Source organism: Atractosteus spatula, chromosome 8, assembly GCF_055471065.1.
Source record: "Atractosteus spatula isolate fAtrSpa1 chromosome 8, fAtrSpa1.hap1, whole genome shotgun sequence".
Classification (NCBI taxonomy): domain Eukaryota; kingdom Metazoa; phylum Chordata; class Actinopteri; order Semionotiformes; family Lepisosteidae; genus Atractosteus; species Atractosteus spatula.
Genome location: NC_142713.1, coordinates 9551390 through 10036210, shown reverse-complemented (window position 1 = coordinate 10036210; position 484821 = coordinate 9551390). Strand labels below are relative to the sequence as shown.

General features: G+C 37.7%; 3 protein-coding genes across 5 annotated transcripts in view; 1 reads left to right on the top strand and 2 right to left on the bottom strand.

Annotated features, from left to right (window-relative positions):
• Window positions 1-22440: 22440 nt before the first annotated feature.
• Window positions 22441-32973, bottom strand: LOC148829172 (uncharacterized). Of its 2 annotated transcripts, none has more exons than XM_088923997.1 (5): window positions 32490-32973; window positions 30139-30375; window positions 29343-29494; window positions 26493-26609; window positions 22441-24481 (listed from the first exon to the last, which is right to left on the bottom strand). In XM_088923997.1, exons 1-5 carry the CDS (start codon window positions 32710-32712, stop codon window positions 24134-24136), a joined length of 1077 nt encoding a protein of 358 aa, XP_088780123.1. In that variant the 5' UTR covers window positions 32713-32973; the 3' UTR covers window positions 22441-24133. The 2 variants fall into 2 exon arrangements, with proteins under 2 accessions (XP_088780123.1, XP_088780124.1); XM_088923998.1 differs by having other exon boundaries at window positions 29343-29491.
• Window positions 32974-53059: 20086 nt separating this feature from the next.
• On the bottom strand, window positions 53060-467450 carry cacna1c (calcium voltage-gated channel subunit alpha1 C). Its single transcript, XM_088922581.1, has 52 exons — window positions 466473-467450; window positions 400835-401153; window positions 396298-396403; window positions 197625-197764; window positions 182553-182692; window positions 178515-178676; window positions 172510-172706; window positions 165419-165522; window positions 163669-163815; window positions 159671-159689; window positions 159208-159227; window positions 141720-141725; window positions 139716-139732; window positions 137754-137772; window positions 123444-123604; window positions 122903-123128; window positions 117493-117700; window positions 116622-116742; window positions 115282-115396; window positions 114417-114537; window positions 112849-112918; window positions 112279-112411; window positions 111810-111939; window positions 110238-110297; window positions 107909-108015; window positions 106620-106707; window positions 105365-105472; window positions 104079-104131; window positions 98636-98782; window positions 97454-97655; window positions 95989-96147; window positions 94761-94871; window positions 87423-87506; window positions 86782-86865; window positions 75820-75957; window positions 74547-74612; window positions 73955-74046; window positions 72051-72207; window positions 69139-69266; window positions 67974-68070; window positions 66021-66146; window positions 65838-65845; window positions 65400-65419; window positions 64918-64955; window positions 64190-64298; window positions 63447-63564; window positions 61906-62056; window positions 60491-60843; window positions 58715-58843; window positions 57982-58164; window positions 54999-55102; window positions 53060-53157 (listed from the first exon to the last, which is right to left on the bottom strand). The coding sequence occupies exons 1-52, from the start codon at window positions 466519-466521 to the stop codon at window positions 53060-53062; spliced, it is 6048 nt and encodes a 2015-aa protein (XP_088778707.1). The 5' UTR covers window positions 466522-467450.
• An 11111-nt stretch (window positions 467451-478561) lies between these two features.
• The window catches only part of dcp1b (decapping mRNA 1B), a 21262-nt gene continuing 15002 nt past the window's right edge, over window positions 478562-484821 (top strand). The window contains exons 1-3 of one of the 2 annotated variants that reach the window (XM_088922915.1): window positions 478562-478949; window positions 481418-481458; window positions 482668-482795. In XM_088922915.1, coding sequence (XP_088779041.1) covers window positions 478788-478949; window positions 481418-481458; window positions 482668-482795 — 331 coding nt within the window. In that variant the 5' untranslated portion in view covers window positions 478562-478787. The remainder of the gene's footprint in view (window positions 478950-481417; window positions 481459-482667; window positions 482796-484821) is intronic. The other variant, XM_088922916.1, reaches the window with a different exon arrangement.

Sequence of the window (484821 nt, the reverse complement as noted above, 5' to 3'; positions counted from 1 at the left end):
ACAATGCAATCAATGTTTGCATGCTGTGTCGTGGCATGAATGCACAAGGAAAACAGACCTGTTTTCACATACAGTACAGCTTAGATATAGATATGGATGTGGATGTAGATACAGTACAAAACATAAAGGTTACTGATAGGCTCACTTAAATGGTAAAGATCCCTTTGGTGGCTGGTTTTATTAATCCATTCCTATTTAGCTACTGTAGCAAGTGTCCCACCCTGAACCATGTTTTCTCCTCCTCTCAGGAGCCAGACAAGGCCGGGTAAATTCTTTGGTGGGAAACATTAAAAGAGGATGCTTATGATCCTGCCAAAAATGAATTGGTTCCTCTCTTAGTCCTGACCTAGAAAATCTAAGCCAATGCGTCAGTATGGTGACAAGTGACGTTGGGCTTGAGGAGTTGCCAGTATTTTGACAGAAACACTAAACAGATGCCTTAACTTCTTGTAGCTCTTTAAGTCTGAGTAAATCCATTGACACATTCTGAAAACTCCTTAAAGATTAATGCACCTCCCAGGCATGCTGAATTCCCCATATAATGTAATTGACTATGTAATTTCTTCACGTCTCCACCTTGTCTGCTGGTTAGTGCTGTAAAATAACTAGTGTGTGCTATTCTGAGAACGCTGCACTTGCTGGGTAAACGAAAAAATAAAACTCAAATGTCGTTTTGGTCCTGCAAGGAGCTTTAAAACAGCAACTGGTTTGAAATAGGGCATTATTTGGTATGTGTCATGTTCGATAATACAATTATTAAATCCATTTTCAACAACATACAGTAATATACATCAAGATATACATTTTAAGGACTTTTTGTTTGTTTTTGTTGCATGTCTTAAAAGATAGACTAGCATTATGATTCCATCCATATACAGTATCTTCATACTGCTTTATTCAATACAGGGTCACAGGTCCATCACAGGGCACACACAGACACACCAGGGCCAACTTTCCCAGAAGCCAATTCAATTCAATTCAATTAGCTACTGTAATCATAATGCTAGTCTATCTTTTAAGACATGTAACAAAAACAAACAAAAAGTCCTTAAAATGTATATCTTGATGTATATTAACCTACCAGTATGTCTTTGAACTGTGGGAGGAAACAGAGCACCTGGACGAAACCCACACAAACACATGAGGAGAGCACACAGGAATTGAACCCAGAGCCCCAGAGCTGTGAGACATCAATGCTTAGCACTGTGCCACCATGCCACCTTTTCATACTTCCAAATATAGCAAAAAATACACATATTTCAAGTTTATTACCCCACATTAATACTTAGTCCTAAGAACTGCTATTTTCCAAATATGTATTTTTTAAAATCCATTTGAAAAAAATGGGACATTATAGTAGTCTTGGTCACCACCACACAATATTTGGTTATGAAAAAACTTTTTTTTTCTTAACAAAGCAGCATAAAACAATTACCTGTGTATTAGAATAGTGATGTTCAATGTCACAATTTCAGCTGCTGAAATGTATAGTATTAATACTCTCTTTCAGTTGTTTGTAGCCATCAAACAATAGTCCTTATTGTTGCATTAATTTTGCAGGATATGTAATGGTACATTTATTGCTGTCCACCTCTCTCTGTAAACTAAAGGGCAATAAACCCCCTGTTGTTGAAACTAGGAGTCCTGTCTCCATCTTGCTCTGTGCTGCCACCCAGCTGCTGAAACCAGGGTGTAGGGCCGTTTGCTCCATTGGTGTGAATGGTTGGATAAGTCCAGCCTCTCTCACCTGGTACCAGGATGGAAAATGTCAGAACACAGCAAGGATTGAGGCAGGACCACTCAACAGGGTTGAAGCTCAGGGACACCAGAATCGTGGCTGTCTATACTGTATATGCTGGATTTGGACAACAGACCCCCCCCCCCTACAGACAGAACATGAGGTAGGACCACTACAGCAGAATTAGACAGAAATTAGACAGCTGTTTGTGTCATCCGAGTTAGGAATAGTACAGACTGGGCATAGAAGTCAGAAATCGGGAAATGACAGGATGCATGGAGTCTCATACTGAGACAGGCTGGGAGCCAGGGAAGCCAAGCGAGATCAACAGCCAGACAGCATTGCTGGTGGTGGCATGTCACACAGGGCAAGGCCTATGGGAGCCATTTAAGAAGAGGTTTTGAGGTGTTTGCTGACCTGAATAGCTGGACGGAAAAGACAGTGCAGCAAGCCATGAGACCCCAAAGTGGTTCGGTTTTACTGGACCTCTGAGTCAAGGATTATGGAGCCATCTTGGTGGCTTTCGGCTGTTGCTGTGGCAGGGCTGACGGCCACTGGTGCTGCGAGAGCAATTAGAGTGCTGAGTGCTACAGCTGGGAGAAAGACGTGGGGTCTATGCCACCGACCTCCGCTATTCTTCATGCATATGTGCTATTCACGGATCCGCGCAGGGTCGTGCCCCCCGCCGCCCGTTCCGGCCCCCACACCTGGGGCAAGAAACCCGGGTCTCCGGCGTAACGCAACAGGGCACTAACCGCATGAGCTAAAGGAGACCTCCCTCAGCCCAGGCAGCTGAGGACCCTGATATGCCCATATGATATGAGGGTGCTGACGTCACCACACTAGCTCAGCTACACATAGCCTATCCGCTCTTCCTGAAACAGGCTCCGGAAGATCTTACCATGCACTGCTCTGTATGCTGCCCCATCCCTGACTGTCTGCCGCACCGGGTCCAGATAGTAGGCCTGGAGACCCTGTAAGGAAGGTGCAGGAGGTGAAGGGAATCTTCTGCAAGTGGACCACACACCCCGCAGAAGTAACCAAACATTTGGTCAAGCAAGGACCATGTACCATGCAAGCAAAGCACCGGGAAACAAATGGGGACACCACTGCCCCCAGGAGCACAATTCTTGAATAAAAAAAAACACCTTAATGTAAATATCTAACAGGGTTTATAGTAACTAATCCAATATCATGTACATGTATAGGCGGTCCCCATTGGCTTAAGCGACCAGAAAGTCATGACAAATACAGTAGCAAAACAATGTATAAAGTGGAATTATTTCCCATGAGAACGTTGTAAACATAGGGGATAAAACATGAACTTTGTTCATGCAATGTAAAGAGGAAGGTTTTTCCTTAAGAATGAACTTGAACTTGAACTTTATTGCCATATGTAACCGGTACTGGTACAATGGAATTCTTACTTACAGAAAGTCTCTCGATTGTAAAACAAGTGTAAAAAACAAGACAAAGTGCAAACAGTGCATCAAGACAATGTACAAACAAACAATAGACAATGTGCAAGTAAACATGTAGACAGTTTGAATGTAAACAATACAGACGTGTAAACAATGACTGGAGATGTGCAATAGATAAGAAATCATAAAGAGGTAGATGGTGATGGTGTAGGTGTGGTCCGAGGGGGATGGCTAAATGTGTTCGCCAGTCTCACTGCTTGTGGATAGACGCTATTGAAGAATCTAGTGGTAAGTGTCCGTATGCTCTTATATCTCTTGCCTGAGGGCAGTGGGGTGAAGAGCTCATGCCCGGGGTGGTGACTGTCCTCTGTGATGGCCAGAATTCTACCACGGCAGCGGTCCTCATAGAGCTGTTTAATCTCGGTGAGACCACAGCCGATGATCTTCTGTGCCATTTTGACCATTCTCTGCAGTGCCTTTCTTTCTCGCGAAGAGGTGTTGCCATACCACACGGTGATCCCGTTGGTGAGGACGCTCTCGATGGTGCAGCGGTAGAAGTTCACCAACACATGTATTGGCATCCCCCATCGCTTGAGGCACCTCAAGAAATAAAGGCGCTGCTGAGCCTTCTTCATGATAGAGTCAGTGTTCACAGTCCAGGTTAGATCTTTAGAGATGTGAATTCCCAAAAACCTAAAGCTGGTGACTGTTTCCACTTCCGTTCCATCAATACTGAGTGGGCTGTGAGTGTATGGCCTGTGTCTCCGAAAGTCCACTATTAGCTCTTTCGTTTTCTTTATGTTCAAGTCCAGGTTATTGCTATGGAATGGAATAGAATCAGTTTAGGGATCATAAATTAGACTTAGTGTATGTTTCATTTGTAGCTAATCAAATACAGTCAAGAGGGCCATTCCAGGTTCACGTTACATACTTAAGAATGTAATTTATAGTGAAATCACTTAGGGAAATTAATAACCATAAGAAATAATCAGCTTTAGTAATTAGCTGTAACTAATAATGAGTACAATGAGGTACATCCTCAACTTACAGTTCTGACATGGGTATACACTTAATGTAATTGGGCTGTCTATACAGTAACCCATAAAAAAAACAATAAATAGAAATATATAACATCACCAACTCCTTTCCCAATTGTGGTCTCGTTAAAACCCACAAAGTCGTTTGCTCCTTCAGCGTAGATTTCTTGTTCCACACACTGTTCATGTATTTAAAGTTAGAGATCTAATCCTAAGCCATTGGTTGAATCAGCGACGTATTGCATGGTAGTAAGAACTGAACTTTAATGCTGGACAAGTGTAACAGCATTGTCCGCAAGAATAAAACATAACCGTAAGATTATGCTCTTCACAATCATTTTTCATTTCCAAAACAAAATAATCCAAGAACCAGTTTATGTTTCTGGGTTTTGGTGCCTTGAAAAATGACGTGGGTTTGGGGGTTTTTACTGTCAGGTTCCTCAATTCATTAATGGCATGAAAGTGTGAAACTGTAATAAACAAGCACTCAAGGAGAGTGCAATGATTTCCTGGCAGGCGCTGGAATCCAGACAAAGACTAGTGCCCAGTCAGCTGAGGCCAAGGTGGAGATCATGCTACAGAATTCAGAATTCAAGGGTTTTCCTAAAGAGGAGTCAGAAAGGTTCGGAGCCAGATAACCTCAGAGTAGACAAAGCCAGGGAGGATCTGGGATCATGGCTTCATGTCTTCATGGTCAGAAGACAAGCAGGAGGCTGATACAGAGTAAGTTGGCAAGGAAGCAAAATGAAAGCAAAGAATTGATTACCAAAATACAGCTAAGCTGGCAGAGCTCTTCAGGGAGAAAACCCACAATAACAGAGGGTTAGAGCAGCGGTAGTCAGGACTTAAATACTATAAATGTTAATAAGACAAGGGTACTGACAAAAGCCCATACCACGTGTGGATAGCCCCAGTGGCTGTATCAGAGCCGACATTCGAATGAGTATTTCAGAAACGACGTGTAGTGTGGCGACTTATAACAGGAATCACCTGTACAGGGGGTGTGAAAAAGTAAGTGAACTCCTAGTTTTATTAGCCCAGTTAAGAAAATAATTAAAATCAGGTGTTAAAGTAATTAGGCTGATCTTTGGGGCTGAGTTTGGAACCTATGTAAAGATCAGAAATCTTGTGTGCTTGGCCTTTACCATACTTTCATACCATATTGGCTTCACCAATCCACTGTCAGACAGCCTACAAATGGAGAAAGTTCAAGACCACAGTCACTCTACCCAGTAACGCTCATCCTATTCAAATCTCCTGGAGAAAAAATCTGAAAATATTCTAGTTACAAAGTGTCATGCCCAGGCAGCTCCGACTCTAGTAACATAGTAGACTCTAGTAACATAACAGTAACATTCCCACATGCTCCCAGCCTATCGCTCAAACTAGACTGGGATGAGATCGTTCAATTAAGACACCCCTTTTTCAATCTCGCTCCCAATCTAGTTCTCAATCTCATTAATTAGAATCCCTAAGTAGTTCCTTCGAACCGCTGTATCGTTGCCCGTGCGAATGGTTGCATTTCTCAATATGAAAGTTTTTCTTTTGCTCCTCTGCTTGCCTGCTTTCCTCTTTTAGTCTTGATCATTTTTTCTTTCCCATTTTTTTCTCCTTTTTCTATTAACTTTATTTTTCCTTTTTTCGATCCATTCTTTTCTGAGTTGGCTCGCCAGCTTCCCTTCTATATTTTTTACCTGGGAGTCTCACTTAATTTTTAGACAGCTCTTCATGAACTAACCAGATTCCAGCCTGCATCATTTCTTACTGAATCTCCTGATATTTTTATTATAATTATTCTTTTATGATCTGAAGCTGAACTTAAACTGGGTCTGGCATCAAGGCAATGAGCCTGTAGATCTACAAACATATTGTGGTGAATCGGTCAGCTCGGAGGGAAGAGGGGGAGAGAATGAGCAGACGGAAGGCGAGTTGCAGCAGCAAGGGGAGGAATTTATTGCCCTTTTCGGTACACAGAGTGCACTAGCCGTGGGCAGGTGGAAGAAGAGCTCACAGTTGCGAGGTAACCCCTAGCATGCCACGAGGGGAGGGAGAGAGATTGCCTGAGGGTTTCTCCTTATATAGCCCTTCTGGAAAGAAAAGGAAACTGTGGCTGGGAAGGGTCAAAGGGCGAAGATCCAGTCCACTGCTGGGGGGAGCGGAACGCTACAATATCTACAGAGAAGAAGAGATTCCAAGTCAAAGTTTGGACCCAAAACCCAGTGAAATATTGTGGCAGGACCTGAAACGTTTGTGCAAGGCTGTCCTCAAATGTCACAGAGTTGAAGAAGTTCTATAAGGAGTAATGGGCCATAATTTCACAAATATGATGTAAGAGCCTGATCATCGGTTACAGGAAATGTTTAGTTTGCGGTCATTGCTGCTCCGGGGGGTACCACCATTAACTGAATCTAAAGTTTCACATACAGTACCTTGGATATTGAATGTTACAAAATCTGATTTGAAGATAAGTGTTGAAAGAGCGTCATGTTCTGTGTCATTTGTTTCCTCGGGTTAACTTTATCTTTCATTCGATTATCCCTCATATTTTAGATTTCAAATATGTGAAATGCGTAAAAAAATAGTAAGGAGTCCACAAATATTTTATTACCCCTGTACAGTAGATCCCACTTGCTTATGTTATGTGTGGCGGCAGGAGACATGCGAGGATGAATTATTTTTATTGGAACATGATGGAGAGGGACATGACTGTGCTTTCTTCAGAGAGCGCTCTGTGGGATTATTTTATGTTGGCTTCGTCTTCCAGTTTTGTGGAATTGGGTTTTTCATTTTTCTTTTGGGGGTCATGTGTACAGTGATAACTTAAGGTGGTTGCAATTACCATAATAGAATAAAAGCTGTAAATGTACTCCAGTGTTTTTGAGATGATCTGTGCGAAAGATGCAATGATTACTGGGGAATTCTGACAGCATGTGCAGGGAGAAGGATCTTAGCACCTTTAAAAGTGGTGTAGTTGTCTGCAGTACCTTTCTTCAGGAAACATTATTTCACACATTTGAAATAATGTGCTATTGGTCAATATTATCTAATGACAATAATCTCAAACAAGTTTAATCTCAAATGAGAAATAAAAACAATTGGTTCGGTTACTGATGCTTTGACCTCCATTTAACCTTGCTGCAAATGTTAGGATATAAAGGGTGAGCTTGAATGAAAAGAGATGAAAGGAATGAAAAGGAACACTTACAGTCTGCTCAGGGGGTATATTTTTAATATTTCAGGTGGGTAGCTGCGTCAGCATGCGTAAGCTGCAAAGGAACAAGTAATAGGTTTATTCCATGCTGAAAAAAAGAAGAAAGAGAACACAACGTTTCGGCCATGGAAACGTTGTGTTTTCTTTCTTCTTTTTTACAGCATGGAATACACCTATTATTACTTGTTCCTTCAGACATACAGTATGTTTATACGTTTGGTAATTCTGGTAAACACTTGTTCAGAAGATTGCTTTTATCAGGCTAGAAATTTCATTTTAATTGACACATAAAATATGTACAGTATCATATATTATATCATATATTACATATGTTCTAAATTGAAACCATCGCCTAATTCTTATTAAGCTTAGTTCTTTTGTTATGCGACTTACAGTATAGTAGTGGAGCCTTCTTCAGGTGTTTTTAATATTGAAATTTTTGGAGTAGAGTGGTTTATTATGTAAAGGATAAGGCTGTCTTCACAGACACTAAAAAGTTTCTTAAAGGTGAAAAAAATAAAAGAAATGGACTGTGTGCCTTTAAATGAAAGAAGTCTCGGCATGTCTACAGCCCTGGTGTTATCTTCTGCAGCCTAGGCCTTTCTGTCACTCATGGTGTCCTGACTCATTCCGCATTGATCTGCAATTTAATCTCACTCGATATTAGCCCCTTGTAAAGACTCCCTTTGTATGTACAGCTAATATACACCTGAAATATTAAACATAATAACAGAAATTTAAGAAATGAACTTATAACCAAAATGAAACCTCAGCCTTTAACTTCTTCAAAAACAGAAGTCAGGAGTTAATGTCTCGGTCTGGGCATGCACGACCACCTTTGGAGCTGGCTCACTTTCCTTTATTATTGATGTCACTAACAATAACAGCAGCAGGATAAAGTAGATCAATTTATAAATAAGGTTCATGGAAACATTTTGTCTGCTTATGCAGAAGAAAAATGTGTCCGTACTGTCAGTAAAATGACCAAGGCTTAGCCTTCAGCTATCCATGTCATAACAATAATTATTTAAAAATACCGTAGAGATTCCCCCATTTTCCCTTTGCGCAGACGGTGGTGTATTAAGAGAAGTGGGAGACTGGAACTGCAGTTCACTGGTTTTATTGCCCTTTCTAGGTACACAGGCGTGCTAGCCACTCAGGAAGCAGAGCAGGTAGAAGACAAAGAGGGGAGAGAGAGGGTAAAAGCTGCAACTGCTCAGTTTGGAGTTTAGGCCTAAAAGAGGGAAAAGGGAGAGGAGCCCTCTATTTATAGAGGAGGGGAGAGGGGAAAAGAGCCTGCAAATCTTGAACAATCTAGGTCAGGTGATCAGGCTCCCAGGTGGACACTGCAATACAGTATGTACTTTAAGAACAGACCTTAAATAAATTTTAAGCGTAAAAGTCAGTAATTGTTTGCATATCCCTTTGAGTTAAGAACTTTATGAAGTTTGCAGCACAGTGAGTTCACCAATATTTTGGGCTGAAATATTTTGAGATTTTAGGTACTTTACCAAGCCTGTGCTGTAACCACTTTGAGTTCTCATTCTTGGGGTGTTCTTGTAAAAAGAATTGGATTTAAATCTGGATATTGATTTCCACTTTTTTTATCCTGAAGAAAGCCTTGGTTACATCAGCAGTGTGCTTTAGTCACGTTGCATAGTGAAATGATGTCTAATATGTACGTAGCAAGCCTGTGTACCTAAAAAGGGCAATAAAACCAGTGAACTGCAGTTCTAGTCTCCCACCTCTCTTAATACACCACCGTCTGCGCAAAGGGAAAATGGGGGAATCTCTATGGTGTTTTTAAATAATTATTGTTATGACATGGATAGCTGAAGGCTACTGCTGCACATTGGTGGTGGTGGAGGGGAGTCCCAATAACCTGGTGGCCAGATGACTCCAGAGATGGCCGAGGAAGGACGGAGCTGGTGAGGAGAAATAGAGGTGGTGAACAGGACTGAGCAAAAGGTGGGCGCAGCTGTCAAGGCAGGAGCTTTCTGGGAGACTGCGCTGCTGTGAGGACACAGCTCACAGGGTGAGCACCCCCTGCAGGTCCCACTAACACCTCTTCCAGCTTTAACCTTAGCTTTTCCCAGGAGCTCTTCTATCCAGGTACTGACCAGATTCACACCTGATTAGCTTCAGTGCGCTGCCAGTTGTGAGTTGCAGGGTGATATAGCTGCTGGCTTATATTATAGTATTATAAGTGTGATGATTGACAGTTTTTCTCAGTTTATCCAAAATGTTTTGAGTTTAAATGATTTAATTATTATAGTTATAAGAACTTAATCTCCAAGTATACTTGTCCATCCATTTTCTAACTACTTCTTCCAATTCAGTGTCTCACTGGAGCCAGAACTTATCCTAGAAAGCAATGGGGGGAGGCAGGGTACACTCTGGACAGGTCGCCAGTCCCTCTCACAAACACACACACATTCACACCGGGGTCAATTTTCCCAGAAGCCAATTAACCTACACATATGCCATTGGTCTGTGGAAGGAAATAGGAGAACCTAAAGGAAACCGATACAAACAAGGGGAGAACATACAAAGTACACACAGATCGCACCACAGGTGCTCGAATTGAACCCATGCCCCAGGGCTGCGAAGCAGCAATGCTACCCAAGTATACTTGTATGGTGATGAAAAATGTTAAAATAACAGCTACTTGTGGCTCAACGTTCGATTTTAAGTTTAAGTTTTTAAGTGTTTTTGTATTGGGCCCTGTTACCACCCAAGCAGTTTGGAACAATTAATAATTCCTGCATGTCTTGACTGCTATTGCTTATGTAAATCTATTGCATGACAGTTTCTTGAACGTATAATTATTCAATACTGAAAATGAATATAAGTAACACACTTAATTTCTGTAATGATTTGGTTGCAAATAAATTCTAAATGCCAGCTCATTACAGTACTTGCTATGATGGTTAATGAAGCCTTAGGAACTGGGAATTGACACAACCGAAGCACAGCAGGCAAAGGCAAAGACAATGAAACAGATTGCTGTGAAACAGAAGAGCATCTGGAAATGTGTTATGTACTATTCAGATACCTGAACGGTAATTAAGTTTTATATTCTTTTTCATTTAAAGGTGCAGGAGATTCCTGCACGTTCCTTGCGTTGAAAAATTCATCTTACATAAGAAGTTACAAACTACAGTAAATTGATTATTATGAAGACAAACCTTTCCTTTTTATTTAGTATGATAAAGGTTTTAATAACACTGGGAATATGATACAAACTGAATTGATGGTTCAGAGTAGTTTTTTAAACATGTGGGGAGAAATTCCAGAGAGGCACCCCACAAATTTATCCGACCAATTCATTTTTTAGTTAAAGCCCCACAGAAATCTGATCACAAATGAAGTTCTTGTCCAAGGTTCAGCTGCCTCACTGTTATTGTGTTCACAGTTTGATTCCTTGCTTTTGCAGCACTCCAGGGGCTAGTGTGTCAGTTTCTTTCTGTTATCAAACACATGGACTCTGCGTGCATTTTATATAAAAAATAAATGATAAAATCTCAGTTTCCCCCCTTTGTGTACGATTCCACAAACAGCGCCAGGTTTACAAGGCAGACAAGGTGAAGTTGAAATGAATGCAGGGCTCAAAAGGTTGAAAGAAAATACTTCTTGTGATATACAGTACATTTAAAGAGCAAGTATACTGTATATTGTTCAATGTTTTACAAACAAAAGGAAAAGCAAATGTGCCTGATTTTTTCTCTTTAATCTTGCACTCTAACATTAGTATACACTACAACATGTACTCTCCATCACCAAAACGTCTTTCTTATGGTGGACTGAGCATTTCCGAAACTTGTAGCACATTGTCTCAAGTAAACAGCTGTGGAAAAACTATACAAAAAGTTAAAACTCTATAAGGTGAAGATTTAGCTCCTGTGAATCTGAATTACCTGCTCTTCAGCCGTCTAGGCCCACTCTTCATTGTTCATTCCATGTTTTTTTCAACCTGTAAGAAAAGAAGAAGGAAGACAAATGGAACTGTGAGATTCCAAAAAAACACAAAAACACCCAGACAAGAAGACCAAACCCACTCTGAAATACTGTAGCTCTCAGAGCCAAAGGAACTGGACTAAAAGGAATGTTTTTTTTAAGTTAAAGATATACAGTATACAGGAAACAGGCTGACACCTGAAGAAGGCTCTACGGCCGAAACGTTGTGTTTTGTTTCTTCTTTTTTTCAGCATGGAATAAACCTATTGCTTGTTCCTTTGCAACCTACACATGCTGACGCAGCCACCCACCTGAACTATTATAGGAAACAGTGCAGAGGCAACCAAATCATAGACAAACAAAGAAGTCAATGGAGAAGAATGAAACGCTCTCAAATCCTAACAAAAGTCTCAGAAAACAGTGAATATATTTTTTAAATACCAGAACAAGATAGAAGAACAAACGATCTCTTTCATACCATACAGTAACTCTGCACAGCAAAATCAGGTGGTCCTGTTAATTAATCAAGATTATTATTTGTTATCTTGGGCACTCTAATTTTACGGAAAAAGGTGAATAGCAACTGCTATTAGACTTCAATGAAGTGCTAAATTGTTATAATCCTATCTGGCTTTTTCAAATGCACTACCTTTGGGAACATGTTTCCTAAGGAAAATGGCTGTGTCTTCAGTCCTGACCTATGAGTGCATTGGAGTTTAACACTATTTATGTTACCTGTGCTACCTTTAAGTATCAGGCTTGCATGCAATGGGTACATCAAGATATAGATCAGATTGAATTTCCTGCATTCTCTTAATCAATACTTGTACCTTCCTTAGGAACCTTTTGTATGTCTCTGCTTCACTGCTTCTTGTCCAAGGAAATCTCATCACTCTCCAGCACCTCTGTCATGGTACCAACTATGTTGGAGATTCCACTTCTGGTCCTGCTCTTCATTGGAACATGTGAAAGCCATATACAGTAGATACTGAACCATTCGCCTGATTCCATGGGAACAATGGATCTGCAAATGTCAAGAATCGCTGAGCTGCTCAAATATTAACACCAGGTTTTGCTTCCACTGCTTCCACAAGTAGGGCCAAAACCCTTGTATCTGTTGCAGTACATCTGCCAAGACCTTTGATCATGCTTGCAGACATCTTGTCCAGGACAGGCCTGCTGGAATTGTGTCTCCATCCTCAAGTGGTGGACCTTGTATGGGCTTGGGTTGAAAAGGCAGACATTGGGGTTTAGGATGGCCTGGGCACATTGATCCCTTAGTGCGGAGGTGGCCAAACACCTTTCTCCAGTAACCTTTATTCTGGCATTTCTTGAGAAAACCAGAAAGGAATGCTGACTGTGCACCTTGCTTCTAGACTTTGTTTCACAAAGCTCTGTGAACATCTGGTGAGCCGGCCTTAGCAGGTTCTGCTCCATGCAGATCAGATGTCACAAATTCATGGCACATGTTGGCCCAGTAACTCTAAAACTCTATATCCGTTACAACCGCTCCACCCCTCAGAGTAAGGAGGGCTGGAACTGGAATGCAGGGGAGGAGTGCAAGGATGGCAGGTCCAAACACCAGGGTCTGGAGCTCTTCTAACCCAGAGTGTAGCGCAGGGCAGAGGGGTCCAGCCTCTGAGGCCAGTCAGGATCCTTGTAGTCTGGATGGTCATATGGAAGGCGTGCAAAGTGCAAAACTGAACGGGATTCGCACTTTTTGGGGGTCTCATGCTGATACCATATTAGTGTGTGCCGTCAGGGGAGACTAGGAAGGCGTGCCACAGATCAGGCCGAGGGATTCATCTACTGAGGTCCGTGTCCGAAGAAGGGTCCCAACCTCTGGTCCACACTCAGCACCCTGAATCCTCTGGACCATACAGCCGCGGACAGAGTTCCCAGCCGGAGTCTAGGCAAAGCAAGGAAACAGGAAGCCAAGAACAGAAGGATTAAGCTGGTAAGCTGTAACATGGTTCAGGAGGTGAAGTGCTCTAAACAGGCTAATCAGGGTTTAAACAGCCTGGACCACCTGGTAGTGTTTGATGTTTCCCTAAGGCCAGGTGCTCTGTGTATCCCATCTCCTTGGTGATCATGGCAAAGCAGAGGTATGTCACTGGCCATTGCAGCTGCAACAAGCAGGGTGCCCAAAGCTGTCACAGCTATGGCTTTGGTCTCTGAACAAAAAGTTCTGAAGTTTTGGCTCCTCGGTTTCTTCCAGGTTCTCTGCATTCTTGCGCAGGAGATGTCTGGTCCTTTACAGGCAACAAACCTTCATTTTGTGCCTATAAAAACTGCATTTTCTTCAGAATCTGTCTGTGGCCATTATATACTGTTGTTAGAGTAGGGTAAGTCTATAATGTGGGCATGTATTAAGAACATGCAAGACTGATCAACATTTTGTTTGTTATGGCTCTAGGGTATTTAGCCAGGTACTGTTAAACAATAACTTTTAAACTGGATTCTTGATGTGATTCCCACTGCTTGGTGGCTTTCTGGGGTACTTTACACAATTCTATTGCAGTTTTACCACTTAGAGTACATGTGGTAGATTCCTACAGAAAATCAGTCGCCACTTCTGTCCATTCAGTTCTGAACTTGAGATAGTTCTCCTAGTGGCACTAGGTGTAGTATGTGTTGGTGTTTACCTTGGTTGACAAATACTCCATGCTCCAGGCTGACATGAAAGGATGCATTAAGTAATCCATGTAACTCTCGGTTAGTTGCCACTCTATTATTCAAGGATCCAAGAATTATATTGAAAACCCAATGGTATGGACGTTTCCTGAAAAAGATTTCCTGCCATCAAATGAGTTAAACTTGTGTCAAAGGTATTTAGTGATTGGCACAAGACAGGTCAGGATAACTTCAGGACATATTTGGTACACCAATGGTAGAAAAAGTAACATATGCTATTATAAAACTACTGCACTGTATATCAACAGGAAAACCAAAGGCAACTATGCGTAAGGGTATGTGCAAAAACCCTTAACTTTTAACTGCTAGTGAGAGAGCAGTTATGATTGAAATTGTTAACAGTGCACCCAAAAGATAAAAAGTCTAATTTATTTTTTGACAGCATCATATTATGAATGTCAATCTATGAAAATACTTGTTTACTCTGCAGCCAAGAAAGTTAACATTAATTATACATGTGAATACCACAAACTGTACCTGTAATTCAAGTTCTCTGTATTAATGTTAAATGTGGGGAACAGAACAGTAATACACTGTTTCCCTCTAGTGTTTATTAGACTACACTACAACATACAGTATTTGACATCACAGGCATGTGAAACTCATGTTCTTCAGGGCTAGAGCAGCTTCTTGTATTTGATTAATCCATTCTCTTGATTGTATTAAATGTTCTTTGTGTTATACTTTACTGTGAAGCAGGACTGGAGTAGTACATTATTGGCATAATCTCTTGTATTAGGTTTCAGGAGTTAATTTAACTGTAATGAAGGAAACTTTAAAAATATTAGATGTTTCTTTATTTTCCCCTGACAGTTAAGATTGTTCTTTTAAAAACTACAAGCTTTGATTGTCTATAGAATATGGCCTCTGGTCACACTCCAGTGATGGTATGGCCACACCATTTAGGGTGCTCTGTGAATCTTTGAAAGTGTTGTCTGAAAGGCTGCATCTTTTACAGCATACGGGGAATTTTGTTCTAGGATGAATCCCCTTGAGGGATGATTAAATATTGGATGTTCAGTATTGGATAATTCCTGTAAAGTCACCCACAACCTCAGCCCCTTTTTGTGTTATTTTTCTTAACCAAGTGGCAAACAAGTCAAGTTTTTGTTTGATAATCTGACATCGAAAAAGAGGAACCATTGATGTATAATGTTAAGGCAGTACATTTTATTTTGTGTAACAAGTGACGTATTCCTAAGTAATAGAAATCTAAGTGTTAAGTGGAACTGAATATTCTCCTATATAATTTAATTTTATGAAAACCAAGTAAAAGTGATTAACTATTTTGACAATACTGTGTCCTGCATCTAGAGAGCTTAAAGAAGATGGGTTACATTACATCCCTAAGAAAAGTTACAAATAATAAGAAGCAATTTTTGTTCAGGTTTGTTAAATAGTTAGTAGCTAATTTATCCTAAGATTTAATCCAGCTGGTTATTTAAAGTAGCCAGAATATCAGCTTTGAACAATGCAGTGTAGCTTGTTCCATGCTCCCGCGATCCTGTACATCCTTAGTAGCATCCGAGTCAATAAATTCACAGGATTAATGCTTTTAGTGGAACAAATACTGTATCACAACCTTGTTATTAAGTAAACACTTGCAAATATTCTGCACATGGCACTGTTTATTAAAGCTTTCAGTGGGTTAATGCTATTTATTCATTTGAAAGTCTCTAAGTACTGTACATGAGTAAGTGGAGTTGTATGTATCTGAATAAAACAAAGCAAAATAAAAATTATTACAAGCATTTGTTGAACAAAATTCTACAGTAGGTGAAAGAAAAGGTGCTGCAGCATAGGAAAGCACACAATACAAACTAGTGTCAGCTACAAAACTAATTTCCACTGTCAGCTCTTGGACAGAATATGCACATTTAAACAGTATAAAGAAATCGTTCTATTCAACTTATATTTCTTTATTTTTTTATTATTATTTGCAATTTTGGTTGACTATGAGAAAAGCCTTTTAAATAAAATAAAACTGATTATTTATTGGATATTTTCATCTGGGATGATGGTGATATGTGAATGCTCTGGTGTCGATGCACTGGTTTTAAAAAAAAATATCTTGTGTGTAACTGAGATCAGAAAATCTATAAAGGGCTCTTAGCCTTGCAATTTGAGAACAGATTTCTTTGCTTTATTGGCTACAATATATTGTTGTGAGCCATGTCGGTGTTTTCTTAAGTTCTATAGTGAAGGGCAGGGCGTCCTTAGTCTACCAATTGGTGCTACTTGTTTTATTTATATTAAAAATGCAGAGAACAACAGTGAAAACCATTTGAAGTGATTTAAAAGGTTTGTTATTCTAGTATTAATATAGTTTACATTTTTATAGCTTGCAGTTTTCATTCATATTATTATTTCACCCAAAAGAATCCCCATAGTTTATACAGTAACTCCGACAGGAAGTCCCCCCTTAGCATGTGCAAAATTAAATTAAGGAGAAAACCTTTTGTGTTAATAATTAAATTTATTAAATCACAGGCTATGAGTCACTTGGACTTCCTGCCAGGGGAAGGTACTGAAGTATTTTTCTTGCATTAAATATAGATACGTGATTGACGAACTTGGGATTTAGTTAATAATTTCCTAAGTAATTTATACCTAGTGCAATTAAAATATAAATGTATGCTCTACAGATTATGTTTGTTTACAAAAAATGATCTCTATTAACATCAGAAATTTAGGAAAGTACTACAATAATATTTTGACATGCATACTGTCTGAATTCAAGAGGATGCCTTGCACAGAGAAAAAAAAACAATTTGTCAATATCTAATTGTCATCATTATCATCTTTTAAAAATTAACTTCAATATTGTGAAGAAAACTACTAAGCTTTCTTGTATTCAATCACTTGCGTAATTCCCTCTGACTATTAACAACAGCAATTTCTTCATTTGTAACTTCAGTCCATTTCTTACTGTTAGTATACTATATGTTACTGCGCTTCTGGGCATACGTTTCTAAGTACTAGGAACTAAGAATAATTGTATTGTATACTGCCGAGCATTAGGGAACCTGCACACACAACTCCTGTCTTGACCAAGTGTGTATCTTTTCTGAGGCATCTGGACCTATTTGTCTTAATTCAGTCTGTATTAACATCTTTAACCTCAACTCATACAGTGGAACTGTCCTGAACCTGGTTGTTTGTGTTTTGGCCAGTCTTGCTTTTACCATTCTTTTTACATGGCAACAACTGAGGCTGCTACTCCGTGAGAGTTTTCCCTGCTGTCAATATCTGTTTTGGCTACAGTACCAGTCAAAAGTTTGAGTACTCCTCCTTGAAACCAAGTTTTTCGTGATGATCTGTGCTTTAAACTGTATAAACTCAGAAATATCGCTAGACTACACCCTATATTATCACTGACTGTGGCCATAAAGCTGATCAACACATTTGTATTTTCCCTAATTGTACTGCTCTTTTGCAGGATATCTAAATTTACATTGAACAAACTGCAGTATGTCCAAAGTTCGGTAGCCAGAATCCTGACCAGGTCCAATGCAAGTGTTCACATTACTTCTATCCTGGAATCCTTGCACTGGCTTCCTGTCAAATTCCGTGTGGACTTTAAAATCCTTATGCTCACCTATAAGGCTCTGCATGGCTTTGCACCTCAGTACCTGTCTGAACTATTACCGCCTTACTGCCCACTTCGCAACCTTTGCTCTTCTAATTCTGGTCTCCTAACTGTTCCTCAAGCCCGTCTACATTGTATGGGTGACAGGCCCTTCTCCTGTTATGCCCCCAAGCTCTGGAACTCCCTCCCCAAGGATACCAGAGAGTCACCTTCTCTAAACTTCTTCAAATCCAGACTCAAAACCTTCTTCTTTAGAAGAGCCTTTACTTAACTGGTTCCATTCTTTACCTGTCTGCTCCTACTATACTTAGTAACACCATCCATGGTCTCCTCTGTTGTGTATTGTAATTGTGTTTTATCTTGTGTATTCTTTTTATTTATTGTTGTTGTTTAATTTAATTTAATGATATGTTACATTAAACCCCCAAAGCTCAAACCTCCAAGACCTTCATTAAATGTCTTAACCATAGGATGTCATAGCATCAGTCATCTCTATTATTTAGAAAAAAAGATGAGGTCTTATGTTCCTCTTAGGTATGAAAATGTACAGTATCAATTATCTCGGCAGGTAATATAATCAATTTGTCTGTAAGTAATAAAGTCATGCAGAAAAAAACAGTAATAAATGCCTTTATTATACTCTGATAATCTTATAAAATACTGTATATTTGAAAGGTAGTAAACTTATTTTTAATACAACATGTCCCTCGATATGATTCTTTCTCAGAAAGAAATGCTTAGTTACAGTCATAAAAAACTGCAGCGAAAATAAGCACATTAATGCCTATACTGTGTATATAGCTGAAAAGGTTTTTCATGATAAGTGTTTGATAAGATAGGCAGCTATAACTGGGCTGTAAAGACAGATAGACGGGGGTTAAAAGTTTAAAAGTTGAAAAGTTTAGCGTCAAGGCAAGAGCACCATTATAAATGCACCTCCACATCCCAATAAAAGAAAAAGTACCGTGGCAGTCTGGGCAACACAGTGACAGCTAAGTATTTTAAAATGAAGAATAATAAACAAAAATCATTAAAATATACTGTATCGTTTTTTTTAAATAAGTTAAAAGATTCTTCCATTTTTATTACCAGAAAAAATGCTCGACAACATATTGTGTACTGTATTAAAATACTATATTAAAAACGTGTGCAATTGGTTGTTATACTCATTTCTTGAGCTTTTAATTCCACTCAGAGGAACACTTTTGATAAAGAAGGCATTTATCTCATACAAGATTTGTGACAACCTTCATATACACTGATTTAAAAACTTTAATATTTAATATCTAAATTTTGTTGGTTTTCACATACAATAAGTACAGTATATACAGTGAGTTTGTACTGCTCTAATCTTTCCTTTTTCCCAGAAGTCCCAAACATGACCCAGATGAAACCATTCTGCAAAGATAACAAGTTGAGATCAGTAATCAATTAAATTAAAGGTAAAATCAATGGAAGAATCTTACAAAGGCCTTTAATAAGATAAGATCACTTTATTGGCCATATACAATTTCTTGTATTAGGAATTTGTCTTTTCGCATACCCCAACTTGCTCTCCATGAGACACACAGACAGGTAGAGAAGTTTGGGGTCAGAGCACAGGGTCAGCCATTTATACGGCACCCCTGGAGCAGTTGGGGTTAAGGGCCTTGCTCAGGGGCCCAACAGAGTAGGATTCCTCTGCCAGCCGTGGAATGCAAACCAGCAACCTTCTAGCCACAGGTGCACTGCCTGTTTAATCTATAGTGAATTAGCCAATGATGAGGATGATGACTACATACAGTATATACTGCTGTAAAGTGAATGTTAGACAATTTAGGCAAAATATACTGTATGTTTATATTACTGTATGTGCAATTTAGTTTGAAATAGTTTTCTACACTGATTTGCTGATACTCATTTGCTGTGTTCCAGTACTCATTTGTTATGTTTTTAATGTCTCTCAATATATTACAACAACTTTGACTGTTGTTAATACTGTTTCTTGGATTTGAATAAACTACATTTGTCATTAAGCAACTTTTAATTCACATTGATCTTCAACTGCTTAAGGTAAATATGTCAACGAGCTGTTTTGTTGCTAATCCACAACACCACGACATTTAAAAATTAATTATCATCATTTGTTTCAATGCACATTCATAAAGATAAAAGGCTACACTTTGCAGATTTACAAATCTGTATGATTTTAAACTAAAAAATGTATAAAATTTATACATTTGTAATAAATGTATACATTTGTATAAATGTAGAATGTAGAACCAGCATACCATGCTGGTATATAGACTAAAACAGCAGTGGATATTCAGTACCAGCATGGACCTGCTCATAATTATGATATTATTTACTAAAATGTATGTCAATACATGAGAAGACACATTTTACTTATTATAAAAAATGGTTTCCTTATATGGTGCCAGTACAACCTACTGTATATTCCAAGCTTGTGTAATGTAGCCTCAGATGATCAGATCAATCCTAATCTTCTCCCAGGATATATTGTAGTGATGTTTACATTGCTACTTTTGCACTTTTGTTGTTTGTATAAAAACATCTCCTCTTTACAGGTCAGCAAAAACATTCCACATTTTCAAGTACAAGGTCAAGCTCATTTTGTCTCTTATTTGCCCCTGTTTTTCTTCTCACACACTGTTAACTCTTGGAACTACAAAATGCATACAATCTTTTCCAAAGTTCAGTTGTCTTCAAAGTACAGTATCCATTCTTGCTGTCTATAACACTAGAGGGGTATTTGAAACATTTTGAAATAACACAACAGAGCAAGCCATCACCTTCGTAAAGAAGACCTACAGTAAGACAGACATGTCTGAGCTGTTTATTTCTTACTTATGCTTTGTGTTTTTCACATCATACAGTTTTTGTGAAGAAAAAAAAACTTGTCGAAATTCACCAGAGACCAGAAAAGACAGGTTCCTGAGAAATCTAACTGTACATTCAGGACAGGAAATAGGAGTTTCTTTTTAACAGAAAAAAGCAGGCTTGTAAATATAAATATAACTGGGTGTATGTGAACAGTTCTTATACAATCATTTTATTCTGTACCATATCTCCAGTGTCTCTGTTTTCAAATAATTCAAACCTCTGTTGGTTTGTAGTTTTTTCTTGTACAGTATATTAACAGCAACAATTTTTACCAAGCATCTTGTTTATTTGGAAACATATTTTTCTTATGAAAAAGCCTTTTTATTAATGTGAATTTCTACATGTTTTGAATTGTTTTGAACAAGTTAGTATTATGTTTTAAATCAAGACACTAAATCCCAAATTAAAAAAAAATGTTTGAGTGGTTTTAACTCAGATGCCAGTTTAGAAAACCACTTACCTCTGATAATATTACAAAGCAGCTCACAAAGGCAGTATGCACTAACTGTATACTGAGCTTCAGTCTGTTTTTTTTTAACTTGCTGACATTTTATTTACATTGTGACCTACCAATGACCCCTTCATTATCAAATAAGGAACAGTCTTATCTGCATAATGCAATAAACTCATTGAGCAATAATTAGAAAGCTCAACACATTACAACATTTATAACTCCAGCTCCCATTTCATATCCCATCTTATCTCAGAAAGGTAGGGATGTTGTCAGCATGGCACATAAACCTTGAGAGAATTTCAGCAAGTAATTCAACTCAATTGAGGAATGCTTGTTGGCGCATTTCCTTCTCTTTTTGTGCTGTGTCCCGTGTGCCTTCCTCAATGTTCCTGCAAGGAGGCTAAATTACAGAATTACTTCTCATATAGCTCTTGCCCATTTCAAAACTTATTTTAAAAAGTGCCCGTTTTCAATTCCTGAAATGACTACTATAAAGTCAGATAACTCGTACATAAAAGAGATCTAAGATCACTTTTACCATTTTATTATTCAAATAATTTTTGAACAACCGGTACCTGATAAAAAGAGAGCCTGCTCTCATGTTTTGAATAATAAAGCTGCATTGTTTTTAGCTTCTGCCCGTGATGTGTGCTATTTTTTGGCTACACCTTGATGCACCTGTGTATCGTTATATTAATGATTACACAGCCAAAGGGACTTGAATATGATCACAATCAGAAACTTGTTTAAGAGTCAGAAATGAAAAGTAAGATGTATTAAAACCAGAAACTTCCATGGAGCTCTTACTCTCTAGGAAAGGATCAAACGTACCATGTACAGTAAATACAAATTAGAGGCATGTCAATTTTCCATGAACAATTCTCCGATAAAGAGATTTGATTAGGCCAGACAACTCGACTAAGCAACTGCTGTATAACAGAGAAAAAATGATTGAAGATTTATGATTATGCCAGAAATATCATAAAAAGCCCTCAGGTTTTGCAATACACGGGCTAGATTTACAAATTTCATGTAAGGATAAACTGTGTAGATTGTTTAATTTATCTTAGCTATATGAATGTGTCAGCATTACAGGGGTTAACCTGTACTGGATAAATATCCCACCCAGTGGGACACTCTTCCCTTAAGACATACTGTACACTAAATTCAATTTGCTTCGTCTTTGCTTTCCCATTGTGACAAATTGACAGAACACAGTTGCTGGGGGCCATGTGATAGAGGATTCACTTTTGAAGCTTGCAACACAGCTGAAACATCAGTTAAAAAACATAACTTTAAAACCCGAGGTGATAAAGGGAAAGTAATTCCATAAAGATACATTTTTAGAAAGCTCAACACATTACAACATTTATAACTCCAGCTCCCATATTCCATAAAGATAAATTTAAAAAAAGGATTTGAAATGTAATTTAAAAAATGAAAAAGACAAAAACGCTGCTTTTTAAATAACTGTTTATTTCAATTAAAGCATATTTTAATTCAAATATTGATTTCCTGTCAGCCAATTTTGACTTAAATAATATAACTTGACTTCAGAAATGTATTAACATTAATTGTTGTGTGAAATTATGTAAAAATGTAGTGCATGTACCTAAACATTACTTTAGCTTCTTCCTTCTTCCAATTCAGGATTGTGAGGGAGCCAGATCTTGTCTCAGCAAGCAATGGACAGAAGGCAGGGCACACCCTGGACAGGACACACCAGTCCATCGCAGGGCAGACAGATACAAACACAGACTCACACTCACTTCCAGCAAGACCAGTTTTCCCAATTTTGTTTTTGTTCAGTTTTCAAAACCGTCTTATCCAAAGCACTGTATTTGCAATTTGTGATTGCCAGGTGGGTTTTAATTTAGTATAGATGCAACTGCAAACAAAAGAAGAATTATGAGTTTATGTTATCATCACATGGATTTTTTTTATTCTGACATCCAGTTGGGTGATCTTTAATCAGTAATCTTTCTTTTAAGCAACATTAAAAAATCCCTGACTAGTGTCATGAGAATAATGAAAATTTTCCTGTCTGTAAATATAAATAATAACAACATCACTTTATTAACCCTTTACAATTTCTTGCATTAGGAATTATCTTTTTACATACCCCAGCTTGCTCTCTATGAGACACACATATAGGGAGAGAGCCTGAGGTGAGAGCACAGGGTCAGCCATTGAACAGTGCCCCTGGAGCAGTTGGGGTTAAGGGGCCTTGCTCAGGAGCCCAACGGAGTAGGATTCCTCTGCCAGCTGCAGGATTTGAAACGGCAACCTTCCAGCCACAGGTGCAGATCCTTAGCCACAGAGCCACCGCTCCACCGCCAAATGAAAGACCATAAGGTTTCAAGCCTGATCTTCAGGAAGTTTGACACACTGGGATATCATGATATGAGTCTTGGTCTTGTTATATGTACAGTAAGTGATTAAATGAAAAATAATCACCCAGTTCAGATTTCCCACCACTGAGTCAAGAAACATAATAATACAAATGTCTTAACCTAACCTCAATATATAAATTCTGAAGTAAGTGTCCTTATCTTTAATTTTGTCCAAAAAATAGCATGTTCAGATGCTGCCATATGCCTTCCTATGTTGCAGAAATCATGATGGCTGTTATTAACCATACTAGACATACAGTACATTCATTTTTGACATGGATTATCCAATAGAGGGTAATTGGTACAGGGAACTTGGTACACTCTGCATGCTACAACAGTCCATCACAGGGCACAAATATACACACACTCACACCAGGCTGTTTCCTAGATGCCAATTAGCCTACTAGCATATCTTTGGACTGTGGCGAGGAAACCGTAGCACCAAGAGGTAGTTGGTGTAAACATGGGAAGAACAATAGATAGCACCCTAGGAATTGAAACAGGGTCTAAAGGAGGGAAAATACTAAATTGAACCTTATACTGTACATTCCTAACTCCTCCCCTTATTAGTCATTTAGTGTAACTATTTACAGGATTTTACTAGATCCACGTCAAAAACCGGAGTTAAGACTGCTGACACACCGAAAAAAGCAAGAAAAGTGCCAGCAATGTGTTTTTTTGTGAAAACATGCAATGTGAAATGACATATACTTTCTGTTTAGTACCAATAAAGTGTACATGATAAGAAACAAGCAACTACATAGAAGTCTTATTTTTCATAAAAATAGTCTGTGCTGCGGAAATACCCTGAGGAGACCGACTTGAGAATAGTTTCACATTTTTAGAGGTCTTCAGAGCTCTGTGGCTTTTTGTCAGCTGAGGGTCTTCCTCAAGTGTTGGGAGGAGATTTGGAAAGATGCAGGGATGTCCCGGAGGCAGGTAACACAAGAGTACATGAGAGAAGGGAGCAGTGAAGGCAGAGGCAGGATGGTAGGGGGTGAAGTGCTGTTGATGTAGCCCAGCAGGCAGGAGCTTTGTGGAAAGTAGTTCGCACCCAGGCAGGAAGGAGATGTCTGTGTGTTCTTGGGGCAGCGTTCCATCACCCTGTGTCCAAGGGAATACAATGAGTGACACGTCTAATCATTTTGCATGTTCAGATAAAATAAAACATCCCAAGTTATTTCTCAAAATTCACAGTGTTAACTTTCCAAACTTCAGTCTTTGTTATTGGTCTTTTTAGTAATGGCAGTAGTAAATATTTCTGAGTAGGTAGCTGCGTCAGCATGCGTAGGCTGCAAAGGAACAAGTAATAGGTTTATTCCATGCTGAAAAGAGAAGAAAAGAAACACAAAATTTCGGCTGTGGAGCCTTCTTCGGGTGTTTCCTTTCTTCTCTCTTCAGCATGGAATAAATTTCGTAAATATTTCTGGGATAATTAGGTTTATTCAATAAATATTTGTGAAACAACCATTGATAAGAAATGACTTACAGAACTGAAATATGCTTGCTTTGAATCAGTTATGCAGACTTACTGTAACAACACCTGTGATATTCAAGTCAGATACGGTTTCAAAGGTATACTGGAACTGAAGTAATATTTACTGACACAACAATTACTAATGTACACCCATCCAAAATCTCACATCTGTATCATCTGTATGGTAATAAGGATCTAAGTAATAAGTAGGGATAGTTAAACATTTAGAAAAGGTTGCTTGAATGTAACTAGTTAAGATTTCTTTGAACAAGCAATTACAGTAATGGATGCAAGAGATATATTTGATTTGGTTATTTGGATCTTTAGAAGGCTTTTGATAAAATACCTGATAAAATATTAATTTTTGACTGTAGACCGCCAGCATTCAAGGTAATGTATGAGTTTGGATTAAGAGTTAACTAATGAACAGGAAGCAGAAACTTTTCCTGATCTGTGCCTTTCCACAACTTTATCCCTGAATTGTTTTGTAAGCTCTTTGGTGTTCATGGTTGAATCTTTGTTTATAATTGAGTACCTGACTGAGGTACCATGTACTGTAGAGACAACCAGTGTTTTTATTCTGAAATGATATAAACTACTATTATTACACACAAAGACCAAAAAGTGTTAAATTAAACAAGTGAAACACAATTTTTTGTCTAAGTCACAAAAAACAGTTAAGATCCTTTTAACATAAACATGTCTAATCCACAAATTGAGTGTTGATGAATTAGTGACAGTTTCTCACAGCTTTAAAGGTAGATAGCCGAGCAGGAAAGAAATATTTAAACCAAATTACTTTATTTTAGATTACTTTCCCTAAATTCTTAAAATGGGAAAATTATATTTTTGCTTAACTGCTTCTGTTTTGTCTAAAAATGTATGTATTAACTAGAATTCTCTGTAACTGATCTACTGGGTTTACAGTCAAATAGCATATTGACCTTCATACAGTACCTCCGACCATAAAAAAGTCTTGCCTATTTATTTTGCTACTGTACCTGTAACAATCACTTTATTTCTTTAGAATCTGAGTTAGTTTCCTAATGAGGAATTAGAGGTGCTGTAAAAACTATTTTGATTTAGTACTGTAAAATAAGTTAACAGAATGAACAGTTTATGCAGGAAATATATTAAAAAATGATTCATCTTGTTTCTGTCTTTGTTCCTTGTAAGTGATCTCTTTTATCAGAGATCAGACTATAGTTGTCAGGATTTCTGAAAGGGGTGAGTTGTTGGGACCCCTGTGCGAAGCCGTGAGGAAGGTAGTACGAGCAAAAGTAAATCCAATATTCTAAATCCAAGTCGTTAGGCAAGAGCAAAGTCAAAAGTAGGAGAACCAGGTCGGTTAGTCAAAGGAGTCAGGTTGAGAATAGTAGCACACACAAGAGAAAGCTGTGGAAGACTTCCTAAATTTAGTGTAGGTAAGCCGGTGAAGAGTGTTTAAATATTGAAAAGAGAGAGAGACGTGGTTGGATAATTAGTTCCTGGATGAGCGTGTGTGGAATTTAGTACTGTATGTGTGGGAACGCCAGTGCGCTTATGGGAGAAGGTACGAGTCATGACACCAGACGTATGTATGAAATACTGCAAGTCTGTCCTGAGCAAAATCCAGAGCGTAAAGCTATTTTAACTCACTCCTGGAGTGGGCCTTGGAGCTGGTACCATGTCCACCTCAGTCATGTACTGCATCTCTCCAAAGTTTCCCAGTTTCTCATGCTTCCTCCATTTGGCTCGGCGATTTTGGAACCAGATCTGTCATAGAGAAAAAACAAAATTCTAATGAATAGGGCGAACAACTAATCAGGCAAACAAAATTCTAGGATATACAGTATAGATAAAAGTATAGCACTCAAATCAAGGGATATTAAAACTATATAATACACTAGTAAGGCCTCATTTAGACTTCTGTCTAAAGACCTGATAAAAGTATTCAAAATTCTCAAATGCTTTATTACAAAGTCAGGCAAGCAGATTTCTTTTGAATGAACAGTGAAAACCAGAAGGCACAAGTGTTTAAAACCAAGAACTGGAGGCACTTCTTTAACCAGTGGTTTGTGGGACTATGGAACAAGCTATCAAACCATGTTGTTGAAACAAAGACTCTGGTTTCTTTCACGAAACAGCTGGATGAGATCCTTGGATCATTTCACTACTGAGTATTAAGATGGATGGGTTGAATAGCCTCCTGTTTATCACTGTTCTCATGTTCCTATGTTTTAAATAAAATACTGTGATTGATAGATGTTTGGAAGGAACACTGTACTTCCAGCAACAGATTTAATTCGAAGTTTAGCTCATACAGTACATCTACAGTACATACAATACATAAAGTTGCCAGCTGGAGAGTATACTTGGATTATGAATATGGATTGTGAAATAGCCGTTTTACAGTCTACAAGGTTCAGGCAGAACAGTACAGAAAACAACAGGAGGCACAGAAATCCATTAAGTCTAGTGGGCCTTGCAGTGACAAAATCCCAGGTCAAAGTAGGGAATGACTGGGAATAGCCCAGTTGGTGTTTGGCCGTTCTTGCGAGACCAGCTTACTATATAAGCAACTCGGGTCTCTCTCTCTCGTGACCCCCTTCCTCCAGAGAAAAACATAAGTACCACTTGCCTGCCGATACACAGCATCAAGATTATTGTTCTTCTTTTCAGGAGTGGAGCATTTTAAGTATTGTTAATCATGGAAAAGAACAAGCCACAGGACCACAGGGACAACAAGAAAAGGGCTGTTATTGTTTTTACGTTTTTGGATAAATGTACATATTTCATTTTTGTCCCCACCACGACTGATTCTCTGGGATGCATTATCTGGTTTAGAGCTATGGGTCTCTTAAATGTATGTCTGTTCTATAGATCAGACCATTCTGTGGACTGTTTTGCTGTTCAGAAATCAGTAACATTCGAACCACATGTGCAGCATACTGTCAAAAGATCTTTTATTCACCTTAGAAATATCGCAAGACTACGCCCTATGCTATCATTAACTGTGGCTGAAAAGCTGATCAACACATTTGTATTCTCTCGAATTGACTACTGTAATGCTCTACTCGCAGGGGTATCAAAATCTACTCTGAACAAACTGCAGTATGTCCAAAATTCAGCAGCCAGAATCCTGACCAGGTCTAGTGCAAGTGTTCACATTACTCCTGTCCTGGAGTCCTTGCACTGGCTTCTGGTCAAATTCCATGTAGACTTTAAAATCCTCATGCTCACCTATAAGGCTCTGCATGGCTTGGCACCTCAGTACCTGTCTGAACTATTATCGCCCTACTCCCCACCTCGCAACCTCCGCTCTTCAAATTCTGAAGAATCCTTACTGTCCCCCAAGCCCGTCTACATTGTATGGGTGGCCTTCTCCTAGTATGCCCCCAAGCTCTGGAAATCTTTGCCCAAGGATATCAGAGAGTCACCCTCTCTAAACTCCTTCAAATCCAGACTCAAAGCCCTCTTCTTCAGAAAAGCCTTTACTTAACTGGTTCCATTCTTCACCCCTCTGCTCTTCTTGGTACCACCATCCACGGTCTCCCCTATATATTGTAATTGTGTCTTATCTTGTGTATTCTCCTTATTTATTGTTATACTCTTCTTATTTATTGTTATTGTCATCCTGTAAAGCGCTTTGAGAAGCCACCTTTAAAGGCACTATATAAAATAAAGTTTATTATTATTATTATCTCTCTCTATTATCTCCCTTTCTTGTTTCTTTAATTTGCAATACTGTATGCTTGGTCCACGTTTCAGGAGTCAAATAAGAGTAGGGTAGTTTTGGACGGCAGGAGGCCTTAGTCTAACTGGCCATCGCCTGCCAATAAATGTTTTTGTACTGGTAACATAGTTGTTCTACACATTTTCATGGTGCTTCAATTTGTTACTAATTATAATCTGCGCCTGTCTTGAATTGTTAATATTTTCTTAAATAAAACAACAACAAAGTAAAAATGGACTTCATAACGCAGCGCCATACTTTGCACAAGCACTGATGTGGGGGCCTTTTTACTCCCCCTGAGGCTAAATGCAGACCAAAGGTGTATGGCTGATGAAAAACTGTATCTCCTGTATATACAGTATAAGTACCTTGTCTACATGAAAAAAAAAACTTCGAGCACGTCAGCAAGTTCTTCTGTATCAGAGCTGATGTGCATCTACCTGTGAAGCAGAAGGTTTTAAAATCCCAGTGAGAACCAACCTGATAAAACTTTACTGCTAAAAATCTATTGCTCTACACCTACAGTAGCATTCAGCTAAAGGATTGCTACTTCCCTGGTGCAGTCTAACAGGAGTGCTCATATTTACTAGATTGGAGATTGGGGATTTAGGAAATATCAGGGCAACCTAATCACCTGTACATGGATGCATGTAAAACTAAGCCTTAAGAACGATTTTAAGGTCAAAGTCAGCCTATCTTTATATTCTTTTATAACTTGAGTGCATATTTGTCAGCTGGAACTGACTGGATATGAGATCTTTGCAAGGTGATACCTGGACTCTGCCTTCAGGGAGTTTGGTTTTACTTGCGAGCTGGTCCCTGGTGTACACATCAGGGTAGTGAGTGATTTGGAAGATCTTTTCCATCTCCTCCAGTTGCTCAGGGGTAAAGGTGGTCCGTATTCTGCGACGTCCCTTCTTGTCTACTGAAGCAGCACAACAAATGAAATTAATAAATGGTGCATAACAATAAAAGAGTCATCTTTCATTCAGCTTGCACCCTAGGTATGGCAGGGGACTGTAATCCTGGAACACTCAGATAAGTGAAATGATTTATAATAATTCCTTATATTTCTATAGCACTTTTCTGGACACTCCACTTACAGTGCTTTACAGGTAATGGGGACTCCCCTCCACCACCACCAATGTGCAGCATCCACCTGGATGATGTGACGGCAGCCATAGTGCACCGGAACGCTCACCATACATCAGCTTCTGCTGTGTTGCGAGTTGCAGGTTTCTACCCTAAGTTTATTTGCTTATTCCACAGACCCAGTAGGTGAAGACATCTATAAAACCTCAGGGACTGGGGTTTATCATAACCAGAGCTGAAAACTGTTCTGCAGGATTGAAATACATCTTCATCAAAGCCTTCAAGTTGAGTACATTAAATTTAAGGAAGCTTTCTGTAGTGCAATAAAGTGCAGAAGCTTGTGCAAGCTATGTGATCCCAAGAGATTATAGCCTGCAGTTCTGCTGCATAAAAATAGATTTACCACCAAAATTGAATACATCGCACTGTTTCATGTGGGTGTGTCACTGCTTGTTCAGATCTTGGGAATTTACTCACCATGCAGGGAATGACACACCAGGTGGTGACCCTGGATCCCACACAACCTGTTCTCTCTCTGATGCTCCTGTCCCTCTCCAGGGGTTGTGGGGAGGAGCATCCATTCTGTTTTCTGTGACAAAGCACTGGGAAGCCTGGTTTGGTCTTGGCCTCTGTTGCTCCTAACTGGGCTAGACACACTCCCTTCACAGAGAGCTTTCTCCAGCTCTTGTGAGGACAGCTGCTGTTCAGTAAGCTCTGCAGGAGACAACATCCATCGTCACCCATTTTCTGAAAAAATAGGGATGCCTGTATAGTACTTCATTTTGCAGACTAGCCTATTTGGTAGTAGCTAAATTATCTTCAGATCTAGCTATTTTCTTGAATACTCCCACAGCTTCTCTGGGTAAAAAACGTGATTCTATTCACAGTTTCAAATTCAATCGCCATGAATAATCAAGTGAAATTTTAAAATATTTTGCCAAAAAGCCCTATTAATTTACTGGATTATTACCTTCATATTGTGTTTTCCAAGTATATGGTTCAATAAAAAATTCTAAAATCCATTTATAGAAATCGGCTAACCTTCCGCTGTAGAAACCCAAAGCCTTTTCTGTCTATACATACAGTAGTACAGAATTTCACAGTTCTGTTCCTGGAAAAAATCCTGCCTATTCAGTTATTGCAGTTGAGCAAGCTGAACAAAGCTTCCCCTTTTAAATTCTATTGTTTAGTCTGTTTGCTGAAGTGCTTGATAAGCATTCTCCTAAAGATGTATGCCTAAAACCAAAGACTCAGTGACTCAGTGTAGAAAATTTATTTTTACAAATTTTCAAAAAAATCTTTTCAGTTAAGCTCAGTAAGCCTAAACAACCAGGAAAAAAAAGAATATTACTAACTGCTTAAGGGGTACAGAAGATTTTATTCTTCCCGTCTAAAGAACCTATCAATAAATTTAAATAGAATCCTAATTATTCTAACAGTAAGGGATACAAACCACCTATCCCACTGTAGGTACAGTAGGTGAAGTGAACTGACCAATAGCTGGTGTACCAGGACTATTTCTATATTTCTTACCAAAACTCTAAAGTGCTTCACATATACTAAAAGGGGGGCCTCCTTATTTGCTGATAAAGATCAGCACCCACCTGAATGAGGTGCAGCATCACATATGTACCAACAGCCTTACTGCACTGCAGATCAGGTAAGACAAATAGGAAATGTTTGCACCTATAGAAGTTTAATCTATAGAAGGGGAGTCTACAGTAATTCATATGATATAAATTACTATTTTTAAAAGTCTTGATAGTTCATCACAATATTGTTATTACTATAATTTAAACCTGGGAAGATCACATATTTTGTCCATGCATATAATATACTGTATATATAATAAAAGGTATATTATTTTAAAAAGCTAATGATTGATGGGGTTTATTAAACGTTCTTACTTTGATCATGAAGTTTAAAAAATACACAACATTAATTTTCGATATTGTGATAATGGGTACATACCTATATCAAAATATATAATGTCTTAATAATATTCATGCCAACTGATATTTTATATTGAATATATACTGTATATTAGCCTAGTTGATACAGTGAATAAATATGAAACTGAAAAGACAATTTTTAGTTTTATTTGAGTTAACTGTACTCGGATCTTTTTTAAATTTCTCACATTAATTGTTCACACATTTACCAAACGAAACAAATATTATAAAGTAACAGTGGCATTGCACAACAACCACCACTGCAGTCAACAAAGTTGTATAAAGAAATGGATATTGGCAGAATATAATACAACGGATTAATTAGTTAGCTTCAAGAATTATTTTTTTTTTATTCCTGTGTTTTTTTTGTTTTGATTTTGCACCCTGGTAATAGTGATCATTCAGTGTACAGTATGTTTACCTAAACTGCCATGTGCAGTGGCAGCTATAAGCTCTTAAATCTAGACAATGTGTGATTACTTTTCAGATTTTGAGTCACTTAATGAGTTCTTGAGGAATATATGTAGTGAGCACTGACAATTTTATACTGTATCTGTTTGAGAAAGGTGTTAAGTATTTTGTAAAATACATAGAGCCCTATCTGAGTGGTATCTGAATATCTACTATAAGTATCTCATTCTCTTTTGTACTTTTTTTTTAGACATAGAACAATCCCATGTCAAATTTGTTACATAACTGTACTGTATGTTCAGCTCTATCTTCCTAATGACATTTACCTATTCGTTTTCATTAGTTCTGGTATGCAGATCTTCATATGCTATTTTTTCTTTTTTTAATTTTGCCTTTGAAGAAATAAAAACAAAAGAACATTTTCTTTAATCTTTAGTGTTATAAAAAAATCCAACTTGTCTTCACCTTTAATGAACTTCGATGGCGTAGCAGCTCCCTCGAAATGTCCCTGTTTTAATTCTGTGGCTCCATGTTGTGATGGTTTTCTCAAAATCTCCTCGATGGAGTGGGAGAGAGTTTTGGAGGCGTCGTCACAAATTTGTGCTACTGCGTTCCCCATTTCCTTGTTCTTTGCCAGTCCCAAGTTCATATGCATCTCCACTGACCCAGTCATCGAAGACAGTGACATTTTCAAGTCTTTGTCACACAATAAAGGGACTACTCACACCTTCAGAAAAACAGGGAAATTTGGCAACCAATTTCTGACATCCCAAAATGTATGAATTGTTTCGTAAAAAGCATACGACATATTCCCAATAAATCTACTGTTTGTTATTCTTATATTTCTAATAGTTAAAGTCTTTGCTAGCATACAAATCCACAAACTCCAATAGCTCAATTTAAAAATATCACTCATTCCTTTGTTCCTGGCTGTGGCCTTGCTCCATCCTTCTTTGGTTGTCTTTGAAGGACTGATATTGACAAGGGTTTGTGTCTCTCCCTCAATGGTATGACATCATATGAATAGGAGGAGCAGGTTTACTGTGTAACTAAAGTGCAATAAAAGTGGGTGCACCTTGATTAGGTATTCGGTTGAGTTGCTGTATTTGTTTGGAGACAATAGTATTGATCACAGGTGTTTTTTAGCCTGCTTTTGTATGGGCATCTATTGAAATGACTTGACAACAATGGTAGAACATGCTGGAACATGGAAAACTCTAGCACAGTCTTACGCATTCTCCAGAAGTTTTGTAAATTGTTTGCATATTTCATTTTTTTTTCTCCAAAGCACCAACATTAAATTGGATAGTTAAATGAAGCTGATATCCTGCCTTTTTTTAAGAAACAACTGGATGAAATCTTGGGATCAATTATCCACTAACTACCAACTACTGTAAGTTAGACAGGCAGAATGGCTTCATTTTTAAAAGTGTTTTTTTTAATTGTTCTGTGTTCTTCTACACATGTTGCTATTTCATAGGCTTTGATTTATTTACTCTTTGGACTAGTTTGTTGTTTCAAGAAGAATCCATTTAACTATTGCCATCTATTCTTTCATTCAATCATATTTTGTTATCCTGCAGTTCCATCCAGGGCTGGCCCTAGGGTTTTGGGCTTCCTAAGCAAGATCTCTGAAAGGGGACTCTCCAGATCACGATTTACACATACAGTACACTACAATTATTAGCTCCTAACAAACCTTATTTTACTATTTAGAATTATATAGCTAAAAAAATGTTTTAACCATCTTTGAAGAATACATGATAAATAAGTTACAAACAAAAGCAAGATGCAAAAATTTCACAAAGATAATAGCATTTTAAAGGGGAACTGCAATGCTGTTTTTTTTAACCACACTAATCCATTTCACCACAATAAAAATATAAAATGTATTGTAACGCATCCGGCCTCCATTGCTTGCGAGAGCTGTCTTACCAGAGTGGTGATGTCACTGCCTTTCCCTGTGGATAGCAGGAACTGTAGCTGCCGGGCTGAAGGGAGATTTCCCTTTGGCTCAAGAGGCTGGGTCTCTGTTGAGTGATGCCGGAGGCCTGGGTTTGAGTCCCTGATGGTGGGGGGCTGACCTGATGTGGCAGCGGTGAGGGTACCCACATGAACCCCAGAGTGTTACAGTATACAGTAACTTGTAAAATCTCCATCTTACATCACAAAATTTCCAGGTATGGATGAAATTTCCAGGTATGTGCAGTGCCATATTTGCTATTCAGAAAGAGGCAATAAAATGTCTGGTGACGTGAAGTGGCTCTGTTATATTGTAAAACAAACAGGCTTGTGAATACATCTCTTTTAATTCAGTAGAAATATTGCTTTCAATTTTGAGACGGTTTTGCCTACAAATACTGCTTACTCTGCATGCAGATCGCGTTGGAACATTTCTGCAGTGAAATGTCTGCTGCTCAAATATGTACTTACTGTATTTGCTCATACATTGCCTTACATTAGTCATTACAGTGACTAGTGAGCAGGAAAGGCCGCATTAAGTTGCAATTTGTGGGAACTCGAATGCAATCTCAGCAAGCAACTGGCCCACCCTGTATGGGGGACACAGACATAGACATGCACACAACCACACCAGATTTGTCCCAAAAAACCTACTAGGATGTCTTTGGACAGTGGGAGGAAACCCACATGAACACTGGGAACATATACAAACTCCACCTAAATAGCGCTCCAGGTCTGGAATTGAACCCAGGAACAGTGTGCAGTAAGAAACTAAGAAAGTGAGAAGTGTGGAATTGGGATTGAATGGAAAACATCAATTATGCGGATACATAATATAGATTTTGTTACATTGCACATATACTTGTGTAAACACTTTTGTGGTTTTCCTGTCCCCAGACTGCGTGACCCTGTCTGGCCTGTAGTTCATTATTTAGTTACCTAATTTAGTTCAGTTCAAGTAAGAAGTCTCTACAAGATGTCCTAAAAAAACTCTCAGTCTTTATCAGCATGCCTTTATCAGTGGTGTTAATAAAAGCTTTGTTGTTAAGAGCACACAGGATGAGAAGTTACAGTATTACAGTATAAATAGTCATTACCTTTGTCTTAATTCCACAATTTACTTATCACCCTCCAGTTAACTCTCCAGCAAACATTTGGTTCCCACTCTAATATTGCTGAATTAGTAGAAAACCAGAGTTCACTCCACAACAACCAAAGCATGCCTTGAGTGTTTTATACAGATTGTAAAGACTATTGGACTCTGATAGTCACTATGGCCTTTATAGGCAGCGGTTCCTTTGTGTAATGGTTAACACTAGACTGTCAATCCAGTGATTAATCTGAGTTCTTCCCTAAAAATATAAGTGTATATAAATCATCAAACAAAAGCATCAAAAGCATCAAACAATGACATCGTTAGTGACTTTGACCAGGGCAGTTTCTGTGCTGTGAAGTTGAAGGAAGCCAGATTAGAGAGTTTGAAAAGGTTATTTGCTACAAGGTGGTTATGTAACAGCACTTTGTAGAATTTTTGTAAGAAAGGGTAAGTTGGAGATGGGGTGAAAATTGTTTAGATAGTCCAGAGCTATGTTAGGCTCTTTTGGCAGGGGGGTAATGGCAGCAGTTTTGAGGACCGTTGGTACAACGCCAGTGCTCAAGGATTCATTTATAATATCGAGGACAAAGGGACAGAGAGAAGAGAAACCGGACTGAAATAAAGTGGTGGGAATGGGATCTAAAATAGATGTGGTGGGTTTCATGTGTGTAACTGGTTTATTGAGGGATGCTGAGTCAAGAAGAGAGAAGTTGGAGAGATGGGAACCAGAAAAGTTGGATAAGGAGGGAGGAGGTATAGAAATGATATGCGTAGTGGAGAGAATGTGATGTCGAGGTTAAGAACGTGTTGCAAAGTTTCGATAAGGCAGGTAATGTGGTGGGGCAGTTTGGCTTTGACAAGATAAGGAGGATAGAACAGATTTTGCAAACCTTGACTGATCAATTGATCGTCAGTTGTGGAAATTTACAGAGCGTGAGGGGGAAGTGTTAGAAACAGGTAATTCTAGGTTAAAAAGAATAGCTAAGTGGTCAGAGAGGTCTAGATCAAGGGAAGAGCAGTGGGAGACAAAAGAGTCATTTGCAATAATTAAATCTAGGGTGTGTCCTTTGTTACAGTATGTGTAGGGGTACAAGCAAACTGAGTAAGATCAAAGCATCCCAATAGAGAAAGGAAGACCTTGAGTCAATGTGTATATTAAAGTCCCCTAGAATAAGGATCCTTTTAGACTTAAGGCATAAAAATGAGAGTAAATCAGCAAACTCACCTAAAAATGGCTTTGCTGGGTTTGGGTGGTCTATAAACTCTGGCAATGATAGTAGATTGGAGGGATAGAGAAACATAAAACAAAGGCACTCCAAAGAAGAGGGAGGAGGTATAGTAGTAGGACTTCAATTGTAAAAAAGCCCCCGCGCCCCCCACTGCAGGTGTGCAGGTGTGTAAAGAGCCTTGTTGTTTATGGAGGGGGTATTGAGTCGCGCTGATCTGGCCAGATCACTATATAAGTGTAAAGATTATTATTATTAGACTCCAATGAGTTTATTCTTAGTACAATCAATTCCGTATCTTTCATTATTCTTCTCTGTAATGCATAGATTCACTAGCGATTCTCAGCGATTAAGAAATAAGTGTATGGCTCCATCTTGTGGTAAGAAAGGATATTATGGATTCTTCATGTAACAAGGGGGAACTGCAATGCTATTTTTATATTTTGGGGTTAGAAAGAATTGGCATTGATGAGTGCATTTCAAACCACAATGAAAGTAAAATGTGACAAGTGACTTGTAAAACCTAATTTACATCACAGAATGGTCTTAATTTCCTGTGATGTGAATACATCTCTTTTAATCCAAAACGAATATTGCTCTCAACTTTGAGATGGTTTTCCTAACAAATGCTACTTCTTAACTCTGCCTGCAGATCATTTCTGTGGTGAAATTATATAATTTTAATTTTACAATATAATTTATAATAATATAATTTTAATAATTATGATATTCGCTTGTACATCATATTACAGTGACTAGTGAGCAGGAAGGAGCACTTCACATCGCAATTCGTGGGAACTTGAATTTGAGTTTGTGACATCATGGCACCATACAACACTTTCACAAAGCTCATGATTTTAATAATATTAATAATAATTGCTTACACTTATATAGCGCTTTTCTGGACACTCCACTCAAAGCACCTTACAGGTAATGGGGACTCCCCTCCACCACCACCAATGTGCAGCATCCACCTGGATAATGCGATGGCAGCCATAGTGTGCCAGAACGCTCACCACACATCAGCTATCAGTGGGAAGGAGAGCAGAGTAATGAAGCCAATTCATAGATGGGGATTATTAGGAGGCCATGATTGGTAAGGGCCAATAGGAAATTTGGCCAGGACGCCAGGGTTAGACCCCTACTCTTTTCAAGAAATGCCCTGGGATTTTTAATGACCACAGAGAGTCAGGACCTCAGTTTTACATCTCATCCGAAGGACAGCACCTGTTCACTATACTGGGGCATTAGGACCCACATAGACATAGACCGCAGGGTGAGTGCCCCCTGCTGGCCCCACTAACACCACTTCTATCAGCAACCTTAGTTTTTCCCAGGAGGTCTCCCATCCAGGTACTGACCAGGCTCACACCTGCTTAGCTTCAGTGGGTTGCCACTTGTGGGTTGCAGGGTCATATGGCTGCTGGCTGCACAAATAATTTTGTGCTTATTTCAAAATTTGTAAATTTTCCTATACTGTCAATGAATTTATTTGGTTTCCAAGATGTAATGACTGGTCTGAGGAACTGGGACTGCAGCTCCCCTTTAGTAAGTGTTGGAGCCCTGACATTGAGAAGTGTAAATAAATAATTAAAACATGCATTGTGACACCCAAAATGTTGTTTCTCTTATTCACTTTTCAGCATGGAATAAACCTTTACTTGTTCCTTTGCAGCCTACGCATGCTGATGCAGCTACCCACTTGAACTAAATTTGACACATCCAAGTTCACGTTTAGTACTTTCGTGCTATAACAACTACTGTATCTACGAGGAATTTGGTTTGGGGAACTCATGCAGTTAAAAGGTACAGGTAATATGGTACAAATATACAACATAAAGCCAATAATTGACAGCATCCACCCAACACATCTTCATATACCATTCTAGACTCACAACAGTAATAAAATAAATATCAGTAAGATCTGATAGAATAACAATGAGCCGTGCACAAATTCCAAAATTCAAGTGCTGCATTCAAGCATCTCACAGCCCCTGGGTAGGTGCTGTTACTGTCACGACCACCAGCCAGCGGAGATCAACTCACAGAAGAACTAACCTGTACCAGCAGCAGGTTAATAATAACAAGTGCCGCTGCACGTGTTAATCCATCAGCACATGCTCTACCGTGCAGCATGCAGCACTATCTTTAAAAAAATGGGGGAGGAGTGGTGGCTCTGTGGCTAAGGAACTTTGGCTGGAAGGTTGCTGGTTTAAATCCCGTGGCATGGCAAAGGAATCCTACTCCATTGGGCCCCTGAGCAAGGCCCTTAACCCCACCTACTCCAGGGGCGCTGTACAATGGCTGACCCTGTGCTCTGACCCCAAAACTTCTCTCCCTGTCTGTGTGTCTGTCTCATGGAGAGCAAGTTGGGGTATGTGAAAAGATAAATTCCTAATGCAAGAAATTGTATATGGCTAATAAAGTGATCTTAAATCTTAACTATTTAAACCATCCTAACCCGCTTCCAGCGGCTCTGTATTGAGTCCTCTCTTTGAGAGCTCTACCTCGCGTTAACTCTGAACCTCGCTTTCTGGATACTGAACTCCCTTTTGCCTGTCGACTTTGGACCTCGCTTTCTGTTTTGGATTGTTTGCTTCTCTGTGAACTTCCTGGTTATTGATCTACTCTTTCGCCTATCGACTACTATCTCGGCTGATGTTCCAGATTGTTCGCCTGTCTCAATATTTACTTGCTCCTGCATCTGCACAGGATTTGCAAACCTTTTCATTGAGGATTTCTGACAGTTACAGAAACTTCTTTCCTTTCTTCTTCGACCTCTTGAATCCACTGCTAAGGCTATTTGTCTGAGTGCAGCCTTAGCTGAGGGACAGTGGAATGGAGCAAGGATCATGTCACTGGTCAGCCTCCAAGACTCGGGTGGGTAGGCCAGGGCTGTTTTTTCTCAGCGACACAGCAACACCTATGGCCATGTGGCATACTGTGCTGTTGGTGAGGGACCAACGTCGACTCGTCCAATCAGTTCTGAACCTCCAGTATGGGATTCTAATGTTTATGTGGGAATGATCAGGGACTTATACGTCCTCATTGTCTCGTGACATGAAAAAACACACAACTGGTTTTTTATAAAGAAAGCTGCCAGTACACTACAAACATGAATGACAGACTGCTTTCCAAGAGCTTTAGAACCTGCTGGAGGTGCAGCCTGACTCTAATTGACATCAGACTCCTGGGAAGTCGCAGGAGGTGTAATTGTGAGAACTGTGAGAGAGCAATCCCAATCCGACCTTTGAAAATGTTATGCCAATTTTGTTCCACTTCTCAGAGATTCATGGTTACAGTCAACTAGTGACATTACCCAGACTTAAACTTGTGGTAACTGGGCAGTAAAGCTCAAACTTCACCCAAAGTGAGAATCATTCATTTTTTAGACAATTAGGAGCTGATATCCAAGGATATAATGTAATTCCCACATATTTTTCCCAGTCCCCTTTCTAGTTTCATGAAAAAATCAGTTTTTTACCAACTTCATGCAAGTGTACCATTTGTGTTGAACCTAAGATCTAATAGCCTTTTCTGAGGCCTCTGCCAGTACTCAAGCTGCACAGCCTATATAATCGGCAGAGTACTCTATTACAGCACTACAACATTACAATGTAAGACCTGAGATCCAGAGTTTTAATAGGACAATGTCAGGGAGAGTTCTTTCCAGACCTTATGCAGTCGACACGATCCAGGGTTGAGTGAGAAAACACGAGGAAAAAAGACATGCAGGATACGGGGATGAAAACAGGGGGGGCGTGTCCACGGAGTGCTGGTGGTCGGGGGAGATGTAGCCGAGGCAAACGATCCAGGGATGAGACAAATGGGAAATCCAAAAACAGGGCTAAAGTCCAAGGCCAGGCGATCCATCCGAGACAGACGATTAAAATCCAGAACCGGGTCGGGACCGGCAGGGGGCACGGGAACGGGAACAAGAAACAGAAACTAAAACCATAACGGGGCCAGGTGTATCCAGGTCCCGGGCTCACATAATGTGGGAACCAATGCAGAGCCCGGGACCTAGATGCGTCTGGCTCCATTATGGTTTAAGTTTCTGTTCCTGTTCCCGTTTCCCATGCCGTTCCTGACCCAGTTCTAGATTTTAATCATCATTCTCGGATGGATCGCCTGGCCTTGGACTTTTTGCGTCATTTTGGATTTCCCGTTTGACTCATCCCTGGATCGTTTGCCTCAGCCGCACCTCCCCCGACCACCAGCACTCCGTGGACACGCCCTCCCTGTTCTCATCCCCGTATCCTGCATGCTTTTTTCCCCGTTTTTTCTCACTTTACCCCGGATTGTGTCGTCTGCATAGGGTCCGGAAAGAACTCTCCCTGACAGACACATAAGCAAAGAACAAGAACAACAGAGAAGACAGATTAAGTCTCCTATGTATTTGCTCTTTAGTATATAGCTGTTCAACAGCCCCGTTTATAGAAAAAGCAAAAGACACAGAAGACATTAGGAAACTCAATTTATTTGCAATTTTTTAATAACATCATTCCTTAGATAAAAATGCAATGTTACAGGAATATACATCAGAGATTAATTTAAAACTTGCTTTCAAGGACCATACAGTCTAAATATATTTTCCTTTTTTTTAAATTTATTTACTTGTAGCGTGCGTTATAAGCAAGACAGACTCTGTCACCAAAGACAGACTGACAGTTACGGATACAAACTGTACATCGCCTATTTACAAATCAACTGTTTGTTTTTTTTAGCATTTTTTAATTTTGTTTTTTGAAAACAAGAGTAGAAAAGTGATTGATTTGTTTGATTTTTTGTTATATCAATGAAAGAATGAGAAACGAAATAAAGAATAAGAAATGCAATACCATCAGAACAGAAAGCAAAGTCAAACTGAACAGCACCTTCTCTTCTCCTCTAGAAAGAGGTGGTGTAGCTGGTGGGCAATTTACTGAGACACATAAACCAGAAATGGATTGAATATACCTCATATTTCTCCCACAACTTGACTTAAACTAATATATTTTAATTACATGGTTTAATTACACAATATTGTGGAAAATGTTATTTTTTAAAGATATATCATTGGCACTTAGCATCTTCCATATTTTAGACAAGTGTTTTTAAGGATTGAGAAAAAAATGAGAAAAAAGGAGTTTAAAACTTTCAGTGTTGTTTTCCTAACAAAATCCTCCGTTTACCATCTTTACGTACACACCCCATTGAAATAAACACTTCAGTGGGAAACAGCTTCATTGGTAAGGAAGGGTAACATCAATAGCCCCAACTTCAGATATTTTCAGAAAAAAAGATGAATTAATAGGAGGATCATACAGCAAACATCAAACTATCACTTTGTCAAGAACTGTTAATAAAGAAACATAAGTTACTTCATACTAAACCATCCATGTACAGTAGCTTACATTGGAAATACCTCAGCAAGAATTTTGACTGCACTCCAGATGGCAATCCAAAAAGAGGTTTTAGATTCAATGTTTATGCCTGAAACATTCATAACTTCAGTTACAGTTCAAAGGATGCATGAAGTATGTAATGACTAGTAATTTTTTTTGGCCTCTTGGTGATCAGAGTTTGATTGGGGATTCATAGTGCTACTTGTGACTCCCTCCAGGTATGACACTATGTGGTACTGTATGTGTAACTTTTCTGTACAATTAAAAGTTGATATTGTTCAAGTTGATCGAGCTGGTTTTGTCAGGAAGGTGCAAGGATTTTATTACACTGAACTAAGAAATCGGTACTAAACAGTCCCACAAATCATTAAAAAAACAACACATAACTTACCACAGAAACAAGAAAAGTAAAAGGGTACATACAGACATTTGCCTGAAAAAGCACTAACTGGCAGTAGACATTTTGTTGAAATATTCTACTAATATTTTTTGCAAGTTTTTTGTGAAAATACACACATCTTCACCCACTCATAAAACATGAAGAATATCATATATGTATGTTTATAGTGCTAAAATTACTTTTAATATTTGTCTTCTTCATCATTAAAAATGATTAATGAAGCATCAGTTCATTTACAGTACCAGCCCAAAAGCAAATGGTCATAAATAACATCTTTTCAGTCAAAATAATTCATTACAGGCATGTAAATTTTATATTAAACATATGCTGACATAATGTTAAATATGAGTTGTTTAAATTTATTCTGTAGTTAAAAAAAGACGTCATATTTAATGGATAACACAGTAATCCATTTCCTGATTAATCCCATGGAGCCGTTCTCTTGTGAAGACTTAAGAATATCTTAGAACAACCTGACTGTTTGGTATCTTGTGCCTTGTATGGTGGTATCTGACCAATGACATAGAGTTAATTCTTTCTTTAAATGAGGATTTTTAAACTTTGGAATAGGACTCTGTAAAAGCTACTACATATTTAAACTTCTTTTTCCCATTTATTCCATAACTAACTTTTCCTCTCTTTACTGTATAATCGGAAATCCTGATGGCAGCATTAACACACAATTGTGTCTGATGTGCAAATGACTATTACAAGCTACTTTGCAAAACTTTAATTTATTGCATCCTACTACATAACTTAACCATTACAAATAATAACAGTCATGTAAGAAAAAATAGAGGGGTGTGATATGACGGAAAAAAATCCCTCTGTGGAATTTGCATGTCCCCATTCACTTCCAAGTCCTTTTAAAATATAGCAAAGGCATTTTAGACAGGTACGTAGACAATATAATCTGCCTAAGATGCCCAAAGATGCCATTCCACTAGACAAAACCTGATTTCAATGGGGCTTACTTTGGAAGTCAGATAGTGCATGCTTTTACAACACCTACTGTATACAGTACATGCAGACATTGTGAACTTCATTCAACAGGCTTTCCCTAACCAGCAGTCAGAACTCTTAAATGAACAAGATTTGACCACTTATGAGTTTTTTAACAATAAAGGAAGTTAATTCTTAAACAAAAACAAAAAAATAATCTAGCCCTGTAAGTATATATAACTAATATACTGTACATAAAAGTGAAAACATACAATTGGCGCCATACAGGCCAGCTTCACTAAAGCCTGTAAACTAAAACCCAAAGTATTCTTGAAAGTTGGGTATTTTCTTTCTTATGTTTCTTACACTATCTGCCCTTTGTAATGGGATCCAGGGAAGACAGGAATTAATAGTCACTGATGACCTCTGACTTCAACATTCCTGGGCCAAGATTCATTGTGTTTCCTTCAGGCTTTTTCAATTCTAGAAAGTGGAAACGTTGTTTCCACCCAAATTAAAAAAAAGTACTACTGTAAGTACTATAGACATAAAAGAGGGAAACAGTGAATTAAACCACCACATTCAAGAAAACTAAGCAAAAAAATAAAGTTTTTCAACATCTGAAAAGGGACTTTGTCAGTTTTGCTACATTTACTTCATTATATGCAACAGCTTCAGTGTCAATTAAGTTACAGCAGCAACACAATCAATACATTTGCCTAAATAAATACCTCAACAGAAGTAAACAGAGCACAAGAATGCATGCCACTTCATTTTGTTTTCTTTTATTTTTGCAATAACACTTATCAGAGTGGCTAAAAATGGCAAGCTATTGCACTTTTTTCTCTTGTTTTATACATGCATGTTTTGCATTTAATTAAAATATGATTGATATAAAACAGAGGAAACCCATAAAAACTGATGAGCTCCTTAATGCAAAATAAGCTTAATTTGCTGCACTTTTCTTTAGGTTAATTAATGGCTTTTAAGAAACTGACATATATATATAAATAAATAGAGGGAATATTTTGGATATCCTTGAACATACAGCATTTTCTCATTTTTGATCCGTTCTTTCACTCTTGTTCATAACTATCACTTAGCTACACACATGCTCAGATTGATGGTTCTTGCACCAAGTCACTTCATCTCTGAAATAAACACTCAGTGCATTAGAAGACAAGTAAGGAAAAATAAGAAAAGTTATATTAATTTGTTAAATTATTTTTAACAGTGCAACCTATTGTACACTTCAATGTAATAGAGACAACAGATTTTAGTATCGAATTCCTTCTAGGGCAGAACATGTTTTAAACTAGAAGGAAGGATCTACTGTATGAAAGAATAAGCTTTGTGCAAAAATGAGTACAATTCAGATTCCTGAAAATGTAAGCTTTGAGACAATAAAACTGTACCTTATGGTACTGTTGTAAGTATTTAACTTTCATAGCTTTACCTGGTTTGGAATTAGTACTGTATCTCAATGTGAATCTCTCACAAGTTCTACTAACAAAGTTTGACAGAACAAGTTTTCTCCAATACCATCAAAAGGCCCTTTGCCTGTCACATATTCCACGTTGTATATTTTACCTTTCTCACTGTTCAGACAGCACATACTGGAAGGACAAAAGCTGAGAAGAATAGTTTTTCCTAAAAATATAGTTTTGTATTTTTCTGCCTATACAGTAATTTTACCCATCAATCAATACCTTCTCCAAGCTACAGTATTAGTGATACCGATCTTATTGTAATGTGTAAAACAATTACACTTTATAAATATAAAGCTAAAAATAAAATCACGAGCTACAAAAGCTGGTGAGAATCCTCCTGATATTAAAACATTTACATTTTTTACAGCCTAGGTAACAATATCCAGGTTCTGATCAATGTTTCTTTGCCAGTCCTTGCAGTTCTCTTTTCAATGCCTTTCATAGCAATATCCCACACAAATTAATATGCACACATCAAATATAGAAACTGAGAAATCTGTTCAAGCTTCTTTTTGGGTTCTAGGTCATTATAATATTACAGTTTGCAAAGTAACATATATATATATATTTAAGAAAACCGAAGATAATCTTTGCTGATTGTCAAGACATTCAACACACCTTCACAGAAACCCTTAATCAATGAAACAATTCTGAATAATGCTAATGTGCGAGGTAGAATAGACACTGAAATGGTGAAATTAACTAAACAAAAGAATTATGTGGATCACATGGTTAAAGTTCACCATTGCAGAACTTGCCTATTCTATTGAAAGCCGCATTCACAAACCAGATCCTGTCACTTTTATAATGTAGTTCTGTATAGATTACAATAAAAGAAGAGAGAATCCCATAAAGAACACATTCAAGCCTACGTACAATTAATGTTAATTCTAGCAAAAAATATAATGTCTCCTCGGTTACAAGATCTTCCAAGGCACTGTACCCCTGATTCATCCTGGTTTGAGAGCCCCTGGCAACAATCTCTTCACAGAAATTTAAAACTATAATTTTTCTTTTGCTGTAGTGATGCCTGAAAAATCTCTTCCCGGATCCAACCCATCATGGTTTTTTTTTCCATTTCTCAGTGACAATCATTAGAAGAGGTCAGTTTGTCACACAATAGTTTTACAAGTGGAGTCAGTAAGATGTGTGCTATTCTGCCAGGTGTCTTTGTATTTAACATCAATAGTTGGAAAACTCCAGCTAGAACATACTGGTAATGATGGAGTAAGCAATACTGAACGTTGCCAATTTGCAAACATTTGTTTAAATTAATGTGATTTCATATATTTAGGTAAATCAAGGCTTCACACACATACACATTTATATATATATATTTGGACTGTATTCAAAAACATTTTTTGCTTTTCTCAAGTTCCACGGTACAAAGTTTACAAGATGATACAGCAAAAAAGCCCCAGCACTGTAGGTGTCACTTATGACTCAGAAGGTACCTTGATTTGCATTCTGTTTAAATGTATTAATTATAGATTTTTTTCAAATTTACTTTTGTGTCATACAAAAGGTACCATGATAGTGATTTTATACTCACCCTATGCAGCATTTAAACCAACATAACACTTTCTCCAAATCTACAGCAAGGAAAGATGCAAAGAGATCTACTGTACAGTATGGAACTTGGTGGAATGACTCTGTAGAGCTGGCTAGAATTAACACCACTCTGGATATAAAGTGGTCTATTAACACAAGGTTAATAGTGTGTTCTGTCTAAAAGTGGTTAAAAGACTTGTTGACATTATGTTATATTTTATTAAGATACTGTACTTTGTAAGTCAAACGAGTATTTATAGATACCAATAAGATTAAAAAATTGACTTTTATCTGAAAGCCTATTCACACCAAGATCATCGAGCACTACATGAACTATCTACGCCTGATCAGAGGTGTAGGAACTTTGAACAGTAAATCAACATCAGTTTTTGCTGGACCAAATTGACCGCATTACTTAAAACATGTATGCTGAATTGTAGAATTCCTATAAAAAAACATGAAATTTTCAAATAAAACCTGCAGGCAGACTGAATCAGGACTCAGGTCTTATCTCTAACTCATCTTTCTCCCAGATCTCAATGAAACTACTTTTACACTGTACCAAATGATAGTAAAGATGGTTATGTTTTTTTAATGTCATAGAAATAGAAAATATATTTTAAGCCGTTGACATTGAAGGCCCAGCTAAAATTCTGCCACATTTATGCATGCACCACTGTACTTTCACTAATGTCAGATTTTCAGATGCTCACAATGAAGGTATAACTGCACAAAAAGGTGTACATGAAATTACTGCTGTTTCACAGGGAATTGCATACATTAACCCCCTAAAGAAAGACTTCTCTTGCTGTGCCCATGGCTTAGGGTCAGAAAACAGAACCAAAGTCTTATTCTCCTAGCCTGTTCAACAATACATTCGACTGTCATGGAGATGGACTGCTAAGGAACAACTTTGGATCCAATCTAGAACTCCAATAAGATACAGACCTCAATAACACAGGATCCTCTATAAACCCCAAATACTAGGATCTATCAGTTACTAGTGTGATTGAGGTGAATAAGGAAACCTGGTTCAGATTGTCTAAGCTAAGTGCAAGCTTGAAAAGGGACTGAGAGGCAGCATATAAACATTTTATTAGTCTACTTCAGAAAAGACATAAAACTCAAGGGGCAGAATAAACAGAGGTCACAAAATAGATGTAAAATGTGGACACAAAGAAAACTGGACACTTCATAGTGAGTTTGTCCATAGCTCACAAGGAGCTCACTTTAGGAAAGTATTGGTGCTTATTGGGTCCTCATTAGTGTATATACAGTAGGCAGAATTTAGAATGTTCTACCATATATATTTGATTGAAAAATGGGGCTGTTTTTTTAAATATTTGCCTTTGTCAAGAGATGTCCACCATCTAAATAATCATTTCTGAATCCTCTTCAAGCACTGCCATTCTGAACTTCATTCATTCTTGACAAACATATCAACACAAACTCCAAAGGTGTACATGCACCACAAATTCTAAACACCTACAATTTGGTATTATAAAATACAGTGAATTATGGCACAACAGGCAGTTCCATCCTGTTGTAATTGTTTTGGCAAGTTACATCTGAATATAAGCACAGATATTTGACAGCAACAAGGAGACATTTATTTTCTGTCCACAACAGGGTCGGTCTTAAGTATCATTTACTTAAAAACCTAGTCTTCGGTAATGATTTTTCTTTAAATTATATTCTCCTTCAAATCGTAATGCTTTTAGACAAATTCTATTTTCTTCTGATGCATCTTCTATGACCCTACTCTACTCCCACTGCTTTTTAAAAGTATTGTTTTGAGTACGAAATGTACCAACTTAAAGTGGATGAACACAAGATATGCAAAATCAGTTTCCATAAAACATGTCCATAGTGTCTTCCAAAGTAGCTAAAATTATGTACAATTTTCTCTTTTTTCTTTCATTTACAAAAAGTATAAAGAGAGAGAAAAACACAAAAAAAAACATTGGCTTGTGTCCCACTTCCTTAGTTAAAAGCACTAAAAAGTTCAAAAGGTATAACTTGGCACACTAAAATACTAAAATGATTCCCATGCAGTAAATATACATCTAGTGAGTTCAATTAATGTGACTATAATAATATTCAGTAATTAGAAGAGAAGAAGAAGGAAAATAATTGCTTGGCACAAGATGTCTTTTTAAATACTGAACTGCACCTGATTTCAAGTATAACAGGTTTCTTCGATTTAAAGATTTGCAACTCAATAAACAATTACTCTGAATATATATTATTTATATATTTCTTCATCCTTTTATACAGCTAATTCTTTGAGACTCATTTACAGTCATGATGTTATTGCATTGTTTTTGCATATCTTGTGGAACGCACACACAACCAGGCACTCCTGGAACCATGATCATTCACATGGACCCACCCTATCCACAACAGGAAATGCATACACTCTTAGAAACATGCAGTGACTTAATAGGCAGACGCCATTTTCCATTAATTGCGGCTGCCACAGACTGTCAAGAGAAAAGCCCAACTGCTTTGACAAACTGAAACATAAAACCAGCTACATAGTGCAGGTGTGCACATTTTGCATTCTTTTGAGAGTGGGGTGGAAAGCTGTCTGTGTAAGCATGTAACCTGTATCGATGAGTGTAGCAAACCTTAGGTATTAGACCTAATGTGAAGTGATCCAGCTAGCATTTTAATTGAAACAATGGTGTTTAGAAAGAAAACATTATTCCCTGCTAGATTCACGCCCTAATTACAAAGACAACCATAAACACACACTAGTGCCAGGAAAGATTTAAAACCCATGAGTGACATGCAAAAACATATTAGCTATACTGAATTACATACTTAAATATCTGACACAGACTGCATTATTCACAGTTCTTCAAAATCAAAACTAAAAAAAAGTATGCTTGCTTAGTAAGAAATGCAGACAATCTAACATTTCAAATAGTTGACAGCATCAACCTGTTTATTAATCAATAAAAATGATAAGTAGTGCATTGCAAGGGTTATCAGGATGCTCTGTTGATATTCAAACCTACCTGTGTGAACATGGCAGGTAGTGTTGCTTAATATCTATGGTTATAACAATTTGAAATAAAAGATCTTATGGCCTAGCCACTAGCTTTGAGAAAACTCAAACAGCAGGTTTCACAAGAGTCCATTCAATGTGAGTACTGTACATGTTCTAATAATTTTGGAGTCTCATAAAAATAACTCTATATTCACAAAGTTGATACTGTCATTGCATCTCCATCTTTATCCCCATAACCCCACAGCCATAGTGATGAAAATAAATGTAATATTGCCCACATCAACTCAAAGTTTTCTAAGTACTGTAGCAGCAAACTCTTATTTTTAGCATTTAATTTGCATAATCCATTCCTTCTTAGTAACTTATTCAGGACACCACTGCTCTCTGGCACTTAGTGTGTGCATATGATGCATGCAGACATACAGTGCTGTACAAAAGTAAGAAGACACCAAACAGTATGGTAACAGTGTTAAATCCACAGCAGTTTTTTGTTAACCCTGTAAATTCCATTTGAGGAACTATAGAGAGAATTGCATGACCATTAGCTGGTATCAAGCATGAGCCTATGCAGCATATGTTCAAATGCCTGTAAGCTTTTCTCCACCTTTCTTTTGAAGGTAAACCTACAAAAGCACTCATAGCTATTTTAGAGAAAAGAAGAGTTGACCTGTTTTTATTTCTGGATGAAGAGCTAAAATAATTAGTGTCGTGAGATAAAACCCAAACCAAACCAGAACGTCAGGCTGTCTTGCACATTGCTTCTTCATTATTCCAGTGGTTAGGGTTTTGGAAATCAAAGCCAGCCTTTTTGGAAACATGCCTATTAATTCTCTGAAAGGTCCAAGTGTCATGTCAATATTGTTAAATTTCAGACTTTTAGGCACATTTTTACAGTAACAAAAATACCCCCCCACCCAGAAAAGTGTAGTTGGGGGGACAAAAAAAGGAAAAACACAAGAGAACGGTTATTATTAAATACAATCCTAAATCCTGCCATTGCAGGGTATTTAACTTCTTAAACTTCTAATAAAACAAGGTTCTTATGTTTATAATATATGTTTATAATCCAATTTGTTAAAAACATTTAAAAATATAGGCTGGTCTCTAGCTTTTGCACAACACTGTATAAATATATAAACTCTAGTTGGTGTTGATGTGTGTCTGGTTGCCTGCACTGTCACTGGCCAGTAAAACCATTACATTCTCCAGTCGCAGAGATCTACAACACGGGATGCAGATCAACTACAAGGCCTGGCTCGACCCTGGCTCTCTTGTTCTTTTCCCACCCCCTCAACCCCATGCCTCGACCTTGCTCCATTTTAGCCAAGGCAGAAGTCGCAAGGCAAGGCTAATTTTACAAACCTAAAACAAACGACGACAAAAAAAGTAAAGAAACGCGAAAAAATAAAAGATATGATGAAACTCGAGGTATATGGCAGCAAACGTCGCTGTCCCTTAGGATTATCGCCTTGGTTGACTCCTTCCCTAAAAAGGGTGGCATTGTCATGCCACACGACAACAGAGAAGGAAAGAGAAAGCGTGAGGACACCTGAGTATAGATTCCGGCGCCTCGCTTCGTCTCCCAAGGACCCCCTTGTTTTGTCTGGTTTTTGAAATGGTGCCCGGGGGGAGGGTCAGAACTGGTCCGTGCTATCTTGCCTTCATCCGTTCATCCATCCGTGATGATTCTGTCGGAGCTCAGAACAAAAAGGATGTCCTTGAACAGAGTGTGCAGCTTCCAGAAGAGGCACTCCAACACCTTAATATCACTTGCCACCTCTCTGAGGGCGAAATGGGGCTCCTGCCCCATGGCCAAGAAACAACCAGGCCATGAAACCAAACGTTCCGCTTTCCATTTTTTTTTCTCAAATCCTCCCCCCTTCCACCTTCAAGAGCACAATAACTGTGAGGCACTTCTGAAACAAACCCAGAACATTTAGAACACACATATTAAAATGGAACAGCCAACATTGGAGAGCCCTGTACTTCTACAAGCTGCTGACGCAAACCATGTCTTCTTGGAGATCCTCCTCCACTAGCCCACAATTCCGTTGCCCTGGAGACCTCTCACCCTCTGTGTCGGCCTCTTCCTCCTCTTCTTCCACCGCTATAACAGGTCCTTCCGGCCTGCTGGACGCCTGAGTTTCATGGTCCCTGCAGTTAATAAAGGGAAGGAGGTTGCCGTTGGGGCTCGGTTGGCTGTTGCCATTCAGGATGTTGTCAGCTGCATTCTCCATCTCCTCTATTGTCATGTCACAGGCATCGGCGATCTCCTGCTTGGTCACCTCGATGAAGGTGGGGTCCTGGGCATAATGGCCCAGGCCTTCGGAAATCAGGACCTGAGGGAACAGTGGAGATCACAGTGAAGAAAACCCTAATCAGACATGGCTTTTTCATCTCTAACTCAAACTAATCTAGAACTGCCATGTTTCAAAGGACATTTGAATAGATTCAAATATTTACTTAAACCAAAATTAGATAGATTCAAATATTTACTTAAACCAAAATTATTTATTAAAAAAATACTATAGGGTGAGGTTGGTTCCTTTAAAAATATATGCTAAATATGGACAATATAGTAATTCAGAAATTACAACTTAAATAATCACTGTTGTATAAGACACATAATAATAATGATAATAATTCCTTATGCTTATATAGTACAATTCTTTACACCCCACTCAAAGCTCTCTACTGGTATTGAGAACTCCTCTCCATCACCACCAATGTGCAGCCTCCACCTGGATGATGCGACGGCAGCCATAGTGCGCCAGAACGCTCACCACACATCAGCTATTAGTGGGGAGGAGAACAGAGTGATGAAGCCAATTCATAGATGGGGATTATTAGGAGGCCATGATTGTAAAGGCAGGTGGGGAATTTGCCTGGACAGTGGGGTGACACCCCTACTCTTTTCGAGAAATGCCCTGGGATTTTTAACAACAACAGAGAGTCAGGACCTCAGTTTTACATCTCATTCAAAGGACTGTGCCTTTTTACAGTATAGTATCCCTGTCAATAGACTGAGGCTTTAGGACCCACACACACTGCAGGTTGAGCACCCCCTACAGGCCCCACTAACACCACTTCCAGCAGCAACCTTTTTCTTAGGAGGTCTCACATCCAAGTACTGACTAGGCTCATACCTTCTTAGCTTCAGTGGGGCTGCCAGTTGTGAGTTGCAGGGTGATATGGCTGCTTGCCATAAGTCAAGCAGATACAATATATATTTATGGACTGCATATAATCACATTAGTAATTATACATAACAATTTCATGCAAACACAGAAAGCACAGGTTAAGGTGTAAAAGGTTGTTCATGCAAACACAATTTCTTGAGCCATTCAATTGTCCATGAATCTTAAAGGGGAGCTGCAGTCCAATTAAATCCTGGTAACAAAATAAATTAATTGACATTATAGAAAATTTTACAAATTCTGGATTAAGCACAAAATTGTGAACTTTTAGAAAGCACTGTATGTCATCTTGTTGTTGCAACCCCCTGGTCTTGCCACAGGCAAGAGCAAGAGTTCCCACAAATTGTCTGTTATGTGCTGTAAATTGGAGGTTTTACAAGTTACTGTGTACATTTTACTTTTATTGTGGTCTGAAAAGCAGTCATCAATGCTGATTCTTTCTAACCCCAAAATATAAAAATAATGTTGCAGCTCCCCTTTAATAACTGTAACAGAAAGATCATTTTTTTTTTGCAAATGGCAGTGCAAAGGAATGACTAGCTTACCGCCTCCACCAGACTTCCTGCACTGCCATGGAACTGCCGCCCTGAGTCTTGGCAATGAGTCGGTACGGTGAGGGAGACTGGCCGCGCCCGCTGGGTGTTGCCGTTAGTGCTGTCCGCGTACCAGGAGCCACAGTTGACAGACGGCAGGCTGCTGTTGAGCTTCTCGTAGGAGCCCGTGCCCTCCAGCTGCAAGGTGGGCACACGCTGGTAGGGGTTCCCCCGGTCACAGGGCGTAGCAGGGGGTGTGGAGCACAGCCGTGTGAAGAGTGTGGGGGAATGACTCCTCCGTAAGAGCGGGCTGAGCCCAGCCACTGCCAGGGCCTGGACAGAGAGGGACACAGAAACACAGTCTATGAAATATTCACCACCATGCAGTACTCACTGCTGTTTGTTCCTAATAGCTTCAGTGGTGAGAAGTGAAGAAGAATCACCCTACCAGGGTTCTAATATACATTAGATATGCTTACTGACAGGAGATGGGGCAGTGTAGCATAGTGGGAATATCTCTAGACTCATAACTGGCGAGTTGTGGGCTCCAGTCCATGCTACAGACCCTACTGTTGTAAAGAGATCCAGAGTGCTTTATTTATAAGAAGGTCCAACTTCATCTACCAGTGAGGGGCAGCATCTATTTGCCTGACATGTGGGTATAATCATGTGCCAGGAGCCCTACTGCACAGAAGATCAGGCAGAGAAAAGAAAAATTCCTTCCTCAATTGAATTAAGAGGAACTTTGGGTAGAGCAGGTTGTGTACATCCATAGTGGAATTTAGTCAGGGCACCAGGGTGAATACACTGTACAATCTATGTTAGTTACTTTCAATGACTGAATAGTCAGTTTAGTATCAGTTTAACATTTGAGTTTAACATCTCATCCAAAAGATGAGCGACATGTCTGATTTAAATAGGAAATTCTGTTTGAGGTGTACAGCAACAGTCCGTTTTTTCCCTAGAGGTCTCCCAATTCCAGTACTGATCGCGACATATTAATCCTCTGGAGTATTTCAGTATTAAGAATGCATGGTGCCAGAAGAACATCCTCAAGAACTTCCCAAAAGACCAACTGATTTTATGTCTAGAAATCAGGTATTGGTTTCTTAAATTGAAAACAGACATAAAGAAAAAAGGGACAAAATGTGATAACATTTGATATTCACAAATATAGTTTTATAACCATCCTTAAAGCAGCACAAGACCCTTAATTCTGCTACATTTAACACTTAGAAAAATGACAGGCATTCTGTAGAATCTTTTGTCACATTGCAATATAATCCATGCAGTCATATTTCCATATTTTCCACACATTACTTACTTCATGCATAATATTAGACACAGGATATAAAGACAAAAACATTAAATTAGAATTAGGCAGAGGAAAATATTTAACTTGACCAATTTATTATACCGTACTGTATATGGCATTCGGAGGAGTAAGGACATAATGCAGGAAAAAAATTATGATAGAATTAAATACAGTATGTTTTACCTTATAACTTTGCATCAACTACTCAAAGTTCATATTTTTAAAAATAAAATGTAATAATAGAGTGATTCATTTTAAATTGACTATGTTCAATGAGCTCTGGACAATTATGTCACGGGAAGGTAATTCTGTAATTACTGTACCCTGAAAATCATCATCTGTAACTTATTCACAACCCTTAAAGACCTGGTTACTGGTCTAATTAAGCACAGTGGTCAGAAATGAAGGGGAAAATCAACCAAACTTGGTAACTTCTATCTAAAAGAATTTCAGATGGTTGATGGGAACTGAATCTTTTCAGCCTGGAATAGAAAGAATTGTGTGAGAATTAGATGTACTGTAGGTGTCCTGAATGTTATTGGAGTAGATACTGTAGATCTGGAGAAAAGCAATTCCTAAGTGTTTCATTAAGAAATTACTTACTACACTAGGATTTTTGTAGCATTAAGCTACTTGCAACCAAGTTTATACAAAAGACCACTTCTCATTTGTAAAACATGTCTGCATGTTCTTAGACCTTATAGGGATTTGGAATTAAAAAAAAACATTTTTGACCCATAAGATGGTTTTATATTTTTATGATCATTTCCATGTTGGGAGTTCTGGAGGAGAACTGCAGAACTGGCACAGTCATCCTTAATGTTTTGTTTTTGTAGAGCAGAGATGGAGAAGATCTTACCTGGTGATGTACTAGGTGAAGGGGCAGTACAGTCTTCTGAGACACATCTGGTGGCTGTTTGGTCTGCCTCTTTAAACACTCTAGGTGGAAGGATGATCGTCGACCTATTTGGAAAAAGAACAAAGGATAGGGAATAACATGAACTCTTATTAAAGTTGTTCGCAGTAGTGCAGGAGGAACACTGTCTGTTGGTTTTCATTCCAGTTCTTTGGTCAGTCCTGAGTGATCAAAACATCCCACTTCAAGGATACTGTTTCCAATAATATTACCATATAGAAATTTACTCAGCCTCTCCTCAACTTGCCTTTATTTCTGACTGAACACCTCTTTCTACTTGATTAATTGTTGATAGATAAGGTGGCAATGGCTCTGTATTAGAGAACTCTCATGGTGACTCCATGTTTATTTCTACTGCAGAGCTCCAGTTGATTATTTTTCATGGAAACACAACTGAAGAGGGCAGTTCTGAAACCCAGAAACTGGCAAAGGATTAATACCAGTTACAAATCACATTTGAGCTTTTAACAGCCTGAAAGTGAAATAACAAATACGCTCCACATAGAAAACACAAATCAATCAGTCTATTAGACCAATAAGAACTGAACAGGATCAAAAACTAAAAGACACTTCCAGGACATGGTTTGCAAAACCACTGATCTAGACTGTTGTGTACAGATTACATCAGAACAGAGGCCAAACAGATCACATAAAAACTGCATTTCTTTGAAAACTCTGGGTTGGTTAAAGTAGCAAAATCACTTTATTTTGTATGCTTTATTAAATGCTTTCTCTTATTTGTAATGAACATGCTTGCTATATTATTTTCAGACATTTTTTATCTGAAATGTACATCATCACAAAATTTCCTTACAGAATACATACTTAAGAAAAAAGGAAAAACTTAAATCCAGCTGAAATTTAGTAAAAAGGTTTTATGAAACACATTATTAGTTTCCTTAAGGGTTGAATAAAATAATAGGTCAGTTGAAACATAGTTCTTAAGAAATAGGGGGTGGTGTTTATATGGCGAAACTATAACTCTTTTCGTAACTCAAATCATAAGAATTGTCAACTGATTTACTGTAACTTATGTGGACTTGTCTTGTGTGAAAGGTAAGAAGCAAATGATGCAGGGTGGATAATTTAGTAAAGGAATTTTGCATTATTCTTCCCAGCATGAGTCTATTATACAGACTTGCTGTTATTGAAATGTCATAACCTTGTATGCTTCCAAGAAACACAGGAAAAGAAAATCAGAAAATTGATTGCAAAAATAAATCAATGCAAAGAAAATTATTATACATATTTGAAATAGGGAAACAATATTTTGTCTAAGTTGGCATTTTGTTTTTCTATTTCGATTAAAACATGACACATTTGCTTAAGTGTCCTATTTTAATATAAATCAATACAGACCAAGCAAAAAAAAAAGTCCTACTTGAGTTTCAATCAATATGCACTCAACTGAAAAGCACAGCATTTGTATTTCATTGGCAGAAGCCATATTGAAAAAGACAACAATTAAAATGGAAACCTTGTACAGAAAAGGGGTTTTAATAATCTGACCTTTTTAAATTGAGCAAATTATTACATTAAGCACAGTACATGACATTTACATTTGTTCACTTCAATGTTCTGTATTCTTTCTTCTCAGACTATGTCCATTATGTGTTCACAGTCTAGTTGATTGGTTAATTACAAAAGTTAAAAAGCAATTTCAGGTAAATATTTTATTAGTCTTAGAGCTACAACAAACTTCTAGTTCACTATAAAGCATTTGCAAACACATTTATCAAGAGCACAGTAAAGAATGAAATTGAATGAAACATCAATTACAGCATTATTGCTTTTCTTTTAAAAAGTAAATATTTTTTTGTTTTTTTCTACCTATTGTCTATTCTATTGCATTTCATCTTCAAACCCTTCTGAGGTTTTCCTTAGTCTTGGACTCTTTCAGGTAACTATGTAATTTAATCACTTATTTGAACCAATTTAACTTTACATAATCCATCCATTTTGTAACCACTTCATCCAGTTCAATTGTGCAGGGGAGCCTGAGCCTATCCCAGCAAGCAATGGGCACAGGGCAGGATACACCCTGAATGGGATACCAGTCCATCAAAGGGAACACACAGACACAAACACTGACTACACCTACGGCCTACTTTCCCAGAAACCTATCAGTCTTTGAACTGGTGGGAGGTGACAGGAGCACCCAGAGGAAACCAATGCAAACACAGGGAGAACATACAAACTCCATGCAGAAAGCAGCCCAGCTCCAGGACCCCGATTCTGTGAGGCAGCAATGCTAACCACAGTCTCTCTGTGCTAACTTAATTTTATAATCAAAAGCAGGTAATCATTGAATAAAGCCAACACAGCCTGCTGGGTTGTCAGTTTCCAAAAAGATGCAATAAAACCCACCATACACTGAACAGAATATTAATAATAATAAAAAAAATTGCTTACACTTATATACTGCTTTTCTAGACAATCCACTCAAAGCGCTTTACAGGTAATGGGGATTCTCCTCCACCATCACCAATGTGCAGCCCTCACCTGGATGATGTGATGGCAGCCATAGTGCACCAGAACACTCACCACACAGAGGTTACACCCCTACACTTTTCGAGAAACACCCTAGGATTACCTGGATGATGTGATGGCAGCCATAGTGCACCAGAACGCTCACCACACAGGGGTTACACCCCTACACTTTTCGAGAAACGCCCTGGGATTTTTAATGACCACAGAGAATCAGGACCTCAGTTTTACATCTCATCTGAAGGACGGCGCCTTTTAACTGTATAGTGTCCCCATCACTATACTGGGGCATTAGGACCCACATAGACCACAGGGTGACCTGCTGGCCCCACTAACATCTCTTCATGCAGCAACCTTAGTTTTTCCCAGGAGTCTCCCATCCAGGTACTGACCAGGTTCACACCTGCTGATCTTCAGTGGGTTGCCAGTTGTGAGTTACAGGGTGACATGGCTGCTGGCAGAAGACAGTCTCAAGCCCACTGTTATGGCTACTGCATTCTTACCTAGTGTTGTTGGGCATAACAAGGCTCGCTTTGGGGACTGCCAGAGCTTCCTCTCTTCATTGTCCTCGCCCTCCTCCATGGGCGTGAGCTGCTTGCTCTCCTCGTCATGGTATCCCAGCCTGCAAACATAGCAGATTTTCATCATCCCAGACACCAACCTCCAACAGAAAGCAAATACAAGCAGAGCTTGTTCAACTGCAACGTTTTATCAGAAATGTAAAGGGCTCATTTTGTGATTTTTTAGATATTAGGGAGATACATGAGGTACCTAGTAAAAGCCATAAACAGCATTGCTACTCAATTTGCACCTTGACCAGTACTTTAATTAGAGCACATTCATCTGTTTGCCTGTGCAACAACTTGTTTAATGTAAAAATCAAAACAAGGAAACAAGTATCTCTTTAAGCATTTTGGATTTTCCAAACCTGGGGGCTTACAATCATTGGTCTTCTATTGAAATCCTTCTCAATAATGTTTTCAGTTAAACCCTGATTTAGAAATAAAGTATATCATTCCTACAGTCTTAGATCCCATAGTCCACTTCAAGAACATACGGTACAAAGTTTAAACATATTGATTCCCTGCTGTGCATTAGAAACATGAATATTAAAACACAATATTCATATCAAACTGGACTGAAAAGGCATAAAGTACATGACAGAACAGTACATTTCAGAGGAGAGCATGCTCTGTTCACTGCAGTACTCCTGCTCGTCGGTGAAATTCTCATCATATGTCTCATCTGGCGACGCCTCCTCTCGACGAATAATGGGCAGGCGGCTATCTCCGGAGTCAGACCTGGGAGACAAATATCATGTTAGTATGTTGAGGAATGACCTAACTTATTTATAATTGAGCACATTCCTAAATAGTAGTGCACAATATCAGAAATAACCATCTGTTTTTTAAACACGTTATCCAACACAGTGGAGCTGGAACAAGGCACAAGGCGGGCGATACACTCTGGGTGGAGCACCAAACCATCGAGGGCACATACAGACACAAACACAAACATGCACACACTGACACCTAAGGCCTATTTTGTCAGAAAGCAATTAACCTACAGTATGCAAACACAGGGAGAATATACAAACTCCACACAGATAACACCTCAAGTCCAGAACTGGACCCAGAGCCCAAATGCAGCAAAGCAGCAATGTTAGTCACTGCGCCACCGTGTTATCATATCAGAAGCAGTGCTTGAGGAATGACTTATTAAAAATGTGCAATCCAGGCTTCACACTCAGAGGTGTTATTGTTAATGTTAAAGGATAAACTTAATAGACAGTAGAGCTTTCCTTCATTTCATGCAGTATCTCTGATTTGGAACTTCCAGCTGCTAACAATTTGGCAACAACCCTTGGTGAGCTCAGAGACATTAAGACAACGTGTAACCCAGTTCTATCCATGCTGAGAGCTTGCATAGTACTTCAGGAATAGTAGAATACAACATAGCAGAACACAGGATGTGTTGGCTGAGGCTGAAGAAGCCCCAAAAACGAACTCCCTAAAGCTAAGGAAATTGGAAAGCCACAAGGATATTTTGTCCAACTACAAATGAAACCATGCAAACTCAGCTGAACTATGCAAATTGTGCATAGCCACAAAAGGGTGTCCTGGTCTTAGTAAGCTGATGATATGGTGGAGATCATAGACCAATCTTTTTCAGACCTGTCCTCTGAATGGAGACCTGATTGTTTAAGAAACTTGCTGAGCGGATGTATTGTATATGTGCTACGCCTTAATCTTAGCATGCCGTGATTGAGAATGTCACCGCTGTGTGAGAGAAACGTACCGCATGAGGGTCTCATAATAACGCGTCCTGGTTGCAGAAACAATTAGAGAATAAAACAGAAGAGAGTTTGTTAAGAATAAAGTCAAAGGCGTAACAAATGGAGAAGAAAGAAAAAAATATAGATTAGCTATATAATCTCCATTATTGAAGATAATGAAGATTTGAATGGTGAATGATTGGTCATTATGATTATATTATTTATTCATATGGTTTTATTATATTTTATTATCATATTGCAATTGATAAGATAAAATGGAATCCTGGTCTAGTTTTATTTAGACAGAGTAGCTACTAAACGCATCTAAGATTTTTACTTAATGTTTCAATATTTCAGTCGTACCTACAGTATATTTTTACAGTCCGTTAGACTACACCTCGTTCCACATATTATTATAGGAATGACCTTAACATCCTTTCTGTTAGTTTTTTATTGTTGTTTTACTTATTTTGGAATTCAATTTCAATATACTAGTAGCTAATAATAACAATGAAATGATGATAAGATGATAAGAAGATGAAGAATAATTCAGAGATCGATATAGTTTACAGTATATTTCTGGGATTTTTTTAAAAAAAAGAGAATTGGACAAAGTGTTAACAACAGGAACTTGACCTCAGCACAGAATAAAAAATGCAGGTGTGTCAATTACCTCTTGGCACTGAGCTGCCAGGCGGCTGCCCGGGGGAGAAGACTGGGGGTGAGTGGATTTCTCTGGCCATCCACTGTACTGATAGTGCTTGGGTAGGTGGCTGGACTGGGGAAGCGGCCTATGGCAGTGTTGTTGGCGTTGTTGATGTTGGCGTTGGAGCCTGATGAAGAGTAGCTGCTGGGTGTGAAAGTGGAGTCCACCAGCTTCTCGTGAGAGGGAGACTCCATGTCCCCAGAGCTGTTCCCTGCTTTGTTAATGTGCAAAGGACGCTGGGTAGTGAAGGACTGTGGGAACGTGTTCCGTCCATCACTTTGGTAGTAGTTGACGTGATTGCCAAACAAACCACCAGCTCTCTGTTGAGGAAAAATGGTTGCACTAGAGATTTTGTCAAATTGACCAACATATCCATTAATGTTATCTGCTTTCAAACAAGAAAAGAAAAATAAAGTGATGTGCCCATCTCAAAATGTAGAATAATGAATTTTAACATTCTAGACATAAAAAACAGAAATATTTGTGTATAAGAGAAGATTTGTATAATACTATGACAAAAAATTAAGTCATATTTTGAAGATTTGCTTTGGAGATGCCAAACACATGCACTCAAAGAACATTCCTAAAATGTATCCATAAAAAGAACATTATTTTGGCAGCAGTGTCAGATAGACCTGTGAGAATAAACACATGCTATTTTTTTAAAATCCCTATTTAGTACATTTTAAACCGACAACAAGGAGAAACCTGTCAGACTTGCTAATTGACATGTCTTTCTACATTTACTGTAATTTCAAGCTACTCGTTGGTTTCAGGACCAGTAATTGACAATGTGGAACAAATAAGATTTGTGTGCACTTTAATCATGTTAATTACCTATCCAGCAACCACAAGAAAAATAATACAAGAAAATAATGTACTGACTTTATTTATTGATTTATTTACTCATAACTGCTCACACCTGCAAACACAGGACAGCTCTCATTTTCTTACAGTGCAATATGTAAGGAGAGTCATTTATATGTTTGATGAACATGTCATGTAAAAGAAAAGGTAGAGGTCAATGGTGAAAAGAAAGTACAAAGGTAAATCACAGAACATGTTAGTTTTATACCCTGCTTTTTCTTTTTACTTTTCAGTGTGGAATTGACTTTAACTTGTTCCTTGGCAGCCCATGTGTTGTCACAACTCCCTGCTCTACAGTATGTCTAGTAAAGGTCAGCAGAAAAATGCTGCTGTACCACACGCTGAGAAATCACATGATTAGAACTGTCTCAGGATACTTTTTGTAAGTGGTGTCTAACAGTTCTTTGCAGAAGTGGGCATCTCCCCAGAAACGTACCAGTCATTAGCAACAGAAATGTAAAATGGTGACTGAATTACCTTTTGAGCATCTTAAAGGAGCAAACCATAATCCTTACCCTGAAGATGTCATCCTCTGAAGCAGCAGAGGCAGTTTCCTTCATGGCTTTCTCCAGCTCCTCCTCCACAGTGAGGTCCCCTGATATGGCCCTCCGAATCTCTGGCCCAATGTCGTGAAGAGTGCGCAGGCCCGCCTGTAACACACACTCCCTGAGCTCAGATGAAGTGACAGAGGTCAACTGAGGGAAGCAGGGCTGGGGTATGAGGAGGCAGAAAATGCTTGTGGCCTGAACAATTCAAAACAACATAGTTTAAAGAAAAATGTATGCCAAAGGCTTGAAAAATTTTGCCCTTTACTTCACTGGCTTATTTTTATGATATATTATGTCAGTATTACATATTGTCTGTGGTTTTTCATTTTATTATTTAAGGCTAGGCACATTATAAAACATATTGCAGCACTCTGACTAGCTTCAAGATGTTAACAGCCTGTACAGCAGATGTCTGCCGTGCTTCCTACATGATGCCACTCAGAGCTGCCAAATCAAAATGCAGTGGAAGCATACGTAGCAGCCGTTTCTACAGAAGCTGATTTCTGACAGACTGCAGCTTTGGAGACACGTGCCTGTACCAAAGAAACATTTTCTGATAAAGGAATTGAAGGAGGCAGAATTAATACTTAAGAAATTTACATCTTTCCAGGATGTGAATAATGCAAAGATAAAACAGGCATGTTACCTGAACTGCTTGAACAGCAGTGAGTTTGATCTATAATATAAAATGTTCCACATATTATGGATCCTGGCTACCTTGGGGCAGTACTGTATATCTGTTGAAAGGTGATCTGACAGTGGAGTTCAAATAAGCAGCTCACAAGAGGAATTAAACTATATAACAGAACTCACTAAGGTGAGGCCAGATTGCTGAACAATCAATGAGTCTGAAATTGGCCTGGAAATTCCCCCCTTACCACCACGTCATCAATGACTGTCTTAAAAAGACATGCGTCAAAGGACAGTTATAGAGTATAAGAGCTTACAGCTGTAGACCAAGAGTGACTAAACAGCAGGCAGTGAGTTACAGATTACAGTCTTTCCAAACTGGGATCCCACATTGGCAAACTCTACTATTAGATACATCTCTTAGTAATAGTTCTTACCAACACGTTTTTATTACATTTTATTTTTCTAAACCTTGTTCCAAAATTGTATGCAATATTCTAAATGAGGCCTTCCTAGTGCATTACACAAGTTTATCATAGCATGCCCTGATTTAAATTCTTTGCTTACTGTACAGTATATCAATTCTTGCATTTTGTTTGCTGTATAGTTTCCCCACATTATTTTGAAAATGCAAATGATCATACGCAGCCTTTTCTACCACAGTGGTATTCATTGCTAGTTTTTGCTACCTGCAAAGCCCAGCACTTGTTATCTACCATGCCAGGTGGTCTCCCAGTCTTGAAGTTCATCTAAATATGTACAGTATTATTTTTCACTTATTAACCTCCTAACTTCAGAAGTGCAAGACCTGCCTTTTAAACCAATATGAAAAATTCAGCATAAACATCAATGTGTGCATCTGGGATACCTGCAACGACAAAGCAGTCTTCTGGGAAGGTTTCCCGACCAGCCCCTGCTCCTTGCGCTTCTTGAACTTTCTGAAGTACTCCTGTATGAGGAAGGTGGCATAGAACTTCCCCACAGTGACCTCATCATCTACAGGACAAGACAAACATTATTACATTACTGTACATGATAATTCATTCAAAATCAGTTGGTATAATTCAGTGCTGACAGACACTGCAGGGTCAAAAACTCAAGTTGGAAAAAAATGACTCTTTACAGCTCAGTTGATCTATGTCTGCACTCCTTAGATGTCACAGTGTATCATGAATACATTGCAGTAACTGTGATTACTCTATGATGTTCTGCAGTATGTAATGGTAAGCACTAGTAACTATGATTAACTGTGATTACTGTGATACCACAGTGTGAAGTGATCCTTTATTTTCCTTGGCCAAGATCTTTAGGGTGATAATGAAAGAGTCATGAAAACGAAGGTTTGTTATTAATGCATTTGCACCTACGTATTTCCCCACAATGTTATATAAAACACAAACGTATAGATCCAAATCTAAAACCATAAATCTCTTCAGTTCAATTTTTAAGTTGTGTAATTCACAACTAACTGGTTTTTAAGAGGTCTGACAGAAGATGAATCATGAAATAAATGTTCACATGGCTTTTACAAAGCCCAGTGATGATCTAAAATAATGAACACCATTATTTTAGGACACTGGAGCTCAGACAGGACACTGTACTGCGGGTTTCCAGGGCTGACCTCCTGCTGGTGGCACAACTTGATCCAGGAGCTTCATGCTGGTTCTTTTCCAAATTTTCTTCACAATTGCCCTGAGCTCTTCGTTTGCCTGCTCCAGGTTGCCTGTGAATCAGAAAAAGCAATATAAATATCAAAAGGCAACCCAGGGTCCCAGGGCTACTAAAAAAAACTATGATAAGGACATTTTCTCTATTGAAATCTAGCTTTCAGACACATCAGGATATGGGTAATATGGGATAGTATGATCTACCTTGAAAAAGTCACATGGAAAATTAAGGCATACAGTACTCTGTTAAACTATGGAGGAACACTGATGTAGAGAAACAAATTGCTGTCACGTTACATTGTCAAAATGTAAGAAATTTCAAATAGTATCTTTATTTTTGTATTAGTATCTTTAAGATTATTTCTTCATGATTTTTTTATTGGTGAGAAATAACATTGGAGAATATTTCTAAATTTGTCTGTATGGGTGAAGAGGCATTGTCCAACCTTTGTTACTGTTGTAATCATCTTTATTTTATATACTGTAGTGCTGTTCACGACAGATCATCATCAATTATATATTTTATCATTGTTATTTTTTAATAAAATAAAAACACACTTCCTGTAGGATGGGAGGGGTTTCAATTTAGCAACTAAACAGAATCCTATAAGTTCAGGTGGGTAGCTGCGTCAGCATGCGTAGGCTGCAAAGGGACAAGTAATAGGTTTATTCCATGCTGAAAAAAAGAAGAAAGAAAATACAACGTTTCGGCCGTTGGGTCTTCTTCAGGTGTGAGAAAGACAGGGCAGTTAGCAAAGGTAATGTAGCGGGAGAACAAAGGCTGGGAGAGAGGAGGAGCAAGAGGCGGGAGCAAGGGACAGAAAGAGAGGCCAATCAAGAGGTGTGAAGTCAGAATAGGTGTAGAGAGGTGTGAAATTAAACCTGCAATGAATAGTGAAAATTTAGAAGAAAAGTAGTCTGTCATTAAGAGAAGGGGGAAGGTGTGATCCTAGCTGCAGGACAATTTTGGTTTCTGTAGTCTTTCTGATGTATGAGTTCGGAAAACCGTCTTTGAGTACAACTTTGTTCTTTGAGCTGTTCTGTTCTTAGAGGATAACACCATAGGGTGTCTTTGAGAACAGCTTATAGAATCCTATAAGCCCTTACTTTGGCAACATCCATCATTCCATTTTAAAACTAAAACTTTATTCAGTACAGGGTCACGGGTGGAGCCTGAGGCGAACCTGACAAGCGATGGATGTAAGGAGGGATACACCCTGTATGGGATCTCAATTCATTGCAAGGCGCACACAGACATGAACATGCACATCCCCCCACCAGGACCAATCTTAAACCAGTTCACCTACCAGCATGTTCTGGACAAACTCATGCAAACAAGGAGATTGTCACACCCTCTGCAGCCAGAGGGCGCTCCTACTCTGTCCTGTCCCTAGTTTCCCGTGCTTTCCTCTCCTTCCGGTGTCTCTCTCTCTGGGGCTATATATTTCCGGGTCACTTATTCTCCTGTGCTCAGCTTGACGTTCGGATGTTCTGAGACCCACCTAGCACCAGGTCGCCCCATATCTGCTGCCTGAGGGCATTGGTTTCTATACGACTCCCGAACTGCTGAGCCCGGGCTAACCCCCCATTCCGCCGCTACACATATGGGTCTTTTTCCGCTCTCGTGCCTCTCCATGGTTCGTCCGTTCCGACATCCGTGACAGGGATCTTACAAACTCTACATACAGTAGATAGCACCCTAGTAATTTAACGCAGGGTCCCAGAGCTGCACGGCAGCAATGCTAATCACTGCACCACTCTGCAGCCTGAAACACCATCACTAACAGAGAAAAAGGAATTCCTTTTACCTTCAGTCTTGATCCGCAAGGCAGTTCTCACCAAAGCAAAGAGAGTGGCATTAAACATGACTGTGCCATCACTGTTGAGAGGCATGTTCATGGATACCAGTCGCTGTAGAGAGAGAAGATCATTTAACCATTGACTGGGAAAATGTAATCAGTCATGAATGGTCCTTAGTTACCAGTGCTTTAGTAATTTGAGACATTCTCTACTAACACTTTCACAGTTAGAATGTCCAAGCCTTTTGATTCAGCCATAATGAGGGCCCATACTCAAATAAATATATAGCACATACTGTATTTACTGTAACTACTGTATAAAAAAAGCTTACAGAGTAACTTAATTTTGGCTACCCTAAATATAGTCACATTGCTTGTGTTTATTCCTCATTTGAACACATTTTGTGACTGCAGAAATTTAAAATATAGCAAAAACAAACATAAAAATACATATTACTAGTGAAATCAAACAGTAAATAGTAAAATCAATTACTGTATTTACTATTCAGTTTTTAAAGTAAAGAACAGCTGGATTGACAGCCAGGTCAGGTTCTCTGGATGCTTATAAAGATTATGCAAAATATTGCAATATGTTTGCCCATGCACTGATGTTTAAATAAACAAATATGAAGTAAATATATAAGAACACTCTAAATAATACAGCAATACTTTATAGTAACAAGTTAACATCCCTCTATTTTTAAAATATCTTCCCTCTTCTTGCATACAAAGGTCATAGCATGCTTGACTGTTACATTGGTAGATCATTAAGTGACACACAGACTAATTTAAAGGGAACTCTGAATACCCCCCCTCCCACACTTGAAACATGTTGCAAATTCATCCATCAATTTTTCCAACTGCTCTAACTGCAAAGCCTCTCCTGGCAAGCAACGGGCAAGCTACTGTAGGATACACCCTGGATGTAATGCCAGCCCCACAGAGACATAAAAAAACAAAAAAGCAAGTTAAGCTACCTGTATGTCTTTGGACTGTGGGAGAAAGTCCACAAGAACATAAGGAGAACGTACCAAGAAGCATCTTATCTGGCATTTGAATCTAAAACCTTCTAGTTAGAAGGTCAGACACCAAACCACTGCTAGCCATAAGGTAGTTACTTATACTGGAGGAAAGGGTTTAATCAGTGATAAGTATGCACTAGAAAGGCTGTCATGCTCAGTAACTATTACTGACAAATGCCTACATGATTTGTTCTTTTTTCCTGGATTATTTTATAAACTGAAATTCTAGATGTCAACAATAAGATCAATAATGCACGCCGTGGAGTAAATCTCAGCACATGCTGAATATGATGCCCCATACTCAATACAGTGAACACTTAGCTGCAAAAATGCACTGTCAAGTTCTAGATTTTGGAAGACACATCACTGATATCGAAACAACAGGCAGGTTGAAAGTACAGCCAAAGGCAGATAATACTGTCTTGCAATTAACATGTTTTTACAGGATTTTTAATAGATATCCAAGATGTTGAGATGTTTTTCAACAGAAAATAATAGGAAGATCCATTAACTCAGCGTGTCTTCTTTGAAGAGTCTCACTGCACTGTTGTACCATTTGACTCACAGAGGAAAAAGTCACAGAAGAGTCTGTCACCTCTGGCATCATGGCAGAGCAGGAGCCGTTTTATAGCATTGCATCAGGAAAGATATTTTTAAAAATATGATAAAATGTGTGAAAATAAAAATACAGGTCAAGTACTTAAACAGGTAAATTGCCAGAGGAACATATAGCTTCCAGTATATACAGTATATCATTTGAAATCTCTCTACTTTTTCTTTAAGACATTTGGCTCTTTTACTCAAATATCAGAACTGTGAACAGGGGATCAAGCCCAGAACAAATTAACTGCTATTTGGAAATGTAACCTTCTTTTTCCACCTAAGGACAAGAGGAGACCCTGGATCTTGAGTGTTACCTTGCAGGCCACACGATGAGGACAGAGCTTTCCGAATCCCAAAGGGGGCTGTATTCTGCGTAGTAGAGTCACCACATCTAAGTGCTTTATCCTTCCCCTGCAAAAGACAGCACAGCAAGATCTCAGCTACTGTAATCACGTAAGGCGTCACTGCTAGACAAAAGTGCGGACATCATTCCTCCTCCTGTCTACATTAACCATAAAGGTTAATTTTAAATGATACTGCATCTTTTGTTATTCAGAATTTTTTTTATGTACCATGTGAATATAAGGCAGTTTAGATACTTTTTTCTCTGATGATTCCTTGTAAAAGCATTCATCCCATTGCAATGATGTAAAACAAAACTTCAAAAACTAAAATATGTCGATTGCTTAGTATTCACCCCCTTTGTCTGTTCTTCCTACAGCAAATCTTTAGAAATTAGATCCAATACACACGATTACCTTGTCCTGTCACACAATTAGTTGAATGGACTCTTTATGTGTCTAATAATAGTAATTATTTATGTTATGTGGATTATTTAAATATTTCTAGCGCCTTGTGTTTCATGCTTCCAACTAGCTTAAACTCAACTACCTAACTGAGGAACCTTACAGAGAAAGACGTATGTATTCTGAAGTCATGTACTGGCACTGAATGAATGGCTGGTGTAAATATTTCAGAGATTGTTGAAGAGTAATCAGGGTCTCCCCTAATAACAGGGGAGGACAGATTCTGAAATGACCTTTACAAGTTTTTCAGCAGTACTGAATTGGGTGAATCATTTTCACAGACAGATATCCCCGTGTTCATGGGAGAAGAATGGAACAAATCCCCACTTTGAGTCAACTGAGGAAAACAAATTAATATCCCAGTCACCAGGTGAGTGGAATACATGTTTTCAAACAAGGTACCTAGGGTGTCCCCAGGAGGAAATGGAAAACTTGTCACTTGTCACTCTTTTTCACTTTGTAATGGACAAACTGACTTTGAAAATGGCACGTTTATGGACTTCACATTCTGATTAATAGTTGGTCATTTATTACATCTTTTATGATATTTTAAGATTATGATTTGCAATTAATGTCTGGTAAAGGTGTTCTCCATTCAGAAATAGCTAAAAACCCACTGGAGACAAATATACTACGAAATATAAAAGAATGTATTTTGAAGGCAGTTACTGACTTGGCTTCAGGGTCGTATTCAGCCCAGATTCTCTTGAACTCATCGAGGTGGTGTGGTCCCAGGATGGACCAGTCTCTGGTCAGGTAGTCAAAATTGTCCATGATAACCGCAACAAAGAGGTTAATGATCTGTGGAGGGAAAGAGTATTCAACATATTCTAGTTTGCACAACTTTCTAAAATGAGTCCTGTAATTATTTTATATGGCATACGAAACACCTTTTCATCTTATTTTCATCTTATTTCAACCTATTAGAAGGAAATAAGAACATAATCTTACATCATAACTTAATAGAATGAAATTTCCTTTTCTATGCAGGTATTTTGGGTAGTACATTGGTATAGGAACCAGAAGAGCTAGGTTTTGAGAGATTTTTCCTTCCTTTTTTTGTGTTTGAAATTGAACACAAGGCTAAGATTAAAGGGAAGAATTATGTAAGTGTAGACACAAAGAAGACAGGAGAAAAACCGTAAGCAGGTAAACCAAGTTACAATATTTCAGCTTAGGGTAAGTTTCACAATAAAGGTTTTAGTGCCAGTTTAGCAGTACAAACAATAGCTTTACTGTCTTTTCTGGAAAAGGGAAGCGCATCAGCTTTTACTGAAGGTAATTGCCCTAGGTCTGAAAAAACTGATGTTGAACTAAATACAGACAGTAATCACAATAATAAAGGAAAGTTCAAAGTGTACCATGATTTATATTTCAGGAGCTCAGTTAGATTCTTTTGAACATGACAAAATATGTATAGAGTTTTTGGCGTTACTTGCCTAGCTGAGGGAATGCTAGTTTAGGCGTGAGGACAGGCTGTGCGAAGCCCACCAAAAAGACCCCCACATGCTTTACGCACAAGCTTTGGGCTGGCTGGACCAGTTCAGAGATACACGTCATACAATTCTGGAGATCATCAATCTACCATTTTGATTATTGAAAATGATATTCTGCTATAAACTGGGAGGTGCTTAGTGATTCTAAAGGAGTGGCCAGAGAAGCAGAGAAGCAGAGTGGTCAAGCCAGTTTAGTTAACTCCCTGGTTTTCATTAACGAAAAGAGAGACGGGTGAGAAATCCGATTGGGGGGAATGAAGAGAATAGTATGCACACAGAGATTCGTGAAGGCTGATGATGGAATTGAGCTTCTAATAACATAGCACACGCTTTGACCTGACTGATTAGTTTTACTTGTATAAAGTGGTCAGTATTGTTATAATGAAATCAGAGAGCAAGCACTGTAGTGATGCATGAGAGTAAAGGTGTAGTGGCCGGTGAATGGGTGGCAGCAGAGCTTGGTATCGGGCAGCCCTGGTAGGTGCTGTAGTTCCCTTGCTGCAGATGGGCCAATGAGCAAACAAGGCTGCTATGGATATTGGTAAAATGTGGAGCCACCAAAGTGAAAGTGAATGGGATGGGAAGTCTGCAATGACAGATGTGGAAGACGTCTTATTCCTAACTTTGGTCAGGAAATAACCAAAGATATGTCTATAATATGAAGGTGTGAGGAATTTGTCAGTGGAGGAGGTTACTAGAGTATTGTCTGCAAGAATCAATAGGCTTTGAGCTGGTTTGAAAATCAGGAACAAGATGCACTGGGGTACGTTATAGGTGTCTGATGACAAGGGATGAGAAAGAAGCATGCGTCTTTTGGAGGAAGCAGTAGCAAGGGCTGTTGCCAGGAGCTGTAGGTTTTGTCTTGGTATTTTAATAGATATAGCAGATGACAACAGTGAGAACATAAAGTGGCTCCTATTTGGGGAGATTCAGCTGATGGTCAGTCGAGAGGGAAAAAAGTGCCAGGAACAGGTGAGCACATGGAAGCGATTGCTATGAGATGCTGGATTCTAAAACAGGATGGAATGCATTACTGAAGTATAGAGTGGTTGACAGTGTAGCAAACAAGGCATGTGGATACACTGGACAAGGAAACACTGGTAGTAAAATATAAACCTCTGAGGCTCCGGGTTTAATGGTAGCCCCCCCTCCAGGCAGTAACGTAAGATAGATTATACTGTAGAGTATGGACACACCACATTTCAACTAAGGCTGGAGTTCGGTGCAGTAACCAGGGAGAAATAGCTTGGTGCTGCCGTTATGGGTGCAAGCAATGCAGAAGTAGCATAACAACCGCTTGCTGATGCTTGCCAATGAGAAGGATGTTATTTTTTTTTGTTTTTCGATGTTTTCATCAATTGCCAGTTGAAATAGTGACAAGAGTAATTTGCCGAAGACTGAGTTCGTCTGTGGGGCAACACACTTGCTGTGATACTGGATTGCTAAACTAAAGTGTTAAACTAGAAACCCTTCAGATCTTCTTTTACACAACTTGATAGAGCTGGTGTAAGTGCGGAGATATTGCATAGGCAGTCGTCTTGAGGATAGACAGTATGCACTAGTCAAGAGTAATTAACAAGTATTCATACTGTAGGTGAGTGGAAGTGCGTGAAATTAGGATCTAACCTTCCTTCCAAACTTCTGTTCTAAACTCCATTCCCTTGAAAGAATTTCATAAAGAAAGGTGTTACTAAATATGTTTTATAAAGGATATCAGCTATAAAAGTACCTAAATAATCCTATACAGTATATAAACGTACAGTTCCTATATACTGTATACACATACAGTATAATGTCTATATAATGGTAGTAAAAATGTGCTTCAGATTGCTCACAGTGGTGTATTCTGTGTCCCCTTTAAAAATTTCAAGATTGATAATTTCTTATAGTTTATGCTTTGTATACTGTAATCACATATATTATATATACAGTACCTTTAGCTGTATGGTATGGAGTGTAACACCTGGAGGTTATAGTGTTTAAAGTATCTTGAGTGGGTCAATATAAAACATACTGTATACTTATTGAAGAAATCAAGATGTGTCTCTAGAAAAAGAAGGAATGAACATTGCCAGACTGTGGGACTCACCAAGAAGGCACAAAGCATGTAGAAGCTGACAAAGTAGAAAACGGCAAAGATGCTGCCACAGTCCTCACTGGCACTTCCTGTCTCAGAGCCCGTTTCACACTTCTTCTGGGGGTAACATGCCAGCATGATTTCTTGCCACGCTTCCCCAGTCGCACACCTGGAATGGACACAATCACAAAAGACGCTCAACTTGTAAAAGAGTAATTTAAACCAAAGTACCAGCAGACATGGAATTATTTAGATTGAACTTTTCTATGTATCTTTGCAGCAGTCAAAGTAACATACAGTGCATGTGACTTTACTTTCCATTGCTAACATCCTGGTATTTTATAATAAAACCCATAGAGACAGAGTGTCTTTATCATCCCCGGGGGGGAGGTCAAGTTATTTTACAGCAGCAGTGCTGGTGTACAGACGGACAGAAGAAGAAAAAAATGACAGGAACAACAATATACATACCATAAGTAAAAATAAAACTTAAACAGATAAACTAAAACACACGAAAAACTGCCGCAGTGCGCAGCGCCCTCCTCCTCCATATTTAATGATTTCAAAAGTGATTTGTGTTGTGCACTGCTTTTAGGAATTAAAACGTGATGTTTCATCTGATTTCATCTGACACTTTGCTAAAGACCGATGATAAGCCAGGGAACAGAAAAATAGATGTTCCTACTTGACATTTATTGAACTGACCTTTTGGAAATTGTTGATGGGCACCTCAAGAGGACCATGCCTCACTTATTGTATCAAAAACAATGTATGAGAGACAGTATCATGCAAACAGGATTAGTAAAAGTCACTTATTGTAAATAACAAGGCATGCTGTTCAGAATAGAAAGAAACATGACAGGAGTATTACTTCAGTAGCAATATAGGCAGCAGTAGTGGTAGCATAGCACTATGTTATTCAGAACCCTGATACTTTCTCTTTGAAGCTACTGTAGTTAACTGATACCCAACAAAAGCCTATCCAGCATTATCCAGTATCCAGTATGTCATCTTCCGTAACAGGCTAAGTCCTAAATAAAGCATATTACATTCATCCCTCTAAACCCATCCTTAGCTTTCACAGCAGTGTCAGCAGCTAATAATTTAATAATAATAATTGCTTACACTTATATAGCGCTTTTCTGGACACTCCACTCAAAGCTCTTTACAGGTAATGGGGACTCCCCTCCACCACCACCAATGTGCAGCCCCACCTGGATGATACGACTGCAGCCATAGTGCGCCAGAATGCTCACCAGTGGGGAGGAGAACAAAGTAATGAAGCCAATTCATAGATGGGGATTATTAGGAGGCCATAATTGGTAAGGGCCAATGGGAAATTTGGCCAGGACGCCGGGGTTGCACCCCTATTCTTTACGAGAAATGCCCTGGGATTTTTAATGACCACAGAGAGTCTGTATACTATACTATACTGTATACTGGGGCATTAGGACCCACATGGACCCCAGGGTGAGCACCTCCTACTGGCCCCACTAACACCTCTTCCAGCAGCAACCTTAGTGTTTCCCAGGAGATCTCACATCCAGGTACTGACCAGGCTCATACCTGCTTAGCTTCAGTGGGTTGCCAAGTACCAGTACCAATGCACCCAATTATTGGTGTGCTGGGGGAGAATTCAACTCTATTCAGTTAGCAAGGGGGTGATGCAATGTGCTATTACTGAAGAACACATTTGTTCACAATAATCAAAGTTAGACTAGAAATCAAAGAGGCCTAGTGTATAAAAGTGCTAAAGGCACTTAGTTAGGAGACTAATGCCATCTAGTATTTTACAGAGGGCTTTATAGGATTACTGCGCATGCAGAGGCCTACGATAAAAAAGATCTTTATAACTTATTTTATATCTTACTTTTATTTTTCAAAAGAAAACATCAATTTCATCTCAGCTCATTTACCTGAAGAGCAGTAGCACTGCCTGCGGGAAGGTTTGAAAGTTGTTGTTTCTGTTGATTTCACTGTTGTCCTTCAGTGCAATCTTACCAAACATCTGTTAAGGACACATTAAAAGACATGAAAGACGTTTTTTTCTTTTTCATTTACCCTAAAGGTACAGTCCTGAATATAGAAAGAACAAAAATAAGAAAACTAATAACAGGGTACACATATTAAGGGTGAAGGTTTAATTTAATTCATCAAAGGGCAAAAGTAAAGGCCAAGTTAGTTTTGGGATATTCAAGGAAGTAATATGCCTGTAAGGAAGCATTGTTCACATAATTAAACTAAAAATCTCCTTCAAGCCAACCAAAGAAAATTCTAGCGTCTAAAAATGGACGCTAATGTTAATGTGCTGGAGTTCTTTTGATGGAAGTAAAAGAAAACTTAACAACATACTTAGTCCACATTGACTGAATTCACCTTTAAGAAGAATCCCCAGAATTAACTGATAGTAATGTGGGTTGGGATGGAATAACTTTGCTTCTTAAGAATGGGCTTTGACAATTTTCTTTGATTGGTGTCCATGAAAGCACAGTCCATGTCAACACTCACCTGCATTCCAATCACAGCATAGATGAAAAACAGCATCACTATAAGAAGGGCAACATATGGCAAAGCCTAAAATCACAACAAAAAAAGAGTTGGAAACATTTTTCCAAATTTTCTAAAAACTTCCAGTGTGATTAAAAGATGAACTGAAAATCATATGGGTGGCATAGCTAAGAATATTTAGACATGAAGCAGTTACAATCTAAAACCCTTTAAGAAAGCCCTACAACATCATAATGAGGTAATTTTAAAAGCCTGTTTTAAGGCATAGCAGGCACAAATATTTTGCTGAAAGATTAAAGTTTAAGGCTTTCAGACATTTTTGTGGAAATGTTAAACTTCCACCTAAGCTTTTGAAGAACCTGATAGACTAATAAGTTCAGAAATGCTATCATTCATTCAGGAATTTCAAAGACTACTAAATAAGAACACTACATTTAAAACATGTTTTGGACTTAAATAGTTGAATACAGAACAAACAGCAACTTCTAAATGTATGAATTTAAAATGGATATGTACTACAACCCTCCAGCCAGACTTAGGATTATACTACTACTACTACTACTACTACTACTACTACTACTAATAACAATAATAATAATAATAATATGCATCAAGACTGAAAATTTGTATCATTCCGGACCTGCACATCAGCATTACCAAACTCACACAACGTACATTTGGGATCAGAAATATTTATGTGCTTGCAGAGAACACATTTTTCATGCTTCCTTTCAATCTGGAGCTAATAGGAGTGGTTATGTCAGAAAACTGTTTAAGGTTTTCTTTGAGATATGAGTTATACACTGTTTTCAGTGAGAGTCATATAATCAGCATATTGACTTTTATTAAGAACCAGATAAAAGTGTACATTTTCCTACAGAAGTCTGTACAAATTCCAAGCAACTAGAGTTCTGCATATATTCTCCTTTTTGCGGTAGCAGTAATACTACTTATGTGTGTTTTTAAAAAACTAAAAAAAATATACAGTACTGTATACACATACCTCTAATACACATAACAAATTAACAATTATATAAAACAATTCAAATATATAATGCATTACACATACACATAATACTGTATTACGCATAACTGAAGCATATAAAAAATAACAATATAAAAAGGCTAAGGCCTGAAACACAGAAAAGGAGGAACTCAACTGAGCAATTGTGTACCACAGTATCTGATCTATTTTGTGTTTGCCTGTTCACCTCTAACGAGACATTATGTTCCTCGTAGCCCCCATCCCTGCTGGGAGCCGAGTGTACCTTACCTGAAAGGACTTGATGAACGTCCATAGCAAGGTCCGTATCCCCTCCCCCCGAGACAGAAGCTTCACAAGCCTCATCACTCGGAAAAGCCGGAAGAAGGTGATGGAGATCCTGGCATTGTCTTCTGTGTTCTGTAGCCCCTTTTTTATATACAGTACACATACATCGGGTTACCAGGCAGAACCTCAAGGCACTGATCACACTCTGACACAACAGCCTGGAGAGAACTGGGCAAGCACGGACATCCTAGTGGCTTTAAAAAAATCATTCACACTGTCTGTTACTAACCTTTCCAGTCAAACATTCTAGTATTACAGAGGAAATGATGGCAGATATCACTAATTTCCTGACTCTTCACTCCGAGTTGTGTTCTTAGGTCTGATCTGTAACTGTCCACAAAAGTAATCATCATACTATTGTCATATGACATTGGAACAAACCTCACTCAGTTTTGCAAACATTAGTTGTCACCTACTGAAGTTTCTTTGGTTTTATGTATACCTATAGGAAGGTCATTAACTTTCAAATGTCATTTAAAATTATTTAATATTCTGACTTCTTGAAGGCTATTGCTCTTTTTTCAGCCAATAATTCATATTATACATTGGGTGTTTCAATTATTATTGAAAAATATTATGGCCCGTACTGAACAATATTGTAGTGTTCTGTCCCCAAAGATGGACTTCTGGGACTGCTCTTTAACCTTTCCCCTTTTCCCCCCCTTACACATAGTTCTATTTTTTCACTTTACCTCCTATAAATGTAGGGAGGTATAAAGTGTCTGTTATATCTGTCTGTTACTAATTCATGGCCTGCTAGGGAATGCTGCACTCATTTTCTTTATTTCTCTACCACTCTCAGTGACAAGTGGGACATTGTTAACTAACAATGTTCTTATAAACACCAAAAAACTACTGTGAGCTTGCAGCTCTGGTGCTCTGCTCTCACTCCTACACTCACCACCTTAGCAGGGAAAAAGGTGGATTGCAATAGGTCTCATAACTTATTGTGAGTTTCAGCTGATACAAAGAAAGGCAATGGGTTCAGGTCAGTTAGTTGTTCAACCGTTCTGAGTCACATAATTGCATTCTAGAGGTTCTAGATATGGTATGCTTGCTACACCCAATGTGGCTAATTGTTTAGAACAATGAGAATAAGACATCCAGCCACTTTTGAGTATGTCTACTAATCAAAAGTTATTACCATTAATACTTTTTCCAAACTTTACAACTTTTGCTCACAAAAAACTAAGCATAATGAAAATGGTGGGTGCAAACTTTAAAACGTCACCTTATATACTTTCATTCCTTTATTTGCAGGACATTTTAACAGAGTACATTGGAATGGTGTAAAACTGGTGTCTCTGCATGTATGCTAGCATAATCTATTATTAAAGGGTAATATACTGTAGTTTCTTTCCTTAATTTTAAAGAATGTATGTCACACAGAATATATCCTAAAGTTGTCCCATAAGAATCCTACCATCTGGTGGATATGTCAATCTCACTTTGTTAAAACATAATGTGATTTGGCACTTTTATACAGAAAAGTATATCTATATCCTTGGCTTTAACAAAAGGGGCAATGCCTTGCCTGAAAATGTTGTCCCCCATACTGTCTCCTGTGATTTCTTCAGCAGTAAATTGCAGTTTGGCCACTTGCTGTTATCTCTGGTCAATGGTTCTTACCTCCCTGATTTAAAGCAGAAATCTGGGGCTCACCTGGCCACATGGAATCAACTCATAATGATAATCCTTTGAAGCAAAATCACACAATTAATTCTTCAGAGACAGAACAGTGCAAAGAGGTCCAGTAGACCATGGATGGTGCTTATTATAGCATTTCATGGCCTAAACCTGCTTAATATCAACTTGCCCATGAATGTCAGGAAATAAACAGAGGTAACCTTGGTCAAATAAGATGGGAAGATATAATTTTCTCTGATGATTCAAGGTTTAATCTGCATTTGTTGATGGAAAACCTTTTGCACAGAACTGGGTCATTGAAAAAGATTGGTTTGGTGGAAAAGGAATGATGGTGTGGTGTGCAATTATTGATAAGTTTGAGAATCTATTTTTAGAAAGGATAGTCTCTTAATGCAGCTTGGACAACATTCTTGCATTTTGCAACCAGTTTTCCTTCCACATTTAGCGCTACGTCACCGACAAAGAAAACTACTTTCCCAGCATCGCAATCCTCCTCCAAACATGACCAGGGCTACACGGGCATTCCTTCATGCAATGTTCCAGTATTGGATTGTCTTTTATGGGGAGGAACACACCTGAACAATTGTGCGATGAATTGGAATGTAGTTTTACAGCCACATCCGCAGCTAAATAGGATCAGATCCTGTCAGATGTGTGATCATTTGATGCCTTCTAGACCTCAGGTAGTGTCAGGACTCAGGGTGGTCTCATCTCTTACTAAGCATTAATGATCTCTTCATTAAATCTGTTATATCAGATCTTATCCAATCCAGTGTGGATAGTAATTGTTTTGAAGCGTTTCTTTTCACTCCAACTGGCATCTTCCCACCTTTGGTTTAAAGTTGGTACGAAGGTATTCATATTTTGGACATCTCTGGACACAATCAACTTTAAGTGATAACTCCATAGTCAATCCCTATAGACCAACTTTTAGGTAAGTTTTGGTCACTTGCGGATTTTTGAATTAATATATTTTGATCAATGACATGTAATGAGTCCAGTTTTTAACAACATTATGTCCTTTTCTTCATTTGGGTAAATAAGCCAGACAACGTTTTATTGAACCAATCAGAGCACTCCTTCTTCCTTTTCTTTAGTTTTCCTTGACATGTTCTTCCATTTCATTGTCTTGTCCAAGGTATTTTATTTTGTCCAAGGCACAAGGCCAGCCATTTAAATGGTAGCATTTTCTTCAGAGCCCATTTTCATTTTTTCAATATGTCTAGTGTCAGACACAGTTACTACAATATTTGAGCTGTCATCTGCAAATCTTGGCAGTGTCCCATCTCTTCTAATTCTAGCCAGATCCAGGTCAGTCAAATCACACTACTGTGCAAACTCTGCCAAAGTTGTGAGCAGGATATCATATCATTGATTTCTTAAGGAGGTAGATTGCAAAGATTACCACTTAGTGATGATAAAGTTTTGCTGCTAGGAAGAATGTATTCTGCGCACATTGTCCCGGCAATTCATCTGGGCTACAATATCACAATTCATTTGTTCATCCACCAGCAACATTAGGTCATATTATACTTTTGCGTTTTTGAAGTTGTAAAAATCCCTCCCACATTGTTAAATAACAAAACTACATCTGTTATCCTAAACTTCTGTGGCTCAAAAAAGGATGGTTTCATAACTCATATTTTTGCATTTCCAGCATAGTTTTTTTTTACTTCTTCTTAGACATGTACTTATCTCACAGAAACCCCATCGTGCTGTTTTTGACTTGACCAGCAAAGTTTGCATTCCATAGTTGGGCTCTCAGTCCTTGCTGATGACAAAGCTGTTGCTGGGTTGTCCCTGACAATGGGTGAATTTCAAAGTTCTCTAGTCCCACTTCATGAAGTAAATTTCAGGACCTTCATAAGAATTGCGTGTGGTCCCTAACAAGCAAGCCAATGAGACTTGGATATGATTATAATCAACCAAAAGCCTCTTTTTAAACCTCTACTGTATTGTATGTTTTTCACTATGACTAGTATAGAATAACTACTTACACTTAAAATTCTGCACATAGCTACAAAACCTCTGGACCTCTGCAAAAACTGAACCTGAACTGCACTTTAATACCATTATGGAAATTAGCTTTATTCAATCAATTATATTTTGAGATGATATTTTAGACATTACTTTTGCACTGAAACACTTACAACAAGAAAGTTTACAAATGAGAGGATGACTTTAGGTTCATCCAGCTAGTTTGCTTCCTAGTAGAAAGAGCCATTACTTGAGTGAGGATAAAGGGTATCAAGTGCACAAACGTGGCAGCGTAGTTTGCTGTAGACTTCCACAAACATTTGTGGAAAAGATGCCTCTGTTCCCAGATTCTTTACTTCATTTTTTGGCTCTCAGGATTCTGAATGCTTGAATAAGGTCCCGTATAATCTTCTCTGTTCATGAGTTGAAACATTCAGTTTTTTAGCGTGTCAGTGTAGGGCATTCCTTTAAGCCTTGGAATGTATTTAGTTGCTCGTCTCTGGACGTAATCCAAAGCAGAAATATATTTTTCTAATGTGGTAACCAAAACTGTACACAGCACTCCAATTGAGGTATTATTAGTGCATTGTGCAATTTTAACCGAACATCCATTGATTTAAAATATTTAATACAGCGGGTGGACAAAACAATGGAAACATCAAGCAATACATGAACATTTATTAACTAATAGGGAGCTGGGCTGCTCTTAGCCATCAGAAATCTTCAATCCTTCGTGCAGTACCTTTATACATGTTTTGAGCTGATTTTAGTGGGATATTGGACCATTCTTCAAGATGGAAAGCCTGTATTTCTTTGAGAGATGAAGGTGGTGGAAATCTACTCCACACTTTACATTCTATAACTTCTCATAAAGGATCACCAATGTTTTGATCTGGAGACTGGGGAGGCCATACAGTAGGAGGTATTTTACCTTCATCCTGGTGTTCATGAATCCACCCTTGTAACCGTTTAGATATGTGATGGGGACATTATTGTCTTCAAATATGGGAACATATTGAGGAAGCAATGTTTCCTGGCCATCTAAAATGGTTTTATATCCCTTGGCCATAATTCTGCCGAGCAGAGTAATAAATGGACAAATGGACCCAATGACTCCTATGAGATGACAGCCTTACTATAACAGATCTACCACCATGTCTAACTGTCGGGACAATGTTGGTGGTTTCCTTTGGGTTTCTCCATACAGAAACCTGTCCATGTACAGTAGCAAAAAGAGATTTATGAGCCCATATTAACTTTCCTGCACTGCTCAGAAGTCCAGGTTTTGTGCTCATTACACCAGGTTATACATTGCAGCGTATTGGCCTTAGTTACAAGAGGCTTCCAAATGGAAGCCCCACCATAAATATCAACATTGTGAAGCTCACAACGTACCTTTGTTTGGACTGGATCACGGAAGGGGAAGATTCAGTTCTGTGGTCATTTTTGAGGCTGTTGTTTTATGATTTTTCACAACTATGTGTCCACCTGTTGGTGAACTTAGACTCATGATCACTGTTCTTCTTTACTAATGTTTTTTTTCTGACGCTCATGGAATATAATCTAACCTTAATGCATTCAAAATAAATACATCAATTCTGAATATGCTAAGTTTTATGTGAGCAACACAAAAATGTAGTAAAAGCAGTAAAACACAGCAGGAAACTGAAAAAGAAATCTAAATCCTAAATCTGATTCACCTCCCTACTCTTGAAAAAAAACATAATAAAAAGCCATATCAAGTGAGATAATGTTTTGTTATCTGAAGTGTTTTTTTTCAGAAAACTCTTTACTTGGGGCGAATTCTGCTCTAAAAATGTCAGTATGAAGGGTTACAGCTAAAGTCCTTCAATTTACTTGAGCAATACAATCATTGTCAATCTTGATCAGAGCAATTTGGTTCTCAACATCCCACGATTTGTTATTGTTATACATATTCAATTTCAGAACTGCGAGCTGTTAGGGACAGGCTTGTAAACACCTCTATTTATGTATTTTTTAAAGCCACTAGTTTCAAACAAGGCGCCCACTTCTCCAATGGAAGACAGTAAAACAAGAGGAAGAGGGGTAACACAGTGCCACAATATGAGCACAGCAAACAAGAGGGCGGCAAGACACATGGGACAGGCACGGTCTGAACAACGCAAGACGCCATCGCAACAAGATCCACCCATGTATGAGTTGGCACGCACAGACAGTCACAGGCAACATGCGGCTCATCTGGAGTGGTGAGGCAGTGGGTGGAGCTAGAGTGAACAGGAGGGGCTTGAGAAAGGTTACCGTCTGTCCGTACCATTTGTCTTACCACGGAGGATTGGGAAGATGAGGCAGAGTCAGCTGGCTTTAAAGAAAGGCAGACAAATAAAAGCTATAATAGGGTAACCTACTGAGGAACAGAAGCATTCCAGCTTGTGGGCCCTGGGTCAAAGGGCAGCTCAGCTGGTGCTGGGGGCTCTTGGGGCAACTGTTTTAGGGCTTCTGCACCTCTATATTTTTAACGACTGGACCAGTGGTGTAAGTATAAGTCTTAGGGACATGAAACTATGAATTTTACAGTAGTAATGTGTGTGAATAAAATTTCCCCAAAACAGTGTTAAGGAAGTGAGTGTGTTTAATCTCTAAAAATAAAGGTAAGCAAAGTTAAATATGAAACTTCAAGGGTATTCTTAGGAAGGCAAAAAAAACAAAAAACTAACATTCAGCAGGAAAATAGAAATGTACATCTTTTATCTATCTCATGTGGGGGTTATGCTTTTTTACATTAGTTTTTTCTAAGTTAGCAGTCCACTCTCAATGAATAAACTGGACTGACTGTATACAGTACATTAAATCCTGTGTTTTAGTTTGCTCCAGGGATGTCAGAAGACAGAATGCATCCTGCAGTTCAGGAATGGAATTCCACATGAGCCTGTTTTATCAGTGGCTGTACATTAGATTAAGATCTGTACATTATTCTCAATGTCAAGAATGAAGGGATATTTTCATCTATCAAAAGTTTGCTTTATCTTGGTGGAAAGAATCCTTTGAGGAAAAATTTAAGGAGGTTTATGGCAAAGCTATTTTTTTCTGTGTTGATAGCCACAATATGAAAACAAGGTGGATTTTATCACCTTGCTGCCATTCATATTGGTCAAGTACAAGAACAAACAAGAACAAACTATTTTATTTGTTTATTTACTTTTTACTTTTACTTTTTAAAAAAGTGGTATGTCTGGTATGACCTTATTATTTGGAGAAAATAAAAGGCTAAGAATCTTATATGAAAATTAGTTTAAAAAGTGGTGATGAAACCAAAATCATACAAAATGACAAAGTATAATGATAACGTGTGCCTCAAAAATATTTTTTCTTAATTTTTCATTCTCCGTGTCATTGAGTTTTTCTGAATATGTTCATTTCAATACCATTGGTCTTTAAAACAGAAGAGGGAGATGAGTTTCCAAAAGTCCCCATCTCAAAGTCAGCTCTGACTCCTTCCCTTTCCTGCAGGTTTTTCAGGGTGCTGGGAGAGACTGGTGTGTGTCTGAGAGGTGCAGCGAGGAGCTGTGTATTTTAGCATGCGACAGTATGTGAATACTGTCTTAATGCTGCAGCCACTGTTCAAACCCACTGCAGTTCTTTAAAAACTACCTAGGCTTACATGGAGTATATTAGAGCTGGAAACCAGATTCCTTAAATAGATATACAGGTAATATATAAATTGGGATGGTGAAAATCTGTGAGCAACTGCCAACATTACCAATAAATTTGCTAGTGTAGCTAGTGAAAGATGTAGGCTATCGGCATGTATTCTCTGAAGCATGCACTGTCTTCATTCTCTTGTTTTCCAACAGCACAGACAACAGAAGTGTCAGACTGAGGACAAATCCAGCTGTCACTGATTATGTGGCTGGCTCAGATCACACAGCCCATCTTAACAGTGCTTGATCTGTCATGAGCCACCACTGGAAGAATCCTAGTTACAGCTTAATTACAAAAACCTCCAGACTACTGGACAAGCTAAATAACAGCCCATCTTTGGATGTTAAGTTTTTCAGTTACACACATTAAATCCCCTCTTCTGCTATGTTTTGCCTTTGTTTTAAAGGGAACATTATGACAACAAGAGGATTTTCATGTACGTCCCTGATATTATTGCAGATGTGGAAAAGGAATTTGTCCTGCAGTGGGTTTTTTTTGCAGTTAGATTTCTATATGCATTTCTATATTGTAATTAGGGAAGAGCAAAGTTCAATCCACTCTTACAGTATTATTAACATCACAAGACGTTAGGACAATCTCAACAGTGCGTAGCTCTCAGACAGTATCATTGAGTACTTAGGGGAGCTAAATATATCTGAATCAACATTAGAACTAAATAAATTTTACAATTTGTTTTCACAACAAACACCACTTTCATGTCTCATTCTCAGCCTTTAGGCAACCCAGGTTCTGACATAGCGATTTACTTCTGAGATGTCTATGGTATGATTTACCTATGCTGTAGGACAATGTAATTGATGATACAGTATAACCCTTATAAAGTAATACAAGGAGGGAATGTCATCTAAAGTCTAGCCAAAAATGCACTGCTTTTACTTGTGCAATAAAACAACATACAGTACATAGAAAATCATAGATATACAATATTTGTATTGAAATGTATATTACTTTATATTCTGTCTTACTTTCAATAGTCCTACTATTTTGTGATATCATATTGTAAAATGTATTGTCTGATCATAATGAAATGGACTCAAGTGTTTTTGAATATGAATATAGCCAGCAGTGCATGGATAGATAACCCTTGAATGACCATTGCACTTCACTGTTTACATTGAATCAACTAGTTGCTGATTACAATTCACTAGCCCTTCATCACTTAAATGATTCTTCCACTGGGTACTACAGTATGTCACAGTAAGTAACAGCTGGCTCAAACACAGATTAGCAAAACAATAGAAGTGCAAATGTCATCTTTGAATCAGGACACAGAAATCCCTATTTTGGTTACACTTTATGAAAGGATGCTGCTTACAAATGATTTAGATTTTATATACTTTGAATAATTAATAAAGAAACAATAAAGTACTCAGAAATTATTACATATGGTTATTAAAATGAAAAAGGAAATATTTTCAATATATTGTGGTATTGAAAGGCCTTTGTAAACATTTACCACATTTTAATAACCTATTTGTAATTCTTTTCTAACACTTTATAGCTTCTTTTTTTAACTATTTAATATACAGTAATATGCCTCTGTTATCAAAAAAATAAGCAGCCCCTTAATATAAAGTGTCTGTTTTTTGTTCTTTCTCCTTCTAAATTGAAAAGTCAGGTCAAGTGGACATTCTGGATAAACCCTGCCTGGGTTACCTGCAGGCATTAACTGAAGACCAGCCCACCCAACAAGACAAAGAGAGGAGACATTCAGAGAGGAGCAGTGCAGCGCACTCAAGTCAGACAGAAAGAAAATAGCATTCAAGGATATGCAGCCGGACATCAGTCAACAAGACACCTGAGCTGGCAATCATTTTCTTTGTTGTTTTTTAAGAAGCATCTGCCGGTTAATTTAATTGTGCTGTGTTTCAGCTTGGCTGTGGGTAGAAAAAAAGGACCAAGCAGGGTCTAAACAGTTATCTATAGGAGAGCAGCAGGAAGTCAGTCACGCCAGCATGTCAGAGCTAGGCGGGCTTTTTTAAAATTATTCCACTGAAGGCTTTTATTTTTCTTTCATTTTTATTAAATGCAGAAGATTTCTTAAAAGGTCATCGGAAATTAAAACACGGGAGGGGCTCTTTGTTTATGTTTTAAAGGAAAAGGAGATCATGCCAAAAAAACCAACAGAAATTTAACTCTCAAACCAAATCAAAGTTAGTGCAGAGAAGAGAGAGAGAGACTGTATAGCAGGAGGACGGCAGACATTCTGATCTTCCATGACTGACAGTGCTCTGGCTATGTGAAAGAAAATCAGATAATCTAAAAAAAAAACCTTTATCACAGCATGGTTAAGTAGAAATCTTTTTACTCTAAAAGAGAAGACATGACCCTCACAATTTCAAAACAAAATACAGTAGCCAGATATCCTGACATGCTGCTGAAGAAAAGAGGTTTGGTCTACCTTTATACCTTTATACCTTTATAAAGCAATAAGGAAGCATGATCTCCTCACTGAAAATCTAAAAAATATCCTTTAATTTGCAAAGGCGCCATTGGACTACCACCTCTTTCCCTTCCTTAAACTAATTTTGGATTTGGAACAACCTTTGAGGTTCAGCTTTAGAAAAAAAACATGAAAATACTTCCCTTTAAATATCATATACAGTAATAATGGCTCATCAGCTCAAGAGGGTCTATTGACACTAATCAAGACTCGTAACTAACTAGAAATACTGTTGGCCACAATTAGTACTGTACCTGAGAGAGCTGGAAAAAAAAGTTATCTAATTTAGGTCTTTTTACTTCAAAAAGGATACTTCTATCACCTTTTAAGATAAATAGTCCTTGTTACAGAATACCATAAAGTGCAATGTTCTGTGAATTGCATCTCATAACAGCCAGAATCTACGCTCAGCTTCTGAGGGACTAGTAGCGTTCAGGCATATGCGACTAGGCAAACATACAGTTGGTCTGTAATGCTCCTAGATGTCCGGAGCTACAAGCTCCACCACAGTGAATGGATCAGTGTGCATCTGTCCTTCTTGAATAACTCTAGAGACATTCTTCGGAGTCAACGTTGTTAAAAACTGTGTGTGTGATTCAGGTATTTTGGAATGGCATCCTTATTAACAGAAACATTTCCTTGCAAACAGACCAGGTGCAATTCTGGCTCAGGAACTAATTTAGTTTAGCATACAGAACAAAGAAACCGAGGTGCAAGTTACTAAGATTACTATGGTTGACAGGAGTCACATACTATACTCCTGATACAGACAACAGATTTACTGCAGCTGTTTCTAACATATTCTGAAACTTTCTTTGAGAAATGTATTTTCTCTGACTACTGCATTCCCACTAAATGTTTGAAGGCATGATGTGTGTTTTTTTAAATGCACCCGATTAGAAGTAAGAAGGTTTAAGTATTTTTGTGTTATGTGGTAAAAATGTCCACTCTCATCCTGCTATACAGTTTCATTCATGCCAGAGGGATATATTGACTTTACCCCCCAAAAACAATTTGAAGGAAAGAGGAAAATAAATTAAAAAGTTGAGGCAATGCAACAGTCGAGATCCTAGCTAGTCTCAGACAGACAGAAAGTGAGGAGCAGGCACGTTCAAGGACAGTGGCTGTCTACTTACGTTCACCTCAGTGATTGCTATATCAACAACGCTACCGACAACAATTAAGGCGTCAAATGTATTCCATGCATCACAAAAATAGTGCTGCATAGGATGAAAGAAAAAAAAACAGAAAGAAAAAAACAAAAGGAGAGAAGAGAAAAGAATAAGAAAAAGGGTTACACATGAACGTTCTTGAAATCATAAAAGTAAAACTGGAAAAAGAAAAAAAAGGACGACCATCATGCTTGTCAGCGATACTCATGAGTCGTAATCCGGGGTTAGTCACGTCGTGTCTCGTTAGTTGCAGTGAAGTTGCAGTAAAATGTACAAGCAAATAAATGAAAGCTTGCTCTCGCGCAAGGTCTATTTTATTCCTACCTTCAACCCTATACCCACACTCATTTTGTGAAAAACCAACCAAAACAAAATACCCCTTTCACCAGCGACCCCTCTCTCTGAGAGGCACAAGCTGTCTTTTTTTGGTGTTGAAACACGTGGACGGCAGGAAACAAACTCTGGGTAAAAAAACAACAACCACAAAAGTACGGAGTACAGTGACGTGGCAAAAAAAAGGGGGAACCACAAAGAGAGAAAACAGAGCGAGAAAGAGAGAGAAACAGGACAGACAGCAGGTGTGGGAAAGGTAGTGGTATACTCACATTGATCTCACTGAGAATGACGTCTATTATGCTGCCAATTACGATGAGGAAGTCAAATACATTCCATGGATCACTAAAGTAACCCTATACAGGATGGAGAGGGCAGGTGAAGGGGGTAGAAAGGCAAGTTAGATAGGCATCATTAAAATGTGAAAGCGTTCTATTTTGTTATTTTTCTTTTGTTCCACTGCTTCCCTGGATTTGATTCAGGGGGCCAATAAAATTCAAAAGGGTCTGTCTCTTTACTGCCAAAAGGTGCACTAATCTGTGCAAGCAAACGCTTTCTCAAATTCTGGCGAAATTACTGGAAACACTTGACTAAAATCAGGCAGGGGACTCGTGGACTAGCCTAGAGTAAATACCCCACTTCAGGGAAAGTAAGGTGTTTTATCATAACCTATTACAATTGTGTGTGTTTTTTGATGGAAGTGGAAAGAATTAGGGCCATAACACAGAATTACAAAATTAAACTAATTTAAATTTAACAAATCGCAATTATTGTGTAATAATCCAGCAGTTTAGGATGAAGGCTAGATACAGTACAGTATGTACATTTAAATGGGAGATGTGTGCTTGCTGTATACTGTATGTAGCAAACAAAAACTGCTTTAAGTCTGGAGGAACATAGTCATTACAAAAAATAAAAAAGATGTATAGTTTGAGCAAATATTTGACCTTCATGTTTTCAGCGGATTCTAATGATCAGTTTGCTATACCCAGTTTCACAGGCAGCGATTTTAACAACTTTTGCCCATGTTTGAGGTTGTGGGGGTGTCTGTAAATTACGAGATTGTGAATTTAATTCTTTTAAATTACTTTGAAAGCCATGCCATCTCAGGAGGCAAAACACACTAGCTATCGAAATCAGGATTGGTAGAACTGATGGTTTTAAAGAGTGGGGAAAAAACTGGTTTTAAAGAGACAGCCCACTTTTATTAATGGTGTTAACATACTGTATGATGAATGAATCCAAGCTATAAATTATTTACAAATATAGTGTAATTTTATGTATATTTGGAGGAACGTTTGTTTTATGAAAATGGACTTACTTGTGTTTTGTGCTATTATTTCTCTCTTTCATTTGAAAATATAATAATAAGTATGGTAACACTTTGCAGAGCTGAGCAATGAGCTCCAAGAAAAGCTCTGAGTAGGTGGATTACTCCAAGGCAGTGCACCGAAGCCAATAAATGGAGTGGTATACTGTAACTCCCACTGTTAACATGAACACGCCTGAGAGATGAAATGGTGACTGGAAATTCAATTTCCTCTGGATAGTGCATTGGGTGACAGGGCATCGGAGAATGTACCAGGTTGCACCAGTGAATATGATGTGTAGTTTTCATTGGTTAAGTACAGGGCGGGGCAGTACTGCAAAGTGACAGGCACTTTGCTCAGAGCGGCATTGGTAAACATTAAGGTGCAAGTTAGCATGGTGGAAGAGCAGATATGATTGTAGCAGTCTTATCGAGACAGCAGGGTGACAGTACTGATAGGATGAATGGACATTGGTTAGTAAGATGGGAGATCTCGTACTGAAAGCTTAGAGTTAGTCCAGCTCTTTAAATGAACAGGCAAAGATAGGTACAGCTTAATGAGCAGTTTTGAAGTGGTGAGATTTGGTGAATCTATGGCATTAAACAGTTATACATTAGAAGCACACTTTTGTTTAAAAAAAAAACAAATAATAAAATAAAAATATTTGCAAACTAAAAAGTCCAGAAGAGGATTCTAAAATATTTTTTCAACTGGCTTCTCTGACTTAGCAACACATTTTCAGACACATTAAATGGAGAGGATAAAAAAGAGAAATACATTGTAATTTCGAAAAAAGGATGTTAATTAAAACAATAACCCAAGCAATAGCATGCAATTCCAAATATCATTAAACGCACTTTACATACTGGGAATAAAATAAACCATTAACCCATGATTTTCAAACATTTCATCATTGTACAGCTTACTAGTATAAAGGATCTGTGGAGCATTAGTAGTAGACTCCAGTAATATTTTCCACCATCCTTGTGGTTATTGTGGTTGACCCAGTTATGTTAAGGTGACAACAGTTAAGGTTATACTGTAAGTGAAGGAAAATGTTAATTATTGCACAACATCCCCAGGTATGACTTAATATAGGCCGTACAGCTGGTGCTTGCATGATAACATTAAATGGGAAAAAATCTGAAAAGAAAAAAAAATTATAATCAACATTAAGTGTGCAGTATGTATTTCAGAGTCCAAAGTGGGGATTTAACACCGGACACAGGCAAATGATGTGCTGCTTGACAGCCTCAAGTTCAGTAACCCAGGAAAAAAAAAACACTGTTTTAATCTGCCAGTTTATAAAGTACTGGATTCTAAACTTTATTAAATAGAGATTTTCACTTACCAACTTTAAATAGTAGTTAGGTACTGAAAAGTTACAGAACAATCAGAGTGAAAGTAGTTCATGTTCTCATTTTGTAGATACTGTAGTTTATGTCATTTCAAAATAGTTCAGTAAACTACAGTACATTACCCATTAGTACAGAAAACTGCAGTTTTTAACACTGCAGCCGCAGGTACAATTTTCAAATTTCCTTTAGCATGTTGTGACACTCATAATCAGAGTGTGCGTTACGAATATCTTGATGGTAAAACTTCACATAAGAGTGCCGTACACTGCTACAGGTTTTTTTTTTCCAGGTCAAAAGAACGACCCCAGCCCCCAAGTGTGATGCCACTGCAGCCAGGAGAGTAAACCCTAAGGAGAGAAACACTTTGCCTTTCATTTCTAATTCACAGCTTTGCAGCATGAAGTACAGAAATGAAGTACAGAAATGCAATAAACATTCCATTGAACACCATCAAGTCTTGGGCATCTCATTTCAACAAACAAATCTGAACTTGGCAAATAAACTTTCAGCAATATTTTCAGAATGAAATTTTGACAGTTCTGTCCTGGTTTACTGTAGCACACTATGTGCCACCTTTTAACTCATGAATAATATAATATAATTATTGTATATACTGTACAACGTACTTTAAAAATGTATTTAAAAATCAGTCACTAAATGCAACATTAAATACGAATGAATGTTCAATCTCCCAATACACCCATATTCATTTTGACAAGTCATGTGCTAGTGGAATTCACGTTCTTCTTAAACACTTTATTTCCTCCTGAATCTCAGTGAAAACAGACAGATATTCAGAGATACAGATTTAAAAGAAAAAAAACTAACTGGTGCACAAATACAATGAAAGCATATGTGAAGATTGATGGGATTGAGAAAGCCTGGTACAGATAGCTAATGAAATCTATGCAAAACTAAAACTAGCATCATCCACAGCCAAACACCTGAACCTGCAGGGTTCTGCTATCTACTAGTAAAGCACTTCAGACCCATATTCCTTATCTACTGTTTCTTATGGAAAGCCTTGGAGTCGCAGCCAGAACAATGTGAGTTTAAGGCTGCTTTACATTAGAGATGTCCAAGTGAGTTCTGGAAAAATTGTGATGTCTTTTGTATTCCATCCCAGATGAGCCTTGTCTTTCTTAGTTGAATTAGTATTAACTGAAAAAAATCTAACACTTGAATCCAAGTATGAACTTTTTTCCACCTTCTGTACAATGTGTCAATGGTCTATTTTAAAAACCCAGCTTTAAAAACCAATAGATATCAGACTGAAGATCCCACAGTGCTCCACGAAGCTAGTCTGAACACAATCCATGATGGTGGGCCAAGACCATGCACTGAGACACTAAACACACAGTTCTTTGATTACTTCAGAAGGGGCAGTACCCATGACATGTGTGATTGAATAGGTTATGGAACCTATTTTAGGCACATAACAGTTGATTTTGACAAGTGGAATTCTGAAATAACAAACTGGTAGGACATGAACACATTGACTATGAACAGTGAACATGAACACATGAACAGTTACAAGATTATATACCAAACACCAGTTGAATCGTTTATACAGTAAATGGGTGCACGGGTGAGGTTAAAAATGTCTTTTCTTGTACTGTATATGGCTTTAGCTTAAAAACATGATTAAATGGCATGATTGAAAAGCTTTCCTATGGTGGTACGCTCTTCAGAGTCACAAGTCAGCTGGGCTTCTGTATTTTTTGATATACCCAACCAATCTGGAGCGTGTAATTGTGTGTATAATGTGATTCACATCTTGGTTTGTAGCTACAAACCTTGTGACTATAGAAAAGGGACAAAGAAGATGTGAAGACAGACTCCTCCAACCTGCCCACCTTTGAGCAGTTCATTTTTTAACTCTATTTTAAGGCTACGTAGCCACATACTGCACATTCAGCACTGATTGGAGGACAGGTGCATACCTCACAGACAGAACTGCATGCCTGTAAGTACTCAGAAGGCTGCAGGGCTTGCTGTATTGTTGAGACCCAGGTGATCCCAGGAAAACTAATTTCACCTTAATCTCAGCTGTGCTCCATCAACTGGACACCACCATTTGGAGGATCTGGTCACTGCTGGCTAGTGACTTGACCAGAACTCTTGGACAAGTGTAATACATTTTCTGGTTGAGCCACTACAATTATATTTTGTATATGATGTTATAGATAACCGGTGACTTATTCCCGGCTTCTAGAATTTGTAAAATTATGCAAGCTTTTAATAGGTTTATGTTTATTACTATTACTGTTATTCTAATTATTTTAAAGTGCACAGTCTTTTTAGTTATTATCCCTGTCAGCACAGGTTCTGTATTAGCAGATGGTGATGAGACTAATATGACCTTGTATATCAAGATAAAAATTCTTTAGTACTTCAAGGCTGTGTTCCTTAATTTAGTCACATGTAATTGAAAATAGAATTTGACAGGGATTTTTTTGCTGCATTACCATCAAAATCTGATATTTATGGAGCCCCTTTCTGATATGAGTAAACCCGTGTTTGTATGTGTGGCACAGGATACAGGATAAGGTATATTTCTCATAATTATCCTCACACTGGATTTGAGAATTCCCTGGTGAAACTGTATATGATAATTTATGGATATGCTAAGTGAAGCAGAAAAGTAGCATTCTTTTTCTGTTGATTTCTAGTTCAGTACAAGCAGTTCCTGGTACTCCCAAATAATGATCAATTTTCTTGACTGTCATCTCCTCAAAGAGACATTATATACCATTTGAATTCCATTGATAACATGTAATGTTGTGAGAGATGATGCGAATTTGATATTTTATAGTTTTTGTATACATCTATAATTTATACAATCTAATATAATTTTATATAAACTACAAGTATAATCTATAAGTAATTTGAGGCTGTGGGTAATGCTAAAAATAGACATGGAAACAGAAACTGACATAGAAAAGAAAATTGGCACAGTTACATCAAGGGAATGAGAACACTGATATGGATATGAATGCAGAGCAAGCTAGCTATTTCTGTAAAATGTCTCTTCCCTAAACATTGCAAGATGTAACCTAAAGATCTGTTCACTAAGAAATAAAGTTAAGGTGTCTTAAGGTTAATGTTTTTGGATGCATGTCTGCAGTGTCCATCTATCTACCCATGAAAATTATCTCCATCTATCTACAGTAAATGAATACATTTCAGTTTGAAATATTATCAAAATACCGTCAATACTGTAAATATGTTTCACCAGTTATCTCCCCCTACCATGCCCAGGTGGAATGGACAATGGTTATTGATAAGGCTTATCCAGGTTACGAACACTATACCCACAGGGCCAGGTAGAAGACAATTGTAATTCACCCATAGAAAAACTGGGTTTTCAAATCAGCCTATGTTTCCAGTTCTAAGTGAAAAGATGCAGGGCTCTCAAACTGACTTAGTTTCCTGCTTTTACTGGGGCTGGGCCGTAACATCCTTCAGTAAATATAGGGTTGTCTGCCAAATGAGATAATATGCACTGGGTAAATGGAAATCTTTAGAAGTACTGAAATGTTATTGTTAAGGGAACTCAGACCTTGCCTCCTTATTTTTCATTTGACTTGTGAGGCCATCTGAATCACAAGCTTCGGTATTCTTATCAGAGGAGCTAGGATGCACAATGAATTTCCTGCATGCGTTTTGATAGCATTTCAAATTGCATTTAGAAGGATGGATAAAAAAGGGAAAATGGGCAGATGGATGGATAAAACAGAAAGGTATTTATTTATCCCTCCAAAAATATGAACATTAAGATGTCTTAATTTTATCTCTTGGTAGATTGTATTGGCAGCAACGTGGAGCAATAAATAGGTTTCTAACTGCAAGGCTGTGGGTTCTAATCCCAGGTGAGACACTGTTTTTGTACACTTGAGAAAGGTATTTCAGCCAAACAGTAAAAGAAAACAGCTGTGTGGATGGGTGCGAATGTACTGTATGTTGCTTAGGATAACAGCTTCAACCAAATAAGTTATTAATATGTCACTGTGTCACACAGCTAAATTTTCCATTAACCTCCCCTCCCCGCCAATTTCAACCTAATATCTGTGTTGTTTATGTTTAGCACTAACTTGTATTGGCTAGCTTTTGTTTTCTATGCAGGAACTGAGATCTTGTTCTTTTAAAAAGTGCAAAAAAATTTCCAGTTCCCAATTCCATCCAAGAAAATACACTTTCTTCATGTCTGCTCTGTATATTGAAAGTACAGTACGCTAACAGGGCTCCAAGTACCCAAGTACTTCCATACCCAAGTAACTGGCCTTTAAAAAAGGGCTAAGTAACACAAGTCGCACTTACTCTCTAACAATGTTATCGTTTTGACATACAGGAAAGGGTGGTTGGCCAAGGATAATTTTCAAGATCATAACGGAAAATCAACGGTAAGCCTTAGAAATGATAACCACATCAACAGTATATGGTCAACAACCCATGCATTCATGCAGTACTGTACAAAGAGGAAGTGTACATGGACGCACAACACACATCTATATTGATACTGAGTTTAAACACACGACTAAAAGTAGTAAGGGAAGGAAAAGTGTTTGTCACTTTGAGATATTAACCCCTTATCTCCTGGCTTCCTTGGAAATCTCAGGACATTTCTTCTGAACAGGTGTCAGTGTGGTTCTCCAGGGTCACACAAAGAGATACACACTAACTATTTTCCCAAGACAAAAGATTGGTGAGCAAATGGGTATTGCATTTCCTGTGGGGGTCTGTGCTGTCTGAAGATCCAATGCCTAGTTCTTATTGACTACAATGGAGAACAACAGAACTCACCTTTAAATACTGTACATAAGCATGGCTGAAAAACAACATTTTCAGTGCTTTCACCAACACAAATTCTACTTCAGAAGACACCAGAACCTCCAGCCCCCTCAAAGTGGCAGCTTCCTGGGTGAGGGAGGTGGCTACTTACCCGTGGCTTGAAGGCGATGAGTTTGAGGATCATTTCCACAGTGAAGAGCCCAGTAAACAGCATGTTCAGTACGTTCATCGCCTTGTTGAAGGACGTTGACTGACCATGATGCTGAGAATGAGCAAACACGGCAAAGATTAGCAAATACCTCTAATGAAATGTCTTATTCCATTTATTTAGCTAATTTTCTAGCATTGCTGATTGTTATTTTAATGTATCCCCTCCCCCCTTCCACAAACCAAAACCCTAATATTAGAAAGTAGAACTGTAGACTACACATAGGAATTTACCTAACAAACACTATCATTAATTCTTGTCCACAAAAGAAAAATATATATATCATTGAAACACACTATGACATTACACTTACACATACTGTAAATTACAATACAGTTAGGTACAATACATTGAAGGCATACAATGAAGTATAACTGTACATAGGAAATGCTGTATGTAAATTAAATGTATTTAATTATTCTCATCATTACGCAGTATAAACTCATTATTATGTTTTTCATGATATGTTTCCTTATATTTATTTTTCCTTATGAGGGTTACTATGCATCACATACGGCTTCCCAACCTTCTCCAGCCTGAGAGTTTACTTACAGTATATTTGCATTTTCACTTATATGTGCAATAAAAGTGGTGGACGGTAAACCCTTCTTTTGTTTAAGAAACATAGCAAAACTGCTGTTTAAGGATACCTCTAAAATCCTGATTTTCAAAGCTATTTATTACAGGCAGTCAATTATCGTGCCGCTTTGTGCTCTCACTCTCAAACAATCCTTTGTATTCCTAAAGCATGAATGGAGTTCACAATCCTTTCTGTTCAGTTGCAGGTTTTGTTTTCTGCCTCTCTTCCTGTTCTCCCTGAGCGTCGGTATTCTTTCTCCCCTGCTCCCTGCTCCTTTGTAACTACCCTGTCTTCTGTTCTTCCACACGCTATTTATGTGCGGGTTTCCATCTTTCCCTCCCGCTCCAGAAGAAGGCTTCACAGCCTCCACAGTCTGTTTTCTTTTCCTTTCGGCATGGACTAAACCTTTACCTGTACCTTTGATTCCTAATGCATGCCCTACTTGCATTGCAAAGAGCAACAGAATATAATGCGGTTTTGCTCTGACAGCAATTATAAAGTAGAGGAGCTTAAAGTCCCTGTTCTCAAGCTTTGTGAACTTTTTGAACTGGTTGAGAACCCTGCTGTGGTGAGACAGTGAAGCAGACTTACCTGCATGGCCAAGCAGATGGTGTTGAGGAGGATGAGGATAAACATCAGGTACTCAAAGTAAGTGGAGTTGACGACATACCACACCTTGTACTGGTAAGGGTTCTTGGGGATGTACCTGCGCAGGGGCCGGGCTTTCAGGGCATACTCCACACACTGACGCTGAAGGCAAGGCAAACATCAGCATGATAAGATCACCTTATATCTTACTAAATATCTAAATATTCTCTGCCTCTTCTGCACCCCTTCCCAGGCCTTTCTAGGCCCACAGTCTCACTGCTCCCTTCAATTTTTTTTACAGTTGTTTCATTCTTGCAGGTAAGTCAGTTGATAATTGATTATTTACAAATTACATTGAAATATAAAAATATCACTCTCTGGCACTTACTGACTCTTTTATAGCTCTCAAGTGCTGCATTCAAACATGAGTGAACGTGTTTTGTATTTTCCTCTGCTGTACTGTAAACTTTAAGTATTTGTCTGTAGTACAAAGATTTTCTACTATCTACATTTCTGCACTCAATTGCTGCATTTTACTACAATTGATGCAAAAGGATTCACACTGTGAATGACTTTGAATGAATAAATAATCTTTATCCTACTCCTTGATTAATTAAACTGATGATTGACCCTGCGAATAAAATGCTAATTAGTGTTTAATTTACTTCTCCTAAACACTGCTATCTAGTATTTCTGGACCACAAAACTATGTTGGGTATGCCTTAAAGTCTTTTGAAAAAAGTTTATTTCTATGACAACTATAAATTATAATTTGGAACATCTACTGAGGCCCCTCTGAGATGATTCATACTGTAAATGCTTCTTTAGATGTTAATTCATGCAGCAACGTGGTTGATCACAATATTTAATTCAAATGCTCTCGGCATGAGATTATCATTTTTGAATCCCCTTTTCCAAACCGCTGCCACCAGCACTCTGAATGAAGTCTCCAGAATAACATCTGAACATTTCCTTGGATAAGACTGAAAATGCACCACCATGAGGCACCATTTCTACCACACAGACAATGTCTTCACACACAGTGGTGAGAGTAACACAGTGTCTCCCAGATAGACAGGCTAATGTGTTAGATCATTCTGCCCCATAATCAATATACAGTATTGTGTAACAGCATTAAAGTTTGTGGTACAGTAGATATTGCTCAGGGTTTGTAAGTATGCCAGGATGCCTTCTCCTCAAATTTATCACTTTCTGGCACCTACTGACTTCTGTATAGCTCTGAATTAATGTGGTTAATTTAGAGGTGCAGTTTTCCTATTTTTTAGTCTCTTTCTCATAGCATGTGATTATCATTCTACAAGTGAGTTCTGTTGTCCCTACAGCCTAAAGTAAATTGAATTGACGTCTGGCTCTCATACTCTTTTGAGGACAGTCTCCTGGAATTTTTGTAGAGTTGTGTGGAGAAATTCTGCAAACTTGTTAGCTTCCAGACAGTTTACTCTCTCACCTGGTTCTTGTCCAGCTCACAGTTCTTGTACTCCTGCTCACCCTGCTCCTGGAAAGTGACGATGACGAAACCCACGAAGATGTTCATCATGAAGAAAGCAATGATGATGATGTAGATGATGAAGAAAATGGAGATCTCTACACGGTAGTTGTAAATGGGTCCCACGTCTTCGGCGTGGGAATCTATAGCCCTGTAAAGCAGACTGGACATTTGGGAGAAAAAAAGAAGGCATTGTTGAAATTGAATTAAAGCAGGCACGTCAGGGTTTGTGAAAACGTACATATTGCAGTGTCTTGTGATTCTGACAATTGTTAATGTAAGAAAAAGAATGAGAACATTATGATCTACAGAAGCCTTTCCCAGTCCTGGAGTACCCTTGTGTCTTCTGGTTTACATTCCTGCTGAAATTTTCTTAATTATATTTATTGAATCTTTACCAGAACATTTCTTAAACAGCTACAACTCTTAAATACAATTTTCCTACTATATCTTGTGCTGGATGCTAGGTTTGAAAATTCCTCTCTTTGTAGGATGGTTCTCTAAAAGTCCTGGTGGAATATAATTTATGAATTTATAAGAATGTCTATCATGTTTACTGGGAATGTTTGACACAGTGTAATTTTCATATTTTTGTACATAAGAAATTGAAAACCGATTAGATGTTAAACAAAGCATTGAAGAGCCATACAGTATACTGTATGCTCGCCATTTTTTTTGGACTTTATTCACATTTCCTCCCCAGAATGAAATTTATCATTCAGGATATGATTTTGAAATTAAGACCTGATTGCAGATAACAAGCAATTGAAGCAACTGGTTTAGTAATTTCATTAATTAAGAGGTAAGAGGGGAAACATATAACAGAAGGCACAGGAGTACTGCAGGACCAGGACTGGGTGAAAAGGATCTACAACCAGCAGGTCTAAGTTACCTAAATTCAGGCTAAGCAGTTGGGATCCATGGGATAGTATACTGTACAGTATATCAGTATTGCAGAGGAAAAAGGTTAATGTATTAACTAGATTTCTGACCACTCATAACTTCATCAAATCATCCATTTTCATTTCTGAACAAAAAACGGTTCTTTGTAGAAATTGTCCCAACACAAAAGCTCTTACTCTTTTCTACAACCATATGTTTAATATGAACGTCTTTCTGAGGCTTCAGGAGCAACTGACTTACTCTGGCCATCCTTCAAAAGTGGACACAGTGAAGAGAGCCATCATCCCATGGAGCACATCATCAAAGTTGAAGTCATTGTTTTCCCATTTGCGCTCTGCCTTCTCGGGTTGATTCACATCCCCATCTTTATAGTGGATAAAGTGCCCTCTGTGGACACAGAAGGACATGTTAAGGGTATGAGGGAAGAGAGCTGTCGGTTCAGACAGGTTTCCAATCTTAATAAAGAATTTATCTTATTCTTTGGATACAGTAGTAACATTTTATGTTGATGTGACTGAAGCCCATTTCTATGTTGAAGGGGTCCAACTGCTTTTTTATGTTTTTTAATCCTTCATTTTAGGGTCTGTTTTTTTCTTTTTGATTTTAGAACTTCACATACATTAATAGAATATTAGATACCTTTACTTGTGAAGATCTCCACATATTTTAACATGATTCATTAAGGATCAGACCCCATCATAGAGCATGACCTTGAGGTGACTGTGACCATGCATTCAATGCCCTTACACCTGAAGAAGGCTCCACAGCCAAACGTTGTGTTTTCTTTCTTCTTTTTTTCAGCATGGAATAAACCTACAGTATTACTTGTTCCTTTGCAGCCTACGCATGCTGACGCAGCTACCCACCTGAACTACTACATGCATTCAATGGTTGAACATTAGAGAAAGCAAGCAAAACCTCTTTATTAATGTGCATCTGATTATGTGGACATATTGCCTCAGTTGTTGTTTTCTTTATTGATCATATTTTGCATAATTAAATTGGCTGCATCTGTACTAGGTACTAGATGTAACAACATCACGCTCACTTTTACATCCTGGAAGAACCAATGATTATATCCTCAGTTTTTAGAGGAACATGATTACATTTAGAATCTTTTTTAAAATCTTACCCCAAAATACACAATTTTGGAAAATGACCAAATACTGTAGATCCAGCCTAATCAGGAAACACCCTGGATGGGAAGCCAATCCATTGCAGAACTCATCCAGACACTCACACATGGGCCAATTTTCCCAGAAGTCAATAACCTACCAGCATGATGGGAAAAAACAGGCGCACCCAGGAGAAACCCATGAAAACTCAGGGCAAACATACAAACTCAATGCAGATATTATCCTACAGTAGGTCTGTAAGTGAACACTGAGCCTCAGAGCTGAGAGGCAGCGATGCTCCACTGCACCCCATGATCAAATCATATTACATCATTTTAGGATCCTGACAAGTAAGAAAAGTATGTATATTATGCTGATAGGTGTTTATCTACCTGTGACAGGCTGTCAGCTGGTGTCTGTTTAAGTACTGTAGCTGCAGCTGTAGGGAACTGAAGAAAAGATTTTGTGTGTGGGTGTATCCACACACTGCACTGGCGGTGCCATATCCAGTGAGTGCCACAGAGGTATATGGAATGTGGCTGTAGATGAGACTATGCAACTTTGTTGCAGTAGAGGATGCTGAGGTTGCAGTCGTCAGGGATGTGGCAGGATTAGACAGTGGACTGGCTACAGGCTGCAGAAGCCTGAGGGTGATTGAATGTGAGATGGGAGACAGGGGGGGAGACAAGGCCTGGATACCAGAGGGCTTTCAATCAGAGACACTCAGGACCTGCTGCTAGCATGCTTGTTTTTGAGAGTTAATGATGTGAAGGAAGACAGCAGGTAGAGCAGACCGGTTCAGGGGTGGGGGGAGTTCCGACAGTGAAGTTCCAAGGGAAATGAGCTTTCGGACTGCAGCAGGTCTTGTGGTCATGCCCAAGTGATAGAATAGTGGTGGTGTGAAAGGAAAGTATCAAACATGAGAGTTTGTTACTGACTGAACTATGCTGGACAACTGGTCAAGGGCTCCCAACTGGGAGGTTATTAAATTTGGAGCTTTGACACTGGAGAGCAAGGGAGTTCTTCAGCCCTGAAGTAAGGAAGGTGAGGTGTGAACTGATATGTTCTTGGCTCTGCCAGTGAGCAGTGGGTTGCATGTGGAGTTGGAAAAACCAGAAAGCAGAAGACTCAGTTGGAATCTGTCATCCCTGGAGGAGGAAGGGTGAGGTACTGATTGTTATGCTTTGGCTTGTACTTTGGGTGAAGACCAGAGAGCAGGAAGTACAGCCGGAAGTACCCTGGCTCTGTGTTGCAAGAGTAACAGAGGTTGCCTGCCAAACCATGGCAATGTGTGACGTCTGGCATGTCTGTACAGCAAGCAAAGAGAAGGATCTTGGCAACATGGCATATTATGAGTTTTGCTTATGTATTTCTGTGAAATAAGAGTGTTAATTGTGTTTGAGGGCTGTTAGCTGTGCACAGTGTGAGAGAAAGAAAAAAAATGATGGATGTGAGTGTTTGTTGGTGAATAAGGTCACGTATAGATGAGCCTGTAACATCTCCTGTGGGAACTGTCTGTTATAGTACCTTTTAAAGAAGAGAATGACCCTGTACCTTGGAATGTATCAGGAATAGATATTTCTTCAGAGGATACAGACTTACAGGCCAGTGGTGAAACATTACACTGCTGTGCTTATTTTACAAGGTACTATAATTAACAATGTGTAAAGGGTGCCCTATATTTTATAAGAGATGTTACATCCGTCTGGTAGTAAAGTATTTTGATAATTTAGAATATAATAATTCTGATGAACTCTCGATCCTCCAACATAATTTCCTGAATTAATTTGTTCCCAGAGTCATGTCAATACTGGGCCTACCATGGAGCATTTGTCAAAAAGAAAATATAGCTACCACAATAAAAAGATGTTACAAGTACCGGTATACTTTTTTACAGTTAGCACCAAAAATGTGAGCACTGACACTGTCAGAGCTTAAATCTTTTGACCTTGATTCATTTTTATTAAATTAACAGAAGCAATATTAATAAGAGTAGGTCACTGCACAGAGATAGATAAAATTATCAAACTTCTCAACCTCAAGGTTCTACATCATTTCTTGAATGTAAGAGGTTTATGTGCAACATGACATACAGAATATAAATTTTACCAAAAAGCTTCACTCTGATGTCTGATGTTTTAAGTATATGTCCATTGATCCAACTTGAATCATCAGAGATGATTAGCCATTACATGTCAGATTCAAGCAACCAAGAAGTAAAGTGTTAGACTGATTGGCTAAACATCCCACCATTTGTTAATAAAGAATAGCTAATCTAACAAATAAGGCAGATTCAACAGTACCAGCTAACTTTAGTAGTGACAATTTCATGGACTTCTTTAACAATAAAATTAACAACATCAGACTTCAAACACAATCAAACAGGCCGCAAAGAAGCCTAGAACAAAAACAGTGTGTGCACCTTTTCAGTGTTTTTCAATTAGTTCATGAACATGAACTAAAGAAATGAATTATAAAGACAAAATCAACCACCTGCCCGCTAGATCCCATCCCCACCCAACTAGTTAAAGATTCCCTCGAAGTACTGGCAGGACTTATAATTAGTATGATGAACACGTCCTTTGCATCAGGCGTTGTACCTGACCAATTTAAGGTAGTGGTTGTTAGATCACCACTTAAGAAACCAAATTTGGATTCAATTAGTTCTTAACAACTACAGACCTATCTCAAATGTTCCATTTTATCTAAAATTCTTGAGAGAATAGTTGTGGCCCAACTTCAGTCTTATCTGGATTGAAATAATATACTTGAGAAATTCCAGTCTGGTTTCCACCAAGGCAACAGCACTGAAGCTGCATTAACAAGAGTTGTAAATGGTATTCTGACAGCAACTGATGCAGGGAATGCAACAGTGCTTCTGCTCCTAGATTTCAGTGCTGCCTTTGACACAGTTGACCATTGTATTTTGTTACACAGTCTTGAGTCTGAGGTTGGCCTATGTGGAACCATCCTTAAGTGGTTTACCTCCTATTTAACTAACCGTTTTCACTATGTTCAAACATCTAACATTTGTACTGCTTTGTCACAGTCACCAGTCAAATTTGGGGTACCACAGGGATCAGTGCTCGGAACAGTATTGTTCTCTCTGTACATGTTGCCGCGAGGTAGGATAATATGAAAGCATAATATGAACTTTCATTCTTATGCTGATGACACTTAAATATACATTTCATTTACATCTAACGATAACTTGTCAATTGTCACTTTAGCTAACTGCATTAATGAAGTAAAGTCTTGTGTGTGTGAAAACTTTTTGTCACTCAACTCTGATAAAACTGAGGGACTGTTGTTTGGAGGCAACAGTGCAGATAGGAGTGCTATAACCTCAGCACTCAACTCTGAGGGTTTAAAATTATGCCTCAAAGATTCGGCACGTAACTTAGGCATCATCTTGAACACAATGCTCTCATTTACAGTAACTCTCATGTTAATGCAATATCAAAGGCGTGCTTCTTACAGTTAAGAAACATTGCAAAACTAAGGTATTTTCTTTCCACTCAAGACACAGAGAAACTAATACATGCTTTTGTATACAGCAGATTAGATTACTGTAATGCCCTACTATCACGGAGTACCTATCGCACCTTCAACACCTTACAGTGAATTCAAAGCGCAGCATCGAGAATTGTTACCAGGAGTAGAAAGTACGACCACATAACACCTATACTTACAGTAGCTGTCTCCATTGGCTTCCTGTTAGGTTCAGGGCAGACTTCAAAATTCTTTAATTAACTTATAAGGCCCTCAGAGGTCAGGCACCTGTCTATTTAATGGCGCTGATTAATGTATACAATCCAAGTTGCCCACTTACATCACAGAATGCAGGATTTCTTCTTATTCCACATATTAATAAAAAAATAGCTGGCGGTAAAGTCTTTAGCTACAGGGCCCCTAGTTTATGGAATAGTCTGCCAGCCTATGTATGGGATGCCGGGTCAATCTCAGGATTTAAGTCCAGACTGAAAAACTATTACCTCAGCCTAGCCTACTCATACCTTACATCATAGCTCGTTGCAACTATGACTGCTGGTGCTGCTTTACGTGCCATTGTATGTCTCAGTGTTGGCCTTCCAGGTAGATACATCTGTTCTGACCAAACTATCTTATTTTCCTCCCCACGTGTCTGGATGGTGACCAAGCTGGGCACTATCTGAGGTGGATGCTGCATCACTGCCATGGATCCAAGAGGGACATCGTGAATACAGCTATTGTTTAGGAGGATTTGCTGGTCTACAGAGATCTGCATGGAGTACTGGCACACAGAAAGACATGATGGAAGACCTAATACTCCACATTTAGTACTTTTTTTAGAATTGTATAATCTTAGCATGCCCAGAGGGGGTTGGGCAGTGAGTTGACCTTGGACCCCTAGAGGTTTTTTTTTCTCCATACAGAGGAGTTTTTGGTTCCTCTCCTCTGTTGTTTTCTGGCTTGTTTTCTGCAATGTCATGTATTGTCACACAGCTTTGTTAAGTGCCTTGGGGCAACCTTGTTGTGAAAGGCACTATATAAAAATAAATTGAAATTGAAATAGCTGATCATCTCACCTGCACTCTGCCTCTGTCTGCTTAGAGCCATCTGTACACTTGAAAAGCTTGCCCTGTGGATTAAAGAGGTGTAGTCAGTATATAACTGTTCTCACAGGGTGTTGAAGCTCTATGTAAAACTAATGGCTTTTCCATTTTCAAGAGCCTATATTAATGTGAATATATTCAAGCTTTATCATCTCCTGGGAAATATTTGTTTTACAGGATATTCAAACACAGTAATTCAACACTTTCATAATGCACTTCTCAAATGCTGTTAGCTTTCTTTAGAACTCTAAGTTTGTCGAGTGCATTGATCTGATTTACCCTAATGATTTTGCTACATACTGTACACACTACACACTATTTTACCCAGCATATTACAATATGCAGAACTGTTGTTATCAAGCCAACAGATAAAACAGTTTGCTAAGACACTTTCAATAGATGATTTGTAGAAAAGGGCTAAAATAGTTCTCCTCTGGCCTTTTTTTAATAAATGGTCTCACAAGACATGTCCCATCTTATACTTTTATCTGTAATCAGACCCAGTTACTTGTAATTATCATCAATTTCTATAGTCTGACCATTTATTTTACTAGCGACTACATTTGTCTTAAAATCAATGATTATTTCATTTTCAAAACATTTTACTCCAAAAAGAACTCATTGAACCATGTAAAAACATAACTAAGAATGGGCTCAGAATAATATCATGAGATCAAGCTGACTGGGGTTGTGTCATCAGCAAACGTTTGTGCTCTAATTGTCTTTATTGTATGAAATGTATAATAAGGGGAATAGAGTATGGTACTATGCTTATCAAAATAAAGTGAAATGTACTGTACCGTATATCAGATACCATTATGACCTGTTGAGACCTGTTTAATAAAAAATCTAACACCTGTCTAATCAAGTTACCATTTCATTTTAAATTCTTGAGAATTTCTGTGCCAATAAGAGTGGTTATAAACAAATACATTTTTAACTGACTTTATGTTAACAACATGCTCCTTGTTCAGGATGTTGAACAACCATGATTAATAAGGTTTTGCATTGTCTGTGTCTAACACATTGCATTGTCTAAGGTATTCCATTATCTATTCCTCTCTTTCCCTGTCCATCCATGTTGTCGATGCTGACTACTTGGGAACTGGGAGATGGATAAGAGTTGGCTGCATTGTTTTCTCCTATTCCAAAAGCCTTATGGGAATCAATTAAGCCTTTGCAAAAGCCCTTTCCTCGGCTCAGAGGTTTCTTTTTCTTGTATCAATCCCTTGCTGTATATTTGCGACTAGAAAACCTACCTTGAATAGCTGGACACCAATGCAGGCAAACATAAACTGCAGCAAAGTGGTGACAATGACAATGTTCCCAATGGTCCTTATCGCCACAAACACACACTGGACCACATGCTGAAAAAGCAGCACAGAATACAGGAGTGATGAATAAATAGTTGAGATGCATAATAGAAGCAAGTCTGTGGAAATAAGAATTTTAAGCCACCAGGCAATTGAAAATGTGTCACATACTGTAAAAGCAGCTTTCTGTGCGCTAAAAACTTACTTGTATTTCTGCCAAAATTAAAGTCCAGTAGTTTTCATATTTAAACATCTGTGTTGAAGATTTGACGTAGCCCAGCATCTAATCATTTTTTACTAAAATTAACTTTTTATCAATTAAGGGTTTTGTATGACTAAGTACCATACAAAGTTTTCATTTTACCAAACTGGAAAGGGCTCTCCAGGTGTAGAAGGCTCCTGGGATTTCTATTTAATATTTGTGAATAATTAAGCTATTAGCAACCAAACTAGCTGATGGGCTGAGTACTGACCTTTCATTTATAATCTTTTATATGTTCTTATGCAGGATAGGATATCAAAATTATCTGATTATTTCCCTTTAAATCTCTCCACTAATTAATCTCATTCTTGGAATGGTTGGGTGTTCCAATACGGTCTTTTAAATTGGATAATTAATATATGTTCTCATTTCAAAGTACAGTACCTATAAATATTTTTTTTCTCAAGCCCAGATGGAAACACAAAATTATTATGATAATGAACAGGCCATTCAAATAGATCAGGGTTTGAGGCACCCTAAACTACTAACTACTAACTAACTACTGCCTATACATCTACTTTATGAGGCCAGGTGGAGACTGGTGTAAGAAGAACAGCTTGATTACATCATTCTGGAGCTCAGATAATGATAGAGTGGTCAGATCCTTTCTCTCGACTTTGATTGGGCACCTTTTCCTCCTTCTTTCTACCTTATGACCTCGTATTTTATGCTTTTTAATACTTGTTTTCAAGATAAATTTAAAAGGGAGAACAGGGGAATTTTGTGTGTTAACCACTTTGGGACTGAATTTGAATCTATTTTTCTAATTCCCTTTTCTGTTTGTTTTAGCAAATTGTGGGTGAATGAACCCCTTAAATAACTTCATGGGTCATGCTCAGTTCTGCGCCTTCTACATTAGCAGAGACAAGGTAGTAAAAACTACCATTCTTACAGTTTGGTGGAGAAGTGTCCAGGCTGACATCATTACACCATACCAACCTTCAGGCCCTTGGCTCGATTAATAGCCCTCAGTGGTCTCAGTACTCTCAGCACCCTCAGAATTTTCACAACATTAATGGCACTTGATCTGCAGACAAAACAAGAAAGCATTGTCTAATGTTCATAAAAACTCTGAGATTTCCACAGATAACAATAATTCTTGCATAGTGTGGCGGGCAAATTTCAGTATTAAGGGACACCATTTTATAAAAAAAATAAGATTTGGTTCTCTGACCATGACTCTGTATTCACTCAGGAGGGACAAGGAAGCAGACCTGCTCCTCTGACACACCCACCTGCAGAACCATCTGTCAGCAGAAATGATTGTTTTATGGAGAAGACCCTAGCTTTGTAATCCCAACCTCTATTCTATTCAATGAATCACAGAGGGGATGTGGGACACACTGACAGCCACCAAGTGGTGCAAAATTAATTGCATACTTCCACTTGGGGAGTCTTTTTGTTGTCTTAATAACACCCTGATTTGTTATTACCTTTAAGGTGGTGGGGCCAGTAAAGACCTAATCGTCTAAAAATAGTCTAAAACTAAAAACACATATTCAACAATTTTGCGAATGAAAATGGGTCTGGAACAACTGCCCAGCTGATACTTTGAGATCTCCCGAGAAGAAGCTGAATGCTGGATCAATAAGATGCTTACTCAAATGAGCAAAATGGTTCAAATGGGCTCACCTCCTCTTACAGTATTTATTACCCTTCTTATGTTCTTATTGCTGGAGGCTTATCTACAAGTCTCCAGCATCTTATCCACAAGTAAAAATGCAAGTATGGCACGTTTTAAATAAAAAGGAAGTTTAAATGTGAGATGTCTATTTTACTGGGGGACTAAGTGTATCAAAAGGCTTTATTTTATTTATTTATTCAGCACCTGAAGTTAATTTGTGAACTTACAGTTTGGGAGTACCCTGCTAACTTAAAAACTGAAATGTTATTATGTAATGAATTTTATTTGAACAAATAATTGTCCTATAATATTATAATTGCACATATTTTAAACAACTCCACATCAGAAAACTTAAAAAATACATATATTTTAAGTATGTAAAAGTGTTTTGTACCAAAAATTAAGCGTGCAGAAAAAACAATACACCACCTGGCTATTTAATTCCTATCATACATTCACAATTGTTTCTACAGTGAATCTCTTTCCTGTTTCATTTTGATTCAATGGCAGCACATTCATTTGGCAGACTAATTTCTCATGAAATTATTATTTTTTTCCTCTGATCTTAACCACATTAAACCTGGATAGTTGAGTAGAGACTCACTGAATTCCAGAGGAGATGAGGGATACGCTGACAACCACCAAGTCCAGGATATTAAAGTAATTCCGACAGAACGACCCCTTGTGAAGGAAGGCTCCATAGGCTGTCATCTGTAAAAAAACATACAAGTTATTACTAAGAAATTAGTCCTTGAATCTAATACAAAACCTCAATATAAAACTGTTTTGGAACAATTGGCTAAAATTGTTCCACTACAAATATCAATGGGCATATTGTGGTTGTGAAAGGACCATGTCATTGAGCAATAAGACAATCTTCATGTTTTCTCATAACTACCATATTTAGACACTTTGCTGTGAAGGTACTCTATAATATTCTACCTTTGCACTCTACAGTAATCTTTAAAACACTGTTACTGAACAGAGTGTTGCTCTCCCATGAAGACTGACCTCCTTACATTATCACCAAGTCCTTTAACATGAATCCTAAAAGCTAATAAAAGGAATTGTTCACATGGGTATCTTTTAACCAAAATACTGTACATACTGTATGGAGAACAGTGTGGGCCAGAGAAGAGCAACCACAAATTTAACTGATAGATTTAAAGAACTGAACCTTTTTAATCTTGAAAATGGTAGACTATTATCCCTGTACAGTATATGCATTGCCTGGGTTAGAAAACACTTGTCTACTGTAAGTAGTAAAATCTAATTAACAATTTACAAATTGTTGTTAATAATTGCACATTAACACGCTGGGAGAGGCTTGCTGCCCAGGAATCACAATAGAGATTCTTGTCTGGATCACATTCCCCAGAATGCTATGGGGAATGAGCTGCTGCCCTCAGTCACCAAAGACAATTGGTCTGGTGACTGAGGGCAGCAGCTCTGGCCGACCAAAGGAACCTATTACCTGCCATCTGGGGACAGATGGCAGAACCATTGCTGCACCAGAAGGGGTGAGGGAAGGAAGCAACAAACTGAACAAGCAAGTGGAACCGAGGAATTATGTTTTGAGAATTTTTAATTTTTTTGACAAGTTTTAAGGGGGAGACTGTGTGGTTTGGATGCTTAGCTGCCCGGCTAAATAGTTAGGCACTGATTTTGTGTGTTGTTTTAGAATTTGGTATCATGTTACGAAGGGGTTTTTTATATTTTTTTTATATAAAGTTTTAAACAACTGTTTATTTCTGATTAGCCACTGTACATTGCACATTGTAGCAGATCCTCCACTGTAGGCAGCGTGATCAGGAGGACCTACGTCCATATAACCATTCCTAATAGAAGACACAGTAATTGGCTGAGGACAGACAAATCGTTTAGTTTTAAACCTTCCCTTCTTGTTTTGATCTTTAACCATAGCTATTCCACTTTCCCTGTTTAGGATGTTTTATTTGACTTGAAACTGGAGGATCGTGTTTGGTCAGGGACAATTATCAGACTCATCACATTAAATGCACTTGACAAAACAACTGTAACCTTTCCCTGTGATATAAACTAATTGACTTTTATTCTCCTTTGGTTGCACACCTTTAACATGTTTGTCTCACTCAAGGCCTGATTGGTCCACTCCTGGAGGTTTAGATAATCTCAGTTGTCCACTGTTCTCTTTTGTAAAGACAAATCATCTTACCCGCAGGTGTAGCTGATTTGCTTAACAATCTCGAGCAGAATGTGTACTTATTCCTTTCTTTAATGTTCATACAGCATAACCCAAGACCAACACTCCAGATCTGTCTGTTTTGTGACAATATTTATAAATATAGTGGTAATACCCATATTTAATATGTATTTAGTGTATTAGAGAATGGAGATGAAAGTAAAACATTGTTTATATGCAATGTAAAGTACTGTTAAAAGTTTATCTTTCTGCTACCTTACGACTTGATCTTTGGAATGACTCAAAGCTTCAGGCAACAGAAAATGAATCGTGGTATAAATATAGAGGCACCTTGTTTAGGAATCAATGGATACAGGATCAATGTACTGTACAGTGGATTATCACTGTATAAAATAGTACAAACATGCTTGGGACTCAAGAGGGAAATCTAACTCATGACTGAGGTGGATATGGCAAATGCAAACATTGTATGCAAACGTGGTCTGGCAAACATAAAGCCTACAGTTCTGGTTCCATGCATGGATAGAAACAGTCAAACCAGGGACGATTTTGTATTTTGAAGAAAACCATGTGAACACAAGGAGAACATACAAATGCCATACTGTACGAATAACACCCCAGGAATCGAACTCAGGGCCGCAGCACTGTGAGGCAGCAATGTGAACCACTGCATCACTGTGCCACCCAGCATTAAAACATTACTTGCTAAAATACAGATAATGAGGTAGATGTATGCATTAGGAGGCTTCACCTTTAAGATGATCTCAATAGTGAACAGTCCAGTGAAGACATAGTCTGCATAGCCCAGGATCTGAGAGAAGTAAAAAAGACCTACGTGAGAAGGTAATGGAATTTTGGTATTGGAGAGAGAGAAGTGATAAATCTGGTATTAGAAATACACTACAAAAAAGGAACACATACTACAGAGGAAAAATGGAAATTATTCTCTAGCTCCTACTGTCTCACTCTTCATATCCAAAACTTTCAGGAGTCTTGCTTTCTTCTTATCCAAATTTATGTCTACAAAGCCTTCAATACATCCATCACCCTCACCACTATCCCCTCTTCTTTTCAAATGGATTCTCCCTATTGTCTGATACCCCAACAATGTAATCCTCTTCCAGTTCTACTCCATTTTTTATTTCCCACTTTTTTCAGACACTGATCTTTACTTTCTGCTCCACAATCACAAACTCAACACATGTACTATTGAGTTCTTCTCCACTCATCAGTCCCAAGAAGCTTTTTCTCCTACTAAGTAGTACTATGACTACTTTTATTTCCTATCTGTTGAACACATATGTTCTCTCTGGTTCTTTTCAATCCGTCTTTAATAAAGCCCACCATCATGAGCATCCTTAAAATACCTACATTACATCCTTCCAAAACTGTCATCCTCTTTCCTTTCTCCTTGTTTTCTCCAAAACTATTGAGTTACCAATTTATTTTGCTGTCTTTTCTTTTATTTTGTCTTTGTTGTTAAAAACTATGATGATAAGGATTGTAAGGAACGACCAAAATAATCCTCTATGCACTTTGCTTTACATTGAAATTAGAGAATTATTAAATCACATTGAATTATACCACTCATTAATCCTACATCATCCATCCATTTTCTGATCGTATTTATCCAATACAGGGTCACTGGGGAGCTGGAGCCTAACCCAGCAAGCAATGGGTTAGCAGTATAGGAGGAAAAGCAGTTTGCAGGAAACATCCTGGACAGGACGTCAGTCCATCAGAGGGCAGAGACACACACACCAGGGTCAATTTTCTCAGATGTCAATTACCCTGCCAGTACTGTATGCCTTTGGACGTAGGGAGGAAACCAGGGCAAGGAGAGGAAACCTACGCGAACTTGGGGAGAACTTACAAAATCCATGTACTATAGACAGCATTTCAGCAATTAAGCCCAGGACACCAGCGCTGCAAGGCAGCAATGATAACCACTGAGTCACTTTGCCGCCTCCTACATCATTAAATCCAAAATACAGTTTATAATGCTAAATATATGTAAAAACAGACATTAGGTAAAATACTTTATCTACTGTACAAAGCACCTGAGTTCTATTCTGCATTTTACTTTTTGTACGTATTATATCAAAGGCAGTTAGAGAGCTGTAAAGAACTAATTATCTAGCCCAGTCACAGAAGCAATTAAATTATTATGGTTGGGAAATATATCATAAGATCTTACTATGGGCATACAACTGTGAAGTCAGGGCTGCTTATTACTCTGCTGCTAAGATTAAAGTGTCATATTGTTATGTTTTCATAATGGGAGTAATATATTCATAAGCATTCATAAAATCAATGCTCTTACCTTGTTTCTAAAGGAATCATTTCGCACTGGGTCTTCTGCAGCTAAAGAGATGCTGCTCAGCAGGATGAAGAAAAGGATGAGGTTCGTGAAGATGTTGTGGTTGACAATCTTGTGGCAGAGGACCCGGAATCTTTAAGATAGAAAACCAAATATGTACGCCCGCTAAAAGATCACTCCGCATTTGCAGATATTTCAACTGACGTGTTAGCAGTCACTGTTATTAGTAAGTGTGAATGGTACCTTCATTCGAATGTTTGGAATAGCCCGTAGACGTTTAGATTTAGTTCAAACCAGGCGGTGGTGGAAGGCAGGGGGCCTACAGGGGTTCTTAATTTCCACAGATTACATCTGTACTGGTACTGGAGTACCAGCTCTATCTCTACATTGCAGAAGCCACAGATTATAAATGTGTCTCGGTGACCAGTGACTGTTGGGATTAATGAGCAAACCAAGCCCATGCGCTCCTCACTTGTTGGTGTGGCTGAAGATGAAGAAGGCGCGGGCCTCGGGCATAGGGACAGCTTTCTCCTTCAGCTGCAGCTCCGACAGCGGGCGAGGGCGAGGACCTACTGGCATCTCAGGTTCCTCGTCTTCATCCTCCCCTGAGGAAGACAGGGTAGGTAAGGTCACCATAAGAAGAAATAAGAGGCAGTAATAATGTAGGGGCAAGGACTGGGACTGCATGCTTTATATTGCAGCTGCGTTGCTTAACTAAGACTAAGATCTTTATTGAAAGCTACTTATAAGATAGGATTTGCTGTGTTCATATAGTTAAACAATTTCACAAGTAAAAGTAAAGGTATATCTTGTGATCATACAATCCATAGCATAGCTCCAATGACAGATCTTAATAATTATGTGATCTGAGTGAATCCAATAAGTCTTGGCAAAAAGAAAAAAGTTTTATACAAAGGTTTATACGGTAATTACATGTTGTAAGTAGTTCATAGCATCATCCATCACTCATTTTGTACTACAACAGGAAGCAAGAGAAGACACTCCAATAGTATTATTTAATTACTGTGTAATAGATCTGCACCTGGGAAGTCATTGGCGGGATAAGGATTTTTCTCTTCGTTCTCATCACCTTGAAACTCGTCAATTGCAATCTGCAAACCAAACACAGTGGACATCTCTAAGAGAAAAACACTTTGAGAGAACAAACACTTTTAGAGAGAGGAACAGTCTAAGAGTTCATAGGAACTTAGTTCAGTTCATACTGTATGCAATTTAATAAATATATTCACTGCTTTCCAAAAATATTGGGACAGCAATGTCAAAACAGTTGTTTTTGCTTTATACGTTGTATATAAGCATGACTTTAATGTGAATGACAAGTACACTATACAAAATATACATTATATTTTTAGTAATTCTATGCACACATTTAATCATATTAGAACAAAACCACACTTGTTGACTTTAAAATGATCATCACCAAGGATTGCTTTACAGGAACATTGCTTAATATAATATGAAGAGCAAGATTAAATGTTACAGTACTGTATATCATCTAAAGATAAGATCACTTTATTAGCCATATACAATTTCTTGCATTAGGAATTAGTCTTTTCGCACACCCCAGCTTGCTCTCCATGAGACACAGACACACAGACAGGGAGAGAAGCTTGGGGTCAGAGCGCAGGGTCAGCCATTGTACAGCGCCCCTGGAGCAGTTGGGGTTAAGGGCCTTGCTCAGGGGTCCAACGGAGTAGGATTCCTCTGCCGGCCGCAGGATTTGCCAGCGAAAGGCGCAGATCCTTAGCCACAGTGCCACTGCCCCAAGATAAGTGCTTATCTTATCTTATAAAGAGTTGGAAGATCTATTGAAATTTATTGTGATTTACATTAGTACTGAAGTTATACAAAGCTCTCATTTAATTTTTTACTTCAATAACTGAAGGCAAAGTAGAAATATCTCCAAATCTACATATTCTCCTAGGTAAGAAATATCATCAAAATATGACCATCAGTAAACATTTTTAAACACAATTGCAGGCAGTTGATTAATTTAAAATCTATTTTTTTGATAACATATGATTTCCACAAATATGATGATGCATGTACAGTATACATTTTCTTTCCTACATTATTTACAGCAACTAGTAAGGCCAATTATAGATCAAAGTTTTATGTATCTAATTTCTCTTTATATTTAGTTAATCCATTTAGGAAATGGAAGCACAGTGGAATAGTGATTAGTACTGTTTTCCTCGAGAATCTTGGGTCCTGGTTTCAATTCAAGTGTGTAGTTCCTTCTGTATGAAGCCTTCAAGCTCTCTCTCTGTGTCTGCAGATGTTTTCTCTGGGAACTCTGTTATGCTTGCAATGTTAACTTACAACTGCAAATTGATTCACTGTGACCCTCAAAGGATAAAGTACTTGTGAAAAATGGATGGATGGAGGGAATTTTGATGTTGAACAGATGCTATTAAATAAAGGTGTACAAGGGCAAAATCATAAAAATATGATCTCATCCCACCCTGTCTGCCTTCTGCTAATATTGTAATTACCCTCTGGCGATAAGACCATAACGAAATGGCAGCAAATGTTAAAAAGTGCAGCCTGTCTCACACTTTCCTGTACTGTATAATTCAGGGGTCTTACCTTGGTTGCAGTTGGAGTCTCTCCATCAGCTGTGATTGATTTCAGCTCAATTTTCTCCTCCTTCTTCTCCTCCTCTATTGGTGGCTTCTCATTTTCAGTGCGCTTTGCTGGGCTGGCAGTCCTTGAAAAGCATAGCAAAGCATAAGATGCCTCATTTAGTCAGTACTCAACGGATTGGACAGGTTAGCATCAGGAGAACACCAATGAAGGCTAATGTGATCTAGAGATAAGACAATATTAATTAATTCTTGTAGTGTCAACAACCAAGAATCACTACAAAAATTTTTTACAACTGACCGATACAGTATCACAGGATATCAAAACACTAAAACACTTACTGTCATCACAATTTTATATGAAGTGAAGTCCAAAACTTAGGTTTTGCTCCAATGTTTATACTTTATTTTTCTTCTTCATTTTTTTGAGCCATGGTAATACTTTCAATTTGGACAAATGAAAATTTGGTTTGGTAATACTTTCCATTCAGCCTTGTAAAGAGTGATGCTGGAGTGGGCCTGTGTATCTAGTTGAAGATTTTACTGTTGCCTGTACTGTGGAAACTCGCTATCAGAGCTTGTCAGTAAGATAAAAAAGTCAACAAGGAAAATTAACCTTAAAAATGCAATTTTGTTTGCTCTGGTTTCCCCCAGGAAATGGTTGTGTTGTATGAGATTCTACTAGCTATTAGCAACCAAATGAATTACAGTAGATGAGCTGACTCTTAGACCCTAGTCAAAACCATTATCGTGTTTAAAAAACAAATTACAAATATTAACAGCAGTATTAAAATTATGTTATCCTGTAGTAAATGGGATTTGCCAATATGCCCTACTATCCACTTTATTGTCTACTACAATCAACTGACCTGGCCAGCTTTTTCCTCTCCTTCTCTTCCTCTTCCTCTTTTTGGGCTGATGTCAAACTCTCAGCATCGGCCAGGTTGTCCACAGCGATGGCCAAGAAGACATTCAGTAGGATGTCTGGTTGAAGGAGCGGTTAAAGAGGAACAAGAAAGGAATTGCAGACCTAAGAATTGAAAAGGGATAAACACTGTGCACATTAAGGTGTAGTGTACTGAGAATAGAAGGAGATGAGTTATGCCTGATATCATGATTTCCCTGATGATCAATATTGAAATACTGTAAAATAATCATTGGGTACTTCTGCGATTAATTCGTCCATTGGTTTTCAAGCTCAAAAACCCTTACCTACAGTACACTCTTTTTGTATCCTTTCCACAGCACAAAGTATTACATACTCTTCAATGATGGCAAATGCCTGTCCTTTCAGATACCCCAGTTAATGTCTCTTTCATACTGTTTCAAATGGACAGGTTAGAAAGAGGAGGCCATTTTGCCTATCTAGCCCTAGTTATTCAATTGATCTAAAAATCTCATGCAGCCTTCATTCAATCTCTTGAACGAAACAAGGATATTGGCTTCAGCATTTTGTGTAGTTTGCTGCAACGCTTAACATGTAATTTACATGTAATTACAACACATTTCACTGTTCATGAATGGCATCATTTACCATAACAAGTCCACAATAAAATATTACTTTAAAAATTAAATTTAGACAGAAAAGCGCAATCACATAGAGCTGATTTCTCTCTTTTCATACCTGCAATTACTTTAAAAATAGTATTATTAAGTAAAGTTTCCCTTTAAGAGAAACACCATAGTTTATCTTTCAGCTTTGTTTCATCCAGACCATAACAGCTGCAAAAGTGTATGTAGTAAAATTTCACATTCACTAAGATTCAGCTTCTCATTTTGAAACCCTTGCTTTTTCTGGCTTAATTTGCCCGAAACAACTGAATCATCACATCTAAACCACGGCTGCCGCCCTGCTTACTGTATTTCATTAAAGACTCCATGACCTACACCTGAGCTCTCACTTTCAGAGGCTTCAGTTACTTCACTTACCAGAGTGCAGCCTGCTTTGAGTGTAGAAATCAGGACTACAGATTCAGGACAGACATTTAAAAACAGACTGAACAGAGAACTGTGTTTAATAAGGATGCTATTGGGTCAGCACTTATCCTATTTCTTATTGTGTTAAGCAGATTCATATTCCAACGTCTTGCCACCATCCTGGGTGGCATGCTTTGCCAATTCACTTCGCAGAAATGCTTTTACTAATGTACTGCACAGATCCAAGAGGACAGAAAGGACCACAGCTCTTTAATAGTGGCTGAGAGGATACAGTTTCCGCAGATGAAGAGGATGATGAAGTAAATGCAAACCAGCATTCCTGGGAAGGAGGGGCCCCCATAGGCCTTTATTCCATCATACATCACAGAATTCCAATCCTCTCCTGTCAAGATCTGTTGTAGAAAAAGAATGAGTGGGTGATTTTGGTTCTCCCCATTAGGACACAGGTCAGGGAAATGTTTTGATTGAGGCCGGTTAAGGCTAACGATTTTGAAAGGACTCTTTACAACAGTTACTGTAAATCACTGTACTTCAGTGGGAGACACAGCCTCCTTATTAATGTATTAATTCCTTTTTTATATGTTGTCCTCCTGAGATTCTGCTTATGTGTTAATTACAAAATTGCTAAATGATAAGTTTAATTTTTTCTTACCCCAAAAAAGCCGTGTTAAAAACAGTCGGGATTGTTAAAACTGTAAAAAAACACTGGTGGAAGCTATGAGTAGAGTTTTCTTGCTCATTACATGCAGTACACATACAGTATTACAATTCCTGAATATGTGAAGACTTTCTTATTCATTACTGTCATTGTGAATTTAGCTGTTATGCTATTTACAATTCACATGACTTACTGTATAATATTGCATAGCAGCAACAACCCACTCCAGTGCTTGAGCTGTTAATGGGTATCACCACAGCTTGGGTGCTTGAACTGACAATTCATTAAACACTTGGTGATAACTCAGGGTAACATATACACGACCTTGCATTTTGTTAAAGAATCTGATAAGCCATAAAGTATCCCAATTACATTCTACCCCCATCCCAGTGAGCTCTCCGCCAATCGCATCATAGCCCCAGCCCCAGTGAGTTCTCTCTCACTTGCACGCTACAGTACCCCCAGCATTGCTGAGACAGTTCACCTGAAAGACAGTCAGCAGGGACTGGGGAAAGTTGTCAAAAGTGCTCCGGCGGGTCTCCATTTCATCGAAGTTGAACTTCCCCCCAAAAAGCTGCATGCCCAGTAGAGAGAAGATGATGATGAAGAGGAAGAGCAGGAGCAGCAGGGAGGCGATGGAGCGCACTGAGTTCAGCAGAGATGCCACCAGGTTACTCAGGGAGTTCCAGTACCTGCCAAGGCAAACAATGAGCTGGAGATGGAACTGGAAACAAATAGCATTCATTTAAAAAGACTGAGGAGATAAACCTTAAATAACAGTAGATGTAAATGTGCACTGCAGAGAGAGGAACGTTACTGTACGGCATTGTTAAGTACTTTAGTAACCACAGAATTACATAAAACAATGCTGTGCCTTGCTTTTGATGCAAACTTGAGGTGTGTTCTTGCTCACTAACGTACAGTACAAGTGCACAAAGTCTCTGTTCACACCTTCATGCACAGTAAGATTAGTGGGCTACAGTATACTGTATGAACATCCTGTGACATACAGTATGCACAAACCTCCCCATTTTATCATACAGTAATCCAAGCAAACATCACTTGGCCCTATAGTACAATAATTCAAGGTATAATGCAAACAATTACATTTCCGTTCATTTCAATGGACTGTATGAAATCTCACACATACTCTAACATCCCTAGATATACCTTTGTTTCATTAATGTATTTACAATTCCAGTTTTGCAAAAGTATTTTTATTGTTCTTCTCATTCATATGCCATAACTAGCATTTGATTTAAAAAATGACCAAATCTAAACTAAACAAAAGTATTGTTTAACTGCTGTTGTAAGACAATGTAAAGTGTAAAGGTATATTTTTATACATGTTATGTGACTCACGATATGTCTTGAATTTGAATTACGGTACCATTCGTGAGATGAGACTTGCCAACAAACTACAAATTGGAGGTGATAGTCAGTACAATGGAAGAGCTTGAAGATACATTTTGAAATCTGTCATTTGTTTTGTCAGTCTGTGTGTCATTAGATATTTATAATTTCTGAGCAATCAAAAAGCCTGTAGGTCACATCGCACCACTGTCAAATCCTGTATGAAGAAATAAGGAATTGACCAGTTCTAGCTGGGATGCATGTGATAAAATATTTAGCTGGAAAAATGTCAGTCGGCAACAGGAAGCTTTCTGACGTAATAATAGACAGAGTTTTCAAGGCCTTCACAGAGAATGGCTAGGCAGTCTGAAATACAACTGCAAGTTTTATGTTTAACGTAATACACACAGCAAACTTCAGTAAAATGCTACCACTGTTGTAAAACTCGTATTTGAAAAGCTTAAATGCTAGTATTTCATTTTTTTGGAAACTTATCAAGGTGGGAAATGTTTTGTGTTCATAGTGCTGGAATGAAAAGAGACATTTACTCCTTGGCACTGCAGCATTCCAATACAATATGGATTTAAAAAAAAAACATTGTTTGATTTTTACTGTTCTGTTCTAGTATTCATGTATAATTGATCAGTGAGATCACTGAGTCACAGTGACCAGACTATGTTATCAGCTACAAATATCTTCTGAGGTTCATATACAGTAAACATTCATACACAGAATTGATGACTTAAAGGTATAAACTGCATTTAGGCACACACACTTGAATATAATATGGAAGTTACTGACTGCGTACTTTTATACTACGTGAACCTCTTGGAAAGCTTAGGTGGTAGTCCCTGCCTGTTTTGCCAATAGCTAAGTGTGACTAAGCCAATGCCAGTGAGACTCTTCTGTTTTCTAAATTACATAATAATGCTCATTCATTATGTTATGATACGTTTCAGGAATGTTTTTTAAAGATGACATCAAGCAATGGCAACCTCATCTTTCTAGAACTAAACCGAAACAAAAATAATTGCTCAAATGTCAGCAATCACGTACTTTTGTGTCAATCATACTGTTCTAAATGATGAATGAATACAACCAAATGAAGAAAATGCCTTTCCTTCTTAATATGAAAGCACAGTAGACCATGAAAATAGCTTAAATTGTAAGAATATTCTACTGACACACACTGCATGCTGACACAGCTCCCTACATGAACCTCATCAGTATATTAAATATATATATTAAATATATACAGTAGTATAGTATTATATATACAGTAGTAAATATACATACAGTATATAATATATAGAGATTGAGAATTTTACAAGGGATATTACATGTCTCAGTCATTTGAGTAATACGTGGATGCAAACCACAAGGAAGTCTAAAAATGAATGAACTATTTATACACAGTATATAAATTCATCCATCTTCTGAACACTTCTTCCAATTCAGGGTTGGAGGGGCCTTTTCTGGCAAGCATTGGGAGCAAGGCAAAGCAGACACACAGACACAAACACAGACATGTACTACACATTACAGTATATAGAATGCATTAATACTCAAGTCCCTTAATATTACATAGTAAGACTAATAGAGGACCAGTGCAGCTCTAGTAATGATACAATTACAGCAAAGATTCCACAAAATATGAAGAGATATCCCTAAAGATAAGGTACCATTAAGCCAGCAATGTAAATCTTTGTGAAATGTACTGTAGGTAGCTCTTCAGCACTGACTGTAAAACCTTGAGAATATCTAAAGTGACACAACAGCATAACTACTGATGCCTTCAGTTATGCATTACAGAGACATGCACTAACAATCTACCCTTTCATATGCTCAGATAAACAAGTCTGTTTTCCTGTAGAAAATCATACTGAGGGAAAGGAATGATTTAATATCCTGTGCATTCCATATAACATTTCAGTACTTTTGAATTGGACAGAATAGGTCACACCTACAGTATGTACAGTAAACGTATACTTGATTGAAATTTGTGACATGTTCAAATGCATAAAATGTATTTTCTTGTATATATTTTTTATCAATTGTTTTAATTGGTTGTTAGTTGCATTATGTACTGTAGAAAAATCCCTTGTTTCACTGGATGGACATGTTCAGCTTCTGAAACACTCATTAATTTACTAGCAGAATGTCAATATATTGCTCAGCTGCAAGCTGGTTTACAGTTTGGATCTGCATGACTGTGATTAATCACAATTTGAACAGAAGAAGGGAAAACAATATTGTAATTGTTTCTGAGCTTACAGGATCAATATTGACATCTTATTACTACTGTATGAACCAGAACAAACAAGATCAATTTACTGTATTATTCTAACACACTTTTGATTTATTTGTGTTTTAATAGTGGCAAGTTAGCTGACAATGGACCGCAGTCCACGTAGTAAAATCAATGCAGTCATGACAACAGGCCAACTTGGCAGGCACACTGAATGAAGCAAGGAAAAAGCTGGAACCAGAAGATGAAAGGGGAGGCCTATTGGAATAGTTTTCTACCTGTTTCACCTGCCAAGCACTTCAGGGTACATGTCACAGCAGGATGAATCAAAGACCGCTCCAGGCAGATAGTGCCCCCATTTTACTTCTGCCAGCCATGATTACCTTGACTTCTTCTAAGCCCTTTCACAGAGATTTAAAACTTGCATGCGAGAAAGACATCAATATCACCTTCATCACTCATCCTTAGAGTGGGATCACACAAGCCCCCAGCACTCAGTGATTGACCAACAGATGTTCTTACCTGAGGTTCAACAATCAAGCCACTTTTGTCCCAGCAGTTCTAAATTGCTGTCATTCCTCACATAGTTTCTCAAGCCTTATATTATAAATGCTTTCTCATTTTTTAATCTCATGTACTCTTCATTCACCAATCTCCACTTTTACGGCTACTGTAATATATTGAAGGGTGGATATGGTTTATAATACCCTGTATAAGTTTGTACACACTGACGGTAGAAACAGGTGCGGCTGTCAGTATAGCATATTAACAGAACTTCTGTCAAAACATTCACAAATAGTAATAAATGCATGGCATTTGATATTTCAGCAATACATATTTTGTGAGCATCTCTTTGCCTTGGATCAGCTTGAGTTGGTTCTCCCTGTAACCTTTTAATGTTCTTAAACTGCTTATAAGAATTATCTGATCACTCCTCCATACAGAACCTCTTTAGCTCTTGCAGGTTGGGTGACTTCATTCTGCCGATGCTTTAAATATCCTCCTTCACACTGTGAAGACCAATCAAAAATAAGTATAGTCTAAATAGCCTATCTTAATCATTTGGTTATCGAGTTTAATACATTGAGGTCCATGTCATCAGTGGGCAAGCCTTAGTTTCTGGACAAAAGGCACCAGGTTTCTGGATAAAATATCCTGGCTGACTTCATCAAAGCCACATCCATCTGTCCCTTTATTTTAAGTAGGTGAACAGGATGAAAGAAAAACAATTATAAAGCAGAACAAACAGATAGATTTCTGTTCTTCTCAGACAGGGTGATGCTTAAACTTTCATGATAACCATATCACTGGTGTCAATTAGCTGTTATATGCAAATTTCATGTCTTTGCCATGGAACTCTACTGCAGACACCACATTCATCATGTCAACCTTGAATGGTAGCCTTATGGACATTGTATGTTAATGATGCCAGAGTATTTTTTAATTTCCCAGTAGCTGTCCTAGGATTATGCGTTATATACCCAAACCATGTTTCTGTTTCTTACGGTCTTGCTGGTGGGATAGCAAGCGTCTTATTAACCTTGAAATTCTTGATTGGACATGCCAGTCAAAACCAACCTTTATAGCTATTTTATTAAAACTGTCACTTTGCAAACTACAAGTTGTTTAAATAAACAACCAAATGAAATGTTTCAATGGCACAATACTGTATGTTCTGAACACCAATTTGTTACAGATTATGTTTTGTTTTGTTACATACCAGATTTTCCCTTTAATGTAACAATATAAAACATTATGAGTAAATCTGAGAGATCAGATTACTTGGAGATTCTATACCGGGTTGTACCTAAGGTTTGTTTTTTCATTGTGAATTGACAGTTGTTGATCTACTCATCTCACTGTTATGACTCACTAACTAGAAGAGGAGACAAAGCATTCAATTATACTCCACTCAGAGTGCAGGTTAAAGATAGGACTAGCTAAGAATCCTGGATCCTTTAAACTGGTTGACCTGTGTTCTCTCAGGTGGAAATGCTCAAGTAATTACCAGCAATGAAGAGGCTTGAAGCTGGTTGTGAAACCTGAAACCTTACAGTGATATCAGTGAGACCTTTGTGAGTTCTCCATTTGATGCTTAACTTTACTATGCTAAGAGATCGCCTTATGTTTAGCTTACTGTACAGTATGTCCAGTGCCATCATTCTATATCATCTGCTGCAGTGAGCAAAGTCAAGTAGTACTTCTTTATCCCATAATAACAAGGGTTTTTAAAAATATCACTCCCTCCCAACAAAAAAAAGAAACAAAGACTATGGTTAAAAGCAGTTTGTACCTTGTGATTTTGAAAATACGGAGCAGTCTGACACAACGCAGCACTGAGATACCCAAAGGGGACATGATCTTGGTCTCCACCAGGATGGTCTCCAGAATACCACCACAGACAATGAAACAGTCAAAGCGGTTGAACAGTGAGACAAAGTAGGCCTGCAGTCCCAGGCTGTACATTTTCAGCAGCATCTCTCCTGTGAACAGGGCCAACAGCACTTTGTTGGCAATGTCTGAAACAGGCAACAAGAGAATCAACATTGGACTTAGTCAAAAGAATTTCATGGTTAGGTAATGAAATGTTCCAAGAAAAGCTAAAATAGTTCTGATTTACAATTATGTCAAACACAATCTGAATCATTGGAAGGTATCTGGCAAGATTTGGCAATATCAGATTTGTATACACTCTTTCCCTGTTTTCTTAATGTCAACCTTCCATTATTTTTCACTGCTGCCTTCCTTTTCTTTTGTTTTTTCTTTCTCCTTCTAGCACATGAACACAGCAGGAATTAAGGGCCTTGTATGCCCAGGTGAAAACAAGAAGGTACCTTGGACTTCGGTGAGCCAGAGGGCCTGATTGTGGTGCTCGGAAGCAATGGTCAGTGTGTTGAGGAATACCAGAAAGATCACCAGCCAGTAGAAGACATTGGATTTCACTCCCGCTCGGCACTTCCGTCGGCAAAACCGGTTCCATCGTCGGGAATACCGACTAGAAGGGACGGTTATGGAGGAGAGAAAAGGGAATCGTGTGGGGAAAAACGATGAAAAAGTATGAGAGTTGCAGTTGCATTCACAGAGCTGGATCTGTTTTAAAATGGTGGCACAATATTTCTATCTAGAAGTTTCTGTAACCCATATAAATTGTATTTCTATAGACAAAACTCTAGGCAAGAGAAAAAAAATAGTGGTCACAAAGTAGAAACAGATTACATAATTAATCAAATAAAATAATATGTAACATCAATGATACCACATTAAAAATCCAAAATATGTTTAACGGAATTAATTATAAGTAAAAATAAGAGCAACGGAGATTAATGATTAATTAAAGGGTAAAGGGTGTAGTGACATGGTATATTATCACTCTAAGAATTAAGTGTTATTAAAGATTTCTAATAATCTTTCTAGAATAACCCTAGACGCTTAGTCCTCTGTCTACAGTACAATGAATGTAGCTCTGATATGCAGCATATCCTGAGTCACTAACGCAACCCAGGACGTGGCAAATGGAGTCCATTTATGCACTTCCCATTGTTGAGCATGCAACATGGTGTCTCTCAGTCTGGAACACACCTAGGGAGACCCCAGGTCAGAGGTGACAGTTAATCAGGGTGGAGAGAAACTACTACACTTGACCACAACTCATCACCAGCCACCATCAGACTTCTTCGCCAACCACTGACTGTAACCATTGTTGTCTGAGACTCAGAACATTAGCCTTTCTCCCAGCCACCAGGTTGAGAGTGGGCTAGTATGCCAACAGAATTATGCCTAAGATTTACTCTACACAAGTGTAATCTTGCAGCTTGCAAACCAATTGTAAAGTTTGCTTCATCAATGGAATTAATATAGTTTGATTTTTTTTATCAACAGCCTATTTATTAGAGTATACAGGTATTTAGTAACAGTGCTACAACCCAGGATGAGCTTAGTTCTTCTCCTCACTTGTCTCACTTGTAGCCAGACCCAAGTCAGTCTCTTCAAAAGCTATATTAAAAAGCCAGGTTCTGCACAGTTCTAACTTCCCTGAGCCAACTTCAGAGCCAAGCTAAGTAACACTCTCTCTTTTCATTCTGGGGCATCATTGGCACACAGCCAGCAAGTGGACAACTCTGACAAACCCAGCCTAGCCTATTTTTTTTACACTACAAGAAACACCTGACCAGCAAGTTTTAAGAAGATTACTTTACTGGCCATATACAATTTCTTGTATTAGGAATTTGTCTTTTCACCCCAACTTGTTCTCCATGAGACACACAGATAGGGAGAGAAGCCTGGGGTCAGAGTGCTGGGTCAGCCATTTATACAGAACCCCTGAAGCAGTTGGGGTTAAGGACCTTGGTCAGGGGCCCACAGAGTAGGATTCCTCTGCCAGTCATGAGATATGAACTGGCAACCTCCCAGCCACACGTGCAGAGCCTTAGCCACAGAGCCACCGCACCGCCCAATGAGTACAGACTACCATTTTATTATATTCATATTATCACCTTGAGATTTAAAGCTGAGCTTAACTTTGATAATGTTTAGTTCATGACACTAAATGAATTTTTGCTTGACTTTGAGAATATGAATGTGATTGATTATGTGACTGATTTAAATTATTAGGAAGACAAAAACAAATGTTATAATTTAGTGTTTGATCTTGATGTTATTAATGTATGCAAAATATTACTCATAAACAGAAGCTGACATTCTATAGTTGCCTGCTATTAATCTCTTTATCTGAAATATGAATTTAACTTCACTGTCCCAGTTCTTACTCTTTTCTTTGTACTGTACATGCTGATATAGGGTATGTTTTTTAAAACAGGGACTATATGTAGAAGAAAGTAAACGTAAGTCTAAAAAGCCATCAGATCAACTAAAGAAATCAGTTAGCATTAGCAATTAAGAACTGAGATGGAACCAGAAATCCAGAAGACACCAGGGTCCACTAAGACTAGAACTCAGTACCACTGCACTAAACCATAGAATCCTGCCAGAGTCTGAATCCAGTATATCCAAGTTGAAGAGTATTGTAAAACATGTAGTATTTATTATAAATTATTGCATTGGCATAGCACTTATTATTCCAAAGGATCCCAAAGAGCTTTGCAAACAGTGAAAGTTAGGTCAATGGAGTTAACATCCCTCATCTTATGAACACTGTCATGGGATCTTTAAGAATGATCTTTAAGATAATTAGGATCTTTAAGTAGATCTTTAAGATGTTTACATAGTCAGGGTCTTTGGTTTAGAATCTCATTCAAAGGAGAGCAACTACTCTTAATTTCACAATACTATTTTTTTTAAATGGAAACTGGTGGCTCAAAAGTTAAATTAGAAAATTATATACTGTGCACAACAGAGTGTTTACTAGTTTCTTAGTTTTTAATGCAAAACAATAACTATTTTTTCACATAAGGGTTGAAATGTTGTATGATCATTTCTAGCAGGTGAAAAATCACCATGGAGATCTCCAGTTTGAGAATTGTATATATTTATATCACGCACAGACAAAACCTGATCAAAGTTGACAAGACATTCTGGTGTTCTGAATCAGTGCACACCCAGTCACACTTTATTGCTCATATAATACACTTTAAAATTTAAACAAGCTTTGGATGGTGAATAACAGACTGTCGAATGATTCAGATGGCTTCCATTGCATAAAAAGTGAAAGGGGATCAAAGAGGGAGAACAAATCAAAGTTCTTATAAAAAGGTGGAAAACATTATTTAAATAACAGGTGACATAGATCACCAGTTTCCAAAGCACTGGTTTCACTGGGAATACAAATCACATTTAGTAGCTGTAAAATATAATGAACATTTTTTACTCAAAATATTTATTCTTTCTAGTTCTTTCTGCTTCCTACAAAAAGTTAAATTCATGGAATAACCTAAGCGGTACAGAAGTTCATAGTTCTTGGGGTCCTGAGGTTGAGTTTGACTGTGACATTACAAACAACATGGGCAAATTAGCTAGCCTTGCCTATTCAATTGCTAAAAGGTTATTCATTAGATATTACTGATTCTGAAAAACACAATAGGTGGATAATATACTCTGGACCCTGGGTGACAGGGTCACAACAGCTGGGCTCTTTCATAGACTTTCGTAGTCTTATAGCCTACAAGAAGCACTTGGATGCAATGGAAACACCTTCAACCTTTGTACAGGTGTGCGATTACTTCAGATTAATTTAAATCAGATTGCAATGGATTTCTTCAGCCTCTCACCAACCAAAACCAGGCAACTGTACTTCCAAATCACAGTCCAACTCTCAATAAATTCTTGCTCAGTACTGTGAATCTGCCTCCAAATGGCCGATGTGCAACTGTGGAAACTAGCACATGCTGATTTTAAAATAATCACCAGACCAATCAGCTTCCTTTGACTGGTCATGTTACTAAGAGCTGCAGGTTATTCCCCACAGCCTGTTGGGGACTGTGGCTCAGGCCTCCTCCTCCTGTCATTGTTCCATATTGAACACATCAAATCAAATCAAAATCAAATCAAAGTTTATTTATCAAATGCACAACAATACAGCGTGCAGCAGTAGTTGCTGGCAAAGAAATATCTTTAGCCATGAGTTACACATGAGCTATAACCTGGGACTTATTGGAGTTCACCACTACAGTATATCAGGTGGGGCTGAGGCCATCAAAGGTAGATTCTAGAGGTCAAAGAGATTCAATGTTTGTATGATTTGAAAGATTTTTTAGTTAACTTTGTGAGCAATTTGGAGAAGATTTGGAATTTTATACCCAGAAGGTAAGATTTTAAGGTTATGCTTCCAGATGCTTTACCTTCGTAGAAACCTTGATTCTGTTTTCTGCAAAAACACTTTTGTTTTGGGACTATGCATTTTTAAGAGGAATCTGAGGTAGAATCTGAGGTAGAATCTGAAAGAGCAGTTTAAGCTTCTTTGTGCTTGTGTTGCGTGGCTTTTCTGCAAAGACAAGTATTGCTTTGATCCATCTCTTCAGTGTCAATCCCCTATACAGTACCTAGCTACTTTGCTCCCATTTGATGCTGTACTAGTCTTTTTGATGTTCCCACTATATCGACTATTTACCATAAATGGAGTAACAAGGTTTTTTGCCTTCTGTGTTCACAAGACAGTTAGGAAGGAAAAAAAACGAGAAGGTTCTACTTACTGCATTTTCAAGCCTCACCTGGTTGCCACAAACTTGTGATCACAATGTGGCACACATGATGTACATCACATAGACACACAGTAGCATTTACACACGGACCAATAGCCACGAGACAGACTGCTGTTGTAAAGAACTGCCGCTGTTACAATGTACTAACCTGAACTTGGATTTGGAGATCCTATTTCTGGAACAAAAAACAGAATGGATTATACATACAACAGGACATTACAGAAGACTGCTTCAGAAAACAAAACAGAAGACAATTGCAGGAACAACAGTAAACAGTGGAGGTCAATCACAGAGGAGTAACATTTGTCTGTACTCATGAAACCTCAGAACTTCAGCTGTGAGTCCTTTCCTAATAGCATGGTAACTCTTGTTGGCCTGAGAGACATTTTGAGAATGTATTTATTTTTTGCTTGTTAAGTGGCCTGCGTCTCCTTATTCAGCTTTCTCACAGAACTATTCACCACTTACAAAGTATTTTCATAACTAATGTTTTTCTTAACGTTAATATATTAATGTATTCAGTGTGGACCAGATGCAGTAGGATGATCATGATCCAAGGAACTGACACAGGTACCAAAGCAGGACACAGTCACTCCTGAGGTAGAAATTGTGTTGCAAAGAACCGATATAATGAGTTGCAATATTTTTCCTCTTGAAACTGGGACATAACGTTATATCATGCATTAATATTGTTTTGACTTTTCTACTGTAGAGTAAAGTCCTCAAATCTGCCTAAGGTCACATTCCAGTTTTAAGGTACAGGTATGACTGAATGCTCATACAGTTTAAAATGTCTTCAGTAACTGAGTTACTTTGTACAAGTGAGAAATCTACAATCTGTTAAACTACTGCAAGAAAACCAACCCATAAAAGAGCCATTGCTTTAGCTTCCCTACATTCTGAGAAAAAAAATAGAGACTGACACGATAACTGAGAGTCCTGGTAACAACCCTCATGTTCTCCTTATATACTATGTATACTATATACTTTTTAAAGCTGTTTTATAATGCAAAGCACAATCTCATACTACTTAAGTGTAAAGGTCCTGTCATAACACATAGATGATTCCTATGGTTTTTATTATGGATTTCCATACTTGAGCCCTTATCTGGTGACCACTGAAATATCATTACTTACTAGGTAAATTATTTATATTTATTATTTTGTTCACCAATGCAAGTCACTTCTGGTCCTCCTATTCTATGACATCTTAGCAGAAAAGACTGTCATTAACAAAGTCTTTGATCTCTGCAATGTTTCCAGGGTACATAAGGACATCTATTTACTATAAGTAAATACAGTACAGTAGATATCCTTTTCGATGTGTATATTTTTGCTGCAATAACAAAAAATCATTAACAATGTATTCACATTTTAAGGGTTGTTTTGGTAATCTAACCCATGACAGAAGAGCTTCTCCAGTTAAAGAAATAACTGTTGATTAATTAGCTTTTCATTTTTTGTGTGAGGAATAATCATGAAGTGAGACATGAGTCTCAAATAACCTAATTGGTTCACAGTGGTTAAGATGGCTTTTCAAACTTTACAATATAGGGGGTTATTGAATGTTCACATTATAAAAAAATATGTTATAAGTTGTTTAAATGGAAAATATTTCCAAAATGCTAAGTGCTCACATATTTTGATAGTTTAAACTTTTTAAAAAAAAACTAGCAAATTATCAAACCTCTTTAGATTTAGGACATATTGCTTTACTGTGATATTTTGTGCACAGCAAAACTATATATGTCTAAAAGTGTCAAGCAAACCTTGGTATGATACTACAGTACATTCTCAGGGAGAAAGTGCTAAGAGCCCACAACCAGGCTTCATGCATGAATAGCAGTTATGGAACTGAGCACATTCATTGTAATAAAGATTGTCACTATTTTGGCTTATTCACAAAGACTCTATTCAAATGTACTGGTTCATGCACAATATAGAACACAAAAGCATACGGTCTGTTTTGAGCACATTTGATTGAAATGTTATGTAATATACAGTATTACAGTACACAGAAACATTAAGTGCATTAACATAATTTCAATGTAGGGAGGGGCGATATCAGTGTTCTGCAGCATATCGACCAAATCCACCTGCAGGGAAAATGTGTAAACTCATTCCCAACAAAGGGACGCTTAATTGCTCTGCCTTGTTTCAGAAAGACTCTTAATTACTCTGTTTCGTTTCAGATGAAATGCCAAAAAGCTATTTCTCCTGCTAGTACCTTTCATCTCCTTGCCTGAAAATGATGATTTTATTATTTGATGGTGGGCCTTTGCTGGGTAGTATTTACAGAAGTACTGTCAAAACTCATTAAACTCATTAGTACGTATGAGAGATGCTTATCCCTGCATGCACTTAGCTCAGGTGCTCACATACAACCACTGTAGGCTGTTTTGTGAGGCACACAGAGGTTGATCAGTGATACTCCTGTATGTCTTTAACTTTTTTCATTTGTTTTTATTACTCATCATACTGTATATCCTCCATACTGTATCTGGAATGATGAATGTTTCAGATAAGAATAATGACCGGCAGATTAATCCTTTGGCAACCATCTATGAGGGCCATTTAGCTTGAAACCCCATTGTGACATTTAGGAGAGTATGGACAAGAGGCATGTTTCCCAGTGTCATCAGTGCATATTGCCAGCAGCCATATCACTCTGCAACTTACAACTGGAAACCCACTGAAGCTATGCAGATGTGAGCCTGGTCTGTACCTGGATGGGAGAACTCCTGGGAAAAACTAAGGTTGCTGCAGGAAGAGGTGTTAGTGGGGCCAGCAGGGGGTGCTCACCCTGTGGTCCATGTGGGTCCTAATGCCTCAGTATAGTGATGGGGACACTATACTATACTATCTCTGTGGTCATTAAAACAAATCCCAGGGTGTTTCTCAAAAAGAGTAGGAGTGTAACCCCGGCGTCCTGGCCAAATTTCCCATTGGCCCTTACCAATCATGGCCTCCTAATAATCCCTATCTATGAATTGGCTTCATTACTCTGCTCTCCTCCCCACTGATAGCTAATGTCAGGTGAGCGTTCTGGTGCAATATGGCTGTCGTCACATCATCCAGGTGGATGCTGCATATTGGTGGTTATGGAGGGGAGTCCCCATTACCTGTAAAGTGCTTTCAGTGGAGTGTCCAGAAAAGCGCTATATAAATTTAAGGAATTATTATTATTGTAGTAGTCATGGCTGCACTGAAAGTCCTTAAGACCTGACCTATAAATGACTTCCCTTTCCCAGTGGCAATCTGCTAATTGTGCACCACAGTCACAGTCAGCTAGTGACATGACCCACACCATTGTTGGAGAACTATATTCACAACATATTTTTTTTTTCTTTCCTTTTGGATGCAATAAGCCTATAGCCCCAGTAAGAGAGATAGAGAAGCAACTACATCTTTCCTGGTTCTGGCCCATATTGCTGTAGGTTCTTTTTGTTGTCCAGGTTAGCTACAGCATGAAGCAGGCTCTATGATACTGTGTCTGTCATAAATTGTTCCATTTAGAAAGCCAAAAATTAGTTTAAGCACAATTTAAACTTTGTAAATTTGTATAAAAATGAATGGTAGTCTTTTGAAATGAGGCATCTATAATTATATTAACTTTACTGTAAAATTGATTATCTCCTGAATACAATATTTTGATGGAGTCTGGTTCTGACCATGGTTAACTGGAAATTGGCAGGGTGTCCTGTGCAGTCTTACTGTACAGTATGTACAGTACAATCCTGATGTAGAGTGTTTAGAAAGCCGAGATCTGCCAAAGCCTGCTGAATCAGACAGCAAAGTCTGAAGGTCTTTAAAAAGAAATGGGATTTGTAAACAAAACAACGAAAAACGATACATACAAGAAGTACAGAGCACAAAATGGGTATCAATACATTTATAGTTGAAATACGGAGGAAAATCGTTTTTCCTTGGCTTGGAAGAGGTCAAGCCTTACAGAGAGCATGGCAAAATTCCTGATTGGGGAAAATCTGTGAGAGGTTGCAGAAAACACTTGAACAGCTGTGGGGCAGAGCGGTTTAAATTTAGAGGCCTTTTCACATTGTTTATGAAGATACTTGGGTTTTTCTATTTCTAATTCATATTACTTTGCCATCAGTCAGCTCACATTGAAATGGTGACTTTCTGAAGACGAGGAGAGATTTTGCACTTTAAAGCATTGTTGTTTAATAATACCGTAGCCTCTGGGAAAAAAATAAGTTTTTAAAATAATCTGTTTAAAAACAAGCTGGTACATCAAAGCAAAGTTGTTCATACTTCCTTTCTCAATGCATCTCCTATATTTTATATACAATATGACATATATTGTAAATGCATTATGTAATTATTACTTTAGCAATGTGCAAAACTGTTAATGTGTTTGGAATATTAAGATAAGATAAGATCACTTTATTGGCCATATACAATTTCTTGTATTAGGAATTTGTCTTTTCTCATACACCAACTTGGTCTCCATGAGACACACAGACAGGGAGAGTAGCTTGGGGTCAGAGTGCAGGGTCAGCCATTTATACGGCAGCCCTGGAGCAATTGGGGTTAAGGGCCTTGCTCGGGGGCCCAACAGAGTAGGATTCCTCTGCCAGCTGCAGGATACGAACCGGCAACCTTCCAGCCACAGGTACAGATCCTTAGCCACAGAGCCACCACACTACAATATTGCCAGTATTGCAGAGTAGCTACTGTACACGTTTCAAGATATATAATTTCACATAAGAGTAATAGGACTGAAGCAGTAATTACAGTATGAATGTACTTTTTCATAACATGTCATTTATTCTATATGTGTAAATTGCATATCTGAAGTTTTAATTAAATAAAGCAGTAAAATTGAATCTGGTGGCACTATTCTGCACATTCTTATTTTAGCCTGGAAAATGTTCATGTTTTGCAGCTCTGATCAGAAAAGATATGGTAGTATCATATACACTTATATGGCCCTAAAGAACATTCATAATTATTTAATAAATTATAATTGCATTTTTGCCTGCTTTTAGCTATAGCTTCCTATGGTTTATCTTCTTTGTGCTTTACTGCACTGGACCACAGGAATGTAATGACATATTATAATATTTGTTTCTAGGGAGTGTCTTATATAGTTTACCATGGTAGGAAAACACTGTGAGGGCATGCTAAGACCGTAGCAAATTATGGAAAAAATCTGGCAGAACTACAATAGAGAGAAAACACATTAATAATCTGAGTATGGTAGACTTTCATAAGGGCGGCTAGAGAAACTCACATACTGTATGTGCTGTATATTATTATTGCCACAAATCAGTAATTCCTAGACCTGTCTGGCTCTTCTACTCAAACATCTAAATACCTAGTGCTGGCTGGATCAACACCCTTGACTGACAGGAGAGAACCAGTACTGGTTTGACTCAAATGATGTCTTCTTTTTCCTTAGAGATTAGAAGCTCTACAAGAAGCTTAGCCCAGCAATCCTCCTCAGTATGTAGGAACTACAACAGGAACGTCCCTCCAACAAAGAAGGAGGAAAATCAGATGACAGCAAGAAATAATGATGACAACACAACTTACGCAAGCCGGGTGCAGCAGTTCTCTCCTTCCATCTCTCCTCCAGGCACGTTGTCCGTGTTCACTGACTCAGTTTCACTCGTGGGCATGCTCACTGTTGGGAGTTGATTAAAAGGGGAGCAGATGATTTACACAGACCAGTCAACATTATGAAAAAAAGCATTATTACAAGCTGGTTATTACCTTGACCTTTGCAGCTCAAATTAATAAACAGTCTTGGGGAAAGAGGTATTCTATCTGATCCCTAATTTTTTGGCAAGAGGAGTAACTTTTCATTTCAATATTAAGAAAAGACCTCAGTTTGACTGTTTTTTGCAGAACTCCCAGTGTGCTGTTGTTTATAAAGAGTTCCATTTACTTGACCATTTAGTTTTTTCATATTGTGACAAATCTGCAAAAATGTGCCATTTGTTCATTGTTGGCCATTTTCAGAGTGCTTTGACTTGGCAGAGTTTGGCTACTTTCTCTCTCTTACAGTGTTCCCAACTTTTACTCTCAAAATAATAAAGAACCCTTGAATCACAAGCTTTAACAAAAGTATTTTTCTCCTAAATCTCCTAAATATACAGGCCTTCTTAAGAGTCCATCAATTTATAGATTGTAGTGCAGTAAATACAATGTTTCCTTAAAGAGATCTGAATAAACTGAAAAACTAATATTTTATACCAGCTTCCAAGACTTTGCACCATGTTGTTCATAGTCCAGTTATCTAAAAGGAGGCCAGTTTCGTCTTTGAAAAGTTTGAAAAATTGGCAACACTGATTGGGCAAAAACAAGCAAGATGAAGAGAAGGAAAAGCAAAACTTTGCCTAGCTGGGACATTTTCTCCTTGAACAAAATGAGACACAGCTTTTTATACCAAAAAACATCAATGAGTTTGACTGTCAAAAAAAGATGAACGCACACTTTTACATATCTCTCCGACCTTTAATAACCTAAAATTAAAATAAAGCTCACTATTCATTGCAAAAGAAACTTATTTAGGCTAATTAAAGACTAAAATTAAATCTCAGCCAACTATAAATCTCTATGGTAGCCAAAGCATGCAATTCCACAGCTAGATGAGAGAACATGCAACAGATAGCACTGAAAAGCTCTGACTTGCTACATACAGTAGTTCTTCATCATGCTGCATCTATCTTATTTTGTTGGTAACATATTGTTTGCAAAACCACATTTCTGTCCGAGTACTGCTGCAGAATTGTACAATTGCAAACTGGAAGGAGATCAGCATACAAGATGACATGAACTGAAATTAGAGAAAAGGGTACTGCAATAGAAAAAGGAAACTACTGGAAAATACTGTAACTAATGGTTAACTTCTTTGTATGGCAACTGAGAAATCTGAAATCTGACAGCTTGGTTAGAGAAATACCAAGACAAACTGGAAAACAAAAATAGAGGAGAATGTGCTCTGATTCCAAAAAAATGGATTGTGGTTGAAATTCATAAATACTGATAGTACAGTCCCCAAAATATCTATCCTGTTGTTAATCCTGAAGACTTTTTAAAACAGTATAACAGAGCCAACTAGTGTCAAAATTCTCAACTGAAGAAAGGAGTTCAGCTGAGCCCCCAAAGTAGGGGTACATTTTAACTAAACCAACTTTGCAAAGTAACTTACGCTGTTTTTCCGTAGCAATTTGAAAACAATTCTACTTGTGTGTGGGACAATGACAGTTTTTCAGTCATTTGGGAATATACAATAAATGTTAATACATATGTTGTAAAATTTTCCATGTGCCCTTCTCCCTGTTAATGCATGAAGTAGATTAAATCAGAGCCTTGACATACTCACAAATCACAAAATAAGCTCTTGATGGCAGCTTTCTGTTTTGTAAATAATCCTTTTACTAGAATACAGAAGTGTTGGAATAGGATCCTGGAATTTACAACTGAATTTTTGGTTGAAGTTCTAAGTTGGTACTAAATGATCTGCTAATATTTGTTACTCGTGTTTTATTAGGTGGATAATTTCACTGCACGGGGTTTAATTCTTATTGTATAAACCATGTCAGTATATCACATACACTTCTGTTTTAAATTCCTATTTTCTGAATTCCCCTTGGTGCTCAAGGGGATGCTAAATAAATATTCAGTACTCTGTTAAGGCACACAGTATTTACAAACATATTCAGTCTGTCAAAACAAAATGATATACTGTAATCTTTTTTACTGCCTGCTAAATTACAGTCTCACAAAATGAAAATTCTAAAACGGTGATTTATTAACATCTGAGCAAAACGCTGTTTAATGGAATGAAAAATAACAAAAAATAGGACTGTAGTTAAGTCCTATAGATCAATTTAAAAGTCTATATTTCTGTTTTTTCATTCTTTGAACTGTCAAAATTTTCGAAGGTGTACTTAAATCAGTAATGAACGTCACAATGACTTTTCAAAATTCAATAAAATTTAATTAACAGGGAAAAGCCTGTTAAACAAATTGAATAGTTGCTCCTTATTTACTCAAATTTGACAATGAGACAGATGTTAATTACTGCAGAACAATTGTAAAAAGGTATAATTCAACAAAGAAATCCAGAATGCTGCAGGTGAGTCAGAGAACATATGCAGTAAACATTCATGGCATTACAGACCAATGAGTATTGACAGCAAATAATTTCATTGCAGGAGCGAAATAACACATCCAGCAAACAAGAACCTTTCTTAACCTTTCTTTCTAAGGCACATTCTGACCTTAAAAGGCTTTATTTTAAAGAGAAGTGGAAATAATGCCAGGGACAACATACTTTTTATTAATCTGAAAATTAATTTAAGTGCTGTAGTATGGAAGGCATTGATCAAGGCCTTATTGACCTTTTTCACAAAGTCTTATTGATCAAGGTTTATCATCTGCTACACATGAGGTATCAGAGTAAACACACAGAAAAAAAGGTCTTGGTTTAACTTTGCACCTTTTGCTCCCAAACCTTGAAGACAGCATCAATTTGAGCAGGGTTATTGCAAAGGCTGTGTCCCAGCTCAATATCCATAATCTCAGAAAATCTTTTCCAAGGGAAATCACAGATCTCACTCAGAGCAAAGGATGAATTAATTTTGTATTTTGAAAAAAAACCTTGCTGTTATCTTTTGGATAATATTCTTTTGGATCATGTGAAGTGGGGCAGAATTTTGCTCCAGGACAAATATGTGTCACTTTTTTATTTGTCAATATTTCAAGACAGTACACTTCACATCAGAGACATTACATAAACATTACTGAATTGAGCGTCTCCGAACTGCCTCAGATAGTGAGCTTGCAGGGAAAATTTTCTCGGTCCAGAGCATTAGCTCTGTTCTGATCTTTGGATTTAAATTGTAAAATGTATTCACATAAATATTGGAAGAAATCAGGTAATTCGTCTTCACCTGTCTAGTGCTAGATGGAAGGTTGCTTGTTGTGATAAGAGCTAATAAAGAAAACGACTAGTAATTTTAAACTATGGGTACATAAAAATATAGCTGGGGGAAATGCTGTACAAAGGTAACTAATTACTGTATACTGTATATAAAAAGGCATTGCATTGTATTGCTCAGGAACTGTTTTCTTTTTAAAAGAGAAAAAGCCACCTGAAAAAAAAAATCATACTGTATTTGGTTTCAATTGTGTTCTACTTGTGTTTTGAAATTCAGATTTTTATTTTAAATTAAACTGAAAACTTTTTTTTTTCTCAGTCAAATTGTAAATGATATTGTATGTGTAAAATCTAAGGGGTCAACTAATCTTTTCCCAAAAGCAATACAACTTTAAGAATCTTAAAGTAGTCTCTCCTCAATTATTGAAAATTAATTATATCCTTTATACAGAAAATGGAATTTCAGAATGTGAATATTCTCCTAAATGTTCACCAGACGCTTTCACTTTAACAGACAGATCACAATTTCACTTCTTTGAAATAGAAGTCTTTGACTTTAACTTTTCAGATTTAGTTGATTATTTTTATCATAAAACATTTTTAAAAAATAAAATTAAAGAATTTTCCTAGTAGGCCTTCTAACAGCGTGTAATGCAGTACAGTAAACAGAATTATAATGGACTATATGCATATCAGGATGATTAAGGCTCTTGACCAAATATGAAAAGGTCAGGTTAAAATCCCCTTAGTAGACATGTACATTGCAATTATGAACAAACTACTTTACCATGCCTGCTTTAGATAACCAATCTTTATTGATTAATGAATAATCTGTATAAATTTAGCTAATACATGGCACACAACCCAGGTAACTCCAATGCAAACCTGGATATCCCCTGATTGTCAGGAGCCATTTAGGAGTGCACACAGATCTCTGCACAATTTGTTTTTTCATTTTCGTTGTCTAAAAATCACACGACAGAACAAAAGGAATGAAGACATAATTCTGTGGAACTTGGATTGCTAGCATCCTGGATAGACAGTTCAAGCAAGAGTTAACCCGTGTTTCTGTGCAGTACAAATGATGTATGATTCTAACTTGATAAAAAATGGTAATCCAGACTACTGCAATGGAATACCAGTGGAGAAAATCAGATTTTGTTCTACTTACCCACAGATAATCTTAGATTTAAAAAATATAAACTTCCAATTAAAATATTTGTAATATGAAAGACATGCATTCACATATTCCAAATATTTTAAGTGGCCTTGCAGCGGTTAAAAAAGTCTCTGGTCTGAATAATATTTTAGAATAGGAGGTTTACATGCACGTCCATATTCAGAATATTAATTCAGGTTCTAAAGCTTACGTTTTACAATGTTTTTTTTATTATTGGAGTCCTGCTAGCAGGCTTTTAACATGGAAAAATAAGATTGCATCGAGTGCAAAGAAATCAAATATGGGAGCAACAAGCTTGAGTTTTTTAATCTTCATATCAAAGAACAGTGATGGCCATGCGCACGCACATGCCTTACGAAGGATAGCTGCTTTTTTCTTCACCGCCCCCCGGATGTACTGTAATCGATGGTGCTTCCCTGAAAACAAAAACGGCCTGCTGAAACTGTCATATTCATATCCACAGCTGATCGACTTACAAGAATGAGCTGTCACCCAACTCATACCTTACCAGACCTGTTCAGAAGTTAACCAGTTTCACAAAGCCCATGGCTTCCCCCAACGTCAGAAAATGGTTCATTTGAAATAGAGGGTATATTGAGGGTATTAAAGCCTTAAGTATGTTAGTGTCATAAGCACAAGAATAATATGCAAGGACATAATGCAAGCAATTACTTTCTATTTAGAACATTAAATTCTCACACAACAACGTCATGCACAAAGACACAAGATAAAATAGCTTGTCGACCAATATTGGTTTCAATGGTTTAGTAGCGTTCCCCCAGAAAGCAAGCTTTGTCATTTTTCAAATTGCATAAAGCAAACGGCAGCCTCAAATGAATATGCATGTGTTACAACACAGTTAATATAATTAATCACTTCCCAGCAGGTACCCAATAGGTACTGATATTGTGATAGAACGCCTAACAAATTCCAGCTGGAATTCCCAGGGAAGAATCATGCATTATGAGTGGCATAGCAACAATACTATACTGTATGTTTCACCTTTTTTGGTTGGATTTGATCGGGCATTCCTTTTTTGTATTGCTAAACAAAATAAGCAAATACATGAAAGAAATAAAATATGTACCTTTTTTGCTGAGCAACAAAATTTGTTTACACCCCAACATGGAAATCACACATAAATGACATAATTCTGGTCCTCCATTATTCTAATAGGTAATTGACTACATCATTAAAATACAGGAGTGATAAATCCTTCCTACAAAATCTTACAAAGTTTTTCAGATATTTTGGCCACATACTGTAACTTTGAAAGGAAGCATCACTGCCCTTTGCAACTGCTGTCAACCCCTCCAAATTTCCACTGAAATAATTTGAAGAAAGACAAGAAAGCAACAATGGATGATTACAGCTTTGTCTCCAAAGCACAATTCATGCCATTGTAAGAATATTCCAATAAACAGATTGTTTGAAAAATGGATCAATCTCAGCTGTGTTTTAAGGAGCAGAATTCCATTTGCTGTGTCGCACAACTGTACATGGGCCTTCAGGAATGTGTTGAGAAGTTGTTAAGCAACAGCGAAGGATACCTCTTGCTGAAATTATCAACAACAGATGAATGTAAAAGGTGCTAAGAAAGGGAGTGTATACAGTAGGAATTCCCAAAGCCAGTAAACAGTCCTTTCCCACATCTACTCAATTAGCCCTGAGGACTACAGGTTAGGGGGAGGTAATAGCCAGCTCAAGTCATATCTTATTGATCAAGGGGGCATAATAAAACACCCACAAAAATAGAAAGCAACACAGACACAACACAAAGTGACCAAAAGCCCAAGACAGTTTACATTTCCACCTGACAATAACCACATATTGAGGACGGCGGCACACAGACACTCTGAACATTTACCATGGGTGTCACTGGAGTGACTAAACCAAGCAAATTTTCCTCTCTTCTTGTCAAGCAAGTCGGCCAGGGTGATTCCTTCCACAAATAAGATGGGCAATGTCATTTGACAGACCTGAGCACTAATGGGTATTAGTGCATACACTCACACATATATAGTATTACCACATACAGTACACGTAACAAAAAATGCACAGGATGGAGTCACCTCTTCAGAATGTGACAGTCAATTTCTTAAAGAGTCCCTGTTCCAAGCAGGGTCTTTAAAGAAAGCCACATTCATACACAGGTCAGGACACAGCAAAAATACATGACTTGATCTCCCAAAACCATCCAAACTTCCCAGGATAAAGTGGGCTGGGGCCCTGGGTTTAATTCCTGGAGTGCAGTCTGTGTGGAGTTTGTATGTTTTCCCTGTGTTTGTGTGGGTTTCCTCTGAGTACTCTGGTTTCCTCCCACAGTCCAAAGACACACTGGTAGGTTAACTGGCTTCTAAGAAAATGGTCCTGGCGTGAGTATGTGTGTGCCCTGTGATGGACTGGTGTCTGGTCCAGGGTGTATCCCAACTTGTGCCTGTAGTGTAATTAAATGTAATTTATGTGAATATATCCCAATATCTCTGTTCACTTGATATCACTACGTTGAACATAGAATATATATTTTTGTTGTAATATGATCAATAAAATTCATGGGTAATTTATATTACACTTAAATATAACCCATAAATAGACTACATGTATTATTCATATTAATCTCAGGAACACATACAGTATAAAAATATTGATTTTTTGATGTTTTGATTTTTCTGTCCCATTACTTTTGGGGGGCACAGACCTTCTTTATCCACCACTGAAGTGGAGCATCTACAATATCTGGATAATAATTGATACCCACACAGAAATTAAAGTGGGAAAAGTGCTTCTTCAATTGAATTTAACGGTATGTATTGGATAGTTCAAATTACAGAGGTTTAGAGTGGAATTTAACAAAGACTAGTAAAATTCTTCTACTCTTTCAAAAAATGGCACACAGTGGGTTCTTTAATAGCTAAGAGGTCATGACCTCAGTTTAACAACTCACCCACAACCTTCCACACCATAGTGTCCCTGGCCACCATACTGAAGTATTGGGATGGTTTTCCTTAGAGATCTTCCATCCCAGATCTAATTAGGCCCACCCTTCTTCTGAAATCTGGATAGATTGTGCTACTGCTTTGTTTGGTTAATAGGACGATGTCTGTGAATTTCTCAAAACCGGTGGTTGTGACTGTTTAAAATTCTCTTCATAAGACTGTCAGTAAGATTAAAAACCTAATATAGAGAATTAAACTTGAAGAGTGTGGTTTTGGCAGAACATGACATATATTAATATGTTCACATACATTTTATACACTAAAAGGGATAAATTAATGCATACATTGCTTACATTTGATATTGAGAATTTTATTGAAAAGCAAAATAGAACCTAATTGCTATATGTAGCATTTATAGTGCTACATTAAAAGTTACTTCAGACAAAAACTTCAAAATGTGACCATATTCCAGATATACTGCATTGCAATTCAAGATACACAAGTATGGCTTTTAAATAAAACTGACTGGAATACTCAAAAATCCTCATGCTCACCTACTGTACTGTATGATGCTCATACCTATGTGATTTATTATTTTCCTATTCCCCACCTCACAACCTTTGTTCATCTGACTCTTGTCTTCTCTAAGCACACTAAGCTTGTTTACACTGTTTATGGGTAACAGGGCATTCTCTTGCTGTGGTCCAACATTCTGGAATTCTGTTCCCAAGGATACCCTACCCTGAGTGCAGAAAGGCTCAGAGAGGCTTTTTTTTTAAATCAGTGTCTGTGCATGCTCTATTTTCTAATGAACATGTATCTTCTGCTATACCTCTAATCACACACATTCCTTATATGCTTATTTTGTGATTTGCTATCTTTTTTGCACCTATTTTAAAGCTGTTTTGAAAAGCCACTTTTAAAAATACTATAAACTTTCTCCTTCTTATCCTTCTTATCGTTGTTGTTAAAAAGCATGCATTTAAATAACAGCTTTTCTGTTTTTAGACTTAGATATGTTTTTGCCTAACCAATTTGCTAAACTAAGTATACAAGTACTGGATTTTGATATTTACAGTAGATATTCAGAAGCCTTTGACAAAGTTTCCAAATAAAGATTAATTCTTAAATTACACTAAGTAGATATTCAATGAACCTATTGGAGGTATGAATTCAGGGTGTGTTTGGACTGAGAATTAGTAAATAAATAGAAAATAAACTATGGAAAAAGGGTAAATCCTCAAGTTAGGGTAAAATAATTAGTGGAGTAGCACAGGGATCTGTACGAGGACCACTATAATTTTATATCAATTATCCAGATTCTAGGAGAGTTAGTAAACTAGCCAAATTTTCAAATTCAAAATTATACCAAATTTAAATGGATGGCAAAAGAAAAAGAGGTAGAAAATGAAATTCAAAAAGATTTAGATAAACCTGGACAAACACCTGCAAAATGACTTTTAACGTAGACAAGTGCAGGGTTTTGCATGCATGTAAGGCCTCAGTTAGAATATTGTGTATAACTCTGGTCACTACGATATAGAAAAGATATTGCTGCTCAGAAATCAGTCCAGCGAAGACTTACAGTATCCAATAAATGAAGATGTTTAAAGGAATATCCTCAGCTGATATGCTAAAGAAACTGAAACAGGTACAGTATTTGATAAAAGTATTCAAAATCCTCAATGGCACTGCTGGCACAGCAAATTTCTTCAGAATAAACAGTGAAATGTGAATCAAAGGACATGAGTGGAAACTAAACAGCAGTTCATTTAAAACTGAGAAGACTTTGCTCAATGGGTTATGCGTGTATGGACCCAGCTACTCAGCAATATTGTTGAAGCAGATTCTTTCAAGAAACAAGTGAATAACATATTTGGATCAATTAACTACTACCTACTGAATGGAGTGGATGGGCCAAATTACTCTTTTCATTCGTAACTTATAGTATGTTTTATTTATCCTGAATTCAATATGATGTATTCTAGCTAAATAAAATAGTACAAAATCAGTCTAACAGAAGTTTATTAAAGCAATATGAGACATTTATGCAGTCTCTGTAGTAATTAGGTTTAAATCCTTCCTTAAACTTCATAACAAAGGCAGCAAACATACAATCAGATTTACAATGCAAGTAAACCTTCAGAAAACTCATACAAGTTGTCAGTTGAGTTAACCTGTAATTTCCCTGAAATCTCTCTAGTACTTCTTCACTTAGGAAAAAAAAAGCTCTGAACAACATCCGTTCGTACAATAATGGGTGCCAAGATAATTTCACGTTTGGAAGATACTGTAGGTGGATCAAACTAAATATGTTTTACTCTATTGCAAAAAGATTTTTTCTTATTATCTTGTGGAAGGTAAACACGGGAATTGAACAATTTCTATATTCTGGACTGTGTTTCTTGTGGAAGAAAATGAAGTAAAAAACATTTGATCACAGTGCTGAGTGTATCGCATTGCCTCATTGGTAATCTGAAGAATGCAAAATAAATGCATTTTATAACATAGTTAAATTCACAGCAGGTTTGGTGGTCCCTAGAAGAATGATTCGTTGCTTGAGATACTGTAAAAGCCCTGCAGATTTATTCATAATGACAATGAAATAGGAACAAAAAATCTCATATAGCAGAATGGGTTACAACCTGGTTATATTCTTATTACCTGGATACATATATTATGCTGTAATCACAATAGCTCTGTAAACAGAACAAAGTTAGTTTATCATAAATACTCAGTCATTCAGTTACGATGAAACAAGCTAATGAACATAAAGGGACATAATACTTAGCGTTAATGTGCCTAGATGATGAAACGACATTAAGGTTCCAAGCATAAACCTCAAAAGAAAAAAAAATATCAACTGTGTTCATTGGTGGAAGCTTGGGGGGCAGAGGGAAAGAGTTGAGGGTCAACACAGCACCAGTTGGATGCTAGCAGTGGGGGGAGCTAAAGGGGGAGCCAGCCCAACTCTGTGGCAGCTTGGATGGGAACCAGAGGGTGGGCACATGAGTAGGTAATCACTATGCAAAAGGAATCATGTTCCACTGCAGACTGATGCCATTGGGGTGAGGGGGAAATTTATGAGGTGAACCATAAAAAATACTGTACTGTACATTTGTTGATACTGTACATTTAATCCTTGATGTGATTCTTATCCTTTTAAATCTGTGAGTGAACAATCAACCATTTGTATCATGGGAGATCAATTCACCCATATATTATTACTCTTGTTGGTTTACTATGCATGTTTTGGTGTTGTATTAATTAATTGCATATTGTGTATTTAGAATATGTGGTGTGTGAGCCTGCCTGTTACTGCATTTGATTGATTCTTGTCAGCACTCAAGATACACTTGTAATTTACTATACCAATTTCAAATCCTTTTAGTAAATTAAAAATATATATATATCGCATTATTATACCATATTGAAGAAGAGTTCTACAAATTCAAGAAATCGTAACTGCTTGTACACAAGGAAGTAATTTCTACCCTTGAATACAGTAATACAACAATTTCATTATATATAATTTAATAATTACAGTTAATCTTTAGAGTGTAGCTACAGTATAAATACTATACTCCACCAACAATCCTGTACAGTAAACAGTTAGAGTAGTATAAGTTTGAATAGATATAATGTATTAGACATTATGCACATTTCATTTTTTATTAAATTAAAAACAATTAAAACATAATGTGATATCTGACTATTTTACTACTTAACGAGAATGGAAAATCTCAGACATGCAATTATTTTCTGCTTGGGAGCCCATGCATCATCTCAGCACTATGGGTTGATGTTCACAGTAGGCACACATTACAGAGCAACTTTTTTTTCCAATTAATAGAAGAAAAAAAAATAAAGCTTTAAAAACACCAAATATACCTTACATAAAAACAAACTGCTACACATACTTTAAAACTTGTATTATTTACCTGAAACACTAAACTACACTAGGCTATTACAGTATGTACACTATATACAGTACAGTACATGCAGTGGGTGCACACTCACACACTGTATGCTGTGAGCTTTGGGATTTATTTCTGTCAGTTTTATTGATAAAGAAAAAAACCCTACAACCTCTACAAACCAGACAGAATTTATTCCAAAGACAATAATTATGATATCCTAGAGAAAAGGGGTTTGCACTGAAAGTTAAGATTCAATTCAACCCTGTGTGTACAGGATACCTAATGGCTTTGTGCATGAAGTAACATTTATATCCAGTATAGAGAAAAGGTCTCTATAACTCATGGCATCTTCACCCCTTGTGAAATATAATAGGTTTTGCTCTCTTGTGGAGATAAATGACATCTCCTTGGCAATCCTATTATGAATCCTTTCCTCCCCCTCTCATGCTCATTTAGGCTCAGCACAGGATAGATGATAGAGAAACATGGGCCTCAGGCCTTTATAAGCCTGTATAAACGCAGCATTAGAGCTGTCTCAATGAACAATAAGAGACAGTGCAGCACTGCAGTGCTGATATACAAATGGTACCCTAAATATCTCCTCATATCATGAAATAACAACATCTGTCTGTGACCGAAAAGTTAATTAACAATACCTTATATCTATACGATGAGTCCTCCTGCTTCAGAGGAGGAAAAAAAGAGTCTTGTATAAATGTGTTATTTTCTTTTAAAAAAAAGGGCTAGAGGTAAATATGTTCTATCTATGTATTTCATTGCTGGGAGTTAAGGTAGACATCCACAAAAAATTAAATTAAATCACCTTTAACTGGTAAAAACGTGAAAAACAAAAAAATGACGCCTATGCCACAACTGAATTCCATTCCGATTTGAATTCCATACCGTGTCATTTATTATTTGCTACTGGAAGGAAATACCAAATACAACAGTGCACAGCCCAAATATTGTACATTAATAATTTGCCTGTTCTTAATAATATCTCTCTTGTTCCATGAGGCAGACTGTGTTAAGTATGAATATCTGTTCTGTGCTTTGGGCCAGCAGAGAGAGAATCCATAATCCCTCTGTCCTGAGCTCAGGGTTAAGTGCTAATTCAATCATAATGTCAGTATCTTCTGTGCTCTACAACATTGCCTGTGCTTTTAAGATCATACTTGTAAAGGACAATTGGCGAATTGTGAAACATAGGCAATTTCTTCTAGGAAACACAGTGAAATCCCCAGGTTACACAGGACACAGAGTAAAGCACGTCTCAGTACTCCATTTTCACTTTTGTCTCAGAAACCCAAAATTACGTCACTCCTCCAAGGTTTACACTTTCTAAATTTTACCCTCATTTAGGTGAAAAGTTTTTGTGCAGACCCGAACTACATGACTCTGACTCACACTATGTAAATTAGGTCATCACAAAGAGAACTGTATAAAAGGAAATCTTTCTATACTAACTTTTTTTTACAAAAAGGGAGTCTTCTTTCATCTTTAAGCAAGATTCAGATTTTAGTAACTTGAAATGCACTACAGTGCACTGTAAGGTGTATTATTTTTTACTTCCATATATAAAGAACAGCCATAACATTCTTTTATGTGTCATTCTGTGTTGTGAATTTCTTTGTGAAAAATGTTGGCATTGTGTAATGGGACCAACTGTCCATGTGGTACCCAAGGATTACTCTAGGTGGGGCTGTTGATCAAAACTACTTTTTTCACACTTGATGGATTTCAAGTTAGACTCCACTGTAACACCACACCTCTTTCTTCCTCTTCAGTCTCCCTGCGTTTTCCCGACACCAGGCCAGAGCAAAATTTGCTTTGTAGTCTAGGGCAAGGCAGTGTAATAAAAGAGTACAGATCAGTTTCAAACTGAAACTCTTGTGACGGAGAACTGTCAAAAGGGAGTTCTAAAGTTTTGCTACTGAAAAGGCTGTATAAACTAAAAATGAAGCAGCTGTAAAACTTAGATGGCCGTGTATTAATACAAGATACTCATATGAAAGCAAGAATCAGGTATTATACTTATACTAATGTTTTAGTACATTATTTACTATAACACTTCAGGAGTCCTGAACGTTGATTCTTACTCTGATGCTGTAAATATGCAGTTTATTACATTATACTGTACCTAAGTTCCACATGTGTGACCTAATGCAGTTTTTTGCTTTGGATAAAGGTATCAGCAAAAGATTATAACAGCAACCTTTGCTGAATTATGTAGCATCAGACTCTGCAGCCATCCCCACATCACCACACAAAGCAACCTTTTCATCCTTTAGAGAGGTCTGTACATTTGGTTTTACAGCCCACAATAACTTAATTATGCTGCAGAAAAATAAATTAAGACGGTCAAAATGATAATAGTTTACATCTCAGTCCCCATTAGTGAAATAATGTCTGTGCTGTACCTAGAAATATCCCTTGTCTGCTTAATAAATGCAGCTTTGATGGGAACAGGAAGTGCTGCAGCTTGTGAGAGCTGGGCAAGACAACAAAATATAGGTGTCTATCCATTAAACAGCCAGCCAGCTTTCTTGATCACTGTAAGAAGATAAAGCAGGCACAGCAGGATTGTGGATTACAGGAAACATCAGGGAGGAGGTCACACACCTACAGTATCTATATCAATGGGACTGCAGTGGAAAGGGTCAGCAGTTTTAAGTTCCTGGGAGTTAACATCACAGAGGACTTAACCTGGTCTCACCATACCAACACCGTCGTCAAAATGGCATGGCAGTGCCTATTCTACTGTATCTCTGCAGGCTAAAGAAGTTTGGCATGCCATCACATATCCAGACCAACTTCTACAGGTGCACTATTGAGAGTATCCTGACTGGCTGAATCACTGCCTGGTATGGAAGGTGCTCCGCTTTGGATTGCAATGTACTGTGGAGGGTGGTGAAGTCAGCACAGCTCATTACCGGTTACCAAACATCCAGGGTATCTACTCAGCTAGATGTCTTAAGAAGGCAAGATCTATTCTCAAGGACCCCAGTCGTCCAAGTCATAAACTGTTTCTACTGTCCGGTAAACGGTATAGAATCATTCAGTCAAAGACCAACAGATTACGTAACAGCTTCTACTTCCAGGCAGTAAGACTGCTAAGCAGCCAAGCTGCAGGCACCTTCAGCAACCACCCTAATGGTCTTTATTAAATGGTCAGGTTACTGTACACGGACATACAGTTTTCCATTGTACTGTATATGGCACACTGCATATTGCATTATTTGGACATAATGTATTGCATACACCCTGGATATGTAGCAGTTTTTTTAATTCAATTTTTATTGCACTATTATTATGTAACTTTATTCTGTAACTTTTAATTTGATTTGTATTTTTATGTCCCCCTGGTGAGCGCTCAGAAAAGACTTTTTTATTGCCAGCAATTACTGCCACATGCTGTATTGTTGTGCATTTGATCAATAATCTGATTGATTGAGCTAGTACAGCAACAGCTGAAAAAGGATCAATGGGCTGCATCTGTCATTGAAGGAGGGCTTATTTTAATGAACAGTGGTCACAAGGGAAGCACACTGTCTCACACAGACAATGAAGGTGTCACGATCGTCATCCCTCCTCTTATGGGCGCTCCAACCCTTTCATATTTTACATTATTATGTGCACCTGCCCCCTGTTTGTCTGTCATTATTTAAGCCTGGCCCTCTCGCTATTCCTGGCTCAGTATTGGAAGATGAACGCCACAAGGCTTGCCTATTCCCCTGGCTCGCAGGTAGTCCGAGGGCAGGCCTTATTCCCCGACATCCTGACCGTCTGAGTCCCGGGCTCAGTAAATCCACTGTAATTAATTCATGGCTGAGCTATTATATCTCACCAATTTATTAAGAAACAAGAGCAGCACAATGGGAATGAATGGGAATGGCTCTTTTTATTTAAAAGAGTATTACCAATTTCATTAGACTAGAAGGTTCAGACATACTTGGCAGTACAAGGAAGGGCAACAGTATGACAAGAACTACAACAAAACAAATTAATGTAAATGCAATTTTTCTTACCAACAAATATAATAATAATTTGCAAAGGGTGCTGTATACTGTATTGGGTGTGAACTTTTACTGAGAATGGAGTACACCAGAAACAAACCATAAAACTACCACCGCCCAAGTGCTTTTATCGTTGTAAAGGAATTTCAAAGTCCTCCAACAAACCAGCATGCTAAAAAGGCTTATGAAAACAGGCATGAAAACAAAAGCACAAAAAACTACTCAGAAGTCCAACTAAACTTCCTTCAACCTATACATTCTCTTCTCCTTACAAAAACTGGAGGGAAAGAAATGCTCACTGACAATATCCATCAATCCAATGTTCTAGTTCAAAAGATTTATTTTTTGCTGTTGCTGTAGTCATTTCTCGGTCTTCAGAAAACCCGCTTGGTTTTGGTACGAAGACCCTGTTGTCACGGATGTCGGAAAGGACGAACCGTGGAATGACAGGAGAGTGAAAAGACACTATGCCTAGCGACGAGACAGGGGTTAGCCCGGGCTCAGCTGTTCAGGGAATGCCATAGAGAAACCAATGCCCTCACGTAGCGGACGTGGGGCGACCTGGTGCTAGGCGGGTTTCAGGACATCCGAACGTCAATGCTGAGCGAAGGCAGAATGAAAGACCCGGAAATATATAGCCCCAGATAGAGAGAAACACCGGAAGGACAGCAGAGAACTGGAAATGAGAGACAGGACAGAGAAGGAGCGCCCTCTGGCTGCAGAGGGCGTGACACCTGTCAAAGAGCAGCAGGTTCAGACAATATGGAAATCCTTGTCTGGACCACATTCCTCAGAATGCTGTGGGGAAAAAGATGCTGCCCTTAGTCACCCTTTTGGCTCCAAACAATTGATCACAATTGTTGACAATTTAAAAGCAGGAAACGAAAGCTTCTGTTGTCAGCTGATCTATCTGTTGTCTAGGATCACAGGGCCTCTGTTATGCAATCTGAACCAGAGGGAGGGAGAGAAGGAAGCTTCTAACTGTCCGAGCAACAGGTGGAACTTTTGTAAGAGATTTAAAGTATCAAAAAAACTTTATTTTGGAGTCAGTAAGTAGCTTGGCCACCCGGCTACTGATAGAGACTGACTGAAGAAGTCAATCAGTAGCTCGAAATGGAGCTAAGACTTTTGTTTTATGTTTAATATTTTTATCTCCATTGCAAACATAAAAGTACTTACTCTTTACCTTATGACTACTTTGTGCTTGTTTCACCCTGACATGCTTTTCAACATTACTATTTAGACCACCCTGTACAACGGTGTTATAGACCTCTCATGCTGGTTTGTCACATTCTTAAATACACTGAGATACACAGCCTGAGAACACAGCCTGAGAACAGGCTTTTGTTGACAACACTTGTGCTCAATTAATTTGGGGAAACCTGTATTTGGCCCTCATGATCCTGTGATCAAATGGGTAACATACAGTAATTCTATTCTTTTTCTAATAGGTCCTTGTAATATGCAAATGATATGGAGAAAGTTAAGCCATTTACTAAGGACACCCACTATAACAGTATCACATATAGTGTTACAGAGTATAACCTGTCCCCAGCTCAGACCCAGAGGGATCTGTGACCCGTGAGCAACCTGTGACCATGCAAAATTGAGTGCAACGTGTTTGTATGGCTAGGGTACTAATAACTACAACCTCTTTCACACCCCTCTTTTCCACTCAATACAGCTGGTTGTTTCTTGTTGTGAAATAGGTATGTCAAGTAACTGTCAATTTCTTTATGTTTTATACTATTGATGTTTACATTGAATCTTACATTATCTACAGTGGTGTAGTGAAGATAAATTATCTCTTAGCTGGTCTGTATCAAAACGTTCATTGGTTAATTCTTTATATTAGGATTCCTGCCGCTGATCACAGATCCTGAAATATGTGAAAACATTTGTCATCTACAACCAAGAGCATGGGCATTTGGAAAGGTCAGGAAGGTCAGATAAAGAGCTGAATATCTGGAATATCGGTCAATCTGAGGAACATATCCTAAATCAGTGAAATTCTGGAGGACTGCCTACAGTTGTCATTCTTCAAAATATGTGTTTGCAATGATTGGCCCTCAAAAATAAAAGATTTTATTGGCTAAATTAAGCTTCTTCAGCTGAGTGCCATGAGGGTGATACTCTGGAATTCAGCCATGTATCAAATATTACCAAGTGAATAGTAATACAGTACCTAAAACCAGCTACAGCTACAGGAGTACATGGAGTACAGAAAGTAAATCATTAATTCAAAGTCCTATATTCAATTCTCAGCTTTTGTTACGTTACGTTTTGCTCATATCTGATATAATTTTATCCAGGATTTTACATATGAAATGTCTTCATTAATCTGTTGAAAAATGAGGGCATTACAATTTACTATTATGATGTTAATAATGGTCAAATCTAAAAACTTGGACTTCACATGAATACAGGGGTGCAAGAGAAGTTGTCATAGCTGTGGCTTTCAAGGGCATAAGGATGGAGAGTCTACAAATCAAATAGGTTGAAGGCATGGGGAACTGACCTAGAAGCATCTGAGGCTTCAGCTTGCACTCTTGTATGTCAATGGGAGTAATGCTGTTATTTTGTCAAGACAGATACGATAAGATCACTTTATTGGATTCCTCTACTGGCCCTAGGATACAAACCGGCAACCTTTCAGCCACAGGTGCAGATCCTTAGCCACAGAGCCACCGCACCGCCAGTGCACCAATACAGTGCGCCAATGTGTTGTATGAATAAACCAACAAACTAACACTAATGTAAAGTCTCATCAAGCACCTCTGCCTAGCAGAGGAGTGATCGGTGACTTGTTCTATACATAAACAGCTGCAATATTGTACAGTGTATGTCATGGGATCATATTGAAAGATGAATGACTAAAACCCAATCATTTTAAAAATGCTACATTGTTCATTTCAAGTAATCAGATACTTTCTATGGTTATGAAGAAAACAATACACAAGATGTTACTACCGTAGTAGTTCAGGTGGGTAGCTGCGTCAGCATGCGTAGGCTGCAAAGGAACAAGTAATAGGTTTATTCCATGCTGAAAAAAAGAAGAAAGAGAACACAACGTTTCGGCCGTGGAGCCTTCTTCAGGTGTGTTACTACTGTAGATGAGGATTCTGATAGAAAATATGGAAGGGGTAGTGTTTCTAGTTTACCAGAAGCAAACAGGCCTGGCCTGGGCCATGAACCCTGTATGATAATGATGTATTAAGGAATACATGTAAACCTCCAACCTCTTCAGAAGAGACTTTGAAAATAGCAGAATGAATGTATGGATTCAAAAATGCACATACTGTAGCTACAGCACACCTGAAGAAGGCTTCACAGCTGAAACGTTGTGTTTTCTCTCTTCTCTTTTCAGCATGGAATAAATCTATTACTTGTTTCATAGCTACAGTATACCTACTGTAGTATAGCTTTCTAATAAACTGATTTTGATCTCTATGTAAATAGATTACAATGAAAACAATGATTTTAAAGTTAAAGGGCAGACCTGACCCTTCATGGGTAGCAACAGCTCAGGTAGAAAGCTATCCAAAAGAACTTTATTTCTAAAACATTAATTCAAAATCTCAGTGAAATGTTTTAAAAAGGCCTCATTCTGAAATAAAGTTAAAATGCTAGAGTTTAGAAAGATTGATTCCTGAAATCAAAATAAATGTATATAGAAATAAAAATATAATCAATATGAGGTGAAACAAAAATACAAATATAGTCAATATGAGGTTCTATTTCCTGTCTACATGAAAATAATCACTATTTACAACAAACATACTCTTGTGCATGACATTTGGAAGCATTCAAAGGCAGATGGAAATAACAGGGACTAGTTAAAGTGGAGTCTAGGATGAAAAGGATGTTGCATTTCCCTAAAATAAAGTAATTACAAGCTCTAAAATAATTAAACACTTTTTCAAAAATTTGAGAAATGTGTAGACACAGAAGTAGACTGACTAGCTGATGGAAGAGCCTGTAATCCTACTTGGGTCCCAAACCATGATGTACAACACAGCCACAATCTAAAGATAATATATTGAATGCAGTCATTTTTGCATCAATTGTGTTAGGTATAACACACAAATGGCTGACCAGAACATAATACCACTCCCACATATACACTGTTTTTGTAACATATCAGATTTTCTGACCAACAGAAGGATAATCTATCAATCAGTATAGTGAACAAGTTTAAAAATACGTAAATGTATGAGGGATATCCCTGAGCACCCTGGAACTGGCACAAATTATTTTTGTACAGTTCAATTTGAATTGTTTCTATATAGGCTAGTAAATGTCTATTTTCTACTGATTTGGTCAGCTGGGAGTTAATCAGTGATAACTTCTCTAAACTCTCTGATGCTGCCTGGAGGAGATCCATCCACTTTCTTACTTCTTCAGTAGATAGCAGAGAAGCTTCCCCAATTGCTGAAGATAAGACTGAGTGGACCCCAGAGTGATACAGACAACTTTAACATGAGCAATGAGATCATTTTTCAGAAAGTCACTGAGGCAATCCACAACAATACCCTTAAGTGAGCGGAGCTGTGTAGAGAGCCATATTAGTTTCGAGGGGTGAGCATCATGGGAAAGTGCCCTGTTTGTACTGTAGGTACAACCGTCAAAGTAAAAAGCTGCTTATTGGCTTACTTCCCCATAGTTTTTTGAAGTGTGTTTGCTTGGTCCAGTACATAAAATTGTGCTTATAAGGAGCCTGCTTACCTAAGGTTACCTTGTTGTTTTTTAAAAAGAAAACAAGCTCTGAACATGGAGACTCTTGATTAAGTAGCAACCTAAGCATGGAGCTCTAGAAATCCAGATGCACTGGGCTACTTATTTTTTTCTGAGGATGAAATACCTTTTTGTAAGATAGTTTAATTAATTTAATATTGTGCTTCAACAAGTATTTTATATATTTATCCTATATACTATACAGTACTAATTTCTTAACTCATTACACATAGAAATACATACAGTACATATTTTAAGGTTCAGCTGTTTTTGGAAGGACATACTGTATACAACACCTTTGTGAAGGTGGAAGAGAGGTATTTGAGGAGCAGCCTCCATTTTACTCTGTGGAAACTATTCCACATACCTAAACAAGCAGTATATCAGCAGATACTGCCATTGCTCTGAACCCTGCCAGACATCTCTGCCCACACTACTAGCAACAGAATGAAAGGTGGGGCTCCCTGGGGAGTCATAAGATCATCAGCTCTGAAAATAATGGGAGTCAAATCAGCCACCTCCAGAATGCAGATCCCAACCCACACAGTACATGATGTGCCAAGCTAAGGATGTGTCATTTTAATGAGCACAGCAATAACACCTTATTTCAGAGCAAGTCGCATGGTGCAAACAAGCACTTTTAATTGTCTTTCCAACAGTGTAATTGATGTCATGCTTTTGTGGCATCCATCCATTTTCTAAACTACTTTATTCCGGTCCAGTGCCGTTGAGATCCTAACCAGGAGCCTAACCTGGCAAGCAGCAGGCATAAGGCAGGATACATCCCGGATGGGACACCAGTTCATCGCAGAGCACACACAGACACAAACAAACACACAGGGGCCAACTTTACATAGGACAATTATCCTATCTGTTTATCCCAGCATCTGTTTGGACTGTGGGAAGAAACCAGAGCACCCAGCAGAAACCCACGTGAACATGTGGGTGAACATACAACTCCATGTAGATAGCACCCTCAGGAATTGAACCCTGGGCCCCAGTGCTGAGAGGCAATAGTGCTCATTGTCAACAATGACATTCAAATAGGTAAATGAGCACATTTTCAAAAATATGACTACAACATTTCAGGAATATACAAATTTTAAAAAAGCCTCAATACAAAACCATAGCCCGTGGAACCTTTGTTTAAGAACACTTAACAATGCAAATCTCTGCAGGCTTGAGCCCAGTTCAGCCATTCAAATTAACATAGTTTTTAATTCTTTGCTCAGGTGGGCAGGCCAGCATCTCCAGAGAACCTTGCTTTATTTATCCCTGCACTCTGGGAGTGGCAGAGTGAAGCAAATCCACAATGAATCACTGTGCTGTGGAAATTACAGGCATTTTCAAAGGGGGATAAGCCAGCTGCTATAGTACACCTTGAGCTTTCCTCTTCTTCTCCTGTCATTTAATGCATTAGAATAAACTAAACATACTGGCAGGGGCCAGCAGACCAACCGAGTAGCTGGACCCGATGCGGTGTTCTTTGTCGTTGAAGACGAGTGGGTGAATAGGAAGAGGAGAAGGTTCAGCAGTCTCTTTTCCGAAAGGGGCTAGACTGTTGACATGGTCTAAGGCGAGATCCGAGGTTCAAATCCGAAAAGACTAGAGAACTTAGACTGGGAAGAGAAGGTGAGGTAAGGAGAGACCAATACCGGGCAAAGTAATGCGGGTTTAAGTATTACAGGAGGTGGAAGGTGCGGTGATTAGTGAAGTGCCGTGGTTGGTTGATTAACCAGAGCAATGTTGTTTGCTAGAAGTGCTCAGAGCAATTAGGGTGAGGACATTTCCACATTGGAATTTGGTTAGTTGTGGGCGTGACACATACACCTCCATTCATTCCTTTCCAAACGAAGTAGAAGACTTAAAACTGGCAACACACCCTAAAATGACTGTACCTTGCACTGGCCCCCTACCATTTCACACTGTGAAGTTTCCTTTGGCATCTAAAGCTTCTGTTTGTTCTAAAAGCCCTCGCTACGGAAGTGAAGGAGTGAATTTCTTTAGATCCAAATTTAGCTCACCGTGACAGTATTCTGATCTTAACTAGGCACCGACAACGCTGCTGTGTGGGAGGAACGTGGTTTCATTGCACTTCAGCACATGTAACAGCCTTGTACGTGATGCATGAAGATGAACATGTAAAATGAGTTTTCTCATAAATAATTATGAGCATTCAGGGCCACAGACTAGAGAAATATATGATTAAAGTCAATGCTGGAATCAAAAATTGCAGTTAATAGAATACTGTACAATAAAAAATACTGAAATAATATAAATAAGAGAAAATATGTGCACATTTGAATTGCAGGTCCAGTATGAAGATGAATAAGGAACTATAACAATCACAAAATGTGTTAATTGCAGAAATACATTTTAAGGCTACTGTTGTTCATTTCCATAAAGCACAAGGACTTTGTCCTTTAGTGCACAGAACAAAAGCATGAACATCTGTTCAGCAGATTGGTATGATTATTCTGTGTTTCTCTACATATAGTAATTGCTTTTCTGGGAATTTTTGAATAATGAAATAAGAAATAAATGTTAGCTTTAATTGGTACACTACTGTATATGCCAATTACATATCATTCATAGTGCTATTACAAATTAAATTGTCCCTCAGATGTTCAGCTAGCCTCTAGATTTTATACTATATAGGGGCTGTATTCAATGTTTCTTCATTAATGAAAACAAAGAGTATGATAAATCCATCCATTCATCCATTGTCAGAAAGTGGTCACAGCAACAAGGAGATTAACCTACTGTAGGAGCACACAGAGCAAGGTGGTACTACACCCTGGATGGGACACTTGTCCATCCAAGAACACGCATGCACGCACACAAGGACAATTTAAAATGAACAACTAACCTAGCCATCAAACCTTTAAAAGGTGGAAAGAAACTAGAGAACTCAAAGAAAGCCCATTAAAGTGACTTAGAGAAGACACTCTAGGCAACAATCAAGACCAGGACCAGGAAGTGCTATATGACTGCAGCACAAACTACCACCCCCATAATGAGCACTAAATAATGCAACATAAACCATAACAGCTATTTCAACTCAATACCAAGAAGTTAGAGACCCCAAGAGGTTTGAGTTGTGATTTGACCAGTCTCAGCTCTAGCTGGCTATACAGTATGCCTTTAAAGCTGTTCAGTATCTTTAGTAAAATGGCATATGTACTGTATACAGTATAAAATATGCATATAGTGAAAAGTGCAAAATGTAAATCAAAGGTGTTAATGTTAACTTCATACAGAACTCTAGTTACTTAAGAATACAGTGTGCAATTCCTTTTACAGCACCAGAAGATTGCTTATCAGCTCTATCAGAATCCTTTCAGGCATTAAAGGAATAAAAAATAGGATGTAAACCAAGATTATATATTATGCAGTCTGTAAGCACCATGTCCTACATTTAGACAAGGCACCAATTCATTTGGATGAATAATTAAAAATAAATATCAAATATAGAGTTAAATGAACAAGTTATCAAATAATTAAACTAATGGTTATTTTTTGCTTATTAACTTTGGCTTAGCTGAACGTTGATGAACAATTCAACTGTTCTATTAGCATAAGTTCTGACACACATGCTAATTATGCCATGTTAACACCAGGATAAGTACAATAAAAACAATGCAAACCAAAAAAGGTGGTTTCCACTCAGGCCTGGTCCTTGGCTTAGGTGAACCAGATGGCTGCCTATGTCTGTTAGTGCCTTTGGCCTTGTGGCCCCCTCAATGTGCAACATACTGTAACATATTTTTGCAATCGGCACATTCAAATGTGGGTCTCCAGTGGCTCTTTCTGTTGGTGCTATGCTAGTCTAGGTCGTTACAGTTTTTTAGTGGTGAATGTACAGTAAGTGTAGTGGTTTATTTCACTGTCTATGCAGTAAATGAGTGCAGTGCAGTTTCAGCTGCTGGTACACTGAATGCTTTTTGCTTCATTTCGGAAAGTAGCAAATGTTGTGATGAGCAATTTTATTAACCTTTAACTACATCTAACATGCAGTGAAACATTACAAGCGACCTTTTGCATGTTGTGCAAATTATGTTGTAATAAGGAAAAATTAAAATCATCTGGTTACAGCTGGTAAACACACAACATCAACTAAAATTGGGCGCTGACAAAAAGGAAGAACAGAAAAAACGAGCAGAATAAGCAATCTCAAAACAGAGGTACACCAAATCAAGTCAATGTAATTATGTATTTGTATTTCCTTTGGTTTTGATTCTGTCAGATCTATGGAAGCCCGTTTCTGCCAGGGAGTAAAAAAAAACGCGCCATAGTATCTCAGAATTCCGACTTAGTAACTCAGAATTGCGACTTAGTAACTCAGAATTGCGACGTAGTAACTCAGAATTCCGACTTAGTAACTCAGAATTCCGACTTAGTATCTCAGAATTGCAACTTAAAAACTCGTAATTGCGACTTTATATCTCACATTTGCGACTTCGAAATAGCCCATATTTCATTGTCTGTCCTTTTGTTATTGTAACGGATTCGAGTTCTAGGGCTTGTACCCTCGCCGCTCCTACCCTACTTCGTGCATCACTGCAATGGCTTGAACCCAAGTCTTGCCAGCTGAGCTAAAGAACATTACCATTACCCCCGTGCCAAAAGAGCCTAACATGGCTCTCGACAATCTTAACAATTTTCGCCCCATCTCCAACTTACCCTTTCTTGCTAAAATTCTAGAAGATGCTGTCACACTTCAGTTACATAACCACCTTATGACAAACAACCTTTTCGAACACCTCCAATCTGGCTTCCGTCAACTTCACAGCACAGAAACTGCCCTGGTCAAAGTCACTAACGATCTTCTAACAGCTTCTGATTCTGGTTGTCCTTCTATACTCATCCTTCTTGATTTCAGTGCTGCTTTTGACACTGTTAACCATAACATCTTACTTTCTCGTCTTGAGACTGTGTTTGGAGTTTCTGACACTGCTCTCAAATGGTTCAAGTCTTACCTCACTGATCACTGTAATTTTGTCTCTCTTAATGGGTACAGGTCTGAAATTGGTCTTGTTAAGTCTGGTGTTCCTCAGGGCTCAATACTGGGCCCCTTGCTCTTCAGCATTTACATGTTTCCACTTGGTCAGCTTTTAAGATCACATGGCCTCAGCTTTCGTTTTTACGCTGACGATACTCAAATATACATCCATACCAAATCTGACAGTGATGTGGCTGTCTCTATTCTATCTAATTGCATCTCTGACATATAAATTTGGATGACTCAACTTCCTTCATCTTAACTGCGACAAGACTGAAGTCATGCTTATTGGCACCCACCATCAACTTCATAAAGCCAGTCCTATAACCCTATCTGTAGATGGTTCTGTACTTTAGTTTCAATCAAAATTGAAAAACCTTGGGACTGTGTTCAATTCTGGCTTAACATCCGACCCACATGTGCAGCATACTGTCAAAACATCTTTTTTTCACCTCAGAAATATCGCTAGACTACGCCCTATGCTATCACAAACTGTGGCTGAAAAGCTGATAAACACATTTGTGTTCTCTCGAATTGACTACTGCAATGCTCTACTCACTGGGGTATCTAAATCTACTCTGAACAAACTGCAGTATGTCCAAAATTCAGCAGCCAGAATCCTGACCAGGTCTAGTGCAAATGATCACATTACTCCTATCCTGGAGTCCTTGCACTGGCTTCTGGTCAAATTCCGTGTGGACTTTAAAATCGTCATACTCACCTATATGGCTTGGCACCTCAGTACCTGTCTGAACTATTATCGCCCTACTCCCCACCTCGCAACCTTCGCTCTTCTAATTCTGCTCTTCTTACTGTCCCCCAAGCCCGTCTACATTGTATGGGTGACAGGGCCTTCTCCTGTTATGCCCCCAAGCTCTGGAACTCTCTCCCCAAGGATATCAGAGAGTCACCTTCTCTAAAATCCTTCAAATCCAGACTCAAAACCCTCTTCTTCAGAAAAGCCTTAATTGGTTCCATTCTTCACCCCTCTGCTTTTCTTAGTACCACCTTCCATGGTCTCCTCTATATATAGTAATTGTGTTTTATCTTGTGTATTCTTCTTATTTCTTGTTCTTGTCATCAAGTAAAGCGCTTTGAGAAGCCAGCTTTAAAGGTGCTATATAAAATAAAGTTTATTATTATTATTATTATTATTATTATTGACTGTGGTTGACCTTAAAAACATTGTCTGAAAGGGCACCAAAGACTATTGTCACTGGTAGGGTGCTTGTAAGCCTGTAGTACTAATATTAAGGGTTATACAGTATAGTACATGTGTTCGTTCTGCATGTTACAGGAGGCTTTTATACTCTCAGTAAAGAAAGACTTCATGCTCTTGACTTGATGGAAGACACTTCAGAGAACATGTGTTTTGTCACTCTTAATCAATTCTGATCAATCAATCTGCTTAAAACAACATTTTCTAAACTTGGCTTCTCATGGTACATCACCTCAAAGATCATTAAATCAAACTAAAAAAAAACATCCTAGCAAAAAAAACAGCAGACAACTGTGATAATATTAAACAGCACATTAGGCTAATATACAAACATGCTTGAGCAGGAGCTGCAGCAATACTCAGCCTGAATGGTGATTGGCTGTTCTACATTGGTTGAAACAGAGAAAAATACATGATGGAGAAAAATACATCCAGAAAATCTCAATAAAATATGTCTGTGTTGAATAATAAGATATGTATATACTGTAAAACCATGCAGTATATGGTAAACAATCCTTCTGTGTAATCATAAATGCAGAACTAACAACTTCATAGACTACAACAGATGCAAACAAATTGTAAACCAGTAGAAAAACACTTTGATAAGGCAAAGGGAGCTATTTGTTAGCAGCTCAATAGGAAAAGCTAAAATAACAACTGGGGAAAGATATCCTACATACAGTAGATATGATGAAAGTCTAGTTTTATCATTAACAATACTAATGAAGCAAAGTAAGGAACAGAAAGCTAGTTTCAGAATTGGTGTTTTCAATTTGCTCACTACGCCAGCATTTTATGACTTGGGCTTGCTTGTGCACATTTACGTGGGTCATCACCTCAAAGTCTCAACAGCATTTCAGCACAGTGAGGGTCTCTCTTTATGATCAGGCAAGCTGGCGACGCCGACACCGCAGGGGAGAGATCTCATTCTTAGAAGCAGCATGTGGCTCCTTACAGCAGGTATTTAATGAGATTGGTGCCAATTACAGCACAATATCACTGCTTGCTATGCATTTCAACTAATTAGGCCGGAATGGACTCAATGTTAGGATAGTCCACTGGTGATAACGATATTGAAGAAAAATTTAAATCCTGGATTACAGTAGGTGAAAAAAAATGTTGACAAATTAAGTGAAATTTTTCTTCAGAATGAATAATGAAATACAAAGAGGGTGGCATGAAGGAAGCAAATATAAAATAGAGAAATTTGTACATCAAGGGTTGTGAGTATACAGTATGTTAGAACAGGCTTCCCAGCCTGAAGCTGACACACTGTTTTTTTTCCAAGAAACAGCTGGATGAGATCCTTGGATCAATTAACATACTAACAAAGCAAATGGGCTTGTTGGGATGAATTTTCTCCTGTCGTTTGTAACCTCTTTTGTTCTAATACACAATTCTCACTCTTTTGTACAGTATCTCAGGGAAATTAGAAACCATGCCAATACATTCATTAGGCCATTCACTGGCCATAAAAGCTGACCCTCACTGATAATGTACTACTACTGTGACAGAACTGAGAAATTCCGTTTACATTACAGATCTACTTTGTAAAAGGTTAAAAATCAAATTTGTCAAAAATTGAGGATAACCAAAATGTCTTAAAACCGATACAAAGAACAGCAGTTAAAAAATCTTCGGTTTTCAAATTGACCTTCAGTGCTTACAGTATACTGTATTGAGAAGATGTTTATAGTTACAAAAAGATTCTCTGGTAAACAATAATTGTGTGCCAGAAAACACTGCGAACAGACATAAAATGCAAACCTTTGGCAGCATTGCTTGCACTAGCAATTATAGCTGATTGGATAGCTGCATTAAAGCTTATCAGGACTGCTGGATCAACACAGGAGAGGCAATAAGAAAGGATATTTCAGGTTTTTCAGGAGCTACTGGATTTGATGTTAAACAGTCATGGATGGGTCTTCCTTTTGATGAATAAAAGAGATGTTGAGTTTCTTGTACATTATCTTTCTAAGCAGTATTTTACAGCATGAGTAACAGGTGTTATGAAATTGTGGAAGCTGTGCAAAATATAAAGTAAATTATTGTAATAACATACATTTAAAGTTCTGTATTGGACCTATCTTACCTTTTGCTGGACCCTGAATCCTGTACTAAAAAGTGCTCATGCAAATATGAATCATACTTTAGCGTGAATTACTGTAATAGACTGGCTATTAGTCTCAAGAAAATTTGCATTATGAACCTTGCTCCTGATGGCATTAATGCTTGTTATACAACTGGATGATCATCATCCCAAGAAAAGAGTTGCCTATTTGCAGCATATATTTACAATAAAAGGTAAATATTTTTTTTTGTTCTAAAATTTAAACGTCTGAGAAACAGAAACCTATTACAGTGCACACTGTATGCTGTATAAAGAATGGCAAGTCACTTCAAGGACTCCACTTTTAAATTCCTCTTTGCTATCTCGCTTGTATGAGATGGAGATTCCTGCACTTGTGAGTTCTTTTGTTGTCGAATAATAAAACCCAGAAAAAGCCGTGGAGTGCTTTGATTCCTTATTCAGTGCTAAGAAAAAACTATTCTTTTTCACCTAGCTTTTATGGGTTCAAGATGGCAATGGCTGCACTGGAGTGGAAACAAAAAGGAAAAGAAAAAAAACTGAACAAATCTGTAATGCTATCCTCAGCGTCTCCCTTTGAAACTAACTGTATATGTACAGTATATACATCAAGTAAATGCTGTATGAAATCGCTACCACTGGATATTTACAGGCTGATGAATATCCTTGTTTTTGGGATTAGTGTTATTAACCAAGCAGTTCTGGGACTATAGAATAAATATAGCACCAACTGGGAGTCAAACCTGGTTTCATTTATAGTTCACCCACAAGGCTGCTTAAAACATTCCCAATGGGCAACTTATTAACAGCCTACAGTACTGTATGTACCCAGGTGTCTTACTTTGAGTTCAGTGGAATCTCTGATTGATTGCTTTGAGACAACTGTATGTACCACAAGGATATGCCTGCTGTGCTGTTGTTTGTTTGTGGTATTTCCTATTCTATTAGCTCTACCTGATATTTTTAAAAGCAGTTGCTCTACCCTGTATGAGTGTAAATACCCTATGAAACACAACTCTAAGGCAGCATTTTTCGGCATTAATTAATACTTTTTAAAATACAGATTTTAAAACGTCTAATTTCATACACCACCGTTATATAAAGACAAAAAACACAGGCATTGCAAAAGGTATTTAAAACTCAACTAAGAATGTACATACAGTACAAATGCAAGTAAGTATAAGAATGCAAGTTTCTATCTGTTTTGAGAAATATGAAATATGCATGAAATACTGTATATATAAAATATTCTTGAATTTAAGAAACTGGAATGGAACACAGGTCACAATTTGAATGATTTTGCAGAAGTATCATACTCAACTGTGTGAGCATGATTATGGATACAGTTCAGACTTTTTTCTTTTTAAATGGATGTCTCTCACAATATGCGTTGAACATCCTAAAAGTCTAAAATCTAGTGCCATGAACATTAGGTTTATAAAAAAAAATATTTACGTTCTTAAGACAATAAAATATACAGTATATACAATATATATTCTTCCATGATTGATTTCAGGAAACAGTGTTAAATACTTCTATGCTTAAAAACATCATCCATGCACACCCTGGCACCATATCAATGTACTGTGTAGCCACAATTTCATTTATTCCTCTGTGTAGCCACAAACATGTAAAGACAGAATGAAGAAATTGTAACTGTAACCATGATGAGGTACTGTATGTGAGTAAGGATTGGTAGTTTGGGCTGCAATAAATCTGTTTACCTAGGTAGGTTGTGGTGGATTTATGGTTATGCAGGAAAACACTGAATACCAGGTCAACCCTACTTTTGGCAATCTGTCCAATGACAATGCAGAACAAAGTGATAACCTCCCCACAACACCCCTGTTCCCCCCCTTGCCCTACACTCACGGTTGCGCGGCTTGTCCTCATCCAGCCCTTCGTCCTCATTCTCAGGGTCGATGTCCTCAGCCTGTGTTATCCAGTCCAGGTATCCCTTCAAATCCTCCTCCAGCTGCTGCTTTTCTCGCAGCTTCTGGAAGTCACCCCTGGCTTTGGCCTTCTCTCGCTCCTTGGAAAACTCTCTGCCGCAGACAAAGAGGAGAGGTGGAGGCAGACAGAGAGAGAGAAAGTGGAAGGGAGTCAGTACAGAGCAGGATGCTACAATATGTTGAACTCAGCCACCAAATCTCTCCAACCAAAGTTGACAAGTAAAACAACCATTATGAAAAAGAAAACATTGGAGATTTTGAAGCGAGTTAGGCCTAGGAAGCATTACAAGGTTAGATTTAAAGAATCAAGCTGAATTATGTTTGAAATACTTTTTCTCTACAAGGGCGAAGTCAAGCATGTGGAGGTTCTCTAGTTTTCTTTTATTCCTGTAATGTAATAAGAAGAGAATGGAGTGCCCGGGGATAGGAAAATTATTTAGAAAAATATATCTGCAGAGCCAAGCAAAGGCTGACTCATACTTTTTCTCTCATGCTCCTTTCTGTGATTTGAATCTGCATTTGCTTGCTTCTTTGAACTGAGTGTACATACGAATAAAGGGGGAGAGAGACTGCTCAGCTCCAGTCATAATGCAAATGACATGAAGCAGCTGTTGTCTTCAATATGTTGCATGTGACAAAAATATAACAATGACGGGGATCACTAGAAATTTCTAAGAAAATGCATTTAAAAAAGCAGTACAGTATAAGCATAGTGCTACAAAAAGCAAATCATATGACACACTACTGAGATAACTGTAATAATGGCATCCAGGACACTATACTGTATGGTCAGAAGGACCAGAAATGTGAGAAGCCATGCAGTGTTTCAAAGGCGCCAGCTGTTTTGATTTGGAGCCAAAATGTCCGAAAGTCCTCTCATACTTTCAGCTTTGGCAGAAGAGTAGAAATAAGAATCACCTCTGAAAAAAAGTTGGATTTAAATACTTTAAAACATCAAGTCTTGGTGTTCCAAAAATATGGAAGTATACACAAGTCTACATTGACGCAATTGCTTAGGGAGTAAGTAGTCTTGAGATGTCGAATTCCATGCACTGCTGTTGGATGCTGTCTTTTGGCCTCTGCCTGCAGCTACAGCAGAAACACCTTTCTCCAAATCCTGGCATGATGAAAGAATTACTAGTTGGCATTTCTCAAGCAGCTGCTGTGATTCCAGACAGACAGCAACCTCCAGGACTGAACATAACTTGACATCTTGAAAGTGAGTTCACTGGATTTATGACTTATGACTATAAAAACCTGCAGCTATAGCAATATATAAAAAATGTGTGAATAAAAAACGTTTGAAAACCAGCAACAGCATGCTACTTTTCTTTAAAGCTCGTTTAGCCAATGATATTAAGCTTTTTATGGTGTTATAAACCACAGCTAATTAGGACACGTAGCACCTTATAAAATAAATCTACCCTTTTAACTCTTCAAGAAATTGATTTTAGAAATATCAGGCCTGTTCATTTCCTGGGCTCAGGGCATTTTGATCCATTTTTAAAGGTGCAGCCAACTGTGTTGTGAACAGTTTGTGTTCATGTTTTTCTGCCAGTTGTTTGTGAGCAGTTCTTGAACTTCGGTTGTCACAAGACTACAGGACATCGATTCAAAACCTTTCAGTCTCATTTGAGACAAATGAGAGGAAAGTCAAAAGCCAAAACAAAGCAATAAAAACCCATTGGTTCCTTACCCGCTCAGCACACCAAGAACCAAGTTAAGAACAAAAAATGACCCTATGATGATAAGTGTAACAAAATAGATCCATGGCCATTCATTTCCTACGGCATCATTGACCTGGAAAAATGGAAGGATAATTAGTAGGCAACACTCGGAGCAAGAAGATTCCATGGGCAAAACAGCCTGTGTTCAAGATCCACTGCAATTCTAAATTTTTAAACTTTTCTCACACGTGTGGGAAGCTAGATTTTTAGTTTGGCAAATAATATCCAAGCTTTCTCAAGGTTTTGCCAATTATCTAGATTGTTTTGCAAAAGGAGAAAAACAATTTCAGTATGAACAATTAGATAGAAAGCATTCATTCTGACTGAACCTCAACATCCTCCTACTTGCACGTAGTATAACAAGCCAAGAATTTATTTTCATCGACTTACTTTATCATTGAATATTAATTGTAGAGTTGCATCTCAGACCTAGTGTCGGTTTCAGCCACTAGAGGGCAGTTTAAGGAAACTCAAAAGTTAAAAAAAATCCAGGGATTTGCACAAGTGATGCAAGAGAGGAATCTAATGCAACAGTTTCTCATTAGTTTTCTCTAATAATAGAGATCACAAGAGAAAATGCCTTGTCTCGAGATGAGACCAGACCCGCCAAGTCTCTTAGAACAGTCTCATGGGTGAGACCAGTGGTTGGGGTTTTTTTAAGAGTCAGGATGAAATGAGCAACTGAGAGAGTTCAGAGCTCACCCATCAAATCTGGATTTATTAACTACAATATGGATATATGGTAATAGTATTTCCCATTGGTTAGGGAAATGGTTATCAGGTTTAGTCAGTACAGGTAAACAAACGCTCTGAGGAGCCATTTTATTTACTCCCTTGGGAGTAAGAAGCTGGGAATTCTCAGGTCGACAGAGTAACTCCAGCAGCTGACTCAGGGTGAAGGAACCCCATTAAGGTTTAGACAAAGGGGGAAACTGAATAGACTTGCAGGTTAGGGACCATTTTTGGATGGGAATGGGAACGGGAATTTATTACACTGGAGTTGGTCTGACTTCATCTGCAGCTCTGAGGTTACTGGTAGTTTACTGTAGGTGGTTAATGTAAGTAGGTGTATGATGGAAGTTAAGAGAGACTTGCAACAACTATATAACGTATTCAGTGTTGTCAACTTACCGCACATTAAACATTGAAATGATAGCTTGTCAATATTACTCTATGCCTTTCCCTTTTGTAATGAACTTGCAAAGACACAGAAATGTTTATTCTGCTACAGTACTCATTCAGTATTCTGCAACGGTTCTTATCAACTGTTGGGTTTTAATTGGATAAACAATCCAATAACCAGCAGAACAGTTTTGTGTATGAAATGTTAATTATTTTTTAGAACTTGCATTGCACAGATTAAAAAGATGTAACAACGTTGAGTAGTTAGTACCTGGTGTGGTATTACGTTTAAAGGGAAACAATACAGTATGACACTGTGGTGTAGTGGTTGACATTGCTACCTTACAGCACTGGGACCCTGGGTTCAAATGCTGGGATGCTATCTGTGTGAAGTTTGTACAGTGTTTCCCACAGTCCAAAAACATGCTGTTAGGACTTGGTGTGAATAAGTGTGTTCGTGTGTGCCCTGAGATCTTGTGCAGGGAGTGTCTTGTCTTGTGCCTGTTGCTTGCCACAATGGGCTCTGGCTCCCCTATGACCCTGTATTGGATAAAGTGGTCAGAAAATGAAAAATTAAGGAAATACAAATTAAGACAGAAACGACTGTATTTCCAAGTCCTGGTGTTTTTTATTGGCCACTCATCTTAACAAGCCCAAAGCCACACTGTACTATACATGAGCTCTTTTATTATTACTGTTATTGCATTTCTCCTTGTAAAAAAAAATCTGAACACAAAAATATCCTATTAAACAATGTACATTTCAAAAGTAGTTTTTGAACGTTCGAATCTGCTGCCAGACTTTTTTTTATTATTGTTAATGTTAGACCTTTGTCCCATGGAATCTTGCTGTCCGGTGACTCACAGCAATCACCAAACAAACCAGTCTTACCCGCTCAACACCCCCAGAACCAGATTTAGAACGAAAAAGGATCCGAAGATGACCAGACTGACAAAATAGACCCAGGGGAGCTCATAACCCATAGCGTCCTGCATCTGGAAGATGGAAGGAAGGTTAAAGGAAAGGGAAAGGTAAACAGAAAAGAGAGAGGCAGAGAAAGAGAATGGAGAAAGACATTTTGAGGGCTTAGGTGAACCAGTTTGCTTGTTTGTTCATGTGCTCTATAGAAATAGGACTGTGATTTTGACCATCATTATTTGGAGCCTATAAGAAACCTTCAGGAACAGGACAAGCTCCAATTCCAACAGATTTCTGGATCTAGAGTAGAAATATGGGTTCTCCAGACCTGTTTTTCCTAGTCGTCCTAGTGCTGATGCAACTCCACCATCCCCCAACTCTACTACCAGTGCAGAAGCTTTTTAGTTCATTGGTCAGAAAGTTTTCTTTCAACTCAAAAGTTTAACACACCAAATTAGACTTATTCTGTAAGTGCATTATTAAGATTTATATGATGTGCATGTTTATACGGTATGATGATAAAAATTGCTCATTTCAAAATCTATCCTTGTTTTATTTTATCATATGTATTAGATGTGAAATTAAACCGCCATCTACAGCTTATGATGTTCTGCAGACACATCATAAACTTTTTATCCATGAGTGGTTTTTGCCATGGTAGTTGCCTGGAACAAACTACACAGGCATTTTTTAAAGCATATTTCAAGGAAACATTTAAGAGAAGCTAAGTTGTGATCTTTGGATCAATAAGCTACTAGCATCCAAATGAAGATGAAAAGCTGAATAGCCTCCTCCCATTTGTCACCTCTTTTCATATTCTTACTTCTTTCTAGGGATCTAGGCAGGGCAATAATAATAATAATAATATTCTCATATGGCTCAATATACAGTATGCACTGTAGTTATTTCATCATTAAATGCACAGTAGGTATAATGAGCAGCACAGTGTCAAGGTGGTGAGTGCTGCTACAGTATATCACTCTCTTTCTGCTATTTCTGCTATATCCATTCTCTCTCTCTTAAAAAAAAAAGAGGAGCGATGGCAATGTGGCTAAGGATCAACTAGAGGTTCACTTATTATTTTTGTACTTGATATACAACTGTTTCAACAGATATTGCATAGCTAAAATATTTGCTTGAAAATACCTGTTTTGATTAAACATGGGTATCATGGTAAGAGATTGTAATTCTCAGAATTATAATGTTCAGTTACACTGCAACTGGTATCAAAATTGTCTCTGTGCCTGAGGCCTGCCAATGCACTGGCATCTGCTCCAGGATTTGATCCTGCCTTGTGCCCTATGCTTTCAGGATAAGTTACTACAACTCCTACCAGAAATAATGAGTTACTCCAACTTCTACCAGCTTTCTGATAGTGTTTGGATGTCCTGTAAGTATACTATTCACATCATTAATGCAAATCATTCATAACACTTCTGTCTATGTTTTCCAAATCACTGATTTTAGTGGTGATGCTAAAACCTTACACACAATCTCATTCTAGGACGAGATCACAGACATGTTCGGTTGTCCTTCAGAAAAATGATAAAACAATACGGCTGATTTTGTTCTTTTATTCCCCTACCAGACATCTGCGTGGCTTTCCACCGACTTTTGTTCTTGGTCTTCTCTGGGAATTTAATTTTTACTAACATCACATATGGCATATGTCGCAGCCAGAGGGAAAATATGTCACTTAAATAAATTTCTTTTGATTACTTCCATCCTTTAACAAACCAGTTTGGCAGTTCAGCATAGGATTCTGTCAAATATTCTGGCAATTTTACATAAATATGTCAATAAAGAGTACATATACATACTGTTTAAAATACTTCTGCTTAACATTCGTAGGCCCTCTTAACCACAACATTGAACATGAGTGAACTGATTAGCTGTTGCTAAATGTTTACATTTTGTACTGTATACAACTACTGGAAATAATTATGGAAGCAGCGCTTTTCTGCTTATTGGTTTCAAAAAGTCTTAATAAACAGGTAAGACCGTGAATCATATCACCCCCTCTCAAAAAAAAAAATAAAAGCACACAATACCTTATGTGTATTTTTAAGTGAATTGTCTTGAGATGTACTCAACACATAATATACTGTAGTTTGACAAAAACAAAGGAAGGCTGTTCCCTCCTGTCAGGCTGTGATAAATGCCACAGTGGTGCATGATGGGAAATCACTGATGTCTTGGATTGCATCTTTCAGGATGGAATTATCAAAAGCTGATGATGATGACATTTGTACTGTACCAAAATCAAACTCATGCTTTTCTATCAAATAATTATGGAAAAATCCAACAAAAAGGCTTGAACAGCGTTAGAATTATTTAAATAAATTATAAGGGTATAACTGTCAACAGTCCAATTTCCCATAACAATTTCAAGTTCCCATAGGTTTGTGATATGAAAAAAATCTATTTATGTATTGTATATTTTACATTAAGCAGCTCTCTTCATGCTTATGCAACACCTGAGTCTGTTCTTCCTTCTTTGTGCCAGCTCTTGCTTTTTCCATCAATATTCATTTAAAAAAAGTAATTGAAATGGTACCCATGTTGCAGCAGAAATAAAATGTTTTAGAAAACACTCATTCAAATTGCTTGTTCATTAGTAAGCTGCTGAATATTCTGTCAGTGTCCAATTCTGACCACTGAGTGAAATCATTAGTGTAGATTACATTACTGAGCTGCTTAACTGACAATGCTTATTGAGCAGCAACTTAACAGGACCTGAATTCGTGCAGGCAAGATCTTCATTGCTGAAGGATTAGGCTCTGAATGTGAGAGCAATTGCATTCAAGAGTTTAATCCAAAACTTTCCAAATTTACCACTAGAGGCTGAACACAAAAACACATGTATAACATGTACAAGTTGCATAACTTAAGCATGAATTGAAGCACAGAAAAATTATGAAACATTCAAAAGACATGGTTGTATGTAGTGCCTTGACAGTGAAGACTCTTCAGACCACAGCACAACGCATTTGTTAAATCATTAAATTATACACATTAAACATTTAAACTCCACTAGAAGTAAGTCACATGTGCCATTTTCTAGCTACATCTTCATATTTTTTCATCATTAAAAATTAAGGTTCCACAGGATATTAAGAAGAACATGAAAATAAATTGGTCAGCATTAATATCACTGATTATTTTCTGATAAAGTGCTCAGTAGCCCTTTAATACCACATTGTATTTTTAAGGACGTATGCAACTGCAGTGTAATTGCTGTGTAAAGACATAGCAGTTCATGAAACAGTGTCAACTCTTGCCAGAAAAAATGTAAACTAAAAAAGGGGCCAGGAAATGTTTCAGAGTCCATTATTATGCTTAAATTTAAAGTTTATATTTCATCACAAATTTATGAAGTGACACTGGTACAGCAGACTTCTAGACCCAAAGCAGCTTTACCACCAAAACAGACAATTTATTAGAGCAGTATAATCTGTAATGGCTCTTTCTTAAGAAAAGAGGGCTCAGAACAGCTCCAAAAAATATTCTTCTCAAATTAATAACCAGTGAAAATATTAATAAAATAAAATCAGACTTTTTTAACCAAAACCTTGTGGTTTTCAGAATGAAAACTAATCTTTACTGTCTCATGAAATCAATTTCACTCACCCTTTCTAAGGGTGATTAAAAAGATGAGCTATTGTTCATTTTCAGTTTCCTTTTAGTTCTAATGCTTTGTGTTACTGAACTACATAGTGGACAGATTTAATAGAATTCACTGTAATGATAGTGTGAATAGCAAGAGGGCCTTTAATCCTATTTTTATAAAAAAAGAGGAAAAGGAAATTTGAAGGTTTAGTGAATATGCTAGACCACCTGCTAGAATAGCCAAAATGAAACTTACCACAGTTAAAGGACATTAAGCAGAATTTTAAGGAGAACACTAAGCTGGAGGGTTAAGGTGAAATGTCTGTTTCATCACTACTGCAAAGTTTGCATGAAAGACACTTTACACCTACTCTCCCACAAAGAGGCATGGCAAGAAATGATGGCAGCTGTTAAGCTATCAACATTTCAAACTCCTGTACCAAGATCAGTGGGTAAAAAAAAGAAGAATCTCACTGAGAGCAGTGTTTTTGGTGTGGGTTTCCAGTCATGAATTTTTAGAGCACATTAAAACAGAAGAAATGTCCTTCAAGCTAAACAACTAGCAATACATATTCTAAAGCTCAGAACGGAAAAAAGGGCATTTTTTAGCTTTCCTGGATGAATATTGGGCCACACCACTGTAGGGTGTGTGATGCAAAGCCGACTGTACCTTAGCCCAATGTGAAAAAAGTGGAGCAGTCAGGGAAGAAAAGCTGAAAGAAGGAGACAGTGCCAGTGCAGTCTCTATGCTCCAATGCTGTGGTATTAAAATAAAGCACATTGCACCAAGTTTCCGAAACCTTTGGGGCTCTGTACCATTATTTTGGGCGCTGAAATCAATACGTGCACAAAAACAGGAACAGTGAAATGTGTTTATTTCTGTTTTTGCTTTCCATGGAAAAAATGTCCGAAAGCAGAACTGAGCAAGCTGTGAGGTTTAACTAATATTTTAATATGAGTGTTTCTGCCCTTTGAGGTTATTTTTATGCTTGGGCATTGAAACAGATAATGTAAAGAAGGAGCTTACATCACCATATAAACGCAGATTAATCTTTTTCGGCTTTCAGAAATTAATTGTGGAGCTCCTGGACAGTGATTTCAAGTTTCTTTTTCATTTATACAGTAGGTATGCTGAATTTCTCAACTACTGAATGTGCATACTGTATGAACAGGAAAGACAATTACACAGGTAAAGAGCCATAACATGAATTAAGAAAGAGCATATTCGAGATGAAGAATCGATGTTATATAGAATTATTATTGTATTGCAGTTAATTAAGTATTTTTTCTTATTCTGTCTTTTTAAATTATTCAGAATCGAAACCAAATGTGAAGAGCCCATAAGTGACAGTGAAAATTGTGTGGAGATTGCGTGAAGGTGAGGGTCAGAAGAGTGGGGAGCCAGACTTACCCAGTATAGTACTTCTGTCCATCCTTCCATGGTGATGCACTGAAAGACTGTAAGCATGGCAAAGGCAAAGTTGTCAAAATTGGTGATGCCTTCATTGGGCCCCACCCAGCCTGGCTCACACTTAGTGCTGTTTTTACAGTGCCTCCCATGAGCTGTGTCAGGGGCACAGGGGGCCGGCTTCTCATCAAGAATTGCCCCTGCAAGAGATCCAGAGAAAGAGAATAGAGTTCAGAATTCTTTACACCATGAGCAGCTCCTGATTGAACTCCTGAGCTGAGAAACACTGAGAGGACAAAAAGAAATGAAAAAAAAGGATACAATTCCAGACTGAGAAGAAATGAGCGAACCAAACCTTTTCTGACTGCAAGAAAATATCACTGTCTCTTCCTTCATTCTTAATCAAGTGTTCTATTCACTAAGCCACTGATGATAGGATACGAATCTCTACATGCATGTTAAATAAGCTACTGTATATAATATCTGCTTATACATGCTTATACAGTATACTGTACAGTACTTTCACTTGTTTTCTTACATTAAACTAGTTAAGTTGATGTTTTGTGGACTATTACATTTTTTTAACCCATTTACTCCAAATCTCCATTTTTATAATATAAAATATTTAGTTTCCTTGATGCTGTCATTCACAATTTTGGATACCCCAAAACTTACACAATTCATATTTTGGTTTATTCATAGAAAAGAGTGATAATTTCCCTGACTGAGATTGTGAAAACAGTTAGGAACAATAAATTGGATTTCCAGAAAACATACAGACCAAAAATCAAACAAAAAAATAAAATGGTGATTTAATGAGGTATTGACAGGTTTCTTCCGGCTTGAACCTCTATTACAATTAAATTTTAAAAATATATATTTATAGGGTTGTGTCTCCAATGTCAAATGAGTACCATGAGTTGCTTCACAGGCCAAAAGTGTTAGCCCTGCAAATAATTCTGAAACTATTTCTTAATATCTATTGTATCCACTTTCAATAATTTGGGAAGTTTGGCACAGGAGCTCACTCAGACACGGCAACCCAGTGCAAAAGTAATGATAAACAACTTATTAATGTCTTTACTAAGTGAAGTCAATGACTGTAGATAGTGCAAGAGATACATATTGTATTTCATATTCAGAAACCATTCAAGACCGTTCTGCAAGAGTAATATGAAGTCTGAAAGCATCTCAATGTACTAACAAAGAATAAAATGATTACATACTGTATATGAATAACATATTTCTCAAAATGTAAAATTTTCCTATAGGGCTGACATAATTGTAACCTTTTTAAGAACAACAATAAAAAACTAAACTCAAAACTCAATAAAAAACTTTGTCCAGCTTATTGTATTGTAGAATACTCAGCTGCCTAGTCACATTAATGCAACTGATATTTTAATTCTAACATTACTGATCTTGCAAAGTATCAGATAAAAACCATCGAGATCTTTTAGTGTAGTTTGAGTTCTAAGTGTGACTGAATACTTGATGTTAAACAGTGAATGATATGTTGAGTCATTAGGTTGCCTTGTTTGCTGCAGGTATTCATAAGTCTACATTTTTTTATTAATATAATTAATGAAAAAATGTGGTAAACATCCTTTTAAATTTTAGTTAAAGCAAATTATTGTTTGAGAGTGGAACTCCTCTCTCAGATAATGGCTCCATTTTGTAAAACAGGCCTGCACTCCCAGGTCGCTATGGCAACCATGTGCATTTTTAGTCAGCCTGAATCATCCACTAGTTCTGTATGAACTCAATATGGCTGATTATCAGTACCTCTTGCCCCTAATTAACACTCACCTTGTTACTCCAGGTATTTAAGTCTGCCTGTACTGTACAAGGCTGAGTCACTGGGTTTGTCTGCTTGGAGTCAAATGCCTTCCTTGCTTGCATCATTGTATTCTGACCCTTGCTCATGTCTTCAGCTTCTTTCCTGGATTCCCCATGATTTGTTCTTCCATGTATCTACCCAGCTTAGGACTTGGTTGGAACTTTTGACTTTGACTACTGGACTTTTCCTTTGCTACAGACTGAGTTCCTTGTACCACTGCTCTCAGTGCTGTGCTTTCCATTTCTTTTCCACCCATCTGCTCGCTGTCTACTCAGAGCCTTGCATGTGCATTAGCCCTTCAGCATGGTGACCTCTGCCCTCTGCAGGTCAGCGTGTACCATCACAGAAGGGCTGAGCCAACAGAACTGTATCCAGCCATTCTCCAGATGTTGGCTTCTCATGAGTCTGCTTTGAGAGCCCAGCTCATCAGCATTGCTGAGCTGAAGGAAGTGTTGCTGATGCAGGAAACATCGACTGCTGTTCATTCTCTAGCTACAGCATCTACCCCCCACTCAAGTTCCAGATTCTGCTTTGGCTTCTGCTCTCTCTCCCACCTTCCTTTAGTTCCAGATGGATCACTGAAAGTTGTAGGGAATTTTTGATGCATTGCAGCATAACATTCTTCCTACAACCCTCCTCTTTTCCCATAGATTTTTTTCTGTTGTCTGGGGGAATCCCTGGTCTGGGTTTGAGGGCTGTAGGAGAGAGGAGGCCCCACCTGCAGCTATTATCTTTTCACGGACACCTTTTGGCAGGTCTTTGACACCCCTGGCAGTGTATCTGAATCTACTCATTTTTAACTGGGTTCAAAGCAGGGCACCCAACTGATTGCCTACTATGCCATTCAATTCAGAACTGCTGTCTTAGAATGGGCGTGGAGAAAGGAGGCCCTCAATGCCCTTTTCAGAGGAGCATAAGAACAAGCTGGCCTGCAGAGACCTTTCTTCAACCTTGGAAACCCTCATCAATCTAATGATCCAGCTGGATGCCCGACTCGGAGAACGATGGCAGGAGAAGCCTCAGAGCGCACCAGCAGAGCCTTCTTTTTGGTCTCTGGCATTCTTCCTCCCTATCCACCACTGACAAGGAGCCCACGTAGATCGGAAGGGCCAGGCTCCCATTGACAGAAAGACTTTGAAGTCATAGTGATGGGTTATGCCTTTATTGTGGGGACCAACCACCCTGATGCTATGACTGTCCTGTGTTGCCAAGAAATGCCCCAACTTAGTAAGTAAAGATCAATGCTTACTGTGCTGAGGAACCACTTCTACTTCACTTCTACACCTATTAACATTGCCTGCCACACTCTCGTGGAAGTTGGCTATCCACCTGGGAATATCTTTGGTCCAATATGCTTTGTTTTCCCCATGTGGAGGTATTGGATGGAAGACCAATGGTCTGCAGCCATGTATAAAAAAATGTATCCATTGAACATAACGATCCTCTGATATCAGAAGAAGGATGGCTCCTTGTGTCATGTATCGAATACCTCATCACACCTCTAGGATTCTGCAAACTTAGCTAACAGTATCTTCAGGGACTAATCATTGTGTACATTGATGACACCCTTATCTACTCCAGCCCCCTCTACAGACATACCCTCCATTTCAGGCAGGTGTTACAATGCTTGCTGCAGCATCACCTTTATGCAAAGTTAGAAAAGTGCGAGTCCCAATAGTAAAGTAACCTTCCTAGTGTACAAAATCATTTGTATTGGCCCACAACTGGATCCTAGCAAGATGATTGCAGTGAAGGACTGACCTACTCACTCCTCCCTTCATGGGGTTCACAAATCACTACTGCTGTTTCATATGGACCTTCAGAGTGGTAATAATGCTAATCACAGCCCTTAGCAAAAAGAGTCCCAAACAGGGCAGGCAGGGACTTTGAGAAGCCGAAATGCCACTTTTATCTGAGCTCTGCTTCTCAGACACTTGTTGAAGAAGTTGAAGTTGGGTCCCGTTTTTCTCCCAGTTCAATTTTTCCATCACCTACCAATCTGGGTTGAAAAATGGAAAGGTCTATTCCCCAGACAAGATTCTCTTGGATCCCTAGATCATAATACTGGCTTCCCACATTTTGGAGGGAAACTGCTGGAAGTGGAAGAGGCAGTTATGGCAGCATTGGCCTGTGATCCCACTATGGCCAGAGCAATACCATATAGAATTTGGCAACAGCTCCAGGCTTGTGGTTCACTCAGGCACCCAACATTCACTGGAATTAATCCACTGGTACATTAGTTGGCGTATAATGAGGTCCAAAACTGAGGGCTTTGTGGCAGCATACCCCTTCTGCAACAGGTGCAAGAACCCAAGAAAAGCTCCAGCTGGTCTTCTGCTCATCCTCTTTCCATTCCTCGGTGCCCGTGGTATTCTATCTTAGTGGAGTTCATCACTGGTCTTCCCCGCTTTCTAGGGTTTTCCATAATCTTTACAGTAGCTGACCGATTCCCCAAGGCTGCATACTTCATCCCCAAAGCCTGCCTACTATCAGCATCTGAAAAGGCTGACATCTTCATCAAGTCGGTAGTCCATCTCCACAGTCCTTCCACCAATATAAGTCCCAACTGTGCCCCTCAGTTGTTTCAAGGTTCTGGAGCACCGTCACCTTCTGGGAATCCAACAATCAGACAGAGTGGGCAACTCAAGATCTAGAGACTTTGTGGTGCCATTTTTTGTTTTTTCAGGATGACTGGATGCATCTGGCGCTGAACTGTCCCAAAATGTCTTGCTTACATCCTCCTCAAGTATGTCTCCCTTACAGTGCCTGTACAGGTACAGCCTCCACTCCTCAGGCTGTCCCCGGATTCCAGAAATGTTCTTGTAAGGGTTTGGCGTTGTGTTCAGGAAAACCTATTGAGGTCTTTGACAGGGCAGTAGCACTCTACCAGCTGCTGCTGGAGCACCACTCCACCTTTGATGCCTGGGCAAATGGTCTGGCTGTCAACGAAGCACCCAAATCTGGCTTCTCGCTTAATCGGACCCTATCGGATCACTGAACGAGTGAATGTCGCCACTTATTGCCTCAATCTTTGCCTGCCAGCTTAGACAATGCACCTTACAGCCTTTCACGTGTCCTTAGTGAAACTCCCATGCCCTATTCCCCTCCTGTTGGGGGATCGGAGCAAAAGCTCTCTACAAAAGATTCTGGGTCTGAAAAGTGATTCTGGGTTCCTGCCAAGGAACTGAACACCCTGCGCCTTATCTATGCTTTCCATGTCAGATACCCAGGAAAACCTAATCTAATGCCCAGAGGTCACCTATTCAGGTGGGGGGATTCTGTAATAGCCATGCAACCGCAAGCTCACACACCCAGGTTGCTACTAGGTTTTTCCACAGGGGTCTTTGTCATCAATGAGTTCCACACAAACTCATTATGGACAGTTTTCACTACCTCCTGCTCCTAATTAACGGGTATTCACCATGTTACTCTTGTACTTAAGTCATGCCTGTACTGTACACTGATGCCCAGGCATGGGGTTTGTTTCCCTGGAGTCAAACGTCTTTCTTGCTACATGCTTCGCTATTCCTTGCTTGCTTCATTATCCCTGCTTACTTGCAGCGATTATACTTGTTCATGCTCTCAACTTCTCTCCCAGATTCTCCCCAAGGCTGGTACTTTTCTGTGTCTACCCAGCTTCAGACCTGGTCTGAGACTTTGAGTTTAAACACCGGCTTTTCCCACTGCTCTTGGTGCTGTGCTTTCCATTTCATTCTCGCCTGTGTGCTTGCTTTCTACTCAGAACCTTGCACGTGGATTCACCCTGTAGCTCAACAACTGCCGCCCTCTCCAAGTAAGTGTGTGTCATTACACTTTTAGAATACATCTTTGCAATCACTCTGTGCTGTATCCAACATGGTTCAGCCTGTGAAAACAACCCAGCAATAAATTTCTGTTTTATATGGATTGCAGTATCTGCTTGATAATTAACCTATGCACCTGTTTACCAAGGTAAATTTACATGTACTACTTACAGCATTTTCCCATATGTCCTCTATGACATAATTTAACTTTGCTATGTCATAGTTTACCAAAGTTTTTATTGCATCTGCCCATACGTTCGCATAATTTCACTATCCTGATTCTGATGCATCTCTTTTTTCACCAAAACAAATAGGACAAAGTCAGTGTTTGTGTATCAGAAGTTACACGTGAGAAAAGCACTCACCTGCGATGCCGTCCTTGACAGGTAAACAAGTGCGGTGCATTTTACCCATGAACAGTTCCAGTCCGATGATGGCGTAAATGATGATTACAAAGAGAACCAACAAGGCAATGTGAAGAAGGGGGACCATGGCTTTGATGATGGAATTTAAAACTACCTGGAGACCTGAAAGCCAACAAAGTTAACATTTAGATACGTTTCAGCACCACTGAAATCCATTCTCCCTCTGTGTTCACCAAAAACATTAAAAAGTGTTGAAGATGATAAAAATATTAAGTTAGTAAAGGTGATCCAAAACTACGTTTCTTTCTTTGTCTTCTTTGTAGTGTACTGTAGCTCTTGTACTGAGATGTTCTCAATACATAAAAAGGAGAAAAGGAGAAATGACATTATACAGTGAATTCACATTTATGCTTAAAATGTATAAAGGTGCTAAAATATATTTCAAACAGTTTCTGTGACCTTATATTTTCTCTTTGGAGAACAAAAGAAGTTTAAGAAGATTTGAAGCACAGTAAGAGATTCAGTGATTCCTGAATTTTGAATAAGGAAAAACTCTAAATTCGCCTGTTGTGTTATTCTCCATGGTTATAGTTAGAAATATTAGAGTTTTTAAAGGCACTGTCAAATTGGTCATTTTTTAAAAACCAAAAATAAGCAAATAATACTCATTAGAAAGTTATATGATAATATAACAGTGAAGAAAAACTCAAAAAGAGAAAGCGTATAACCCCGGTGTCCGGTGTCCTGGCCAAATTCCCTCTGGCCTTTCCCAATCATGGCCTCCTAATAATTACCATCTACTGAATGAATTATCTTTATTCATTCTCTGTTCTCCTCCTTAGTGAGTGTACTGGTGCAGTTTGACTGCCATTGCATCATCCAGGTGGAAGCTGTACATTGCTGGTGGTGGAGGGGAGTCCCCATTATCTGTAAAGTGCTTTGAGTGGAGTGTCCAGAAAAGTGCTATATAAGCACAATAAATTATTATTAATTATTACAAGAGAGAGAAAGAAGAAAGGTGGAGATAAATGTATAAATGCAATCATATTTAACTTGTGGAAAAAGAGTGGTAAAGTCAAAATGATTCTATCTTTTGGTTTGATCAAATGACAGCATGATTGGTGGATGTGTAGTCCAGGGAAAACACAGTACTAGATTAAGCTGTTGATACTAGGAGTTGCAGAGCTATGCATAGTTTTTTTTTCTGAATATCTTCATGTGACTATACCAAGAGGGCTAACAGAGTACTGTGCAAAGGGAGGAACAAAAAATGAAAGATCCTGTAGATATGTCTGCTGGGATTTTTGTGAGCAAACTGGTATGGCTATAACAGGGCGACTGGTGGGCATGAAGAAACCAGCTGCTGGCCAGTGTAGTCTCTTGTGGGCTCTGTAATGCTACAGAGTGCATTGAGGAGTTATGAAGAGGTTGAGAAAATTATGTAGCACAATCATTGACCATGTGGACATACATAACAGGAAAATGTCTATAGGTTTGTAAGTTGTCTCAACTGAGGTTTAAATGATCTGCTACCATGGACATAGACAATGTTTGTGTGACTCAGTTCTTTTTTATAGGTGAGCTTTTTTATTAGCTCACCAGAGGTGTCACTGATTTCTCTGGCAACACCATGAGGAATGTGCACTATTAAGTTTTCCAGTACTGGGAATGATGATTTTTAGCAGTCTGATCTGAGCTCAACACTCCCCCATTCCTCTGCTTCATCACAATATGTAGGAAAGCATAAATGGGGGGGATTAGGATCTGACTCTCTCCCAAATTCCTGTTAATTAACTGCTTAATTTAACACAAATATAAACTTTGTTACATTGAAACTAGGTTAATTCTTATCTTACTGTAATACAGTATACAATAAAATACAGTTTATTCAATCAAAACCTTTGGGCAGAGATTGATATAAGAGAAAGTATATTTAATTTTAAGTATAAAACATTAACCAATTGTATTGGTTTGGTTTTAATTATGAAATTGAAGAAAACAAATGCATTTTAACCCTTTAACAGATTTATTTTGAATCCTAAAGCCAAGATTTTATTAATGTTATTTTTCAGTCTCTGGTTTTATTGCTGACTTCTCCAATACATGAGAGAACAGACGTTAAGGATTTTAGAATCCACTTTCATCTTTTAATGGATTTAGACAAGATGAGGAGCTATTGGACTGTTTTTCACTCCAGTGAAGTCTATGTTTTCCACAGGGTTTAATAAAACTAACGCAAACTCTGCACTATCAATACCCTGCAATAGAAAACCTACTGACGGTAAGCATAAAATTCAAAGATATTGTGGACTACTGTAATACATGTCTCTCAGCTCTGTTAAGTTAAATCCCTTTGGGCAGCTTTACTGGTCATTAAAAGAGTCCTGACTGCAGAAAACTTCAACAACATTTCTGTGAGTGATAAACATCTATTTCTTTGATGTTGTGTTGAATCAAGGACCTGTAACAAATGGAAACAGATAATCTCTAGCAAATTCAGCTAGAGAAATTAATCCCATGTTGGGGGGTGTGTATCTGAATACAGACTAATCTAGAAATGGAAGCAACATGAACATTGAGCTGCAATCAGTTTTTTTTTGCCTGAACCAACAATTTGCTGCCTGCGATGAATCTAAAATATCTCTTTCAGTTGCATTCACCAGAAAGCTTTTGAGTTGTCTGATAATAGTGGAGACTTGAACACACTTATCTTCAATGGAACAGACAAAGCCAGTCCTGGTCCAGACTTCCGCGAGTCCTGTACACCGTTTCAAAGATAACTTTTAAATGACTTTAAAATCTAAATGTCCACAGAATTTGGTCTACTTACATTACTTTGTCCGTGTCTCTTACTGTGAATCCAAAGAACACTCAAGTGGTAAAGCGGAAATTTAAAGAGATGTTAATGAGCCACTGTGTATCATTTACACCATCTAAGAATTTTTTTTTAAATTCAGGTGAGTTAAAAAGGTCTCAGGTGAAAAGAAGATTAAGATTAAGAAAAATGATGGCACTCTACAAACACTTTACAGCCATTGCATCAGTACTCAATATGGTCAATATGGTCAATACTCAATATGGTTTCTGTGTATTTCTTTCACATTGTACAGCACTAAAGGGAGACATTGCACACCAGAAGCAGCTCAAAAGGCATCATGCTATTTTACACTGATAACTTTATGTTTATGACAAAGAAATGCTGCACTCTGGAGATGGGAGACAAGGGTATTCTTTCTTGCTGATGGCTTCAGAAATTATTACATTCTTTTTTTCTGCATTGGGATATTGGTCATCAGTCTACTTTCTTTTGCTAGCTGTGTCAACATCATATTTTTATTCAGACAATAGTGCTGAGCAGCATCAGTACAGCAATGCTCAATGTAAGTTTGATTATTAACCCCATCCACCCAACCTCAGTAACAGTGCAAAGTGCAATTATCAATAAAACTTAAATACTAGAACATATGATCATCCATCCACCCATTCTCTAACGTCTTTATCCAATTCAGGGTCACTGGGAAGCTGGAGCCTATCCCAGCAAGCAATGGGCACAAGGCAGGATTGACCCTGGATTGGATGCCAGTCCATAACAGGACAAACACAGACACACACACTCACACTAGGAAACATTCTCCCAGAAGCCAGTCGATCTTCCAATATGTCTTTGGACTGTGGGAGGCAACAGGACCACCCAGAGGAAATCCACGCAAACACGTGAAGAACACACAAACTCTACCGCAGGTCTGAAATTAAACCCAGGACCCCAGCACTGCAAGGCTGCAATACTAACCACTGTGCCACTGTGCCCACCTTTGATCATACTGTATGTATAGTAACACAAATTGTCTTAAAGAGGGTCTTAGAGATACACAGTATATACCATAGAACTAATCTATGGTATACTGCTTTATTACTTATGAATTAAGTGAAATTTGACTACAAATGAGAATGTGTCAACCATGGTTCTTGAATAAACATTCTTTACAATGTGTCACATCTGGGCAGCTGGCAACGTGCTGCTCATAGATCCATACTCACTGGGCACCCCAGAAACCAGCCGTAGGGGACGCAGCACCCTGAAGGCACGCAACGCTTTCACATCGAACCCCGCTGCCTTCCCACCAATCGGAGTCGCCCCCTCTGCTTTCGTGGCTTGCTCTAAAATAGCACTAAAAAGCCTGGAACGTGAAGAGAAAGAAAATGTATTGATTAATTTTGTACAACTTTTTAGCACATGAGAAAACGATGTACTGTATAATATATTTCATATTGGTTTCAGATTACAAGTCTTACAATAAATCTTTATTCTATTAAAGGAACATGGCAATCATTTCTAAATTTCCATTATTTGCTAACAAGGCTTGGTTATAGAAAAGGATTCAGCCTGTTTCTCTATATATGTTATGTTTTATGCAAAAAATTGTATCCCAAATCCTAATTTTAGAAGGTATTCATCTGTTGTGTAAATTACAATGCAATGTACTTTTCCTGATAAATATCCTGATAAATATCAGAAGACATATTTTCTGTTCTGTCCAGCATTGTCTCAGTGATTGTCATCACAGCAAGACACAACCTAACTATGTAAACCCAAGCAGAGCAGGTGCTCAATTTTTTGAGGAATATTTGCATATTTATAAACACAAAATTACAGACAGCAACCTGAACCTGCAGCACTTTCAAAAATCGATAACAATATATTGGTATAGAAGTTACTGTACAGAAGTGGAAACTGACATACAAGTTTAAATACTGCAACTTTTTTAGACTAGACAGCCATTTCATAATTAATTCAAATTCAGTGCGACACAGGGATTATTGTGCATTTGGATCACAGCATGCAGACAAGAAGGCAAAAAATAAAAGCTCTATTGCAATTGCCAGAGTAGAGCACTATTCTTGATTCATTTTGTACTGTATTCTTCAAGTGCACTATTTTGAGTGCTTTACCTTGTCAATATGGGGACAAAAACATATTTTAATAAAAAATGCCCTTCAGAAGGATGTCGGCTATACTTTAGACACAATGGTTTATCAATTTATATGAATTGGCTATTTCAATTGCCTTTCAATTCAACTCAGCTCTGATAGCATCTCCAGGCAGCACTCTTTATTTCACTTGAGTGCTGACAATGACTAATCAGAGTAGGTAATTAAAAGGTAATTTTACAGGGGACAAATAAAGATGTAAAATGTATGTCATAAGTTGAAATAGTATGGTTGCTGAATTTTAAGTGCGAACACTTAAGAATAAACATTTAATTAATAATATAATAATTTAATAACAGTCGATGAATAAACAGGCAATATAAACAGTTTATATATGAAAGATTCAGCAGGACTACAGCAAAGAACAAAGTAAAAAATATTCAGGTTTGGACACAGAATTAGATTTTAAACCTATACATTTTTTAAAAACAGGACATGATTAACAGAACATTCATATCGATTGACATGTCTGCATAGACACTTTTTAAATTATAATTCATTTTAAATAAAAAAAATCTAATTAGCTCATATCTATTTCTGAAATGTACTGTTTTTTTAATATATGGAACTAAATAGCTAAAAAAAACCTGTATTTATGGCCAGACAAGTCTGTTTATTTAATAATTGTTCTTCCAAATAAAAAAGGGGGCTTCCTTTCACAAGTAATGCCTGCGGTCAGAGAACTCTTGTTTATATAAGATCTTTGTCTAGCCAAAAATTTGTCCTGATGAAGGCTTGTTTGCTGAAACACTGACAAGTGTTAAATAAAATGTATTTTGGAATAGAGAGAGTGTGTGTCTGGTTGATTCTACCAGATAAGGAGGGGAACAGAATGGTGACTCAGATGCAGTCAGGTTGCAATTAGAGCTCCTGTCTGTCTCTACAGATTTAGCATTTGCAACAGAATCTATGTTCAAGAGGGAGGAAATTTGCCTCATATAATATTCTTTGTCTAAAGGAGACCTTGAATTTTACATGCATGTTTATTTTGTGACAGATATGGAGACTTGAAATCAATGGATATTATGATAAGCTTGTACACTGCACTATTATGATCCCATTTAGAATATTGTGTACAATTATGGTCACCATGTTACAGAAGTATATTGCAACTTTGGAATCAGTCTGCAGAACAGTGCAATTCCTAGACTTAAAGAAATGTTGTACATTAACTGAATTAAAGAATAAAGAAGACTATGAGTGAACCTGATTCAAGTATTCAAAAGCTACTTACACAACACAAGTGACCCTGATGGACTTCTTCAGGGCCAACAGAGACACAAATCAGTGTCAAGTGTACTCAAGTGGAAACTTGCCAAGGGAAGTGTATTTTAAATTGAGAAAACAAAGCTTGTTTTGTTTTCTTACTCAAAGGTTTGTGGAAGTCTGGAACAAGCAACCCAATTATACTGTATAAGCAGATGTTTTGGCATCACTCAAGAAATGGCTGGAAGAGATCTTCAGATCAATCACTAGTAACCAAAAGAGCTAAATGGGCTCCTTATGTCTCATTTCCTTAATTACAGCACATACTGTACTGTATAATGTCATGTTATGTTCTGTTTTATTTTTACTCCCCTCCCGTGCAGGGGTCCATTTTTGGAGGTGTGTGTGTCCCTAAATTGGGACTCTCTCTGGATTGGTTGAAGAAAGCGGTCTGGTTTTAAACGCTGGTATGGGACGGTTCAGGAGAGGGTGTGTGGAAGAGAGGTGTTAGAAGAAGAAACGGCGAAAACGCGAGATGTATCGGATTTGTTTTCTTGGCTGTGGTGTAGGGTTGGGATTGGAGTTGCTTTTGAGTTTTTTTTAGTTTACCGTTATAGCTTAGTTTAGATAGACTAGACGGATATCTTGCGGAAGACTTTGCTTTGGCTTTGCCACCCCCTTTCTCGGGAGACAGGTTTAGAGGGTATTGGGTTGTAGAATAGTGTAGTGTTTTTTTTTGTGTATTTCCATCCTTTTAATCCCTGGCTCATATGTTAGTCCCCATTCACCCCTAGACTGAGCCATATTGGGGACCTAACAGTCATAATCATCTTTAAAAGAGCTGAACATGTACAACGAGAGACTAGGTCTTTATATATATAAAACTTATAGTTTGAGTTGTTTGATCCCTCTTGCTTTGCATGCGGAGTTTAGGTATAGGTCTATGTTAACCAAACAACCGCAGAAGATTATTATTTTTGTATCACCATCCAGCTGAAGCACCCTGTAACATCACAATCCATTGTCCAGATATTACACTCAAACTTTCCACTTGAACTGCTGTTATGAAGAATAACCATTGTTGTCATGCAGAACAGATGTAAGCAAAAAGTGTTCAATGAATAAAATAGACACTACATGCATTATTTATTACCACTCGATACATGGCATTACCCTGTTCTATGACAAGACAAATACCAGCCCTGTGTTTAAAACAAGTGATGTGCCACTGCTCAGCATAAACATCCATTCATCCATTTTTAGCCACTTAATAGGTAGGTTAATTGGTATCTGGGGAAATTGGCCATGATGTGTCTGGGACACCCGGAGCCTCAACCGGCAGTATTTCTTTGGACTGTGGGAGGAAACTGGAGCACCCAGAGGAAAACCCAGTGGACACGAGAACAACATATGAACCCTGTGCAGAAACTGTAGCACCCCAGGTCCATGCACCAGGACCTAAGTACCTGTGAGGTAACATTGCTAACCTCTGCACCACAGTACTGCCCAATAGTTTGAACATTTTAATTGTGAAATCTATAGAATACTTAGGAACAAGTAATAGGTTTATTCCATGCTGAAAAGATAAGAAAGAAAACAACATTTTGGCCATGGAGCCTTCTTCAGGTGTGAAGCCTTTTTCAGCCTTCTTCTTCAAGCTCCACGGCTGAAATGTTGTGTTTTATTTCTTCTCTTTTCAGGATGGAATAAACCTATTACTTGTTCCTTTGCAGCCTATGCATGCCGACGCAGCTACCCACCTGAACTATAGAATACTTAGATTTAAGTGATGAACATAAACATATGATACAGTACCATAAGCAGCCGAGAAATTTCAAAATGAATTGTCAAAAGGAACTTGGCTTTGGACACTGGGGAAGGCTGTGTGTTATAAACACTAAGTACAGGAGCTCCTTTCAAGTGTTGTTATTTTGTGTGGCTGATGTTTTCACTGCGAATGAAGATATTTTTAACTAGACCTCTGCCAACTGGAAAGAGCCTCTGCTGACATTAATGCCTCCAAACTCCATTTAATGATCTACAGTAAACAGAGTTTCGTATTTTTTATTAGTGCCTCCAACACGCACTTCTTTATTTAGATAGGGTATTGTATCTTTATTTCAATTTTATATTTCTGCTGTGAGGCTACTGAATACATAACACAAACAAAAGTGGCATTAATGTAGTACTGTATGTACTTATAATAAATTAAAGCAAGTTATACAGTATGTATTGGAAATAGTATTCCCACACCAGCTATCAAAGGACATAGGTGGTAGAGAACACTTTAAACATGCTTTGACCAAATGCTATTTGGATAAGGTAGTTTCTAAATGTTACACTGTTTGTACTATACTTTCTCCAAGCACATTACTATTATTGTTGTTATTATTAATAATAATAATAGTATACTGCCTTGTATGGGATGCCTGTCCATAACAGGACACACACAGACACACACTCACATACTGTAAGGGCCAGATTCACAGACCCAATTAACCTACCAGAATGTCTTTGGACTGTGCAAATGGAATGTGGAATCAGAAGCACCCGCAAGAAACCCATGTGAACACGAGGAAAACATGCATGCCCCATGCACCCCAGGAATTTTAGTGGAGATAAATGTTCAGCAAAGGATAAGTTATAATGTGGGCACATTGCAATTTAGGATAGGCTATGTGTACTGCACATACAGTACATTCTATGAAGTATCAAGAGCCTCAATAGCAAAGGTTTTTTGTGCTTTCTTCCATATTAGGCTCACAGTATTTACCGATGTGTATACAGTTTTGGATGTGAGTTTCTGGACCCTGTAAGTTTAATTTGGTCATTCATTAGAAGGTCTTAACTATTAGTCGCTAGATGACTTACAGTACACTTTGATATCTTTTACAAGTAAAAGCAGTTAAACGATTCTCATAAACATTACAATTCACTGATAACTTTGTTTCATATACATGGCACAAATGTCTTCAGCTGAATTCAAAGTACATTTAGAAACTGAATAAGAACTCATTAGAATAGCCCAGAAGAATGTGATGTAACACCAATTCCTTTGTTGTTATTTTGGATCTTCGTTCAACTCATATAATTTTAAGAGACATTTAAATGTATCCATATCTGAATTTCCTGTGTTTTCTAGGGAAAGCAGAAGAGCTAATAGATATGATGTGCACTCATTTCAAAAGTGATGAATACAAAACATCTCCTTTACGAATTTTAATAATCTTGAGTTTCATCATGAAAGCACTTTCTGGAATCCTCTAGAATTTAAGTTATTAAAAGTAATCTGCATAAGAAAATCAGAAAAATCTTTTTTCTTTCTTTTAAAAAGAGAACAGTATGTATCTGGTTCAGTTAGTTAACATGCACAAATGTATTGCATCCATTAGTACAAATGAAAAAAATGTCTGCCTGACTGAGTTAAAAGAAACCAGACGGATTAAACTGTGCCAAACTTTCTTGATGTAAAAGCTATGCAGGAAGGAAGAATTGACCAATACCAAAACAAAGGGTTAGCCACGGGGATACTAATATCGTCTTGTCTGGCACTGAAAACCCAGTTCTTAGATTCCATCTAAAAATACCCCATTGCTGAAGGGCCTAATTGCACTGTTTTTACAAAATTGTAATGTATGTACTCTCACAGTGAATTACATGTTTCACCAATGCTAGGTCAGTTCTGTTTCCTTTCAGTGCCACATCCTGGCAGTGATGAAACCACTGAGTAGTGTAATTTATCCTGTCTTACAAATGTCAACATTACATTATGGTGTGCAACACTGACCCCAAGTTAACCTTACTTGGGATATTATGTGCACAGCGCTGTTTTAAATACTTGTCATTATTAGCTAAAACTTTTCATGCCAAATGATAATAATGTGTTTTACAGTAGATATATACTGTAGAAGGGGATGCACTTCATTCATACAATTATTTCATACTAATGAGATGAGAGATAAAATGAGACTCTTGTAGAATGTGATTATTGTAATTCAAGTGAACAAGAAGAGAATAAAGCCCCTGCTTTGCTGAAGAGTGAGAGTGAAGAAAGAGAGGAATTTACTAATGAGACTGAGTCTGGCTTGCAGTAAGGAAATGTAGAAAGATTTGGAGAAGAGAATGACTCCCAGAAACTCAACAGAAGTAGCAGGAGGCTATGTTTTCTTTGAAATGGGGTGAACTCTTAAATTTGAAAAGACGTATAGTGGAAAGATTAGAGTGTAAAGAGCCTGGGCAAAGGAAGAATTAATAAGAAAGTAATCCAAAAGATGAAGAACTGAAGGGAGTAAGGGAGTTCATAATTATTTACAGGAATACATATCTAACTTTTTTGGACTGCTGTGGCGCCTGAAATTGAGATGGGCAGCAGAGGAAAATGTATTTATAGCGCCAACATGCTCTGATGAATTCCTAGAAGTTTGGTGGCATTAAATTTAAAAGTACTAGAAATATGGGCTTTTGTTAAGTCAAGTGTTTCTGCCCATCGCAGAAGCAAATCAAGTGGATAGCATGATTGATGGTTGTGAGTGCAGGGAAAAATCAGACCTGGGGAGTAAACTCTTAATCCCAGGAGTTAAAGAATAATGCAGAGCTGAGAGATAAAAGATAAGCTGTTTTATTCGCTGGATGTTGATGTATGGCTATAACGAGAGGGTATTGGCATTGGTATTTGGTATTTAGTGAAAATAGAAATGAGAATGGACCGATTATGAAATCCTGCTTTATGCCTTTGAGTAAAAGAGAGTCCACAGCAGCAGGATCAGAAAGTGCTGATTAGAAGTTGACGCAGACAATCGAAGAGGAGGGGAAGTGGTCCAAAAGAAAGCAGAACAATGGGGAGTTTGCTAGAATGCTGACCCCCAAGCCACAAACTGTAGCCTTGAGCCAGCACGTCACCAGGTTACATGTGCATGTTTGAGTGATCTGTCACTGTTGGCTTGTAGAACCCCTCTGGGCTGGCGTACTATACTGTACTGGTGTACTGGTGATCCCCTTTTGAAGAAGCCTGTTCAGTCCCAAAAATGGTTTGTCACAGAGGTATTAGTCAGCAAAAAGATCTTCATTTCCTCTTCTCCTGGGGAACAACAGTTTTCTGTTCCACTGGAAGTTGCCAGAACAGACAAATTTCTGTCAAACTCCTCTTTTTCGCTGTTCTCACCCTTGCAAATTACTGTATCAACTGTATCAACTCTTCCTTTTCATGCCCTGGAACCCTTGGTACACTCTACTGTATCTGTTGAATACAGAAAAATCTGTGTTATTCCTACTCTGTGACTACTGGGACACTCATCTGGACTTAGCCATCCATGGCCAGTCTTTCCTTCACTGGAAGATACATTTTCCCTATCTCATCAGAGACCTACAGTACATGTACTGGTTCGCCATACTCATCTTAACAACCGGCACCCAGTTTCTAACTATAAACAACACTAATCTACAGTACTATCATATAGAGATTAAGGAGAATTCAAATTAATCCAGGAATACATGCTAGAAAAAAAAACAAATGTTAAATTATCTCTGGATCCATCTTTCTTTTCTAAATCCAATCCATAACAACATCCTTGCAAAATCCTTTAAAAAATCTTACAAAATCCTTCATTATCGCTCCCTAATGTTTCAAACCTAAACTGTAGTTTGGCTTACACTGCAGGCTTGCTGCTGATGTTAAAGCAAAGCAGTTGTACTCTTGCGCTATCTAAAATCTCTACAATTCAGGATGCCATTAACACACTCTCCCTCACTGAACTGCGGGGGCTTAGACACTGTCCCCCTGTCCTCTGCACCTGATTGATGATACTGATACTGATACTGACTGCTGCTACTCCTGAGGAATGCCCAATTTTGCACAGGGCCAACCAGAAGTTCTGTACCTTTTTCATTTGAGTGAATCAAGGAAGGTGTGTCCAATTTACTCTCTAGAAATAGGAGGCTTTAACCAAGCCTCAGCTTGCTCCATCACAGGAGGGAAATTTGGACAGCTCAAAATCCAGTGTAGACATTTAAGGGTCAGGAGAGGAAAAGTAGTCATCATTATGGGGGAGTTCGAAAGTTCTAAAGATTGATGCATATGGAGGGAGAATGAACGCCTAACAAAGCTGCAGATATAAAATAAGCAGCAGTTAGAGCTTCTGCAGTCAAAATTATGGCAGAACTGTCTTCCTCCTCTAAAGATTTTTCAGTTTTGATGTATGAGAATTGGAGATGCAGAAGGGGTGACAGGCACAGTAGGAGAGACTGGAGATAGGGTAGCCTGCGATTCAGAGAGTGAGTACTATAGTGAAGGATGAGAATGAGACAAGTAGGTGATGCAAACAATAGTATGCAGACTAGAAATGAGGGGATGGTAGATCTCGTTATGGGGTGCCTCCCAGGAAAGGTGGTGTTTCCACTGTTGTAGACAGGCATCAAAGCAGGCAGAGAATTCTTTATGACATTTATAAAACATGAAGCTGCCAAAGTGAACAGCAAGGTTTGGTATGATAGACGTAATCGTTCAATTAGCATCTTAAGTCATGGAATACACAGCATAATTCCCTATACAGGCATACTTATGTGTTATATATATTATATATGGAAGCTTAAGGAACTTGTGAGTGAAGGAAGACGCAGCAGAAAGCTTTGGGCTCGATGAGCAGTTGAAAACTAGATGGATTATGAAAATATTTATCACACTGGTGCACTCTATGAGATTTTTGATGTCTGGGAATGATAAGCACGGATTTAAGGATAGTAGTGATGACTACCATGACAAGTTAAACATGTCATCCTGCTGTTTTTAGCAGCTACAGACTGTATAGTGAGAGAGATGATTGCATTGTGAAGAGGAAAGGTGGAATAAGACTAAAGCTTTAATGCTGGGAATTGGGACATTGTGAAGGGTAGATAGAGACCAAGGAGTCAAATTTGAACAGTATACATGTGGATGCCTATTCTGAGAGCTAATCCTGAAGCAAGTACATTTAGAGAGATTGGAAGGTGGTGGGGGGGGTAGAATCAGGCATTGGTGACCAGGTAAACTTCTATGGAAAAGGATGAAGTGGCAGGTGCAGTGGCCAATTGAGGGAGAGAGCTGCTTTTGAGGCATGAAGGGCGTGGCTGGCTTTGGCAAAGATACAGTACAGCACAGGGGTACAGTAGATTCATCTGCTGGAAGATTTGGGAGCAAAGTGATGTGGTTGGAATAGGGAGGCAGTCGGGTCTGAGGAAACCAGCTTCTAGAAGATGCAATTTCCAGCGGACTCTACAATTCCACAGAGTGCATTACAGAGTTATGAAGTGGTTGGAAAACTTGTGTAGAACTTTGATCAAGTGGGCATAAAAGACAGGAAAACAAAATCTCCTCATGGGAAAAAACAAACCTCTGGGGGTCTAGGCACAATGATTGCTCTCCTTCACATAGTGGGATATAGTATATAGGATAGAGTAATTTTAAATCATGGACATTCTGTGCATTTTAACTCAGGCTGAATTTCAGAAGCTCAGAAGATGCTTCCCAGACATGGAAGCAGTATCCTGAGGCTACTTGTTCTGAGGCTGGCTTTAGATAGCAATGTGCGATGGTGTAGAAAAAAGTACTGTAGATAGAAAAAAAGTAGATAGAAACCACTTACTGAATCTTGCCAGCAAGCAGGGAAGCCGACAGAGAGGTTCAGAGTGATATAAAAAGAGACCAATAGCTTAGGGCTGATAGCTTCATGCACTAAATCTAAACACTCTGGCCTGTCTGGTCTGTTTAAGCACACTGTGCTTAAAAACGTGGGAAACTGGAACCCATTGCTGCCACTTCTGTGCAGGAACCAGGTGCTGGCACCAGGGCAGTGAGACAGAATGGGGAACCTGGGCCTGGTGCAGAGGGAGGGAGCAGAACAAGTGGGAAACGTGGAAAAGAGAGAGACAGGAAAGAAGAAGTGGCCGTGGTTGTTCCTGAAGTTCAGAACTAGAAGAAAAGGCATGCACTATGGCAGGCGCGTTGAGCCAGTTGGTTTCCATGGAGAGGTTACAATCAAACAGCTGCTTGTTCAAGACAGGGTACTCCCCTCCTGGCTTGGAGGACTTGAACCATGGTTGGATTACCAAGTCTGGCTGTGCTAGGATGGACAGCGAGCACGAGGAGATGAGATGTGAGCTAAGCGAGTAGCATGGGAGAGGCATAGGAGCAACAAAAAAGTAGATCTACAGTAGCAATGCAGCATTTGAGAGGAACATCAGTCGTTTACTAGAAGAAACACTGAATGTAAGAGAGATGTACAAAGGAAAATTCAGGAGGCAATATATATTTTGTAGGAAAAGGAGTGGGTAAGGCTGGGATCTGACCTTCCTCCCGAATTTCTGTTAAAATCCCTCTATATTTACAAAAATAAAACAAGCTCTCTATCTCAGATCTGGAGACTTATGCAATTCGACTCAAATTTTAGTACACAGAAATTGTCAACATTTACATTTTAATAACAATAAGTTCAACACTTTATTTCTAGGGTTGGGGGTCCATTTTAATTCTTCAATTCCAGTTCCTTCTTTCAACACAACTCCCCCTTCCATCTCTTTTGGAACAGTCACACGTTTGGAATTTAGAATGGGGCAGTGAAAAAGATGAGCTGATTTTAACTTTGCTAATTTCCAGCAAACATACACTTTTCAGTATTGCAGTCTTCATAAAAATAAACACAGCTTTTTAAAGGTTTCTCTAATATGAGTAACATTGGAACACACTTCATAGGTACCATGCTTTCCTTTCTAGCTGTTTTCTTTGAAAAGAATAAAAGAGTAATTAAGAACAATTTATACCTCAAAGGAAACAGAAACTGTAATATTATAACCAAGCAAATAACATGAACATACCTGTAGGCCTATAGAAAACTGCCTAGTGTAAATTGCCTGGTGTGGTTTTTGAGGCAGTCTGTAGAGAAGCAATGCCCTGCCTGTTGGTTTTGTGCAGGTTAGGTAGCATTTACATAAATTAGAAATAAATCATAATTTATGTACAGATAACAAATTACATTTACTTCTGCGCATTCTGAACAACACTGCTGTGTTGTTACGACCTCCACTGCACATTCAAGCAATGATTACAATGGATTGGATTTAATGCGCACAAGCCTTTAGAACCATACAATATAAATACAACTGAGGGGATGACTAGCAGAAAACTAAATCTTTCAAAAGCTTATAACTATTTATTTTGTTATACATTAATGTGTATCCCAATTAAAATAAAAAAGCAATCATACTAAGACATTGCAATAATAAAATACTACATTAATCCAGCCTAAAATGCATTTTTTCTGTCTGTAACTACTTCTATTTTCTCTTTGAATTTCACCAAATGGGTTTTTAATCTAATATTTCCATCAACCATCCTGCAGATTTGTTTCCTATTTTCCTATTAAAGCATAAACAGTAGCCTTCATAAATTTATAGATACCTGACGCTCAAAAATTCAGGGGCTCTGTCTACAAATGAGTACTGTATCTGTAAGCACATTCACTATTGCTACATTATGGCACTGTATACAGAATAGTGATGTTTGCAATTCACATTACTGGCAATTAGGTAAATAAAAAGAGAAAATCTCTACAACCATCTACGTCTATTATACATAAACAGTAAAAGCATGTCTTACATCAGAAAAAGAGAAAAAAAAATAACTTCAGAATTCAAATGCAACACAGAATAACAACACTTTTTCGGTAAACCCTCAGTCCAAAACAGAATTTTCTAGTCTCCTAGTCATTTCTAGTCATTTATACTTTGGGTGACCAAAATTTGGCTTATATTCTTGCTGGAAATTTGATTGTAAGAAAATATTATGAAAATGTGTTTTTTGCTTATGTAAAGTCTTTTTAAGATTTGTATACACATTAAGCTGATATCATTTCCTAAATAATTAAATCCAGTTACGAGTGCGCGAGTCACAGTGGAAGTAACGTCTGTACTCACAGTTTGCATGGAGCTGGATTTTACAGATGTACAGTACAGTAGATGCCTGTTGCTGTCAGCTGTGTTCTGGTTATGTGATATGTAATCTGTAGCTGAAGCCGAGACCCTGGAGACAGTACGGTCATGACAGACATGGCTAGCCCAGATGCCGCATGCTCAATTTAAAGATTTCATGGTATTAACATTAGTGTCACTGGAAACTTTGCTCTGAGCTATTGCGTAATTACCAGCACATGCTCCAGAGAGCACAGCTCACAATGGCAGAGTGTAAACTGACTGCAGGCACTGTGCTGTCTTGCAGAGCACAGATGTTTGGGAGCTTCATTACTGTAAGAGTACAGTGTAAGGCTCAGAGGCCTGCCACATGCATACAATATGACTTTCTTTTTCCGACCTTTTTGTATAAGTTAAAAACTGTAATTTGAACCCTTTATGCATTGTATTAATTTCTGGAACATTATGATGAACATTGACAATCCGACTTCGAGAGGTATTAAACTCTATAATGTGCAGTAACTACAATTTTTCTTAGATAAAATTATACTTCAGTTTAATCTTCTGGTTGTGAAAGATTAAGCTTGTGAATGTTTCATAAAAAACAAAATCCAAAATACCTCATAAGGACAATTTTACTGTTAATAAAGCAATAGGTAATCTAAATACACACTGTGGAAAACCTGGATATGATAAATGTCATTCCATGCCTGATGCGTTTTAAATGTGGTATTTCTATTTAAAGACTGAATTCCTGATTCCCTAGTGCAGCAGACCCAGAGTTATCTTGTCTTGAACACTTTTTTGGTGACCTATGAGCTACATTGATATCAACTGTATTTTCTTTACCCCAGGTCATAACAGTGGACACATCAATGGATATAACAAAGTGATGTTGCGCAGGCTAATGATCCATATTGTTCCAGCTCAAAGGCATCACTCCATCATTCCTTAGAGGTACCACAGGACAAAGTAAAAGCCACACTAGGTCAGCAAAATTGTCAACATTCATTTACTGTACATCTAAAAAAGAGCAAGATGAATCTGACACTGGAGTCTAGTTATCATATACCACACCCCTAACCCTGTTATCCTGACATTATTTAATTTTGCAATTTTCATCTGTTTTTATATGCCACAGCTCAAACCATTTGGTCCTTATCAGCTCTGTTTCAAAGTGTCTGGATCTGTGAGATTCATTTGAAATGGCAATGTTTACTAAAGGTTGTGGAGAGTACAGGCAATTTTCTCCCTTACCATTTTTGGTTACTTGCTTTCTTCATGCCTGTGTTTGCTCAAGAATAGGCTGTTTTGCATTTCAGTTTAAAATTATGGGAGGGCACTACTCTGTAGAGCTGTAGAAACTGAATTTCTTTTAGGAGAGACAAGGAAAGCCCTAAACAAAATGAGAATGAAGTAGAAGGTCTACCACACTATGACAGGAAAAAAAAAGACTGGATTCCATATGCGTTTTAATTACCCTAGCAATTTAATATACTGTGTTCCATTATAGTGTCTAAATTCATCTTCTAAGACTCTAGTCTTAATTTTAATGAAACACAAGATTAGTACAGTCTTTTTTTATTGTCTTTCCTCAATAAAAAGGTACATCTGAGAACACCTTGGTACTGTACCTACAATATATGTTCAGTTATAGTACTTCATGTAAAATGTACTTGAGCACTGAATTTAATGGTTCATATAAAACATACTGGCAAGGACTGTAGTGCCGCTGTAACATAGCTCTTTTCTCCTGGGTAAGATTCAAGTCCAGTGTGTCTTCTATGTGGATTTTGGATGTTCTCACTGTGTCCATATGTGTTTTCAACAAGGTACTGTGGTTTCCTCTCTCTGTCCAAAGACTAAAGCTAAACCAGGGTAATTAGAATGAATCCAGGTTAATCTTCTGAGAATAGAGCAGCTACAGAAAAGGAATGGTTGGATATAATATGTGGCTCTATTTTGCCCTATTGTGTACAGTATGTGTACAATTGTTAGGTAAAATAACAAACATGAAAGTAACTATAAAGTCCTCACTTAAAATGTCTTACTGAGTTACTGAGTATAAAAAAATCTGGCCATTGCTAACAGGCTTCTCAGAATCAGTGTGATGATTCACCAGGATAATTAGTCTTTTCCAGATATATCTGGGGAACTGAAACATCATATTCGCTGGGGGTTACTGTACTTCACTACTGTACCTCATTGTTTGATGACATTACTCATTATGCATTTTGAAATATTTTTATATACTGTTAGAAAACATTAATCTAAGGAGACATTTGTTGTCTCATCAATTAGTGTTTTCTTCAACAGATTTCTATTTGGCTTTTCAATAGCGTGTGCTTTTCCCTTTTGCTGTGTGCTCACCACGAGATATGGGTTTCTAGTTTACTAGGGTCTCCAAATCAACCAAACACTTTGCTAGGATTAAGGAATTTCCATCACTTGGTAAGCTAAAATAATTAAAATTGCTTTTGCATTAAACATCAGAGAACACATGGGGATCTTATTCAAATATTTTAAAAATCTCCACTGGATGCCTTCAGAGTCAATAATGAAATACGTATCACAGGACGCCAGTGGAAACAACAGGAAAGTGTATTAAAAATTGAGAACGAGAGTCAATAAGGCAATTCTGTGCACATAGGTTTGTATGAAGATGGAATGAGTTACCTAGCTTTATTACAAAAGATAGAGTAAGTTGATGTTTTAAGAAACTGGATGTCTGGATGAGATCCTGAAGTCGGTTTTCTACTAGGACCTAAATGAGCCAAATGGTCCAAAAGGACTACACTCAGTTTAAATCTTTCTTATGCTTTGTAATGTTTGTAATTTAGCCATTGTCGACATATATAGTATCATTCTTCCAGGAACAACGGGGAATGACGGATCACCCCCAAGTCTATCTCAGTTTTCTCAACCCATAATGCACCCACCTGCCCAACGCACATTACTGTATGAAGATGTTGTACTCACCCTACAACCACAATAATAAAATCTAGTAAATTCCATCCATTGCGTAGGTACGCATTGGGGTGGAAGAGAAGTCCATAGGCTATGACTTTCAAAAATGCCTCCACTGTGAATATAATGAGGAAGAGATATTCCACCCGTTCCTGTGAGAGAAAGAGAAAGAGAGGAAGGTTAGAGTTTCTGTGGAAAGCCCTTCAGATGATAAAGTGTCAAAATGAAGCAGGGGGCATACAGATGAGACTCTGCCCAACACCCAGAACATCGCACCCAGACAAATGTACAGCGTTAGAGGCAATTCTGTTTTGTGAACAGTCAACAGAGTGTATCTTCATTGGCATTTCATCACAGCTTGGTTCACTGTGTCTTCAGCTCACCACATTCACTCCTGTACCTGCATTTAGTACTATATTTCAATGCAAGTGGAATAAAACACTGGGATAAAAAGAAACCTTTCTAAATTCAGCCTTCCCCAGCCCCTATTAAGGTTAGTGTTATTTTATTAAATAAACCATCACAATATTCTATTTCCATACTCCACAAATTACACAAATACCCACATAATGTTTGATGCTCAGAACTATCACTGGGGTATGGATTGTCAGAACCTTACATGACTTTCCTAGCATATGACATAGATTCGTTTTATAAATGAGCAGTGAAATATTTAGGAAATAATAAAAAAGGAACCATCCTAATATCATTCTAAAGAGAAACAATTAGGAAACTGCACCATGCCTTGTTAAATATAGTTAAATGGTTTGTGTTTGCCAAAAATATTAAATAAAATTACTTATGTGACAGGCTCCCTGTTTGTCTTAATGTCACATTAAGAGAGCAATTATGCATGATTTATAAATATGTAAGAGCATCTGTCTTAATCACTGTGGTGCAATACTAGTACTGTTAATGTCATGGATTATGCTATATACAGAATTGACTAGTAAATAAATCATGCAAAAAAAGTGCTAATAAAAAAGTGGTACTGTACAACAAACCCAGCCACTCTACTACTGATCACGTCATGCACCACTGCTAATTTACCTATCCAAAACAATTCAAATCTATAGTTATGGTTAAAGAAGGAGCTTTATATCCGTTATAATAATTGTTCACCAGATGATGCTGAAGGTCAAGGTCCATGACACCAGCAGTTCAATACTGTAGTGTGGCAGACCAACCTCCATTTAAAACATTCACTATTAATATTCAATATTAACAACTTTTGCCAAAGAAATATGAATACACATAGGGTTTTCAGGTTAATCCCTGCGATCCAAGTCTGAGAATTGATAATGCTGCTAACTGTACAGTATGTCCATGATTTCCCAAACAGCAGCGTTTAATTGGCATAGCAGGGCTGAGATCAATGTGTATGGATTCTTGCAGCTTTCTGGCAAGCGGTGACTTGGGTGGAAAACTTACAAAACTTAGGTGGGTAAATAAAAGAAAAAATACCAATAAGAAAACACAAATAGGAAACCACCTAAAGAGTTGAAATACTTTGTCTTCTAATTTTTAATAAACTACATTGTGGCAGAGTAGTGATGTTCTCCACTTACCATTCATTTCCACTTATTACTTTCTGTCAGCTGTTTTTTAATGTTTTTGAATTGCAAAAGGCAATTAACAGAAAACTGTCTGTTGATGCCATATTTGATACTATATTTCAAAATATAGTAGGTATTACTGGATGAACTTTATTACTATGAAGTATTTGAACTGGATTATGGGAAGATTAATAGACTCATTTAGCTGACTATACAAGCTTCCTTGATTAGTGTCTTTTTTTATCTAGAGAGGAACCAAACACATCAGTTCATGAAAACCCTTAATCCAATTAAGCAATACTAAAAGATTTAGTCTTATTTAAGATATTGACCGGTTGTCATTATTAAAAAAATCAACATGTTCAACTGTTAAAGCACTGAAAAAATTTTTCAGTCTTAGAAGCTTCAATGACTAGTTAAAAGTATATCTGAACCAAACAGTTCTTCTGTCATCTTACCCTGCTTACAGAGCCAGCATATTACTTTCAATTGCTTCATCATTATCAATAAAACAAGAAGTCAAAATAAAGCTTTAAAAGAAATACAAGAAAAGACATGTCCAAGTATGATTTTTCTAGTGTTAGTATTTGACCTACTTGCCTAAAATACTGAAAATATTATCAGGCAAGGAACTGTTTAAAATATTTTTTTCTATTACCATTTTCCCATTCAATATCGATAAAACAGTAAGTCTTTTATTATGTACGGTACAGTATGGGTGTCACACCACACACACAAGGATTATGAATCATTTACAGTATCTGTATTTGTAAGAATACTACCTTGATCTCTAGTCTCAGAATCTCAATTCTTGCCCAGCATGTTTCCTTTTCTATTCCTTTATTTTAAAAGATTGAATAATTAGTTCTGTTTTCATTTCCTACTCCATGCACTGCAAAAGCCCTTGTACCAGCACAGGAGAGTTGAAGACTTTTCTTACAGTTTCTGTAAAATAAAAAAAAAAAACTTCTAACTTGCACCACACACTGCAGATTTACAGTAAGCATTGGATAGGGTACCAATAGTACCAGTACTGTTTTCATTCATATTACTTTATGCTCACAGGCACCTCACACTACAACAGTTGCAGTTGGTTGGCTAAGTGAGCAAAAAGTCTAACACATCAAGCCAGGTTATTTAGCGCCACTTTACAAATTCAGGTAAGTTCAAGTCACAGTCAGACTCAGAACTCGTGACAAAACAGACCAACCTGTTCTCCAAACCACCTCAGAAGACATACAGGTAGGAGGAACTACTGTACATAGAAGTGAATTTTAGTCTAAGAAAAGTAGGCACATTTTTTACCCAGAGCTTTGTAAAAGTGTGAAACATGTTAACAAACCATGCTGCTGAAGCCAATACTCTTACTTCCTTCAAAAAACCTTGAACCTTAGGTCTCTGGATCAACTGGATGGACAGGGCCTTTTCTTGTCTGTGACCATTCTTATGTTTTTAAGAGCTGATAAATTTGAGATTTGAAAATAATTTAATTTAAGAAGGATTATGGTAGACAGCAGAAACCATTCAAAGTAAAACATAACTGACAGACAGGATCCAACCATTATGGCATCAGAGTGAAGATACTTTCATGGGTCTTCAGTGTTTTCTCTTTCCAGTATTTACAGTCGTACAGTTACTGTAACACAGTAATGGGGGAAAAACTGAAACAGAAGTATTAATATGAGAAAATCCCATTAAATACCCTGGCACCTGAGTTTTACTACAGCATATGTGAAATTAAGTCTTCTATAGAAAATTAATTTACACATATTCTCTCAAAATGTTTTTTGGCTTTTGTCTGAGCGGTTCAGCTGGAAAGAAATCACCCTCATGAGATGCAAGGCACATATTCAAGTAATGAACCATTAAGGGTGCCTGGATATACAGTACAGTATAGCATACTGTATCTAACGTACCCACCTCACACTGCTGTTTCATCACTTTTTCTATCTCTAAGCATGTATACAATGATGAGCAATTGGAGTGTACAGTGATGATACAATGAAGTATTCAGTGATGGACTGTATACAATGACACAGTGGTGCACACAGTACCGTAGCTGTGTGTAATCAAAGACTGATATACCTAACAATGTTTAATTGGTAAAAATAATTGTCTAACTAATGCACTACTTAAATGAGGTAAAGGAATACCATACTGTTTAAACCTTTATATACAGTATTAAGGCTTGTACGGTCTCAGAAGTTTTTTTTATGTCCTGTATTTAAAAGGGACACAGCTTTCAATAATGAATGAAGCACCCTCTTGGATGTGCAATGGCAACCATAGTGTGTCAGTACACTCCCCACACATCAGCTTCCAGTGAGGAGAACACAGTGATGAAGTCAATTCATAGTTGGGGATGAGGATGAAGATGGGGATGAGGTAAAGGCTAATTGGAAATTTGGCCAGGCCATTGGGATAGCATCCCTACTGTTCAAGAAATGTTCTGGGATTTTTAATGACCACAGAGACACAGTCGGGACCTCAGTTTTACCCAAAGGGTGGCACCTTTTTACAGTTAAGTGCCCCCGTCACTATACTGCAGCATTAGGACCCATACAGATCGCAGGGTGAGCGCCCCCTACTGGCCCCACTAACACCTCTTCCAGCAGCAACCTTAGCTTTCCCAGGAGGTCTCCCATCCAGGTACTGACCAGACTCACACCTGCTTAAATTCAGTGGGTTACCAGTTGTGAGTTGCAGGGTGATACAGCTGTTGACATTTTAAAATGTACAATACCGTATGTACTGAAAGCAGCACTACAGAAGTAATCAATAAGTAAGGTGGTATTATAATAAATGTATTACTCTCTAATGCGGCACTACACTTAGGAACTTGGGAAAATCTACATCTACGTGAAACATTGTGCATAATGCACTCAAATTAGCACACATACTGGACATATTATATGTAAATGAGATTTTGTGATCTGTACTACATTCTTTACTGAAAAAAGGAATCCTGTCTCTGAAAGTTTAATCTGTGGAAGCTCTCAAAAGTGGTCAACAATAAAATATATCAAGAAAACTGTAAAAAAACACAGTAAAGAACTAAAAATGATTTGAAGGACTGCCAAATCTCTTTGCAACTTGGAAAAAAGTGAAACTTATTTTACTGTACTGATGTTTAAGTTATCTATGATATAATTGTGTTATAATACATAAGAGATAATTATATTTAACTTACTAATTTATAAAAACTCACTATTTCCCTTAATCTCCTTATATACAAAACCTTTGCACAAGGAGTAGCAGGGTTTGAATACAAACTTAAAAATTCTGATGGAAACTCTAATCAGTCTGGGCATCTCATTTCCATCAGGTATTAAATGACCTAGAAAGAAAAAGCTTACTGCAGGAGCCAGGAGGACATTTTGACATGCATTTGATACCAAACGTGATTGGAACATCCCCGAAATAAGATTAAGGAGACACAAATCAGAGTCAAAGCGGAATGCCATTTTTGTCTTTCTCTAACAGACAAAAGCTGCTACAGTTCTCTTTGCAAGATTTACCTCCAACCTTCTAATCTTTTCTAAATATGGCAGCAGCAACGCACAGTCTAGAGTGTGAAGTGAGATCTGGCATCCTGAAGCTCAGGCTCTAGGAAAACCTCAGAGGATTCGTCACTAGGTGAGACTCCCAGTGTGTTCTCTGTACTGCAATTAGCAAGAACAGAGCTGACCTTCCTTGACACTGCCACATGTGTCTGATTACTGGGACTGTTTCTAAACAGATGTTAGGAGTTATTTGTTTGACCTGGCCACAATCCAGATGTGGAATTCATGTTGAGGGGATCGAGAGTGCTGGAAGAGCAGTAGTGTGTGTTCTTGCTGCACAGACAAGCCATTTGAATGGTGGCTGCTTAAAGATCTCTGCCCTCCTCCCCGCCATACCACCACCCCATGCTACCCATCTTACCTAATGATAGCAACTGCAGTGAAAGGGGCATAAAAGCTTTGTAACCTTTGTTGGCAGGACCCAGAGGAGGAGAAGAAACCCACCAAAGTCAATGCAAACTATTAACCTTTCAGTGGCTTGCTGTAGAGCAGGAGACAGAATTAGAATTGGTGACTTAACAATTGTGTGCAACAGTATACTGTAACAGTGGATATGTAATTATGGTGCCAATAGGGAAGTACTGCTGATATGTGCAAAGTAGTACAATAGGGAAAGAGCACACAATCTCACAGAGGTTAACGAGGCTTGATAATTTAAAAAAAAAACATTTTTGAATTGTATGAATTTAAATCTATTAAAGATTTTTTTTTCTCATTAAACAAGCAGGCAACCAACCAACGAGAGACATTAAATTGTGTACTGAATACTAAGGGCACTTTTTCTCCTGGTACCCCAATACTGTATTATTCTTGGTTTGACCTAAACTGCTTTCTTTGTACCACCTCTTTTATTTTTATTAAAAAATAAAATCAGGCTCTAGATGCATGTAAACTATAAAACACAACAGGGAATCCTAAGTGGTTTAACTGGTGAGGGCACTTGATCCAGGACAGTGTGAGCTCTATGATAATGGATCCGAGTCTTGGTCATGTCACCAGCCTACTGTGACTGGCTAATTTTCACCTCTGAGAACTGCTGAGGACAGGCTGGGATTTGTCAGCCAGGCTTACAGGCATGTGTTCGCTGCTGGAAAGGGATGTATCTCTCTTTCAAATGGCACCGATTCTCCTATATGGGCCTGTGTAGCCTGTGACGTGTTAAAAGATGAGGGGTTTAAAGGTGAAATGCCTTTCACTAGTTTGTGCTGAGACATGAAAAATACAAAACTGGCCCATCCACATTAGGTGGGAATAGCAAAAATGCCTTTTAAATTACAATTCTTACAAGGCTATGGATGATGTAGAATTTTACAGTCAATAGAAATGTGCAGTGTTGCCTTCACAATTTAAAAAAAAAACTGAAATATAAATTTGATGTCCCTTGGTCCTTTGAGGATTTTTTTTTCATTAAAAAAATGTTTACTTAACTCTAATTACTTTAATCTCCATCTTTAATGTTCTTAATTTCCTCACACATTATACTGCATATAAATTGTGGAACCCAATCTGGACTATGACGTTCTGACAACAAATTTCTTATTTTGAAATCACAGTTCCTAGCCAGTGTGGTAAACACAGGCTTCAGTGCTTAAATACACAGTTCATGACGGCAATCTTACCTTACTACCACTCTCCTGTTTCTAAAGGAGCCCCCACGTTAATCTGAAATTAAGGCAGGAATTCATGTTCCGTGCAGTTTTCTGAATATTAACACGAGTGACTCATTTCCCCCCCTAGCTAAGCAGAGAGACAAAGGTACAAACTTTATCTCTCCTGTTTTTTTTTCTGCGGAGATAGATCAATTTGATTGTTACATATTATTCACGAACTTGACAGTTCCTTGCAACTTGCAGTTATATTCTATAGTACTTTATTTTAAAAAAAGAAAATAATTGAGTGCTGTATTCAGGCTTTCTGAGAGAATGTTTAGAGTGAACTCCACCTCCCTCTCCCAAGATCAAGTGCCCTGCTCAGCCTTCAGCTCTGACGGTGTAGATGACCTCAAGGAAGGGGCCATGGGAACTTCTCTTAACTCCCCAGGTCCCACGCAGTGGTTCTGGGGCCTGGCTCAGTGTGACAGGCTGGGTGCCACAGCAATCAAACCCACAAGCTACCCTTCCTACTCCCCCTCCCTTCACCACTTGCCCCAAGGATCCCGAGTCCAGCTGCAGCCCACCCCCAGGAGACGTCCATTCCCAAGGATAACATTCTGATGGGACAGGGAGAGCTGCCAGTTCTGGTCCCTGGCCATTTCAACAGTCTGGGAAAATTAACATTACAGATGGAAGGAATCTCTCTATATATAGGTATAAAGGCATACGTTGAAGGGTGTCTGAAGGATCAAACAAAAATATACCATAAAAAGCCTGGCGTTCCATCCTAGACCCCCACGTAGATATAGAGTTTTCAACCATGGGAATCTTCCACGAGGTACGGAATTATATTCCTGACATAGCTGCAACTCTGTTCCCTTAACCTTACAGCCTCCAGACTAGGAGGATAAGATCAGCAATCTCAGTCTAGGGGGATGACTTGCACTGCTACACATATTTATAGGGAAAATTATTCTTAATCTGTTGCTGAATGCTGGAACTAAGGAAACTGCACACCAGGCTCTTCACATCTAGAGATTATTCAGGCTAACAAAGCACCACAATACTATCTTTAACCCTTTGTCACCTCCACCAGACCAGTTCACCACTGTGTACAATTATCTTGTATGGTGAAACATGAATTTTTTTGCCACCTTCCATTCTGTTAAGTGTCTTTTGAAGGTATCCATAGTTAATTTTTTCTGTCTATATCCGATTTCACCTCCAAAAGGGGAATCACAGATTTTTTTATTGTTTCAGTGCAAAATCCAGCATCCCTTCCAGACTTGCCACTAAACTCCAAACAGAATTTCATTAAATGTATTCCAAAACTTTACTTTTCTATTCATACTGTAGATTAAACTTTTATAGAACAATTAATTTCACAAAACAGGGTTACATATTATACTTTCAAGCAAAACGATTTTAAAAAATCACCCTGATGTTGTAAATTGTCCTTCTTCAAAATGCTGACCATCAGCATAACGACACACACATTATTCTAAAATATTTAAGCTAATTTATACCAAAGAAGTGTTTATGTTTTTGTTTTTAATCTATCATTGCAAAAGAAGAGTTTCACAATGCTATCAAACTACTGAAATTCCAATCATATCTTATATGCCTTCCCTTTAACTTATAATTCTGGTTGAAAATCAATCCTCACATTGTGGGGAGTAGGGACCAGCCATTCAAAACAATACCTGTCTATCAGAGAAGCATCAACTGTTTCCATCCCATGTTTCTGTCTAGCTGGACAGAGAAAAAACAATATGGACATCTACACTCACAGGTAACCTCACACTTTCTTAAATTTAAACTTTCAAAGTAATTTTTACTCCCCAGGTTACACACTGTACTTCTTAGGCTCTTATTCAAACTTTGAGCAGAAATTAAAGAGCTGGGACTTTACAGCACCAAGCAACACAACTCACAAAGATTATTCCAAAGCATCCGCTGTTGAGCCAAGAATACCCCCGCCTTCTTAAGTACACCCTTGCCCTCACAAGGCATGATCAATTGAGCACTGCTGTTTGGAGAATCTTAAAATTCATGTTTTGCTTAACCAGATTCGAACCAGTGATTTCTGAGCCAAAGGTTCCAACCTATTCTTTGAGCAATAATAGCTTTATTATTGAGACATTTGGGAGTCCCTACATGACTTTTATTTAAAAGCAACAAATTAGAACTGCCACTCCTACACCACTGAAAGTCTCCCTGGGGCATTTTAGGGTGACGAGTTTAAGGAATTTCTTATCTCTTCTGGATTGCAAAGCTCTTAAATCTGTGCGTCTTTTCTTTTGATGCTATTCTTGCTTGCTTTTGTAAGGAACCATATAAGGCCTTTAGCATTTTGATTTTCACTGGTCTTTTAGGGAAGCTTAGGAAGAAAAACAATTTTATTGGAGTACATATATCTATTTTTCATATAACTACATTTATATTGGATTGGTTTTATTTCACAAAGTCGATTTCAGAAACTATTTATCAGATCACAATGTCATCTATATTCTATAGTACTTATTCGCCTAATCCTTTTATTGATCCATGTTTCTTCTGAAGGCATTCTCCCAAGACATAATCACTATTAGAAAGGACTGAATATCACTGTACTGGTTAATCCTTTTAAGGCAGGTTTTATGGAAAACGATAAGACAGACAAACATGCTATTCATTTTGAGGTGAACTGTTTGGACAAAAGGAATCTGTTGATTATGAATCAGACTTACTGCAAAATTTACAGGAGGACAGTATCAGTATCTAAATACATGGGTAGATAATGAAACAAAAAAGTGTGGGGCAAACAAAATTCACGTGGTATGGTCCCTTAAATTTGCTAAGCTCTATCATAAAGTGGTGTCTGAGGTTATCAAACAGTTATATGGTTTTGGTTTATTTCTCAATGCTGGAGGCTGCCCTACACTTGACACAAAATGTTAGAATTTCCCATTTGCAATGTGAATAAAGCAACACAGCAGACTTATAATAATATAAAATGCTCTCAGCACACATTGAATTCACCGACTGTACATCCCAGTAAGAGGATCATAAAAATATACAGAATACTGTATAATAAAATCACAAATTTATATTTATGAAATATTTTGCAAAACATTAAAAATATGGTTTTCAGTATAACATTTTGATATATATCACACAATTAAATATATATATATATATTTGAGGTTCTTATTGTTATGTATTTTTATTATATAATTTTCCTAATCCACACCAATGGTCCAACAGATCATGGGAAAACCAGCTGGGCATCAGAAACTGCCATAATAGAGTTTGCAATGCCACTGTGAAACAGTATATTCTTTCAAAAAGGCATGCAAGATCCCACCCTTTCAGCAGCTATTTTCACATTTCATTTATTACACAACAGTGCTTGGAGTGTCTCTGAGTGCTTCTGAAGAGAGAGAGTGAGAATAACAATGACTAGTCTCACCCTACTCAGAGCAGAGAGTGGCAGTATCTGTCTAGGAATTTGCACCAAGCGCAGAAACGGGCTCTGAAACACAGAATGTCTACAAAACAGAGCTAAAACCTGGGGTGAGAGTTCTGTTCTTGTGCGCGTGCCTCCCCCTCCCCCCAAACGCCCATCGCCTCTGGAGACAGCAGTTTATCAAGCAGAGGAAACCGCCTCACAATCTTGCTAAGTGTTTGCATGCCGTCAGTAATCTGAGATCTACAGCCGGTACACCCCTGAAGGGGAGCTGTTCAACACTTTGCGTGTGCATAGACCTTGTGAGGGTACCTGACATATAGCTCGAGTCGGTCAACAATAGAGAAGATCTCTACCCTTCATCCAGAAGAAGCAAAACTGCTTGAAAAACTCAGGCTCGAGAAGACCTCCTGAAAAAGCCATTGTTTCAGATATGCCTATCAAGATGGAAATTAAATCGGAGCTCTTGCAGCAGAAAAATATTTTTGTGTTGCAACATGAAAGTTACTCTTATAAGCATTAAGTGCACATAAAGGTCTAATTCATTAGCAGGGAATATTTTGACATCAAAAAGTATTGATCAGTCCTACTTTGAAACCTATGATCAAAAACCTCTTTTTTCCTGAATTTAAGTATTTCCTGATCTTGACTTCCCTCCCTGTGAGATAATTAGTTTCAATTCACACATCTGTTTGCTGTTTAATCACTTTAGCCATTTCAACTAAGTGCCAAATTAGCTGAACTAACTTCAGTGCTATCCAAATGCCAGAAACATCAAATCCTTGTAGATTATTCCAGCACAGGATCAGGTTTCTCAACATTTGTAACAGGTCTTTTGAAAAAAGTACATAAATATACCACTTTTATTATTGATATTTTTGTAAAACAATAGTCCTTCAAGGCATGGTAGAATGTTAAACAGCGTGTTTGTGAATGATAAACTGTCTTCACTGATGTTATGAGAGCACCTATTAACCTAAGTAACAATAAATTCAATAAGAACTGGCCAATTGTGTTAAATTTTCTCATCTCTTTCCTAGCGTTAATCCTGCATCGGCAAGGTCTGCTTGTCAGCACACCAGTCTCCATTTGGTGGTTTGAACCAAATCTTTGAGCTGACATTGCCATTAACTGCGACCGAGAAATACTCCAACCGGCGCGTCGCTCCGCCTGCCGTCAGAGTGGGAGAGGGGGGGGGGACGAGAACAAAGTAATGTAGCCAATTCATAGATTATTAGGAGGCATAGGAAATTTGGCCAGGACACCAGGGTTACACCCCTACTCTTTTCGAGAAACACCCTGGGATTTTTATTGACCACAGAGAGTCAGGACCTCGGTTTTATGTCTCATCCGAAGGACGGCGCTTATTTACACTATAGTGTCCCCGTCACTATACTGGGGCATTAGGACCCACCTGGACTGCAGGAGGGGGAGTGCCCCCTGCTGGCCCCACTAACACTTCTTCCAGCAGCAACCTTAGTTTTTCCCAGGAGGTCTCCCATCCAGGTACTGACCAGGCTCACACCTGCTTAGCTTCAGTGGGCTGCCAGTTGTGAGTTGCAGGGTGATATGGCTACTAGCCTGTTAAATTTTCTCATAATTAAATGTAAACAAACAGTTTTTTTTACAAACAAATGCAGACACTACAGAGGATTGCATCTAAACATTTTACTTTTTTTTCAGCTGGTGAAATGGCTTAGAAATTATCTGTTTATGCACGAAAAAAAGGCTGTTCTAAAAAAAGGCATAAACTAATGGAAAAAGGAAGAGATTTAAACTACAGTACTTAATATGAGTACTCAAATAACTAAACCAATAGAATGTTTAACAAACATGACACACTAACAAGGGTTGGAGCTAAAAGCATTCCTTACTTCCTATATATAGTGGTTAAAGCCCTGCTGACGTTAATTTATTGCTCCTAACATTCCTGAAACACAGTCTCTGGATATTGTGAAAATAAGCACACAGCAGGCCATGGCCTCAGTTTCCTGAATTCACTGTTAATAGGAACAATCCTGGCTAGAAATACCATCACATAAGTATCTGAACACATACAGCACAATACGCACAAAAGAAGCAAAATAAACAAAATTGCTTGTGATTTCTCATCCTTGTTGTTCCGAGTATAATTGCCTTGGTGCGTCTGTCAGCCAGCCCTTTGATCTGTAGGCAATAGAGCTAGCTGTATTATTATAAATTCTACTCCTTTGCTTCTGTTCAATTTTCAGATGTGGTGGCAATGATGGCAAGCTGTCCTTGCCTTCAGGTTCACTTGCATGCTTTGTGTATTCAAGTGAAGTATTCATCTGCAGCTTCACTTAACTTCACTACTGGCCAGACCATAAACACCTTGGTGTATTACCTTCACCCAAGGAAAAAGATATATCATTCCATTGATATCAACTATGAAAAGAAACTAATGCAAACAACAAAAAATAATTCTACAGAATCTTTAGGATGAGCCCTTGCCCTTCCCTTTTTCATTGCATATCAAAGTAAAAGCAAGAGGATTTGCAGAACTATTTTACATTTTAATGGGGGATAACATGCAAAGTTTAGTTCATGCCTTCTGTTCTTGTAGTATATTCTTTGATAGAATTTAAGGCTTTTATAAGATAACAAGTATAACTGAGAAAGCTCTCCCCCTTTACATTTTTTATTTAAAGGACAAAGATTAAAGGTAAGTTTTTACTTTTTATTAGAAATTCATCCTTCAGACCTTTAATGTCCCACTTGGTAATTAAAGTTTCCACAGTTAGCCACAGTGCCCTGATATTCTAGGTTTTCACAGGCAGTCCTTCCAAAAGGTCCCCCTTAATTCAACTGGTGAACCAAGTTCTCCCTTCCCCATGTTAATCTGCAGCACATTACCCAGGTGATTGCTGTACACGTGAGGCACTTAGGGATCTTGTTGGATGAAAAGCTCTATACAATTGCAAGAGCTTGTTGTTATAAATTAAATCAAGATCCAAATGCAAAGAACCAGTGGAGTATATACTGGAAAAGGTGGAAAGAAGGCCACTTTGCACTTTTTAATGAATTAGCACTAAATTAGAATGAAATTATGAATGAATGAATGAAATGCCATATACAGTAAAATAATTAATTCCTTCACTTTTAAATACTCCCATTTCACAATGAACATGTCTGCTGAAAAGTAATAAAATTGAGGAAGATGAGCCCAGCAACTTTGAAGAGTGCTACTACAACTCTAGTATTTATTGGCCCAGTTGAAGTCCATGGAATTCCTATTAATATGAGTGTTTTGCTTTAAAATAAGGGAGCCTAAGGCCATATTGTTATATTGGCCACTGAAGACCATAATTGTAATAACATATTTGAAAAGGTCAACTTGTACTGCACGGCAACAATGCAAAAAATCAATTTGTTATTTTCTTATCATAATGTTTTTTTCTTTGCGATCTCTACTGGCAAAAGCTCAAATGCTAGACTGTTTGGTTGAAACACTCTGAGCCCTGTGGCAGCAATTAAAGGCCAAGAGGAAACCACAAGTGGTTAGAGGAGGGAAAAAAAAAACAGAGTGAGGCACCATTTTCAAAAGTCTGGCCTACATACCGACATCTGTTCAGACATTCTACCCTGCTTTGGAACTGTGTGAAGAAAGGGGAGGCACAGATGTTTCTTGGTTTACAACATCCTCTGTTATAGGTAAATTTAATTTTGTAATTTGGCATTGCCAATTGCTTTTCCAGTTTATTTCCTCCAAATTGCCAAGTGCCGATCAGCACAACTTACTGCTCCAATACCTGTATCTCACAGGGAGAAAGAGGACCTGTTGTTTTCTTCCAATATACAGTACCTGCAACTCATAAACCATTATTGGACTCCACAGTGCCTTCAATTAGAATTATTATCAACCAGAGGTGTGGCCTGTCTCTCTCTGATAGCACTGCAAGCTCAAGGGTAAATTATATAACTCAAGCCCATTCATCTCAGTATTGTTCAGACAATTTTTTGGAACTACCTGGTACTGTAATTCCAGTTGCACCTTGGATATGACATACCCCAAGATTAAACTGGAGACATTTGGCTATATCTGCACAGTTTATTTTGATCACTACAAACCTATACTGTGCAGGTGTGGTAATTAATCAATCAATTCTACAAAAGCAGTGGATTCAATTAATCCTGGAAGGGTTGCTACGGTGCTTCAATTTGTACATTGCTCACATCTAAAGAACATAGTTAAGACATAAAATATAAAAATATACTTAAAATATTTTTTTCTTTACTTTTTTCTCCTTACACATACAGAAATACAATAAAAAGTCCAATTTCAGGCATGGGCAGCACCAGCTGATGGAGAGACAATCATTCTTATGGATCACACAAATCAACAATTTGTTAGGATGTGGAAAACATGTGAGTTTTCATCAATTTAGAACATTGATTGATTCATTTAAGGCAGGAAAGATCTACTGTGGATGTTCAAAGATTGAGGGTGATTATGATGTTTCCATTTCAAATCATCTATAAACTACTACATTGAACAAATTACTTAAGCAATACAAATGAAATTGTTCCCATTTTTGTACATTGATGATTAAACCTAATCTGTAAAATCCATTGGATTATGCTTTTCCAAGGCCTGAAAAGTGACTGGACACTCCACATTGCTTCGGGGCTGAGTGATCCCAGTCTCAAAATGTGTTTCTTTGTTTTTCCTGGTTAATTTATCATTACCACTTGTTGGAATGATAATATGCTCTGTTCTACTCTGTAAAAAGTAAATCCTTTAATGACTGCCATACATCATCAAGATGTGCTCTTTGTGGCCATTTTGCATACAAACATCTCATTTAATGCCCATGATGTGTCTCCAATACATAGGAAAATACATGAGCATGTAATGCAATAGGTATTATTATTGAACAACATATCCTGTAACAGCTGAAATCATGTTTAATGGATGTGATAATTCAAGATGAAGAGCAAGGTAGTCCACATCCCTGTAGTTTTGTACATCTAAAGTACAACTGGTCCTCAGAAGGCAGTTTTGCGATCAATTAATCATTAAATCAATTTAAAGATTTTTTGTTATTCTCTCCTTTGCAAAATCCAACAACACCATTCAATATCATGACTCAACAGATCCAATAATCACTTTAGAAAAAACAAGTATAAGTAAATAGTTGTGATCGATGCATTGTAAAAATCTACAGATTTTTCGATTCCTCAAGAATGATGGAAGAGATCTGGAAAGACTGAATGATGGACATGACCCAGAATAATGGAATAATGAAGTGCTACTCTGGAAGGTTTCTAGACAAATTAATAATGTTAAGGAAGGTAAAAAGCAGTTGCACCTCACCTTTCCTGCTTGAGTTCTGTTTTTTTTCTATTATTTCAATATCACAGATGTATTTACTGTATACCTTATTACACATTTAACAAAAGCCAGGTGTCACTCTAAACAAGGCTTACAGAAACCAGATATTCAGGTGAGGACTACTGATTTCAAAAGAGCGATAAATTTAACTCATTAATCTTGTGGGAATGCAGTACCATGAGCCACTATCTTTTTTAAACCACCGTACCTCTCCCCACTGTGAGTTTATGTGAAACACTGTTCTGAACATGCTTTACAGGCAGGGAACTGACAGCCCTGGAGAGGAAAACACTTTATCACACCACTGGCTCAACAGGCAGGCCAAAGAAAGCTTGGGAAGACATTCTGAACCACATGTTCAGCGCACAAAAGGCCAAGGCACCCAACAGGTATACGGAAAGGATCTGTAGTCCAGACAAGGAATGTTTACCAATGGTACTGTAAATGTATCATTGCTCTACAAAACAAAATCCCTAGAAAGACATACAGTACTATGACAATCCTACAGCTACTGTACTGTATACAGTATATAGTAAATCACAGTTGTATAATGTTTAAACATAAAGAAACTTGAAATTTGGTTATAAATGCCCGATTTTTTAAGAGCAAGCTATACTTCAGAATCTTCTGGCAATGCATCAAAATTTTCCTTATTTAACACACCTCATGAACTTTCAGAAGGGGTACTTCTTCTATCATTACCACTACCTTAGTATATTGTATTATGATTTTTGTATTTCAAAAATTCCTAAAAAGCATTAAAAGTAGGGTCTCTTAACCTAACCACTACTGAAGTGCAGTACTACAGTACAGTATATTCAGAATGGCTGGCTCATGACACCATTTCTGTCAGCTGCTGGCTAACTGGAAAACTAAGTTCAAGAGTAAAGGAAATTGTTAAGTCAAAACAATAATAGGGAGATATTTAGGCAGAGCCAGAAGGAGATAATCTGCAGAAAACTGATATTCCTTGAATGCCTCCCCTCTAAGTACTGCCTACAGCGTTGATTCTGTTAAATGAATGTTTCATTCTGTAATGGCTTCTTAGGACAAATAAATAAAAACATCTTCTGTGGTCTTGGAATCTGAATGGGATTCTTTAATTACGTACAACAAAGTAAATAAAAAGTGAGTAATCCATACAAACTTGAGCAAATGCTCGTGAGCTCTGAGATGTTTCTTTAGTCATCTCCTCAGCCAGTATCATTTTACATTCCTCCAAGAAAATACCGTCTGAATAGACAAGTATTTGTACAGCTCTAGAGAGATAACCTAGGCAAATCACAAATACTACCGCATCTTTCTAGCAAAATCAAACAATCTGCTAAATGATAGCTTGCTGTAAATTATGCTCCCACCAATATTGGCACAGGTGTAAAATAATTCAAAGGCAACCTTTGCAGTTTCACATATGTAAATGGATACTCCAGCCCCACATTAGAATGTGAGAGGTTTAGAGATTTAATCCGTTTACCCAGATATCAGGCATTTCAGCTGTTCACCTGTTTTAAGCATGTCCTTCTTTCTGTCTACATATCTCTGGAAAGTTTTGTATTTATTTCCAGGAATCTGAGAAACACACACACAGGAACACACAGGGCTATTAGGCAGACCTGGGTAAAATTGATGCCAAAGAATGAAAAGAATTAAAGCAAAAAGCAACAGTTTTAAGGTTCAAACTTATAAGAGAGATGACTAAGCTTTTTAAGGACATTCAAAAATGAAATGTGTGTCAATCTCTGAATAACTTTACATCAACAGAAGAGGAGTTCTTTAAGGAGTTGCCCATTTTGATTGAGAAAGTTTAAGTGCTTTGTGTATCATTTGCCTGTGTTCTCATTTCTATGCAGCTAAATTCAGTTTTTTTAGACAGGATTACTGTGACAATGAATTAGGCTGTCTGAAGATTCACATTTTTAAGAGTCATGGCACCTGAAAGACATCACTGAATTTCCAGAGTATCACTTTTGCGCAATCATTAATACTGGACAGTAGAGGCAACAGAAGCAGTCATTTCAAAGCTAAACTAATTAGCTGCCATAACGTCTTTACAAAGATTACTTTCAGTTCTTATTTGATAGATAGCCAAGTACCAAGACGATGGAACATAGATCAGGCACCCTAGTCTGCCAGTTTGGTATGTCTAAGATCAAGCTATTGATGTCAAGAAAGTCAGTCACTTCCTACATATGTAGTGTGTCTCTCCATCCAGAAACAATGTGCTGTGGCTGCGAAGAATTATCACCAAACAACATTACTGTACATAAAGGCGGTGATCAATGTCAAACCCTATACTATCAGATTTTCACTGGAATAGGAAAACCTCACGTACAGCTTTGCTTGACTCTTTGGAGACATTGTAGAAAGCATGTGTCAGCCTCTAGGCCTTTCCTTTCTCAATGACTAAAACTGCTTTGTGATTGCAAAAAATAAATAAATAAAACACATGCTTAGTATTCTTCTGATGTTCACCATTATGGGATAGAATTTGCTTATCTGGAGAGGGTCCAGAAACTATAAACCATGCAATAAGATCAAAGATATAAAATCAAGGGCTAATCCTTTTTTCTTCAAGATCTTCCACGGCGATGACATTTTCTTGATTGCATGGTAACTCAATTAGCGGCTTTGTCTACCTTCCTAAGTCCTGTCAGCGGCAGATTTTCTATCCTCAGGGGTTAGTTACAGGTGGCATGCTCTCATTATTCGGAGGCATATCACTATAGTGCCAAAGTGCCCACAAACAATGGCTGATACTAAATAAGACATTTTTAATCTGCAACATGGTAGAAGGAGTGCAGACAAAATGAGCCCTGCACTAAAATCTTATATTTATATATATATAACAGATGGAATCTTTGGTCTACAGTATTTTAGCATTATTGAATTCCATTGTCTGAAAGACAATAGCATCCGAGTTGTTAAAAAAATCTTAACTATATGAACTATGGCATTTTGAGAACAGATAAAGTTACTACTATTATTAATAATGGTAAGGGTGCTATTGGCTGAAATTTTCTAACTGCGTTTGGTAAATGCACAGTACAAAAGCTCTTCTACCCTTTATATTTCTGTGACAATTGGAAGAATGCGTCCTGCTATTTGAAGCCATCCACTGCTGTTAGAATCGTGCTTTCCAGATAGTGAGTGTGACTGGTATGTGCCAGCTCTTGGCAGCATGACAAGATAAAGCTGTAAAGATCACATCTAGAGCACCTCATCAGGATGCAACAATCAGCCTGCATGATTAAAAATCAATAGTATTATGAAAATAATCTAGCTCGCATTGCTTAACAGGGTAGTTTCTGCAGCTGCTGAAAAGTTGTCAGTAAGTTCCCCAAAAAATAAAATTTTTAGAAGAGTTCATTGATTTCATGGTAAGCATATATGATAAATCCCTGAGCTTCAGTTCACACGCATACCAGTTGCTCATGACTAACTGAAGACTATTCTATGAATCATTCCACGATGATTCTTGAGCATGAAACTCTTTATTGACACAATCATGAATATTTCATTTAGAAAACACATACCTGTTCACTAAATATATTTTCATGAAACACAAAAGCTTTCTGGGAGGTAGAACGTTTTCCAGATAATATACCAATATGTGTAAATAGAAATATTGTCAATAATAATATATATTTCTTTGAGCAACCCACAACTTGAACCAGTTAACAAGAAGGTTAATCAATTCTTTGAATCCTTGTATGATTTATAACCTCAAATTCATTAACAGAACAGTAAGTTCAGCTATTAAGAAAACTGAGTTTGTTGCTGAACAAAAAATTTGGGGAGGAGTGGTGGCACTGTGGTTAAGGATCTGTGCCTGTGGCTGGAAGGTTGCCGGTTCAAATCCTATGGGGCTGGCAGAGGAATCCTACTCCATTGGGCCCCTGAGCAAGGCCCTTAACCCCAACTGCTCCAGGGATGCCGTATAAATGGCTGACCCTGTGCTCTGACCCCAAGCTTCTCTCTCCCTGCCTCTGTGTCTCATGGAGAGTAAGCTGGGGTATGTGAAAAAAGACAAATTCCTAATACAAGAAATTGTATATGGCCAATAAAGTTATCTTATCTTAAAATAACCATTTTCAAATAGTGGAGACGTGCATTTAAACAATTTTCCAGAAGTAGTTTTGACCATGAGAAAAGTTCTACTGTTGGGAATCACTGGAAAATGAAAAATTACATTGTATACATATTAAGCTTTTCTTAGCTCAAACAATATCTCTCGATAGTTTAAAACTGTCAGATAAAAGCAAACCTTCCAGAACTTACCTCAAAGCCTTAAGGCTTTACCCGAAATGTTATTTATTTCTGTACTGGAAATACCTATGACTAACCTAGTGAAGTAGTGGAGTGCAGAAACCAGCTTTAGTCTAACTGGGAAACCTTTCACAGTGTTAAATGCAGTATTTCCATGATTTAATTGGTTTATTGTTATATTTTTACACAGCGCCGTTCAGAAGCCCAAATCCTGTCAGCATGTCCTCCTCCTGTGATTCAAGTGACTCAGCTCAGTCCCCGACGATGTAACCATCAGCACTAACGCTTCCATCTGCCAGGGAGCATGTGTCGCCAAGGAAACCGCTATCAGCTTGCCTGTCAGCAATCGGCAACCTCTTCTTTTCATAGCAAAAGAGGTCACACATCTCTGGCTTTTAACAAAGTTCAAGAACTCATTACAACACCCCATTGCATTTGCAGGTTGGATTTGTCAAGCAAATGAAATCAAGCCACCCTAACTGACAAGCCTGCAAACAACTGAAACATGGTTGGTTATTGATGTACTGTATAATTGTAGTGTATAGATGATTTTAGTATTCCAGAAATGGAATGGACTTAATAGATGATACTTTATGTGATGTTATTTTGGTGTTGGCTACCTTCAAAAAACAGATGGAATCCTATATCAGTATAAGCAGTAGGGTATTGTTCTATTCCTTCTGGGAAAAGAGTAGTTAAGCAGAATTTGATATTCTGAGAATATCCTACAGTAAATCTGGAAAATGGCAAACTGCATTTTGAGTGAGATGTGTTTTAAAGAATAGTGTTTGCAGTATAGTATTTAAATACATTGTTGGGAAAAGGTCAGTATATAACTGTATACTTGAACTATTCTAAAACATCTGCACACAGCTGCAGTAAGTATACTTTCTCTTCTAACCTGCTACACAAGACAGTATGCACATCACAGAAATTAGTCGACTGTATCAGCAGCTGAAGTTTAGTTCAGACAGACTAAATTGTATTGTATGATCTCCTATGGAAAAATATGAAGTGCAGAAAAAAACAGAAATAACCCAAGGCCCATTGTGTGTGGGCTGTCATTTCGCATTGGCTTTGATACAAAAGGGTCAGAATTCTGCATTCAATTTCTCTCAGGCTTTAACTCAAATGAAAATAAATACATAAATAAACCAGCCAACCAATCAATCAATTATGTGAAAGGGGATTTTTTTTATTAAACACAAAACTGAGTATGGAGAAAGTGATTGCAGGACCATTGATATATACTGTAAAAGACAAAAACATAAACATATAAGTTGGGAGACTAACATAATAAGAAAAAACCCAGATCCTCAGCTATCCAAGTTTTTAAGGCCTTCAAAGATCCGAACCATCCAAACCAATCAAATAATTGTAGGTCTGCTTATGGAACTAATTTTACTTCAATTGCATTATGTATATTCAATTCATACATTTGGCACACGTTTCCCTATTGCGTACTGATTTTTGAATGCCTCTTCAAGGGAGTGAAGGACTGTGTGGTATGGAAACATACAGTAACTTAAACAAAAGGAGCCCTGAGGATAAAAACTGAAGTGAAACTCAACTCAAACATCTGTGGGAAAACGGCATACAACATGGTACCAAACTAGCCTTAAAAAAGAAAAGAAGCATTCTAACAGCACCCACAGGTGAGATGTTACCGAGGAGAACTGTTTTACTGACATGAACAATGAGCTCTATGGTTTGGTATCTTTGTTCCTCTGAGCCGTTATTTACAGCCTCTCTTGTTTTGTCTTCGGAAAACAAGGTACGAGTTTTAGATCCTTATAAAGTAAATTATGTCGGCCCCCCATTCTGTACACATCTGACACAACTAAATTCTATCATCACCTGATTTTGCACTCTTTGTGACTGTAGTAAAACAAATACCTTCGAAAGGGCCTTCTGTGGTTTACTTGACTTTGAGGGACGGCAGGGGGCTTTCCATAGACTGTAGCATTCACACAAGGATCTAATAAATGCACAACACCCCCAGCTGCAGAAATCAGAGGGGCAACAGTCTGAGGACACGGCCTTGCGGTTGTAGCAAGCTGATGTCCTGAAAGCTATTGTGGTGGCCTAATAGCTTCCAAATTTCACAAACTTGTCGTGCCTTGAATTCTTAATTAAAAAAAACACTAATGAGGGATGTTAAAACTGGATACAAACAGTTGCAGTGGCAGTGGAAATTGGGGAGCCCCACTACTTGCAATTTGAGAGACCGCAGTGATGAGAAGCAGCACTGCTGTGTTTTTATACTAAATGAACAGCATGTTCAAAGCAGATCCGCCTCTGAGCTAGATCCTGGGAAGGTTTATTAACTTCATCTGTCTACCAGTAAGCGTACATTGCTGTGAACAAGAACTGTCCATTAATATTCATTTGAAGCACTGAAACTAACATGTTACTCAGGATCTTTTCACCAGTAAGCACACCACTTAAACAGGCTTTTAAAGCATATAAGATACTGTACGTAATGCCTGCTTCTCCAGTCTTTCCCTTTCTGTCTCATTATGTAAACACACACACATTTTGTATGTCTTAGAAAGAGTGTCATTTTGCTTTTCAGTTTTGAAAGCAACACTTATTACAAAGCAACACTTGTGATTTTTAAATGAAGGTATATTTTTAACCAGTGATATTGAATTGATGTTAAAATGGATACACAGAACTAAGTAAATGAGTTGAGTAGTCTCAGTTTGTTAGACTTAAGTATAGGAATGGAAGAGTGTCAATGTATTTCATTTTATTTAAGCACATGTTAGCAATTGCCATAGAAAATGTTGGTTTATTAACTGAATTGAGTATTATAGCATTTTTTTAAAAAAGAAGATATTCTTGACACTTTTAACATTTGGATTTTATTTTCATTATTTTTTGTGTGGTTTATTGTACTTGCAGACTTTGATATTCATGTCCTGTTTTGCATATATTAAACTGATATGTTTGAATTTTTAAAAATATTTTCAAGACATTTTGTTAGAATTGAAGTTACGGTGACAGGCTTTTTTTCATGAACATATTAAAACAGAAAATAAAATTGAGGGGAAAAAAACACGTTTGAAGTAGTAAAACTTTACAAAACTAAAATGAATATTAACAGTGCTGCCAACACACAAAAAAGAATAAATAATCAAAATACAGTGTGCATCAATAGTGTCTTGCTGACTGTGGTTTATCAAAAGAATGAAATTAATTTTGATCCAAGATTGGATCAATAGTTCAGGATGGAATCAAGACTTTTCCAAACAAGACTTTATATGGCCAACTTCCAATGGCCAGCTTCACTTGCTATCTTATCTTAACTGGCTATCTTATTGTACATAAATATAAGTACGATGAAGTATGACAGTAAACTTCAATCTATTTTCTAACCACTTCTTCTGATTCTGGGACACAGGGGAGCTAGAGCCCATCTCGGAAAGCAATGGGCACAAGACAGGATACAGCCTCACTGTGAGGCCAATTCCACAGGCTCTGGATTCAATTCCGGATCCGGGGTGCTATCTGTGTGGAGTTTGTGTCTTCTCCCTGTGTTTACATGGGTTTCATCCAGGTGATCCGGTTTCCTTCCACAGTCCAAAGACAAACTGGTAGGTTAATTGGCTTTTTGGGGGGGAAATATGCCCTGTTGTGAGTGTGTGCATGCAAGCATGTCTTTGTCTGTTCATTTTTGAGCATACATGTAACGATAAGTTGTATTCCTAACCTCCCTATTATTTAATAATACTTTTGCATCAAAAAACAACATTTTGTTGTTGTTGATGCCAATACTCATTTGTTGCATCTGTAATTCCACTCAGTATATATTTCCTCAATTATGTACAGTATTCCTTTCTAACCGTAATATAATTAGTCATAATGGAATAATTAAAATTGCATTATGTACACAGAAAATACTGGGAAAATACAAAACTACAATGTACACTGTGTTTAAAGTACTGCCTGCATCCTTTAACATAAACAGCACAATACTTCTGCCTTTGAGACTATATTAAACTCTTGATTATTGATCAAATAAGATACATGTGATGTAATAACATAGACTTAACATGCATTTTTAAATAATGAATGTATTAATGAAATAAAAAGTATTATCATTTATGTTGCAACCATTTGTTCTTTAATGAACAGTTTGCCATTATCCAGCAAGATGAAACTAGAAAATGATGGTCCAGTTGGGGTTACAGGTATTTATCATGTAAGATTCCTAGCAGAAAAGTCAAAGAGCACAGATACATCTGTGTATCAGTTGCCCTTAACATCTCTAGCCTTTACGACTAGTGAGAGTGAGAAGACGACATATATTAGAAAGAACTTTAGTACTTTACTATGGTAAAGCAAGTGCACTTCCAGTGTTGCCATAGAGATTGAGATTCACTGTGTTGCCGTGGAAACTGATACCAGTATGCGGCATGCAAAACAGCCTTTGTGGCCCACACAGCAGTGGGATGCTGTTCATAATTTAACCCAGTTATTTACAACCCTGCTAATTGCTAGTTTCTGCAAGCGAGAAGTCAGCGTCTAACCTCATAGCTTCCTTTTTTATCTTTAAAGATGCAGTTTCTCATTTCCTTCAACACCTTAACCCAGGGAGTCAGTTACAGGTTTTCTAAATAGTTACTTTTTCCGTCATTTACGAAGGCTTCTTCTCACCCCTCTGAGGTGAAACAGTTTTGGATGTTATACTTGTGAAGAGTAATCAGGAGGCAATGCCTTTATAAATGGAAAGTGCCCGTTGTAATGATTCTATTTTTCCTTTTAACTATTTTAAACAGTTTATCTGATAAAGGCTGACTGCACTCCCTAACTTCAACAAAAATGCCCTTTTTAGTGTTTGCAACTGATTTAAAATATCAATGCAAATTCATACCAAATCATTTTTTTAGCTGTTTGTTCTGACATTCTTTAGGGGCATTATGATGAATGGCTGGTGGAATTAGGATATGATCATACAGTATGTACTTGCCAAAACTCCAGTAAAGTAAAGACAAATCTATTTCGTTTTTCTTTTTTCACTTCATTCCATTCAGGGAGAAGAATTGACACATTAAAATGTTGGTTTTGTTGGCATTGGGTCAAGGTCTTTGCAAACATTTGGCTGGATTTACTGAAAAAAAAAAACACTGTTCAGCTATGCACACCTGCAATAGTAAATGTCCTGAGCTAAGAAAAGAAAACGAATCTAGACATATCTTTGAAACAGTACTTTTAAAGTATTAAACTGGGCAGACTCCAAAACCTTCAGTAAAGTATAAAATTATGTATATACTGTATGTCAGGTCATTAGGTTTAGTCATTTAAATCAATGTTAATAGTTTGATGTTATGTACTGTAGTTGGTAAATAAACAATCATTGTAACATTTTGGTATCATAGACATACAGGTATACTGTACCTAGAAATGATCCAGATAGAACTGATATTTGAACATAGTCTGATTTATTATAATATTCATGCTATTTAAATTTGATAGGGTCAGTTCCTACCAGAATGTTAACACTGTATTAATTCTCTGTTAATTTATTACAGGTAATTCAGAATTTATAAATGCATTTTGCAGGCCTTAAATTAAATGTCTTTTAAAGTATTCAGCTACAAAAAAAATACATTCCTTTGTCTGTTAAAACAGGATTTATATACAGTTCTCTCTTTTATATTCCACATGCAGGTGTCCTCTTCCACACAGGGGAATGACAAAGCTATAATGGTGTTTTGGCAGGATTTATTTCACCTCTTTATTAGCTCATTCTGATTTTATCAGCTTTGTCTTATTGCTATCACTTTGTTTAGACAAGGGTGCTGATCACAATGCTGTCAATCTCCTTTCTCTCACGCTTGTGTATGCCCAAAGGTATTGGGTTTTGCTTTCCTTCATTATGTCCCAATCTGCTAAAAGTCTCCTTCAGATTTCCTCTGGCTAAGCCTCTGCCTCTTCTCCTCTGTTATTTTCACTCACTTAAGATGAATTTGGAACAGCCTGTTCTTAGTCGCTGAATTGTGATGGCACGACACACCTGTAGCTGAATTGAAACAGAAGGCAAGGACACCTCTCTCTGAGGCAACGTCACTGCGATTAGTTATCCTCATCTGCTTAGATGGACATGTACAATATGTTACCCCCATCAAAAAAGTATAAACTAATGGAATTACACAGAAAGCATCCTTTAAAATGAACTCCTGCATTGAGCTCTGGGTCTTTTGGTTGTCTTTGTACATCTGGTTAACCGTTTTTGGAGACCATTTTGTAAAAGAGATCATTACAAGGTCAAAGGTAAGGTTCGCACATCCCTCTTTGTGATCATTTAACCAGCTGTGTAACACCGGCATAACAGTTATATACTGTATCCACACTATGGTTAGCTACACTGTAGTTCAGAGAGGAGTTTATGGTAATTACTGGCTGTGCAAGATGTTTGTACAGTAGATCTTTTTTTGTGTAAGAGGGTGCTTCACTTTCAAAGAAGTCAGTCACTGCTGTTCCCCATTTCTTTGAGACTGTTTTGTACAGTACATTTAGTAAATTTGACATGGCGTTAACTACAGGAATTCCCACTTCAATCCACTTACTCCATGTTCCTAATGTAGGAGTAAGTCAATCTACTCACTTTAAATCTGCATCTGATCAACAAAGACTTGGTACTCCCAATTATTTGTATATCCTCTGACGTAATGAATGGATTAAATATACTGTACTGTATTATATTAAACGCCTGAGCAAAACCACTCATAAAAGTATAAGGAAATACATTGCAGAAAAATACATCAAAATCAAATTTGATTTTTGGAGACAACAAAGGCTGCATTTCCACCAAGCCATAGTTTCTTTGCTTCTCATTATCACAGACCAATAGCCTAAAGACAACATAAAAACAGCCAACGAGCTATTTCTGATGAAGAAAGAAGCCTGAGAGAAAAAAAGAACAACTGTACAACGTACAACTGTTTCATGCTTTTTCAGTATTTCATGTTTTGTGTAGTCTTGCTTCATGTCTTCTCTACACATTATATACAATTATGAAGCAAGCGTATTTAAAAAATGTACCCAATGCAAAAGCAATTTCTTTTCTAACATAATTTGCCTATGATTTTACCTATCAAGGTAATCCTTGAACGTTTCACAGTTGAGAAATGCTATTTTGTATCATAATCATACTGGATTGCAAATTCTATAATATCTTACCCTGTCAGTGATAACTCCAATTGAAATGTTTTATTCTTCAGCTGCACTTTACACCTGAATAATTTATTTAAAGCAGATGGCTCCTTAGTCTTAGTCTTCTTAGATTTTTAGTCTTTTTATTTGCAAATATTATCATAAATTGAGAATTAAGTCCAAGGTAGTGGTGGTGCTGTGGCACTGTCCTACTTTCAATTCAAAGAAAGAGGGGAATTTTAGATATACAGGTATATCAATTATCTATGTACCTGTGTTTTCTTAATGTCAAGATTTGTCTTCAAAACCACCGAAATATATCACTGAGCTTCTTAAAAAAATATTTATTTGCAATACATTCTAAATCTTGCAGCACACACAGGGCCATATAAAAACACCATACTGTATATGATAAGTAAAAGTCCTAGGGCAGCTTCTGTGTGGAGTTTGCTCCTTATGGCCATGTGGGGGTATATGTCTGTATGCTCTGCAATGGACTAATTGACAATTGTTCAATCCCTATCCAGAAAGTTTTCTGCCTTATGCCCATTGTCTGCCTAGTTGGGCTCTAGGAAACAATATTATTCTTAAATTGAGTGATTATTGAAAATAAAAAGCAGTAATAAAGCGACTGGTGTTACCAGTTTTTTAGGCAATACATGAAGTGCTCTCTGAAAGTATGGAAGTGACAAAAGTTATTAGTTCCAATAGCAGCACTATCACTATCTGACTGGACACTTCCTAATGCATCAGGCGAGTTTTAAGTCAATCTTGGAGCAATAGAACCAAACCTGCAGTTAGGCCAGGAATATCCAGATGAACTCCACAGGAAATCTTTCAAACATGAACTAATATTAAACTGCAGACTGAATGGAGATACTCATTGTCAGATATCTCAAAGTAATGTGGCTATCTTTTTTTTTTTATTTTAAAGGCCTGAGCAGGCTGGATTTTCATTGCTGTTGGAAGAAGGCTGAAATAGTTTGAAGTCCAATATATTCTAATCTCTAGCCCTAACAAGAGCATATGCATTTCTGACCATCTCCCACACAGTATTGACAAAAAAAGATTCATTTTTAAGTAATAACCCTACAGAAAAATGCTATATTATAGTAATGACCTATTTTCTATAAGCAGGGAGCTAAATTCACTAGATGTTTCAGCATAGAGTCTTAGCTTTGCAGTAGTTTCCAGCCTAGAACATTGCTTCTTAATAAAACCTCTTGTAAGACAGTTTACAATTGCCTGCGTTTTGTTAGTTTTTCTGAGTTTTTCAGAATGGGCATCAACTGTAAACACACCTGCTTAGATTAGTGTAACAACAAGACAGCTGAGGAATTGAGAAATTTCCAGTATCACATAATGTATGCATGGGGAGGGTTGGTGGTGGGGTCTTGAGTGGCTCAGACAGGAAAGTTACTCACCTGAGCACAGCTTAAGTTTGCTAATACAGTATGTCCATGTTTTGAAGCCTGGGCCACATCATTAACCAGATATAACTGAGAATCCCCAAGTGGAGCACAACATTTGGCCTGCAGACATGTAATGCTGTTGGTGAGGGACACATCTGTCTTCCATTCAATGTAGAATCTATGGGGGGTGGCTGAGATGGCATAAATCAGGCAAATGGCTCACAGTTGGGCATGTTGAAGGATTCAGTCTACACTTACTCATTCTCCCCTGTGTGTGGTCATGGGGTTCATTAGTGTGAGCCAAGACGTGAAAAACGTACACCCGGAAAAAGGCTCCACAGTTGAAACATTGTGTTTCCTTCTCTTTTCAGAATGGAATAAACCTTTACTTGTTCCTTTGCAGCCTACACATGCTAACACAGCTACAGTACCTACTTGAACTACTTCAGCCTACTTCTGCTGTGACCCACTATGCCTTTCTCTACATATTTTTCTAGATCTCGTCATCATTCCTTCTCCTCCTCCCTGGGCTACTTGCCCCCCTCTCTTACTAAACCAGCATTCCGTCTCTTCACAACGATGACACCCGAAGAAGGCTCCACAGTCGAAACGTTGTGTTTCCTTTCTCCTCTTTTCAGCATGGAATAAACCTATTACTTGTTCCTTTGCAGCCTATGCATGCTGATGCAGCTACCTACTTGAACTATGAAAAACTTGCTATTGGCTTTTCGTAATGAGGCCTGTATCTGAAAAATAATTTAAACAAAAATCTGCAATTCTAAATTCTAAATGAAGAAAAACAATAAAGGGGCAAAGGAATCTTAAACAGTATAAAAAAATAAGGAATCCTTGATCTTTGAGGACCCCAAGACAAATGTGCAATTGCAAAGGTCTTGCCATTCTCTCTCTCCATCCATTATACTGTAAGTACTAAGCAAAACAGAAAAGAGGCCAGGAAAATCACTAAACAGGAACATCACAGATCAGCCTCTGGAGTTAACATCTACATTTATCTTGAATGATACTGTTGAGGCAGATGAAGGGATAACTAAATTAGGGTAAACATGCATCTTTTTGATTAAACTAATAAGTCTGGAAATGTCATGTAAAACTTTTTTTCATTTTTTTAAACATGCTGTTAATTTTGTACCCTTTACACAGCTATAGTGATATACTGTAGATATAGAAATATATATACTTTAGATATAGCCTTTTCATTATGTTTTTTTAGCTCCTAGGTACTCTTTTAGTTTTAGAAAACTGAAGAAAGATTTTAGAATAATACATTTAATAACAAATCACACCTTATAGTCATTCATAGTCATACATAAGGTACTACAGTAATAATATATTTAATTTTTTTTCTCTCCTTCCTTTAAAATATAAAGTCAGAAATACTGTATTCCTGCACAATGTTCTGCATCTGTCCTTTTGTAGTCTGCAACTACTTTCATTAGCCATTTACTATTAGTAAAATTGTAATGTGTGAAATTTAGTATACTAGACAAGTATCACTGTTATCTATGAAAATGGCAGTAAAGTCAAATGTATCAAATCAAATGCATCCCTATGATGTTATGAACCATGAATTCCTGTAATATAAAAATTATTCTTATATTATTGGAAATGTTTCATTTTTATTATTAAAATAATAATAATTCATTCGCGAACAAAACATACAATGGTAAAAGCTTCATTTTTATGAAAGTTATTGCAATTATTTAAATGTGTGTTTGCCCATTCATAGTCATAAATAAGGTACTACAGAAATAATATACTTCAGGCTTTTTTGCTCCTTTCTGGATTCCTTTAAAATATATTGCTAGAACTATATATAATATAGCTAATTAGGCTCTAAAGTGTGTCGACGCATCTTGAGAATGGGACCTGGATACCCCCAGATTGTTACCCTTCCCTGACAAGAGTGGCTTTGATGCCACTCTGCCCCACACTCAGAACTGAGCACAGGCTGCAAACATACAGTACAGTACATGTTATAGTACATTTCTGGTTGTGATGCAGAATTTATCCCCGCAGAAGCAAAAGAGGAGTCTGCAGCACCTTGCCATGTTAGAAGGTAATACAATCTCACCACATAGAAGTATGATCCTTCAAGTATCTTATTTCTTTCATGGCGAATTTAACATGGTATATATGGTGATATACTGCATCCCTTTAGAGACTCCAGAAGTTGCAGGACAAAGGCTGTTACAATGATAGGCTATTTGCATAGTAACGAGTAACAGCTTCTGGCCCAGAGACTAAATTTCTTCTGAAAATATGTCATCTGTAATGTGTGCATAAGATATAGAGGATAAATATTTATTCATCAAAGACATCTATTTTTGTATACTGTATAGGTATAGCACTGTATAGGTTTGCAAAGTATGAAAAAAAATAATTTTGTATTTGCTTATATTAAATTATACTGCATTCATCATACAGTTGTTTGAATAAGCCAACTGAATTTATAAGCAGCCTGTATAAATACCACAAATATACATTGCAATACAATGTATTGCTGTGTATATACAGTAGTCATTCTGAACAATCAACTTTTTAAACAGGCCTGAGATGTGTTAAAGGGTATTGTAGTCATAGATACAATTTTACCTATTAGTAATCGTGTTGAGGAAACTCAGAACACTATAGACAATTACATTCAGTATGTCTCTTTGAAATAATCCAGTTACAAAGCCGTTCCACTGCAGAACATTCAAAAAGATGAGATTTGACTTCACACTTCAAGATGTCTTCAAGAAGCAAGATTATGTGCTTCTACTGCAATGGGCTTTGAACTTAATTGAACTTTATTGCAGCTATGTTTAAATCAAATTTGGAAACAGTGTATTTATATAATATATGCTTTATTGACTAATATTGTACTGTATCTTCATTCAGAATAAGACTAGGACCCTTGGATACTGTACCTAACACTGCTATGTTTCTGTCTGCTTTGAAAATGAACACAGTTAGAATGCATTGCCAGCGCTGTGGTTGTCCGTATTAAGCTTCATACAGGTTTTATAGTGGTAATTTCTAAACAAATTAATTGAAATACCATAACAAACAACTAAGAATTATTTTATACTAAATTATAAAATCATAGTAAACTATTTTGATGATAATACAAAGAATTAATGGCATATACTGTACAGTCAATACAAGAAAGAATAAGTACTCAAAGACTTTAACAACTACTATGTTCATGCTTTCTTATTATTGAGAGGTGACACCGCATTTGTTTAAATTGGAAATAAATAGCATTTATTTTCTCTGAGCTTGTTTCATTTTGCACAGCAAACGTCTTTTATGTTTTCTCCAGCTTTCATTGAAATTCATTGCTTCACTTTGTTTTTTTTTGTTGATTGTATTTTTTAATTATGTATTATACAGTAGTGTAGCTCAAATTAAAAAAGGAGCTTTCCATTTTTCAGCTTTTGTCTTCAAGGAATACCAGACAAATGCTCAATCTAAAACATATTCTCACAGTCACCCTTTCTCTATTACACATGACCACATACAGAACCAATGGATCCTAACTCTTAAAGGATCTACAGCAAGCAACAAACTGGTTTATAAGGATTACAATGATTCAATTAACTGAATAACTTTCTTAAGTAATCATGTCAGTAAAACGACAGTGACAACAAACATATATATCCCTGGGGGCATACAGTAGCCGAAAGCAATGATGTCCAAGTTAGAGTCAAACACTTGGTTAGGACAACAGTGGCTTGTACACACTGTGAGTCACATGGATATTGTTTTTGGTAGAGTGAGACAGCACCACTGACACACTCAGAGTTACTGTCTGACATCTACAGGTATGAGTAAAAGGAATGAGTCCATGCCTCAGTCCACAGACAAAGGAAATCCAGTGAAATTCTGTTAAGTATTTCAGCAAAAGTGCTTTGATCTGTTCATTTCTTAAGTTTTTTATATTAACATGCAGACTGCGACAACCTATTTCAATAAAGGCTATCTTAATAATAATAATTCCTAACTTGTACAGTGCTTTTCTGGACACTCCACTCAAAGCACTTTACAAGTAATGGAGACTCACCTCGATTACCACTAATGTGCAGCCTGCACCTGCATGATGCAACGGCAGCCATAGTGCGCACAGTACACTCACCACACACCAGCTATCAGTGGGGAGGAGAACAGAGTGATGAAGCCAATTCATAGATGGGGATTATTAGGAGGCCATGATTGGTAAAATCCAATGGGAAATTTATCCAGGATGCCAGGATAACACCTCTTCTCTTTTTGAGAAATGCTTTTTTCTTGGGATTTTTAATGACCACAGAGAGTCAGAATCTTGGTTTTACGTCTTATCCAGAAGACAGCATCTTTTCACAGTATAGTCTCTCCATGTTATTCTGGGGCATTAGGACCCACACAGACCATGGGGTGAGCACCCCCTACTGGTCCCATTATCCTGGTCCCATTATCCTGGTCCCTTAGTTTTTCCCAGGAGGTCTCGCATCCAGGCCAGGCTCAGTGGGTTGCCAACTGTGAGTTGCAGGGTGATTTGGGAGTTTTGTCCATTACCTCCTTGACTGAAAAAGTGCCTGTGGCACTTGTGGTTACAGTGTTGTCTATTAAAATTGTTAATGGAATTATTACTTTTAGGAATGAAAAATTAGCAGGGACGATTTTTTCCCCTAAAAAGTAAAGTTTGGAAGAAGGAGGATTTTAGAATTACAATGACCACAAGCTTTTCCAACCATAGCTTTTCAAAGAAAAGCTGAAAAAGTATTACTTTTTAATTCAATAGGCACCTCTGCATTAGTTTCCTTTAGTCCATTACAGTTACATTCCACTCCTTCAGTACATTACATTTTACATTCCTTCTCTCCTCCATCCAAATAGCAATAACCTTGAATTATAGTACAACTGCCCTGCAATCTGTTTTCACCTCAGTATTGTTTGCTAAGTTACTAAATTTTTAGTCGCAGTGTAGTGAATATAAGAATATAGAACATAGAAATTGAAATGAGAGAAATGAGAGGAGGCTATTCTAGCCTATTTGGTAGTTAGTATTTAAGTGATCTGATCTCATTCAGCTGTTTAATGAAAGAAGCCATGCTGCTTGCTTCAACAATATGGCTAAGTAGTTTGTTCCATATTCCCACAACTGCCTGTCTAAAAAGTGCCTCCTGTTTATAGTTTTCTTTTGTATCTCTGTATATTTTCCACTTGAATCTGCTAGTTTGTGTTTGCCGATTGTGAAGGAGTCCATAAGGTTGATTTAGTCAGGTCTCCTTGAAGTTCTTTGTTTTCTATTCAAATTTTTTTTATTAGTATTTCTTTTAGCCTGTTACTCTAGGACATATATTGAAACCTGGGAATATAATTGATAGATCTTCTGTGGACTGATTAGAGAGCAGCAGTAGCAACAACAACACAACAAAATTGTCTTATTTGTGTTATTACTGTGATTTATGTGTATACTTGCATTATTTGTACTCTTTTATTGCTTCCCCATATTATCTAGAAATTAAAATTGATGTATCAAGATAAACAACTGTTTTGTCATTTATTGCCTCTTCTTGCTCCATATTTCCCATTTATAGTTTATATTTTAGTGTCTGCATGCTGTTACCTGCACTTGTCTGTAATGAATGTATTTATTTTTTTTACTTTTGTTTGTGAAGTTGTGAAGTTTATCAAAATCTTGTTAAATTTTATTTGAGACTTCTACATCTGCTGCTTATGTTGGCTAATCCTCTGAATTAACTGGCATGGTCGTACTGTACTTCACTAACTGCACAGCAACACTCACCTCAACACAAATGCAACCTATGAATCAGACATCTAATAATGTCTCACAGTTTAAGTAATGTATTGACTGATGATTAGGAATTACAAGGTTCTGCTTTATGAGAAACACATTTCACCAGTAACAATTCCTTTGAGATTAGAGTCCTGTACAAAACTGCATTTGCAGCATTCTACATTTTTATATTTATATATTTGTATTTGCTTTTGTTACATTTGTGACAAGATTTTTTTTTAAATATAAAGACAAAGTCCCCTCAACATTCCTCTTGTCAGGAACAATGTGAAAAATATATCAGTGTGAAAAATGACATTAACAACGATGCTTATACTTATCAAATTCCACCTTTTTTTCTCTCACACACGGCCTAGAAAGAGAATCGGACATGCTGAATCTTATCAGGGCACAGTAAAATAGATACATTTTGCACCTGTGGGGCACCTTCCAGAAGACTTTTAGATTCCTTGCTGCACAAAAAAACTGAGGTCGACAATTTAATGTAAAGGTATTAAGGTAGAAATGGATTACAAAAAACATTGTAAATCATATCATCCTAAATCCCAACATAGTAAAACTGCTCTGACTCATTCTCAAAAGGAAACCACAGGTTAGTCACTGCAGAGAGATTCTCTTTCTTGTTTAAATAAAAAGCCAACTTACTGTATGTGATGGCAGTACAGTACTTTTTCAAAGGTCTCACATACTTTTTGTTACAGTGCTCATTGTTGGTCTGCTACACTGATGCCACTGTGTTGCACTGTAAATAGTATACAAAGCCCACTGACACTTCCAAGCAGCACTTTTTTTATTCTTTTGCACAGTGCAGAATGGGTTATTCTCTTCAGTTGGCATTAGTAGGGAAAATCCTGGTTTGTTTCTTTTCCCCTGCTTAGTAATATGTGTGAGCTCAGTGACACGTCTCGTGATCTGTGAGACTAGACATAAGACACCAATGGGAGGCAGGGGCCAGGGGTTCGAGAGCAGCAGTGGAGGTGAGGGAAGAGTGGACTGCGCCTTTGGCCGGTGTGCCAGGCATTCTCAGGAGGCCGATAAGGGAACTTGTTTCTCGGTGGGGACTGGCAATAAGTCTGAGATGGCAACCATCTTAGTATATACCATATACACCATATAAGGTGCTGTATTCATAAAATCAGCCTAGAATCAGAATCCTGTTACCTAATTGATTATTTGTGCATCTTTGACTTAGCTGAACTGCTTCGGACACCTTTAAATAGATTAAAAAGCAGGATTAGGTGCTCCATTTTACAGCAGACACATTTATTTTATAGTGCCTGGCTATTTCATTAAACATATCACAATATATGCAAATTCTTGTTATCAGCACACAGCTCCTGGCTTAGTGGGCTAGAGGGTTCTTTGGCTTTTTTTCTGTCTGAGCTCTTAATTACTAATTGAATTAATATCTTCGTTGAACCTTTTCAACTCTTTTCCAGAGGCAGATGCCTATTTAGAGAGACATACAAAACTTGCTGGAATATGGGATAAAGGCGTGGAGAGGCCTTTATATCACTGTATTTTTCCACCACCTCTGCACAAAGATATGCAATGCTTTATTACTTGCATTTCTGGGTAACATCCTACTGTAATTAGGGATTTCAAATCCCGCTTCACATCAAGACTAACTTCTTCTGCAACAATGGTCATGCATCCAAATGCAATACATGCATGATCCCAAGTACCTGATCAGCATGTCAGCATTGTAAATGAGCCATTTTGCACCAAAAATGCCTTAAATTTAATCTACTAGAAATGTGATACAGTATGTACCAGTACATTTTCAAATCTTACAGGCGAAGCAGCAGTGAGTACACATATATGTAAATAAATAGTATATAAAGAACTGCCAATTCAGGTTAGAGCTCCAATGTACTGTACTAAAAATGATACTGTAAGTGCATTAATTACGTCCTGATGGCCAAATCATATAGTGTACAGTATATACAACTGTACTGTACTGTATATATGTTGATCACACCATGATCACACTAATCTCTCCGTTTGCGTTCTCAAAGCTGGTTTTCTTAACTCCAACATCAGAAAGACTACAGAAACTAAAATTATCCTGCAGCTTACCCCTTCCCTCAATGACAGACTAATATCCATCTAAATTCTTCTCTCTATTCATTGTCGGTTTCATTTCACACCTCTCATCACCCGTCCTGACTTCACACTACCTGATTGGCCACTCTGTCTGTGCCCTGCTCCCTCCTCTCGCTCCTCCTGCTTTTGTTCTCCCGCTACATTACCTTTTTCTTACTGCCCTGTCTTTCTCACACCTGAAGAAGGCTCCATAGCCGAAACGTTGTGTTTTCTTTCTTCTCTTTTCAGCATGGAATAAACCTATTATTTGTTTCTTTGCAGCCTACGCAGGCTGACACAGCTAGCCACCTGAACTATTTCAGTATATACAACGCTCATAATGGTGCAAGGCCTGATTGACAGATGGAATGTTCAAAGAAAACAGCTTTGAGAAACCTGCTTCTTCATCTCAGATGGACAGTGTTTGCAATTTCTTTGTAATTAATTAAACATATTTATATATTGTTACAGTCCTGGCTTCCCGAACGAGAGGTCCTCTCATTCACTCAACAAGGGAAGGCATATACCACGCAAAGTACTTAACCAATCAGATCTGTTACTCACCACCACACCTCCACTACTTAGTATACTAAAGCACACCTTTCCCTAACCACCTCACTCAGAATTGGTTCTACCTAGTGAGCTACCCTTTCAGTAGCTTTCATGTAAGTGTTTTTTCCTGGTTTCAGATTTAGTTTACTTTCGGATTATGATTTCTGGATTTCGGCTTGGATTTCTCTAAATACTACCTTGGCCCCTCTGACTTCTGGCTTTCGTCTTTTGACTACGTTCTCAGATATGTTTCGGATTTATCCTTTCAATTCCTCTCCCACATAGGGTCCATATCGCCATCTCTCTCTCTTGGCTACTAAAGCCGACATCATGACATATATATATTTGGCAATTTTATCAAGTGATTGTAACTACTGACTTATGTGTTTCAAAGCATAGGATTAAGCATCTATAAAAATGCTTATTGAAACAGCAGTATTAAGAAATGGCCCTAAAGAGAATAAAAAAAAGAGGTTAAAAAATTAATAATGCATGTGATAATGTTAATTAAAGTAACTGGGATGTAGATGTATTCATTTGTGCACTTTTCTACATTAGGTACTTAATTTATTTTCTACAATTGTTTTTTGTGGGCATTTCTATCAGCTTTGTTCATGTTTGTTCATAATTACTGATTTTAAAGAATAATTATCTTTCAGTGAAAGTACTGATTAATTTTAAAAGCTATAATGTCAATTCCCATTTAATTTTAATACGTTTTTCAACATTTCTGTCCTAACTAATTAAAGTTCAGGTGGGTAGCTGCGTCAGCATGCGTAGGCTGCAAAGGAACAAGTAATAGGTTTATTCCATGCTGAAAAAAAGAAGAAAGAGAACACAACGTTTCGGCCGTGGAGCCTTCTTCAGGTGTGAGCTCACACCTGAAGAAGGCTCCACGGCCGAAACGTTGTGTTCTCTTTCTTCTTTTTTTCAGCATGGAATAAACCTATTACTTGTTCCTTTGCTAACTAATTAAAGTAAACCTGTAACCAGTTTTTAAATCATACTCTAAAAAACTCTCAAACTCTGGAGAGGCAGAAATGTAAAGTAATACCCATTAATACAATATACAATAGCATTTACAGAACTCAAATTCTGTTCACCTAAACAGACACACAATAAGAATAAATAAGAATTCTGAGTTAAACATATCGTTAAGGAAAAGTTTTCACTTATAAAGTTTTGAATGATGTTAATAGGTAAGTTACCACTCCTCCATAACGCTGGAAGCAAAGATATAAAACGACATGGTGAGATGTTATAATCTGTCTGTCTAACACTAATTACAGAAGGAAACTGCCTGAAACAAGTCTTCCCAGGTTACAACAAAACACCACACAACAACTGAGTTACAGTATGTTCATTTGAACTTGGCCAATTAATTGAGAGTTAACTAGACCACTGTTAAGACTATGTGAAACACAGGAATTGGGTATTCCTCTGGTGGTCTAGACATAAGACTGCAGCCTTTTTTGTTGTGTAGAAATAGGCAAGCAGATATTGTAGCCAGCATGAGTCAGTTATTGTACATCACATGCTATACCACACACCGCGGCCAAGGACAGGAAGTCATTGATGCTGAGCTGACTGTAAGAGCATTGGCTTCTATCTGTCAAGGACTCCCCTGGAAGTGCTGCTGGTAAATTATATGTGATTTCAAACACATTCCGGTTTTTGAAGCAGTTGAGCAACCTTGATACACAACAAAAGCAGCAACCTTAGATGTTTATACAGCAGCACTGTTCATGGCAGGTATTGGAAAGTTGTGAACATTAATAATAAATAAATTAAAGAAAGTACGGCTGCAGGAGACATAAGTGATAAAAAACGTGGTGGGTGTCATGGTGATGGTTAACTCATCCATCAGTCCATTTTCTACCCACTTTATCCAACACAGCATAGGAGCCGAAGCCTGTCCCAGCAAGCTATGGACACAAGACAGGATACACCCCGGACTGGACAGCAGCCCATCCCTGGATATATACAGACAAAAACATGTACACACTCATTCCAGGGCCAAGTTACTCATAAGGCAGTTATCCGTATGTCTTTGGACTATGTGAAGAAACTGGAGCACCTGGAAGAAACCCGCACAAACACAAACAGAACACACAAACTCCAAGCAGACCACATTCCAGGAACTGGACCCAGGGCCTAATTTCTGCCACCCAATGGTTAATGGTTAACTCACAGTTACTTTAAAGACACTTACACAATATCCAAACCCAATTAGGCAAAGAGTTCCACAATCTGACTGCATGATAACACTGTAATTATCTTTATCAGCTAAAGAAGCTATGTTTCAGTCTTTCAGTTCCAAATGTCTTGACGTGTAACATACAGTAATCATCGTTACATTTCCCCTGCTACACCGGTTGGTTTCAACAATGCAACAGCCAGTACAAAGCTCATGCTCGCCATGACATCTTCGACACATTGTGCCTTCTGTCAGATCAGTTCATTGGTGAACAAAACCTCAGATGTTTGTTTGGTCCCCGAAACCAGTGGTTTCATCTCTCAGTTAATATGAGAGATATTGGTATACAGTGTGCCATAGTCATACCGCTGATGTATAGGTTATTTCCTTCTGGAATTTCTCCTGTTGTAACCACTGCAGTCTGATAACAAATTGCATAGATGGATCAGCTGGATGTGGTTTTGGGCCAGTGCAGTGATTTTGTGCCTTCCAGGATTTGCCCTCTCCCTCAAGGGCTGGGTTCCTCATTTCTCTGATCAAGTCAGCTGATTGTCGAAACAGAACATTTTTTTCTTCAGGCAATGTCTTTTACAGAGGACATGGGGGGGGCATGGTCATACATATTGCTTTTGTTTCATTTATTGAAATAATGTATCTGCTTACATAATTTCTTAATCAGTTCACTTTAAACTCAGTTGAAATAACAAACACTTTACATGTGGAATTTTGATTAAATTAGCTGACTTATTATTTTGTTATACAAAGGATCATTATTACTAATGCAATCAACAAACATCAAATGTTTGACTAAAACCAAAAACGGGAGGCCATATGGTTCATCAAGTTGATTCGATACTATTTCTTAAGAGTTCTAAAACCAGTGTTAGTTTTACAGGAAAAAACACCCAAAATATGAATTCCATTTGAAACCAATCCAAAAACAAGACAATTCAGAGTATCCAACGAAACCCAAGCTTCTTGCAATTTCAAATGTAATTAGAATCATATTAAAATTTGTCGATCTAAAACTTACACTGTCCCACCTATACTAGCGCAATACAAAATATGGAAATAATTTTATATGGTAGAGTGCAAGGAAATACAGAAATTAATACAAAAGTCTCAGAATAAACCATCTTTCAAAATAGAAAATATATAGCTCCGTGTATATTCTACTGAGTCATTGTAGGATAAAATGTACTGTCTCTTACACACTTCCAGGTGAACTACAGAAATCTACTCTACCCCTTACACTAACACAGGGATTATCATAGGAGCCCTCTACAACACTACACAGACTACCTCACTTTGAAGGTGCCTGCAGTTGCTGGTATTCATCAGGCCATCTCTTCAAGGCCAGGAAATGAAGTGATGCCAATAAGCTCATTAGAACTTAAAAAAGGTCTGTGCAAAAGAAATTGTAAAATCCTTTAGCTGCCAAAGCGATGCGTCACTCACACATATGTGGGTCTGGCATCTGAATTTATTTCTGGACAGGAGATACTAACTCGGAGAGACACGGCACCATGCGGCCAAGACCCTGATACCATTACCAGCAGTGACTTCCTGTTATGAGATCAGTGTGTTACATGGATAATTGCCAAGCAGCCCAAGAGCATGGTCTGAGCTTGAACCATTAAAGAAATGTGAATTGGCTGACTCTCTTCACATCTCTTTTATCCATGGTCTGCAATGGAGAGCTGGGGTACTCATCCCAAGAATAATCTGAACATATGAACAGAAGAACATAAGGGTACAAAGAGGTGGCCACCCAGCCCATGTAGCTGGTTTGTTAGTAAGTTATTGAGTCAAGGATGTCATCCAGTCATTTCTTGAAAGACGCCAGGGTATCAATTTCACCAACATGACCATACCCACGCAACCCTTAAGAAGTCCCTCCTGTTCTAAGAATTAAATGGACTTCCACATACAGTAGTTACCATAGTGACCACTAGTTCATATTTCACTGTTCATTTTAACTGTTGATGTCTGGTTAAGTTCATAGTCTCTGCTTGAGACTAAATATACTCCTGCACCAGGCCTGAAACATACACCTTCTTGACTGTATTCAAACACTATACTGAACAGTTCAGTGATTCAGCATCTGAGGAGATGGTCAATGCAATAACAAGGAAAGTCATTAAAGTCATTAAAGAATGATCTTGTTATTTCTATCTGTATTGAACATCTCATTCAAAGTATTTAATGAATAATAATAATAATAATAATAATAATAATAATAATAATATCTAAAGAGGTTCAAGAGGGAAGATGCATCAGTGTGCATTGCCTGCACATTGAGACTTGAAAAAGAGTTGATGTATTGTATTTTCTTTCTACTTTTCAGCACAAAATATCCATTGCTTCTTTCTTTACAATATAATAGTTTAGCATCAGATAGGATTGTTTAATTCATTTTTTCATAACATTATTGTCTGTCAATGAAATTCTATTACATGTTGTCTACAGTATACAGTATGTCAGTATTCTTTCATTCTTCCATTTCTCATTTGCAGTAGCCAATTAAATGTGAGATGGATTCCAGCTGATTCTCATCCAGTCTGCAACCAGCTTTCTTTATCTTTTATATTAATTCGAAAAATGTTTAATTTTGTATTTGTGAAGATTGTAGAAAAGGTGGAATAATAATACTGTTGGTCATACATACCTTTCTAAAATCCATTCTGGCTTTCCTTTCATTTTGCATAGTAATCAGACAGTTCATGTACAAAATGCCTTAGTCTACTTGAGTAGACCATGAGTAAATTAAATAACAATAGGAAGACTTTCAGATAATTTCATGGGACCTCGTCCTTATTTAATCATGTTGTTTGCTACATATAAAATCATATAAAGGTTACAAACAAGGGGATGGTATTCCAGGATGGTAGCACACAAGAGGATGGTAGCACATCCAGGCCAATTGGTTGCTTCTTAAAAAAACAGCCAGGATATCGACTTAACAACATGGCTGGGGTGCTCTTTTCAGACCCTCAAAAAACCTTTGTGTACAAAAAAATGCCTTCTTAATGTACTTTTACTGTTTTTAATGTACTTTTACTGTATGTAGTTTCTGCTTGTGTCCTCTTGTTTGTGATTTACTGGTGACTCTGAAGGTTTTGTAAGCTTGAATCAGGTGCCCCTGAAGTCTTCCCATGTCATGCACTAAAAAGGTTCTACTGTTTTCGTCTGTGAGTGTAAGCCATTCCTTAAAACCTGGGAATGTCTTTGGATCCTCTTTTGCTCTTCTTTGGAGTGATTCCAAAGGAGCAATCCATTTTTTAACATGGCGACAAAAACTATTCACAATATTCTAAATAAGGTCTTATTTAGGTGTTTGAACAAGTAAAGGTTAATTCCACACTGGATTCCACACATATTGGCTGTTACTGTATGTTCTCCTTCATACACCTGAAGAATGATCATCAGCTGATATGTTGTGTTTCTCCTTTCTATTTTTTCCAGAGTGGAATTAGCCTAAACTTTTTCCTTTGTAGCCAATGCACGCTGATAAAACTCCCCAGAGATATCTTTCGGATACTTAATAATTTTAGCATAACATCCCTTTATTCACATTCTACACCTTTAACTATATATTCTAGCACTGTTTGCTTTTTAATTTCTCTCCCAAAATGTCTAGTTGATATTGTGTCAGCAAAAACACCCAGCCGCTTCTTAAACCGAAGTGCTTCCCATTTCTTTATTTATAGTTTATGTTTTGCTACATAAGGCTCTGCACTTGTTTACATTGAACGTCATCTGCCAGGTGTTTGCCCATTCTTGAATTCTTTATATAAATCTTTTTGAATTTATGTTGCATTTTCTGCTGTGTTTGCTAGACTTCCTATTTTGGTACAATTTGCAAATGTCACTAGATAATCAACTATACCAGCATGCAGAACATCCATCTTGTGCTACTGTTAGATATGTATGCATTTACAAAGCAACTTTAATAACTTTTTTTTTTAGATTTTAAACTTTGGAAGCTTACATCCTCAGCTGAAGACAAACACAAATGAAAAGCAGTGAATTTGGCTCCAAATTGTAAACGCTTGTCTTTATTTTATTATCTTGTCTGAAGCATGTTCAATTATATAATTAATTTTGCCTCATGTCTTGTTTTCTAAAAAAAAAAAACATTATTATATACTGTATCAATTTAACATTAATTATTTGATAGTATTTATCCAATACATTATTATTAATTTAATTAATTTTTAATTAATGAATAATGTTATTATTATTAGTAGGAGTAGTATTTGTATTATGTTTTTTAGTCAGTAGTTGACACAGAAGATAAACATCAGGCAGTTTTACAAGTGAACTTATACTTCTTTTACACCCATAGACATGGTGATACATGTACTAATTATAAGTAAACTCAAACTACTTTTTTTTATACTGAGGTGAATTGGTAAATAATGGCATAATTTAAGCCACGCTGTTTGTATCGCAAAGATGATGATAATTCAAACAATTCCTTTGTGCCGTGAACAGCTTTCTGATATGTATTGTGGGGAATATAGTATCCCCCTGATATACAGTACATGATCAACTTGTCAGTTTTACCTTTGGTACTAAGTCCCAGGAGCACCGGTTAAGAGCGGGGCAAACAATTCTTAGCTCACAGAGTTGAGGAAGGTAAATCACCACGAGCTGCTCAACCAGACTTTGCAGTGCTCTGTCTTAATCTGATGTCGGGCAGCCTCACCTGGAGGTTATGTAGAGTAGAAAGCCAGGTTTGACAGATGAAAAATAAAAAGTCAGAAGATATGTAATGGTGTGTTACTGCTGCTGGGGATGATGCCGATGAACAGACAGGAATTCATAAGTAATGGAAGAGGGGCTGGTTCTACATGATGTTAACTTGAGCTGGCAGGGAAATCAGGTGGTCCGCGTTTGGAAATTCTTTGACTTCCACGCCGCGGATGGTAAAAGGATTTTAAAATATTCCGCAGCACAATGGAAGCTGGAGAGGAAAGAAAGGAGAGGAGGAGGGGAAGGGATGGAAAAAGGCATACGTATAAAAGCCACAGGCAAAGGCACAGAGAGTAGGTGGCTGAGATGGAGATGCCAAAATATAATGCAGGAGCAAACTGTGCTCCAGCCTTCTCAGAATTATATTCATCGGTTTCGGTGCTGTGTCACAAACTGCTACAAAGGGGGCTGGTGCTATGACGCTGTCAGTTTACCCCACTTTGAGATGATTTACAAAAAGGAAAAGATGCCGGTGCTGGCAGAATAAAAAAGTTAGGGTATAAACTAAAAATTCCAGGAGTTTGGATAAGATTACCAGGCAGCGGTACATCTTGACGTAATCAAAAACTCCAATTCGTTCTTGGGAAAAAAAAAAACAGTTGTTGGTAATAAACAAGCTACCTTTTCTTCACATCTGGGCAGAAACCATAATGAAAGGCTTATGAAAATCAAATTTTTAGCAAAAATACTAGCCATGTACAGTTACAAATGTTTCGGGGCAGCAAAGTCAAAACTGTTACTTAATTTAGTTTTACACTCAAGCAATTTGTACAGCATTTGTCATCATCAGATTAATTTCAATGCTAAATGCAGTATAAAATACGTTTTACTTTCATGTAATTCCATACATACAACTAATCATTTTAATACAAGAACATACTTTGCATTCAATCCAAGATTTTAAGTGACCATATGTTTTGGGACATATTCATTTTAATTAAATCTCAGAGTAAAATTCAGTATTTAGTGGCATACAGTATTCCTTTGAGGCCATAACTGTTTAAATTTTATGACCAATTGAGCTCAACAAACCTTTTGTGTAATCATATAAGATGCTTTGCCAAACCTTTTCACCAAACAAATGGCTTGTGGTAGTTAAGTTTAGGGATATTTGGACTTTTTTCTTCAGCACATTAACTGCATGCTCAATTGGATATAAATCTGGCCAATTCACGCTATGTTCTCCTGAAGTACTCCTTGGTTGCATTGTCTACATACTGTATTTTGGGTCACTGTCACGCTACATGGGAAAGATCCATCCGATGTGTATGGAAGCATTCTGTTCTAAGTAAGCAGACAAAATGTTTCTGTAAACTTTAGTTCTGTAAATTAAAATCTGCTGCTGTCATCATTAGTTACTGTACATAATGAATACAAATGAATGAGCCAGTTCTAGAGCGACCACACATGTCCAAGCCTTTCTTCACACATGAGGAGGTGCATTTTGGGGGGGGGGCATTTGCAGTTCTTTTCTTTCTCCACACATAAAGCCTTTGCTTCACTTTAGTAAAGGTTTATACTGGTGATGTGTAAATAAAAATGTTGCATCAAACCTTTTCATCTGCGCAATTTAGGGGAAATTTGGAGAGAATACATAAAGAATCTCTCAAAACAAAAGAAAATAATATTCAGCCACTGAATATATGGAAAGGGGTAATATTATACTGTAGTTTTCTGAACCCCTATTTGCTCTAATTTGAGGTAGCCATTTATTAAGCAAAGTTAATGGTTTGTTTGAAAATCACACTAAATGTCAACAACCATGCACAAAAATGGTTGGAAAAACTGGTGTTCCTGTAATATTTATACAGGAGTCAGGCCATCTTGTGAATAAGGCAAATATATAGTACTGCATATGCACAAACACTATCAATGCTCATAAAGCTAATCCTCTTCCATCTTTAACGCTAGGCCATTTTGCTAACCCACTCTTCTTTTTTGCTGTTTCTTCTTTTAAGTCACATCTGCTTCATGACAAATCGACTTTGCCTTGTAGTATTTAGAAAACACTACATGTACAGTACAGAAGCACATCAAGCAATGGTGTGAAATTAAACACGGAGGAAGTCATCAATCAAAGGAATATTCTTGGCATTCAACTTCCCTGTCACACCGTTCTTCAGGAAAAGACAATTTAATCTCGAAAACACGAAGCTAGGTGCTGTAAATTCTTTTAATCACCCTTTGAACACACATAAGAGGACTGTGTTTCAAGGGATTTTTCCCTTCAAGGGACAGAGCGTGTCCTGTACTAAGAACCTCAAATGTCACGGTGCAGCAAAGCTAGAGACAAAGTATCAAAAGGAACCGCCATCGACGCGGGCAGTCACCATCAAAATTGCTCTTCCAGTCAGAGATGCTTTTATTACAAATTGTTTTTCTTAAGTCTACCTGAAGGACTGAGCCACCCCGCTCAGCTGTTTTAGAAAACACAGTGTCGTTCAATTTCTCCAAATGTAGAGAAAGAATTAAGATAATTGGCCATTTTTTTTATTTTAGAAGCATGTGGCTATCTCTTCATTTGCCTACCCCAAACACTTGTACAATTGTTAACTTAAGAGTGTTGCAAGAAATTCTTGCAGACTGAGTCTTTAAGAAACAAATCAGAATGTTTAAACTATTTGAAAAGGACTGTCACACAGGATTTTTTATAGAGAAGATAATTTCAATAAAATCATTTTATACAACTCACTAATCTAATCACACATACACATACTGTAGATTTTTTCTCAAGGCTTTTGAAAAACATTTCCAGAAAACACTTAACTGAATATTCTGTGCTGTCCTTGGCATTGAACAAGCACTATATAGTGTGTTTATATACTGTATACTGAATATTAGGTACTGTCATGGTTGCAAACAACTTTCTTAAAACAAATGCCTAATCTTGTTCTACTGCCAGGACCTTTTACCACATGGCTGAGATAACTGATCTACTGTCCTCCTGCACTGCCATGACACAATATTGGCGTCAACGCAGTTGTTGTAAAAATTAAAACCACAGCATTACTGAAGCATTTTTTCAAGCAGCTGACGAGGTTCCACTGTTTTGACACAGCAAGCCGCAAGAGAATTGCACGTGAAAATAATTGGCCCAAAAATAACAGAAGAAAAAAAAACTTGGCAAGTTTATAAATCATCTGCTGCTGGACAGGTTACTTGCAAGCCAGAGCAGCTGAGACAGAGAAAGGTGCTTGGGAGTGCGATTGTGTGCTTGGGCCTGCTGACAGCAGGGTCTTTCGGTGCCGTATCGGAAACGTCATAGCCTGCGTCATGGGCAGTGCTGCCTCCCCCCCCTCACCCTCACCCCCTTTCCCAGAAATCACTTGTGAGTTTCATTCTGTTCCTCCTCTCCCTTTCTTTTTTTCATTTCCCGTGCCCACCATCTCTCCACACGGACCATCATTTCTCACTGGTAATCTCCACACGTTACAATGAAGAAACACCACAAATGTTAGCAGTGTTGGGCTCAATGAATCAAAAAGTTCTTAAAGGTCAAGTGAGTAACCAAGACAAAGCGGTTTAGTATGAACGTGAGCTACCCCCAGGTATATTATTTAATCCTTTGTCTCTATCTGCAAAATGCAGAGATTCAAATGGCAGTAATAAAGGATTTATAAAAATGCAAATGTCTTGCGATCTGCAATCCAGTATGTTGTGATGGGGAGACTTCAACAGGAAGTTCAGTTTCAGATCTAATTCGTTCCACTCTGTCATTGAGTTGGCAATCTGAGCCTCCAAACACAGGACCTAGAAATATCTGAGATAATGCAAGCAAGAATATAAGTAGAATAAACAGAACAATGTTCTGTGAAAAAGAGATAGGATATATATTTAAAAGTGCTTCAGAAAATGACTCAATCTTATTTCTTTAAAATCACTCATAGTAAGAGACAACCTGTCACATATTGTTTGCCTGTTTGTCCAATATTGTTAACAAACTAAGTGACATCAGTATTGCTAATAATAAAACTTCATAATCACTCCTTCCTGTACAGTATTTAGCACTTATGAATACTGTGAAAAAAACAGTAATGGTAAAATTGCTTTTTTTGCACACTACATGAATCATTTACATTTCTTTCTGACTTTTTTGTGTTTTAAAATAAAATTGAAAATGATCAGTGGGAGAGATTCTAATCGCCTGCATAATATTAAATTAAAGGGATTTAAAATTTACGTTAAGTGTATCAGGCACACTTTCAGAGCGATATAGAGTAGAAAAGATTTACTGTAACTCCTCAGAAATACTATTTACTGAATGTATTTCCCAACTTGTTAAATTGTGTTAATATTACCTCTTCTGAAAGATTTTATATTTGCTTGTTCATATGTTTCCTTGCTTTTTCTTTCTGAACTTGCGTTCAAAGTGTTAATGATCAAAGCCCACTGTCCCTCCTTATCGCGATTCTCTCTCTCATGCCCCCTGCTTGCTCTCTGTCCACATTGCCTTGTCTCCTTCTGCGGTCCTTAGCTCTCTGTCCTGCCAGGATTTTAGATTTCACTTCTGCTCATATTGTCTCTCATTTTCTCCCATGCATCTTTATTTGAGTTTTTTAATTGCATGTTTTAATCTCTTTCAAAATGGCGCAATAGAGAAGGTAGCAGATACGAAAATAGTAACAGGAAGAGGCTGCATGGCTCTAATACTGAGGCTCCTAGGGACGAGCGCTGACAGCTTCATTATTCTCTCCACTCCCTCCTGACAGAGATTTTATTGGCTTGCCATCTTCATTGGGGAGGGAGGCTGAAAGAAAAAAAAAAGTCTGCTTCTCTTCCCATTTTTCATTCGCTTCTAATTTTATCCTTCTCTTTATCTGCATTCTGTTCCATCGGTCTTTGAACTGAGTGACAGAATAAGATCGCTTTTTCACTCTTCCCTTTTTGGTTTCTCTTCCTTTCCTTCCTTCTTCCAAATGATTTTTGAGGTGGGAAGAAGGATGCATAATTCCCCGACACAGAGCTGCCACACACCTCAGGAATGTCAAATCAACACTTAAGAAAACATTTGATTTTCATGTTCAATTGCAAATACTCCTTATTTTCTCTCCCCACATGTATGATTAGTTTTCTCTGCATGCATTCTCCAACACAGAAGTATTCCTGTGTTTGTACTGACACAGCTAGATGATCCCTGAACAAATACATGTTCCAGGTATTAAGCTAAGTGACTTCATGACCCTTGATGACCTTTATTTTTGTCGAAAATCAGGAAAAAAGCTGGCAGTTACAGCCAGATGCAAGTATCCATACTTTGTAGTTCTATAAGCATATTGCATATGACTGATATCAAAGACAACTGCTGTGTATCATATTTTCATGGGCTTATTAGTTCTCCTTTACTCATTTACAAGCTGTGATTTTCAGTATCATAATTGCTTTCTTTGTATCCCTCTACTTTGTCCTCAGAGATCTGAGTTTTTTTCTATTGTGGCCGTGGAGGACCGCAGTCCACCAAAATTCATAAATAAATAAGAATATGTAGGGGGGGGTGGCATGTTGCTGAAGAGAGATAAAGCATAACCAGGACCTACTGTAGAGTAGCTAACAGAAATACGAATTGTTCTGTGACTGAAATTAGGACCACGAGCATCCATAATTGCCATGAAGGGAGTTATGAGCAAAGAAAAGGGGCTCCTACTATCTACACACAGATAGAATCTTTTAATATGAGTATGTTTGACTTTCTTCAGCCTGCGTCTTTAGTAAGTAATCAATCCATTACTTATTTCGCTTAGTTGCTTTTTCATCTGCCTGATCTATGCACAGCTTAAAGATACCGGCATGCTCTGTCACACTAGTTAATGCAGGCCAATGTTTGCTTGGAATAATTAGTCATAGGTCCTTCTTCTCAGTGACCTTTCCCATTTAATCTTCACGTTCTTTTCTCCTGTAGATTGTAGGAAGTATTTTATGTTCTGAAAGTCCTGCTTGATCAAGAACTCGGATCACTAGAAAGCTAGACAGATATAAATGGGTTAGCTATAAATAAAGAACTAAATGAAAGGCACGTATGAGTCACTCATAAGATTGCATTGTGTATTCAATACAAACAGCTCTAGTACTGGACCCATCACTACAATTGCATCCTGGAAGGCAGATTTCTTACAGTATGTTCTCTCACATTCTGAATCCTCCAATGCCTATAATAATTTAATTTGATAATTCTCAGGCAGAAAAACAAACCATGCTTATATAGATTGAATATTTTTCTTGAACCTGAATACAAAAACAAAGCTGTGGTGTCCATTTTGTAATTCTTTAAATGAATTATAGCATTTTTTTTAAATGTTAGTATTCTGATTTGCACATAAGAGCTATGCAGTAGTCTATAGAATATATTCTGCTTAATGGATTGGTCATTAGGTGGTTACAGAATGGGAGGCACAGCCTTTTTTCTATTTCTGGATCTTAATCCATCCTCTACACCCTGCCTTCTGTCCTCTCTCTCTAGTGTAGTCTCTTCAGCCTGACTCACAAAGGGACCGAGATGCTCTGACTCATCGCTACCGTATTGAATATCATGGAATCGTTAGGCTGTCAAACTGATGGACATGACTTGGGGCTAAAAATACCAGCGTGCCAAAAGCTGCTCCATCTCCCTGACAAGTAAGAGAGGGAGGGACGAAGTATTCATTTAGGTTGGATTTGTGTTTCTAGAACTGCTGTCAAAACAATGCCGTATTACTGCTGCAAAGAGGTAGGGCAGGTCTGTTACTCATCTCCTCAAGAGCAATTACTGTAATTCACCATATCTGAAGGAAATTTCAAATTCAACCATCATATGTTTGCACTTCTGTGGCTAACCCCTGCCCTTTCCCATAGTACTTCACAACAAGGGGGGTTTAAAATTTGCTGCCAATCACATGCCAATGGCCAATTTTAACGCAATGTGTGCTGTTGAGTAAGCCCTAGAAGGTATGTCCCAGCTAAGAAGAAAACTGTTACTGCTTGAAGAAGTGACCTCAAGTTTTAGAAAGGGACCTAAGTTATGTTTATCTTGTTTTAAGAATAGATACACACTTGTGAGTGGAAAAGAACAAATAAAGAACACTTTGTTTTGCTTTTCCTGGGTTCCAACTGCAGGTGCGTACTCCGACCCATCCATTGGGAGGATCACATGGAAGCACCCTGAGGTAACCCACACAAACACTGGCAGAACATGCAAACTTCCTGCAGATAACAACCCAGGAACTGAACCCAGGATCCCAGACAGCAATACTAACCACTGATTCTCCATGTCACCCAACGCAGCCATCTAGGTAAATAAAGGTGTGAATGTAGCACCTTTTCCCTTCAGGATGCAATGAACTACGGTGTATTGTATATACTATACAGTGCCTATAGAAAGTCTACACCCCCCCTTGGACATTTTATTGTGTTACAGCATGAAAGCATGATGTATTTAACTGAGAATTTTTTACACTCGTCAACACAAAGCACTCTATAATGCTAACGTGAAAAACAATCCATACATTTTACTAAATTAATGAAAAATAAAAAACAGAAAATAATTGAATGCAAAAGTACTCCCCCCCCCCCCCACCCAGAGTTAATACTTGGTAGGACCACCTTTGGCAGCAATTATATTTTTGGATGTCTCTATCAGCGTTACACATCTTGACACTGGCATTTGTGTCCATTCTTCTTTGCAAAATTGGTCAAGCTCCATCAGATTGGATGGGGACCATTTGTGAACAGCAATTTTTACGTCATTCCACATAAGCTCTATTGGATTGAGGTCTGGACTTTGACCAAGCACACCAGGACATTAACCTTTGCGGTTTTAAGCCACTCCAGTGTGGCTTTTGCTGTATGTCCTGTTGGAAGATGAATCGTCTTCCAAGTCCCAGTGCTCTTGCGGATTGCAGCACGTTTTCCTCCAGTATTTTTCTGTACTTAGCTCCATCCATTTTTCCTTCTGTCTTTATGAGTTTTCTAGTCCCTGCCTTAGGGAAGCATCCCCAATGCTACCACCACCATGCTTCATTGTAGGGATGGTGTTCTCAGTGTGATGTGCTGTGTTAGGTTTGCACCATACATAAAGTTCAATTTTGGTGTCATCAGACCATAGAATCTTCCTCCAAATTGTTGAGTCTCTCACATGCCTTTGGGCAAACTCCAGCCGAGATGCGTAATGAGCTTTTTTCAGCAGGCTTTCTTCTTGCCACCCTTCCATACAAGCCATATTTATGAAGTGTGCGTGCTATTGTTGTCTTATGCACAGTTTCTCCCATCTCTGTCATGGAGGACTGTAACTCCTTTAGAGTTGCCGTAGGCCTCTTGGTGGCCTCCCTTACTATGGCTCTTCTTGCCCGGACACTCAGTTTTGGGGGATGGACAGTTATGGGCATATTCACAGTTGTTCCATATTTTCTCACTTTTATAACGATGGACTTCTCTGTGCTTCGAGGTATATTCAATGCCTTTGGAAATTTTCTTATATCCTTGCCCTGACTGGTATTTTTCAAGAACCTTATCTCGGATCTGCTTGGAATGTTCCTTGGTCTTCATGGTGTAATATTTCTTTGGAAATGCACTAAGTGGGGAAGCTCCCAGACACAGGTGTATTTATTCTGAAATCATGTGAAACACCTCAAGTGCACACAGGTGGACTCCAGTCAAGTAATAATGTGACTTGGAGAAGAGAGTTGGTTACTTCAGAGGTAATTTAGGTGTGTCAAAGCAAGGGGGTGAATACTTATGCATTCGATTATTTTCTGTTTTTTATTTTTAATTAATTTAGGAAAATGTCTGGATTCTTTTTTTTACTTTGACATTATAGAGTACTTTGTGTTGATGAGTGGCAAAAAAGTCTATATACATCATGGTTCCATGCTGTAACACAATAAAATGAGAAAAAGTCCAAGGGGGGTGTAGACTTTCTATAGGCACTGTACAAACATCTTTGCCTGCATACATAGATACCGCATGTGGTGGTCTCTGTAGAAAATATCTGTGGTTTTTCTTTTATTTCAGACCTACTGTATGGACTCTTGAATGTGAAAGACTACTACACACATTAGCTACAGCATTTTTACTACACTGTAGTCAGTAAAATCTCTCAGTTAAACCAATGGTGTCTTTTAGAGAATACCCTATTATCCTCCCTTTCTCTCCACTGGCTTTATTGTTTCAGTTAATAATCCTCCTCAAGTTGCTGTTGGAATGGCTGAAATTTGGACGTATGTGTTATCTTAGTCATATTTCAGTTCTCTCATGCTTGAGCTGTATAGACAATATACATATATTGTGTTGAAATGATGTTATCATATACAGCAACCATTGATCACCATGTACATTTGAATGTATTTAAAAAAAACAACCATGTTTTTATTGTTGTAAAAATGTAGTGTAAAGGGTCACAAATTATTTTAAAAATATGGGAACACAAGTATTTATTGACAGCTTAGTCATTTGGGTTTTAATTTTGTAGCATTAGGTGATTGCATTTCCCTCTTCAACGAGTTTTATGAATATGATTGTGGGTGTACAAGACCTTCAGAGAAAATTAACTGAACTCTTCTAACTTCCTGAACTAGCAATTATCAGAAAGTCATTTAATTTTCAGGACTAAATTATAACAAAGGCTATAACGGGGACCAACCTTGTCGTGTGGTTGTGAGAATGCACAGATAATCACGCATCACCCAAAACTCAATCTGTTCATAAGTCCATATACTGTAGCCCCGAGATAAAACTCAATATTGGCAAAGATAGGGTGGATTGATTCTCTATCAAGATCACTGTTCGTTGCGTGTTGACAAGCCTTTACTAATGCAAGACCTTTACCTTTAAACATAGGGATAAATTAATTTAAAGTAAATTAAAATAGTGAAAAGTTAATAACTGCTTCAAACCTGTGACTCCTTGACTTCACCAGACTCCTGAACTTAACGTTACCTCTTTCAGTTGTTGGTTATGTTTTTTACTTTAGTTTCCTCTTAAATAAGTAAAAATCATGCTCTATAGGATTTAGATCAGGATATTTACTGCCCATTTGAAAAGTTTCCCTTTCTTCCTGATGAACTCTTTGGTTAAGTGTTGCTGCAGGGTGAATTGCAGCCCAGTGTGTTTGGAGGTAGTATTTTTAGACATGGGCTAACAAGATGTTTCTGTGAACTTCAGAATTCATTCTGCTGCTGACACAATGGACTACCGTACAATACGTCATCAATAAAGACGATTGAGCCAGTTCCAGAGGCAGCCATGCATGTCCAAGCCATGATACCACTGTACCTAAAGTATGTTTCTCAGAAGTTGTGCTTAGGATCATTTGCAGTTCCTCTCTTTCTCCATAGTTTTCCCTTTCCTTCATTTTGATAAAGGTTTATCCTTATCTTGTCTGTCAAAAGCATTGTGGCAGGACTGTTGTGGCTTATTTTCGTACTTCTTTGTAAATTCCAACCTAGCCTTTCTGTTTTTTTAGTATATTGACTGGTTTGCATCTTACCATGATGCCCTTTTAATTCTTCTGTTGAAGTCTTCTGTACACAGTGAATTGAGATACAGTACTTGTGTACCCTTGCACTTGTGGAAATCTGGCTGTTATTTTAAGGCTTTTTCTTTTTCTATTCAACTGCTGTTTTCTTCCTTGAATTACCTGGTCTTTGTCTGATATCTTAATCCTTTCAGTCATTTCTTTCTTTTTGAACTCCATATTGTTGATTTTTCAATGCCCAGTCTCTCTGCAGTGGTTTTAATGGTATTTTGTTTCTTCTCAAATTCATAATCGATTGCTTTTCTGTCATAGGCAACTCTCTAGTCTTCATTTTAACTTATGCCTTCTAACTCAAGAAGTAGACCCAAAAGGTAAACTCTGGAAACAAGGCTACACATTCACAGCTCTTGCATGTTTTTACTATTATTGCGACATGTAACATTAGGGTTATTAGAAACACGTCAGCCATTTGTCCCTATACTTAAATTCACCTGAAATGTAGAGATGAAACACTACAAATGGCATTGTTATAACATAGCAAAAACATAAACAGTGGAGAGAAAAAGTTTGTGAGTCTTTACATTGTTTAAACTGTTTAAACATTAATTATGTATGCTGGAAAAAGTATATGGACCTTTAAACTTTGTAAATAGTGGAACCTACTTTGGTAACAATGTCCTCAACCAAATTTTTCCTGTAGCTGCTGATCAGCCCTGCACATTGGTTTGGGGCATTTTGGTCCAGTTTCCTTTACAGAACTGTTTCAATTCATCAATATTTTTGGGATGTTTTCCATGAATGACTTGCTTCAGGTCATGCCACAGCATTTCAATCTGGATAAGGTCTGGACTCTGACTGGGCCATTCCAAGATGTGAAATTTCCTCCATTTAAGCCATTCTGTTCTAGATTTACTCCTATTTTTAGGATCACTTTTGTGCTGCATGACCCAACTTCTATTAAGCTTCAGATACCCTGACATTCTCCTGTTGAATATGCTGATACAATTTGGAATTCATTGTTCCCTCAATGATTGCAAGCTGTCCATGCCCGGAGGCAGCAAAGCAGCCCCACATTATGCTCACTCCACCATACTTCACGGTTGGGATGATGGTTTTGTGCAGTGTTTTGTTTCCTACAAACATAATGTTGAGTATTTATGCCAAAAAGTTCTGCTTCTCTCTCATCTGTCCACAGAACAGTGTTCCAGTAGCGTTGTGGAACATCCAGGTGGTCTCTGGCAAACTTGACATTGGCTTAATGTTTTTTTTTGGAAAGCAGTAGTTTCCTCTGTGGTAGCCTCCCATGCACATCACTCTTATTCAGTGTTTTTCTTATTGTAGACTCATGAGCACAGACATTAGCCAGAGCAAGAGATGCCTGTAGATCCTAAGTTGTTACCCTTGGGTTCTTTGTCACCTAATTGAGAGTTGTATGTCTTGCTCTTGCAGTGATTTTTGTTGGATGGCCACTTCTTGGGAGACTAGCAATGGTATTGAATTTCTTCCATTTGTACACTATCTGCATGACTGTGGATTGATGGAGGCCAAAGTCTTTAGAAATGCTTTAATAACCCTTTCCAACCTCATGAGCATTGACAACTCTTCTTCTGAGGTCTTCTGAAACCTCTTTTGATCGGGGCATGTTTCACTTTGACAATCTGTGTTGTGAAGAGCAGATTCTGTTGGTAACCAAATTTTGAGGGCATGATACCTCAAACACACACCTGAATGTCATCTCATTTATTGAAACTCCTGACTCTGATTACCGACTTTAACAGAGGTCATTATCCAAGAGGTTCACAAACTTTTTCCAGTATACAGTTAAACAGTGAATGTTTAAACAATGTGTTCAATATAGACAAGACAAAGTACAATTGTTTAGCAATTAATGCAGGAGTACAGATGATTCCAAAGAATTGTGTGTGCAAAATAATACCCAGAAAAAAAGCTGCAATTCTAATCTTCTATCCATTCATTAATTTGCTAAAATCTTTAACCAATACAGGGTCATGATGGTTCTGGATCGCATTCAAGCAAGCAATGGGTGCAGTTAGGATAAACTCTTTATGGGATTCCAGTCCATCACTGGGCACACACAGACACAGATATACACACAATCACACTAGGGCTAATCTACCCAGAAGCCAATTAATGTACCAGTATGTCTTTAGACTGTGGGAGGAAACCCATGGGAATTCAGGGAGAACATACAATATCCAAGCAGATAGCACCCCAGGTCTGGAATTGGACTCAGGGCCCTTGTGCTGCTAGGCAGCAAAGCTAACCACAACACCACTGTGCCAACAGTAAATCTATACTTTTGATTCATTTTTAAATTTTTGGATCTCAAATACAAATTTCAACACACACACACAGCAAAAATGACTTCAATGTCCCACTTAAGTATGCTGTTCACTCTAGATTCCACATCAATCAATACACAATAAGAGGGCAAAGCACTGTAAGCATCAAACAGGATGTCGAACAATTCAGAGAGTAAATAACTGATGGAAAAACCACTCCTTTAATCTCTTTAATAATGTGTGGTACATACAATTTGCTCTCTTTTTGGCAGAAATGTTGAAGATCAGAGAAGAAGTACTGTACTACAGAATTTCCTGCTCCATGGTAGTAATAAATGGAATTAACCTAATACATGGATTAAAAACCTTATGAGGGACATAGGGTTTGCACATCAAAACTTTTGTCAGTTGTTGAGTGGGTTGTTACACTACTTTTAAAGAATTCCCATCAAGCAGTAGGTAGAGGCTCTTTAAGCAGAGTGAAGGTGTAGGAAAATGTGGCTTTACAGATGCAGCCATTCAAAATGCGCGGGCGATACCGCATTATTTTCCGGTACGCTGTACGCAGTCTACCGCAAGCTACCGGTAAATACCGCGAGTTACCGGTAAATACCGCTAGCAAAATAATAGTATCCGGAATTTCCGCAAGGTGGAGCTAATAAAGCTCAACCTCTCATGTTTGAGCTGTAGCCATCAAAGTCTTTAACGAAGATATTAATAATAGTATTAATAATAAATGACCTTGGACAAGCTGTAAACTCAAAGTATTGCCCTGGTCCACATTCTTTTTTTCATTGACCGTCTTTGTAAAAGTAACGCCACAGCATTTCGCAATCACGCATTTTTTTCCAATCATGCAAAGTACAGTGATTCACCATGCCTTTCACATGCTCATAAAAGAGATTGATTTAGGGACATAAACATATTACCGTATGCAAACTGTACTGTATACAGTATGTATATGTATATTTAATGTCTTAACTGTGCCCGTTTAAGTATTGAATATTCATATCTAATTTTACCACTGAAGGGAAATCTTAGTAGCTGAGCATAAAAACAATAGGAGCATACTGCAACGCGTGTGAAGGCCATAAACGATATTAATTTTGGAACATAAACATACAGTATATGGCTGGTCTCGGTACTTTAAAGAAAACATACACGAAACATGGTTTCATTATGACCAGAATCTTGAGATATTTTTAACTTGATTTACAGTATTTGAGAGGTATGTCTTAACACCGATACTACAGTGCTTAAGTACTACTCACGTATATGTTTCTAGGTTTATATTATGCATTTCATACGGTCAAATTACTTTTGAGCAACTAATAAGAAGCGCGAAACGGTATGCGTTTTACTTTCGTTTCGTGCTGGGACCCGTGGATTGATTAGAGATATCAAGTACATACAAGTCATTTTTTAAATGTTGTAGTTCGTCTTGAAAAAATGTTACGAGTACATCATCTATCAACAATTACACAGGTTCTGTTTCCATATTGCGGATTTTGGTTACGTAATATTATTTTCTAGATTTCACGTTGTGAATATATGATTTGGGCAAACAGAGCCGCAAAGAAGTACATTATGGGTTGTTGGTTTTTTTTGCAGTTTTATCTAGAACAAGCGATGCTTAAACCTTTGTCTGATTCTTGTGAAACTATCCACACGACAGTTACAGTACCTAGGAGTTGACTTCAGTGATGTCACTGATGGGATGTTTCTAAAAATCCATCCTCTGTAAAACGTCTTCTCTAGTTGTCCTGCATATGTATTCGCTAATGAAGCTGTGTGTTCTGAGCCTGGATCTCTACATTTCTGTATGAACCACCTTAGAGGGCTAAAGACAGCTTGTGTTTAAATTGAGTGTAAGGCAATTTATGCTTCTAAAGTCATGGTCAGCATTTTTGTACTGTGCTGTAAACTTGTTCTGTGCCTAGTCACATTATTTTATAGCGTTTTCATAGCGTTATCAAATCTGGTGGCGCTGTGTTAGTTTCCTGACTCCCATGTCACATGGTCTGTGATTGTAACCTGTAATACCGGTTTAATTCGTCACAGCCAGCACTCCGGTTGTAAAGTAGAAGCAGGCGAGATTTCCAGCGAAAAACACCTCCCCCTTCTTCAGGTGTGAGGGTCTTCTGCTCAGAATGAAACGCTAAAATGTAATGTAGGCTCTGAATGGGTTCTGACTTGCTTTAACAAAATATGTTTACAAATCCTTTCACCTGGCATTTTCGTAGTTAGAAATTATGGAACGCTCTGTTAAAAGCAAGGGAGTTTTTATGTCCGTTGCAGTTCTTTTGCAACATGAATATAATTATATCGTTATTAATTTCTTGAGATACGCGATTCCATATTATATTCCCTTTTAATCAAATTCTAAAAGTATGCTTGTTGACTCCGGTATCGCGTTAGTTAAAGACTTCGATGCTTAAAATGTTTAGGAGAAATGGAATACTGGTGTGTATGTTTTCTTTAAAGTACCGAGACCAGCCATATACTGTATGTTTAAGTTCCAAAATTAATATCGTTTATGGACTTCACACGCGTTGCAGTATGCTCCTATTCTTTTTATGCTCAGGCACTAAGTAAAAGGAGATGCTTCATATTGCTTGACTAATTTTAAAAACTAAGTTAGAAATGCAGACGCTCCCTCGGTGCGCTGCTCTGGTGCGCCGGCTCTTACACAGTGCCTGTCTGCCGTAAGCGTTACAATATACATACCCAACACTGCTTGTACCCATCTGTCATGCAAATAAAACACCTTGAATTGAATTGAATTGAGGGGAGAGGGGGGAATACTAAAGGCAATACTGGCTCAATACCCTCGATGGGCTTTGACGTGCTAATGCGTTGGTTTAACAGTCCGGGTGTGGCAGGCTTCCAATGTCAACTCGACTCGATTGGAAGACAATGAACGTATTTTGTGATATTTAGAAATATAAATTTGTTTGGTGCGAGTGAGGTTTTATTTAATCTCTGACCAAGGGAAACGTTTCATTTTTTCAAAGAAATGTTTGTTAAAAAATAAAGTCATAGTTCTATGGGATTCAATCACAGACCATGTGACAAGGGAGTCAGGAAACTACTCTAACACACAGCGCCACCGGATTTAATAACGCAATAAAAACGCTATAAAATAATGTGACTAGGCACAGAAAAAGTTTACAGCACAGTACAATAATAAATGCTGACCATGACTTTAGAAGCATAAATTACCTTACACTCAATTTAAACACAAGCTGTCTTTCTGTATGAACCTCTAAGCTGGTTCATACAGAAAATGTAGAAATGCATTAGCCTGATTATGATTAAAAAACACATAATTAAACACGCGTTTGCGATTTAAATCAGAACACGATTTAAATCAATATAAATGTTTATATTGTAACGCATACTGTCCAGCCTCCATTTCTCTATAAAAATTTACTCTGTTGCACACACACACACAATAGAAGGAGGAACCGCTGTCAGAAGGGAAGATATGTTCAAAATATCGCAAATATCGTTCATGTTGCGATATTTTGAAATATAAAAGTCAATTTATTGTCCATAATATCGCTATTCTATTTTTTCGAAGAAATGTTTGTTAAAAGAAAAGTCCGGCACCAGCTGGATTCGATCACACAACCTCCCAGTTGCTAGTCACGCACCTAGACCAGTCGGTAAATCAACAAACGGGCAATTGCTTTAGACTTCACAATACACACAGAGGTACAGAGATATTTATGACAGTTGTAAATGCTTTTTTTAAAGGTTATATGTGCATGATAGTCAATGGGCCAAGTCTGACTATGGGGAAGAACACTTCTCAGCATGAGGTGACTCATTCCAGTGTGTTTCCTGTTTAGATAAACAGCCCAATTCTACATTCCGGAATGGTGCCACCATCCCTATCATTGAGAGAAAGCACAGCAGGAGGTTTGACAATCAAACCTTCTGTTTTGCATGACACCCCTGACACTTAAATCGGTGTCTTCAAAATTCATTCATTGCTTTCGAAACAGGAAGAAGAAAACAAAAGCAGCAAAGTTAATCTACATTACAAGAAAAAAAACAACTAAAAATTAGCTCCCTTTGTTAAGTCTTTTTTCTGTTGCAAAGAATATGAGTCACCTGACAATTTTATCACAATTGAATGTTATGATTCAGATAGGAAACGTTACACTAAAATATGTTTTTATTAAACACCTTGCATATTAAAAACTTTGAGGATTGAATGCGAATAACCTATTTCTATAAATGACTGGTGTGTTTAACAGCTTTACACGGTGCTCTCAAAACATAATAGGGGAAACAAAGTGAAAAAGTAATTTGGAGGTTTTGTGGAACTGACTTCTAGTTATTATCCAATAATTCCCAGATGTAGCTTGAAAAGACTTAAAAGAGATGCACCATATTTGGAGGCAATGTACATGTGAACAATCATACTTCAAACAGGACTCACCTGATGAAACATTTTTTTCAGATCCAATTTCATGAATATTTTGATGCACAGAAAATACTTTAAACATGTTTTACATGTTTTCATTTGCATGAAATGTTCTATTTTCTAACACTCAAGTACCTGATGCTTCTGAGGATATTTATTGATTATTTAGTTATAGTAAGATTTGGCTTAATCCTTTCGGATGAGCTCCAACTACCTTGCCACAGGATGAGGAGGCTGGGACCCTCGACCCTCATACAGAGTGAGGAGTGACCAAGGGGCAGCTGCAAATATGGAGTTGGGGTGGAGGAGGGATTCATGAGACAAAATGTGCAAAGAGGATTTTGCTTATGATATATACAGTAAAAACACTAGCTTTCTGGAAATTATGTTGAGCCAGCAGCCATATCACCCTCAGCAGGTGTGAGCCTGTTCAGTACCTGGATGGGAGACCTCCTGGGAAAAACCAAGGTTGCTGCTGGAACTGGTGTTAGTGGGGCCAGCAGGGGGTGTTCACCATGCGGTCTGAGCTGGTCCTAATGCCCCATTATAGGATGAGACGTAAAACTGAGATCCTGACTCTCTGTTGTCATTAAAAAATCCCAGGTTTTTCTCAAAAAGAGTAGGGGTGTTACCCTGGCATCCTGATTTCCCATTGCCTTTACCAATCATGGCCTTCTAATAATCCCCATCTATGAACTGGCTTCATCACTCTGTTCTCCTCCCCACTGATAGCTGATGCGTGGTGAGGGTTCTGGCGCACTATGGCTGCCGTCGCATCATCCAGGTGGATGCTGCACATTGGTGGTGGTGGAGGAGAGTCCCCATTACCTGTAAAGCACTTTGAGTGGTGTGTCCAGAAAAGCACTATAGAAGAATAATAGCAGAAGAATAGTAAGCAACTATTATTATTATTATTACTACTATAAGGAATGATTCTCAATGAGAGCAGGTGTGATGAATGTGGCTTTGTGTTGCCATCCCTGCCTGAGTTTTAAACTTCAGTGAAAAACCTGATTTCAGTGATTTCTTTACTGAATTTCAAACATTACAGGATGTACTGTACTTGGTCTTGTCTACAGTTAATTCAAATCTGATTTCTGCATGTTTTAAATGTAATCATTTTTTAGTGTCTTTTGATTGTTTTGATATCTGATGAAGTGATGAAGTGATTTTGAAATCGCAATCAATCTCAGGCAAACAGTCTTTTCTCATTTCTCTCTAGTATCATGTTGGAGGTGAAAGATAAGCACTTCACTCGCTCCCGGTTTAATTAAATCTAACAGATTCCTCTTTTATGTCTGTGCTGAAGTTCACTTTTTCCATTTTTTAAATAAATATTTTAAGATACATGCTATGCATTTTTAATAAAATTAATTCCTGAAGCCCCTTCACTTATATTCCACATCAGATTTTGCTTGATCTTGTATAGTCAGTCTGGTCCTTAGGCCTCATAAAATTACCATTTCATAATCGAGACAGCATCGAATAATTTATTTTAAAACTTCTACTGCTCTATATTGTGTATGAAAAATGACATGCCCTCATTTATTTTAAAATCTAGGACGTGTTAATGTTTTATATGCAGTGTAAGGCAGTGAAGATATTTTAAGATAAGTGATCAAATGCTGGCTGGGTCAAATACCTTGAGTGTTTATGGCCTCTTAGGACTGCAGGATGAGAAGCTCTGTATAGCAACACAGAAACCCAGGATGCAGCATATGTTAAACCACCATTCCCACAAAAATCACCAGGAACAGTGACCTGCAGTGAAATACTGGACATATGTACATTTGTTAATTCCTTTCATTAATTTACTCCCACAGACAAATTTCCTTTTGCAATACATGCTTTTCAAAGATCTCCATTTGCATGACGGGGAGTGTTCAAGATTAAAGAAATGTATTATCTGTTATTGAAATGATTGAAATTAGTCAGGGTTTATCTAAGAGTAATTTCCAAACATGAATCTGCACCTTGCAAATGTGTCATGCCTCTTATAGAGTAAAGTTTCAGTGCTCATAATATAGAGGCCCTTGTCCATCAAAAGCACTATGCAGAGGACACACTCTTAATAAGAGGCAGTGGCTAGCTGTACATTTTAAAGGCTATTTTGCTACCCAAAAAGCAGTACAACCATTAATGGAAAAACATTTAACCACTTCAGAGCAGTTCCAAATCACTGAAACCCTGATACCTGTTAATTGCATAAAATGACATAAAAGAAGACGTTTTTTTAATACACAAAAACACACGTGAACAGATGTACACAAATGGGCAAAAAATGGAGAAATTGGTTTAGCTGACAGAATCTCATCCCAAGGAGAATTAACTCCTCTTTAATTATAATGCTCAGATGGCTGACCTTCACGTCTTGTTATATCAATGTGCTATAATTGCACAAACATGAGATTAATACCAGAAGCCTAAGTGGAAAAAAAAACAGCACCAGAAGAAAGGATTATCTTCTGGAATTACAGTGTTTGTATCATTCATTTCTAATTAGAATGAATTAATATACCCTTAAGTATTTTGTGCTCTAATTTTCCACTAATGTTTAACATGTTTTTCTTTTAAAGGTTTTGTCGTGATTTTAGAGTGTGTAGTTTATTTTAGTAAATACGCGGACAGTAGGTACTTTCATCTGGTAACTTCCTTTAATTTGAAATATTTTAAAGCAAGCAAGCTATGATAATTCAGACAAGACAAGATATACTGTTTATATGTTTTTGCCTTGTGCAGTGAATTGTACAATATGCAAGCTCAAATTTAGGATTCTTCTGGGAGTTAAAAAACACAATATGCTAAAACTGAAAGGAGATCAGCAGCTTAAAAAATTCTCTTGTAACTTCATGGCTCATTGAAACCAATGATAAGTGAAAAGTGATAAGTGATACCCTCTAGTACATAATGGAAGGAAGACATTACTTTCTATTAGTGAACTGTGGGCCAATCATATTCTAAGAACAAAGCAGAGGTTTGACCCAACTTGCTGATTTGGTTTCTACAGTAGCAGCTGCTAGATTTCAGATCTAGTGATTCTGGGATCCCAGAGAATCATTATTTACCACAAGGCAGACACATTGAATTAAATGTTATGTATGCTTATAAAAAGGCACACAATTAGTTCTAATAATAAAGTTAAATATGCTGTGTAACTAAAACCACATTTTTGAGCAGGATTTAAAATATTTTCAGAATCAAAGCATCTTGGCAAGGAATCCATACAATCTAGATACATAGAATAATCTTTGTTGCCTATAGTTTCAGACCTGCTTGAAAGGCATGAAAAGAGTTAGTATAAGGTTGCAAAGGCTCATCAAATATAGTGGAGTTAGGTAATGTGATAAGCAACCATTAAAATCTTAAAATTCACTTTTACAGGTACTGTAAATGGAGAAAAGAATGCAAACAGAGAGGAGATAAAAGAACCACATAAATGCAGCAATGTTTTGTACAAACTAGGGTCTTTCGATTGATTTTTTGAGATGCCAGCCAACAGAGCTTAACAACAGCCAACAAATATATATACTGTATATTTATATACTACATACTGTAGCATCAGACATAAGTAAGCAGGGTCTTATTTGAGCAATATTACATAAACTGTATCATATAAAAGAAAACAAGAGATTTTAATGGAATGTGGACTATGAAGATCAAAATCTCAAAAAGTTTAACATTCCTAATGAGTGCATATACAGTACAGTATAGGAATATCAAATGACAGCCTTGGATTTTTAAATTTAGCAATCTGAAGCAGAAAACTAACAAAATCTCTGTTTTAGTATTTAGTAAGAAAATGCATAAAGGTTTGAAAATTTGTGTTAGAAATCAACGGGTAAAATATAAATGTTTTACAAGAGAGGGCCAAATATAGATCTGTGAAGCACACCAGTGCAAAAGCTGTTGTGCCAGAAGTACAATGACCAAGGGAAAAAATGGTCCTACTGCACAAACAAGAGAACAGTGTCAATGATGCAATATTAATCTTTGAGGCATCTCTCAGGCAAGATGTGATGATTAATACTGTCAAAGGCAGCACTCACATTAAGCAATCCTAGAATAGCCCAGGAGCCAGAATACACTGATACTACAAAACATTCACAACTCTAAGTAAAACAATTTTTCATTTTCTTTGACAGGCACACATATGGTATGGGTGGCACAGTGGTTTAGTGGCTAGCATTTTAAACTCCTAGTACTGGAGTCATGGGTTCAGTTCTGGACCTGGGGTGCTATCTGCAAGGAGTTTGTATGTTTGCCTTGTGTTCACATGGGTTTCCTCCCACAGTTCAAAAACATCTTGGTAGTTTAATTAGCTTCTTGGAAAATTCGCCCTGGGGTGAGTGTGTATCTTTGTGTCCTGTGATGGACTGGTGTATCCTGTCTTTTGCCCTCTACTCCAGTTCTCCCATGACCCTGTACTGGATAAAGAGGTTTAAAAATGAATTGATGGATGGAAGGAAATATAATTAAATGTTTAAGGTAACTTCTTACTAGATGTCTAAAGTATGTAACTGGATGTTTGCAAGCTTAAGAACCTTTGCTTGCAAAGGTACATTTGAAAATGGGAAGGATTAATCAGTAATGATCTTACAACCAATGTTTTAGGGATGGAGGAATCACGCCAGAGTGTAAAGAAATATTTATCACCTTAGTCAGAAAAAGGTGCAGAATAAAAACATAACAAAAGATTTCTTTTAGCATCAGAGTTTCAAATTAGCAACAGATGGAATGACTTGAACCCAGGAACAAGCAAGGACCTAAGAAAGCTGACACAAGCTACTTGGATCTTAAAATGGATTTTCTTGACGTTTGGTTTACTCTAAGCACCTGCCACACTTTGAGCAAAGACAGGCTGATTGATTCAAAATCTGTTTTTTGCTAAGGAGACAAAAAAAAATGATCTTGTGGATCATCTCTGTAAAGATACCGATATACTGGATTGGGCATTCCCTCTATTCCTTAAGGTGTGTTGACAAGTGGAGAAGCAGAAGCAGAGTAGCACCATTGTAAGCTCTCGGGGGTTTATTGCCCTTAATAATTAGCAGATGTTTGCTAGTAATGGAACAAGGAGATCTACTCTCCCCTTTTCATAGCATAGAGGAGGAAAGAAAGTGAGCATGTGTAGGAGGAAACAGTGGAAAGGTTTGAAGTACTGTCCCAGCTGTCTATCCCAGGGTGGGGGTTTTGAGGGTCGGCAGTATGCTGTAATAGTAACCTCTAAAGTCCTCCGGGACTGGGGGAAAAATGATGTTACACAGTCGTTATGTGCTTGGTTTGTTAGAAAACAACTTCTCTGCCTGTGGGAAATACCAAACATGTACATCTCTACTACAAAGTTTGTTCTAAAACCTGAAACAATCCCATTTAAGTAGTAAAACACATTTTTTGTACATTCTACGTGTCCTTTTTTGTAACTAACATATGCAAAACTTTTAGAGCATGCTTAAAAATATTTTTGAACTTGTATGAGCACATACAATAGTATTCTGAAGTCTGATGCTCAAGTCCTCTGCCAAACAGAAAGGTGTCCCAGCTGGATTTCCTGAGCTGTCTGTGTCGAGGTCAAGTCAATAGACTAAGCATGCCTGCCTGCTTCACTGCTCTCAGTGTTTGCAGTGGTGAGACAGAGAGGAGGCAAATGCAAAAGGTAATTAAAAGTGACAACCAAACGTTTAGCTCAACAGCAGACCAGAATAGGCATCACAGGTTTTTAGCATGCAATGACAAAACTGCCCTGCAGGGAAGTGTTGGTGTCCTTATGAGAGATTCCATACCTGTGACAGAAAGGCCTGTCAGTTTTCGGAGATATTACAGGTTGGCACAGCAAACACAAATGTGGGATTGATAGTTTTTTTAAATCAGCCTTTTCAGGACATTCAGTCTGCAGAGAAAGTTCTAAGGCGAAGTGAAAGTCCTCCAGGCTGGTGAATAATGTTTCATATTCTTTTCTGAGCTATTTCTTCCATCTGGCTTTATAGCTTAGCAAGATTTTAAGACGGAGTAAGGAGAGCTTCATATACCATACAACTTTAGCAGAGAAGAATAAATCTAAAATGATTAGATTTATAATAGGAAAGGGAAAATGGTCAAAGACCATATCTCAGGACCAGACTACGAGTTACCAAATGAAAGTGAACATGTCAAATTACAGTAACTATATTCCTTTACTTTGTCAGTTACATCAGTCGATCAATAAATCAAAAACTGCACATACAACAGCAACGTGGCCAAGAGGCATACACAAGTGATGAAACGTTGAAAGAAAAAGAAAAGAGCAATTGCTAAAATGTAAACAAAGGGAAGCATTAATTAGCATTAAGGGAGTGTTAACAAGTGGAAGTGTCAGGCAGAAAAGATTTAATCATTCAACTGAAAACACCCGTGCTACAAAGATGGACATGGAGCTGGTACAATTTTCAGCTTATTCACTGGGAGTGGCAAATTGACTTGTTTTGAACTCAAGGTTGTTAGATGCTCGGTATGATACAGTAAAAAAACTGAATCTCAAAAGTACATTGTAGCAGGATATGGAGAAGTGCAATTAATTAGATTAGAATAAAATAATAATTACAACAAGACTTATAACTAAAGCTATCATTGCTGGTAGTTAGTAGATGTGACCAAAAGCTGCTTTTAAATCATTTTTACTGTAGCTACTCTGTAAATTATTTGATGTTGATCAATGCAAAGAAAAAAAAAGCAGAATAGAGCAGAATATAAAATGTCTGGTTATTACATTTTATGTCGGTTATGTCAAAGCAGGCAAAATATGCAACGATTGTTGTAAAATGAACCACATTTTTTACTGTATTTCTGAATATTGGGAAAACGGGATGTCTGCTTTATAAATGAAAGCATGGCAACAGTATTTTCAGAGCCAAATTCTATGCACATTCACCCTTAATATTAATTACTGATCAAAGAAACTTATACAGTTAAGCAACTTAAGAGATCTGATGAATAGTGTGGTAATTCACTAGGGTGAATAGGGTAGTATCCACATTTCAAGAGTGCTGAAGCAGGTCTGCTTTATTTCATTCTACAGACTGTTGCCCCAGCACAGGGAATAAACAGTACTGGACAAATTTAACTCAGGCAGCAGGAAGTCTCTTAACCCTCTATTCAACAGATATCATTGAAAGACTAAACATTCTGAAACTAAAGCACATAGTGATGTAGTGATGCTTGATATCACAGTTTTCTTTGTTCCAATTTTCATGTTACAGGTTTATAATGTAACCCCTGTGCCGACTGCATACAGTATCTAGTTTTCCAAATAAGGTTTAATGTCCATTGGGTGGATTTTGTTGACATATTAATACAATATTAATACTACTGATATTGGAAGCAAGGATTTTGGTAAACACACTTATCAGCAGGTTCGGAGTCACACAGCACCACTGTACAGACTCCAGAGAATTCTGTTGTGCCACAAGACCAGGACCTCCACCACAGTGAACTCTACATGACTCCATTCACAAGTGCAGCTCTCCTCTGCCCCTGGCAGGATTCAATTACAGTCACTAGCAGGTCCAAAGCTACACAAAACCACTATACAGACAGCACAGGACTCCACTGCCATGATAGAACTTTTCACTGTCTAGATTTCTAGGCTTCTTCTGTAACTTATGCAGCACACTGAGTCCTCTTACACATACATGTTGGATACTAATGTGCAAGATAATGATTCTGAAACACCAGGCACTCCTTCTTCATCACTCCCTCAACTATTTCCTCCCTGTTTCCATGAAGTCTGTTTATTTCTTTCTGGAAGGTGAAAAGAAAAAATAATAACCAAACCCTAACAAATGAGCTTTTCCTTTTTTGTCCTCTGACATTCTGAAAGTGTTATTGTTCTAAGAATTATTACTTCACATAATGCCGTTTATCTGAGGTGACTTCTGTCCAAAACAAAAAGTAAAGTAGATAAAATCAACAGACAAATACATGTGTGAAGGTAATGTCAACAAAATAAATTAATTACAGATCGCACAATAATTTGAGATAATGCATAACTTATTCAGAAAATATGAACAACACATAATACAAAAAATGCTGCAAATCTAGGATGAATCGTAAGATCTAACTGAACAGTCTACAGCAGTGGTTCACAATCCTGAGAGACCTCTGTGTCTGCTGTTTTTTTTCTTTCCATCTGGGTCTTTAATCACTAGTACTAATTGCAGCCTGTTACTAATCTGCTAGCTTGTTCAGGCCTTATTTTAAAAAATGTCCAAAGCTAAAATACATTAATCCCAACAATACCAGCTCACAGACTTTATGTAGTCTCTCCTTAACTCACTAATTTATATGTAACTCCTTTATATGTAACTCCTTTATTTCTGACTAAAAAGCTCCTAAAATATGACCAGTTTGTGAACAAACACTGGTGAAACTTACACTGTATCACACTCCCACAGTGAGTGTTTTTTTCCCTCTGCTTAAATCCAATTGGTTACATTTCAGCTAACACACAGTACTTGAATGAGAACAGATCTGAACCTCACTAATTAGTACATGGTTGATACCTATTCTAAATCTCATTCAGCTTTTTACTTCAGGTTTTAAAAATTGGCTTGAAAAAGAAAACCCAAACCAGTTAGCCTGTAATTAAGAACTCAGAGCAAACAAGACATACCTGGTTCCCAATAACCAGGAATAAGAATCACTGGTCTAAAGTTAGTGAAAAGCAGTAAGGTTTCTTTAGTGGCTCAACAAGTAATAGGCAGAAATTCTGATAATCAATAATATACGCAGAGACACAATTAGGCTTGTGTTGGCCCACCTAGGAGGCATGATTAAGTTACTGGCCAGCATGACAATGTGGCTGCATGGCTTGTGCTCTTTGCTTGGTCAATTATACAGTCAGCTGCCTGAAGGGCACCTCCAGCTTTTTTAAATGAATTTTTTAAATGAATTTTTTGTTTGAATGCTAAAGACACTGCATATCAGGAAGCCATCCTGTAGTTCGTACTGTAGGTGTTCAACCCTGGTCCTTCAGTGCTGTGTTTATTCCTGCTTTTCATTCTTTCTCAAATTGAACCATTTAAAGAATAAGGAGTTAAATCAGTGCCAAACAGCAAATCAAGGACTGCCAGAACCAGTAATGCTCACTACTGCTTTGTTTATGTTCTTTATCTTTTACTTTTGTGTGAAAATGCCACTTTTGAGTTACTGCTCCCTCACTCTTAAAGCATCAGTATTTCTTTATTTCTTATAACGGTTTCATTTAAAAAATACTTTTTTTATCCTACAGGAGCCTCCATTACATTCCAGATGGTCACCTCTAGTTTATTACCTTGTGTCTTTCCTGTCACCTGATTTTAAGCAAAAACACTCACAAAACAATGTTGGAGACAAGATTTGAGAGGAAAGACATGTATTATTCTTGCTGATACTGAGCTAAAATGAAATCTGGAAGTTTTGGAAATTGATAAACCCACAAATTTAAACCATGTCAGCGGGTATAACTGCTGAGCTCACACTTTGAGCTTGGTGGGTTGGTAGACTCACCTGTATTGCAGATTGCATTTTAATTTACTTTTATTTTCAAGAAGCAGACAAGGTGAAAACATTTTATAAGATTGTCTTTTTACAAGATTTATTTTACCTCAGTGGAAGGAAAGTGTCCTGTGCTTGTATTTCTCCAAAACATCGACTTGTCAGAACTCTCTGACATTTTGCATCCACTATGAGTCCCACAGTGTCCACAACAGAGTTAACAGCCATTTTAGAAATTATGCAGTTCTCAATTCAAGCTCATAGGCACCTGGCAAGTGACAGGTCTTTGTTGTTTGGCACATGGAGGTGTCTGGTGTTGATTTACTAAGCCTACGTGCAAATAAATCAGTTATTGCTCTGTCACTTGTGGGTCACTACAGAATCCCAGTCTCAGAGAGCTAAGATTATTTCATTTTTTAAAGAAATAATGAATAGATGTTACCTCAGGTTTTAAAAAATAAAACCTGTACTTTACTACCTGAATTTCATGTTGGTATTTTCCAAGGAAATATTCCATATCTTGTAATAGAATGAAACTTCGTTTATTTTTATAGAATCATTCTGACACAATGTGGTATCCATCTAAAGTTCACATATCCTCTCATTTGAACAGAAAATAACACCCTTAACAATAGTCCTTCTAGCCTAAACAAGGAAAGGAATCTGACTCATTAACTGGATTTCTGTCAATTACCACCGAAAAGAAAGTAACCTTCATTCCATGAATGAGAAAATAGCAGCGCACCTGCAGGAGCACAATAGTCCTCAATACACCACAGATGACTCACTTTCACAATACAGAAGTCACAAGCCATTCTTCCCTCTCAGTAAAATTCATAACACTGCTTGCATTAATGGTCCTGAGTGCAAGGCTGCAGTAAACTCTCCAAATGACTTGTGAAAACCAAGATAGTCACTTCTGCCAAGCTCTTCTTCAAAATATTTTTCGCACTTTATATTTTTAAAATGTTAAGTTCCTTTTTTGCAGTTAACATTAAGTGTTCTACAGAGGAGGACTTTATTGCCATATGTACATGTTGACTGTAATTATTTACGCTGATCTCTCAGGACATGCTCAGTACAGCAGGTGACACAGTACGACAGACAACACCACACAATGTAGACAGTACATGACAAAATGGTACATAGCAAATAGAGACAAACAAAAAATAACTATGTCGTAGAGAACAATAAATTTGTGGTAGCGGAAAAAAAACATGGAAGCCCAAGTCAAAAAGTGCATAGTGAAGAGGTGCATTGAGTTCTGAAGCTACACGCAAGACGCTGCCATGGAACGGCGCCATCTTGATTATCCACGTTAATAACACGCAGTGGAATAATTGAAAGTGAACCTTCTGCCACAAATGAGTGCTTAAGGAAAGCCATGATCGGGTTAAGGTAAAAGTGCAGAATGGAGTCTCATGACATAGAAACAGGCTATTCAGTTTCTTTCCGTCCCAGGACTCAACAAAGTGAGAAACAAGAAGGTCAAAGGGTGCAAAAAACAAATCAGTTGCTCTTCTTGTTGTGAAACAAGTATATGAGTTATAGAATAGTGTGTTCTCACCACATTCACACATTTGTAATTAAATGTTCTATTTGTTATTTAATGTCCACACAGTTTAAAAATGTCTGGCAGGTTGGCCAACTACATGACTATTACTCTAAAAAATGAGAGCAAAGAATGTACTCTGGGACATTTTAATTGTCTGTCTCAGATGGGGAAAAAAAATACCAGGACCTAAAATGGTGGACTTAGCTAATGACTGCCTCAATTATTTAGTTTGTCAGAACACCTGACCAATACAGGAGAAATGTCTGTATTGATCTAATCTAGTCAAATAAATTCAAGATAAAGTAAAGAAAAAAAAAACAGAGGTGAAAGAACCAATTAGGAATCTCATTATAACGTGGCATGTGTGACAGCAGCCTAGAAAACAGTGCCCCAGATGGTTAAATAATAAGAAAATATCTACAGAGGAAGAGAGTACTTTATGCAGTTGTTAAAAAGAACAGGATCTGTTTAAATAAAAGGAGAATAGTGAATTGCAAGCAAAGGTACAAAGGATATTAGAAAGGTCATAAGAGAGGAGTAAAGAACTACAATGGAGGATAAAGTCAAAATAAAGTGGTGTGAATAAAGCAACAAAAAATAAAAATGAAGTAAAGTGCCTTATAAATAATATGTTTTGCTTATTAGAAGTATTCATGAGTTCACTCTGAATTTACTAGGGATAAAACTGATAGCATTACATTAGGCTGGAGAAGGACAAACTTCTATATTTGTCACACCCTCTGTAGCCAGAGGGCGCTCCTTCTCTGTCCTGTCCCTAGTTTCCTGTGCTTTGCTCTCCTTCCGGTGTCTCTCTCTCTGGGGCTATATGTTTCTGAGTCACTTATTCTGCTTCACTTGGCATTGACGTTCGGATGTCCTGAGACCCGCCTAGCACCAGGTCGCCACTCCGTTCGTGGCCTGAGGGCATAGGTTTCTATACGGCAATTCCAGAACTCTTTGCACTGCTGAGCCCGGGCTAACTCCCCGTTCCACCGCTTCGCATAGGGTCTTTTTCCGCTCTCCTGCCATTCCACGGTTCGTCCCTCCCGACATCCATGACACTATTAAATAACATTAGTAGAGAAGAGGGAGTAATGTTACAGATACCATAACTTAAGGTACAAAATATCTCCAGGTCCTGACTGGAATAACTGCAATTAAGAAAACAAAATTGTTTTTTTATAGACCATTAACAAAACTGAACTACAGTACATAACTTTAGACCAATATGATCATTAATATTATTATTTGTAAAGTTATGAAAACACACATTAGACTAAAACTCACCATCTGTGTGTCATCAGTATTGTAGAGATACTGATATTTATTGTAGGTATTTTATCAATCAATAAAGGATATAAACAAATCCATCCATTTTCTAATTCAGGGTTGCAGGGGAGCCTGGACCTTTTAACCGCAAGCAAGAGATCAAGGCAGATACAGGTAGGACACCAGTCCATTGAAAGGCCATTACAAAGACAAAACACTCACATACTGTACTTAACCTACAAACTCAACACGGATAGCACCCCAGGTCCGGAATTGAATCCCAGGTTTCACTGCTACAAGACTACGACGCTAACCTCTGATATAGTATATTTAGATTTCCAAAGACTTTTGCTGAAGTTCCTCGTAAAAGACCAATTCTGAGATAGATGTTTAGGAAGATGTACTGTATACATTTGGACTGAGAATACTGAAATGGGGTGCCTATTAAAATTGATGTGTTGTGATTTGTGGAACACTGCAGGGACCTGTATTAGGACTTCTGCCTTTCCTAATTTTTGTCAATGTTCTAGATTCTGACAGTCAGATACCAAAATAAGGGAATGGCCAAACATTGTGGAAGCGTCAAAGAAAATCAAAAACACATTTAGATGCATGGGCAAACATCTGGAAAAGGAAAGTGCTGAGTTATTTTAGTCTTAAATAGAAAAGAATAAAGGGGCACCCGACTCACGTAATTAAAATCCACAAAGGTACTGAGAAAGTCAACCCAATGGACGTTGTGCCTGAGTCAATAGTGAATCACTAACAGCTGGACACAAATAGAAAATATGGTGAACTGCAACAGCAGGCACATCGATACACAAAGGGTTATGGAGCCTGCAACAAGCTACCCAGTCATATTATCAATGCTTTCTGAGTGAGATCCTAGCTGATATTAGTTACTATCAACCAAAGGAGCCAGATGGGCTGAATTGTCACATTTCAAGACAATCTTATGTTTCTATATTGCTATGTAACACAAACACCATGATTTTCAAAAGTGGCAGAATAAGAACTAGGTCAAAGCCTGACTTGTGTAACCAAAAAGCTTAATTGGATTTACTTGATATTATCCATTAATATGTTTTCACATTGACTGACTGAGAAAGTTGGGAAGCATAGAGTTGAATTCGACTCAGGAATTACTGCAAAATCCAAATGGCAGCTGTCTCCTATTCTACGTTTACAGATCTTGCAGATGTTTTTACTTATTATGATGGTAATGCATACTGAAATACAATCTGAATCTTGGGCGAGCCATAGCAGTAGCCAAGTCTCATTGGACATTTTCAGATTATTTGATTTTGTTTCCAATTCCTGAGTTGATTTATGACAAAGAGATGTGATTTACAATGTAAAAATAAATACAGCAGTCAGAATGTTGTGCTCCTGATATAATGGGGACTACGTACTGTACTGCATGGTAGGTAAAGGGTTTGCTGTGAAGATTGCTGTGAAGGGTGTCCTGTACCCCTTTACAACCTCTCTCTGAATCCCAGAGACCATACAATAGTACACACAGTACTTTCTATAACATATTTTTTTCTGTTTACTCAATTGGTAAATCACAGTGAAGACACATTTAAATGTTTCGAATCACAGATCCATTCTGACAAATTGAATGCCCTCATCTTTACAGATAAACATAAGCCTCGCTTGAATATTATACAATTGTAGTACCGTCTCATTTAGGACATATCTGACTTATGCTGAATGTGACAGTGTTGATGCTGCGTAACAGGATTACTGATTTACATTCTGTGGTGCCATGGAAACAGAACGCAACAGGGTCTGAAAACTGGGAAACAATCTTCAAATAAGCTATACTCATAAGCCACCATTTCACTTTAAAGAAGAGTGACAGCACTTCACAAAAATGGCTTTGGTTTTTTTGTGCACGTGATATTACATGGTTTGTTACATTTTGGAACAGCTACCTTTAGCAGAAAATTTAGATGCCAATTAGGATTTAATGAATTGAAAATGATTTTTTGTTCTCTGTGCAGTCACAAAGAAGCATAGCTGCCTGGCCTAATTTTCCTGGGCTCAGAGCATTTTGTTTTTTCAGGCTAGAATTATCAGATATCACTTTCTCCTTAATTACTGAGTCATGGCCTTTACAGGAGAATCAATTTGTTTTCTCTTTAGACTCCTAAAGTAGTAATAAGAAAAAATGTACAAATCTAAACAAAATCATATTGAACACCAGGGGTAAAGCAGAAATATGTGCATCTGGCAACCAAACCTGCTTCACTTGCACCAAATTGAGCAGGAAGCTGAATAGTTTCTGGCAGCCCCTGCTAATCTCCGTGTGTGGGATAGTTTTAAACTACACTCCCTTTTGACATGTTTTGTTATTAAAAGAAGAGAATGATGGAGGAAAGCATAGTAAGCATCAAATAACTTTTTCAGTCAATCAAAAGACACCAGTAACATGGTAAAATATAAATGTATAATTTTCTAACTCAAAAGCTTAATTTATAATAACCATGGCAACTGAATTATCACCTGCAAAACTCACAAACTCCAACACTTGTGGAAAAGGCTACAGTTGATTGAACACTTGTGTAAGCCCTTTCTTAAACTTAGAAAGAGACCAACAGCAACAATATACATTCGAGGGTTTAAGGTAAGGGGATGAGTAATGAGAACAGACAGAAGAAACTCTTCTTCTTCTTGGTATTGGTACGATACAACTAAGAGGAGACATCTTTGAGTTTTCTGAATTAATTAAATGGAATAAATAAGGTAGATACTAGTAGATATTCCAAGTTCAGTTAAGCAAGTAAAGTGCAATGGCATTTTACCTGCTGTATCTTTTTCATTTACATTTTCCTGGAAACTTAATAGAAGCAGATTTGGTAATTATAAGAGAAGACATGAGGAAATGATTTCCATGTCACACTGTGTGTTTCTCTTATCTTTACTGATAAAAATGTGAAATTTTAGAACTCAAACTGATGGAATTACAGTGTGGAAATCCCTGATGGGAGGAATGGCCTTTCCTTGATTTTTGTTTTGTGTATTTAAACATCTACATTTTTAAATTCATGTGGTGCACAAATTCTTTAAATCAACCAAAAAGCTTGAAACTAAACATACTTAGCTGATAAATCATACAGGAAAATAAAAGATCTGCTTTCAGTTCAAAAAGCAATCTACAGTGCACGATATTTTTAAGTAATAGAGAACAACAAAGAGTGATTCAGGCAAAGATGAAGTGGATGTGCTGCAAAAAAGAACTGTACTACACAGTATATTGTCTCAGAGAGAGAAAAAATAACATACTGTATATATATTAAGCGTTCAGCTGCTTGTGTCACTTGTAGGGTGACCCTTAAATTTAGGAATTTCTTTTGCTTTGTAAACGACCGTGCTGCATAGCAATTCTAAATAGTGCTGGGACCCTTCTTCCTTTGCTACAGGTTCTATGCATCTCCTAGAATCGCCTGTGCATGCACAGACCAGCAACAGACATTAGTGTTGTTTAATACTGTCTACCCAACACCCAAGGCACATTATACAAAACCAAATCCTAAAGACACATATTCCAGAAGAGCCACAAGCCCCCATTGGACCCCAGTTACCAAACAAATATCCCAAAATAATGCAGCCTAGCAGTTCTGTCCTCTTTGTAGTTCCTTTGCTGGTTCTTAGGCACTGTCTCCGGTCCTGGCCTGAACAACATACTGTAGTTCCATCATGCTCCCACCTCTACCTATAGGTGGGGGTGAGGAAGATCATGCTGAAACCTTCCTCGGTTATTCCCTGATAAGTTTTTGGTGTTTTCTGCTCTGGGTCCAGTGATGTAGTCTGTCACACAAACCTTTCTTCTTCAAAAGATCCTGACTGAAGCTTTTGAACCCTTCTTAACAAGGGATCTTGACTGATCCCCCAGGGTGTGGAAGCGTCTCTGCAATGCTTTTGGTGTGGACAGAGCCAGCTGCCTAGGGCTCTTTCAGGAAATAGCTGCACACAGATGGCCAGGTGTAATGATGCATTACTCAGTCACACCCTGTTTTTAGTCCCCCTCATCTCAATTACAGTCAAACCTGCTCAGTAACCCCAGCGTCTGTCCTATGAAGACCTTTGATCAGGGCAGGAAATGCAGAGGATAAGGCACGAAAACTGCATCAGCATGAGGGCACAACTGTCTCATTAAAACCACACCTGGTGCCCACACCCATTCTTTTCTCTCTGTGACACTTGTTCTCCAATGTCACGTATGTATGTCAGACTCAGTTCCCTCCCATGATGTTCAGTGCCTTTGTATACACAGCTCTTTGTCTGAACATCTCAGCGGGATACTAAGTTTAAATTCTGTCTCTCCCTGCCCTAATTTATCCCATGTCAGTATCCTGCCCTGTTATAATTTCCTGAGTGTCTAAGTACAATAAAACCATGAGACACACTGACGTCAAGCAGGCAGCACCTGTAACCAATTATGGAGCCTAAGCAGAATTCTTCTTTGAGTTAAGTAGAGGTTGATGTGACTCAGTAGGAAAAGTGAAGATGGGGAAAATGACCATTCATCACTGCAGCTTAAAAAACCTTATTAAGAACTGGAGATTTTTTACTGGGGCACATTAAGACAAGGGCCAACATGTCTCTCTGTGGCTCTGCGGTTCAGTATGAAGGACCACGTCATTAGTGCTCTTTTGTCCCCTTCTCCTCTTACATGACAATCTCCAGTCTGCAGAGGCAGCTGCTGAAAAAATAGTGCTTTAAAGTTTTATTTAGCCAATTTGAAACAAATGCTCTAGTTTCCTCCAAAAGTCCAAAAACGTACTAGTAGTTTAATTGACATCTGGGAAAATTGGCCCTGGTGTGAATGTCTGTGTGTCTCTCTACCCTGCGAGGGACTGGCATCCCCATAAGGGTGTCTCTGCCCTACGCCCATTGCTTGCTGGTATAGGCTCTGGCTCCCCTGCAACACTGAATTAAAAGAAACAATTAGAAAATGGATAGACGGATGGAAGTAAAATCCTTTAAGCTGCACTGTGAACAACATCAACACTCCTTTTCTTCTTCTTCTTTGCATTTTCCCACTTATGTGGGGTCTGCTTGTTTGCACCGATTATTCAATTTCGTGCGGTCTGCGGCGTCTCGGCAGGTGACTTTTGTGAAGCGCATGTTGTCTGTCAGCCAATCCAGCCAGTGCGTAAATGGTCGTCCACGGGGCCGGCGGCCTTCCACATTCAGTTCAGGGGCGGTCTTTACCATTGATGTGTCATTGCTGCGGAGCACGTGTCCATACCATCGCAGGTGCGATTCCCTCATTTTCTCAGTGATTGGGGCAACTTTGAGGGTTTTTCGCACCTCTTCATTCATGACATGGTCTAGTCTTGTCAAGCCGAGGGTCCATCGCAGCATCTTCATTTCCATCGTATGGAGTGCCTGTTCATGTTTCTTTGTTGTTGGCCAGCATTCAGTGCCATACAGGGCCACTGGTCTGACCACTGAGCGGTAGACTTTGGATTTTAGGCGCAAAGGGATCTTCTTGTCGCACAGTACTCCAGTGACCTGCCGTCATTTCATCCAAGCGGCGCTGACTCGCGTCTTGGCGGGTAGTGCAGTCGGAGTTGACACATGAGCCTAAGTACTTGAACCCCACCAGCTGCGATTGTGCCATCGGTTTGATCACCGCATTCCAGGTACTCCGTCTTCTTGATGTTCAGTTTAATCCCAAATCGTTCAAGGCGCGTCTTCCACTCCTGTACTTGCTGTTCGAGGCCATGTTGCATTTCACTTGCTATCATAACATCGTTGGCATACAATAGCATCCATGGATGCCTCGTTTGGATATCTTTGGTCACTCTATCCATGCAAGGTATGAAGAGCAGAGGAGACAAGACTGAGCCTTGGTGGACGCCAACATTGATCGGGAAGGTGTCTGAGGTTCCAGCTGCGCAACGTACTGAGCTAGTGGCCTTTTGGTACAGGAGCTTTGTCCAGCTGACATAGGCTTCAGGGACGTGGTGCTGTCGCAGCGCCAGCAAGATGAGATCGTGCAGTACCCTGTCGAATGCCTTTTCCAGGTCAAGAAATGCCATGTGGATTGTTTTCCTCTTCTCGTGGTGCCTTTCCATCAGTAGGCGGGCTGCGTGTATGGCGTCTATTGTTCTGCAGTTTTTCACAAAGCCGCATTGGTTTGGCAAGATATCGATGATGGTTTTTAGTCGTGCGTCTAGCACACGCTCAGAAATCTTCATTGTATGGCACAGCAGCCGGATTGGCCTGTAATTGGAGCAGTCGTTAACGTCACCTTTGCCATTCCAAATTGGCACTGTGATGCTGGTTTGCCACGTTTCCAGGGGTGCCTTTTCCTCGATGAGAACAACTCCAACACAAATGTGGACACAATTAGAACATTCAAGTACAGCAGGCACCCCAGTTTAACCCCAGGAGTGGTTAAGCAGCAGAATATGTGACCATAAGAAAGATTACTTACTCAAGTCTGCACATTATTAATTGCAAATTATGAGATATAATATACCTTATGAACAACTCCAACACAAATAAGGTATATTATATCTCATAGTTTGCAATTAATAATGTGCAGACTTGAGTAAGTAATCTTTCTTATGGTCACATGTTCTACTGCTGAACCACTCCTGGGGTTAAACTGGGGTGCCTGCTGTACTTGTATGCTCTAATTGTGCCCATGTGGGCTCTCTGGTTTCCTACCTGCTTCCAAAGGTACAGTATACTGACTAACTAAACGAATGTCTCTAAATTGAACCAGTCTGTATTTGTGCTAACTCCAGGGTGTAGTCCTGCCTTGCGATCTACTGTATGCTTCTGGCTCTGTGTCTGCACAGCCCTTACCAAGAATAAGCAGGTTTGTAATAATGGATCTGCAATGTGTAATTTAAGGTAGAACACTAAGGACGGATTTTTTTTTCAGTTAGAGATGTTCCAGCCTGGTCTGACTATTAAACTGTTTGCATAGTAATGTCATTCTGTGACACTGAAATATTGCTCAGATAATGTTTTCTTACATGTATCCCCAGATTTTCTGTTCACACTCTTACTTCTGCTAATTCACTGCAATGAAGAAATGCTCCTGATCTGAGAAAAAAAAATAATCATTTTTTAAAAATACATATTGTGTGCCTGTTCTCCTAGAACTGTCCACCGGAGGTGTGTGAAAAGTCAAGGCTTATTTGTGTTCTCGTACATATTGAATTTTAATAATGTTTGGGACCCTGTTCAATGATTTTACTGTGAGGTGAAAACAAACAGATCAGTCATTAATTTTACAAATAAAACCACATTCCTGACAAATTACTGAAAATACAATTATGTTTAATACAGTACATGTTTGATTTATTCCCATAATGGTGTGTGCACTCTTATTTCTGTCATCATGGCAACTAGAAAAATCTTAATTAAAACCATTCTGGAAGAATACAGGTTTATTTCTTTTGCTCCATTCTGAAAAACTTAGAGTTTTCACAATATGCTTTAATAAATGACATGTTATTCCATGTGTTAAAAATTAAATAATTATACATTAAAAAATGATAATGATTTAAAATAGTTTAAAACTTCAAAGTCAGGTTCAATGCCAGAAATTTGGGTGTTAGCATTAATCTTTCTTTAACCTTTAAGGCTCATTTGTTAGAGAAGGTTACTTAGACAACCTTTTGTCATTTGTGAAATGTAGGCTGTTTCCATCCATTTTTGACACTATTAAATGCTGAAAGATTACTTTACAGATCCAGGAGGAAGGTTCCATCATTTTTAGAATGCAGTTGCTTATGTTCTAACATGAATAAAATCTCACAATCATATTTTACCTCTTATCTGTATGTCTGTGGTTACACTGTATATAACATTTAGAGTTACTTTAAAATTGCATTTCTCTCATACAAACCCTGAGAAGGAACAAGTAAAGGTTTATTCTATGCTGAAGACAGAAGAAAAGAAACACAATATTGCAGCTGTGGAGCCTTCTTTGGGTGTGTAATTTATGTTGCCTTGTGTCTGGTTTACTGGCTGTTAGAAACGAATTAATTCAGACTTCCAATTCCTACCAAATACTGTAGTTTTAGAAATTTTAAACCTCGATGTGTTTGAGTTCCAAGTATTCTAATACATTTTGGTCTGATTAGTCTTGTATATTATTACATTTATAATATTCTAAAATAAAGTCATGAATTTATTAATATTTTATTTGTTACAAAATGCCTTGTCATGATTGATATGAAAGGCAGGCAGTAAAAAGGGAGAGTTGTACTTCAAGGCGTGGAAGGGTTTAACTACTGTACCTAGTTTTAAAAACAAAACAAAACAAAACAAAACAGTATTTGAAGATTGTATACCCCTTCGAATAAGAAGTTAAGATAAACTTCAGGCCACTACATGACACAGCAGACCTCTTGGTTTCAGACAGTTAAATGCATTTTGATGTCTTTGTATTCTTGAGTGTCCCTGCTCAATCAACCACTAAACAAGGGATATTTTTTATATTGGCATTTATTCCTGTGGGACTTCAAGGTTTTAAGTACAGTAGGTGTGTTTATCGGGCTGAGAGCAAGAGTAAAATCTAAAGTACCACAAGCATTGAAAGAAGTGTACAGTGTATGTCCAGAGAATCACTGTGAGCACCTCTAGACACTTTAGATAATTAGAAGGAGTATTTTAAAGCATTCTTGAGAAACAGCATCACAATCAGTGGTAAAGAAGAATCTAATTTTCTGTAAGAATTCAAAGAAGACATTTCCCATTGACACATTTCTTTGTTGCCATGATAACGGGGTAAGGCTTGGACACAGCACTCTGGGATAACTGAAACAAAACCAAGTATAAACCAAATTTCAGGAATGTGGTTATAATTACTGTAGAATACCCACAACTGAACCGTTTGTTTTAAAATCACAGTTAAAATTGAACAAAGCCTCATATGTTTCCATTGTACCTTATTGAACTGCCAGTCTCACCATGTTTAACTAAATGAGGTGATTTAGTGCTTATGCAACAGTCACTCAAGCTTATCATGATCAGTCTTGAATGATCAATTAATCTAAACGATGCCAAAATTATTTAATCATTACCCAGGGCCCATATACTTGAGACGCAGACATGTGATTGATGCATCCCCTGATGCTTAGAATACATACACATGCACAGGCACATTCAAACAACATAAAGAGTACAGAGTAGAGCATTCAGAATAGATTATGGCATGCACAGGATGTCTTCAAGACAGGAGGCTTCAAATGAATTCAGTCTAAAGTCTTTAAAGGTGTGGACAAAGTCAACTGAAGAGGTTTCAGACTGAACCATGAAAAAAACAATGTATAGATGAAAAGGGAAATTAAGATAAAGTGCACTTAAGACTAAAAATTGGTATTGTTTTTTTAATACATGGGGGAGGGGGGGTTTGATTGCAAGAAATTAGGTAGTCCAGGATTAGTGATGATTAGTTCCTGGGAAGCCATTGGCAAGAGTAACACGTTTAACTGCTTCACCACGTTCTTGACTGCAAGACAGATCCTTCACAAAGAATCTGGATGAGATTTTGAGGAGATTTTCTTATGATATCATATGGATTAGGGATGAGAACACAGAGCAGTGTACGTACCAGGGTGTAGCTGTGGTGAATTTGGTACAGACTAACAATGTTTGACAAACAGCTACTGTAGATGGTGTCAGCGCACGAAAAAGCTGTTCATCCAGACCAGCAATGAGAGTTAGTCTCCTCCATAATGATCACTGATGAGAAGAGCATAAAAACATTCTTCCTCTTACTGGATCTACTGTAAGGTATCAAAATTGTGTGATCATTGCAATCCATAGCAAAACATTTAGCAAAAGTCATTCCACAAAAAAATATAATTGGTGTATGTACAGTATAGCATGTGTGTCTTGCAATGACCTGGCGTTCCATCCACAATATACAGTATGTTTAGCTTGTACCCTATGCTTCCTGGACAGACTTCAGGTTGCTGTGATATGGAATAAGCAGCTTTCATATAATAGATGTTATAAGTCAAGAAAATTACTTCATATAGTCATAAATATCAAGATTTTCTTAAAACACCTGAAATCCCTATAGCAGTCCAGTGGCAATTCTGAGACTGTACCATTTTAATGTTATCAGCTACTGTATGTTTTTAATAAAAATAAATTGTAGTATAGACTATATAAAGAACCATATGATAACATTTTAACCTGATAACTGTTAATGTCCAAAAACACTTACAACACACATTTTAAAACTGTTTTTAAACTAAGCATTTTCACATTTTTTTGGCATCTATTATTTATAAAGCTTACATAACTTTTGAAGCTAGCTTCAAAACAGGAATGCGCTTGCTCTGAAATGTGAGGTGCACATCACGGCATTTTATAAACTCAAAATGTCACAAATTGTTAACAAACTCCAAACAGTGTAACACCAGCTGAGGTCAGGAGATGAGACAACTAGGTCTAGCTAAACATAAGCACACAGGACAAAAAACAATGTTTCAGTAAATCATATACAGTATACGCTACAATGCAGGAAGGCGTTTTGGTTTTCCTTGTCCAGGATGTATGACTTACTGTACAACTTACAGCTCAGGTGTACTGCCAGTTTACCAACACTTTGCTGACTAACAGGATGTGTGTTTTTCACTGTATTTTCTCTGCTTCTGTTGTTATTTGCCTCTTTTCACTGACTGCTTTCATTTACATAGAACGTTTTGTTACATTTGGTCAGGTGTTGATAATTTGAATTGTGTGTAATTATAGAGATTCTTTATGCACAACCACCGTTTCTGTATTAGTATGAGGCCCACTGTCTATAAAATGTGCCTTTGTTACTCTCATCAAATTATTTCTCTTCAGTAAGCAGATATTTAATATATATGTATTTTTTGGATCCTAAGGGGAAAGGCTGCTTTCTGTCTTTTTTTGAGTTCTTGGTCGCTGCCAGATTTAAAATAAATCTATTTCAAGAACAAATTCTGCAAAAAAAAATATAAGAGCTTTTTGAATTCATGCTCCTTTTGTAATGTATTCATCATTCTGCACTGCACTCATTAGTTGTGTATTCGAGCCTTGTACAGACCCTGAATTCAAAACAGTTGCATTGGTAATGTGAAAAGAATTTTAAAAGGTACCTGCTATAAGTGCAGACTGATTTCTGGTTTGATCACAGTAGAAAGGCTGCAAGCACTTTAAACTTCAAATAAGTAACTATATTTGGAACAGCACAGGAATGTCGCTTTACTAGAGAGAAACATGTGATCTCTTTCCTGTGGGTATTCCTGCTTTGTAAATACACATACATGATATTGGGCCGTACAATTTATGGCATATTAATGCTAGCATATAGATGCTTTTATTGAAAGTGAAGAAACCATCTAAAAGTTGGTGTTCTCTGTAGATAAAGAAATTAGAAAGAAAATAAATATATCTGCCCATGGCTTTATATGGGTGGCACATTGGCGCAGTGGTTAGCATTGCCGTCTTGCTGTGGCCCTGGGTTCAATTCCAGACCCGAGGTGCTATCTATAGTATGAGGAGTTAGTATGTTCTCTCTGTGTTTGGGTGGTTTTCCTCTGGAACTCTGGTTTTCTCCCCCAGTCAAGAAACATTCTGGTAAAAAGAAAAAACCCTAAAGCTGTATCTATTGTTGTGGGGGACTTTAATCAGGCCAACCTGAGGAACGTTCTTCTGAAATACTAGTCTCTCCTGCCCAGCTAGGGGTATGAAGATCTATCCCTCGCCCAGATCTATCCCTCGCCCCCGCTACATCACCACTGCCCTGTCTTTCTTACACCTGAAGAAGGCTCCACAGCCAAAACGTTGTGTTTTCTTTCTTCTTTTTTCAGCATGGAATAAACCTATTACTTGTTCCTTTGCAGCCTACGCATGCTGACGCAGCTACCCACCTGAACTACTACAGCAATATTTGTAGTTAACCGTAGGCATGATAGAAGGCTTTTAAATCTGGCAATCTCGATCTGTATAGGTATGACATATGGAGAGCTATCAGGGATGCTAAAAGGCAATATTGAAACAAACTAGAAATCAAGCTGCCTCTTCCAATGTGCACCAAATATGGCGGGGAATTCAGTCTATAACAAACCATAAAGCTAAAATAAGCAGTATTACTGTACATCCACTGATACAGATTTCTCTCTACTGCCAGTACTGGATGAGCTGAAAATCTATTACACTCGGTTTGAGAAAGAAATCTGGGAACCACCAGCTCAAGTACTCTCAGCCTCTTATGGTATGGCCATGTCTGTCATGGAGGCTGAAGTCAGAGCAACTTTCAGCCAGGTGAAAGGCGACCAGCCCGGATGGCGTTCCTGGACGGGTCCTAAAGTCCTGTGTATACCAATTGGCCATAGTTTTTGCGGATATTTTTAATGTTTTACAAATTTCCGTTCCATTCTTCCATACCGTTCTGTTGTGTTTTAAGTAAGCAGCAATTATACCAGTGCTGAAGAAAAATACTGCAACCTGTTTTTATGATTACAGACTGCTACCAATCAGTCTACCATAATGAAATGCTTTGAATGGCTGGTCATGAGGCATATTAACACTATTGTACCCAAGTACTTAGATATGTTTGTATCCCAGTGTAAAAGGTCCACTGATGACTCCATTTCCCTGGCACTTTACTCTGCCTTGGCTCATTTGGATGATAAAGACACATTTTGTATGTTAGAATGCTATTCATTGATTAGAACTCCACCTTTAACACTATAGTTCCTTTCAGATTACTCATCAAGATTAATGATCTGGATATCAGGGCCTCTCTCTATAGCTGGATTCTGGGTTTCCTGACTGGCAGCCCACAGACTTTGAGAGTCGATAGAAAGCTTTCTTCCACGCTGAACCGTCAATATAGGTGCCCCTCAGGGCTGTGTGCTTATCCCTTTGCTGTTTTCCTAGATTACCCAAGATTGTGTGGCCAGACACAGCTACAGTACAACTCCATCCACAATGCTGATGACACTACCATCATTGGCTGAATCACCAGGTGGAATAGTGTCCTGAAAATAACCTCTCTCCCTCAAGGTCAGCAAAAGCAAAGAGCTGGTTGTACATTTCCGAAAGTGGAGTGAGGACCGTACTCCTATTTACATCAACGGGGTAGCTGTAGAGATGGTTAGCGGCTTCAGTTTCCCGGGTACCTACATTACTAATAATTTAACGTGGTCCTAGCATGTAACTGGAGCTTAAAAAGACACAACGGTACCTTTACTTCCCCAGACAGTTTAAAAATGTGGTCTGTCTTCAAATATTATTACTACATTCTACGGGTACACTATTGAGAGTGTGCTCACTTGTACTACAAGTGTGTTTTGGCAGCAGCTTGATGTCTGACGGAAAAGTGTTACAGGGGGCGATCAGGTCAGCCCAGTCCATTAATGGATTACAGCTCTCCTCTACTGTGGACATTTTTACAACTTGCTGTCTCCTGAAAGGCTAGGAGTATTGCTAAGGATACCAATCATCGTGGTTTCTCACTTTTCTCTCTCCTGTCCTCTGGTAAATGTTATAGGAACGTAAAGGCATGTACCTTCAGATTCAGAGACAACTTCTTCCCACAACTTGTACTTCTGTCTCACACTGATGTCTCACAATGCTTGTGCTGAATTTTATTTACAGAATGTGTTATTTAACTTTATTGTTGCTGGTGTTGTTCTGTGTTTAGGTTTGGTGTTTCCTTACTGTCCTTGTATTGGACCATACAGTATATGCAAATACGCATTTCATTGCAATTGTGCATATGACAAATAAACTAAACTGGTAAATTAGTTAAATTAATTTCCCCTTCTGGGAAAATTGACCCTGATGTGAGCATGTGTGCTTGTGTCTGTGTGTGCACTGCGATGGACTGGAGTCCCATCCAGGGTGAATCCAGCCTTGTGCCCATTGCTTGATGGGAAAGGCTCTGGCTCCCTCTCAATCCTGAATAGGAAAAAGCAGTTAGAAAATGGATAGATGGATGTGTCTTTGGTGTTTTAAATTCCAGTCTTGTACTTAATGGCATTAAGAAGTGTGTGTATAAACTATTAATATGGAAAAATAAGTGTATTAAATATACCTTAATATAAGTGTAAATGTACAAATAGAAACGGTGCTGTACAGTAGTTCATATGTCTTAATAATGTAATTATGGAACATCAAAAAAATAAAGAAACCAAGAGAACCAAAGTCACCTTTAACTTAAGTGATATTTAAATGACAGAGGTGTTAGGATAAACTCAATGTTCAACTAAAACCATCTGTTTATTCCGTTGATCATGACTTGTGCTTTAAACATACTTCAGGAAACACCCTCTTCCCAATGCCCAATGTTTTTTTTTTAACTACAATTTGAATTGAAAAGAATCACAAAAAGTGTGCTTCCATTTGCAAAAAAAAAAACAATGCAAGGCAATTAAATAAGTGAGAAAACCAAGCAGAAAGTGATATCCCTTCTTTTCCACTTAAAAGACTTTACACTTTTAAACAGCGTTGTATTATACATAGGTAAAACCTTAATTTGCCTGAGAAAACTGTCCATATCTATTTTAAAACTGAAATAAAATACAATTTCTACTAGCATAGCTTTAACAAGAATGTAGTATCTCTTCTATAGCTTCCATTCCATTGAAACTGTAATCCTTTGAGAAGGCCTCTGCCGCCTGTACTAGAGTACTCTCTTTCCCTTTTTTCTTTTTTCATCTCCTTTATCATACATTTCTAATCCTTGTTCTAATGCTCCCGTGTAGTTAATAACCATTGCACCCATTTTCAACTTCTTCTGGATAGATTTAGTAAAGTACTAAACATCAACTAACTTTGTAGCATCATACTGTACCACATGAAGTTATTATTATTGATTCTTCTTCCACATTACACAAGAAGGCAAAGCCATAACCAATTAGGATACAGGATTCTTAAGCTGTTATTTACAGTCCAGCTTTTAGGGCAATTCAAATATTAAGCGTGAAATGCCCCTTTCCTCTTTTGCTCTGGATTTTCACACTTTTTAAATTGCATGTATATTCTAACTTGTAGCTTCACTGTGTTAAAAGAAAATGCCTTTAGGTATCTTTCCCACAGGAATGTGTATTAAAAAATAATTACTTCATAATTCACCTGATGATGGGACTGATGTTTCAAGGGAATGTATTTTTATAGAACAACTTACAATTTCTCAGATGTCTAAAAATAGAAGAAACTGGTCTTAGTGCACGTCATTAAAAGCACAATAAATGTACAGTAAATCAAATGAACTAACTTCATTTGCTGTAGTTATTTTAAAAGCATTAAATAATTCAAGTGCAAAAAAAATATTTGCATTAACATTTGTTTGCTTTGCTCAATTGTATTGATAGTATGGTTGCTGACTTTGTGTTTTTAATAGACAATTTTCAGCATCTTTGACAAATTAGTAAGCGGAATGCTTGTGGACTTTTTCCCTTTATTGCTGAGCCACACACCCCATCTCTTTTTGACAAATTACATGGAAGGTTATTTTAAATCCATAAAAAACACAAGGAGTATACAAAATACATGAAGCTATTATTTTGGTTGTGAACTGAGCTAATGACTGTCTCCATAATTTAAACACACAGCTTAACAAAGTAAAAAATACTTAGTCACAGAAAACTTTAAAATAGGAGATAAATGTAAAATACATACAGTACTGTATAGAGTGGCTATCAAAAGAATTCACCCCCCTTGGCCGTTGTCACATTTTATTTTGTTACAGTATTTCAGAGGATCTGTAGAACCAAATATTCTACAGATCCTCCAAAATTAATTTTAAGTATTAATCAGAAAATAACTTTATGTACTCAAGTTCTCATTTCAGGTGTTTCAAGTTACAATATGTATGAAAACCAAACACAATTTCAGACAAAACCAAAACCGTTCTTGTATAGAGACAAAAGTGGTACTCCTCTGTACGTTTTTTAAGGGACGCTCTCAACAAATCAGATTACAGTAGTGCCCCACTGTGGTAGATTGTGGCAGTATAGTGGTAACTGTGGTTCGCCATTTCTTCCACTCATTCTATTGCAATATTTGTCTGTCCCTGAACTGGTCCTTTCTACCATTCTGCTTCCCTGTATTGGTGGACACTCTCTACTGTTGTATGAGAGATGGGAGCAGGCCTGGTCTGACACTGCTGGGATTGGATCACAGTTGATCTAAGCTCAGAGCATATATACAGTAGCTGTGACGAGATCGAGGCCCGCAACCAGAGACGCACCTCCACCCATGTCAATTTGAGAAGGCGCGGACCTTAAAACTAATTAACCGATCAGCATTTCCATTTTGCACCACCCCTCTCAGAGCCAAAGTACTTTAGGGCTGCTCACTAGGACATCAGTGCTCAGTATTGGGTTTCCCAAGAAGAGCTACAGTTCCTGCGATCTCTTGAGACTGACCTTTTGTTTACTCTCCTTCCTGGACACGGATCTTTCCCGTCTAATTTAGACTACGACTTTCAGATCACGGCTCACGGATATTTCGCTTGTGACCTTTCCTGAGTAAACCTTGCTGTTTCTCCTCTATCTCCATCTTGAAGTACCCTCTCTGGAAGACTACTGTAAATGGTTAGTTCCGTAATCTTACAATAGCATCACCCCTTGAAGAAGACAGCGGCAAACTTCACTGCATCATAAGATAGGGTCTCTTCATTGTCTGGGTTTCAAGGGGAATGAAGTCACTTCAGTAGCATCCTCAGGTACATTTGCACCCAGGAGACATTGTTCTTTACATTTCCTGACAATTCCTAATGTCCCTGCTAGCCAGGCACGCACATTGACACCTCTTTTGAAGGAAATCAGATCACTCTCTCACCATAATATTTTTCAGTCCCAGTAACTTCTATCCCATATATTTATACATCACATGATCAATTGTAAATGTATTGCTTGCAGATCAGTTTAGGAGAAACCATTATTTTTTATTAGAAGTGGGATCCCTAATATTTTGGCCAGTTCATTTATTAAAAGGAAGTTGGCAAGGCAAGGCATTTATAGTTTTGGCACATGGATTTCTCCAGGTTTGGAATGTCCTTGGCTGTTACATACCCCAAGACATAATATATTGCTATACTTATGGAAGCTGATCAAAAAGCTGTTGAGCAGCGAAACAAAGCTTTTACTTTTAATTAAATTACTGCATAAGTACAAAATGAGCTAGACCAATGAAATTATTCTTTGTGGACATCCCATGTCTAATGTGCCATTTTCTTCCCATTACTTACATAAATTATTCACAGTTAGACAAGATTTCTAGAACTCTCAACACCTGCAAATCTCATTCAGCTGTAAGTAATATTCTCCTTTGGTGCATGAAAAAACTAGGGCTCTAGTGAAATGACAAACATCTCTCTGAATTGCTAAAACACACTGATGTGTTTCCCTCTGTAAATAAGGTTTTCACTCTTGTTGTCAGCCCAGGCACTGCTGACTGTATGCAGGGACACAACAGTATATACAATATAGAGGATTAAGTTGTCTTGGGTGATTTCAATGTCATATACAGTACCCCGTGTACACTATAAGAAAACCGGTTTCTACAAATTGTTTTTTGTGTAAAAAATAATTTAGCGGACAGATTAAAATAAAATTGAATTCTGGTTTTCATTGCAAGATTAAAAATGAATTTAATTCACAGCATTCTGCTAATGGTCACTAGCTGAGTAAATTAATAATAGAGAATACTCAGACTAAATTTACTGGTGTGCTGTATTGTAACTGTGAAGTGAACACAACAGTAGTGTCGATACCTTTGTGTGTATGTCACAATGACTTACTTCTTGATTAATTACTGAAGGTATCTTGATTTACAGTGGCATTGTACCTAACTAGATTCTTTCCATTCCCTACCTTTCAGTATATCTTTTTTAGGTGCAAATAAAACTGCAGACACTATTGTAAGGCTTTTATAGTCATCAATTACACTTTTCACTCCAATCATATTAAAATTATTTCACATCAGGTTATGAACATTACACTTTGGCTACAATATAAAACTAGAATGTGGAAGAGAGAGAAACAGTTAAGAGAGTGGAGTCAGTAAACATGCAGACTGTAGTATAAGGACAGATTCAAAACCTTGTGAGAAGGTGATATTGATTGATTGGTAAAATATTAGAAAGAACAGTGAGTGTTGTATTCAAACTGAAACTAGGGTAGAAGACAGAAGGTGAAGCCGAATTAAGAATAAATGTAATAAGAGCTCTCTAACAAGGACAGGAGACTTTGTGGTTTGCCTGATTCCATTAAGAGAACTCCCAGAGGCAGTCTTAGCACAATACACAAATTAATCTGACTAAGGTAATGGCATCTATCTGGGATGTGAACACAGATACAAGCAAGCAGATCTATTAGCAGTGCTGCAGCTGCTGACAGAAAGCTACTGTACTGCCTCTTTAGTGACAATGTTGCTCTTAAGTTAGAACATAATCAGATTATTGTTCTCAGGAGAGAAAGAAGGAAAACTTTCCTGCACTGCAATCCCAAGATGTGCTTCAGATGTGAGTGCAAGGAGTCTTACCTAATCAGGCTCACATAATCAGTGTACATGACAAAATGCAGCTCATTATAAGGACACATAGAGGAAGACAAAAGAAGACATTACTGTGCCAACTCTCTCCTTAAACACTTACAGTAGTAGACCTGTAGCACACTTTAAGTTTTAACGTGCTGTACTTGCTTTACCAAGTGGTCATTAGATAAACCAAATACTTAAAAATACACTGGGTTTTGTATGTGTCTATAAATTGAAATAAATTAAATAATGGTGTTTAGTGTGGTATGATGGCACTGTTGGTAGCATTGCTGCCTCACAGAGCTGAGACTCTGGCTTCAGTTCTGGATCTGGGTTTCTAACTGTGTGGAGTTTGTATGTTCTCCCTCGATGCATTCGGGTTTCTCTCAGTCCAAAGATATACAGTACTGGAAGGTTAATTGGCATCTGGGAAAACTGGCCCTGGTGTGAGTGTATGGATGTTTGTGTCTGTTTCTGCCCTGTGATGGAGTGGCGTCCAGTCCACGATGACCCCCACCTTGAGCCTGGGATAGGCTCTGGCTCCCCCTACGACCCTAAAATTAGATGTAGTTGTTGGAAAATGGTTGGAAATATATATTTTTTTATTCTTCTCTTTGTCAATCAAATCTTCCATCAATCGGATCGTCAAAATGAATAATCCACGTCACATGGAATTCCAGGTTTGTGCGAATTAAATGTAAGTGTAGATGTATTAATTAAAGTAGCACAGAAGACTGAATATACATAAGTTTTTATTAATTTAGACTCTAAGGTGGAAAACATATGTGGTCAAAAAATGTCTTGTTGGCATGGGGAAAATTGCAACTCAGACAGTGACTAGCTTTACTTTGCATTTTCTGTATCTATGGCCCATCCGGGATTATATCTTATTAAGAATATAGTCTTTTCTTGTCAAAAATATTGTAAGTCCTCTCAGATATGGTATTTAAAGAACTTTCTTTGACTTTTATGCTGACCCACAAAAGTCATCATGATTGTCTTAGCACTGTCAATAATTCCCAGTTCTTCCTTCAAGGATTCCAAAGTGCCTCACATGTGTGCAGTGCAGTACAGTAGGACAGAACCCAATTCATTTACCACTGAAGTGCATCATCAGCCTGAGGGTTAGAAACGACTAAATCAGTTTAAGAAATGAGAAATGACCTCGCCAACTGAAGGGAAAAAAATAGATGACTGCATGATTGTGCAGAAGGTTGAAGTTAGCCCGGACACAAGGGTACCTGCACTACTCTAACAAACACTGACATGTAACTTTTATGGACAGTGTAGTCAGGACCTCAGTTTCATGTGTCATCCTGAAGATGATCATACTGGATAACCTGGCTCCATATTGGGAAATTGGCTTGAAAATTCTGGTCAAAAGAAAAAGTACAGTATGTAAAACAATTGCTAATTGCTAACCTGAAAAGATTTTAATCAATAGGGTTTATAACATTCAACAGTAGTGGAAGGTCTTTTTTGTTGTGAAAGGTATTTTAAAATTAAGAAACAGAGACACCACTATCATTAAATTATGAATAAAAATCCTCAGACTAAGTTCACAAACACTGCACATACAGTAACTGGCTGAATTTAATTCCAATGTGTTGCAGGTCTCCTTATCCTTCTGCATTGTGCTCATAGTCAGCATATCCAGAAGAGAATACCAATATCATTTTCCATTATTTTCTGATGTTTTAATCTTAAACTGTAACATGTGAGCTGCATACCACCTGGAATCTTGGAATGAGACTCCTCACTTAGTTGTAAAAAAAGGTCTGCTACTCAGAAAAGCCTCAGTCTAAGAAGGATTTTAAAGATGAAATGCAAATGAATTTGACAGCAGATTTAAGGACTCAGTGCACTAATATCTTTCATAGTTATCAGTGTGTTATTAAGGGCCTGAATGTATAATTCAGAAAAGCAAAGTTAGTGTGTGGTTTCGTTAGAGCACTATTATGGTAGCAATCTCCATTTGAAGTTACATAGAAAAGGTCACTGGACTATAATCACTTCACAAATAATTTAGTTTTTAATTGTTTTGACTTCACATTTTTTTATTGTTGTTACTACTATATATTTTTAAACATATTTATTGGGCAACGTTTTATTATAAGGAGTGCAAATCACACTTTAAAACTGCTTAAAAAATCACGGTTGCTTGTTGGAGTGTGTGAATTGGAGTGTGCAATAATGACGCATCTAAGAATGTTGAATATCATATGGTCTTCAATTTTATAATAGATAATGGAGAATGCAGTTCCACGCAATTTTAATATCTTTTTTACTGTTCATTCGCAATCTCTTTTATGATTTTGTTCATATCGTATGGTACGTTTGTTGCCCCTAGCACTGAAATGTTACTTTTCAGAAAAAAAAAGTATTGAAAATGACACACTGGGTGGAAAAACAAAAGAAAGCAAGAAAGGGAAAGAGAGCTAATGATGGGGAGACACGATCAGGCTGAGCGAAGGAGAGAAGCTGCTCAATGTCCCTGTAAGCCTCCCGCTGAGGCAGACAGCAGACTCCAGCTTGCAGACACACAGGAGTCTGCAGAGCAACTGCAGCTTACAGTTATGTGGAGATTCTGAAATTCACATTCATGGTACAATGCGTTTGACTGTAAGACAGCAATATTCAACAGCTTAACATCAAAACAGTATAAAACAATGCCCATACACAGAAGATCTTATCCTTCCTCCCCACTTTTCCGTGTGCCAATTATATGGTATGTTCCTTAAGATTTGGGACACTAAGCTCTTGAAAAGCAGAGGGAGATGCCAGTCTGTGCATGTGCGTTTTCCTCCTCTAAAAAAAGGGTTTTAACAATTGAAATGCAAAACTCATTTTTTTGGTTTCTGTCGCTGTGAATTCCACAGTGATCTGACCAAAAGATGTACACAAAGATCTGACCATGTTACAGTACATACACTGGGATTATTTTAACTGTGCCGACCTCTCTGACCTTGCAATAACAAAGCTATTAGTTCTGAAACAGAGACACCTAGAGACTCACGTCTTTCTCGGTTTATTCTGCTTCCCTCTCTACTTCTCCCAGCTTGGAAACTCCAATTAACAGTTTAAAGAAGCCAGAAAGAAAAAAAATGGCAAGTAAACAGTTCGACTGTTCGACTTCCCAATTAGATGAAATAAGGCATGTGATGTGGGATTGTTGGAGGAATGCAAACACGTCTGAGCTGTCAACACATTCTGCTCTGGCAGAGCACACAGAATAAGACACATACTGTAGACCATACATTTATCCTCAGCTGGAAACTGATTTGTGTTTGGAAAACGCCAGAGCTGATGATATCAATAATGTATAAAAAACTCTTACTCAAATATTGAGCTGTTGCACAAAAAAACGCAATAGTAATTTAATGACATAATCTAAACAGTACAAAAGAATACTGTAGCTTTAAAATATCTGTATTAGGGAGATATTTAATTACTGTACCTCTTTGCCTCAATATCAAATACTTCTGCAAAACCGCTATTATTAAAATAATTTTAAAAAAAGACGGGATCTGTAGGCTTTTTAATAATAATAATAATAATAATAATTCCTTACATTTCTATAGCACTTTTCTGGACACTCCACTCTTAGGCTTTACAGGTAATGGGGACTCACCCCCACCACCACCAATGTGCAGCCCCACCTGGATGCTCACCACACATTAGCTAACAGTGGGGAGAACAGATTGATGAAGCCAGTTCACAGATGGAGATTATTAGGAGGCCATGATTGGTAAAGGCCAATGGAAAATTTAGCCAGGACACCAGGGTAACACCCCTACTCTTTTCAAGAAACGCCCTGGGATTTTTAATGACCATAGAGAGTCGGGACCTCAGTTTTACATCTCATCCAAAGGACAGCACCTTTTTACAGTATAGTGTCCTGGTCGCTATATTTGGGCATTAGGACCCACAAAAGTAGGGTGAGCGCCCCCTACTGATCCCATCAATACCTCTTCCAGCAGCAACCTCAGTTTTTCTATGAGGTCTCCCATCCAGGTACTGACTAGGCTCACACCTGCTTAGTGTCAGTGGGTTGCCAGTTGAGAGTGGGTTGCCAGGGTGATATGGCTGCTTTGCAAGACAATTACATGTCTGTGACATTAGACTGCATTAGGTATTGACTGCATTACTACTTAGTCTGCATTAGGTACTGCAAGATGATCAGGTGTTTGGCTTTGTGTGGTTTGTTTCTTGCTTGGTGTTGTGCAGCTTTGGTGTTTGCCTTCACTGAAGCAACACTTTTTAGTTGAGTTACAAGGAAAAACGACAGGTGTAATGTAGTAACAGTTATGACATTTCTCTCTCCTGAAAATATTAGTACAGAAGAGTATTTCAGCCAATTAAAATATTAGGTTAATTAGTTCAGACAAGGGCAGAGTAGAAATATAAATTTCATTACTGTACCTTAGCTGGTTTAACTTGCCTGCCTGAGAGAATGAGCTATCTGAGGATGAGGTTGCTGGAACCTCCATTAGAAGTGAGTGACCCCATAAAACCAATGCATAATTATTAATTTGCAAGGTGTACTGTAAATGCTATATAAACAAGCACTAAGTCAGTAAAGGGGGAATGAAAGATGCAGTGAAAACCTTAATAACATGACCTGAAGCTGACCAGTGAATGTGGAGGGCTCGGGGCACAGGGTTGACGAATATTGTTTCGAGAAAGAGTGACAAAATCTTTACTGGAATATGAATTCTGGAGTTGGCATCAGCTTCTGGAGTTTGGTGCCACTGAGAAACCCCCAACCCCCCCCCCCCCAAAAAAAAAAACAGATACAAATCACAAAATGCTGATGAGGAATCTAAAATGGGAACTGGAAACTTTTCTCAAAAGCCAAAGAGTGACAGAGCATGTCTTCTGTCTGCCCATGACAGTGATAGTAAAGGTTAGGGGTGAAAGTCAGAGGATGGAGGAAAACAGTCACACAATCCCATGCTTACAAACCTCTTCTGGCCCAAGAAGATGGGTCACGCGAATGGTATTAGCACAGCAAATAACTTTCAATACTTGCACCAGCTCTTCATCGGTTCTGCTTGAGAAACGAAATGGCCCCTTGCACTGCGCTCGCTCAGAGGTTTCGGCTACGGTGCGTTCTTCAGGTGCTTATACCTGAAGAAGGCCCCACAGCCGAAACGTCCTGTTTTCTTTCTTCTCTTTTCAGCACGGAATAAACCTTTACTTGTTCCTTTGCAGCCTACGCCTGCTGACCCAGCCACCCACCTGAACTAGTCTCTCAGAGGTGCTGCAGCATATTACTGACGGTGTGCATGCACTTGTGGGTTAGCTTGCGCCTGCAGGGAAAAGAGGATCGCATTACAAAAAAACAATCCATCCATGTTCTAACCATTTTATCCAATTCAGGGTCACAAGGGAGCTGGAGCCTATGCCGGCAAGCAATGGGTAGACACAAACGCACCCACATTCACAACAGGGTCAATGTTCCCAAAAGCCAATTAACCTCTCAGTATGGCCTTTGACTGTGGGAGGAAACCCATGTGAAAATGGGTAGAACATACACACTCCACACAGAGACCCAGGGTCCTAGCACTGCAAAGCTGTGCCAACCATAAAAATAATACAGTTGAATATTTGTTATAACTACTTTGCTGTCAGTAAATAAAATATTATATTATCAAAAATTAAATCATGTCAGTAAATATAAATATTTAGACTTTCATAAACCAATATCCTTATTAGTCAAAAATGTCCTTTATTTTAAAAATAAAGTGATCTCATGGTAATTTTATTTGTCCCTTTCTGTCAATTATTAGGGCTGTGAATTTTCTGTGGCTTTGAGATAATTTACCTTCAGGAAAATATTTAAAGTGAGTCATCTTTAAAAGAATCCAGCTAACTGCTAGAGGTCCTCAGTTATCTTTTCATTCTCTGATTGACATACAGTAAGAACGCTCTATAATCCTGATAACACTTTAAACAGCACGTTCCTGAATTCTTTAATCATTCCACTTTTAATTAAATACTTTTTTGGAAATGACGCCTTAAAACATGCATGGAACAGTAGAATTTTAAACAGCATTCATATAAACAAATGATGTGAATTCATGTTTGAGAGTGTTTCCTAGATCTAGGAGAATTTAATTTTTATTTTTATTTTATATGTGTACAGTACTGTACTGTATACTGTTAAAGCAGGGTTAGTCGCCATTCTGTCCCTCCCATTAAAATTACAGTACATACTGTATGTCTCCTGCTGACTTCTACCCCTCCGATATACAATATTATGTACCCACAAGCTGACATTGTTTAGATTGTTAATATACTTCAGAGGCCTTCATTTAAATAAAATTTGGCAAAAGCCTTTTTAGAAGACTGTATTACCTGTATGTCTTCTAAAGAGATATGTTACATATACAGAAGACTTGAAACTTTTAGCATTTAGATTTTTCTAATTGTATTTTCCTGAAGGATAAAGAGCTGTTTCTAAGGACCTGGGTTTGCTGACATGCTCCCGAATTGAGAAGGTGATACATTGATGTATCATGTTGGAGAGCACAATAAGCCACTTACTTGCTTGTCTTTGCAAACTGGAGCTGGCAGATGTCTAAAAAAAAGTCATCATGCGCTGTACATTGACAATGAACTGGAGACTAGTGCATTTCTGTAGTGCCATTGGAAAGCACAACTCACAGGTTGTGGAGGTCAATATATATGTGGATCCCAAGAGATATCTGATTGAACCTAAATACCAGTGAATGTTAATCATTGGAATATTTTCAAAAGGTCACAGACTGATGGAGATCCATTTCTTTCTTTTAAGCCCATTGTGCAGTTTCCTATAGGCCTGATCTTGGAAAGCCTAAATCAAACAAGGTTATACAGGAGCCTTGACAGTAACTAACAATCTCACATGTATTAATTCTAAAATGAATGTTGTAATAAAAGGACAGTGTTTTCCATTTACAACTGTAACTAGGCAGAAATAAACATATTGCCATTTTTATTTATATTGCTTCATAAAACAGCACATCTGGTCACCACAATAACAATTATTCGTGTGGAGGCCTTATTAACCATGATGTAGAATATTGATATGCATAGGCTTATTTTATTGATGTAAACAAAAGGGCAGAATACACTAAATCGTTTTGCTTCAGGGAAGTTATAAATGGTACCGTCTTGTAAACTGTTTAACCTGTTGCAGGTTCTGGCTGTGAATGGAGGAAGGCAAAAGAGACATGAGCCTGCACTACATCGAAATTATGGCACCTATAATAGGCATTTCAAAGTTGAGACTCCTCTGTGCTTTGAAACAGAAAACAAATAAATGAAAAGATATTACTGAACAGGATAGGCTGGAATAATCCACTTTTATCATGGTGTGCACCATCTCAGACAACTCTTAATTACATACTGTAGATAGTACAAGTCACCCTTTTTATCTTTTGTCTGAATGCCATCATTTCTAGCACCGGCTTTGGTTTTGTTATTTGCTTTATGTTACCAAAACAGTGAGAAACTTTGATATTGTATTAGCTCCATTTGTTTTCCCCCAGAGTTATGTTTTCATTTTTTCCGTAAAGGATAGGATCCAAAAAAGTACTGTTGTTACTATAAATGATCTGATAAATATCTTTAGATATCTTTATTTTTCAGTGGAAATTAATCAGTCTTCAACAATTTCTAACGAGGGTTCAAAAAGATCAATCTTAAGTATTAATTTTCCCAAAACTGACTTTTTTCCCTCCCCTTTCCCTGAGATAGGAGTTTCAGGAGAATCTCTCTCAGAACACTGGGAGGGAACTTTGATGCTGTTTAGGGAATCTTTGTTTGGCTAATGACAGGTGTACAAATGTCACTTGTAGAACTCCACATCTCAAATACTGTGCCACATTTGTTTCTGTCTGTCCATACAACACTCACAAGTCTTTTCCTCTGTTTTGTGCAGTGGATTTGCTATGGTGCCATTGTGGTGAATGCAGTTCTTCTCTCCACCTGCTGAGACTCAAACATTGTTGCCTTTTGCCACATGGCACCACTCCCTAGACAGCAGAGAACTCTACTAGGCACAAACACACAAGTCTTCTGCCACAGGAGAATTCTACAGTGTCAGTGAGCCTTGATACAATAGCACAGTTTTTTTTAGGGAAAGGATTGCTACACAAAGAATCTCCCCAAAGAACTTCAAAATAAATTAATTTGCAGTCTGATTTAGGAATAACAAGATGCATGATGTAAGAAGGAACAACCAAGCCTGAGAGCCAAAAAAAATGTTTAAAGGAATCCCCTGACACCTTGCGTTCATCCTACACAGAGCTTTAAGTATTTATGTGATGACATCATTGAATAGATGTAGTGTTCTGAAATGGTTGATCTTTCATTTTCAATATTGCAGTTTTTCTCCCAATTCACAGCTCTTTAAACACAATGCCTCTAAGCAACAGCTACTGTACATTTTCAAAAATCTTTGGTTTACTGGTTGATGGTTTCATTTGTAATGTTTACAAATCATTTGTAACATTACAATCATTTGTAATTTTTAAGGTTAAATTAGTTTTAAGACTGTGTGGAGCCTGGAGGACATGGAGTTACTCGTATTTACTTAAACAGTATGTTTTAGTGTTTCATGAATCATGGATAAAATAAATGCCTTTGATCACTAACCAGACATTGTTCTTTTTCCACACTCTTATTTTTGTCAGTGGCAAAATAATCACACAATTCGCCCTGTGCTTCACAACCAATATTATCATTCACTTGCCACACAAATTGAATTCTATAGCGCAAACAATTCTGGTTAGGATCTGAGCTTTGTTATAAACTTTCTGCCAAGTAATAGCAAAGAAAATAGATGTTCACTGCTGGGACAGTGACCATAATAGCTGTCAACAGGAGTCGCATCCATCCTCAATTTGATGCTAACTCTGCTGCAGGTACTGTGTGGCTCACAGTTGAAAAGAGACAGGTGGTTTCACAGTAAGTGTTTCAGAATCTAAATGTCAAATAAATTGCATGAAACTGATAATTTAATGACGGCAATGTTAATGTTACCTCCCTTACCAATGGAACATAATTTGAAAATAAACTTATTATTTAAAGTTATTTTAGTCTAGATTTTTTATACAAAGATAAGCAAACTCTTTCTACATAATAACCCCCTCAATAGTTTTCCTACTGTGTTAATTGCACAGTTATCAGGTTTGAACCTTGATAACTTTTAGATTTTGTGTAAATGGGGATTTATAACAAAGACAGTAATTGCACATTTGTTTTAAAAAGCAGAATAGATTCATAAATTGAAGAAATATTCAGTTGATGGACATCCCAAAGAGAGTAAACAATAACAGCTAAAACACATTACAGACATTAATTTAAGACTTTTAGTGTATTAAGTGACTCAAAGCAAGGAACAGATGTCTTTGGGTTTTTAAACTCAGGAAAATAAAAGCCATATATCATTACTTCTAGGTCCAAATTAATTTTAAGTACAGCATCTCTGATTCTTAAAACCTTTTCAGCTTTGTGATAGGTTTAAAGTGATGCTATTACTGTACATACAGTATTAACCAAAACCATTATACTGTATATTGTCACTTAGAGGATTACAAAATAATAATAATTGCTTACACTTATATAGCGTTTTTTTGGACACTCCACTCAAAGTGCTTTACAGGTAATGGGGACTCCCCTCCACCACCACTAATGTGCAGCCCCACCTGGATGATGCGACGGCAGCCATAGTGCGCCAGAACACTCACCACACATCAGCTATCAGTGGGGAGGAGAGCAGACTAATGAAGCCAATTCATAGTTGGGGATTATTAGGAGGCCATGATTGGTAAGGGCCAATGGGAAATTTGGCCAGGACGCTGGGGTTACACCCCTACTCTTTTCGAGAAACACCCTGGGCTGCTGGCATAAAATATATATTACATATATTTAAATGAGCCCATTGATAAGATTGTTATATGATATTGCAAAATACTGCATGAGTTCTGCAAAATATGCAATGATTTGTAATGATTTGATGCCCCCCAGAATAAACTGCAGATTACCTACAGGTATGTATAAATGTATAAAAGAGATATTGATCTATGCAATTTCCTGGGGGTTTTGTTTCCCATATAAGGCCCCACACAACAAAACGCAAAGACACCATAGCCAACTACAGCAAAATTAGGTTAGCATTCATTTAATAAATTATGATATATTGAAAATATTTTTGCTGTATAGCACTTCTGAATCAACATAGAGGATGATATATCTTCACAAAAAAAGAGAAATATTCATAAGAATCACAAATGACACTACTGTGGCAAGCTTAAAAGTCTCCACTTCTCTTTCAGCAACAGTTTTTTTTATATTGAAGTATTCAGATACAGTATCTGGTCCTTGGTACAACACCATACCAAACTTCCGAACCTTTGGAACTAAAAAGGCAAATTAACTAAATGAACGAAAACCATACAGTTTGGGCATTTGCAGATGAATTTTACATTTTATTTATGTTTTAGCCTTTACTATGAAACTTTTAGCGAAACAGCTCCGTCTGTTGTCATTCTGCCAAGAAATCACGAACAAGAACGACACAGTGAAGCCTGCTATTCATGTGTTAAGTAATGTAAGCAGCAAAATCACATTTTGCAATGAAGGATTGAAAATGTAAAGAGCTGGAAGTAAAATGTACCAAAACACAGATTCTTATATTATGATATTGTCATTGTGTGCATTCATCTAATTCCCCCTCTCTCATTTTTACAGGGCTTTTTTCAAGCAAGCAATTAAAGAGCACCAGGCACAGTCCAGACCTGTGCTGTATATATCTTTACAAAGAAAATCTTTACACTTTTTCTTTGACCATGCTTTGAATAGAGTTCAGAATAAAGTACAGCATATTGTCTGGACACATGTTGCTGTAGCTGCTGCTATTTTTCAGATGATATGAAAAGCTGAGCTACTGTCTACTTGGTCATTAAATGTGTTCCCTGACACATTTCAAAAGACTAGGAATGTTATCTTTGGTTTTCATTCAAAATTCCACTTTGGGCTTGCATATTCTGGTTTTCCTAAACTTCTCCCTTAATTTCATCTGTAAAGCAAATTGTCACTTCCGTAGGCCTGTTCTGTTGCGTAGTGGGAAGCTAATAACGGCTACTGCATGTCATCTACAGTAATAATAATAAACTCAATTTTTTATAGCGCCTTTAAAGGTTTAAAGGGCTACTTTGGGATGAAAATGTTACATAAATGGAATATATAAAAGGAATTATTAGGTTTCTTATGTAGCAATGACTTTGGCTCAAGATTTCATTAACTTTTTTTCGTATCTGCAAGATATAAAGGAAAAAATGTATTCCCTAATAGAAAAAAATGTTAGGAATCTTACTTCTTTATGTCTCAACACAATAATGGCAGTGCCCTGAAACCATGTGTGCCTGCAGCAAACACTTTACTTGCTTATGACGTTGACCTGCATTCTCAGTGTTTGTCTGAACTCCAGCAAAAAAAGGTTTATGATTACTGAAAGACTCTGCCTCACACATTCCAACTCCCACATCCCGGTCAGTAGAAAAATAAACAGCAGTCTTACTGTAAAAGGTTTTGCTGTGCTTTTCCAGATGAATCATGCTTTCGTTTAGGCTTCGACTGCCTCACAACAATGGCGAGGCACAATTAAGTTCATAACTTTAAACCAGTGCAATAAAAACCTATTGTAAAATGCCCATTAAAGTTTAGACAGCTGAGCCAGTACAGCCAGCTATTCAAGAGTGCCTGCTGCTACCAGTTAGAAATACAACATTTGATGTAGTGGGTAGCCAGACTCCTGCTTAAAAACAGCATGTAGAATTTTTTTTTTCTTTTGTTTTGCTCCTTACTGTAAGTTAACCAGCTCTGTTAAGAAACAAAAAGTAACACGTTTTCTAGTGTAGCAGTGTACAGTTATTGCACAACTCCCCATGTAATGGTTTAATTTAGAATTTTTTTCATTTTAACAATGATTAATAAATATCAATCCCAATCCTTTCTGCTGTATACACTTGTAGCAAAACTACAATCTGGCAGGATAATTACCATATCCAGAAATTTATGTTTAGGAATCCTAAACTCAGATTTTAGGCTTCAGAAACAACAGGTACCCAAATTTGTGACAATATATGATATACATGTGGTTTTTCCTTTGTTTATTGGCAAAGCATGATTAAAATGTGAAACTAATCTTTGCACTGGAACATAAGCCTGTCTTGCATACTGTATGTCCTGCAGAATGTACTTTTCTGCAATGTCCTTTCTGCTCTATTTTCTCAAGGGCTGTGGTGCCCCTTAACCAGACTTTCTACAGACCAGGTTTTCCCTTGTTCTGCAGTCTGAGCCTTTCAAATATCAGGGGGTCTGTAACATACCTTTGCCGAAAAGGTCTCAGAAAAGGGAAAGGCAGGTTGATTCCCAGGTAGCCCACTCAGAACACAGGCATCACAATTTTCAGAACTACCTTGTATTATCAGTGTTTAGACCAAGGCTATCACAAACCTGAACCATTAATGGCAACACACATGAACATCAAAACACTTCACAGGCTGGGGGATCGATACCTAAAAGCCTCGAGTACAAACAACTTTTTTTTCCCTCTTGAAAAATGACAACTGGTTATTGATGACGTCATTTAATAAAATGTTGCAGGGGCTATAGACTGTATGTGGTTGCTTCCTCTGACATGAAAAGGACAAAGCATTTAAATCTGAGATGTGGGAAAGTACAGTATAGCACATTTTTATACTGCAATAACTACAATTATAATTAATTGTTATTATAATTAAATTAATTGTAATTATTACAGTATTGTAAGAATTACAGTGAGTGGTATTATTACCAAATTATACTTGACTGAGATATATCTTTCAATGAAGAAAGTGCAAACATGATATTAAAGTTTAAGAAATTAAACTTAAGTAAGATTAAGTAATGAACAGAGTTGCATTGTCCAATACAGGTGAAACAGTTTATTAATTTGCAACTAAGTCTTCCTAATATGGCATCAGCATCACAAAATGTTGTTATGCTTATAGAGGTTTAAAAATAAAAGTAACTGTTAATGAATTATATTCGTACAAGTGAAGCAGGAAATTAATAAATTAAAGACTTTACAAAAGTGCCTGTCTATACAGATTTACCCAAACGAGTCTGAACAATCCTACAAATTGAAAGTAATAAACCAGTAAAGGTTTAATCTATTATACAAATGGGAGCCCTGTTTGTCTGGATTACCTTAATTATACTTACTGTATGTCATTTGTAACTGAACTGCTGAAGTGACACACAAGAATGAAAATTTTCATTTTAACATTACATAACCGTGTATTAATTGCTTTTAAATATTAAATTGCTGTTCAATAAATTAGGTAAAAACTTGTTTAGAATATTCAAGCCATGCAAAAAGTTTATACAGAACCTGCATTGTGCTTTTCTGTTACAGTATATTGAACGATAACATACTAGAAAGAAATATGTATTGATACATACATACATGTTTCATGGTGTTATTTATGAATACATCTTACCAGACCATATTTTCTCATATCGATTCATAATTTGCCCCCTTTTTTAGCACAAGGAAAAGAGAGGCAATTGAAAGTTTTAACAACACTCATCAATGTGACTTACTTAACACCAAATCTGTCATAAAAAAAGAATAAGGCTAATATCTGGTCTCTGCAAAACACTGACCACTTAAGCAAGCACTGCGGCAAGAAACCTAAGCAGCCCACCTTAATTATATAACTGCCCTGCCTTTGAAAAAAACAGAAGCCAGCAGAGTTGATCACCCCATCCCTATCCCCTGGCTCTGTTTGCCACGCAGATTTAAACTATTACTATTATAATGCCTTCGACTTGGCAGCAGTCGTGAGGCAGTTGTGTTAAAAACATCCCTGCTAAAGAAAGGAGGGCTTATGTATAAATACTGTCAGTGAATCTGTGCTGCAGTACAGTGGGAGTATACACAAAGAGAACATGTTTAAGAGTTCATGAACTCTGGCAAAACGACTTTACTCATTCACTGCTTCACTGGTCCAGGAGTGTTGTACTGTACCTTGAGCATACAGTAGAAAAATACATATGTATGAGCCACACTCATAAATATACCAGTTCCTTTCCTGCACTATTCTGTATCTTCCCACCACTAGTTTACGCTATGCTAAGGATCTGGTCACTGTTAATCGTAAGGCAGTTATACCAAGGCATTGATTATCAATTGAATTGATAATCAATCGAAAGTACAGTATTTTACCACCTTGGCAAAAGAGGAAGCATTTTGGCTAGGGATGTGTGACTGCGCATTGATCCTGCACTTCTCTATAAACAACACCAAATGTGAACTGTAGTAATTGTAGATATGCAGTGCACAGGGAACCTGACAGCTTAAATGCAGGGGGCATGTGGAAAACTCCATTTTCATGACTGTCTGCACAAGTGTTCACTTAGATGTGCAGTGCAGGTGCTTTAGGACACAGAGTAGCTGTTCAGAGTCATACCAAAGCTTTAACCTAGCACAGATCCCTAAACCAAACACATGCCGACAAGGCGAGAAATACATTTGTCAGAGATGTCTTGTTTGTAGTGTTCGATTTATAGTTAACAGCCTTTTCCTGGCACAGGACTGCTATGTGAGTCTCAGAATAAAGTACTGGGATACTTCTTGCAGGGATTGGTTTGGGAGAGCTCTTAGATATTCGGTGGGGTTCGTTTCTTATGAACCTTCTAAGCCAAGGGAATCTTTTTCTGTAAAACTACACAGTCACGTCTCTCTGTCTGTGACAGAGCTCTAATCTCTGTGCACTAACCTTAAGAAAGGCACTGAAAAGTAGGTAATGTACACAACTTCTTACTGCCTTGTGTACAATCAATAACATTGCTCCAGTGTGCTGGCCTGAAATGCCCAGGTGATTATAGAGACCCAGCCATATCACTTCACCGCCAAGTTCCCCAGTTCCTACGTTTTAATTCCAAAAAGGCTTGGTGTCTTCTTTATCACCTAGCAACACACACAGGTGTTTCCAAGGTAACTGGTGCTGCCGGAGTTTGGAGACTGGGAGGGTTTGGAACATTTCAACATGTGGGGGTGCACAAATTTGAGATGAGGAGAGCTCGCAGCTGAGACAGCTCATTGATTTCCACCTAGCACTGCGGCAAGAGAAATCAAAGACAAAAGACAAAACAGTTCGCACAACCGAAATGAGGAAATTTACCAATCAATATCATTTCATGACAACAATCTCATTTCAGCACTTTATTCTGTAATAAGAATTGGAGCAGATTTTTACACACACATCTTAATATGGAAAATCAATGTTTTTCAGGACACAGCTCAAGCATCAAATAAACTTATACTCTCAGAAACGCTGGTTTGTATGCTAAAGGTATAACTTAAAGTTCTGCAGAAAATGGTAAAATATTTATGAAGTAGTCCTAAAAATACAATATGCATTTAAATTTCATACAGTATCTGAATTTAGCCCTGTACAATGTCGTTATACTGTAAAAGCTCGGTTTTTAAGAAGAAATGTGGTATCACTTCATGATAAGAAAGCATCTTAGGTAGCTTGATCACGAATTCAACCCCCACACCACCACCACACAAACATTTTATATAAAAAAAAATATTTTGGCCCATGGTCTTTTGCAGTTTAGCAAATAACAAAAAGCTTTGCACTTTTCCTTCCTTTGCTTAGGATTGACAAAGTGAGCCTCATCTGGCTTGGCTTTTCCTAGTGAAAAAGTTGTCTTACAATTCCCTGCTGTGCATTCAAGCCTGTCATTAACTTTAGGAAACCTGGCAAGTTTTGGTCAGCTCTTGAGATGTCAACAAACACCACTGATGAGATTTCCAGGTAAAAAGCTAAAATCTTTGTAAATGGAATGTTTTTAATGTAAAAAAAATCTAAGGGAAAAAATAGTCATGGGCAAAAAACTAGTCCTACCTCAATGTGTCAAATACCTGCCAGAACCAATCAAGTGGTGTGAGACCACAATATTTACAGCCTATTCACATACTACTCCCCTATCCCCATTTCACTGTAGGCCTCCTCACTGCAGTTCTCTTTTCATCTGCACAGGAAATTTCATTAGATGATGACTGCCAGAGGGGATGGCTCTAGCCTCTTACCCCACTGACTGTTAATCATTTTCAACCATCACAGACACTTGGATTCAAAGCAATCAGCCAAAGACAAGGTTTTTTCCTCTTCTGTCAAATCAACATGGCCTGGGTTAATGGCCGGAAAAAATGTGCGTCTTTGCACGTGCTGACCAAAACAAACGTTAGAAATTCGAAACAATGGTTATAACCTCATGATTTCATTCAATCTCTGTTATTGCTGAGAGATAATAGAGGGGCAACAGTGCTAAGGATGTTTAAACTATGGAAAACGGTTCCCACAGGGGAGCTAATAGTGCAAAAAGTGGTGGTGGGGTTAAATTTATTATTTGGAAAACAGTTCAGATTTAAGAAGTAAGCAGTCAGGTACAAAATGAAATCATATTTTATTGGAATGTTTTTCTGATGCCCTTGAGAAGTCTTCTATTTACTTTTTTTTCCAGGAGAGTTAAAGACGTTTTGTCCAATACCAAATAAATAGGAAAAACAAGTCTTTTTTATGGGAATGGCTCTTCTACAGAATTAACTTGACAAATACTGCCATGTGCAATTCCAGATCTGGAGCAACACAGTACAGAAAACTAATTGTCGACTGGTCACTATTTCCTGGAAACATAAATCCCTCCAGCACTGGGCTTTACTGCTATTAAATTCTAATACAGACTAGACGTCTCTTATTTTTATGGTGATGGGATCGTGGGCAGGTCACAGAGGTATAAGGCACTGTATGGTAGTCCATTGGATATCCATTTTTCATCCCCTGACCCCAGGTTGTGAAAGATAGTAATAGAGCTATGAACCTGGACATATTAGTCCTCTTTAAAGCCCTGCTCATTAGTTCCACAGGCTAGGACAATAAATAATGAGGGTAGAATACACCCTATCTCTGTTCCACTGACAGATGATTGCCTTTCAAGACTGAAAAGGCACCATGCTCTGTGTTGACATGCTAGTGATTAGCAATCAGTTGTCTGTAAGCAGTTTCTCTCCCAGAAGCTGCTTTTTATTTCAATCTAACTGAGATAATGTACAATTTATCTTGATACATAAAGCAACACATTGATTCAACCCACTGACAAAATAAATAATTCAAAAATAAAAAAAAACTTTGATGTTTCTTTATGAAGTGATATTTTGGAGGGTTCTCAAATTCTAAACCAAAAAAAGCATTTCATTTCATCTAATATAATATCTGACAAAACACTGCAGAAAATAGCTGTAGGCCTTATCAACTATTATATATAACATACAGCTAATCCTTGAAGAATCATCATGCATTTGATTCCATGTCATGGTTTGGTAATATGATCAAAGCAGTAAACTATTCATAGTGTAAGAATGTGTCTCCTGCTATCAGTTCTGAATGAATTTTAACACTCTCCACTCCTGTCTCTTCACACTTTAAGATGAGCTGAGCTTGAAATAAACAAAGCTTTGTTTATACTTTTCAAGATTTTGAAGACTACTATTGAAGTTAAAAAGATTTAAATACAAGTAATGATTAATTCCACCCTAAAATGTAGAAAAGAAAAAAGAAAAAGAAAATCCTTTATATGATTAATACATTGAATATAATACTGCTGATGTAGTCTAAGTAGGACATTGTAGATCTACACTATGCTATAGCCTTATTCTCAGGTACCTTACTTTCTCTCTTAATTGCTTCCCAGCAACACCTCCATGGTGACAGTGACAAATCCCCTACAGTCTTAAACCCCCCAGCATTACAGAGTGCTACTGTGTTCTTTGATGCACACTTTATCCTTTTGTTAAGATGTTTTTTTTCCCTAACTTGCAACTACTGACACTAAAATTACATATTATTCATATTAATTCCTATATGTATATTTCTTCTGAAGTCCGATTGGATTCTCATAGCTTTTCCGTGGATCTAGATGAGTGGTATTGATAAGGCAGATTTGCCATGCCACTTTCAATATCCATTGAGCAAGGACCAGGACTGGCAACCTCGATCCATTCTTCTTCTGTTTTTTAAAACAAACTTCACTTCACTTCAATTATTTCCTGTTTCCCCTCTTGACCCAGGTCATACCCTGGAGACCCCAAGTCTAACATTTTTTCCTGCACTGCCTGCACTTTAGACCACTCTCTGTTTATGTACCTCGTTTGTAGGGCAGTGGATTTTGGGAGCTGTCTCTTTGTCGGATGTAGTGTGTTTCTTCTTTCTCTGTTTGTCTGCTTCACTTCTCTTTTAATCAAGGTCTCCAAGTCTTCTGTTGTACACAGAAGGACAGTTGACAATCAACAAAGATTGAATGACACTGTTTTGCCTTGAAACCTATTAATTACCACACCATCAGTGGTGACATGTGGGGTTGTGAAACTGGAGTTTCATCCCTTTCTTAGTTGTGGCAGAAGGAGGAATAATGTTCATTTGTGTTTCTTGCATGTGTGTGCCTTTTGGTTACTTATTTTTTATGTTCAGTATGGGTGTTGAGTGATAACTGAAAGTAATTGTGCACTGCTAGTAGTGCAAAAAATAAAACAGGAGAGTTTTGGAACATACAAAGAACGTGTTGAAGAAAGAAGGGATCTGGCACCCTTAAAAGTGCTAGGTGGCAAAGTCAGCAAAAATATTCTGCAAGTCATCACTAGAGCGTTACCCAATACCCAACATTCCATGATTTACTTATTAAGTACCTTATGAACATCTAAGTACTCAATAAAGAGATCAAAACCTTTTTTTCTTCATCAGGGAAGAATTCCAAAGTAAACACATAGTGTTTGGTTGTATGTTGTCATTAAGTGGATGAAGCAATCTAAAACAAAAACCCAAACAGATTAGGCTTTATTGTTATTAAATTTGAGTCTTTTGGGATTGTAAAGGCACTCTTTTAAGAGCAGAGTATAAACCAGGGATCACCCGTTCAGGTCATTTTGCACCTCTGGTAGGATTTCCCCAAGAAGTGGCGCCCATGTGGCCAAGCACCGCCTAGCTTGAACCACCCAAGTTATCCACTGCCTGGAACACAACAGAGATCCCTGGGATTTGCTAAGCACCTATGGGCTTACTGTTGTCAATCAGAATCATAAACTGTATCTCTTCCAGATACTGTATATGGCCCTGCCATGTGTCCTCTTTAGAGGAAGGTGTACAGTATGTGGTCTTTAGATTTCCCTGCTGGTATAGGGGATGTGATAAAAGGGTTGTATTGATAAATCTATACTTGGAGCAGAAAATGTCTCTCAAGACTCAAGAAGAAAATTTGAGGGGAAAAGCAGCCCATCGAACCAGACCTGCACTGTGTACTGAAACCATGGTTGTAGTAGTTACATATTCACTTTGTTTTATTAATTAATTTTGTATTATTCTAATCTGGCACCTAACAGTGAATTTTCACTTGTAGGTATATATTCACCCAATTGTGAAGTGTCAGTTTTTAAAACACAGCTCTCTGGCAATGACTGCTGATCTGTGTTGGAGGCTTGTAGAAAACTACTCCCCCACACTTTCACATGCAGAATGTTTGATTATTTCATGTTACAGGCATCACAGTGCCTGACAGGAGACGTTGCTCTGATTGGAGGACAACTGAGACTATCACTGATATCACTGCAAGCTCAGGAAATCATGAAACTCATAAAACTCTTTGTCTGGATGACAAATCCCAAAGTTACCCTGGCAGCAATCTGCCAATTTATCTGCTCCAGGGGAATTCCTGTCATAGTTAGCCCGTGGCATGACCCAGGAGGTGTATTTACTGGATGGGTCATTCACAATTTAAATTAGAAACAAATGATGCACTGTTGTACAGCACTATTTTGGTTCCACAGGTGGATTAATTTCTCAGCTAAAAAACATTCTCCTTTCTTCCTTCCCTGGGCACATACAGTGCCATGAAAAGTATTCACCCCCTTTTTGATTTCCTCTATTATTGCAAATGTTTGACACTGAATGTTTTCAGGTCTTCAACCAAAATCTAATATTAGATAAAGGGAACCTAAGTGAACAAATAACACCCTTTTTTTACTTATTTCATTTATTTAATTAACAAAGTTATCCAACTGGCACTGTGTGAAAAAGTAATCAACCCAATTAAAGGGATCATTTAGAGTCAGCTGATTGAACACAGCCAGGCTTGATTACAGCCAGCCCTGCTCAATATAAACCTCACTTATTTTGACCCTTACCATCAAGTTGCCAGCACAAAAGAATCCACTAGCACATTATATCAATCAAATATACGATCAAAGGAAAATCCTGAAGAGATCAGAAAAAAAGGTGTTGATATCTATCAGTCTGGAAAGGGTTACAAAGCAATTTCTAAGGCTCTGAGTCTCCACCAAACCACAGTGAGAGATATAATCTCCAAATGGAGAACACTTGGAACAGTAGTGAATCTTCTCAGGAGTGGTTGGCCTGCCAAAATTTCTCCAAGGGCACAGCATAAAATCATCCAGGAAGTCACAAAGGATCCTAAAAAAACATCCAAAGAACTGCAGGCTTCACTTGCCTCAGCTAAGGTCAGTGTTCATGACTCCACAATCAGAAAGAGACTGGGCAAAAATGGGCTTCATGGGAAGGTAGCAAGAACATAAATGCTCGTCTCTCATTTGCCAAGTAGCACCTGGATGATCCTCAAGTCTTTTGGGAGAGTGTTCTATGGACAGATGAGTCAAAAGTGGAACTTTTTGGACGACATGGATCCCATTATGTCGTGCATAAAGCAAACACAGCATTCCACAGTGTGAACATCATACCAACCGTCAAGCATGGTGGTACTGGTACCCCACATGGTGTGGGATGCTTTGCTGCCTCAGGACCTGGACGACTTGCCATAATTAAAGGAACCATAAATTCTGCTCTGTATTAGAAACTTCTTAAGGAGAATGTCCGGTCATCTATCCATGAGCTGAAGTTGAAGCGTAGTTGGGTCATGCAGCAAGACAATAATCCAAAACATAAAAGCAAGTCCACATCAGAATGGCTGAAAAGAAGTAAAATTTAAGTTTTGCAGTGGCCTAGTCAAAGTCCAGACCTAAACCCAATAGAGATGCTGTGGTAGGTCCTGAAATGAGCAGTTCATGCTCGAAGACCTACCAATGTGTCTGAATTAAAGCAGTTCTGTGAGGAAGAGTGGGCTAAAATTCCTCCACAGCAACGTGAAAGAATTATAGGAAGCGTCTAGTTGCAGTCATTGCAGCTAAAGGTGGTGCAACCATATTCACACATGGGATATGGGTGTTGTATAACTTTGTTTATTAAATAAATGAAATAATAATAATAATAATAATAATAATAATAATAATAACGTGTTATTTGTTCCCTTTATCTAATACTAGATTTTGTCTAAAGTTCTGAAAACATCCAGTGTGATAAATATGCAATTATATAGGAAATCAAATACTTTTTCACGGCACTGTACACAACTACAATTTGGTGAACAGTACTGGTGATAGGTTTCAACTTTAAGCTTTCGACTACTATTCCCCCTAGCATATTTGTCAAGACATTTTTATCTGAAATCAAACTTTTAGTCTGCCCCTGAGATATTTGTAATGACAGCCTAGCAGTAGCAGTTTAGCTCAGTTCTGTACTGTTGCCTGTTATCAAACAAGGGGAGAATCCTAGACCATAGTATCATGTCAGACATGAAGTTTATTGTTTAAACCACTTGGTCAGAGTGTAGAGAAATACATGTAAATTTGGAATCTCGAAGAAATTTCACATTGTTTTTCTCTTCGGTGTATTCCATAAATGTGCAGTTTTCAGGGCATTATCAACTTTACAAACCACATTTTTTACAGTACATCCTCATCAAAGCATCAGAAGATACGGAAGGTTAAAAAATTATACATTTCATTTCACAGTGCAAATTAGATAGAGGGAGAAAGAAACAGATTTTTAATTGCTATCATTTGGTGCCCAACATACTGCAACAGAGTATTTTGTATATTATGAACACCCACAAGGTTTCTAGAAATTAAACTTTTAAAATACACATGCATCTCAAGATACTTTTTTCCCCTGTACAAAATATTTGAAATCTGAGTTGTATTACAGATTGATTTGTACTGTACATGCTAAAGATATATTCACTTTACTGCAAACTCCTATCTGTGTCTCCCCACAAGATCAGTAAATTTAAATAAAGATATGTGATCACAACACTGATGAAAAAGCTATTTCCTTCTAACCCCTGGAGGATACAGTTCTTAAATATCTTCTGTGTTTCATCTGCTTCTTTTACCTCATATTTTCATGAAAAAAATACGCTCTGCCTTTCAGAGATAGTACACTGTCATTCAAAATAATTTCTGTTTTAATGACTTTTATTTGAAGTCATAAAAAAACCTCATTAAATCTATTTCTGAAATCTGATGGATGTTTGAAATAAGAATACTGGCAACAAAAATGAAGTTCTTAAATTTGGAGTACAGTATATACATACTGTATATATCAGGACTTACGTCTCTAAGGAAGAGCAGTTATCCTTAGCCTATACTGTATAGTGTACTGATAAGGACTGGTACAGTTTTAAGAAGAGAGAAATAAACCTAAACTAAATTTAATTTTGATAGAGTTTCATGTTTTGAGGGTGCAGAGGCCTTTTCTGAAAAAAGCAGCGCTCACACAATCCAGACAATGCAATAAAAATGTAAAGAGATAACATCTCTTTGGTTCAGAATGACACAAATCATCTGGAGTTGTTTACAATGTGGGATGCCTTATCCTGAATGAAACCAGTAATCCTATCAGTCCATATAAAAAAGTAACTGAATGTTAAGGATCTTACAGCAACTGTTTGAAGAACAGCAGAGGTACTAAACAAAGGTCACCTGTTCTGGCTAATTCTCAAGCTAGCTGTCTTACAGCCCAAGGAGTAAATATTACTGTTCATTTGTTTTTGAAACGGCCATAATTTCCTTGAATTACATTATTTCTCCTGTTCGTTCCATGTTCTTTTGATCCACTTGTATTTTGAAGTTCACAAGTGCTCCACCTTTAATTTAAGGTGCTCCTCCTAGCCATTATTCTCTGTCAAAGTATATTTCCCACCTGCCCATGGTGAGAGGCCTCAACAGATTATTTAATGTGGCAATTATTGTAACAGAGTGGAAAACATTATAATCTAAATTATGAAAGTATCTAGTATTGTGAAAAGAAGGTGACCACATGCCAACATAAAACATTGACTTTTCATCCTGCCAGCATCTGCTCCTTTAAGTGGGATGAACTTGACTCTTTTTCTTAGTAGTTCAGTCCACGTTTTTTCTTGGTTTCAAGCAAGCAAGGGCATAGTAAGGAATTCTCCATAATATCTTCCAGTGTTTCTATCTTCACAGCATTTCAACAAGTTTATTCCCCCAGTCTGTTGTAACTTGTTGGAATCTAAAGTTTGAAATCATTTACTAAATACATGTACTAGGGAAAAGAACACCAGGATTGCACAAGTATTGTAGCTATTATCAGTAAATGGTATATACAAGTACAGGTATTAATCACAGAAACACTGTTTACAGTTATGTTGTTTTAAGAAAAAGCAGTTACTAAGAATAATAAAATGAATATTAATTAACTATCACTGTTTCACAGTGTGCTTGGAGAACTATCTAATACAAAAGTATCTACTGTATTAAGGTAGTAGATACATATGTGACTATGTATATGGAGGGCAGGCCTGTAATTCTAAGAGCAACAGAACAATTCATTGCATTCCTAGCAATGCATGTTTTAATGAGAGTAGAATACAGATACTTTGCATTAAAAAAATTATTGACATGAGTCTCACTATGTCCTTTATCTTTTTTCAACAAAACTGAACAGATAAAATTACAATGGAAAATTACAACAGAACTCTCTAGTATACATATACTATATGAACAGAATCCTAGTCAGAAATATGCACATACAGTGGATTTATATATGTAGAACATTGTGGCCCCATATTGAAATTAGAAATTATTGATGTTTGATGGAAAATATGTATGGATATATATAACCATTTTGCAGTCTTAATACCAATTTACTTCTTTTTATTATCTATTGGAAAGACCAGGTAGATGGTCAGAGTGATGCTGTAATTTCATGTGTTGGCATTTCATGTGTTCAGTACAATAGTACTGAAAAAGGTGTTTCACAAAGGACAAGAAGGACTATACTAAACTTGGTCAGTTCAGTAAGGACTGTTCAGAAGAGTAGTCCAGCTGCTTGCTAAGGGAACGCAGACGTATGGGACATGAATAGTGGAATCAATTAGGCATTAAAGGTATTGCTTCAGAGATGAAAATAAATAAATGACACAAAAACTGGGCCTTCATTTGATGGGACACACCACCAGGGACCGTTCTGAAGGAAAGCAGATGAATTATTTAAAGCCTCTGAAAAAAAACTTAGGATCTTGGGTTTAAAGAACTGACTGAGGCTGAGAAGAAGGACAAGTCAATTAAACCCTGCCTGCTTGGCACAGCCCAAAACTGGGCCACAGGCTAACTTTCTTTTAATTCTACCTTTGCTTTAGTAGGTATTTAAACTATTTGTTTTATTTACTTTTAGAAAACAAAAATCAGCAGACATTTTTGGATGTGTGCTCACAATACTCCTGTCAAATTAAAAAAAAAACAAATCACGTACAGTAAGGAGTTCTGGGTTCTATTTGCTTTTCTATGACAAAGAAAATGTTTTAAAATACATATACAGTATACAGTCTCATCTTGAGGTTAGAGGTTACAGATGCTGTTACCATTTCTCACTCTTTTTGTTTAATAATTTATGCATACTGAAATTTAATTCATACCTGTCAACAACAACCTTTGAAAAGGAGGATGGCTTCTGCCAGGAAATCTCAGATAATGGTCTAGAGCTCTGACAGGGGGTTTTTAGGTTGTTCTCTCCAAAACTACAGTTAAAAATCACTGTACTGTATTTGCTACACCTTTTAACATGTTTTGACAGAAAAAAACAAAGCTTAGTGCTTAAAATTATTTTCACACCTGTCACCAGACTTCCTCAATGCAAATGAGGAGCTACTGTGGGGAGGTTTAACCACAGTAAGACATTCAAAGGCTTTTCTTTAAAAATATATATATTGCCATGAATGGCCTCAACCTCACAGCTATCGTCATCTAAATCTAAGAGTATAAAAACAGAAGAAAGTCTCCAAATAACACAGGAACATTTCAACTAAATGGGACATTTGCTATGAACTTAATAATTCAACTAAACCATTTCTTAAAAGATCCAGGGGATTGGGTTCTATAATGTGTCTCTGTCATATACTGTACAAAGCATTAAGAGAAGTTCTCTGTCCCACATAATACATCAATTAAATCTAAAGTTTTCGTATTACAGGGGTTTTTAATTCTTGTAAACCTCTCTTGTAATTCTTTTAATCCTTTCTTTTCAAACAGGAACTACCATTAAGTTATGGAATTTTTGTGGTCAATATTTTTTTCCAGACAAATCCTTTTAGTAGGATGCTGCCCAGATGGAGAGACTGTATTCCTACCTGTAAAAGGTTTTTATACAATTATATCATTACTGCTCTTGGTTTGGATCTAACATTTCAGACATCCAGATATTCGATGGTCCTTATTTTAAAGATTCAGGATTCTGTTGGTCTTTAAGGTCATTGTAAACAAGTAAAGGTCTTCTAAGCGATCAACCAGGAAACTATATTTTTTACAGCTGATTGAACCTTTTATGGGCAACATTTTGGTGTGGTTGTTAGCGTAGCTGCCTCACCGCTTTTGGGTTCTGGGTTCAATTCCTATCTGGGTTGCTGCTGGGTGAGTTGGTTTCTGCCCAAAGTCAAAGGCATACTGAGAAGCTTAATCAACATCTTGAAATTGTCTTCCAATATGCATGTGTATATCAGGCTCACGGTTTAGCCAGGCCTGGTTGCACCCAATTGTCCACCAAGTTAGTATCAAGCTCACTGCAACCCTGAATTGAGCTAAGTATTGAATATAATGAAATGGGCAGCAGCTTTTTAGGTCAGTATGTGCAAGTCAAAGTCCTCTTTGAACTTGTTCAAGGCACAAGGTGCCAATGGACACTGATATCCATTTGCAAGTCAGTAATTCAGTGTTTTTCGTTCTCAACCACATACAGGCTCTTCCACTGCTCCCCAGCAGAGGGCAAACTAACCATGCACCATTCCTACCAGTCAAAACCCAGTCACTAAGTAATAAAGAATTGGGTCACATTTACTTCTATCTCTCTTTTTCTCTCCCATCAAGCACACGTTTAGCATACAGACTCTTATGTCTTCAGCACTCAGGCCCTCTGCTGTCTGAGATTCACACTGCCTGAAAACTGGAGCCCTAAATTCAAACTGGGCTGTCTGAGATTTCTGTAGGTCCCTCTCTTGCCTCTGCTTTCAAGCCTCCAAAACGAAGCCCCTAAGGAGGCCCATGCTGATTCCGGGCCCCTAACTAGGTCACAGCATGGCGACGCAGCAAGCAGAATGCTGGTGTGTTCCTGTCTGTATCCTCCAGGGAGTCCACTCAAAGGCATGCTGCCCCTTTCCGCCTGCCTCCACAACCAGATACGACACCAGCTCTTTTCCATTCTTCGACCTGCAACAGTGACACACCGATTTCAAGGCTGCTTCGCAAATCTCTGCTGATGGTGTATGCTGTGTCAGGCATCTGCCCATTTGCAAGGAATGATCTGGTGCCTTCAAATTCAGAACAAGAATATACTGATTTTTGATTGGACTTTTAGATTCAAAATCCCCCAGTTCTACTATGATAGTGGTTTAGTCAACTGAGGACTGGCCATCTCTTGCTCAGAAAGTTTGCAGTGTTTCCTCTAAATTTGAAATGACTGAATTCATACATATAATGGCAAAGGTTCTAAAGATGTAAGTATTTCAAGTCTTCAGAATAGGATAATTTAGGGTGACCTAGAAACATTTGCTGAATAACAGCTCTTGAGCAAGAGCAACCCCATCCACCACAATCCTCCTACTAGTCAGGCTACTGTTTCTGACTTAGTTCTGGGAAAATGTTTTAACCGAATGTTTAGAAGGTAAGAAAGTGTAGGCTGTCTTAAAGAAACAGAGTAGTACTGAGCTCTACCTTTGGTACATCTTAAGTAAAATTCAACTTCAACATGTACTGTAAATGCTGAGAAATGACATAAAGCCTGTACAGTAGTGCTACTTATTAACTAATAGCTTTTAAAGAAACTTATTTTTAGTCTGTGAAGGTGTATGTTATTTTGGGGTCTGTGTTTTAATTTTACTATATAAATAATAGAATACATATTTTCCCATTTCTCTGTCTGCACACTATGTACAGTACCATAGACAGTTTTCCCCACAATAGTATAGTTTTCATTTTGTCATAATATTCATTATAATTACCCATAAAAATGACAAGTGTTTGTATTTAACAAAATATCTGAGGCAATTGTAAAAAAATCAAACACCTCTGCATTTTTTCTAATTATTCTCTGCCAAATATTTTCAATTATTCAGGCACTAATGGTGAGTGAATGCTTCAGATATGGCGTAGGAGCCATCTAAAGAATTTGTTGTTAAGGTGTAAGCACAGGCAGTAGGAATAGCATTAAAAAGTGGGAATTTGGTTTGGGGTAGCTTGCAAGAAGTCTTCTACAGTATAAGTATAGGCAGTCAGAAGAGGAAGTTAGCATTGGTGTATAACTAGTGTTAATATCAGGAGCTAAGCAAAGGTGAGCCTGGTCAGTATAGCCAGCAGCTATACAGCTATATCATGGTGTAACTCACAACTGGCAGCCCACTAAAGCTCAGCAGGTGTGAGCCTGGCCAGTACCCAGATGGGAGAAATCCTGAAGCTCAGGTTGCTGCTTTAAGTGCTGTTAGTGAGCCCAGTAAGGAGTGCACACCCTTTGGTCTGTGTGGGTCCTAATGCTTCAGTATAATGATGGGCATTCTACACTGTGAAAAGGCACCATCATTCAGTTGAGTTGTAAAACCGAGGTCCTGACTCTCCGTAGTCATTAAAAATTGCTAAGGGCTTTTCTTGAAAAGAGTCGTGTTACTCTGGAGTCCGGGCCAAAATTTCCCCCTGGCCTTTACCAATCTTCCTCATAATCCCCATTTAGGAACTTTATTCCATCACTCTCTCCCTACGGATGTATGGTGAGTCTTCTGTTCTGACTTTGGCTGCTGTCACATCATGCAGGTGGGTACTCCAACAGTCCCCCATTAAGTGTAAAGTATTTTGCTTGGAGAATCCAGAAAAGTGCTATATAAGCGTAAGGAATTAATACGCTATTACCGCTACTGGATTTGGAGACCTTCAAGGAAAACCAGATTGCTGGTGGTGCAGGTGGCATTTTTCCCTGTGGGCCAGAAGAACAATGTCCCAGTATAGTTATCAGGATCACAGTGATGCAAGATGTAAAAGATGTTAAGGCAATGTCCTGTCTACTGGGTCATTAATGAGCCCATGGTTTTAAAAGAATTGGGATGTTAACCTTGATATCCTAGCTAAAATCTACTCTCGGCTTGCACAATCTGGCCTTCCTAAAGCTCCCCCTGAATTAGTTGTTGAAGCAATTTCTCTACCTGATCACACTGTGCAGTGGGGCTGCTGGCACATTATGGCCACCACACAGTACCCAGATGGAGGCTGCACCTTCAGTGGTGGGTGAAGTGGGACCACTTTTAAGCATAAAGTGCTTTGAGATGCTTTTGAATGAAAAGGTCTATATACATGCAAGGAATTATAATTATTAAAGCTTTTTCAGGAAAGCGGTGTGGACAGATGAACCCAAATATCTTTAGCCAACACGGAGCAGACAATCTTGCATTTATAGCACATACAGAAACTACAAGTTTTGAAGTGGTGAACAAATTGCAAGTGCACGTACTTTATCTTCATATATTACAATATTTGTGTAATACTTTAACCATTACTGGGAAATCAAGCGATGGTGCAAAGTTAAGTGCTATTTACAAGAGGCAACATGGAGTCTCACTGTGAAAATGGACTTCCACCATGAAACACATCAAATTCATTTACAAAGAAATAATTAACTGTACATATTGGGAACGTATCTCAAGCTAATTACATTATTCCTTATGGATATTATTCCTTATGTCAGTCTTTTTTTTATAAGTTGCATTTTTAAATGAAACCTGGTCTTACTGTATAAGGGGGACTCTACTGTATGTATTATAAAGCAACATGAATACAAAGGTGTACCAGAGTGCTGGTTTTCACTACTGGTCCTGGGGGTCTGTCTTATTACGTGCTTTTCAGCTCTTCCTTTACACTTAATTAATTTTACTTTGTTTGAATCAGTTGTTGAGTTAATAGGAGTCTATTATGAGTGTTCTTAGACCTCCAGGATAAGGGATGAATATCAAAGCACAGAAGTACAGTATGTGAAGACACCAGTAAGGAATTTAAATATCTTTTGAATCTAATGCACATTGTACTTATGCTGGATTAAACTGTGAGTGGGTACGATTAAGCACATGGAACATTCACAGAAATTTCACAATACCAGTAAAACCCTTTACTGCAAGTAAGGAGCTCTAAGAAAAAAAACTGTAATAGTGTCTTATACTGTAATACAGTGCACTACAATGTTGAACAGTATGGATGCTCAAAAGTATGCTTACCCAGCCTACAGTACATGTTTTCTTGCCCATTTAGTTAACTAGCTTGCATGCCGACAAATAGTGTTTCATATTTAAGCCTCTCACAGACTTTATTTTCTGTACAATCAATTTTATCTTTCACTGAATGTTTCAGCTATCAGCCAGTCTCCCCTTTGCTATGAGCATGACTTGTTTCTTGTAAAGTTTCACAAAACAAAAGTAACTATCTACCTGTCCTTCTCAATTTCAAATACAACTTAACTGCAGATTTGAAGTTATTTTTCCCCACTTTATGTTTTTAATTTACACTTTGGTACCGTCTGCAAGAAATGGGAGTCTGAGAATAACGAATTGTTCTAATTAATACAAAAAAAGTTTCCTATTAATATTTTATGATTCAGTCTAATTTATTCTTAGATGTTTCATTAGACGGTGAGGAAGCTCATTCTTCAAGACTGTGGGCAATCAGCAATGCAGTGCTAAGATAAGACATGGACTTCCTGAAACTTAAGCATTCTGTATTCTGTATTTGACAGCATTAATGTTAGTCATAACTGAATACAGCCGTGACTGAGGTGAGCTCACTATAGTACAATCAAGTTAGATGAACAGATGTCTTAGCAATGCAACTTCTCCTTTTTTTATTAAAGCAGAGAGCGGATCACTCAGTCATTCACTGAGAAAGCAAGCAGTGGGATTCAGAAAAATGTAGCATTACACTTCCTAATTTTGTTACTGTGGCAAGATACCAACCATTTTTCTTTCCATAAGCACCATGCTGACAACTCTTGTACAGTAATGGTTTAAATTCATGTTGTTTTAATGATGTCTTATCACACACTTTGTTTTCAGTACATGGTGCATACAGTGTCTCTATTGTGCCTCATCCTTTTGTCTGTCATTATTGCCCAAACGCCTGAAGTTGTAAAACAGCAGTAATGACCCATGATGTTAGGGAACAGAAAAACTACAGTACACAGACTTTTTTTTACAAGTATCCTTCCAAAGGACCTCAAAGGCGATATTAGAGAGACATATTGTATGATGCCTCTGCCCTCAAAAATACAGTGTGTAATCGAACACATTTTGCAAAATGTTAACATTTGATTATGAACTATTTGCTCTCAGATTTTTTAACTATAACTTCAGGATGAACTATTTCTAATTCTAACCGACTCAAATCTGGTCAAATCACAGATTTACTAATTGACTAATTTTTGGATTACCCATATCCATTTTCTAACTGCTTCGTCCAATTCAAGGTCATGGGGAGCTGGCAAGCAACAGGCACAAGGCAGGGTACCTGGGCACAATGCTAGTCCATCACAGGGCAGACTGACGCAAACACAAACACGCAAACACTCACACCAGACCAGGACATTGATTTCCCAGAAGCTTAATAACCTACCAGTACGTTTTTGGATAGTGGGAGAAAACTGGAGCACCCTAAGAAAACCCATTTTAACACAGGCAGACCACACAAACTCACAGCAGATATACTGTAACACCTCAGGACCAGAACTAAACCCAACACTGAACACATTCATTGGGATTTCCCATTTTGCACTTTTAAAATGAAAACATATATTTTACATGCTCAGTGTCAAAGTGCTGCAAAACATCAAATGGAAGCAAACTTACACTTACTGCAATACCCTTTGATATTACTCATGGGGTATTTGAAACATTACTGTATATCTTCTGTTAGAGTGGTTCTGATATGCTGAAACACCAAAGTACTGCATCTGCTCCCATTAACACAGAAGTCTGAGTAATGTCATTTCTTGAGGTAACTTCCTATAACTCCAGAAACCTCCGGGAACTTTTTTAGGTCATGTTCCAAATAAATAAGTGACTCAGTGTTCACAAATGTCTGATGTTATGTCAAGTCAAGACAGATCTCTGTAGCTAGAAGAAGTACACTGATATGTGAGATTGCCTCAACTACAGAAACGGGTGTACCTTCAACTGAAATACCGGTTCACTTACTGTATACATGCTGTGAATATTATTAAAGACTTGTTTCAGACTACTGAGACCTGTCTAAAAAGTCAGAAACCATGACATATTCAGTCTGTATTCTGAGATATTTCCCCAAAAGTTTTTGACTTCGGATTTTGTCTCGGATTGCCTAGAACCCTAGAGGCCAACATGATTTTGGTTTCATACACAAAAGGATGGATCACTTGAGTTGGATCATGAAGGAGCTGTATTAATGGAATCACTGTTCAATTCAGTTGTTTGATGTACTGGAAAAACTGAATTAAAAAATGTGTTAAATGTGTAAGTTACTGAAGTAAAGTTATTTACAGTACATAGTAACTATACACACCCTATGAAAAAATGTGCACTGTCGTAATGATTTCTTTTTAAAATCATTTTCTTTAAATGTGATACATATTTTAAAAGCAATCCATTACAATAGTATATTGCAACTGAATATTTCCCAAACATGCCTGACTGATTGATCGTATTCTCAATGGACTATCTTCATGACATAGCGGAAAACTGAAATCACGTATGACAAACATATTCTCAGGTACAACTTGTTTCCTTCCCATCCTTCTGCAGCTTCTACAGTCCTTTCTATAATGTATTATTACTTATACTCTACTATTATTTTCACCTGAATGGTCATAGGGCACGTTCATATTTGCCTTCTTTTTAAAGAGCTATCAAACCAAGATCATGGAAGGTGAAATACAGTAGCCATCTAATTACCTTTCCAACACAAGTTAATGTCATGTCTTTGCTGGCTAAGTTCTTAATTACTGTAAGTCATTAAAGTTCACCATTTGAATGATAAAAATGTATATTGGATTCATGCTACATGGCATTTAAAACTTTGTCAGGCCTGTAATCTGTATTAATATTGAACTGAATTAGCAAGGGTATAAACTTCAGCAGAGAAAACTTATGAGAAGGTTCTAAAATGGTAACGGTACAGTACAGGACTGCATTGATACTGCTTATTCATTTTAGGGTCTGCCTTATTGTTTATGAAACTTATATTCAAAATCATTTTCCTTCATGCAGTCAAAAGGGATTTATAATGTTTCTTCCCAGCTTCGGGAAAAACAGGGAAAAAGATAAAGCAGACAGAGGTGAGTTTTCAAGTACAGTGTGTTCTGCATTAGTATAAAAAGGATTTACTTTGAGTATTTGCAGAGAAAAGAACAGATTGTTTCTGTAGCATAGGCAATAAAGGTGTTCCAGTGATCTGTTCTGCATTGCAACTCCCCCACCCCAAACACACAATACTGTACATCTAACAACTACAAGATGTGCAAAAACTTTGGATAGCCACTATAAACAGAACATAAAACAATATAGTGGAATCCCATGAAACTATTTTACATACGAAAACCATTTTGGGCAAGTACAATTTTGAAATTTCTGGGAAGCGAACAGTAGAAACATGAAGAGTGGCTCCAATTTGCACATACTGTATTCAGTTAGTACTGAGCTCTGCAGTTATAAATTTTGGCGCACTGTATGTTTGTGACTTCACTACAAATCTTAACAACCACTTGACAGAATGAACACATTTTCAATAGACTTTGGAAGGGTTGGCAAAGAAATATAATTTAACAAACAATATTTATCACGATTTATACTTGTACATTAGTGAACAATCTTGCTTTGGAAACTGGGTGGTGACACTTATGTCTGCAATGATATAGTTCTACTGTATGACGTGGTTTATGAACTACAGCCAGAGCACATCAAATCAAAGATGCATATTAAAAAGCACTTTAAAGTACTTGATGCAGTCTGGACTATTACAGTCAGCAATTACAAAGCATTTGCAGTTTGTGATTTTGAGACCAGAGCTAGTGATGGTAAATTTTCTAGGTTATACATGCAAAGAGTTTTGAGTGCTGACAGGACTATTATGGCAAGACGGTGACAATAGAAGAAACTGAGTAATTTGGACATGAATGGCACAGGAGTGTGAGTGATCTGACAATTAATTACTTACAATAGAGGAAACACAGAGCCTTTAAAAGAGCAGCTTCATCAGCCAACGAAATAACTTTCTAGAGTGCTGATATGCTTGGTATGTTAAGTTGGCCATGAGCCTCTTTTTAAAATTTAATTTCTGATTTCAATGTACTGTAGCATATTGTTGGTCTCACTGAAGTTGGCAGCAGCATTATGTGTATTTTATTTTCCCTTTCACACTATGAATGAAAACCTAAGAAGATCCACAAATGCACGTAATACACATCTCTGCCAGGACTGAAGCAAAAATCCATATTTGTAGAACATCATGAGCAATTCTAGCTCACATTGGTCCTTTCAACGTTTGTTTTTAAGGGCAACATAAATCACTGCCAGGCTCCACAGACACACAAAGTAATCAAGACGATCCCTTTCCCTCTTTTCTGAGCTTACATTTAATTTGTTACTCTATTTGTTGTAGGTAGATACAGTAGATATTGCAAGGTACAGTATATGATATACAGTACAGTACATAGAAACAGACACCACCTTCCAGAGTTGAATCTCCAAGAAAGTACCATGCATGGCTGTGACATTACTAGTCATTAGTAAAACTTTTCTAAACACTTCAAAATGGTGTAACAGGATCTATCTACCAGCAATCATTTATAACATTTATAGCAGTTACTTTCTATGAAAGGCCAGACACTTATTTAGTTAAGGTACAACTGCATGCTTGCCCTCATGGAAAATGAGCTAATATTCACAAGTGGTTTGTTGTTACTATATTCCTTGGTAGTCTGGAGTGGCTGCATGGTGAATGATGGCTGCATTCAGCAACATGTCAGAATATCAAAGGCAGGTAAAAAAAAACCCTGCTCAAGTCACGGATGGTAATTTGGCACAGCTCTAAACAGAGGTCCGAAATTAATGTTGTGATTGCAGTATACTATAAAATATGGTATATTAACCTTAAAGAAAGACACAAAGAAATCAAACAAACCAAATACCAAATTTAAGAAAATTTCCACAAATCACAGAATTATTTTAGGCAAACTATGCAGTTAGCAGTTAAATCTAAATCAAGAGTTTTTTACTCTTCAGTACCCATTTTACTCAATGTGGCTCTCGTTGTTTTGAGCACCCCCATGAACCTGTAACACCTTGATAGTTCCTAAATCAGGGTCTAAAAGTGTTGTGGCATTAAGCATGAAACAGTCAAGTACAGCACAAGAAGCTCTTGCAGAGACAGGCCTGCAGCCATCTTCTTTATTGTGCAACAGCCCCACTGATGCTTTATTACACCTTCTGTGAACCCGACCAGAAGACAACAGGTAAGGTCATATGCAATAAAACCATGGTGAATTGCTTTTCCATCAGCCACTTCTTTCTGAAAATCATATATTCCTTCATAAAGGTTTCTCCTAGAAACAACCCCGTTCAGAAAAAAAACAACAATACCTGCCTGAGAAGAAACAAGTAAACTGTTAATGCATCTTCTTTAAGGTAATGAAAAATTAATCTTCTGCAAATTTAACAAAAATATTTAATCATAATCATTTCAAAATATGTAGGGCTACCAAATCTATCAAAATGTAAGGACAGGGCACTCAAGAACAGAGGTCACAGAGAAATTGTTTTTCAGTAGTTCAGTCAAACCCAAATCAAGCCAGAGAAGAGACATAATCTAATTCAAGTTGAACTTACCCACCTGAGAAATATGACAAGCTGTCTATAACAGGCTGTTAAACCCTCCAACACCACCTGAAATAAGCCATGGAGCTGTTGCAAGGGCAAAACTGGAGTGCAGGGAGGACATTGAAAAAGAACCACCCACATTTACTTCTAGTTTACTTCTTAGTATACTAGAAGTGTGATATTTACAGCAGGTGTAGGTGGGCAACATGTTTTCTTCCCCAATTTCTGTTTTAAACTTCATAAAGTGTTGAGATAGAATAAGACCGACAGTGAAGACCAATTGCTATGAACAGAATGTTGTTTTTCTTGAACTTAAAAGGTATCCCATCCCTTCTTTCTCTTTAGTTATTTTTACATCTGTTATACAGTCTTTCACCAGTAGCTGGCTTCAAAGTTTACCCAATATAATGTAATGTATAATGAAATTATGTCATTCGTCAAGTCGTAAAATTCTATAATTTAAAGATCTCCAATGCTTGTCAGTAAAACCCAGTAGCAGATGTGTGATGAATTTCAAGTCTCTAGAGAGCTGGGGCGGCAAAAAGCGTGGCCAGAGCTTCTCATAACCCTCTAACAGAGTTACAGAGTATGATGTTGGTCCATTGCTGGGTAGAGCTCCTCCTACTAGTGAAATGTGACCAAAGTATAGTCAATTGCTACAAAATATCACAGCAGTGTCTACAGTGGGAACCTGAAGCTATAGCAGTAGTCATCACTCCATAATCCTAACTATTAGTTATTGTAGTTTCCCATAACAATTGATTGCTTTCATGTACTGTATAGTATTAATGCGTTTCTTTAAGGTAATGACAACAGTAAAAAAAAATAATTTTCTGCAAATGTAAAATATATAACACCTTTCCCAATATGTAGACCTTACTCTAAAAAAAAAATACCAGAAGTTTTTTTTCAAAACTTCTCCAACTGAAGCTCTCCAAGGCAGTGTAATGGGACAGTATATGACATTGCATCCTAAACCAATAGGATTGAATTATATATTGACTGTCATATAGTATAACTGGGATTATCTGAATCATATTCATCAATATACAGTATAAGCCTCATATTAAAGACACTATATATAAGGCCTTCATGTTAAGTATACAGTATATGCCAAACAAACAGTAAAAAGCTGGATTGGAATGGTCAAGACATTTCATAACATAAGCATATGTGTCTTGTCATTGTTTCAAGAACTACAATGAAAAGCTTCTTGGCAGGAAATATGAAAATACATTTTAGATATATAATTTGAGAACAGTCTGAGGGTCTGATTTCATAGTCCTAGACCAGCTTACCTAAATAAACATTAGTTATTCCAAGACATGTGGTAATCAGGCTTTGTGAAATCCTTCCAGAGAGTTGTAATGCAAAAACACCAATGCATGTACCAAGAAATTAAGACCAAGAACAAAAACGTTTTTTTTTGCTTTTAAAGATTTCTCAAATTTCATGAATCCTTAACCTAACAGCATAAAAGATGTTTTGACCATATTTGTTTCTCATTTAGTTACAATGTTTGAAATCTACTATCCATCTCTCATTCATTCCCTCAAAATAAAATTGTTGGCACCTTGTTTCAACGTCATGTATGCACTACACGTTGTACCATTATTCATTATGCATACAGTACATCACCCTAGAAATGTTTCAGACATTAAATAACATTAACAAATACATAACTAGGTGAAAAAAAAAACTTTGCTTTAACTTCAGTCTCACTGGTCGTTTGAAGAGCTAATAAAAATCAGGTCCTACACTAGAAACAGGGCCTTTAAAATGTCATTACTGAATTAGCCTTTCTAATTGTAGCAATTCATTTCTACCTGGGTCCCAGAGGACTTCAGGCAGTAACAGTTAAAGATCAATTGCACTTCACTTGATCGTACAGCTCATATACAGTATGGCTCCACTCTTATGTCCTTTTATATTGCAATAAAAATGAAATCAAATTCAAAAACTAGTGGGGGCAGGGTGGGGTTGCAAAGCTGGAGAGTGAAGTTAATTCTCTTGCCTTTTAAATTTTGAGTGTCTGGCATTGATATTTAAATATGCGGAAAAGAGGAAATTATCAAAAGGAAATGTACTGCATGCACACGAGCAGAGTATTTTACCTTAGTACAAAAAACTTGAAATAATTGTCCCCTTTCTGATAATACTAATTTAAAAATAAATACTGTAGCTACTGGAATCTATGATTACCAAATTTGGAGATAGATGGATTGGTTTGGTGTTCTGTTCAAATGCCCTCTACATAATCATAGCAATTTAATCTTTGGATTATCATACATATATCTGTACAGTAATATAAGTGAATGTTGTGGAAAAAACATGCCCCTGATATGTAATTTCTTCCTATAATATAAATGATTCAATATTTTTCTGGGGAATTGTTGGGGAGAGCAGACCAATGCTTTTTGAAATGTCCTAATGAAAACACAGGCATTGGATTCTACATACAAACTGATTCCTTCTACAGTAGGTGCCTTTTCCAACTACTTTGTCAAATTCCATATGACTTCATCAAAGAGTGGCAATTTAGGAAAGCCTCATAATCAAAGCAGAGGAAACGACAAGGGACGGCTCAGAACACATACATAACACAAGAAGCACTAAGTAATAAGTCTGCCGACAGATAAATGATTTAAGACAGAGGTTGCTAATCAAAATCCTGGGGACTAGGAGTCCTGTTGTTCACTTTTTTTTCAAATGATAAATTATCTGCACAAAAAAAACCTCGAAACAAATGTGTCACATGTGTGCTTTTTCCCTGGTCAGGATTCAAAATGCCATCTGTCAGACCTCACTCATCTCCTGGAGCCACACAAGGCACAGGCAAGTGAATAGCTTCATGGAGGCAAAAGCTCATGTGACTCAGCAGGTCTGGAATGCTCTTCACGCTAGAGAGGGTGATGTCACCCCAAAACGATAATATTGTATAATCCCAGTTACTGGTGGTCACCACAAAACGATAATATTGTATAGGCCCAGTTGCTGGTGGTCACCACAAAATGATAATATTGTATAAGTCCAGTTACTGGTGCACAATTAATAATTTTGGTCTCATAACACATGCGTGTTTAAATTTAGGAGGTGTTTAGTTTGATAATCCAGACCTTTAATGGAACCCAAGAAATAGACATATAGAAACCCACCCATGCTAAGGCACATTTGGATGTGGCTAACCACACAAAATACAAAAAAAAGGATCATCCAGCATTCTGGATGTGTATTCTATACGTGACTTGATAACGCGTATACCGTAAATATAAAAATGTGAGTAGCTGGAACAGGTGAAATTATGTTACTAACCAAATTGCAAAATTGCAAAAGTCCATTTTGGCCTCAAGTATCAGACTTTATGGAGTTTGCTTGTTCTCCACCCTGTGTTCATAGATTTGTACCAGGTTTTCTGGTTTTCTTCAACCTCTCAAAGACGTACTGGCAAAGTCTGATTGGACAGGCATCCTGTCCAAGGTAGAAATACTGTAGGTGCTTTCAGTCTTGACTTGGGCCTTATTTTTCAGGGATCTGCTGCTCCAGTTTGCTGTGACCAGGATAAAGAGATACCAGATAATCGAAAAATGGGAAATACTACAGATTTTTCATAGGGTATGCTCTTCTGAGAAAACAAGCCATGGAAATACCATACAATGAACACAAGTCCAAAAATCAGATTCAGCTCCATAGAAGAGTACTCTTAACAGATGCTTCCAGCATATCTGATGTGATTAAAGTAATATTTAAAAAAACATGAAGGATGCTTACTGGTGTCTGTCAATTTTGTCATGGCTCATTATCTGTAGAATCATTTATCAAAATGGAGAACAAGTGCATATTGAAATGACATTGTTAAGAAACAGGATTACAAAGTCAACAAACAGCCAAATATTGACTATAAAAAATCCCCTTCAAAGGCAATGTCATTGCTAAAATACATGAGGCTGCACAGCTCTGCTACAGTATTGTGCAAATAATCTTCTAAATGGATACTTTCTTCTGTAGTGAACATACTGTAGTTCCTGCCCCAAAATTTGTGACAGAAAATATATAATGGTTATGAAAAATAAAGCAGGAGAGGAGGAGTATTTAGTACTTGCATCAACTTTCAAAGCATTTATCTTTAGTGCAAAACTAGCTGCTCTTTTTGACTCTGGAAAAGTAACTGGTTTAAGCAGAACAAATAACCACTTATAACTCTTTTCAATGAATATGAATACATGCACCAAAACGTCACTATTTGAAACGGATAAAAAATGTAGTACTGCCATCTCATAGGTTTCATATACAGTAGGTGTTGGGGTTTTACCATGTTTTCCTGGCCAAATTTCCCATTGGTCTTTACCAATCATGGCCTCCTAATAATCCCATCTATGAATTGGCATCATCACTATGTTCTCCTCCCCACTGATAGCTGATGTGTGGTGAACGTAATGTGTGCACTATGGCTGCCGTTGCATATCTAGGTGGGGCTGCACATCGGTGGTGGTGTTGAGGTGTCCTCTGAGTGGAGTGTCCTGAAAAATGCTATACAGTATAAGTGTAAGGAATCATTAATTTTCATAGCTATCATAGGTATTGATATGTTTTTATTCTATGCTGAATGAATGCAACTGCCATTTATATTGATGTAAATCCATGTGAAAAATAAGGTGCACATTGTGTGATAAAATATAAGTGCAAGACATTTTATAAAGCAACAGGTGCACAGGTGCACAGACTTGTCATCTTTTAGTAAACTAAAAAAAAAAGCACAGAGAACACACACCTTTCCTGGTAGTGTGCACAGAGGCCAGTTCCTTCTTCAAACTTTAGGTTGTCAAGAATGTAGTACAAGGAGACAACTAGTAAAGAACAGAGCCTCTCACTGCTTACTCATACACTGATCCTAAGGACCGTGCTTGCGGATAATTTGCTTAAATTTCATGCTAACTTGAGACGGAACGTACAAGGAAATGTGCTGCCACTAGACCGTGGGAACATTTTGAAACAATTTCAAAGCAAATGCCATTAAAACTGTCTCAGAATGCTCCAAGGGAAATTTCAAGCAGTTAAACAACAAAGAGTGAAATGAAGGGGCGAAGGCTCTTTCTGATAAACTTTAAAAGGCAATATTAATATATGCAGGGACTATACACATGAACACATTCAAAACGAGTACTGTTTTGGAAATGGAAATTTCCCAAGAAATCTTGTGCAAATTCAGTGGGAATGCATAGCCCCTGAATTAGTGTAAGAAAAAAAGTGATGTATTGTGACCATCTGTGTTGTTTATGTACAGTATTTAGCCTAAATAGTGCAGAAACCTTACCTTGAAACATAAAAAATTACACTGTAGCATAAATTATATTGGTGGTAAATTAATACCTTCTGATGATGGAACCAGGTCTGAAGTAGACAGCAATTCTCAGCATTTCCGATGAAAATGAAAATGAAAAATATTCTTATCCATTGTATCATAACTATTGCATTGTGAACATTCCTCATTTTGTCAATGATAGTTGAAAATGCCATTCCGTTGTGATGTATTGAAGAATTAGCAGGTGTTTCAAGATTAACAGAGTTTTGATACCATAAATGCAGAAAGCCTGTTAGAAACAAAGCTGTCATAGCAGTACAAAGAAACAGTAGGTAATGACCACTGCAAAATGCATAACACGAAAAATAAAACTAAAAATGGTATTCTCAAAGTACTTTTAGAAACACTTTCTGTCAAATATCTGTTTTAAGTTCATTCTGTCTCTTAGCTTTGTCTTATTAGTATACTGTTGGAAGGAGAAAGCAATGTCTCCAATTTAGGTATTTGATGATTTACCCAACTTTTCGAAAGATAATAGTTGCAATTCACCCTTTCGATATATTTCAATAAATTTAGAAAAACAAGGTTTCCATTCAAATAAAGGATGATTAGCCTTGTTCAATGCGAAAGGAAAACAGCATTTTTAACAGTTGGTCATCTCTAACAACAGATGGCTCTGAGCACAGCACTTTGCAATGCGTGCCACATCCAACATGTTGAAACTCTTTAAAAAGTTGTGTGCGTGCTAAAACTGACCTACTGTAACACAGAAAGGCAGCCAGTTACATCATGCCACCCAAATGATGCCAGTCAGATGGTACAGTGTGGGGCATCAGCTACCATACCTGGGAAAACAAGCCCGTGAAAGGACCAACAACCAGATTCCGCCATCCACTGAGAGGGTGCCTGCTTCATAGAGGAGGCAGGTATTTCAGCAGATGGCAAGCAGATGGAGGTAATGTGCCTAGATTAATCGAGCTGTAAAGTATAGAGGAAAGCTATCGCATGAATACATATAGGCCCAGGATGTCAGAGCAATTACATTTGTGCTTACTAATATTTCCCAGAAAGACACAAAGGCTGTAGAGCTGCCTCTACCTTGAATAGCTGATTAATTGATTGCCTAAGCACTTAGAATGAGGTTTTCTCATTTTTTTTGCTTTTCTCACATTCTTTTTTCTCATGTCTAAAAGTGTTCTATCTTTGTTTTGCGCCAAGACCGTATTCCTTGTACATGTAACATACTTGGCAAATAAAGTGATTTTGAACTGAAGGAAATGTAAGTTCTCCAGTACATGTGTAATATTTTTGTGTGTTAAGGTAAAAAGCTTTTTCTGAAGTATTCTAATTATTGCCAACATACGTCCTTACTTGGGACTGCCCAGTCAACACAGATGAACCTACTGTAGATCTGCAGAGATGATTGGGAATTCTTTGCTTCATTCATACACAAGTGTGTCACACAGCTTATAATGAGTCCTAGCTTACAGCCAATTCATTCCAGTGCATTCCTGATGTGGATCCCTCACAGTCCCCAATCCCCATAGAATAACTCCATAGGAGACTCCTTAAAGTGTAATGACGGAACTATACATCCCAAAAAGGAAATAGGGCAAGGCTATGTCACTTGTTGGCAGTGACCAGAATTTCCCAAGTGGCAACACAGAGTCAATAGAGTTTTGCCAGGAGTTGGGCTGGGATAGCAAAAGCGCTCTTAAGTCATCCAATAAACAGCAAGTCCTGCAACCTTCTGGACACCTGCAGGTGTCAAACAGCTTTTACCATGTTGATGCTCTGCATGGCCAAGTGAACAGACATGTAAAGAAATGGTTGATGGGAAGTAAAAATCCTTGTGAATGGTTCCATAAAAATGAGGGAGAATAAAAAAGTTTAGATCGGCAGAGATATATTGACTTAACAGCAGAATTCATTATCAAAGTCTCAAAAATTACCCAGAATGCAATTATCCCCCCACCCCACCCCCCCAAAAAAAACATAGAACTACCCAATTCTACTAGATAATGCTTAAAGCTTGTTAGGCTTGATTTGTTTTCAATTCCAGTTGCTTTGCAATATTTTAAGGGTCTTCCATCATTTGCCACAGATGCAATTCCAGATAGCTTAATCACTGCAAATTCCTCTGTCAGCAATTTTTGTTTTGAAGTTCAGAAAACAACCTATTGATAAGGCTTATGAAGACACAGACTTTCTTTGTCAGCTGAATATACTCTAAAAAACCCACATACTTTAGATGACTTCTAAAGGCAAGGATTCTCCCTGTCCATATCATTTTTTTAGCTGAATGATAAAAACATAAACAAACAAGGCCAACACAGGCATAAACAGCCACCTATTTTTCTTAGGGTGCTTTTGATGGAACTAATTGCAGATCTGCCTGTGTGCAAAACAAGCGTTTGTGACTCACAAGCTATGTAGGAAGGTAACCGAGCAAGGAAATAAAAAATGACAGAAAAATATAACTGCAGTGGTGCAGAACATGACACTTTAGCTGTATACCTAATAAATCTGTGATAACATACTGTACACACATTGTTTCCTATGAGCAGGTTGGGACCGCCCTTCATAAGAAACAAAAGCACCCCTGTAGAGTCTAGATTTGTCTGATGGAAGAAGGAAAAATATTATATAACAGCTCTGTATGATGAGAGAACACAGACAGATATATTTAAGGCCTTTAGTAGGTAATTTCACTTATAAAGCATCCTATATGTGACCTACAGTAGGCTTTTCAAGGTCAATTCTCATTTCTGCTTCTGAAACGGAGCTGGAAATGTCCCAGAGCTCATATTTTATAGATATGTTTTACATCTGAATGTTTACAAAAAAAACTGAAGAATTAAACTGGACATCATTGGTTTTGAAAAAACAGTTTACATAGTTGCTGCTAAATTAATATCTGGTAGTTATTTTTGCTTTGACATTAATGTTGTTCTTGAATGTAACAGCACATTTATAACGGTGTTAACCTAGCAAAATATAAGGACAGAAAAAATAACATTTTTTTCACTTACACATTGATTGGATGGATTGATGGAATTTATTAATGAAACCTTCTAATACTTTTACCCAGTATAGAAAAGCTGTATGCTAAATGTCACTATGTAATTCTGTAACCTTTTAAATAATTCAAATTATTTTTCCATTTTTATGAATAATTGATAAGAGGTTTACCTCACTACATAGAGTTTCTACAGAAATAAGGCATTTTAAAAAGATTATAGTACGAGAAGAATAATCAAACATTTTCTTCATATACTAACATCATTTCAGATCTTTGGAATTAAAACACTACTGTACATTGACAAGTTATCAGTTGAATCGTGTAGTGTCTCAGAGAGAAGCACATTTACTTTGTATCATTTACATGGCTTTCATAGTTCTTGCTTCCTTTTAAATCTGAAATTAATGAACCAGCATCACTTAGCAGTGAATGGATTTCTAGTACAAAAGAAGAGAAAACATAAATCACTTCCTTCTCCTCCCTAGCTAATTTCAAATTGGACAGTATCTGAGACGTTCACTGCCACAATTCTTTTCCTCTTTTGTATTCCAAGTGAAGAGATGTAAAGTTACAGTCGGTTCACATGTGCAAGAACTGTAAATAAGTGACTGAGCACATTCCTTGTTGCCTTATAAGAACATACGAGAGCTTAAAATGTGAGCCTATGTAGCGTGTAGCTAACTGATCTGCTGCTTGTATTTCTTGAAAGAAGCCAGGTTATTGTCTTCATCCAAATGTTCGGATCTGACTCCCAGAACCTTTTTTTCTGTAAAAAAATGCCTCACATTCTCTACTTTAAATGCATTTCCCCATAGCTTCTGCTCGTGTCCTCTGATTTGCGTTTCCCCACTTTATTCTGAAGCCTTTTCTAATAGAAAACAACATACAAGGACACAGGGACATTCCCGGAATGTAATTAATTGGAACAGACAGGGCTTTATATTTTACGACCTGAGATGCTGTAATGTGATGAGATACAACACTTACCAAAAGGACCGAGAAAGCTAATAAGCACAGAAAAGTTACTTGCTGTCAATATACTGTATACATTTCTAACAATATAAATATATTTGTTATTTTATGTTCTGTAGGATGCAACTGAATGAGATTTGCACCTAACCCACCTTACTTGTAAAACATTTCCATGCTTATTTGGTGCATTGAGATTTGTTTTATGGCTCCTGTCATTTATTATCATACATCAACTCTCTGTTCTGCAGTGCAGCTGCCAATCTTGCACCACCCACTCGCTCTCTAAACTTTACTGAAGTCCCTCTCGTCTGCCTCCAGAGGAACACCAAGGGAAAATACTTCAAGGAAGAAAAGAAAGTTCCATGCTGGATTTATTGAGTAAAAGTTTGCACATTGCTGTGCCTCCATAAGTTCTGGCTCCTTTTGCAAATGTGCAAGCTTTGCATGAATCAAAATTCTTCCTCTAAACGATCAAACCTACAACAGATTATTAACAGTCACTGCATTACTAAACTGAAGTTAGAGAAACAAGCTTTATCTCTTGGCAACAATTAACCTACGAACAAGTACTAGGTTTATTCCGTGCGAAAAAGAGAAGAAAGAAAACACAATGTTTCGGCTGTGGAGCCTTCTTTGGTTGTACACACCCGAAGAAGGCTCCACAGCCGAAACATTGTGTTTTCTTTCTTCTGTTTTCAGCACGGAATAAACTTATTACTTGTTCCTTTGTAGCCTACGCATGCTGATGCAGCTACCCTCCTGAACTACAATTAACCTAGTATTCAGATGGATAACAAACATCCCAATTGCTAGAATTCATTGTTTCACATCATCCTGTACTCAATCAGGCTGGAGCTGTTTGAACAAGGGGCAACATAGAATATAGTGGTTAAGGCACTAGAATAGGGTGTCCCAACCTGAGGGTTGGTATCCTCTATAGATCCCACTTCTGTTTTCTTGAGCAATACTCTTGGTTGGTCTTGTCTAGCTGTTCAGTACATGTAAATACTGTAGGCATTGTAGGGGGTAAGCACGTTGGCTTAATACTGTAGAGAAAGAAGGAAAGAGTTCTGGACTGATGACCTGCCAGGTCTAGTATACATTTGTTCCTTTATGGTAACTTAAAGCTACAATATATAAGTAGACAAACTTCTACTAGTGTTGATCAGTGTATGTCCAGTGCCTTTAGTTTTAATTTTGAAGGAAAACTTTTTTAAAAAAAGTAACTATATGTTGTAAATAGGAGGGAAATAACCTTGTTTGTTTATAAAGTAAGAGATTACATCAATTAGCATCAAAGTGTGATACAGCACACACTGTATATAAAATGCACAATACACTACTGTAAACCACTAGAAGCCTTTAAGTATTTTGCACAAATACAGCCAATTGCCGGAGTTTTACATACACTGAATAAGATATCATCTGCTTATTTGAAACTGTGCCAAAAAGTGGTAGGTACATCCATACAAATATCCTATCTGCTGTTCAAAAATGCAAAATAAGTGAGCCGGGTGTTTTGTATCTGGCACAGCTGGAACACAAACATTAGCATCTACTGCACAGAGAGCTATGTTTGTCAAATCTGCAATTTACCAAAAAATGGGCTGAGCATCATCTATTATATCCCAACAGCCATACTTCTATTATACTGTATCTCAATAGTGGTATTTTAGTCATTGTCATCATCTTTGAGCTGAAAGTCAATTTTCATTTTGCCTCCATGTAACTGGTATTAAATCCCTGTCTGGTGGCAGAGAAGGTGTTTTGTCAGGTATAGTATCTTATTAAATGAGATTACTCTCTGTGCCCTGATGAACAAAATTAGAATAATTAGAGATTAATCCAAAATCACTAGGGAGTGTGATTTATTTTGAAAATGATTCCTTCCTTCTGTGTAAGTTTCACCATCAAATCTGCTCATATGAAAAAGAAAAACCTACAACACAATGAAATGAGAACAAAAAAACTAGTGACAATTTTTTTTCCTTGTGTGATGTGCTCTAATCTGATTTTAACCTTCTTTTCCAAACCCCAGTTCCTTGATGATTCATTTCAGTTTCTCCACTGATCAAAATAATCTTACTGATGTACAGTACTATATGTACTTGCCCAGCTCTGCTAAAAAGGTGAGTTCCAGCAAATGCGATATCTTAGAACCATAGAATTCAAAATACTAAGGTCAGTCTTGAACTCCCTGTAGGAGAAGCCAAAATTGCAAAATACTGCAATCCAGACATTCTCATCTTAAGGCAACGCCACAAAAGACTTATAATATATCTGGATCTCCCGTTTACTTTACTTTGGCCTGATTCAGCAGTAAAGCTAGTTGGATGATGCAAATGTTAACCTTTGACTTTCACAGATAAAAATTACAATTGTGACATCATAATCAAGATTTCATGTGTTCTCTAACAGCCAAACTGTATTACTTTCAGATGTTTTAGCTCTGCCAGGCGACACAGTACTTGCAACCACATTATAAAAGAAAGATTTTCAGCGCAATTACTATATGATAGTGACAATTACTTTTTACTTCATTGACACAGAATAAAAGGAAACATTTCTGGGGTTTTACATGCTTTTAGTAGGACTGTCCTATACAGAAATGTATGCCCACCGAGAAGAGGCTCCCCTTTAACATATCAACTCACAACTCTTTTTAACTCTAAAAGGATTCTGACAGATAACTTTTAGTGTGAACTTCAAAACTTGAACATCTAGCTTCAAAAGGTTTGTGTGGCTTTTGTATGCATTATTCTATCATCCAATCACACCCTTACCCAAACATGTTGCTTAGTTTCGAAGATTTAACATCTACCAGCTATGTGGCTTTTAAGTTTTCTTTCATGATCAGACTTTACAGTAACCTGGCAACTGCATGTTGTAGAAGTGTGTGGGTTGCCCGCAAACTAGAACAAATTAAAATCTTAGGTTCAGTAATTCAAAGATATCCGAGTCTGAGCACAACCTTGAAAAAGAAGAAGCCTCCAGATTCACTGGCCATTGTACAGCGGACAGTAGAGACTCATCTCCCTGCTCAGGTTCACACTGCCCGATTATCAGGTTGCTCAGGGAGAGGGAAGGAGTACATCTGTTTCTCTGGCCACTAATCTGATAAGGCTTCACAGCAGGCCTTCTCATTTAAGCGCTGACAGGCGTTCTTCTTTTTAACAGGCATCCATCTGTTACTTTACAACAAAGTTAGCTCAGAACACCCACTGAGAAGTCTCTGCACTTAGGAAATGGAAGTTTTTCACTAGATCTGTCCACACAAAGGCTGACAAATGTCTTTTTTGTGTGAAAGCTGCAAGAAAGAATTTAGGGGCCTTACACAAATGCTTTGGAAGGATGTTTTGCTTTTCTATGTCTGCAATTTTTGTTGTGTATACATCTCTAGGAACAATACAACTGCAGGTCATAAAGTTAGGGAAACAGATGCATTTGGTGCAGAACATTTGCTTTTCTGTATGGATATTGGAAGAAAACCAGGTTCATATTTGCTTCATTTCTCTTTGAAGCTTATACCTGAAGGAAGAATATAGTAGCTTATCCAGAAAGTGGTCAAATCTGTAAAACAAATCCTAAAAGACCTTATTGTATTTATCCTCAGCTTAACCATGATGTAGCCTCTGTGTTTAAAATATCCAGTAAATATACATTAACTATTTAAAAGAAATTCTTACAGATGCTAACGCAGAACACTGAAATGTACTGTATGTAAACAGCAAATTCTGCCCAAGGAACCAGACTACAAAATTGATGTCAAGTACTTCATATTTCCCCTAATCAAAGATTTATAGAAGCCTAAGCATTTAATGAGTATGCAAAGTAAATTGATTTAAATAATACAATGGCTGCACATGACATGGAAAAAAGTATTTGAAGTCATATGTGAAATACAATATAGCATTTATGAAATTCAAAAAGATTTTTCTGTTTGTAGTCCCACTTGCTATTTGTTATCTAGTGCGAGAAATGTTCAGTTTTTTTCAGAAAATACCTACTGCATTTTCAGTATACTGAAATTATTTTCATATACGCAATGGGTTTTTCTAAAGGCCTAGGCTAGGGGATTCCCAATTCTGATCCTGGAGCGTTGGTGTGTGTAAGGACTTTCCAGGTCTCTTCAAATCACCAGCACCTGAAGTGCTGGGAGAAGCAGTTTAACTGGTCAAATTAAGCCAATAATGAGCTGATTGAGGTTGTTAAGAGCCCATGTGGAGTGAAATCCGCTAGGCACACCTACCACCCAGAAACATAATTGCTTAAACCTGAGCTTTCTTCTTGGGACATGCTATATTCTTGGAACATAAGGGTACTATATTCTTTCTAGCATCCTAGGAAGTTTGTGGATGAGCATAAGGGAGAGAGAATCTTTAAATAAGAGTTATTTACATTCACCTTTTAAAAAAGACTCTGCCACCTTTTAAAAAATTCATACCAAACTTCCTTCAGTGCAGGGCTGTGGCTCTGAATCCTGAAGGACTGTGGAGCCACTGGCCCAGACACTGTAAATAAAGCATCCCTGCTTGCCCTCCTTCTGATTCTTTCATGCATCAGGAAAGCACCATTTGTATTGCAAGTCTCCTGGGCCAAGACTACATTTGCTCATACATTTCTCCTATGTTTCTCACTTTTTGCTGACTGCCAGTCAGCAATTTGCAAGAATATAGTATATCCAAGGAAAAAAAAATAAGAAGAAAGAAAGAGAAGAGTGACCTAGCCCTCATAATTAACAACACAAAATAGGAGAAAGCAGGTAAAAAAGAAGAAACAGATGCTTCTTTCATTCACTTATTTATGTTATCCATCCATTTTCTACCTTTTTTATCTAAAACAGGAGGGTATATATGCTAGTGCACCACTGTTATTTTTTTTTGTAAGTATATAAAAAACTAAAAATAACATTTCTGCAATGTGAACTAGAGAACAGCACTAATCACATCCTCAAGTGTACAGTATGTCATAGCTAATGACGTCATGATTCTTCCCCACATGATGACTCACGGGTAAAACTTCTGTCATGAAAAACTCTAAATATCCCTTCAGTCATCCAAGTGGTCCGCAGATTGTTATTGACACCTAAAATTAAGCAGAACTGAATATGTATTGCAGTTTTTCCTCTCTCTGTACAGAAATGTACATAGGCCTTTGCTCTTCTATCTTATTTGAACAGACAACCTTTCCAAAACAGGACTTTAGCTCTTGAAGTTAGGAAATATACATGTTAGTGCTCGCAATGGTATGTGAACTATTTTAAAATGTCTCCCTACATGAATGTACCTTCCAGTTTAAGAGGCCCCAGGTTGGAGCAAGGATGGAAGCCATTAAGCTTCCAACCTGTAAAAATACCAGACAAACTAATGTGGAACTGACCACATCTTCCATTAATAATTGCAATGTGTGCCCTGCATCCAAAAAAAAACTAAACTTCCATCAGACATGAGAGCTAAACATGAAAAAATGACAGCTTCCGACTGTTTCAACATGGTGCTGTGGTTGAAATAAGCACATTGTTTCCAGATGTTTCCTCTTACAGTAAATATTTGAGCTCTGTACAGCCATAGAATGACTATTTCTAGTAATTAATTTTTATTTTAGATCATATCTTACAACACTGAGCAACATCGGAAACTCCTTTACAAACTAAAAAGTAAGGTGACATTTCTTAAGCATGTTCACTGTACAAAATAAAATGGTGAAAAGACACAGAAGTCATTCCAGATTAAAAAAGACAGGTATGAAAACAGGTACTAGTAGAAAAAGAAAATAATCCTTGTAAATTATCTTACAGTCTTACCATGCCCTCTAATATGATTTTTTTGCATTTGTAGAAGTCACACTGTTTACACAGCACCTGTAAAAATGTCTAAATAAGTGAATTTATCACCCTCAACCTACATGCTACAGAGTTGCACCAATCTGCCGATGTCACTGACGTGCATTTCCAGCATTGCGATTCAAACTGCTGAGGACAATATTCTCAACAAATCAAACAACCAGCACTAACAGAAATGTTTACTACGTGGTTAAAGAACAGAAATGGGATAATTTTATTCCCTTTTCATCATTTTTATTCTGATGCAGAGTGGATGTCATGTGGAAATTAAGCACAAGACTGGTTCAGGAAGGAACTTAATTCTTTTTCCCAAGTAACTAGCACTCACTTATTAATCAATCAAAAAACACACCCAACAAATGCCAAGGAAGGGATTTTTAAAACTAACTCTAGCAATCAATTGTGCAGGACCTTCTGAATTCATCCCCTCCTCCTCGCCCTCCACTTACTTTCTCATTTCTCGCCAGTGAGAGGGAGTGGCAGCATACTCTACCCACTGAAAAGCTATTATTACACAGAGCACACAAAAGGACAGATTAGTACAAAAATCCCTTGATTTGCCTAATACCTCATCTCACCTCTCTCAGAAACTTAGCTATTCCTTCCCTTTTGCCTCTTGTGCTACTCATCCTTCTCCAGGCAGTGAAACCACACCACTGTCTCCGACTACAACTAAACACCATCTGTCTCTTCAGACTTTAGATATGGTGTCCTGTACTGCAGTGCCTTTTGTACCCCAATTCACTTATGTTTAATTTACTCTGAACTGGATTTTAGACTCTATGATCCACTTGTATTGCAATAATATCAGTTTCTTATATTACCTTGTTTCAGTTGTTTGATTCAATTGAATGATGTTAAGATACTACTACAAAGGTCCTTGATATCAGCAAATGATGGGAGGGTACAGACCTACAGTAAAGATTCTTAGCATATTTTATTATAATGTTCATCAGAAAAGTATTCCTGTTTGGTAACCTCTGTGCTACTATAGTAGTTACACAATATTTGTCACCCATCATCTGTAGTATAGTATTATGCTTTTAATAGTATTGCACTTGACTTTTTAACTTACCGCTACTGTTTCCACAAGACAGGACAGAGCTTATAATACATTACTGGAGGATTGTTGCCATTTGTAAAATTCTTAATTATTCATGGTGTTGTATAGTCATGTGTTACATCTGCAGTATAGGCACAAGATATAATATGTTTTTTGGTTGTGTTATTTTGATTTGGAGCTTGGAGGTGTGATGGAGGAGTGAGAGAGGTCAAAGGAGGACTTTTATGTTGTTAAAGCAGAATTATTCTGAAATTAGAACCAGTTTTTTCAATGGTGGTCTATTCTTCCTTGAAGAAGGTCTCTGTGCCTTTCCAACAACATGTTTTGTTGAATTACAAATCATATATCCACAATTTGTTTAATTCAAGATTTTTCATGCAGTTTTTACTGACTTCACTTCTCAGTCCCATAAAGTGATCACTTCCAACATTTATATTTTCATTTAAACTATTCACAAAAAGTGTGTATATATCATGTGTAATCAAACAAAAAGGACCATCATTGGAGGGGTGAATACCTTTTAAGGAACTGTATATACAGTAAAGTAAACTATATTTTATAGTAAATATCTCAAAGGTGCTTTCCAGAAGTGCTATATACAGTACTGTATACTGTTATAAACCAATATTGTGCATTCTTTCCTGGGGGTCTGTCAGTGGGCAATACAACAAAACATATGGTATAAATTGAACCAGCATGCTTTTATGAGTTCAAAAAGACTTACAGTGAAAGCCCACAGACACTGAGAAACATTAATCTCGCAAATCCCAAAGTTAGTTTAGTTGAGAGACAGCAGATCAGGATTAAATGGTTATCAAAGCCTCCTGAGCTAACACAAAAATGAATGTTTAATTTAAAACTCTCCGCTTGTTTGTGCTACATTCTTTAGCTTCAGTTGCTGTTTTGTCAACATTGAATAAAATGCCAGGATTTAGGGGTAATGTTCCTCATAGTTTTTTTGTGCTAACTCGTTTGTATTTGAATTTGAAGAATTATGTCTTACAAAACATCTACATAAAGAATAACCCCACATATGTATTCTAATTTGTTAAAAACAGGTGTGAAGCGGTTATTGTGAACATTATAATTACAAAAAGAAATATCCCACTCAGTAAACTCTTTTACTGATTGTACCACATTTAAAACTCTCATAAACCAGACACTTATGCAGCTCACAATGATAAAACAGCAATAATCTTACTGCTGGAGCCAGGAAGAGTGAATATACCCTGGGCTGTCATTAACTACGACTGCAAAGGTTTCCCTCAGTAGCAGACACCACTGTGTCAAGAGACAAATGGCTCTGACAGTTGTGTATCGGACTGATGATTGCACTAGTCCTTATTCTCTGCCTCAACCTCACCTGCAACCCTTTGAGAAACACCTCACTGTGACTCAATAGGATACTAACAACCGAATGATCAAATCTGCGTGAATAGTTTCTTCTCAACTGTAATTACTCTTATGTTCTAAGTTAACAATCAGTAACATGGGGAATAAACTAGAAAGTAATTGCCAATGTTATTTTTCAAACATACATACACATACTGTATATAGTATATATAAACATAAGGCTAAGGTAAGTTCTTTTACAGAAAGAGCCTGTTATTTGCAGCATCTGATAAAAATCAAAGTGCTAGTTAATATTAAATAGCTTCCTTGTACTAGATATGGACAGCTAAAAAAGTACTGTATTTCAGAAATATTTATAGAACTCAGTATGCATCTCTATACTGTATCACCTGTAGGCCATTACTGCTCTTGTCTAGACTTCTGAAAGTGATTGACAGGAAACACACAGCACCATACTATGGTCAGTTTTTCTTTTACTGCTTTCCAGCTCCTTTCTATACTGTATGCATAACCATTACCATAACCAAATAACCACATGGCAATATACTGCTGAAAGGTTATTCTGAAGTGTAAAAACGTGTACATGCCTTCATACACGTGAGACCAGAATGGGAGCATGAGAGACACAAAGCAATGAAACATTCTGTGAGCTAACAGGGAGAACTAATTCTCCCAATATATCACATTTACAGGGAAGGCGCGTCACTGTCTGTCTCTCCTCTCTCCTTGCCCTGGAGTCTAAAAGCTGCTCTCCTGACGCCAAGGTGACTTTCTGCATCTGTGGGTGTCATATTTTTTCCAACCGAGAGTTTATTTTTCCAATTTATTAGCCAGCTAGTACCTGCCAATACATGTTTAGCATGACAAAACACCTCTGATGGATTCCATGAGACTGCGGGCAGACCAGTCTGGACCTCAGAGAGTGTGGGTGCTTGGGTTTGGTTGTGATTGTGGGAGAGTTGGGCTTGTCTCAGAGAATTAGAAGGGAGTTACTCCCAAAGAGGGCTTTGTAGGATAGTTGGACATTTCTACCATAGTCATGTTATGTATTGCTTTCAGTGTGCTTTTAGACATAAAAAAAGGATTTTAAGCACTGAAAACAGGAGAAATGTTTTTTTACATAAAGGGTGGTGTGTGTCTGGAACAAGCTACCCAGCAGTGCTGTTGAAGTTGATTCCTTGAAACCTTTGAAAGAGAGTTAGATTAAACAAATAATAATATCAATCGTTTATCACTGTAATACATAAGCATTATTGTGCTAGAACATGAGAAATCATCATAAGTGAGAGGCTTTTATCAGGACTAATAATGTCCAGACATGGCAACTCAAATTTATTAAATAGAGGAAGGCAGAGAGGGGTTAACCAGGTATCTACAAACATCTTGCCTTTCACAGTGTAAAAAGGGCACTGGAAAAGGGGAGGTGTCTTAGATGGGTAAATGATGAGAATGAGCTGTGATGTGGCAATGTTGTATTAGACAATTACTCCCCATGCTACAAGTCTTATAAATTAGGTATAATGCATGAGGAAAAAAAAACAACCCTGCTTTTTTTTTTTAGTGGGTTCTGCTGTTAGAGCAGCTGCCCCCAGTGTGCCAGCCATTTCTAACGAGATGAAGCAGTGCTCAGGCAGCAGCATCTGCGTTGCCATGACAACTCCTTGTTGCCAGGTAGCGCCGCTCATCTAGAATCGGAGAGAGCAGACGGTCAGGAAAGATACACAAAAATGAGAAACAGATCATCGTCAAATCTCCCATCTGGTGACGATCAAAGGGTTGATGAATGGTTAATGGTTAACAAGTCATTTCACCTGTGCAAACAGGTAATAGGATTTTATCTAAATGATAAACCATGAGGCCATGGGTGTTTTTGTCAACAGCAACATACAGTGTGTTTCTGATGACCCTTGAAAGTCATATGGACATTTTAAGGAAAGAAAATTGATCAATTTTACTATAACTGTACATACAGTACAGTAGATGACATAATAAATAATTTCAGTGAACAACCATACGTATATATATTTAAAAGCGCCTATCTCAAGAACTACAAATCATCACTCCTTAGGGATGTTGGGAAAACATTCGTCATCATTTCTGGTTTGCACCACATGAGTGAGAATGTGTTGAATTAGGCGTCTTTTGGTTTTACCTTGTCACATTGTGCCATAGAAGAGCTGGAAAAACCACAACTCCACTCCTCCATCCGACAGTACAACGAGGGAGATGAGGAAAGGAATTATGGGAGCGCTCAGCTGGTTCTACCAATTTCACAGTTTGCTCCTCAGTATCACACAATGATTTAGAATTTTAAAAATAATTTGATGGTTGTAACAGTACTCCTAAAACACCAACAACCCCATAGGTAGACTTATATAGCTGATTATGTTTGCAGTGACAGATAGATGCTGTTACCTTGAACTTGGGTAAAAATTAAACTAAAATATTTAGATACAGTATACACTGTAGGAGTGATTAACAATGCTTAGAACTCATATCTATTTGTAGTGACAAATTCGTACAGGTTATTACAGGCTGGCACTTATACTTTGATTCCCCTTGATCCCAGAAGATCATTCTACAAGGCGGAAAGAGAAAAAAGAGATTTTTCACGAGCTTACCTTGACCGCTGTCAAGTTGAAATGACTACTTTTTGGATTATCCGTTTGTTTCCTAACCAATTCACAGTCGCAGTGGTGCCAAATTCATTCTTGGCAAGCAAAGCATGCAAAGTGGGATATTCCCTGGACAGAACACCAATCCATCACAGGTTACAGACAGACGCAGACACAAACACGCACACACTTACACCAGAGCCAATTTTCCCAGAAGCCAATTGGCCAACAAGTATGTCTTTGGACTGTGGGAGGAAACCAGAGCACCTGGAGGAAACCCCAAGCAAAGACAGGGAGAATATATAAACTCCATGAAGACAGCACCCCAGGTCCAGAATTGAACCCATGACCCCCAGTGCTACAAGACAGCAATGCTAAACACCTTGCCACCCATTTTTGCATTACGCCCTTGTTAATTGCCAAAGTCAAATTAACTTTGTGCCTCACTTTTAAAGCTCATCTACTAACTGATCAAGGAACACTACATCCCTTTCTGAACAGTCTGATATTGTATATTATTAGGCCAAATTTCAGAATGTGAGAATGCAGGTACTTCTCAAAGTGCAGAGGTACTCCTTAAATCTGTTATGCAAATAAAACTTGAACATTAAACTTTAAAAAAGGCAAAGGCCAAAATTAGTTTTAAAAAAGTTCCTAAAATACACCTGAGCATTCACAAATGCAATAATTTCAACACACAATTCTAATGCGCATTAACAATATTTAGACAGTAACAAGCAGCATTAAAGAAACAGCTCTTTTTTTATTAGTATCAGTTTCATCATTCCAAAATCAAGTAGGATTTTAAAAGCAGAAATAATAGCAATAACAAAATAATATACTGTACATATAATACAAAAGGTAGAGCCAATTTCCAGTAAGAATGCAAATGTATTATTCACATTAGTTTGGAGCACCCTCATGTTGAAAAGTCTCAAGCTTTAGATGTTTGTTCAGAATAACCCTATTGTCTCCAAACTGAGGTTTACATTTTGTACATGTACATTCAGACATTCTTAAGAACCCAAAGCCTGATTGTGATCCTCAATCATAACAAACAGGGCTACATCTCAGTAGGTAATTCTTGAATGGAGATCTGCAAGCTCATACTGCAACATGGCTGTTGGAAAAGTGTGATTTTAAAGGTATTTAGCTATGAATTTAAAGATATACTTTCTGCTTTCCTTCGCCCATGTTTAACACAGCAGTTATGAGATATAAGAAAATACTGGGCATGAAGAAAAGAGCTGTAAAGGGGCCCTCACTGAAGTCATACTCCCAAGTCATTTCCTTCACACTGAATATGTCTAGGTACAGTGGCCTATTCAGCCATCTATGTAAAGGGGGTTTCTTCAAACCTAACAATTGGTATTTGACACAATTCATAATTTGATAATTCAATGCAAAAACAGAGACTCATTCTTTTGCCTACTTAAACATCATTTGAAATTGTACAACTGCACCATAAAATAAATGTGGAACCTGATACGGAAGATATCACATTTAATATTCATGACGTTGTCTTTCCATGTCTTCTACCATGAGCTCTGGACTTGTAATTGGAAGTGGTGGATTAAAATCCAAGGTGTGGCAGTGTAGTTGTAGTCTATCTGTATAAATGGGTGCAAATGTCATTGTGAAATAAAAGCACCAGAGAAATAAATTTCAAAAAAGCTTTGAAACACATATTACAGAAAAAGTTATGCAGATCTTCTTTGAAATGGTCAGTACATCGGCAATCCATAATGTTCTCCTTTTTAAAAATATCTGTGGTATGCTGAGAAGTTTAAACACTGACAAGATAAAAATTCGACATATTTTACTACTTTAACTTATATGTTAGAAACCTAAATTTTTCATCAATTTCCTGGGACTTTGGACCCTGTTCATATAATTGACCTTCTAGTTTATGTATTTGAAACAAAACATGCCATTATCCCTTAAGGATTTGATTACATGGCTATGTTTATAGGCAGGAATTGCTTAACTTAAGGAAGATTTAAAATGTAAACTTTTACTAAGACATGCTCATAGGCCAATTCATGATTTTCCAACTTTAATCAAAAGGCAAACACTTTGAATAGAATTATCAATCTTGATTTTGATTTGATCAACTAAGATATTAAAAAATCATAACTGACCCATGTCTGGTTTAAAGAGCGCGATATTCTAACCATATTAACTTCCTCTACCATAATAATCAATCCAGCTGAAGCTCAGGATCAGGTGTTTGCTTAAACATCCAGCCCATACAAAATGTATCATTAATGTAAAGAGATTTGTCTGGACTAAAGGTTTTTACATGTCACTGCCTGAATACGTTCATGCCTAAGATTTGAAAGAAATTATCTCATGCAAAACAAGCACCTTATAAAGTTTGTTCTAAGTAATAAAGTTGAGTTGCAGGTGTCTAAAGTTCTGCTCATTCCTCCAAAAATATGAATATTACATAAAACAAATTCAGTCCCTCATTTACCTGTATATGGTTGGGAGAGATGTTTGACTGCAAAATATTACATGCAGTACCAATAGCTTTGACATGTTGAACACAATGATCCTAATTCCATGCACCATTGTTTCCCCATTCATGACACCCTACAATGACACTCTGCTTCTACAGTACTTCAAGCTCTGAACAAAGAAAAAAAACTCAGATCATTGTAATGGAGTTTTTTTTTTATTTTGGTAACAGCCTAGGCTGCCTGACCTTGAAAAAAACTGCTCAAAGTTCCGAGCATTGCAATGACTTAATAAAATGTGAAAACACAAAGTAAATCTGTTGCCCAAGTGTGAATTAATCTACAACTCAGGCGAATAGCCTCAAGATCACATAAAAAGATAAAAGTACACATTTATCATAGAGGAAGCGAGAGTGCAACAGGTGGCAAAGACGCTTCATTCTGACTCCCAGTGCATTCTGTCTCTTCTTTCATGGATAAGTGATGGGTTAAAAGTCTCTTGGTACACCAATGATGAGCTCACATTCATTAAGAACATGAGCCTGAACACGTGCTGTGACATTTTGGTCAAAAACGGTCGCGTCATTTTCACGTCAGTAGGATTCATTAAAACGATTTGTTGCGTTCCTAAACATGTTGGGTGTTTCATTTTATCTACCATAATTCAACAAATAACTTAAATATTTTCAATATTTGAGTGGGGAAAAAGTGCTACGGTTGCAGTCAAGCGACTTGCTAGTTCCGTCAAGGATTCAAGTAAATAAAGAGGTCAGCTGAAATAAGAACCAGCAGGAGTGGGGGTTACTAGGATCAGGACTGAGAACCAGGATTGGCCTGAAAGCTGGCAAAACAAGCAGATATTTCAGTCTTGGTATGGAATGTACAGTAGTAAATTGCAATTGCCTGGGCATGTTTTACCTTGCAAATAGTATACACTGTACATATACTATTTTGCAAAATACTTAGACAACTAAGAGACAATCAGACTGTTATTACAATGTTATGATTGTACTGAATTTACTGTACTCAAAACATCCACTAGCATTTCATAGTATTGTAAGTTATAAGAACTTTGTTAGCAATACAGGTTAGTCTGAGTGGGAAAACACCAACCCTGTCATTTAGAGATCATTAATTCACCCTGGTCAGAACTTTCACAGATATGATCACAACTCAAAGCAAACTATGCATGACCAGCCAATCTAAAGTGTTTTTGTGCAACCAATGTGTTCTTATTTACCAATAAAATAAAAATCAATTGTTTTACATGGCGATGTGCATAATTACAATAATTTCTTCCCCGCTATATGGTATATGCAGAAAGTTAAAAAGCTACTTAAAATACTTTTCAACCAGGATCTTTCTGTAGGTGTTAGATCAAATCAAAATGGCCAAAACGTAGATCACCATAGAATTATAATCCTGCAGAGGAAAAGTAAAGCAAAGAAAATACAAAAAGAAGAGAGGAGAGCAATACAGTCTAAGACCTCTACACAACAATGTACAGTATACAGAGCTAAGACCAGGAGCTCATTTTCAAAGCAAATTGAGAGTTTAGCCAACATGCATATTTTGAAGGGGTCAGAGAACATGTAAACGCCATATAGAAAAGAAGGCTTCTCAATCTGTAATCAAACCCAGGACCCAGCAGCTGAGAAGCTACAGTACGAAACAACATGTCATGGTGACAGTACTTGGTAAACTATGTTACACAAAATTGTTCACCACACACACCACAGTACATTTGTATATACTAAACATCTAGCTTTGATGCATGAGTTGTATTCATGATCTAGCTACCTTTAATATAAATTAATATCTTTAGACTCTTTCAAGTTTAGAACCCAACTCATTTTAAATTAAATATAATAATATGGCTTCAATGTGTTTGTAATTTTTTGTGAATACCTTTTTTTACACAAAACATGTTCTCATGAAAAAACATTGTGTTAGGGGCAATATAGACAGGCATATTGTTCTAAAAAGCTTCAAGATATCTTTTTAGGCAGTCCTAGAAAGGCCATTTGAATTAACATTTCTGGATCACTCACAGTGACTGGCATTTTGGATAGTCAATAATCTCTTCAGTTTCTTAAATGATGCTGATTGAAGCCAGTGATAAACCAATACTCCTGGGGGAGTGTTTTTGTGAGCTCAGTCCTTTGATCAAAAAGACAAACCTTCTGAAGCATAGTTATAAATATACACAGTGGAAAAAGTGTGAAAATGAACATAAGGATAAAGACAGTCATACCTCTGAAGTACATCTGTTTATTGTGCAGCAATGCATAACACTTACATAATCATCAGTAGAGTAAATTTGTTTAATTTGTTGAGCCGTGCAATATGCTTCAAGTTTGTGTAGGGATTCCTGGCTTATGGAAAGTTACATCTTTACTGGTGCACAATTTACAGTAGAGAGAAATCAGGAGTTTATTGGGGTGCAACTGCAGAGATCAGCTGAGGCTTCCAAGCACATTATTTCTCTTCTGTATTTGGCCTGTGTGTATGAGTCATCCTCACTGTGTGGAGTTGTGAGGATTTTCTGAATGTAGACATTTTCTTCCAAGACTTGGGCTACTATTTTCTTCCAAATGTACAACCAGAGGGAAGCACGGTGTCCCAAGACCTGGTGCCTCATTGCAATGGGCCCTGGATTCAATTTCAGACCTAGGGTGTTATCTGGCTGGAGTTTCACATTGTCCCCATTGTTACTTGGGTTTCTTCCAGGTGCTCTGTGTCACGAAAGCGTTCTTTCTGGACCCTATGCAGACGACACAATCCAGGGTAGAGTGAGGAAAACACGGGGAAAAAGGCATGCAAGGATCAGGAATAAAAACAAGGGGTGTGTCCATAGTGCGCTGGTGTCCAATGGGGAATCTGAGAGAAGGCAAAATCCAGAACCGGGCAGTCCATCCAAGACAAACAGAATTAGAACTGGAACAGGGTCGGAACCGGCAGGAATGGGAACTTAAAACCTTGACGGGACCAGGCGCTTCCAGGTCCCGGACTCGCCTGGTACAGGAACCAATGCAGAGCCCGGAACAGAGTGATCGCCCGGCTTTTATAGGACAGGGGGCAGGAACCAGAGGTAGGTGCAGGGAATGAGTACAGAACAATGAAGGGCTGGGGTGTCCTTAAGAGGAGGGGTTTACGATTGTGAAACTCTGGTTACCCCCCCACTCTAAAGACATACAGTAATTGCAGAATAATTGGCTTCTTGGAAAACCAGCCCAGGTGAGAACGTGTGTGTGTGCTTGCTGGGATAGGCTACAGCTCCCCCGCAACCTTGAATTGGATGAAGCAGTTAGAAAATGGATGGATGCCCAACATGGGCAGGACAGAGAAACTTCTAGAGTCAATGCGGTGGACTGCAGCGTAGCTTTTGATACCCCCAGCGTAGGTATGAAAGACTTGCATAACATCAGATGGAGTGGAAGACAAAAAAAGAGAAATTTCTAAAAGCAATGCTAGGTTACTAAAGTACCGTAGAAGTGTGCTTTTCCCTCTAGCATAAACAAGAGTCCTGGAGTTTAAAGCTTATTCACAATATTTCCATCACTGACTTTTCACACAGTTTTTTTTTCCAGTTTCAATACACAAAAAAAAAACTCAGAGACAATGGAAGACACCAGCACTTAATCTGGTGTAAACAGTCAATTCGTCCCAACTGCCTTCAGTTCATTCTCATGAATTCCGAACGTATGTAAAATAACACATCACCTAAGCACAATGTAGTTTAAAAGGCATTCATACAGTTATTGAAGTTCATCACATACAAAGAAAATTTAACTAAACACCTTTTTACCCATAACTCCCTGGGAGTAGTAGTTTAATACTTCAAAAAGTTACAGTACTATGGCGAGGTCTAAAAAAGATACACTTTTCCACATTTTCCGCCTCCTCTATTACTTTGTCTAGACATAATTGAACTACCCAGTTTTGTCACCTGTCTTACTCTGGTTAAAGGTGACACTGTTACTAACAACAGTAAAGGACCATAAGATTAAAAACAAGAGGAAGCCCCTTCTTATGTTGCTAATTGATCAAAAGAGCTCATCCAGCCTTGCTTTAGAATTGATTTAGAATTTCAAAGACATCAGCCTGAAATGTTTGGCTGGATAGCCATCATCATCCCCAAAATATCAGCAGTACAATATAACACAACTTTATTTGATTAAGTGCAATTTGGGGTATCCTAATTCCTTTATGTTGCCTAGAGGGAGTAAGTTTTAAAAGGCATTGTGAAAAAAAAAATATTGCACAACTAATTTGGATTTTAAATCCACTTGTAAAAGAATATAGCCAGAATGTAAAAAAAATCCTTTAGGCATGTAATTTGTTTTAATTTACATTCCAATCAAATGTACCCCTTAAGCAAGAAAATGATTTTAAATGCCTCTAAAAATATATATTCCATGCAGATTTTCTGAGTAACCTATCAATATGGAAAGTAAAGCAGTTTAAAATAAACCCAGAGATCAAATGCATTCATCGGTTTTAATCTCCTTCTAATATGCAGTGCTAGAGTATTTTTTAGAGCTCATTACCTACAGCTCCAGCTCTAATTAAATTATAGCACCCATAAGATTTCCATATCACCAGGATGATGTTTGTATTTCAACACCAATACAATCAAGAGAAAGTGGGGATTTCTACTACTTCTGTGAAAATCAAAATCAATACTTTTGGTGCAAAATTCAAATGGTCTATTCTATTTTCTTTTCCCATTCTGCTATGTATTTGTTCACATTCGGCCAGCAGCCATGTCACTCTGCAACTCACAACTGGCAACTCACTGAAGCTCAGCAGATATGAGCCTGGTCAGTACCTGAATGGGAGACCTCCTGGGAAAAACTAAGGTTGCTGCTGGAAGAGGTGTTAGTGGGGCCAGCAGGGGGTACTCACCCTGCAGTCCGTGTGGGTCCTAATGCCCCAGTATAGTGATGGGGACACTATACTGTAAAAGGGTGCCGTCCTTTGGATGAGATGTAAAACTGAGGTCCTGACTCTCTGTCATCGTTAAAAATCCCAGGGTGTTTCTCGAAAAGAGTAGGGGTGTTACCTCGGCATCTTGGCCAAATTTCCCATTGGCCTTTACCCAATCCAATTCCCATCTATGAATTGGATTCATTACTTTGCTCTCCTCCCCACTGGTGAGCGTTCTGGCGCACTATGGCTGCAGTCGCATCATCCAGGTGGATGCTACACATTGGAGGTGGTGGAGGGGAGTCCCCATTACCTGTAAAGTGCTTTGAGTGGAGTGTCCAGAAAAGGGCTATATAAGTGTAAGCAATTATTATTTGTGTTATTAAGCTAGTGAAATGGCATTGCAGTCTTAATGGTCCAAGATATAAGATACAAAGCCAATCAGTCACTCTTCTATCTGTTCTGCATTTATGGATCTTATGTGAATTAAACATGGTTGGCACTGTGGTGCAGTAGTTAGCATTGCTGTCTCGCAGAGCAGGGGTTCTGGGTTCAATTCCTTGTCTGCTGTCTGCATGGAGTTGTTATGTTCTCCCTGTGTTTGCATGGGTTTGCTTCGGGTGCTCCAGTTTCCTCCCACAGTCCAAAGACGAGCTGGTAGGTTAGTTGGCTTCTGTAAAATGTGAGTGTGCGTGTCTGTGTCTGTGTGTCCTGCAATAAACTGGCTTCCCATCCAGGGTGTATTTTGCCTTGCATCTGTTGCTTGTTGGGTTAGGTTCCAACTCCTTCCTGCAACCCTGTACTGGATAAGCGCCTTAGAAAATGGATGGATATGTATTAAACACAATGTAGCAACCAGACTCAATCCACTTAGACCCCAGATATGTAAAGCAATTCAGTAAATCATGATGTGTGCGAAAATATAGAACCTAAGTCTAATTCACATTGAATACCAATAAACACAATCTGTCCTTAATCTTCCTTTACTGCATCAACAAACACATTTGGCCTGTATTATTTGCTCCACTAATGTGTTTAACTCTCAGTCAACAAAAAGGAACAGCTACTGTAAAATGTGAAGCATTATAATTTACAGTATCAATTTGCCGGAATGTATATTTCCACATTATCAATAAGACTGCAGACTGAAAATGGAGATAAATACATTAAATCTTTCACATTTTTAAGTGTGTTCCTATCTACTGCCCATTTTACTACAGAAGATTAATTATGAAAGAATGTTAGACATGTTTTGCTTACAATTTCTACAATTTGTGTTTCACTGCTTATGGGTATCAAAGACTACAGTAAATAGAGTAGTCATTGCTTTTTGCTGTTCTTGCCTCTTACCAATTGTATCACACTGTACAATCTCTGTCTCCTCCTCTGTATCTTACTGGCCATCTAATTGGAAGACAGCAGGTACCAGGGGCTCAACCACATGCTTGATATAGAGAGACTTTAATTCTTTAAGGGAATTTATATACAGTAGATAATAATAATAATAATTGCTTACACTTATATAGTGCTTTTCTGGACACTCCATTTAAAGCGCTTTACAGGTAATGGGGACTCCCCTCCACCACCACCAATGTGCACCATCCACCTGGATGATGCGGCGGTAGCCATAGTGCGCCAGAACGCTCACCACACATCAGCTATCAGTGGGGAGGAGAGCAGAGTAATGAATCCAATTCATAGAGGTGTATTATTAGGAGGCCATGATTGGTAAGGGCCAATGGGAAATTTGGCCAGGATGCTGGGGTGACACTCCTACTCTTTTCGAGAAACACCCTGGGATTTCTAATGACCACAGAGAGCCAGGACCTCGGTTTTATGTCTCATCTGAAGGACGGCACCTGTTTACAGTATAGTGTCCCCGTCGCTATACTGGGGCATTAGGACCCACATGGACCACAGGGTGAGTGCCCCCTGCTGGCCCCACTAACACCTCTTCCAGCAGCAAGCTTAGTTTTTCCCAGGAGGTCTCCCATCCAGGTACTGACCAGGCTCACACCTGCTTAGCTTCAGTGGGTTGCTAGTTGTGAGTTGCAGAGTGATATGGCTGCTGGCGAACTAGATACTTATACAGCAAACAGTATACAGTTATAATAGTCTGCCTCTCTAAAATTAAAAGTACAAAAAAACATAATTGGGTTTATCAGTCCTCCAATATGGCTAATATCCTGCATTTTCACAGATACAGTCATGCAGCTGAGAATGATGTATTGGGCAATGCTTAGTAAGTAAACTGCTAGACTACAGTGTTATTCTTTGGTAGGTTGCTCTGATTTTTACACTATTACACTAGGAAAGACCTGTATTTCCACAATTCATAAAATAAGTGCATTTACAAGCAAAATCTACATTTTTTTAATAGCATTTAAGTTTGTTTTTGCTTATTCACAAAGAAACTGATATGGCTATTTAACAATAATGAATACTGGTTTTGTTCACAACTTTCAGAATGTTAATTTAAAAGAAAATAACAAGTTCAAGGCTTCACCTGAAGAGTTTAATACAAAAGACTGAAGATGCTCTAATAGCTAATTTCATTTTCTTTCAGAGCAGGCCAAGATAATTATAATTTCATGAGCCATTTGCTAAACTCCAGGAAAGGAATAACACAAAAACCTTCCAATACACTGTAGACACTTTAACTCAAATTTCACTGTAATCAGTTAAATAAGAAATGAATACCATCCGATTAAAATCTGCTACAGTATGTCACATGTACCATGTACCATGATGAATGCTGATTAACAAACTGTGGTAATCATCCCAATGAGAAGGTACTTAGTATCACAAGTAGAAATTTAGTAGGTTTATAGAATAACTTGCAGAGCTTACTGTATATTTCTGTGATTTGTCTGTTTTCAGGCCAGTTTTCAGTACAGGTAAGGCACAACACTTTCAATTAAACTTACGCCTAATTTCAGTGTCTCTTTGCATTTTCATTTTGCTGATATGAGCAAAAAGGGACTAGGAAAACCTTTAATCTCTAAGCTTATTCTAGAAACAACAGCCTCTGTAATTACAAAGCATAGCTCTGCTTCTCAAAGGCTGAATCCTTTCAAACAGGTATAAACCCATTTACAGCCTGTAAATGTTTTTTTATACATTTCGTCTATTTAAAAGTTGAAGCCGTTTGCTGCAGTGTACGAAAATATTTAATTAAATTATTCCTAACACACCAATAACCTAACAAATCCCAGTAAAACTGTCAATGGATGTTATATGGTTACATCTACTACAGACTCATCATTTTATCAGAACCAGTTTAAATTTGGCTATTTAAATTGTTTTTAAAAATAGAAATACCACTAGTAGCAGAAATAATCCGCATTGCACTATCTTGCCTTAAGTGCCTTATCAGAAAATAACTAATACCGTCTTTCCAAGCACCAGATTAACACTTCTGTTGTTCTGTACAATTTAGACATCCCCTTTTCCCCATTTTAAAACAAAATCAAAATTATGATACAAAGGCTATTAACAATACAAGAAACCTTTAATTAAAACAAAGCAGCTCTGAGGTCACATTTAAGTCTCAAAATGAAAACAATATAAATAATGTAATTAAGATGTTTTACTGTAGAACAACTGTTATTCTATATGTGTTTCTTTCTGCTCTTTGGGACAGAGAAATCCTCAGTAATGTCACTGAGATTCGGTTGATTTTTTAAGGTACAGTACACCCGATTGAAAATAAACTCAAATTATTGAGCCTCATCTGATCCGTGCTGAAAAAAAATGGATGTAATTGGGAACATGGACAACACTGTTGCCTTAAAATGTGACTCAGTGTGTTTGTTGATTTGTTTTTCTAATTTGTGGGGTGGGGGGAGTTCCCTAAATTGAGCTACAAAAGTCCATAACACAAAGGGTACATCATTAAGCCTGATTTACCAACTTGTTTGCTTCAAAGAAAGGAAAAAGTGCAACTCACCTTAAGACTAGAGGTATATTTGTTAATTATCAGGTTATATGTGGAATGAAATTTGCAAACATTAAATTATACAAGACGATCTTGAAAAGTATTCAGTGGCAGTGATCTCTTCAAAAACAAAAATTAAAGCCCATTATAACTAATAGATTACAAATACACACCAAACACATTGCATTTCAGACCTACACGTCATCGTTTTTAAGAACACTAAACAGCAGTTTGCTTCACACATATTAATTGACACACGATTACTATTGCAAGTTCATCATTTGATATTTTTTACCAGTGGTGGGTGGTAAAAATGACTTAACACACCATTTCTAAACATCTTGGAACACATTAAAACTGCAACAGATTCACAGTTATCAGTTTTGGTTAACAGGGTTGTTCGACAGGGGGCGTGCTTTGAAAGTCTAGCTGCAGTACAAGCTGACAATCCATGATGCATGCTTTGCAACAGGCTGCAGATACAGTGTTGTGAGATGCTGTGCCATTCTTCTTGTGGAGCCTGTATAAGCATGTGCCTGTTCATTGTCTCTGAGCCCCACATATCATCTATTGTCCCAGCCCAAAACAATTGTTTGATGGGATTCAAGTATGGTGAGTAGGTCATCCATAGAACATTAGAAAGTTTACAAACAACACGTGGCCATTCTGTCCATCTAGCTTGTTTGGTAGTTAGAGTGTGGAGCAGTGGCTAAGGATCTGTGCCTGTGGCCGGAAGGTTGTCGGTTCGAATCCCGTGGCCGGCAGAGGAATCCTACTCTGTTGGGCCCCTGAGCTAGGCCCTTAACCCCAACTGCTCCAGGGGTGCTGTACAATGGCTTACCCTGTGCTCTGACCCCAAACTTCTCTCCCTGTTTGTGTGTCTCATGGAGAGCAAGCTGGGGTATGTGAAAAGACAAATTTGTAATGCAAGAAATTGTATATGGCTAATAAAGTAATCTTATCTTAATTTATCCAAGGATCTCATCCATCTGTTTCTTGAAAGAAGCCAGCTTATCAGCTTGTTTCATATACCCACTACCCTTTTGGTTAAGAATAGCCTCCTTTTCTTTGTTTTAAATGCAATTCCATGTCATCTCCACTTGCGACTTCTGCTTCGGCTTTCACTGTTCATAGAAATCTGCTGTGTTGAATTTCTCAATTCCTTTGGCAGGCAGAAGACAGGATACACCCTGGATGAGGAAACAGCCCTTTTCAGGGCACCCATAGACACAGTTACACACTCACACAAGGCCAAATTTCCCAGAAGCCAATTAACCTTCCAGTATGTCTTTGGACTGTACTAGGCTACCAGAGCACCTGGAAGAAACGCATACAAACACGGGGAGAACATGCAAACTCCACATAGATAGCACTCAAGGTCCAGGAATTGAACACAGGTCCCCAACACTGCGAGGCAGCAATGCTAACCTTTATGCCACCATGCTGCCCCAGTGCAACGATTTAATTATATCTCAGAACCCTTTTGCACAATATCCTATTTTCAACTTCAGAATTTATTCAGATGTACTGTATATATTTATAGTTTAATTTAATTGCTTTGCATCATAACATTACTTCTTCTTTGGTTCGTACTGTCTCTTTTACTGCTTTTCCAGAATACTGCCCGATTACACTGGATATGTTAATATTTTCGCTTGTTAGCCCTGTAAACTTGACAGTGATTTAAATGCTACTGGGTTTGTACATAAGAGTGATCAAGAACATCCAAGAGTACAGCTTTGCTAGATAACCTCTGAATTGGTACAAAGCAACTGGAAGTTTTAGAAGTAAACTCAAAACACATCGCTCTCGGATCACTTTATCAGTCATGCAAAACAGTTCTCAGATGGCTGTACATGATCCGTGGCTGAGCGGCATGATCTCTGAAAAGCATTTGACTGAATCCGATCACACAATGATATCGCTTGGCTGCACTCCAGAACAAAATGGAAAAAAATATGGCATCTTGCAAATACATCTTTTGTAAAATTTCCATACAAATGCAATCTTGCGTTCAATGAGGAGAAACTAGTTTGAGTTGTTCAACAGACACTGTGCTACAAGCAATTTCCTAGGAGAAGGCCCTGTGACAATTCTAAATAGGTCAAGGTCATGCAGGCCACCTTATTTAGATACGTTTGAGATGCAAATTAAGCAGGCTGCCTTAAGTCATTTGGTGAATATCTTGCTGCAAAGACTCTCCTGTGACAAGGCCTAGAGACCTTAAGAAACAGAAAAAGATCGATAGCAGCGTAAGTACACTGGATGATGCTGTTACGGTGCAAATTGTACAAACCCGGCTTGTCATATTTGAAAGATTTCCAGCTAAAAAAGGCTTTTTTTAAAAAAAAAGATGCTAATTTCATATACAGTCACTGCTGCTTAGGTTTGTACCACACTTGGAAAATGACTTCTCACACTTTCCTTTCACATTCAATACATCTGCAGCACAGTACTGTTTGCTTTTTTCCCCTTAGTTATTGCACATTCACTCCAAAAAAAATACAAGATGTGTATTTGCAGACACTGTAAGCAGCTCATGGCCATATACCATTTAGATCATTACTAAGTGAAGTGTATGGGAAATGGACTAATGTTCTCTGGGTCTATATGTTTCTCTAATCTTGCTTTTAAAGAACCCCAAAGTACCCCAGGCCAGAATCAAAGAACTTGGGAGACTGCAGTACTAACTGCCATGCCACCATGTTAGACACAAAAAGTGTAATTTTCACTACTATGTTTTACAATATATGCAATAAGATCATACTTATGAGCTTTTTCTTCCAATATAATTATAATCATGTGTTCAATGATCACAATCATAAAATAGCAATCAAGTAAAAAAAAAAGTCCTTAAAAGTATATTTAGGGAAATTATCCTTTTATTTGTTTAATTAGTTCTGAGATCTTCCTATAGACTACTTTTCCAGTTTGGAAACAAAAGTTTTCCAGGAGAGACCTTTGAAGGATGAAGCAGTTATGACTTTCTTCTTCAAATGTTACACCTGAGAGTAGCAGCAAAAAAAAATATCAGTGTCACTACTGATTGTCATCTAAAACATCTCTGACTTAAGTGAATTGACTAATTCTCTCTCATCCTAGCGTTAATCCCGCATCAGCAGGGTCCACTTGTCGGCACAGGACCCACATAGACCGCAGGGTGAGCGCCCCTTGCTGACCTCACTAACACCTCTTCCAGCAGCAACCTTAGTTTTTCCCAGGAGGTCTCCCATCCAGGTACTGACCAGGCTCACACCTGCTTAGCTTCAGTGGGTTGCCAATTGTAAGTTGCAGGGTGACATGGCTACTGGCACTGAATTGACTAACTCAAATAGCTATAAGAACTGATCAAAGAGTCAGATGGTGCTGAAGTATTGGAGTGCAAGTTTGCTTGGAAAACAACTGATTTTGAGCTGAGAAAGAATACTGCCAGTATACAGTAGCTATTTGCTCGTTTTCATTTCAGATCTGCAGGAGGAAGTGTGAAGGGATTACAGTATGTCGAGGGAGGGAAGTGAAAAGGACATCCTCAATCCCTGTTGCTAGGCACCAGACAAACTGCTGAATATTACAAGAGCCCAACACAGGGGTGAATATCGCCATACTTGCCCCCGATGGACACTAACTAGGAGGAAGATTTCTGAAGAGCTGATAGCATAGGTGAGTAAAGCCAAATAAAGGAAAAGGGACACAGCAGACCTTCTGTTCTAGTTTCATATACCCTCCTTCTTTTAACCCTACTTCTTTCACTGTTTCTCTCTTCCCTCCACCCCCTCGTCTTCATGAGTTCTGCACACTAGCTTGCTTTCAGGCATAACAAGCCCCTAATCCTTGTTAACAGGGAGCAAGTCTGCTCTGGAAAACACAGATGAGATAAAAACAGACGCATCCTTATATGGCTGTTTATACTGATGCTGTTGCTTGGCAACATTAAAAACTTAAGAATCGTGTCTTTTTCAAGGAAAAAGTATAACATACTATTTTAGCATAATGATTTATCCCTTTTTTTTCTATTCCAGAACTGATACCTGAGCAATATTATTATGCTCTTAGATGTGTTTTACAGGAAAATCGACCAAGATGTGACATTGTCTTCAAAGCTAGCAATCAGGTCACAACAGCGGAACCACTGAGGTAGTATTTTTAGAAGACATAAAAAGATGAGGTGGAACAAACAGTGGTTAATGCCCTGGTTCATGAGCCAGCATCAGAACATTTGAAAATTTACCATTTCAGGCAGGTCATTCATCCCAGTAGAACTTCTTATAGTGCATTACAATGCAAACTGTAATGTAATTGTCCCCAACAAAACAGAACCTGGCTGGATTCTGAAGGGTTGTAGTGAATTTCATGCATCATCTACTTGGCAAATATATAAAAAACATTTTCTTTAACCAGTTAAAAACTATTTTATTAGTATTGGTTATCATATCAGGCCAATCTTTGAAGGGACTGTAATAACAGAACTGCCACTAGAGGCTGCCAAATCGTCTCTATCCCTTGTAAACAGGCTCACAGGGTGATGATTATTTAATTATTAGATCTCTGGTTAAGGGTTATTTCCACTTTTATACATGAGATTAATTAGTGGCGTCAGTTACTGTATATACTGTATAGGACTTCCACAGTGCAGTTAGAATGGGTTAGGTAAGGTAACCGTCAGGGAACGTCTCTTTAGAATCTTTTGAGGGCAATACAGTATCTGCTCCTCCTAAACAAAAATTCCCACACCGTAACAGAACTTTCATTGTGAATATTTGTAAGCTATAATACCTGGAATCTCCTTGGCAAAGGGTGGTGTCTGTGCCACTTGGGGGCTTGTTCAGGATAGTGCCCTGGTAAGGTAAACAAGGGGTGCTACACTAGTTTTTTTTTTCTGAAAATTCTGCATCTTGAATGGAAACTCAAACACATGTGGACTTCTTTAAGTGACAGGTGGAACTAATAATGCAAGACCTGAGCTCTCTTTAAAACCCTAGGGGGGGTTGGAAAATAAAGACAGAAGCAATGGTGTAGTTCATCGAGTGGAACACAGCCACAGACCGCTGGGGAATGGTTTGAATGGTACAGGGACCCTTCTTACCACTAGGAGGAGTGAACTCAGAAGGACATTGATAGGCAGCTACTGTATGCTGAGTTTGGTCGCAGCTCCAGCTACTTCCCCAATCCTTTGGTCTATAATATGCATGATATAATATGCTAAGGGAGGTACCTTTAGTGGAACCAAAGTGCCCCATGGCCCTGTCAGGGGTGGTTGAGGTGATTGCAAAAGTCCCCAGGGTGGGGAAAAAGGAGGAGAAGGAAGGACTGGAAATCCAGGATAGGAGGCTAGTCACCAGAAGAAGCGCAAAGAGAAGTCAAGTTCTACTCATACCATAAAGGGTTTTGTTGAACACCAGCTGAGGCAGTGGCAGAAGCAGACGAGAAAGGCTCTTCACATGATTTCCCCTCAGACTCCCATTAATGCAAAGCGAAACAACTGGGTTCAGAAATTCTCCGAAAACACAGGCCATTCTCAGTCAGTCCAGAAGAGAATTAACTCACCTATATGTTTTGCTCCAAGAGACAGAGGAGTCTCAGGACACCTTACTGACCTCCTGCAACCAAAGGCAAGGAATTTTAGAGGCGTGTACAGCAGTGGAAGCTTGTGCAAAGGATCATTGTGACAAAATATCAGGGGCAGCTGAAAACTGTCAAGCTGGAAACCTAGAAGCTGAGTGAGAAAATAGCTGTGGACAACTTTTAACTGAAAGAGGTGGTTGTGTCCCAAGAGTCCCCAGAAGAGAGGGAGATATGGCAGCCTTTGTACCCAGAGCTCCCAAAGATGAAACTCCTGTTGCCAGGGTCAGAGAATATACCAATGTAGCCCAACCTGAACCTGAAGCTATTGCTTGTCCTGGACAGCATTCAGAGGAGGAGGGATATGGCAGTCTTGTGTTTCTACCCACAGAAGAAGAAGGCTTGGCTGTCCACTCCACAAAAAGTAAAGGGAAGGAGAATGCTGAAGTTTGGGGCATTTGCTTCTGTATTATCTGGAGGAGTGTAGAGTAAGGACCAAAGACTATTTAAGAAAGGATGTTGAGTCTAAAACCATTTTTGCAAATCCAGAGGATGACCAGTCATCAATAACACCTGTCCCTGAGACTCAAGCAAAGGGGAAGGAGAACACCTGCTAATATCATAATTCTTGTTTTTCTTTTAGCCTATTACAACAAAACTTTTATTCATAATAGAATTAATGCCAAACAAATTAAAGATACAAATAACTACTTTATCCATTCATCCATTTTCTGACTGCTTTATCCAATACAGGGGAGACGGACCCTATCCAGGCAAGCAACAGGTGCAATACAGGACTGCACAATCCCACATGAACAGTGGGAAAACATACAAACTACAGTGTGCAGATAGCACCTCCAAGCCATGAATTGAACCCAGGGCCCCAGCACTGCAAGCTAGCAATCCTGACCACTGCACCAGCATGCCACTTCAACTGCTTTATGATATGCAAAAGTTTAATTTTAATTTTAATAGCATTTTTTTTTCCAATTTTGCAACCTGCGTACATTTGCACTATGGCTATGCTGCCTAGTTTTTACTGTTTTTTGTTACCTTAATGTCATAAAACACATCACCAAGTGATTCAAATTTAACATAAGATCATTTAAACTTGAAAATATTAGACATGACGGATGTGAGTTACTGTACATCTACTCTACAATATACACAAACCGTTTAGATGTAGAACAGGCATTGGTGGGGGTTTTCCATCAATAAATAAATACATCCATTTAAAAAAGACTGAATTTAAGAAAGCTTTAAAAATACTTAAGTGACATTTCCACACCTTATGTTAGCCTACTGTATATTTTACAAAATCCTCTGTTTATTTTTTTCAGAATAGTCAAGTATTGAATCATTGCATTAGTCAGTATTTAACAAAAAAACACTCCCAAGATTTGCCACAGCCTATATACAATCTAGCAATGATATAGTTATATATATTATATATATAACCAATGATCCATTTATAAGCAGCAATGTTACCCTATGCATTAAGGTAACCTTCTTTCTATATGTTTTGGGGCATCAATAACCCTGTCATTCTATAACTAGAATTCTGAAGTCCTCTAAAATGCCAATTCATAATTTATTGCAGAGTCACATATAATATTAGCAGTGCCAGGTTCTTTTCAGTGATTCATGCATAATTAGGTCAGTTCCCTAGAGGAGAGAACTAGTGGTAAAAGAGATGTATCATTCAAACTGAGCCAGTCCATAGGAATAGATACCAGACCTGCTATTTTCCTGACACTCACAGTGGAAAATGGAAGAGGAAGGGATACTGGAGACAAACAAGTGCCCTTTCACACTCTGTAATCATCCCTTTTCAAAGTCCCTTTGCCATCATAGAAGGCAAATAGTTCTGCTCAAAGGCCATGCTTTCCCTTGGTTCACTTCTATTTGACACATGCTGCTAGAAAATCATATTAGTTCACCTGGGCTATCCTTCTTACTCTGTAAATTAGTCACAGTACTTCATTACCTCCTCAAGATGTGGTCTAAACGTCATTCGGACTAAATATTTTATCACACTTTGAAAACAATGCTTGGATAAAAAAATAACAACATAACCTCTATGAAATGTTGATATGCTAATGTTGATATGAAATGTTGATTGGCACTCCCGCAAAAGAGATCTATTGTGTTTACAGTGTGCATTCAGTGTTTTATCGGGCTGTCAAAATCATCATGGGCACAACAAAGTTGCAAGAATAATTCTCCTTTACAAACCAAAGTGCAGTAAGCTTCAGGAAAACAACCTAACTTTAATGTTTTTTTTTACTTTTTGTTTTCTGCATCAGTTGCAAAAGCTACTCTACCGCCATCACCTCAATATGGATCTACGCAAAGTGTACAGCTTGCAGGAGAGCAATGCTGAAATGGAATCCAGGGACTTATGTGAAATTTTGAAAGCCCCTGCATGTCTTAGATGTGATCAAAGCTCGTTAAACTGCTATGATGTGCACTGTTAATGCTGCCAGAGCACATATTGCTGATGAGTGATGTTATTTTAAACCAAAAATAAAAAGGATGTCAAGAATTCTTATATCTAGTACAAAATGGCGGCTGGGGTGGGGGGGTAGGGTTGGGCATGACACAATTATTAGACAGGATCAGTATAGCAGCATATTTGCTTCCTCTCATAATTCAGCAAAAATGTAGACTCCAGTAAGAAGTAGAGCAGAAATGATTGGTGGAACCTGCAAGTCATGCATGTCCAGTGTGGACTGTGAAGAATAATAAAACATAACTGAACAACCACTGATCCAGGGGAAAACTGTAATCCTGTAGGTGGTTTTAACGTTTAGACTGCTCAAAGTTGACACGCGTCTGCCTTTTCAAATACTGCATTTTGTTACTCTTCCCAGAATGATAGCCATGTGAAACAACTTCCCTCTTGTCTGCAGGATGGTCACACTGCATGATAGCAAATGTATCACTTACTGAGACTGCTGGATTTGTTAAAGGTAAAATCTGTCCATCCAAAGACCTGTACCACAAAGCTTGGTCTATCAGGGCAAGAATATGAGAGCAGTGCATTAGCTGGTAGTAGTGCAAATAAGGAAGTGGGACCTCAAACAGTACTGAACTGTAAGAAGTGCTTGTTTTCTCAAGGTGCCAAACATAAGACAAAACCTGAACATCTTAATTAACAAAAACAGTCTAGATCTTGACAGGTTACAGGCAAAACAACTAGGTATCAATGTTAGAAAAAGCCCCCCCAAAATACTGAATTGAAAGCATGAAACTCCTTTCTCATTCAAAAAAAAAGCAGACCTCCGGCAAAGTGAATCTCTAAGGTCTAACAATGGCTCTAATTATCAGGGTTTTCCAGAATAAACTGGGTACAGCTTCTGTGCTTTCCTGTCCTTGACAGACCTGAGCTATCCAGCCTACAGTATAACATGCTGTAATAAAGTTCAAACATATATATATAATTATTTGTACAATACAATACATATTCTCTTTTTAACACACACCATTTAAAAGCATGCGGAGTATATGGAGTACTGCCTTGATACAAATACTGCACCTGTAGTCACTTCTTTATACAGTACATTAACATGGTGCATGCCATACAGACACCCTCCGTATCTGGTGTGGACTAAGTGCTATGCAGCTCCATTTATGTTCTATTACGTGAACAAATAAAAATAACACATGAATATTATAAAAACTCCAACCTCTTTTAAATGCAGGGCACAGAGTCAGCCTACACGTGTATTTAAAGGAACATACTGTAGAAAATCACCCCACACACTAGCACCTGAAATGCATGTGTTGACCAGAACATGGACTATTCATTTGAAAAAATAATTATTAATTATAAATGCTGTATTGCTGTAACGTTAGTGCTGCCATGGCTCCTCTTTCAATGGCCGGTGGAAACACTTTGAAGAAGATTTATTTAGATAGTGGATGCATAGTTTTGCAGGCCTGATCTTCATACTGTACTTTTGGGAACCCACTGTGAATTTGATTTAAGAATAAAGGTTTTCCTTCAAAATGTTATTCAAAATTATTACATTAATAAACAGGATTTATTTGTCCTGCATTCCTCCCATTTTGTTTCTTTGAAGAACTGTACTACAAATCAGTTCAATAATTATTTCATTTATAATCAGCAGAATTAATACAGCAATTATTGAGTTAATCAAAGTAGCCCAGGTGAGCAATTAGTAGGGGTGCAAGTTGAAAAACATCCCTCTTGCTGGAGCAGCCCTGGTTTAGCGATTTAAGATGAGGTTGGTGACCAGACATGCTCCAGACACTGCTGTTGTACCTTAATGAAGGTACAGTACTTTACCCCAATTGCTCCAGTCTACACAGATGTATACAGTAAGTCAGGACTAGTATTGTTGAGGGGTTATCCCTGTGTGAGACTGGCATCTGTCATATTCTTACTAGTACAAAAACCGGGATAAGCTCTGGCTGAATTTAGCTGGTTTGGACATTATCCTTTTTTAAAGCAACAAGAAAAACTATAAGAATTCAAAAAAGTACTGTCTAAAGGAAACAACTTCTAAATTTTCTTTGATCTAAAACACCAAAATCTCCGGAAATGTTAATCCACAAATTAATTTAGTAAGTTCAAAAATTCAGAACAGCAGACACTATTTTGAAGATACAGTATGTTTAATTTGTGAAAAGACGAAAAGCAATCATCTGTCAATGTATTTCCTGAGGAATGACGGGGGATGCAATTTCTATTTATTTTTTTGGCAGAAGGTACCAAAACTACATAAAATTCAGACTTAAAAATGACAGACTTCATTAGATTTAATTTTGACTCGTAACCTTTTGGCACTTCATTTTAGACTGCTGATTACTCTCCCTTAGTCTTTGTCAGTCAAATCAACAATATGATACAAAAATCTGGAGCTGCAAGAATCGGTAATTGGAAGCCCAAGACTACTACATTTAAGTAAAGATAGTAAATACTGTAAAAATACGATGTTCTATACAGATATGATAGAATAACACCTGGTCTGAGAAGAACACTGCATGTGCTGGTTTGCATTTTATTTGGGCACTTCCAAAACTTATACATTTGTACATGGTTGATATCATTAGATATCCATCTTTACCTGTTAAGAGCTCAAATCAAATTGATACATATAGTATGCACCACATAGAACTGAAAATCAGACAGTTATTGGTTCATACAGTAAATGCACATCCACTTAGTTTCCACTAGTGCTCTCAGGTTTGTTTTTCACTCTTCACCCTGAAGAGATCCACTGGGTTGACTGTGTAATTGTCTTTAAGAAATTTGAATAATAGCATGAGGTTCCTATGTAATCTTCTATGTTCAAGACTAAAATGGTTCAGTTGCTGTAGGACATTCCAATAAGCTCCAGAAACTATCTGGTTACTCTCCTCTAGATTGATTGAAGACCAGCAATACATTTTCTGTACATATAGATAGATACAGGGGAAGACTGAGACAAAGGGCTACCATTTTTACTATCTGCATATAGAGACGTACCACAAGCCTCAACAGATTTCTCTCCATTCAAACTTGTATTTGGAATGACGGTACAAGGATCACTAGACCTGCTATTTAAGAGCTGGAAAAAGAAGTCCAAATCACAAATGACAGAGTGATTTGTTTGTCTTACAAATGCTAGATCAGCTGAAGCAGTACAGAAGTAAGGTAGAACAACAACTTTAAAAAGGCACAGAAACCAATTCCAAGATTATCAACAAGGGCAGAAAGCTCTTACTCTTTCTATCCTCCACCAATAAGCACCTTGCTAAGTGGCAAGATCCTTATAAAACTGAACAACGACTGGTCTTGTCACTATGCTATCACCCATATAACTGCAAGGAATCCCAAATCTGTCATGTGAACTTGTTCAAAGAGTGGAAGGAGAAAGACTTGCTTTCACAAACGCTGCTGCAACAGATTGATGACGAAGATGGTGGCCAAATTAATGATGTACAAACTTTTTTCTCATCTACAGTGAGCAAAGGTTGTCTCAAGGAAGACCTGGAAGGATCTGTTAACTCATGCTATTAATCTAAAAGACCCAAAACCTGTTAGACAAAGATTATATAGAACATCACAAGATTTATTAGAGGCTCTTAATGCCGAAATATAAATCACAAGAGATCTCAATATCATTTAACCATCTCAGAGTATAGTAGCCCAATGGTAATTGTGCCTAAAGGCAATGGCTCTCTAAAAGTTTGTATTGAGCTCTGAAAAGTAAATACTGTACCATCTCCAGTTTTGATGCATATCCTAAACTTATACTAAAGAAAATAGGGCACTTTTACCACATTTAATCTTTATAAGGGCTATTGGCAGGTACCTTTGGAAGGCAACTCCAAGGAATACACAGCTTTTAGAATATCAATAGGGCTTTTCCCAATTTACAGTACTGTCTTTTGGATTATGTGGAGCCACTGGCACATTGCAAAGCCTTAAAGGATAAGATACTCATGGACAGTGAGGCCTAGTACTGCCTATCTTAACAACAAGGTCATTTTCAATAATGAGTCCACATCCTACTGTACTGTACTTACGGAAAGTTTACTAAGATAGGTTGAGTATATAAGCTCCTGAAAGTGTGAGTAGGCAAAGATTGAGACAGAGTATCTGGAAATGACAGTGCAAGGACCACTAGACCTGTTATTTAAGAGTTGGGAAGGGACATCCAAATCACAAATGGCAGAGGGAGTGATTTCTTATATCTCACACATGCAAGAGTCGCTGGAGCAGAACAGGAGCACCAAACAATAGGTTCTAATTGCTTTGTGGATTAATATAAGACAAAGTTAAAGAAGAGAGTTTTATAACTTAAAATAATTCTTACCTACCGCTTGAAGGACCAAAGAACCAAAACAAACACAAAATAGATGTCTTTTACTTTGCCAGAGGGAAAATGTTTTATAGAGCTGGAAGACACTAATTCTGAGTATAGTTAAACCATGCATGCAGTTTAACTTTGGTAAAACATTGTATACACGTATCAAGTATAGTATGTTTGAAATGTATAAAATGTAGCATGTTTGAAACATCATGTATAGTGTAAGGAAACTGCAAAATGATCATGTTTTTATATAGTCAACTTATATAGTCAAAGATACAGAAACCTGAATGGTTTGATCCTATGGGAGGAGCTAAAAGGGGAGTTGTTGGAAAAAAAGGGGAGAACTTGAAGAGCAACATAGTAGGTTGTGATGACAAGTTTTAATTGGTTTTGTCATTTTTTTCTTGCACTAAAATACATCTTTTTTTGCTCTGAAGTGCTACTGTGTGTTTGCCTTAAAAATTATTTTTTTGGTGCCTTTTGACCTGCGACACCCTCACCAAAAGAAAGTGGTGAGACACACTGTGACTAAAATTGTGCACAATATTCTAAATTTGCTGCCAGTGGCTGTAAACAGGAGCAAAGTACTCAAATCGGTGTGCGGTGAATAAAAATGGAACCTGATAGATTTTCCTATCTGGAAGGAACTGAACAAACTAAATGAGATGTGTTGCATGTTGTAATTTCATATCTGGGCAAAATATTAATAATACAACAGTTAAATCCTCCTATTGTGACTGCTTCTATTAGTGCTTTGGGAACCCATGAGATGAAAAGCATTACAGCCTAACAGCCTGCACAGTAGCGCAACAACCTGGCTCTAAGCTCAAAGTGGGACCACAGGAGACATTGCTCAGACTGTGAAATTGTACATCCATGATGTGTTTCCACGCCTCCACTGTCTTCAACAAATAACATACAAAAGCAAGTGTGGCTTCATGAAAGTAAGTAACAACCTTTCATTCTTTTACTTTAGGAGAGAGAAATTAAGTTTGAAAACTGCAAAATTTCAGTAATACCTTTGTTAGCCTTTGTTAGTCCATGGCACAGATTTCATTAAACGTTATTGAAGTGCATATGTAACACCTATGTTACAACATACACTACAGTATAACAAAATGTGGTTAATCTCTTATTTTTAAACATCCTATGATAAGATTTAATTCTAAATTATAAATATGGCATGAAAATAGTGTAAACAGAAACAAGAGACTAACATTTTCTGTTTTAATCTAACTTTTTACTTGCCAGGATGGAATTCTCTGAGATTATCTGTGTATTTGAGTGGTCTGTCTTTACTGCAGTTGGTTCTGACTGGTTTTCTCCAGGATTCTCATTGGACTGAGAAGTTGCACACTGTGGCTGAATGTGATTACAATGTTTTATTGCTTTGCAAATTATTTCACTGGCAAGGGGAAAAGAATACCATGGAATACTGTAGCTAGCCATTTTGTATGTTGTACAAAGTAGATAATAGAAAATGTCCTCATGTTTCAGTTGTCATGATGTTGACTTTTTGTCTTCTGTAATAAATTAATATTTGCACATTTACTGTATGTCATTCTATGCCATTTGTATCTTACAAAGTAATACTGATTTACATTTAAAATAATTTAAAAAATAATGTAGCAATGAGGTGATATAATTTTAAAATATTAAAGAATAAGTCACTATCAAAATTAATAACTCTGATATTATACTGTCTTCCTAAGTATTTAGAACCTTGCAGTTTTCACGTTTTGTTTTTTAACACTGGCAGTTAAGACACTGAAGTTGCAATTAATATTTGTTGTATACACAACCTCCTCCACATGTGCACAGAAAAAAGATAAGTAAAGAAGTAAAGAGACAACATAAATGAAAATGGTCACATCATGATTAATTTAGATGCACACAGTCGAGTAGTCTCTGTCTTTGCGCAAGAGTAATAGTTCACATGATTTTGCCTCTATTTAAGATCCAGTAATGAGTTTCAAATAAGGATGTAATGATGAAGATGAAGAAGCTACCAAAACAATTCAGAGATAGTTACAGAAAAGTACACATCTGGAGAGAGGTATAAAAAATAAAAATAAACATTGCATACTTCTTTGAGCACCGTGAAATTGATCATCAAAAAGCAGAATGTATTATTCCACCCAGGCACTACTTAGATCGGGCTGTCCCTTCGTGCTGAAGATGGGCAAGGAGAAAACTGCTAAGGGGTGTCACTGTGAGGCCAATGGTGACTTTGAAAGAGTTACAAAGAGTAATATCTGAGATAGTAGAAAAGATTCATTAGTCAGCAATGCTGCAAATATGTAGCAAAAGGTGTTGTGGTAAGATATGACAACATAAGAAAGTTTTGGTCTAAAGCTAAAGCTTTACATCTGATGCAAATCCAACACAAAGCATCACTCAGTCAACACCAACCCTGCTGTCAAGAATGGTGGCAGCTTAACGTTATTGTTCTGCTTCTCATTAGCAGGGACTGGGAAGATTGTCAAGACCGATGGGAAAATATTTAGAGAAAAGTACTGGCAAATCATAGAGGAAAACCTGCTACAATAAGCCAAAGCTATACTGAAGTGGTTTAAGAATACGAAAGTGAAATGACCAGGAGTGGCCAAGTCAAAGTCCCGGATCTGAATCTTATTCAGAATTCATGGAAGGAGTTGAAAACCACCATCCATAACTGATCCCCAGCACCTTCAGAGAGCTTGGGAATATATACCAAGAAGAACGGCCAAAAACTGAATCAAGCCAGTGCTCAAAATGACATAGACTTACCCAAAAAGGCTTGCTGAATTAATTGTTGCCAAAGGTGTCTCCACTAACTATTGATTTTATGGGTTTGAATTTGTACAGTATACAGTACTTTCCCTGCAGGGGTTTCCTATGGATACTCAGGTTTCTTCTCATAGCTCAAAGACATACTGGTAGTTCAATAGGATTCTGGCCCTGGTGTGTGTGTGTTTTCACCCTATGATGGACTGGTGTCCCAATCAAGATGTATCCTGCCGTGTGCCCATTGATTTCTGGGATAGGCTCTAGCTCCCCTGTGACACTGAATTGTGCAAAACAGTTAAAAAAGGATGGATTGCTCTGAATACTTGCTGTGTACAAACATTTACTGATGAAAAATAGAAACGCAACACCTCCTCCTACACACTCTGGCCCTCTCATCTGCATGGAACAGGCTGAAGAGTGACTCGTCCGTGAAGAGGACCTGATGCCACTGCTGACGGGTCCATCGCCGCCTCTGTGTGGCCCATGCCAGTCTGGTGTGACGTCTAGGAGGTGTGAGCAGAGGGCCTCTGACAGGTTGCCTTGCCCTAAGGCCAGCAGCATGGAGCCTCACTGTCCTATCACTGATGCGGGCATTGTGTCTGCTGGCAGTTTCAGCAGCATTATGGGTGGCAGATCTGAAACGATCTCTCAGATCAGTCTGATGGGTTGGTCCTGCTCTGGTGTGGTCACTCGAGGGTGACCAGATCTTGGACGGTCAACTGTCCTGCGGTCTGCTGAAACATTCTTTGCAGTCAGGACACAGTGGAGTGGCTTACTCCATAGTGTCTGGCAACACTGGCACATGACATGCCTGCCTGCAGCATGCCAATGGCCCTCTCCCTTGCTTCTGGGTAACATTCGAGGCATTATGGAATGCACAGAAAACTGACTAAGTGTGGCATTTTTCTTGCAATGTCCTAAGCTTTGAATTAAGGCCTTTTTAAAGGTGATCTGATCAGGCATTGTTCCACATGGACCCCGTTGGGTAAAGGTGCACCTAACAAGCTTTCGTGTGATTGGCAAGTTGCAATGCCTCACTGCACAAGCTGTATTGCTGGTCAGAGGGCTTAAAACAAATTGACAACTTTTTGTGAAAGTTCATAAGCTACAGTATAACTATAGTATCTTCATTCCAGAAAATATTGCATTTCTTTTTTCCATCAGTAAATTTCAGTTTATTTTTATTTTATTTTGGTGAAATTTACTGTAACAAATCTTACCCATAGTAGTAATTCATTTCAGCATTCCAGTTTTAGATAAAATATTAAAGTTTAAAAATATATACAGTATGCATGATTTTGTAATTTCACAATACAGGACAACATAATAATAATAATAATAATAATAATAATTGCTTACACTTATATAGCGCTTTTCTGGACACTCCACTCAAAGCACTTTACAGGTAATGGGGACTCCCCTCCACCACCACCACCAATGTGCAGCATCCACCTGGATGATGCGACGGCAGCCATAGTGCGCCAGAGGCCATGACTGGTAAGGGCCAATGAGAAATTTGGCCAGGACGCCGAGGTAACACCCCTACTCTTTTCGAGAAATGCCCTGGGATTTTTAATGACCACAGAGAGTCAGGACCTCGGTTTTACGTCTCATCCGAAGGACGGCGCCTGTTTACACTATAGTGTCCCCGTCACTATACTGGGGCATTAGGACCCACATGGACCGCAGGGTGAGCCCCCCCTGCTGGCCCCACTAACACCTACTGTACTGTACATACTGTAGGAAGGATCTCATTCCTTTTGCAGGGCACCGTACAGTATATACAAATATATACTATATTCTGAAATGACTGTGGTACAAAGAATTATTAACCAGTTCAGCCACAAATATTTTTTTGGTTGAAGGCATCATAGATCCGTCGCATCACAGAACTTCCTTTACCACTGCTCAGTTTATTTCTCCTCAAGATGTAAATATTTTTTTAACACGAGGACAATCAAGACTTGTCTGCTCTCCAGACATTCAAGGTTTTTAGGGTAGTTGTGCTTCTCTGAGATTTTCCACCAATTCATGCTACAACTTAATAAACTACCAGCTAGCATGGTGTAGCAATGTTTCTTTTAGATCACTAAATGTTATATAAACAATGTACTTAATTCAAAATAAAATAAACTATATAAGAAATTGGGAACATAATGCATCTGATCTGCATGATAATGTAAAATGCATAATGATCTAGCACTGTAAAATAATGAGCACTTGTTAAATTATAATTTATCATAGAATTTTTAGTACAATTAAATCTGTTTCCCTTTGTATTAATTTGTCATTTTCATGTGTGTTTAAAAAAAGAGAATGTAACCACAGCCCAAGTCAGCATTGACACAAATTCTATTAGTACAGTCAAAACAGTATCACACAGAAAATGTAAGAAATATGTTTAGCATCTGCTTGCTCTCAAGTTAAGGTAGTTATTACTCAGTCTTTCAACATGGCTTTAAGAAGGCCTTTGCAGAAGGAGTCCCTCTGGTGCTCCTGTATGCATGTCTCCATGCCCCTGTCAGATGTTTTTTCTTCTTTCTGATGTTTGCATTCAGTCTTAAATCCTCTTTCCAAAATGTGAGAGCTGGCAGACTAAAACAGTTAACCTGTATGTGTGTAATGTCCATGACCATGTTGGTTACCTGCCAGAACTAACATGGAGAATGGCACAACTAGATTCTACAAATGTAAAGACAAAATTTTTTTTAAGAGTTAAAGCCCCTTCTCTGCAGCTAGAAAGAGCTCAGCAGGTCAGAATATCATTTGTAGGTTCTAAATGACCGTTACAGACCCACTGAGGCATTGCAGTGTCTAAGCTTGAAATTCCTTACTGTGATAAAGTAACACAAAACACAGATTTGATCAGGCAAAATACGTTTTTATTAAATATTTCGGCTGCATACATATTTCCTACTTAAACTGGGAAACTTTACCCCACCTTCATTTTCGTTTCCCCACAAACATTAACCCAGTACTGGTGTTGTTTCAAGCAGCATTTCCTAAAGCTTTTTATAATGTCTACATGCAAACCGTTTGTTCAGTATACAAAAAATGGCCAACAGGGCAAGAGCCTGCTGTCCTTGGTATGCCCGACCATTTTGAGATCCACAAAAAAGAATGTCTGATTTCTGAGGAGGCGGCACTAATGATGCCTTAGTTTGGCACATTAGCAGAAACTATGAGCAAACAGTCCACACAGTGACTGATTTTCGATTTCAGTGTACTGCCTGTGTGGCCTTTAAGTACAGTAAATATATGCCTCACTGTCTCCCATTATCACAATGCTAAGCTGATAAACATATAATACAATGACCGCCAAGGTTTACCCACAGGGTAATGGCTCTTGAGGAGTTGCTATGGCTACAGCAGGCAACCTGCAATGTTTGTGAAGCAGTTTGCAATTATAACAAGATAAGGCAGTTACTTTTCACTATCAACATCATTAGGCAATAAGTAAGAAGATGTTATCACTTTATTTTATGGGCAGTGGGTACCATTAAGATATCATTTTAGGACCAAATAGTTCCCTTTTGCTGACTAACAGGATGAAACAGAAGGTTTCATCACCTGATAGAAGTACTCAAAGATGGCAGCTGTCTCTGAATTGAAGCCTGTTCCATGTTCCCAATGATTAAAGCAGTCATTATTTCTAGCCAGCAGTTGCAGCATGACAGGGAAGCTGTCAAGGAAAAACTAAACATGGCCTGCTGCCTAACTCACAGCATACTATGTACGTGGCACAATCGTAAATGCAGATGTGTAAAATTGCAATTAATCTTGTTTTTCTACTTTGCAAAAGTATGACTTCATGGTACTACAGGTTCTCCATGAACAGTTTTTTTTTAGAAATTGTGTAATAGGGATGTGTTAAGAAGCAAATTGTATTGGTAGACTTGTATGCAAACAAGCCACTAGATACTGCAAATTGCTAAACATATCTTAAGATGACAACACTTTGAAAGTTCAAAATGCAAAGGTACAGAAATTTTCCTTTTGTCCTTATTTTCTTTATAGAAAATACAAAAATTTAGAGATTTATATTGATATATTATATTATCTGTTGATGCTAGCACTGAACTTGTGGATTCTAAACTGAATAGTCAATAATGTTCTTTTTCTATCACAAGTATTAAATGAGCCAATGACAGATCATTTTTATTAATTGTCAAGAAGATCATACCAGCATGGGATGATGATCCACATTGCTTCACCCAGAAATTGCAATAAATCCAAAAATTTCCAGACTGAAAGCCACACAGCAGCTTTCAGTAGAGACAGTATCAAAATGGAGGACTGAGGCAGCTCTACTTAAAGGCACTGCAAAGTCATGACACTGTCCTTTACAACAGAGTCAAATCTGAACAATTTTGTTAATCCTAAAAACAGAATGATGACCTTCAAATCAAATTTGTAGCTTTTATGTATCAGTTTCCATGGGTTTAAGATGTTTTTTACTTAAATATGAATGGTTAATGTATAGATCTGTATAGAAACTGAGTGTGATAAGCAACAGGTTGGGTATTTACCAAGCCAGTTTAATATCTTGAAACTGTGCCATTAAACAGCTGTCATAACGACTTAGGTTTGTAGTTTTTTACACACAAAACAGCAATGAGCAGCAAATGTAAAAACAGAGGCAGCGAGTACTGTATTAAGGAAAAATATCATGGACATATTGTACAAGAAAACAAATCTTTCTCATTTAGCTGGCTTTAAAATACCCTTGGCTTCCTTTCTTCAAACACTTTTGTTTTCAAGTGTGGAGACACCCACCAGTAAACAGAGCTGAGAAGATTAATAAAATCTTTCTGCCATTAAAATTCAATCTATTTTTGTTTTGTTAACACATTGGGCTTTGGCCTTTAATTAGAAATAGGGGCTCACTGGGCTTAGTCATAAAACAGGTAGGCCAACTATACACAAACGAGACTTTTTTCACCTCAGAAATATATCGCTAGATTATGCCCTATGCTATCACTAACTGAAAAGCTGATCAACATATTTGTGTTCTCTTGAATTGACTACTGTAATGCTCTGCTCGCTGGGGTATCTAAATCTACTTTGAACAAACTGCAGTATGTCCAAAATTCAGCAGCCAGAATCCTGGCCAGGTCTAGTGCAAATGATCACATTACTCCTATCCTGGAGTCCCTGCACTGGCTTCCGGTCAAATTCCGTGTAGACTTTAAAATCCTCATGCTCACCTATAAGGCTCTGCATGGCTTGGCACCTCAGTACCTGTCAGAAGTATTATCACCCTACTCCCCACCTCACAACCTACGCTCTTCTAATTCTGCTTTCCTTACTGTCCCCCAAGCCCGTCTACATTGTATGGGTGACAGGGCCTTCTCCTGTTATGCCCCCAAGCTCTGGAACTCTCTCCCCAAGGGTATCGGAGAGTCACCTTCTCTAAACTCCTTCAAATCCAGACTCAAAACCCTTTTCTTTAGAAAAGCCTTTACTTAAAACTGGTTCCATTCTTCACCCCTCTGCTTTTCTTAGTACCACCATCCACGGTCTCCTCTGTGTATTGTAATTGTGTTTTATCTTGTGTATTCATTTTATTTATTGTCGTTGTCATTCTGTAAAGCGCTTTGAGAAGCCACCTTTAAAGGCGCTATATAAAATAAAGTTTATTATTTATTATTATTATTATTATTATTAAGTTAAACACCAAGGCAAATTGCTCCTTCTTTGCTGCATACAATTGGAAAACAATCACAAACTACAACTGGCTATTGAAAAGGAGAATGCACACTAAAGTAATAAAAATTGGTTTTCTGGATGCAAACATTTCCATAGATTTATGTGCTTTTGTTAATAGTATCACTAATCCTGTTATTTGGATTTCCTTGGTCCTACAACTGCAAATGAAATGTGCTACAGTTAAGGTTATCCAGTGTTCCCCTTTTGCTACAAACACTGTGTATTAAGCATACTGTAGCTCTCCCCCCCACCCACAGAATATTACATCATCTGGGGGAAAATGTGCTCAAGCCAGAAGCTTTCTCTTTTACAGCAAAGCTTAAAGACAGAAGCTTACCCTCAGATGTTTGTGTCTGAGAGGTCATGTGCTTCTGACAGTATCCAAAAATACAATCCACCCACCCCAGAATTTCAAAGGTTAACTTTCCCAGGAAACAAGTCAATTCTTTTTTTCCCAGGAGCAGTGGCCTCTTTCTTAGTACATTTCGGTATGTTTATGTGAAAAGATGCAACCTCTGAGCTTCAGCGTGGCTGCTGATTGTAAGGCCTGTCAGGCCAAGGAAGATAAATAAGGCAGAGAAACCGCTATGTTCATACAGTATGAACACACTGTACTGTATGAGTGTCAGATATATAAACAGGTAGATCTCATGCGTCATAAATACAGTAGCTATTGTAATCTTATCCTATATGAAAACAGTATTGAAATGAGTACTTTATAAATTTGATATGGTGACTTCTTGCTTTCATACTTAAATCTTTGGGTAAGAGTTAAAATAAAATGAAGTGTTTTGTGCTTTACTATAACAATACAGTATGTCAAAAGCCATAGGTAGAGTAAAGGGTGCTTTCACTGGTACTGTAAAGAGTATGTCATTAGTGTTGTAACCCAAGCCTACAAAAGTTTTAGGAAAGTGAGTCCATCGATTGAAACAGGGTATTTCACTTGTGATTCTGTAGCACTTCTGAGTAAATTGATTTTATTTCTATGAAATATTATTTCATCTTACCATGTAGCCATACTAGCGAAGATAACCTCATATCAGAGAATTATTGTCTCTTCTTTTAGTCTAAAATGATATGGAAATACTGTATATTCTGTTGATGTGGAATTATTGGCCTTTACCTTACACCTCTTTTTAAGTTCCAATGCTACAGTTGTAACTGTACAGTATATCCCAAAATACACTGGGTCTGTGTTAGTTCAATGATTCACAATTTCGGCCTGAATCCTGAAACCCAGTGGCACGTTGCTTGTTGAAGTTCCATTGGCTTTTGTATCTTTAATTCAGATGTAGAAATACTTTCTCTAATTGCCTTAATTTGTCCTCTCCACTCTGACATTATGCCATGGTGTTAAGTGGCCCTCAAAAGGACTGGTAGGGACCTACATTACATAATGAATGAATCTATCAGGTCCGACATCACTTTTTACCAAGAAATAGGGTAGTCTGGCTCATTGAGGTCTTTCTCATTGTTGTATGTTTACAAACAATGGATTTGGAAATATATTGTGGTTGTTCTGCAATATTAATATTTCGAGAAACCTCATCATATTAGCACAATGGATTCTTTATTAATATTTAAATACTCTTCTAAACTTATTTGAATTAACAAAACATCAATAAATTGTTTCTGTCCATGTACTACAGTACTTTAATGTACATGCATGTACTGTAGTGCATGTGCTAAGCATTTTATTCATTATGCAGCACTGTGATAATCATTGTGTCTTTTTACTCATGCATGGAAGCTACAAGTGCAAATTAGTTTTCAAACAATACCCAAGAAATGTGTTTGCATTTTTTTTAAAACACTTTTTCTGGCATAAAAAATAAAAATAGCACAGAATTTTCCTATGTAAACTGACCACTTTTCATTTTTCAAAAGAGTAGAGGTATCACCACAGTGCCCTGGCTAAAATCCTCTTTTGGACTTGAACAACCAGGCTTTCCTCATGTTTCCTTTACATTGAAAGGGAGACTTTCTTTCACTTTTCTACCTGAAATACTGGTGGCAGGCCTGCAGGCACATAATGACTATCACACATCACCCAGAAGCCTGCAGCACGTCAGTGAAGGACAAAGTAGCTCAGGTGGGTAGCTGCATCAGCATGCGTAGGCTCACACCTGAAGAAGGTTTCACGGCCGAAACGTTGTGTTTTCTTTCTCCCTTTTTTTCAGCATGGAATAAACCTATTACTTGTTCCGTGAAGGATGTCACCTGTTATACAGCACACGTGCTATGTGTAGTAAATGCAAGCATTATTATCATTGTTATACTGATGCACATGATTGATGTACATCATCAATGCCAAGTGGAAATTCATAAGTTACATCTTGAGAACTGAAAATGAAAGGTCTTTCTTTGATTACCTGATGACTCTGGAATATTTCAAGAAGTGGACAGGTGAGATCCTCGGACCAAAAAGATATTAAAACTAAACAAGATGGTCTGCTTATATTTGTGATATTTCACATGCAGTTCCTTTTTTGCACAGAACATTGATTCCATTCAGTGTAACAAAACGTATATTCAGATGGCTACTTACTTTACAGTGCATCTGGGATATTTTGTAATTTTTACAAAAAAGAGAACTGTATATCACATTGGAAAGTTTTGTGTATTGACCTTAAAACCACTTTCTCTCATCTAACTTGTTAATTGGGATCATGGCAATTATAGCAGCTTTTTGCTTCTCGTATTTTAGTGAGTTCATATATTTGTAATCTGATTAATCAGCTTCAAACCCAAAGAAACTGACCACTTTCCATGTGTCCATAATGCATACAATCTTAACCTTTTCTCTGGAAGGTTAATAATAGAATAATTACCACTTTAAGGTCACACTACTTTTATTTTATCTAAAAGGTTAAATATTTTGATGTAGAAGAAATGCACAATAAATTCTAGAAGCCATGAATACTGCATGGAAATGTCTAAGTGGATGGACTGGCAGACTGCCTGTTTGTCTTAAACATCTTCTATTTGTACTCCATTCATGCATCTGCAACGTTCACCCTAGCAGTTGTTATTATTCTGTAACTGTTGACATTAAGTCACTTATAATTGGATTTTTAAAAACGTTTAATGGTTACTTTTCGTAGAAAACCACACAAATGTGTTAGCAGCCCCGTAGACTATACATAATATTTGCATCAGGAACCAGCAACGTTCTTAGAACCACAGCTGAAGGTTAGTCAAGTGAGGTGGATGATAGTATAAGGAGGTCTGAAGTGTTCTTCGAACAAATTATCCAAGACTGAACTTCATAATGTTGTGAAAAAGTACACAAAAACACATGGAAATACACTGAACCGTTAGATATTTTTGAAAATATCTTTACAGTTTCAGGAAAAAGGACCTGAAATATTGTTAACTTGATTGTTAGGTTGGATAACACTTGTATTGCATGCAAACTGAATAATTTCTCAATTTCTATAGAGGGGTTACACCAACGTTGTGCTTCAGTCTCCGTACTTCTAACTGGAGGGCTGTGCAATCAAGTCTCCACAGCACTTGCTGTTGGACCTCTGAGCAAGGTACTTTGTTTTGATTGCACTAGTAATCACAGTTGTATAAACTGATATTACCATTTCTGGGAGTAACCCTGTGACTGGCTATTAGGAGTCATATAACACAGTCTTTCAGACAATACAGAAAACAGGATATGCTCTGACATGATATTACTGTATATGGTTGGAGTGTGGAATAAGTATGTCATTTAAATATAAGTGCAATTTATAAAATTGGAAAAAAGTCATGCTGTGTTTTTGGACATACATGTATGTTAAATTTGCCCGAATTGCATAAATACCATACTGAAAGACAGGCCATAGCAAACGAAAAAGTACACAATCTGGAGGTCAAATATCATTAAATTAAATTAATGAATCAAACTTAATTAATGAATAACGTCAACTTTGAACAGTCTGAAATTAGTATTTGATTATTTAAATTTATTTTATATAAAGCCCTTTATCTAACCAAAAAAAACAATATTTGGGTCATTCTAATGCAGCAAGCAACCAATTTTGGCCTCATACTGTATAAATATCTTCACTTATCAACTAATCCATTGGAAGAAAATGCCTCTTCAGTTCACTATAATATACACAGCACTTTTCTTACATTACTGTCTATCAATGTACAAACATTTTTTGTGCCTTGGGAACATAGGTCTCATTGGGTAAGATTGTAAGAGGTTTATTTCTAAATGTCGCTGCAGTGACCCAAAATTATCATTCTTGCTTTCTCGAAGCAGGGTCCATACATTGTACACAACTTATTGTAAATTAAACATGAAACCTAAAAGCTTTGTATTTGTAAGCTTTTCAAATAAAAATGCAGGGTTTGAACATTTGGAGAAGAAAATTGGATTCACTAGAAGTACCTGTACTTTTAAGTACTTATTATACTGTAAAATCCTTCTACCAGCTATGTTTGAAACCCAATGTGGGTGAAGACACACACAATCCATGAGGCACAATTTAATGGCAGATCATAGCTTACAGTATCTTATACCCAATGACAAATGCATTATCTCTTATAACACCTCTCTTTATTTATAAATGCTGCTTTGCAGACTTTCACAGTAAACTGTAAGAGAATCCAAGTCATGCAACTAATTTAAATAGCCCCTCCCTCACTTGCTTAATGAAAAAGTAGGCATTCCCACAAAACCGAGAAGCTTTCCTTGTAAATGCAAAGAGGTACCAAGGCTAAGCTTATTTTATGGGGAATGAATTTCCTAAGAAATGGAAAATGCACTTGCAATCTGGCTTTGATACCCCAGCATCTGTAGCTCCAAAGAACATGACAACACTTCCATTCAGTCACATCAAAATAAAAATCAAGTCAACCAAATCGAATTCTCCTGAATCTTAAATTAAATTCCACTAGTGATCTGAACTTGTAAAAAGTGTGACTTCATTTTTCTTTTTTGCTTGTTAAGTTTCTTTCCTCTAATATGTTTTAGCAGGAAGGATAAAACAGCAATGTTCTCTGAATCTAAAATTATAGCATGTCACAGATAGGTCAAACCCAAAAACCCACCATACTCCCACACACTCAGTCACCCACGCACCTCAGTAGCTTGCAATTTCATTTCCTCACTGAAGCCAAGAAGCAGAAAAAGAATAAATAGGATAATGTGAATTGAAATGTAATTAGATCACTCTTTCTCTCTTCCTTTAATTCTAAACTTTTATATACAGTATATTGATGGAAAAAAGAAACACAACATTTTCCGGAACGAGAATGCTATAGTTATAGCTTATGTACTTTCACAAAAAGTGGGAAAGGAAGTTCTGTGCCACCTATGATGCCTTCAACCAAAAAAAATATTTGTGGCTGAACTGGTTAATAATTCTTTGTACAGTACCACAGTCATTTCAGAATATAGTATATACAGTGGCCTGCAAAATGAATGAGATCCTTCCTACAGTATGTTGTCCTGTATTGTGAAATTACAAAATGATGCATACTGTATATATTTTTAAACTTTAATATTTTATCTAAAACTGGAATGCTGAAATTAATGACTACTATGGGCAAGATATGTTACAGTACATTTCACCAAAATAACAAAGAAAATCAACTGAAATATACTGATGGAAAAAAGAAATACAATATTTTCTGGAATGAGAATACTATAGTAATACTGTAGCTTATGTATTTTCACAAAAAGTTGTCAATTTGTTTTAGGCCTTCTGACCAGCAATACAGCTTGTGCAGTACAGCTCTGTGACCCAGTATTGGACAAAGCAGTTAGAAAATGGATGGTTTGATGGATGGAATACACAGTATTTCCACATACTGCATATTCCTTATTAACATGAAAATAAAAACTAAACTAGCAGTTTTTCATTCACAAAGAATTATGTTGTTGTCGATACCATGCAGACCTTTAGCTATTCTATAGTACTGAGCAGAAAAACAAACCAAAGTATTTCTATACAACTTTTTGGTGAAGGACTGTGATATATAGAACACATATCTAACATGATTTTTTTACTTTTGTATCTACTTATGGTCATAGTTGCTGAAGCTAATGGTACAGCACTTGAACGACTTGAACCACTTTCTCACAGGTTTCTAAAAATAAAACTGTTTTGATTTCCTCACTGTACTACGGTCCCAAAGGGAATTGCTCTAACATATGATCCATCCTGCCAAATACACTATGTTTTGCATGAACGAGAATATTAAAATAAAAAAATAATAAACTTTGAATTGATTATATATTAGCAATACACAAATCTGGTTTAAAATAAAAGTATATCAATGTTATCCATATTGCTAAAAATTCATAATGCATAATCATAATGCGATACAACATTATGCATGTAACAAGCAAATCCTCAAATTTGAGAAATGTACCCTTTTTAGGTAAACCTCCAATTGGGTAAGTATGGTGATTAAAACACATTTATGAGAAACATGCAGGTCATGTACTGTATTGGCTTGTTACCTTTAAACTAAAGATTTTCAACCTTCAAAGGTTTTCTGATACTTTACCTAATGTTGTACCTCCATAAAGTCATGCCAATTAGTTGGACAGGCATTAAGAGCAATCAGTGCTGGCCTTTATACAGCTGTTAATGGTCAAGTGTTCTGCCATAGAACAAAATACTCCAAACTGTATAGTTCACTGTCAAATGCATCGGCAGGACTATAAACACTTAATATGGTACTGAACCTTGAGACTCCCCTGCCAGACCACAGAAATTGCTTTGGGAGCAAAAACAGCCTCAGTCAGAAATTCACTTCCTGTCATACTAAGACTAAGAAAGACTACCCTTGCACTGGTTTAACAGCAACCTCTGGGAAGAATATCTTGTTCAAACCCTTTTCTCAAATTGATAGGGTTAAGTGATGGAATAATGGGTATGAATGGCAGTGAAGAAAAAAATCTGACTCATTATGACCGTTGGATTATTAGGTTATTACAATATTGCACACAAAAATTACAGGAAGCTTCTTTGGAGAAAAAATCGTGCAAGCAGGAACAGCAACCTGGTGCGTATTGTAAAGTTGGAGAAATCACCCTGAGCTTCTATGGAGCTGTCTGCTACTAATCATCCATCCTTCCCTATGAATTATACTCTGAAGCCGCCTTGTTTTAGATCCTCAAAGCTATTAGAATCCCCTCCAGGTCAGGCTGGCCTAAAATGAGTGCTATGCCAATGGTTTTCAGTCTGCATATGATGAGCTAATCATCTTGACCCTTCCCACTTCTCTTGGCAGTCTAGGCGGCCTGTTTGCCTCCCAGCTCTTTCCCATGCGCCGCATGATTGACAGGATGGCACATCACAGGGTTGATGGCCGTTACTTCACAGGCATGAGTCATAGTGAAAAGACCCGTCTGGCAGCATCAATCTTTAATCACCAGCACAGGGCTGGCTGTAATAAAAAAAAAAACAAGAAAAAATGATTTTTGTAATGAATGTTGCGCCAGCCAGGCTGCTTCCGTATTTATGGCACTCTCAGGGTGATGAAGACGGAGAGGTGGGCATAAATCCACCTTTGAGAAGCTCTTTGTCACAGAAGACTGCCCCAAAGCCTAGCCTGGGGGAAACAAGACAGCTCTGTTGAATAGAGCACGTATTAACTTCATGACCAAGCCAAGGACACAAAACTCCTCAATGCACATCCAGTTCAGTGTCTAGCAGGGAATCAAAGTAGGCAGAACATGAACAGTCTGGAGTTTACAGATGATGTTGACAATTCGTTGGTATAAGAGCACAAACCATCAAAATAATATTAAAAAGTGGCAGATCATATTTCCTCTCTCTCTGTCTGTAGCAATGCACAAACCAATATACTATATACTGTAATTGTTAATCTTCTGGCATTCTGATTCAGATTTAAAATAAAACTTTCTCTAAGCTGTCAAATCTTCAGCTATTCCTCAGCATAGCAAAGATGGGGTCACTTAATTAGGCAACCGTGTTTACAGATGACAACACAATAAAACAGTAAAATCAATCAACGTACAGTACACCTGCTTATTTATAAACACCTCACCTCAGATGCAAATTAAGTATTTTATGTAACCTGTTCTATCTATTTCTGACCAGTAAGGTTCACAGATCCATCCTTCAATTATTGTCTAGGAACATATTTATATATAGTATGTCACTGGCAATAGGTTAAATTAGTTAATACAGAGAGCACTTCCAATGATGTCATCTTCAAAATGCAGGTGTCAAGGACCAGCACTGTCCATTCTTTACATGTTGTAATTGAAGTGCCAAGTTATGTATTGAATACATATAATACATGAAGTATACATAACTGTCACGACCCCCAGCTTCTGGTTCTAACTAAACATGCTTATAATACATGCATGCCCTTACTCTTAGGTAGAAAAGCACAACTTTTGGAGGGTCAAAACCTATTAGGTTTTGTAGGTCTCTTTTTATAGGCCTCACCAACACCTCAGGAACTGGGACCTGTTAAAACTGTCACCAACACCTAGCTGTGTCAGGTTGACTGTTCAGTTGCAATATGAAACTGTAACTGTGCACTGTCACACACAGTGAAGATAAAGGAAATGCCTGTCATAAAAACATTTTAAAAGGGAATCCAATCTTCAACCAAAGGTATCCACACTGTTTCAGACAAAACATTCCTTCAGGATACATGAAGAAATAACTTGTGAGCTAGCGATTTCTTTTTAAGAACGAAGACATATTGTGGAATCTTGGGAATTGCCACTTACCTAATTTATCGAAAAGATGCAGGTGCTGAATGAGCTCTTCTGGTGGGAACACACAAATCCTGTGAAAAGGAGGTGAACCTAATACTAGTGGAGGGTATGTGTGGGTCATACTGTAAGCTCAGCTAAAGCTAACAACTTGACATTGGGTCTGTCATCTCTATTCGTCTGTGCAACAACGTCAGTCTCTTGAAGAGCAGTAGCCTTATTTTTCATTCGCAGCTGATTTTTATCTTTTATGTGAGTTCCTAGTTGTTTTTTTTTCCTTTATGCGTGTTAGCTGCCAAGCCTTTTCAGAAGTTGATGGACTGAAGCCTTCTTGGATGCTGATGGAGTGAAACCTTCAAGAGAAAGTTTATTGACGTTCTGAGGGCTAATACCCTGCTACGAAAAACAGATCAGAAACATCTGACCAACCAGCCAACTCTTCTTTTTGATTTCAGGCTCACCCTTCCTGAGCAGCCAATTCACTACTCCTTCAGCAACCATGGGTTGTTTTGTTAATGGAACATTAAGAAATGCTTAGCATTTTTCAGGCCCTATTAATAGAAGCCCCGCAGCAGCTGAAAACAAAACACATGACAGGCATTTTCCGATTAGCGGGAGTTGTAAAGCAATCACTACCGCTGTGTCAAACACTCCACTGAACCCCTGCAACATCAGAAGTGTGGTTTGAAATAGAAATATTAAGCCACCTCACATTATCACATCAGATGGATGGTAATGATACAGACAATTAAAGTATATGATCTTAGAGCGCTAGTTTCCCCTGGCTTTTAGAATCAAACCACAAAAGATCTTCATGTTGTTCATCGTTTGTAATAAAGCAATTAATCTGAGCTTTAAAGACTAATGTCTTTCAGTCACAAAAAAGAATGAACCTTTTTTTAAATGATAAATGTATCCACTTACAATACATAGAAACATACATGACATATTTTTGGAAAACAGACAGAATTTTAAAAAATAAAATAATCTATGAGATGACCATTAATTCCTGAAGAGGGATTAATTAATACAATTACTGTCTATGGTTTCTTCCATTTCAGACTTGCTTTTTTTTTTTGCAACGACTTGACGAACCTTTTCAGATTTCACATTTCAAGTCTGTCATTTGTTTCCTGAGAATTAGTTTTATTTTAGGCTCCGTGGCACTGAGCTCCAATTCAGTCAAGCCTTCTTTCCAGGAGATTATGTTGCTATGTCCACTGACCTTGCACTGGCTATGACACAACATCTTCTTTTCTCTTCTTAAAAAAAATATGATAGCACAGCCAGCTGCCTCAAAACCACACTAATATGTAATTTAATTTCTATTCTCTTAATATGCCTGTATTTAACTTGATAACTTGATTGCCTTTCATTTATTGTTTCTTCTTGTCTTATTTAAAATGTTTTACTAAAATGATCATTAATATATTTAAATAATCTATTTGTAGATAATAACAAACCTTGGATTTTATAGGCTAGAATTATCCTTATTGACCCTGGTCACATTTTTGAATGTCATTTTTCATAGTTTATAAAAGTTATTTAACATTAGGAAGAAGAAAATGTCCTTTTGTCATTCCTAACACTTCCAAATGTCAGTGCATATTACAGTTTTAAGTTATATATTTGTCCCACTCATTTGTTAAAGTTATATTTTTGTCCCTCCCCACTAACAGCTGGTGTGTGGTGAGCGTTCTGGCGCACTATGGCTGCCGTCACATCATCCAGGTGGGGCTGCACATTGGTGGTGGTGGAGGGGAGTCCCCATTACCTGTAAAGCGCTTTGAGTGGAGTGTCCAGAAAAGGGCTATATAAGTGTAAGCAATTAATTAATCAATCAGTCAGTCTAATACTGAGAAATCGGGATCTCTGGTATTTATGTTAACGTTTGTGTGATACATTTAACATAAGGCAGTATTGGGCACTGCAGGGTAAAAACTTTAAGATTTCTGTAGTGAACAATTTTAACGGTAAAGAAAAATTATATTAAAACAGCAGTTTATCTACATGGTATGTTTTCTTTTTCTTAAGTGCATTCAAACTCAAAATTAGGAATGACACTGAAGACTTGCATTATTTTTATGACTGTCTCTTAAAATAGACACAGAAAATGCACTTGAACCGCATCACCAGTTTAGAATACAAAAAGCCAATACATTCTCAGCTAATTGGTCAGTCTGTGATGTGTTGCTATTGTGTCTTAAATACATGCCAAATTGGGGCGGTCGTTATTGAAATGCTTGTTAGCAGCTGCTACTGTATAATCAATTAGGCAACCCTAGGGATGTGCACACACACATACTCTCCCAAAGCTGAGCAGGCACAGAAATACAGTATAGCCTATACAGTATGTCACCACTGGATGCACAACGGGTTCCAACTTTCATGCTGACAATGCAATGTGCTTCTGGCACCTCCTATGGCTATACATGCTGCTATAGAATTCATTTTCCAAGGATGCAATGGTCCCATCTTGTATGCATTGTGGCATTTGTGACAATTTAACACATATAATTCATAACAAGCTTGGAGTTTGAGAGACTTCCTGTGCATGCATACTTTTGTAGCTCCCTTACTCCAAACAAAATATACATAGTGTGCTTGTTTGTCTTTGCTTTTGCTTGTATGTTTTAACCATGTTTTGAAGCCAAATGGGTTCCAAATAGACAGATAAGTCTCCCTCCAAATATCTCACAGGTCATTTCTGGCAAAGAAGAGGAAACCAATGGTGTCCAATCCCTCTGTTCTCTGACTGCCTATCACCTGAAGCACAGTAACTCTGGTTCTCTGCCAAGTGAGTTCCAAGGGCCATTTGGAAGGAGACTCCCTTGCGTACCTTGAAAGCTTTTCAAACTTCTTCTTCAAATCAAAGAAAACAAGAAACATCCAGAGAAGGTAAAATACGACTATTTATTTCGACAGACTCTTACCTGCAACTTCATTTTATGCATTCCTGATTTGTGTACATTGCAAGTCCCATTTCTTCTTCTATCAAACATTATTTATCTTTTCTTTTTTAAAATCTGATTAATGAGTTTTTTTTCTGAGTTAACCACCTTTTAAAAGTAAAGCAGTTTCACAAAAGGCCTTCTTGCAGTGAAGCTATGAGGAATTTCCTCAGGGAAGTGTTAAAGTATAGCACCTTCCTCTAAACTCCATTGATTTTGGCACAGAAACATTTACATCCCCAGATACCTCTTCCCTTTCATTATTTTGGATTCCTGCCTCCCAATACTTAAGAACTGAAGGATGCCAGTAACGATGAAAACGTACATTAATCCTCTGTTATATCTGGATCACAGAATAAAAAGCCTAAATGGGACTTTGGAACAATGTTGTGTATGTTGTGGACAGGGGTACAATACCCTTCAACAAGGATTAAAAATCGAAGATGCTCCTCCCTTAAAGGCACTTACACTCAGAAACACATTCAGAAGAAAGGGATTATGAAAGCCTCTTTAAATGCTGACAAAACTGCCTCCTTAATTTACGGAGCAGTCCAAATATATACAGTACATCTTCATCAGGCTTATCAGAATTATTCATATTGATGCAGTATCATCAAACTGCCTTTATATTTGTTAAATAAGAAACAATAGGTAGGAGTGTAAAAACTCTGCTCATTGTGCACATGCTGACTGTAGAAGCAGGCTAGAGCAATGAAGGAGACTCTCCAGATTGGGGAATTAAAATGATTAAGCCAACTTTAGAGGGCCAACCTTAAAACTACAGAGCTACAGTAAACATACTGTAAAAGATTCTGAAATATGAAATTGTTGTTTCTTGTAGTTCTAAATAAATCTAGAAAAACTGTGAAACACTTTGTTGTGAATATTACAAACAGCATTTTATCGGTACCCCTGGCTTTCTGAAGACTTCAATATTTCATCTTCCAGATAGTTGCCTTCATCCATGAAAGCTCAAGATATTACATATTAAACAAAATAAAATGAATGTTTCTAGTGCAAAAGTGTATCCTCTACACTTTCCTATTGATAGGGAATGACTAATAATGAGACACAAACACAAACTCTTCTCCCCCAGTATACCAAGGAAATAAACATTTATTTTTTTGCAGAACAATCCAGCAGCCTATCTAAGATGCAAAAAAGAACTTATCACTACATTAATTCTCGAAAAATATTTCAGCAAAACATAATGACTCTCAGGATAAGCATTTTTATACTGACAATGCATTTATGGTTGATTTACTGTAGTTATTCACATTTTAATGCAACATTTTTGTAACTGTATCACAAATACACAGTTAACATCGAGTGGATGGGGAAGAGGGAGGCAATGTTTAGGGAAGCTTTTGTTTATTCAATAATGACAAGACACATGCAGTGACTAATCCATGCGTTTCTAAAGTGTGCGTTAATGTTCCTGGAGAAAACACTGCTCTTTTTCAAACACGCTGCCCTCGAGCCAGGAGGATAAGACATCCCCAGAATTAGAAGAGCTCCTCTTTCAGTGTCCATTAACCACCCACAATGTAATTATTCAGATGCAGCCAGACAAGACACATCGCAGCACACTTGAGACATGAGCAATACTTCTTACAATGTTAGCACTTTATAAACATGCCCCCCCCCCCCCCCCAACTCACACACACAGGCACCTTTTATGCCAAACCACAAGCAAATTCCTGGCCCCAAAACTTTAATAACTGAAAATGCATGATGGAACTCCACACCTCAGATTAAACCTCAGTCTGAATAAGTCAGTGTTGTACAGTCTGTGCTTTTTTGATCTGTGCTGTCACTTACAATTTCTAAAATCTTTTTTAAAAAGTGTACAGAAATGAATTAATTCCACCAATGAAGACAGTTTTTTATGTGATTATTTAGTATTAGTAGTAGCTTTATATCAGTACTATGGATTGTTGACTTATGACGGGAGATAATACTTTGTGCACCGATTGTAATCAATGATGTCAGAGAAGCTCATATGTCCTGCATTTATACTATACATGGTTAGTTTTCCACCAGAATCAATGTTCATTACCTGCAGTTATTGGAACATTAAGATTGCGTCTCGAAGGGTAAACTAAGAAGATGCTATTCTTGTTCCGAAAGTATAATCATTGTTTAGTTTCTACACTTGGTAAAATCTGGCAGAAATAAACTTTTATTTGATTTCCTTACAACTCCTGCCTTGATTTAAAATTTAGTGAATGTGAATAAAAATTTCAAAGAAACCAAATTTAAGATGATCAAGTTTTGAAGAATACAGAATGTTTTCAATATTTAGCAGTAATAAAAAGTTTCTATCAGTATTTAGGAATAATATAATAACACAACCTTGTTATTGAAGCCAGCACCCTGGCTTGGTGAGATCTTTTGATGAATTAAGTACTTCCAAGTAGTCTAGATGAACCAAATAGACCCCACTCATTTGTAACCTTTCTTACGTTATTATGAGGAATATAAAATGCAGAACATTACTAGGTAATAGGTCTTATTAACACTATTACATTGATTAACATAAGAAAGTAACTAGAAATCATTAAAGCTGCATTAAACATCTGATACAGTATGTATGTAGATTCACCCTGAACTGTAGAACTGCCACATATGTTGTATTTTTACACTTCATCAGTAATTAAGCAACGCTAGCCAATTAACCTGTTTGAGTATGATAATAAGACATTGTGTTATGCCTAAGGAAATTTTAGGGGTCCCATTTGTGCTCAACTCCATATACAAAAGGGTATGAAATGTCAAAAACAGGAGAGGCAAAACAAATATACAATATGTAGTTTGCAACAGTGATGAGTATCGGTTAAGGCTCCGGACTAATATCTAGTAGATTGTGGGTTCAAATAGTGGATGGGGCACATTTGCAGTACTGTTAAGCAAAGTACCGCACTCAGATTGCTCTAGTTTTCACAGGAAAAGGGGATGTGGGCATACACAAGAGCTACAATGGTTCACCGGATTTAATCAGATTGCAATGTCACAGCTCGGTAAAAGCAAAAGAAATGCCATTGAGAGAATGTTGCTGGCAGGAATAAGACTAACGTGAGGCTGTTAGTGCATTCAAGGTCTGATCATCCACTAGACTATACAAGTGCCTCTAAATGTCAATGCGAGCAAGACAAGACCAGCCTAGTCCTTATCAACCTGATGGATCACTTGAGGGATTGCCTCCACACAGCGACAGCTAGAGCAGCTAAGAGAGTGTCCTGGAATGAACATAATCCAGATTATGGTTGGAGATCTTAATTTTAGCAAAAGTCACAATACACTGGTTAAAAGGCTGAAAACAACAACAAAAAATAAGCTTTTTGCTAGTTCAAGATAAGATAAGATCACTTTATTAGCCACATAGAATTTCTTGCATTAGGAATTTGTCTTTTCGCATACCCCAGCTTGCTCTCCATGAGACACACAGGCACACAGACGGGAAGAGCAAAGCTTGGGGTCAGAGCGCAGGGTCAACCTTTTATACGGCGCCCCTGGAGCAGTTGGGGTTAAAGGCCTTGCTCAGGGGCCCAACGGAGTAGGATTTCTCTGCCGGCCACGGGATTTGAACCGGCAACCTCCCAGCCACAGGTGCAGATCCTTAGCCACAATGTCACTACTCCGCCCAAAAAAGCCAGAAGTGTGTGGTTCCCTGGTCAAGGGGATTGAGAACCCCTGGTCTAAGGGAGCAACAATTTTAGGTGGTGACAGTAGGTTAAGTAAAGACAGGCATTGATTTCCACTTTAGGAATGGTAGTAAAGTAGGTAAAAGAGTTACAGTGCCCAGGTTTTGACACGTGTGCTTCACCAATTATTACAGCTACACCAACACCATCTTTTTGTGTTTTAACAGATAATGCTTGTTCCCAACAGCAAGGGCCACTCACAAATTCCTGCATCAATCACGCATCACTCTCTTAAACATATAACCTACACTCAACTCACCAGACATTCAAAAGTACAGAATTATTAAAATATGTTCCAGTCAAAAGTTTAGATCCATTTGATAACTTTAACCATCCCACTGTTATCAGTTTCATGCCATTAAATGCATTCTAGGATATCCATACAAAGACATTCATAAAAAGATATCATTCTGATGCTTGTTAAGTGCTGTACGCACTTAACATACACTTGTGTATGTTCTGTAGTGGCACATAGAAAATCTTAATCTGTTCATTTTCTAACTGCGTCATCCAATACAGGGACACGGGAGCGTGGAGCCTATCTCAGCACACAAGACGTGCAAGGCATAGTACACCTTGAGCGGGACTCCAGTCTTTTGCAGTGCCACACACACTCCCATACACCTCACAGTACGTCTTTGGACTGTGGGAGCAAATCAAACGCACAAAATCAGGGAGTGAACGTACAAACTCCATACAGACAGCACTTCAGAAATTGAACCTAGGACCCCTGAGCTGAAGGGCAGCAGTGCTAACCACTGCAGCATTGTGCCATCCCATAGAAAAAATGTCATGCAAAATTACTACAGAACAAACACAGACGACAACCATCAAGCATCTTTCATAGTTATAAATCATTTTGTGCTGCTTGATATACTGTAGAATGTAATTTTGAATGTGAGTACTGTGACGATCCTCCTGCTGGACATGACAGCCATACTGTTTGCATGCTTTCCTCACAACATCACAACAAGGTGATAATTTGAGATCTCTCAGGTTTTCTAGGACTGGCGCAGGTGTTTGAATAATCATTAAAAAAGGATTTGTTTTATGGTGTATTTTATAGTACAAACTGCTCTTAAAGAGGCACACAGTACATATAGATCATAGAGAGTGCTCAAATTCATTGCTCTGAGAATGGAAACAGAAAAAAAATAAGATACACCACAGATGGTTGCAATAAACCAATCTAATAAAGATTTATACATCAGCTTTTCCTGTTCTTGAACTGGTTTGTTAACATGCTACATGCGTCAGCAGGTTGCCCTGGGAGGACCTGTGATGAATGTTTAACAGCAAGATTCACACATTCATCAGCAAAAGCGCTCCAGTATTTCACTGCTATGAACTACCCCAAGTCAGTTGTACACTAATTCGCGTGGGTCGTAGTGTTCTGTGCAAAACATGTGGCAAAATCTGTTATTTTTTTTTAAAAGGCGCACAATTGCAAGATTTTGAGCCAGGCTACTCCTTCGGTACTGTAAGTAGTTTCATTGTCAAAGCTGAACATGATGACAGTCTTAAAGATCCATTAAAGGTCATCAGGAAGTCATCCACCAAAAAGTAAAACCCAGAACACATGTGCAGACAAGTTCAGGTGAAACAAGTTAGCTCAAACTAGCAAGACATAATACATATATAATTCATCAGCAAGTACTGTGTTCTGTACAGTCCCACAATAAACCCTTCAAACAGAAGTGCAGTAATAAAGTTAAGTAAATAAAGAAATCAAGGAAAGGTTAACAAGCTGGAGAAAACATTAGACTGCCATGAATATAACAGCTGAAAATGAACCCGGTTACATACTGTACACAGAAAGCTTGAATTTTGTATTCCTTAAATACAAGTGATGTGGGTTTGAGCAGTGTTCAAACTACTGCTAGCACACCAAAACTTGACATGCGATGTACTGCCTTCATGTTGGTTTGATTTTAAAAAAATGTTATGAGATATTCTGAAGATTCACTTACTTTAGCAGCGTTGCCTGGGGATTACAGAATTGGTTTATGTAATAATGATGCTAATAGATTGGTGAGTTTAAAACAGAGGGTAAGACCTGGTATTGATATTTTTAAAGCATGACAGTAAATCATAAATCAGAAGCAGAAAGTAACAGCTACAAACGATCCTTTAACTCCTCCTCTGGAAATGCACTCAAATTCCAAAGATAATAGTCTGTGAAGAAATTTATTGTAAAAGGATCCAATACTTTTTGAACAGATCTGGAAACAGAAATAATAAACAAAGGACTGACAATCGTAATCGTTTAATCTTCAATGCAATACAAATGCAATATCTATTCATTTATGTGTATTTAATATTGGATCCATCTTGGCTATGGAGATGTTGAAAATTGGTTTTCAACAGGTAAATACTCTGCCAAGTTTCCAACATTATTTACACATGATTAGTTCCTTGATCTATGTAACTACCTGCTTCATGAGTGAGTGAATGAACAGCACTTGAAAAAACACAAAAGCGCGAACAAAAAAAAAAAATGGGTCAAATTCAAAGGAATCATTTTAAGTCTTTTTCAACGCCAGACAAGCTTGTCACATTTTTTGAAATGCGGCCTACTGGAAAAACAATAATTTCAATGTGTTATACATATTTATTTCCTTTAATTTAGGTGGCATTGCCAACGACTTCTCTGCCTCAAATGTTAAAGAGAGAACCCTAAGTCAGCACATGCCAGCTGATTTCTGAAAAAGGCTCAATAGGCAAAATAGCTCCCTGTTCCTCTTCTGCTCTTGGTGCTCTGGTTCTGTGGCAGACAGAAGGCAATAATCAAGAGGGTGAGGGAAGGGGGGGACTCAGCAGTTCAGCATCAACCATGAGCTCTGACAGGGGTGCATTATCTTGCCTGACTAGATTAGCATCCACGCTGCTAACATCCGCAATACTCAGACACACACTCCAACTGGCAGAAGGTCTGTCATCGACCTACACAATGTGGTACACTGTGGCACAAGCAGCCCCGTCTGCTTGCAAGAGAAAGGGTTGGCGGCTTCACAGAGAATATGTCACAAAATACAGAGAAAAATAGCGGGCCTACTTGACAAGGAACCTACAATCCATTACCTTCAACAATAAGCACTTGGCAGTTCTCTCAGCAGCTACAAGAATTTAAATGCTTCAATCTAAAAGTCGGTGCTAAGAAGATTTTTTTGTTGAACTCTATAAAACCTCTACTACTAAACCTTAGCATTAATCTCTTTATCTAAGGGTTGTTGGGTCTAAAATGCACCTGACTTGTTCTGTATGCCATTAAAAGCAAAGGAGTATGCTCATAACCAAGAATTTCAGTAGAATCAATTCAGCTACCCAGCATTATATCATTGGAAGCCAACGTCTCCAACACCTAATGCAGGAGCAATACTGCTCTAATAAAATGTATATTGAATAAATTAATTCAGGATTATTATGTCTCATTAGGCCATGCTGAAATAATGTTTCCTTTCAACTTTCAATGATTGAAACTTTCCTTTCAATCATTTTGGGCTATTATGATACAGTAGGTTATGTTAACTAAAATCTATTGATAGATATTTCAAAATGCAATTTCCAACAAAATAAACCTGAGAATTCAGTAATCAGTGTATCTTTCTCCTAAAAAGCTTTAAAATAATTAATGTCGATCAAATAAACTCAACAACAAGTTTGGAATAAATAATCTCATGAGCATCCTTCGCCATTGTAGGGATACCATTTTGTTTCTCACAGCATAAAAGGGACATTCATGAAATTCTAAGCCATGTTTTTTTTTTCTATACCTATAGTTCAAGTTCAACAACAACAAAATATTTTTGAAAAGAAATGTTAGTAAAACAGCCACCCCAGCCAGTAAGTAAGGAAAAGCCCAGCCTTCACTTACCAGATTGGAGTTGGTGGCGTTGGAGTCATCCTCTGGGAAAGGGATGTAGATCGCTAAGGCCACACAGTTAGCAAAAATAGTCAGCAAAATTATTATTTCAAAGGGTCTGAAGACATGGAGTTAAGGAAATGAACCGCAAACATGGAGTACATTGATAATTAGACCTGTCACAGGCCTTCTTGGTAAAAGCAAACCATCTGTTTCCAGAAGAGCCATGACCCGCTCCTCCGCCAAGTCCTGCCCAAATATGTCCAAAAAAAGCACGGGACAGTCGCGTGGCGGCATGAAAAAAAAATAAAAATAAAGGAAACAATCTGACAGAGCCTTTCCTTCCAGAGCCCAAGGGGTCATGCCCTCCTTTTTTTCTGCTTTTTCTTTTTCTAAGGGTAAACACAAGGACACAAGTGTTGCAGTAACTGTTCGACTTGTCTGCTGCGGGCTTTTCACAGTCAGAAGAAAAAGGGCTGCTTTCAATCAGAACAACTAAAAGAGCTAGTATGGGACTTCTGCCAGCAGACAAAGGGAAGTTTTATTTCCCAATTTGTTCAAGGATTTTCATTGTTACATATTGGGCTAGGAAAGCAGCCAACATTATTTAACAGGTTCTTGGAAGGAAAAATTAGAATGTAAGAAAGGTGTCAATTAAGTCATTTGGCCCATCCAGTTCATTTGGATTTGAATAGCTATTTGATCTGAGGATCTCTACCAGCCTTTCTCAAATGAAGCCAGGGTGTTTCAACAACATGGCTGGTTAGCTAGTTTGTTCCAGATTCCCAGACTGGATCACAAACCTGAAGAAGGGTCTGCGGTTGAAACTTTGGGCTTTTTCATCCGTTCGGTACTTGTCAGTGTGGAATTAACCTCTACTTGTTCATTTGCATTTTGTAGACTGCTGCAGCTCCCTGCCTCTATAAAGGTCTGACTACTGCTCTTCATAAAAATGATCGGCCTGCTTTTTTTTTTCTTTGATTTTTTGTAGACTCGATTTCCTATACTTTGCACAAGAAAGTTTTTTTGGGGGGTTTGTGGAGAGGACCAAATGAAAAAAATGAAATGAAAATAGAATATGTAAACAAAAATAAAACATATTTCTCAGTAACTAGGAATAAACATGCGTGTAAGTAGCATTTCTATCATTCTCTGGGATAATCATGATAATTTAATTATTTTGCTCTAATGAGAGAAAGAACTATAGTAACAATTTTGCCATATTCACCCTGTGTACATTCCAGGACTGCTGCCAAGAAGATGGGCTATGCCTCCTTTAACTCTTGGACCACAAATATTTTTCTCATGGACACAAAGTTATTTGTATTATGTGTCTCCTGACCTTTAACTGATCTTTGGTATTACGACAATATGTGACTCAAGGATAGTTACTAATCAAAGTGCAATATACTGTATATTGCTTGTGATGTATAGCTTTTTTGCAGTGATACTTTTTCTAAATGTATTGATCTGTGAAATGAGCTGAAACCTTTATTAAAGTGTCACCACAGTATGATTTTTAGCACTAATCTTTGTGCTAACATTCTTCAAGTTTGTGCAAATTTCCTGACAATGCAAGACTTTTATTAATGCAAAGCAGTGCATGTTAAAACAATAAAATGTATGCCTATACTTTCTTCATTACTCATACAGCTCACCTTAAAATAAGATTTTCCTGCTAGTTACTGTGTCACCTGACTGAAAATCAAAAAACAATATATTTTGTTTTTATCACAAACCAAAATCACATTGGCACTGCTTAATACGTATCAGGCTGCACCAACTGCCTAATGTTTGGCATTTCATAAGGGCATTTACACGTGACATTTACTTATTCTGTCAATGGAATATGAACCAGCTGAAAAGAGCATGTTATTTTCCCTCTGTGTTTTATTCAACAAAATAACAGGAAACATAATTGCCACCACTTAGCAGTGCCAGGTGTCTCTGAATAATTATGAAAAACCCAAGCTAAATTAGTCTAGATTAAGCTGCCAAGGTCAAAAGTCAAGCTCACATTGTTAGGTTCTCTAAATTCTTAACTGTGCATATCTATTTCCATAAGTTAGAGGCCCTCTAGGTTTAGCTTCTCTGATTGCCAGCAGAGGAAATGTCATTGTTTTGTGCCGAGACCCCCATGGCCTGTGAAAAGCCTGGTTGGCATGGCAACACTGTCAGGCAGATGAAACCTGATGAAGGCCCCATGTTCACTCTTTTCAAAGAGGGACATTTCACTTTTAAGGCACATATGAAAGGGATTTTAAGAATAAAAACAATCTGTTGCAGACCACACACACAAAAAAAATAGAAATGTATTGTTTTCTTTTCATTTTGGACCCCACACGTTGCTCATAGGCATGGCAGCACAGTGGTTAGCATTGCCACACTGGGGCCCCCTTGTTGAATTCCTGGGGTGCTATCAGTGTGGAGTTTGTATGTCCTCCCTGCTTTTGTGTGGGTTTCCTCTGGGTGCTCTGGTTTCCTCCCACAGTTCAAAGACAGAGTGGTAAGTTAAATGGCTTCTGTAAAACAAACGGCCCTGATGTGAATGTCTGTCTGTTCAATGTCTTGGAATGTCATCCTGTCCAGAGTGTATCCTACTTTCTGCCCATTGTTTGCTGGGATTGGCTCTGGCTTCCTTCTCACCCCGTTTTGGATAAAGTGGTTAGAAAAAGGATGGATGGATGTTGCTCATAGATGAAACTGTTATACCTTTGCAGAACAAGGACCTCTGCTTTCATAACTTGGATTTCAGTATGAAATAGAGAATATGGCAACAATCAACTTAATCGGAATATAATGTCAAACTGATACACTTCTCAGCACCATGTCCCTAGGCCCCACTAGTTTTCCATTTAAAGCTAAAAAATATAAAATTATAATGCCACAAAACTGGGGCCATATGTCTGCAAATACAAATACTGACAGGGATAAAAGGTGGAATAAGGAATGTCTGTGGGTCTTATAAGGCATTTGAATGCAAAAAGCAAGGTCAAAAGGTACTTTATGCTTCTGAGATATTTTATTAAACTTTATTGCTTGACATTCTGACCTTTTTACAATAGGGTTAGAGGCTGAGAGAAATGATTATATTCAAATCGGTTAGAAGGTCCATTTATAATCCCTAAGAGCCCTAAACGGATGTGTCTTCTGTTTGCGAAATGTCTGCTACAAGATAAGACACAGCCAACCCCTCTGTAGTAAGATCTTCACAGCATCCATCCATGCAGAGTGTGAAGATCCATGCATTACATCTGTGTTCATCTGTCAGTCACTTCATTTATCAGTTTAACAAATTTGTGGACCATGTAACAGCCAGGCATTGCTAAACAATGCCCCAGAAACAAATTCAATTCCACAATAAAAGAGAATGTAGGCCATTAATGCAGGTCTCCTGGAAGGAAGCAAAAAAAAAAGAAAAGAAAAAAGAAAACAAACCAAAAAGCATTTCCCACTACATTTCCCACTTCACTGCAAATCAGATTCCTGAAAAGGTATGCTCAATTTAAGATATGGCAAATTACAATTCTTTTTCTGTTGAATGAGTCATAATCAAGTCATCCATTTTTAAATTATTATCCAAACCTGTACACAACACAGCTCCCACATCCTAGACTGATTTAGAAAAAAATATACGGTAGATATGAAGTTTCCATTAAGAAATCGGAAGCCCTGAATGAAAGAAGGATCAGTGCCAATTTTTATGTTTGGTTCTTTTAAATTCTTCTTAAATCTACCACTATTTCATTGAGCTGTAGTGGTGGATGATTTATATTTCCATTTCTTGTACAGGGTGATTAGAAAACAATGTGTTTAAAATGTAAATCCCATCTCAGGAAGAGAAAGGAGGTTGAAAATGTATGTGAAAAATTAAATTATAACTTAACTTAATATTTTTCAGTGCTCATAATTAAGCTGATACACTTCTTCTGCATATTCTAATAGAATGTAAAAATAATTGCATTCCTCTAGCCACAGACAGCAGTCTTTACTGATCCTATAAATGACAAGCCTGATTGTCACAAAATATCAATGAGGAGGCTACAGTAGTTGAAATAGAAAATTGCTGATAATGTTTATTGATACTGACTGACAAATCTGTACCATTCATACTCATTCATACTTTCTAAAAGGAAACATGGTGTATGCAGTGTAATGCTAACCAAAACAAAATTTCCCCCAGTCCTGATGAATTCAAGTGTGAATCACTGATGAATTAAGTTAAAACAAACACACAGGCTGCAAGAGCAAAACCAAACCTGCATTTACCCCAGCATCTCCAGTTTTGTATGGTGCTGCTTGTGCTTACTGAGAAGACAGGACAAGCTGAAGGTGAGTGTGGAGAGTTCACTGCATATAAGTCTACCATCTGCCAGAACTGTTTGCCTGCATGACAAATTGATTAAGAATGAAGGAGGTACTTAAGATCTTAATCTTAATTATGTTAATCACTTCCCCAAGTTCTCCCGACCTATGTGTGCCACCATAGCTGTGCAGGTGCACGGAGATTTCGCCTCCACACCACCCCACTTTGGTTCGAAAAGGATACTTCCACTCCACAATGCTGATGCAGGCCCGGCGAATGGGGTTCTTGAGAGTGAGGCAGAGCAGGGCGCGGGGCGGGCGCGTGGCGGCCGTGCTGCCCTGCTTTTTCTGCTTGCTGTAGTGTTGCCGCTTGCGCTGGGTGGAGCTGGCGGTGGAGATGGGGGCGCTAGTGCCCATGAGCTTGGCCTGGCGCGCGGCATCGATGGCAGCCTGCCAGGTGAGGGCTGCCCCGGCAGAGGGGATGTGCTCCGGAGCCAGGCCCACCACCCCATGGTCGTTCAGACCGCCAGGAGCCGGGAGGGACGGGCTCGAGTAGTTGGAGCCTGAGGAGAGAAGACAGAAGCATCACAGAACTGTTGTGGGTTTTACCGTACGTGGGTTTCCAAGAACTCAGCCCTGACTCCCAAGTCCTTGTACAACGGCTAACAATCACAGCTTCGAAGCAATTGAGAAAAAAAAAAAACAGCAGTTTAAAAGGAATGAGAACCAAAATAAGATCTCCAAGAGGCCCTGGATTGCATCATGAGTACCCTTCCAGGAGGCTCTGCTACTCACTCAGACCAATTTCTCTCAGTGGTAACAGCACATACTGTATGGAGGCTGAAGGGTAAGCAACAAAAATTCAGTGTTTTCTACTTGGTATCCATTTGAGCTTTAGTTTCCCAAAACACCATACTAAAACAGTCTGCATTGGAAAAATGATCACACATTCCACAAGTGTCAGAACTGAAAATAATGTAGCAATAACACAATCATCATATTAAAGTGTAAACAAGGAGAAGGCTGGAAACTAGATGACTTTTAGGAAGATGAGAAAGGTTGAGCATTTGTTTTCATGCTGGCTTATACAGTATGTAGCTTTGGCACTTGAGTCTGCACTCTTGCTTCTCAAAGAGTAACAGTCAGAGCTTATGGCAACAAACTCAACACAGTCTTGGTCTACTATCCAATCTCTTAATCCACTTCCTTAAAGTGAGATTAATTTATTTTCTTGTCCAGAGACAGGTGTTGCCAGTTTCACCTTTAGAATCTCTGAAGCATTTCTTAAAAAGCACTGCATACAAGTAAAAAGGAAACCACAATTTAAAAATAATAAATCTTGGTTCTCCTGACAAAAACCTAATTTAATTCATTTTACCGTGTGGATGAAATAAAATGTAAAATTGATACTACAGTAAAACTATAAAATGCCATATGGATTTCTTCAAAGTAGGTCACTCCCTTCTGATAAACCAGATGTTCCTACATAGTACTTCTTTTTAAAAATATCTGTTTACGATATTTAGATAGATGAAACGCTGTTTATGAATACGTTTCAGATTCAAATTTAATTGAAAAATGACAAAAAACACTTATATGACTTCTCAAAAAGAACTCTGCACAATACACAGGCATGCTGGTGGAAAATAACAGTAATCTAAATTTTAGATGCCCAATATTAAAGCCCTGTAGTTTAAATATTTTAGAAAACCCTGTGTTTGTTTAACATGCAACTAAATTGGACAAAACACTACAGGCCTAATATTTGTTAGATGCCTGCCAAACCCTGCTGTTGATGTACTTATATGGTGGAATAACCTTTTGCTTCCATGACATGTCTTCAGAAAGCTGCTTCAAATCAAACTGTACAAAGAAAGAATAAAAACAAAGCTATTGCTTCAGTCACCACCCTGTTCATACACACCAGTGCACTTTTAAATGACAAACATTATCACAACCTTGCATTCAGATAGTCAGACACTGCTTGGGCCAGAGGAGAACCTGATTTGGCAGTTTGTCTGGAAGCAACTTGCTTGTCAACAGTGTAGCAAACTGCTCGTTATTATTGACTAGGGTGTCTTGAATCTGACTTTATAGATATTTCTACTTTAATCTTGCAAAGCAATGAGAGAGAAACCATGGATTATACAGTGCTGTAGTTGCATGACAAAAAACTGTGTCTAGACCGTCATAACCACAATGAGTTACAGGATATTGGAGAATAGTCACAGCCACACAACATTTGATGTTTCAGCCAATGCTGGTTCTCCCTAGCTAGGTGGGATAGATACCGCACAATGGAACCAATATTCAGGACATGAAACTTGCTGGCATTTCCCAAAACAACCTGACATTTTACCTAATTAGGTATTGATCGACCAACATGATGGATAGGTATTGGCTCGGGGGAATTTGACCTAACATCCTGTAGTTTCTTATTATATTGGTTTTGCGGAGGAGAACAGAATGTAATTCTGATGAAATGAAACAAAAACTGAAATATACAATGGTGTATCTTTCCATTTGTAATTAGATTGGTAATTAGCATGTATATACTGTATATAAAGCTGCATGTCTGGATTGTTTTGTCTACATTCAGCAATACTGTATTTGCAAAACAAAACATACCACACCAGTTAATTCATTTACAGCAGCTGGATAGTGTGAACACAGTTAAACATTTCTTGCAAGTAAATGGCACTTTTTCATATATATCCACACTGAAATATACCTCTTTAAAATTTGTACTGTTTTGCTTATTAACTTACAGTATTATGCTGAATACTAGATTTGTTTATTCAGTCATTGTGAAACATTTGTTCTCTTAATTCTTCCGTTCAGCAGATATTCTGAATGCCAGTCACTTTGATAGAACACAGCAGCAACATAAATGAATAATGGTGCATTAATTGCAGATGTTTGCATTGGTGCAACAAAGACATGTGCACCAGTAATTGTTGATTTATTATGGCATTCACATTGACTTTGTTCCATAGCACAGCACAATCACAAAAAGGCCAGCTCTGCTGTAGCTTTACAGTCATCGGTAAAAGTGGGAAATCTCATGTGCATTCACACAATTTTGGAAAGGATGGGTCACGAGAGATGAGATTTTCCCATTCTCTAACGTTTTTGTAGGATGGCTTATTAGATCAGGTGGCACAGTGGCACTGGGGCCCTGGGTTCAATTCTCAGGCTGCTATATGTGTGTAATTTGTATGTTCTTCCTGTGTGTGTGTGGGTCTCCCATTTTCTAAAGATATACTATTAGATTAACTGGTGTGAGTGTGTGCGACTGTGTCGGTGTGTGTCATACGATGGATGGCGTCCCACCCAGGGCATATCCTACCTCGTACTTCTTGCTTGCTGGGATAGGTTCCAGCTTCCTATTACTCCGTATTGGATAAAGATATGTTCTAAAGTGATCAGAAAATGGATAGATGATTTATTAGATACTAGTAATATCAAATATTATTAGACACTACTTAAGACTACAGCAGAACACAGTAGACTGTATGTATGTATGCGTAAATAGTGCACACAGTAAAAGATACTGTACTGTACATTCCACTTGTGAAAGAGTTTGGCTCTTCAGGAATACAAAAAATGTTAATGCAGTGCTTAAAAAAAACTAGAATTCTTACTGCCAGCACATGAGGAAGGCTGTATGTTGCCACCATACAACTATTTCAAGTCTGAATCAATGCATTTCTGTGCTTCCTTGGTCAGGTTCATCTAACATCTAACATCTTCCAGACTACCCTAAACCCTTTGTGTCTCCTGATATATGTACTATATGCATCCCCTCTTATCTTGCGTTTGTGTTCTGGGGTTCTTGTTTCATGTTGGTCCTGATGAGGTGTACTGGGGTGACCTTTTGCCACTGACTCTTCAGGATTTTACAGTGTATGCTCATAGTGTGTTTTGCTCGAGATTAAAGATATTCAGTTCTTATAACCAGTCGATGTAATGCATTCTTGAGAATTCTATTGAGAATAATGAATTTAGGTTTTGTTCCTGGATTTTGGCATGACAGTGAGATCACACCCCTTTCTCATCTATTAACCCAGTACAGGTGCTCTGGCCTGATTGGTATTTGTTGTCGCCTGACATGAGAAAGCAAAGTTTTTTGTGAAAAAAAAAATATATATATTGCATTCCTCCTTTCCATTGCTGTACTTTTGCTTGGCTTGACTTTAAAGTTCTACAATAATTTTCAGAATGAAACTGGCAAATGTTTGCATTGGACCAATGCAAACATTTTTTTTTGCATCAGTACGTTCGTCACTAAGACTGAAATAACACATGCTGCCAAAAAGAATAGAATATGCACAGCCCTTGCAAAAAAATGTTTTTTTTTTCCATGGACAGTATTTGGTAATGTGTGTTTTAACACAGTGGTTCTTCCTTTGAAAAAAACAGCAACATGAATTAATAATTTTACACACTACGCTACTGCAAAATAGTGTCAGAAATTATTTCTGGAAGGCCACATTGTTTTTTTTACTTTAATTCTATCCACTGTTTACCTCATATTTATTCTAAATCATTTGTCTTTTTGCACAACTGCAAAATTATTTTAAGGGTACTTTATCCCTGTAAATTTTCTGTAAAATATAAGGTAAAATAACCTTTTAAAACAAGGGTCTCAAACTCATTTCTTGGAGGGTCTTATGTTTTGTTCCAACAAGAGGAGTCAATTAAACAATTAACTGAATTATTTTCTAAATTAGACGCGTATACATTTTTTCTTAAGGTATTTTACACTTAATTAAACAAGACATCCACTTCATTAAAGACATAGTTACATAAATCGCCTCAGAGCCTGGTTATAACTATTACAACTACGCAGCTAATTAAATAATTAGAACAACTGTTTAACTGAGAGCTGGGTGTAACAAAAGCCAGAAGACACCAGGCCCTCCAGGAATTGAATCTGAGACCCCAGTTTTGAAACATCATAAGTACATCTGGTTCCACTAAATAATTAGATTAACTGAGAGCTTACACTGGAAAGAAATAATCTGTTCCACAAGGACTGGGTTTGACCCCTTTACTTTACAGGATGTAGTAAAAAATATCTTCTTTAAGAGTTTTTTTTTAATTATCCTTTGCTCAGGGGTTCACAGCTCTAGTCCTGGAGGGCCAGAAGGATACTGGTTTTCCTTCCACCTGAGCACTTAATTACTCAACTGGAGTCATTTGCTTAAATAAACAAGTTTAATCCTCTGCTTTTTCTTAGGAGGCTGAAGATTTGAAGAGACCTAATGTATAAAACCTGCTGAGGACAGGAATTGGGCACCCTTGCCTTATCTAATAAAAGCCCACACTCAAGGACAAGGACAGAATCTGTGCTCAGAGATTTGTTTGCTCTAATCCAGACTGTTCCTTCTGACAACAAAGTGTACAAATAACAGAGGTACAGTGGAAGGGAACTGGTTGACTGTTCAGGTGCCTGTTTAGGACATCATCAGTGACAGCTAGCAATCCACCAGCACATGACAAAAATCCAGCTTTGTTTGTATCTTGCAATGCAAGAAAGAGGGATTGCTGCACAACCTACACTTTGGTCAATCCTGATCCGGGATGGCCTGTACATGCTTGTCTACAGGTTTCCGGGCTAGCTGGGCTCATAAATACCCAAATCAGCTTATTATTGACTCAGCTGCACTATTTTTACAGCTTTTCCTGTGTCTGATTTAAAAAGATCTTGAAAACCTGTAGACCCATCAGTCTTCCAAAACCACTGCTTTAGAGGATGAGTGGTATGTGTGCTATCATAGTCTGTTCCTAGTTGGAAGGATGTTTGTTATTTTTGTAATTACCTTGGTGTGCATCAAAAAGGGGAAACCAGTTATCTATTTTATTTAACAATAGCACCAAAGGGGCCTCCAGTCATTTAAATACAGATAAAAACAAAACATCCGAATGTTAAGCAAAATCTTTTTTTTTTATCAAAGGGGCCTTTCAGCTGCTTCTACTGTACATACAGCTTAAGTAGTAACATCTGAAAGATCACTATCATAAAAATATAGGACACAGACTCTATTAAAGTAGGTTTCTCTCCTTTCTTATTATCCTTCAGATTATACAGTATAAAGCTTCCTGATCAGTTAATTGAAAACAGTGTTGATACAAGAGTTCAACTATCTGTCAGCACATGAGAAACAGAATTCCCTTACCCTTACCAGTCCTACCCATCTTCCATCATCAAGAATGGCCAAAGACCTTCTAACACTAGGTCTCATTTGCTAGATAAATGCATCCTGAAGTTACAAGGTGCCCATTAAAATCCATCAATAGAGCACAGTATATGAAAGGTCATGGACAAGAGGATGACATATTTCCTGTTTTGCACCTGTATTTCCTATGAATGAATGTCAGAATACCATCTAGATGAAAAGGTAAATTCGATTCAACAAGTTTCCTAGGCAAAAACACAGTAGTTTCCAAAAACATACAGAAATGTATTTTCACATCAAAAACTTAAAAAGTACAAAAGCTGAAGAATAGAAATCTGGAGATGGGATAAATTATATAAAGTATATCTTATATCTAAGTATATGAAAGTAGATCTTAGTATACACTTGACAAACCATTAACATGGAATGTGTAATGTTTAGAAAAGTTTCCTCTTCAGAAGCACTTGTAGGATTTTATGTTGGCAACAAAGAAATCCAGAACATGACAACCACATAACTGAGACTAGAAAAGGACAACATTACCAAAGTTGCACCTATATTCTATAAATTGTCCTGTTTTTTCTGTCTAGTTACAGTAGCTTGGGTGGTTGTGCCAAGTCCAAGCTTTTTGTCTGACTAAGTAAACAGCAACACTATTTGGTGTTTATGCTACTCGTTCTAAAAACATTTCCAACCAACTGGGAGAGAACACATAAATTGTTTACTGAGGAAAGATGAACTGTGGGGAGACCTGCTTGTAAAAAGCTTGTCTGAAAAAGCTCAAAAGCTGTGCAGGAGCAGTGGAGAAGTGATGAAGCAAAATGCCCAATGTGTAGTAACAAAATGATGTAGTAAGAAAACAATGATGAGGAAATTTCTCGAAGTGAATCGCTGCTTCTGGTTACTTCGGACCCTTCCAGAACACATTTGGAATGTTTCCTTGAGGTGAATTATAAGATGAAGAAATACAGTATAGTAATTCTGCATAAACGCCCTTTATAATGCTGGGCATGCACAATATGCATCGGTAGAGACTAAGAGTAAGAACGAAAAATATTGCCTTTCATTACAAAGGATTACAGCTAGATTCAAAATGTATTGTTTTGTTGCAAGCACTTGCTCAGTGCAATGTTTCTTTATGAAACTCCTTGAATTGTTAAAGGCCCACTAGAGAATTGTATAATAGACTGACTAATTGAGGTTGATTACAGGCTATGTAGGAAATGAGATTGCAAGAAAGTCTAGATGTTGTGAATCATCTTTATACACATTTTGGGCAGCTACAAGCACTGCAACAAACCCCACCACTTGCCCACACTGAAAGTGTGACATTGGCATCATCACTAGTGCTGTGTGAAATATTCAGAGATACTCTCAGGCAGACTTGGAATTTTTTCAAAGTGACGCACCTGTCACTCAGACTTGGGGAAGGTAAACATGCCTTTTCAACTCTATTTCAACAGAAGTCTTTGTTTGGGAACAACAAGCACAAAATGGATTGTAAAGGAAAAGCCCAGGTTGAGTACAGATGGACTAGATTACCACAGGAAGTAAATGTCTGACTTAATATTATGCAATGAACAGGATTGTGAGGGAGTTAATTAAGTGCCTTAGCCGACTGCGGGTTAAATCCTTTAGTCCAGAGTGCATTGGTTTTGCACTATTTAATTAGCAAGTTGTGACAAGGATTATTCCCCGAATGGCGGACAGCAAGAAACACAGTACCACAAGTTATACAGTAGGTGGGCTGTAGTCAGCCAGAGGTTTCTCAATGTCCCATGATGTTAAATGCAACTCTCCAACTTCTGATGCTCTCTTTGTGCCATGAGCTGACATTGTGATTAAGATGAAAATGAACAAATGAGATATGGTCCTTCACACTGCAGGTAACTTCTTGCTGATCTCATATAGTATGTGTTTCAGTGTCTCAACATGTACACCAGATGCATTTCAAATTCTGATATTTGTGTCCACACTAAGGAAAAAAAAAGACATCCCACCATTGAGCTCTTCAAATTAAAGAAGCTGTTAAAAAAATGCATTGAGTGGAATCAGGTTACACTAAGCAGCAAACTGTGAATCTGAAAGCCAGCGTTGCCTGTAGCTATCTTAATGCCAAAATGATCACAAAACTATCTCCAATGATAAGTCAATAGTGTCTGCTTCTAATCTTTCAAAGTAGCAATATTTCCTTGAATGACAAATAAGGTGCACAGAGTAAGGAAATGCTTTGATGAGGGTAACAGCTGTCAAAAAGCTACCATGACAACAATATAATTATGTCATAATCAGTATTCTTGTCAGAAAAAAAAAACATAATTTGGGATACTTGGCATGAAAACAGGGAATGTGCTGTACACTTGCTTTAAATTCAAAATTTTGTTACTATTTACTGTACTTGATAAAAAGGTGTAATTTTGGTGCCAAAAGACATGTAAAAATAAAATAATAAGAATGCAACAGAAAGGAGAACGTCCAATTCTCTGTCCCTCACTTCAAGTACACACTGTATATGCATCAGCTTGGCATGCTCATATCTGCTGATGAACCAAACATATGGCTTTTGGTTGCATAACGAATCCATGAAACCGTTTGCTTTTAACTGGAACTATAATTTGATATACATCTGTAGATAATTTCACTGTCAAATTATAACACTCAAAATTGGTATGTGCAAAAAACAGTCACGGCGCTAGTGACTTTGCCATTTTTTTTTCATTAAGAGGAATCCTACAGGTCTAGTAGGATCTCACTCAGGGGCTGGTTAAGGTCTATTTTCCAGACATCACATGTTCAGGCTCCGGTCATATCAGTAGTTGACTGTGACTAGGACTTCCAAAAAACTCTGGAGTTGTGCTGGAATTAGGTGGCTTGGGTTTCCTCTGTAAAACAGTGAATGACGTCAGTCTTCCATATGGATACAACTTCCATAAGATCCTGCTGAGCCTGCAGTATAACTTCAATGGAACATATCTACCCTTCCTCGTGCTTCTTGAGAAGTACAGGAGTCTCCGTTGTGAACAGAGATGCAGAGAAAAAATGGTAATTGGGTGGGTGTGAAATGAAAAACAGCAATTAAAAGCAACCGAAGTCTAATCTAAAGTTTAAAGTCAGTTTAATCTATGGGGCATGAAACAATTCCACACTTCTTCGACCAAATAGTCATTCTGGGAATTATCTTAGCCACACGATCAGTATGACAGATTCACAGCAAAAGTCAAGATTTGTTTAAAGGTTACGAGTCAGGGAACAACTCTTGTCTGCAAGACCAGCAAGAAAAGAGATGAGCTATGTCTCTTAATAAGAGCGAGTATACAAACAACAAACATATACAGTGTATTTCCATCTGGCAAAATGAAAGAAACAGATGGCACAGTATGCAATGCAATGTTGAAACTGTAAGGTATAGCACATCTGAAAGAAAACAATCTGTCAAACATTGTCTATATACAAAATATTTCCACTCCCGTATTAATTTCATCTTGCATCTATAGTGGAACTTGTTTAGAGGACCTTCCATCTTTAGTGCAAGCTATCCTGCCAGCCATTTTGATTTTGGATGTATTTTAATCACTTTCATCAGCCATAATCATTGACCTTCTGATAATGGATAGAAGTATTGTTGCTGGCAATCTGAAATCTTCTATATGTGATTTCATCCTGCCACATTCATTATATTTAATTAATTCTCACTGTGGACAATCACTGTAACATTAGTGATGAAAAGCTTATGAATGGAAAGCTAATTTTTGAACCACATGTAACAGAAGTATATCTAGAACAATTTGAAAAAGTGTTATCACTCTTGTTAAATCTCCTTGTTGGAGCCAGCTTTCTGAATACTGTTTTGCATCATTTTAATGCATTTAGCATGTCTGACTTTATTAAGCAAAGTGTCCATTTTTAACATGTCCAGATGCCTAAAAATATTCACAGAAAAGGCAACTTTTAGCTTTTCACAAACACTGATTCAAATATTATAAATAAAAAATATGTGAATAAAGAAGTATAGTGCAAAACAGGGGGTCTAGCTAAATATATTAGTGGATTATTGTCTTGTTTAGTCAAGACAAGTTGCCTGACCTGTGTTCTCCTTCTCACCATACAGTATTGCAGAGTCAGTGGATACTTTGTAAAGCAAATCATTACAATAAGTGTAAATGGAGATGGGCTAGTATATTTATAGAGTAAAACTGAGAGATGTTCTGAAGATCCAAAAGGTAAGGCAAGGCTTGAATAAACTATTTTCTTGTATTCTTTTTGCTATTTCGCAAAGCTTACATCTCTCTCCCTTCTTAAGAATGGTAATTATTTTCTGAAATACTCCTAATATTTAATAATTTGTGCCTTTTTACTGCAACAAGATATTTATAGCAATATAGAATGTTATGCAGCAAGTCAAAACATCTAAAAATCATTTTAAACTTCCTGGCATAAATCAGAAGTCAATTACAATTCGCCTAGGTTCCTGAGATTTTCACTTTGAAAAATCAGGGTAGAATTACTTGCCAATGAATGAATCCAGAGTTTTTCTTACACTGGTATCAGATGTGTTATACTGTATATGAAATTTTTAAAGGTTGAAATACTCTTTAAAACAGAATATACATCTTTAAATATTTTAAAACAGTCATGAAATTTAATTAATTTAAGAAAACAAAAATAAACATGTATGCCATTTAAAACTTATTCTAAAATACTCAACTTATTATAGCAGACTTTACTTTAGTTCTGAACAAATGTTAGAGTTGCCTAAGAAAATATATACAAAGTAAGCACATGTGAATGAACTTAAGCTGAAATTTCAGTCAAAATATCAAAATCTTTCATTTTTTCCTTACAGTCAGTAAACAGAGATAAGAAGCACTGAAATAAAACCTAGATCACAACACAGCTCTTGATAACTACAGTACAATGGAAACGAGCCACTGAAGAAGTGTTCATCTGATAGACTGTGGTTTAGTGGAACTTGTGAATTGTGATAAGTTTTTTTAAATTGAGAAAAAGCGACTTTGGGTTTTTGGGACCTGTATGCAGTTTAAGCAGCCCAAAGGGTTTTATTTTATGTTTTCAGTTTGGAGTTTTCTAACACTGTATACAGTAGGAGCTTTTTACCTTTAGGTTGCATGTAAGTGCCTGTTTCCCCAGACATGCTTATTAAAAATATATGCACCGTGCTTATAACAAATCCTGACTTAATATTGCAAAACAAAAGGGAGAAATAAGATAAATCCTTAAGCTTCCTAAAGAAGTAGATAAAAACTAAAGTTCTTATGGAATATGTCTTGTAATAGTGCAGTTAATAGCCAAGAGCTATATCACACTGAAGTCCAGTTTTCTTAATTCTCGTATCTTGAACAAGACTTGTTGGCACTGGGAAAAAAAATAATCCAGGATAAATAAGATTTGTGCTTTAGGTTTAGAAGTAGGTGGCTTTGTTCCCTAGGGACTATAATCCTCAACCAGTGCCCAAATCCTGTCTAAACAAATCGTTTTTTGCTCAAGGTATCATACACTGTGCTTTCTTTATGGTGAAACTATCAGTGAATCTTAACTGCAGTCTAACCCCTGCAGTTTTATTGAATTAGAAAACCCACTCTGGATTTACATAATTGATTAATAAGACCATGTTTTCTCAAATTAAAAAAAATATATAATTATATATTACAATTTATATTATATATATTAATATAATTATAATTTAAAGTTTATTACCAAATTCACAGTTTGTTTAGCTGCATTTCTATTTTTATTCTAAAACCGACATTACTTTAAATTTAAACAGACCACAGGGTGTTAATTGCAAACCCCGACAAACTTTAATTACGGAATTATGCATGCATAAAAGTGATGTGATTCTGAATGAATTCCCGTAGTTTGCAGATTTGATTGTCAGAGATATAGGTAAGGTATACAAAATTCTTCCTCTGCATGCAACTTTATAGACCCGCCACGTGTGTCAGTTCATCTGCATACAGTATAAAGAATGCAAAATCACCCAGGCAAAATCTGAAAACCAGAACATTGTCCATATAGTAAGTACCTGTGGTGTCACCCTGCATATAAGTGAAGGTTAATGAATTCCAAGCACTTTTGAAACTCTGTGCTAAGATTTGTCTCCAGTGAAAGGAATAAGGTTACTAGGTTTAAAAATTGAAGTTACAGTACCAACCAAAGAAAGGGGTAAATGGGCAATCTGATTACTAGATCTAAAGTAGTTCAGGTGGGTAGCAGCGTCAACATGCATAGGCTGGAACAAGAAGAAGAGAAGAAAGAAAACGCAATGTTTCAGCTGTGGAGCCTTTTCAGGTGTCAGCCCTTACAGCCAAAGAAGGCTCCACAGCCGAAACGTTGTTTTTTCTTTTTTCTCTTTTCAGCATGGGATAAACCTATTACTTGTTCCTACTATATATATATACTGTTTTTAAGAAAGTCACAATGTCACATACTGTATGTAAAACACATAACAGAAATAAAATAAAAAAAACACACAGCCAAGTAATGGAGTAAACTATTAAATTGTAAACAAGCTTAAAACTAAAATTAAACCTTCCAAAAACATGAGTAACAGTACTGTATATACTGATACAGTATATTCATGACATGAAACTCTATTTTTACATCAAAATATAAGTTGCCATTTCTTCATTTCTCAGAAAACATCCGCATTTATCAAAGAAATATGCACAAAAATAAAAGTGCTAGGCATCCTATGAACTGTAAATCAAATTATTTAAATCAACTGTTATTCTAAAGTGTCACTTTTTAATGGCACATTCAGATCCAGTTACAGTATTTCCAGTAAAACAAAAAAATGTTTCACTGCTGAATGCCTAATCTGCCAACAAAGGTAGATTGCATAGAAAGGATTATAGCAGGCTAAATAAAAACCCGAGAACTGTTAAAAAGTCCTGTAGCTCTTTCTTTCTGGTTACATAGTACATCAAGAAAGAAAAAAAAATCACATCTATTAGAAAAGTGAGGAGATGCGCTCATTTTCTGCGGTGTGCATATGGTGTGTGGGCTGTGGTCTATTGAAGGTGCCATCCCCAGAGCAGTACAACTACTGTGCCATCTGCTTATTAGAACACTGCATTCCACAGAGCCTGGCATAGGGGGAGGGACTTTCTCCCACAACCAATCATTACCCAGTCAGTTTGCATACTGCAGTACTGACAGGACAGTACAGGGAAATTTGTCAAAGCTGCCTGTCAATTGCAAAAAGGAGACCTACAGAACACGTACATTTAATACGGGAAGTCTGTGAGAAACTTGTCAGTGTATTTTTCATGAACAACATAGAAATGTAGGCTAAGATATGGCATGCAGACCATGTCATAGAGAACAATGAAAGTGACAATAAATGCGTTATATACTCTCCATATTCTGTTAGCAATAAGTAAAATGTGCTTTACAGTCAGTCGGAGCTTTAATACACACTTTTGAACAATGAATCAATTGTGGTACTTCAATAAGTACAGTGACTGTCCAAGAGCAAGACTGAATGTTTTTTATTTCCTTTTTTGTATAAATGGGCCACACTAGGAAGCTTCTGATATTGCATTGTATTTCATTTGCTGCTCGTTCCCTACGGACTATTATGTTATATTTTAGATGTTATGATTTTGTCTGGAATGCAGCTTCAAAGATGCATGAATCATGCCCCTCAAGTTACTTTTTTTCTAAAAAAAAATAAGAAGAAAATATAAAGCATGCGAGAAAAAACGAGCCAGAACATTTTGGCAGATTTGCAATTGCATTATCTCTGGAAAATGATCATTCGCCTTCCCTGGTAGCCAGTTCTTCCAGTTAAAAGAGTTTCAGGCAGCACGTTAGGACACGGAGGACCCAGAATACAGGTGATATACTGTACAGCATACACTTGCCATTTTCTGCGACTATATGCCATTTTGTTTCACAACTTTAATTATTTTAAAATTATTTGTAAAATGTTAGACATTTCTTAATTAAAAAACGTATTCTGTAAAATGATGGGGTTTTTTTTTCCAAATACAAAACTATTAGCAACCTCCAGTCCAAGACCAAGGACAATCAACTGGGAATTGCTGATCCAGTGGTACCAGCCCCACACCTGCTGGAGCACCTCTGATAAATTTGATCAGTCATTTGGCAAAGGCCCAGTTCAATTCCGCTTTGCTTCTCTGTCACTCCTTACACCCTTTTATGACTTCATGCCCCTGTCATCCCTTTATGCAAAGTCATCTCAGCTGTAAGGCCTAGTACATTCAGACATAAAGGAAAGCAAGTACCATAAATACAGTATAGAAGGTTGTATAGAGAAATAGTGACCATCCTATAACAAGTCAACATTGTGAGGTCAGGAAAAACACTTTGAACTATAAAGCCTGAGAAGCAAATGTCAAGAGAAGCCTTTGTGGACCTTTGTTTTGCAGCCAGCAGACCTTATAAGAGTGATAAGATAAGAGTGAGACAGCTACTTGTATGTGTCAGAACAGCACATAGTCAGAGTATTACATGAAGGATTTATATAACCCACAACCCTATATACTGTATAACAACTCTGTAAACCACAAATAACAACACTTGCCAATTTATACACAATGTCTAAAATTATAGCACAATGGAACAGAATAATTCTTCATATTTTGCAAAATATAAGAATTTGCTGCTATAAAAATTAAATTCAGAGCTCCCTGCAGACCAAGTCAGACTATTCAGACTATTGCTGAAGTTTCTAAACTTACAGGTGTCTGTTTGACATTAAGATGTGACATGTGACGTGAGACCTATATTAAGCTCAGTTAACTGTGCTAAAATGTAATATTTCACATTACTTTTGACCCTGTACTATCACTTGATGTGTATGTTAGGAACATCACTATGAGACCTTTCTTATTCCTGCACAACATTGCTCAATTAAGATTCCTGCTCTGCCTGTCCGAACCTGAAATATTGACATGCACATATTTCATCAACATTAGACTACCATAATTCTGTACTTTTTGTACTTTAGTCGTATATTTAGTTATATATTAATTATACCATATATATATATATTACACATATACAGTATATAATATATTTAAAGTTCTCCAACCCAGAAAAAAGACAAATCTAGAGTATTATCTAGATTATTCATTGTGTGAATACTGTCAATTTCCTAACCTTAGTTATGCTGATCCAGGCCTTACCACAGAATGGTTAATAGAGCCTTAAAGCCTTCTCACATGCAGCACTGCGTCTTTGAGCTCAGTGCCCAAACTTCGATTGTCAACATTTTCAGAAATCATTTAAAGACCCCTCTTTTTAATAATGTTTTTCAAATGTAATTTACTAATAATAATAATAATAATAATAATAATAATAATTATTATTATTATTATTATGAAAGTTTTATCTTCTCAGCTTTTCTGCTGGTTGCTATTGACCAGGGATCCACTGGATTCCTTAGGTCCTGCTATTGTCTGATGGCCAGGACTTTGCGGAGTATATGGGCTGTTCCGAGGAGAGCAATATTCTGCACCTGACCGCACTCACTTTGCCTGGAAGCTCATCTAGGTACTTTTAAAATTCGAGTCGAGTAGTTCTAACTACGACTGGGATCACACGAGCTTTTGTGTTGTTGTTATTATTATTATTATTACACCTTCCATATGTTGCAAACTGAAATTCTCACCACATACAATATTCATTGTCAACTACAGCAACTGTTTGCTGTATAATGTGCATGTACTGTATATTTGAAAACTCATTATACAATGGCTTATTCGGTCATGAGCAGGAAACAGGTCAATCTGTGGCAGTTTGGAATGACTAGTTGTTCAATCTGCCTGTGTTCTGACCTCACAGTTCACTTTATATTGGCCTTGTTTTAAGAGATCTTATATGATATAATCAAAACAAAGGACAAGTATTGAAAATACAGTATGAGCATGCTTATATACATTATTCAGAAAACAAATGCTTAATGGAACAAAAAATCCTGCTTATTGTACATAAAAAGTTTTTAAAAGAAGGCAAGAAAAGTGACAGCATGAAAAATGTCATTATAATCACAGCATGCAGATAAAAACAAATAGGAACTATTTTAAAGCAGCATCATTAAAGATGAAATCACAGCATGCCTATGTACAGAAGCCACAGATTTAACATAGTTTGCTGTTTTAGATATTAATATTTCTTCTCAAATGTTTCTCTTTTGAAAACTAAGAAACCCACCCCTATCTTCTTTTCCAACTTTAAGGTAAATACGAAAAGTAACTGAACTGAGTATTTCAGGATGAGCAACCAAAGCATGGTCATTGCTTTTTCAAAGGTGCAGCATGTGCTTAATTGCCAAAACTATTAATTTATCAATGGTTCTTTATAATTATTTTGCACTTATTAATTACAGCATTGATTTCCTATTATACATTATCACCGTATGTATTACAACAGGAAAATGTGTGGTTTCAAGCTACAATTTGAATATGTACTCCAAGAACCCCAAAGAAAAAATTGTATTACACCCTTGCTTGTCCATCTTTTTTGTCTCTGCTCTTTCCTCTCTACTGCTCTTTGAAACTAGATAGAACTGCTTAAACACGATGTCCACACAGTCATGCCTATCTGGCAATCGCAAACACAGTACAAGTAGCTTTCTTGCTGAAGAAATTGATTGCTTGTTTCCCAAGATATAAAGACCTTCTGTCTGAAGACACACCTCTTGTTAAATTTAGCAGCTACCACAAATGAAAGGTAAACAGGCAGTTTGCAACCTACTTTTGCACTGCAGATAAGCATGCCATGGCCTGTGAACCTGTGCGAGTTTTGATTTTTTCTTTCCTTATTTAAAGAATATACTTCAGACGTTTGAAAGCAATAAGTTTTTACAGGAGAAAAGACAAAAACTAAAACTGCTAACCCTTATTATATTTCATATACACAAATGGAAGCAAATGTTTTTTTTTCTATTTTTGCATGATTGTTGAAAAATACTGTTCTGAGTAAAAAAGAAAATAGTCATCAACAGTATTTATTAAACCAATGACTATGTTTTCTTTAGCTAACATCACCAACCTAACTGTCTTCTGAGCTAATTGAAGAAATGACATTCCCTAAACCAGACTTGAGTTACGTCACATTAAAAGGTTTTCAATATAAACACAAAAGATTTTAAATTTCTCATTTCGGTTAAATATACTGAAATTCTTCGTTCTGCAATTTGCACAAGTCTCTTGTGTGCTTCCGTAATTACAGAAAGTTTGACAGTATCCGTGCACCCAAGCACTGATAAACACATTTGGCTTTTCTACTAATGTATACCTGTCTTGCTGGGTTTTTTGTGTGTGTGCTTTTTTTACTTTTTCTATTTCAATGTATATGAATGATTTCTTTTTGTATTTACTTGCTTGATGTGTATTTTGTACATTGCCTTGGATATGGGCAACTGCACAGCAAATAAATAATAATAATAATAAGACAGGAGAGCAAAAGAATAATAATAACAAAACAAATAACTGCCAATCCTAAATTAAAAACGGATGCTGTTTTGACATACTAGCTTGTATAAAAATAATTAAGGGCAGAGATCAAATGAATAACAGGAGACGCTCAAGGACAATAGCTGTGCATCAGTCATATGTTATGGGGTTATAAGAGTTTTGCAGAAGTTAGGGAAAAAAGAATATACTTTCTCTAAAAGGCTATCAGCTTTTGTAGGGGAAAAGACAAAAACTAAAACTGCTGAACCCTATTATACTTCATATACTGCACATGATTGGAATGTCTCCAGAAAGTCTTTGGAGTTTCATACGGCTAATTATAGAAGCTCAAGATTTGTGAATTAAACACACTTGAAGGCAGGAAGCGCAAAAGGGGTAAGGTAGGCTGATACTGTGAGTCTACAATATGTCCAAGTTAAATTAGCTATCTAGTACTGTATGGCGTTAATATCAAATGAAGCGATGTGGAGTTAGCTGTCATTTCTTTGTTGAATTCTGTAATGAGCATTGTGTAACCACAAGAAAACTAATATTAAGTGCTGCAGATCCAAATACTGTGACAAAGTCAAGACAGTTCTTGAATTTGGAATTTTTTTTAGATTCACTTTCAGCACCAAACTTTTTTTAAATATTTAAACTAATAATAAACCTTTTCACTAGAAAGACATACTGTACCTTTTTTTTTTGCTAAGCACTTTATACGGTATATATTTTCTTTCATTATACAGTGTGCCACTATTCTTTATAGATTGAAATATTATGAACTCTTCATCTGCTCTGAGGCACAAGACTTTATCTACTCTGAGACTATCGCAGAAGCATGCTCATGAGCAAGTAGTGAGAGACCAGTCCTTTCACTCGTGAAGGCAAACTCCAGAAACACAATTTAGAGTAGCCAATCAAGCCTGTTTGCATTTACTGTAGGAAATCAGAGCACACTGTAAAACCCCATATGAACATAAGGTGAACAGACCGGAGCTTAAGGCCACAGATGAACACAGCACCACTGAGGCATGAGGCAGCAATGGTAACAAACACCATATTATACACATTATTTTTCATAAGAAGGTCAGGCTGGGTTTTAAAACTACATGCCTGTGTGTTCTTATTTACTTCTGAAATGCTGAAATCAATTCTCAGGTATTTTGTTTTTACTTCTAACAAATAGACTATCTTGTCTAACAGCAATGTGCAATATATTTTTCAGAAAACAAAACCAAATGGCTAAACAGAAAATGTTTATCTGGGCAAACATTTCAGCATTTCACTTGTCTTAAGAGATAAGCTATCTTAGAAATGAAGTAGAGCCTGAAGGTATATCTTACACTTCAGCAAGATACTAAACATATTATATAATATATACTATTATATTGAAATGTGGAGGTTCTAAGACAAAACAACATTATTACAGTACATTGATCAAAATCACATTCAACATTAGCCTTCATAGTACCAATTACAAACCTTATATTAGCTGGCTCTTTTCATTTAAGAAGACGACAAAGGCTTTTGGGAAAAGGCAGAACTGTTTGGAAATTATAACTTGAGGGTAGGTTAATGTTTAAATTTAATTTGAGGAGACTTTGATCTAAACCAATTCTTAATGATTCTGTTGGATTAGATTCACATGAGTGTTCAATTTCCATGTCATGTCAGATTATTGTGTTTTAAGCATGTGATTGGATGATATACTAAGTGATTAAAGCAAGCATGATTGAAGTGTTTCCTTTTTTTGTTTTCAGAGGGAGGTTTATGTTGTTTGATGTTTTTCTTTTGCCAAATGCCCATCCTGCTCATTCCGAGATCATACAAAATACTGCGCTAAAGAACACGGTATTGAGATGTTTCAGTTTCTAGGTTCATCGTCAACTTTTAAATCTTGCAATTACAAAGATTATGAAAGGAAAAATACTTTTTTTTTCTTAACCTGCTAGTGAAATTTACCTAATGTTTTCATAAGTGAAGGGTACAGCAAAACTGATAAACTACTTCTGAATCCAAATAGAGTTGATATTAAAAATGCAGGCCGACCTGTAATCCAGGAGTTTAGCTACTGTATGTTTAGCTAACATAGCAGAATTGCATATTTTAAGGTATAATTTCAGACGACTGCATTCACACTTATCTGTGCACAGTTCTTGATTCTTTTAAGGAACTTTTGTTTGCCATGTTAAACAATTTTAAAAATTTTAAAAATGTCAAAATTTCTTAAGCTTGCTCAAAACTGGAAATGACAAAGAAGACAGCTGTATGATGTTATTTGTTTCCTAGTTTTCGTGAACAATGCTTAACCGAAGATTCTTAAGTGCACTGTGTGATACCAACTGATTTCCCCTACTTGACAGTGAAAATCATTATCATTATCCTTCTCATTTAAACCCGGCCAGCAATATAAGTAAGCACAGGTCTAACTACAACAAACGCTGGAGTGGAATTTATTGATTCATTGCAAACTGTAATACTGGATTTACAGGCAATACTGGAAAATGTCACAGCTCATTTAACAATGTTTGATGCTGGCCTCAATAATATTTACTACAGTAATCCCAGGATGAATGGCTGCAGTATTGGTAAAACATTTTCCTCAGGGTACTTATTCGACCATTAAATGGTGTATTTTAATACATTTATACATGCACTTGTTCATTCTACTTGCATTATACTGTCCACACCAAATTCACCAGTGCCTAATATCCAGGCACCTCATATTTGTCAACCTGAAGCTAAGCACCAGCACTTATCATTCCTCTTAACATTAATATATTAAAACATATCAATGACAACGTCTCAATTACCAAAGACAATGTTAAATGTTTTCCTTTACGCAAACAGTACTACCCCTCACACTGCTGACTCTCACAAAACTTGTCGGACAGCTTTCTGTTACTGACTTAAGCAAATACACCTCTAAACACATCATGTTGTATTGTAATTAGTGCAAATATACTGCTTTTCTAAAGTTATTTTTTAGGCCTGTATATATAGATATATGAGATCATCACATCACTTTCAAACCGTTTATCGAATTCAGAGTCATGGCAGACTGGAGCCAGTTGTCACGCCCTCTGTAGCCAGAGGGCGCTCCTTCTCTGTCCTGTCCCTAGTTTCCGGTCTGCTGTCCTTCCTGTCCCTCTCTTTCCCTTGGGCTATATATTTCCGGGTCTTGCACTCTGCCCTCGCTCAGCATTGACGTTCGGATGTCCTGAGACCCGCCTAGCACCAGGGCGCCCCACGTCCGCTCCCTGAGGGCATAGGTTTCTATACGGCATTCCTGAACTCTTTGCACTATGAGCCCGGGCCTTTTTCCCGTCTCGCCGCTACGCATATGGGTCTTTTTCCGCTCTCCTGCTCCCCACGGTTAGTCCCTTTGGACGTCCGTGACACCAGTCCCAGCCAGCATTGCCCTATGTGAGAGGAAATGCATGCAAACATAGAGAAAACATACAAACTCCACACAAATAGCATTCCAGGAATTGAACTCAGGAACCTAGTGCTGGGAGGCAACAATGCGAGCATCTCCATCACCATGCTGCTCACAATGTATTTATATATATATTAAATGCATCTTAAATACAATTTAATTCTACAACAAGAGCATTATCTACAAAATGGATTTTTCCACAGAGACCAAAAATAGCATCTACTGTTAAAATGATCACAAAAGTAAAATACTGTATATTCCTTTTGGTTTTTTTTAGCAAGATTCTATGATTCACATTTTTACAAATAAAATTCCAGCAGCACTATGATGCCTTAATATTGCAAGTCACTGCAGTAGTGTTGGTAATTCATGTTGTTTTTTTATGCAAAACCAACTTAGGCATTGCACACTAATTATTTAGAGAATAGAATTACTAGATTTAAGCTAATGGGACTGGAAGTAATTTCATCACAGTGAAATGTTACTACTGGGAGTAACAGTTATTCACATGCCAGCAATGGTTTGCCAAATATTTACAATTTCACCTTGACTGTGTCCCTGGGTTACTCTATTATTCCTAGGCCTTAAATTATGGCTTTAAAAATCAGGAATGAAAAATGCAAAATGAACCTTACTTCTTCTGCACTACACAATAACCTACACTTTGCGCAATATGGAAATTAATGCAGATAACTCACTAATTTTTCTACAGGAAGTAAGGAATGCTCCTTACATATATAAAAATGTAGTTCATATAATTATTAAATCTGAAGAAAAAAGAAATTATAATTTCCTAATGGGAAGTGTTTGTGCTGTACAAGACATAAACACTTGAATAACAATGAATGAAGACATAACATCAAATGTGACACCTGTTGATAATTCGTATACTGGTAGGTCTTTAAATGAGACCCATTTAATTGACCAGATGTACTGTACTGTATGTATGGAGAGATAGTAACATTATTTGGAAGAATCCATAGATGGTAAATTAATTCTTAACCATAGGTCTTTACTCAGTTTCTCAGAGACATAAATTGATTTTTCCTTCTCTATTTAATTATTAAATTTAATGATCTTGTCTGAAAGACCAGGCGTAGTCCTTTCTGAACTTAATCACCTTTCATACATATAAATCAGTTTTGAAATCACATTTCAAAACTTATGAATCAAATCATATAGATTTTTTTTAAATGCAAGGAGTAAAATGTCTACATATTAAATAACTTAAATAACTAACATTTTTTAAAACAAAAGAACAAACATTTTTAAATATCATATCTGAGCCATTGTATTTATTTGTGTGGTGTTAAACAAGGAATTCCAAATTCACAGATTTAAACAGTGAAGACGACATACTTCTGACTAAAATTCTGAATTATGTTATGCCATAATGCTGCAGGCAGATGTAGGGGCGCTGTTACATTGGGAAGTACCACTGGCAATAAAAACTAATATGATATGGTTAACTTGCCTGAAGAGAGCTGGAGAAACTATTAATATTTAGTATGCATTCAACCATTATTTTTCTCTTTTTCAGTCCAGCAGTTGTACGTCAAGTGGGAACAACAACTGAAACAGCTTCACGGTTAAATCTGTGATTACAAACAGCTACCAATATTGGCATCAATACAATTACAAATGAAAATCTCAGAAATGGTAGGTTTGTAACTACTAGCAATATTGACAATGAAGTTCTGCAAACAATGGGTCAGTGGTTAATTTGGTTATTTTCATTTTTTATTTACAATGTCTACATATATAATTTTCCTAAATGTAATTTCTTAATACTAAAAGTAATCTTTCTGTGTATCACACATCTAAGAATAGGAATTGTTAAGAAGTAGGGCTAGTAATATAAAGAGGGCAGTGTGAAGAAGGATTTAACAATACACTGTTGACAAACCATACAAGAAATAAAATGGTATTATGTGAATAAGCAGTGGTTTAGAGGGAGACTGCATATTAATTCCAACTCATTTTATTGTTGACTCCTTTGTGTGATGGATCTCATACAGAGGGAAAAAGAACTGTTAATACAATTGCACAATTATCGAGTCTTGCGGTGAGTCATTTTATAATAAAATTATAGACATTATGAGCGTTAGATTTACTAGTACTATAATCTACTTCAAACACTGCCCTCCTCATCATTTGACTCTAGTTATTGTAAACAGTATGTTGGCATCTATCTGTGGCTCCTGGCTTTGGAAAATCACATTTGTCAAGACCTTTGGAAAGTATTGCCTGACCCCTAAATAACATTGTCATTTATGAAAATGAATATGGTTCCAAAAAAGGGGAAGCCATCTAACTCATCTGTCTTGTTTGGTTGCTCATAATAGCTAATTGAGCTGGGGATCTCATCCAGCTGCTTCTTGAAGAATCTTAGGAGGTTAGGAGCTACAGCAAAATGACTGGGTAGCTGGTCCCCAACTCCTATAACCACTTTTCAAATGAAACACCTTCTGTTTTCAGTCTTAAATGTGCTTCCTCTTAGTATCTGCTTTCACCTCTTGTGTCTAATCAAATTCCATCTTTATCTGCATCCCTTTACACTTTGTTTTGCTTTTAGGAAAGTCTTTAATTTTAGAAGCTTTTTTTTTTGCTTTCAACACTTTGCTTGCGCTGATAGAAATAATAAAGGGTGTGCAGTGGACAATTCAACCACTTAATTGCTTTCTAAAAGAAATCTAGAGTAATATTCTAAAGGAATAGATACAGCAGCATATCAGAACAAGGCTATGGGTTAAAATGACTGTAACATCCACATTTTCTCATTGCCATTACCCATTTTCCCCTGGGGCACCCTCTAATGCATTTACCATCCATTAATCATTGCTCCGTCACACAACGTGATACTTGTTATCACTCATCCTCAAGATTGAACGATGTCTTCCGAAAGAGATTTGTATTCCTGGAGAAGGATTTTTACACATCTTTAATTTATTCCTGAGAGTAAGCTACTAAATGTGAACACTCCTTAATTATTTATTGAAAATTAAATAATTCAGGCAAGAGATCCAACAATCTCTTCCTTCCCCCCAAGACCTGCTGGGGATAACGGCGTTCTAAAAATATCTGTCTGTAAAGCATGTGCTGAGAAGATTGTTACAGCCAAGCAACAGAACAGGTTAAGATAGCATTAACATGCCCCAGTATAGTGACGGGGCACTATACTGTAAACAGGCGCCATCCTTCGGATGAGACGTTAAACCGAGGTCCTGACTCTCTGTGGTCATTAAAAATTACAGGGCGTTTCTCGAAAAGAGTAGGGGTGTAACCCCGGCGTCCTGGCCAAATTTCCCATTGGCCCTTACCAATCATGGTCTCCTAATAAACCCCATCTATGAATTGGCTTCATTACTCTGTTCTCCTCCCCACTGATAGCTGATGTGTGGTGAGCGTTCTGGCGCACTATGGCTGCCGTCGCATCATCCAGGTGGATGCAGCACATTGGTGGTGGTGGACGGGAGTCCCCATTACCTGTAAAGTGCTTTGAGTGGAGTGTCCAGAAAAGTGCTATATAAGTGTAAGCAATTATTATAATTATTATTATTAACATAGTTGTTAAACTGATTAGAAAAAAAACATAAGGTTACTCAACAAGCCAAAATATCTGATGTTCTAGAAGCTTATCATAAACACATTAGAGAGAAAGTGGGGAAAAAAAAACATAAAAAGTAAAATCACAAAGCTAAACACTTTTCAAAAAAAGCCAGCTCATCTGGGATGTGAAGCCCTACCTGAAACAAGTTTAGATGTGATCTGATTCAACTGTCCTCAACAAAGTTTAGGTCCTCAAAGGACCAAAGTCTTCCAATCTTTCCTGTCTTTTTTTAGGCATCATGAAATAATTAACTTCTATAAGTGAAATGAACTAAATTAACTTGCTCAATCAAGTTATTTTGGGCATAAGAGGAACTGAAGCCAGGGGTATTTAGGCCCTCATTGTCCAGCATTATACAGTTTCTCTTCAATATGGCAGATGTACGGGAAGACTCAAGGCCCCATTGTCCAGAATTGTTCCTCTCCTATATGGCAAAAATACAGGAGAACCCAAGGCCCTTAAAGTCTCGAATATACTCTAATATGGCAGACGTTCAGTAGGACTCAAAGCACTTAAGCTCTCTCTACTGTACTGTTCCATTATATTGTACTGTAGAGGGAAGAAGCTTCAAAGAAATCAGTAAAGCCTCCCTATGCTGCCATTTCTCTGTGTAATAGGAGTGTCAGGAAGCACAATGATATTGAATAAAACATGTTCTTGTTGCAAATTAACTTCTGCTTATTGATCTCCTACAGGGCATCACCATGATTTTTTGGGTAAATGATGCAACCATTTTGCACTAAAGTCACAATCGTCTACATCAGTACAAGAATACATCTACATCAAATTTACCTCCTAGAGTACCAGCAAATTATATTATGTCCCATAGCAGTTGAATTCTATAGTGCTTCTGTGTTAATTTAGAGCAAACAGAGACAGCCTTGAAGGTGTGGCTCTTGAAAAGATATAGTTAATGGCATTATCCCAAGACCAAGTTGATTATATTTGCACATAATTGATAGGTAACAATGATCCTCAGTATATAGTAAGGCATGCATGTCAATAGAAACAAATTCTAGGTGGTGAGGTAAAGGTGTTGAAAACTGGTCAGTGCAATAATAAAAATAATAATAATGAGGAGGACAGTAAGATGAATTTAAGAGCCTGTTAAATTTCACCATGGTCAACCGCCATTGCAGTGTTTAAATTTCAAGAGCCATATTGGACATTCATATCCACAGATCTACTTTAATCACACGGGAATGTTTTGAAATAACAGAAGAAGAAAAAACAACCCTTATGTAATTATTTATCATTAACACTACCTGAAGTAACAATAAGCGTTCAATAACAACCACAAACTACAGTAGGTCTGCACCATAACTTATATACCAAATAATAATAATTATTGCTTGCTTTTATACCTGTTTGCGGGGTTTTGTGCGTGTGTAAGTAGGCATTTTTTTCTCTCTCTCTTCCCTGCTTCTACGACGTCTGTCCTGGATGCTGAGAAGTCGGCAGGGATCGGCCGATACTCCATGTCTTTTGTTGATTGGGTGAACCCAATTTAAAGGGCCAATCAACCGCATTGAGAGGAGACCCCCAGGGTCAATTGTAAAGAGCTTTCTGTGTTGGCACGCAGCTGCGTACTAAACTGCGGACTAGTTAGTACTGGAGATCCTCTCCAGCTCTGAACTCAATCGCAACGACAAAACGTGAGGAACAAAGATGGAGACCAGCTGAACTTGTGCTCAGTATGGTGCTGAAGGCTCAGCATTGCTGCTTTTTAATTACCCCAAGAACTGTGTGGGGCTCTGAAACAGAACATTTCAGTTAATCTAATAGTAAGTTAATATGTTGGCCATAATTATTATTTTGCGTTAGTCTCTAACTGGACATCCTTGACTGATTTATTGTTATTTTTAATTTAAGAACAGCATTTATTTTAAAATATACCAGATAACGGTACGTAACTACTAATGAGATACTCAGTTAAAATAGTCGCTTAATAAATGATAACAGCAGCTGCAGGTTTGCGAATTTGAACGTGTATCGTATTACAGCAAGCTCTTCCACTGATAAACCGGAGCGCTAATGAATGAGACCGGTTCGGATCTCCTGCGTCATTGTAGGGGGACTGGGTGACGTCACACTCAGAAAAATAAACCGCTGTATCTCAGGAAAGAAAGCGGCTCAAAAGCTACTTTCAAAGACACGAAGTAGCGCAAACGAATCTGATCGGTTTGGTTCTCCTGCGCTATTGTAGGAGAGCTGACTGACGTCACACCCCGAGAAAAGAAGGCACGGTGTCTGGGAAACGAAAGCAGCTGGAAAGCTACTTTTAATGGCACAAACCGTCAAGTGATTACCGGAAAAAGAAAGAAGAAAAGTAGCACAAACGCTCATTCAACAGCGCAAACTGGTACAAATGGATCACTAACGAATGTCTGGTTCTCCTGCCCCGTTGAAAGATGGCCGAGTTATGTCATGACCTCGATAAAATAAGGCTTTATATCTTGGTAACAAAAGCAGCACAAACCGCCAGAAACGCAACACTAACGAATACGGTGGGTTTCATCGTTTGTGCTGTTTGTGGGGAGGGGGTTAAAAAAGCTAACAAATCTATTTAACTGAAACCCAGATGTGAAAAAAAAAAATACATTTAAGACTTACATCCCATTTAAACATGTATTTCCTTAATTTCTTTTCTCTTCACTGCCTGGGATATCAGAAAATTCACTATCGCTCTGCATGAAGCGACTAATAAAGATATAAAGTTCATTATTTATAAATGACACTCAACACAATAAAAATATGTATTAATCAACTTCATTATTAATACATGTGGTGTGACCGGAAAGCAATTTTAGTTAAATATTAAAATTATAATACAAGCGAGGGATGCTTAAATTCATTATATAGAGATGGTATTTTTTCCACTATATTCAGGAACGTGTTAATATGATGCAGTGTTCCACTTAGTATGATACTAAGCTGCTTAAACCTTATGAAGAGGTGGTTTAATTAGTCCCCTACTTGCTAACCTCTAGGATAGGAGGTGTTACTTTGCTGTTAATTGCAGGTTTGGTACGGAGCTGGGGACTGATTTCAGGGGCCAAGTTCACCGCAAAGGTAGCGCACTAGTTTAGCGTGGAGCTTTGTGCTATCCGTGGGTTGAACTCCAGTTAGTACGCTGCTTTTATTCGTTGCGTTTGACGCCTACAGACCTGAGCCGACTTGACCTACACGTTGCTGAATTTTATGTTTTAGTAGATTTTGAAATGTTTTCTGTTTGTTGTAAGCAGAAAGGCTGTAGTGTATTGTTTTTAATGGACTGTTTGTTCTAAAGGTTAAAGCGCCAACTCCGATAGGGTGAGACACATTTTGTAATCTGTTAAGTGTTTAATCTTTCTTCTGGTTCTTTTATGTGTAGTTGAAAGGATTCAACATCTTTCTTTTCTTATGTTGGTTTATGTTCAAGTGGGAGTATTTTTGTCTTTCTTTTGTGTGTTCACCCTTCCAGTTTGCAAAGTTTGTATTTCGGAGCTTCAAATAGAGTGTTGAACTTATCTGGTAAGTGTGCGTCTCGATAGCTGTCGCAACTCACTGTTCTTACTTTCCTATACACTTTAGTTGTTTCAGAAATTGGTTTGTAACACTTGTTTTTGTAAGAACCTTTGATCCCAAAATACTTTACACATACAGTATGAAAGGGAACCTAGTGTATCCCCCAAAAGTTTAGCACCCAGCCGTGTGACATGTACTGTAGAAGGTATTACTGTATGTACCAGAAGCCCCACCATCGAGGACAGAATGGAGCACTTTATGTACGTCAGGTGGAGCATGTCTGAAGTGGAAATTAGCTTGGACACCGGATTTAATGCCCCTTACTGATATTCATCAGTAACAGAGTTCACAAGAAGCATACGCTGCTCCAAACGAACTAAACTAAAACCTTCATCCAACCTCAGACGATAAATCAAAATGCAGTTCATTGAGTGTGCAAGGGTTTTCACCCTTTGCATTTACATTGCATGCTAAAGAATCAATCAAAGTCAGAATACCCCAAGAAAAGACAAGACCTCAAGATTGATTGCAGCAAAGACTTGGCAAAGCATGTCAGAGGATTACACATAGATGTTGTTGAGCTTAATGGGTCACAAAACGTCTTGTAGTTATTGTCTTAATAGGATACGCAAAACTGAGCTTCTTTTTACACTCTGAAATTTAGTGAAAGATGATGTGTTCCACAACTTAAGGTGATTTAAAATCAATAGGGTGAACAGAATGTGTGTTTCTGCTCTAATATGAGCAAATGTATGCAAGGAACAACCCAAAACAGGATTCAACAAAAGTAAAATGGTTTATTCACAATTTACTTACTGTTCACATCAAAAGTCAATAATAAGTAAAGCAAAAAATAATAAAAGTTCTGATTTTGTCAACCCAATGGATTTGAAAGTGAAACTAATCTGTCCATCAGCAAGTCCAGGAGCAATCAAGTGATTAAAATTGGCATGATACAAAATAAAGTGCAAAACCAGAGTTTTTTTTTACTTCCATGCACTGTTGCAAGAAAAAATACTTGGAAAAAAAGAAGACAACAAAAAACCTGTACAATAAAAAGCAGCAAAAAGTATAGTTTTCCAGAGAAAAAGGCAGAGTCTTCCTGCCCTAAATATCCTAAGCACATCCTCCTCCTCTTGATACAAAACAACAGGAGAACCAAAAAACAAACAACAGAGTAAGAAAGAGTAAAGATAATAACAACTGGTAACATCCTCAAAAATAACTACTTTCAATAACAAGAAGGAAAACAGAAACCCAGAGACATAATGTTAAGATGCAAGAAGCCACAACACAGTTCAGTGAAGGCTTGAAAAGAGGCTTAACCTGTTGCAAAAAGGTCTCTTCCAGACCTCACACAGTTGTTTTTCCCAATCTGATCTGCTATCCATTATCATAAATTTAGAGAAAAAAAATAGTAGGACCAGTGTTAGGATTAACCTTTTGTCCCTTTATACAGATTTCCATATACTGCATGAGACAACAGTATCCGTTACTCAACTTATCTTTGCTCATCCATAGCACTTAAACACTACACAAAAAATACCTCACACAAAAGACCTACAATGTCTTTCCTTTACATATTCTAGATTGATAGCTATGAATAACCAGACAGATGGATAGAGATTATGAAAGATCTCATTTGAGGTCCTGTGACAAGGGTGTACCACAGCCCTTTAACAAACAGTAGAGATATATTGTACAGTAAACATGAGAACATGAGGAATGCCAATCCAGGAGAAAATATCTAAATGAAAGGATATTTTAATTAGTAGCCTGCAAAACCACAACAAACTAACACAGAAGAATTCTCAGACATAATTCTCAGCAAAAAACATTTTTTATCAAGGTACATATTAGTATACAAACAAGGTGGAAAAGATAGCCTTGACCTAATTATCTTTCATAATCAGGACATGATTTCAAGTACCAAGGGATCCACAGATCATAGCATGGAAAGACTAGAAATCCTGATTTGCACCATCCAAGTTGAAGTGTACTGTGTAATTTGGGGAAATCAAATACAGGGAAAACCTGCTAATTAACATGATGGAGTAAATGAGCTGGGTTAGAGCTAAAATAATTGTTTGAAAGCTGGAAAAATATGCTCCAATTGAAAAAAAACAACATAACCAGTTAACTGATGCCTTCGGTGCATGAATGAAACAATAAGAAGTACATTTATGAAGAAAATGTACAGTAGTTTCAAGTGTATTTTTTTTTAGAAAAGAATGACTTTTGTAGAGAGACTGGAGTGGAGCTGATATGGTGGCCTAAAAGATATCATTCTGTGAAAAAAAAGTGCCAAAAAGCTCAAGCAAAGCACTGCAAAAATATCAAAATAATTTAACAAAAATATTTGCCAATAATCCTAACCTATACTAAAAAATAGTAGAGATAGTTAGAAGTTTCAGGGTATAGGCTTATTCAGGTTGGCATAGATGATCGTACTGCTTTTTAAAACCAAACTCTTCAGTTGTGGGACCACATTGATTATATCTGTTTGCTCAGCATGAATATTAAAAGTAATTCATTGAAGTCAACAGTCTAACTGAAGCAATGCAGGACTAACTGTTACAAGACTGAAAACTGTTTTTTGAGATGGTTCTTTCCAGTAGTATAATAGCACTTCAGTAAACACAAAGCTTCAGGTTCAGAAAAGCGATTGTATCTAAAAAGGATATCAGTTTCTATTCAAGGTACTTAATCATATAATGAAATGCTCAATGAAAAAAACCCCGACTTACTATAGGCTTTGTTATAATTACGCATTAATTTAAAACAAAAAGGAATAATCGTTTGTTTAACCTATTTTATGCGAAATGGGGTCTTTTAATTCCCAACCCACTTGTAAAACTTTAGGACATATTCACAATTTAAGTTTGTTTATTTTGTTTAGGACAATTTGGCTACAAAATTTTAAATGTACTATACTGTTTACAATACTTGTAGCCAGCATTCTTATAATTCTAATGTTATCCAATGACCTAGTGGCTCTTACTATAAAATCATTTCCATGTTCTTACATTGATGGGAGCCCATACTAAATGTCAAAAAGTTCAGAATTACTGTTCGAAACGACTCCATTGCCAAGGAAATAAAAAGCAACATTCGTCAGACATTGATAAGAGTATAATCAATGCTCCTCCCCTTTTGTGATGAAGTGAAATGTTTGCAAACAAATTCATTCAAATTCACATTCAGAACACACTTAGCACTTCTGTTAGAAAACTGCATTTAAACCCAACTTGCACTTCTGTTCCTTATTTCAATTTAATTCAGTTTTTCAAAAAAGGGGAGAGTCTTTACTCTAATAACCAAATCTAATAGATTTGCCTAGCATTAAATACTCACATCCCTCAGTATTTGTATCTGAACGCCAATGTTTAGTCTTTATTGCAAGTGGATTTCACAATGAGACAATTGTCTTGTTGGCAGTACACTGTCATTTTGCAGTAGAATCAACATGTATTTATTGAGACACACTGCAGAGCTTCAGAAGAGAGGAAAATGTACTTCCCCAGCTGATTTTGTGCCATAAAACTGCAAGCAGTGATGTAGAACTTCAAGCATATTTAAGATTTGCACAATTTTATTAAACATATGTTTTTATGGATGATATCTATTCTCGTGCAACCACTGCATTCTTCAAGAAACACAGCATAGCTGACCTGAAGCCTTTTAAGTGTCGATAGTAAAACATTTGTTGGTGTATTAGTCTTCAAAGGACATCTGCACTGAACATTACAGCTCTGACAGCAGACTGTAAAAGACTGCTGTTCTACACATGATTTGTAAATTATAAGGAATTATAATTTTCAGAATTCAGGAGTATGAATAAAAACTAATACAAGAAATAGGGAAATAATTTTAACAAGTTAAATGATAGTTAAGTTTTTTTTTGTTTAAAAGTTTTAACTGCAGGAGCTCAAAGCTTCAGGTCACGCTTATTTCTAATGTTCTCATTCCTACTGCATCCTTATAATATATTACCAAAAACATTTTAACAAGTTCCCAAAAAATTAGATTTGAACTAGAACTAGACTGAGCTCCCTGTAACTAATTCACATGTTCACGTTCCTTCAAATGGTATTTACTGTGCCAGGAGATATACCTTAGTGTTGCGTAACTGCTGTCGACTGGTTTTCCCAGTTTATTGCTCTGTAATTAAATACACAGCAGAAGAGTAATTCCACATCAGTTGTGTCCAATAATGTGCACTCATGCCATGAGTAGGGCTTGTGCTCTTTGAATGACCTGAATTTTGAGACCAGTGATTCAGTTCTCTCTGCTCAAGATGTCGATATATCCTCAAGCAACAGCCAGCAATCATTTAACCATCATTTGACTGTGTTACTCCACTCAATCAGTTAGTCTTCCTGTTCCCTTATGTTACATAATTAGCATATAAATAAACAGCACTAATATATGTAAAGACAATTTCTTACTGTACATCTCTGATGCTCCTAGGTACAGCAGGACTGTTAAATGACAGTACATATTGACTGTACAATATGTAGTATGTCAAATTCTATACACAGTACATGATGAACAACTAAAAGAGGTAAATAGACTTTTTCATAAAAGCAAAACAAATATTTTGTACTGTAGTTATGAACCCATATCCCTGATTGCCACACACTGTGTACTGGAGATTGTGTGTTATTTGCAGGAGAAAGGGAACACTAGGAATGCAGCAAGAGCTTTGACACGCAGGCCTTCCGCAGCGCATTTCTACTGGCAGGGATTGTATTAAACAATTTTCTTTTCGAAAACATTCAGCGCGAGGTGGGAATCCATTCAGGAGCCTGCATGTCTTTCATCAGCCTGGAATCTGTAAGCACATTACGAACACCGCTCAATAATTTCACTGTTGTAACCTCTGAAGTGCATTCACCTCCAGGGTGCAGCAAGGCAGCTTTTATGCAGCTGTGCACCACAGAGTAGTTTCAGGTGTATAATACTGTTTTTTTTTCCAGCTGTATAATGGATGACACGCTTAAGTATGAGGAGTCAGCTAAATGGAAACCTGTTGTTAGCAGTCGGTGGTTTTTGATCTTATGAAATTCACAAAAACATATTACAAAAATGAAGCTTTTGGTCAGTGAAGTGATAAATTAATCTCATAGAAAGATCAAAAGACAATTTCCTCTTCATTTACCTAGATGCATACAATTAATATAAAATACGTGTAACATAAAAGAGACATTATAGTTGATAGCCATTAAACAGGGTGCCTCTGACAGTTTGGCTACCACTGACTTATCTGCTCAAGCACCTACAGTATATTTGTAATTACACACCAGAGTATCTGACCTGAGGCTTTTACAAAAGGGTCTTTAAAATCAGCAGAGCATCAACCAACAAATGTTCACCCCACTAAATAAGAAAATAAAAAAGGTTACAAACAAAGACAATTGGCCTGCCACTCCTATTTGGTTTTTAGTAACTAACTGAGCCAAGGATCTAGTCTTTTCTTGAAAAAAAAATGTGATATCAGCTTCAGCAGTATAGCTGGAACTTGTTCCAGACTCCAAAAGCCCTTTGTGTAAAATTTCAGTCGTCAGTGTGAGATATCACTCTTTCAGCAGCAGAACAGATGATGTTGCAGACCTAGAAATGAAGAACTGATTTTAAACATTACAAGTTGGATCCACGAGTGAGGAATGAAATGCTTCTGTTGGAGAGGTTTTTCAGCTAATGAATAGGACTTCACATGAGCCAGACAGGACACTCTCAGAGGTGAACATATGCATCACAGTCTCTGCATAACAGTTTTCCTCCTTCAGATGGATAACTGCATGGAGGTCTGTCTTTATTGTCTGTCATGTATGAAAGAGAACGTGGTCTGTCATGTATGTATGTATGAATGAGAACTTGGTCTGTCATATATGAATGTATGTATGAATGAGAACTTGGTCTGTCATGTATGTATGTATGCATGAATGAGAACCTGGTCTGTCATGTATGAATGTATGTATGAATGAGAACTTAGTCTGTCATGTATGTATGTATGCATGAATGAGAACCTGGTCTGTCATGTATGTATGTATGAATGAGAACTTGGTTTGACATGTTTACAGGATTTGTCTTGGGCTGGCCTTCATGGAAATACATGTGAATTATAACAGAAGTGGAGAAGCTCTATACACCCACAGAGCCTCCCTTCAGTTTTCTGAGCACAGAAAATTAATCACACACCCTGTTGGAACATGCTGCTTTCATCCAACACTCATTCTTCTCACAGCAAGACATTCTGTGCACTTGCCACTTTGCTGAAATCGTATAATTGTAGGTTTATGAGATTACCCATCACTAGGTTTTGGGATTTTCTGAAATTTGGCAATTTAACAGGCTCTTTTATCCTCAAGTTATCAAACTGCAAAGCCTAATGCCATTTAAATAGCACCACACATCATGAATTTTTACCATGCACGACTTTGACTACTTGTAATGAATAAAGATCTCTTACAATGTTAATAATAATTCTTCAACTTTATATAGTTATATTCATCTCAAAGCGCTTTACATATAAGATGAGACTCATGATATCCACCACTGAAAAGCAGCACCCACCTGGGTGATGAGTGGCAGCCATTATGTGACAGCAGCTCCACTATACTGCAGATCAGGTAAAGAAGAAAGAGTTAACACCACAAATTGAATTAAGGGGGAACTTTAGATACAGCATATCATACAAGTTCAGAGAGGAATTTAACAAAGACACTTAACAGGAATTAATATTCTTAAGTTTACAAAAAAGTGTCATGGAATCTTTAATGGCAAAGTAGTCAGGACCTCAGTTAATGGTTCCTAAGGCTTTACAGCCTATTGTCTCCTTTCACTATACTGGGATACTGGTTCAGAAAAACTGGTCCAAAGAGAAAAGTGCCACTTTTTGATTTACCAATACCACCTCCAGCAGCAACCTGAGTTTCCCTAGAGGTCTCCCACCCCATCCCTATACTGACCTATCCTTGCTTAGCTTCTGAGATCCTACTCAAAGGTGGCCAAAGTAATATAATACTTTTATATGATAGTACCACAAATATCAAAAGGGATTTCCAAGGAGGAAAAAGATTTTAGTAATTTACTGTAGTACTTTAGGAGAATGTATCATTTTACCATTAAGCTGTTTATTAAAAATACATACACTTTATACAGTAGCTGCATCAAAATCTTGTCAATAATCAAGTAGGCAAACTGCACATACAGTACAAGTGTTTTATTGTATTTTTAATAGCTTAAATTATGTTTGACCATCATTCGTTCTGTACATGTAACTAGTATAGTTTATCTACTGTATATATGCTGTCATATTTATAGAGTTGCTGTAATAAAAACATTTAAAATAATAATTATTTTAGGAGTTTCTCATTAACATATTAACTACTGCACCTTTAGCAGAGAAATTCTGCTCATGTTTTTTTTTCTTTGTCGTATGGAAGTAGAAATAAATCACTTCTCACAAAAAACATGCTTTCCCCAGAACTTAATTCCGATGCCTGAAACTGGGAAAGCATACATAACAGAAAATATCAGGGAAAAACTTAAAGTATTTTTAGGTATGCAAATCTGAAACTAATAATTTGGAACATTTGAACATATTTTTCTGAGTGCTGTGCATAGAATCCAAACCATTGATTTGAATGTGCTTGCATAAGAATTCAGGATAGAAAAATGGATACAGCAGCAATAATGGTTCAGGACACAAAGACATGATTTAATAATAGAACAATAGGAGCTGGAGTGACAACAGCTGCATTTCACCACTTTACCTTTCAGCATTCATATTCCCAAGGACTTAAATATCAGAGATTTGGCTATCTACTATACATACCAGGAAAGGTTTGACAAATGCATCCCCCAATCAGCTAATTCCAATTGTCATGGCCAACTTAACAATATATTAAATTCTATCCAAAATACTTTATTCAGATTCAGATTTATTCACTTTATTCTGATGGAAAAAAAGAAACAACATTTTCTGGAATGAGAATAATATAGTTATACTGTAGCTTATGTACTTTCACAAAAAGTTGTCAATTTGTTTTAAGCCCTCTGACCAACAAAACAGCTTGTGCAGTGAGACATTGCAACTTGCCAATCACTCGAAAGCTCATTAGGTCCACTTTTACCCAATGAGGTCCAAGTGGAACAATGCCTGATCAGATCACCTTTAAAAAGGCCTTGATTCAAAGTTTAGGTCACTGCAAGAAAAATACCACACTAAGTCAGTTTTCTGTGTCTTCCATAATGCCTTGAATGTCACTAGAAGCAAGGGAGAGGGCCATTGGCATGCTGCAGGCAGGCATGTCATGTGGTAGCATTGCCCGACACTTTGGAGTAAGCCGCTCCACCATGTCCCAACCGCAGAGAAGGTTTCAGCAGACCAGCAGGACAGATGACTGTCCAAGATCTAGTCGCCCTCGTGTGACCACACCAGAGCAGGACCAACACATCAGACTGGTTCATCTGAGAGATCATTTCAGATCTGCCACCTGTACGTACTGCTGAAACAATGCCCGCATCAGTGACAGGACAGTGAGACTCCATGCTGCTGGCCTTAGAGCGAGGCGACCTGTCAGAGGCCCTCTGCTCACATCACCTAGACGTCACACCCGACTGGCCTGGGCCAAACAGAGGCTGCAATGGACCCGTCAGCAGTGGCATCAGGTCCTCTTCACGAATGTGTCACTCTTCAGCCTGTTCCACGCAGACGGTAGGGCCAGATTGTGGAGGAGGACATGTTGCGTTTCTTTTTTCCATCAGTATACAGTATATAGAGAAGAAACATCTTAGTCCAAAACTTGGCACGATAAACATTTTAATCATTTTTCTTGGTACCCCATCTGCTTTGAAAACCTCACATCTTTCAAGGGTTTGCAATCAAAACATGTACATTCATTGACTGAAGAAAATGAAGAACACTTTGTGATGGTGTGCCCTCATACAGCCTGCTATGTCAGGACAGGAGACTTACTGTACTCTAGAGGAGCAGGTTTCACATACAGCCCCCTCTTTTGTGTGCATCTACAAAGGTAGGACACTAACACTAACATCAGCTGTGGCGAGGAATGACAGCACACTCAGATGGTTCCGAGCTCACATGATGTTATTGAAACCATATAGGAATCTTAATCATTCTCATTCCTGCCATAACCCCTTTCCCAGATGACTTGCTGGTTATTTGAGCAAAAACTCATCTTATTGCTTACAGCTACAGCATATTCCTCAACTAAAGACTGTAATTCATTTTTTAAATAATTGTTGAAAAAACTGTACCCTTTTCTCATTTTCGCCTCACTTCTATGCCACCCAATTGAGTACAGCCTTTGCCTATCTAGTTTTCCTACAAGATCAAGCAAAGGTAATTTCTTTATGGGTTTCTGTCCATACAAACAACGGTAATTACTGCAAAATAATCAGCTAACAGACAGCACCTGATCCTCAGGCCCCTGAGGCATCAAAACACGTGGCAGACACATGGTAAATCCATACAAAATACTGTAAGGGAATCATCGAGACAGAGGACAGAGATTAACCTCCAGTAGCATCATCACTTCACCTGGAGTGGGTGCAATAAAATACTAAAATACCCTTTTTAAAAAAAAATGTCCACACCTTAGAGTTTGACACTCTTAAGAGGGCTGGAGTTTTAGATTTTCTATATGATTTTTTCCCTCATGACTGAACAGATATTGCGAGCAAAGCATCACACCGATCCACCAGGTACTAGGAGATATCCCTGCAGTACTTTGCAAGCAGCAGTCCAGTGATCCTTCAAGTTTCTATTAATATCTCCTTACTTTGTCATTCATTCACAAGTTATAGAAGAGTTGTATGTGGTTAGAATACTAGAACAACTACACATGAGAGAAGGTCAATTGGCCCACGATTCCTTCTGTTTCTTAGTGTTTCTAGTTCCTTCTGTTTCTAAGGTCATATTGGGAGCAACCCTCCCAACCTCTTCCCCACCATCAACCATGGTTTCTAAAACATTTTCCACAAGTGTAAGAATGCCAATTGAAGGTGGCATGTGTCTAATAGATTCTTTGGGAAATCTGAGTGAGTTTTACAGTTTCGAACAGGGTTTTTTTTTCTCGTTAATACTCCTGCAAACCATAGGATGGAATATTTGTACAGTATCTGTTGCTGGACTAAATGCCTCTTAAGATTTTTTTTAACATAGGAAGAACTATGTCATTGGTTTGTTGCATTTTATTTTTACTATGCTTTGGGATATTGTCGCATATGAAGCTGTTCGGTTTTCAATAAAGACTCAATGCTTTTCAATTAATATTTGAACTCTTCAGAATAAATGGTATCCAGCTTTTGACACTCAAATCAAAGTGCTGTATGTTGAAATGCGGCTCTACTCTGAAAAGAAGAAATGGATTTGGAAAACCTTATTAAAAATTTATTATTGCATTTCATTTAATGTTTAAATTCATTTAGTTTAAATGCATCCACATCTAGTTTAAAAGCTCTAGAATTAACTTATATTGGAAGTATTGGCTTTATAACTTAAAATTATTGCCTATTTCCTTCATTAGAGACAGAAAATATTAAATGTACTTAAATGTTTCAAGATTTAGAAAATTATCTAAATCTCTTTCATTCTAAAATTCTTTTTTTTTTGCCTTTCAGAGTCATTTTACTTTTGTAGTATGTAAATTGGCAATAGCATGGCAAAATTCTCAAAAGATGAAGTTCCACATAATTATCTGGTACTTGGGATTTAAAATGATCACAGATTGAAATGGAAAAAAAATCTGTATTTTATGTCTGGTACAGTGTTTGAACATAGGCATCAGGCTAGGAGAATCAAAAAATAAAATGATATAGAAACTTGTAAAAAAAAGCCCAATGTACTCTATCCTGCAATTAAAATGATAGAAACAGCATAGAATAATGCATTTCTAGACTAAGTGGATTTACAAAATGCATGTTTTGGAATTGCGTTTAATTAGATTGTCTACCTAATCCCAGGCTAAACTGCAAGGAAACAGGGGGACTGGAACTTGAACTACTGTATGTCATACTGGGAATAAAACAAGTGCCACAACCAAGCATATCACTTATTCCTATTTAACAGTCAGCCTTGTTTGTAAATAATATTATTTGCGTCTTAATCCTATTATAGTGGAAGTCATACCTAGGCATAGGGATCTGCTGTCCAGTAAGATTTTCAATTATTTTTAACTTCATGCTAAAGACTTGAAAATTGTACAACTATGTAATTATCTAAGTAACATGTTTGGGAGCTAATGGGAACTAGGAGCATGAATGAGGTGAAAATCAGAAATCCTGAGGTTCTTGAAGACCCGCCAATCTGGAACCCTTCAATCTCTCATTCGGAGCTCTCATACTGAGCTTTTTGGCAAACTTGTGACTTCCTAAGCACCTGCAAGTTTGCAGAAAGAGACACAGTTTGGAGAAATGTTCACTCTCCCTATCCACTGTTTGCTGTTCGCAATCCTCAAAAGAACAAAGTGAGATTTTCTGGAGAAAAAAAACACCAGGAGTTTTCCAGGAGTTGCTTTGATTAAAACTAAACAATTGCATATTTTGTGAATTCAGCATGTATAAACTTGCTTAGTATAATATAGCTGTGAATTTCTAAGAAACTACACTTACCAGTAATACTTCAGATCCTTAACTATGCTACATGGCATGGTCATTTATTCACAGCTAGCAGGATCGTGTATATAAACAAGTAAAGAAATCCTGTTCATGCACATTATGGCAATGTGGAAATGTTTCCAAGCCAGAGGGCATTTCCAGTAATGGGCTTGTAATATTGGAAAATCATTAATGTATCTTGGTTTTTTAAAAATCTGCCTTTTTACCGATGTTAGATGTTTGTCTATAATTCTTTAAACTCAGACCGCTAGTTGCTGAATTTCTTTCCCTTCCTGATTTCAGGGCATTTGGATAGCTTTTTTCCTTTTCAAATAATTCAATATCCCAACATGTTTAAGCTCTGTGGGATTCTTACATTTGGGTGGTACAGCTGAAGCAAAAGAGGAAAAAAGGAACGTGATTCTGCTCTCAGATTGCAGGACAGCAAAAGGAAAGTTCAAAAGCTGAAACTGAAGCACACTGCTTTATTTATTTTCCTTTCAAATGAAATGAAAAAATCAGTAGAGGCAAATAATAAAAAAAAATACAAAATGCCTGGCAAACAAATTTTAAGTAGTTTATCTTACCTTTTTAACTGTTATACAATTCCATTTCTCTAAATTTTCTGTTGTTGTGGAGGCCCTATTTGCTCTATTTGAGCTTTTGTCAGGCTTAACACTTTTCCAATGTAAGCTGCTTCAGCAAACTCTAATTTGTGGAAAAGACGTGGAGATGTGTTTGAGAGTGAAGATCCATGAAGAGAACAGAACAGAGGTCTACTGGCAACTGCTGAAAAGAACAGCAAGGTAACTACATAGGCTACAAAGGTCTGACTTGTGAGAAGACTCACTGGTGGATAACATGCCTCTATTTCTAATTATTTTCTGATTTTGATGGAACAGGTCAGGGCTGCTTTATAAATCATCTCCATTGCAGAATATAAATTCCACCTTTAGTTCTCACTGCTTTATAGAACTGATCTAAACATTTAGGTACAGATTTGTATGAGATGACTAGAAAGAGGCATACTTCAGAGTCACATACAACTTCTATGTTAGATGTAAATAACTAAATGCAGGTATAAACTGTTAATTTAAAGGACTGGACAAAATTTCTACGAGATAATCTGGTTAAGGTTTATTATTTGATTTAGTTATCTTTTGTTGGAAAAACCATTAGAGTTTTACTCTGGCCAAGATATTAGTTACAGTTAATTGGACATGAAATAATTCACATGAAGAGGTGTTGCAAATGTTGATTGCCATAAAGATTTCTTTCATGTATATAGAAATGTACAGTAACTGACTAATACAAGTACTGCTGTCACTAGGATCTTTTACTTATTATCTCTGCCCTATCCTTTTACCACTTTTTTATTTTACAGCTCTTTTGCAAGAATAAAATCTCTGGCTTTGTTGTTCTCATTTGTGTTTCCATGATGTTCTGCTCATAATATGGCCTGTTAAACATTGTTATAAGATGTTATAAGATGGTTATGTACGGAAATCCAATTTTTGACAAACACAAGCAAGCCAGTCCAGAATAAAATAAAGGGAGTTCACTTGGATATTAATATAACTGTTTGCTGTGGCACTAGGGTCTTCATACAGTTAACAACCCATGTGGGAAACAAATTTCTGTTTTCTATTGTAGTCGGCATAAAAATCCTGTACTAGGCATAAAGCAGTGCATGTTTTTTGTCCAAGCAAAGAGATCAGAAAGTAATACAAGATTTACATTTCAGGCTGACAAGTGGCTCAAATAGTAAAGACATTTGCTCAGAAAGTGGGATCAGCACAAAGGCTCAGAAGTCATCAGTCAAAGCCCAACTGTTGTGACTAGCTGATTGTAACCAGGATTCCCAAAGCAGTGAATTCTGTCACTAATCAGGCACCTGCAAGACTGCAGTGATGTGAGTGACAGATGTGCTACTCCTCCAATCAGCTCATAATGTAGCTGATCTGTGAGGCAGTTTGCATGTTGGGAAAGCATGTAATGAAAAACACTTCCTGATTCATAATGCATAAATAAAAGAAAATAACTGGAGACTTTGTAGCAAAAAGGTCCCTTGTTTCATTATCAATGACCGGTTTAACCCAACACTAGGTTATAGTGAGCCAGAACCTGGAAGTTAACAACAGAAGAAAGGATACATCCCAAATAGTCACCATACTTTCACAGTTTCCTTGTTTGAAAAATAGAATAAGCCATTGGACTGTGTAATGGTCGATAGAACAATGGAAATTGTAAGCCCATCTCAAGTTCCAGAAACGTAATCTTTAGTCCCACTGAAACCTGCTGAAGCCTGCTGTAGATCAAAGAATAGGCGTTTTAAAGTTCACAGGCTGCAGTTGTAAATGTGATTGACTGGAGACTTGATGAATATTGCTCCCTTACTTCTTTCTGGGCTTTAATGGATTGCCATTTAAATAAATGATGTCTGATACAACAAATTAATATATGTGAAACAAACAAGAGCAGTATTTAACTAATGAAAAAGTCCGTCATGAAAACTGTTTAATGGCAAAGCTCACTGTCGGTAGAGATAGTCTAAAAACTGCAGTAGGAAAAAATAATCCATGTATTATAATGCCTTGGATCCAAAGGGTGTACAGTATCAATTAAATACAAAAGGTGCAAACTTTCCTCTGAATACACTACAGGAGCAAAAACACTATCCATTTTGCCAGATGCCCACATAGATCCAATCCTAAGATCTATGAAATGATTTCAAGCAATTAACTTTTTGTGCAATGGTCAGATATCATGTCAAAGCACTGTAAAGGGAATTCACACCATTTTATTTCTATGCATTTGTATTGTACAAAATAAATCCTGCTTGCATGTTCTCATCTGTAAAAAAAAGGGTCAGGATAATCAGTTTGACTCCTTTTTGTAGACTGTGGTATAATACACTGTGGACACATGCAGTTGGAAATTCATGTCCTAGTCATGAAAACACATTTAAAACACATTGCTAATGAAGAGAGCACAGTGGTTTAGTTAAATGAAAATCAAATGTGAACTGTAGCAAATGTAGCAATTGTCATTTCAGTGACTTTCTGCTGAAACCTATTGGACCATTGTATGGAACCAGGCACACAAAAAGCCTGCTGCTTTGAACTATAGGACCATCACATTATTTATTATTACACACATTATTTATTTATTGCCTATTCACACATTATTTCCGTGTGTATTGTGGGAGATTGTGGGGGATTTCTCACCCTACTTACAGTGCCCTCAGAAAGTATTCACCCACCCCATTGATTATTTTTTGTTCTGCTGTGTTGCAAAGTCAAATTAAAGCATATTTAAATGGGATTTTTCCACTCCTGTAGAAATAATTCTCTATAATATTAAAATGAAATAAAGTATTTGGATGTCTTCAGAATTAAATGCAACATAAAAAAATGAAAATTACTTAACTGATAAGTATTCACCAACCTTATTTTAAGTATTTTAACAACCTAAATTGGGTGAGGTTTTCAATTATCTTGAGAGATTACACTAAATATGTTAACAAGGTAGACCTGTGTTCAATTCCGTGATTGCGCAATAAATATCATTGACTTTGTGAGGTCTCGCAACTAAAACAGCAGATCAGATCAGTCCTGTTGTCATGAAGACCAAGACAGAGTTGCAGAGCTCTTTGGCTGAAATGGGAGAAACTGTCCAGACATCAACAATCTCTTCAGTACTTCACAGATTCGGCCTCTTTGGGAGATTGGCTAGAAGGAAGCCACTTCTGAGAAAGGGCAACATTAAGTCACGCCGGGAGTTTGCTAGAAGCCATGTGGCAAAACCTAAAACCTTTTGGAAGAAAATGTTGTGGTCTGATGAGACTAAAGTTGAGCTCTTTGGCCTGAAAGCAAAGCGATATATTTGGCACAAACCAAATACAGCCCAACAACCAGGTAACACTATCTCATACCAAAGCTTGTTGCCATCAAGGGCAACATGGATGGAGCCAAATACAGGAAAATCCTTGAGGAGAACCTGTTTCAGTCAGTCAGAGATCTGTGTTTATGGCGAAGATTCATTTTCCAGCAGGACGATGACCCAAAGCACATGGCAAAAACTATCAAGGAATGGCTTGAAAAAAAGAAAGTTAGTATTCTGGAATGGGTCAGCCAGAGCCCAGACTTGAATCCAATTGAAAATCTGTGGTATGACCTGAAAATTGCTTTCCACAGATGCTCTCCATCTAATTTGGCAGAGCTGGAGCAAATTTGCATTGAAGAATGGGCGGAAAGTCCCCAATCTAAATGTGCAAAGCTCATACAGACATACCCAAGAAGACTCGCGGCTGTAATTGCTGCTAAAGGACTATGTACAAAGTATTGACTGGGAGGGGTGAGTACTTTCATTCTGGAGAAACAAATGTTCTTGAATAAAATATTTTTTGATTCATAAATGTGTTGAATTTATTGTATTATTTAAGGGAGAAAAAAATATTTCAATGTGTTTAAGATTTGAAGGTGTAACAGGAATAAAATGTGAAAAAATTCAAGGGGGTGAATACTTTCTGAAGACACTGTACATTGCTGGTAATAGCTGACATAGTTCCGTTTTACGTTCCCTTCTGGATACAGTAGAGATGGGCTGGTTCAACATTTCCTACTCAGCTGGTTTGAAACAGTAAGGTGTTTTCCAAAACTATAACAATCTTTGAGGTGGTGTGGACTAAGTGTGTTATGCAATCCACACGCTCTGACAAATGCCTTCACATTCCCACGCGCTCCCACTTAGACAGACGCTCACGCCGCAGCTAATCGTCCTATCGCCTTTCACTTCCATCACTACTTAAACCCTCCTCTTTTTCCTTACCGTCCGTCACTAATTCGGATTCTCTTTGGAGTTCCCTAGTGCACGTACCCTTCTTCTAACAGTTTGATCTCTTCATTGCTTCCTGGACTCTGACCACGTTTCTGCCTTTGCGATTTGGATTTGTTGTCTCGACTGAATTGTCTCAGCCCGGTTTTGACTGTCGCCTGCCCATTGGTTTTTGAACATTAGGGCTTGCGTTTCTGTTTTTGTAACCTTTTCAATAAGAATTTCCTGCTACTTCTTGGGGAGTTTACCAACTTCAGCCCTGCACAGGGTCTTTTTTTTAACATAACTGATTGCTTACAAAGTGGGCCATTGGTTAAAGCACAAGTGCTTTCTACCAGCAGTCTTCAAGTTCTGCTACTTCCGCAATCCCTCAAATAGTCTATTTATGTCACTTTAAATAAAAAAAAAACATCTGCTAATGAAAAATGATTTGTACAAGGGAAATATGCACAAGTACAGGAATGCATATCTGATGGCTTCATCCTAGGCCATAGGGACTAGATCATAAATATCTAAATAACAGAATCAAAACACACAGCAAAGTTTGATCTGCTTGGTCCATTATAATTGAGCTCTAGTAGGTCTAAGGTAGGCTCATTCCTTCATTCTGACAGACATTGTAGTTCTAATTGTAGCACTAGTCCCTTAAGGTCAAGAGTGCTAAAGAAAAGTTCATTTTGCAGGCCACACTTCAAGGCTTGCTTCAAGGCCAAGTGGCAGGTATTGTGCCAAAGGCCCACTGAGACATCATGACCTAAACCTGTCTTTCAGATTGACTTCAGTAATGACATTGCTTCTTCAGTTTGTAACCTTCCCTGGAATGACACACAATACTGCAATCAAACAGACAGAAAGAGGCACAATAGCAGACTGAAACAGTTCTGAAGTGCTTATTTTTTACATGTCAGGTCTGTTACATTCTGTGTCGATTACAGGTTGTACCATCATGTCGTGAGTTTAGGCTGTGAGTGCTTTGACTTGACTCATGAATTGCAGTGCTCTTTTGGCAAGCGTACAAGTCCCAAAGCCACAATTTGCATAACTATTCATCCATATATTGATTTTCATTTTCATTCTAATTCATTTATAGAGAATGCTTTTCCTTCATTTACTATGTGTTTGTCCAAGGTTGAGTGTAAGTAATGTTCAGAGCATTGAGTCAGGCCTGGTGAGGCTCTCACATTGTAGAAAGAACTGTAAGGTCTGCTACATTATCAGCTCCCTGAAAGCATTAATTTCCTCTGGCTAATGCGATTTATTTATTCAACTCCACTGTAGCTTCCACTATGTTTTATCATTGCATTAGTGCTAATAAAAGAATGAAAACGAGAATGCTCTAACATGCCGTAATGCAATACGAAATCTGTTTACTTTTTTTTGTCCATATACCTTTGACATGGAAGATTGCTTTTACATTTCAAAATAAAAAAAAACAAGAACTGAGATTTCTTCTTGATTGCCATAAAGAAAAATAATCAACAGTTCTTGGTCATCTTAGGATATTAAAATAACTTGCTTTTATTTCAAAACGAAAACTTTTACTAACTTAGGATAACCTAGCCATAGTTAGGTTGACATAAAGTAACTGTTATTATATAATAATAATAATAATAATAAACTTTATTTTATATAGCGCCTTTAAAGGTGGCTTCTCAAAGACAATAACAATAAATAAGAAGACTACAACAATAAATAAGAAGATTTCACAAGATAGGGCACAATTATAATTACAACAATACAACAATAACAATAGAGGAGACCGTGGAAGGTGGTATTAAGAAGAGCAGAGGGGTGAAGAATGGAACCAGTTAAGTAAAGGCTTTTCTGAAGAAGAAGGTTTTGAGTCTGGATTTGAAGGAGTTTAGAGAAGATGACTCTCTAATATCCTTGGGCAAAGAGTTCCAGAGCTTGGGGGCATAGCAGGAGAAGGCCCTGTCGCCCATACAATGTAGACGGGCTTGGGGGACAGTAAGGAGGGCAGAATTTGAAGAGCGGAGGTTGCGAGGTGGGGAGTAGGGTGATAAAAGTTCAGACAGGTATTGAGGTGCCAAGCCATGTAAAGCCTTGTAGGTGAGCATGAGGATTTTAAAGTCTACGCAGAATTTGACCAGAAGCCAGTGCAAGGACTACAGGATAGGAGTAATGTGAACACTTGCACTAGACCTGGTCAGGATTCTGGCTGCTGAATTTTGGACATACTGCAGCTTGTTCAGAGTAGATTTAGATACCCCAGGGAGTAGAGTATTGCAGTAGTCAATTCGAGAGAATACAAATATGTTGATCAGCTTTTCAGCCACAGTTAATGATAGCATAGGGCGTAGTCGTGCGATATTTCTAAGGTGAAAAAAAGATGTTTTGACAGTATGCTGTACATGTGGGTCGAATGTTAAGCCAGAATCGAATATAACCCCAAGGTTTTTCAATTTTGATTGAAGCTCAAGTACAGAGCCATCTACAGACAGGGTTACAGGACTGGCTTTACGAAGTTGATGGGGGGTACCAATGAGCATGACTTCAGTCTTGTCACAGTTAAGATGAAGGAAGTTTTGAGTCATCCAAATTTTTATGTCAGAGATGCAATTAGATAGAATAGAGACAGCCACATCAGTGTCGGGTTTGGTATGGATGTATATTTGAGTATCAGTATTATATAAATGTAATTGTTGTTGTTTTTAGTAGCAGTAGCAGAATTGTTAGTGTTACTAGTAAAACATTTGCTATGAACTTTTCCAAGCATGTTTTATCAGTCGAAGAGCCCTGCTTTCCTAAAGGAAAGGCACCATGAGGTACTGTACTGTATGTGGCACGTTTTGTGTCACGGGGAGGTACGCTGATCGAGCCATCAGTAATGGGGCTGTACTGCTGCTACTGGACATGATACAGAAGGAGAGAGGAAATGCATCAATGGTTCTTTTCTTCCATATAAACATGTCCTTGGAAAAGACAGAAAGCAATATTACTGCATTGATTTTTCTCATCAAGGGCCATTTCCAAAGAAAAAAGATTTTGGTGCCTCACAGCACTCACAGTGCTATACAATATGGTAACAGAATGTTGCTGATGTTTTCCTGAAGCAGCAGTTTTCTAAAAGGGGACTGAAGGAGAGATTGCAATGATGTGAAATTAACAGAGGCCAGTGTGTTAATAAAGAGACTTTATTATTGTTAATAATAGAGTTGTTAACATCTCATTGCTTTGTTCCTGCCAACAACAAAAGGTAGCAACTTTTACAGTTTCTGCTTACATCTAGTTCTTTCCTTTACTGCATGTTTAAAAATGTTATTAATTCAAATTAGTCTTACTAAAGCTTTTAAAACATTTCAATTGGAGGATTCCATTGGCAAACAGTGTTTTATGTAGGTTAAATCTAGTACCAAATACACTTGCAAATCAAGACTGATGTTGTTGTACTGTGTACTGTATAGTATGTCTGCTTTTGCCTTAAAGTTAGAAACTGGTACTTCTGAATATTCTTTTACTTAACATGCTCACTGCATTTAATCAATAACATCATGCCATAATATGGTACAGTAGTATCATTAAGCATGCTGTTACTTGTATTTGTAAAGATACTGCAATATGCATTTACACCAGATCAAAGAATTTTAAACTATTTTTGAGGGGGTCTTTCAGGACCTCCTGAGTCTCCCAGAAACTACTTTTAAAATTACTGTGGTTTGACACAGAATACATTTTGAAAAACATTTTCTAAAGGGAAGCTTTAAAAATCTGACAGTGTTTGTCATTTGCTCATTCAAGAGTTTTGGAATTCCTGTGGGAGTCATTTATACTGAAAATACTGCAGGATATTGTGAATGGATATGATTAGTTCTTGCAGCTATCAAATTGTGGAAAAACATGATGTGTGTGGCTAACACTTCTGAAAAGTCAGTAGCTGCGTCAGCATGCGTAGACCGCAAAGGAACAAATGAAGGTTTATTCCTTGCTGAAAAGTAAAGAGACGCAATGTTTCAGCTGTGAAGCCTTCTTTAGGTGTTATCAACTGTCTGTTTTCCTTTCTCCCTCACACCTGAAGAAGGCTCCACAGCCGAAAAGTTGTCTCTTTTCTTTTCAGCATGGAATAAAACTTTACCTCTTCATTTTAAAAATATATTTTTCATTGCTCTTATACAGTGGATAAATACTGTAATAGTGAGACCCAATTATTCAAGCACAATTCAGCCTGAAGTTGCACATTTACATTTGATAAGTAAAGTACAAGTGATTTACCAGTCATAAATAATTTATGAGTGAGATATGTTCTTTTGACTGCAGCAGAGCCTGTATTAATCACTTTTATTTGTGTTTACACAAACACTTGGGCCTGCTAATCATGGAGGAAGAGAACAGTGCCCTCCTACCAACTCTTCACGTGTCACCTGTCAGGCGTCAATTAGTCCCTGATTAAATTTGGAAAAGAAAGCAATAAATTACAGATGCATTGCCAATGTGTAATTAAAAACAGGAACAAACTTCATTAATTACACAAATTGTGAAGTGTCATTAGTACTGCAATAATATGTCTGAAAATGGCAGTCAGAGAACATGATTGGGCACTCCAGCAATGAATCTATTAGTTTCTCTTTACTAAAAATGAAAATACTCAGGATATCTTATACAGTAATTTACAGTGGCTATTACAAATGGTGAACATTCTTTTCAGGATTGTCCTTGTATCCTTGTATCCTTATTGCAATATTTGCAATAAGCTAGAAAGTTATGAAGACAACATATCCAACTGTCCTATGAGATCAGTAAATAGTTGTGAAGATACCCACTTCTGTTAACATTGTGACACAAGAGAGGACACTAAGACCCAGCCATTCTTAAACTATTGTCTGAACTAAAAGAGACTCAATGTGAAAGCAGCCATTAGTCTCCAAACTCCGTAACCTTTACTCCAAGTCCCAATGTGAAATATATACAAAATGTTTACTCCTTAACAATAGAAAGTTAATTTCTAATGTGCAAGGACAGAAAATACAGTCTTCATTCAAACCCAATCTCACCCAATTTGTTCAGTTGCCAAAAGAAAGACTACCACTTCAGTTCAGACCAGTACTCTTCACTGCCCAAGTGGACTCTGTTATTCACACTTGACAACAAAGGTTCTAAACCATACAGAAATTGGACCAGAACATCCATAAGTATTGCATAAATACAGCCTTAATTATAATACTTTGTTGTGCTAGTGCCAGGATGATATCCGGTTTTGCTTCCTTATTGTGCTTGGAAGCTGCATGAAATTAGTGCAACATCTTGGTTACATTTCAACTGCCAACCTCCAAACTATCTAAAGCATCCTGCGTTGTGAATATGGGCTAGGGAGATGTCATAACTTTTGATTTGTAAGTCCAAGATTGTATTGTTGTTGTCATCAAAGTGTCCATTCTCGAGGAAACAAATCTGAAAATATTACAGAAACTTCAAACCGCGAAATCTAATTTTTGGCCACATTGTATTCTTGTGCAAATTTGTATAATAGAGGGGTTCATTTCTGGGTGCATGTAAATGAAAGTGAGACAATAAAGACTGAGTTCTTTTTAGAGCAAAGTTTGATTACTTGGAGAGAAGGTGGGGATGCAAGAAAATATATATGTTAAGGTGTGACTCCCAAAAGCAAAGGCCATCTGAACGAACAGGCTTGTAATTCGACATCATTGTCTGTGTCAGTACAACCGATCGCACAACACTGCTGCCTGTGTTTCTGTGATGGAGGTTGTCACTGACGTCATGTCTGAAGTGTCGATTTAATCTCTGAGTGTAAAAGCTGTCTGAACGGAGTCCAGAATCTAAAACTAGAGGCAAGCAAAAAAATCCTTTCATCATTCTTCTGGCTGACAGCCTCCACTTGCTGAATTAAACACGCAATGTGCAACAGTCATAAATTAAGGTGAAAGGCACGCTTTGAAAGCAAAGCCCAGGACATGTGGAACACCTTGAGAGAGAGCACTGATGTGGAATTTACAATATTGGCACAAATTCCTCAAAAAACACGTTGGTAACATTTCAAAAGGTCAAGCTGTTTGCTTGTGCCTCTTGTTTATTTTTTAGACTGTTTACTCATGTTCAAAATGTACTGGGAGGCAGTAAAAGGGCAACAAATACTATTGGAAAAACACTCAAAGTCGCCCCAGTCGCTGAGAAAATGAAGGAATCGTGCCCGCGATGGTATGGACACGTGCTCCGCAGCAATGACACATCAATGGCAAAGACCCCCCTCGAATTGAATGTGGAAGGCCACCGGCCCCGTTGAGGACCATTTACGCGCTGGCTGGATCTGCTGAAAGACGACATGCGCTTCACAAAAGTCACCTGCCGAGACGCCGCAGACCATACGAAGTGGAAAAATCGGTACAAACAACCAGACCCCACATACAGTAAGTGGGAAAACGCGAAGAAGAAGAAGAAGAAATACTATTGGTTCCGATACTCCTTTGTTGCCTTTCTAAGGCTTCTCAGCATATAAAAATGACACAAGTGTTATTTAATTGTTTTTTCTTGACTTAAAGAATACATAGTGAACAAAAGCCAATTCTGCAGCGATTTTGTCCATCCAGCCAACTCTAGAATTGAAACAAAAATACATTTTATTGTGTTTGCTAGTTGTCAAATTATATTTAGGTTTTTAGAGTCTCTGAACTCCATTCATAATTAGCTTCATGCCATGTGAGAGGAGAAAAAAGAAAAGTACTAATGGTACAAAATCAAAAATGGAACATGCCTTTAATTACTCTTAAAGTGGTACACTGACAGTCTTATGTGACACTTTACAAACTAATTTTGATTTTTTTTTTATTAGGATTGAGCAGGCATAAATTGAATGTGCTGGTACATGTTTCATAAATGCAGTTCTCTGTCCTTGCAGTCTTTCCTTGGCTTAGAAAGAAATGATGTGTCTGTGATAGGGCTTCTCAGTCCTTTTCAGCCCACCTTGTGACCCCAGTCACTTGCTTACAATTGAGTGCTCATTGACCACATTGAGCACTTACTGCGGGTAATAATTTACTAATCACACCTTTTTTGGTGCTCATGATCTCTGAAACTGTTGGCGATTGTGCATTACCTAAAATGATTCAATTTCATAACGAAGAGCTTAGTCAGAGCAAAAACTAAATGACACTGAGGTCAACTGCTGGGTTCAAATGCATTTTAATGCATGTTTAAAAACATAAATGAAGGCTTCCCAAGTGGCAATGGCACTCATTCTTGTGTGCAGAATGAGCCCTGTGGCCAAGAATATGCAAGTTCGTGCCCAAGTCATGTCACTAGCAGATTGTGCCTGGGTGACATACATTTGCCCAAGTTTTACCGGGGGGAGAGTCGGGATTAGTCAGGGCTCTCTCTGATTTTTGTGAATCAACGACTCCTGCAACTTCCTGAGAGCCTACAATCAGCAGTAACAGTCCTGTCAGCTCCTCCAGCAGCTTGCAGCATGTGAAATGATGAATGCCTAGATGGGTGGGTGAGTCAAAAGACCACTTCTGCCCTTGTAAATATGGTAGGTATAAAATGAACAATGCCAGCATTCATCTTGTGGTTACAACTTTAAACGTAAGGGCATATGCCTCAAAATGACATGAAGTAAAGATGCATTTTATTACATTTCATATCCTGTTGTAAATGCTTTAAATACAGTACATCCCCAGACCTGGGGGTTGCATTATCTTCTGACTTCCGTTCCTATATTCTTTCCACTACTGAACCCTCAGTTTTAGTGTCCAGTTAATCATATTACAAACATTTTGAGTCTTAGGTTACTTTGATGGCAGCAGTGGAAATTTCCAATATTCCAACATTTTGCAAACGTTTTAATAATTCCTTTTCAAATGGTATTTATATGTAAGGGCAGTCATACTTGAATCCACTTTGAATCAGGTATAAAAACAACATACTAAACACTACTACAGTACGTACTACTTATTTAGGATTTAAAGAAGAAACTGTGAGTACAGTCACCACAACTAAACACTTTGTTTGCCTGAATTCTAGTTTTCAGCAGGTTGATTTCTCAGGTAGTGGTTCAACTCAACTTATTTCTAGTAAGTCCCGGCAACACAGAGTCTATCCCAGAAGTACAGGATACAAGGCAGAACTACAGCCTGGATGGAATACCAAGGCATTGCAAGGCACACATAAGAACACAGAGACAAATTTAAAGACACAGATTAAACTATCCAACTATTTTGAGCTGGGAAGAAACTGGTGCACCAGCAGAAAGTCTATATGGATTTGAGAACATGCAGACTCCATGCAGAACATGCCCCTTGAATACAGCCCACGACCCATGTCTGCGAGGCAGCGGTGCTAACAAAATGTAGCTACATGTCTTTCCAATGTAGTTTGCAATTTACTTTTATAAAGATTTTTAGAAACTGTTCCAAATCACAATCACAGGGCCTTTAATGCTGTCCCAGTGTGGGAGAACAAATACGATTTTGGGGAATTGCTGCAGAAAGTACTTAAACATAAACATACTAATATTTTATTGACACCTGCCTTCTTCACGTCCTACTGTGTAGACGTTTTGAAGCATTGCCACCAATCATAAAGCAATTTATAAAATGCGAGAACAGCCAAAAGGGGAGATCTGTCTAGAAAAACCTACATTTTACTAGCTACAACATTGCTGTGGTTTTCTCTTCTGTCATTGCCTGCAAATCCCTTATCTACAGCATAAACTGTTAAAAATAATTGGATGTCAATGAAATGAGCAGCAGACTTTAAAAATTAGTTTGCTTGTGCATTCTATTTATCAACTGCAAAAGCCCAGCAGGCCACCATATATTTTCTCTTTATAATAATATCTGAGGTTTAGGTATAATCATGTTCTTGCTGGTAGCTTTTAGTATGTGTCATTGTCAATACACTAGAATGAATGAAAGATGTTTGGTGGAGCCCAGATATATTTCATCCTTCAGAATTGTATCCCATCTGCATGAAATAGCTGCATTGCCTGTTTGTATTGTTTCAAATTCCAGCATCTATATCTGTTTTCTGGTGGCAAACTATTCAACATATTTCATTATTTTTTGCTGTCTTCTCAGCTTTTTTTTTTGCCTTTTATTTTTCGGATCACAGCAAACGAGCAAACTCAAACTATCTACTGTAGCCGGAGTCTCCCGTCATTTCTTTGGTGCTTTTACTATACAACCTTCCAGCATGAAAGCATCAGCTACTGTCAGTCAGTTTTTGCTCCAAAATGTAGTTTCAGAATATTGTTCGTCCAGCTCGACCCCTTAAGAAACTGACACCTTTTCACAAAAGGAAAATGAAATACAGTGCCTCGCATAAGTATTCAAATCAATCCAGTTGTTACATTTTGTTGCTTTAAAGCTTGCATTCATGATACTTTGAAGCTGCAATTAATATTTGTTATATGCACAATCAAAGCACAAAAAAGAAGTAAACAGGTAATTAGCACGAATGAAAAATATAAACCATGATTATGTAAGTATTCAATCTCTTTGCTATGACAAACCACAATGATGTTATGTAAACAAAATTAACCATAATGAACCACAGAATTAGGCACATCATACCACCCAGACACTGCTTAAATCAGTCTGTCCTTCCAACTGAGCAGCTGGACAAGAAGGAAGCTGGTGAGGAATACCACTCTCTCACCTCACCACTGTGAGGCCAATGGCACCTTTGGAAAAGCTACAGAATTCAACACCTCAGATGGGTCAAAACATGCATCAGTCAACAGTATCTGCATCACTTCACATAACTGCTCTGTATGGCAGAGTAGAAAGCCCATCTCATATCCCTCAATGGGTCTGTAACAAAGCCTATAAGCAATTCTGCAAGCATGTGGCAAAAGGCTTTGTGGTCAGACATGACAAAATTTGAACTTTTTGGTCTAATTGCAAAAGTGTTACATCGCCCATAGTCCCAACACAATGTATCTCTCAGTCAACACCACCCTGCTGTCAGGCATGGTGGTGGCAGAAGTATGTTATAGTTCTGCTTCTAATCAGCAGACTAGGACGTTTGTCAAGGCTGGTGTACTGGCATATCTTAGAGGAAAACTTACTTCAGATCAAGAATTTAGACAGTAACTCACTTTTCAACAGGACAATGATATCAAAAGCACAAGACCACAACTAGACTGGAGTGGCATACAGTAGGAATAAGGAACTGAATGTTCTTGAGTGGCCCAGACAAAGTTGTGACTTGAATGCCATTAAGAATATGAGGAAAAACTTAAAGGCTGCAGTCTATAAGACATTAGCAAGCAAACTAAGAGCCTGAGCAAATCTGCCATCAAGACTGGGCAAACATTGCAGCAAGCTGGTGTGCAGATTTGTAAAGACTAACCCAGAAAAACTTGCAATTGTACAGGAATTGTATACAAGTGTCAAAACACCTATGCATTAATACACCAACATTTCATTTCTTTCTCTTTAGTTTTTGCCAGCATTTGCCGTAACTTGTTTCACCCTGGGAAATATTCAGTTTCAGCATTCTGATGATTAATAATCGATTAAGTCTGAAAAATGCTTAGGCATCAGTTCGTCATTTCATAAAGGGGGCGTCTTAGGAAGTGTTTCAATAGTTTTGCCAGGCAATGCATATGTACAATATAGTTAGCTACAGTCTATCACACAGATGAGCTCTAATAACAGTGAAATGGCTGTTTTGGCTGCTTACCTTGGCCTTTTCAGGTAGTTGCTAAGCATCGTGAAATGGGAAGAGCAAATAAATATTCATTTCAATAGATACATGACTTTTTGATGTTTTTGATGCACACATTTGGTTTAAGCCACAGATCTCTAATGATAATGTCAACGGTGAAAGCAGAGTCTGAAACTTAGTTGTCTAATGTTGCCTTAAGAGATGTTCGGCTGTTACACATCAGTTCTCTGTCACGGGCCACCAGCAATTTGTACTTGTCTTCAGACCAGTGAGGACAGTGATAGCAGCCCAGCAGATCGTCCGCCTTTCAGTTGTGAGACCAAACAGCTCAATTTCATTTTTAGTTTCAACACATAGCTTGCGGGTTGAATTGAACTCCACCTGCCCTCTACTGACATGTTCACTGACCATCAAGACAGGAGGCAGCTACTTCTTGGACACTCTCTCAGTATTGTTTCCTCCCTGTTAAATACCCCATTAGCTTTTAGTGTTAACAAGAACTGAATGAATGATTAAGACTCACTATTCCAATGAAGCACAATGTTTATATCTGCCTGTGCAAATTCATGGACAATAAAACAGCAACAATAAAAATAAGTATAAAAAAATGTTGTAATGCGGGTAACTACTGTGTGTAACGTTTGTTAATAAAATGTTTTTAAAAAGTGGGTGTCATAGAAGACATTGATCTGTATATTGTGTTTATAATATTTTGTTTCATTTTAAGCAAGAAACATTCAACTAAATTATTATCAACAAGTTTACAAAGAAGCTAGCCTGACGAGCAGTAATCTTTTTAGTAATAGACAAGTTGTTCTTTTATTTTCATTTACAATTCAGGGAAAAGAGTATATATGTATGTGTAAGAGAGGTCTGCATGTGTCATTGGTTGAGCCACGACTAAATGCAATCATGTTTGCGATGTCTATTAATGAAGAACCACAAGGAAGCAATGCACTTAACCCCATTTCCACAACAGTGACTGACAGCCTGTGACTGTATCAAGTTTGGTTTGCACAAGACAATGTGAGGCTTTTCTGGTAAATGAAACAAGCAGATGAGACACAAACTGTCATCCCACAAGAACCCGAGTCTTAATTTCGATTCAGACATAAGGTCAGTGGTTAAAAACTATGCTTCTCTGCTGGCTGCCAAGCCTTGAGTCACACTTCCATACATCTTTTTACCCAGCAGTCAGCTCTCACTCTAACTGCCTGCGACACGCTCAGCCACCATGTCACAGACAGCTGTTTTGCCTCGATGAAATAATAACTTAGCTCATTTATTTATTCATTCATTCTGCCCTGTATCCACCATAAATGCAACACGGGACCTAAAATTAGGATTCCATGGAAGTACAGTACACTAGAGGAAACAAAGCACAGCTTTTGCAATAGCTGGGCTGCAAGATGTAATTTTTTTTAAATGAATTCCAATAGTCCAGTAAAACTGCTGCTTAACTGGCTACCATGGTTCACCGTGCTTTTCCAGTTCTCTTTGATCAGCTGGTTTCCTGCTTTGCTTCTGCAGTGCATTCCGTATTTAGTGACATAATTATTTCAGTAGTCTACGAGTTCAGAAAAAGCAAACAGCAGGGTGCCCATGTGCAATGCACATTGCAAAAGGGCAAACGTTTTCCTCAAGAACAGCAATTAAGAGATTAAAAGCTTCTGAGTTATCTTACCTATTCTACCTTCTCAGGTATGAATTTTATAACAGTCGAAAATTTAAGAAAAAATGGAAAATTATGAAAACTGGGGGTTTGGGTGAATCTATTAAGGGTAATAATGTGACAGAATGCCTTGTTATTTTTAATACATTTTAAATATGGAAAATGATGCCACTTCCAACAGCATGTAGTAGATACGCCACACTGTAAGGAAATATCAGTAGCTCGATCCCTTCTCATTCTCCTGGCAGGACTGCCTCAATTTAAGTGATGAGGGTAATGGTGTATGGCGCTTTACTGCACATTTCATTGAATCCACCAGCTTTCAGTGGGATCTGGGGATTTCAGCATGTGGTGAGCAATGGAAATCCCCTCCATTCCATTCAATAGATTATTTTAAATAAAAAAGAGCACCCTTCTAAAAGCGATCAAAAGCAGCAAATAATTAGTGAAATGAATATTATATATTCCATACTGTATGCTTTATAAATCTCAGTGCACTCATGTATTGTATATACAGTGCCATGAAAAAGTATCTGTCTTCCTGATTTCCTCTATTTCCTCTATTATTGCATATTTCTCACACTGGATGTTTTCAGAACTTTATACAAAATCTAGTATTAGATAAAGGGAACCTGAGTGAACAAATAACACTTTATAATTATTATTTCATTATTTTAATAAACAAAGTTATCCAACACCCATATTCCCTGTGTAAAAACATAATTGCCCCCATACACTTAATAACTGGTTGCGCCACCTTTAGCTGCAATGACTGCAACCAAACGTTTCCTATAATTCTTTCATGTTGCTGTGGAGGAATTTTAGCCCACTCTTCCTCACAGAACTGCTTTAATTCAGAAACATTGGTAGGTTTTCGAGCATGAACTGCTCATTTCAGGTCCTGCCACAGCATCTCTATTGGGTTTAGTTCTGGACTTTGACTAAGCCACTCCAGAACTTTACATTGGCTTTTTTTCAGCCATTCTGATGTAGACTTGCTTTTGTGTTTTGGATCATTGTCTTGCTGCATGACCCAACTACGCTTCAGCTTCAGCTCACAGATGGATGAGCGGACATTCTTAAAACTTTTCTGATACAGAGCAGAATTCATGGTTTCTTTAATTATGGCAAGTCATCCAGGTCCTGCAAATTCCTGCAGCAAAGGATCCCCACACCATTACACTACCACCACCATGTTCGATTGTTGGTATGATGTTCATACTGTGACATACAGTAATGGGACCCATGTCATCCAAAGTGTTCTACTTTTGACTCATTTATCCATAGAACATTCTCCCAGGTGCTTCTTGACAAATGAGAGATGAGCATTTATGTTCTTGCTACTTTCCCATGAAGCCCATTTTTGCCCTGTCTCTTTCTGATTGTGGAGTCATGAACACTGACCTTAGCTGAGGTAAGAGAAGCCTGCAGTTCTTTGGATGTTTTTTTAGGATCCTTTGTGACTTCCTGGATGATTTTATGCTGCGCAATTGGAGAAATTTTGGCAGGCCGACCACTCCTGAGAAGATTCACTACTGTTCCAAGTATTCTCCATTTGGAGATTGTCTCTCACTGTGGTTCGGTGGAGTCCCAGAGCCTTAGAAATTGCTTTGTAACCCTTTCCAGACTGATAGATATCAACACCTTTTTTCTGATCTCTTCAGGATTTTCCTTTGATCGTGGCATAAGAGAATGCTAGTGGATTCTGTGTGCTGGCAACTTGACCCTGATGGAGGTTTATATTGAGCGGGGCAGAGCCTGGCTGTGTTCAATCAGCTGACTCTAAATTATCCCTTTAATTGGGTTGATTTAACTACTTTTTCACACAGTACCAATTGGTGTTGGATAACTTTGTTCATTAAATAAATGAAATAAGCAAAATAAAATGGGCTATTTGTTCACTCAGGTTCCCTTTATCTAATATTAGATTTTGGTTGAAGACCTATAAACATTCAATGTAAATAAATTGCAATAATAGAGGAAATCAGTGAGGGGGCAAAAACATTTTCACAGCACTGTAAATATACATGTACAGTACATAGAGACAGTACAGAGCATTAGGAAAGTATTCACCCCATTCCAATGATGTCCCAATTTGTGTAATTACAAATGACGTAAACCCATCTGTAATTCAATAACATTGGACATCATTGGAAAGGGATGAATATTTTTGCCATGCACTTTCCTGTACATACTTTCCATTGCTTTGCAACCTGGCTCAGGATTTTGACCTTTGAATGAGCACAGGAGTGAGAGGGACCGTGGATGCTTCCTCTGCATAAATCACCTATCTGCTGTTTCACAAACATGGGTGCCACATTGCATGACAAGAGAATAGGCATGACCAAGTGCAGCTTTCCTGTTATAAGAACCTCCAGCTTCAAAACCACACATCACAGGTGAAGTAATACAGCCACTTTTGACCAAAGGTACTGATGATTGGCAAATTAAAGGGATTGCTAATACACAGCACACCAAATACTGACTAATAACCTGACTGACAGAAGTCTAATAAACCTTGTAAGTAACAAACCCTGACCACATTGTGTTAATGACATACCAGGTTTCTTGGCATCAAAGTCTTGGCAAGTGGGATCAAACTGTGTTTCTACCAAGTGCTTTTGCTTCTGAGCTACTCTAGAGCCTATGCTGTATTATACTGTAGATGAAGGCCCTTACTGTACAATGTCGTGCAAATGGACAGCCTCGGTTCTCAAGGCTTTCTACTCATCTGAGTTTTTAAAAAGGATTGATGTGACATCTTTCATAAAGGTTTGCTAACTTTATTGAAAACACAGTTGGACGAAGACATTTTCATTGTCTGTGATGGTGCATTAAATAACCGGACTCTGTTGTGTTGCTGAGTACATTACATTACTTCATTTTCTGCATTAGCAATCCATCCTGACTTTTATTTTACATGTAAAATAATGTATGCATACTTTGAAGTCAACATATTGCTGTGAAGCTCAGAAATTAAAAAGTTGACTTTGGTAACTTTATAGTGAGGTCAGAATATTTCAGAAACTCCTGGAACATTAAGCTTGTATTACCTGATCACCATATTTCAAAGTTGTACTTTAGAAAGACACAACCATCTAGCACAAGACTGGGATAAGGATATACAGTTGTCTAGGATGCAACAGTAATTGATATTGCATGTGGAACAGTGATTGCTATGTTCAGAACACTCAACATTTTCTTCAACTGTCAAAAGGAGCTACCAGTGAATTATACAGCATATCATTGTACACAACTGTAGACTTTTCAAATACAAAATTCAGTTGACTTTAGTAACAATGTTGTTCCTAAACCAAATTAAAAGAAATGTAACTAAAAAATCTAAAAAATCACAATAATAATATATGATAATGAAACATTTTTTAGAATATCTTCCTCCTGTTGAAAGTTACAAAATCAGGCTAAGTCGTTTGATCTAATAATACATATAAGGAATTTAACTACATGCATTTGTACCTTCAACTGTGAACACACAAACTAGAAAGAAGTTTTAGCCTTGTCAAAAATTAATTTCTAACAAACCCATTTAAAATACTCACAAAGAAACTGACTAATTATGCAACTATTATTTGAGCCAGAATTCATTTATCCATTTTCTAACTGCTTCTCCCTATACAAGATTGTGCCAGAGCCAGAACCTATCCCAGAAAGCATTTATGTTAGAATAATGAAAGTAATTCATACTTAAGAAAGGGAGAAAGAAAATTGTATTCATATTTTGCCCTCTTGCCTTGAGTCAAGGAACAAGCATATAGATGTCTAACCTGGAAATTTTAGGGATTTGATGAGCACCACTATAAACCTCCCAAATGGATAAGACTTTTCATTAACTAAAACAAGTAAACAAAAAACGAGTGCATAATTGTAAACCAAAGTATAACTACTCACAGTGCTGGATTTTACTATACTACAATGCCAAATTAGTTTATTACTACACACTCTACAGCACTGAATTGGGTTGTGAAAGAGGAGCATGTGGAAATCCTGTGAACTCCTATGTCTCATCTTTGACAGAAACAAATGTGGATTCAACATAAGTGTGATAAATTACAATGTTTAAATAGACCATGTTAAAATACTTATGTTCACTTTATGGTGTGCACCACATCTCCATAAAATTTCTGTGCAAAGATCTAAGTATCAGTATGACACAGCAAACAATGACATGTAAAAAAGAGAGGACAGGGTGAATTAACAAGTAAAGCAGTGACATCTGTTTTAGACTCATGATTGCCCAACATATAATTGGGAATAATTACCAAACATAACTCTCTTTTAAAGGTAACATAAAAATACATGTGTGTAGTATATTCATCCAAATGATTGCACATATGGTAACCACATTAAGCCAGGCCATTGTTCTTGAGGTGGAGTTCTGTAGCCAGATTTCCAAAAGGAAAAAAACACACACAGTCTTCATTATCTTCACATTCTATCTCTCTCTGTCTTCTGTAGAGGTATCACACGACCTCTCATTCACCCTTGTACTCACCTCACAGAAAAGACCTACACTTACGTGTTCTGTAACACACAGACATTTGACAGCAGCTATGTGAAATCACAGAGTGTTCTTTGGAAAAAAGTGGAATAGTCTGCTTACAGATAAAATGCAGCAATTTAGTCAAGAGATCATAAAAGGTAAGAGACTCTTAATTGTGCCAGAGAGTTCAGCCAATTTGATGAGTAAACAGTCAAGTCTGCTTATGCCTTTATTGACAAAGTGATTCTTTTCATAAAGCGCTACAGAGCAAGAACAATCCATTTTTAAACACTCATAATATGCAGACAATTCCACAATGATACACTTATAAGATTAACGTATACATTTTTCTGAATTCTTAACTTACTGCCACCAAAGACGTGAACTGGCGAATGAAGATGGGAGTGATTAGAGAGCTGATGGACACAATGATGTTTCATGGGTGAAGTAAGAAAATGGGCTATTTAGTATTGCAAGAATCACATCAACTTCATCCTAATAAAAAGATGTTCTTAAGTCAAGATGGAGTCAACATAACCAAAATAATATCAGTTAAATATTCAAACCACATCTCATACCGTATATGCCATACCTATATTTCCTGTGGACAAGCTGCCAGCTCCATAGAAAACAATTTCTGTACATGGGTATTTTACACACAGGGAAAATCAGGCCAACTTGTCTCCTATTACATTAGTATAGACACTATACAGTATATAGACACTAGTATTTTAGTGATACCTACATGAATTTATGTTTTACAAAGCAGACAATTCCTTATTTCTTTTCTTGAAATATCTCTTCCTTTGTGATAACACTAACACAATCTGGAGTAACTTTCATTGTTTCCTAAAGTCACTGTCCAGTGCATGTACTGTAGAAAACTGGAAACCTGCATTTGTTCTTTAAAGGGAAAACAGAACAGATGTGCTGTTAATAAAGTATTATAACTAATGTGCTGGTCTCTGAATGCTTATCCTTATCCTTTGTCCTGTTGTGCTATAATATGCTTTGAACTACAATTTGAAGGATTCACAAATATTTAGATACATCTGCTTTGAGCTGAAATTTACAGAAGAGCTCGACAGCTACAACCACATGCATTAGTACTTTCACTAGTCAGCAAAACACTGAGTATCACCTCTGTTGTGGCCTGCATTGTCTTACATTCTGAAGGGCACTCATTGACAATACATTCTAAAGCAATATTGATGCAATACATTCTACTGACACCTCTCAGCGGTGGCACTAATATTCTGGATCTGAGAGTGAAACACCTGCCCTCATCAAGGCCAGAGATCAGAAAAGAACAATTCCTTTGTGTGGCCAATCAAAATGACAACAAAGCATGCAAGCAGAAGTAAGTGAAAATTGACTTAATCAGGCAACCAAAACCACCTCTCTGGCAGAAGCATATTATGTAATTACCTCTGGTGTTATACCCTATTGTGCCTTGCTAGTTGAAGCAACACCACAATTTAGAGTAACACAATCTGAGGTCGCATCCATTAGCTCACTGACAATGAAGACAACTAAATGTATTATTTCAAAAATAATACCTCTATACAATGCAACCAAATGGAAATCATTCTTAGATCTAACTCTTTACCTTGCGGTAGACGCCGAGAATGTCAACCATCACAAAATTTCTGCTTGAATATGATCAGCTTGACACTTACTAAGTTAAACCTACCATACCCATACTATTGTGTAGGTTTTTGAAGACATAGCCAAACGAACCGGCAATGACGATTCTACTCCGACCAGACGTCACGATGGGAGCTGTCTAGGGTGCTGAATTGCTCGCGCGGACGAGTTACTAGAACACGTCAGGAAATTAATTCCAACTCCGATATGCTAATTAACACTGAAAGCAATATAATTATATTACAAAAAACTAAGATATCTTTAACTTTTTTAATGTTCTATTTTTCATAGAAATGCAGTGAATTGCACATGTATATGAATGCGTTTTTGATCATTGTGTTTACTATTTACTGTAGGTGTTGATATACTTTAATTATTCGGTATAGAAAAGTGACATCCCAACATTTACTGTATATGGCTAAGGAAAAACAGTATATTACTGATAAATTAATTCAGTCTTGCTACATTTCAGTATATTTTTAAATGGTGTTTTGCATTCGGGGTGTTTACATTTATGCATGTTGCATGACAGCAATGTAACGTTTCAACTTGTCAGATAAAAGCGTAGTCTGTATTGTTTAAAGGACAGAAAAAAATGCAGATTTGATATCATTTGAAATTGCGTTTTTCGCTGTCCAAACGATAGTGACTTTGTTGTAGTATTTAACTACAGTTCTGAACCATTAAAGTTTTCGGTGGAAGTGTAGATTTTTTAAAGAACCTTAAAGTCGGCTGAGACTTAAGAGCCTTTAAAAATCCCGTTAAAACAGTGACTTCACGTTGCAAGCAATATACAATATATCTCAAAGCGATGTCACTGGAGAATGATCAGCCAGGCTTATACCAAGTGTGAGGAAACTGCATTAGTTGTTAATCTTAAGATAAAACAATTTATATGCAGCCTACTTATTGCAGGTACTGGAAAAGATGGTCCACTTTCTGTGGACCGTCTTACCAGTACCTGCAATAAGTAGGCTGCATATAAATTGTGCAGGTTTTCAAATTTAGGGCAATTCTAAAGCTGCGCCACAGAAGCTGTACTGAAGATTAGAACGAACAGTTCAACTACGACTCTATTTCTGTGTCATCAAGGGCTGGTAGATTTGCCGTCATCAGACAACTGGTTTGCATTACCAAGAGTTTATTCTCAAAGGTCTTTGTCACAGTGCACCTCGTATACCAAGATTCGGTGCGGTGTACATTAATTCTGTTACCGTAAAACTAGGTACATTTTTACCAAAATATTAGAAGAGACCTGGCACATAAACACACTGAAGACGGATTTTTGTTTTAGTCAAGACGTTATTTTTAAATGTCGTAACTGCTAGTGGCTAAACATTTTCATTCTGATGAACGTCTTCAAAATCAAAATGAAAAAAATCAAAAATTAAATATAGCTCCTCTTAATTATCTTTTACAATGGATGCTATGGGTTTGCCCGCATGATGATGATGGTGATGATAAACAATTATGATTATTTTGTAAAACAGAAACTTTGTGCCAAACATAGCTCACGCTAGTGTATCGGCGGCATTTCTACTGAAAATAAACGCAGTAATAGCGAAGCCTCAACAAAAGACACCGGGGTATATTTAGAAATAGGCTTAATCCATGATCCTTTAGGTTTGAGACTAGTTGCTACTCCTTGAAAATATCAAATTTTCCAAGAAATCTCAAACTGCGCACACCTCAGAAAGCGCTCTTTCTGCTCTCGAAAAGGCGGCTGTTCTGCGGGAAAATACAGGCTCAAATGATAAATCTCAGTTACGACATATTTTTGGAAATACTGTAAGTAAAACTTTTGTAAGTAACAAAACACATTGCTCTCTGAACTTAAGGTACTGTACGCCCAGGCCTCAGGTGCTCGACGTAGTTTTCTGTTCATATGTGTTCTGACTGTTGTAGCATTGAAGCAGAAAAAATAGCTTGCAGCCTACACGACACATTGCTGCTGAGCTTAGAAAATGTATCCTGCAAGAAAAAAGGCATATATGCACCACCAAAAATGGAGTATCAATATTTAGATGCTATGCGATTAAGAGAAACATTTGAAATCAATTTGTAAGGTACAAATAAAAGATTTATACTAAATAATATAAATAAGGACGCAGGAGTCAAATAAGCATTAAAATACTGCAGGTCAGGTATCCATATGTGTGATGTACTTATCATTATCTTCAAAAGTAATGAGCTCGTCAAGTTAAAGTGTCGTTCGAACCAATGCGACAGATAACGACTTCCATATAAACCGTTGTGGAAGTCTTATATCTAAAGACAATTAATGCCCTGAAACTATGTGTCACTTCAAACCCATCGTCGATTGTACCAGCATTAGGCAGTCACTAAAGGGTGAGTCTTGATGACTTGCTCAAAAGCCTGTGTTTAATAGCACAATAGCAACAAATGTATTAAATGTACCACTGTTTTTTCTTAACACGCATACCATGCATAGTATAACTCGCTCTTTGGCTTTATGTTTTTATATTGTTGTTGTTTATTCTGGAGGTATTAACAGAACAATGATTAAAGCCCAGCACTGTTTAAAGTAATCAGAAACAGACGGAACCTAAAACATAAGCACATGCAATCCCGATTATAAATTCAGACCTCTTTCATTTATCATTTTCATATGAGTAGCATATGCCTAATAGTTGAATATTATATACTTGCAGTCTCCGCCCCCCACCCCCATCTTCAGACACACACCAGAGCTAGCACCTCTCTGTCCTTAAGCATTGCTAACGAATAGATAAGGGGGAGGACTTAAAATCTCACCTTGATGGTTTTCCTCCGGTATGTACATCTTTTTGCTTTCATTTACCATAAATGTAGTCCAGGTTTATCCGTAGGTGAATGAAGGGTAAGGTTGTAGGAAAAAAAAATTAAAGGAAATAACAAAGATAAAAGCAAAAAAAATAAGCAAACCAAAATCTTGAGATATTCCCTCTCTGTGTTATAGTTAATATTACCTGATCCCCATTATGGAGTTAAAAACCAAAAATAGATCTTCACTTGAGCCACCTAAGAAAAAAAGCCTGTGCATCCTCGACACATCCGGGCCCTACCTAAGAAACATAATACCAGCACCACTTGCTGCTAATAATCAAATTTGTATCAGGGCTGGATATTAGCAAAAAGCGGAAGATACACGAAACGGGTGGTGGCACTGCCGGAGAAGATGAAGAATCAAACCCACGAAGTCAGGAATGCAACAAAATTGAAATGTATATCCAAAGCTGACCTCAGAGGGTTAAATCTTCTTTTTTAATTGATTCCACCAAAAGAGTCCACAAACCGGGTGCATACGCGCCGAGTCTCATTGGAGATCCGATTTCTTTCATTTCCAAACCATCACCACGAGAAGAGAAGTCAGTCGCCCGCGGAAAAAGCGCTCGGTAGTCTCTGCAGTGATACTAGTGTGGAGGAAAGGAAGAGAGAGAGGCAGAGAGAGAGAGAGCTGGAGAGAGAGGGTAACTACCCCCTCCCCTGTAGACTCTCTGACTGGTTCCAGATGTTACTGCGCTAGAAAATAAAGTAAACCGTGCACAGTCCTCCAGTCCCTCAATCTCTTAAAAAACCGCTAATTCGCACAGAGAACGGAGCAGAGACAGATGAAAGGGAACTTGAGGTTTAGAACAAATGACAAAAGCAAAACGGGGAGGAGGATCTTGTTGATCAAGATGTTAACCTGCGCTGGTTCACCGCTGTCTGATTTTTCATCCCCGTCTCCGCGCTCAGACAGACTTGAAATCAGACCGCTTTTCGAAACGTTGTAAAAAGCACACTGGACGAATCCATTGTTTCATAATCGTTTTGAAAGGTTCAAGTTTGATGTACTTATACAGTCACATTCCAAGACCAGACTCTTACTGGCAAAATGTAAAATATTTGTTACTGTATATATACACACAATATAATTGAACCGCGACGCACACTGAAACTGGTCAGCCTCCAAAAATTTACATCTGACCATTTTCCCTTAATGGCGAAGAAAAACCCCAAAACACCTTCAGGATTTTTTCCTCGTCCTCATTATGGGTTGTTTTTTTTTACTTTGTAACAGCTCTGAAGGAACATTTGAAACGTCTAACCATTTTGGTTTTCATGGTTTCAATAACTTTAGACGGACTTTCTTCTGTGTGTCTGACAGAATATCTGGATAGCCCTCAAAATTGATTGTTATTTTAAAGGTCATTGATGACGAACAGAAAAACATGAAACACGCATTTAAAAAAAAATCTAACAAAATGAATACAGTTGCTGCTGATACAGGTTAATAAGGGTGCAGACAGTAAATCAAAGCACTTGAAGATCAAGCCGTTGTGACAACAACAAAGAACAGATGGGATTACAACTATCTTGGATGTGCTCCACGTGTTGATATAAAGGCAAGAAAGGGTGGAGACTACCTGAATTGCTCATTTTTAGCATGTGAATCCCACATAAAAGACTTCCTTTGCTCTTAATGTTTACCCAGTAGGAGGCTGAAGAACTCAGACGCAAGCATTCTTGATAAGAGCATGTTAGCAGTTCAGATCTGAGACAGACAAATGACCGTGAGTTCAGGCAAATATCCAGCTACAATTATTGTTGTGTACCAGAAGCACACCATAGATGAACAACAGCATACAGTATGTGGGGAAAGGGTGGGTAACTGATTTAAATCCAGATGGATGGATGTAAGGGGAGGATCCAGATCTGTAGATAGGATTTTTGATGGACTACAGTAGCTGTGTGGACATCTTCCCACAAAGTACTCAATCCTCTGGACATGAGCTCTGCAGTCCATATGAGACACAGCAGTCTTTACAGCGGAGACGGGCAACAGAGATGGGCAATTCTAGTCAGTCATACTAGAAAATGAAGATCTCCTTAACAAAGTAATGAACTATTCTGTAATTCCTACTGCTTGCCAGGCAAGTTGAGACCAACCAGGACAGAGACAGAACACTATACCATTGCAGCATAACCTAGAAAGCTGCCAAATATTAGATGTATTCTGTACAAATGTGGAAAGTATTGATAGTCAAGGGGAGGCAGAACCATAGATACCATAGTCAATGGACATGGCTAATTATGCATATGAGATATGTACGGTATAAGGATGTAATATATTATAATATATAAATGCTTTATTAAAGAGTGCTTCTTTTGTGATTTAAATATCTGAGGAGGATTCCAAACTGTAAAAAGCATTAGACAAAGAGTGCAATGAGGATGCGACTTTGTGTCTGCAATGCCTGTTAATTGCAGACTGTAAACTTCAGAATGCAGCAGGAGGTTCAAACTATCTGAAGGAAGGTTATGGTGTGATACAGAGTAAGGTTAATAATGTTATTCTAACTGCCAAACTCCTGTAAATAGGTTAACACTATTTTAAACCTACACAGTAGGAAAGATGAGACTTCTGAAGAGAACATACAAGAACAGGTGAGGGGTCAGTTTTTTGAAAATTGAAGTAGATTATCTGTAGAATATTGTTTTTTAATTTGTAAGGGTTATAATTGTGGGCGATACTGAAACATCTCCATTATTCTACACAGTGAATTTTAATAAGGTAACAAGAGCTCCTGTGGAAATCTATTGGTACATACTGTACATCAGCAATGAGTATAAGTAATAATAAGGCCATGGTTCACATTTCTTTTCAACACCATTGCCTAGACTGTACTTTAGAGTGATACCAATGCATCCAATGTAGTGTAGTTAAAATCTGTGTCAAGCTTTTGGAATCAAGGCTTAACTCCTTGCTACACTTTGCCATCTACTCTTTAATTTGCCATAATTTGCAAATTATAGGTAGTTTTTGGAGGCACTGGAGAGTTGGAAATCACTGGTTGCCTGTCCAAGCCTGTGAGGTAGACAATCCTACTTTATATCATGTGACGCACAAACCTTTCCCTTCCTTTAAAGATGAGTGCCTCACAAACTGCATCCCTTCTGTGTGGTAACATGTCAAATGCAGAAGGGATCCCCATCCCGGAGGGTCTGCCAACTGCTGCTTTACTCCTCTGCAGGCTGAAACTTTGTGGAACAACACCAGCAGATGGATGGTGCAGTGCACGTTGAGCAAAGAAACACTAACTTTATCTCCTCTGACAGAAAGTTTGAAGACTTTGATTCTGACAACAGTCTTATCAGTGGAGAAGGTGCTTTCATGCCCAGTTCTCTGCTTATCTCTATCATCCATCTTACTGTTATTGAAAACATCTGTTTGCATGACATCAAATGGCGTTCCATGAACTGGTGTTAAATGCCGTTTGCATTTAGCAATCAAATAAAACTCCACACTTCATTGTTTGACCATTTGTGCTGAGGCCACCCATTTTAAACTGATACCTGGAATTATCATAGAAAAGTGACACACTCCTCTGAGCTCTTGACAAGCCACATGATAATGTTACAGTATTCTCCCCATTGATATCTACTTGGCTAATTCATTTTCTACCATGAGAGGTCTCATTACCTTGTTTATTGAATCACTCTCATATACAGTGACTTCCTAAGGTGTCCCATTTTGTGAAATTACAAAATGTTTGCCTACATAGCTTTTAAAAGAAATATTTTATTCCAACCTGAATGCTAAAGCTGAAGACTTTTATGGCCAATGTAAGCTAGAGTAAATGACAGCAAAATTTAAAGGAAAGATTTGTGATTGCACAAGTATTCAAAATGATTGTTTTGTGGAAGCTCCTTTGGCAGCAATTACAGTAGCAAGTCTTTTGGGGGGCCTGTGGTGCAATTTTTGGGCAATTGCTTGGTACAGTTAATTTTTGCCGATTCTTCCTGGCAGATGTGCTCAAGATGTTTCAAGATGCTAGGGCATCATTTTATGGACAGCAGTTTTCAAGTACTTCTATTGATTTAAGTCAGGACCTTAACTGGGCCACTCAAAGACATTCTTAAACCACTCCAATGTAGCTTTGGCCTTGTGCTATGGATCATTGCCCTGCTGAAAAGTGAATTTGTGTCCCATTTGTAAGTTTTTATTAGTCTGATACATGTTTTTCTATTGTAGTTGTCTGTACTTAGTTACATTTGTGTCTGTACATTTTTCCTTCATTCTAGGCAAGATTACCTAGTCCCTGCTGAGGAGAAGCATCCTAGCTTTACCACCACCATACTTGATTTTATCAACTGGGAGACTGGGAGATTGATGCCAAGGGTCAAACATGACTCTTGGCATTAAGACCAAAAACAATCTATTTGATCTTACCTGGTCAGCCTACCTTTTGTCACATTTTTACAGGCTCAATTCATACAGTATATGAGATGGATTTTCCACTCTGCCATACTGTCCAACCTTCTGGAGTTACTGGGATATTGTTTGCCCATGCATATTTTATCCTGTCTCAGCCCTTGCACTCTGTAGTGTCACGATTGTAGTCCCTCCCCCTCAAGGGCGCTCCGGCTCGTTCACTTTTTAGTTGATTTTGTGCACCTGCTCCCTGTTCCAGCCCACCTTTAAAAGCCAGATGCTCACTCTGTTTCTGGGCTCTGCATTGGAACACGGAGGCCCGGAGGCTCACCTATTGCCGAGTTGCCCTACGTCTGCGGCCCGGGTGGCGTTCGCCTCCTAGGTGTCCTGAACCAGCCGAGCCCGGGACCTGGAGCGCCTGGTTCAGTTCCCCCTTTATTCCCCCTGACCCCTCGCCGGATCCCGCTCCGGTTTTTAACTTTGTCTCGTCTGTCTACAACCCCTCGCCGGATTCCGCTCCGGCTTTTAACTTTGTTTTGTTCGTCTTGGATCTATCACCCGGCTCTGGACCTTTGCCTGCACTGGACTTCCTTTTGGACCCTTTTGGACTGTGCGCCTGGACCATGCCCCCCGGAGCACCTTCGTCACGCCCCCCCCCCCCCCCCGGTTCCTCTACCAGCCCAGTTCCTATTCTCCCCCCTGTGTGTGTTCACTCCCTTCCGGATTGTGTCGTCTGCATAGGGTCCTGAAAGGTGCTTCATAACATTAAGCTCTTGATGTCAGTGGCTTCCTTCACCAGTGTTTTTCTTGCCTGGCCGCTCAGTTTGAATTTAATTTGGCCTGATCTAAGTAGTGAGTCTGAGCAGTAAGATACACCTTCCATTTCTTAATGATTGAGTAGACTGTGCTCACACATTCAGAGAGTTTGATATTTCGGAAAACCCTTCTCCTGATATGTGCTATTCAGTGATAACTTGCTTTGAAAGATCCTTAATGTTCATGCTTGAAATTCACTATCTGACCAAAGTCTTCTTGCTCAGAAATCATGAGAATGTTATTATACACACTATAGATAAAGGCCACTCAACTAAGCATGTGACTCCTTAAGGTAATTTTGTTCACATACATTAATTAAGGTTTGCCACAGAAAAAGAGTTTGAATACATTCACAATCATGACTTTTTCATTTTTCTTTTAAAATAATCTAGTTAATTATTTTTTTGAATGCAGTAGGCTGCATATAAAATATATTACAGTAATTGCCATGCCATGTCATGAATACAATCTTTAAAGTAACAAAATATGAAAACAAAGCAAGGGTTGGAATACTTTTGTAAGGCACTGCGGATTTCAATTTCCTTTTATGAAAAGGTGATGTCACTTATTTAACGGGTTGAGGTAGAAGAACAATATTCTGAAACCTCATATTGTGAAGCAAAAATTGGTAATTCAGTATAGATGATGCTTTTCACAAGCACTGAAAGGTTGTATAATATACTGTAAGCACAAAACAGATGAGGGAAGATTTCACTTGTGAAACAATACATACAATGCAATGGTGTTATGTAATGCGGATTAAATGACATTCTGAAGGGAGAAATAATGTGTAAGGGTCTGAATACTTTTGAAAACCACAGCACATACATAACTTTGTAAAACAAGTTAAGAAAGACCACATATTCACAGCACCACAGTGACCCACACAAGGTTATTGTTGTCTAAGTTACAAAAATGTAGTTAAGATAACTTACTAAAAGGCTAGAAAAATTTTTGAAACTACAAAGAATTAGTTTAAAAAAAATTGAAAGGGAAACTTGTGCTTTTCATTTTTTTCTTTGAATGTTATTACTCTAAAATAGTTAGGTTTTTTTTACAATGTCTAGTTTTTATGTATTCTTGTGTTTTGTTTTTTCACCACATTTGGATTTCTCACTGACAATGGTTATTAGTTTGAAACCAAGGGAGTAACAAAGTCATTCCTTGGTCTCCATTGTACGACACCAGTGAGAAATCATAAGACAACTGAACCTTTCATTCAATACAACATCAAACATTTTAAAGTAGAATAACACCTTTCATCATAACTAAGGATCGCAGTGTAATAACATATTGAGTGTTCGGAGGTTGGGGTAGCACAATCAGTCAAAGGCATAAATTACTCTGTAATTGCTTGAATCACTGAATCCCAGTATGTGTTTCACAGTAAATTAAGATGATTTTACCAATCCATGACTTTAGCTTAGTATTGTAATTCTGTAAATTCTATTTTAGTCACTTTGGATACCTTTAGCAAATTTCTAACAACATTACATTCTGGATTGAAATGAGGAGACCTCTTTTCCTGGAAGTGTTTCTGTCATCCTATCAACACTAAAAGAGTTTTAATCATTTGATTAATTAATTAATGTCTTGCATGTTTTGAGTGAATAAATATGTATTAAAGTACTTGACGTATCTTTAACAAAATGATCTGCTATATGTCAGACTTAAAAACATAAACCTGATTAATTGTCATTTCTCTATTTGTAATTTCAAGTCCTGCCATGTTTTATAAGTGTTTCCTTGTTCACATTAATTTAGAAATGTAATCAGAAGAAGTGAGTTCAGACAAAATCTTGGAAGGAGCTCTGTTAAGTCCATTTAAGGACATATACTTGAAGAATTTATGCCTTGTGGTAGTATAAATAAATACATGCACATTATATATAAAAAGGAAAGCCCATTCAGAGTATTTTACGAGTGGGAATTTAACAACTGTAACCTGTTCACTTCTAAAATAATTCCAGTTTTTAATCAAAACAAACAAAAAAACCCAACACAAAACTGAAAGGAGGATTGCTAAGCAATGATTCTTTGAGGAAATGCCTACTTTGAGATTAGCTACAGAGAAACAAATCAACCCTTACATTTGGCCATTCTGAAAGTCTTTCAAGAGCAGACCTCAATGTTCCCAGTCATGTTTTCCAGTCCCACATTATGTTTGTAAAGTTCTTTCCAAATAGGACCTGACTGTACAACTAAACAAACACCCATTTTAGGTAAATAAGAAAGATTACAATTGGACAAAGCTTTTCTGCACAATAAAAGCTTGATATGTAACATTTGTTTTGTGAGTTTATACACATTATACACGTCATTCTTTCTTTCTGCATTTATTTAATTGTAGACACTAATCTAGGACAAATCAAAATATAAACATTTGACTGACACTTCCTGGATCACCTGTACCTAGCAGAAATTAAAACTTGGAAAGCATGCATACATATTAAACTATAGCTCAACCAAACCAGCCAGCTATAGCAGAAAGAAGCCACTGCAGTGTCACACCACTTTTCATCACTCCTGATTTTATTATCTTTGTCCTTTTCCCCACTTCTCCTTGTCCAGTCTCTTAACATCCTAAAAGGATACTTATCCCATCTGCTCTTTAGCTTAGCATGCCACTTCTTCCTCTGACCTGCACAGAAAATGCCGTTGTCCGTTTCCACCTCATTAACTACCATTGATGGGGAAGGCTGTTGAAGAACTTGACAGTTGCGTCCCTTAAGCACAGATGAGTCCTTGAATTCTGTAAATGTGTAAACGTTTTCACATTCCTTGTTGCTCCTGATCAGAATCTCATAATGTTCCTTCTAGAGCCTCTCAGATGTTGATCACATGTCTAATGTCCACCCCAGATGCCACCCCTGCTGACAGACTTATTTCTGAGGAATCTTGGTTTTCCTTTTCTTTTGAATCAACAATCCCCGCATCTTTGTCTGGGAACATTGCCTTAATGCCTGGAAAACTGAGGTCATAACATAGGCTTCCAAATTTTCTTCATACCACCTGAACAAATGCATGCCAAGATTCTAAGTCATCTCTTTATCTTTCCTAGATAGATTATGATGTTGTATTTTTAAAAAAATGCAATACTTCATTCCTATGCAGCAGATGGTATCAATCCCTGCCATACATTACTTCAGAGCTGGCGCCCCTACATTGGCTACCAATTAGGTTTTAATTTTCATTTGTATCCTAGTATGCTTCTTTGATACACTGGCAATCTTTTGTATGATGCTACAGTATGTATTAGAAGAAATCATATTTCTAGCATACTCCTTACTTTTATCCCTAATGCAATAACAGCTGAGTTCTTTCAGAAATTCTGCATTCCCAGTTAATATGTCCCCGTCAGTCTTATTTTCCAATTCCCATTTGACTCCCACCACAATACCCAGAAATAAATTCTATTCTAAGTAGTTTCATTTGGATGGGCAAACAGACAAATATTCAGCTATAGAGCTTACAACACTCCAAGGTTTTGGTGGCCTGGCTGTATTTAATTCTAAATATTGTTATTGACCTCTTCAGTTGAGGGTATTTAAGTTGTTTCTGGATTTGGAAGCATGAGCTTCATATCAACCAAAACTGAGGAAGCTCTTAATTAAGTCAATTAGAATACAGGAGAATACGGAACCCAGTAATCCCTTGGTTTAGCAAACTTTGCTTTAACGGACTTCAGATTTAACGGACAGAATCTGCTAAAGGTGAATTTTGTCTGTAAAATCAGAAATACCTGAATTTTCCAGCCATAATGGACAAAGTTAATCCAGACAGCAGGCTTGGTTTATTGTTAAAAACAGGACAAAATGGGAAAAATATAAGAAAAAATGAATTGTAAAACACATTTAATGTAAAATATTGATTAAATATTTATTGAAAGGCCATTAAGCACTGTCTTTCTATTTATTCTCACAACAACCCCTGTATGTAGGATAGTATTCTCCTTAGAAACTCTTGTGTTTCATGCAAGAACTTACAGGCATATATTTATACTTTATATACATAGTAAAAATACTTTAAACAAAGTAACAGGAGTGTTACAGAGATACTGTGGTGGCAACAGATGTGCACTAGTAGCAGCTCAAAATAGCCCTTTTCCTGCTGTTCGAAAAGTACAAGTCAGCTGAACTTACCTAAGGTACTAGTGCCCTCTAGAGTCATAACCACTGTTTTTTTTCTCCTAACAACTTATAGATGACTTCATCTCATATTTTTATATCATGATTCAGTAATGGAAGCTCATGTCTTGAATTGTGTTTCATTTTCTGGTCATTGTCATTCATTTTTTTAAACAATGAAATACTAAGTATTTCTCTTATGTGTAGGAAAAAGCATGGAATATCTCCAATCAATTTTTTTTATAAACTCCTTGATTTGCCTTATTTCACTGTGCGCAAAATTCACTAAATCTAAAAGCATCATACTGTATATATACATACGGCACAGGCTTGAAATACCACTCACTTGGTCAAGAGCACTAGACTATTTCTTAAAAGCACAAACTCTACTTTTTAAAGTCATGCTGTTTTAAGAACAGTTTTGTAAGTAATTTAAAATAAACAATTACTCTATTCAATCTGATTTTGAAAGGACACAGAGAGCCTATTTTCTTGATTGTATAATCTTCTCTTTTGACTTGCTTGTACATTTAGACATGCTAAAGAAATGTTACCAGAATGATAAAGGAAGTCAATAGCATAACCGGAGTTCTTGTGTGGCACTGCACACTGAGACACATTATACATTATACTGCTCTCCTGGAGTAGTGTAGATACGAGAGGTGAGGGGCACACAGATACACTACATTCATACATTTAAAAAATGCATTTGTTTAAAAGGTTAAATTATGGTCTCAAATTGACAAAGGTACTGTATAGTTTTTGTAACACTAAGTTTGTATTCCAAAACTCACAATATACGGCATTTTATTTTATTGACTATAGCTCTTGGTATATAAAATCTGGTTTGGAATTATTCATTTGAAAGTATAAAATATGTAAACAGAGCAGACAAATGTGTGATCACTTTGGTTTACTGTCACTCATCAATGAATTTAAGAAAGGGTACTTACAAAAGTAGAATTTTCAGTTCTTGCCATAAGGTATTTAAAAACATATTGATTCAAGGATTTCTTTTCGTAGTTTCTTGAAGAGTTCTAAGAAAACAGCTTCAGCAGCAAAGTTGAACCTCATTGTCCCTGACACCTGTAACTTTTTTTGTATGAAGAGGTTCCTACTATTTTTCAGTCCAAAATGCGTGTTTTCTTCTTTTCTACTTGTGTCCACTGACATTTCTTTTACCACTGATAGTCTAGTGGGTAGATCAAAATCTGATGGTCAAAATCGTTCAGGATTTTGAAGACTCAAGTCAGTACATCATCTGTACATGGTGGAAGAAATTAAGTTAATTTAGTCTGTATGCATGGTTTATTCCTATGAGACCAAAAACAAACAAAAATTATGTTTTTGGGTTGTTTTTATGGCATGTCCTGGCCACTTGGCTTAGGATATTAAAGATCCCATTACACTGTTTATAAGAGTAGGGGTTTTAACCCTGCTGTCATGGCTAAATTTCACTTTGGGCTTGTACAATCTATTCTACCCAAAGTCCACAATTAATTAAACTGATGAAGAAAATGTTCTTCTTCCTCTCCTGATCTGCTGTGTAGTGGGGCCACTGGTGTATGCTTCTTGATTGTCCATCTGAGTTCTGTCTTTCAGTGGTGGATGAAGTGTCTGCTCTCCTACAGAATAAGTAAAGTGCTTTTCGATCATTTGGAATGAAGGCAAAATATAAATTCAATTAATTTCAATGCTGATTTACAGTAAATAAAGGCTTCATTCTAAAACTGAGTAAGAGATATTTTCACAATTGCAAAAGAATAGAAAATACCAGCTAGAACAGTACGAAATATAGTGATATAACTTTTCAAGTATTTATTGTAGGTTAATTATTTAAATCGTATTGATTATGAATGCATGTTTTCAGTTTACACTAGACTTTTGAATTGTAGCTGGCGATTTTTCTTTGCAGTTTTTGTTAGGTTTTTTTTTCACCTATAGAAGTGTCCACACTTGAAAATGTGTACACATCATTTGTAGCTGAACAAAACAATACATCTATGGAAGAGGACGAATGCTTTTGCAAGGCACTGAACATATCTGTAATGTTTTCTACAAATACAGTATATTCATTGGCCATATTTATTTAAAGTACAGTACCAATCCATCTCTTCAGCATCATAATTTACGTTTGTTGAATAATTCCATATAAGTAATGTAAAACAGTGATTTGGGGGGCAATTCTGAGTATCATTCTGAGTTTAATGAATAAATATTCATATTTGTCTGGGAATTGTCTGCTGTACAGGTAAAAGTAAACGGTATCGATTGCACAAGCTTAGTACTGTAGCAGGCAGCTGTCAGGCGGCAATATACAATAATAATTATCCATCTTTCATGTAATTGTTTACTAGTAAAGTACTTCCAGTCTGGATAAAGTTCTTTTTTCAATTATCGGGCTGGCTCGACCTTCATATTTTATTATTACAGATCGGTATGTCTCTATATTTGCCGTTTTTAAAATATATGACAGGGCTGTCGTGGTATACATGGGGGAATAGTTGGGGTTCTATGACGACGTGCATACCATGCTTTTAAATGCAGAATTTGCTTAATCAGAATTGCGAACCCTTTAAGAAATTCGTGTATTCTGCTATCTGTTAGAAGCCTTTTTTTAAAATCGCGTTTCAACTTCCCTCCAGTATTCAATCAGTTGTCTCTAGAGTCTATTAGATGACCTGTAATGTGGTGCTACAAGCGATTAGTCACGTCTGACTGTTTACAGTCAGAGGTGGCGAAAAATGGCGGCTTCCTGCTGACGGGTGTACTGCTAGAGTTAATAAAATACCAACTTGACGTTTTTATCTTTAGATTTGCTTGATTTTATTTTATTTAATTTTTAAAAAATCTGCAAAACATTCAGATTACATAGAGGTATTTTTTGGGGAGGATTTAAGTGTTGGGATCAAATTACTGAGGGCTCCGTATAACCAGAGCAGGGGGGCGATGAGTTCTACATCTGGGATGGTATCAGGCACCTGTCTGGCGGCAAAAGGTTTGGACATCAGCCTGGCAGCTTTGCAGCGACATGACCCGTACATCAACAAAATCGTAGATGTTGCCAGTCAGGTTGCCCTGTACACATTCAGCAACAAAGCAAACGAGTGGGTAAGAAAGCAAACTTAACACTCAGCCCCAGTGGCGCACGCTGTTGGGAAAATGTTATCAATATTGTTATTATTGTTATCAGTTGACATCATTTACCTGTATAGCAGAAAGCTTTTCTCGTTTGTTTCAATGATAAAAGCGATGAATGCTGTGAGATTATAAGTTTGCAAGGAGTTGCCGGGAGAATTGCATTGATAGCGTACTTCGCTGTTTTGATTATTTTCATCCTGAAGTTTTGACAAACTATTTTGATTGACGTTGTATGAAAAAAAAAGCTCGTTTTGTTTCGCCTGCGTGAGCGAAGCAAATTACGCGTGCAATGTAATTTGGGACATTAAAACTTCAAACCTGTATGATAGCATATAAATACCATGTAAAGATTATCATTTTTGTATCAGCTTGAATAATCAACGTAATAGTTTATCAATTGCTCTTTTTTTTTTGTACAGCCTTCTGAGATTATAAAATCAACCTCGTGTCCGAATGCGTAGTTTATAAGGAATAGTAGAATGAAGCCATTTCTTAGTAGCGAAATTAAATTTACCAGCACAGGTCAAATTAATTAAACGTAGTGTTCTGAATAAGGAGAGAATCTTAAGTAAATTCTTACAAATCTCGGATGTTTCTTTAGTTAATTGATATACATTTCAGTAGCCAGTTAGAGGGATTTGTGAGTAGAATGTTTCCCCTTTACTTTGAATAAATAGCAGGTACATTTCTACGTTTACTGTTCTCCTGGCTAACTTAATAAACTACATTTTGATGTCTCACATGCTGTAAAAATGTGCCAGATCTGTGTTCTGGATTGCTTCAAATGTGCAGTCAGTTTATAAACTGTCTACTGCAGTCCGTAGAATCGAGGCATACATGAGACAGAAGACGCTTTTGTGAGGAACCCTGAAAGCTCCGTGCACTGCAAATGCAGTCACAAACCAATAAACAGATCATTCTTTTCTGAGAAAACCGATTCAGACATTCATTCTCCCCCCCCCCCCTTGTGCTTTTAAATAGATTTTAAATAGGTGGAATTATTTTTTCTCATAGAAAGAGATGGTATCTTTGAGGGGAACAGAGTCAGTGTGCTCATAGAAACAATAACATTTCTTTAAAGAAAGTGCTCAAATATCTCTTGCACTCTGTATCTGTTCTTTCTCTAAAAACTTTCTTCTTTCTTAAATAGAAATATAAAAAGCTTATGATCTAACTTGAAAGGCATGATGATGAAACTTAGTGCTTTCTGTCAAGTTTATACAACACTGTGCTTTTACATTGATCTGGGAACACTGTGTAAAATATGCTTAGAGTGTGGATATTGCTTTGCCAGAAGAATTTTTTGTTCCTTGCTGGCCTTTTTATTGGCCAGTCAAATGGAAGTGCCAGTCTCATGATAACTATGACACGATCGGATTGGCAGAGAGTCAGGGTTGCAGAATGGGCATTGCAGACTCGCTGTAGCCTGTTGACACTGGCTTCAGGTTCAAGATATGCTGTCAAATACTGGTTTCCAGCAAAGCATCTGTCTGTCCATGCATTACCAGAACGTTTCTTGTTCCTGGAAACGATCTGTACCACCCTGAGGCCTAGGTCTCATGTTGCGCACACACAAAGAGAAACACACAAGCACTCAGAGACAACTGAGAGGCACTGGTGAAACTGAGCCAGAATGTTTCTAGAAGGTGGAAAGAAACTGGTGCACCCAACCAAAACCCACAGAAAGTGAACTTGCCAACTCTACACAAATATTAAACCATGCACCCAAGAGCTGTGAGCATGTCACCGTGCTGGCATCCAGTAAAGCCAAGTACCAGCGTTCACTTTTTTCCCATTGTTTTTGCCCTTTTCAGTCAGAGATATCAGACTTCTTTCCCACCATATAAAATATACTGTAGATGCAGACCTATATTGGCACTCTCCATGTCCTGCAGTGTTTTTATTAGGCATAAAAATGTTGTTTGGTAAACTTCCTTTTGGCAGTATCTCTTCTAGATTTCCTGACTGCACAATTTAGCAAATGATAGTTAATACTACCAATGAATTACTTAAGTAAGGCATTTTTTCTAGTTACAGACAAGTACTTACATCCTGTTTCTACAAATGGTTAAATCAGAACTGCAGTGTGTTGGGATAGTATAAAAAGCATTGGCAAAGAAGTGCTCAATTGCATTCAATAAATTAGTGGAAGACAGAGATGGATGGTGTTATAGCTGTGGCTATGCGAAGGTTGCTTTTATAACACTATGTTTAATGTGTTCTCTCAATAAGAGTGAAATTGTGTTATAGAAGCATTTTCTCCTTGCCTGCCTTTTAGCAAATTGTTACTCTTTAGGTCTCTGTCCCTTTCTTAAAGCCGTTGTGCTTTAATTTAAGCAGTTTTTCATTTTTCACTTCAAATCTTTTTTATGATGATAGTGCACATCCAGCAGTTCCAGTTTTCAGAGTTAATAACATAATGTTACCTTTCTCTTCAGGAAAAGACTGATGTGGAAGGAACTTTATTTGTGTACACAAGGTAAGGGAGGTACAGTATGTCTGATAACGAAGTCTCACTTTATGAGTTGATTTGCCAATAATGTATCAGTGTTGGAAGGATAATTGTGGACTATTCATCCTTTTTCTAACTACTTCATCCATTTCATAGTAGCAGGGGAGTCAGAGATTAACCCAGCAAACAACAAGTGCAAGGCAAGGTATACTCTGGATGGGACACCAGTCCATCACAGGACACACACAGGCACACACTCACAATAGGACCATTTTTCCCAGAAGATAATTAACCAAATTAACCTGCTGCTTTGCCTTTGGGCTGTGGGGGGAAGCCAGAGCACCCGGCGAAAAGCCATGTTTATGATTCACCTGTAAGATGTGTATGATTCAGGAAAAAACAGGAAACCATTTCCACCAAATGCCAAAATATAATGAAATGTGTAATTTTGTGACCAAAACACAACCTACTGTATGCAGTGTAAGGGGAACACTAGAACAAATGACAATGTGAAGACTGTTTGGAGAGACAGTTTCATTCTAATGGATCCTAAAATACAGATGAAACAAAACAACTCATGCGGGAAAAAAACAAGTTTAGAAATAAAATTCAGAGTCTCTTGTTAGAGTCTCTGAGTGGAGAATTTAATATGAAACAGATTTTGGGAATCAAGGAAAGTAGGTAGTGATTAGTACCAACTAGGATTGGAATCCACTAGGAAAAGCAGGTTGTTGTAGTAGGTTGTGTTGGTGGGGCAGAAGGCGTCGCTCTTTCGCCTGATGCGACGGCAGCCATAGTGCACCAGAACGCTCACCACACACCAGCTATCAGTGGGGAGGAGAGCAGAGTAGTAAAGCCACGTCATAGATGAGGATTATTAGGAGGCCATGACTGGTAAAGGCCAAGGGGAAATCTGGCCAGGACGCCGCCGGGGTTACACCCCTACTCTTTTCGAGAAACACCCTGGGATTTTTTAAATTATGTTTTGGCTTTCACAAACACTCTACACCAGTCTGTTTTTCTTCATTTCTTGGATGCAGGATACATCACCTTAAAAAGTGAAGATCTCATGTGCATGTTAAACCCAGTGCTGTACAGAATTTTGATTTAAATCCATGTTTGTCTTTAAAGAATTTCTGCAAGGACTTTTTAACATGATCCATTTCTTTATGCTTAAAGCTCCAAACAACACAATGAAAATTTGCCCTGATTTTTCCTGTTTTATTCTGGTCTTAGGTCTGCCTCCCCCAGGCATGGCTTCACCATAATGAATCGCCTGAGTATGGACAACCTCACTGAGCCAATAACCAAGGATCTGGACTTTCAGCTGCAAGACCCTTTCCTGCTCTACAGGAATGCCCGTTGTAAGTATGTCTCTCTCATCCTAGCGTTAATCCCGCATCAGCAGGGTCCGCTTGTCAGCACGCCCGTCTCCATTTGGTGGTTTGAACCAAATCTTTGAGCTGACGTTGCCATTAAATGCAACCAAGAATACTCCAACCGGCGCGTCGCTCCACCTGCCGTCGGGGGGGGGTCGGAAAACAAAGTAATGTAGCCAATTCATAGAGGGGGATTATAAGGAGGCCAGGACGCCGGGGTTACACCCCTACTCTTTTCGAGAAACGCCCTGGGATTTTTAGTGACCACAGAGAGTCAGGACCTCGGTTTTACGTCTCATCCGAAAGAGAGCGCTTGTTTACAGTATAGTGTCCCCGTCACTATACTGGGGCATTAGGACCCACATGGACCGCAGGGTGAGCGCCCTCTTCCACCTCTTCCAGCAGCAGCCTTAGTTTTTCCCAGGCGGTCTCCCATCCAGGTACTGACCAGGCTCACATCTGCTGAGCTTCAGTGGGTTGCCAATTGTAAGTTGCAGGGTGACATGGCTGCTGGCACGCCCGTTGTAAGTATGTGATTAAATGTATTAACACTGCTGGGAACAATTATTCATTTTTTGCTAGCAAAAGAGGTCAAGAAGCTTGTAATTCCCTAAAAAAAATACATCCTCAAAAATGGCTGGGGCACTCTGAAGAAAAACATGCACTGTCTTAATGTAGTTCCATCTGATATGGTAAAAATGCTTCAGATGTATTTCCAACAGAATTTCTGTTTTTGCTTTTGATTTTTGATTGATGGTGATAATATATTAACAAATGCGTCACAAGCTTAGCAAAAAAAACTATTTACAAATATACCTCTATAGCATTTTTGTTTCTATTTGGCAGTCGTACCCTGAAGTCGAAAGAACTCCTATTGCTAGCCAGACTGCATATACAGTAGTACATGCAGCCCAAGATGAGCCTGGGGTTACTGGTTTTTGCGCCTTTCCACCCTGAGTTGGACCCCTAGGTACCACTGAGGAGGTTAAGGAACATGTAACAGCATCTTTAGAGTTGTCTAGATGAAAAACATATGCCTGACACATAAACATCATAGCATTATCAAGGCACTAATGGGGTCTGTCTTTCTGTTTACTCCACACACAGTCCATATGCATAGACTGGTGCATGAACTCTCTAGTGAGAAATATAGACATTATTGGGCACCATATTCCTAAATTAAGTTTGGAGAAATGAATAGCAATATAATAATTAAACGTCATATAGTAATACACGTGGGTAGCTGCGTCAGCATGCGTAGGCTGCAAAGGAACAATAGGTTTATTCCATGCTGAAAAAAAGAAGAAAGAAAACACAACGTTGTTTGCAACGGTCATGACCGTCAGGGCCGTCTTCAGAGAACATGTCAGGGCTGTGAAGATTAAAGATCTCTCCTGGCCCATTGTTTCTCATTTCACCTCTGACGGCTGTGACCACTCTAATCTTTCCGTCTGTGTTCTCAAAGACGGTTTTCCGAACTCATCCATTAGAAAGACTACCGAAACCAAAATTATCCTGCAGCTAGGATCACATCTTCTCCCTTCTCTTAACGACAGACTACTCTTCTTCTAAATTCTCTCTATTCATTGGAGGTTTCATTTCACACCTCTCTACACCTATTCTGACTTCACACCTCTTGATTGGCCTCTCTTTCTGTCCCCTGCTCCCACCTCTTGCTCCTCCTCTCTCCCAGCTTTTGTTCTCCTGCTTCATTACCTTTGCTTACTGCCCTGTCTTTCTCACACCTGAAGAAGGCTCCACGGCCGAAACGTTGTGTTTTCTTTCTTCTTTTTTTTAGCATGGAATAAACCTATGACTTGTTCCTTTATAGTAATACACTTTGAATACATGGAGAAAACTTCTCAAAACTGTTACCATGGAAGGATAGAAATACGCACCCAGATACAAATTTTCCATGTAACCAGTGCTAGTGCTGCAAGATGTGTTTCTGTAGCAGGTTGGTAAAATTACCGACGGAGTCCACCGGCTGTCAAATCACATTTCAGAAATG

Bases quoted from the DNA above. Each gene is read 5' to 3' on its own strand.
- LOC148829172 (XM_088923997.1), bottom strand. From the start codon at position 32,712: ATGTCACTGTCTTCGATGACTGGGTCAGTGGAGATGCATATGAACTTG. The intron at 26,610-29,342 runs GTATCACCTTGC...TCTCTATGACAG, and splicing joins TCCCTGAAGGCAGAGTCCAG to ATCTGGTTCCAAAATCGCCG. The intron at 24,482-26,492 runs GTGAGTTAAAAT...CCTTGGACACAG, and splicing joins CTCCAAGGCCCACTCCAGGA to GGTGATGGAACGCTGCCCCA.
- cacna1c (XM_088922581.1), bottom strand. From the start codon at position 466,521: ATGGTAAATGAAAGCAAAAAGATGTACATACCGGAGGAAAACCATCAA. The intron at 97,656-98,635 runs GTAAGTCAGTTG...CCAAATGTCCAG, and splicing joins ACTTTTGAAGGATGGCCAGA to TCTGCTTTACAGGGCTATAG. The intron at 62,057-63,446 runs GTCGTTGCAGGT...ATCTGAGCTCAG, and splicing joins CCTTCCCAGAAGACTGCTTT to GGAGTGTGTGTTACAGGCGG.